This window comes from Sinohyriopsis cumingii, chromosome 2 (assembly GCF_028554795.1).
Source record: "Sinohyriopsis cumingii isolate HCF-2022 chromosome 2, ASM2855479v2, whole genome shotgun sequence".
Classification (NCBI taxonomy): Eukaryota; Metazoa; Mollusca; class Bivalvia; order Unionida; family Unionidae; genus Sinohyriopsis; species Sinohyriopsis cumingii.
In genome coordinates, this window is record NC_142962.1 from 1,360,001 (window position 1) to 1,859,575 (window position 499,575).

At 36.8% G+C, this 499,575-nt stretch overlaps 4 protein-coding genes across 10 annotated transcripts in view; 2 read left to right on the forward strand and 2 right to left on the reverse strand.

The window, feature by feature from the left end:
- LOC149804197 (uncharacterized) overlaps positions 1 to 98,857 on the reverse strand; it is a 113,762-nt gene extending 14,905 nt beyond the window's left edge. Inside the window, exons 1-7 of one of the 3 annotated variants that reach the window (XM_089937812.1) lie at positions 98,770 to 98,857; positions 55,297 to 55,540; positions 32,629 to 32,851; positions 32,077 to 32,261; positions 4,107 to 4,214; positions 1,924 to 2,017; positions 1,503 to 1,552 (exon numbers count right to left, since the gene is read on the reverse strand). In XM_089937812.1, coding sequence (XP_089793938.1) covers positions 1,503 to 1,552; positions 1,924 to 2,017; positions 4,107 to 4,214; positions 32,077 to 32,261; positions 32,629 to 32,851; positions 55,297 to 55,515 — 879 coding nt within the window. In that variant the 5' untranslated portion in view covers positions 55,516 to 55,540; positions 98,770 to 98,857. Of the gene's footprint in view, positions 1 to 1,502; positions 1,553 to 1,923; positions 2,018 to 4,106; positions 4,215 to 32,076; positions 32,262 to 32,628; positions 32,852 to 55,296; positions 55,541 to 56,568; positions 56,868 to 98,769 lie in introns of those variants that run through there. The other 2 variants (XM_089937804.1, XM_089937795.1) reach the window with 2 other exon arrangements.
- A 31,817-nt stretch (positions 98,858 to 130,674) lies between these two features.
- LOC149804198 (unconventional myosin heavy chain 6-like) lies at positions 130,675 to 425,114 on the reverse strand. Of its 5 annotated transcripts, XM_089937821.1 has the most exons (45): positions 424,938 to 425,114; positions 422,240 to 422,346; positions 389,843 to 389,905; positions 369,402 to 369,545; positions 364,858 to 364,966; positions 345,938 to 346,512; positions 343,965 to 344,114; positions 308,035 to 308,127; positions 307,382 to 307,456; positions 302,339 to 302,389; positions 299,883 to 300,122; positions 298,960 to 299,099; positions 292,713 to 292,830; positions 289,837 to 289,992; positions 285,333 to 285,444; positions 282,886 to 282,992; positions 270,431 to 270,588; positions 258,226 to 258,451; positions 254,934 to 255,758; positions 252,336 to 252,362; positions 224,877 to 224,996; positions 221,388 to 221,612; positions 214,795 to 214,926; positions 213,560 to 213,718; positions 211,359 to 211,429; positions 207,591 to 207,783; positions 205,255 to 205,349; positions 190,024 to 190,111; positions 187,092 to 187,496; positions 183,952 to 184,088; positions 180,654 to 180,853; positions 179,367 to 179,399; positions 176,588 to 176,620; positions 172,370 to 172,492; positions 171,786 to 171,952; positions 165,682 to 165,758; positions 164,832 to 164,913; positions 162,929 to 163,010; positions 161,662 to 161,762; positions 158,940 to 159,059; positions 154,566 to 154,630; positions 150,015 to 150,183; positions 149,239 to 149,322; positions 140,109 to 140,228; positions 130,675 to 138,600 (listed from the first exon to the last, which is right to left on the reverse strand). In XM_089937821.1, the coding sequence occupies exons 1-45, from the start codon at positions 424,975 to 424,977 to the stop codon at positions 138,424 to 138,426; spliced, it is 6,774 nt and encodes a 2,257-aa protein (XP_089793947.1). In that variant the 5' UTR covers positions 424,978 to 425,114; the 3' UTR covers positions 130,675 to 138,423. The 5 variants fall into 5 exon arrangements, with proteins under 5 accessions (XP_089793947.1, XP_089793956.1, XP_089793962.1 ...); XM_089937830.1 differs by lacking the exon at positions 252,336 to 252,362; XM_089937836.1 differs by lacking the exon at positions 176,588 to 176,620.
- On the forward strand, positions 273,223 to 279,273 carry LOC149804199 (uncharacterized). Its single transcript, XM_089937672.1, has 2 exons — positions 273,223 to 273,261; positions 278,338 to 279,273. Exons 1-2 carry the CDS (start codon positions 273,223 to 273,225, stop codon positions 279,058 to 279,060), a joined length of 762 nt encoding a protein of 253 aa, XP_089793798.1. The 3' UTR covers positions 279,061 to 279,273.
- A 2,343-nt stretch (positions 425,115 to 427,457) lies between the features above and the next one.
- Positions 427,458 to 461,151, forward strand: LOC149804200 (uncharacterized). The gene is made up of 7 exons (XM_089937865.1): positions 427,458 to 427,688; positions 438,313 to 442,146; positions 445,788 to 445,931; positions 448,942 to 449,038; positions 450,097 to 450,215; positions 452,146 to 454,642; positions 458,804 to 461,151. The coding sequence occupies exons 1-7, from the start codon at positions 427,533 to 427,535 to the stop codon at positions 458,878 to 458,880; spliced, it is 6,924 nt and encodes a 2,307-aa protein (XP_089793991.1). The 5' UTR covers positions 427,458 to 427,532; the 3' UTR covers positions 458,881 to 461,151.
- Positions 461,152 to 499,575: the final 38,424 nt, after the last annotated feature.

Here is a 499,575-nt window from a genome sequence, read left to right on the forward strand (position 1 = left end):
AAAATATGCTTGCTGACATTCCAGTTAAACATTTTCTATGGAAAGAGTTTGTATAATTGGCCAGACATAAAATGCATTTGCAAAAAGGTATGAAATATATGAAGATGTTTTGTTTTAACTTAATTTGGCATATATTTAGTATTTACTTTTGCATATATTTCACCTCCAGTAACTGGTATCCATCTCTTGTTGATTTTGCAATCATGCAGATTTTATCAATACCAATAAGATATTTAAGATTTGAATCTGTATTACATATAAATAAAAAATCAAATTATAATGTTGCACGGCATATATAATAACATGGATCTAGCCTATTTTATTACATTATAATTTTTCTATAACGCTGGAGCATATCAGCAAGAATTATTACGCCAGTTCCCTAATAAGAGTCATTGGAATCGGCCACACGTTTGCAGCCATATTTATCCTAAACCAATTCAAAATTAACAGATATGTTTTCTTTATTAGCGTTGAATAAAAACATTTGTCTCAAGTATTTTATTTTATCTTAATGTTGTCTCTACATTCATTAGAGGTAGATACTCTTCTCCTATAACAATGAAACAACTCATAAATGATTATATATATATATATATATATATATATATATATATATATATATATATATATATATATATATATATATATATTCTCTCTCTCTCTATCTCTCTCTCTCACACACACACACACACACACACACAAATCACCATTAATGGAGAATAACAGTTCTTTGAAGTGCACTGGATCCCACAATGTAGAATCGCTTTGTCCTGGATTGATTAAGATAATTCCATAAAAGACAAAAGACGGCAATGAACGGTTCAAAGCACTAATTTTTTAACTGGCTTATGTGCTTCTGCCTCACAATGAGTTATTGTAAAATGCAGATACAAAACAGAGATAAAGAAGACCAATGAAACAAGCTTAAACCGGCCCACAGCTTAAACCGGCGCCCATCCGAAAATGAAAATAAAATAACACCATTATCTGTTTCGAGCCCATATTTTTCAGCTATATAATTCGCTCAATTATTTCATTTTTTATTCACCTATGTATTATTAGTACTATTTGTAGCTCATGTTGGTAGTATTACAGTATTATTATTATTATTATTATCATTATTATTATTATTATTATTATTATTGGTAGTAGTAGTATTGCCTTTAGTAAAGAGAAAATTAATTATCCGGGACATAATCTATGGCTTCATTACTTGATATTTTAAAACAGATGGCACTCTTGTTCCTCCTGTTGCTAGTGAATACCATCTATGTTGCCATTTTATCATCGGAGTTCAAACCAGTGGAGTGCGATATTATAGTGTTGTAAATTCAACGTTTTCGCTGTTGTTTTTTGTTTATTTTGTTTGGTATTTCCTTTGACGGAGAGTCAACGAGAGTCGAAAGCGCTTATGGTATTTAAATTTTAAAAAAAAAAACAACTTTTTGCACTGTTCATTGTAATTTTAAAACAATACAAATATATACATAGATACTTACAGAAAGCATATCATAGAAAGCCTGTCCTGACGAGTCTTCTATTTCATTTCCTAATATTTAATAGAAAAAGGATTTGATTACAATTACTTAATTACGTTCATGGGTGTTATGTAAAATAAATACAAAATTAAAGCAAATCTCATGACGTCATTTATGTGTCATCAAGAATCGAAATGATCAATAAAGAAATGATCTATGATGCACGTACAACTTTATAGTAGTAGAGTCTAGATGATGGTATTTACATACAAATTTAAAATCTGTCCCTGTGAGAGCAATTTTGCATTAAATCGTTAATCAGATACATTAGATTGAAAGAACAGGAAAATTGTACCTACATTTGTATAGAATCGATAATTGATACGTACTCCCCACCCAAAAGAAATAATGCACGCAAGGAGCGAATTCAGAAGTATCTTACCTGCAAGATCTAGGTATACAATATGTTTGTTTTCGACTAGAAGGTCACAAATAGCTTTTGCACCTTTGTTGCCAATTTTGTTTTCCGATAATATCTGAAATGAAAATCTGACTACGTTTGAGAGTTTACAGAACCAAGCCGGTATACCCAGATAAAAAGTAAAGTATAAAAACCACACAAACGTAGAAACAATCATGAAGACATTTAGACTCTTCTTTAATTTCATTGAACGATGTTAATGTAATTAAAATATAAACTATATATTTTCCTGGACAAAATTTGTATCATGAACAATTTAACTGCATTTATGAAACCTACAGTGACAGTGATTTCCCACAAACTCAATCAAAGTCGGTGGGGCTGCTGTGCCCGAATGGCCCTAAGCTCTCGCATATACCGATCACAGCCATCTCACCTTTCTCTGCGAATCTGAGTATGTGAGAAAGCTGCCAGTAGCTTCCTGTAGATCGTGGTTCTTAACATGGTTTTCCCGGATTCTTCATCCACCAGTTATATTGGCCGCCATGTATAGCTTATCGTGCGCTGAGAAATGGCGTCGAACCAACAATAACCAAAGTCAGTTGATATGGGAAGACATTTTACAACGTATGGATGAAATAAACGCCAATATACCTTTTAGGGTGCAGACATACAGATTTGGAACAAGCGAAATTGTCGGTAAACTTGTATTTCATATATAATAGTAATTAAAATACAAAATGTTATGAATGCAGCGTAGCAGAACTTACAGGTGAAATAGAAAAGTGAAATACGAAGTAACAGAAATGTGAAAAGTGTGTAAAAATTAAACACGTTATAATGGTGTAAAAGTGGAGAGAATACAAAATTAGAGAGTGAATTCAGCAAAAGGTATATGCGAATAGGGAAGATCAATAAAGGTATGATCTAGGTATTTTGTACCAGAAACAAGCTTTAAACATTGATGTCTTGAATCTAAATGATTGACCTTAGCTATTTTTACAGACATAATACAACATGTATAGACCCTGCGGTGTTCCAGGCCATAAGTAACGGGCTCTAGTCCTTAACTAACGGATTATAAATCCGAAACAATAGATTTTAGACTTTAAAAAATAACTAACAAGTACAACACCTTGCCCTTGCCTTGCAACTGGGTATAACGTACCAGTCAACCCTGACACTGCACACAAATAAATATTTAAATAAATACAACACTCAAATTATTATTTGACATACTATCCGCTACACATTTTTGGATGCATTTTTATTCACGAGAACCACAAAGGACGAAGTAGATGGAAAAGCATCATGGTCGGACGAACTAGTTCCGACACAATTGAATTGAACTGGACAGTATTGAGGTTTGAAGCTGGCTATGGAATTGCATACTAACGTTTCACAGATCCAGATGTACTGGGCTTGTTTAAATCTTTTCACAAGTTTCACATTTTCTTTAAAATAATAACACTTGCATCTGAATTATTACATTTCTACCTGCTTACAATAGCTTCAGTCCAACCAATAAAAACAGAGATTTGCAACGATTTAATATGTTTTGCAGCAATTCTGACATTTCAGCACATATGGGCTGGAGATACCTCGAGAGAAAAGCAAAGCAAGTATAGGTGAAAGTGTGTATTCATAAGCATTTGGTGAAAAAGTGTTAATATAACAGACAATGACTTCTACTGTAAAATATGGTTATTAATCAGACAAGATAACTCTGTATAGTTGTCTCAGTTTTCAAGAATAATGCATCTAAAGCTTCATTTTCTGTAGTAAATGACATATTTCTCTTTGTTGTCCAAAGTTCATATTAGTTTTGGTTCAGCATTTTTGCGTTTTGAAGCATACTGACTTCTTATATAAAAGAGATGTATTATTTTTAAACCATTGCTAATTTCCCCCGAGTTAATGTGTATATGAAACAGCTATGCAAATTGTAATTGAATCTCCAAAACCACTTCTAGACTGCAACCAGTATCATAGTTATCTAATATTTGGAATTGATTTACTTCTAACTTTCTAAAGTGTTCGTCAGTTGATCAACAACATCATAAAAAATGCAATAAACAGTTCGTCGAATGACAGCAGGCAATTGCCATCTGCTTATAATGTTGTCACTTGCTTAAACTATACACATATAGAATAAAACATTTTCCTGGAGGTCAAAGCACGTGTATGACATTACCAATACCCACCAATTTTGAAACGTAGACGTTGTCCTTTAATACCCTGGAAAGTACCTTGGCCCCGTCACCTAGGATGAAGTTGCCTTCAAAGTCAATTCTCTCTATCGATGTATTCATCTGTCACAGTAAAAATAGATTAGTTCTCATTAGCTACATAAAAACATTTCGACAAAACTGATGAACAAGTTATGAAGCGAGATGCGTGTGAAATCCATTGTATCTGCATACAACATGGCTTGCTTAAATAGCAAGACGTTTTGTAGCAGCTGATTTTTCATTCAACAATGTAACAACATCTTTCTATTCTAAAGTATTTTCCATGTTCAAGTGATAATACGTTCTTCATCTCAACAAATGTGAATTTTGCACATTGTTTTCAATTTCGTATTAACCTTTAATTTTATTTTCTAAAGTAAACAAATAAGTACGGTCTAAAACTTGCAGATAAAGGGAGGCAACGCTTCCGAAAATTATTCCTCTTACCTTTCTACGCAGGATTTGAAATGCTAGCCTTAAAACGAGTGATGAAATATATTTATAGTCGGACTATGTATGTTTATATATGTTCCCTTGTGTGAAGGGGGTGGGGTGACTTCTTGCCATTTAAGAGTAGTGTACATTATACTGGATAACTTCGTGAATTATTTCAGACATTCTGGCCTAAAAAATTCTAATTTTGGTATAGTCTCAAACAATACCACTGGCAAATACCTTTTAAAGACCTTGCTCCGCGTGCTCAGTTTGATCCAAGAGAGAATTAGGGGTGTCAGGTGGCTTGTTTACCTGGGTGTATATATATATATATATATATATATATATATATATATATATATATATATATATATATATATACTTTGTAAGAGTACAAAACGTTTGGTTATTATTATTATTGTTGTTGTTCTTGTTGCTGTTTGCACCACTATGAATTGAATTTGAAACGAAATAGTGTCCCTAAAACCAAGATAAAAGATATAAAGGAAAAAAGAAATCCGTGACTACAATGCCATTACCCAAACAACCACAAAGTGAAGGAAGTATATCTGTATACTTTTTCTTTACAGTTACTAATTACTGTTTTCATGGAGTGTAGTAAGATGAGGCTAAATACGAAGAGACTCTTCAATGTATTTTGATCCCGTCGATTAAATCTCTGCTTGATAGGATCAATCTTGCCGACTTCTTTTGGTACCACTTTATATTTATTACGTCAAATCCCCAGATAGTGGTAAGGGCTTATAGTGCTCCCCTTTTCCATCCGCCCCTACCTTTATTCGTCCTTCCTTCATCCCTTGATTAGGTTTTGCGTTTGGGGTCAGTTTTTTTTTTTTTTGTTTCTTTTTGGCACTGCGGTTTGGCATTTGTGTTTTATGAACACATTTACAGTTTTCTGTGAAGAATCGTGCTTATACAGTTACTTTCAACGCTATTTATAAGATATTTTCCTATTGGTCATCTTCTTTTTTCTGGAAGATCTTCTCCAATCCTCCGTCAGTCTTATTGTTCATATAAAATGAAAAAATCACATGATACGTGTTGGGCATGATCATGGTTTTTCAGACAAATATTTGACAATCAAAACTCTCGGACTTCTTAGTTTAGTCATCTGAACTTTACATGAGTGTGATCGAGCATCAATTGATTCGTCCATTCTCGTCGGAAATGGACACGATTATTTTCATATTTCACCATGACGTACAAAACTTTACTCGGCATTTCGAGCAACACAGTTTACTCCAAACTTGGAAAAACTGTTCGGAATTTACAAATGCATTCATTGCTCATAATAAAAATAGAAGTAGAGTAAAGTTCTGTGACAGAGAGTGAATGTGGATTTATTTCAAGTTCCGGTAATAAAACGTAATGTGGAATGATTTCAAGTTTTGGGAATAGAACGTACAAGTTTATAAAGTATATTTGTATTTAATATTTTAAATTCATTTATACATAACTTCAAACCATTTCTGTTAATTTTTAAAAACGGTGATGGTAAATGCACTTTGTTAGTTCTGGATCTTTATCAAATATGGAAGGACACTCAAAGAACGATTTCATTTTGTTTTACTGGAAAGATTGTGACAAAACATTTCTATTCCACTTAAGACAGCAACACGTTATATTCTGTCGTAAAACATGAAACATTTTCTTCCAAGAGTTTTTAAACATGTAATATTCGACTTGATAATGATTTTTATTTGTTAAAAAAAATATCCATCACAAATGAAGCAAATGTTTTCTCATTAATAAACTAAAACGAGTATGTTTAGCTTTGCACCTGAAAACGTAATGATACACCTTCGCCAGTCAGTAACTATGACGACGTAAAGGATAACATCGTCAAGGGTCAATGGTAACGACTGGACTCAGGAAATCCACCTATCCTCTCGTCCAGACTCAGTAAAAATTGGGTCTAGTAAAATTTTAATACGTATTCGTCCTTGGACTACTTGTTGTCAGTGTTGAGAAGGAAGCGACTTCGTTTATTTCCACCACTATCCGATATAATCTCGTATTAAGACTGTAAAATATTATCAACATAATACCGTCTGTACTCGCTTATAAGTCGAGTCAAACTGCAAACAACAGAGATCATCATCTTTCGAGGTATAGTGCGCCTGCAGATCAGAATCTGTGTTGTTTCTTTTACTTCATACTGCTAACAAACCGCACAGACGCATTATGCGACAGCCGATCTCGGTCTGTACAGTTTGTAGTAGGACTCATCTTATAAGCGAGTAAAGACTGTATGTTGCAGATTCCCACTTAACCCTTAATTTCTTAATGGCATTTACATTTACAGCGATACTTTTCAGTATTTTAGGCGTCATTCTGATGTGAAAACGATTCCCTTTCAACGAGCTGTCGCAAGTCTTCATAAGTCAGAACTTCCACACGTTAAGAGACAGTGAATCTCAAAATGTTTTCATCTGGTCAGGCAATGTAACAGTTGTTTGACTAAAATTAATCATTTAGTACGATAGTTGGTGGAAATTGGAACTGTTGAAATTCTTTTAAATACAAGTTACTGACATCTTTCTTTTGAAAGATAATAACACACACACACACACGCACACACACATTTATATATGTCTGCTATCTTTACTTAGGCGTGACAACGTATTAATAAACCAGCATAATCTTAAAAATACGGGTGATCTATGGCGATCACAACACTGTCTTACTAGACAAACATCATACGATATTAACATTCATTGGCTCATAACGTCTCCCATATCTAACTCTTAAAGCTGTACGATAGGTCGTAGTAAAGGAAAACTATGACAACTATATTACTGAAACGTTTCACTGGAACCCGAATACGACTAAGAAGTCGCAGGGTTATGCATGCAACTGCAACATTTTTTAGTTTCAAACCTTGTATTTTATTACACTTATATGAAAAGCTATATATTGTTACACGCACACGGGTATTTACTTGACCGAGCGGTTGTCAAACCCTGGCGCGATTCTCGCTAGAAGTTATAAGTTTACCCCGACTTTCCAAAGACTTCCATACAACCTCAGTTGTAAATTAGAAAGCCCGACGTGTCCATTCTATACCTAAATTTTCCTCTAATTAATGCAAGACCACAGATAAACCAAACTGCCAACTATCTATCAACCGTACGTCTGCGTGTTTTGGCTTCATTATGTTTCCGTACCACCAACCATTCACGCCTTAGAACATATATGAGTACTCCCTAAGAATGGGAACTATTTTAACTCCGCCACCTTTGGCCAGTCAATGTATGCTTTCCAGGCACATTTCACCGATATAACTGCACCATATTCGCCCACATGGCGACATAAACGGTGTCTGCCAAGTCCCTTTTTATTTATGCCCTTGTGTAATTTACCGGTTTAATACCGTAAGTACTGTCCTTGCAGTCACGCTACCAATGTATACCACTAGATTTTAATATGTACTATTTTACGACAGGGACATTCATTCGGTTTTGGTGGGAATTCACTACTAGTGAATCAAGACATCATGGAAACACACTAACACTTCACTCCGTGACGTTTGCTCCTATTAATTAGCTCATTAGTTCGGGCCAGGAATATTTCCACGGCGCCGAATTCCAATAATCAAACAAGTAATCACACAAATCTAAGAATTGCTTAAAACGGGGCGCTATAACCAAGTGCACATACTCTAAATTTACTGCAATATTTTAGAGTATTGATGTTTTCATGGATTTTTATCCATTATAGTATGAAACTTGCATCAGGAACCTACGGTTTTTAAGTGAAAACTGCTTGGAGAAGTGTATCGTGTTAAGCATAATGAGGACCAGTAACTCTTATAACGCACTCGTCCCCTGGGACGAGTTGCACGAGTTATTCTTCGCTGTCTTAACACAATGACAACAGACGAATGCTTGAAACATCTGAGTTTGGTAATGTAATACAGATTGCGACAGGTAGATGGTTTTATATATTTATTGATTAGATTGGGGTTGCTGGCGGACTTCATGACAGTCTTCTAATAAGTGGTACCGTATCCACGAGTCTAGGCCGAGTTTCCTCTGACCCTTGCCACCCCAGTTTTGATATTTGGACATTTATGTTGGGGTGTAGGGTTAGAGTGCACTGCCTATCAAAAAAACTGGAATTGCGAGTATAGCATTCCTTGTCTTTAATCCGCTGACAGACTAGATGAAACTATAGCGTTTACAAAATTTGACCTGGAACGCGCCATTTGCATTCCTAGTCATATGACTACACAACTCTCTCAACCAACATGTCATTGACAACAGAGTTCAAATAGTCACATGATATCAACAATAAACCATTTCGAATGTTGCTGTAGGAAAACAGTTCGAGCATATAAATGAAAGTCACGTAATATTTATGACAAATGAAAAAACAAACTTCAAAAAAATATTTATTCTGGAAACAACGACCAGAAATCCTTAAATGTTGCAGCAACTTGGAGAGAAAAAAAAAACGATTCACCAAGCTGAGAGCACAGGTCAATGCGGTAGTCACGTGATCAAACCAAATACATCGCTGACACGTGCTAACTACTTGATGAATCTGGTTTTCTCCACCTTGCTGCGATACCGACAGGTTTCTGTTCGTTGTTCTCAGAATAAATATGTTGAGAATTACGTGTGCGCTATATTTATGTATAGCAGCGGTTGTTCTCCCCACCCTCCACTATGCTTGCGAGACATGGGCTGTGTGTAGCCACCATTAAAAAACTGAACCACTTCCATATGAGCTCCCTGAGAAAACTACTGAAAATCAGATGGCAGGACAAGGTACCGAACACAGACGTGCTCACTAAGGTCGGCATGACAGGTATCCACACCATGTTGTGCAAGGCACAACTCCAATGGGCTGGCCATGTTGTCCGCATGCCGGTAGAACGCGTACCTAAGAAGGTCTTCTATGGATAGCTACACGAAGGCAAGAGATCTCACGGTGGTCAAAAAACAGGTACAAGGACACCCTCAATGCCTCGCTGAAGAACCTAGGCATTGATTCTGACAGCTGGGAGAGTGTCGCTGCTAATCGATCTGCTTCGCGCAGTCAAGTCAATGCTAGTGCGGCAGCATTTAAGCATTAAAGACTGTTGGACGCACCTGAGAAACGTGATCTGCCCAAATCCAGGAACAGCAGTTCCGCAACACCCGGTCAGCAACCTGTACATCCATGTCCCCAATGCAACAGACTGTTTCGGGCCCGGATCGGACTGATCAGCCATCTCCGGACCCAACCCCAGTGAATCGATGACATTAAATTGTCCTCATCGTGACCGATGGACGAACATCATATTAATGTACAAACATTACGTGACTTTTAATTTACATTTTTTGAATTCTGTGTTCAACAACTTTGGAAAAGGTTTATTGCTGATAGAGGGTAGTCTTTATGGGAAAATCAGCGTTTTAAAATGGTTGCCTTTTTAGGAAGAACGGGTTTTATTTTAATCAATACATTGCCGTAATGACTGCAGCAAGTCGAAATAATAGTAGTGAAGTGGGCCACTTTACGTACAATGGAAATTAGCATTACAGAGACCCCTGGGCCACTTTACGTACAATGGAAATTTAGCATGGAGAAAAATCGTATACCACTTTACGTACAAGGGGAATTAACATGGGAATAAATTGTGGGTCATTTTACGTACAAGGGGAATTTAACATGGGATTTTTTTTTTTTTTAAATTTTTTAAAAAAGGGGTAGGCAATTGAAAGGCTATCTCTTTTCGAGAAATATGGGTGGTCCTGAAAAGGGCCTTTGGTTTCATCATTATCTTCTTCTTTTATTTCCTCCACTTCTGTAGCCATCTTCTAACTTTTGCCATTATTCCTGTCTTCCTCTTTATTTCTGATTCAGGCATCCAGTCCGGGTGACCCATAGCTCGGAATTTCTCCTGTATTCGTATCCAGTTATTGTTGAGTTTCTCGAAGCTTTCTTTTCTCTTTCTATTTTCTTCTTCTTTTCTTTCCTTTGTCCACTTTCTTTGATGTTCTTTACCTCTTCCTTCATCACTTTCCTCATTACTTCTTCCGTTTTTGTCAGCTGGTCCAACCCCCATTTTACATATCGCCACTCCGTCCAATTCAATATCTTTTCTAAGAAGCACCTGACTTCGATGACAATTTCAAGTGCTTCCTTTAAACTTCCCACTCTTACATAAGGCGGGTCAATCAATCCTCTAAGTCTCTTTTCCTCTTCTTCCATCATTCCTGTTACTATCTCCTTTGCTTCCTTCAAATTATTGAAACAGTCGAGACACTTTTCTAATTTGAATTCTTTCTCTATCTTTTCCATGACAAACATAACATCTACTATCCAATAATAAATGCCTATCAAATGATTTAGTAACGCTGTTGCTACCATCATTTTCTTTGTCTTTATTCCGTGGAATGGGTTCTAATGGCTAAACTGTTAGCTTTATAGTTAAAGTGCGGACGTGATTGAAAACATCCCCCCAAGACATGAAATTGATTTTACCTAGATCATGACCAAAGAAACAACAACGCGCGGACGTGAAGGAAAACATCCCCTACTTTCTCATTTCTTATAATAAAACCCGAACTATACTATTCACATACGCGAAGAAACAATAAACAAACCCATAATCTACTATTCACACAAACTTACGTGAGCAGTTACAAACACTAACACAAACACAAACACACATACACTCACACTATGAAAAAAGAGTTAGTGTTTATATTCACACTACTCTACCTACACACATTGGCAAATTAATAGTTATTTCTTTTCTAGAGTATTGGGTAGCCTTGAAAAGGGCTGTTGGTTTTTTTTTGAACTCCAGATGCACCTATCTAATGGTTGCACCTTCCTGGCCTGGCGCCACACACGCATCTTCTTCCCCAGTCTTCTTTCACCTTTCTTCTTGGGAGTGCAGAGGCAGGATATGTGGCTTCAGAATCCCAATTTTCGGTTTCTGGGATTCTGAAATTTCTTCTTCTCTCCTTTTCTCCTCCTCTTCTTCTTTGTTTCTTCTCTCCTCCTCTTCTTTTCTTCTTTCCTCCTCCTCTTTCATTCTTGCTTCTTCGACAATGGCCTCCGCGGCCAGTTCATTTAGTATGCGCCTGGCATATTCCAGGTGCATCTGGAGTTCTAACAGTTTCACAATTCTGGTGTTCATTCTTCTGGTGGTGTTGATCAATCAACAAGGGTAGCTAGACTGCCGAGCGAGTTTCAATTTATACTGAAAGCGCGGACGTGATGGAAAACATCCCCTTAAAAACATAAAATTGATCTTACCTAGATCATGACCAAAGAAACAACAACGCGCGGATCTAAAAGAAACTCACTCACTTTTTTATGCTACCCATCACTATTCCAAAAATTTTTTATAAATCACTTCAATAGACTATTTACATACGCAAAGCAATCCAATATAACCCCCAAATCTACACCTCTAACAGCCAAACAAAACACAAACATCATTTTAATCTACTATCCATACCAACGTACGTGAGCACTTACAAACACACAAACACACACACACATACCCTCATATTTTTTAAAAAAAGAGTTAGTGTTTATTTTCACACTACTCTACCTACACACATTGGCAAATCAATCGTTATTTCTTTTCTAGAGTATTGGGTAGCCCTGAAAAGGGCTGTTTTTTTTTGTTTGCTATGGCATTCTTTTTTAGTTTCTAAGAATGCGATGTCCTCTGAGGATAGACTTTCTGGCGATAGGTCTGCTTCTTCGGAAAGAGAAGAAGAACTCTTTGGTGTCGATACGGCAATCGACAAAGCCTCTGTCAGGTTCAGGTTGCTGCTGCTGTTGTTGTTGTTGTTGCTGCTGTCTCTGAAGTCTGTACTTCTCTGTCCATTCTTCTTTTTCCCTGTTCATTTCTTCTCTGAAGAGTTCTTCTATCAGGTCTTCAGTGATTTTTAACATTCTCACATTCTCTATTTCTTCTGGCTTCGGTATCAGACTGTGTCTGACCCTATGCAAATTCACGTAGGCTTCGTTGAGCTTAGCTAGTTTGGAGCACATCTTCTTAGGAGCATGAGTCGACAATGGATGGTTAGACTGGAAACAACCCCGGTTCTTAAAGTCAAAGCGCGGACGTGAAGGAAAACATCCCCCACACGGTTTTCGAGCCGCAACGTTCAGTGAGTGTCATGAGAGGGATAGTAAGAAATGAAAGAGCATCAATCCAACATTCTTATGGCTAAACAAAAGACAAAGGCATTTTTTTCAAAACACAACATTTTTTATTCAAAAATCACTTAACACTAAACAACAACATTTCTAACATTTTTAACAATAATCCAACATGATATCATCAAACATTTTTTTCAAATCACAAACATTTTTTCTCAATTAACAATCTACTTTAAACAGGGCTGACAACGTTGTGAATGAAATTGTGATTTCCACTGTTGGAAATCATTAGGCCATTGATGGACACTACGTTTCCTAGCTTGAGACAAAAGATAAGCATAATGGTCACAGAACCATCGATCTACTTTCACATCGTTTCTCGAAGAAGAACGAGGATCAAAATGAGTCACTAAATGTTCTAAGGAATAGCCCAGGCTGCGATGATGCAGAAAATACACACAGTACTATCCACACACCAAGGAATCTGTGCCTTGTAATTTCACATTATTGAATCGGGTGGTTTGAGCATTTCTTCTCATAAAGTCGATGATATCGTCTTCCAAAGGGGGCAATCCGTACGAATCAAAATATTCCACACATCCTTCTTGAGGAAAGTAGACGGCTACCCAATGGGTTCCTGGGAGATGACTGTCGTCCGTGTTGATCACGTAAGCTTGATGGTCTTTAGGTTTGCGATGAGGGAGTTCATCTTTAGCACAGACGACAGGATTCCAAGAAGCCGTATACGAACTGTGGTTCAAAAGGTAATAAAGTTCCCAGGTATCCATTTGTGTGGTATTTTTCTTCACAGGTAATAATAAGTCGTCAATTCGATCCTGACTTTTTGCTTGAAAATGTCTGACAAATAACCGTTTCTTCGTTTCGTCTCCTCACTTTGATTCAGGAGAGCTTCGATACGATGGATCTCTTGAGTGGTTAATGGTGGACAAGAATGTTCACGCAAGTCTTTATACCACTGGTGCAACACGTCTTTGTCCGAGATGAGACTCCAAGCATCGTCCAGATACTCGTCCAATTTTTCTTCTTGACTCAGCATCAGACATTTATCGTGTTGAATTTGACTGGGATGATCGTTTTGACATCCATAGCAATTTTTCTTGATCAACTCCGTCATTTTTTCCACCAAGTGTTTGGCAAAACAGGAGACTAAATGGGTTTCTTGTTCTGGCCATCTCGACTTCATCATGATCACTTCTTCTTCCACAGTCTCCTTACATTTCATGTCCAAAGTTTCTCCACTAGGTAAAGAGGGATAACAGTCTTCCATGACTTCTAGTAATCTAGAATGACTTCTCTCAAACTGTTAATTTCTATGGTATTATCGAATTCTGCACACAGGATGACGTTCACTGTGTTCCCTGCATCCAGTGGACTCGCAAACTGAATTTCCACACGAATTTGACCAGATTTTATAGGGTGGAAATGTCCCTCGTCGCTGCCTTGGTCTGGAGTGAAATCGAAAGCCCACAAAGCATAACCTCCTGCATAATCGTCGTATGTAATACCATGACTGGTGTTGGTTCCTAACTGTCCGGTAGCTTCGTACAGGGACAAGTACGATCTCAAATAATTCTTCGCGGCACCAAAGTTAGGCTCAAAGGGTCGGGTACACAAGGTCTTGCCATCGCGACTGACTTCAATCTTGGACACATTGTAACGATTAAAGTAGAAAGGATTTTCGTTGTAGACTCCATTGAAAGCTGAATTCTTGACGATACCAACAATCAAACGTTTGGGTAACTGTCCTTGGAACAGATGATCTTCGATCATGGATCGCTGTCCAGCAGGAATGGTGCAGGTTTTCACTTCTACGCGACGTATCGGATACTTGGCGGTCGTTCTGCTCAATGTCTGACTGATGTCGTTACCTACTTTAGGCAACACTTCCACACGTCGCACGTAGAGTCTGGCTTCTTGGATGATGGTTTTGTAAGTGGCATCATGAGCAGCCATCAAATGGAAAGCGGCACTGCTGAAATTTAGTCTCAAGCGGATATCCACCCGGTTCAACAAATACTTTTCTTGCAACCACATGTCCAAATGCAAGCGATCCGTTAGTTCTAAACTACGACTTCCAGCAATTTTCTTTTGTCGTTCTACAAATCCCGATAAATTTTGAGCATCCCCAGCAAGTGTAATGCCGTTGAACTTAGTCGCTTGGTCAGGTTTCCATACCACGCAAGCATCCAGATGAGTGTTCTTGGCTTCTTTTCCGTACGTCAAGAGATTTTTCAGGTACGCTCGATAAGGGTAAGTATCCATGCTGCTGCTGACCAGTTTTTTTTATTCAAGTACAAGTCCACTTCGCTAAACAAGGAATGCATGAAATTATTGACGGGAGCTACTGCTTCATCAGCGTCTATGGGACCGTTGTTCGCTTCGGTTACTTTGACTTTCAAGTACAGGTAACTGCTATTCAGATCGATGTAATCTTCGGGCTGTCCTTTGATTTCGAACTCGATGGGAGCGGAATCGGTCAATGAGGAGACCGGGTGAAATTCCACCCACTGGGATTCTTGCATCGTCATCATGGTGGGGGGCATGGCAAACAGGTCCAGTTCCGTCTTAGAACAAGCACAAGACTCCCGGTGCATCATTTTTGTTGCTGTGTCTCAATAATCGAAAACGTCTAAGTCTCGAACGGTTCTTCTTTTCTTGGCCTTTCTAGCTTGAAGTGTGGTGAAAGGGTGTTTTCTTCGTCGTCGTCTCTTTCTGCCTTGTCCTTGCTGAATGCCTGACTCGGTAGCGTGCAGGGTATTTATATGTGTGTCTCGTCGGCTCAAAAGGTCTTTGCCCGTTTGCAGCAAGACATTTTTGCCTGCCCTCATGAAGGCTTCTTTAGGGTTTTGTTTGTCGATGATGACATTTTGGAGAAATTCTTTGCCTTGCGTCAGTGCCGCATCTTTCAAGGCGTGCAATCCGCGTGTCACCATCGGTTTCAACACCGGGGCCACCGAACGAAAGGCCGATTTTAACATATCTCCTACACCGTGTCCTCGCTGTCGAGCAACCCCTCGGTACACTGGATATCTGACTTACGAATCGTGAGAGAACCCTTTTCGAAAATGGAGTTTCACCGTGACTTTTCCTTTAGTAAATGAAATGTTTTGTCCCAAATCTCCTTTTATAGTAATGTTGACCGTGTCCAAATACGACTTGCTGACAGGCAAATAGTGAGGATGGACAAATTCGCGGTGGACGTGGTAAGTGTTTCCACCTTCCTCGTCAGCGTTCGTGGCAGAATCCACTTTGAAAGGAATGACACGCAGTAACGGTACGGAGGTGTGTCCCACCACGTTGTACTCCACCACATCAGAGTACACAAATATCAAATTCAGTCCTTGGTTCAGTTCTACCGGGGTACGAAAATACTTGGCAAAAGTCTCGTTGTCGTAAATGCCTGATGATTCGTTTTTTCTTTTTCTACTTTCTTCCTCAGCTCCATGTCCCCGCCCAACATGTCAAACAATTCAGGACAAATACAATGGACATGATTTTACTCCGCTCAAATTTCATCAAGAAGCGACGAGCTACTTTGTGGTACTCCATGGTGACACTTTTGTTCTTGACAATCTCAAAAGCTTTCCCAAACACGCCATTAAACCTGGAGGCTATGGCGCTGACCAAATGATGACCACTAAAACAATAGCCTGGGAGAATGGACAAGTGGTAGGTCGACTTTTGAGTTTTCTCATTATAGGTTTTAATGTCAGATATGGTTGTTCTCTTATCCAACTCCTGTTGCAATTGCTCGTCATGAACTTCCACATCAAATTTATTTTGATTGGGAAGGACATTGAGGACTTGGGTCGGGTGAATCATTTCTACTAAAGCCACTTCCCAATGGGCTTCGTGATCTAAGGGGATGGCCTGAGGTAATTTGGCCGTGTAACAGCACAACGTGTTGTGGGGAAACACCTCCATGGAACTGTCACTGGGTAAGGTTAAGTAAAATTGGTTTTCGTGACTCATAATTCCAGAGTTCTGTGGCTGTCCGAGGGGATATTAATGGACGTCAGAGGCGTGTCTCCGCCCAAAATGGGGTTCTGATTGTGGTTGGAGTGGTGACTGACACTGGCACTGGACACAAGGTTCCCGTTGTTCCCGTTCGAGGAGAATTTCAGGGAGGGATTGGGAAGCAGGTAACCGATGCAACTGCTCAATAAAATGGTCCACAATTGTTTGTCTCCTTGTTGCAAACTCAAATTGGCAATGGCTGCCCCGATGACACAATACACCACGAAGATTTGGCAGAAAAAGACGATTTGCGTTTTAGGCACACGTTCTCCACACCACACCCAAAGGGTTGTTTTTGTAAATCTTGCACAGAAGAACTAGGTGAAGAAGGAGTGGTCGACGTAGCTGCGTCTGATGTGTGAAAGGGCATGATGGTCACTTCTTTTTATAGTCGATGACTTGCGAAGCGTCGATCCAAGAATCAAAACTGGGTGGATATCCTTTCCAACGTACTTTGACTTCTTTGACACGTCGTTTGCCCATTTTACGGGTTCTGCGTTCGAGAATGCTTTCGATGTCGTACACGTCGTCTTCTTTTTTGGTGACACGTTGTAACTCGGGCAAATAAAACGTTCCTTTGAGCACTTCTCCGTTCATGTCTTCCAATTTATAGACGACAGGATGACGGCCATGCACTCGTCCAGTGACGCGAAACAATTCGGTCGTCCAGTTAGGTAAGTAACCTATGTCGAAAGTGCGTTTGGTTTTGCCAATGCGCACCCAATCTCCTACGGCCAACATTCCACTTTTCTTGGGGACAGCCCTCGTCGGGGACGTACCAAACAGGCGCTCAAACACCAACACTTCGTTGTCGGGAGTCACGTCTTGCGGGGCACATCCGATGCTTCGATGGTAAGATTGGTTGTACGCTTGCACCAGGTGCGGTAAGATGTCGATGTACTTCAGAGTGTGGTGATGCGTAAAATATTTCCACATGCGTTCTTTCAAAGTGCGTTGAAAACGTTCCACGATGCTGGCTTTGGTTTCGGGATTCTCGGTGGTAAAAAAATGAATGTCACGTTTCTTTAATTCTTTTTGGAAAGCTTGGTTCAGAAATTCGGTGCCTTTGTCCGTTTGCCATCGAAGAGGGTGACGACCGCTTTGTTTCAACACCCGTTGCAGGGCTCGCACTAACTCGCTGATCGATTTGGAAGTCAAGGGCACGACCCAGGCAAATTTGGAAAAGACGTCGATGACACAAAACAAATATTTGTAGCCACGATTGTAGCTGGCCAAATGAGAGACATCGGCTAAATCGGCTTGCCATTGATGATCGATGCCTTCCACTCGGGTGCGACTTCTGGCAAACTTGCGTCGAATGGGTTTGTGTAAAGTGTAGGTAGCTTGTTCTTGTAACCATCGTTGCACTTGAGGTAAACGGAGACTTTTCAGTCGAGTTTTGGCAGCACGATACAATTTTTGAACTCCTGCGTAACCTGCAGGATGGGACGGATCGTAGTAAATGCTGGCTAAGACTTTTTCCATTTTTTTTGTGTTTGTGTGTTAATAAGACACCCACTCTTGGAGGATGCTACTCTTTTTCTCTTGGGGTACTTTCTTGGATTGCAATGCTTTGCGTGTGCGACCGGCAATAGGTGTTGAAGAGGAGGATGTCTGAGCGGGGGATATCGGTTCTTGTTTCACTTCTGTCTTCACTTCTGTCTTCACTTTCTTTTTCTCTTGTGATGAAGAAGGGGTGGCCATCATCTTTTTAATCCATCCAATTCTGGAGGTAGGTGGTGTTGTTAACTTGCTTACTTTTTCTGGTGGAGTTTGAAACCCTTCTTCTTCTTCTCCTTTTTCTGTCTTGGATACTGGTACTGGTACTGGTGATGGTGCTGGACTTTTCATCAGGGTCTTAAAATTTTTCAGAGTGGGTAGAGCTGTTTCGTCTAAAGCTTTCTGGTGAAAGAGTTGCAGTCGTTGCAAGAGTTGACCGTACTTTTGCGATTTTTCTGTTTCGGACAAATCTTGGCGATCCATCAAGGACTGCAATTCGTGTTGTAACTGGGACATCTCGCTCAAATTGGGATTGGGAGGTAAATGCGGGGTGCGTTGTTCTTGCCACCGATGGTATTCCATCCATCGTTTGTAAGGCACTAAAGCTAGTTTTCGTCCTTCCATGGGGTTGTCAGCTGTAGATTCTGAGATCTTGGGACTTCCAAGGGTCTTTTTATCTTGCTCCCACCAGTCCTCCCAACATGGTTCCCAAGACTCCTTTCAGTATGGGGCCTAACAAGAGAGGCAAAATGCCTCCACGTTGGACCAACATCTTCTTTTTTTGACGAATGGGAATTTTCTTTTGAACCATTTGGCGAAGAACGTGACGATGTTTGCTTAAGCATTGTTTCTGGTGTTTGGACAAAGGGATCGTGCCTTTCAAAACGTTCAAACAACATTCGCACACGGTATCGATGACCTCTTTGGAGGCCGATTGAATGAGTTTTTTTCATAGGGGTGGAGAAGCTTTGGACAGGACAGATAACATGTCCCCATGTTTAACTAAACGTGGTGGCAGTCCTTTCCTTTTCTTTCCTTGGGGTTTTCTGGAGGGTGACATCTTTGAGTCTTCAGGAGCACCAAAAAAACACTGATACCCTACTTGGTCACAGGCCTTTTTTATACTGGAACGCGTCGCCACTGATTGTCTTTACGTCGTATCAGTTTGAGGACAGGCATGACACGTCGTGCAGGGGTACGCAACGGACTAAATCGAGCCAGTTCTTGCTTGGACAAATCCAGTAAACTTTGTAACATGCCCGATCTTTCTTGGACTTTGATTTTGGGAGAAGGTACTTTGTGAGCAGCAGCCACTGCCACTAAATTGGAGGGTCCTGCCACTTTTGAAGTTCTTGGGGTCATCAACAGAGAAGTTCTTGGTGTGATCAACGTCTCCAAGTACTCTTCAGTTCTGGGTGTCATTAACGGAGAAGTGGATAAACGTGAGGCTGCTGGAGACGCAGTCACCGCTGTGGCAGGTCGTGGTTTGCCAGTGTAAGGTTGCGTCCTGGCCGAAGTACCTCTCTTGCGACTAGTTTTCTTCTGTGGACTTTTCTTTTTCTGGGGACTTTTTTTCTGTTTCTTTTTCTGGGGGCTTCTTTTCTTTTTCCGGGGTGGTGGTGGTGTCTGGTCAGAGGAGGGTCCTGCCACTGGAGAAGTTCTCCTTGGGGACCTGGTCTTTTTCTTTTTCTTCTTGGGGCTTCGTTGGACTTTTGTCTTGGGGATAACTTTGGGGGCATTAGGATCCCATCTTAAGAGAGAGCGAATGATAACCCCTCCTAGAGTACCGCTCCCTCCAGGTTTCAAAATGATTTGTTTTTTGGTTTGAGTGTCGATGCGGGGATCGGCCAGTTGGACCAAAGCGACTTTGTTTCGATCGAAAAAGCGTTTGGTTTGATGAGGAATCTGAATGATTCCTTGGAGTAATTGACGTGCCGTCACCGTGAACCATCGTAAGACTTCTTTGAGACTAGCTTCTAAGACACGGGCTCGTGTTTGTGGATTTTTTTCTCGACTGATGCCATACAAGGCACGAATCAATTTGACGGGAAGATGCGACTGAATGGACGTCATGTTCACACTGTGTGAGACAGACGAAAAAGGGTCTGGGGTTTTTATAGATTTTTTTATGGGGAGTGAAATGAAGTCGAGGACGGAGACGTGTACAGGACAGGCCCTCCATCTTGGCACCAGTGGTGAAACAAGTGGGTACGAAATCGCAAATCCTCGGGAGTCGTAGGTTTCAAATCGACGAGTAAATAGGCGTGTGGCGTTTGAGTGGCATCGTCGTACGCCTGAGTCAGCCAAGGCGTTCCTAACTGTTTGGCTAAGACTTGCACTTGCGATTTATCTCGAGGGCTTTTAAACAAGACCACGTAATGCGCATTGAGACTGATGGTGCGATGGGCTTTACTTTGTTGAAACAAATTTTGGGTGATGTAAACGACACTGGCATTACGGTGATGCCCTTTGCGCGTGAACCACAATTTAATTTCTTCTTCGTCTTCTCCTAACATGTCGTCGAAAATGACCAAATGGGTTTGACGGGAGTCAGAGACGATGCCATCGTCTTCTTTAGCAATGCCTTCCACAAACACGATGGAATCGCCTTGACTTTCTCGCAAGAGGCTGTACGCCGATTGCCACTCTTTGTAACACCACACGATGCGCTGAGGTGGACGATCGATCAAATGATGTTTATGTTCGATCAAACGTTTGACGAATTCGGTTTTGCCTGAACCGCTAGGTCCAGCAATGAGCATGTTAAAGGGATGGCGAAGATACAAAGCCTCCCAACTGGCATGATCTAAGTGTTCGTCGATGACTTTGACAGTAGAGGAAGAGGGAGCAGAGACAGCAGAGGTAGCCATTGTGGGGAAATGTCACTTGTGACACGAAAAACAAACAAGACAAGAGTTTATATACTTTTTCAGAACACGTTTATTGAATGTTTTTTTTCAAACATGAATACGAAAGACAAAAATACATAAAAGCCAAAGGCTTAAGTACAAGAATAAAAGGCACATGATAACCATTAACGTGGAATAAAAACAAGTGTCTGTACAACAACATGTTTTGGGTAATGTTCTAACCAGTTCTATAGTAGGGGGTAAGGTCACACAAGTGTCCTCCCGAAAGGGACTTTCAGGCCTGTCCACGACAGTCCTGTTCTGGGTGACGGGTTCTTCTGGCACCGTCACTAACACGGGTTGAAAAGTAACTTTTTTCCTTGAACAACTCTCGTGCATACTGGGCCACTTCTTGGGTCCAAGCCTCAAAATCCCATTCTTTCCAGGCACGGACATCTGTCCAATGGGGATGTAAGTCACAAGCTACACACACATCGTCATACACGTCTTGGGTAGCTAAAAGTTGACGAATCTTTTTTTCCCGTAGAGGTCGAGAAGTATCCAGATGAAAACGCAAGGCTTTGAGCAAAAGGAGTTTTTCGTGACCATTTAAGGCCATTGAGGTGGTAAGTACTGATCGTAAAGAGTCCACAAAGAATCGGCTGGTAAACGAAATCCCAGAAAACAAGTCACTAAGACACACACCACTTGTCGTCCCAAATTGAATGGATACAGTTCTTGTAATAATCGATGGTAATGATCCACGGTTTGAATATGGTCATTGAGTTCCTTCCACGGAATCTGTTCAATGATATGTGACATAATCCGTGGCATGGCAACTTGATTTTATAGTGTCTTTGTTTCGGAAGCAATAAAGGTAATTTCTAACCCAACATGTTCGTTCTTCAGTAGGGAATTTAAATGTTACATACTGTAACTGAAACGTCAGAGTTTGTCTAGATGTTTCTAGTTTTTCTAAGCAAATTCCATGTAACAAATGTTGGTAATCCTTTAACTCGTCTTCCTCAATAAGTTGCAGTAAGTGAATCTCGAAGTAACCAAAATTACGAACGTCTGGTCCATCATCATTCACAAACTGAAAGTATTCAACAAGGTCTGACCACTGAAAAAATTTCTGACGAATCAGTCCTCTTATACCATTCAGGTACCAGTGGTTAAAAATCTGGTGACCTAACGGATGCAATTGTTCCTTACGTTTCACTTGTATTTTCACCAGCTCTCGGTAAATCCTTTCTCTCAACTCCTCAGGCAAGCCTAAAATGTTCTCTTGTAAAGTATCCATAAGTATATACACTGTTTTTGGAATCGTTGGGTGGTGGCCAATAGCCTCGTTTAACTTTGTGCCTAATGTAATATCCACTCATAATCAGTCTTCTTGTACTTTGGAACAGAGCATAATTTAAAAACGGACGAATCACTTTGAGTTTGCGTTTCACTTGTATTTTGATCAGTTCTCGGTAAATGCGTTCTCTCAACTCCACAGGCAAAGCACGAATGTTCTCTAGCAAAGTATCCATGAATAGGTCATACTAAATCCTCTTTGGTCTGACACAAGAAATGTACTCTTTGCACAAACATGGTTTTACTTCAGTGTCGAATTTAAATCGTTTAGTCACTAATTTGCACATTACAATTCGTTCAGAAGTTTCCTCTTTCACTAAGTTGACATTGTGTTCAAGATGTTGGTAATTCGTTAACTCTTCCTCTGGAATTCGATGCAGTAAGTTTACAATGATGTAGGTAGAATCGTCCATAACAAACCAATCCTTTTTAAAACAAGAGGATCGTTGATCAATGTCTGTCCGATGGAACACTTTCAATTGAATCAATCCTTGTATAGCCTTCAGGTACCAGTGGTTCAAACACCGGTGACGTAACGGATGCAATTGTTCTTTACGTTTCACTTGTATTTTGACCAGCTCTCGGTAAATGCGTTCTCTCAACTCCACAGGCAAAGCACGAATGTTCTCTTGTAAAGTATCCATGAACAGATTATGGTAAGTTACTTCAATGTCTCGGTCCTACTAAGGGTAAGTAATGACAATTCGGTGACCATCGAGCATGTTCTACGTAGGCCGAATCTTGCGGTTCCAAGTGGTGAAGTGACACACCGCAACTGAAGCACTTGACTTTATCTCCTTCACCCAAGTAGAAAAATCCGGCTCTGGCTAATTCTTCGGGGGTCGGTCCTCCAAGATACTTAGGCCATTTTCCTTTGAACGATTGAAGACGATTTTCAAAGTCGCAGTATTCCGACAAACGCACAGGGAACGAATATTCGTCTTTCACAGGTTCGTTTCGATGAGGGTTGAGTAACATGGGCAGGAGTTTGCTCAGGGCTGGATGACATCCGTAGGGGGGTAGACGTGAAGGTGAACATTCCCCTTTCAACCCAGTAAAGTGTCCAAGAGGACGAGCGGCATCACTTTCGCATCCCACAGGTTTGACACGCACAGCATCCCTTTCCATGATAGGGGTAGTGACACTAAAGTTCCCATGATGCTTTACGGCATCGCTAAGGTCACAGCGTACAGCATCGTACCCATCGCAAGGCTCACAATCGCATTCCACTTCCGAAGCCTCACACTTGAATTGTGCCTTTCTAAACAACTTGTTCTGTGTTTCTCTGAAAGTATTCATCTTGTTCGCTCGTCTTGGTAGTCACAATGAACTATCGATCTTGACCATAGCCCCTTTCTATACTAGTCGCAATGCAGTCTCCAGCTTGTACATCTTTCCTTTTTTACGTTTTTTATGTCCTGTTCCGGAAGGTACCGTCTCTAAGGTACCGTCAACATTGTACCGTAGTGTGATGGGTGGAAAGGCCATAGAAAGGTAAGGGCAGTGCGGAGACCATCGAGTATGTTCCAGAATAGCTGAATCTTTATAGATACATAGATCCATTCGTAACTTCAGTCCGCAAGCGAAACACTGTACCTCGTATCCCAATCCTGACTCAGGTCGCAAGTAGACAAATCCTGTTCTAGCTAAAACATGCGAAGAAGGTAATCCTTCCCTATCCATAGGCCATTTCTGAAACGTGTCCAATCGACGGGCACAATCACAATAGTCAGGTAAGAAGACTGGAAAATGGTAGGGTTTGAACTTGGAGTTCTCATCGGGTTTCTCAATCGATTCTTGCTGTGGTGAAGTCATCTTTCTGGTGGGGTAACTATCCTCTTACAACCAATGTTTTATACCAACGTGTCCATACGGTAAGGTGAAATGATTGGGAAGTCGAACTCGCTTCTGGTACACGATTTGATAGACTTTTTCCAAGGGCCGACTGACGATGTGATGAGTGGGTAAACGTACAATCTTGTTCGGTTGATAGGTGGTCACTTTAAAGTTTCCATCCTCTCCCGATTGCAAGGCTTCTTTCAATACCCCAAAGTTCACCACTCGACTGGTACGATAATTCAGAGTCAGTCCTTTCACTTTGCACGTCGTGTGCACTTCTCCTTGTTTGTCCCGGTATTCGTAGCCGTAATTTTTGGGACCACCACTGACGAAACTTAGAATCTTGTCGTCGGGATGCTCGTCTGTCCAGGCTCCTAAACGGTCTCCTTCGATGTTAGGGTGCTGTTGACTCGGGTGATGGATGTAAATGCAACTGTCCGTGTCAAAGTACAGGACGCGTTCCCCTAACAGTTCTAAAGCTTCGTACAAGTTTAAGCGAGCATGAGCTGTCACGTAAGCCGCAATGATGACATTTCCAAAAGGGTCGTCTTGTACAAAGTCCAAATCTTCTTCGTAATTGACCAAGATCAAATTCTCTCGAACGACGTCCACGTATTTCATGTATTTGGTTTTGTCGTGAATCATCTGGAAGTAGCGGGAAGGTTCTGTCAAATATTCCGTCTTGGGTAAACACGGTCGTTGTGCCATTTTACCCCACAAGCAATTTAACATCACTTTGGCAAACGATCGCCTGCCTTCGTTTTTCTCGATGTGGTCTAAAGTGATGCCTTCTTGTTCGTAGTATTTCTCTTTGAATTGTATTTGGTCGTCGGGAGTGTGACACCAGGAAGGATAGCCGCTGGCTTCTTGTTTCAGTTTCAAAAAGGCATCCACGTAGTCGGCGAAAATGCCTTTCTGACTGGGATCACCCTTGTGGTATTGTTGTGTCTTGGGAAAGTGGCAAATTTCGTACACTTCTAACAGTCGGTATCCCATGTCCAGAGCTTTGAACAATTCTACACTGACCCAGGTTCCCGTCAAGGCACGTTCTTCCTGGCTGTGCTGACAAGGTTGGTCTTGGTTGCACGTTTCGGCACAAGTACGGCACAAGGGAAACATCAATTTGCCTTGACAATGGTGAGGTAAGACGGGATGGTATAGATTCGTGGGAGGCAAAACTTTGCACTTGATCAAGCCTTCGTATTGTCGAATGTTTTTCAGGTCGATGTGTTCCGTCAGCAATTGTGGCTGCCCTACAGGAAAGCGACAATATTTGCACACGTAGGGATACAGCGAACACACGTCCAAGTATTTGATTTCTTCTCCTTTCTCTTCGTCGGCTTGGTACAGCAAACAGGTGGCATTGGTCCTTCCCCCGTACAAACTATCCCTCGGGTTCAGCGGGTCCATGAACTGGTAACTTTCCACGAGGCGTTTAAACTCGGGATCGGTTTTCATACGGTGATCGTACTCGTGTTCCCACATTTCCACCACTTGGTATCCTTGCTGTTCTAACTTTAGGCATCGCTGACAAGTGTCCTGGTACAAGTCTTCCATGGTTCGTTGCAAAAACTGATTTCTAGTGCCACGGTCAGGGTAACAGACGGGACATCCGTGAAATAAGCAACCGTTAAACTCGTAAACGATCTTAGGGTTTTCTAAGTCCCAGCCATCGACCGAACACGTTCCGATGGTCTTTTCACCCCCTCCGTTGCGGGCATGGTGAATCCATTTGTCTTCCTTGTCGCACAAATAATGTAACCAGCGTAGGGCTTTGACCGAATATTGACGCTTGACATAGTGGGTCGTTTGAGGGCTGATGACAGCCACGGTGTTTTCAGGCATGAATCGTTGTCGATACACTAAGGAACACGCTTTGGCAATGGTGCAAGCTTCTTTCAAAGGATCGACCCCTCCGTGTTCCATGAACAGTTCTCGAAATTTTCCACAGCAACGTCGTAAAATGTCCACGTCGGAACGACAATACTTTAGCATTTCTTCTTGAAAGTCGAAAGGGTCGGAGGCGTGAGCCTGGTACCAAGCGTAGAAAGCTTTTCGTTGTTCGGTACGCATGTTGTCGGGGTCGTAATAGTGAGCCTCAGGTAAATGGGGTAGAACGGCATGTTGATTGGCTTCCGTATTGAAAAAGTGTGGAAAGTACCCTTTAGCCATTTCTGTCATTCCAAACGTTTTAGGCATTCGACTCAAAGGCATGGCCAAGTAACTCATCGAATCTTTAAACTGCACTTGTCCCATTTGCATGAAAATGATTTTGGCTCCGTTCAAAGTGACTTTAGGACGCTCGGTGCCTCGTTCCGTATAGTATCTCAAAAGAAACTGTCCATCGTATCCGGAGAAATTGTGAGCCATCACCGTGGCATGACGATGACAATCTCCGTAACGTTCGATGTCCTCTTGGCTCCACGTCTTGTCGATGGGGTCTAAGACCCATCGAGCGAAATCGGCTAGCGTGTTCGGTCCCCGAAAGATTTTTTTCACGCCCTCCAGGAATCTTGCTGCAGTGAAGGCAATGACTGAAGATAGGTTCTTGAATGCACTTCTCGCACGCTGGATGAGCCACGCAGAAATTAGGAATGTGAATACCGGTCTCTTGCATGCATTAGAAATCGAAAAAGATGAAATTGCCTTTCTTCTTGTGACCGTCCTCTTTCTCTGGTGGAGGTTGGTATTTTTGCACGTAGCATTGGTGTTCCAAGTCCACGATGTGGTGACAAATGTGACATTTTTTCTTTCCTCGACATACGTGTGCCTTGGTATTATTGGTACATATGCCATGTCTACACGTAGGGCACAATCTCAGGAGTTGACAAGCACATTTCTGCTGTGAACCTTGCGTCTTCAGATGTTGTTGGTAACAGGTAGGGCTGACAAACGTGCGCAGACAAGTTGAACAAGGCACTGGTTCTTCGCTCAGACAGGGTGAAGAGGCCAAACATCTGGGCATTTCATTCCACAATGCTTGTGTTGCTCTCGATTGTTATAACCATAATCACATTTCTCACAGTAATATATGTGTCCCAGGAATCCAGTGATACTGGTAATGGTATCGAAATGGTCATCGTGATAATAAACATGAATGTATTTTCCGTCCTTAAAATCTTGGCCTCGAAACAACAGAGGCCCGCGCATTTCTTGAGGGTGCACTTTCAAGGTGTAGCGTGGAGCTAGGACATCTTGCAATGTTTGCACCTCAGGAATGCCACAGGGTGCGTCTTTAGACAGGCCAGCTTGTTGCAACAGGAGTTCTGCTTCGTTTCGTTGCTTGGCTCGATGGGAACGTTGAATAGTGTTCCAGGTTCTTTTCCATTCTACCGTGTCGTTCTTGTTGGCATAGGTTCGTCCCACCACGATGGCACGAGCTAAACACATCTGGTCATGAGTGTTCTTAATTCGGACGAGACACTTTTTGGTGTTGCGAAGGTCGTCCACCAATAACATCTTTTTGCGTCCAGTTCCTTGAGGAGGAGAGACGTGGGTCATGTCCAGTGTGGCTTTTCCATCGGTGATGTCAAACTGATCATTAGATTGTTGTACGTGTTGAATCTTGTCCATGACTTTGGAAGCAATCAATTCTGCAGGGGTGCTAAACTCGATCCAAACAGGGGATTTCAAACCGTCGTGTTGTATGGAAAGTCTCAAGCTATCGTCTTCTTTGGGTTGACATTGTCGCTTGAGTGCAGTGAGCAAAGAATCCCACACCCCAGTGATAAACACTTCTGCTTTCTCTAACGGCACTTCAGCCTTGAAATCTTTAAACTTCACAGTGTATTTGTAAGCTGTGGTTCTAAATTTTCTAGAGGAGCGCTTTTCCGTCTCTCGAATGGAATAGTACTTTTCAGGGTTAACTAAGGGTGGTGAACTTGGTTTAGAGGTTTCAAATTCTGGTTCACTCATGTCCTCTTCAAAATCACTGGCATGAATTTGTGCCAAGATTTCAGCCCTGGTACGAGGCGATAGATCACGTTTCTGCCTCTTACTTTCTTCTTCTTCTTTCTTCTCGAATGAATAGGATCGTTTCATCTTGAGTGCAAAACGTCAAATGACTCAAGTTTAAACACTATAGACTAATTTATAGTCATGGCAGACCAGCGTATATAAAAGGGTGTGTGTCTTGTCCTTTTCACTATTCATTTCACTCTCAAACCGAGCACAACGATGGAAGAGACTAACCAAATCGAACGTTTCGTCAGAGCTTTGCGAGGGGTCATTAGAAAATTCTCTTCAGACCAGCCGACTGACTACTCTCCTTCCTTTCGAGATAAAAGTCAGGATACTTGCTATATCTGTGAGAAGAAAGGGCATTGGTCTTCAGAGTGTCCAGACCGTCAAAAAAGAAAAAAAACAGGGGCTAAAAAAGACAAAAGTAAAGATACCTGTTATTATTGTAAAGAAAAAGGACATTGGTCTCCAGATTGCCCAAAAAAGAAACAAGAGGAATCAGAAGAAAAGAGGAATTCTTCAGAAGAAGAGAGGGATTCTTCAGAGGAAGAGAGGGATTCTTCTGAGGAAGAAAGAAGACAGGTGAAGAAAAAGAAACAGGAGAAGAAAAGAAGAAGGGAAGAAAGCGAGGAGGAAGAAGAAGAGGAAAAGAGTGTGACGGTGAAGAATTTCAAAAAACAGAGAGACTAAACAAGGAGAAAGAAGAAGTCAATGAACTTTTAATTAAAGTGTTCTGTTGTGAATTGTGAATTGGATTGTAAAAAAATGGAGAAAAGAATAAATTAATTATACAAGGTAAGTGTCTTTGAGTTTTGATTTTAAAATAAGAAGCTAAACTCACGCACTCATACACAGACACGTACTATAAGGGTAAAATGAGTGGGTTTTTTGAGTTATTGGCAAATTGAAATTGTATTTCTTCTCGAGAAATGTGGGTGGCCCTGAAAAGGGCATTTTTATTTTGGTGTAGGGGTGAGTTTAACCAATCAACTTTAACTGCCTTAAGCCTTTGCCACGACCAAGGCCTACTTCTGGACTGCGTAATGTTGATGATGATTGGGTTGAAATCACTAAGGGTGGTACGGTAGGCTTAGTCACAGGGTTAACGTGTTTAGCTCGGGAAGGTCGTATTCTCTTCGGTCGTAATAAAGAAGTCTGATACATTTGTTTCAGACTTCTTAACTCCGCTAAAATGTCCAACAGTACCGTGACCGTTTGATTTTCACCCTCTTGTTTCTTTGCTGCTACTTCTTCTTGCTGTTGTTGTTGTTGTTTTTTTCTTACCTCTTCTTCTTGCTGCTGTTGCTGTAGGAGAAAAGCTTGTTCCGCTTCCTTTTGTCGTTGTATAAATTTCTCCAATTCTTCTTTCTGTCTCTGTCTAAAATTCTCCACTTGCGGTAATGAAGAAGGTAACGAAGGTTCCGGAACAAATTCTTGCGAGGAGAGAAAATCCACAAAATCCCAATTTACCTCTTCTGAAAGTAAGTCCGGGTTCCCTTGGGCAGTCTCCCCTGCTGGTGCACCCCAATGGATCGTTTTCTGAGTTTCCGTCATGTTGAATCACTGTCGCATAGATTGACTGCACATAAGCGCTAACGAATCTATATAGACCACGTGACGTCACAGACTGTTCTCTTCGGATTGGATGCGAGCTGACTGAATTTTGTAACGCGTGTTTGGATTGGTGAATGAACTCAATCCGTTTCAATCCTACCTCTACCTATAAATAAGCGCAGTTCACTGCATTGATTCACCTGTTCTCGTCGCTTCAAGATGTGGACCACAGTTGAGTCATCCACCCTTGTGTCTTCCATGATGTTTAGGACGGACATGCTCATGTATGTCCGATCCAAGTGGACCGTTGTCCACAGGACAAACACCAGTCTGTGGATACGTAGGATCTACGTTGAAAGACAATGATGCCTGAAAAGAGTGCTGATTTACGGGCCAACAGTGAGACGCAGCCTAAGAACAAGAAGAAGACCAATGCGGTGCCATTTATGTTAATGAATACATTAACATAAACCCAAAGGCCCTTTTCAGGGCCAGCCATATTTCTCGAAAAGAGATAGCCTTTCAATTGCCTACCCCTTTTTTTTAAAAAAATTTTTTTTAAAAAAAATCCCATGTTAAATTCCCCTTGTACGTAAAATGACCCACAATTTATTCCCATGTTAATTCCCCTTGTATGTAAAGTGGTATACGATTTTTCTCCATGTTAAATTTCCATTGTACGTAAAGTGGCCCATGGGTCTCTGTAATGCTAATTTCCATTGTACGTAAAGTGGCCCACTTCACTACTAATAATCGTAACGATAACGATCTGCTCTCTGCTACGCCTTAGTTTCTGTAAATCAAGGTATGACAATTTAGGTGATTTTACACCAGTCTCTCCCCTTTTCTTTACTATCCTAAAATCCCGTTGTTTAAATAGGTCTTCCGCTAGCGGAGTGTAGCAGAGTGCGGTCTTATTTTGTCTTAACACCGGTTTTATAGATCTTAACAACTGATTATGAGTGGCTTAAGATATCTAAACACCGCCACGCAGCCAAGGTCATAATAGATCTTAAAACGTGATCTTAAACGGTCTTAAACTGGGTACTGAGACTTTTTGCAACGATTTAAGCTACCAAGAAGGATTGTTTAAGACCGTACTTGAGTTAAACGTGTTCCAATCGTCGTAAAACGCTGCAGGCGACCTCTCAAGCATAGTCATAGAATGTAAGACGTATCACATTTTTTATTTTTATGTTTTAGTGCTACGTCGTACTGCCCAAATAACGGCCTTGTGTAGCGTTTTCCGATGTCAATTGACATCGGAACGAGTAGTCAAAGCTTCAGGAATATCTCACTCACTTGGCAGCCCATATCGATACTCTTCCACAAATTTGTGTAATTAATATACGTACTGTGCTGTCTTTGTCCTGGTGGAATCAAAATCAGACGCTAGCAAATGAATGCATTTTCATTTTCCGTTGACATACGGTAGTCGTGGTATGCCGAAATATGTTCAAGTAGGTTCATGTTGGGGTATTTTTCTTGCGATGTTTACTGTTCCAATAAGCACTATAGACAAAATATAGTTTTATTCGTTTCATTAAAGAATAATTCTTCAATTTAACCCGATTTCGGCATTTCCGGCTTCCATCGCTTTCTAGCTAACTGAAATGTAGGCCAACGAAACTTAAAAACAGGTCCATTTGCTTGTGTAAAAATTTAAATTTATTAGGAAAAGGACATCAAAGTAAGTAAAGTCTGACTAATGCATTATACCTTGAATGTGAAGAAAAGCGCCGATACGGTCTGCCAAGTATGTGATATGTTTATGAAAATTTGACTTTCGTTACGATGTCAAAACATGCTACACAGCGTCGTCTTTTAGGTAGTAAGATCTTGACGCCCGAAACATAAATATCAAGGCCGAGGTCTTACATTGTAAGGCTATCTCAAGCAGTGATACGTCCCCTCTCTTACAACATCGTTGGGTTATTCCTCTTTATGTTGTGAAAGATCATATGGGCTGTTTGAAATCAGACTTAGTCCCGACTCAGACTAGTTCGTCAGTTCGACTGGTGGTGTTAACTGGAAGGTTTCACAGCAGAAGTTATTACCTTAAACAAAATTTAAAGTTTGCAATCGCCAATAAAAGACGACTGATCAACTTAAGATCATCCGGTTCAGCTAGAACGATTACTTTTCCAAGACCTATGCATTCTAAGGACTAAAAGTGCTGTAAACAACAAACAATTACATATATGTACACTGAACAGAAAAAAGAAGTTAATTAAGAATATGTAGTTCAGGAAGATCACTATTCTGACCTCGAGAGGGCCTGACATGGCCCTGACTCCATTGGCTCCTATTCCATGGTATTTCATGACAAGCTCATGGTCCTGGAGATGCTTGACGAAGTACGTGATTGGTTGGACACCATAGATCTCGCACGCGCGCTCGTACGCAGCTACACCAGTAGTGTCTTTATCAAATTTCTCAGGATGGATCCATTCTGTGGAAAGGGGGAGGATATATTTACTTAGATTTTAAAAATTGAGAGAATATCTTGCAGAACAATACAAAGCGGAACGCAAAAGGATAAATATCGCTGAAAAACACTAGCACACTGATATGACAAAGAAGATATTTTCCAATGCACACAGATTGTACAGTGTAACTTTTAGAGTATTCCACTGTGTTCGTTCAGATTAGATTCTACACGTAAACGCGAAGAGTCAATTCTGGTGAAAGTATTTAGCCCATAAGCATGGTATTTATAACGCAGTTTGCGCATATAACGCGACAATCTATATGCACCTCCCGCACAGCAAGCAGACAGCATGCGGAATGCAGATTTAATAAGAAAAAATATTTATTACTTTCTTCATCTGCGACATCCATTTCCAGGTCTGTATCATAATCCTCGTCTGTATCTGGTTGATCTATATATGAAACATCGGAAGCTGCACTTCTATCGGACGTTTCATCCAAATCGTCCTGTTCAGAATACTGGTCATTTGCCTCCACAGGTAAATCCTCGTAATCCTCTTCCTCTTCATAGACTGCATCCAGTTCATCGTGCGGTCCCTCCGTTAGAAAGGTCTGAAATCAATTTAATTGAAGTTTTGATTCGTCAGAACTCCGTTTAAATCAAAAATCTGTCCAGGAAATATATAATTTTGAGAAGACATATTCATTTCTTTAGTAACAAGATTTGCACTAAATCTATTGCAAGAATTTGAAGTAGCCATGATTAAGACTAGACTTGTTCATATTAATGCCCATTCTCTCCTATAACGCACAAAAAGTACGTTCGGGAGGAAACGGTAATTTTTAGTAGAAATATTCATTTCTTCATGCAAAGTGCAATGAATCTATAACAATAAGTTCGCACTCGACGGGTTCTTCTCAGGTGATGCTCTACAGCGTCGAATTTTGCATTCGGTTCAACTTTTAAAGAAAAAGAATTCCCAGGTTTTCCTCGCTGGTTATAATGGCTAAATGGTCATGTGAACTTAGGTACTTTCAAAAGTACTTTAATTTCCTTTATTTGGGTTTTGATTGTTTGGTATATATTGGGTTATGGAATATACATATTGGCTTTGCTTCAGATGCGCATCTACTTTAAAAACTGCTAACTCCGCTTGGTCGTTTTCACTTTCTGGACTTCAAAGGTTAATTATAAAAAAGAGCCAGTACCTTTTTTGCATTTTATCTTTTTAGTAATTCATTCATTACACTTTCAGAGACTAGTTTTGTCTAGTCTGGCAAAATTCATTTTCCCTATTTTAATAACTCCTGAAGACAGTGTAGTTTGGACTCATTCAGACTGATTTTTTAGCGCATGCGAGCAGTCATTTTTGGTCAGCTGTGTGCTTAGACCATCTGTAATTCCCATAAGTACAATATCCAATGATATTTCAGCCACAGTTCATGAAAGTAACAGAGGTATACCAACATTCTCCCCAATGTACACGTTGCAAATGCGAACAACTTCACCTTACACCTGTCACTCTCTCAGAAGTTCATAAGATCTGACGAGCGCCCCCTTAATAAAATATCCATTCTATCCAATAATACAAAGTATCACAATCAGCCATAAGATTTTACTATGTTTTGGGATTATTTTTGCCCCAACCCACGGTATTTAAATCGTTCGTGTCCCAATTCTCACACTATCGTGTTCACTTGTAAGGATTGTCTCCCTTCAATAAGTGACCTACTCACATATTTTTTTTTTGAAGTTCCGAAGTGAATGCAAAGAAGAATTTTCACAAATCTTGCATATGATGTTGGGGTTTACGGTCTCTTAAGACATGCAGAGAGGAAATGTGTAAGGAATATCAATTTTATGAGTGATACCCAGATCATACATTTGATTAATATTATCAAACTTGTCAACACCATATAATGAATTATATTGCGATTGTAAATAAACCCCAAATTCATATAATACAAATAGGCTATCCACGTGTTTTAGTAGACAGAGAGAAATAATTCACGAGTGAAGTGGAAAAGTTACATTTTCACGAGTAGCCAAGCAACGAGTATCCATATTAAATGTTCCACTTCACTCGTAACTTTCTTATCCACTTAATATTTTTAAAGGAAAAACATAACAGTAGTGAATGGGGACACCCTAGGGACAAGGGGACTTTAATGTTAAATAGGGGTATATCCACTCTGGGGACAATGGAAATTTAACATGGGAAGCAATATCCACTCTGGGGACAATGGAAATTTAACATGGGAAAAAAAAGACATCCACTCTGGGGACAAGGGAATTTAACATGGGAGAAAGGAAATATCCACTCTAGGGACAAATGCATTGGAACAATGGGAAAAAAAATATCCATTCTAGGGACAAAGGCAATTGAACATGGGATTTTTTTTTTTAAATTAAAAAATAAAAAATAAAAAAGGGGTAGGCAATGGAAAGTCAATCTCTTTTCTAGAAATGTGGGTGGCCCTGAAAAGGGCCTTTGGGTTTCTTCTTCTTCTTCTTCTAACTCCTTAACTTCTTTATCCATCCTCTTATTTTTTCCATCATTCCTTTCTTCTTCTTTTCTGTTTCCGGTATCCAGTCCGGGTGACCCATGGCTCGGAACTTCTGTTGGATTTTTATCCAGTTAGCGTTTAGTTTCTCTAGTTCTTCCTTTTTCTTTCTATTTTCTTCTTTTCCTTCCTTTGACCACTTTTCTTTGATCTTCTTGACCTCTTCGGTCAGCACATTCCTCATTACTTCTTCCGCTTTCTTAAGCTTGTCTAAGCCCCACTTTACAAAAGACCAATCTGTCCATTCTACAATGTCTTCTAAAAAAACACCTTGCACTCGTCACATAAACTATGGCTTCTTTCAACTTGCCCACTTTCACATACGGTGGGTTAATGAAACCTCTGATTCTCTTCTCCTCATCCTCTATCATTTCTTTCACAATATCGATTGCTAAGTGGAGGCTGGTTACTTGTCTTGAGACGAAGTCTTTTGTCACTGCATGCCTCCATTCCTGTTCAAGCCTTTCTGCTACATTCAATCCATCCACCATCCAATACCAACTTCCCATAAGGTTGTTATACAAAGCTGAAGCTGTTGGCATCTTCTTGTTTGCTTATTCCATGGAATAGGCTCCAATGGCAAACACTGTTAGTTTTATAGTTAAAGCGCGGACGTGATGGAAAACATGCCCCTAAGACATAAAATTGATATTACCTAAATCATATCCAAACAACGCGCCGACGTGAAGGAAAACATCCCCCTACTTTCTCATTTCATATAATCTACTATCCACATAAGTGAAGCAACATTTAACAAACCCCAAATCTACTATTTACACACTCAAATCATTAAAACAAAATCCATAATTTACTATCCACACAATCGTACGTGAGCGGTTACAAAACCCAAACTATACTCTCCACATACGCTAAGAAACAATAAACAAACCCATCATCTACTATTCACACAAACGTACGTGAGCGCTTACAAACACAAACACACAAACACACAAACACATACCCTCGCACTAGGAAAAAAAGAGTCAGTGTTTATATTCACACTACTCTACCTACACACATTGGCAAATCGATTGTTATTTCTTTTCTAGAGTATTGGGGTAGCCCTGAAAAGGGCTGTCTGTTTTTTAACTCCAGATGCACCTATCTAATGCTGGCACCTTCCTGGTCTGGCGCCACACACACATCTTCTTCCCCAGTCTCCTTTTACCTTTTTTCTTGGGAGTGCAGAGGCGGGATAAGTGGCTTCAGAATCCCAATTTTCTGTCTCTGGGATTCTGAAATTTCCTCTCTCCTTTTCCTCCTCTTCTTTTTTTCTTCTTTCCTCCTCCTCCTCTTTCATCCTTGCCTCTTCGACAATGGCCTCCGCGGCCAGTTCATTTAGTATGCGCCTGGCATATTCCAGGTGCATCTGGAGTTCTAGCAGTTTCACAATTCTGGTATTCATTGTCTTGTCAACGAATGAACAGGGTAGCTAGACTGCCCAGCGAGTTCCAATTTATAGTAAAAGCGCGGACGTGATGGAAAACATCCCCCTAAAACAAAATTGATCTTACCTAGATCATAACCAAACAACGCGCGGACCTAAAAGAAACACTCACTCACTTTTTTATACTACCCATCACTATTCTAAAAAAATTTATTAAACAAATAATATACTATTCACATACGCAAAGCAATCAAACCTCAAATATACTCTCCCCACACCTCAAACAGCAAAAAACATGATCTTAATCTACTATCCACACCAAATTACGTGAACACTTACAAACACACAATCCTATACATAAACACATACACTCACATCACAAAAGAGTCAGTGTTTATATTTACACTACTCTACCTACACACATTGGCAAATCGATTGTTATTTCTTTTCTAGAGTATTGGGTAGCCCTGAAAAGGGCTGTTTTTTTTGTTTGCTATGGCAATCTTTTAGTTTCTAAGAATGCGACGTCCTCTGAGGATAGACTTTCTGACGATAGGTCTGCTTCTTCGGAAAGAGAAGAAAAACTCTTTGGTGTCGATACGACAATCGACAAAGCCTCTGTTAGGTTCAGGTTGCTGCTGCTGCTGCTGCTGCTGTTGTCGCTGTTGCTGCTTTCTCTGAAGTCTGTACTTCTCTGTCCATTCTTCTTTCTCCCTGTTCACTTCTTCTCTGAAGAGCTCTTCTATCAGGTCTTCAGTGACTTTTAACATTCTCACATTCTCTATCTCTTCTGGCTTCGGTATCAGACTGTGTCTGACCCTATGCAAATTCACGTAGGCTTCGTTTAGCTTAGCTAGTTTGGAGCACATCTTCGTAGGAGGATGAGTCGACAATGGATGGTTAGACTGGAAACTGCCCCGGTTCTTAAAGTCAAAGCGCGGACGTGAAGGAAAACATCCCATTACGGTTTTCGAGCCGGAACGTTCAATGAGTGTCATGAGAGGGATAGTAAGAAGTCAAAGAGCATGAATCAACATTCTTATAGCCAAACAAAAGACAAAGGCATTTTTTTTTCAAAACACAACATTTTTATTCAAAATCACTTAACACTAACAAACAACTCTAACATTTTTAACAATAATCCAACAATATAACATCAAACATTTTTTTCTTCAAATCACAAACATTTTTTTAACTAACACTCTACTTTAAACAGGGCTGACAACGTTGTGAATGAAATTGTGATTTCCACTGTTGGAAGTCATTAGACCATTGATGGACACTACGTTTCCTAGCTTGAGACAAAAGATAAGCATAATGGTCACAAAACCATCGATCTACTTTCACATCGTTTCTTGAAGAAGAACGAGGATCAAAATGAGTCACTAAATGTTCTAAGGAATAGCCCAGGCTGCGATGATGCAGAAAATACACTCAGTACTGTCCACACACCAAGGAATCTGTGCCTTGTAATTTCACATTATTGAATCGGGTAGTCTGAGCATTTCTTCTCATAAAGTCAATGATATCGTCTTCCAAAGGGGGCAATCCGTACGAATCGAAATATTCCACACATCCTTCTTGAGGAAAGTAAACGGCTACCCAGTGGCTTCCTGGGAGATGACTGTCGTCCGTGTTGATCACGTAAGCTAGATGGTCTTGAGGTTTGCGATGAGGGAGTTCATCTTTAGCACAGACGACAGGATTCCAAGAAGCCGTATACGAACTGTGGTTCAAAAGGTAATAAAGTTCCCAAGTATCCATTTTTTGTGTGTTTTTTTCTTCTTCACAGGTAATAATAAGTCATCAATTCGATCCTGACATTTTGCTTGAAAATGTCTGACAAATAACCGTTTCTTCGCTTCGTCTCCTCACTCTGATTCAGGAGAGCTTCGATACGATGGATCTCTTGAGTGGTTAATGGTGGACAAGAATGTTCACGCAAGTCTTTATACCACTGATGCAACACGACTTTGTCCGAGATGAGACTCCAAGCATCGTCCAGATACTCGTTCAATTTTTCTTCTTGACTCAGCATCAGGCATTTATCGTGTTGAATTTGACTGGGATGATCGTTTTGACATCCATAGCAATCTTTTTTGATCAATTCCGTCATTTTTTCCACCAAGTATTTGGCAAAACAGGAGACTAAATGCGCTTCTTGTTCTGGCCATCTTGACTTCGTCATGATAACTTCTTCGCCTTTGTCTTGATATTCTTCTTCCCGGGTCTCCTCACATTCCATCTCCAAAGTTTCTCCACTAGGTAAAGAGGGATAACACTCTTCCATGGCTTCTAATAGTCTAGAATGACTTCTCTCAAACTGTTGATTTCTATGGTATTATCAAATTCTGCATACAGGATGACGTTCACCGTTACATCAGGGGCTGGGTCTGCAAACTGAAGTTCCACACGAATCTGGCCGGATTTTATAGGGTGGAAATGTCCCTCGTCACTGCCCTGGTCAGGGGTGAAATCAAAAGCCCACAAAGCGTAGCCTCCTGCGTAATCTTCATACGTAATACCGTGACTGGTGTTGGTTCCTAACTGACCGGTGGCTTCGTACAGGGACAAGTACGATCTCAAGTAATTGTTCTGGGTAAACATAGGCTCAAAGGGCCGGGTACACAAGATCTTGCCATCGCGACTGACTTCGGTTTTCTTCACGTTGAAGTGTTGAAACCTGAAAGGATTTTCATTGAAGTCTCCGTTGAAGGCTGAATTCAGGACCATACCAAGGATTAAACGCTTGGGTAACTGTCCTTGGAACAGATGATCTTCGATTATGGATTGATGGTTACGGCGAATGGTGAACGTTTTCACTTCCACGCGTCGGAGGGGATACTTGGCAGTCGTTCTGCTCAACGTTTGACTGATGTCATTCCCCACTTTAGGTAACACTTCCACGCGTCGTACGTAGAGTTTGGCCTCCTCGATTTGGCTTTTCGGATTGCCAGTCTTAGTAGGCCCAAAAGGTCTTTACCCGTTTGTAGCAAGACATTTTTGCCTGCCCTCATGAAGGCTTCTTTGGGGTTTTGTTTGTCGATGATGACATTTTGGAGAAATTCTTTGCCTTGTGTCAGTGCCGCATCTTTCAAGGCGTGCAATCCGCGTGTCACCATCGGTTTCAACACCGGGGCCACCAAACGAAAGGCCGATTTTAACATATCTCCTAAACCGTGTCCTCGCTGTCGAGCAACCCCTCGGTACACTGGATATCTGACTTACGAATCGTGAGAGAAGCGTTTTCGAAAATGGAGTTTCACCGTGACTTTTCCTTTGGTGAATGGAATATTTTGTCCCAAATCTCCTTTTATAGCAATGTTGACCGTGTCCAAATACGACTTGCTGACGGGCAAATAGTGAGGATGTACAAATTCGCGGTGGACGTGGTAAGTGTTTCCACCTTCCTCGTCAGTGACCGCGGCAGAATTTACTTTGAAAGGAATGACACGCAGTAACCGCACAGAGGTGTGTTCCACCACGTTGTACTCCACCACATCGGAATACACAAACATCAAATTCAGTCCCTGGTTCAGTTCTACCGGGAAACGAAAATACCTTGCAAAATGCCCGTTGTTGGCAATCTCTGCTTTCTCTATCTTTTTGGTCTGCTTATCCGTGACCATATTGAGGTCTCCACCCAAAATGTCATACAATTCTGGGCAAAATTTAATACGTATACTTCTATCCTCACTTTCAAATTTGATGAGTAGACGGTGAGACTGTTTGTGGTACTCAATGGTGACACGTTTATTTAGTTTGGTCAGAACTTTGTCAAATGCTGCATAGAATCTGTCAGCGATGGCCTCCACCAGATGTTGACCACTAAAATAATGGCCTGAGTTAATCTTAAATTCATAAACGTAAAAAGGAGGAGAAGTGTCACTGCTGCTACGGGGTATTAGGGTCTTCGCAAGTGATTTATGTTGAGGAGTGGTGATCATGGTTTGCTGCACTGTTGGGTCCAGAATTTCGACCTCAAAAGTGTTTTGAGTTTCACTGAGGTTTTTGATTTGTGTTGGGTGAATCATTTCTACCAAAGCCACTTCCCAATGGGCTTCGTGCTCTAATGGCATGGCCTGAGGTAATTTGGCCGTGTAACAGCACAACGTGTTGTGGGGAAACACCTCCATGGAACTGTCACTGGGTAAGGTTAAGTAAAATTGGTTTTCGTGACTCATAATTCCAGAGTTCTGTGGCTGTCCGAGGTGTTACTGGACTTCAGAGGTGTGTCTCCGCCCAAAATGGGGTTGTTGTTGTGGTTGGAGTGGTGACTGACACTGGCACTGAACACAAGGTTCCCGTTCGAGGAGAATTTCAGGGAGGGATTAGGAAGCAGGTAACCGTTGCAACTGCTCAATAAAATGGTCCACAATTGTTTGTCTCCTTGTTGCAAACTCAAATTGGCAATGGCTGCCCCGATGACACAATACACCACAAAGATTTGGCAGAAAAAGACGATTTGCGTTTTAGGCACACGTTCTCTACACCACACCCACAAGGGTTGTTTTTGTAAATCTTGCACAGAAGAACTAGGTGAAGGAGTAGTCGACGTAGCTGCGTCTGTGTGAAAGGGCATGATGGTCACTTCTTTTTATAGTCGATGACTTGCGAAGCGTCGATCCAAGAATCAAAACTGGGTGGATATCCTTTCCAACGTACTTTAAATTCTTTGACACGTCATTTGCCCACTTTACAAGTTCAGCGTACGAGAATGCTTTCGATGTCGTACACGTCGTCTTCTTTTTTGGTGACACGTTGTAACTCGGGCAAATAAAACGTTCCTTTGAGCACTTCTCCGTTCATGTCTTCCAATTTATAGACGACAGGATGACGGCCATGCACTCGTCCAGTGACACGATACAATTCGGTCGTCCAGTTAGGTAAGTAACCTTTGTCGAAAGTGCGTTTGGTTTTGCCAATGCGCACCCAATCTCCTACGGTCAACTCTCCACTTTTCTTGGGTACAGCCCTCGTCGGGGACGTACCAAACAGGCGCTCAAACACCAGCACTTCGTTGTCGGGAGTCACTTCTTGCGGGGCACGTCCGATGCTTCGATGGTAAGATTGGTTGTACGCTTGCACCAGGTGCGGTAAGATGTCGATGTACTTCAGAGTGTGGTGATGCGTAAAATATTTCCACATGCGTTCTTTCAAAGTGCGTTGAAACGTTCCACGATGCTGGCTTTGGTTTCGGGATTCTCGGTGGTAAAAAAATGAATGTCACGTTTCTTTAATTCTTTTTGGAAAGCTTGGTTCAGAAATTCGGTGCCTTTGTCCGTTTGCCATCGAAGAGGGTGACGACCGCTTTGTTTCAACACCCGTTGCAGGGCTCGCACTAACTCGCCGATCGATTTGGAAGTCAAGGGCACGACCCAGGCAAATTTGGAAAAGACGTCGATGACACAAAACAAATATTTGTAGCCGCGATTGTAGATGGCCAAATGAGAGACATCGGCTAAATCGGCTTGCCATTGATGATCGATGCCTTCCACTCGGGTGCGACTTCTGGCAAACTTGCGTCGAATGAGTTTGTGTAAAGTGTAGGTAGCTTGTTCTTGTAACCATCGTTGCACTTGTGGTAAACGGAGACTTTTCAGTCCCATTTTGGCAGCACGATACAATTTTTGAACTCCTGCGTAACCTGCAGGATGGGAGGGATCGTAGTAAATGCTGGCTAACACTTTTTCCATTTTTTGTGTTTGTTTGTGTGTTAATAAGACACCCACTCTTGGAGGATGCTACTCTTTTTCTCTTGGGGTACTTTCTTGGATTGCAATACTTTGCGTGTGCGACCGGCAATAGGTGTCGAGGAGGAGGAGGATGTGTGAACAGGGAATATCGGTTCTTTTTTCACTTCTGTCTTCACTTCTGTCTTCACTTTCTTTTTCTCTTGTGATGAAGAAGGGGTGGCCATCATCTTTTTAATCCATCCAATTCTGGAGGTAGGTGGTGTTGTTAACTTGCGTACTTTTTCTGGTGGAGTTTGAAACCCTTCTTCTTCTTCTTATCCTTTTTCTGTCTTGGTCACTGGTACTGGTACTGGTACTGGTGATGGTGCTGGACTTTTTATCAAGGTCTTAAAATCTTTCAGAGTGGGTAGAGCTGTTTCGTCTAAAGCTTTCTGGTGAAAGAGTTGCAGTCGTTGCAAGAGTTGACCGTACTTTTGCGATTTTTCTGTTTCGGACAAATCTTGGCGATCCATCAAGGACTGCAATTCGTGTTGTAACTGGGACATCTCGCTCAAATGGGGATTGGGAGCTAAATGCGGGGTGCGTTGTTCTTGCCAACGATGGTATTCCATCCATCGTTTGTAAGGCACTAAAGCTAGTTTTCGTCCTTCCATGGGGTTGTCAGGGGTCAATTCTGAGATCTTGGGACTTCCGATGGCCTTTTTATCTTGCTCCCACCAGTCCTCCCGACATGGTTCCCAAGATTCCTTTCAGTAAGGGACCTAACAAGAGGGGTAAAATCCCTCCACGTTAGACCAACATCTTCTTCTTTTGAAGAATGGGAATTTTCTTTTGAACCATTTGACGAAGAATGTGACGATGTTTGCCTAAGCATTGTTTCTGGTGTTTGGACAAAGGGATCGTGCCTTTCAAGACGTTCAAACAGCATTCGCACACGGTATCGATGACCTCTTTGGAGGCTGATTGAATGAGTTTTTTTCGTAGGGGCGGAGAAGCTTTGGACAGGACAGATAACATGTCCCCATGTTTGACTAAACGAGGAGGCAGACCTTTCCTTTTCTTTCCTTGGGGCTGTTTAGAAGAGGGATGTTTTCTGGAGGGTGACATCTTTGAGTCTTCAGCACCAAAACACTAATACCCCAACTTGGTCACAGGCCTTTTTTATACTGGAACGCGTCGCCACTGATTGTCTTTACGTCGTATCAGCTTCAGGACAGGCATGACACGTCGTGCAGGGGTACGCAACGGACTAAATCGAGCCAGTTCTTGCTTGGACAAATCCAGTAAACTTTGTAACATGCCCGATCTTTCTTGGACTTTGATTTTGGGAGAAGGTACTTTGTGAGCAGCAGCCACTGCCACTAAATTGGAGGGTCCTGCCACTGGGGAAGTTCTTGGGGTCATCAACGGAGAAGTTCTTGGTGTGATCAACGTCTCCAAGTACTCTTCAGTTCTTGGTGTCATCAACGGAGAAGTGGATGAACGTGAGGCTGCCGGAGACGCGGTCACCGCCTTTGCAGGTCGTGGTTTGCGAGTGTAAGGTTGCGTCCTTGCCGAAGTGCCTCTTTTGCGACTAGCGTTCTTGTGTGGACTTTTCTTTTTCTGGGGACTTTTTCTCTGTTTCTTTTTCTGGGGGCTTCTTTTCTTTTTCCGGGGTGGTGTCTGGTAAGAGGAGGGTCCCGCCACTGGAGAAGTTCTCCTTGGGGACCTGGTTTTTGTCTTCTTCTTGGGGCTTCGTTTGACTTTTTTCTTGGGGAGAAGTTTGGGCGCATTAGGATCCCATCTTAAGAGAGAGCGAATGATGATCCCTCCTAGAGTACCGCTCCCTCCAGGTTTCAAAATGATTTGTTTTTTGGTTTGAGTGTCGATGCGGGGATCGGCCAGTTGGGTCAAAGCGACTTTGTTTCGATCAAAAAAGCGTTTGGTTTGATGAGGAATCTGAATGATTCCTTGGAGTAATTGACGTGTTGTCACCGTGAACCATCGTAAGACTTCTTTGAGACTAGCTTCTAAGACACGAGCTCGTATTTGTGGATTTTTTTCTCGACTGATGCCATACAAGGCACGAATCAATTTGACGGGAAGATGCGACTGAAGGGACGTCATGTTCAAAATGTGTGTGAGACAGACGAAAAGGGTCTGAGGTTTTTATAGATTTTTTTGTGTGGAGTGAAGTTAAGTCGAGGACGGAGACGTGTACAGGACAGGCCCTCCGTCTTGGCACCAGTGGTGAAACAAGTGGGTACGAAATCGCAAATCCTCGGGGGTGGTAGGTTTCAAATCGACGAGTAAATAGGCGTGTGGCGTTTGAGTGGCATCGTCGTACGCCTGAGTCAGCCAAGGTGTTCCTAACTGTTTGGCTAAACTTGCACTTGCGATTTATCTCGAGGGCTTTTAAACAAGACCACGTAATGCGCATTGAGACTGATGGTGTGATGGGCTTTACTTTGTTGAAACAAATTTTGGGTGATGTAAACGACACTGGCATTACGGTGATGCCCTTTGCGCGTGAACCACAGTTTAATTTCTTCTTCGTCTTCTCCTAACATGTCGTCAAAAATGACCAAATGGGTTTGACGGGAGTCAGAGACGATGCCGTCGTCTTCTTTAGCAATGCCTTCCACAAACACGATGGAATCGCCTTGACTTTCTCGCAAGAGGCTGTACGCCGATTGCCACTCTTCGTAACACCACACGATCCACTGAGGGGGTCGATCGATCAAATGATGTTTATGTTCGATCAAACGTTTGACGAATTCGGTTTTGCCTGAACCGCTAGGTCCAGCAATGAGCATGTTAAAGGGATGGCGAAGATACAAAGCCTCCCAACTGGCACGATCTAAGTGTTCGTCGATGACTTTGACAGTAGAGGAAGAGGGAGCAGAGACAGCAGAGGTAGCCATAGTGTGAGGAATGTCACTTGTGACACGAAAACAAACAAGACAAGAGTTTATATACCTTTTTTCAGAACACGTTTATTGAATGTTTTAAACATGAATAAGAAAGACAAAAATACATAAAAGCCAAAGGCTTAAGTACAATGATAAATCGCACATGATAACCATGAACGTGGAATAAACACAAGTGTCTGTACAACATGTTTTGGGTAAAGTTCTGACCAGTTCTATAGGGGGTAAGGTCACACAAGTGTCCTCCCGAAAGGGTCTTTCAGGCCTGTCCACGACAGTCCTGTCCTGGGTGACGGGTTCTTCTGGCACCGTCACTAACACAGGTTGAAAAGTAACTTTTTTCCTTGAACAACTCTCGTGCATACTGGGCCACTTCTTGGGTCCAAGCCTCAAAATCCCATTCTTTCCAGGCACGGACATCTGTCCAATGGGGATGTAAGTCACAAGCTACACACACATCGTCATACACGTCTTGGGTAGCTAAAAGTTGACGAATCTTTTTTTTCCCGTAGAGGTCGAGAAGTATCCAGATGAAAACGTAAGGCTTTGAGCAAAAGGAGTCTCTCGTGAACATTTAAAGACACCACTTTCATGTTGAATGGGTGGTAAATACTGTTCGTAAAGAGTCCACAAGGAATCGGCTGGTAAACGAAATCCTAGAAAACAAGTCACTAAGACACACACTATGCGTCGTCCCAAATTGAATCGATACAGTTCTTGTAATAATTGATGGTAATGATCCACGGTTTGAATATGGTCATTGAGTTCCTTCCACGGAATCTGTTGGATTACATACGACATAAGTCGTGGCATGGCAGCCTGTTTTTATAGTCTCTTTGTTTCGGAAACAATACACGTACTTTCTAGTCAGACATCTTCGTTCTCCAGTGGGGAATCTAAATGTTGCATACTGTAACCGAAACGTCAGACTTCGTTTAGAAGTTTCCTTTTCCGCTAAGTAGATTCCACGTAAAATATGTCGGTAATCCTTTACCTTGTCTTTCTCAATGTGTTGCACTAGGTGAATCTCGAAGTAACCAAAATGATCAACACGTGGATCATCGGGGGCCTGGAAGTATTGAACAAGGTCTGACCACTGAAACAATTTCTGACGAATCAGTTCACTTATACCATTCAGGTACCAGTGGTTAAAGATCTCGTGACGTAACGGATGCAATTGTTCTTTACGTTTGACTTGTATTTTAACCAGCTCTCGGTAAATGCGTTCTCTCAATTCCACAGGCAAAGCACGAATGTTCTCTTGTAAAGTATCCATGAATAGGTCAGTCCGTACAATTCACAATCTTCTCCTAGAGCAAAAGTAATCCACATAGTGAGTAATTTCTGACCACTGCCATTCAGGGTAACGTCCAAGAATGTCACTGAACTCTTTTGATGTAAACGGTCTAGAGTAATACAATAGGACGAATGCACACTTGACCCAAAGAAATCTAACACACTGGTTGACTTTTTTCACTTTCCTCTTGTGAATTTCTCGGCACAAAAGTTCTACAGTCACCCATTGAGAATTCACTCTGGCAAGTCCCTGCCAAACTTCCTTGTAAATCTTCTCTTGCAGTTCTTTAGGTAATGATTCAATATCGTTTTTGAAATGAAGTTTAAATACTGGTCTCGGTGATGTCCAACATTTGACTCCTAGCCAAACTGGTTTCTTCTTCGTCAACGACATGGTAAGTTACTTTAATGTCTCGGTCCCACTAAGGGTAAGTAATGACAATTCGGTGACCATCGAGCATGTTCTACGTAGGCCGAATCTTGCGGTTCCCAGTGGTGAAGTGACACACCGCAACTGAAGCACTTGACTTTATCTCCTTCGCCCAAGTAGAAAAATCCGGCTCTGGCTAATTCTTCGGGGGTCGGTCCTCCCAGATACTTAGGCCATTTTCCTTTGAATGATTGAAGACGATTTTCAAAGTCGCAGTATTCCAACAAACACACAGGAAACGAATATTCGTCTTTCACAGGTTCGTTTCGATGAGGGTTGGGTGACATGGACAGGAGTTTGCTCAGGGCTGGATGACATCCGTAGGGGGGTAGACGTGAAGGTGAACATTCCCCTTTAAAACGAAACCCAGTAAAATGTCCAAGAGGACGAGCGGCATCGCTTTCGCATCCCTCAGGTTTGACACGGATAGCATCACTTTCCATGATAGGGGTAGTGAGAACAAAGTTTCCACGATGCTTTACGGCATCGCTAAGGTCACAACGTACTGCATCGTACTCATCGCAAGGCTCACAATCGCATTCCACTTCCGAAGCCCCACACTTGAATTGTGCCTGTCTGAACTTGTTTTGTGTTTCTCTGAAAGTATTCATCTTGTTCGCTTGGTCTTGGTAGTCACAATGAACTATCGATCTTGCCTAGGGTTCCTTTTTATATACAGACCAATACCGATGTGACCGTACGGCAACGTAAAGTGATTGGGAAGTCTCACTCGTTTCTGATTTGATAGACTTTTTCCAATGGTCGACTGACGATGTGGTGAGTGGGTAAACGTACAATCTTGTTCGGTTGATAGGTGGTCACTTTAAACTGTTGATCTTTTCCAGACTGCAAGGCTTCTTTCAGTACCCCAAAGTTGACCACTCGACTGGTACGATAATTCAGAGTCAATCCTTTCACTTTGCACTGCGTGTGCACTTCTCCTTGTTTGTCCCGGTATTCGTAACCGTAATTTTTGGGACCGCCACTGACGAAACTTAGAATCTTGTCGTCGGGATGCTCGTCTGTCCAGGCTCCTAAACCGTCTCCTTCGATGTCAGGGTGCTGTTGACTCGGGTGATGGATGTAAATGCAGCTGTCCGTGTCAAAGTACAGGACGCGTTCCCCTAACAGTTATAAAGCTTCGTACAATTTTAAGCGAGCATGAGCTGTCACGTAAGCCGCAATGATGACATTTCCAAAAGGGTCGTCTTGTACAAAGTCCAAATCTTCTTCGTAATTGACCAAGATCAAATTCTCTCGAACGACGTCCACGTGTTTCATGTATTTGGTGTTGTCGTGAATCATCTGGAAGTAGCGGGAAGGTTCTGTCAAATATTCCGTCTTGGGTAAACACGGTCGTTGTGCCATTTTACCCCACAAGCAATTTAACATCACTTTGGCAAACGATCGCCTGCCTTCGTTTTTCTCGATGTGGTCTAAAGAGATGCCTTCTTGTTCATAGTATTTCTCTTTGAATTGTATTTGGTCTTCGGGAGTGTGACACCAGGACGGATAGCCGCTGGCTTCTTGCTTCAGTTTCAAAAAGGCATCCACGTAGTCGGCGAAAATGCCTTTCTGCGTGGGGTCACCCTTGTGGTATTGTTGTGTCTTGGGAAAGTGGCAAATTTCGTACACTTCTAACAGTTGGTATCCCATGTCCAGAGCTTTGAACAATTCTACGCTGGCCCAGGTTCCCGTCAAGGCCCGTTCTTCCTGGCTGTGATGGAAAGGTTGGTCTTGGTTGCACGTTTCGGCACAAGTACGGCACAAAGGAAACATCAGTTTGCCTTGGCAATGGTGAGGTAAGACGGGATGGTATAGGTTCGTGGGAGGCAAAACTTTACACTTGATCAAGCCTTCGTATTGTCGAATGTTTTTCAGGTCGATGTGTTCCGTGAACAATTGTGGGTGCCCTACAGGAAAGCGACAATATTTGCACACGTAGGGATACAGCGAACACACGTCCAAGTATTTGATTTCTTCTTTCTCTTCGTCGGCTTGGTACAGCAAACAGGTGGCATTGGTCCTTCCTCCGTACAAACTATCCCTCGGGTTCAGGGGGTCCATCAGCTTGTAACTTTCCATGACACGTTTAAACTCGGGATCGGTTTTCATACGGTGATCGTACTCGTGTTCCCACATTTCCACCACTTGGTATCCTTGCTGTTCTAACTTTAGGCGTCGCTGACAAGTGTCCTGGTACAGGTCTTCCATGGTTCGTTGTAAAAACTGATTTTTAGTGCCACAGTCAGGGTAACAGACGGGACATCCGTGAAATAAGCAACCGTTAAACTCGTACACGATCTTGGGGTTTTCTAAGTCCCAGCCATCGACCGAATGCGTTCCGATGGTCTTTTCGCCTCCTCCGTTGCGGGCATGGTGAATCCATTTGTCTTCCTTGTCGCACAAGTAATGTAACCAACGTAGGGCTTTGACCGAGTATTGACGTTTGACATAGTGGGTCCTTTGAGGACTGATGACAGCCACGGTGTTTTCAGGCATGAATCGTTGTAGATACACTAAGGAACACGCTTTGGCAATGGTGCAAGCTTCTTTCAAAGGATCGACCCCTCCGTGTTCCATGAACAGTTCTCGAAATTTTCCACAGCAACGCCGTAAAATGTCCACGTTGGAACGACAATACTTTAGCATTTCTTCCTGAAAGTCGAAAGGGTCGGAGGCATGAGCCTGGTACCAAGCGTAGAAAGCTTCTCGTTGTTCGGTACGCATGTTGTCAGGGTCGTAATAGTGAACCTCAGGTAAATGGGGTAGAACGGCGTGTTGACTGGCTTCCGTATTGAAAAATTGTGGAAAGTACCCTTTAGCCATTTCTGTCATTCCAAACGTTTTAGGCATTCGACTCAAAGGCATGGCTAAGTAACTCATCGAATCTTTAAACTGCACTTGTCCCACTTGCATGAAAATGATTTTGGCTCCGTTCAAAGTCACTTTAGGACGTTCGGTGCCATGTTCCGTATAGTATCTGAGACGAAACTGTCCATCGTATCCGGAGAAATTGTGAGCCATCACCGTGGCATGGCGATGACAATCTCCGTAACGTTCGATGTCCTCTTGGCTCCACGTCTTGTCGATGGGGTCTAAGACCCATTGGGCAAAATCGGCTAGCGTGTTCGGTCCTCGAAAGATTTTTTCACGTCCTCCAGGAATTTTGCTGCAGTGAGGGCAATGACCGAAGATAGGTTCTTGAATGCACTTCTCGCAAGATCGATGAGCCAAGCGAAAATTAGGAATGTGAATGCCGGTCTCTTGCATGCATTCGAAATCAAAAAAGATGAAATTGCCTTTCTTCTTGTGACCGTCCTCTTTCTCTGGTGGGGATTGGTATTTTTGCACGTAGCATTGGTGTTCCAAGTCGACGATGTGGTTACAAATGTGACATTTTTTCTTTCCTGAACATACGTGTGCCTTGGCACTATTGGTATGTATGCCTTGTCCACACGTAGGGCACAATCTCAGCAGTTGACAAGCGCACTTCTGCTGTGAACCTTGCGTCTTCAGATGTTGTTGGTAACAGGCAAGGCTGATAAACGTGCGCAGACAAGCAGGACAATGTACTCTTTCTTGCCCTTCGCTCAGACAGGGTGGAGAGGCCAAACATCCTGGGCATTTCGATCCACAATGCTTGTGTTGCTCTCGATTATTATAACCACGGTCACATTTCTCACAGTAATATTTGTATCCCAGGAATCCAGTGATACTGGTAATGGTATCGAAATGGTCATCGTGATGATAAAGGTGAATGTATTTTCCGTTCTTAAAGTCTTTCCCTCGAAACAACAGAGGCCCGCGCACTTCTTGAGGGTACACTTTCAAGGTGTATCGTGGAGCTAGGGCATCTTGTAATTTTTGCATCTCAGGAATGCCACAGGGTTTGTCTTTGGGCAAGTCAGCTTGTCGTAACAGGAGTTCTGCTTCACTTCGTTGCTTGGCTCGGTCCGATTTTCGAATAGTCTGCAAGGCTCTTTTCCATTCTACCGTGTCGTTTTTGTTGGCATAGGTTCGTCCCACCACGATGGCACGGGCTAAACACATCTGGTCTTGAGGGTTGTTAATTCGGACGAGACTTGTTTTGGTGTTGCGAAGGTCGTCCACCAATAAGACCTTTTTGCGTCCAGTCCCTTGAGGAGGAGAGACGTGGGCCATTTTCAGTGTGGCTTTTCCATCGGTGATGTCAAACTGGTCATTAGATTGTTGTACGTGTTCAATCTTGTCCATGACTTTGGAAGGGGTTAGTTCTGCGGGTCTGCTAAACTCGATCCAAACAGGGGATTTCAAGCTGTCGTGATCTATGGATAGTGTCAAGCGATCGTCTTCTTTGGGTTGACATTGTCGCTTGAGTGCGGTAAGCAAAGAATCCCACATCTCGGTGATAAACCCTTCTGCTTTCTCCAATGGTACGTCGGACTTGAAATCTTTAAACTTCACTGTGTAGGTGTAAGCCGTGGTTCTAAATTTTCTAGAGGAGCGCTTTTCCGTCTCTTGAATGGAATAGTACTTTTCAGGGTTGACTAAGGGTGGTGAACTTTGTTTAGAGGGTTCGGATCCTGGTTCACTCATGTCCTCTTCAAAATCACTGGCATGAATTTGTGCCAAGACTTCAGCTCTGGTACGAGGCGATAGATCACGTTTCTGCCTCTTACTTTCTTCATCTTCTTCTTTCTTCTCGAATGAATAGGATCGTTTCATCTTAAGTGCAAAACGTCAAATGACTCAAGTTTAAACACCATAGACTAATTTATAGTCATGGCAAACCAGCGTATATAAAAGGGTGTGTGTCTTGTCCTTTCACTATTCATTTCACTCTCAAACCGAGCACAACGATGGAAGAGACTAGCCAAATCGAACGTTTCATCAGAGCTTTGCGAGGGGTCATTAGAAAATTCTCTTCAGACCAGCCGACGGACTACTCTCCTTCCTTTCGAGATAAAAGTCAAGATACTTGCTATATCTGTCAAAAGAAAGGGCATTGGTCTTCAGAGTGTCCAGACCGTCAAAAAAGAAAAAAAGGGGCTAGAAAAGACAAAAGTCAAGATACCTGTTATTATTGTCAAGAAAAAGGACATTGGTCTCCAGATTGCCCAAAAAAGAAACAAAAGGAGTCAGAAGAAGATAGGGATTCTTCAGAGGAAGAAAGCAGCCAGGTGAAGAAAAAGAAACAGGAGAAGAAAAGAAGAAGGGAAGAAAGTGAGGAGGAAGAAGAGGAAAATCCTGTGACGGTGAAGAAATTGAAAAAACAGAGAGACTAAACAGTGAGAGAGAAGAAGTCTATGAACTTTTTAAAGTGTTTTGTTGAGAATTGTGAATTGGATTGTAACTATGGATAAAAGAATACATTAATTATATAAGGTAAGTGTCTTTGAGTTTTGATTTTAAAATAAGAAGCTACACTCACGCACTCATATACACGTACTATAGGGGTAAAATGGTTTTTTTTGTTGATTTTTGAGTTATTGGCAAATTGAAAGGCTATCTCTTTTCGAGAGACGTGGGTGGCCCTGAAAAGGGCCTTTTTTTGGTGTAGGGGTGAGTTTAAGCAATCAACTTTAACTGCCTTAAGCCTTTGCCACGGCCGAGGCCTACTTCTGGACTGCGTACTGTTGATGATGATGATGATTTGGTTGAAATCACTAAGGGTGGTACGGTAGGCTTAGTCACAGGGTTAACGTGTTTAGCTCGGGAAGGTCGTATTCTCTTTGGTCTTAATAAAGAAGTCTGATACATTTGTTTCAGACTTCTTAACTCCGCTAAAATGTCCAACAGTACCGTGACCGTTTGATTTTCACCCTCTTGTTTCTTTGCTGCTACTTCTTCTTCTTCTTGTTTTTTTCTTACCTCTTCTTCTTGCTGCTGTTGCTGTAGGAGAAAAGCTTGTTCCGCTTCCTTTTGTCGTTGTATAAATTTCTCCAATTCTTCTTTCTGTCTCTGTCTAAAATTCTCCAATTGCGGTAATGAAGGTGACGAAGGTTCCGGAACAAATTCTTGCGAGGTAAGAAAATCCACAAAATCCCAATTTACCTCTTCTGAAAGTAAGTCCGGGTTCCCTTGGGCGGTCTCCACTGCTGGTGCACCCCAATGAATCGTTTTCTGAGTTTCCGTCATGTTGAATCACTGTCGCATAGATTGACTGCACACAGGCGCTAGCGAATCTATATAGACCACGTGACGTCACAGACTGTTCTCTTCGGATTGGATGTGGACTGACTGAATTTTGTAACGCGTGTTTGGATTGGTCAATGAACTCAATCCGTTTCAATCCTTCCTCTACCTATAAATAAGCGCAGTTCACTGCATTGATTCACCTGTTCTCGTCGCCTCAAGATGTGGACCACAGTCGAATCATCCACCCTTGTGTCTTCAATGATGTTTAGGACGGACATGCTCATGTATGTCCGATCCGAGTGGACCGTTGTCCACAAGTCAGACACCAGTCTGTGGATACGAAGAGTGTACGTGGAAAGACAAGGTTGCCTCAAGAGGACACTGATTTATGGCCCTACACTAAGACGCAGCCTGAGGACAAGAAGATGCCGCAGATGCCCTTTATGTTAAGGGTATATTAACATAAATCCAAAGGCCCTTTTCAGGGCCACCCACATTTCTCGAAAAGAGATTGACTTTCCATTGCCTACCCCTTTTTTTATTTTTTATTTTTTAATTTTAAAAAAAAAAAAAAAATCCCATGTTCAATTGCCTTTGTCCCTAGAATGGATATTTTTTTTCTCCCATTGTTCCAATGCATTTGTCCCTAGAGTGGATATTTCCTTTCTCCCATGTTAAATTCCCTTGTCCCCAGAGTGGATGTCTTTTTTTCCCATCTTAAATTTCCATTGTCCCCAGAGTGGATATTGCTTCCCATGTTAAATTTCCATTGTCCCCAGAGTGGATATACCCCTATTTAACATTAAAGTCCCCTTGTCCCTAGGGTGTCCCCATTCACTACTCATAACGTCGATTTCCATGGATTTGTTCTCTATTCGATGTGAACGCGTTTAATGGCTGCATTACTACATCGATAAAAAAGGAAATTTTGAATACTTTTAGGACAGCGACTTTTTAGAAATGAAGCTCCAATATATAACACCTCAAACTGTATTTGTCAAATTGATGACCCTTTTAATATTAAAATAGAGAATTTTATTTTATGCGGATTAATATAGTGAACATTATTGGAATAGGAAAACGGTAAAAATAGTACTGAGCGGTCATCTCCAACAGAGATATCAAGACGTTTTCCATACAAAAATGCTACCGCTTGTCGTAGAGTGTAACCGGTATAAGATATCGTATGGATGACGCTAAATATCGAACAGAAACAGGTCATGGAAGTTCAGTCACTGATAGGGTCCAAGTGGAAAGACACCTGTTTGTTATTTGGCGATTTCATGCATTTTATTTTAAATGACACTTTCTCGTTGAATACAAAAATGTTTACTTGATGGTTTAACAGTCTTGATATGTTTTATGATCTGTTCTTTATGACGAGGTGGGGTGAGTAAGAGATAAAAAATTAAATAGTCCTAAATATGGAAATAAAAGTTTGAAAAACATATGTAAGCGCATGTATATATATATATATATATATATATATATATATATATATATATATATATATATATATATATATATATATATATATAACGGGAAAAGAAAGTTAGTTCCAAAGTGATATTACCACTGGGAAGATAGAAGTGGCATTGTTACCTTAGCAATATTAAATTTCTACCACGGATACATTTAATATTTCATTATTAAATATTTATTTTATGCTACGCCGTGAATTACCTGAATTTCCAAGTAGAATAAGTGTAATAACGAAACGAGTTAAGATCCAACAAGGCACGAATTATGTTTTTCTTAATGTGATATTTTACTGTTTATATTTGCTGTGCGAATAATCACAAAACGCAGCAGAACATAAAAACGATAAAGCGCTGAAATCGCGTGGGATCCGTAAAAATCTGCTACTTCAATCATTTATACAGTGCATCTTGCTAGCCAATACACGTGAGCATAAAATAAATAGAAAATTTGCTTGCAAAGAGTGATTAAAGGATATATGTCATCTCGTTGATGAAAAACTTAAAAAGTATTTTCATCAGTGGCTTCGTGGGTGAAAAACAACTATTTTCGCGAGTGTATTCGTCACTCGTGAAACTGCTGAGTTTTTCAAACACTCGATGAAATATGTCCGTTTTTCTCTCGTATCAAGCAAATATCATCTGTATAATAAATGCATTTCACAGCATTTTTAATACAAGTGCCTCAGAGTGGAGGTATCCACAGAGTACAACTAAGGTAAACGCATATGATGAAAGCGGATAGAGAAGGCATGAATTTCAAGTTCATAAATAGTAATACAGTCAGTATATAACGTAGATTCATTGTGCAGGGTCGATTTATGTTGATATAATTTCAAACAATAATTTGCAACTAAGACCGTGCCTTTTTTCTTTTAAGTTCTACGTTCTATTTCTCCTCTACATCACTTCCGAAAATGCATAAAACGTAACACTGTGAACTTTATTTGGGGTACAATTTATATCTTCGTGTATTTTGCTGTATGCTTATCTGTATGTATTTTTTCTTACCTTTTTATGTTTGCCAATCTCCGATATGTGCAATTTTCTCTTCCCTGTATATCTGTATTACATCTTAATAAGAGATTTATTAATATTTTCTTTTGATTTCTTTGTTTTCGATTTCTTCATCTTTCTCAACGTTATGTGTACAAATTACCCTGCCCCCCTCCTCACCCGTTCAGGTGCTAGCTCATATTCCTCAACGTTCGTTGGTTCCTCCTCCTCTTGTATCACATCCTCCCTAACCCTCAGCGTGATCAATCCTCTCTCATCATCCTGCATCAGGGAGGATGCTTCGTGAGGCACCTGTTGGGAAGCCCTTTTGAGCGGAGAAGTCAGGATGGTACCTTTTATTGGAGAACTCCTTGGGGATCCCTCAGTGTCGGTCGGCATCTTGCCCACTCTCTGTTTCTTTTTCCTGCATGTATAGCGCAGATAAATATTTACAATCAATATAATTTATTGCACAGTTTTATGTATTACATAAAAAATCCAAAGCAAACACTGATATAATAAACAAGGGGTGTTATAAATACTTTTGAATGCCATTTCATTACACCATTAAGGAAAGGGAGACAAATGCCATAAGCACCTGACTGGAGTACGCACTAATTTACTCTGAGTGTTTTAAAAACAAACAAAACCTGTACTGAAATAAACTCTTCGTGCAATATATAACTTTTAAACCACTTCGTTTATGAGGAAGGATAATTGTATGATCAACTTGTCTTCATATGCCAGTAATAACCGTTTTTGAAGCTTTATGACTTAACTGAACGAGGAAATAGTTTTCCAATGTAATTTATTTATTAGGGTAACTTTGACCTTTGACTCCAATCCATGGATCTAAGTGGATTAAGCAAGTTTGGACAAGATAACTATGTTTGGTGAATTTCCGCCTAGCTGAATAGTGGGAAATGAAGAGACATACGGACGGACTTACGAAGGGATCACAATATACCCTTCACTAAAGCATGGAGATAGATATACAAAAGTAGGAAAAAGGTGAGAAGAAAATAAAAACAGCAGTATTTCGTAAGTGACTTGACGGAAACAAGAAATAAGAAGTAAATTTTGTGTTTAAAATAAACGTTTCGGATACTTTAAAAAGATGGAAATTTGAACGTTGGACAAGAAAGAATGAAGAAAGATATTTCTAGAATAAAATAATCCTACATAAAGGTGGCAACTATGGCTTTATTGTCGGTAAAAATTATTACTTATACTCTTAGGTATAGTTAACCGTCAAACGATGATATTCTTCAGGAATCAGTTCATTCGGTTACTGAATATTCTAGTAATGAATGCGCGGTCTCTACTGTTCCAAGGTGCCCTTTTTAGGCTAAGGCCGAAACAAACCTCAAGCCATATGCCACTTACTTGTGAAATCGGTGGGAACCTTTTGCGCCATCTACTGGTCGCGTCGTCTCAATTGGAGTCACTTACTTGTGAAATGGGTGGGAACCTTTTGCGCCATTTACTGGTCGCATCGTCTCATCTCCTAGCAACAAGCGGGAAGACAAGTTTCGGGATACATTAACATGCCACCTCCATCGACCTTGACTCTGACACCAGATGGATAGTTGTAAATTACTGTCCTTTCATATTTAGCTGGAGAAATATACTGTCAGGAGCACAAATCTGTATCGTCCCCGCTGGAACAAAGCTTGCATACAATTTTATTATATATATATATATATATATATATATATATATATATATATATATATATATATATATATATATATATATATATATACTCCTCTAGTTTCGTAAAATCATATATGCACCACCAATTTTGAGCCAGCGTTTACCAGGAAGCATATTCTTTTATAATACAAGTTGGTTTCGTAATGTCACCAGCTGTGAGCCAGTGTCTACCAGAAAACATCCGCTTTTATACTACGTGCTGTCCCTCAGGGGCGGCCGCATAATTATTTCAGGGGTGGTGTAGCAAACATGTAGTGGTCAGTTATTAAGTTTATTAAGTTTCACGGATGGAGTCCAAAACATTTTAAGAGGTGAAATTTGGGGAGGGGTGGGGAGCAACTGCCCCCCCCCCTTCCCTATGTGAGTGCGCCCATGCTCTCTCTCTCTCTCTCTCTCTCTCTCTCTCATTATGCAGAGTGAATTTTATCAAGCATTTAAAGTGACACAAAGTTTCTAATTTTTTAACAGTGAAAAACACAATAGCAACGTATTCGATATTGAAAAAAAAACCGATATTGCAAAACCTGAGAGAAGGTGCAGCATTCGTTTTATATTGGTGTCACGAATTTCATTAAGAATCACTGCAGGTGTAATCGTAATCGAAAGCATAGAGTATTAATATATACAGCTGTACATGAATATAGAGATATTATGTATGTATTAGGATTTAACGGTACGTCAGTTCAACGGGGGCTATGTGGTGCAGATTTAAAGTAAAGCTCTAAATTGATAAATAAAAAGAATTGTACACAAAACTTTAGGAAGATAAAACCATCCAAATAAAAGTCAACATGAAATACTTACACGATGTAGATTAAAGGAATAGATGTTTACATTCTGTATAATGTATATAAAAGTAAAAGGTAAATAAAATATGCTCTAATTCTAATAATATAAGGTCAAAATTTGTTGTATAACTGCATTCCTTCAAAAAGCCAAGAATTTCTCTGCAGGTACACTGACATAAAGTTCCTTTATTCCCTTCCCTCCCATATGGTCTCACAAAGGGGGTGGGGTAGTTAAGTGCCTCACCCGTGATGATATTTATTTTAGGTTTAGGGGCTGATATCGCCTAATCATTAAAAGCTTGGAAAATCTGCAGCCAATTTTGGTGTACATTTATGCACATACCGGTGTTTCTGACGGCTGTTGAGCTACCGTCGGCTGAAGGGTTCTTTTGGTGACATGTACATTATATTTCCGGAGCACATCCTATGTTTGGTGACTTGCAAATTCACATGGAATAGCACGACAATCTTTTCTGCGGCCATTTTGAATTTGGTGTTACAAATTACCGGTATGTGTCTAACTTGTACGCAGGTTTGTTCCGGAAGGATCTGCATACAGCAAAATCGCACATTTTAACGAGCAGATGACATCCGATCGTCATATCGTCCATCAGCACCAACACAGACTTGTGGTGTTCATTTATGAGACTAGAGGTCAGTATACTAGAAACACAATCTATTCCACTCCTAGTGGAGGCTGGCAGGGTATGCACTCTGCTCGTGGTTTACTCTTTTTGAGGCATGCTTGAATCAGGTACGGTATGCGTGTCCTGTATCTGATGAGCACAAAATCATCTCTGCGTTTGTTCGATGTCTCACAATCTGTAATGACTGCTGTGCTGTTCTGATGTTTGTTTGGGAAGTTTTTTTCCCACATATTTTGTCAAATGTATAGAACTGGCCGATTTTGTATAATATTTTCTGTCATTATATGCATCTTCCAGTCGAAAACATGTGGCTACAGTGAAGCGTAAGCTGCTTTCTCTGCCCTTTCATGACCTTCATTACCAGCGTGACTAGGCACCCAACAGTAAAGAATACTTTCATCCAAGATTATACGAGCAAATCGTGTTTCTTTAAGGTTTATGATATTAACGAGTTGTGAAATTCAGAGCTTTTGGTAGCTTTAAGTGTGGACAGAGAATCAGAAAAGATGATGAAATGGGAGGGGACATTTTTCGATGTAGTTTCACGACTAGTGTATGACTGTAATTTCTGAGGTAAAACTGGAGGGTTAATTTATGAGGAAAACAGAAACAGGCATTAGGATCGTGCTGTCACTTTTTAAAAAAAATATATGTTCTCGGGTAGCATAGTAAAGAATAACAACAGAACAAAAGTTTAAGAAATGACCTTTTCATATATGATGCTTAATTTATTTATGGTATGTATATTCTGCAACATCATAGGGCAAGACAATTATCAAAAACATAACTGGAACAATAAACGATTTAAAAGCCGATTGTGCTATTTTAATTTACTGAGCAATATTGAAATTTTACAAAACGAGACCAATATATCCATTTCATTGGAAAATCACCAATGACAAATATACGAAGATTTATTGTTGTTGTTGTTGTTGCTGTTTAACAAATTTAACAAAAAACGTTTATAGAGATGTTGGGGGTCACAAATGCTTCACAGAGATACACCCTCAACTTAAATACTTGTATAAAATAAGAGAAAGGCTCAAAGAGATGATGGGATTACAAATGTTTCACCGCGATGCACTGTTAACTTAAATATTTATCATTAATTAAAAAGATTTGTTTATTCGCTCTTCCATTGTATCATATCTCTCCCTAATCAATTCACTCACTAGTTCATAAACCTTCTTTCACTCATATACACATTCATTTGCTCAGCCGTTTACTCACTTTATTCAACATTACTCTTCCAAGTTCAATTTTTCAGTCTCCCATTCTTGCTCATTCATTCAATCACCCACCACTTCCATGTATGCTCTCATTCATACTTTCTTTTTCTTCCCTTTTACCCTTTCTTTCATTCATTAATGTGTAATTTATATTCTTATTAATCTGTACCCATTTGTTTACAAAAATGTGTTAGCTCCAGAAAAGTCTGTCAGAGGTCCATAAGAGTTACTACATATGGAGTTGCCTCACATGTTGTCCGTCGTATCCTGTTTCAGTGTTAACTGCCTCACATGTTGTCCGTCGTATCCTGTATCAGTGTTAACTGCCTCACATGTTGTCCGTAGTATCCTGTATCAGTGTTAACTGCCTCACATGTTGTCCGTCGTATCCTGTATCAGTGTTAACTGCAGCCAAATCTACATCATGTAGTGTAACACCATGGATGATTTTATTCTGTGTGAGTATGAGCGTGAAAGTCATGCATATGATAAACTCAAGGTGATAATTATTTCATACATACCTGTACAAGAACACGTATATGTAAAAATTTCGGGTGTTTTCATGTATATACATAAATATTATATTTATAAATGTTAGAGGCCTGCAAGGTTCAGTCTTTAAACGAAGGGACATTTTCCACTGGGTAAAACAAAAGAATGTATCTATAGTATGCTTGCAAGAAACTCATAGTACAAAGAACAATGAAATATATTAGGCAGCTGAATGGTGATACAAATGTATATTTAGCCACTGCTCTAGTAATAGTATTTTTTTTGAAATACTTTTGAATTCATTATTCATAGAGAAAGATGTGACAGTCAAAGGAGATTTATTATTTTAGATATTACAATTAATGGCAACGTAATAACCCTCGTGAATTTGTATGGTTATAATGATGATAATCCTAGCTTTTTTAGAAAGTTAAAGGAGATCTTATTTTTGAGAACTCATCAATTATAATGTGCGGAGACTGGAACACTGTTCAAGACTTAGATTTGGATACTCATGACAAACACCAACAGTCTAGGACAGCGATTAAAGACCTGAAAAACGAATTGGAATTAATTGATCCCTTGCGAAATTCCAATCAAGACTTAAAGATATATACCTGGAGGCAAAAACCTCCCTTGAAACAAAGTAGATTAGATTACTTTCTTGTATCGGATGACATTCATATGAATACGGCTGATGCGTGTATCTTACCAGGGTATAAGACTGATCTCTCAACTATTTGTTTTGAGTATGGCCTTTTCAACGTGTCCAAGGGGAAAAGGATATTGGAAATTTAATGCCCAACTGTTGAGAAACATTGAGTGTACTTATTTGCTCAAAAAGTGTATACCTGACACTGTAAATGAATATTATATGGGGGAAATAAGGATGATTCTGTCCATGTTTCTCTATCCTGGAATGATAAAATGTTCTTTGAAATTTTGAAAATGAAAATAAGATCTGAAACTATTTCTTATTATATTAGGAAAATAAAAGAGAAACGGGAAAAAATGAAGCAAATTGAGCAAGAAATAATAGAAATTCAGAGGGAACTGTCGAATAACATAGATGGGGAAACTCTGGAAAATTTAGAGGAAAAAAGCAGAAAAAGAGGAATCTAGGAAAAAATACATAGAAGGTGTTATATTAAGATCTAAAGCTAGATGATACAAATTTGGGGAAAAAAGCAAAGTACTTTTTAAATCTTGAAAAAAAGAAACTACGTCAATAAGACAATAAAGGAAATTATTTTAGATGATCGGACAATTATATCTGACCAAATAGATATTTTAGAAGCTCAAAAACAGTTTTATATGGAATTGTACAAAATTAGAATTGCTCAGCTTGATGATGAGGCTACTCAAGAAATTCAAAATAGATTTTTTAATCACAATTTTAAACTTAGTCAAGAGGAAAGAGAATCATGCGAGGGTCTGTTTACAATTAATGAATTCGGTATGTCTCTAAAATGGATGGAAAATGGAAAAATCCTGGCTCAGATTTATTCACTCTAGACTTCTATAAATTGTTTTGGAATTCTCTTGGGGGATTTATATACAGATCAATAAATTACGGATATACTGTATGAAAACTTTCAGATTTTCAGACTCAAGGAGTCATCACACGTCTACCGAAGAAAGAAAAAGACAGAAGATATTTTAAAAACTGGAGATCTATATCACTTTTAAATGTTGACTATAAGATCGCTTCGGGAGCCATTGCAGCTAGGATTAAAATGGTTCTTCCATCAATAATCAGTGATACTCAGAAAGGATATATGAAGGGTAGATTAATTGGAGAAAATACCAGGCTATTATACGATATCATGGACCAACTTGACAATGAAAATAGATATGGTTTATTATTTTAATAGACTTTAAAAAGCATTTGACTCAATTAACTGGACCTTTGTGGAAGAAGCTTTATAATCTTTTAATTTTAGGGATTCCGTTTGTAAGTGGTTGAAAATGTTTTGTAATGACTCTAATAGTTGTGTTATAAATAATGTCCATAATGCCCCGAGTGGCCGAGTGGTCTAAAGCGTTCGCCGTTACGGATCACTGCCATCTCACCTCTGTCTGCGCCGGTTCGAGTCTCAGATTCAGCCAATGTAGATATGTGAGAAAGCATGCCAGTAGCTTCTCGTGGGTCGGTGGTTCTTTCCGGGGTTTTCCCGGGTTCTTCCTCCACCATTAATACTGGCCGCCATATATGGCCTATCGTGTGCTGAAAAATGGCGTTAAACCCCACAACAACAACAACAACATATTTCATCTTTTTTAGACTTGAAAGAGGATGTCGTCAAGGATATTCCCTTGCACCTTATTTGTTTATCATTGGGGTTGAGATTTTAGCTATAACTTTAAAGCAAAATGTGTATGTACGAGGACGGATCTTTGCCGTCAGTGAATAAAAATTGGATCAGTATGCCGATGACGCTTTTGTTCTTTTTGATGGATCTCAACTTTCTCTTAAAGAAACTATGAATATCTTGCAAGGTTTTTTTCTATTATCTGGACTTAAATGTAACATAACAAACATAAAAGCTACTTGGATTGGAAACAGGGAATTTTCTAATGAAATAATTTGTCCCGAAATGGGCCTAATGTTGTCCTCTTTTAACTTTACTCTCCTTGGCATAGATTTTTCTCCATATTTACAATAAATGGTGGAAATTAATTATATGACGAAACTAACAAAGGCAAAACGAATACTGGCAACCTGGAGTCAAACACATCTGTAAATAGTTGGTAAGGTAATTGATGTGAAAACTCTTGTTCTGTCCATGTTCATACATCTTTTTTCAACACTAACAAATCCATCAACAAAAGTTGAAGCAGAACTAAATCACACATTATTTAATTTGTATGGGGTGGAAAAGTAGAGAGAATAAAACGTGATATACTCATATCCCCAGAAAACGAGTAATGACTAAATATGATACACATATTATCATTAAGGTAAGATGGGTAAAGTTGCTGGTAAAGGAAAATGGAACGAGGCAGAATTTAGTTAATACAACTATTCTCAGAAATAAAATGGATATTTGGAATTTAGGGAGAAGGAAATTAGAAGAATTTAGTAAGCTTATTAAAAATAGTTTTTGGATGTATGTAATTTTGGCAGTATCTAATTGGAAAGAGGAATCGCAAAGTCCAAACGAGTATATATCCATGAGCAATTTAAATTTTGTCTCTCCCCCCCCCCCCAACATGTTCTATCAATACAAATCCTGGACAGAAGCCGGTTTTGGAATTCTGTATGATCTAGTAGATGACCACGGTAATTTAATACCTTTTGAAATAAAAATAAAAAACTAGAAGCGATGATTTTTTGAAATACTTCTTAATATTCAAAATTCCAAAAGCATGGAAAGAACATTTAAGAAAAACACTTAGTACATAATAATTTTAGTAAGCAGGAGGATAAAAAAATAAACTTGCAAAAACAAAATTCACTCAAGTTTGTTTACAAAGATCTTTTAAAAATGTTAAATGGCAACAAACTGCTAAGCAAGAAACTTGGATGCAAGTATTTAATAAAAATATAAGTAGTAAGGAGTGGTCTGAGATTTATAGCCTGGCGAAATGCTGTACCATGGATACCAAGTTGATCTCTTTTAACTTTAAATAAATCCATAGAATAATCCTACAAATGATTTTCTGAAAAGAATTAACATATTAGATGACAACAAATGTACTTTCTGTAAGAGTGAAAATGAAAGTATTGAGCATCTCTTTTATGACTGTAGTATTACTTCACAGTTTTGGTACCTTTTTATTGAAGTTTTTGCACCTTTTTGCCCAAATATTGTACATTTGTCCAAAAAAAAAAAAAAACATTGGAAGGAAGTGAACAGCTGCACAGTTTGTATATTTTCTTGCTTATTTTTGGCAAAATATTATATTTATACTTGCATATTCAATATGAAAAATCCTTCTATTTTTGGTTTTATGCAAATAGTTGCAATGTATACGAATAATGAAAAATAAGGTAAATAAAAATGAGGACCAATTTCTCAAAAATGGACCTCCATAATGAATATGTAACTTGTCTCTTACTTCATGGTAAACAGGAAGAAAATACTGTAATATGACAATGTCCATGTCACCTAGACTGTGTGCCATATGCGTGTGTGCATGTGTGTGTGTGTTTTCTTTTTCTGTAGATTATATTTATTATCCCTGGATTATCTGATAACCAGAAATGTTTGATTGTAAGGTGACCTTTGGATGGTTCCCCGACCCAGTGGTCAACCTATTACGGGGTTAATAAAAAAAAAATTAAAATGTGAAAAATGAGAGAAAATAACATAGAGCTTGTGGGAACATATGTGTTACAAAACGATAGTTTGATATTTGTGTAAAACGAGAGAACGGTTAATCGAGTTGATGGGATACAGAAAATGTTTACGGCGATGCACTGTCAACTCCAACACTTGTTTTGTTTAATGTGAGAGAAAGGATCATAGAGATGTTGGGAAATAGGTGTTTCGCAGCGATACGATGTTAACCTAAATACTTGTGTAAAATGTTAAATGAAGTTTACTGCAAGTAGTTAATGGGGATACTTTAGCGACAATGGGACTTTAATGTAAAAATAGGGGGGTTGTACCCTGGCGACAATGGAAAATTTAACATTAGAGAAAAAAGTTTGTACCCTGGCGACAAGGGGAATTTAACATGGGGAATAAATCGTGGGACTGTTGAGCGCCAAGGGGAATTGAACATGGGGAATAGAGTTTGGGACTGTTGAGTGACAAGGGAAAATGGAACAGGGTCGGGACCCTATTTTAATACGGTCCCGACCTGATGGGTCTATGAAAAGGGAACATACGAAAATTGAAATAGGGAGGGGTCTCTATTTGTTTTTTAAAAAAATAAAAAATAAAAAGTGGTAGGCAATGAAAGTCAAGATCTTTTCGAGACCTATGAATGGCTCTGAAAAGGGTCTTTGGTTTTATGTCAATATATCCTTAATATTATATCGTGGATAAACACCCATGTATCTATTTATAGCTATAATCAGCTGAAATTCGTATGAAATCTCACTATTTATTTATACTACAACTTGTGGGTTATTCCTTTGGAAAATCCCATTATCTTTTTATAGCCTCAGCTTGAGTGACGTTCCTGTTTATGAACTCTAGTACATATGATAGCTACAACCTGTGGAAATCCCCAAGTCCATAGTTATAGTCTCAAAATTTCCAGCGTCAGTGACGTCACTGTACTGAACACTAGGGGATAAATGTCAACAGTGTTGCAAGTGGCTGACCTGAATACACGCTACTGTAGATAGGTAGGTAGGGTGTATCTGATAGGGATAAAATGAGTTTTATAGGGACAAACAGAGACCAATACACACACACACACACACACACACACACACACACACACAACGTACGCGCGCAGACATACGCACACACACACTATAAAATGGATAAAATTAGTAACTACTTACAATATCAACTTGTGTGACGATCGTGAATAAATACCTATGTATCTATAATCAGCTGAAATTCCTATGAAATCTCACTATCTATATATACTAAAACTTGTGGGTTACCCCTTTGGAAAATCCCACTATCTTTTTGTAGCCTCAGCTTGAGTGACGTTCCTGTTTATGAACTCTAATACATATGTATAGATACAACCTGTGCAAAACCCCAAGTCCATAGTTATAGTCTCAAAATTTCCAGCGTCAGTGACGTCACTGTACTGAACACTAGGGGATAAATGTCAACAGTGTTGCAAGTGGCTGACCTGAATACACGCTACTGTAGGTAGGTAGGTAGAGTGTATCTGATAGGGATAAAATGAGTTTTATAGGGACAAACAGAGACCAATGCACACACACACACACACACACACACACACACACACACACACAACGTACGCGCGCAGACATACGCACACACACACACACACACACACAGAGGAAAGAGGAAAAAAAACAAAATCATACTATCCATACAAACGTACGCGAACGCATAGAAACCCCAAAATATACTATCCACACAACGTCGCTAACGCATAAAAACCCAAATATACTATCCACACAACGTACGCGAACGCATACAAACCCCAAATATACTATCCACACAACGTCGCTAACGCGTACAAATCCCAAATATACTATCCACACAACGTCGCTAACGCATAAAAACCTCAAATATACTATCCACACAACGTCGCTAACGCATACAAACACCAAATATACTACCCACAGCAGCAGAGGGACTGAGCCCACCAACTATTTCGTTTCAACAGAACCCCTATCAAAAACATTTCTGATAGAAGTTCTTATTTCACAAAATAAACCCTTCTATCCAGAAACTATGATGACTAAATCCTCTTTTCTGGCTAGAAGGGTTATTTCGACAGCGATAACTCACTATAAAAAATAGTTTCTTCACGGGGGGGGGGGGGCACGACGGCGACGTTGGTGGCTCAGTCCCTCTGCTGATCTCTCTCAGCGAGAACGGGAGATATTTTTTAACTAAAAAGTTTATCGATGGAATTAAAAATTCGGGTTAACAATAATGGCCAACATTGGAGAAGCACGTTCTGCTAGACTAGCTCGAGAGCGACTAGAAGCAATAAAATTTTTTCTTCCTGTGCGAGATAGTGTCAGAGAAAAATTACAGGCACGGCAGCAAGCACAATTTGAATTCATGGAAGGTGCAGAACAATTATTTAAACCCGTTACAACAACTACTAAAAAAGCTGCTAAAAGGGCTGCGATGGTTACTGAGCGAGCTTTACTGGGAGAGCCTAAGACTTTTGAAGAGGTGTTGGATGTGGAAGATCGACAGCGGAGAATGAAGGAACAACAAGAACAACGAAGAAAAGGTATTCTTCCAACGCTAACGGAATCAAGAGAGATTTTACGAACGCTTCCAGCTGATATAGCTGCAGCTCAACCTCCGCCCGTCGCTGAAGTCGCCGAAGCTGCTGCGCCCAAAGTAGAAAAGGAAACTGTTGAACTAACTGCAAAATTTAATCCGAGGTTTATTAAATTCCTTAAAAACACGCCAGAAGGAGAATTGCCTGAATTGATATTAGAGGGTTTATACAACAAAGAAAATTTTTTAGCCAAGAAATATAAGTACACGACTGATGAAAATTTTGTTAAATGGGTGTATCGTATATATTACAACAAGAAAACGGTTAAATCTGACGATTTGAAATACTCAGCACTTATAGGCGAAATTAAAGAACTTGAAAAAAGTGGACGACGAGGATCTCTCCTCCTCCCTATTCGCCGCCACCAGAGGAGGAACGTCCAGATGAGGGCGGCGATGTTTTCGAAGATCTAGGGATGATATTTTCTAAAGAACCCGAAAAAACGGAGATGGTCTAAAAACGGGAAGTGGTTTTATTGCTTGTCCTAATAATATCGTCGATGATGTAACTCGGTTGGAAGTTCTCATCGGAGGAAAACGTGCCGGAAATAACTCTCCGGAAATAATTAATGAAGCTGCTGATATCTGTCAGCGACTATTTCGTGGCGGCATCATGGATGTTCGTATCTATCGGGGACTCATTGATGAACTCGTAGACGGTTACTACAGCGACTGAAGGTCACAGTAATTTTAGTTAGAGAAACAGCAATTGAATAACATGATTATACACAACGCCCAACCCATACCAGTCAGAGTAGTAAATTCACGATTACCGGTCTATCAAGTAACATACGGAGATGGTCTCGGTGATGTTGTTACGGGTTTGTTTTCAAGGATGGCCCCTAAGGCGTTACCGATTGCGAAACAATTGGCGATGAAAGCGGTTGATGTTGTTAAGGATAAAGCCCTTGGAGCTGTTGGTAATCTTGCCGGAAAGGCATTTACGTCAGTTAAGGGTAGACTGTCACGGTTAGCACGCAGACCTAGCGCGGTTAAACCACCACCAGTAGAATTACCGAGCACTGAACTTATGCCCGCGGATGTCAGTAAAGTAATAAATGAGGCCGCAAATCAAAAACTCGTATCTCTTGTAACTCAACAACCCGAACAAATAAATACGAGTCTGATATCAGGAAGTGGTCTTCGTTTTAGACGTCGATAATTTATATAAAATGTTCAAACGAGTATCAGATCCGGCGTTTGATATGAATGCACCAATACTCAAAGATGAATCTGTGCGTGATTATCAGTATTATTCCTACGAAGCAAGATCACCCAATCAGCGCGGACGAATTGAATTACAAGTACATGATACAAGTAGATATTTCTTACCCGCTGAAGCATTCCTTGAAGTCACGGGAGAAGTTGTAACAGATGTTGTCGCTAATACACCATACGATAATAATGTCCGAGTTGGTCTTGTCAACAACGGCATCATGGCACTATTCAGAAGTGCCTCATACAGCATCGATGGAAAAGAAATTGAAACGATTCAGGATAACGTTGACGTTGCCACAACAATCGTGGGATTAGCACGATACTCAGATGATTACACTAGATCAGCTGGTCCGACTATGATGTTCACCAAGGATAATACTGATCATCCTGAACACAGACCTTATGAAATAAGACAACCAAACAACCGTGCTGCTCCTCCTGTTGCTGTTGATGCAGTAGAAAATTTATCATTTCCCCTTCCTAATTACAATCTTGGTTTTGCTACACGTAAATTAATGTTATCGGGTAATCGTAGAAGATTTTCATGTGCAATTCCGCTGTCTCACATCTTTGGATTTTGTAGAGGTGTCAGAAAGGTTACTTTTGGAGCCAAGCATACAGTTGTACTTGTTAGAAAAGGTGACGACAACGACGCTATCTGGCGAGACGGTACTGCTGGTGTTGCTGCCGGTAAAGTAGTATTATTCAAGCTTGCGTTGTGGATGCCAGTGATGTCCCCATCGATCACTGAAGAGCAACGGTTGCTCTCTTTCATGGACACAGGTGGTAAATCATTGATATCATGGTTGACAACATCTACAGATTCCATTCAGGGTGCCGGTGCTGGGCAATTCACGTGGCACATAGCATCACAGTAGGGGGTGTCAGCACCACGACATATTTTCGTAGCACTCCAGGCTAACTTAAGAGTAAATAATCAAGCACAATCGCATATGATATTTGACAAGCTTGCTGTCTCTGAAGTTTCGTTTACAAGATTTCGAAGAAACTTTCAAAAAACTGGTGAGACCGTGGATAAGTTCTTTGGGACTCCTCCAGTCGTCGATGTGAAACTCGTTGAAATCAAGACCGACATTGACACGATCAAACAAACACAGCAAGATATCGTATCGGGTATTCCTGAGATCGTTAACAAAACCAATCTGATTAAAGTCCCCGTTACAGTTACTCCCGGGCATATCACCAACATCGTATTCACGGTATCATCGGGATTCGCAACATGGTCCCGACAAAATAATACTATTAAATACACAGCAACAGCCACTGGCGTGTACAGGTTGTCTGTGTTTTCAGCCGCTAAATTTGAAATCTTCACAACATATCCTTGGAGACATTCCACCGATAAGTATTCCGGGGTTGTAACTATAATACTAAACAGCGGAACCGAAGAAATATTTATACTTGAAGCCACAGACAAGAAATTAACCGCAACATCCTACTGGTGGTGTTTGGAATTCGTCGCAGAAACGCCTCAATTGGTTACCCTGTGATTTAGTCACAGGGAATAATAATAAAAATGAAATCAGCATCAATGACCACGGCATCAATGACAACACCGATGACAACGTCATTAGGCGCCCAGCAATACCGGTATGATCACGTACGCGAATGACAATCAACGTTGAAAAACACCACTGACAGATGCGCAACAAAAATAAAAAAATACAAACGGCGTGTAACTGTGCTAGACACAATAGTGTATTCGGTATCCGCGGTAGTTGCATCCACGGGTGTGCTATTGTCTGCGTTAACTCCGGTAACGACCGCATTCGCGATCACAATCACAATTTCAGCATCAACGACGATCGCAGGAGTTGCTAATATTATCGCGAAAAAAATATCTTCGTGCGCGATAACAAAATTACACGAGTATACGCGGGTAGCCAACGCGGCCAACAGCGCCTACTCGAAATTGTCCTCGTTGATATCATCCAGCGTAGACGACAACAACATATCAGATTCTGAATTCACGCTGATGTCCAACATATACCGCGACTACGAACGCGCGGTGAATCTTGATTTGAAAACGAACAACAACAATAACGATGGAGATAATCAGCGCCAAGCGCTACTCGACATAGTCGCAAATACAACTCCGGTAAGGACAACAATGATATCAGTATCTTCGACGCAACCGGAATTTAATATTAATTTTCCAACTGCAATTCCAGTAAGTGAAATCGCGTTGGCACAATTACGAGTATATCACAGTTGGCCTAATATCAGGTCGACATCATTTCACGGACAATCGCCGAATAACTCATTTGTTTTTTGGTATCAGAATAACGCTGATGGAACCCCAGATTGGAACGTCATTGCGTTACCCACTGGGAGTTATCAGATAGAAGAAATCAACAAAGAAATACAGCGTCAAATAAAACGTGTCACCGGAAAAGAATCAAAGATCAGCATAACAGCACACGAGCCAACGCTGTCAACGGTCATCGAAATCTCAACACCGGGTTACCACGTAGACATTTATAACAGTTCAATCAGAACAGTATTAGGATGGCCTAAAAATCCACCACTGACACCACCGATACCACCTGCACCCGAAAAGTCTGATTACATGACTGACGCGCAGTCATATCACACAATTACACCGCAATACAAACAACGTCTTGATGAGATCCGCAACGATAATCTACAGGGTAAGATTTTTCCTGTCGCGCGCGGTGTCGATATCATATTTAATTTTACTCGTGACGACGACGCAACACGGGTGCGTGTTGGAGTTGTTATGAATCTGAACGACATCGTTGAACACCTGAAGGGTATTAATGACGCGCATGGAACGCACCGAGGGTATCTACGGCAACACTTCCAAGAACATATATCCGCGGTGAGCACCGCGATGACAAGTTCACGCGGAGAAATTATTAAACAAATTGAGATATTAAATCAACTTGCCGCAGATATGGAGTATATTAACAGCACGTGGTTCAGGCGGTAATCACCAGCACATCCCCCGATAAACAAAAATTTCTGTGCAAGTACTCGCTGACCGAAGCTGAACTACCGAATTTTAAATTACCAGGATATGTTTCCCCGGTCATCCTACGAAAATTCGTCACTGATATCGTCGATGAATACTTCGATGACATACTTGCACAATGGAAAAAAATACTACCAGAACCCGTTATCTTAGCACACAATAATTCCACAGCGAGCGATGGCCGGCATATTTCTCCGGGCATCGTAGCAATCACTGATGTCGTCGCGGTCAATCTTGTATGTGATGTCATCGATGGCAGTTACAACATAGACACGACAACATCGAATCAAGCCCAGCAAGGGTTTATATTGTATTCATTTACTCCTAGAGAGCCACCTGGATTTTTGATTGTGCAAGAGCCAATCAATCCAGTATTTCTGTGGTGTCATCATCCGACGCTGACAAGGATGAATTTTAAAGTCACTGACCAACAACATAGACTGTTGGACCTGCGTGGGAAGACGGTTAGTATTAATCTGCTGGTAAAGTCCTAAGGACTTTCATCGTAAAAAATCTTCGATGTTTTCAAGGACTTTCAATTAGCGATATCATATCATAATAATGTCCAAAAAATCTTCGAATTATCAGAAGTATGATGATGATGATGAAAATCTCTCTGACAGTGAAACACAAAGTGATTCCGACAGTGATTTTGTTGTCAGTGATGAAGATGTCTCTGACAGTGATTGTGAATCACAAAGTGATTCCGATGATAGCCCCGTTGGCGTTTCCAACGACATCACCATCAGCGACAGCACTGTCGTAATAAATTATATTAAATGAACGCGAAAATAATAGTATGTATCAGCACGTGAAATGTTTAATACACAACAAAAGCGCGCTTGAAGAATTCATCCGAAAAATATTTACCGGAAATCATTTCCCGGGCGTTGTTAAAATAATCATCGATAAGTACGGCAATGATGACTTTTTACTGACAGATTTTCAGCTGAAGCAACTCCGCGAAAACAATATCACGATGATTACTTGTGACACAGACCGAATCCTCAATGTTGCTCACTCGTGCATTTCACGGGATCATCTCGATAAGATCCTGCAGTGAAAATCCTCTGAAAATATTTTATTTATATATATTTTTTTTACCACTGACAATTTCGCTGATTTTCATAGGGTAATTGCCGGTGAAATTTAACAAAACAGACCAAAGTCACGGATTTTGAGGGGTAATTGCCGGTGAAATTTAACAAAACAGACCAAAGTCACGATTTTGTGGGATAATTGCCGGTGAAGTTTAACAAAACAGACCAAAGTCACGGATTTGATGGGGTAATTGCCGGTGAAATTTAACAAAATCGGACAGTTGCAGAATTTTACTATAATATTAATTTGAAAATCGAAGATTTTTCACTGACAATTTTCGCTGGTATTTTGCTATGAAAACCAACGAAATCGGACAGTTGCATAATTTACACAGTAAAAAAAATATTACTTTTTTTTTACTTCCTTGACAGCGTCAAGGATTTCACTTCCAAGTACTTGACTTCGTCAAGGAAATCAAGGTGAGGTATTTTTACTTCCCGTTGACTTCGTCAACGTGACTGACTTCGTCATCCGTGACGAAGCTATTATTGACTTCAAAATTCTCTGGATTTTCATCCTTGACGAAGTCAGCAGACATACAATGCTTTAATTTCCGGACCCGATTGTTAATTATCTTCTTTGTTTCATACTCGGCTGCCAGTGCCAGCCTGATCTTTTCGATTGCACTAGACAGTGGAACAAATTCATTTATTTGTGTCTCCGCTACGCTGGCTAGCGATTTATACAAATTATTTTGGATCATCTTTATGAATCGATATTGAGCAGGAAGAATATAACGCCCTGGGCACTTAGCTTCGTATAATGATTCAAAATCAGACAGAATAGTTTCAACATTTAGTAATATTTTAAATCCTTGTTTTTCTAATTTTTGAATAGCATCAATCACATTATTGATATTTTCTTGATTCATATTTATATATATTTTTAAACATTTAAAATAAAAAAAAAACATCACATCTCCTTGAGTCTCTAGGGTGTCCTATGACATCCTACCAAACTCAGGAGGTGCGGAAACACTACCCCCGATTGAGCTCCTAAACTGCCACATAACAGTCTAGAAAGCCCAGAGGGTGTGTTTGCGAAACGACGAGACATTCCCCATTTGTGAACCTCCTAGCTTACCATTTGATATGCTAGCAAGGCTCATATGGGGATAACACATAACTTATCCTAGTACTTAATTCTAACTTATCCTAGGGACGGCACAAACATATATAGTATTTACAGAAGAAGCTATTTACAGCAGTTACAATTGTATATATAACTTATCCTAGGACTTAATTCTAACTTATCTTAAGAGACGGCACAAACAAACAAAAATGCGGGGTTATAATTCTACATCCAACAAGTTTGCACACGTACCCCTGAAATCAACCCTGTTTTGGGGTAAAAGGTTACCCCGAAACGGGGCGATAACGGAGAAAGTTGTGCAACTTCGTTGGGTTTCGAAACCCCAATATGATATAAACTGACTGATACTTGAAAGTTCAGAAATAGCTCAGCGTGATTTGTTTAAAACGTATTTTCTTAAATATGATCATGTGGAAACCACAGATGAGCCATAAACCCGAACAAGTGTAATAAAATAGCGATATTGTCTGTGAAAAAAAAGATAAATACGCGTTTGCCTGATAAAATCCGGAAGATAAAGTCATTCTTGCGCTGTCACCTTGACTTGTCAAGGGGAAAAACAAGGGAAGTTATTTACTTCCTTGTGCAGAAAATCGTCTGCTCGTACCTGTAAGGTAACAACCTTGACAAAGTCAAGGGGGAAATAATTGTATCATTGACTTTTCACGCAGTCGCTGCAGAGTTATCTACATAATAAAATATAATCCAGCTATCAAACCTATTTGAAAAAGTTGATTTGATAACATTTTCTGCGACACATTGAACCGAACGCGGTTCAATACCAAAATACTTCGCAGCTAAGCTCATTGAGCGAAATATATTTTCTTTGTTAGTACTTTTGTTGAGAGATCTGACAGCTCTTGGAATTTTTGCAAATTTACCAGTGCCACCTCGTGCAGAATTCTCACTCTGAGTAATGGATTGCAAATTCTGAAGAGTGTTATTAAGTTTATTATTATCTTTATGATCAATTACAAGACCTTTTTTGATCTCTCCGTTAAATACCTCAAACACAAACCTGTGAATATGATAGTTTTTACCCCCAGCAACCTTAAATTGGAGATAACCAGCATTATTAACAACACCAACTGGTTTTTTTCGCCTACAGTGTCTCACTATTCCCTGTCGTGATGCTTCATAATTTTTAATGGTTGGATGTGAGACAAATTCTTGGCTCATTTATATAATAATGTATTTGTCTAATTTATAATTTGTCTGAAAACCTAGTTATATAATCACTCTCGGATTTTAGCGCGTCTCCGTTATTTGTTTTATTGTAATATCGCTTGAGTTCACGGTATCGTTTCCCCCCACACCCCGCACATAATTGTGTTTTACCCCTGACACCAATGCCACATCGCAGGCAACGAATAGGTCCTGTGCTTCCTCGTTTGATGCTCTGTATATGTTCACCGCAGAATTCCTTCCTACAGGGCTTGTCACAGACTGTTACGGATCCAACTTTTAACCATCTGCAGTTGTTCATTTGTATATAATATTTTCTTATTTAAATATTTGTCTTAAATATAATGGAAGAGTTTTCGAGGTTATCCGCAGTTGGCGGCGGGAGATTCGATCTTGACAGGCTAAACCCGGATCCACGACGACGGCACCTAACTGATCTGTTTAATATTATCAACGAGGGTAAAAAAGAATTCAGCGACGACGGCGCATCTCATGCATGGTCGTCATTTAAAATTATCCGCGACGCTAACAAGGTCAATGTCGCTGACGAACTCTTCTTCGGTGATGAGGTCATCATCGATGCTACAATGACTGATGCCCGAGCAAAAACAATTATTGATTATATTAATTTTCATCAACGCGACAAGAAATATTTTTTCAGAATAAAATTTATTGTCAACGTCGATGACAATACGTGGATTATCCGTGACAAACTTGCTAACGGAAAGACCGCTCTGTTAAGTAGCAATTGTAAACCAGGAATGTTGACCGGGATTGATAAACCATATTACGCTCGAGCGTATCTTGTAACCGCAGTCATTTATGGAATATACCCGGTAAAAAAACCAAAAATTGATAAACTCGCTCCGATGTGAATGACTGCGTCGACGACTACGTCGTCGACGTTGAATTGTGTAGCAGAGCGAGTAATAGAACATTTTAAAAACGCAAAACGAGGAAACGGGTTAACCGATCTGCGACGTGAAAAAATAACATCATGGGGTGAATCGGTTAAGAATACCGGGGCAACAATAAATGATGTTGCTGCGCTATCAAGTAAATTAAATGCTCAATAACAGTAAAAACACTAACCGGGGAAATATTATACAGTTCGAAGCATTATAAAAAGTCAGGAACACCGATTGAAATTATTGATCATAATTCGCACGCGTGGACTGATGCGGTTACAATATTTCCACGAGACCGTGTTGTCAAGTTTTATTCTGGAAACATATACGAGGTTATTTACGCGCTGAGTAAAACCGACCCTGTGTCGGTGTGGTTATTTAGGAGCTCCGAAGATTCCGAGTATGATCAATTTGTGAGACCCAACGGAGAATTATACAGAACAGAATCGTTGCACCAACAAATGAAAAAACTCGCAAAAACGTATATGAGAGATGCTAGCGATGAGCAATTATTGATTAATTGTTTTACAGTTCCAAGAGTTGCCGCTCACGCCGCCAGAGAAAGAAATTCGTGGAGACCAACCCGAAGTCAGTTTCTTTCGGATATACAATTAAGTTGTGTCGAGTATGGTCATGGCGGGTTGTGGAATACCCGATATGACTACCGGGATATGATTTCCGTAGATATGATTGCCTGCTACCCAGGAAGCTTTCTCGGAAACGGCGAGTGTCGCGAATACTTTGCGCGGTTTGGACACCCACGAACTCGATGACACGAGTCGCCGTAAACGGCGTTTTACCCGACGCTGACCTGACAGGATTTGCTCGTGTGACTTCGTTTGAATTCGCCACGGGACTTCATCCGATTTGTTATGTTTGGTTTGGCAGACACTTCGTCGAAAAGCGCTGGGTACCAATAGTGTTATTGCGATACATGCTTGACAGCGGCATACTGGTATCGTTGACTGTCAGCGAAGCAATCATGTTATCGACCGCAGACATCAGTTTGGTTACCAACACCAGAACGTGTAACTCTCGATGAAGTTATCGAAGAATGGACACAAGCACGTCCAGAAACTCCTATTGATGCTATCCGCGAAGGAGCTCCTGAAATTCTCAAGATCAAACTCAAAAACAGTGAAATCACAGCGAAAGATCTTGGACGAAGAATAATCGGTAAATTTACTCAGGGTGCAGCATTTGATCATAAAATGCATCACTCGCGGTTGATTATCGATGAAGCTGAATTGGATTTTATAATCGTCAACGCGGTTGCCAGAGACATATTTTGTAACAGGGAGGATGTGTTCTTGTCCGACGGGAAAAAGTTGGGCACAATTGTAAGTTATATCGACGGAGAATCGCCTCAATACACACATTTGAGATCTTCAATGCTGGCTTATGTTTCTATAAATTTGTTATCGATGGTAAATCGATTTCCTGACCCATACCATACTGGTATGGCAGTCAGAGTTGCCACGGATTCATTTTACATCGACAAGAAATATTCAGAATCACTGACCGGTATAATGAAATTATGCGGCGGAGATGAATGGAGTTCGTGGAGAATAAAAGCGGAGATGTTACACGAGTATTGTGAATCCGCTGATGTTGCAACAGAGGATGATTATTATAAATCAACGATGCCAGAAATATCTTCCGCACCGTCTGTGGATAATCCAATCACCAGACACAAAACTGTTTATTTGAACGGGCCTGGCGGGTCTGGTAAAACAACTCGAGCGATTGAATTATTTCGAAATTCAGATATGATTGTGCTAACACCTACACACAGACTTACCAGGGAGATGAAACAACGAGGAGTCAATTCTTGTACTTATCACAGCTTTTTCAAATACAGCGGCGGTACGTGGACGCCAGATCGAATGGGAACAAAATATATCAATGATATAATAATTTGGGATGAGATATGTACGGTACCGCTGGAAACGTTAAAAACATTTCTTGATTGGCTGTTAACGAAAAATACTGCAGTGATTATGTGCGGCGATCACGGTCAACCACCTCCGTTTGTCGGCGCATCTCCGCATGATTGGCTGAGGAATTTTGTTGATTATCACGAAGAAGTGTCTGATGATTACCGAGCACTTGATGCAACGCTGAAAGAATTTAAAACACTAATCAGGCTACAACCGAATAAAATTCAATGTGAAATTATGCGCGAGATGATTCCTGAAACTTCGATGAGCGACTTTTTACGCATATGGAAACCAGACGATTTGATAGTGGCAAGTAGAAAGATAGTCAGAGACACACTTCAACAAGAGCTATTTCGGTTACAAAAAAAAAAGTTTCCAATGCTGCCAACGCCGTTATGTTATAGACCAACTGATACGCGGTTACAAAATATAGATGTTGATATTCCAGGACGCCTGACTGCGTCAGGGACCTTGACAGAGTCAAGGAAACAGAATTTAGTATTGAATGATATTGTGTTAGTTGACATCAATGCTGTCGAGGATGCACTAGCGATGAATAAATCTCCGTGGACGCTAGGATACGCTATGACAATTCATTGTTCTCAAGGACTGACTATTTCAGATACAACTGTCTGGATCATCGAATCGAATGGTCAAACGTAGTTTACTTAGCGGTGTCCAGAGTCAGAAGAATATCTCAACTGCGAAGAATTGTCTTGAAAAATCCTTCGGATTTTCATTCAAACGCTGATAGCGATGAAAACAACAGCATCACCGATGGTGATGTAATAAGAAAAAAACTAACCGGTTACAAACAGAGTGACAAAAAAAATAATCGCGATTTTGATTTTGATGTTGACTTCGTTGTTGCGCTGAAACAACAACAGAATAATCACTGCGCGAGCTGTAACTGCATAATGCTATGGCAGTATTCGAATAAAAATTCAAGACAATTTACCGTAGACAGAAAAGATAACAATCGCGGTCATACACGTGATAATGTCATGTTGACCTGTCTTGAGTGTAATCGACGTCGGGGTGCCAGCGCTAGTTAAGTCACTTCAGTGATTTTGGCGGCAATTGTGTATCCTCGGGAATTACCTGAAGTTGCTCACGGGTGAATCCGCGTTGAGGAGCAGTTGAATCCAACTTGTAGATTGCTGGTCTGCCAGTGGATCTTGTCACGGTGGATATCTTATGTGTGGTAACACTCCAAATGGGATCAGTCGCTCTTCGTTTACCACATTCAAGTTCGCCTGGTTCGTATAAATATCTAACTGTGACATTACCCAACACTGGCTGTGTTGAAATATTATTTCGTTGTATTTGTATATATTTTTTTGTGATCGCGATGGAAGGTTTCATGTTGGTTGTTCGAGTTATTTCATTATTTAGCGCAGCTATCACGCTTGGTAATTTTGCAACACATTCGCTCGATCTCGTATCTTGAATGAATTCTTTCGCGTATTGATATCCAAATAACCGCTCAGCAAGTGTTCTATTGAATCGCTCAACAATTGCCTGATCACGGTGAATTTCAGTGTGTCCTCGTCGTATGGTGACGTTATGTTGTTTCATCAGCGATGATACTGCACCTTGAAATTCTTTGCCAGGATCAACTTGTAGCAGATGTGGCCATCGTAGACCACCTTGTGGTCCAGGTCCTCGCCGATAAATTCTTTCAAACGCAGAAGCAACCTCAGATGATGTTTTAGTCGTTAACGGTTCCGCATCTTTGTATCTACTGGCAACATCAACTATGGTTAACGCGTACTTGTATGTGCGTCTTCGGATAGTATCATGTGGCAGAAATAATATATCAGCTTGATGAACCTCATTTGGCACACTAACATCGAAATGCGCGAAGTGAATTTGTTTGGGGCGCGGTAGATAAATTTGCCATATTGCCTGTCGGGATAACCAATTTTTGGCAGTAACCGCCGTAACTTTTGCTGCTTCAGCGAGTTTACTAATTGCCGCGTTACCTCTCCAGTATCCGCTTGGGGAATAATAAATCGACTCCATTATATACCAGTACCTAACGCTAATTTACCTTTCATTGCGGATTTTATCAACCAGGATGCTAACTTTTCCTTGAAAGATTTATCAGGGATGGCATTTAACGCATGAATTAATTTCACGTCCGCGAGATGGCGCTGTTGCAAATCTTTGCTTCGGTAAGCTACATCATGAGCATGGCACGCTGCATCGATAGCGTTTATCGGATACTCACCGGGTTTTGGTTGATCCTGAACATCAAGTCTGATATCAAGTCGGGTTCCTGGACCACAGTAATTATATCCTGGAAGATGTTTTTCTCCTGGGTATTTAGCCCACGGAGTTCCTGGCAGCGCTGTTAACTTGGCTGCGATATCACCTCCGCTTTTTTTTTAATAAATCTAAATTTTTTTGTGCCACATCGTTCACACTTGCCTGTAAGCGCTTGTCGATTATTTTTTGTTGTAATTGTTGTTGTATCCGTAGTTGGGGTACGTGCTCGGCATTTCACACAATATAAATCCATATTTATTTTATGATATATCTAATGGAGATTACTGACTTTTCTGCGTCAAAGCGACGAGAGCCAATTAAACATAACTCAGTGCTACCAAATTCTGTTCGAATGATTATCATAGGTCCATCTGGGTCGGGTAAGACACAGTTGTTACTTAATTTAATAATGAAGTGGATGAAGTGGGATAAATTATATTTGATAGCACCGTCAGTGGACGATCAGCGATGCTACAGCGTGTTAAAAGATTTTGACGAAAGTGCAAAATCGATAATGGAAAATCAAAGTGATTTTCAGGAAGATGTTATTGATTTTATAACTGACATCGAAGAAGCTCCATCCGTCGACGACATTGATGGATCAATTAACAACCTAGTTGTGTACGACGATGTGATGTTGGATAAACAAAAAAATCCAGCCAGAATATTCTCCCGTGGTCGACACAAAAACACTGATGTCATTTATGTGACACAACGTTATACACAAATTCCAAAAGTGATCAGAGATAATTGTAACGTTCTTGCGGTGTTTAACGGAGTTGACGCACACACGCTGAAAAATATTCATCAGACTTGGTGCAGTGGTGACATGGACCTCAATAAATTTAAAAATTTCTTTAGTCATGCTCAACAAAAACCACACGGGTTTGTGACGATAAATTTACATGATCCTCGGACACGATACCGAGTTGGGTTAGATACATTTTTTAACTAAAAATCCTAAAATGATAGCAGCAGAGGGACTGAGCCACCAACGTCGCCGTCGTGCCCCCCCCCCCCCCCCCCGTGAAGAAACTATTTTTTATAGTGACTTATCGCTGTCGAAATAACCCTTCTAGCCAGAAAAGAGGATTTAGTCATCATAGTTTCTGGATAGAAGGGTTTATTTTGTGAAATAAGAACTTCTATCAGAAATGTTTTTGATAGCGGTTCTGTTGAAATGAAATAGTTGGTGGGCTCAGTCCCTCTGCTGCTCCCACACTCGGGAGGAAGAAGAAGAAAAAACCAAACATACGATCTACACAACCTACGCGAACACACACACACACACACACAGGGAAGAGGAAAAAACAAACCCCAAATATACTATCAACACAGAAGGGAGATAATACAAACTCAAAATAAACTATTCACACAAACGTACGCGAACGCATACAAACCCCAAATATACTATCCACACAAACGTACGCAAACGCATAAAAACCCCAAAATATACTATCCAAACAAACGTACGCGAACGCATACAAACCCCAAATATACTATCCACACAAACGTACGCGAACGCATACAAACCCCAAATATACTATCCATACAAACGTACGCGAACGCATACAAACCCCAAATATACTATCCATACAAACGTACCCGAACGCATACAATTCCCAAATATGCTATCCACACAATGTCGCTAACGCGGACAAACCCCAAATATACGATCTACACTCGGGAGGAAGAACAAAAAAACAACCAAATATACGATCTACATAACGTACGCGAATACACACACACACACACAGACAGATAGACACACACACACACACACACACAGGGAAGAGGAAACAAACAAACCCCAAATATACTATCCACACAGAAGGGAGAAAATACAAACCCCAAATATACTATCTACACATGGAAGAGGAAGAATACAAATCCCATACCTACTCTCCACACGGAGGTGAGATGTAAAAAAAAATAAACCCCATATCTACAATCTACGCAGAGGGAAGAAGAAATAAATAACCCAATATACGCTATCCTCAAAGAGGGAAGAGGAAAAAGCCATAATATACTAACCACACAGCGGGAAGAAGAAAAGCATTATACACTATCCACACGGAGTGAAGAAATAACCCTTTATATATACTATCAACATTGAATGAAGAAAATAACCCATTATATTCCATCAACACAGAGTGAAGAAGAAAACGTTTTTTGAAAGCACCTAAGCCCTCACCTGCAATGACCAACTCTGCCAAGCACCTACACCCCACCCCCAACACTACAAAACCCATTTTGCCCGTTATTTTATGGCATCAGTGTGTGATTTAGGAAACATCAAGACACAAAATGATGGATGAATAGACTTACTATTGTTTACCGACTTGCATGCCTAAAGAGCGTGCGTGAAGGAAAACATCCTTTCATTTCAATTCTAACTAAAACATGTTCCAGAGGGATAGAGATAGGTGAAAGAGCACAATTTCATAAAGTGTGGGCAAAACACGAAACACGTCATCCTTATTATAGAATGTCAAGACTAAGAGACACTTACGTTTTCTTTCTGGTCTATTCTCTTTTAGAAGGTAGTATGCAATTTCACATCAGGGCCAACGCATCGGCTCACATTGTCAATTTTTCCATTTCCATGTCTTTACTGGCACAAGTTCTTCATCATCTTCAATTTCTTCTTTTTCTGAATCCCTCTTCTCTGTTTCGTTTTGTTTCTGTTTCTTCTCTTTTCTCTTAGGGCACTCTGAATCCCAGTGTCCTTTCTCCCGACGGCGATATTAGGTATCTTGACTTTTGTCTCTCTTTCTTAGACGAAGCAGGTATTCTGGATACAAATACCCATTTACCTTTGCAGATATAGCAAACTTCATCAGCACTTACACACTTTCGTATGACTCTCATCAAATCAACGACCAAAAGAGTAAGTTTTGTTGCCACTTTCGCCTGTGAATTATGCTTTCGTATGACTTTTAGCAAATATTTGACCAGCAGGTCGATCTGTGCTGACTCTTCCATCTTCTTGATCGTTTGAGAGTGGAATGAATACTCTGACGCTAAGACACTCTCTCTATATACAGGGACCTGCTGCGTATGAAACCTAGTCAAATGTAATTTTGCAATAAGATGAAACGATTTCATTGAGAAAGTAAAAGGCAATGATGTACCGTATCGCCTCACACAAAATCTGAAGTGTTAGTTCAAATCCGTGTCAGCGATTTCGAAGACGACAAAACTGAGCTTTAATCAATGCTCTCCATTTATGCCACAAAACCACGAGTCCTGATTCACGCCAAAAGAAATTTCGTTCGGTCCATAAAAAGTAGTACCACATCTGAGAAATGCAAAAACGAACTTCCAGAAAACTGAGAACGACGGCTTACACCTACACGTAAATTTATGAGTTTAAGTAGTGCGTAAAACTTAGTCAAATTAAATTTTTATAGTCAAGACGAAACGATCTCTTTTCGAACAAGAAAGCAGACACCAAGCGACAATGGCGATCCGTGTCACACAACACTTTTCAAAATGTATATTATCAGAGGTTTGTTCTAGCGATCTGCACGGTTAAATTAAATGTTGATGTATTTTGCAATAAGACGGACACAATTTGCATGGGATCGCCCATGGTACGATTGTTCGTGCATTAGCTTAATTTTTTAAAATATTTTTTATATAAATCGCCTATAGGATAGACCCAGTAAAGCATGGCCATTCTCGTCACTATCTGAATAGCTACTCAATCAATTCGAAGTGAACTCGGTAAGAAAATAAGTATAGCCAATGAAATGGCTTACAACGGGTGATGCATTGTTTTGTTCTAGGACTGTGTGGCATAATAATCCCTATGTTCTTGCGTTGTTACCATTACAGTGCAGATAGACTGAAATGTGAACTTACAAGCCCTCTTTGTGCGTGTGTGTTGTACCATTTCTTCTTACCACATCAAAATACTGAGCGTCACAGTATTGGTTCGCGTTTTCAAGCTGACCATTTTTTTATATCTCACTTAAACATTTTAACATAAACACTCACACTCACATCGGTAGAGTCAGAACAGACGTGTTACAGTATTGAGGGGCATGTTATCTTTTTTTTTTCTTCAAACTAATAAATTTGGGGTTTGTATGAAATAAAGAACCGAAAGTACAGTGAACCTCTAGGATGATGACCCAATCTGTCTGTCTATTGATGCGTGTATTTACTTAAGAAGAATATGACCTCTAAAACACAAAGAGATACGGCAAGCATGATTAGAATGAACACAACGATGTTTTCCTTCACGCCCGTGTAATTAGGGTTTCAATCGTCTTTGAAGACAAACTTGGTCTCCTTTTGTAGGGCTTGAAATAATAAAAAAAACTGAAAAATCTTAAGCACTTTGCTATAGATAATTTCATCAACAGACTAAACAACATAAATACCGTTACAACACTAGAAAGCCTTAAATCTTCTATCAAAAAGAAATGCATCAAAAAATTAAAGATTAACGATAACTAACCAATGAAACCGAATTTAACAAAGGCAATGACATGTGAAGAAATGCCTCTCACTTTGGAAAGATAGGCGAATGTAGTCTGTCATGCACCATCAACTTGAAAAAAATTATAAACAGAGAGAAACCTGAATTCAAAATTCAGTTGTTTTTTTCTTCAAAATTGTTTCGTTTCTTTTTTCTTTTTTTGGAACAAATCTAAGCACTAATATAGAGTGGAAAAGGGAAAATGCACATACAAGCTTTGATATTTCTGAAAAAATGAGGGGATATTCCTAACGTTCATAACCACCTATATATGCTCGGACTTGTCTGTGACTTATCCACAAAACAAGATGTACATATTTCTGGTCAAGCTGCAAGTGTGTGCGTGTTTTTGAAAATGGTAAAAATTGGATATACAATTTTCTCGTGACACTTATAAAGTGAAGAGTCTGTGCAAGTGTCAAAAGCCAAAGTCATATAAGTTTTGTATTTTGTACGGCTTGTAAAGATTTCCACTTTAGAAAATGTGAAGTATCACAAGTCATTATCACAAACAGAAGTGGAACATAGGGGCTTGCAAGAAAGAAAATAACCAGACAGTTGGTGTCATCAAGAGTGCTAGAGACGGTACCCGAACTTGCTTGCTTGCTTACTTGAATTAAAGTGATTTTAGCTCTAATGGAGCATGTATCACTGGTTTAATAACGCACTCCTGGGGAAGGAAATAGAGCCTCATCCCCCAGGCTTTTATGTACTCACAGACTATTTTTAAATTTAGCCACTCAGGTGTAGGACTAACTAGTCCTTAACAACCTGACTGTAAGGCTTTAGACATGAGTGGGAATTGTCTCACCACACACTCATTTTTCTGTCCGAGCGTGGTAAAGGAGGAAAAAGGTGCTCAGCAAGACAGCCATGGATGTTAAGTACTCACCAAAACGCTAGCCCGTACTTATTTGAAATCATGTCGTGTCACCAAAAAAGACGTCGTGTACGACATCGAAAGCATTGTCAAACGCAGAAACCGTAAAGTGGGCAAACGACGTGTGAAAGAAGTCAAAGTACCTTGGAAAGTATATCCACCCAGTTTTGATTCTTGGATCGACGCTTCGCAAGTCATCGACTATAAAAAGAAGTTACCATCATGCCCTTTCACGCACGCAGCTACGTCGACCACTCCTTCACCGAGTTCTTCTCTGCAAGATTTACAGAAACAACCCTTGTGGGTGTGGTGTGGAGAACGTGTGCCTAAAACGCAAATCGTCTTTTTCTGCCAAATCTTCGTGGTGTACTGTGTCATCGGGGCAGCCATCGCCAATTTCAGTTTGCAACAAGGAGACAAACAGTTGTGGACCATTGTATTGAGCAGTTGCATCAGTTACCTGCTTCCTAATCCCTCCCTGAATTTCTCCTCGAACGGGAACAACGGGAACCTTGTGTCCAGTGTCAGTGCAGTCACCGCTCCAATAACAACCCCATTTTGGGCGGAGACACTCCTCTGACTTCCAGTAACACCTCGGAGAGTCACAAACCTCTGGAATTATGAGCAATAACAACCAATTTTACTTAACCTTACCCAGTGACAGTTCCATGGAGGTGTTTCCCAAGAACACGTTGTGCTGTTACACGGTCAAATTACCTCCGACCATCCAGTTACATCTCGAAGCCCATTGGGAAGTGACTTTAGTGGAAATCATTCACCCAACACAAATCAAAAACATCACCGAAAAACAAAACACTTTCGAGGTGGAAATCCTGAATGCCCAATTGGACGAAGAAATCAATAAAATCGGGTTTTTAGGGGACACAAGATCAGCCAGCAATCCAGTCTTCAGGTTATTATTTTAGTGGTGAACATTTGGTGGACACTATTGCGGACAGGTTCAACTTAGCCTTTGGCAAAGCACTGAACAGAGCCAAAAGAAGTGTGAAGATTGAGTACCATAAAGTGGCTCATCGTCTCATGATCAAATTTCAAGATACGGACACATTGTCCCTCAGGTTCAGTGGTAGTTTGTTTGAAATTTTGGGTGGACATGCAGAAATGGTCGCAAACAATTTGAGCCCCAAGATCAACAGTAATATGGATTTTTACAGAGCTTTTGGAAACCCGGTAGAACTGAACCAAGGATTTAATTTGATCTTTGTGTATTCCGATGTGGTGGAGTACAACGTGGTGGGACACACCTCTGTGCCGTTACTGCGTGTCATTCCTTTCAAAGTGGATAGTACCACAAACAACGACCAGGAAGGTGCAAACACCTATTACGTACACCGTGAATTTGTACATCCTCACTATTTGCCCGTCGTTAAGTCGTATTTAGACACTGTCAACATTGCTATAAAAGGAGATCTGGGACAAAATATTCCATTCTCCAAAGGGAAAGTTACAGTGAAACTCCATTTTCGAAAACGGTTCTCTAATGAATTATACGTCAAGACAGCGACGAGGGACATTTTCACCCTATAAAATCCGGCCAGGTGCGTGTGGAATTTCAGTTTGCAGAAAATCTACGCGCAGATAATACGGTGAACGTCATCTTGTATGCTGAATTTGACAATACGATATAAACCAACAGTTTGAGAGAAGTCATTCTAGACTATTAGAAGTCATGGAAGACTTTTATCAATGTTTATATAGTAGGGATTCTTTGGACATGGAATGTGAAGATCCTGAGGAAGGAGAACCCCAAGACAAAAACGAAGAAGTCATCATGATGAAGTCTAAATGGCCAGAACAAGAATCACATTTAGTTTCCTGTTATGCTATAGTCTTGACAGAAAAAAATTAAGGAATTGATCAAGAAAGATTGCTATGGATGTCATAACGATCATCCCAGTCAAATTCAACACGATAAATGCCTGACGCTGAGTCAAGAAGAAAAATTGGACGAATATCTGGACGAAGCTTGGAGTCTCATCTCGGAAGAAGACGTGTTACAACAGTGGTATAAAGGCTTGCGTGAACATTATTGTCCTCCATTAACCACTCAAGAGAGTTGGGAGACAAGGCGAAGAAACGGTCACTTGTCAGACATTTTCAAGCAAAAAGTCAGGATCGAATCGATCACTTATCATTACCTGTGAAGAAAAAACCCACACAAAACAGGGATACTTGAGAACTTTATCATCAAGCTTATGTGATCAACACGGACGACAGTCATCTTCCAGGAACCCACTGGGTAGTCTACTTTCCTCAAGAAGGATGTGTGGAATATTTCGATTCGTATGGATTGCCCCCTTTGGAAGACGATATCATTGACTTTATGAGAAGAAATGCTCAGACCACACGATTCAATAATGTGAAGTAACAAGGCACATATTCCTTGGTGTGTGGACAATATTGTGTGCATTTTCTGCATCATCGTAGTCTAGGCTATTCTTTAGAACATTTAGTGACTTATTTTGATCGTCATTCTTCTAGAAACGATGTGAAAGTAGATCAATGGTTTTGTGACCATTATGCTTATCTTTTGTCTCAAGCAAGAAAACGTAGTGTCCATCAATGGCCTAATGACTTCCAACAGTGGAAATCACAATTTCATTCACAACGTTGTCAACCCTGTCCAAAATAATGTGTTGGTTGAAAAAAATGTTTGTTATTTGAAAAAAATGTTTGTGATTAGAAAAAAATGTTTGATGTTATATTGTTGGATTATTGTTAAAAAATCTTAGAGTTGTTTGTTAGTGTTAAGTGATTTGGAATAAAAAATGTTGTGTTTTGAAGAAAAAAATGCCTTTGTGGTTTGTTTAACTATAGGTATCCTGATTCATGCTCTTTGACTTCTCTCTATCCCTCCCATAACACTATTTGAACGGTTCGACTCGAAAACCGTGTAGTAATGTTTTCCTTCACGTCCGCGCTTTGACCATAAAAACGGGGTAATCTCCAGTCTGCCCATCCATTGTTAACTTATCTTCCTACGAAGATGTGCTCAAGATTAGCCAAGTTGAACGAAGCCTATGTGAATTTGCATAGGGTCATGACAAGTCTGATACCGAGACCTGAAGAGATAGACAATATCATAATGTTGAAAGTCACTGCAGACCTGAAGGAAGAGCTCTTCAAGGAGGAATTCAAGAAGGAGAAAGAAGAATGGACGGAGAAGTACAGACTTCAGAAACAGCAGAGAGAGCAGCAACAGCAGCAGCAGCATGAACCTGACAGAGGCTTTGTCAACAGTTGTATCTACACCAAAGAGTTCTTCTTCTCTTTCCGAAGAAGCAGACCTTATCCTGTGAGAAAGCCTGTCGTCAGAGGAGGCCGCCATCTTATAACCTAAGCGATCGCCATAGCTTCAAGTTCCCAAAAAAAATAATTTCAGGGCTAACCCATACTCTCGAAAAGAAATAACATTCCATTGCCTATGATATGTTAGTCAGTTAGAAGAAAAAATACAGAAGTGAGTCTATCAGCACATGATTTCTTTATCTTGGTTAGAAAGTGTGATTCTAAGTCCTTCGTTTCCGTCTCTTATCAAAATTTTAAAGTTAGTAATGTTCTGTAAAAAGTGAATGAGTGTTTCTTTTAGGTCTGTGCGTTTTTTTTTTTTTTGTTTTTTTTTTTTTGGTGATAATATGGATAATGTAAGTTCGGGTACAACGAAATTAAAAGACTTAGGCCCAGAACTCGGTGTGGAGGGAAGAAATATACGCAACAGCAGCGGGAGCAAGAAATGCAGACCTAGCCAGTTAGCACTCCACTCACCTCGAGAACACAAATAACATCTAGTCAACAGCCGACTATACCTAACAAACAACCCGTCCCGGAAAGAGTGGTGGCAAAAAAAAGGGTCAATTAGGTTAGACAAACGGTATGGCAAACTCAAATGTAATTATCGGAGGCACTACGTTCTTTTCTCACTCCGATACTACAGGCAATCTCAGCTGAAAGAACAACCACAACAACAATAACAGCGACAGACACCATAGCAGCGGATTTGAAACTATCTACATTAACTGAAGAATTAGTATCAGAACCAGAAGAGGAAATTGAGGCGGTTGAGGAGGAGGAGGGGGACGCTGACCCTCGTTGAGAAGTACACCGAAATGGGGCTAGATCAAGCATTGTATGACGTCAAAAAAGCAGGGCAGTTTATTAGAGCCATACAATACGTTGCCTACAAATCTCTAGACACCTTTAAACCAAGACCTTCTCAATGGGGATTAGGGGTCAGAGTTCTTCCCCAATTCTACAGAGAAGCCTACACTGGATACCCCCTCAGTCAACTGGTAGAAGCCGCTGCGTACATTGCCGCCCATCATGGCTACGCATTTCCTGATATCAAGAATCATGAGACTAGGAGTGCGGGAAAGAACGTGAAAGCAAAAGAGAGACGTGTTACCTTCTAACAGAAAAACAGCCTTTTTCAGGGCTCCAAAAGATTGCTTTTTATTAAATAGGGAACCATATTTGGCTTGGTATCCCTCCTTGACTAAACTATTCTCGAAACAAACTTGACCCATTGGAACACCACAACAAGCTTAACTTTTTAAACCTAACAGTGACCAAACTGGTATATGTCGCTTAGACATAATAATTGAAATAAGATCAGTATGGCTATTGTTATGTACACTAAGTGCTAATATTAAACAGATATGTTAGGAAGTAGGAAATTTAACAGACTTGTTAGATTTGAACTAATTGCACAGGTGGTTAACACATTATTGGTACTTTTTATTATCCATTAGCAAAAACGGGACTTGATTTGAAATAAGTACGGGCTAGCGTTTTGGTGAGTACTTAACATCCATGGCTGTCTTGCTGAGCACCTTTTTCCTCCTTTATCACGCTCGGACAGAAAAATGAGTGTGTGGTGAGACAGTTCCCACTCATGTCTAAAGCCTTTCAGTCAGGTTGTTAAGGACTAGTTAGTCCTACACCTGAGTGGCTAAATTTAAAAATAGTCTGTGAGTACATAAAAGCCTGGGGGATGAGGCTCTATTTCCTTCCCCAGGAGTAATTAAAAATCACGCGGTGCGTTATTAAACCAGTGATACATGCTCCATTAGAGCTAAAATCACTTTAATTCAAGTAAGCAAGCAAGCAAGTTCGGGTACCGTCTCTAGCACTCTTGATGACACCAACTGTCTGGTTATTTTCTTTCTTGCAAGCCCCTATGTTCCACTTCTGTTTGTGATAATGACTTGTGATACTTCACATTTTCTAAAGTGGAAATCTTTACAAGCCGTACAAAATACAAAACTTATATGACTTTGGCTTTTGACACTTGCACAGACTCTTCACTTTATAAGTGTCACGAGAAAATTGTATATCCAATTTTTACCATTTTCAAAAACACGCACACACTTGCAGCTTGACCAGAAATATGTACATCTTGTTTTGTGGATAAGTCACAGACAAGTCCGAGCATATATAGGTGGTTATGAACGTTAGGAATATCCCCTCATTTTTTCAGAAATATCAAAGCTTGTATGTGCATTTTCCCTTTTCCACTCTATATTAGTGCTTAGATTTGATCAAAAAAAAAAAAAGAAAAAAGAAACGAAACAATTTTGAAGAAAAAAAAACTGAATTTTGAATTCAGGTTTCTCTCTGTTTATAATTTTTTTTCAAGTTGATGGTGCATGACAGAGTACGTTCGCCTACCTTTCCAAAGTGAGAGCCATTTCTTCACATGTCACTGCCTTTGTTAAATTCGGTTTCATTGGTTAGTTATCGTTAATCTTTAATTTTTTGATGCATTTCTTTTTGATAGAAGGTTTAAGGCTTTCTAGTGTTGTAACGGTATTTATGTTGTTTAGTCTGTTGATGAAATTATCTATAGCAAAGTGCTTAAGATTTTTTCAGGTTTTTTATTATTTCAAGCCCTACAAAAGGAGACCAAGTTTGTCTTCAAAGACGATTGAAGCTCTAAATTACACGAGCGTGAAGGAAAACATCGTTATGTTCATTCTAATCATGCTTGCCGTATCTCTTTGTGTTTTAAAGGTCATATTTCTTCTTAAGTAAATACACGCATCAATAGACAGACAGATTGGGTCATCATCCTAGAGGTTCACTGTACTTTCGGTTCTTTACTTCATACAAACCCCAAATTTATTAGTTTGAAGAAAAAAAAAGATAACATGCCCCTCAATACTGTAACACGTCTGTTCTGACTCTACCGATGTGAGTGTGAGTGTTTATGTTAAAATGTTTAAGTGAGATATAAAAAAATGGTCAGCTTGAAAACGCGAACCAATACTGTGACGCTCAGTATTTTGATGTGGTAAGAAGAAATGGTACAACACACACACACACAAAGAGGGCTTGTAAGTTCACATTTCAGTCTATCTGCACTGTAATGGTAACAACGCAAGAACATAGGGATTATTATGCCACACAGTCCTAGAACAAAACAATGCATCACCCGTTGTAAGCCATTTCATTGGCTATACTTATTTTCTTACCAAGTTCACTTCGAATTGATTGAGTAGCTATTCAGATAGTGACGAGAATGGCCATGCTTTACTGGGTCTATCCTATAGGCGATTTATATAAAAAATATTTTAAAAAATTAAGCTAATGCACGAACAATCGTACCATGGGAGATCCCATGCAAATTGTGTTCGTCTTATTGCAAAATACATCAACATTTAATTTAATCGTGCAGATCGCTAGAACAAACCTCTGATAATATACATTTTGAAAAGTGTTGTGTGACACGGATCGCCATTGTCGCTTGGTGTCTGCTTTCTTGTTCGAAAAGAGATCGTTTCGTCTTGACTATAAAAATTTAATTTGACTAAGTTTTACGCACTACTTAAACTCATAAATTTACGTGTAGGTGTAAGCCGTCGTTCTCAGTTTTCTGGAAGTTCGTTTTTACATTTCTCAGATGTGATACTATTTTTTATGGACCGAACGAAATTTCTTTTGGCGTGAATCAGGACTCGTGGTTTTGTGGCATAAATGGAGAGCATTGATTAAAGCTCAGTTTTGTCGTCTTCGAAATCGCTGACACGGATTTGAACTAACACTTCAGATTTTGTGTGAGGCGATACGGTACATCATTGCCTTTTACTTTCTCAATGAAATCGTTTCATCTTATTGCAAAATTACATTTGACTAGGTTTCATACGCAGCAGGTCCCTGTATATAGAGAGAGTGTCTTAGCGTCAGAGTATTCATTCCACTCTCAAGCGATCAAGAAGATGGAAGAGTCAGCACAGATCGACCTGCTGGTCAAATATTTGCTAAAAGTCATACGAAAGCATAATTCACAGGCGAAAGTGGCAACAAAACTTACTCTTTTGGTCGTTGATTTGATGAGAGTAATACGAAAGTGTGTAAGTGCTGATGAAGTTTGCAATATCTGCAAAGGTAAATGGGTATTTGTCTCCAAAATACCTGCTTCGTCTAAGAAAGAGAGACAAAAGTCAAGATACCTAATATCGCCGTCGGGAGAAAGGACACTGGGATTCAGAGTGCCCTAAGAGAAAAGAGAAGAAACAGAAACAAAACGAAACAGAGAAGAGGGATTCAGAAGAAGAAGAAATTGAAGATGATGAAGAACTTGTGCCAGTAAAGACATGGAAATGGAAAAATTGACAATGTGAGCCGATGCGTTGGCCCTGATGTGAAATTTCATACTACCTTCTAAAAGAGAATAGACCAGAAAGAAAACGTAAGTGTCTCTTAGTCTTGACATTCTATAATAAGGATGACGTGTTTTGTGTTTTACTCACACTTTATGAAATTGTGCTCTTTCACCTATCTCTATCCCTCTAGAACATGTTTTAGTTAGAATTGAAATGAAAGGATGTTTTCCTTCACGCACGCTCTTTAGGCATGCAAGTCGGTAAACAATAGTAAGTCTATTCATCCATCATTTTGTGTCTTGATGTTTCCTAAATCACACACTGATGCCATAAAATAACGGGCAAAATGGGTTTTGTAGTGTTGGGGGTGGGGTGTAGGTGCTTGGCAGAGTTGGTCATTGCAGGTGAGGGCTTAGGTGCTTTCAAAAAACGTTTTCTTCTTCACTCTGTGTTGATGGAATATAATGGGTTATTTTCTTCATTCTATGTTGATAGTATATATAAAGGGTTATTTCTTCACTCCGTGTGGATAGTGTATAATGCTTTTCTTCTTCCCGCTGTGTGGTTAGTATATTATGGCTTTTTCCTCTTCCCTCTTTGAGGATAGCGTATATTGGGTTATTTATTTCTTCTTCCCTCTGCGTGGATTTTAGATATGGGGTTTATTTTTTTTACATCTCACCTCCGTGTGGAGAGTAGGTATGGGATTTGTATTCTTCCTCTTCCATGTGTAGATAGTATATTTGGGGTTTGTATTATCTCCCTTCTGTGTGGATAGTATATTTGGGGTTTGTTTGTTTCCTCTTCCCTGTGTGTGTGTGTGTGTGTGTGTGTGTCTGTCTCTGTGTGTGTGTGTGTGTGTATTCGCGTACGTTATGTAGATCGTATATTTGGTTGTTTTTTTTCTTCTTCCTCCCGAGTGTAGATCGTATATTTGGGGTTTGTCCGCGTTAGCGACGTTGTGTGGATAGCATATTTGGGAATTGTATGCGTTCGGGTACGTTTGTATGGATAGTATATTTGGGGTTTGTATGCGTTCGCGTACGTTTGTATGGATAGTATATTTGGGGTTTGTATGCGTTCGCGTACGTTTGTGTGGATAGTATATTTGGGGTTTGTATGCGTTCGCGTACGTTTGTTTGGATAGTATATTTTGGGGTTTTTATGCGTTTGCGTACGTTTGTGTGGATAGTATATTTGGGGTTTGTATGCGTTCGCGTACGTTTGTGTGAATAGTTTATTTTGGGTTTGTATTATCTCCCTTCTGTGTTGATAGTATATTTGGGGTTTGTTTTTTCCTCTTCCCTCTGTGTGTGTGTGTGTGTGTGTGTGTGTGTGTGTGTGTGTTTGTGTTCGCGTAGGTTGTGTAGATCGTATATTTGGGATTTTTTTCTTCTTTATTTGGTGTTTGTATGCGTTAGCGACGTTGTGTGGATAGTATATTTGGGATTTGTACGCGTTAGCGACGTTGTGTGTATAGTATCTTTGGGGTTTGTATGCGTTCGCGTACGTTGTGTGGATAGTATATTTGGGTTTTTATGCGTTAGCGACGTTGTGTGGATAGTATATTTTGGGGTTTCTATGCGTTCGCGTACGTTTGTATGGATAGTATGGTTTTGGTTTTTTTTCCTCTTTCCTCTGTGTGTGTGTGTGTGTGTGTGCGTATGTCTGCGCGCGTACGTTGTGTGTGTGTATGTGTGTGTGTGTGTGTGTGTGTATTGGTCTCTGTTTGTCCCTATAAAACTCATTTTATCCCTATCAGATACACTCTACCTACCTACCTACAGTAGCGTGTATTCAGGTCAGCCACTTGCAACACTGTTGACATTTATCCCCTAGTGTTCAGTACAGTGACGTCACTGACGCTGGAAATTTTGAGACTATAACTATGGACTTGGGGTTTTGCACAGGTTGTATCTATACATATGTATTAGAGTTCATAAACAGGAACGTCACTCAAGCTGAGGCTACAAAAAGATAGTGGGATTTTCCAAAGGGGTAACCCACAAGTTTTAGTATATATAGATAGTGAGATTTCATAGGAATTTCAGCTGATTATAGATACATAGGTATTTATCCACGATCGTCACACAAGTTGATATTGTAAGTAGTTACTAATTTTATCCATTTTATAGTGTGTGTGTATGTGTGTGTGCACGCGCGTATGTCTGCGCGCGTACGTTGTGTGTGTGTGTGTGTGTATTGGTCTCTGTTTGTTCCTATAAAACTCACTTTATCCCTGTCAAATACACTCTACCTACCTACAGTAGGACTTGGGGATTTCCACAGGTTGTAGCTATACATATGTATTAGAGTTCATAAACAGGAACGTCACTCAAGCTGAGGTTATAAAAAGATAATGGGATTTTCCAAAGGAATAACCCACAAGTTGTAGTATAAATAGATAGTGAGATTTCATAGGAATTTCAGCTGATTATAGCTATAAATAGATACATGGATGTTTATCCACGATATAATATTAAGGATATATTGACAAAACCAAAGACCCTTTTCAGAGCCATTCATAGGTCTCGAAAAGATCTTGACTTTCATTGCCTACCCCTTTTTATTTTTTATTTTTTAAAAAGAAAAATAGAGACCCCTCCCTATTTCAATTTCGTATGTTCCCTTTTCATAGACCCATCAGGTCGGGACCGTATTAAAATAGGGTCCCGACCCTGTTCCATTTTCCCTTGTCACTCAACAGTCCCAAACTCTATTCCCCATGTTCAATTCCCCTTGGCGCTCAACAGTCCCACGATTTATTCCCCATGTTAAATTCCCCTTGTCGCCAGGGTACAAACTTTTTTCTCTATTGTTAAATTTTCCATTGTCTCCAGGGTACAACCCCCCATTTTAACATTAAAGTCCCATTGTCGCTAAAGTATCCCCATTAACTACTACTGCATATAGCCATGGCAAGTAAAATATGAACATTATAATATGAATAGAATTGGCTATGGCAAGTTCAATATGAACATTATAATAAAGACAGAAATGGCCATGGCAAGTACAGTATGAACGTTATAATACAGATAGAATTGGCCATGGCAAGTACAATATGAACATTATAATATGGATAGAATTGGCCATGGCAAGTATAATATGGATAGAATTGGCCATGGCACGTTCAGTATGAACATTATAATACAGATATAATTGGCCATGGCAAGTACAATATGAACATTCTAACATGGATAGAATTGGCCATGGCAAGTTAAATATGAACATTATAATATACTTATAATTAGTAGGTGGTACACAAATCTTTACATGCATATACATCATATTAGATTTACCTGTGCATTATTCTGCAGAGTAAAGACGTTTGTCAATCTTCATTTAAACCAGGAATCTTTCTTGTAGATGCAGTAAGTAATTATTATTTTAATTTTGAGATAAATGGACATAATTTAACAATATATATCTTTATTAAAAGTCCAATGTATTAGTGATTATACTGCCAAGCATTTATTAAATCAGATCTGAAGATAAATGATCTATATTTAAAATTATCTAGATTGCTGATAAGATCACTGTGCTGACTGTTTAATAATTCTGTGACTTTGTACATACCACCTAGTCTGAGCCAAACCTGACGATCTATGGAGGATACCATTGACGATCGATGAAAAAAGTAATATTCGTCTTCGAGTATATTACCAATAAGACACATAAGACACATATATTACCAATAAGTATATTACCAGTAAGACACAATATGTCATGTGTTGGAGTAGGATAGTGTCTGTTGTATCTACAAATTAGGTGAGGATGTTTACTAGAGGGTTTACATTCTTGGTGTATTTCAAGATTCGATCATCCTGAGAGAGAGAGAGAGAGAGAGAGAGAGAGAGAACCACACGTATTTGTGCATCAATTTGATGTAAGTATTTTGGTATGAGAATCTCAGATTGCAATCTTCTTTGATCTTAAAATAAATTTGCAATCAAGTTAAATCCATTATGTGCTTTCTTTATATTATAGAATATATAATATTGCGCTTTATGTTGAGTTTTCATTTAAATAAAGCTGAGAAAGATTTCAGTCGGTAAAAGCTATTAAATTTGTATGTATTTACATAAGCCTCCAGTGCATATTCATGAGACAACTCCATTTCACTGTCAATAATTTTCTTTAATGTATTTCCTTCTTTGGGTCAATACAGGTTCAGAAAAGATCTTTACCAAAGTTGTAAGTGTTTATTGCCACCCAAAGATCTATTGCTAGATTGGAAGATTATTTGTGTGGAAATCTTGCTATACGTGCATAAATTTTTAAATTTTGATATATACTTTATACCAACGTAAGGAAACGGCACGCAAATATAGGGAAAAAGACGAGTATATCGAGAGGGGTGAGTCTTCATATTTTCATCCGTCTGAAGTCAACATAGGTGTGTATGCGTGCGTGCGTGCGTGCGCGCGCGCGCGCGTGTGTGTGTGTGTATGTGAGAGAGAGAGAGAGAGAGAGAGAGAGAGAGAGAGACCTTGGGGCTTGGGTTATTAGTTATTTTCCCGGTGGACAACAAATTATAATTCTTAAACATGTTTGACATAGATAGTAAAGTAATTCTAAGTAGCTTGTTTCTTTTTGCTGGATCCGTTTTAAGTTTCGTATAGAATTTGTACAACAGTTTTTCATGTGTAACTAAATCTATATGTAAAGTAATCACGAAAAAGTTGGCATTTAGATTCACGCATGTGTGTTTCTATCGCCGGATAAAATTGTTCTGGGGGGTAACTTTGCTGTGGAGTTGACATGAGAGACTTGTTGTTGCTGTTATTATTGTTGTGGGTCAGTACACAATATGCTGGCTATTCATGGCGGCCAGTATAACTGGTGGAGGAAAAACCCGAAGAAAGAAAAAACCTGTAAGAACCAACGACCCACTGGAAACTACTGACAAGCTTTCTCGCACACTCACATTGGCCGAGCCCGAGACTCGGATCCACGCTGACTGATTTAAATAGAAAAGTAAAGCAAATGCAACCGTTTTTTAATGTGTCGTGGCACTCCAGTCTGGGCATGATTAAGATCATGAGTGCCCTAAAGGAGGGAATGTCGCTCGGTTGTTACTTTCGTGTGGAATGGATGACCTAAAAGAGGACCTACAAAAAAACGAGGTCCCATAAGCTGTAACCTTATTAGCCTTCAGGTTAATCCGATGTGTAAAGTTAGAGTCTCTTCTTTCAAAATTGTATCGCCTTGAGATCAAATACGATCAAAAATGATGTATTTAGTAATACAGGTAGATTTCAGAATGTGCCCAAAAGAAAGAATGCTGTGACTTTTTTTTACATGCATACAATCACATAAGCTGTGCTACTGTACTTAAGTCATTACATCACGTGTGTGTGCGTGTGTGTGTGTGTGTGTGTGTGTGATATTTGGATTTTTAACGTAGCTTCAACAATTTTTTCAGTCATATCGTTATGATGTCTGCAGTGTGAAAGTCTATAGTGACGTCTAGCACTGGGGCATCATGCCGCAGACATGTAGCATGTCCACCCAGTCACATTATCCTTGACACCAGACCAATCAGTCAATGCCTAGCGAGGCAGCTGTTAGCACCATTTTTATAAGTCTCTAGTATGACTCGGCCGGGTTCGAACCCGTGACCTCCCGCATCTGAGGCGGACGCTGTAACCACTAGGCCACAGGAGCGGTAAATGTATAATGTGTATACGTCAGACGCAAAAGTTGCATTATTTAAATATTGAGCCCTAGAATGAGGTAGTAAACATAAAGATGCGAATGGGAATTGTTTTAAAAAATAAGTCTACCAATGCTGTTTATATCAATGTACTGGACTACCAACACAAATACTCACGGTAAAAGGCAATCAAACACCAACACAAATACTCACAGTAAATGGCAACCAAACACCAACACAAATACTCACAGTAAAAAGCAATCAAACATCAACACAAATATTCACAGTAAAAGGCAACCAAACACCAACACAAATACTCATAGTAAAAAGCAATCAAACATCAACACAAATATTCACAGTAAAAGGCAATAAAACGCCAACACAGATATGCACATTAAAGGCAATCAAACACCAACACAAATATGCACATTAAAGGCAATCAAACACCAACACAAATGCAGTTAAAGGCAATGAAACACCAGCACAAGTACTCACGGTAAAAAGCAGCCCAAAAGAATCCTTCCTTGTCAGTTAGAACTGCATATGCAAAATGTCTGCCATCTTATCCATAACATAATTTGATAAAGAGTCTCCATAACAGAGGGCAGTGGGGTACATATTGTTTCTTTAATGACACGCTTCATTATGTAGTATACCGTAATCGTTCCATTAGTTCTAAATGATCAAATTTCCATTTAGTTTTCTGTGAACCTTACACAGTAGTATAAGGAACATCCTCTTGAATCGTCCAGAACACTGATGGGCATTGCACATGGGCACCCGCAAATAGGGGCACTTTCCCCCACCCCACCCCGATTTCACCTCTGAACATGTTTTGGGCTACATCTTAATAGATGACCACTACATGTTTGCATCCCCCCTCCAAAAAATAATTTTGCGGTGTAATATAACCAATTGTAATATTTTGCTTCGTCCATGACTTAATTAATGTAAAGAACCCGAAAAGGTTACTAGCAGACGACTTTTGATCATTTTGCCTGGACGGTGGACAGCCTGACAGTTTCTCCAATACAGGGCCACCAGATTTTGCCATTTCAACAAGGCATACTGAGGCAAATTCAGCACGTGCATTACCAATATAGATACTGACAGAAAGCGTGTTTTATGTTTATGTTTATTTTATTGATTTAATTTTTGTAATATTTTCTCGATATTCAAATAATTTATTTCCACTTTCGAACACTGTATAAAATTAATAGTATATATATATATATATATATATATATATATATATATATATATATATATATATATATATATATATACATACATGTAAGAGTTTAACGTTGTTTTTTCTGAGTTTATCGTGGTATAAACTGTCAGTTGCCGACTCACACAGCAAATAACGCCTGATGAACTCAGAAAAAACAAGGTTAAACTCTTATAATTTAAATTTTTATTATTATTCATTTTATATTGTTTGCATCATTAAAAAACAGAAATCTTAATTGAGCGTAGTAATACATGTTTGGGGTTTTTCTGTTACGTAGCTATTTATAGCACTTGGGATTGTCCTGCTTGATCGTAATAAGGTCATCATAATACCAGTCCTTCAACCAATGGAACCCAATTATTTTTCAATTATTTTTTTAAAATTTTTTTAGAATGTTGTTTTTCTGTAATGCTTACCTCGTGTCCGCCTTAACTGGCAGTGTTTATCTTATGCAGTACACGTGACTCTGTTTATAGAAGTGGGTATTCTTAGAAAAGTAGTTCTCTTCACAGTTCAAGCAGAAATGAACGACATTCATTTTGATCACATGGTAACATTCTGACCAATGGAAATGTTACTTTCCTTTACCATCTACTGGCATTGCAATTATAGATACATACATACATACATACATACATACATACATACATGCATGCGTTCTACTAATATATATACTTACCCTAATTTGAAAACAAGTGCAGTACAAAACAAAAGACCGGGGGGGGGGGAGGCATACAAGAAACTAACGTGTTAGTGTTTTTGGTAGTCTTACGGTGTTATTTGCAGCAGTCGCGTTTCAGCTTGAATAAACATTATTTCAATACCGTTATGTGATACCACAAAGCGTGCTGATAATAACCCTAATCCTTTTGTCTTCAATCGTAGATAATGGACTGACTGATGTATTATCACAGCATATTCGTCTTATTTATAATTTGATTAAATGTACTAAAGAACAATTCATCTATTCAATCAAACAAGCTACCACACAATAATGTATCGTATTTATTCAACTGTGCCTGGACTATGGGATGAGTGTTTATTATATCCAAAACAATTAAACTCTTAAGTACAACATACGATTTTATTGATTAAAAGTATCGGAATCAATGTTTTCCAATGTTGGTGTTTACATAAACTGACATCAAGGTTATGCGCATATTCAGTACTAACCTCTACTTTGCACTCTCAGCACACTATACAATAAAACGAGAGAGAGAGAGAGAGAGAGAGAGAGAGAGAGAGAGATGATGAATGTGAGAGAGGGAAAGGAGAGATGAGGAATGTTTGAGGGTTGAAGAGACTATAATAGTTTGATAAAATTCAGACTATTGCATGGCCATCTATTGCATGTTTCCATCATCGGTGGCATGTCAGATGGTAGATGCGAAACGGCTCTGAAACCACAGTTCAGTTAGGTCTAGAGTAGACTTATTGATGAAGTTGGATAGGTTATGCATGAATGAGGACATCTACCTCTCTATTCAAGTGATACTGAGTTTACTTTGGAGTTCATATTGCTCATTTATGATATGCTCCTTTTTTCTACGTTAACTTTACATTGTCAAAATTGTGCAGTATTTTACGATACTGAACACTTTGATATTGCACGCACGTGCACAACAGGTGTGCCTATAAATATTATAGTGTCTCAGGAACTACTTTGTAAACAAACCATGCACACTCATTGTAGTTGCTTTAGTATATTAGATTTGTTTGTGGATGAACTAAAAGTAGCTGTTTCGTCTATCTGAAAGTAGAGATGATAAAGTGAACAATGTGGAGACGTTTCCTGAGTCACAAATTAAACTTTTAAACAAGCAAATGAAGGAACGTGATATTTGCAATGTCCACAACAAACGCGAGAGACGCAGTATTGACGATATCATTCTGATAATATAAACAGTTATTGAGGAGAAATGTTCATAACCTTTCGTTAATGGAATGGTTCAGAAAATAACCAGCGCCCTCTAGGGTATATAAAAATATCATAGAAAAGCATATAGTCCAGTGATGTTGAGTTTATTTTTGAGTTCATGCTGCTCATTTATTGTCTACTAAATGAAATTTACAATATAGCTCTTATCTATATACAACACCCACCCAAGACCAAACAGCGCAGATCATGGTCTAACGATGCACAATGAGCCGACATCCCACGGTCCATGTATTTTTTTTATTTACCTGTGGTTTCAGGTGAAATGAGTATACATGGATGAATAGGTGCATTATGCAACTATCTGTGGTTTCAAGCGAACTAAGCATACCTTGATGAGTCAGCGCATTATGCGATGACATATCGGACTTTACGTTTGTGCAATCTAATGTTAATAATGCATGAGTGACGACGAAAGGAAATTTATATTTATGAGGGGAAATAATGCGCTTGGGGGACAACATATTGTTGTTTGAATTTTATGAAACCACAAAATGTCGAAGAGAAAAGAAACAGGTTCGATTAATTTGTACTTCGTCGGAGCAGCCAAAGCAGCAATTCTTTCTAAATAAGCACAAACCAGTTTGAAATCGGAATGAAGAACTGACCAACAGCAATGCAAAAGCACCCCAAGCAATTACAGAGTTGACCAATTTCCTTATCAAGGTTGCAAGCATGCCATTAGTCCCATCATAATAAGTCATACAGTATATATATACAACGTGGGCGCGTGGCAGAAGAGCCCCTATGGAGCATGGTCGTAGCTAGCAGGTATAGTATCCTGGGGTCAGGGGAAATGCGTACTGTCAAAAAATAAATCCCTTTATCAGCCAATCAAAACTCGAGACGTTACCATGTGATGTACTTAGATTTGTATAGCTTAACGATAATGTTCTTTTTTCCCCCAAAAAAATTTACGTTTATACAAATATGTAGCTTTTACTGTATACAAAAGGTATAAGCCAAATAACTAAGGGTAGAAATGTATTGAATCGTTTCACTTTAAAATCTTAACACAAAACATGTTATTTTATAGTATACCCTTTCCACTTGTTTTTCAAATGGAAATTGAAACATGGCAGATTTGAAACAGAAAACAATGCGTCAAAATAGGAAACTCATCTAGTTCATAAAGCAAATATTTATCTATAAAGGGGTACTACATATATGAATTCTAGGACCCATACTTTTTAATATCTTTATTAATGACATATTTTTCATAAATGATTCGCACACACACACACACACACACACACACATATGTGTGTGTGTGTGCACAAATATGTTTGTCTGTCCATCCTTGTATGCGGCAACTAAACTCTGAAATTCTCTCCCTAATAATTGTCGAACTACCTCAGATTTTAACAATTTTAAATCGTTTTTAAAGACTTCATCTGGGAGTATGTTGCGTAAAAGCTCCACATGTAAGCTTGTAACAAATTATTGGATATATCAAGCCGAAGAAAAGGAGCCAAGTGCCTTTCCCGAGGCCACAATGTTCCTCATTGTGTTAATGGCGTTAAATCCCCAACAACAACAAAAGTGTTAAACGCTTGCACAGGCTGGCATAGGCGGGAGTCAAAAGTGCGGCATTTGATTACGAGTTCGCCCTTCGGAATGATTTTACCACTACACAGACGACAATATCAGCTGATGGAAAGCTGTACCATCAGGCAGAGAGGATATAAATGATTGTCATTAAGCACATCTGCGGTTTAGACACGATAGAAGTAAATGGCATCGAACACATCTGCTGGTCTAGAGAGAATAAAAAGGGCCATTGAACACATCTGCTGGTCTAGAGAGAATAAAAAGGGCCATTGAACACATATGCTGGTTTAGATAGGACAGAAGTGACTGGCATATATCGACTGGTCTAGATAGGACAGAACTGACTGGCATCGAATACATCGACTGGTCTAGATAGGACAGAAGTGACTGGCATCGAATATATCGGCTGATTTGGACAGGACAGAAGAGACTAGCATTGAATTTATCGGCTGGTCTAGATAGGACAGAAGTGACTGGCATCGAATATATCGGCTGGTCTAGATAGGACAGAAGTGACTGGCATCGAATATATCGGCTGATTTGGACAGGACAGAAGAAGGAATTGAAATTAAATTCTAAATTCCACAGACTGGCTATTTTTTTCTTTTCTTTTCAGACCTATCACTTATATTTTTTATGTGTACTGCAGATTCTATTGCATCTGTTTGTCTATCCATCCTTGTATGCACAAATATGTTTGTCTATCCATCCTTGTATGCACAAATATGTTTGTCTATCCATCCTTGTATGCACAAATATGTTTGTCTATCCATCCTTATATGCACAAATATGTTTGTCTATCAATACTTGTATGCACAAATGTTTGTTTATCTATCCTTGTATGCACAAATCTGTTTGTCTATCCATCCTTGTATGCACAAATATGTTTGTCTATCCATCCTTTCTATGCACAAATATTTTGTCTATACATCCTTGTATGCACAAATATGTTTGTCTATCCATCCTTGTATGCACAAATATGCTTGTCTATCCATCCTTATATGCACACATATGTTTGTCTATCAATCTTGTATGCACAAATATGTTTGTTTATCTATCCTTGTATGCACAAATCTGTCTGTCTATCCATCCTTGTATGCACAAATATGTTTGTCTATCAATCCTTGTATGCACAAATATGTTGTCTATCCATCCTTGTATGCACAAATCTTTTGTCTATACATCCTTGTATGCACAAATATGTTTGTCTATTAATCCCTGTATGCACAAATATGTTTGTCTATCCATCCTTGTATGCACAAATATGTTTGTCTATCAATCCTTGTATGCACAAATGTCTGTCTATCCATCCTTGTATGCACAAATGTTTGTCTATCCATCCTTGTATGCACAAATATGTTTGTCTATCCATCGATGTATGCACAAATATGTTTGTCTATCCATCCCTGTATGTTTGTCTATCCATCCTTGTATGCACAAATATGTTTGTCTATCAATCCTTGTATGCACAAATATGTTGTCTATCCATCCTTGTATGCACAAATCTTTTGTCTATACATCCTTGTATGCACAAATATGTTTGTCTATTAATCCCTGTATGCACAAATATGTTTGTCTATCCATCCTTGTATGCACAAATATGTTTGTCTATCAATCCTTGTATGCACAAATGTCTGTCTATCCATCCTTGTATGCACAAATGTTTGTCTATCCATCCTTGTATGCACAAATATGTTTGTCTATCCATCGATGTATGCACAAATATGTTTGTCTATCCATCCCTGTATGTTTGTCTATCCATCCTTGTATGCACAAATATGTTTGTCTATCCATCCTTGTATGCACAAATATGTTTGTCTATCCATCCTTGTATCTACTAGTCTTCATTTAATTAAATACAACACGGAAACAAAACAAAAACTTGTGAATTTTCGGCGTCATTACAAACGATGATATTCTGTAAGGTCCGTGGTTCAACGCTTGCTGAAACATTTACAATGGAAATACCTTCAGCAGCAAAGTCTCTCTCCATCCATAAAAAGATTCCCTACTCCATTTTAATAATACTAGAGCCATTTGGAACCCTCAACAAAAGAGCTAGTTCAAAGAGACGGAACAAACTTAGAAGAATACAGACCGTTTCGTATTAAATAAAACGTCTAATGTATCACACCTTAATAGAACTTCCGCCATTATTAACACCCTGTAATGACAATCATTACAACAACCTACCGTCTATATTCGCTTTTAAGTCGAGGCAAATTGCGAACACCAAAGACCCAAACTGCTGTAGCATAATGCGTCTGCAGACCAGGCTCTATGTAATTTATTTCACTGATTGCTCCTAACAAACTGCACAGACCCAGATCTGCGGACACATTATGCGATGGCAGATCTTGGTCTGTGCAGTATGCAGTTGAAGTCGTCTTATAAGCGAGTAAAGACGGTATGCAAAAATGTGTCGCTATTAGATAAAGTCATCGTTGTCTGGTGTTGTACAATGCATCTACCACCCAAAACCACCATCAATAACATCCGCCAGGTACGACCAGTCACATATATGCTGCAGCCTAACAGTAACGGGTTACAGTTTCCTAGTATTCCCGTTTTCCTCGGACAGCTGTTTCCTGGAACCAACTGCCTAAAAGTACAGTGGCAACCCTAAGCCTGGATGCCTTCAAATCTGCCTTTATGCACACCTTTAGAGTACACAAAATAACGTATATTCGGTATTATGTTGGGGGAGGGGGTGTACATTTTTAGGGGCACCAGGTGCAGTGTTCGCCCTTGGCATTTCATGTCCTTAGTATAAGATTTATTTAACGTCGACATGATTTAAGACAATAATTCAACATAAGCTCTATTGAGCTTTTTACCGACATTACATAACACAAGTGAGGCATTACAGCAAGTGAGGTATTACAGCAAGTGAGGCATTACAGCAAGTGAGGCTTTACAGCCAGCATAATTAACATACAATACAACTTGGACAAAACACACAACGGATAACTTGAAACACGATCAAGCATTGTAAATCAATAGTTAAAAGTTAATTTAGTATCTGGATAAATTCAAAACACAGTTTAGGATAATTTGAACAACAAGAAGGAAAAAAAGGATGTGCAAAAACGTGAAATTTAAATTAAATGTACACCTAATTAGGATTAAAAAGCATGCTGCGATGCAGCTTACGACGTACTTAAAAAGAAAGGAGTTAACAGTAGGACACTTTACAGTATATAAGACAATGACAAATAAACAATAATCGCTTACACAAACATTTAGCTGTCATCATGGTGGGGGTGAGGGTTGGGGTGTAGTATTAGTTTCAGATATTACATTTACAGCCTATACCATTCGAGGATAGAATTAAAAATCTAAATGAATTAAAATCCGATTGCTCTCTAAAATGGTTTGGTAGCTTATTCCACAGAATGTCAGCAGCATATCTAAAACATTTTATTTTTTTAGGGTTGATGTTTTAATTCTTGGGACATCTAAAATATTTTAATATCGAAAATTTTATTTATTGTGCTGAAAACTTATTAAATCATCACATTATTTGGGAACACTCTTATTCAGTATTTTGAAAGTCTCTAGAGTCATAATTCTAAGTTTGTAGAACTTTAGAGTTGTCAATTTTGTCATAAGGAAAAGTTTATTATAGCTGCTTGTGAAATCATTATATACAAATCTCAGAGCACGCTCTTTTATTTTTTAAAGTTTAGTAATGTTCATGATACTGCAGTAATGCCAGGCTAAAGGATAGAAATTGAAATTGAAGAGGATAAATGTATATTTAACAACGCACGTTTAATAATTTCATCACATTTTATGACATCAACGCTTCTGTCTGTGGCCGAGTGGTCTAAAGCACTCACCGTTCCGGATCACTGCCATCTCACCTCTGTCTGCGTGGGTTCGAGTCCAAGGCTCGGCTAGGGTGGGTACGTGGGAAAGCCTGCCAGTAGCTTCTCGTGGGTCGGTGGTTCTTCCCTGGATTTGCCAGGGTTCTTCCTCCACCAGTTATACTGGCCGCCATGTATAGCCTATCTTGTGCTGAAAAATGGCGTTAAACCCTAGAACAACAACAAAAAAACTTCTGTCTGGTGCAGGCATCATACTGAATGTCATTTTACTCGCAGCTTGTGCTTGAAACATTCCTGGGTTTTAGTGAACCAGTCAATCAGAATATTTTACTCTGTTTCAAGGTTGTTAAGCTGTGTAAAAATCCAGTGAGGAAGCAGCAGAGAGGGTGAACAGACCACTTAAGGGAATGGTCACCCTTGTGTTTAGACCACAAAAAAAACAGTGACCCTTCATAGAGGTCAATACCACGTCTACGATTATTGTTTGTCCCAAACAGAATTGTAGACGAACCCTCTCTGCTGCTATCAATCTTGGGAATCATCATCTGAATCATGGGAATCTTTTGTTTTGTTCTTCAAGTAATATTCAAGTTCTGATGGTGGTTTTTCTATTTTTGGATTTATGTTCTTTCTTTTTCTGTAATAGTTCATCAAACTTCTGTATCGATCTCCACCGCAATTTTTGCAAATCTGATATAATCCTCTAACGCCGTTGTTACATCCAACACATCTTCGTGAACCAGCATGAGGATTATTCTTTAAAATATAATTATGTTTTTTACAATATTCTCCACGACACCTTTTGTTGCATTTATTTGTTGTTCCTTGAATTAACCACGCACAGTTGTTCATTATATTAATGATATCTGTTTAATTAAATTTATTAATTTATCCAAATATTTTATCAAGACCCACACGATATCTTGTTCTAGGATCATGTAAATTTATTGTTATAAATCCATGCGGAGTAGCTTGCGCTCGTGAAAAGAAATTTTTGAATTTAATTATATCTATGTCACCGCTGCACCAAGTTTGATGAATATTTCGCAGCGTGTGTGTGTCTACGCCATTAAACACAACTAAAATATTACAACTGTCCCTGATTACTTTTGGTATTTGTGTATATCGTTGAGTAACATAGATAACATCTGTATTTTTATGTCTGCCGCGAGAAAATATCCTGGCCGGATTTGATTGTTTATCTAGCATCACATCATCATACACAACTAAATTATTAATAAATCCGTCTAAAAAATCAACGGACGGTGCTTCATCAATATCTGTTATAAACTCTATAACATCATTATCTTCGTCCAGTAATCGCTCGTTTTCGTTAAAATCTTTTAATACTTCATAACATCGTTGATCATCAGCGGATGGTGCTACCAAATATAATTTATCCCATTTCAACCATCTTATTATCAGATTAAGTAATAGCTGCGTCTTACCCGATCAGATGGTCCTATGCTAATCATTCTGATGGAATTCGGTAGCGCAGGATGATGCCTAACAGGTTCTCGCTGCCGAGTTGCTGAGAAATCAATTATATCCATATATATTATAACATGAATTTATATTGTTTACGCTGTAGAGTTAAAACTCCGACTACTGATTTAGCTACAGTTATAACAAAAAATAAAAAAATAGCGTATGGTGGAAAATGTTCTGTGTGCGGTAGAAAGAAATTTTCGTTTTTACCTAATAAGCGCGGTGGTGATATTGCTAATTTGATGTCAAAGTTTCCAGGTACTCCATGGGCTAAATAGCCAGGAGAAAAACATCTACCAGGATATAGTTATTGCGGTCCTGGTACTCGACTCGATATCAGACTTGATAATCAAGATCAACCAAAACCAGGCGAGGAACCAGTAAACGATATTGATCGAGCTTGTCATATTCATGATGTGGCTTATAAAAATAAAGATCTACAACATAGGCATATTGCAGATGTGAAATTAATTCACCTTTAAATTCCATAAAAAATAAAAATATTAGAGAATCATTAGCTAGTTGTTTAGTAAGATCTGCGATGAAAAGTAAATTAGCGTTTGGGGCTGGTAATTAATAATGGAATTAATTTATTATTCACCAAGAGGATATTGGAGAGGCAATATCCACCGTGACAAGATCGCCAGGTAGACCTGCAATCTACAGATTAGATTCGGCTGCTCCTGAACGTGGATTTGTACGTGAGCAACTACAAATAATTCCCACGGATACACAATTACCACCGCGATCACTTAACTAGCACTAGCGCCAAGGGTGCCTGCACCCCGACGTCGATTACACTCAAGACAGGTCAACATGGTATTTTCTCGTGTATGACCGCGACTATTATCTTTTCTATCTACGGTAAATTGTCTTGAATCATTACTCGAATACCTCCACAGCATTATACAATTGCAACTTGCGCAATGATTATTCTGCTGCTGTTTTAACTCAATAATAAATTCAACATCAAGATGAAAGTCACGTTAATTTTTTTTATCAGATTGTTTGTATCCGATTAATTTTTTTCTTATTATATCATCATCAATGACGTTAAATTTATTAACGATTTCAGGAATTATAATTCTACGTAATTGAGATATATTTCTGACCCTCGATACCGCTAAATAAACTAAATTTGACCACTCGATGTGATCGTCTACAATCCAGACTCGTGTGTCAGAAATAGTTAATCCCTGAGACGAGTGGATCGTCATAGCGTATCCCAACACCCATGGAGATTTGTCAGCGTGTAATGCATCTTCGACCACACTGATATCAACGGGACAATATCATTTAATACGAGATTTTGATTCTCAGTCTGTCCTGGAATATCAACATTAATATTCTGTTTTCGTGTATCTGATGGTCTATAACACAACGGTACGGGTAATTCTGAATATTTTTCTTTATGCAGCTGAAATAACTGCTGTTGTACATCGTCTCTGATTATTTTTCTGCTTGCTACGATCAAATCGTTGGGTCTCCATAAATTCAAAAAATCACTCATTGAGGTCTCTGAAATTACTCCGCGTATTATTTCACACTGAATTTTGTTTGATTGTAATCTGATTAATTTTTTAAATTCCTTTAAATTTTCATCGAGAACTCTATGATCATCGTCTATTTCTTCGTAATAATCAACGAAATTTTTTAACCAATCATGTGGAGATGGTCCAACAAAAGGCGGCGGTTGACCATGATCGCCACACACCACCACAGTGGTATTTTTCGTCAACAACCAATCAAGAAACATTTTTAATGTATCCAATGACACCGTACATATCTCGTCCCAAATAATTATTTTAGGTATATACTTTTCTCCCATTCGTTCAGGAGTCCATGTATCCCCGCGCCACCGAAAGAAACTATGATACGTGCACGATTGTACTTGCCGTTGTTTCATCTCGCGTGCAAGTCTATGTGTGGGTGTCAGCACGATCATATCTGAATTTCTAAAAACATTAATCGCTCGAGTCGTCTTGCCGCATCCACCAGGTCCATTGAGATATATTGTCTTATATCTAGTTATTGGATCACTCAACGATGGTGCTTTCGACATTTCTGATATTTTATTGCACTTACGATAAAAATGTCTCATCGGAACATCTGCTGATTCTGTATAATTGTGTAATATTTCCTTTTTTATTCTCCACGAATTCCATCGTTCATCATTACTTGTAAATTTCATAACAGACTCTAAATATTTACTCGAAATATAAAACGATTCTGTTGTGACTCTGACTGCGGTCTCAGGAAATCTATTAATCATCGATAATAAATTTATAGAAACATAAGCCAATATGGAAGATCTTAAATGAGTATACTGTGGGGAGATATCATTTATATAACTAACGATTGTACCCAATTTTGTTCCGTCGGATAAATAAACACTTTCTCGATTTACAAATATATTTCTCGCTGTTGTATCAGCAATTATAAAATCGTACTCGGCATCATCTAAAATTAATCGTGTGTGATGTCTTTTATGATCATATGCACCACCCTGAGTAAATTTACCTATAATTTTTCTACCGAGATTTTTTGCGTTTTTGAGTTTAATCTCGAGAATTTTAGGAGCTTCTTTGATAATATCATCTTCGGAAACATCAGGACATTTTTCCTTAAACTCGCTAATAACTTCATCAACACTGATAGAATCTGGCATGGGCAACCAAACTTCGGTCTGCGCGTGATATGATATAATTGCCTCACTAACCACCAACGATGTCAGTACAGCACAATCTAGCATATATTGTAATAAAACTATAGGCGCCCAACGTTTTTCACAAAAATGTCTACCAAACCAAACATAACAAATCTTGTGAAGATTTTCCTTAAGCTCGAATGATTCAACACAAGCGAATCCAGTCCGATCAAAATCAGGTAATGGTCCATTAATTGCCACTCGCGTCATCTCGTTTGTAGGGTGACCGAATCTTTTAAAGTATACAGAACAATCTCCGTATCCTAGAAAACTTCCTGGATAACATGCAACCATATTGACCGAAATAACATCATTGTAATTATATTTGGTATTCCACAATCCGCCATGTCCGTATTCGACGCAACTTGCTCATACATCTTCAAGTAAATCAAATCGTGTTGGTTTCCATGAATTTCTTTCTCTAGCGAAATGAGCCACAACAGATGGAACGGTAAAGCAATTAGTTAGCAATTTGTCAGTATTTTCCGCGGAGTGCTTGCACTCTAAAAACTTCTCCGCGAGATTTTTCATCTCGTCGTGGAGAGATTATGTTCGATATATTTCACCGTTTGGTCTAACAAACTGATCAAATCCACCTTCCTCATTACTTTTAAATAACCATACCGATACAGGATCGTTTTTACTTATTTCGTTGATAAAATAAAAAATATCTGCCCCCATATCTGGGGGTTAAAATCTAATAGTTCGACCACGTGGAAATATTGTTACTGCGCTGGTCTATGCGTGCGCGTTATGATCAATAATATTTATTGAAGCTCCTTTTGATTTATATTTTGATTCGTACAGTATTTCTCCCGTTATTGTCGCCACGGTTATTGGAAATTTTAATATTTTTCCTAACTCAGCAACATCTTTTATTGTAGCACCGGTATCCTTAACTGAATCAGCCCACGAGTTTATTTTGTTACGTCTTAAATCAGTTAATCCATTTCCACGCATCGTGTTTGTAAAGTGTTCTATTACTCGTTCGGCTACACAATTTAACCTTGAAAATTTCATGGGTGTCAGTTTATCAACGTTGGGGTTTTTATTTATCTCATAGATTCCATAAATAACCGCTGTTACAGGATACGCTCGCTCATAATACGGTTTGTCAATACCCGTCAATAGACTCGGTCTGGAATTTTTACTTAATATGGCCATTTTATTATTACCAAGGACAGGATCATATTTGTCACGGATAATCCAACTACCTGTTTCTGTTAATACAATAAATTTTACTCTGAAGAAATATTTTTGATTGCCCTCATACTCAGCGATGTAGTTAATGATAGTTACCGCTCGCTTGTCATTCATTGTGGCGTCTTTGACAGTATTGCGTATAATCTTGAACGTTGACCATGTATGAGATGCACCATCCGTGTAAAATTCTTTCTTGGCGTCTTGAATTTTATTGATCAAACTTTTATTTTTCGGATCAACCAGATCTCGTACTAGCCAGTCTGGAGATAATCTGTCGAGGTTGAATTTATATTTAACAGGCCTAGTTTGGGATAATCTCTCAAACTCATTCATATAATTAAAACAAATATTTAAATAAAGAAAATTATATATATATACAATGTCTCAATGCAGATGGTTGATGATCGGCTCAGTAAATCGATGCAACAAATCCTGCAGAAAAGAATTTTGTTGGATGCACTCACAAAGTATACGACGAGGAAGTCTAGGACCAATACCGTGTCTGCGATGTGGTATTGGAGTGCGAGGAAAAACAGAATTATGTGGAAAGTGCGGTGGAAAACGGTTCAGAGAACTTAAAAGATATTATGACAAAAAAATTAATAATAGTGAAAACGCTATAACATCCGTGGAGGATTATATATCAAGATTTCAGACAAACAATGATTTAAACAAATAATATTATTGCATATATGGAGCAAAATATATTTGTCCCACATCCCACAATAACAAGCTATGAATCAGATCGTAATGGCATGATCAGACACTGCAGGTTGAAGAGACCGGTTGGTAATGTTACTAATACTGGCTATCTAAGGTTCAACGCTGTGAGAAATAAAATGTATCATTGTCATCGATTCACGTATGAGTGTTTCTTCGGAGTGATCAAAGATGGTCTTGTTATTGATCATATTGACGGGGATCCTCAGAACAACTCCTTATCCAATCTGAGGGTTGTCACGCAAAGTCAGAACTCTGCACGTGGTAATACTGGAAGATGTAAGACAGTTTCTAGAAGGGCGGTAAATTCCACAAACACAGAATCTGGCGAAGTAATTATATTTCGTTCGATATGTTCAGCTGCGAAATACTTTGATATTCACTCATATTCAGTGCAAAAAGTAGCAGAAAATATAACCAGATCTGCTTTCTCAAAAAAATATAAACAGAAAATCACCTTTCAGTACTGCTAACTATCATCACCACCTCGAATTATATTTATTTTTGGGGGGTCAGAAATTGTCATTATTATACTACTTATTTTTTGACTCACGAAAGGGAGGTAATTTATGGTCATGTGCCGTCATTCATTCATTGTATATATCCATTTCATTATATATATCCATTTCATTGTACATACCCATTTCATTGTATATCTTCACCAAACACACCCTCTTGGGCCTCTAGACCGTTGTTTGACGGGTTAGGGGCTCTCATAGCGGGGTAGTGTTTCGTGTACTTGTACCTTGAACTCGCTAAAGACTCGATAGGGGTTCAGGGATAATTTTTTTTTATTTTAAAGATTTACATATTATATAATGAACCAAGAAAATATCAAAGACATTATTTCTGCTATCAAAAAACTAGAAGAAAACGGAATTAATATATCTGATGAACTAAATCCTGAAAAAATAATATCTGATTTTGAAACTTTACAAGAACTTCAAAATGAAAATAAGTATGTTCTATCATCTCAATATAAGTTAAATAAAGCGGATTCAGGCAGCTATGTTTCAGTCACTGGCTATGGTGAACGATGATCAAGTAAATGAATGTATTCCTCTTTCTGTTGGGGCCCCGAGTGGCCGAGTGGTCTAAAGCGCTCTTCGTTACGGATCACTGCCATCTCACCTCTGTCTGCGGCGGTTCGAGTCTAGGATTCAGCCAATGTGGGTATGTGAGAAAGCTTGCCAGTAGCTTCTCGTGGGTCGGTGGTTCTTTCCGGTGTTTTCCCGGGTTCTTCCTCCACCATTAATACTGGCCGCCATGTATAGCCTATCATGTGCTGAAAAATGGCGTTAAACCCCACAACAACAACAACAACAACAAATCCTCTTTCTGTTGCAATAGAAAAGATCAGGTCGGAATTATCCAGCGAATACGAAACAAAAAAACAATCAGTACCCGCATAAGATACTTAAGAAAAATTATGTCAGCGGGTAACGACTGAGTAGTAATATAATTTTCCTCACTGTATATCACATCAGAATTAATTTACAAATATTTCAGAATAATAATAAAATATGTTTTGGAAAAATGATTAATTTGTATAATTTTCAGTACCAATTACCCCATCAGAGTTAGCAAACTGATTGATTTGTATACTTTTGAGTAGCAACCACCCCCATCAGAATTAGCACACTAATTAATTTGTATACTTTTGAGTAGCAACCACCCCATCAGACTGATTCACAAAAAAATAAAATATTTCAGAATAATAATAAAAATATTTCAGAATAATAATACAATATTTTTTTTTTGTAGTATTTTTTGGAAAACTGATTGATTTGTATAATTTATCCCATCAGATTGTACAAAATTGATTAATTTATCCCATCAGTGATTATATTTATTTATTTTTTTAAGTTGGTCGAGTTTAATACAGGAGTGTGTATAATTTTGAATCTAATCTCGATAATATGTTCTCGGCGGATCTCATCTAACTGTTCTCGCTTCCGTATTCATCAATAACTAAATTGATCTGTGTTTTGAAAACACCGTTCTGATGGCGTTTTTCAAGTGTATAAAAACAATCACGTGCTGGTACATTATATAACATTTACTGGATTAATTAAGATTTCACATGCAGATTTATCACAAGCTCTTCTTCACGCATGTCAATTAAGCGATTAAGGTGATCTGTGAGCTTAAAATTTATTCGTGTTAACATATTATTGTGACACCGCAGATACACAGGATTAGTTGGTTCTTGCACGATTAAACTTCCAGGGGGAACTTGTGGTGTAAATGTATATAGGATGTATCCTTGTTGAGCCTGATTTGATTTTGCGAGATCTATTTGATAGCTGCCATCGACTACATCACAAACCAGACTGACCACGATCGTGCTGGTTATATTAACGATTCCCGGAGAAACGTGTCTGCCGCCGCCATGTGGATCATTATTATATCTGAGAACAGTTGGAGGTGGTGTTAGTTTTTTCCACGCATCGAGTATTTTAGGAAAATATTCATCAATGACATCACTGACAGATTTTCTCCGAGCGTTCGGGTCATAATCGGGAAATTTGAACGTCGGTATATCAGATTCCTTGATTTTATATTTATCAATTAAAAACTTTTTTGCAGCGGGAGATGATTTTAAAATTAGATCTATAATTTTGTTGTGATTGCGTTCTATAGCTTCTGCGATATAATTCAGATTTTCTATTTGTTTGATAATTTCCCCTCGTGTCTCGTGGGATGTTATATCGAAAAGATACTCAGTGAGGCGTTCACGCAGTTTATTCAGTTGATCTTTATGATCAAGATTGGAACTGTCAATAGTTCTTTTAATTTCTTCTTCATTAATATGGTTACGGAATGTACTTTCTGGTAAACCTGAAAATAAGCCACCACCATAACCAATTAAATCATCCAAACTAATATCCCAAGTGTGAACTCCACGCCACCACCACCAAATACCTGTCATTGTAACTTCGTGACGAGAGCTACTTGTTGACGTAAAATCAGATCTTTTCGGTTCTGGTGGTCCTTCATACATGGGGGGGGGGGAGGAACATCCGGCCAACCTAGTACGGATCTTATCGTGGATTGATAAATATCAACGACATAATCAGGAGAATGTATCTCAACCGTCGAGGACAGCGTCGGTTCATGAACGTTAATTGATATTTTTGCTTCTTTTCCGGTTATTAATTTTTTTTTCTACGTTTAAATTCTTCATTGATTTGTTCGATCTCATAACTACCAGTGGGTATTCCAACATCTATCCAGTCAGGAGTACCATCTGGTTTGTTCTTGTTAGCAAATGCAAGCAAATTATTTGCTGGTGTACCATTAAATAATTTTGATCTGATATTTGGCCAGCTGTGTTGAACTTACCGAGATCATCGTTATCTTTGGCGGAGTTGTGTTAGTCACGATCTGCTGTAGTAATTCTGTCATTATTAGTACTTGTATCTTTAATACCGATACCTTCATGATATATTTTAGTCATCATTGAAAATTCGACATCAGATATAATTCTATCACTGAGACTCGCTGATAACAACGAAGATAAGTTCGAGTATGCGACCGTCGCTGTATGCAATCTTATCATGTAATCAGATAATTTTTCATTCATGCAGGTGCATATTTTTTTGTGATGATATTAAGCACACCTGCAATCGTTGTTGCTGCTGAAATACAAATAGTTACGGCTGCTGGTGCCATCATTGTCACCGCTGATATAACACCTGCTCCAGCAACAACAGCGGATACTGAATAAACAATCACATCAACGCTAACTAATCGTCGTCGATATTTTTGTACTTTTACTGTATATTGTTCGACTTGATCTTTTAGCGCCGCCTGCCATTCACGCGCTTGATTGTATCTGTATTGTGCACCGTCCATATATTTTTATGCAGTAACCAATTGAGGTGTTTCAGCTACAAATTCCAAACACCACCAGTAAGATGTTGCGGTTAATTTCTTATCATCTGCTTCCAGAATAAATATTTCTTCGGTTCCGCTATTTAATATAACAGATACAACTCCGGAAAACCTATCCGTTGAATGACGCCATGGATACGTTGTAAATATCTCAAATCGCGCAGCACTGAACACAGACAACCTGTACACGCCAGTGACTGTTGCGGTATATTTGATGGTTTTATTTTGCTGCGACCATGTTACGAATCCCGATGATACAGTGTATACGATGTTTGTGATATGCCCAGGAGTTATTCCGGCTGGAATTTTAATCAAATTGGTTTTATTAACGATCTCAGGAATCTCCGCTACGATGTCTTGCTGTGTTCGTTTGATCGTGTCGATGTTCGTATTGATATCAGCGAGATTTATGTCAACGGAGTGCGGAGTGCCGAAGAATTCTTCTGCGGTTCTTTGATGGTTTCTGCGAAATCTTGCAAAAGCGCCCACGTGAACGTCATACTCGGCCCGCAGCGTGGATAATTTACCATCTACGGTGTCGACGTATTTTTTTGTTGCTTCATCTTCGTCGGATGTTGGATCCGCTAAAACTACTATTTTATTTCCGTTCATGCTGAGTTCACCCGTCATTGTGTCACCGGTATTTCTCACACGATTAGCAACGCTTCTTGCAATTTCATTTCTAATTGTTGCAAATGATACACTTGAATCTCTGATTCTACCACCGTCAGTAAACACGGGAATATTATCCGTAACTGCACCAAGTACTCGTCGAACTATATCATTCCATCTGATATTGCTCGTTTTTAGTTTACCATATCGATCTTGAAAAATAACGACCTCATCTGGATCAACTCCAGCCAGGCTCATGATATCAGCAAGTTCATCTTTAGTCGCATACTTCGACAGATCAACATCGTCGGATTTTCTCTTAACGCGGGAAGATCTTCTTCCGTAAATATCAACCATTATATTTTAAGATCTATTTAAAACGCTTTACGCGCAACGAATTGGTTGCTTGTATAATCATGCACAATTTATGTGGCGGTTTGGATGATTTTGATATAGCGTCGAGTACATTAATTACTTCACGGCCGCATATTGGCGGATCTGTCATTGTTTGTGTGGGTAGCGTTGAATACCAAACTTTGGAACCTCTGATTCTTGCGTGGGGTGGTGCGACATACTTGATAAATTCAGCAGGTGGAGCTAACCCGTACGAATCAAAATAAACGATTCCACGTGGATCAACCGCGTATGATACCCAGTGAGTACCGGGTCCTGAAGTCGAGTCTAGATTAATGATACCTGTTTCGAGTTTGTTTGGTTGTTTTGGTAATTGATCTCGCATAAAAACACCTCTAAAGGCTTTTATTTTTAATCGTTTAGCAGCATCAAGCAAATCAAAATATGATGCTGGAACATCTAACGTGGGAGCCTCAGACCGCTTCCCCAGCGAGATCCCGGTAATCTTAGACCGCGTCCCGTTTTTTTGCCATATCGTCCACCAGTTGCTTTCTTTAGAGCCATTCCAGCAGCTGTTACAACAGCACCTAACGCGGCTGCTTTTGCTACGGCTGGAGCGGCAGCAGCTATTAACGCTGGAATAGCCGCAAGAAGTGGAAATATACCACCCGTTTTAACCATGTCTTTGATGGCGCTCGGAGAAAGACGTAATTGAACTCCAGTTTTTGATTCTAGGGCTTTATTGAAATGTTTAATCTGATTATTTGTCAACGATAATTTGTTTGGACCACCACCCATCTGATCTCGTTTTAGTGATATTTTAGTGCCGCATTTGCTGGTGGTTTTTGATTGAAGCTTTTTGACCTGACCGGGAGTCAGAATAATATTAACATGACTATACGACATTTTTATATAAATAATATTTTTCAGAATAATTAAAGATTTTCCACTGGTACATCAACGACTCTCATTCGACCACTACCACCTTCAAGTAACATGGCTTTATCGCTGAGTATGACCGCGATTGCTCTATAATTAGCACCACCTGTATTCAATGTTGCTTTAAGATGTACATCAACGACAGATTGTTTTGATAGATCAAGATGTTCCAGTGAAAAATAATAAATCGGATACAAAGTTCTGAAATCATATTGTGATATTTGCAATCCAGTATCAACATTTTGATCACGTCCCATGAATGACATTAAACGATGATATGCACGTCCTATACGATTCTGTTCATAATTTAGTTGTATATTTTCTGCTGGTTCTTGTCCGTTTATCCGTAAAGAAATATCTGTGATACCTAGTTTATGAAATATCATATGAGAGTGAACTTGTGAGCCTAATCGATTAGTTTCCTGAAACGCAACAAAAATATGTCGCGGTGCAGAAACACCCTGTTGTGATGCTATATGCCATGTGAACTGACCGTTAACGTTAGTTTGCATACTATCTGTGCTTGTTGTTAACCATGACAATAGGGATTTACCACCAGTGTCCATGAAAGAAATTAATTTTTTGTTCTACTGCGATCGTTGGAGTCATTACCGGCATCCATAGTGAAAGTTTAGACAATATTACTTTACCAGCATCACCAATAGGTCTCCACAGAGCATCGTTATCATCACCTTTTCGCACAAGAACAACCGTGTGTCTAGCTCCAAAAATAACCTTTCTAAAATTTCTACAAAATCCAAAAATATGCGATAGTGGAATTGCACATGAAAATCTTCTATTGTCTCCTAGTAACATACTTCTACGTGCTGCAAATCCCAAGTTGAAATTTTCGCTAGAACCATGAACCACCGGGGCCACATCAGCATCAGCGTTATTGGCAAAATTTCTTGGTCGTCTTATATTATACGGATCGCTTTCAGGGTTATTGGAGTTATCTTTCACAAACATCATTGTAGGACCTGCTGATCTTGTATAATCATCAGAATATCTTGCTAATCCTATTATTGTTGTAGCAACGTCTACATCTTTCTGAATCGATTCAATATTTGTTCCATCGATCATATAAGTGGCGCTATCAAACAACGCCATAATCCCATTGTTGACAAAACCAACTTTTACTGCACCTCCGTAATTAGTGTCATCCGTTTTTACAACTGTACCTTCTACCTTAAGAAAAGCCTCAGCGGGTAAAAAGTATCTACTTGTATCATGAACTTGTAGTTCAATTCTTCCACGTTGATCTGGTAATCGTGCCTCATAAGAATAAAACTGATAATCACGTACCGATTCATCTTTAAGGACAGGTGCCTCCATATCAAATGCTTCATCGGATTCGCGTTTAAACATTTTATTATAATATTTTCGTCTAACACGACAACCGTGTTTGGACACTCCACTTCCTGATATCATGCTTGAAATATTATTTCCTGATTCACTGAGTCTTTGATCTATCAAATTTGATGTTATATTTCTTTCTGCCTCTTCAGATAATTCCGCTAGTTTTTGATTTGCAGCCTGATTTATTATTTTACTTACGTCTGCGGCCATAATTTCAGTACTTGCCAGTTTCACTGGTGGTTGTTGTTTTCGACGCAATAATCGTGCTAGTCTTTCTTTGATTGCCGAAAACGCCTTACCAGCAACATTGACAATTGCTCCAGGAGCTTTTTCACGAACAATATCGATAGCTTTCATCGATATTTGTTTTGCAACGGGTGCTGCTTTTGGAGCTATCCTTGTGAATAATCCCCGCACAACATCACCAAGTCCATCTCCGTAAGTAGCTCTGTAGATTGGTAATCGTGAGTTCACCGCTCTGACCTGTACAGGTTTACGATGATTATTATGTATGATCATCTTTTTTAATTTACCATTTATCTAACAATTAGTCATCAACAAGTTCATCGATAAGTTCTCGGTAAACTCCAATATCCATGATACCGCCTTGAAATAATCGCCGACAAATATCAGCTGCTTCATTAATTATTTCTGGTGAATTATTTCCGGCACGTTTTCCTCCTATGAGAACTTCTAACCGTGACACGTCATTGAGGATATTATCAGGACATAAACCAGATCCTGTTTTAGGTTCATCTTGAGGTGTTTTAAATACTGGTGGTTGCATCACCGGATAAAGTATTTCAGTGGTGACCGAGGATATGTCAGGTGAGTCACTTCGAAATCCAAGTGGTGAATCTATCGGTGTAAATGTCATTGCCGGCGCAGAAATTTTTTTACGTTGTAAAGGTGGAGGAAGTTGATACTGGGAGAGCTGTTCTTGTTGTTTCAGTCTCTCTCTATAAAGTCTTTTTACTTCTTCGTTAATAATTTTATATTCTTGACCTTTAGCTTGTTTTTTGTTGTAATATACGCGATATATATATTTAATAAGATTGTCATCATTTACTTTTTCATAATGGGGTTTAAAATACTAGATTTATTAAATATACTATTTAATATTGCTTCGGGTAATTGTTCTCTTTTAGTATTTATAATTTCTTCAACAACCCCTTTCCTAAATTTTGCAATCAATTCTAAGTTTTTTTCTACTAGTTCGGGTTCAGGTGCATGTTCTTTTTGCACGTCGGCGACTTCAGTACGAAGTTTTCCAATACTTTCAAGTATTTCTTCGCCAACAGGTGGAGGTTGAGCCGCAGCTATTTCCCTGGCTATGCCAGGTGGAAGATCTCGTAAAATCTTCTTTGTCTGTTTAGTTCTTCTTGCTATTTTTTTCAGTTTGTTCTGCTTTTTGTTTTGATACCGGAAGAAGATCTTCTTTGATGACAGCTGTAACCTTTTCAGCAGCTGCAGTGACGGGTTTAAACAGTTTTTTAGTTTCTTCTTCGAACTCAACTTGTGCTTCTTGCTGCGCTTGTAGATTTTTTCTAAATGAGTCTCTGACAGGAAGAAATTTTTTAATTGCTTCTAATCGTTCTCGTGCCCTTCTTGCAGTATGAGATTCTGGATGTACCATTATTTTAAATATAACAATTTTTTTAATTGATATCAGCAGAGAGAGGGTGTAAATTTAATTAAACAGATATCATTCATATAATGAACAACTGTGCGTGGTTAATTCAAGGAATAACAAATAAATGCAACAAAAGGTGTCGTGGAGAATATTGTAAAAAACATAATTATATTTTAAAGAAAAATCCTCATGCTGGTTCACGAAGTTGTGTTGGATGTAACAACGGCGTTAGAGGATTATATCAGATTTGCAAAAATTGCGGTGGAGATCGATACAGAAGTTTGATGAACTATTACAGAGAAAGAAAGAACATAAATCCAAAAATAGAAAAACCACCATCAGAACTTGAATATTACTTGAAGAACAAAACAAAAGATTCCCATGATTCAGATAAAGATTCCCAATATTGATAGCAACAGAGAGGGTTCGTCTACAATTCTGTTTGGGACAAACAATAATCGTAGACGTGGTATTGACCTCTATGAAGGGTCACTATTTTTTTTGGTCTAAACACAAGGGTGACCATTCCCTTAAGTGGTCTGTTCACCCTCTCTGCTGCTGAGGAAAAGCACAATGTGTTAATGTCGGCATAATCATATAAAGAGCCGTATGTAATAAAATGGAAGATATCAGTGACAAAAACATTAAAATGTAATGGTTCTATGGTCGACCGGTGAGGAACCCCTTTTTCAATATCAGATGAATTACTCACGACACCCTGCAACCCGAAGCAGGTCATTCCGTTCCCAAGTCGTTTCGTACCCACATGAGTCGTTTCGTACCCAAAACAAAAGTCGTTTATTGCACACGTTTAAGTACATATATAACCATCAAGACTACATAAAAAATAGATTTTCTACACATTTCAAATTTACATATTTGATTTCAGGCATTGCCCTGGTGACAGATGCATGCCTACCTGGGGAGTATTATAGATGTTTTATTGCTGGCACCATGCATAAATTTATCAGCTGTTTATCAGTGCTTGGACTTTTATTGTCCGGATATCATTAGTCATGCAATTTTTATGGTAGGAACAGAAAAATTAGATAAAAGGTATGTTCGTAATTAGCGAGGGAGCGGTAAATTTGACAATACGATATATTTGGCCGTGTACAATAAATTATGGGTACGAATTGACCATGACCTTGGGTACGAAACTACTTTGGTAAAGACTGAGCATAAGTTCCTGCAACCTAATATGCTGCTTACGATTCGTCAGAGAGCTCATAAGAGTCACACCATACTGAGTGATGTGACATACCATAAACCCTTAACTTGCAAATAAGAATTTCATGATGGGGAGTCAAAAGCCTTGGATAAATCCATCAAGACTTCAGCTACCTATTTGGTTTGATCAAAAGCCTTACTCCTGTCTTCAAGCATGCGTAACAGAGTGGTCTGACATCAATTACCTTTACGAAAAGCACCCAAACGTTTCTTAAAATTGATCTAAAATAAATTATGCTAACTGGGTCTCGATTGATTTCTCACACAGTTTGCATATGACAGGTAAAATGCTGACAGGTCTATAATTATTTTTATCAAGAGGATTGTTCTTTTTGAAAATGGGAACCGCTTGAGCTTCCTTCAAACGATCTCGGAAAATATTTCATTGAATAGTTTTGTTAATTAGATCTGAAATATAGATTGAAGCCCACCGTAACCTTTTATTTTATCATTTTACACACTTCTTTTTTAAACCTATCATTCTACACACTTCTTTTTTAAACCTATCATTTTATAAACTTTTTTTATAAACCTATCATTGAATACACTTCTTTTTTAAACCTATAATCTTATACACTTCTTTTTTAAACCTATCATTCTATACACTTCTTTTTAAACCTATCATTCTATACACTTCTTGTTAAACCTATCATTCTATACATTCAAACCTATCATTCTATACACTTCTTTTTTAAACCTATCATTTTATAAACTTTTTTTATAAACCTATCATTGGATACACTTCTTTTTTAAACCTATAATCTTATACACTTCTTTTATAAACCTATTATTTTATACACTTCTTTTTTAAATCTATCATTCTATACACTTCTTTTCAAACCTATCATTCTACACACTTCTTTTTTAAACCTATCATTTTATAAACTTTTTTTATAAACTTATCATTGGATACACTTCCTTTCTAAACCTATAATCTTATACACTTCTTTTATAAACCTATCATTCTATACACTTCTTTTTTAAACCTATCATTTTATAAACTTTTTTTATAAACCTATCATTGGATACACTTCTTTTCTAAACCTATAATCTTATACACTTCTTTTATAAACCTATCATTCTATGCACATCTTTTTAAATCTATCATTTTATACACTTCTTTTTTAAACCTATAATCTTATACACTTCTTTTATAAACCTATCATTTTATACACTTCTTTTTAAACCTATCATTCTATACACTTCTTTTTAAACCTATCATTCTACACACTTCTTGTTAAACCTATCATTTTATACACTTCTTTTATAAACCTATCATTCTATACAATTATTTTTAAACCTATCATTCTATACACTTCTTTTTTAAGCCTATATTCTATACACTTCTTTTTTAAACCTATCATTTTATACACTTCTTTTTTAAACCTATCATTCTATACACTTCTTTCTTAAACCTATTGTTTCATACACTACTTTTTTAAACCTATCATTTTATAAACTTTTTTTATAAACCTATCATTGGATACACTTCTTTTCTAAACCTATAATCTTATACACTTCTTTAATAAACCTATCATTCTATGCACATCTTTTTAAATCTATCATTTTATACACTTCTTTTTTAAACCTATAATCTTATACACTTCTTTTATAAACCTATCATTTTATACACTTCTTTTTAAACCTATTATTCTATACACTTCTTTTTAAACCTATCATTCTACACACTTCTTGTTAAACCTATCATTTTATACACTTCTTTTATAAACCTATCATTCTATACAATTATTTTTAAACCTATCATTCTATACACTTCTTTTTTAAGCCTATATTCTATACACTTCTTTTTAAACCTATCATTTTATACACTTCTTTTTCAAACCTATCATTCTATACATTTAAACCTATCATTTTATACACTTCTTTTTTAAACCTATCATTTGATACACTTCTTTTTTACACCTATCATTCTATACACTTCTTTTCTAAACCTATCATTCTATACACTTCTTTTCTAAACCTATCATTCTATACACTTCGCTTTTAAACCTATAAATTTATATGCTTTTTTTAAACCTATCAGTCTATACACTTCCTTTTAAACCTATAATTTTATACACTTCTTTTTTAAACCTATAATTTTATACACTTCTTTTTTAAGCTTATATTCTATACACTTCTCTTTTAAACCTATCATTTTATACACGTCTTTTTTAAACCTATCATTTTATACACATCTTTTTTACGCCTATCATTTTATACACATCTTTTTTAAACCGATCATTTGATACACTTCTTTTTTAAACCTATCATTTGACACACATCTTTAATAAACCTACTATTCTATACAATTCTTTTTTAAACCTATCATTTTATACAAATCTTTTTTAAACCTATCATTTGATACACTTCTTTTTTAAACCTATCATTCTATACACATCTTTTTTAAACCTATCATTGTATGCACATCTTTTATAAACATATCATTTGATACACTTCTTTTTTAAACCTATCATTCTATACACTTCTTTTTTAAACCTATCATTCTATACACATCTTTTTTAAACCTATAATCTTATACACTTCTTATTTAATCCTACCATTTTATACACTTCTTTATTTAAACCTATCCTTTTATACACTTCTTTTTTAATCCTATAATCTTATACACTTCTTTTCTAAACCTACCATTTTATACACTTCTTTTTTAAAGCTATCCTTTTATACACTTCTTTTGTAAACCTACAATTTTATACACTTCTTTTTTAAACCTATAATCTTATGCACTACTTTTATCAATTTTAAACCAATCATTTTATAAACTTCTTTTTAAACTTATCATTTAATAAACTTCTTTTTTAAACCTATCATTTTATTACACTTCTTTTTAAACCTGTCATTTTATACACCCCTTTTTAAACCTATCATTTTATATACTTCTTTTCTAAACCTATCATTTTATACACTTCTTTTTTAAACCTGTCATTTTATACATTTCTTTTTGAACCTATCATGTTATATACTTCTTTTTTAAACCTATCATTTTATACACTTCTTTTTTAAACCTATCATTTTATATACTTTTTAAACCTATCATTTTATACACTTCTTTTTTAAACCTATCTTTTTATATACTTTTTAAACCTATCATTTTATACACTTCTTTTTTACACCTATTATTTTATACATTTCTTTTTGAACCTATCATGTTATATACTTCTTTTTTAAACCTATCATTTTATACACTTCTTTTTTAAACCTATCATTTTATATACTTTTTAAACCTATCATTTTATACACTTCTTTTTTAAACCTATCTTTTTATATACTTTTTAAACCTATCATTTTATACACTTCTTTTTTACACCTATTATTTTATACATTTCTTTTTGAACCTATCATGTTATATACTTCTTTTTTAAACCTATCATTTTATACACTTCTTTTTTACACCTATTATTTTATACATTTCACATTTCTTTTCTAAACCTATCATTTTATACACTTCTTTTTTAAACCAATCATTTTATACACTTGTTTTTTAAACCTATCATTTTATATACTTCTTTTTTAAACCTATCATTTTATATACTTTTTAAACCTATCATTTTATACACTTCTTTTTTAAACCTATCATTTTATATACTTTTTAAACCTATCATTTTATACACTTCTTTTCCAAACCTATCATTTTATATACTTTTTAAACCTATTATTTTATACACTTCTTTTTGGTCAAAGTATACATCCATGTTATTATTTGTCCTTAATAGCCTCGATACTCAGGTGGGTTAAAAGGTCAAATGGAGCATCCTTATCAATGACTATTGCCAAAATTTACATAATGTTGAAGGTTTCACATATTTCTCTGTCAGTGTTTACAATTTTTGTACCTTCAGTGAGAATTATCATATTTTGACTATTGAAATATTTATTAGAAAAATATGGAATAATAGTGGACCAGAAGCCCCTATAAAATGGGACCAGTATTATTATAATTTATAATGGTTATAACATTTACATATAACATCATTTTTGTGAATTTTCAGGGTATATCTTTCGACGGGGAATTTCTTTTTTGAATGAATTAGGAGAAAAAAGGTTAATCACTTGTTTATCTAAATATTTTATATTATTTTTATTTGGTCAGAACTATAAATAGTAACAGTGACGCATTGTAAAATAATAACGACTGATATGTGTTGTCATTCAGCAAACCTCAGATTTTTATCAACTATTAAACCGATATATGATTTAGACATATCTATTAGAACAACTACACATGATTTAGACATCTCTATTGGAATAACTATACATGATTTAGACATCTCTATTTGAATAATTACACCTGATTTAGACATATTTATTAGAATAACTACACCTAATTTAGACATCTCTATTAGAATAACTACACATGATTTAGACATCAATATTAGAATAACCATACATGATTTAGATATCTCTATTAGAATAATTACACATGATTTAGACATCTATATTAGAATAACTACACCTGATTTAGGCATATCTATCAGACTAACTACACCTGATTTAGACATCTCTATTAGAATAACTACACATGATTTAGACATCTCTATTAGAATAACTACACATGATTTAGACATATCTATCAGAATAACTACACTTGATTTAGACATGTTAGAATAAATACACATGATTTAGACATATCTATTAGAATAACTACATCTGATTTAGATATATCTATCAGAATAACTACACCTGATTTAGACATCTCTATTAGAATAACTACACCTGATTTAGATATCTCTATTAGAATAACTACACATGATTTAAACATCTTTATTAGAATAACTACACCTGATTTAGACATCTCTATTAGAATATCTACAGGTGATTTAGACATCTATATTAGAATCGCTACAACTGATTTAGACATGTTAGAATAACTACACCTGATTTAGACATCTCTATTAGAATTATTACACCTGATTTATTAGACATCTCTATTAGAATCACTATAACTGATTTAGACGTTTATATTAGAATAACTACACCTGATTTAGACGTCTATGTTAGAATAACTACACATGATTTAGACATTGATATCGGAATAACTACACCTGATTTAGACGTCTATATTAGAATGATTACACTTGATTTAGACATATCTATTAGAACAACTACACCTGATTTAGACATATGTTAGAAAAACTACACATGATTTAGACATCTCTATTAGAATTACACCTGATTTAGACATCTCTATTAGAATAACTGCACCTGATTTAGACATATGTTAGAATAACTACACATGATTTAGACATCTCTATTAGAATTACACCTGATTTAGACATCTCTATTAGAATAACTACACCTGATTTAGACATCTCTATCAGAATAACGACACTTGATTTAGTAATGTTAGAATAACTACACATGATTTAGACATCTCTATTAGAATAAATACATGATTTAGATATATCTATTAGAATAACTACGCCTGATTTAGACATCTCTGTTAGAATAACTACACCTGATTTAGTCATCTATATTAGAATAACTACACATGATTTAGACATCTCTATTAAAATTACACATGATTTAGACATCTTTATTAGAATCACCTCACCTGATTTTGACATCTGTTAGAATAACTACACCTGATTTAGACATCTCTATTAGAGTTATTACACCTGATTTATTAGACATCTCTATTAGAATCACTATAACTGATTTAGACGTTTATATTAGAATAATTACACCTGATTTAGACGTCTATGTTAGAATAACTACACTTGATTTAGACATACCTATTAGAATAACTACACCTGATTTAGACATGTTAGAATAACTACACATGATGCAGACATCTCTATTAGAATTACACCTGATTTAGACATCTCTATTAGAATAAATACACCTGATTTAGACATGTTAGAATAACTACACCTTATTTATACATCTCTTAGAATTACACCCGATTTAGACAACTCTATTAGAATAACTACACCTGATTTAGATATCTCTATTAGAATAATTACACCTGATTTAGATATCTCTATTAGAATAACTGCACATGATTTAGACATCCCTATTAGAATAACTACACCTGATTTAGATATCTCTATTAGAATAACTACCCCTGATTTAGATATCTCTATTAGAATAACTACCCCTGATTTAGACATGTTAGAATAACTACACATGATGCAGACATCTCTATTAGAATTACACCTGATTTAGACATCTCTATTAGAATAAATACACCTGATTTAGACATGTTAGAATAACTACACCTTATTTATACATCTCTTAGAATTACACCCGATTTAGACAACTCTATTAGAATAACTACACCTGATTTAGATATCTCTATTAGAATAATTACACCTGATTTAGATATCTCTATTAGAATAACTACCCCTGATTTAGATATCTCTATTAGAATAACTACACATGATTTAGATACCTCTATTAGAATAACTACACCTGATTTAGACATGTTAGAATAACTACACATGATTTAGACATCTCCATTAGAATAACTACACCTGATTTAGACATCTGTTAGAATAAGCACACCTGATATCGACATGTTAGAATAACTACACATGATTTAGACATCTCTTAGAATTACACCCGATTTAGACATCTCTATTAGAATAACTACACCTGATTTAGATATCTCTATTAGAATAACTACACCTGATTTAGAAATCTTTATTAGAATAACTACACATGATTTAGGCATATCTATTAGAATAACTACACATGATTTAGACATCTCTAATAGAATAACTACACCCGAGTGGCCGAGTGGTCTAAAGCGCTCTCCGTTACGGATCACTGCCATCTCACCTCTGTCTGCATGGGTTCGAGTCTCGGATTCGGCCAATGTGGATATGTGAGAAAGCTTGCCAGTAGCTTCTCGAGGGTCGGTGGTTCTTTCCGGGGATTTCCCGGGTTCTTCCTCCACCATTAATACTGGCCGCAATGCATAGCCTATCGTGTGCTGAAAAATGGCGTTAAACCCTACAACAACGCCTGATTTAGACATCTCTATTAGAATAAATACACCTGATTTAGATATCTCTATTAGAATAACTACACCTGATTTAGATATCTCTATTAGAGTAACTACACATGATTTAGATATCTCTATTAGAGTAACTACACATGATTTAGACATCTCTATTAGAATAACTACACCTGATTTAGACATCTCTATTAGAATAACTACACCTGATTTAGATATCTCTATTAGAGTAACTACACATGATTTAGACATCTCTATTAGAATAACTTCACATGATTTAGAAATCTCTATTAGAGTAACTACACATGATTTAGACATCTCTATTAGAATAATTTCACATGATTTAGGCATCTCTATTAGAATAGCTATACATGATTTAGACATCTTTATTAGAATCACTACACCTGATTTGGACATGTTAGAATAACTACACCTGATTTAGACAGCTCTATTAGAATAATTACACCTGATTTATTAGACATCTCTATTAGAATAACTATAACTGATTTAGACGTTTATATTTGAAGAACTACACCTGATTTAGACGTCTATATTATAATAACTACACATGATTTAGACGTCTATATTAGAATAACTACACCTTATTTTGACACGCGATCCTTGCATAAATATTATTCTTATAAAGTATTTTTCTTCTTTTTTATTGAACTTGTTGCAGCTCTCTCTCTCTCTCATTTACACACTACAAAACTGAAAAAGAAAAAGTGTATAGTATAGATTTGATTTTATTGTCATGTTTGTTCATATAATGTTGTACAGAAAAGTGGAGGACAAATATACATACATCTTCAACTGTATACAAAAAGCAGCTATTTAAAAAAAATTATATAAAGTATTTGTAATGAATCTGATATTTGTATGAGAAACATGAATACATCACATAACTCCTGAATGAGTCATTATTTTGTAACTAATACTGCTGACATTATTTTTAACTAAACTCATTAAAAACAATTCATCGTAATTTATTTTGTTCAAATAAAGTCATAGAGAAACATGGAGAATGGGAAATATACATACATTTTTGAACGTAAATAAAAAAGCCACCATTGAATTTTTGTTAAGTAATTGGCACAAATCTATTCTCTGTGAGAAACATGTATATAAAGTGCAAAGTTTATTCACAAAATATTTTTACATTTTTTTTTTGTTATAATTTCTCAAAAAAACTGCTGATATTTTACTTATTTCCCATACATTCAAAAATAAACAGATAATACTGAAAATTAATGGTAATTTCTTTCATGGTTCTGGATTGAGAAGAATGTTGGGGGTTGGGGCTGGGTGGGTCAAATACCATAAAGATATAATTAAATATTGACACTTTTCTTCGAACGTTCATTCTTATGATGAGATATAAAAATTATGTAATGCACAGAACTTGAAAAATTAGTAGATGTGGTTAGCTTGTTAAATATAAAAGAATGTAAAACTAACTTTATGCCATCTGATTTCTATGTAGTGAAAATTTATAGTAATTTACTTGATCAAGATCATAATTAATCTACATTTTAAACAAATGAGATAAATGGAACAGTATATTGAATACTAATTTCATACAAATTTAATGTACTCTGAGTCATTTTATTACAAGAATTTTGTATATGTCAGCTTCTGATACATTCTAAATTGTACGCCATGTTTGGTCTCCTAAAGTAATTACGTGTACCTGACTCAACTACAGTCTATCTCAGAACTTTTGAATCCCATCAAATCTTGCATATTTCAAAGTGCATCTTCCTCCATCCACACAAATATCTGAAATTTGGCAGAGTGTAGTCATCAATGGCAAGTTCAATGTTAAATCCATTCTAATTTTGTTGAATTGAGCAACATAATGTACATGATGAGATACAGGGGTGAGACAGATACTCTCATGCAGGTAAAAAAAGAAGAAACAAAATGGCTGCTACATATTGCATAAAACAATCATATTTTACTTACTTTACTAATACAATGGCTAGTTGGCCAACATTAAAATAAAATGAAGATGAAACCTTGGCAACCAATGTCATAAAAATGTCCTTTTTCTAATATGTGAGGTCTGCGAGTCACAGTGACCTTTACCTTGGATCCCAAAATTAGTGGGCTTCTGCCTTGCTCCAACTGCACTCAACATTGACTACATTTTTCCTAACTGCAAATGTTAGTGCAGATGTAGCAATGATGAAGAGATTAAATAATTCTAAGCTTGACTGTAGTTGTGCCCAGTAAATACCTTTTGAGATTAAAAGTGGGGTATAATTCATAATGGACTGGAAGTTGACTATAATAATAAAAATGCTGTTTTGGGTTTAACACCATTATTCAGATCACAATATGCTATACATGGCGGCCAATATATCTACTTGTTGAAGAACATGGGAAAAACCTGGCAGAAACAATTAACCCAAGGGAGCTGCTGGAAGGCTTTCTCAAATACCCACATTGGCTGAGTCCAAGACTCAAACCCATGCAGACAGAGGAGAGATGGCACTTATTAGTAAAGGCAAGCACTTGGCCACCGTAGGCCCCTTGTAACAATAAGCACTTTATACCACTTGGCCACCGTAGGCCCCTTATAACATTAAGTGTATGATCTATAGATCCGAACAGGATAAACTAAAAAGATATAATTTCTGGGCTTAACAATTATTTGATTGAGAACTGGCATTTAAACATGACAATGATATAACAAAATAACAAAAAAAAGAAATGAAAAAAGCCCTACAAAATAATCTCTTATGTATAAAAATATCAAAAGAAAAAATGAAAAGATGACAAAAAAACATCCTTGAAAAGGACCAGCTGATAATATATCCCCCCACAGGATGAACATAAGACTAGGTGAAGTACATTTTGATTTCAAGACTGAAAAATCATTACAGTTATTGAATCAACTCATCTCAGATGAGACAGAAATGGAGGGATGTAAACACACTTAAAGACAGAAATGATTATACAAAAATGCACAAGACAAAGAACAAACTTTCAGTTGTTAAAGAAAACACAAGACTAACTTAATTTTAAGGGTAATTTTTGTAAGACTTATGGCAAAATCATAAGAGTTGTCTGCCTTTAATGTATGCACCTAGTGATTTATTATGCAAGAATAAGGATTTTACAGGGTTTTGTTGTATGCAAAATTTTGCCACCATAGTCCCTTAAGGCCTCGAATTCATGGGATCAAACTCTTCACTCATACAACAATATGCACATGGTAAACCTTGTACAATTCCGATATCACTTCCTTTCGGCAAAGATCCCTTAATGTGCATGATCAAGTTAAAAAAAAACATTAAAGAAAATAACATCTTTCAAAGGAATGCATGACAAAACAGCAATTATTAAATATGCAAACAAGAGGCCCATGTTGAACTGAAATCACTCATCTGACTTCTGCATAAAGCTCATAAGCAGAAGCAGCATGGCCAAGAAATAACATGATTTGTATAGAAATTTCTTCCAATGCTGTTGATTGCATCAATTATGAAAACATCCATTTCAATATTAATCTATGTTGTTGTTTTTTACATCTTCATCCATATCTGATGCCACATTGTCATCATTTGTCCAGTACTGAAAGGACTTTATCTCAGCATGCTCTCTCTACCAAATTTGTAAAAATTAAGTTGAGTGGTTTTTCACATAAAGTTGTTTAGATGTTTTCTCATTATAGTCCAGCTTGCTATATTCAATGGTGGATCAGCTTGCTATATTCAATGGTGGATCAGCATCATTTATATTAATTTGAAAGGCACATCAACTGAGAAATTTTAAGATTTATTTGAGTAAGAGTAACAATATTTTCACTGCAGATTGGCAACATTTGCAAAATCTGTCCTGTGATTTCTGATAAGTTTAAAACAGCAAATGCTGATGGCCAATGCACAATGGCAAGTACATCAAAGACAACACAAAGACTCCAGGCCATACCATAACCTCAACTGGCTTTACAGCCAGGTGTGCTAAAGAAGCATATAAAAAACATGATGTGAACAAAAATTAAATATTGCTGATATTTTATTAGCGTGTATATACAAGTTAGGGCCTACTAAGGCAAACCAAGATACACCAAAAGCCTAACAATCTTTATTATATTTGAGAATTCTGTTATGACCAATAAAAAATTGCATATATAACACACAATGGAACCATTCCATGTGCTTTATAATAACCAATATTCTGTTACATCCAATCTCATTTTAAATGTAGTTTTTACTACATGCTAAAAAAGGTTTCAATTAGTAAAGCACATGTAAATGGGACCTGAAACATTGCATAGGCAAAATATAAAATTAAAGTCCACACTGACAATAGAGACCTTACTTTATAACAAGACAAATGCTTAATATCAATATAATTGCATGACTAGATACTGTACACAATAAATAATTATAACCTTTAGTCATATGTTACATCTTTAAAAAATTTAAAGCCACTGTCTTTTTTATGTGTCTATGATAAGAAAACAAACACTTTAAAGAAAAACAAAATTTTATTTTGTTGAATTGAAAGAGCATATAAAGTGTATAGAACAATAAATGCTAAATGTTACAATGCACCAGAAGTTGAGCAACACTTACCGATGCATGAATTACAAAATGAAAATAATGTGTTAGGTGAAAATATATTGTTTGAACTTTTGACAATTTTATGATGTACATTTTCTTTGCGTATCTCATTTTTCATATATACTAAGCATTTAATTTTCAACCAATCATTTGTTTTAGTTTTATTGACACCATTGCTAAAGTTCTTGTACATTATATAGTAATCATCTGCCTTCAGATGATCTCAAATTTTGACACATATTGTATGACTGCTACCCTCACCCACTTTTTGCATAGATTTGTGTATTTAGTATTTTGGGATATAAATTTATTTGTCTTCACCAATACATAACTTTGGAGAAATGTATTAGTACCAATTCTTCAGGATAAAGCATAAAATAAGAAACATGAATGTCTGAAGGTATGAGCCCTATTTTCTCTCACATACTTAATAAATAAATGGAAACAATAACATGATAATTTTATCTCTAAACTGACCTCTTGGTTTTGTGCAGTGGCTGTTAATTAGCAATCACAAGACAGACATTTCAATTGCTTAATGGCCAATTTAACCACCCTGTTATAAACATAATGCTTTTTTTTAATAGTCAAACATCTGGTACAGAGACCAGTGTGTCAATTATGCAAAGGATCAGATAGTAAGGAGCCCAGTGGGTCACTTATGCAGTGAAACAGCTATAAAGGAGCCCAGTGGGTCACTTATGGAGTGGCACAGCTAGTAAGGAGCCCAGTGGGTCACTTATGGAGTGGCACAGCTTGTAAGGAGCCCAGTGGGTCACTTATGGAGTGGCATGGCTAGTTAGGAGCCCAGTGGGTCACTTATGGAGTGACACAGCTAGTAAGGAGCCCAGTGGGTCACTTATGGAGTGGCACAGCTTGTAAGGAGCCCAGTGTGTCACTTATGGAGTGGCATGGCTAGTTAGGAGCCCAGTGGGTCACTTATGGAGTGACACAGCTAGTAATGAGCCCAGTGGGCCACTTATGGAGTGTCACAGCTTGTAAGAAGCCCAGTGGGTCACTTATGGAGTGACACAGCTAGTAAGGAGCCCAGTGGGTCACTTATGGAGTGGCACAGCTTGTAATGAGCCCAGTGGGTCACTTATGGAGTGGCATGGCTAGTTAGGAGCCCAGTGGGTCACTTATGGAGTGACACAGCTAGTAAGGAGCCCAGTGGGTCACTTATGGAGTGGCACAGCTTGTAAGGAGCCCAGTGGGTCACTTATGGAGTGGCATGGCTAGTTAGGAGCCCAGTGGGTTACTTATGGAGTGACACTGCTAGTAAGGAGCCCAGTGGATCACTTATGCAGCTCATACTATGTGTAAAAGTTACCTCTCTTGAACACAAATGCTTCTCATCACATACTTAAAAGTCACCCTCATATACTTGCCTAGGAAGAAAATACCAGATTTAAAGACAAAATGGCACACTGATTTGTGACTCAATGGTGATGTTCTAAATCAAGCTAGAATTTGAAAATCCATGTCCTCCAGATGCTTGAACTAATTTAAGCATTAAATGCTAAACGTATGTAATTTGACATGAAGCTGAAAAACTAATTCATTAAGTGTACAATAGAGTTCCAAAGCAAAAGGTATCTAAAATATGTCCAGAGGAAATGCATGTCATCATCAATGGATTTTAATAATGACTTTTCTTGAAATACTTGTATACCCATCTTTTGGGGTCGTCCTCTCATGCACCTTGTGCAGGAGATGCTGATTCCAATCCAATATTTAAAAATTGAAAGTATCCTGAAATTCTGAGGAAATAAGCATTCTTAAAGGGTAAAATTATAAGAAAAAAAAATGTTTTCTGAGTCTGTATAATATAATATGTAATGGATTTTTTCCATATGTAAAAATGCTAAAAAAGGCCAACCAAAAAGATGGCAGAGGTAAATGTGATTTGACATGAAATTTATCAACTGAGCTTTATCAATATTGAATATTATATTAAAATACTACACAATGTCTAACAATATGTACATCTGTGGGTCATGATCATGATACCTAACAAGTATCAGATCACAATCTATTGAAATCTCCAAGAATATTTAGAGCTACATACACAAGATTTTGTCACTGATGGACTGCATATAGCAAAAGAAGGGTGAAAAGATAGAGACAGAGGCAGACACCGATAATGCAATATGTTTCCAAGCCATACTCATGACAGAGGCAAAAATAAATGAAGATGTACAACATAGCATCAGACAATCACATTTTACGCTACAGAAAATAGAACGATTCTTATCAAACAGGCCTTGTAAAGTCAAATGTTTTATGTTTAAAAACCATTAATGCTGAACAAAACTGGTGCAACGAAATGGTTCTTTATAAATTCTTTCTCTCAATATGACCTTATGATTTATTAGACATGCTGATATCGCATATGATGCAACTGAAGGGCAAAGTTCTAAGTCAAACAGGGGCCATAAGTCTGTCAGAAAATGGTGGGAATCAAACCTGACGTGTATCTTCTTAAAAGTTTTTTTTTTCAAAACCAAAATCTGGTTTCAATTCATGCAGTCCATGTAAAGCCATTTACCAAAATCTGGTTTCAATTCATGCAGTCCTTCTACAGTTATTGAGCAGAAACATGATTGGCAACATTATATAGCTCCTCCCCAAATACAGTGTGGACATAAAAACCATTTGAAGCTATTAACATCCTAGTTGCCAATACAACTTATTCTCAATTTCTAACCTAGATGATATAACACTAATTATTTGATGACATAAGACAGATAAATGTACGTACATATCTCTCAATGGATACTGAAAGACATGGGATATGTTGGAATGATTTTAGACCTATAATTCTATCAGACAAGATACTAATATCAACAGTGACATAAACAACTTTGAACAAGACCAGATTAATTTATGACCAATGACAAGACAGGCATATAGATCAACCTCCATAATTACATTACTTTAATACCCTCCATCCTCCCTGCAATGTGCTCAGCTTAAACTAGCACCACCTGTTGGTGGCAAGGGGAGGTTATGGGCAAGAGATATTGCCTATAAATTATAAAGTGAAAATACAAATTTTTGAATCTGGGAGGACTTTTATACAGGAGAAAACTTGGAACATGACATTTATATCTGGACTGTCCACAAATAATGCATGTGTATCATACAATCCCAAAAAGTAGATCTTAGAAATTATACTGAATTTCTGTAATGTTATTAAAATAAATATATAAATATTGTTATGGGTGAGATTCAATCTCCATTCGTCAAGATTAATTTAAATTTGGAAAATTGCAAAATATATCATGATGATCGTCTTTTATGTTTTCAATTCCTAAAACTTTGAAGCTAATTCCCTTTCAAGATATAATTTTTTCCTGAAAATTAAAGACATCAAATTGAAAGAATTGAGGTATAAACATACCTGTATAAGGCAAATCTTGAACAAGCTGTAGAGATTCCTTCCATAATTAAATGGACCAAAATTTACTTTGCATTACCACAGTAATGAAATCTGTACCTGTGCCATTTTTTTTAGCAATCTGTGTGCCTACCAGTACACTATGATGTTGGTACTTACTTTTTTAGGACACTGACTGTCTTATTTCCATTCATTATTTGTGAATTTTTATAATTCTTTTTCCAAAAGATGGTTATTAACACCATAAAAAAAGATTTACTCATTTACTGGAAATAGATACCGTGATTAACCATAAGGGATCTGGCATTACCGTAATTAAGCATAAGGGATCTGGCATCATTTTCATACTACCTCTACGATTTAATTTTGGCTACTCTAAGGAGACACCATTCAAAATGGTCCCTAAGACAGATGTACATAAAGATATCCTTCAATAACTTGGATCAAATGTTCTTGCTTACTTCTCTCTGCTAACTAAATAGTGTAAGCAAAATCACACAAGATCATACATATGCCAGCATGGATATCATCATGTCATCATCTTCATCTTCAATGAAGACAGTTGAGCATCGAGAGATATGGTTAGCAAATGCTGCGCTGTCAGTACTCGGTGGTTTGAGTATAGAGCGTGCTTTAAGCTCTTCCATGTAGTCCTTAATAAGATGTGCTATCTGTGAGGCCTGAAAATTGAAAATCAAATATCTTAGAAAATGAAGAAACAATATCTTCTTGAGGTCTGAAAGTGATTCTAACTGATGAAGAAAATGTACATGAGCAAACCTATATAAGAAAATGTCTGTGTTTATTAATGTTTTCTTTAGGTATCAAAACCTGTGATCAAGTCTTTATGTTAGGCAGACAAACACCTAATCACATGTCAAAATCAGTTTAAAATTAGATTATGAACAAAATTAAAAAAGTGCCACTTTTTTGTAGTCAATCTTTTTTCAGATTATATCTAACAGCTGAATAGGCTAAACAACAGTTTTGACTCACTTCTAATTTTATGTAACTTGGTGTTTTCATGCTGACCATCACAATAAAATTATTTATTCTGATCTACAATCCTTTCTATTAGCTATACTAATGCATTTTAAAGTATCATTTATGAAATTTAAAAAAAAATATCATTTCATCTTTGTGTTCATACTGATGTAGCCATGGTAAGCTACTTAATGGCTTCAGTGGCCTTAACCTTTGACCATCTGCACACTTATGGCTAGGAATGTTTCATCTCCTTTGTTAAACTTCCATTCCAAGTCTGGTAATGATGCATTTATGAAAACACAGGATACACCTACATTATAAAACTTTCATGAATTTACTAATACCTCAAGGTTACAAATCCATTCACCTTTTCATCTTGACTTGTGATCCTCTGATCTACTATATTGAAAGATCTTTCCATCCACATAATGAATCTGTTGCAAAGATCTGATGCTAATCCAGAGACAAATAACCTTTTGTACATCCTTGACCAATATGACCTTGACCTTAAACCTTTTGACATCCACAAATTCCCTTGAGATATTCTATATTCCTGATCAAATTTGTCTGCAAATTCTGGCAAGGGTTCACCAATGGCAACAACAGAAAAAGCCTGATTCAAAAACTTTAATCAATAACCTAATATTTAAACATCTAACCCTGACTTGATCTTGCTGACCTACAATATTTAGGGATGATTTGTTATTCATGTTACGTTTCTAGGAAATGTACAATTAAAATTTCACTAATACAAATATGAGACATTGACCACTAATAACAGGATAGACAGATGCATGACCACAACCACTTTCTATAACATTTGTTCCCTATGAAAAAACCCTTGCTGATCTGATATTTATTAATCCAATAAATCTGGAGGAATGCCTTTCCTACCTCATTACTCAAAATGATTCATTTACCATGTATACTGGCTTAAAAGTCAACTCAAACTGCAAAGAACAGATCCTGATCTGCTTCAGCATTCTGCAATGGCAGATCTGGGTCTGTGCAGTCTGCATTTGATTTATCATAGAAATGAATATATATGGTATTTTTATTCTTCACTAATTAGACAAAACATCTGATCTTTAATAACAGGATAAAAGGCTCTCACTCAATTCACTTTCCTTCCATAGATCAGTTAATATCATGAATTGTAAACAACAACTCTTTAATAATGCTAACTTGTCGTATATGTTACCTGATTGGTGCTGAACATGAATTTGTTTCCTTTGGCAACATCTCCAACAATCATCATAACACTTTTGATGGCTGGACTAGTGTGGAGAACATCAGTATACTCATGTGACTGAAGTACATTCTGAAAAAGGAATTCAAGTTTTATTTAATGCATGCTGAAAAGGTTGCATTTTGTTGACCCCCTCCCCCCTGTGCCACATCTAAATAAAATATGCAAAGTCAGTTAATATCCCTGCCTGAGTAAAAGGGATAAAATAATTTGTTATCAGTGACCACACCCTAAAGTAATTGTATATGTATGTGTAGGGTTTAAAGGCTCATCAGCACAAGCAAGGCTATATATTGCTTGAGTAATTTAATGTATCTCCATAAAGGCACACAGAATAAAAAAAGAAATTCAAGAAAGAGTATATTCCTTAAAATAAAACATACATTTACTTTTAAAACGTTCAAGACTGTTTCAACTGATACATCACCATGGGGAAAAATCCCAGGTTGAAATGGCTGACTCCATTAGTTGCCTTTTATGACATATGGAAAGGACACATTAAGCCTATTCTGCAATCCCTGGCATAATAGCGGATTGACTTTGATGATAAAACCTTGACTGTCACACATGAGGTGCTATCCTAATGAGAAGCATAAATGTACCATACTTCAAACATAAGTTGAAAAACTGTATGATATAAATCATTAAAAAGGAAACATTAAAATACTGGCATGTGACCCTGACCACGCAAGATACTTCACAACAAATCTTTTGAAGGTTATATATATATATATATATATATATATATATATATATATACACACACATACATCTCTATACAGTGCAACCCCATGATAATGCACCCTGTGATAATGCGAATATGGATATAATGCGGTTGTGGCATGGCTCCCAAAATTTCATATATTCATTCGCACATGAACAAATATTTTTTGTTCAAAGTACATGAAACTAGTGTATACAAAATTTATTATCATTTTGGGGAAGAGATTGTGTATGAATTTGAATATAATATGATTGTGGCATGGTTCTTGAAATTTTAAATACATTTACGTGTATTTTTCTCTTATCTGGAAAAATACATATTTTTGTACAGTACGAGAAATAGAGTGTAAAACATTTAATATCATTTTGGAGAAGAGTTCGGGTATGAACTTGAATATCAGACAATCATGGCATGACTTCTGAAATTTAACAATTTCACCAGGTTCTTGAATTGTTATGCCAAAATAAACATTATCGGAAATGTCACTTATTACTGACCCATGTGTAAAGCCAGTAAGTCGTCTTTGTGATTGTCTTCAATTAATTCTGTATATAATCATTGCTCAAACAATAGCCAACATGTATTTCTTCTTTAAATGCATACACAACCAAGCAGCAGATAATGTGGTGGTTGATAAAAGATTCTCACAATTTAATAAACATCAAAAAATGAAAACCACCAACATGTTTGTTTGGTTTGGCTGGGTTATTAGATGCAATCAGTTAACCAGTAAATAATGTCTGCTTTATTAGCTGGAAATTGAAAGGGAATGAAACTATCCAAGAAATACCTCTGCGCATTGCATTATTCAATGCCCAGTCAGTAGGACCACCGGAAAAGCGCACAGAAATAGTTAATTTTATCAATGACCAAAATGTTGACATACTTTTTGTGACAGAAACATAGCTAAAAACATCAGGCGATGAACCCAAGTGTGCGGATCTAACACCCACTGGTTACTCTATCAAGTCGTTCCCCCGTAATTCTCGTGGAGGTGGAATTGCTGTCATCACAAAGAACTCCATGATAAAACATCTTAACTTTACCACAACATTCAATTTCGACCACACATCGTTTGAAATAGTCCAAACCACACTCACACTGGAGCAAAGGTCAGTCCATTTTTTCTGCCTATACCGCCCTCCTCCTAGTAGAAAAAACAAGTTGGCTGACTCTCTCTTTTTAGAGCAGTTTCTGAATCTCCTGGACTATGGAAATTTGATAGGTGGCAACCTGATTATTCTTGGAGATTTCAACTTTCACTTTGACTGTCCCGGAAACTCAAATACATCAAAACTCATAGATTCCATTAATGTTTACAACCTCAAACAGTCAGTTAACCAACCCACCCATAAACATGGTCACATTTTAGACTGGATTCTTCATAGACCTGATGATAACATTCTACGGTCCTCCCTGGTATCCTATGACCTTGCATCAGATCACCTCTGAATTATATGCCATCTTGACGTATCAGTCCCTAACCCTCCACCTTTATCTACTACTAAGAGAAACCTCCGTATGATAAATAGAACTAACCTAATGCACGACATCCAAGCTAATTTAACAACTTGCTTACCTCCTACCGCAGAACAACTCGATAACTGTCTGCATTCATTGCTTGACAAACATGCCCCAGCTACCAAGTGCAGAGTATCAATTCAAAAGTGTTCTCCATGATATAGCAGTGTTAGGGATCAGCTTCGCACTGCTAAAAGAGACTGCCGTAAAGCTGAGAGGCTCTGGCTTTCCAACAGACTCACTAATCATAAGCAAATCTATGAAGTTGCTAAGAAGAATGTCACAAATATAGTCCACGCAGCGAAATCAGCCCACTACACTACTAAGATCATGGAAAGTTCCAGCTGCAAAGAGCTCTTCGAGATTACTAACAAGCTAATGTCAAGGAACAAATCAACACCACTTCCAACTACCTTCTCTCCAGTCGACCTTCTGGACATGTTTGCAAATATCTTCCGTGAAAAAGTACAAACCATTAGAGATAAGCTTGACACCACAATTTCAATTGACTTGTCGTCACCATACAGTTGGGATACAGAATTTGAGCGGCAACCATTAGCAGCATTTGAACCTGTCTCTATGGATTTCGTATGTACAATCCTGATAAAGAGTGCACCAAAGTCATGTGAACTTGATCCAATTCCAACATCACTGCTGCTTGAGTACTTAGATCCAGTATTGCCTTCACTAACTGATGTTATTAATACCTCTCTCTCATCTGGGGAATTCCCATCATTTTTCAAAACTGCCAATGTAAAGCCTCTGCTGAAGAAACCAACACTAGACCATAACGATTTAAAGAACTACCGCCCAGTTTCTAATCTCCCATTCATTTCAAAAATCTTAGAAAAGGTTGTTCTATCCCAGCTTGTATCTCATCTAAATTCAAACAGTCTTATTAGCAATGTACAATCTGCATATCGCCCATGCCACAGTACTGAAACAACTCTTCTAAAAGTAGTTAATGACATTCTCTCTGCGTTGGATAGCGGAAAGATTACAGTCCTCACCCTCCTTGATTTGTCTGCAGCATTGGACACACTAGACCATGATATATTACTTCACCGTCTCCAGCATATATTTGGCATTCATGATACAGCCTTACTGTGGTTCAAGTCCTACTTGGTCAACAGGACACAAATTGTATCTGCAAATGGAATACACTCCAGCCCAGTTGATCTATGTTGTGGTGTTCCACAGGGGTCTGTTCTTGGACCTGTTCTCTTCATTCTGTACACTCAGTCGCTCTCAAGTGTCATAGATCATCATCCACTGTCTCACCAATTGTGCGCTGATGACACCCAAATATACAAATCTAGCCACCCAACTGAAGTTGATGCTACCATCCAAAGTGTAGAGAGGTGCATTTCTGATGTGAAATCATGGATGACTTGTAACAAGCTGCAGATGAATGATGATAAAACTGAGGCCATTCTAATCACAATACAAAGACTTTCTCATTCACATCCTTTAACTCAAACAATAAATATCAGCAATGCCAACATTAAATTCACACAATCAGTATGAAACCTAGGTGTTACTCTGGACAGTACTCTCACATTGCACCAACATGTCACGAACATATGCAAGGCTGCAAATCTTGAGCTGAGACGCATCAGCTCAATTCGCAAATATCTTTCAGCTCATGCCACTAAAACGCTTGTGTGTTCATTAGTACTTTCAAGACTGGACTATTAACTCAATTCTGTCTGGTTCATCTCAATATCTACTCCAGAAACTTCAAAAAGTTCAAAACACAGCTGCTCGGATCATACTTAGAGTACCACTATCAGAGCACACCTCCCCGCTGCTCTGTACCTTATACTGGCTATCCATTCGATCCAGAATCAAACACAAAATTTATTCTCTGTGCTACATTTCACTGTCGGACTCCAGTCCAACATACCTATCTGACCTCACCCATGTGTAAACACCAGCAAGATACTTACACTCCTCTTCTGACAATCGTATACTCATTATTCCCACTATGAAAACAAAGTCATATGGACAGCGTTCTTTTGCATACCAGGGCCCAGCAATGTGGAATGAAATTGCCCACTGAACTTAGACACAAAGACACAGTGATGACATTCAAGAGGGCTCTCAAAACTCACTTATTTCGACTGCAAGAACGAACTTAAAGACCTAATAATGTTTCCTACCTTAAATATTCTCAGAATGTTTTTTATTTTTTAATGTTTTTCTTATTTTGTGTTGTTGTTTTTTTAATAATATGATTATGTTTCTTATCTTATAGGTGCTGTCTAATGTTGTAAAGCGCTTAGAGCTTCTAAAGATTAGGTGCTATACAAAGTCCTCATTATTATTATTATTATTATGAAATTGTACACGCTTTAAAACTTTATAAAAGTGACTTGTAACCATTGCAGGCCCACTGCACTACGTCCTTGGGGTTTTACATGTGCATGGTGTTTGCTTATGAACTCGTTACTAATTTCCTATTTTTTATAAAAAATATTTTACCGTTATTGAAAAGCAAGTTCACAAACGCAAGTCATTCTCTGCCCGAGTGAAACTAAAGAAGGGCAAACAACAAACTCAGCTTGCCAGAGATCTAGGTATTAGTGAGTCCGCTCTGCAAGGTGTAACAACGAAGAAGAAAAGCACTGTAGTCTACCCTACATTCTAGAACAGAAAACTGGTTTACAGCGTAAAAAGGTTCAGTTTGCTAATGACGAAAGCCTAGATTAAGCCTTGCAATAATGGTCAGTCCAGGCTAGCTCAGAAGGAGTTCCCATTTCTGGCCCAATTCTGAATGTTCAAGCAGAGAAATTTGACTGCCGTATCAATGAAGATGATTCCAAATTTAAGGCGAGTAATGGCTGGCTGGACAGATTCAAGAAAAGGCAAGCTATCAGCCAAGTTCTTGTGTCTGGGGAAATTGCTCAGCTGTTAAAGAGGCTGCCAATTCCTACCCAACTGAGTAAAGAAGTTGCTGGAAGAAGGTTGCTACACAGCCGATCAAGTTTATAACTGCAACGAGACAGATTTATGCTTTCAAATGTTACCCAATTGCACACTTGCAACCAAAACTGATAGTCACAAACAAGAGGAAGGGCCAAGTCACTCTCATGTTTTGCATCAACAAGTCTGGCAGCTACAAAGTCAGACCTCTGATGACTGGAAAATCGAAGCTACCCAGATGTTTTCATCATGTTAATATGAAGGCCCTTCCCTTTCAATACACTAACAGAAAGAATCCATAGATTAATAGCTCCATATATGAAGACTGGTTCCATAAAACAGTTCGTTTCAGCCATTCAGGTTAATTTGTATAAACTCAAGGAGGAGGATAAAGCTATCCTCCTGCTGGATAATTGCCCTGCCCATGCCCCAGCAGAAAATCTTGTCATTCGTGACGGCAAGATTAAAGTCTCTTATCTCCAGAAGAACACTACGTCAGAAATCCAGCCACTGCACCAAGGCATCATATCGGTATTTAAGCAAAACTATCATCATGAAAGAATCATGCGGAAGGTAGCGGATAACAACTCCTCCTTTGACAAATCACTGGCATCACTCAACTTGAAAGAAGTCTGTCACCTCAGCAGGAAAAGCCTGGGATGCTATCTCTGCATATTGCAATGAACGATGCTGGATAAAGGGTCTTGGTCCAGCTTTTCCATCATCTACACACCATGATAATGACGAGTTATTCTTGCTGTAGTTGTTCAAACGAATAGTTGTACAAGTGTTAATTATTGGGAATTTACAATAGATAAAGGTTCATGGAAATGTATATGAGAAAATTTTTAGCAGTATGAAATTAGTACCAACACTGTTCATAGACTCTGGAAAGTAATGAACTGTACATGTGCTTTGTCTTTCTTAACCTAATTTCGCTGTTAGTTTTTCCATCGAATTCAGACACATAATCATCTGCAACTAAACTATTGAATAGTTTAAATATGTATGCAATTTTTGCAATGGAATTACATGTACGATGGATTGACTGCATGCCACAATGGTACGATATCAGATGGTAAGTAAACAGTGTTAATACTCTGTTCATGCTATATATATTAGACACTGAATTCAGACAATCATCTGTGAGAAAATTATTGAATATTTTACATCTGTGTGCAATTTTTCAATGGAATTACATGCATTATGGATGAACTGCATGACACAACGGCACGATAGTAAACGATGTTGATACCCTATTCATGAAATACATTAGACATGAATACACGTATATGTGCCAATGTGTTGTTCTCTGAAAGTAAAATACTGTAAAACCCACATTAATGCAACCATGCTATTAACACAATCCAATTTTGGGGATCCCAATTATCGCATTACAGCTGGGTTCCACTACATATATATCTCTATATGCTTACACAAATACACGTTCAAATAATAATGTATAAACATACCAAGTTTTGTTCCTGAATCACAAATGCCTTAAAGCTAAAAAGTGAAAACAAATGCATGACATGGGTAACGATCTCCTGGTTTTCTTTTAAAGGGTGGGGGACAAAAGGAATAATCCAACATTATGCATACATGTATTAAGGAAAGCTTCAGATATTTATGACCTTTATAAGAGATATACAGTGTGACCCCATTATAACACGGTAGTTGGGAGATATAGAACCTGACTGTGCTATGCACTGAACCGTGTTACAGGCAAACAGGTCAGTTAGCTGAAGAAAATGATGCATGTACCCAAAATAATTTGTTGGGGAGTGGGGACGGTGTTATAAATGTGGACAGTAAAATATGTGCATCATTGGCATAGTTGCCATCTTAAATTGATGCATATTAAATGATAAATACACTTGTAGTGAAAACAGATAAGGCATATATATTTTAGTTTATTTAGACAACCACGGATTGGATAATATACATGTATACAATATATACATGTCTAATGTATAGCATGAATAGTGTATCAACACCATATACTCACCCGCAAATTTCATCACATACCTTGAATCCACAATACAATTCCATCGAACATTTGCACACACACAGATTTAAAATATTCAGTAATTCTGTCACAGGTCATATAAGTCTAAATTCAACAGAAAAACATAGCACAATGACGTAACAAATGATGAAGCACATTTACTTTTCAGTACGTCCCAAGTCGGCAAACGTTAGTTTTTATTTTAAGCTGCTGTTAGTAGCGTTCGTGAGCATAAACTTTTTCCATGCAAAAAGGAAATTTTCACATCACAGTAAGGATGTTCCAGTCACATTAAAAAATGGAAAAACCATCAGATTCCACTGCTTTTATTAAAGTTTGGTACTGACTTCCTTTGAAGAAAAGTTCTTTGTTTTTATTGAAGATTGTAGTCAGCTTTCTTTGATGAAGGTTGCATGCATTATTGATTTAATTCTGAGTGAAATGAAGAGGAATTTTACTTACCATCCACAAACAAATGGCAGTCTATGCAAATATATTAATTGCTAGCAAGCAGATGAAAATTCAATGAAAGATAGATTACAAGATAATGCCTCATCCGTTTGATCTCCGCTAACAGAAATGTCAACAACAAAACAGGTATCTCACAACATAAGCGGATCATGATATAACAATGTTTAGATGGTTTGTCATTATGGACAAAGAATTTGTTTATGTAACAATAGATACATTTCAGTGCATTTTATATAGAGTTTGTGGCTTCCTTTCATGGGGCCTCTGAATTTCTCCACTCCAAACCAATGGTTGTATATACAAGTTTAAACAGCCAAAAATGTCACCAATAATAATAAAAATTGCCACCAATAAGGAAAAAATATCACAGTTTGTGACATTAGCGAAGCCATATGCAATCCCAGAATAGACTTTTTACACATTATTTTTCGTACTTTTAATTAAAAAAACTTTTTTTCTTGTACAAGAAAAATACATATAAAATTTCAGGAGCCATGCCCCTATCGTCTTGTATTATTCATGCATGATTTCTTCCCCAAAATTATAATACACTTTTGACTGGGGCTTTTTTTGTACTTTTAAGAACAATTTTTTTTTGGTGTATGAGAAAAATACATGTATATAAAATTTTGGGAGCCACACCATGACCATGTTATACCCAAATCTGTGTTACAATGGAGCATGCTATATCGGGGTCACACTGTACCAGCTTAAAGTAGGCTAAGTACAGCTGATTTGTTGGAATGCTTGTCTCAATGCAAAGACAAGACACTAGATTAAATTAAAAAAATGATAAATATAACTTTCTACTTGCATAATTATTGAGTTGAAATTTTCTTTTTTACAACTGAATTGTCATTTTTGAAAATATATCTAGATTACTGTCAGGAAAGAAATCTACAAAGATAGTAGACTATTTATATGGGATAGTTACCCAAAACTTTCCTTTTTCTTCTTTTATGCATGCTTTTATATTTTAAATTTTTTTAATTACCAACAGATACATTTGAATTAATTATTCACTAGTATAGTTGATCAATGTACAAGTGTTAAATGAAAGTACTTCCCTTTTAATAACTTCTTTGTAGCTAACACAATCTTCCATGATCAATATATTTTTCTCTAATTATATGACAAAGAAGTTTTCTTCGTGCAGCCATCTTGAATCCACATCCATTCTTCATGATGCTACTATGGGGATGACATTTCATGTTTTGGGAGTAAATGGAAGATTTTCTAGCAATAAAATTCATGGGATCACAATGTTTATCTTAACACTAAATGGTACTATTTCACGGTGGATTTAGTTTCATGGATATTTTCTTGCTACATAATCAAACCTGAAATTTGCCACAAAATATTTCATGACTTTCCAGTATGCTGATAAATATCGATGCTCAAGAATTACATAATACAAAAACAAAATATCTTACAAAGGTCTTTTGTTCAAGAAGATGGACTCCTCTCTCATTGACCGCCAGTAATAGTGTCTTGGGGAGAGATGAAGTATAGTTTTGCTGCAAAAGATTAATCACATGATTAAAATGTAAATAATATAGAAGATCATATTAATATTTGGAAACAATATTAAATATGTTCTATTTCCAGAAAAGAGTTTACTAGTAAATAAATATTTCTGGTGTAGAGGTCATTTAACTCTATTAATGATGGAGAGATATAGCATGGACAAATTATATAGTCACTGGATTTACAGGTTGTAAAATATCACCTTTTAAAATTACACACCCTTAACTAAAATTATATTTTCTATCTAAAACAAGTAACAAAAATTGGGAACCCTATTGTGTCCCTATATGAAAGTCATTTTTCTCATAAGTTTATTAGAGACTGAACACAATAAGCAACTGCTATTGCTCAAACATGAAAAAAAAAATGAAAAAAAATCATCAACAAGCCGAATCTAACTGTCAACTACACTGACTCTGTTCTGCTGTTGCATTATGTACTGGCGGATTCGAGTCTATGTTGTTTGTTCTACTTAGTTACTCCTAACAAACTGCACAGACCCGGATCTGAGTGCATTATACAATGGTATATTCAAGTCTGTGCAGTCTGCAGTTGGGCTTAACTTATATGTGAGTATATATGATAACATGACATCCAAATTATACTATACAGTAGCTGCAATGGAGAGAAGTTACGTGAAAAAAAATATAGAGAACTGAACTTGGTGAATCGATTTTCTTACCGAAACTTCAAAGATGGTAGCACCAAAAAGTGGCCATGTCTTGAGGACCTCTATAAACTGCAGAATTGCCTGGCTTGACATCAAGTCCACCATGGATTTGTGCATGATCAAAACATCCTCCAACTTTACAGAAGAACGCATATCTCGTGGCAAGATGCGTATCACAGAACTAAGGAAAGAGATAATTTTGTTTACAATGGGTTTGAAAACGAGTGATTCTTGATTGCTAAAGACTTGCTAAAGACTTTTCTTGACAATTATTTTACGTGAATAGTAAAACAAGTTTTAACAACGTTTCCAATATACTCTTGATGGTGTAAGTGTGTTGTGATCCTTGAAGTGAAACCTTGGATGCTCTCCTGGCCAAAAAGAATTGCCAAGAATTCAAGATAATTACTTCCTTTTAACTGTCAAGTGTTGAGACCATCTCCAATATTCTTCAGCAATATCAAGATTTTCAAATCAGATGCTGTAGCAGATATACTGGATGTCAGATTAGTACCGGTTTCATTTTGGACCAAACAGATATTGTAACAAGTCTTCTTGTGGAAAAACTATGTTGATACTACTTTCTATTTGGGAGGTCTAATGATTTTATGTCATCAATTTTCAATCTTGCATTTTAATTTTGTATTTAGTCATTTTTGAATGTTAGAATACATTTTTATCAATGTGGATTTTATGACATCAATTTTCAATCTTGCATTTTAATTTTTTATTTAGTCATTTTTCAATGGTAGAATATATTTTTATCAATGTGGATTTTATGACATCAATTTTCAATCTTGCATTTTAATTTTTTATTTAGTCAGTTTTGAACCCTGGCCGAGTCCTACCAAAGACTTATGAAATTGGTAATAACAACTGCCTCACTTGACACTCAGCATTAAGAGGTTCGTTTTAAGAATTGCCAGCCTGGTGTCAGGATAATGTGACTGGGTGGGACATGACGTTACATGTTGTCCCAGTTTTAGACATAACTATGAACTACCACAATGCAGACATCATAGCGATATAACTGAAAATTTGTTAAAACTATGATAAAAATTCAAATCACACACATATATGCTTTGTCAAAGTGGTTATGTCATGGTAGTTTAATTAGCTGAAAAGGAAACATGATGGATAATCAGCTCACGCCTTGCAATACAAGTATGATTTTGGACTCTGGAGTAATAACCAGGCTTTTGTTATAAAAAAAAAAATGAAAATAGAGAGTCTACGCTTCCTCATGCCACATATCAATGGAAGTTAGCAATAATGTTGGCACACGTGCAGGTTGTAACTGTTATCCTCATTTAACGTCATCCTGAGGAGGTTAAATGAAAACATCTACCTGCTGAAATGGTCCAAGCAAACAATACTTTTAACATATGAGATAGGCTAGGCTAAATACCCATCTACGGTAGGTGAAAACCTTTTTTGTGTGCGTGTTATTTGTATTTTTAGCGTAGCTCTCAACATTTTTCAGTCATATCACTAGATGTCTGCAGTGTGGCAGTTTATAGTGATGTCTAGCACTGGGGCATCTTACCAGACATGTCGCATGATGTCCTGTCCAGTCACATTATCCTGACACCAGGCCTACAAGTCCAAACACAAACCTCTTAAAGTTGAGCACATAGCGAGGCAGCTGTTAGTACCATTTTTGAAAACCTCTGTTTACATGTCAGTAACCTTCACCTTATTTTAAAGCTCTCAAATACCATTAAAATTTCTCCAAATGAATCTTGGAAAATCTTGGGAATAAATTTCATAATACTATTAGCAATACATTTTTAGTTCTAAAGTATCAATGGCAGCCTAGAATGATTTCATTCACTATCAAAGTCAAACGTCAAAATGGATAAAATCTGGGTCAATCACCTTATTGAAATAAGTCTTGCAGTCCATTGTGACTGGCTGAATGCCAGTAATGATGTTATCATAACAACATGGATTGTGCAATAAAAATTATTTTCTAATTAAATGTAATTTATTACATTATATATTAAACAATACATCTTCTATTTCTTATACAAAATATAACATCTAAATTAGGGTAAAGGAATATTAAAAGCATTTTTTCTTGCACTTAAATTGCATTTTTAGCATTTTCTCATTTACAGACCTGTTAAACTTCAGAAAATGTTAAGCAATATATTTAAACTTGTAAACAATAGCTACAAAATTCAGTGCTAATTAAACCATTATTATGAAACCCAAATTTTATTTATGTCATTCTCAACAAAATCCTCAACAAACTACTGAATCTGATACACCATATAAACTCAAATACAAGTCAAATCCAACTGCAAACAATGTCAACCCTGATTTGTTGTTGCAAAATGGACTGCCAGATCCGAGTCTATGATGTCTGCAGTTGGACCTAGCTTGTACACAGGTATATAAATAACTTAGCATATTAGCTAAAGATCTAATTTTAAACTAAAAGATCTAGGTTAAAACTTGATATTTCTTATAATGAAGCCATATTTCTTAAAGAAATTGACATCCATTTCATGTCCTCCCATTCTCCAACCACAGTCAGCCTTGTGTTAAATTACAAGATAATTGGTTTAATTGAATTAATAGCAATTACACTGTAACTGTAATTGAACACCACCAATAATGTGTAACTGTAGTTGTAATTGTAACTGAACACCACCAATAATGTAACTATAATTGTAATTGAATGCCACCAATAATGTGTAACTGCAGTTGTAATTGTAACTAAACACCACCAATAATGTGTAACTGTAGTTGTAACTGTAACTGAACACCACCAATGTGTAACTGTAGTTGTAATTGTAATTGAACACCACCAATAATGTGTAACTGTAGTTGTAACTGTAACTGAACTCCACCAATAATGTGTAACTGTAGTTGTAATTGTAATTGAACACCACCAATAATGTAACTATAATTGTAATTGAATACCACCAATAATGTGTAACTGTAGTTGTAATTGTAACTGAATACCACCAATAATGTGTAACTGTAGTTGTAACTGTAACTGAACACCACCAATGTGTAACTGTAGTTGTAATTGTAATTGAACACCACCAATAACGTGTAACTGTAATTGTAATTGAACACCACCAATAATGTAACTGTAATTGTAATTGAACACCACCAATAATGTGTAACTGCAATTGTAATTGAACACCACCAATAATGTATAACTGTAATTGTAACTGAACACCAACAATAATGTTTAACTCTTTGTTGTTGTTGTTGTTGTTGTTGTGGGGTTTAACGCCATTTTTCAGCACACGATAGGCTATACAAGGCAGCCACCAACCCATGAGAAGCTACTGGCAAGCTTTCTCACATACCCACATTAGCTGAATCCTAGACTCGAACTCACGCAGACAGAGGTGAGATGGCAGTAATCTGTAACGGAGAGCGCTTTAGACCACTTGGAGCCCCATGTGTAACTCTAGTTGTAATTGTAATTGAACACCACCAATAATGTGTAACTGTAACTGTAACTGAACACCACCAATAATGTATAACTGTAATTGTAATTGAACACCACCAATAATGTATAACTGTAATTGTAATTGAACACCACCAATAATGTATAACTGTAATTGTAATTGAACACCACCAATAATGTAACTGTAATTGTAACTGAACACCACCAATAATGTAACTGTAATTGTAATTGAACGCCACCAATAATGTATAACTGTAATTGTAATTGAACACCAACAATAATGTGTAACTCTAGTTGTAATTGTAATTGAACACCACCAATAATGTATAACTGTAATTGTAATTGAACACCACCAATAATGTAACTGTAATTGTAATTGAACACCACCAATAATGTAACTGTAATTGTAATTGAATGCCACCAATAATGTATAACTGTAATTGTAATTGAACACCACCAATAATGTGTAACTCTAGTTGTAATTGTAATTGAACACCACCAATAATGTATAACTGTAATTGTAATTGAACTCCACCAATAATGTAACTGTAATTGTAATTGAACTCCACCAATAATGTGTAACTGTAATTGTAATTGAACACCACCAATAATGTATAACTGTAATTGTAATGGAAGGCCTAGATTTGCATAACTGCTCAATTACAACTCAAAATACAAAAGCAAAGATAAATGTGTTTTATAATTAAAAAAAAAAATTAAACAAAATTGAGAAAAATACATATTTATCTTAACTGCCAGATGTCAGGCCAATAATAAAGGAATTAATACAGAATAAGTAATACAGCTAAGTTTTATTTATAAATAAAGTGTACATCAATGATTTTACTTAGTCTACTGTGGGATTCAGACTTGGGGTTCAATTACAATGTAATTGGTAAAATTAAGTAATTAATTACAATTATAATGTATTTGTAATTATAACTGTAATTGAACATCACCAATATGGTTAAACTGTAACTGTCATTACTCAGTCACAATACTGAGTAACTGAAATTGTGACTGGAATTGAAATCTGCAAGTACCATGTAACTGTAATTGATAAAAGTGATTTATTTCAAGTCTGAGCCAACAGTATTACTCCTGCTTAAAAGAAAAAAAACAATACTTACCTATAATCGATTTCACCCTTCATCTCTGTCATTTCAGATTGTACTTTTAAGGCACATAACCTCACCTGAATCAAATTTCAAGTTAACTTCTTTAATTCACTGAGCATTGTAGACTTATATATGAGAGAGAGAGAGAGAGAGAGAGAGAGAGAGAGAGAGAGAGAGAGTGATCAAGGGAGGTAGGAAGAGAGATAGCTGGATAGATAAATATATCAAGTGAATCTATCTCAATTACCCCATATTATTTTTAGTAAAAACACATAAGTTTTTTGTTCCCTTTGCCCTATATTGTTTGTATTATCAGATGTTGTGATTACTGCTAATCATTCTCAAATAATTTTCACTACTGTTTGCACTAACTGTTCTGATAGATGTTTTATTTGTCTTACTATTCATACGTCTGAACAATGCCTGTCCAGCCTAACATAAATCTGTTTAGGCTTCCCCAATATATTGTTATTTATAGTTGAACATAAACCATATATAATGTATCACATGAAAACATTGTTTAATATTAACATTTCTACCTGTTTTTAAGATTTTTACTGTGAATTAATTAGAAAATCACAGTTTACAACCAATAATTCACACTTGGAACTACCAGGTTTGCTAACACTTGGTAGATTGGTAGGTAGATAGGATGGTAGTTAGGAAGATAGAGATAGATTTATGAATTATAACTTAAATGAAAAGATTTCATACATTTCACTTAACAAATGAGGGCTAGATTTTTGAGTAATTATGTACAAGATTCAAGACAGATTAGTAATTATATATGAGATTGATTGATTAATAACTGCACATGAGATTAATGATTATTATAAGTAGTAGTATTATGCATGAGATTCATTATCAATTAGTAATTATGTATGATATTTGTCTGATTAGTAATTATTATGAGATTCATGATCAATTAGTAATTAAGTATGAGATTCATGATTGATCAGTAATGAAGTATGATATTCATGATTAATTAGTAATTATGTATGAGATTTATGATTCATTAGTAATTTTGCATGAGATTCATGAATGATTAGTAATTATGTACAAGATTCAGGACTGATTAGTAATTATGTATGAGATTTATGATCGATTAGTAATATTGCATGAGATTCATGATTGATTGATAAACTGTACATGACATTCACAACTGTATTAAATGTGTATGAGATTCATGATTATTTAGTAGCTGAGTTCAAGATTTGTGATTGATTAGCAATTAAGTATGAGATTCATGATTATTTAGTAGTTGAGTTCAAGATTTGTGATTGACTAGTAATTAAGTATGAGATTCATGATTATTTAGTAGCTGAGTTCAAGATTTGTGATTGATTAGCAATTAAGTATGAGATTCATGATTATTTAGTAGTTGAGTTCAAGATTTGTGATTGACTAGTAATTAAGTATGAGATTCATGATTATTTAGTAGCTGACTTCAAGATTTGCGATTGATTAGTAATTAAGTATGAGATTCATGATTATTTAGTAGTTGAGTTCAAGATTTTGTGATTGATTAGTAATTAAGTATGAGATTCATGATTATTTAGTAGTTGAGTTCAAGATTTGTGATTGATTAGCAATTAAGTATGAGATTCATGATTATTTAGTAGTTGAGTTCAAGATTTGTGATTGATTAGCAATTAAGTATGAGATTCATGATTATTTAGTAGTTGAGTTCAAGATTTGTGATTGATTAGTAATTAAGTATGAGATTCATGATTATTTAGTAGTTGAGTTCAAGATTTGTGATTGATTAGTAATTAAGTATGAGATTCATGATTATTTAGTAGTTGTGTTCAAGATTCATGATTGATTAGTAATTAAGCATGATATTCATGATTATTTAGTAGTTGTGTTCAATATTCATGATTGATTAATAATTAAGTATGAGATTCATGATTATTTAGTAGAGTTCAAGATTTACGATTGATTAGAAATTAAGTATGAGATTCATGATTATTTAGTAGTTGTGTTCAATATTCATGATTGATTAGTAAATATGAAATTTGTTATTGATTAGTAATTTTGTATAAGTTTCATGAATGATCAGTAACTGTGTATAAAATTCATGATTGTTTAATAATTGTGTTAGAGATTCATTACTGATTAGTAATTTTGTATGAGATTCATTACTGATTAGTAATTTTGTATGAGATTCATTATTGATTAGTAATTTTGTATGATTCATTATTGATTAGTAATTTTGTATAAAATTAATTATTGATTAGGAATCTTATATGAGATTCGTGACTGTTTAGCAACTAAATACAATACTGATGTTTGTTTAATAACTGTATGAAATTTATGACTGATTAGAAACAGTGAATTACTGTTTAGTCAATGCATATGATATTCAATAAAATCAAGCTTGCCACTTGTTAAAGGTCTCAGATGACCATTGAGGATTACTTGTAAAAGCTTAGAGTATTTAAGTTTTGAAATAATGATATTTTTACATTGTACAAAGTTTGAAGCAATCCAGAATCACATAAAAATGTATAGCTTGGTGGCACATTTATTTGGTATTATTCTAAGACAAATATATACCCTCTCAAGTAAGTATGGGAAAATGTAAGCTGTAACTTACTGCCCCTAAAAGAACTGCTGAATGTGCATTTAAAAATGTATCAAATTTTAACAGTTTAAATATTTTGTATTCTTCTTATGAAAACCAAAGATAAGTAAATACTGGAATGTAAATTTTTCAGTATGACATAATTATTGTGGATACTTCCATCTCCCACAACAGAGATCCGGCAAAACCAATTTATGGCAGGTCATATCTCTTTACTTATTTCTTATTTTTAATGATCTAAAACTATTTCTTTCGCAGGCTAATATCTGTTATCATTAAAATAAACATTTTTCTTTTTCATTATTTTATAAGGTACAGAAGTTGCAACTATATCATTTTACATCCATTTACAATGCTGTAATACACTTAGGCAACAAGTAACATCATACCAATGATGTCTTAATATTGTTAACAAGTGACATCATATTGAAGACAAGTGACACTGATGATGTCATAATGTAGGTAACAAGTGATGTCATATGAATGTCATAATGTAGATAACAAGTGATGTCATATCAACGATGTCATAATGTAAGTAACAAGTGATGTCATAATGTAGGTAACAAGTGATGTCATATCAATGATGTCATAATGAAGGTAACAAGTGATGTCATAATGTAAGTAACAAGTGATGTCATATGAATGTCATAATGTAGATAACAAGTGATGTCATATCAACGATGTCATAATGTAAGTAACAAGTGATGTCATAATGTAGGTAACAAGTGATGTCATATCAACGATGTCATAATGTAGATAACAAGTGATGTCATATCAATGATGTCATAATGAAGGTAACAAGTGATGTCATAATGCAGGTAACAAGTTACAGCATACTAATGATGCTATAATATAATGATCACATCATTTCAAGCTGTTGCCTTAAACAAGATGGCTGCAATGGTGGCCATACTGATGTCAGCTTGGCACCATTTTCATTTAAGACCAACTAGTGAAAATCCAGTGTTGATATGGTCATTTTATTCAGGACAATGGTCATTTTATTCAGGACAATGGTCATTTTATTCAGGACAATGGTCAAGATGGCCACTGTCATGGATGTCTCAATGTCACCATTTTCATTCTGGCCCAACTAGGCATCATAAGAAGTCTTGCAGAAGAAATTCCCTGTCTACAGGATTTTCTATTCAGGAGGACTAGGGATAAAAAGAATTTCTAAATTGCATAATGGTGCCCGTATTGAATGCTCAAGGCAGCATTTTCATATTGAATGCTCAAGGCAGCATTTTCATACTGAATGCTCAAGGCAGCATTTTCATAATGAATGCTCAAGGCAGCATTTTCATATTGAATGCTCAAGGCAGCATTTTCATACTGAATTCTCAAGGCAGCATTTTCATGCTGAATGCTCAAGGCAGCATTTTCATATTGAATGCTCAAGGTAGCATTTTCATACTGAATGCTCAAGGCAGCATTTTCATACTAAATGCTCAAGGCAGCATTTTCATCTAGGACCAACTAGATATCATAAAAGCTCTTGTAATGAAGAAAACATGTCAGAAGGAGTAGCCATAAAAACGACTTTCCAGGTGGCCACTGTGGCTGCAATACTGGATGTCTGAATGGCACCATTGTCATTTAGGATTAATTGGACTATGTATTGAATGTATGTGTAAAGTTTCATGGTAATACTTGAAATAGTTCAGGAGAGGCAATCACAAATGTGTGTTAATGAAGAGGTGGACAATGGATGATGAACAGCACACTATGCATAAACTCTTGTGACCAGTAGTGCTGAGAATCATTTAACTCCTTTTCATTTAGAAATATCAACTTACAGCATCCTCTGGATTGACAGGTATTCGTCTTTCAAACAAATCTTCCAGTAGTTGATGGAAGACCATATCACACTCCACTGGATCTATAGGGTTTAGGTATGGGTCGATGAACAGGCGTTTCTGTGGATAATATTATGAATTTTATTTTAATACATTCCAATAAAGTAAATAATGCTGTAACTATTTCCAATTTTATCATGAAAATTATAGAAAATTCAAACACATGCATTAAGATACTTTATTCATTGACCAAGATATTTTACACTGCTACCATATATTTTACACTGCTACCATATATTTATTAACCAAGATAATTTACACTGTTACCATATACTCATTAACCAAAACAGCTTACACTGCTACCATATATTTTACACCGCTATAATATATTCACTGCTACCATATATTCATTAACCATGATACTTTATACCGCTATCATATATTTATTAACCATGATAATTTACACTGCTACATATATTCATTAACCAAGATAGTTTACACTGCTACCGTATATTTTACACTGCTACCATATATATTCAATGCTACCATATATTCATTAACCATGATACTTTATACCACTATCATATATTCATTAACTGCCATACTTTATACTGCTGTCATATATTCATTAACTGTGATACTTTACACTGCCATTGTACATTCATTAACTGTGATACTTTACACTGCCACTGTATATTAACTGTGATACTTTACACTGCCATTGTACATTAACTGTGATACTTTACACTGCCACTGTACATTAACTGTGATACTTTACACTGCCACTGTATATTAACTGTGATACTTTACACTGCCATTGTATATTCATTAACTATGATACTTTACACTGCCATTGTACATTCATTAACTGTGATACTTTACACTGCCACTGTACATTAACTGTGATACTTTACACTGCCATTGTACATTAACTGTGATACTTTACACTGCCAATGTACATTAACTGTGATACTTTACACTGCCACTGTATATTCATTAACTGTGATACTTTACACTGGCATTGTATATTCATTAACTGTGATACTTTACACTGCCATTGTATATTCATTAACTGTGATACTTTACACTGCCATTGTACATTAACTGTGATACTTTACACTGCCATTATATATTCATTAACTGTGATACTTTACACTGCCATTGTATATTCATTAACTGTGATAATTTACACTGGCATTGTATATTCATTAACTGTGATACTTTACACTGCCATTGTATATTCATTAACTGTGATACTTTACACTGCCATTGTACATTAACTGTGATACTTTACACTGCCATTGTACATTAACTGTGATACTTTACACTGCCATTATATATTCATTAACTGTGATACTTTACACTGCCACTGTATATTCATTAACTGTGATACTTTACACTGGCATTGTATATTCATTAACTGTGATACTTTACACTGCCATTGTATATTCATTAACTGTGATACTTTACACTGCCATTGTACATTAACTGTGATACTTTACACTGCCATTGTACATTCATTAACTGTGATACTTTACACTGCCATTGTATATTCATTAACTGTGATAATTTACACTGCCATTGTATATTCATTAACTGTGATAATTTACACTGCCATTATACATTCATTAACTGTGATACTTTACACTGCCATTGTATATTCATTAACTGTGATACTTTACACTGCCATTATACATTCATTAACTGTGATACTTTACACTGCCATTGTATATTCATTAACTGTGATACTTTACACTGCCATTGTATATTCATTAACTGTGATACTTTACACTGCCACTGTATATTAACTGTGATACTTTACACTGCCATTGTACATTAACTGTGATACTTTACACTGCCATTATACATTCATTAACTGTGATACTTTACACTGGCACTGTACATTAACTGTGATACTTTACACTGCCATTGTATATTCATTAACTGTGATACTTTACACTGCCATTGTATATTCATTAACTGTGATACTTTACACTGCCATTGTATATTCATTAACTGTGATACTTTACACTGCCATTGTATATTCATTAACTGTGATACTTTACACTGCCATTGTATATTCATTAACTGTGATACTTTACACTGCCATTGTATATTCATTAACTGTGATACTTTACACTGGCATTATACATTCATTAACTGTGATACTTTACACTGCCATTGTACATTAACTGTGATACTTTACACTGCCACTGCACATTAACTGTGATACTTTACACTGCCATTATACATTCATTAACTGTGATACTTTACACTGGCAGTGTATATTCATTAACTGTGATACTTTACACTGCCATTATACATTCATTAACTGTGATACTTTACACTGCCATTGTATATTCATTAACTGTGACACAGACAAAGTATAGTTGGATAGATTAAAGGACTGAAGGAATGAAGGATGAATGAACAGCTGGAATCAGATCAGAAGAAAGGATGATAGAAATATGAGAGGTAAGGAGACAGTGAGAATCTTCTCTTAAGGTCCACTTTATTAAGCTATCAACTGTTATTTACAATGAAATTATAAGATATATAAAGGGGTTAACTTTTTTCTCTCTTTCAGAACTGAGATGAAGCTGTTTAATACAGCTTTGATGTTACCTGTAATTTGAAGAATAAGATCCAATTTTTGCCTGATTATTGTCTATTTTGTCTGCCCAACTTATGAAGTAGACTGGTTTTATGACCTACATCTTACCTTGAAGACCAGTCTCATATCCTTCTGTCCACACCCTTTGGCAAGCCTTTCCCATTTACTGATAGTGTCCGAGAGTCTCTCATCTGAGGTCATGCTCCTATCTGTTAACAATTAAAAGGCTGATGAGCAGAAATCTTGCCGAGTGGAAAGAAATCATAAAATCATTGTTATAGTCAGTAGATGATGATTGGGACAACGTACTATTTTTCAAACATTGTGAAATATCTTTCTTTTTAAATAATGAATGAGCAGAGCTTGTCAAACCTGGCATGGAGGTTAGTAAAACAATTTTTTTTTCTAAAACATGGAATCGATCCAAAGTGTTAAAACACAGTCTCAATCCCAAGTGTTAAATACAGACTCAATCCAAAGTGTTAAAAAAATAGACTTGGACAAAATCAAAAATTCTTATGCCATGGCTGATTGGCTATTACAAAAGAACTGACCAATCGTACATTAGAATTTTGAGTCTGAATATAGCAAAGACTGAATGAGATATGCACATTTTACGTTTTAATGATTTAACAGCCTCTGATCTTACAAACCGCTGATCTTGCAAATTACAAAGATTTAACAGCCTCTGATCTTGCAAACCACTGATCTTGCAAATTACAACGATTTAACAACCTCTGATCTTGCAAACCGCTGATCTTGCAAATTACGATTTAACAACCTCTGATCTTGCAAACCGCTGATCTTGCAAATTACGATTTAACAACCTCTTACCTTGCAAACCGCTGATCTTGCAAATTGCAACTATTTAACAACCTCTGATCTTGCAAACCGCTGATCTTGCAAATTACAACGATTTAACAACTTCTGATCTTGCAAATTTTCTTGCATTAATTTGTGATGTTAATACTGTACAATAATCCATCATCACAAACTCACCAGATTCCGTACCTTCATACTGAAAGAATCCATTGATTCTTTCCTGGTGTGCCAACTGGTATAATGATTTCCATTTCTTGTTTCCAGTGAGTTCTACATTTATTGTTTGATACACAAAACAAATCTGTAGTAACTGTCAAGATAAAGCTGATACTACTGATGAAAAAATTATAAAAATAAAAAGTTAGAACTATTGAACCAATTTTTTCCACTACTTTTTTTAAAGAAAGCACTTCTTCTCACCTTAATAAGGTTAAATAAAAGGTAAGCATATTTTCAATTTATAAGAACCATAACTCTAAGGTGGCCAAAAACAATTTACCTGAGATTCCAACAACCACGACCATGAACTCTAAGGTGGCCAAAAACAATTTACCTGAGATTCCAACAACCTCATACAATGCAAAACATTCGGCATCCGATCTCATTCCAATCTTGGCCTTTATCGTCTTGATCACCTGAAAAGTAATTTGGAAAAATGAAAATTAGAGTCAGACATCAAGTATGGATACAAGACAATTCAAAACTGATAGGTATGTATTTTTTGGAGTGAGCTATTCTGTGTGAATGTTTAAAATATACGGATATTTATATTGTCTTCAACTGTATTACAAACAAACTAGCCAATATAACCTAGAATGATCATCTTATAGTACATACAAGCTTGTCATACAATTCTTTTTATACAATTAAAAATGAAGTCATCAAAAATACAACAGTTCCTTCAAAGGATTTATGTTGTACTGGCCAAAAGGAATTTCCTGGAATTCAGGATAAGACCGTTTCTTCCTTTTAACTTGAGAGTGCAGAAACAATGTCTGATGTTCTTCAGCAATAACATAATTTTTAAATTAGCTGCTTTGTGGACAAAGTGGAAGTCAGATTGGTGACATTTTCATTTAAAAGTCATACAAAGTCTTGCAGTGAGAAAGAATCCCGTACTGATATGACCATCCATTTAGAAGAAGTAGCACTGAAAAGATCTTCAAGATGGCCACTGTGGAATACGCGATGTGTGAATGGTTCAATTTTCATTTGGGACCAACTAGACATCGCAAGAAGCATTTCAATGAAAACCTCATGTCCATTCAGGAAAAGTAGCAAAAAACAAAATTTTCAAGATAGCCAATGTTGCAGCCATATCGATTGTGTGAGCTGCGTGATTTTCATTTAGGCCCAACTAGGCATCATAACAAGTCTTTGGGTGAAAACCCCATGTCAATATGACTTTCTGTTCAAGAGGAGTAATGACAAGATTTTCAATATGGTTGCTATTGTGGCCATATTGGACATTAGGCCAGCACATTTTCATTTAGGACCAAGAATACTTCATAAAAAGTCTCTTAGTGAAAATCCCATCATGGTATGGTCATTTGTTTTGAAGGTGTAGTGATAAGATTCTTAAGAAGCCCAATTGTGGTGGCCATACTGGACATCAGTTCAGCACCATTTATTTTACCATCAACCATACATTATAAGAAGTCTTAAAGTTTAATCCCATGTTGAATAGTTATCACTACTGTTAATGAATGAAGGGTCACTTAAAGTTTATTCCCATTGACAGTAGTGATAACCAGATTTTCAAGATTGCCACAGTGGCTGCTATTCTGAAAGTCTGTGTACCATCATTTAAATTTAGGATCGATTAGGCCACAAAATAAATGTGCTTGTATAGTATCCAGGCATACCCTCCAAGTAGTTTCAAAGGAATAGTGCTAAAAAATTTGCTAAGACAGACATATGGATAACAGGATATCCCATAAGCTCCCATATGCTCTCCTGGTCAGAAGAACTAACAATACCTGCACTGATTTGTTTCCCACCCACCACCACCCCAGGCATTGAAAACCATTGTTGCCTGCCCCTGTAACATTATACCAAATATGATCACTATCACAGTTAGTGTAGAGGGAGTTCAGGTGACTAGAAAAACTCATCAATCATACTTGCTTATAAATCAAGTCCAACAGTAAACAAAATACAGAAATACAGGCAGAACCTGATCTGCTGTTTCATGTTGTTTGTTCTACTGATTACTCTCAACAAACTGCATAGAACCAAATCTGCTGGTGTGTTATTTGACAACAGATCTGGGTCTAAGCAGTTTGCAGCTAGAATCAACTTATGACCATGCATAGATTGTAACGATAGATGGATGCAAATGACTGGACATAATAAACTAATAAATGAAAACTTGGTATTATTGTAAGACATGAACACGGTTTCTCAATTTTCGAAAATTTGCTTTTATAATGCAGATAAGTTTCGGAATCTATCACCTCTCCACAGGTTGCTGCCGAGTCAAATTCGATAATTCTATATTCCCCATTAGGAAGGTAAATCTTCTGGTTGATGTGTTTTCTGCAAAATAAGAGATTCTGAATTAAGGATCCAAGTGCATTCATAATACAGTGTTTGCAGTGCAAATTCAAGGCATATTTTTTTTGTTTTATTGAGCATGCTTTGATAGAGAAAGTTTAGATGAACTTTGATATATCATGTCTTTGAATAAATTTGCTCTGTTAAGAATAAGTTCAACATACTGCATTTTCATTGGAAAATGATGTTCCTTTAAAGAGAAAATAAAAGGTGGAAAAGGGTGGATTTTTTATATAACATGGATTGGAGTGGCTCTAAACTGCACAACAATACATGTTAACGTTTTGCATCTCATGATGTTTTGAGCCAGCTTTCTAACTATAATTTCAAACATTAATGCATTGCACTGTGTGTGTGTGTGAGATTTGGATTTTTAATGTAGCTTTAACAATTATTCAGTCATATTTCTATGATGTCTGCAGTGTGGCAGTTTATATTGATGTTTAGCACTGGGGCATCATGCCACAGACATGTAGCATCATGTCCCACCCACTCACATTATCCTGACACCAGTCCTAACACTAACCTCTTGATGCTGAGTGACAAGCGAGACAGCTGTTAGTACCACTTTTATAAGTCTTTGGTATGACTCGGTTGGGAATTGAACCCATGAACTCCAGCATCCAAGGTGGATGCTCTAACCACTAGGCCACAGGAGCAGTGCACTGCACTGAAATGGTGACATAATTAAATTTTACAATGATCTAAATCTAAAAGCAGTGCAAACAAAACATAAATTTATTTCTTTACCTCATTAAGGTGAATTCAATCTCTTGGAAAGATGGAGGAAATTTTCTCTTCTTTTTCTCTTGAGTTCTTGCAAGACACTACAAAAAAGACACAGAGTTTATAATATACTACGCCAAGACACTACAAAAAAGACATAGAGTTTATCCCTTTACCTCATAGAGCATAGTTACAAAGGGCAGCATGCTATAAATAGAACACCTGTTACCTATTCGACTCCATAAGCATAGGCCTGCCTGTTAACTGTTAAGCAATGTAGTGTAATTTAACCATTTTACATTTTTGGAAAAATTTAAGAGTAAAGTCCGATTGTTATAGCTGTGTAATATTTTTCACGGAAGAATTTATTATGTGCTTTAAAATCTTGAGAGAACTTGTTCACCATCAAGTCAGTGAGGCAGCGTGACCAACCGTAGCGGCCATATCTCATACTCAAAAGTTACAAGTTTTTAGTCTGCGTCTACATAACTAAGTCATCTGAATTTGATAATTTATAAAAACTAATTGCTGCCTACATCAATATCAGAGCCTTTACCTAAGTTATTGAATCTTTCATAGTTGTGATTCAAATCGTGAAAACTTCGTAAGTACTGAATGAAATCCGCGACCTCCATTTTGGAAAGTGGAGATTACGACCCGGTTTCTTTAAATAGCAGATATCGACCAGAGCATGAACAGTGACCACGTGATCTGACGTAATTGTCATTTGCAGAAATGAATGTAGTATCTAATAGAGGGTTGTCCCGCAAGGTGGCACTACGAAAACCCGCTAAAAATGGCTGATGTTTACAGCAGGCGTCAAAAGGCGCTTCATTGTGAATGGAGTAGAGGTGTCAAAAGGCGCTTCCATGCGAATGGAGTAAAGGCATCCAAGGACGCTTGCATGAGGTAAAGGGTTATAATATACTACACCAAGACACTAAAAAAAGACACAGAGTTTATACTACGCCAAGGATAATGTAGTCTATGCTTATTGTATAAAAATACATAGATGTAGGTTTCTGTCACATTTATCTCCCCTGTCCATAAATGCCTTTCATATATGGCAACATCTAGTATAACTAATGAAATAATAGGTCAGTCAATTAATAGGTGTGCTTAAAATAATTATCAAAAAAAAAGTTTGATAATCAATATTTTAGGAAGACATTCGACCTCCATTAGAAGTTAACATTATACTGAATTTGTTACTGCTTGGCTCTTACTGGACAAATTTGAGTGAAGCAGTGGTGAAGTGGTTTTATGTGATGTGGTGAAATGGTTTTATGTGATGTGGTGAAATGGTTTTATGTGATGAGGTGAAGTAGTTTTATGTGATGTGGTGAAGTGGTTTTACGTGATGTGGTGAAGTGGTTTTATGTGATGAGGTGAAGTGGTTTTATGTGGAGGTGAAGTGGTTTTATGTGATGAGATGAAGTGGTTTATGTGATGAGGTGAAATGGTTTTATGTGATGTGGTGAAGTGGTTTTATGTGATGAGGTGAAGTAGTTTTATGTGACGAGGATGTAGTAGAAAATGGTGAGATTCATAGCAAATAGGCAGAAAAATTATTAAACATTGTGATAGCAAATCTGATGAGGACAGTCATGATGATGTACCATTAGCAAGTCTGATGAGGACAGTTATGATGATGTACTATTAGCAAGTCTGATGAGGACAGTCATGATGATGTACCATTAGCAAGTCTGATGAGGACAGTCATGATGATGTACCATTAGCAAGTCTGATGAGGACAGTCATGATGATGTACCATTAGCAAGTCTGATGAGGACAGTTATGATGATGTACCATTAGCAAATCTGATGAGGACATTGATGATGATGTACTATTAGCAAGGCAGTGATAGCAAGTCTGATGAGGACAGTTATGATGATGTACTATTAGCAAGGCAGTGATAGTAAATCTGATGAGGACAGTCATGATGATGTACTATTAGCAAGGCAGTGATAGCAAATCTAATGAGGAGAGTCATGATGATGTACCATTAGTAAGGCTAAAAAATTATAATATACTCTATATATACTTGCTTACAAGTTGAGTCCAAATGTAAACTGCACAGACAAAGATCTGCTGTCATATAATGCGTTTTCAGATCTGGATCTGTGAAGTTTGTTAGGAGTAATCAGTAGAACAAACAACACAGAAACTGATCTGCCAGCACATCATGTAATAGCAGATCAGGGTCTATGTCATTTGCAGTTGGACTCAACTTATGTATGAGTACATAAGGTACACAAGTCTCAGCATGATGAAGACAATGACAGACATAATGGCAGTGTGAATGGGTTTTACGTCTACATTGGAATACAAAAGAATGGCTGAGAAAAAGTCCCAGTGAAAGACTGGTGCCAGACTCCACAAAAGAAACATGGAATAATTATTAGAGAACTTGTTTGAAAATATGTGTGCATGTCATACAATATCTGTACATGAAAAGGAAATACCAGCACTAATTAGACATGCTGATCTGAAGGGGAAGGGAAATCAGTTATTCTGTTTAAGCAACAGGTAATGGCAGATGGATAAACAGAAGGTGTTATGTCCTGTTAACAAACTTCAACCCTTTCAAGACATCAAAAGGGATAAACAGAAGGTGTATGTCCTGTCAACAAATTTCAACCCTTTCAAGACATCAAAGGTTCAGAGAAGACTAAAGGATGGCTCTGCAAAGGATGTTCTTTGCCTTAATAATATGATGACGTACCATGATGTTCATTGCCTTACTGTAATAATATAGTGTACCATGATGTTCATTGCCTTACTTTAATAATATGATGATGTACCATTATGTTCATTGCCTTACTGTAATAATATAATGTACCATTATGTTCATTGCCTTACTGTAATAATATGATGATGTACCATGATGTTCATTGCCTTACTGTAATAATATAATGTACCATTATGTTCATTGCCTTACTGTAATAATATGATGATGTACCATGATGTTCATTGCCTTACTTTAATAATATGATGATGTACCATTATGTTCATTGCCTTACTGTAATAATAATATGATGATGTACCATGATGTTCATTGCCTTATTGTAATAATATGATGTACCATGATGTTCATTGCCTTACTGTAATAATATAATGTACCATTATGTTCATTGCCTTACTGTAATAATATGATGATGTACCATTATGTTCATTGCCTTACTGTAATAATAATATGATGATGTAGCATGATGTTCATTGCCTTACTGTAATAATATGATGATGTACCATGATGTTCATTGCCTTACTGTAATAATATAATGTACCATTATGTTCATTGCCTTACTGTAATAATATGATGATGTACCATGATGTTCATTGCCTTACTGTAATAATATGATGATGTACCATGATGTTCATTGCCTTACTGTAATAATATGATGTACCATTATGTTCATTGCCTTACTGTAATAATATGATGTACCATGATGTTCATTGCCTTACTGTAATAATATGATGTACCATGATGTTCATTGCCTTACTGTAATAATATAATGTACCATTATGTTCATTGCCTTACTGTAATAATATGATGATGTACCATGATGTTCATTGCCTTACTGTAATAATATGATGTACCATTATGTTCATTGCCTTACTGTAATAATATGATGATGTACCATTATGTTCATTGCCTTACTGTAATAATATGATGATGTACTATGATGTTCATTGCCTTACTGTAATAATATGCTTGCACACTTAAAACATGAATGACATCGACAGAGCTGATCAGTACTGAGTGATGTACTCCGTAGGACGAAAATATTCAGACTGGGGGCCAAAAAAGTTTCACTTTCCTCACAGATACTTCCATAACAAGCTCCTAAATTCTGATGATGGAGTCATCAATTAAAGTTTAGATTTTAAATACAGATAGAATCTTGACCATCAGCTGATTGGAAACATGATGGATCAGCTGGTGGATTGTACACCAAGTAGGTCAGCTGGGAAATGACTTCCTTGGTCTGTATTTGGAAAAAGGTACTTAGCTCCCAATACTTAAGTATGATACAGCCAATACTGTTATGAGAGTGCAAAGAAGCAAACAATATTTCATTGGAAACTATCTGCATCAAAGGAAGATAAAGGTACTGGAATTATCAGGATCAAAGGAGGATAAAGGTACTGGAATTATCAGTATCAAAGGAAGATAAAGGTACTGGAATTATCAGGACCAAAGGAAGATAAAGGTACTGAAATTATCAGGACCAAAGGAAGATAAAGATACTGGAATTATCAGGACCAATGGAAGATAAAGGTACTGGAATTATCAGGACCAAAGGAAGATACAGGTACTGGGATTATCAGGACCAATGGAAGATAAAGATACTGGAATTATCAGGACCAGTGGAAGATAAAGGTACTGGAATTATCACGACCAATGGATTTAATCATTAGCCTGGAAAAGAAAGAGACCTACAAAAAAATTTACTCCTAACACTAATTCATACTTATTCCACATCAACTACACTGTGTGTATCATGCTTATAACCCAATCATCAAGGTCACAGAAGTGTGTACATACACAAAGTTACAACTGTATTATATTTTAATATATTATGAGCAGTATTGCAGCATACAACTTTACTACTAATGCATATTTTAGTTCTAAATTAGTTTTACTCATTTGGTTGATTAACTTCTTGTGTCATGTACAAAGTTCTGGTGGCTGGAGCTCACTTCATGTTTTCCATTTCCGTTTGTGGTTCCTGTCACATATACAGAACTGTACTGTTGTGTATAGTCATATTGCTTGATGCCTTGTCAGTATAGTCATATTGCTTGATGCCTTGTTAGTACAGTCATATTGCTTGATGCCTTGGCAGTATAGTCATATTGCTTGATTCATTGTCAGTATAGTCATAAGGCTTGATGCCTTGTTAGTATAGTCATATTGCTTGATGCCTTGACAGTATAGTCATATTGCATGATGCATTGTCAGTATAGTCATATTGCTTGATGCCTTGGCATTATAGTCATATTGCTTGATACCTTGGAAGTATAGTCATATTGCTTGATACCTTGGCAGTATAGTCATATTGCTTGATGCCTTGACAGTATAGTCACATTGCTTGATGCCTTGGCAGTATAGTCACATAGGCCATTTGTCAGTAAGGTGTAGTGAAATACTGCTATTGTCAACTTGAAAACCATGCAAAGTTAAGAATGCAATATATTCACTTAGACCATAATGACCTCCAGTTGTTTTAGAGGTCAACAGCTTCTTATTAGACCTCTCATCTTGATGTAATCTTTACAGTAGTTTTGTTTTACTTCATGTAATGATGACAACAATCTCTCTTGCTGTAAGAAATACTCAAATGGACATATGATGTCCATTCATTTGCTGCATTTTCTGGGTTTTTTTTAATACCAAGCATGGCCAAGTATCCTTTTTTCTTCAGTGAATATAACCTTTTTATACTTCAGTGAATACATCCTTTTCATTCTTCAGTGAATACATCCTTTTTATACTTCAGTGCATACATACTTTTCATACTTCAGTGAATACATACTTTTATTACTTCAGTGAATACATACTTTTATTACTTCAGTGAATACATACTTTTTATACTTCAGTGAATACATCCTTTTCATACTTCAGTGAATACATCCTTTTCATACTTCAGTGAATACATACTTTTTATACTTCAGCAAATACATCCTTTTCATACTTCAGTGAATACATCCTTTTCATACTTCAGTGAATACATACTTTTAATACTTCAGTGAATACATACTTTTTATACTTCAGTGAATACATCCTTTTCATACTTCAGTGAATACATACTTTTATTACTTCAACGAATATATCCTATTTATGCTTCAGTGAGTATATATGGTACATAATTCACCTGTGTTTCATACAAAATGTTTGGTAACTGGTTCCAGGGGATTACTCATTTTGAAGGACTGGAAACCATATTGTGACTGATCATTTTTTGATATCTGCCTAATGAAATACATCTTGGCTGATTACCCCCACCCATGACTTGATATGACAAGCATACGAGTTGATTTTTTAAGCTCTTAACTGGACAAGCAACCAAGTGAATTTTTCAAGCCATTAAAATGGACAGCATTACACGTGTCTCACTTCTTACCTTGTTGCAGTAACGAGCAAATTTGCCCTCCTCTGTAGTGGTGTCTAGGGAACACTTTTTCAGATGGCACTGTAGGTATCTAAGCACTCGGGTGTTTGGTGGCATAATATTGCTTGTGGCAACAGCCATAAGTTGCCAGTTTCGTTTGTTCACCTGACTGTTTGGTTCTATCAAAAACAAATAACAATAATTATGTAAAGATTCTGAAATCATTTCCAGATAATTTATAAAAATATTGATAAAATTAGATGAAAAATATTATATAAAATCAAGAATCTGCTAATGAACACACATCTGTTAAACTGAAATGCATATAATTTGAGATATAATTAAAACCATCAACGAAAACTTTAACCGCATACATTGTATTCCTCAGATGCCAATGTTGCTGGATTTGTAGCATATGCTCTCCTGTGTTTCCTTTGTACAGGACAGATAAAATGAAGTACTTTATTGGCATACTGATGATGCTAGTATGAAATGCTCATAAAAATGATTGATCTCACAACATAACACTTTTAAAAAAATGATATCTTGGATTAAAAATTCAGACTGTGCATTTATATTTACCACTCGTATATTACCTGGATGGTCTGTTGTTTGTTTGATGAGCTGCAGGTAAAATTCATTAGTCAAGCAGTCATTCTCCATACATTTTTCTATTACTGTTTGAATCATTTCCTTGTGGTCAATGTTTTCATACTCCCCTGAAATTAGCAGCAAAAGATAAATGTACAAGCTTTATCAAAAGTGTATGCACTTATTTTTGCATAAATTTTAAAATACCTTAAACCATATCATACACCTCTCCCTCAATTACTACCTTTCCCTCAATTACTCACACACATTGAGGTCTTTTTTTTTTTTTTGTTGTTGTTGTAGGGTTTAACGCCATTTTCAGCACAAGATAGGCTATACATGGCGGCCAGTATAATTGGTGGAGGAAGAACCCTGGAAAACCCAGGGAAGAACCACCGACCCACGAGAAGCTACTGGCAGGCTTTCTCACGTACCACATTGAGGTCTAAGAGCATAGACCACACTATCAGCAAGAGGTACAAGTTACTGATGGATGTCAAAAAAGTTCAGAAGGGGATGCCATTCATGCTTGATATTAACCAAACTGGAAAAGCAGCTATATGATGACCGGATACTTGTTTTATAATCATGTTAGGAATAGTTATCAATAAAGAGCTTTTTCTGATTGAAATTTTGTATAAATTATCTTTATTTAAATAATACCCTACCTCGGAAAGATCGTTAACAACATTATTCTCCAAGGTTTCAACAACTCTCATTTGTATTATGTCACAACAACCAAATTGTTGCTTCACAACAAGATTCCTTTTCTCCCAAAACTAGGGTCATTTATTTTGTGCAACATAGGGTCATTTATTTTGTGCAACAACCTTGAACATCAAAAGTTTTTTCTTTCTTTTATTGTTCAATTAATGAAGTACTGATGTTGTGATTTCACTGCAAGATATAGTGAAACTTCTCATCCTTTAGGAAATCTTACAATTGAGGAATTTTATGTTCATCATAAAAGTTTGGAACTCGCCTCTCCATAATGAACCATAACTGTGAAATAAGGCTTTTTATTCACCAAGTACTAAATTCACTCGATTGCATTGCAATCTTTCATCACAGTGTCAATAAGCCAAGCAGTCTACCTGAAGCTAGTTGAATTATGCATAATAAAATTTATAATAATGTTCAACTGATCAATTGAAACAAGTTGACCTGACATATAACTAGCTCTTAAGCAGGTGGGGTTGCATGCCTTTTAACTTTTCTATTATTCCATACCCATTTATGATATTTTTCACACCTGCATAAAAGAGGGAATATTGCATTTAAGATGATTATATTTAAACTGATGAAAAGATTTAACCAAAACACAAATTACACTGGACAAAACAAGATTTAATTAGTATTTATTTACTAAGGTTTTGATATCAGGAGGTATTAATGTTTTCATTAATAGAACTTTCACTGAATATTGTTATTTGCAGTGTACTGAGATTGTTGTCAGGAAAGAAAATTTAAGAAATATGACTTCATATTCAAAGTTTTTAATTTTATGATGCTAATTCAAACATCCTGGTACTAACTACTGTTTTCGATGATAAAATGAGTAATATGTCAAGGTTTCATCCACCAATTATGATCATGCTTTCCTTCATGTTCAACAAATTGGGGCCAATAGGGTGTGTGTGGGTGTGTGTGTTTGTGTATATTTTCTATTAAATTAAAATTGGGATCTGTGCCTGACCCTGTATTATAAGTGGGTTCGCAATTTTATCTACATGCAAGTTACTAAGGGAGCGGTATCAATTTAATTGTCATGCTAACATTTTTATACCACACAGTTTTATGTTATTTTTTAAACGCTTTAAACAGTCTTTTCAGGAATGTTCAAGAATTAAAAAATTGAGCATGTTATTTATCGATGTTAAAGTTCAGTTAAAAAGAGACACATATATCATTCCATATCTTTATATACACCAAGTTTTTTTCTACAAAAGAAGTCATATTAAGTTCTTAAACACTTACTTCTACTCATTTATATATGCCCATATAATTCAGATTGTACTGTATCCTGCATATGTGTGTACATTAGGGAATCGATAAATTACTACAATTATTAAACATATTTTAAGTAAAGGAATTTCTCAGAGTGCAGTGTAAGCAAGCAAGGACAACAATTATAGCAACTTCCCTGGCTTGCAATAGCAAATTCCCACTCTTTTTATTATGTGTTCCCCACCCCACATTGACCATTACCCTAGGGCAGGGGTCGGTAACCTACAGCATACATGCCACAAGGTGGTATGTCAAGAGGTTTTGTGTGGTATGTGAAGGGCAGCAAAAAATCTCAATTTTAACAGTGTTACTCTCTTAATGGTGGAACGTGCTCATTTATTTTGTAATTAATCCGAAAACAAAAGGCATGCTATGTAAAATAGTTTTCTGACCCTGGGGTCATAACCCAAAATATGTTACAATTTGTATCCTTGGTTTTATTTGCACATCTAAAGTTTGGTAAAAAAAAATATTGAAAAATATAGCTGTTACTGCAATTTTCTTATATTTTACCACAGACCATCCCATGGGAGCAGTACACAAATTATCCACCTTTTACAGTTGGTTATCACATGATCTACTGATGTACAAACTTTGGTGAATTTACATAATGCAGTTTTGGAGGAGATAATTCAATGGTCAGATGACTAATGGATGGACAGACAAATGGAGAGACAGGGCCAATGGATGGACAGACAAATGGAGAGATAGGGCTAGTGGATGGACAGACAAATGGAGAAACAGGGCTATGGGATGGACAGACAAATGGAGAGACAGGTCCAATGGATGGACATACAAATGGAGAGACAGGGCTAATGGATGGACAGACAAACGGAGAGACAGGGCTCTCCAAGTAACCCAAGACAAAGTATAGGGTTACTCACATCTTTGTTAACTTGAACAAAATATCATGAAAAGCCCATTATCCAGTAAGACATTAGAAGTTAGTATACAGTTTTGGAAGCAGCTTTAAGAAGCAACACGGAATTAAATGAGACATTGTAAATATATGAAATTCTGACGATATGATGAAACTAGCTCATTACAATGTAGACGGATGGACACCAAATACCATGTGGAGCAAGCCTCCACTACGACAGGCTCAACAAAAACTGAACAGAAAAAAAAATTGCAATTTTGTAGCAGATTTATATGTTTCATCAATTTGTGAATAAATTATAGTGTTACTGCTGATGTTAATTTTTAGCATAAATACATTAATCCAAGAAAAGAATGCATGAACTGCATAAATGTGAATGAAAGAAAAGATGTCTATAAATGTGAATGAAAGAAAAGATGTCCATAAATGTGAATGAAAGAAAAGATGTCCATCGAATCCATTATGTCCAAGTCTACTGAATAATGGGGACAAAAGAATTCTCCCTTCATCGGCTGATTTTATATATTGTTTTTATAAGCACTGACACCTTAATGTCTGAGTAGTTATGAACAACCACCTTGGTAAATAACTTACCATTCTTACATGTTCACACTTTCATGCCAGTTCTACAAGGTTATGTTGTATGTCTAATAAAAGCTGTACTCATATATCAGACTTTCACCTGCTGTACAGGTTGAAAACTCCTTAATACAAATTTCAGGAACTTTAATTTTACCTTTAATGAATTTGAACAGCAATGAAGACATTATTTTCAAGGATTTTGTGTTATTCAAGGAGTATTTCCCTGAATAAAATACAAACATTCCAAGCTATGTCACTGGAAAATTGCTTGACATAGTTTGTCTGTAATATTTCTGTTTTTTAAGCATTACATTTTTTGCACAATTATCAATACCTGAAGGCAGAACAATCATTGATGAAGGCAGTGGTTTATCTGTGGTCATAAAATCCCTTGAGGCACCATGCTATGTCCATATTTGTCTTACACTGATTAGCATTTTAACAATGGACAGCTGTATTGTCAATGTTTATATTGAAATATTTTTTAGACTGCAAATTACACATGCAAATAAATGTTAGTTTACAGGTTATACATGTGAATGGAGAGGTTAAAATTAACTTTAAAATGCTGAATCTTCAACAATTACTTTACTGTTAGAATTATAAAGTCTGCATTCTAAGAATTAACCAGTTTTCACTCCTCCACCTCAATTGGGGAGGCCTAAAACACTTCAATGGAGATAACCTTTCACCACGCTGAAGAGTAGCAGAAAGATTACAAGCTGCAGCAGAAAAAATGTTAATCACATTCTACCTGATTTCCTGTTACGTGATGTGCCAAAACAACCTGGATCATAAAGTACATAATTCATGTGGTTACCTCTGATTAAATGTCACATTTTCATGTGTCAGGCATCTTTTGACTTTATTCTTGAAAAACACACCTGTGTTGATATTTGGAAAGGTAATTAATTATGTCAAGAAAATTTACAAGTCACAATGACCTACTTTCAGATCTGACACAAAGCATCATCAATTTTTTTCTAGATACAAACTATGACTAAGAATGTAAATGGAGATAAATTACATTAATACGGACTCAAAACACAGTATTCCTACAGGTAATTTCCTCAATGAAGATTACAATGTCTTTATCCAGGTATTGGTTAGTAAGGTCACACTACATATACTAAGTTTGCAGAGTGTCATCAAAGAACAGTACTCTATTTTTTTTAAAATGTCATATCAACTCCAATTCATTTGCAGATACTTGTGTTATCATCAAAACAGTTAAGGTCCCTTGTGCATCTTGAAGGTAAGGTTGTTGTCAAGGTGTCACTTAAATCTAATGCAAGGGTATGCAATTAAACACTGCTTACATTTCATTGCACTGCTGCAATTTTCACTTGATTCCTAATTCAGTCTTTAAATACAGAACCAATGGGTTTAAAAAAAAACTGAATACAATCTACCACATCATTATCATCACCATCATTATTGTCAATATTATAATTATCACCATCATCTTCATTTTTGAAAGCTACAAACATTATAGCATCAAATTAACACCATCATTTTCATCACAACCACCATGTTAAAATGGGATTATATGACTGAATAGAAAAATGTGGATTATTGTGGCAAATTTAAACTTTTCATCAATTTGTGAATGTATGTTACAAATACTACTGATGTTAACTTTAAGGTTGTTATTATTATTCTTACTGTTGTTGTTAATTTTCAGAAGTTGATATTAATATATTAATCCAAGAAAATAAGACATGAACTGTATGACTGCAAGTCAAAGAAAATTAAAAAAACCACCATTATGTCTACTTTGCGACACGGTTCAACACACTTTTGTTAAAATAATCTTTTGGTGACAGAAACTGAGTGAGAACTGAAATTTGCTTTCTTCCGTTTCGTTGGTAGTGACATAAATTTTGTTATCAAGCTCTTTCAGAACTGCCAACCCTAACAAGACGATCTCACTAAGGCAGTTGATTATTTTTACTTAAGTTTGACCACTTTTCAGTGAGGTATAAGAAAATATCATTGTAAAGTTTTAAAACATGTATTTAAAAGGTTCGGTATTCAAAACTGATGCAGCAACAGTAGACATTTTGTTCAAGAAATGAAGAGTCTGTAAAGTAAATGTGGACCTTATTTGCCTCTAGCACAAACTTCATTTCCACTTGATGCTATCACTCAACTTGTTGTAATTCTTGAAATTTTGTTTAAATTTGACATGAAATGGGTGTCATATCTCCTGCCATGCGACATTACTTAAATCAACAAGTGATTACCAATAAATTTAACCAAATCAAACTAATTATCTGGATTTTATTACAACAATCATATTTCTGTAGTTTCTGCTCTTAAGTCCACATTTTACGGGTGATTTTTGTAAGACTTATGGCAAAATCGTAAGGGTTGGCAGGTTTGTCTTTTCAGCTGATGTGCTTCCTTTAACTGTACTCTGCTGTTAATTATTTACATATTTATATTTCTCACATGAAATTTGCTTTTTTGCATCAAAGTCTAATCAATACATGTTTTATTTTTAATAACTACATGTTATTTGAAACGTCTGTAGCATATCCTTGTTAGCAGGCGATAATTTTAAACGCCATTTCAATTCATTTGTTATACTGATAATAAATTCAGCACAAAGATGAATTAATGCATGTTTGTAGTGTTTAATGGTAAATCAGCACAAGCATGACCATATGGTACCAAACAAAAGTAAAATTTGATAAATGTAGAGAAAAACCTGTGGGCAATAAAACACCCGGCTAATCACATAAATAGCATACAGGTATTTTACTCTACCTGTTACTGGTATTTAAAGTGATGAAACCTATTCTGATATTTTTAAAGTGGTTTTTGTGATGTGATACTTCCATGTATGAATATTTCTATCATAAACCAGAAATGTAAATCAAGAAAAGATATCAATATGGTAACGAATGCCAAATTTTTTCTCTCCACCTAAATTCTAAGCAAACACACCCTCTAATCTTCACTAATGTACACAGAAATGTCATAAAAGCGGTGTAAAGTTTCATATGTCACAGCACCCATAATGGTTATCTCCCTGTAACACCTGTAACCTCTTATAAACAGCCAGCTTCTGTATTTCCTTCTATGTCATCAAATTTAAATCTCTTTACATGCCATGTTCCACAACTACGCAAACTATCCCATACAGGTTGGGTACAAGAGGCTGAACTGTAATTATTTAACCCATAAACATGCTATAACTAGTCACTGTTTTCCAACTACCTTTCATGTTTTTGAAGATTCATTTGAGTAACTTTACACTTGCAAATACAAGTTTCATTTTTTTAAAACTATATTTGTGTACTGAAAAGTTAAACTGACCTAAATCAAACTTCCTGAAGGAAAAAAAATTCTTTAAAATTAGAATGATAAAGTCTGCATTCTAAGAAATAATAAATTTTTCCCATCCAGTGTTTGTATGATGATGACACCACCAAATCAAAGGCAACCTAAAACATGTCAAGGGAGATAACCTTTCACCAATTAGATAAGCCAAAGCAGAGATTAAATTTATACTAATTGCATTCTACCTGATTTCCTGTTACGTGACTTGTTCACAAAACCTGGATCGTAAAATACATAATTCATGTGGTTACCTCTCAGTGAATGCTAAATTTTTATGTGTCACTCTATTTATTAGCTTATGCTTGAAGAAAAAAAAACACCTGGGATATCTGGAAAGGTAATTAAGTCTTTAAAATTTACAATTTAATGTTACAATGATTACTTTCAGAGCTGACAAAAAGTATCCATCCATTTCTTCTGGATATAAACTATGACTAAGAATGTAGTTAAATGGAGATAAATTACATTAATACTGACTCAAACCAGAATTCTTACAGATAAATTACATTAATACGGACTCAAATCAGAATTCTTACAGATAAATTACATTATTACAGACTCAAACCAGAATTCTTACAGATAAATTACATTAATACAGACTCAAATCAGAATTCTTACAGATAAATTACATTAATACGGACTCAAACCAGAATTCTTAAAGATAAATTACATTAATACGGACTCAAACCAGAATTCTTACAGATAAATTACATTAATACGGACTCAAACCAGAATTCTTACAGATAAATTACATTAATACGGACTCAAACCAGAATTCTTACAGATAAATTACATTAATACGGACTCAAACCAGAATTCTTACAGATAAATTACATTAATACGGACTCAAACCAGAATTGTTACAGATAAATTACATTAATATGGACTCAAACCAGAATTCTTACAGATAATTTCCTCAATGAAGATTAAAAAGTCTTTATCCATTAGTAAGAAAGATGACTTTACATAAAATAAGTTAACTGAGTGTAATCAAAAAACAGTACTCTATTTAAAAAAATGTCTAATTCATTTATAGATGCCAGTTTAATCATTAAAATAATTAAGGTCTCTTGAGCATCTCAAAGGTAAGGCTGTGTCACAGTGTCATTGAAATCTAATGCAAAGGTATACAATTAAACACTGTTAACATTTAATTTCACTGTTTTCATTAAATTCTTAATTCAGTCTGTAAATGCAGTATTATTTGATTAAAAGACAAGACTACACTCTTCTTCCTCATCACCATCACTGTCCTTGTCATCATCATTTTTGGTCACTCTTATCATAAATGTTCTCATAATCATCATCATCATAATCATCGCTATCATCATCATTTTTGTAAGTCACTATCATTATCACATCAAATCATCATCTTCATCACCACATTAAATCAACATTCCATCACGTAACCAAGTAAAATGAAAAAGAAACAAATAGGCAGACAAAAATGAGTCCACTTTTTGTAGCCTTACCTCCTGAGTCTACAACCCCCGAGTAAATCAGAATGGAGTTGAACATTTTTATGGCCAGGTCCTCCATGGCATGATCAGACACAGAGGTCAAGGACTGTTTTATCCCACCCTTAGTGTATGACCAGTAACTGACATCAAACTGACCAATACTGTTGGACATGAATGAGTTCCTCAGTCGCTCCATCTTTGACTTTGTTAACCTGTATAAAATTAACATTTATAAATTTTCGTTATGGTATGATACATTTTCATTATGGTATTGTATTTCAATGAAGTTAATACAAAAATTATTATTATACAGAAAACAAATGTATACATATAACATGATTCTAATAGATAGCTCCCAAATGACATCATCTGCTGCTATATTTGTGGTATGCTGGCAGATATACCATTGAGTTTATATGGTGTTTGGAAGTTAAAATAAATTCATTGAATCTCAAGATACCGTTACAAAAAACACATACCTAAACATAACACAAATCAGGCTTTCTGTTAATATCTATATTTGTAATTTATAAGTTGATTTTGCTTCAGTGTGCCATGTTCAAAATGGACAATTAGTGGCTGCATATAGGAAAAACTTCCAGGTTGTCTGTCATCCAGGAAAAATGGGCAGAATATTGTCTACTAGTGACCCTATCGGGAAGCATCTATATATTAAAAAGCTTGCTTAATACTTGTACAAATTAGTCTAAGCACACACTTTAACAAATTTCAAGTTAAAACTTGACCCGCAACTATATCTTGCCCCTTTCTGTATACTAATATTCCACCATTAGGGATCTCAATCTTTGACCTCTGACTTCCCTGATCAAGGTAGATGTTTTATTTGCTCGCCTTGTGCAGGAAATCCAATGAGACTGATGCAAACAAAAAGGTTTAGCCAGAAGATAATAGATAATAGATGGACAGACAAATGGACATTATTTTGTATCATTGCTATGCCTAGCCATTGCAACTTTTGTCCTAAATAAATGGCCTGATTGGACCAGAGATTGCTTATCTTGTGTCAATTGCCTTTAAAAATATCAAATATTGACTCATGCATCAGATAAAACAAAAGAATGAAGTACATATTATCTGAATTTGCTAACCTTTGGAAAAAGTTAGCTAAAAAATTAGTCAAAATTAGACTACTGACAAGCTTTATTTTAATATAATCACACGCCGTTTTGTTTTTCAGTGACTTCAAAATAAAATTCTAAAGATTATATTCTGTATACATGTCTGCTTCAAACTTCCTTCCCCAAAATGTATGTAACTTACAAATGGCTTTAACATGAAAACTGTAAGGTATCTTAAATCAGTCTCAAAACAACTTGGATTTTGCATGTACTAAAATGATCTTGCAAAACCGGGGTTCATGCAGAAATATTTTAAATGATGAAATATGGAATGCAATAAAGAAAAGCATCTAACCAGGGTTAATACATTTATTGCTTGAAGCTGAAAGCACAGAAAATCAAACAATGCCAAGCAAATTCTCTGATACCCAATATGCAACCAAGTCACTACACAAAACCCTTGCAAATGCAGACTGCCAATGATGCATAGGTATGTATGATTTACTGTTTTACAGCACAGCATCACAAATAGGCTAATTAGTGTTGAGGCAATTAGAGCAAAATGCCTTATGTAGGGTTATGGCCTATATTTGACGTTTGTAAACAATATATTAGCATCAATGCCTAGTGCATCAGTGTAAATATTGGACTAGAAATGTGTCCATATAACATGGATGCCCATACCAATATGATGCAATTAAAGGATAAAGTTCTTAATCAAACAAGGGCCATAACTCAGTATCATTATGTTGCAAAATGGTGAAAACTGACCTTGAGCTAGGTCTTCTTAAGGTGGCACTCTACAGTTTCGTATTTTGCATAGGGTTAGAATTTTAATGAAAATGAATTTCACCGGGTTTCCTCACTGTTTCTACTGGCTATTTAAAAAAGACCTTGTATATCTTAGGTATTGTTCAGAGAACCTTTAACTCCCTTTGTTTTGGTGTATGATTGATGTGTGTACTATGGGTTATAGAGTATACAGCTTGGCCTTACTCCAGATGTGCACCTTTCAAAAACTGCTAGCTGTGGTTAGTTGTTTTCACTTCCTGGACTTCAGAGGTAAATTATATAAAAAAAAGAGGCAATAACTTTTTTTACATTTTATATATGTAGTAATTCATCCATTGCACTTTCAGAAGCTGGTATAGTCTAGTTGGGCAAAATTCATTTTCCCTATTTTAATATGTGCTGAAGAGAGTGTACTTTAGACTAATTCAGGCTGATTGTTTAGCACAAGGGAGCAGTCATTATAGTTAGCAGTGTGCTTAAATCATTTGCAAATTTCCATAAGTACAATATCCAAAGAAATGTCAGCCACATTACATCAAAATAGTATAGAGGTATGTCAACATTCTATCCACTGTGCATGTTTCAAATGCAAACAACTTGATCTTACATATGTCACTCTTAGAAGTACGTAATAACTGGTGAGCACCCCCAAAGCAAAATCTCGTATCAATCCTGGTTCCAATCCAGAAATTGTTCAGATGTTATCGAGCAGAAACTGAAATCTGTGACAGATGTGTGTAGCGCTATATACCTCCGCCTTAGATATAGCATAAGATGAATACTATGAATGGTCCTTGAATAACAGTCCTTGACAGGTACTCCAGTAGGACATGGTTGACTCCGGAGATTACTGACCAATCGGTCACACTGATCTCAACTTTACTCAAGGTATGCAGTCTTACACTAAACTCACTGTGTGGAAACCATTATTTTCTAATCAAACTTACAGTGACTGTGATATCTGACCTTTAGACACCAAAATCTAAAATCTATCTGGATTCAACAAATTAAATGGATATGTTCGATTATTCCACACTTATGGCGAGTACCATTAACAAAAACGAACAAATCATCTTTTTCAGTATGTTTATATATTAGAAATTATATTGAAAATTCCTCATAACAGGAGGGGCCTGGGTGACTGAGAGGTCAAAGGGGCTCTTCTTTACTGATCATCGACATCCTACCTCTGTCCGTATGGGTTTGAGTCTCAGCTCAGCCAATGTGGGCATGTGAAAAACCTGCTAGTAGCCTATTTGGGTTGGTGATCTTCCCAGGATTTTCCAAATATATCGGTTAGGGTTAGGGTTAGGGTCAAAATGTATAGCTAGCCCCATGTATTGCATATCATGAGCTGAGAAAAAAATGTCATTATACCCACAAAACCACAAACCTGATGACTGGAAGCATGATAATCCATTTTTGCTGTGCTTGCTTACCTCCTGAGCGTGGACCTGAAGAAGTTGGCATTCTGTTCCTGTACAGGTCGATGTAACAAACGACTCTCTGAGAGAGTCCGTCTAGCTCGGACCAGATCCTCATATAACTTCAACTTCTCTTCGTCTGTCATCTTCACCTATTTGAGTGGCAGTAAACAATGGTCTATGTAACAAGAGCAATACTATGTTTGGATAAGAATATAATAAACTGAAATAATAGCACCACAAAACAAAAGACATTAATGGCAATATCTGCCAATCAATTTATTGTACATACATGTTATGACCACCGGCAAGTTGCACAAACCCAAATCTGCCAACATATAATGTAACACGAGATCTGGGTATATGTACTTTGCTAGGATTAATCAGTAGAACAAGCAATGTGGATTGATCTGCTTGTGCAATATGTGACAGTAGATCAGGGTCTATGTTGTCTGAAGTTGGAGTTGATTTATATGGTTGTTGTTGTTGTTGTAGTTGCTGTTATAGGGTTTAACACCATTTTTCAGCACAAGATAGGCTATACATGGTGGCCAGTATAAATGGTGGAGGAAGAACTTATATGAGAATATATATGGTATTATACATAACAAGTCCTACAAACTTATATAATGCTTCTCACAGTTTCCATCACGTTTTAATTAAATATTTCCAGGTCTTTTCCAGGCTTTTTTTCTCCCTTGGATGAAATTGACTTTTTTCAAGAATCACTTATGATGCTTACCAAACAGAATCTTTGGTTTAGTAAAAAAATATTTAAAAATATTTTCAAAATCAAAAGCTGTTTCTGTTTTTGAGACTCTCCAATAACATCTGATTTTGACCTATAACCACGTATTAAAACCAAAAATGTATCACTAGAAATAAGTGCAACTACCGAAATTCATATAAATTTGCATGTAATCCATTTTAATTTTACAGATAACCGTTAATTTCACTCTGCTTAGCTGCAAATATTGGCATGAAGAAAGTCTTTAAAGAAAGAGTTGTTTTAAATTTGGACAACCCCCCCCCATAAAAATTATATTCCTTGGTACAAAAAGAACTTATTTTTGTTAAAAATCCATTTATGTCTAGCTGTTGAAACATCTACTTTCTATGTAGTCTGACAATGGACTGTATCTTTAATGCTGTCATCGTCAAGGCCACTCAGAATATGAGATTCTGTATTGAAAATTGTCCCAGCAGTGGGTAGAATGAGTCTACTGTATGACAAGCAGCCCCAATTCATATTGGCAGCCACAAAACTTTTATTTGGAAATATCCATATTAAATGTCAGTAAACCCTGGCTGCCATCGCTCATTCCATTTGTATCCTAAACATGTGTAAACTAGACTGGAACAAACATTTAATATTTTTCCCCACCAGAAGTTATATTATTCATGCAAAAGCTTGGGATTGATTTCAAGTGCATGTAAAGAGTCAAGGTCCTGTCTGGACTGCAATATTTGGGCAAAATTATGTATCTCTATCCAGAAAAAGGTGAAGTTGGTAAAAATAGGGAGAAACAGTTGTACAAAGTTCAATATAGTTACTTGACACTACTGTTTTCATTTCAGACAATTAAAATGCATAATTTCAAATCAAAATGCTATGGAAATACTATTAAAAATATTTAAGAAGCAGTTTTTTATATGGCTTCACTTCACATAAAACACTTCACAAACAGGCTGCAATAAAAAAATCAGCACCTGTTTCAAAAGTAGTAGGCTTCTGTCTATGTCATGAAATTTTGGATATAATGATTTTTTATTAGCAATTGACCTGGATACTTCTATGGAGTCATACTCTGCTTTGTATTAGGCCACACAAATTCAAATTTATTTTGTTTTAGATCGTGTGAATTTCTGCAGGACCTACACAGAAAGCAATGTAAACTTTTACCACCTTCATCTTTGAAAGAAAAATGCACAAAAAGTCAACATTTTACTTTGATTATTAATGTATTGAAACAAAAGGGTGGGGTGTGGTGAGGGAAATGTTGTGAAATCAATTCAAGGTGAAGTGAACTTTGCCTTTTGGAACAGTTCTGGTAAAATCACAGACCATACCACCTGAAGAAAAGATTTATTATTTTCTCTTCCACTCACCATGATCACATAACACAGTCATGATGTCATATTATGACGCCTGAATGATCTTCATACCTTCCATATAATAAAACAATACAAATATGATAATAAGTCTATTTGACCAATCCACATGATTCATACAGCAATTATACCTCAACTTACTGAAGAGTTCTGCAGCCATCCAAAATGTCAGTAAGAATTCAATAAATTTAACTCATGATTTGTTCAGTTACAACTCAGTTTTACATACTTTTTAAATATCTGGTGGCAGTTGAAAATTCCTGGTTTTTCTCATCAATAAAGCCTATTCTTTCTCCCAACCCTTTCCTGATTTTCTGGTAATGTTGAAATCCTGTTCTCAAAGACTCCGATAATGTCATGAAGTGATCTATAATGTCAATAGATGTAACCCTGGAGAAACCACTGACCTTGATGAAAGAACCCTGGAGAAACCACTGACCTTGATGAATGAACCCTGGAGAAACCAATGACTTTGATGAATGAACCCTGGAGAAACCACTGACCTTGATGAATGAACCCTGGAGAAACCAATGACCTTGATGAATGAACCCTGGAGAAACCAATGACTTTGATGAATGAACCCTGGAGAAACCACTGACCTTAATGAATAAACAGGGAAAAACCACTGACTTTGATGACATTATAGAATAAAACCCCTGGACTTCAGCATTTGCAGACTGAATGCACTATCAGGGTAGCAAAGATCTATTCTTCTTCACAGAAAATATTGTCATCTCCAACATGTCAGAAAAAAACAGTTCTAACTACTTGCTGCATGAGAACTGTCTCTCATATCATCACCAATAGCTATCCAAATACTGATTATCTGAATTCTTTCCATACAATGACTCCTATATCCCCCCCCCCTTTTTTAATTCTTAGTTAATTAAAATCAGTTAGCTTGATGACTGATTTACAAGCTGAAATCATGGTCTCCCAATGGCTCTAGATAATCAGGGATTTGCTGTAAGTTAAAGTGTGCTCATGTTTTCAAGCTGTCCTGCTTTGATCTTTGTGTACAAAATTATGTCTAAAATTATTACCTTTTTCAAACTGTCACTATCTGTCTTGAGCCAAGTCGCATGCGCTGGAGAGTAGCTTGAAATAAGATTCACAACATCTTCTTTCTGATGAGTTTCAAACATGAAGCACCGCTGTGGGCAGTTGGTGGCAACATCATTTTTTAGCTCCAATGTGATGTAGTTATCATTGGGATCCAAGGAAATTGACTCTATTTCACCATACTTGAAGTCATAGATCACCGATTTGTCCTTAGTTCGAACAAATTTGATTCCATCCATATTAATGGCAAGAAGAGATTCACTGGAGTGGGACCACAGACCCCTGTGTACAATGGGAAACAGGGTACACCCATACAGAGGGAACTGTCTTACACAAGTCAAGTACCAAACCTTGGCCTCCAGCTCTGTCTTTCCTTTTCCATAATGCTGAAAAGGAAAGCAAACATATATTGTGGATCTAATTATTTTTTGGATTATGACTGTCAAAAAATATCAACCGAACTGTGCCTGATGCCTAATAGTTTTTCTTTGTTGTTATGGGTTTGATGCCATTTTTCTACACATAACAGGCTACATATGGCAGCCTGGATAACTGGTGAAAGAAGAACCTGGGAAAGCCCCTGTAAGAACCATTGATCCATGAGAAGCTACAAGCTCCTGGCAAGCTTTGGCACATGCTCACTTGGCCATGCCCCAGACTTGATCACACATGGACAGAAGTGAGATGGCAGTGATTAGTAAAGGCGAGCACTTTAGGCCACTGGGCCCCCTGGGGTCTCCTTTTTCTCTCTTTGTAATCATATGATTAAAATTTCTTCTCCAGAAAAAAACATCATGTATTATTAATGTAAAAGACTAAGTTTTGTAAGAAAAATTGTTTTTTCTGAGAGATGGAGGGGGGGGGGTAAAACTTATTTTAATAATACTTACCTTCTATTATTGCACTGCTAGATCTTTTCCGGGCTATAGACTCCAGTCCAAGGATGCTATTCTTTCCTTAGTAATTGGACATCTCGAATAAAAACACCATGATCTCAATCTTAATCCATTTCTGACAATTGGAATATCAGCCATGTGCTATCTCAAAATTAATTAACCCTTTACCTCATGCAAGCGCCTTTGGACACCTCTACTCCATTCGTATGGAAGTGCCTTTTGACCTCTCTACTCCATTCACAATGAAGCATCTTTTGACGCCTCCTGTAAACATCAGCCATTTTAAGCCAGTTTTCGTAGTGCCACCTTCGGGGAAAACCCCCTACTAAATACTACATTCATTTCTGTGAATGATAATTATGTCAGATCATGTGGTCACTCTTTATGCTCTGGTCGATATCTGCTATTTAAAGTAACTGGTTCGTAATCTCCACTCTCTAAAATGGTGGTCGTGGATTTCATTCAGTACTTACGAAGTTTTCACAATTAGAATCACAACTATGAAAGCTTCAATAACTTAGGTAAAGGCTCTGATATAGATGTAGGCAGCAATTAGTTTTTCTAAATTATCAAATTCAGATGACTTAGTGATGTAGACTAGGACAAAAAAATTGTAAATTTCAAGTATGAGAAATGGCAGCTACGGTTGGTCATGCGGTCTCACTGATTTTATGGTGAATGAGTTCTCTCAAGATTTTAAAGCACATAAAAAATTCTTCCATGAAAATAATTACACAGCTATAACAATCGGACTTCACTCTTAAATTTTTACACACATAATAGATGTGTACCAAAAATGTAAAAGGGTTAAAATTGCTGTTAAACGTAACATACACTACATTGCTTAACAGTTAACAGGCAGGCCTATGCGTATGGAGTCGAATAGGTAACAGGTGTTCTATTTATAGCTTGCTGCACTTTGTAACTATGCTCTATGAGGTAAAGGGTTAAACTGAACAATGATAATACACAAACACAATGCACAGACAGTGGAGAAAAAATAACAGATAGAAGACAAAAAGGGATATGATGGACATTACAAATACCAACAGACAACCTGATTGTTGAAGTGTTGAATGCCCAAGAGACATGTATAAATGCACCGTGTCCAAGGAAAAGAATGATATCCTGGTTGTCAGAAGTTCACTAAGATATGTGATTGGGATCATTTTGTTTATTTTTTTTCTAGACATCCAATTATTAACTGGAAGAGGGAATAATGTCCCTGGACTGTGGACAAGCACTAGAAAGAGATATATCAATGCAATAATAGCAACTAATCTATTTAAGCTACTAAATAGTACACATTGTAAAATAATCTGATCCTGTGCAACAAATAGACAGAGAAAACTATAATAACTTATGTAAAATTAATATAACATATCTTAAATAAATAAAATTAAATATCAAAATTAGGATGACATGGCTGAAAAGGTTTTGTTTCTGACAGAAAATATGGTTCATACAGCCATAGATATTTATCTTTTCAAGGACTTTCAACAAGTTTCAATGAGTATTTTGTCTTAGAGAAACTGAACCTTCTCCATATGTCACTTTGTTAACAATGATCAGGCCAATTTATCCCATTTTACTTATTTATTACTTTGTTAACAACCATCAGACCAATTTATCCCATTTTATTTAATTTTTATTTTGTTAACAATGATCAGGCCAATTTATCTTATTTTATTAATGTATTACTTTGTTAACTACCATCAGGCCAATTTATCCCATTTATTTCTCAGTGTCTTTGGAAAATACATCAACAACAACAGCTAAAATGTTAATATAATTAATTGAGTTTCAAGATTTGTATTTCCTAAGATAAATTCAATGACTTCGGGGGACATATTCAAGGACTTTCAAAGAACTAACTGTTTTTAAATTAAAGGAGTTTACAAGGTTGTATGAACCATGGAGAAGTCCATAAAATGTGTGAGTGTGTGTATGTGTGTGAGTGAGAGAAAGAAAGAAGGAGATGGGGGGTAATGGGGGGGGGGGGCAAGAAGATTCTAACCCTGTGAGCAGCAGCAACCTCTTCATTCCAATCCCGACCAGGCTGAATCAGAATTCTCTTACACAGGTACTGTTCTACTTCCTTGTATCTGTGACAAAGACAAGTAAAATCATGTAAAATTTAACAGAAAAAAATTTCAAACATATGTATCAACATATATATGGAAACAGTTCTTTGTAATCGATTTCAGTCAGCAAGACCACTGTAAAGAACATGTAAAATATGGATGCTATATTTCCACCTTTTTTAAAATAAGAATTATGGATCATTACTATGTGTCAGCAGGATGTCTTTCACACAAAACTCTGGCATTGGTTCACAGCACTGACAATGACATCATCACCATAAGCCACCAGTGTCTCAGCATTAGGTAATGCAAGAAGTTTCACTTGATGGCAAAAGTAATGACACAAGGGCCAGTTATGAGGCATAAAATACAAAGTAATTCCATTTTAATCTGACTTTGATAGAGTTGATTTAATCCAATTGTTAAAAAATAATGGTCATACAGAGATTACCAATTGATTTATTTAAACCTTTCCATTAGTACAGTTTTAATGGCTGAATTAATTACATAAAAATTACATACACCTGTATGTTCCTACTGAAACTTTTGTATGAAATATTGCTTTTTTGAAACATAACTGATCCTGCATTTGTATCAGGCTTCAAAGAAAAGACAGACAGACAGATAGATGATTTTTATGGGGCTTAATGATGTTTTTCAGCACATGATAGACTATACATGGCAGCAACTATATTTGGTGGAGGAAGAACCGAGCGAAACCCCAGGAAGAACCACAAACCAATGGGAAGCTACTGGCAAGCTTTCTCACATACCCATATAGGTCAAGCCAAGACTCCAACTCATGCAGTCAGAGGTGAGATTTGTGAGTGATATGTGTGCCATAGACCACTAGGGATGATTGAGTAGTTTAGATCAGATAAGTAAGATTAGATTAGATTAGATTACATTACATTAGAGTAGGTAGGAAGGTTGTTATTGTTGTTGTTGTAGGGTTTAATGCCATTTTTCAGTACACGATAGGCTATACATGGCGGCCAGTATTAATGGTGGAGGAAGAACCTGGGAAAACCCCGGAAAGAACCACCGACCCACAAGAAGCTACTGGCAAGCTTTCTCACATACCTACATTGGCTGAATTCGAGACTTGAACCCACGCAGAGGTGAGATGGCAGTGATCCATAACGGAGAGTGCTTTAGACCACTTGGCCACTCGGGGCCTCACTTAGGAAGGTAGGTAAGTAGATAGATAGATAGACAGAAAGACATAGATAGACAGATAGAAAGGTTGATCACTAGATCAGATACACAACAGGTAGATAGATGGATGACTGTTAAGTAGGATGATGTATAGATAGACAGAAGGGTGGTTGTTAAATAGTGATCTCCCCTTGATACTGGGATCTATGTATGAATGTAAGTACAAGGAGAGCGGTAGGGTCTATGCATATTATAATTGGGCAAGTATTATTGACAAAACATATTTTACAATAAAAATTGGCCTCATCTTCAAATATATTACCTGATTATAATATCTTCAGAGACTAGGTAAGAGGTGAAAGAAGTTACATCCCCTTACTTTAGTGAGTCAATCTCCAGTTCACTAAGGTATGTGAGGCAGCTTCTAGATATAAAACCCACCTGGAGTATTGACTCCATAAGCCAGGATGCATCTTTGAACGAGGAAATATTCCCTTCCACAAGCTGCCAAATGACCTATGATGGTAACCTGCAGTGCTATGGCAATAAGCCCCACATGGTTTTAGGCTAGTTGAGTGTGGGATGCAAGATCTCTGACATAAAAACTGAAGAAAGTGGACTCTGACCTCGATCCCATGGCTTATATAATGTCAGCTGGGGAACAGTTTTGCTGGAAAGCATTGCTTGTTGTGACTTCACTAACTTCATGTGCCATAATGCACAGCAATTTCATTTGATCTTGGATTAATTTCTGATAATGGAGTGGATAACCTGCTTTATCCAGGACTAAACTATGTACTGATATGGTGTCCTCTCCCTCACTGGAAGGTAAGAAGAGGTGGGATGAGTGGATAGCCTGTCTTATCCAGGACAAAATTGTATGTACTGATATGCTGTCCTCTCCCTCACTGGAGGGTAAGAAGAGGTGGGATGAGTGGATAACCTGTCTTATCCAGGACAAAACTTTATGTACAGATATGCTGTCCTCTCCCTCACTGGAAGGTAAGAAGAAGTGGGATGAGTGGATAACCTGCTTTATCCAGGACAAAACTGTATGTACTGATATGATGTCCTCTCTATGTACTGATATGCTGTCCTCTCCCTCATTGGAAGGTACAAAGAGGTGGGATGGTGGATACCGGTCTTATCCAGGACAAAAGTGTACACACAGATATGTTGTCCTCTCTCTCTTTGGGAGGTAAGAAGAGGTAGAATCTCCTTTGATGCACAATACAGGTACCACTTCAGAACCCTCAGTGGGTTCTGTAGCTGACCCTGAAATGAAATCTCCAGAACTAACAGGGGTTTCAGCAAAAAAGCCAGATTTCCCATGAGTGGGAGCCTATTCATGGCAATGAAAGCAGGGGCCATCATGAATGACACTGACCAATCCTGTCCAACAGTTTGGGTTATCTAATAAAGCATGTATTTGACTGAATCTACCTGCTATCACTATTGTGAGTGTGAAGAAGGACTTATATGAGAGGTGTACTAATGAAGAGGTTCAAACAGTGACTTATTTAGCCAGGTCAGCACCTATGATTGATTACACATCAGGCGTGGATGTTGAAATTATAGAGAAAATTGGATGGGTCTTTGTTTTGTCCAATGTGCTCTCTTATGTGATGATGCAAGATGCTGGAGATCATGAACAATAGCTTTCTTTCATGATTGACACTAATTGGCAATCGTCAAAGTGCCAGAGTAAGAAGTTAGCAATTGGAGGTATTGGTGCCTTCAGTACCAGAATGTGTTTTTACTAACAACATTGTATGAAGATTCTGTTTTCCTTCATTCACTTTCAAAGTGGAATACTTTCTTACTTGGGTGATTCTCTCCACCAATTGTTGATCCAGGTATATCTCCAGCATGTGTTATTCTGGAGGGCCTGTTTATTATGATCCAGGTCTATCTCCACCATGTGTTATTCTGGAGGGCCTGTTTAATATGATGCAGGTCTATCTCCACCATGTGTTATTCTGGAGGGCCTGTTTATTATGATCCAGGTCTATCTCCAGCACTTGTTATTCTGGAGGGCCTGTTTATTATGATCCAGGTCTATCTACAGCACTTGCTATTCTGAAGGGCCTGTTTAATATGATCCAGGTATATCTCCACCATGTGTTATTCTGGAGGGCCTGTTTATTATGATCCAGGTCTATCTCCACCATGTGTTATTCTGGAGGGCCTGTTTATTATGATCCAGGTCTATCTCCAGCACTTGTTATTCTGGAGGGCCTGTTTATTATGATCCAGGTCTATCTACAGCACTTGCTATTCTGGAGGGCCTGTTTAATATGATCCAGGTCTATCTCCAGCACTTTTTATTCTGGAGGGCCTGTTTATTATGATCCAGGTCTATCTCCACCATGTGTTATTCTGGAGGGCCTGTTTAATATGATCCAGGTCTATCTCCAGCACTTGTTATTCTGGGAGGCCTGTTTATTATGATCCAGGTCTATCTCCAGCACTTTTTATTCTGGAGGGCCTGTTTATTATGATCCAGGTCTATCTCCAGCACTTTTTATTCTGGAGGGCCTGTTTAATATGATCCAGGTCTATCTCCACCATGTGTTATTCTGGAGGGCCTGTTTAATATGATCCAGGTCTATCTCCACCACTTGTTATTCTGGAGGGCCTGTTTATTATGATCCAGGTCTATCTCCAGCACTTGCTATTCTGGAGGGCCTGTTTAATATGATCCAGGTCTATCTCCAGCACTTTTTATTCTGGAGGGCCTGTTTATTATGATCCAGGTCTATCTCCAGCACTTGCTATTCTGGAGGGCCTGTTTATTATGATCCAGGTCTATCTCCACCATGTGTTATTCTGGAGGGCCTGTTTAATATGATCCAGGTCTATCTCCAGCACTTGTTATTCTGGGAGGCCTGTTTATTATGATCCAGGTCTATCTCCAGCACTTTTTATTCTGGAGGGCCTGTTTAATATGATCCAGGTCTATCTCCACCATGTGTTATTCTGGAGGGCCTGTTTAATATGATCCAGGTCTATCTCCAGCACTTTTTATTCTGGAGGGCCTGTTTATTATGATCCAGGTCTATCTCCAGCACTTTTTATTCTGGAGGGCCTGTTTAATATGATCCAGGTCTATCTCCACCATGTGTTATTCTGGAGGGCCTGTTTAATATGATCCAGGTCTATCTCCACCACTTGTTATTCTGGAGGGCCTGTTTATTATGATCCAGGTCTATCTCCAGCACTTGCTATTCTGGAGGGCCTGTTTAATATGATCCAGGTCTATCTCCAGCACTTTTTATTCTGGAGGGCCTGTTTATTATGATCCAGGTCTATCTCCAGCACTTGCTATTCTGGAGGGCCTGTTTATTATGATCCAGGTCTATCTCCACCATGTGTTATTCTGGAGGGCCTGTTTAATATGATCCAGGTCTATCTCCAGCACTTGTTATTCTGGGAGGCCTGTTTATTATGATCCAGGTCTATCTCCAGCACTTTTTATTCTGGAGGGCCTGTTTAATATGATCCAGGTCTATCTCCACCATGTGTTATTCTGGAGGGCCTGTTTAATATGATCCAGGTCTATCTCCAGCACTTTTTATTCTGGAGGGCCTGTTTATTATGATCCAGGTCTATCTCCAGCACTTTTTATTCTGGAGGGCCTGTTTAATATGATCCAGGTCTATCTCCACCATGTGTTATTCTGGAGGGCCTGTTTAATATGATCCAGGTCTATCTCCACCACTTGTTATTCTGGAGGGCCTGTTTATTATGATCCAGGTCTATCTCCAGCACTTGCTATTCTGGAGGGCCTGTTTAATATGATCCAGGTCTATCTCCAGCACTTTTTATTCTGGAGGGCCTGTTTATTATGATCCAGGTCTATCTCCAGCACTTGCTATTCTGGAGGGCCTGTTTATTATGATCCAGGTCTATCTCCACCATGTGTTATTCTGGAGGGCCTGTTTAATATGATCCAGGTCTATCTCCAGCACTTGTTATTCTGGGAGGCCTGTTTATTATGATCCAGGTCTATCTCCAGCACTTTTTATTCTGGAGGGCCTGTTTATTATGATCCAGGTCTATCTCCACCATGTGTTATTCTGGAGGGCCTGTTTAATATGATCCAGGTCTATCTCCACCACTTGTTATTCTGGAGGGCCTGTTTATTATGATCCAGGTCTATCTCCAGCACTTTTTATTCTGGAGGGCCTGTTTAATATGATCCAGGTCTATCTCCACCATGTGTTATTCTGGAGGGCCTGTTTATTATGATTCAGGTATATCTCCAGCACTTGTTATTCTGGACAGCCTGTTTAATATGATCCAGGTCTATCTCCAGCACATGTTATTCTGGAGGGCCTGTTTAATATGATCCAGGTCTATCTCCACCATGTATTATTCTGGAGGGCCTGTTTAATATGATCCAGGTCTATCTCCACCACATGTTATTCTGGAGGGCCTGTTTAATATGATCCAGGTCTATCTCCAGCACTTGTTATTCTGGAGGGCCTGTTTATTATGATCCAGGTATATCTCTACCACGTGTTTTTCTGGAGGGCCTGTTTATTATGATTCAGGTATATCTCCAGCACTTGTTATTCTGGACAGCCTGTTTAATATGATCCAGGTCTATCTCCAGCACATGTTATTCTGGAGGGCCTGTTTAATATGATCCAGGTCTATCTCCACCATGTATTATTCTGGAGGGCCTGTTTAATATGATCCAGGTCTATCTCCACCACATGTTATTCTGGAGGGTCTGTTTAATATGATCCAGGTCTATCTCCAGCACTTGTTATTCTGGACAGCCTGTTTCATATGATCCAGATATATCTCCAGCACTTTTTATTCTGGAGGGCCTGTTTAATATGATCCAGGTCTATCTCCAGCACTTGTTATTCTGGAGGGCCTGTTTATTATGATCCAGGTATATCTCCACCGTTTGTTATTCTGGAGGGCCTGTTTAATATGATCCAGGTATATCTCCACCACATGTTTTTCTGGAGGGCCTGTTTATTATGATCCAGGTCTATCTCCACCATGTGTTATTCTGGAGGGCCTGTTTAATATGATCCAGGTCTATCTCCAGCACCTTTTAATCTGGAGGGCCTGTTTATTATGATCTAGGTCTATCTCCACCACTTGTTATTCTGGAGGGCCTGTTTAATATGATCCAGGTATATCTCCACCACGTTTTTCTGGAGGGCCTGTTTATTATGATCCAGGTCTATCTCCACCATGTGTTATTCTGGAGGGCCTGTTAAATATGATCCAGGTCTATCTCCAGCACTTTTTATTCTGGAGGGCCTGTTTATTATGATCCAGGTCTATCTCCACCATGTGTTATTCTGGAGGGCCTGTTTAATATGATCCAGGTCTATCTCCACCACTTGTTATTCTGGAGGGCCTGTTTAATATAGTCCAGGTCTATCTCCAGCACTTGCTATTCTGGAGGGCCTGTTTATTATGATCCAGGTATATCTACAGCACTTGTTTTTCTGGATGGCCTGTTTATTATGATCCAGGTCTATCTCCAGCACTTTTTATTCTGGAGGGCCCGTTTAACATGATCCAGGTCTATCTCCACCACATGTTATTCTGGAGGGCCTGTTTAATATGATCCAGGTCTATCTCCAGCACTTGTTATTCTGGAGGGCCCGTTTAATATGATCCAGGTCTATCTCCACCACATGTTATTCTGGAGGGTCTGTTTAATATGATCCAAGTATATCTCCAGCACTTGTTATTCTGAAGGGCCTGTTTAATATGATCCAGGTATGTCTCCAGTACTTGTTATTCTGGAGGGCCTATTTAATATGATCCAGGTATGTCTCCAGCACTTGTTATTCTGGAGGGCCTGTTTAATATAGTCCAGGTCTATCTCCAGCACTTGTTATTCTGGAGGGCCTGTTTATTATGATCCAGGTCTATATTGGTAGCAAAGTCTGCTTCCTGAATGGCCTTTAAAACCCACCTTGTAGTTTCCATTTTTACCCATGGGGTGTAGAAACAATTGATGGTGTTTAGGTCTATCACTGGTTGAAGAGTGCCAATGGCCACCAGCAAGTCTCAAATAAAAACCTAGTTTTACATTGTGAATGATCTCAACCAACCTTTCTGGAGAAGGCTGTTGATTTCTTCCTGCAGAATGTCTGCTTTGAACTGGTGTTAGGGTATGTCTGCAGCATATGGGACCCTTAACAATGGATGAGGTGCTTGCTACTGAGGCCCTCAGAAACCATTTACTAGGTCCAAAGATGATCATGGCCAATACTTTCCCATTCAACAGAGAATAAATGCCTTTCTGCAACTGGGATAACTGACAAGGAAGGCATGAAAATCATGTTATTTCTTGTTATACAGAGGTCAGCATGGAAAGAAAATAGTGCAAAAATGATTGCTTTCTCTCTGTCTCTTGTCCACTTTCATTCTTGGGAACTGGCCTTCTGCTCATACAAGACTAATAGTTTTAAAGTGTCCTATGGGCATCCTTCCTGTGACATTTGTTTCTTTGGTGGCTAATTTGTGTATTTCCTTGACCTGGTCATAGAATAGGAGATTAGAAGACTATGGCAGTGATCTTAATTTGATTTGTGATGGTCTTTCAGAATGGTGGAAGTGTAGAGCACTGCATCACTTCTGCCACTCTGTGTTGTTGCTGCTGTAATGGCATTGGCCTGGGTGTTTTCTGCAGCTGTATGGCACTGACCTGGGTGTTTTCAGCAATGCTATGGCATTGACCTGGGTGTTTTCAGCAGCTCTATGGCATTGACCTGGGTGTTTTCAGCAGCGCTATGGCATTGACCTGGGTGTTTTCAGCAGCTCTACGGCATTGACCTGGGTGTTTTCAGCAGCGCTATGGCATTGACCTGGATGTTTTCAGCAGCTCTATGGCATTGACCTGGGTGTTTTCAGCAGCTCTATGGCACTGTCTAGGGTGCTTTCAGCAGCTCTATTTAGGACTTGTGCTATTCCCATGTGTGTTCTGTGGAATTCAAAGTGGGAATAATGTTTTCTGCCTGTTGGAGATTGCCACCAATACCACATCCCACACAGAACACACTGCCATGCCATTCTGCACCACCTGTAGCATGTCATTCAAAGACTTTCAGTCCTTGAGTACTGAATACGCTGCAATGTCTCAGCCAACTGTTGGAGTATCGACGTGAAAAAAGTGGAGTGTAGGTCTTATACAACTTCCTTCTAAAAATGAATGAAACATATCACAGTGAAAAGAAGAGCCTATTTACACTAGGGTTCTGTAACTGTCTGTGTAAACAATCCAAAAATCAGCAACTCAACTAGATTATGGAAGGAGTTTAATGACGTTTGTTCTTCTAAGATTGGTAAATCAACCGGTGCTGGAACTTGTATCAGGCTCTTGATGGATGAGAACAAGGACATAAATCCAGTGGCAATAAGCAAAAAACTTCCTTGATTGATGCTTGGAAGGCAGTGTTCACATGTCATAGTGAGATCTAGCAAAGAAAGTGGAGCTTGTGATTATACTTTGTCATCTCTTTGGTGAATGGAGATATGCCAGTGCCTCCTGTGCAATCTGAGATGAAACTGGAGAGGAGTGTTGAAATGGGCATGCCACAAAGCTTGCAGAGCATCCTAACTGGCATATACTTACCTCCAAATGATCACTAAGCAAGAGCTCCCTCTACGAAGCAAAGGTACAAGAACACAGTTCTCTGTGTTGGAATGGGTTAGGGGACATCTGATCCACAAAACCCAGTTCTCTGTGTTGGAATGGGTTATGGGATGTCTCATCCACAAAACCCAGTTCTCTGTGTTGGAATGGGTTAGGGGACGTCTGATCAACAAAACCCAGTTCTCTGTGTTGGAATGGGTTAGGGAACATCTGATCCACAAAACCCAGTTCTCTGTGTTGGAATGGGTTATGGGACATCTCATCCACAAAACCCAGTTCTCTGTGTTGGAATGGGTTAGGGGATGTCTGATCCACAAAACCCAGTTCTCTGTGTTGGAATGGGTTAGGGGACATCTGATCTACAAAACCCAGTTCTCTGTGTTGGAATGGGTTATGGGACATCTGATCTACAAAACCCAGTTCTCTGTGTTGGAATGGGTTGGGGGAATCTGATCCACAAAACCCAGTTCTCTGTGTTGGAATGGGTTAGGGGACGTCTGATCCACAAAACCCATTTCTCTGTGTTGGAATGGGTTAGGGGACATCTGATCCATAAAACCCAGTTCTCTGTGTTGGAATGGGTTAGGGGACGTCTGATCCACAAAACCCAGTTCTCTGTGTTGGAATGGGTTAGGAGACGTCTGATCCACAAAACCCAGTTCTCTGTTTTGGAATGGGTATGGGGACATCTGATCCACAAAACCTAGTTCTCTGTGTTGGAATGGGTTAGGGGACATCTGATCCACAAAACCGAGTTCTCTGTGTTGGAATGGGTTAAGGGACGTCTGATCCACAAAACCCAGTTCTCTGTGTTGGAATGGGTTAGGGGACATCTGATCCACAAAACTGGTCCATACTTCTGATGTGCAAGAAAGCATCTGAGTAGACTTGCTTTGATATAGTTGATAAAAAGGACTGGCAATCGAAGCCATGTGGTATCAGGATGATTGGTTCCACTGAAAAAGGTTGCCAGACTGTCACTAGTGCTGATTTGGATAACTTGGATTGCCTCATGGTTGATGAGTCCTCCAAAAATTAAATCATTCATTGCCATGATGTCAGCATGTATACTAATGGCATCCTTGTCCCATCCCTCAAGGTGATCTTCTGGACCTTCCCATTATATACCCCAGTACTTCAGCTCACTGACATTTTGTCCAGGCAGAGCCTGACCAACATGTGATCCTGAATGGCAACCAGAGATAGAATGGTTCTCTTTCCCATGTTTTGACTGTTTACAGAGCTTATATATTATCCTACCCACAGTCTAAATCTGTAAGATAACAACAGAGCAGACAATACGTGTAGATTTTGCTTTATAAACTCTGAAAGTGGACATACCATGCTACAAACTATATTAAAATTTACCAGTAAAAGGGCCCATGTGGTAGCCTCTAGACAAAAAGTACTCAAGTGCTGCTATGGATACTTGTGAAGTGAATGTTATAATATCAATTCTAATAAAAAACTTGCATGTAGGAATGGCCCAATGACTGCCTATACAGGTAAAATCAGACATGCATCACTCACAATAACTATCAAGGGAAGATTATGACTATGTGTAGAAACTTACCTGTATGTTTCTGACTGCAGTAGAAATTAAACAGCAATTTGATTTTTCTATAGCACACTAAACGCCTGCACAAACAATACAAAAAACTACACCAAAGTTAAGTGATGCATTAGTGACCCATGCAGGTACATATAAAGGGCGCCTATGTGTGTGAGTATAACAAAGTTATAATTCTATAAAAGACCTAAAACATAAAACAAAGTCACAGTAAGAAAAGTGCAAAAACAAGTTGGAAAATTAAAGATGAAGTAGTAATCCTCCCTTTGAAGAGAAAACCCCACAAACCTGTTTTAAGGTAAAATACTTCCACAAATCTTGTAGTTTTGGATTCCAGGGCATTTTGTGTGTGCTACTCATCATAAGCAAAAGTAGTAAGTGAAGAATTCACATGATTTGGCCCAATCCCTTATCATGAGGAGATCACTCTAAGTGCCACCTATATAGGCAGGTAACATAGCTTCTTACTAAAGAATTTTTTGCCTGGGAGGACTGGATTTGTGAGGTAGCAGTAGTGGATAGTATTATGATTGGATAGTTTATTCAAAGAAGAAACACACAAATAAGAGTGAGAAGGAAATTATATCAAGACTCCTTTTTACATCAACCATTACTAGCTGAATTCAACTCCCATCTGAGGTCAGATACTCTAAATTAATTTCTCAGTTTAAAAGATTACTGAATGACCAGCAATGTAATATAAGTATTTACTAAAATTGGCAAAAGATTAGATCAGATTTATTACACTAGTCTGGCAAAAGATTACATCAGATTTATTACACTAGTCTGTTTCATTTTAATGCAGCTTGCTTAAAACATTTTTATGCATGAAAAATATTGTAAACTGATGCTACAGTAGAACAGTCTGTAGAACACTATATATTAATATATTATAAATCACTTTAAAATGATAAATGAAATTTGTATATTTCCCACCTGACCTGTTGATGAAGGATGCAATATTTAATAAAAGGAAATAATGAGTCCAGCATTGATACCAACAGTAGACATACACTATAAAACAAGATTTGCCACTATGCAATAACATTTTATATTCTTTAACAAAAGCCTGATGTTTTTCAGTTATCAGCCTGGTCATGACAACATGTTTATTTCCCCTGCTGTGAATCACTTGCTAACATACTTTGCTGCACTGTGTTTTGCATGCATATGAATGTTTCTAAAATAGGCATGAAGCATGTGCCACTTGTCAATCTTGCACACCATCATTAACATAATTCATGTGGTCACATGATCGTGAGCATTACACTTTAATTGCAAATTTGACACAATTATCTAAAATTATTCACTGGATTGTACTATGTGTGACCAGAAGTAATTCGTAAAGAATTAAAGATATTAATGGCTTATGGCTGGATTAGACATTATGAAAGAGCTTGGGTGGTATAAAACAGGATGGGTTCGCATCTGTATTTAACATCTGTCGATATCTAAGTGTGACTGATCTCTAATGCTCAAATTCCAAAATCTAAACAACCAAACTATCACACTAAATTCAATAATGGATGGAAACAGGAATTTCATTGGTTGGAATCAAGTTCAAAGGCACATGAAAATGCATTCTGCTTATTAGTGGATTGCATTGACACCACAATATAAATTGACTCGTTGTCACCATACAGTTGGATACAGAATTTGAGCGGCAAACATTAGCAGCATTTGAACCTGTCTCTATGGATTTTGTACGTACAATCGTGATAAAGAGTGCACCAAAGTCATGTGAACTTGATCCAATTCCAACATCACTGCTGCTTGAGTGCTTAGATCCAGTATTGCCTTCACTAACTGATATTATTAAAACCTCTCTCTCATCTGGGGAATTCCCATCATTTTTCAAAACTGCCATTGTAAAGCCTCTGCTGAAGAAACCAACACTAGACCATAACGATTTAAAGAACTACTGCCAAGTTTCTAATCTCCCATTCATTTAAAAAATCTTAGAAAAGGTTGTTCTATCCCAGCTTGTATCTCATCTAAATTCAAACAGTCTTTTTAGCAATGTACAATCTGCATATCGTCCTTGCCACAGTACTGAAACTGCTCCTCTAAAGGTAGTTAATGACATTCTCTCTGTGTTGGATAGCGGAAAGATTACAGTCCTCACCCTCCTTGATTTGTCTGTAACATACAATAGACCATGATATATTACTTCACCATCTCCAGCATGTATTTGGCATTCATGATACAGCCTTACTGTATCCTAGTATCCAAGTCCTACTTGGTCAACAGGACACAAATTGTATCTGCAAATGGAATACACTCCAGCCCAGTTGATCTATGTTGTGGTGTTCCACAGGGGTCTGTTCTTGGACCTGTTCTCTTCATTCTGTACACTCAGTCACTCTCAAGTGTCATAGATCATCATCCAGTCTCACCAACTGTACGCTAATGACACCCAAATATACAAATCTAGCCACCCAACTGAAGCTGATGCTACCATCCAAGGTATAGAGAGGTGCATTTCTGATGTGAAATCATGGATGACATGTAACAATCTGCAGATGAATGATCATAAAACTGAGGCCATTCTGATCACAACACAAAGACTTTCTCATTCACATCCTTTACCTCAAACAATAATATAGTAACAATATTCACTGCTGGATGCATGTTATGCATTGGTCAATATGATATAGTAACAATATTCAATGCTGGATGCATGTTATGCATTTGTCAATATGGTATAGGTGGCGCTATACAGTTTCGCATTTTGCATAGGGTTAGGAATTTAAAGAAAAAGAATGTCCCCGGCTTTCCTCACTGGTTATACTGGCTATTTAAAAAAGACCTTGTATATCTTAGGTATAATGCAAAGAACCTTTAATTCCCTTTATTTTGGTGTATGATTGATGGGTGTACTATGGGTTATAGAGTATACAGCTTGGCCTTACTTCAAATGTGCACCTTTCAAAAAAGTGCTAGCTCTACTTGGTCATTTTCACTTCCTGAACTTCAGAGGTCATTTGTATAAAAAAGAGCCGATAACTTTTTTTACATTTTATATATTTGGTAATTCATTCATTGCACTTTCAGAAGCTGGTATTGTCTAGTCTGGCAAAATTCATTTTCCCTATTTTAATAGCTGCTATGTATAGTGTACTTTAGACTAATTCAGACTGATTTTTTAACACAAGGGAGCAGTCATTTTAGTTAGCAGTGTACTTAAATCATGTAAAATTTCCAAAAGTACAATATCCAAAAGAAATATCATCCACATTACATTAATGTAGCATAGAGGTATGCAAACATTCTCTCCACTGTGCATGTTTTAAATGCGAACTATTTCACCTTACATACGTCACTCTCTCAAAAGTACTTATTATCTGGTGAGCGCCACCATAAAGAAGATGTAGGTATTATTTTTTATGATTTAATTATGTTTATATGGCTGAAACATTTAAGTCGCAAGCATCAAAACAATCCTTATGAATAATTCTCCTGCTTTTTTCCCCACAGAACAGTATTTATGAGTGTCAGAGTCTCTAACAAGTCCAGCCTCCCCCCCCCCATGATAAAAGTGAGCGATTTTAAGAATGCACATTACATTTTGTAAACATAGCAACCAATATTATGCTGAATGATAGGAACATGAAACTAGCCAGAATTATTTCTGAGATATCAACAATGAATTTTACAATTAGAAAAGGGAGGTAACTCATCAGCTTCATAAAGGTCAAAGGTCAAAGTGTAAAATATTTGCCTATTGTTTAATATGGAAGAAGCGAATTCACTTTCTCATCATTTATTTTTTTATTTCATTGCAAATAAATGAAAAGAAACATTTTCACCATATATTTCTGTCACTTATTGCAACAGTTTTAAATTTAAGTTGACTCTATTCCTATATTCTAAGTCTTCTAATTTCCCCATAATTAAGGTCACTACTCACACAAACATACCTCATGGCAAATTATGTAAGCAAGAGAAAAATGATCATAATTAGCTTATTTTCATGCTTAAACGCAATATGAATGTACCATTTTATTCAGAACATCATACATAATTATATGAAAATAAAAAAAAATAATTGCAAACATTTTTTTATTTTCTTTAAGGTGGCGCTATACAGTTTCGCATTTTGCATAGGGTTAGGAATTTAAAGAAAAAGAATGTCCCCGGCTTTCCTCACTGGTTATACTGGCTATTTAAAAAAGACCTTGTATATCTTAGGTATAATGCAAAGAACCTTTAATTCCCTTTATTTTGGTGTATGATTGATGGGTGTACTATGGGTTATAGAGTATACAGCTTGGCCTTACTTCAAATGTGCACCTTTCAAAAAAGTGCTAGCTCTACTTGGTCATTTTCACTTCCTGAACTTCAGAGGTCATTTGTATAAAAAAGAGCCGATAACTTTTTTTACATTTTATATATTTGGTAATTCATTCATTGCACTTTCAGAAGCTGGTATTGTCTAGTCTGGCAAAATTCATTTTCCCTATTTTAATAGCTGCTATGTATAGTGTACTTTAGACTAATTCAGACTGATTTTTTAACACAAGGGAGCAGTCATTTTAGTTAGCAGTGTGCTTAAATCATGTAAAATTTCCAAAAGTACAATATCCAAAAGAAATATCATCCACATTACATTAATGTAGCATAGAGGTATGCAAACATTCTCTCCACTGTGCATGTTTTAAATGCGAACTACTTCACCTTACATACGTCACTCTCTCAAAAGTACTTATTATCTGGTGAGCGCCACCATAGTAACAATATTCAATGCTGGATGCATGTTATGCACTGGTCAATATCGTATAGCAACAAACTTCACCATACCTATGATCCTTCCCTTCTTCATAGTTCCCAAGGATAACTTGAGCTTGCAGACCTGCAAGTTGCAGAGCAACTTTGTCTGATACTGAGAACTCATCCTGCAAAAAAATTCAAAACATAAATGAATATACTTTACTTGAATTAATAATAAGATGTGACATATTACAGTAAAACATGTTTTGGCAGACATATCAATGCAAAAAACACCTGCCCATATTGGACAAAAGTTATGGGTCCTTTCCTTTAAACTGATGATCATTATTAACCTCTATATATAATGGACACCTATCAATAAAGGATAAGAATAGTGTATCCTTAATATTATTTTTAACCTTAATATAATGGACACATACCAATAAAAGACAAGAGTTATGGTCCTTTACCTTACAACTGATATGACAAATCTCTAAATAAAGGACCCTTGTCCAAAAAAGGCAAGAGTTATGGGTCATTTATGATCACTTAACCCATATATAATACAAGGCCATGTTGGACAACTGTCAAGAAACAATTGTTTATTAAGAATATTTTGCCACTAAAGTGTCCTTGACAGACTGGTTTTGCTGTACATTGTTCACACATATCTTCTGATAAAAAGGCATATGCCCAGTATTCAAGTCTTCACAGACTAAATAAAAATTTCTATTGAATATGTTATATCAGAGTTATTACTGATTAGGAGCTCAATAGATACAGCCATTTTGTTTTATGCATTTGTCTTTATTTGAAGTTAAGTCAAATCAACCCTAGTAAGTAGTAACCAGAGACTCATTTTCAATACACAACACAATTTCCATGAGATGGTACAACACTGCAACTTGGGTGGCAAATTAGTGACAATTTATTGGAATTTGGACTAAGACACAATTTAAAGCCATGCTGAATAAAACATTGAAAGGAGACCACAGTGACCCAGTTTAAGTATTCAACACACTTTTATCCCAATAAAGCACGGACAGACTCAACAGTGTACCAAAAAGTGTTTGAGGCACGGACAGACTCAACAGTGCACCAATAAGAGTTTGAGGCACGGACAGACTCAACAGTGTACCAATAAGAGTTTGAGGCACGGACAGACTCAACAGTGTACCAATAAGTGTTTGAGGCACGGACAGGCTCAACAGTGTACTAATAAGTGTTTGAGGCACAGACAGACTCAACAGTGTACCAATAAGTGTTTGAGGCACAGACACACTCAACAGTGTACCAATAAGAGTTTGAGGCATGGACAGACTCAACAGTGTACCAATAAGAGTTTGAGGCATGGACAGACTCAACAGTGTACCAGTAAGTGTTTGAGGCACGGACAGACTCAACAGTGTACCAATAAGTGTCTGAGGCATGGACAGACTCAACAGTGTACCAATAAGTGTTTGAGGCACGGACAGACTCAACAGTGTACCAATAAGAGTTTGAGGCACAGACAGACTCAACAGTGTACCAATAAGAGTTTGAGGCACGGACAGACTCAACAGTGTACCAATAAGAGTTTGAGGTACAGACAAACTCAACAGTGTACCAATAATAGTTTGAGGCACGGACAGACTCAACAGTGTACCAATAAGAGTTTGAGGCACAGACAGACTCAACAGTGTACCAATAAGAGTTTGAGGCAATGACAGACTCAATAGTGTACCAAGAAGTGTTTGAGGCACGGACAGACTCAACAGTGTACCATAAGAGTTTGAGGCAATGACAGACTCAATAGTGTACCAATAAGTGTTTGAGGCACAGACAGACTCAACAGTGTACCAATAAGTGTTTGAGGCATGGACAGACTCAACAGTGTACCAATAAGAGTTTGAGGCATGGACAGACTCAACAGTGTACCAATAAGAGTTTGAGGCATGGACAAACTCAACAGTGTACCAATAAGAGTTTGAGGCAATGACAGACTCAGTGGTGTACCAATAAGTGTTTGAGGCACGGACAGACTCAACAGTGTACCATAAGAGTTTGAGGCAATGACAGACTCAATAGTGTACCAATAAGTGTTTGAGGCACAGACAGACTCAACAGTGTACCAATAAGTGTTTGAGGCATGGACAGACTCAACAGTGTACCAATAAGAGTTTGAGGCATGGACAGACTCAACAGTGTACCAATAAGAGTTTGAGGCATGGAAAAACTCAACAGTGTACCAATAAGAGTTTGAGGCAATGACAGACTCAGTGGTGTACCAATAAGTATTTGAGGCACGGACAGACTCAACAGTGAACCAATAAGAGTTTGAGGTAGGAAACAAAGGATGAGTAGATGTTTGCCATCCTTCTCCTGAAAGAAGCAATGGTAGAACAAAGAACAGTTTTTATTTAATAATTCATTTCAAGATACAATACCTTAACTACTTTCTGGACAGCCTCAGCATACAGAAGATGGTATTCTACTGGATCATTTGGAATGTCATTGATGTAGCGATAGACTCGCTTCCGAAATACCAGTTTAGCATCTTGATTTCCGCCCATGGCCATTTTTGGTCCCTTCTTTGAGACTGTTTCATACTTGCTGAGGGATGCTGACAGCCTATCTTGTCTATAAATGTAGATATGGATATATGTAGATATGGATGTATGTAGATATGGATGCATGTAGATATGGATGTATGTAGATATGGATGCATGTAGATAAGGATGCATGTAGATATGGCTGCATGTAGATACAGATGTATGTAGATATGGATGTATGTAGATATGGATGTATGTAGATATGGATGCATGTAGATATGGATGTATGTAGATATGGATGTATGTAGATATGCATGTATGCAGATGTGGATGTATGTAGATAAGGATGTATGTAGTAGTGTTTTATGGCGCTTCAGCAAAAGAAAGACTATACGGTGCCATCTATTAATAGTTTTTAAAAAAATACACAAGGTCAACACACAAATTTTGGAAGATAAGCCATTCCCAAAAAATGTAAACATCAAGTACAAGATAAAGTATAAAACAATGATGTCACTAATTCCATAAAATGTATATTAAATAACAGTTACAGAGAACATATGTAAGATTCTTAAAATGTATTATATAAATCACATTCCCTTAACTCTAAGATTTTCTCAGGTAGTATGTTTTCAGTTCCACATGACCTAGAATATGTTCCACTACCAGTGGATACTGGCAAGTTATGCATTGTGTTTGAGGTTCATCCTAGAGGAGGTATACACGTCCAATACCCTAGAGGTTCACCCTAGAGGAGGTATACATGTCCAATACACTCGAGGTTAACCTTTAAGGAGATATACATGTCCAATACACTCAAGGTTCACCCAAGAGGAGGTATGCATGTCCAATACACTCAAGGTTCACCCTAGAGGAGGTATGCATGTCCAATACACCCTAGAGGAGGTATACATGTCCAATACATTCAAGGTTCACCATAGAGGAGGTATGTATGTCCAATACACTCAAGGTTCAACCTAGAGGAGGTATGCATGTCCAATATACTCAAGGTTCACCCTAGAGGAGGTATGCATGTCTAATACACTCAAGGTTCACCCTACTGATGGTATTCATGTCCAATACACCCTAGAGGAGGGATACATGTCCAATACACTCAAGGTTCACCCTAGAGGAGGTATGCATGTCCAATACACTTTAAGTTCACCCTAGAGAAGGTATACATATCCAATACACTTGAGGTTCACCCCAGATGAGGTATGCATGTCCCATACACTATCAGCACAGTACCACAGTATCTCTGCAATTCTAATACATACAAAAGCATACGGATACTAACAGTATCCTTAAAGTTAAAACCAGTCACCATTGCAGAAGATATGTAACTTTCAATAACTTTAATGAATAACTTCAATGTTGTTGACAATGAAGCAATTGCCAACAATTGCAGCCGAAAAGAGTGACTTTGATATCTCACAATATTTATTGATATCTGACAATATTTATTGATATCTCACAATATTTATGCAAGCAAGACAAAAATTCCTGTATCAATACATGTATAAGTACAAATAAAAGAGAAAGTCAACAATTATGGGAAATTCCCACAATGCATAATCCACCTAATCATAAACTGAACCTGTATGTGATTGATAACTATGCCTGGCAATATTGAAATGAATTCTGTTTAACAAAAATCCATGCATAACTTGTATGTGATTGCCAACTATGCCTGGCAATATTGAAATGAATTCTGTTTAACAAAAATCCATGCATAACCTGTATGTGATTGATAACTATGCCTGGCAATACTGAAATTAATTCTGTTTAACAAAGATCCTTGCATAACCTGTATGTGATTGATAACTATGCCTGGCAATATTGAAATGAATTCTGTTTAACAAAAATCCATGCATAACCTGTATGTGATTGATAACTATGCCTGGCAATACTGAAATTAATTCTGTTTAACAAAAATCCATGCATAACCTGTATGTGATTGATAACTATGCCTGGCAATATTGAAATGAATTCTGTTTAACAAAAATCCATGCATAACCTGTATGTGATTGATAACTATGCCTGGCAATATTGAAATGAATTCTGTTTAACAAAAATCCATGCATAACCTGTATGTGATTGCTAACTATGCCTGGCAATATTGAAATGAATTCTGTTTAACAAAAATCCATGCATAACCTGTATGTGATTGATAACTATGCCTGGCAATATTGAAATGAATTCTGTTTAACAAAAATCCATGCATAACCTGTATGTGATTGCTAATTATGCCTAGCAATATTGAAATGAATTCTGTTTAACAAAAATCCATGCATAACCTGTATGTGATTGATAACTATGCCTGGCAATATTGAAATGAATTCTGTTTAACAAAAATCCATGCATAACCTGTATGTGATTGCTAATTATGCCTAGCAATATTGAAATGAATTCTGTTTAACAAAAATCCATGCATAACCTGTATGTGATTGCCAACTATGCCTGGCAATATTGAAATGAATTCTGTTTAACAAAAATCCATGCATAACCTGTATGTGATTGATAACTATGCCTGGCAATACTGAAATTAATTCTGTTTAACAAAGATCCTTGCATAACCTGTATGTGATTGATAACTATGCCTGGCAATATTGAAATGAATTCTGTTTAACAAAAATCCATGCATAACCTGTATGTGATTGATAACTATGCCTGGCAATACTGAAATTAATTCTGTTTAACAAAAATCCATGCATAACCTGTATGTGATTGATAACTATGCCTGGCAATATTGAAATGAATTCTGTTTAACAAAAATCCATGCATAACCTGTATGTGATTGATAACTATGCCTGGCAATATTGAAATGAATTCTGTTTAACAAAAATCCATGCATAACCTGTATGTGATTGCTAACTATGCCTGGCAATATTGAAATGAATTCTGTTTAACAAAAATCCATGCATAACCTGTATGTGATTGATAACTATGCCTGGCAATATTGAAATGAATTCTGTTTAACAAAAATCCATGCATAACCTGTATGTGATTGCTAATTATGCCTAGCAATATTGAAATGAATTCTGTTTAACAAAAATCCATGCATAACCTGTATGTGATTGATAACTATGCCTGGCAATATTGAAATGAATTCTGTTTAACAAAAATCCATGCATAACCATGAAAATTTATTTTTAAAAATAACTTACCATGGTGTAAAGTTTCTAAAATAATTATTCTGAGAAAACAAAGCTTTTTAAAGGCTACAGTTTTTTTATACTTATTTATAAATATGTATGCAATGTCACTGATCCTGTAAGCTGAATTTTAATATTTCAGCACACTTATTACCATATATACTCACTTATAAGCCGAGTCAAACTGCAAACAACAAAGAGCCTGATCTGCCATAGCATAATGTGCCTGCAGATCAGATTCTGCATTGTTTGTTCTACTGGTTACTACTAACAAACTGTACAGACCCAGATCTGATTGCGCATTATGTGACCGGCCAATCTGGGTCTTGGCAGTTTGCAGTTGGATTCAACGTATAAGCAAGTCCATATGGTATGTACTATGGTGTAATATACCACAGTCATTTCTCTGTACAAATTATTTTGTCAGGGTATTATACAAACATCCACACAGTCAACATTACAATTAGCAAATGTATTAAAATGAATGAACACAGCAATGTCTGCTTACTGTTCCCAAAGTGCAAGCACATCTGCAACATACTCGTATGCTCGAACATATCTTTCATAATCTGAAGTCGCCTGAAATATGATGAAAGGTCAAGGTCAGCAAGAGATGGGTATTCAGCATCTTAATGATGTCTGTACAAAATTTTAACAAAAGTCCAAAGTGAGTCTGACATTGCTCACCTAGCTTATGTAACATGATCTTTTCACTAATATAAAGTAATGACATAACCTATTTGAACAAATCTCAAAAACCTTATATCATGTTGATATGACCTATTTTACAATGACCTGATACAAAATCTTCCAAATCTAATTGGCATAATTAATATGCAGTCTCTGGTTCATACTGAAAATCATGCTGATGATATTATCCCACATACCAAGTTTTATAGAAACTTATCTAGATAAAATCTCTAATCCAGAGAGGTAACAACAATCAGTAAGGTCGCTCAATAATGCAGTAAGGCATGCATAGATCTCAATTATTCTAGAACCTCTCTACTATAATTATGATATAAGCTTAAGGTAGAGCAAAATCTAATTGGAATTCATTCTAACGAGTTGTAAGAAAGTTAGCTAACAAGATACAATCTTACCTTGGTAATATGTATAGATCCTGTTCTAATAATTGTACTTATCCAAATCATGATCACTGAAGCCTATTTGGCAAATATGATCCAAAAATAGTCTTTAGAGTGATAAGGTAAATCCCATGCAAGAACATAATTATTAGGTGGATCCTGTGCATTATCAAATTCATATGAGCTACTGATCATATAAGCCCACATTTGAAGTTTTATCAAAATCAAGTATAAAATGTGATTCTAGAGTGGTACCAAGTTCAGCCAGTTTAATGAAAGATCACCTCCTTAATTTGTCTGGATGTTGTTCATTGTCTAAACTGTCCAAGATCTTGATGACATAATAAGCATATATTCTACATTTTATCAAAACTGGGTCAGAAATATGGCTTCCACAGTTGTATTAATCTTAGCCAATCAGATGTAAGATCACCTTATTAATCTGCACGGATCTTGCTCATTATCAGATTGTCCAAGATCTTGATGACAGGCATTTATTCCAAGTCTGATGAAATCAGATCACAGATATGGTTTCCACAGTGATACAAAGCTCTGCCAATCAAATTCAAAATCACCTATTACTATGCATGGATCTCATTTATTATTTAACTTGTCCAAGATCTTATGCAAGCATACAATACAAGTTCAATCAGAATCAGATCGGAACTATAACCTCCATACTGGCAACAAGGTTATCCAATCAGAAGAATGGCACAAGGTTATCCAATCAGAAGAATGCAACAAGGTTATCCAATCAGAAGAATGGCAACAAGGTTATCCAATCAGAAGAATGGCAACAAGGCTATCCAATCAGAAGAATGGCAACAAGACTATCCAATCAGAAGAATGGCAACAAGGCTATCCAATCAGAAGAATGGCAACAAGATTATCCAATCAGAAGAATGGCAACAAGATTATCCAATCAGAAGCAAACTTACCCTACTCAAGTGTGTGGATCTTGCTTATTATTGAACTCCCCTAAAATTTTGATGAGATAAACCTGTATTTCAAGCTTGATATACATCAGATCAGAAATATGGATTCCTGAGTGGTAACAAACAAATGTTGATGGATGGACTACTAATGACTGACAATGGATGGATGCAGGGCCATACCAAATGCTCACTTGGCTTCGTGGCCAAATGAATCAAAAAGTATATACAGCATCCTTGAAATCATTCTTATTTAATCTTAAATTCATTACAGTAAACCTCATTTTAAAGACCATCTCAATATAAAGGACACCTATCAAATGACACTTAGATTTATAAATTCATGAATTATAGTCAAAGCCAGATTTTAAAATCTATGGGTAAATGTGCAAGTACATACAATAAAAGTGCTCCCTTGATAACTTGCTTACCTGTTCCTTGTTTTTACTAGAAAATTCATAAAATAGATCCGCATCACACTACTGGACCGGTCTCATACACAATGATCTTAAATACTGTGTACCTTTACTACAAGTAGTACTGGTAAAAGCACCCAGTATTTGCCTTCAGATTCTGTTCTTGCATCAAAGCTAACATAATTTGTTACTGGTAATGGGTCATATCATTAACAAAGAAAATTAATTAATTCTGTTAATTAACACAGGCAAAGAAAGAAAACATTACTCCACCTCATACAGTGCCCATCCTTCTACTGACTGTAATCCTATCTTCTTGGCTACTTTGCCCAGGACATCTGTGGTAGTGTCACATGACAAGATGCTTACAGCCTTCATCTTGCCATCCATAAAGTGAACCTTACATACCAGGGGACTCAGGTTACGTACACTCTGCAAGTACAGCATACATCTTTATGTAGTATGTCATTTTTATGCCATTTATAATGAAGAAATAGTGTTCAATTTGTGCCACTGTGCTCATTTCCATGCCATGGCTGACTCATGACTCTTGCCATGGCTGTCTCATTTCCATGCCATGGCTGACTCATGACTCTTGCCATGGCTGTCTCATTTCCTTGCCATGGCTGACTCATGACTCTTGCCATGGCTGTCTCATTTCCATGCCATGGCTGACTCATGACTCTTGCCATGGCTGTCTCATTTCCATGCCATGGCTGACTCATGACTCTTGCCATGGCTGTCTCATTTCCATGCCATGGCTGACTCATGCATTTACACTACTTTTGGCTTGTGTAATTCTGATTTATGCCATAACCTCAGAATGTGGAGCCCTGAGCGGCCATGTGGTCTAAAGTGCTCACCATTACAGATCACTGCCATCTCACCTATGTCTGGGTGGGTTCAAGTCTCAGGTTTGGCCAATATGGGTATGTGAGAAAGCTTGCTAGTAGCTTCTAGCGGACTGGTGGTTCTTTCCAGGGTTTTCTCAGGTTCTTCCTCCACCATTAATACTGGCCGCCATGATTAGCCTATCTTGTGCTGAAAAAAGGTGTTAAACTCTACAACAACAACCTAGGAATGCATAACCTGTATTTATTTCACATTTTTATTTCAGACTGGTAAGAATGAAGATGAGAGTTGTCAGCAAATGTATGAAATTATAGTTCTATATATAACTAAATATATCAACTTAAAGTTGAATTTGATAAAAGATTCTTTTCAAAAATTGTTTTGCTAACTTTATTATCAAAATTTAATGGTACAATTCACTGGTGGAAACTGGAGACTAAAGATTTTCTGAAAAGAATTTAATCAGAAATAAGAAAAATTCTTTATTATAAAGAAATAGTTACATCCGAGACATTTTCTGATGATTCCATTGAAGACAAGCATAAAATTCCAATGGAAGTGAATATGCGCCATCTTCATTTGTAGTGACTTGGTTCATAATGACTGTTATAACAGCAATTTAAAAAAGTGAGAATTCTTCTTGGTTAACTTCTTACCAAAATCTCCATGGAAGAAGGAGGGTATTTCCTGGCCGTTGCTCGAGGCACCGTGACCTGTTTTACACACTGTTTAGCATACTTGCTAATCAGCTGATCATGAATGTTCCCTTTGATGTACGACACTAGATACTGCAGCATAGAAGAAAATATGTTATGAATGATACCTAATACCTTAATTATTGGATATCTATAAATGATGTGAGCTATTTTATATGTACATGACATAGCTAGGTAAAATATCCATTTCCTTGAGATGTAATAACCAGTTAAATTTCTTATCTACTGTACAGTTATATTGCACCATTAAATTTCAAATTAAATTAAATGAATAAATTAATAATTTAAGTATTTTCTGGATATAAACTATCAACAACATGCATGATGAAGACTGTTGCTTCAGAAACACTAATGTGATTATCATTTTAAAAATAATTCTTTCCTTGAGTTATGTCCCTTTACTAATATTGCTATTTCAATTGTATGTTTATGTTTGGAAAACTATTGACAAAGTATATAGGAAATCATAAAAAAGACTGCAAAAGAAACATTGTTTTGACTACATATAAGGATGGGGCACATAAACAAATTCTCAAACAATGCACAGTACACAGCAGAAATTATTTCAAAATGCAAAACTATCCATATTTGGAAAATATGCACTAAAGGTTTTGTGTCCCAAGTACCCGAGTTTGTGTCAGCATGTAAGGAATATTGGTAAATCAGAAAGTATAATGGTGTCTGTAGATGTTCACTTAATCATGGTCAAAACGTGCCTCAACAAATAATAATAAAGAACATTTCTAAAGCCCTCAATCTAGTTTAATTTCAACAGCTGCTTAATTAGACATGAAACAGCATAATTAGCATACAATGACTTTTCCATCAACAGAAAGAGGCTTCGCATTCTTAGAAGCATTAAAAACTCTGTGCACCAAATCCCAGAGTTTGTGTCACTTTAAAAGGACTATCGACAAATCACAAAAAAGTAGCAATTTTTTGGGAGGTTTGCACTTTAACATGGTCAAAACTTGCCCCTCCCAACAACAATAGTAAAAAGTTCTAAAGCTCTCTCATCTGGCTGAATTTTGATACCTGTCAATTAGCATAAAACAACTTATTTAGTGAATGCTGAGAAGTGACATTTCCTTCAGTTCTTGATGGATGGAAATGTTTATTTACAGTTGTCTGGTATCTGACCTAATACAGAGGATCAAAATCTCTATAAATGCAAGATTTATAACACCTAATACAGGGGATCAAAATCTTTATAAATACCAGATGTATAACACCTAATACAGGGGATCAAAATCTCTATAAATACTAGATGTATAACACCTAATACAGGGGATCAAAATCTCTATAAATACTAGATGTATAACACCTAATACAGGGGATCAAAATCTCTATAAATACCAGATGTATAACACCTAATACAGGGGATCAAAATCTCTATAAATACCAGATGTATAACACCTAATACAGGGGATCAAAATCTCTATAAATACTAGATGTATAACACCTAATACAGGGGATCAAAATCTCTATAAATACCAGATGTATAACACCTAATACAGGGGATCAAAATCTCTATAAATACCAGATGTATAACACCTAATACATGGGATCAAAATCTTTATAAATACCAGATGTATAACACCTAATACAGGGGATCAAAATCTCTATAAATACCAGATGTATAACACCTAATACAGGGGATCAAAATCTCTATAAATACCAGATGTATAACACCTAATACAGGGGATCAAAATCTCTATAAATACCAGATGTATAACACCTAATACAGGGGATCAAAATCTCTATAAATACCAGATGTATAACACCTAATACAGGGGATCAAAATCTTTATAAATACCAGATGTATAACACCTAATACAGGGGATCAAAATCTCTATAAATGCAAGATGTATAACACCTAATACAGGGGATCAAAATCTTTATAAATACCAGATGTATAACACCTAATACAGGGGATCAAAATCTCTATAAATACCAGATGTATAACACCTAATACAGGGGATCAAAATCTCTATAAATACCAGATGTATAACACCTAATACAGGGGATCAAAATCTCTATAAATACTAGATGTATAACACCTAATACAGGGGATCAAAATCTCTATAAATACTAGATGTATAACACCTAATACAGGGGATCAAAATCTCTATAAATACCAGATGTATAACACCTAATACAGGGGATCAAAATCTCTATAAATACCAGATGTATAACACCTAATACAGGGGATCAAAATCTTTATAAATACCAGATGTATAACACCTAATACAGGGGATCAAAATCTCTATAAATGCAAGATGTATAACACCTAATACAGGGGATCAAAATCTTTATAAATACCAGATGTATAACACCTAATACAGGGGATCAAAATCTCTATAAATACCAGATGTATAACACCTAATACAGGGGATCAAAATCTCTATAAATACTAGATGTATAACACCTAATACAGGGGATCAAAATCTCTATAAATACTAGATGTATAACACCTAATACAGGGGATCAAAATCTCTATAAATACCAGATGTATAACACCTAATACAGGGGATCAAAATCTCTATAAATACCAGATGTATAACACCTAATACAGGGGATCAAAATCTTTATAAATACCAGATGTATAACACCTAATACAGGGGATCAAAATCTCTATAAATGCAAGATGTATAACACCTAATACAGGGGATCAAAATCTTTATAAATACCAGATGTATAACACCTAATACAGGGGATCAAAATCTCTATAAATACCAGATGTATAACACCTAATACAGGGGATCAAAATCTCTATAAATACTAGATGTATAACACCTAATACAGGGGATCAAAATCTCTATAAATACTAGATGTATAACACCTAATACAGGGGATCAAAATCTCTATAAATACTAGATGTATAACACCTAATACAGGGGATCAAAATCTCTATAAATACTAGATGTATAACACCTAATACAGGGGATCAAAATCTCTATAAATACCAGATGTATAACACCTAATACAGGGGATCAAAATCTCTATAAATACCAGATGTATAACACCTAATACAGGGGATCAAAATCTCTATAAATACCAGATGTATAACACCTAATACAGGGGATCAAAATCTCTATAAATACCAGATGTATAACACCTAATACAGGGGATCAAAATCTCTATAAATACCAGATGTATAACACCTAATACAGGGGATCAAAATCTCTATAAATACCAGATGTATAACACCTAATACAGGGGATCAAAATCTCTATAAATACTAGATGTATAACACCTAATACAGGGGATCAAAATCTCTATAAATACCAGATGTATAACACCTAATACAGGGGATCAAAATCTCTATAAATACTAGATGTATAACACCTAATACAGGGGATCAAAATCTCTATAAATACCAGATGTATAACACCTAATACAGGGGATCAAAATCTCTATAAATACCAGATGTATAACACCTAATACAGGGGATCAAAATCTCTATAAATACCAGATGTATAACACCTAATACAGGGGATCAAAATCTCTATAAATACCAGATGTATAACACCTAATACAGGGGATCAAAATCTCTATAAATGCAAGATGTATAACACCTAATACAGGGGATCAAAATCTCTATAAATACCAGATGTATAACACCTAATACGGGGGATCAAAATCTTTATAAATACCAGATGTATAACACCTAATACAGGGGATCAAAATCTCTATAAATACCAGATGTATAACACCTAATACAGGGGATCAAAATCTCTATAAATACTAGATGTATAACACCTAATACAGGGGATCAAAATCTCTATAAATACTAGATGTATAACACCTAATACAGGGGATCAAAATCTCTATAAATACTAGATGTATAACACCTAATACAGGGGATCAAAATCTCTATAAATACCAGATGTATAACACCTAATACGGGGGATCAAAATCTTTATAAATACCAGATGTATAACACCTAATACGGGGGATCAAAATCTTTATAAATACCAGATGTATAACACCTAATACAGGGGATCAAAATCTCTATAAATACTAGATGTATAACACCTAATACAGGGGATCAAAATCTCTATAAATACCAGATGTATAACACCTAATACGGGGGATCAAAATCTTTATAAATACCAGATGTATAACACCTAATACGGGGGATCAAAATCTCTATAAATACCAGATGTATAACACCTAATACAGGGGATCAAAATCTCTATAAATACCAGATGTATAACACCTAATACAGGGGATCAAAATCTCTATAAATACTAGATGTATAACACCTAATACAGGGGATCAAAATCTCTATAAATACAAGATGTATAACACCTAATACAGGGGATCAAAATCTCTATAAATACCAGATGTATAACACCTAATACAGGGGATCAAAATCTCTATAAATACTAGATGTATAACACCTAATACAGGGGATCAAAATCTCTATAAATACTAGATGTATAACACCTAATACAGGGGATCAAAATCTCTATAAATACCAGATGTATAACACCTAATACAGGGGATCAAAATCTCTATAAATACCAGATGTATAACACCTAATACAGGGGATCAAAATCTCTATAAATACTAGATGTATAACACCTAATACAGGGGATCAAAATCTCTATAAATACAAGATGTATAACACCTAATACAGGGGATCAAAATCTCTATAAATACCAGATGTATAACACCTAATACAGGGGATCAAAATCTCTATAAATACTAGATGTATAACACCTAATACAGGGGATCAAAATCTCTATAAATACCAGATGTATAACACCTAATATATGAACTGCACACACACAAAAGCAGGAAGAAAAAAAAAATCTTTCTGCAATATTTAAACGGTTCCAAGCAACTCCCAGAGGATTATTGAGAATTCTGATGAACATATTTGCAACCAGCCAAACTGCTGCCTTCCATATCGGATGTTTTACAGCTCATGGACTAAAATAGCTTCATCTTTTTCCATGCAGGCTGAAATGCTGTCCAGGACCAAACAATGTTGTTTTAACATGACTACTAAATATATTTTAAAGAGAGTTACTTACTTCTAACCAATTCTCAAACAAAATGCAAACCGTAAAATATATGTACAATTCTGAAATAACTTCTATGTAAGAATGAGACCTCACAATAGTTGAAGAAATCTGTAAAACTCTAGGGTTATATGAGTAATCCAATAACAACCTTCACACAATTATTTCCATAAAAGAATAAAATGTACATTTGGTACAAAACATCTTATGATAAAAAGTTACCTTCAAATAATCTAGATTCCAACATAATGATATAAAATTGTCTGAAACTTGTGCATAACTGACAATATTTCACCAACAATAGCCCACAACAACAATCAATTACAATTCCTATGATAACACAACAGCCCACAACCATAATTAATTACATCTCCTATGATAACACAACAGCCCACAACCATAATCAGTTACAACTATGATAATACAACAGCACACAATGATAATTACAATTTCTGTGGTAACACAACAGCCAACAACCATAATCAATTACAATTCCTATGATAACACAGCAGCCCACAACCATAATCAATTACAACTCCTGTGATAACACATCAGCCCACAACCATAATCAATTACAACTCCTGTGATAACACAACAGCCCACAACCATAATCAATTACAACTCCTGTGATAACACAACAGCCCACAACCATAATCAATACAAGTCCTGTGATAACACAACAGCCCACAACCATAATCAATTACAACTCCTGTGATAACACAACAGCCCACAACCATAATCAATTACAATTCCTGTGATAACACAACAGCCCACAACCATAATCAATTACAACTCCTGTGATAACACAACAGCCCACAACCATAATCAATTACAACTCCTGTGATAACACAACAGCCCACAACCATAATCAATTACAACTCCTGTGATAACACAACAGCCCACAACCATAATCAATTACAACTCCTGTGATAACACAACAGCCCACAACCATAACCAATTACAACTCCTGTGATAACACAACACCCCACAACCATAACCAATTACAACTCCTGTGATAACACAACAGCCCACAACCATAATCAATTACAATTCCTATGATAACACAGCAGCCCACAACCATAATCAATTACAACTCCTGTGATAACACAACAGCCCACAACCATAATCAATTACAACTCCTGTGATAACACAACAGCCCACAACCATAATCAATTACAACTCCTGTGATAACACAACAGCCCACAACCATAATCAATTACAACTCCTGTGATAACACAACAGCCCACAACCATGATCAATTACAACTCCTGTGATAACACAACAGCCAACAACCATAATCAATTACAACTCCTGTGATAACACAACAGCCCACAACCATAATCAATTACAACTCCTGTGATAACACAACAGCCCACAACCATAACCAATTACAACTCCTGTGATAACACAACAGCCCACAACCATGATCAATTACAACTCCTGTGATAACACAACAGCCCACAACCATAATCAATTACAAAGAATTCAATTATGGCACACCTTGTGTAATGTTTTACTAGGTGAAAAGGATGCTGTGCACAAACACATTAACATCCAGGCCAGGACCAGACCATTCTGATCGGGGTTGTCATTTGTCTGTCTAATCAGCTGACACAGGATCTCATCTCGGAGCTCTATTCGTTCAATGCCTGTTTTTACAATGTTCTGGATGACAGACAACATGGATTCCTCATTTGCCTCGTCTTTCAGACACTTGGTCAGGTCCTAAGGATAGAAAGCAGAAAGATACTATTAAATTTACAATCACAATGTAGGTCTTTTAAAGGATTTAGAATAAATGCTATCTATTACAATGATGTTTAAGACTCCAGAGTCTCTGAGTAATAAATCTAAATGTTACAAGTCTACTGGCGGGCAGAATAAACTCCTTAACATAAAACATAGATTACTCAATTAATTTGGGCAAATGTTCCTAATGTGACAGAAGTTCATGCTATTCCTCACAAAAATAAATACATTTTTTGTGGAGGTATCCAGGATCTAAAAAGAAACCCAGGACAAGACAACAACTGTACAGTATCTATTCTAATTTAATTGATTAAATATAGTTTTGAGTAATACACAGTGCATCCTTCTCTGGCCCCTTGTTGGACCCCTCTTTGTTTACTAGGGTTTCTCTGCCCAGACATGATGTCACTGCAGGCAGTATATGTTAATAAGCTAGTAGCTAAATTTAGATATGTTGTCATGTTGAACCAATCAGGTGACTGAGTTGGAACATGTGATCGAGCATTATCAATTGTTTGAGGCAATCATACAGCAACTGGGATTCTTGTAGAGATGTGTGCTTTTCAGTGTTGACGCTGCATTTAACTAAAACTTATCTGCAGAAAGAACCACCCACCTCTCCTCCTTTCACCATGTCATTTATTTAGGACATTTTTTGCATCGCATACTGTTCCAGTTCTGTTCTGGGGGGGGGTCATTGCCAAGTTCGTGCATTCACAACTTTGCTTTTGAACCTCAACTTGTATCAGTACTTAAATATACTCAACTATTAGGCCACATATACTTTACACATGCTTCCTATGGTGCCTGTTTGGAGTATCAGCTGATGTTTGTTACCACGGCAATCTTTACGATCAGACTTATCGAGTTTCGGTTATCATTGTTCCCATATACCTTGTATCAGCCCCTTGCGGCTCCACATACAGATGTCCGACACTTCACAACCCTACAAACTCACCATAGTCTCTCTTCCTGAAGTATTTCCATGGAACAAGGGCCATTGCCATGTTTTATGCAGTCACAACTTTGCTTTCGAACCTCAATTTGTGCCAGTACTTAAATGTACTCAACTATAATGCCCATATATACTTTATATGCGTTTCCTACGATGCATGTATGGAGTATTGGCTTATGGCTGTTATCATAGCATCCTCAGGATCGGACTTGTTGAGTTTTGGTTATCAGTGTCCCTATATACCTCGTATCAGCCCCTTTGCAGCTCCACATACAGTTGTCGGACACTCTTCACAGCCCTACAAACTCCACCAAGTCTCTCTTAGTGAGGTATTCCTATGGAACAAATTCAGAGCTAGGCTGGTGCAGTGTGCTGTGACAGGATTTGACCCCGTTATGCCAAAGATTATTTTATATGTACAATAGAGTGTCTATTGAACCTGTGCACTGTGTGTTATTTAAAATCACTGAAAAGATGCCATGTTCAAGCTTTTATTCCATAAATGGTAGTTATTTTTAGTGACATAAACAAACTGAAGATTTTACAAAATTTTGTACATGTAAAAATGAGTGATTCCTTGAAGTATCCAGTTGTTTTTATACATGAATATGATCTGAAACTGTAAATGATTGTAAAAATTTAGGCGTGGCTATGATAAAAGGGTAAAGTAGACATACATTTTTTTTAGCTGTCTATATAATGTTAAGAAAAACCCCAACTTTTCATCCAACTGGAAACAATTTGCTTTAGTGAGGGATAATCCATGGAAATTTATTTAAAATTGTGAAATTCACCAATAATAATGCTAGACTAAGAACTATTTGATTTAGTGTTCCCTCATTATAATGATGTGCATGGGAGTCAGTATAATGCCTTATAATGAACTACCACCCCTCATTATAATGATGTGCATGGGAGTCAGTATAATGCCCGATAATGAAATATCACCCCTCATTAAAATGATGTGCATGGGAATCAGTATAATGCTTTATAATGAACTACCATCCCTCATTATAATGATGTGCATGGGAATCAGTATAATGCCTTATAATGAACTACCATCCCTCTTTATAATGATGTTTATGGGAGTCAGTATAATGCCCTATAATGAACTATCAACCCTCATTATAATGATGTGCATGGGAGTCAGTAAAATGCCTTATAATGAACTACCATCCCTCTTTATAATGATGTGTATGGGAGTCAGTATAATGTCCTATAATGAACTATCACCCCTCATTATAATGATGTGCATGGGAGTCAATATAATGCCTTATAATGAACTACCATCCCTCTTTATAATGATGTGTATGGGAGTCAGTATAATGCCTTATAATGAACTACCATCCCTCATTATAATGATGTGCATAGGAATCAGTATAATGCCTTATAATGAACTACCATCCCTCTTTATAATGATGCGTATGGGAGTCAGTATAATGCCCTATAATGAACTACCATCCCTCATTACAATGATGTGCATGGGAATCAGTATAATGCCTTATAATAAACTACCATCATACTTGCTTATAAATCAAGTCAAACTGCAAACAACAAAGATCCTGATCTGCCATAGCACATAGTGCCTGCAAGTCAGGGTCTATGTTGTATGCTCTACTGATTACTCCTAACAAACTGTAAAGACCCAGATCTGCCATTGCATTTTGTGATAGCAGATCTGGGTCTGTGCAGTTTGCTGTTGGACTTGACTTATAAGTGAGTACATGTGGTACATTATACATAATCATTCTCAAATTTTAATGCTCTCCATGGGAGTAAGAATACCTTATAATGAAGTGCATGACATGTACTGTGCTCCCTCATTATAATACTGTCCACTATGGAAGCTTTATAGTGAAGCTGCCTTCCAATAATGCACATAATATAATGGTACTATGATGAAACTGGATTCATGACCATACTTGCTTTATAACACTTATAATGTAGGGCATTATAGCAAGAAAGTGCTGTATAAAATAGTTCTTTGCTTAGAGGCCTTCTCTTGTATGCAACTAAACCAGAATATTCACAATATAAACATGCCATCATGAGTGTTAATGAATGGACAATTTCGATTGGAAGAGACCCTAAAATGCTAATCTAACTAGAGCATATTAAGTTTACCCCACTCCACCCCTACCCCAGTGTCAAACCTCATGTTCTACCTAGACTGGCAGTACACAGTAAGTATTATCAACCATGAAGATTTGCAGCCCAGTCTGGCAGCACAGAAGAATCTATGGGAAAAAAATCACAGGACCTGGCAGGTGCTATTGTACCCTTACCTTGAATATATTACAGGCCAGAACGATGTTCTCTGTGTCAAGTAGATGGATGTGAGAGGTTGGGATCAGCCCAGACTTGCAATATTTCAGCATCTCAAGCTTGGTAAAGAATTCTTTTTGCTGCAGAATAAAACAAAAATCATTAAAAATGTTGGTCATATATGTTTTCACATGGAAGACAATGTTAGTCTAACTTGCTATAGCATGCACAGGCCTCAAGAGGTTTTAAATGCAAACATTGTAATTTACTATAATATGCACAGGCCTCAAGAGACTTTACCTTTTTTAATTTGCACAGGCCTCAAGAGACTTTAACTTCAATTGTATGCACAGGCCTCAAGAGACTTTAACTTCTATAGTATGCACAGGCCCCACGAGATATTATATGCACAGGCCTCAAGAGACTTTTATTTCTATAATATACACAGGCCTCAAGAGATTTTAAATGCACACATTGTAATTTGCTATAATATGCAAAGGCCACAAGAGACTTTAACTTCTGTAATTTGCACAGGCCTCAAGAGACTTTAACTTCTATAGTATGCACAGGCCCCATGAGACATTATATGCACAGGCCTCAAAAGACTAACTTCTACAATATACACAGGCCTTAAGAGATTTTAAATGCACACATTGTAATTTGCTATAATATGCACAGGCCACAAGAGACTTTAACTTCTATAGATTGCACAGGCCTCAAGAGACTTTAACTTCTATAGATTGCACAGGCCTCAAGAGATATATTATTTACAGGCCTCAAGAGACTTTAACTTCTATATTATGCACAGGCCTCAAGAGATATGTTATGCACATGCCTCAAGAAATATAATATGCACAGGCCTCCAGAGACAAAATATGCACAGGCCTCAAGAGATTTTAACTTCTATAATATACACAGGCCTCAAGAGATATTATGTACAGGCCTCAAGGGTTTTAACTTCTATAGTATACACAGGCCTCAAGAGATTTTAAATGCACACATTTTAATTTGCTATAATATGCAAAGGCCTCAAGAGATTTTGACTTCCATAGTATGCACATGCCTCAAGAGATATAATATGCACATTCCTCACGAGACTTTAACTTCTATAGTATGCACAGGCCTCATGAGATATGTCATGCACAGGCCTCAAGAAATATAATATGCACAGGCCTCTAGAGATATAATATGCACAGGCCTCAAGAGATTTTAGCTTCTATAATATATACAGGCCTCAAGAGATACATTATGTAAAGGCCTCAAGAGATATAATATGCATAAGCATCAAGAGACTTTAACTTCTATAGCAGACACAGGTCTCAAGAGATATAAAATTCACAGGCCTCAAGAGACTAACTTCTATAGTATACACAGGCCTAAGAGATATAATATGCACAGGCCTCAAGAGATTTTAATATACACAGGCCTCAAGAGATTTTAAATGCACACATTGTAATTTGCTATAATATGCATAGGCCTCAAGAGTCTTTAACTTCTAAATATGTGCAGGCCTCAAGAGATATTATATGCACAGGCCTACTTCTATAGTATGCACCGACCTCAAGAGATATATTATGCACAGACCTCAAGAGATATGCACTGGCCTCAAGAGATTTTAACTTCTATGTTATATACACAGGCCTCAAGCAATATATTATGTACAGGCCTCAAGAGATATAATATGCAAGAACATCAAGAGACTTTAACTTCAATAGTATTCACAGGCCTCAAGAGATATAATATGCACAGGCCTCAAGAGACTTTAACTTTGATAGCAAGCACAGGCCACAAGAGATATAATATGCACAGGCCTCACAATACTTTAACTTCTATAATATATACAGGCCTCAAGAGACAATATGCACAGGCCTCAAGAGATTTTAACTTTACACAACATAATTTGTTATAATATGCACAGGCCTTAAGGAATTTTAACTTTCTACAACATGCACAGGATTCAAGAGTTTTGAGCTGCATTGTAATCTGCTATAATACACATAGTCCTCAGAAATTTAAACATGAGGATTTACAGATACAAGTATCTCCAAAAACTTAAATTAATCTTCAACATGTCCAAATTTTAATTTATATTGTACTTTGACCTTTGACCCATGTGCCAAGCATTGTTAAACAAGTATTCTTCTATGTTCTCTGTTTTATGTGATACCTGATGACAAGCTAGTGATCAAACAAAATTTAATCGAGTGCTTCATCTCACTGGAGTACTTTCCTACTGTGTTTTAATAGGTCATTTTATTATGACATACATGTACATAGAATGGTGTGAGAGGATGGGGTGAACTAAAGCATCCCTGTGGTACACTTTGCCAGCAATGTTCCCGCTAAGCTGCACGCGCGCAGCTTGTTTGATGTCATAGCGCAGCTAAATGTATTCTGCGTGCAGAGATAATTCTTTTGATTTCTCGTGAACACAATTTCTTCTAACTGATTACAGTTGTTCATTGTTTAAAATATTTTCAGTCTTGACATGGTTGAGATTAAAATTCTAGATGTTTGATTTAATGGCATTTAATCTATAATGACCGTGACCACCCACCCACTTTGACGCACCCTGCCTGAGGATACAATTTCTGTAAAAAAATCTGCTCAGTAGGTTTTGCAGTCTGCTCAGTGGCCTTTGCTTGGCACTCACTAGTGTACATGCCTTAGAGGGAACGTTGTTTGCCAGTTCCACTGCTGCATAATTTAAAAACCAAAACTTGACATTAGATCAAGAAAAATCGATCTGTGAAAACTATCTTATAAAGATGTGAATACTGGACTGCTAGATGAATAACTCAAGTGTGATAACAATACATGTATAAATCCCATCTGTTCAAAAAGCAATACCAACCAAATACACTTACTTTTAACTCTAAATGCATTAAAACACAGCTTCTGATCTGGTGCTGCATAATGTGCAAGCAGGTCAATATTTCTGTTTTTTGTTCAGCTGATTACTCCTAATAAAACTGCATAGATCCAGATCTGCCAGTGCATTATGTGACAGCAAGCCGGGGTCTATGAAGTTTGTAGTTGGACTTGACTTCAAGTATATATGGCACCATACTTCATGCGTGCTTAAAAGATTCTTATTTAGGTACATTTCATAAGATGAATCAGCACATACCAATGTTCCCATCAACATGATTTCTACTACTGGTAGTCTAGTTATCTCACAATTGGGAGCTCTCCACACTGGTGGTGCATTTTCTCTCACAATATGTCATGCCACATAAAACATATCCAACATCCATTTCTCACATTTATTAAACCCACAAAATGAAACAATAACAAGACTCCAAACAAGAATGGTGGCATGTTCCAATGAAAATCATGACTTTCAAGACAGATTTAACAGTCACTTCCCTCACACAAGGCATGCAGGAATTAAGACAAATGGAATTAGAAATGGATTTATGCATAAGTTTTGACTAAAAGAGCATTTGGCGTTTATTATCTGTGGAAGTATTTATCTGAATATGGTACCATACAAGCTGCATAGAGTAAGCCTCCATGAAGGAGAATCTGCAACAAGATTTTCAGGATGTCCATTGTGATTCAGAAGGGCACCATTTTTATTTAGGACCAATTAGATATCATGATTATGATTTCACCAAAGGTGAAAATCAGATATGGCCATAAATTCAGGAAAATTAATGAAAGCGTTTTCAGTATCTTCATTGTGGCAGCCATGGTGGATTCTGTGGGCACAATTTTCATTTTTAATGCAGCTTTAACAATTTTTTAGTCATATCACTAGAATGTCTGCAGTGGGATAGCTTATAGTGATATATAACATTGAGGCATCCCCTCCCAGTCTTATTATCCTCACACAAGACTGATCAGTCCTAACACTAACTTCTTAATGCTAAGTGTCTAGAGAGGCAGCTGTTAGTACCATTTTTTTAGTCTTTGGTATGACCACTTAGGCCAACGGTGCAGTTTTTCATTTAGTACCAACCAGATATCATAAGGTTTTCATCTAAACCGTATGTTGATATGACCATTGATCATGGAAGAGTAGAAGAAACCAGATTTTCAAGATGGCTACCATGGTGGCCATATTGGATGTCAGATTGACATCATCTGCATTTAGGACCAACTAGACTCCAAGGGAAAAGATTTCCAAGATGGCTGCTGGCTGTTAGACCAGCATCATACAAGTTTACTGTTTTCGTTTCAGTGAAAACCCCATGATGATATGAATATCCATTCAACAGGCCTGATGATGTAGCATTAAGATTTCAAGATGGTTCCTGTAGTGGCTATATTGTATGTGTGTGACTTGGATTTTTAACATAGCTTTAACAACTTTTTCAGTCATATCGCTAAGATATCTGCAGTGTAGCAGTTTATAGTGATGATTAGCACTGGGGCATCATGCCACAGACATGAAGCATGATGTTCCACCCAGTCACATTATTCTGACTCCAGACCGACCAGTCCTAACATTAACCTTTTAATGCTGAGTACCTAGTGAGGCAGCTGTTAGTATCATTTTTATAAGTCTTTGGTACGACTCAGCCATGATTCGAAACCGCGACCTCCTGCATTCAAGGTGGACACTCTAACCACTAGACCATCAGGGTGATTGACTATATTGTATGCCTGAGCATTACCATTTTCATTTAGAATCAACTAGACCTTGGGATCAATGTGTATGTTGAATTTAGAATCAACTAGACCATGGGATCAATGTGTATGTTGAATTTAGAATCAACTAGACCATGGGATCAATGTGTATGTTGAATTTAGAATCAACTAGACCATGGGATCAATGTGTATGTTGAATTTAGAATCAACTAGACCATGGGATCAATGTGTATGTTGAATTTAGAATCAACTAGACCATGGGATCAATGTGTATGTTGAATTTAGAATCAACTAGACCATGGGATCAATGTGTATGTTGAATTTAGAATCAACTAGACCATGGGATCAATGTGTATGTTGAATTTAGAATCAACTAGACCATGGGATCAATGCGTATGTTGAATTTAGAATCAACTAGACCATGGGATCAATGTGTATGTTGAATTTAGAATCAACTAGACCATGGGATCAATGTGTATGTTGAATTTAGAATCAACTAGACCATGGGATCAATGTGTATGTTGAATTTAGAATCAACTAGACCATGGGATCAATGTGTATGTTGATATATGGGTGACTTTAACCTCGAAAATATGTTACACTAATGGATGGTGAACACTTTACATTGCAACTCAGCCAACCTTGAATGTTTATATTGCCAGATACACTGCCATACAATATATAGTCATTGACATCTTACAGTTTTAATTATGTTTTGTGACTAGGTCCATAGCTAGTGTCAATAGAGACATGGATGGACATCCACTAATGAAAAGTTACAGGCATATTTTTATTTTTCTGATGAAACAGGGTCAAGATTTGGAGACAGAGAACAAAAAATTGGAAGAAGTGCTCAATGTGCATTGTTACTGATACAGGGTCATACCAAATTTCGCTTGGCCCTGTGGTCATTGGTCAACATATGGTCTTGTGGTCAGGTGTCGACATATGGCCTTGTGGTCAGGTGTCGACATACATCATTACTGAGCAATACAGAAAGTTTCTAGGAAAAAGATTAATCCAGCAGTTGTTTTTTTTAATGGAGTAAAAACTTTTAAACACTTAACAATGCCCTGATTTTGTCTTCTTCTGAATTGTCTTATAAATCTGTATGCTGTTTTTCACTTATTTTCCAAGAATTATGTGTGCAACTTTTGTGTTATTAAACAAGAAACTTTCAGTAGCTTGGCAGATCTGGATCTTTGTCTTTTTTCAGTTTGATTCATCTCATCAGTGAGTTAATTCAGTATTCATGTATATGTTGGGTCCAATTGCAAATAACATAGACCCAAATCTACCATCACATAAAGAGCCAGCAGATCTGGGTCAATGCAGTTTACAATTGGATCGGACTTGTACATGAGTACATATGATAAATCAATAAAGCATAAAAACCTTTCGAAAATTTCGAGTACAATAATGAAGACTGAAAATAAGTCAGTTAAAATACAGGCAGCCACTGATCTTACCATACTGACCTGACAAGCCCACCCCATACTGATTACCTTTATTAATATGCCCACCCTATACTTTCAATGAACTTATTACCAAATTAATTACCTATATTAATACACCCACCCCATATTTCTGAACCATACTGATTACCTATATTAATACGCCCACCCCATATTTCTGAACCATACTGATTACCTATATTAATACGCCCACCCCATATTTCTGAACCATACTGATTACCTATATTAATACGCCCACCCCATTTTTTGAACCATACTGATTACCTATATTAATACGCCCACCCCATATTTCTGAACCATACTAATTACCTATGTTAATACGCCCACTCCATTTTTTGAACCATACTGATTACCTATATTAATACACCCACCCCATATTTTTGAACCATACTGATTACCTTTATTAATACGCCCACCCATATTTTTGAACCATACTGATTACCTATATTAATACACCCACCCCATATTTCTGAACCATACTGATTACCTATATTAATACGCCCACCCCATATTTTTGAACCATACTGATTACCTATATTAATATGCCCACCCCATTTTTTGAACCATACTGATTACCTATATTAATACGCCCACCCCATATTTCTGAACCATACTGATTACCTATATTAATACGCCCACCCCATATTTCTGAACCATACTGATTACCTATATTAATACAACCACCCCATATTTTTGAACCATACTGATTACCTATATTAATACGCCCACCCCATTTTTTGAACCATACTGATTACCTATATTAATACGCCCACCCCATATTTCTGAACCATACTGATTACCTATATTAATACACCCACCCCATATTTTTGAACCATACTGATTACCTATATTAATATGCCCATCCCATATTTCTGAACCATACTGATTACCTTTATCAATACACCCACCTTATACTTTCAATGAACTTATTACCAAATTGATTACCTATATTAATACGCCCACCCTATACTTTCAATGAACTTATTACCAAATTGATTACCATTATTGATACACCCACCCTATACTTTCAATGAACTTATTACCAAATTGATTACATTTACCTATATTAATACGCCCACCCTATACTTTCAATGAACTTATTACCAAATTGATTACATTTATTAATACACCCACCCTATACTTTCAATGAACTTATTAGGATAGTCTTATCATGGGGGAAATAAATTAGAGTTGTTTGCATGAGTGATGATATGGGTGGCTGGATTCTAGGATTTCTGCATGAATTAAAGTGTTGTTGTTGTTGTGAGGTTTAACGCCATTTTTCAGCACACGATAGGCTATGAATGGCGACTAGTATTAATGGTGGAGGAAGAACCCTGGAAAACCCTGGGAAGAACCACCGACCCACAAGAAGCAACTGGTAAGCTTTCTCACATACCCACATTGGCCGAATCCTAGACTCGAACCCATGCAGTCAGAGGTGAGATGGCAGTGATCTGTAACTAAGAGCACTTTAGACCAATTGGCCACTCGGGGCCCCTGAATTAAAGTGTAATATAGAGATGTTTGTATGAATTGATTGATTATAAAAAAACAAATAATAGGTGGATAGGTAAGTAGGAAGGTAGACAGATGGAATGATGGATGGATGGATGGAATGATGGATGGATGGATGGATGGATAGATGGATGGGTGGGTGGGTGGGTGGGTGGATGGATGGATGGATGGATGGATAGATAGATAGACAGATAGATAGAAAGATAGACAGATAGAGACAGACAGACAGACAGACAGACAGATAGATAGACAGATAGATAGATAGATAGATAGATAGATAGATAGATAGATAGATAGATAGATAGATAGATAGATGTGTGTGTATGTGTGTGTTTGTGTATGCATACATGCACAGGCAGATCCTGGTTTTTAGAAATGATAAATATATTACATATAGGAAAGACATTAAATACAAATCTCATATACATATTGTAAGGACATTTCATACACATGACAGATATAGGAAACACAGCTTAGTATGTGTCTAAAATGCATTATTCAGAGCTCCATCCACAGCTTTTAATTGTATCCGTTACAATGGGTCACATGTACAAGAGCCCCTAATCTAGAAAAAAAAGGATCTGATTTATTCTCCAAAATATAAATAATATGATGATAACTTTTTGCCCAAATGTCTACTGGACAAAATAAATATGTTGGAGACTTACAGTTTTAATTTAGTCAAGTATAAAAGTAAATTTTATAGAGAAATAAAAATACCCTGCTGTTAAAATACATATTCCCAATCACCAACTGTCTGTAAAATAATAGTGGTTGACATACTTAATGGTCCTCTTGAATGAATTTGGAAAGTTGTCACACGCTGTACATTTCTACTATATTAATGAAATTACCTCACAATCTAATGTTAGATGGACCAGGCCTGCAGGCCACAATCTAATGTTAGATGGACCAGGCCTGCAGGCCACAATCTAATGTTAGATCGGCCGGACCAGGCCTGCAGGCCACAATCTAATGTTAGATGGACCAGGCCTGCAAGACACAATCTAATGTTAGATCGGCTGGACCAGGCCTGCAGGCCACAATCTAACGTTAGATGGGCAAGGCCTGCAGGCCACAATCTAATGTTAGATGGACCAGGCCTGCAGGCCACAATCTAATGTTAGATGGGCTGGACCAGGCCTGCAGGCCACAATCTACCTATTTCTGCTCAAGAACAAAAGTTATTCTTCAAAACGCATTTTTCTTTGAGCAGCAATGAATCTGACCTTTGACCTCCAAATCAATAACCGTTTCATACCTTTATCCCCTAAAAATTTGGTTATGGCACATGATGTTGTCCACAGTTTAAGTTATTATACAAAAACCATTCTTCTTTCAGTCACAGTGACTTTGGACCAGAAAATAAATAGAATTTTTATGCCAATATATAAATCATCTACAAAATTGGTGAGTGTACCTTATACAGTTTATAACTGAAATTTGTGTGCAGAAATCATTTGTAAGTCACAGTGGCCTTGATCATTTTTTTTTAAACCTTGACACTGATCTGGGTTTTTCTTTATTTCAAGTGCAAACCATTCACAAAGCTTGGTCTGTGTATGTGATGCAGAATATTAGGTGTGAAAACCATGATATTCTTACAGTAATAGACCTTGACCTTTGAACAATGAAACTAATAGGCTTATTCCACACCCAAAGTGCAAGCCAAAATTTGTTGTTGTTTCCGTCAAAGCGATCTTGACCTTTTATGAAATTTTTACCCTGAAATTGACAGCTTGATCCTTAACCCAAGTGCAAATCATTCTCAAAGTCTGGTAACTCTATATGATATAAAGAACTCAATTTATTGTGTGCAAACCAATTTTCTTCTCTAAGTAACAGTGACCTTGATTTTTGACCCTTCCATCCCAAAATCAACAGGGTTTTTCTTTATTCCAAGTGCAAACCATCCACAAAGTTTAGTACCTGTAGATGGTACATGGAAACAATATGACTAGCAGACAAAAGGGACAGAAAGATATCATAAAATAATATGCCCTTCCCTATGGCAGGCGTATAATACAGACTGACAGCCTTCTTGGCTTCACTTGCATCAATTGCAGAATGTTCTGGACCAGATAACAGACTATGAAAAATCAATCATGTGATATATTAACTAACGTTGTAAACAGTGCATTTCTAGTAAATGGGCAGAGGTATAGGTGCTGAAGACATTCTTCAAGAAAGACCAAAGAAAAGCTGTTGAAAGCATGAGAAAGACTAAATTGGATATATTTTTCATGCCTGAAGATTCTTTTGGACTACAGTGTTCAAATTTTCCATTCTTCTCAGATGATGTGAACTGAAATATTCTTCTTTCAACTGTTATGAGAATGCATTAATGATTGTATGTAATTATTTTAAATTAATATAATGTTTTTATCAGACTGATTCCATAATATGCATGTTATATTTAATGAAAATATTAAGTAATATTTCAGACTCAGTTATCAACTTTATATCGATTACAAACATCTGTGTCACACCTGTCTATAAAAAAGACACCCCTTATATAAGGCTACCTTCCTGCTGAAGATTGGGAACTGGCCTTGCAAATGGGGACCACTATGTCTGAATGAACATTTAAAATCATCAAGTGTCACAGCTTGGAGATGATAGACTCCTCTTATAAAATACACAAAGAAAAGTCTTTGTTGCAGAGTACATTTTCTGTAAGACACAAAATTATTGAGATCAGATCAGTTTTCCACAACAGAAAACATACAGGACTGATTAAGGTAGCTAAAAAATTACTAAAGAAAACACGTGGTATCGAATACTTATATGAACTTTTAACATTTTCTTTCACAGAACTTTTGTTTCAAATATATAATTTCTTTTCTAATTATTAACATATGGCAAATGTTTGCAACCATATAATTTTACATTCAAAAATTTCTCAGTGTGTTCACACTATGTAAAAATTAATATAAAATTGATGATAAAAACTAATTATCACTTCATTTTACACCAACTTTCTCAACAACTCCACTGCCGACAATAAATAAGAACACATCAATGATAGAAACTAATGATCAAATCAACTGACACCCAATCTCTCTCAGAGTTCACAGCAGGTAACAAATAACTAATGATCACATCATTCTGAACTTGACTTTGAATTTACAAAGCAGAAATCTTTATACCATTTTAAAGTATGTTATAATCCATTTCGTATTTAAGAGTTTAATTTGAATGATTCAAATAGCAAGACTACCTGATCTGCATTCCAAGCATGTAGTGAAAATCTCCAAAGCAGCAGCAGAGGGGGCGAATCGGACATTTTGTCCAATCGTTATTTTGCTTAATTAATACTTTCTGCACTCAACGATCTAGTGTCGTCAGCGCCTGGTAAAAAAAAAACGACGACGGTCCATCCTACACGATGGTGACGTCATTTGGTTTAATTAACACCTTCTGCGCGCCGATCCCCAGTGTCGTCAGCGTCCGGTAAGCACATCGACGACCGCGTCGATGTCATCGCCCCCTCTGCTGCTAAGTGGTTATTTACAATGATCTTACAAACAGAGTGATCACTAACTCCTCCTCCTGTAGATCAATTAGGTTATTTGACTGATCGGTGAGTTTAAAATTAATTCTCGTTAAAAACCGATCATGGCATCGCATATAGACCGGATTAATCGGATTCTCAACGATTAAAAATCCCGGAGGGGCTGTTGGTGAAAATGAATAAAGGATATATCCCTGTTGAGCTTGATTTGATTGATTGGTATCTACCTGGTAACTCCCTTCGATAACATCACACACTAGATTGATTGCTATCACCGATGCGATATTTACGTTGTATGGAGCAATATGCCTACCATCATCCCCGTTATCGTGTCTGAGGATATAAGTTGATGGACCGATAAAATCATTAAGAGACTTTCTTAGTTCTGGCGTGTTGTATCTTGGAAACTTAAAATCGGGTAAATCGGCTTCTGCGATATTATACTCGGTTAGGAATTTTTGTTTATTATCAATTCTGCTAGTGGATATTACCCCGATGATTCTTTCATTGATATATTCCATGTCTAATATAAGTTGATTTAACACCTCAACGTGTTTTTGTGCTTTTGTTTCCCGTAGCTGTTCTAGTTGTGATTGGTAAATACGATTAATCTCGATAAAAAACCTATCGATATCATTTAAATTAACTTCGACCTCGACGACCGATCCAGGAGTTTTCTCGTACCTAAAATACCAATACATGGTATTCCTGTCTTGAAATGTAAACCAGTCGGGGGGTGACGAGTTTTTCATAACAAACAAAACATCTCGATAATTGGGATTAATCTCATGATACGATTGTTTGCCCTCGGGGTTTTCATAAGGTGGATTCTTAGGCCATCCTAGTATGGTTCTTATTGAACTGTTATAAATATCAACCATATACCCCGGTGTGCTTATTTCAATCGTCGACGATAACGTCGGTTCATGAACCGTAATAGCGATTTTTGATTCCTTTCCTGTGATCGATTTTATCCTGCGTTGAAATTCTTTATTGATTTGTTCTATTTGGTATGACCCAGTTGGTATTGTAACCTCCTCCCAGTTTGGGGTTCCATCGGGTTTATTTTTCCGTGCAAAAACCAGCGAGTTATTAGGTTGTTGTCCGTTAAATGCGTCCGCTCGAATATTAGGCCAACTGTGATATACTCGCAATTTTGCCAGCGCTATTTCCTTCACTGGAACCGGTGATGGAAAGTTTACACTGAATTCGGGTTTCGTTGATGTTATCGATATCATATTTGTTTGTACCGGAGTGGTGTTCTCCGCGATCCGCTGAAGTAATTGAAACCCTTCGGGGTTCAGTGACATTATTATTATTTGTTGTCTTTAGTGTTTAATATTAATAACCAGAGCCCATTGAGGTGGTTCCGGCTTCCAGTTGAAAATCCTCGATTTTTGACATCGCGGAGCTATACAACTGGACCATCGTGGAGAATTCAACATCGGATACGAACAAATTATCAATCGATAACGAGATCAACCCGGATAATTTCGAGTATGCGTCGGATACTATTTGATGTTTTACTGTATACTCGTTGAGTTTTTTCTGAAAACACGATGATATCTTTTTAGTGATTGCGTTGGCGACTCCAGCAACTGTTGTCATTGCGGAGACAGCGATTGGAACAGCGATCGGGGCTATCGTGGTCACCGTGGATAAAATAACACCGGTACCGGCTATTATACCCGACACCGAGTACACGACCGCGTCGATGGCGGTTATTTTACGACGGTATTTTTTTATTTTTACACGGTATTGTTCGGAAAGCGTTTTCAAGTTCGCGGAAAATTCTTTTGCGGTATCGAATCGATATTGATGTGACGTCGGTGATACCTCTGATTCAACTTCCTTGGTGGTCATTTTTATTTTAAAAGGGTTAGTGTTTTTAATTACTTAGATTCGCTGCAAATTCCACATACCATGTAATGTTTGCCCGGGCTAGATTTCTATCAACGGCATAAATTGTAAACTGTTCAGTTGCGTTCCTGTCTATAATTGTTGATATTGTATTGTTAAACCCGGATGAACTCGACGATAATATATTAAACTGCATCATTGAAACCAGTGTCAATCGATAAATACCCTTAACAGTTGCGGTAATATTTACTGTATTCTGTGTAGGAGTCCAATCGAATGATCCATGCCGAATTGTGTATACTGTGTTGATGATGTTCTCATGAGGGATTTTTATTTTTTCGAATTGCTCTGTCATTCTAGGTAGTTTGTCCTTAATCGCTTCAACATCAGTTTTGATTGTTTTTATTTCCCCTCCATACGCGTCTACATTTTTTTTGTTCGCTTCAATATTAGTTTCGAGTTGCTCTGTTATTCTCGGTAGTCCGTCTTTAATCGCTTCAACATCAGTTTTGATTATTTCTATTCTACGCAAATTCGCGTCTATATTATTCTTGTTCGTTGCAACATTAGTTTTGATTGTTTCTATTTCCCGTGTATTCTCGGTCATACTTTTTTTGTTCGCTGCAACATCAAGTTTGATTGTTCCTATTTCATATGTATGTACGTCTATACCTTTTTTGTTCGCTGCAACATCAGTTTTGATTAATCCTATTCCCCGCCAATACGCGTCTACATTTTTTTTGTTCGCTTCGACATCAGTTTTGATTGTTCCTATTTCCTGTGTATGCGCGTCCACACCCTTTTTGTTCGCTTCAATATCAGTTTTGATTGTTCCTATTTCCTGTGTATGCGTGTCCATATTATTTATGATCGTTGTAACATCAGTTTTGATTGTTTCTATTTTCCGTCCATGCGAGTCTACATTATTTATGATCGTTGCAACATTAGCGCCGATTATTTCTATTTCCCGTTCATGCGCGTCTACACTCCTTTTGTTTGTTGCAACATCAGTTTTGATTGTTTTTATTTCCTGTCCATACGCAGTGATATCATTTATAGTTATTGTGATTTCATCCGGTTTGGCATTTTTTTTACCAAGGAATTTATCAAAGTTGTCATCGATCCTGTTAACATTTTTTCGTAACGAGGTAAATTGGCCCGACAGCGTCGTAAACTCCAAAATAGTATTTTTTATTGTTGCAAGATTCGGTTCGGTTACCGTCGGGGTTCCAAAAAAACTAGCGGTAGTGAGTTGTATATCGGTGACAGATTTTTTCACCTCGGTGGCAGATTTTTTCACCTGCGCGTCAAGTTCGGTCACCGATCTATCTAACCTTGTAAAACCGTCCTGGACTAATGTTACCCTATCCGTCACCGCTGATATATGTCCACCCGGTCTGAGTCGTCCGTCGGCGGTATACAACGCGATAGCGCCCTCGTCGGTATCACGCTGTCGTATTAAAACGTCATTCAGTGACACATTACCGGATTTCAATTTACCCTGGCGGTCTTGAAATACAACTATTTCGCCCGGGTCAACACTTGTTAGATTCAACATATCAGTGATTTCATCCTCAATTAGTTTTTTTATGTCATCGGTGGCGGCCGTTTCCGTGGGCTTTTTCAGCGCCGAAACCGGTCGTCCCCAGATATCAATCATTATTATTGTAAATGTTATTCTCTAAAATCCGTTGAGCTTCTACGACCCCACTAGTGTATTCGTTTACAACCACATGAGGTGGTTTCCGCGATGATGAAATCGCCGCGAGTACGTTCAATACCTCACGGCCACATATCGGCGGGTCACTCAATTGCTGTGTTGGCAGCGTGGAATAAAAAACCCGGGTTGAACACGCCGGGGCTGAACACGCCCGGACATACCGCATGAACTCTTTCGGCGGGGCTAACCCGTATGAATCAAAATAGACGATTGCACGCGGATCAATCGCGTACGCAACCCAATGAGTTCCCGCTCCGGAGGACCCATCGAGGTTAATTATGCCTGTTTCAGTATTCCTTGGGGCCGCCGGTAATTGATCCCTCATAAAAACACCTCTGAAGTTTTTTATCGCTAACGCGTTTGCGGCGTCTATTAAATCAAAATTAGACATTGGAGTCATAGACTCAGGAGTCATTGACTCCCGAGTTAATAAACGGTTCCCGGTAGTCTTAGACCCTTTCCCGAATACCATGAATACGGGGTTCCCGGTAGTCTTAGACCCTTTCCGGCCACGGGTCGTTTTTTTTTGTAGCCTTTCCCGGTTGCCTTCTTTAATGCCATTCCCGCCGCGGTACCAACGGCCCCCAACGCCGCCGCCTTAGCCACTGCTGGTGCGGCCGCGGCAATCAACGCTGGAATCGCAGCTAACAGCGGAAATATCCCACCGGTCTTTTCCATGTTTTTAATTGCTGCGGCCGAAAAATCTATTTGAACACCCTTTTTATTCTTCATCGCATCATTGAAATGTTTTATTTGACGCGCCGTCAACGATATCTTATGATTACCACCCGCCATCTGCGACGGCTTCAGCGTTATTGTGGTTCCGCATTGTTTAGCCGACTTTGATCGTAATTTCTTGACTTGACCATCAGTCAACTCTACACTGACGACACTATACGACATTTATTGTAAACGCGTTTTGTGCTTTCAATTACATGTTTTCCACTGGCGCATCAACGATTCTCATTCGTCCACCAACGCCTTCCAACAGCATTGATTTATCGCTGAGAATGACAGCAACCGCTCTATAATTAACACCACCCGGGGCTATACGAGCTCGGAAGTGTATATCAACGACGGATTGTCTCGTTAAATCAAGATGTTCCAGCGAAAAATAATAAATCGGATACAGGTTTTTAAAATCAAGTTGTGATATTTGCAAACCAGTGTCGACGTTTTGATCACGACCCATATATGACAGCAATCGATGATACACACGTGCGATATGGTTGTCGCCGTAATTAAGCTGTATATCCTCGGATGGTTCCTGTTGTCCGTTTATTCTCAGCGAAACATCCCTGACTCCTAATTGATCAAATATCATATGGCTGTGTTCTTGACTACCCAATCGATTCCTATTCTGCAGCGCTATGAATATATGACGCGGGGCTGAAACACCCTGTTTTGACGCCAGGTGCCATGTAAACGTATCGGCGACGTTATCCTCTTTAGCATCAGTTGTTACCGCTAGCCAACTCAACAGCGATTTCCCTCCCTGTTCCATAAATGCTAACAATCGTGCTTCCGTGGTAACTGATGGAGTCAGCACCGGCATCCACAATGCCATTTTAGTTAAAATGACTTTACCGGCAGCGACGCCAGCAGCATGCCATATTGCATTGTTATCATCGCCCCTTCGCGTCAGCGCGATTGTATGCTTAGCCCCATAGACAACTTTTCTGACATTTCTGCAGAATCCAAATATGTGATGGAGTGGAATCGCGCATGAAAACTGTCGGCGTGGTCCTTGCAACATTCCTACTCGTGCTGCGAATCCTAGATTGAAATCATTGTTGGTGTTTTTTATAATATTAAAATTAGCACCTGGTCTTGCTCTGCGGTCTGGATTGGCTGCTTCAGCCTGTGGGTCAGTTGCGGTATCTCTTTCCGCCAGCACGTTGATGTACTGAAGATGGTCAGCGTTATTGGTGGTGTCCTTCGAAAACATCATAGATGGGCCCGCCGATCTTGTATAATCATCCGAGTATCTCGCCAACCCAATTATCGTTGTTGCAACATCAACCTCGCGTTCTATTGATTCAATTTCTCGCCCGTCAATAAGATATCTGGCGCTCTCAAATAACGCCATGATACCGTTGTTGACGAAGCCAACTCGAACACGATGGTCATCTGCGTATGGTGTATTATCGGCGGCATTTGTCACGAGTTCTCCCTCAATTTCGATAAACGCTTCACACGGCAGAAAGTATTTACTGGTATCTTGGACCTGAAGTTCAATTCGCGATCGTAGGTCGGGTTGCGCTGCATAATAAGAATAATATTGATAATCACGGACAGAATCATCCCTGCGCACTGGGGCATCCATATCAAACGCGGGATCAGCGGTACGCGCAAACATTCTATTATTTATCATGTTGATGTTTTCAATTGCGATTTTTTCGTCGTAAATTCTTTGAATTTAAACCACTCCCCGCTATCGCGTTCATGAGCGCGTTGGTTGCCGCATCGGCGGATGGCGAAGTCGTCGCCAACGACTCTAATTTTTCTTCCACGGCGTTATTTATTACTTTACTGACATTTGCAGGCATCACTGTCGTTGATGGCATTACCGGTGGTTTCTGTTTTTTTCTCCTGAATTTCACCAATGACATTAGTTTGTCCCGCGCGGCTGAAAACGCCCTTCCGGCAACATCTCCAATGGCACTAATACCCTTATCACGAATAACATCAATAGCCTTCATTCCTAATTGTTTGGCTAACGGCGCTACTTTTGGAGCCATTCTTGTAAATAACCCCGCAATGGTGCTACCGAGACCATCTCCATAGTACGCGCGGTAAACAGGCAATCGCGAGTTTACCACGTAGACGAGTACTGGTTTATCATGGTTGTAGTGTATGATCATCCTTATTAAAAACACCAGTTTTCCAATTAATCATCCACGAGTTCGTCTATGAGCGTTCGATATACATTAATGTCCATAATACCGCCTGCAAATAACCGCTTGCAAATATCAGCGGCCTCATTGATTATTTCCGTAGAGTTATTTCCGGCTCGTTTTCCTCCGATTAGTACTTCCAGCCGTGATATATCACTGAGAACACTATTAGGACAGGTAACGCCGTAGGATTCTTTACCAACAGAGTATCCTTTTCCTTTTTTTGGTGTTATACTCTTAACTTCCTTGTGGAATGCGTCGTAATCGGATTTACTACGATGTGGTAATGCATCTTTATGTTTACTCGCTAAATACACTATTCTTGCCCAGTCCTTTAACGACTTTATATTTTTCTCGTAACCGCTATTGATATGCTTCTTATCTCGTATGTTCTTAGCAAAATTGTTGGCAGTAAAATTAATTAATTCTTCCCTGTTGCTGAAGCCTCTAATTTCATCTATTGTGCTCTTCTTGAGTACAATACGGGGTATATTCCCCTCTTTTTCTTCCGGTATTTCTTCTTCTGGTGTTTCTTCGGGTATTTCTTCTTCTGGTTCTTTCGCAGTAGCGCCTAGTTCTTCTTCGTCGGCCATTGTAACATAGGGTTCTTGTGGTTCGGTTATAGCGAGTGGTGGCGGTCTCCGTGTTGTAGCAGCCGCTATTTTTGCAGGAAGTGTTTCTAAAGACCTTTTTGTTTGTTCGGTCTGAGCCGCTATCTTTTCAAGCGCACCAAGAACGGGTACAGTTGCCGCCGTAACATCCTTAGTCGCTTTAGTTACCGGGGCAAATAACTGTTCGCTTCCAACAGTAAAATCGGTTTGCATTTGTTGTCGCGTTTGAAGTTTCTCTCTCACCCTGTCTCGTAACGGTATAAACTTTTTAAGCGCTGCTAGCCGCTCTCTGGCTAGCCGAGTAGTAAGTGATTCACCTACCATTATTGTAAATTGATCCGCAATTTTCTAATTTTCCGCCGAGTGTACCATCGGGAGCTCCACGGAGTTTTCGTCTATAATCCTTCTAATGTTTTTGATCTTACTAGAAATCTCCCGGCGTCGTTCATAAACACGTCCGAGTTTTTTTCGTATTATTTCAACGGCAGTAAATAGTCCAATGAATGCATTTGCGTCATTGTGGTACAGGTTCTCATTAATCGTATGTTGTAATCGTTTTATAAAAAAATACTCGCGGGCCAGGGTAAAACGCCCCCGTTTCGACTGTTCGTTAATAATCTCATAATCGGATAATATTTTTTCACTGTCGAGACCATCAGATAATTCAATTCCTTGATTTTTTAATTTTGAAATCTCAGTTAATATATTATTGATGTCTTCGATATTCATTATTCTTATAAAACATCTTATTTCTAATATCAAAAATTTTAATAAAATTATTGGGGCCATTTTTGACCCCGTTTTTTGTATGGACAGTACAATGCCGTAGATCTCCACTCGAGTGTTGTGGCAGATTGCAGGCATACATGGACAGTACAATGCCGTAGATCTCCACTCGAGTGTTGTGGCAGATTGCAGGCATATACATATACTTAATTAAGGACATTCACATCTTGGAACCCCAAAGCATACATCTCCGGGAGGGAGGCCTAGGGTGACAAACGTCATCGTAGACCGCCCAGAAGATATGCTTGGGGGACATCACTACATGTACTTAATTAAGGATGAATATATTTATAATGAAATGATTGATGGATGATGGGACGGCACAAGACAGCACAAACATAAAACGGCGGGGCGGAACTCTACGGCCAATTCAACCAATCAAAAGCAACCCAATTAAATTAACCCGGTTGCATGATTGTAAACAAAAGACAACCACACGCCCGGGTCAAGAGCGTGGGTTAGTTTTGATTAGTTGAATTGGCTTTCGAAAGCCCCAGGCTTATAACGAGTCATCTTATATATAAAGTGACTAATACAGCGGCGTCAGTCACAAGGTGTGTGTTAATTTGAATTCCCTTGAATCGTTTGAATCCTTAAATACTTATTAATGGTGTTTCACGGCATTTAAATGAAACCAAATACTCAAATAAAACATTAAAAAAAAGAATACAGCTGTTAGATAATAGCGTGTATTTCATTAGTTTTCATCGTAAAATGATTAATTAATCGCAACATTAATTGGACTTCAAGGGACGCAACATTAATTAGACTTCAAGGGACGTAACTCTTGTCATGCGACGCTATCACAAAACGAGTTATCTCCCTTTGATGTTATATATGAAAATCGAATTCTATGACCCGTCTTTTTTGAGATCGCTGTTTGATATATTCGTTCTGCAACAAATTGTATTGAGGCGATACAAATGTCAAAATATTTTCCTGCCTCATTCATCGACTGAAATATTTTTTCCTCGTGAGTTGTTGTATCAAATGACTTTACGGGTTTTGCTTTCTTTGAGTATTTACCAGTTTGGCCTTTTTTACTATTTTCACTCTGAGAGATGGCTTGCAGATTACACAGTCTATTATTCTGATAATTAGAATCAATGTGATCAATAACGAGACTATCTTTGATCAATCCGTGGAAACATTCATAGATGATTCTGTGACAGAGATATTTTTTCCCTCCAGCAGTAAACATTAAATACCCGTGATTGTTTTTCCATCCAACCGGCTTCTTCAGTCTACGATTTCTAACAATACCGTCGCGAGATGCCTCGTAATTGACGAGCAGGGGATGCGGCTGAAATTCTTGGTCCATTTGTATAATAATACTACTTGTCTAATTTATTATTTGGTTTAATTATGAATCTTTCAACGTAGTCTTGGGGGGTTTTGATGACGAAGTCGGCGGTGGGGTTGATGACGGCGTTTTTAATTCGCTTGTCATAATAGCGTTTTAGTTCCCTGTATCGCTTTCCGCCACAATTGATACACAACTGTGATTTTCCTCTTACACCGACGTGGCAAACCAAGCACGGGAGGGGGCCAAGAGAACCATTACGAACGCTTTGTAAATGATACCCGCAGAATTCACCTCTACATGATTTATTGCACGGGGTTGTCGACCCAATCATCAACCATTTGCAGTGATTCATTATACTATATTCTTTCATTTAAATACTTGTTTTAATTATATGGATGAGTTCGAGAGATTGGCAGCAATTAAACCCCGGAAAAATATTAGGTTTAATCTCGATAGAGTCCTCAAGGACACACCAAAAGCGTTAATAAACGATAAAACCCTGTTGAGTAAAATACGCGATTGTATCAATGAATTCAAGCGTGATGGCGCATCTCACAGTTGGTCAACATTTCGAATTGATGGCATTGTTGATGCTACCATGAACGACAACCGCGCAGCAATGATAATATCACAACTTGACGGTAAAAGGTATTTCTTCAGAGTAAAATTCATTGTCCGGGTGGAATCAGGCGATTGGATCATGCGTGATAAATTTGAACCAGTTCTCAGCGACAAGAAAACAGTCACTGTCAGCCGCGACTCCAAGCCGGGGTTGTTAACCGGAATTGACAAACCATACTATGAACGAGCGTATCCTGAAACAGCAGTTGTTTATGGAATATACCCGTTAAATAAGAAACCTGATATCGGAAAACTGAAACCGATGAAACAGTCAACTGGGATAAATTGTGTAGCAGAACGAATAATAGAGCATTTTACAAATGCATGTCGAGGAAACAAATTGACTGATTTACGACGTAGCAAAATCAACCAGTGGGAACTAACCGTAAAAGAGCGTGGAGCAACCATCAGCGACATAGCGAGATTAGAAACATCGCTGAGATTTCCAATAACCGTTACAACGATAACCGGTGAAGTATTATACGAATCGAAGTATAAATCGAAGGGAGCCCCAATCAAAATTATTGATCATAACGAACACGCATGGACGCCCGTGATCACAATATTTCCACGGGATAGAACAGTAAAGTATATACCCGAAGAATTCCTGGGAGAACAATTCTCCAAGGACGGTTTTCTCGCGGAGAGGAAACTATTTGATGCTATTGCCTACTTGTGTAAAAACGACCCTGTATCAATGTGGTTACTTCGCAGCGCTGAAAACGATGCGGATACCTTTGATCAGTTTGTAAGACCAAACGGTGAATTATATCGCACTGAAGCATTTCACAACAGGATGAAAAAAACCGCCATAGAATTTGAGGAGCATGATGAACAACTGCTAACAAATTGTTTTACGATTCCATCGGTTGTAGCTCATGTTGCAGCAAGGAAAAATGCGTGGAGACCAACGCGCAGGGAATTTCTACCGGATGTACAATCCAGTTGTTTGGAATACTATCACGGTGGACTATGGAACACTGAATACAACCGCGACGCTATGATCTCGGTTGATATGGTTGCCTGTTATCCAGCGAGTTTTCTCGGGTATGGATCCGCCGCTGAGTACTTTAGACGATTTGGACACCCCAGTCATGAAATGACTCGTGTTGCTATTAATGGACCACTGCCTGATTTTGATTTAACCGGATTCGCTCGCATAGTATCATTTGAATTCGCGGCAGGACTCCATCGCTGTTGCTATATTTGGATCGGTAAACACATGGCTGAAAAGAGATGGCTGCCAATAGCGCTGCTACGGTATATGATTGATTGTAGCATGCTAGTTTCGTTGATTGTCAGTGACGCGATTATATCATACCGGGCACAGACTGAAGTCTGGTTACCAGAACCGGAGCGTCTAGATAGCATAATTGACGAGTCCAGAAAAAACATTGATGCCGACGAGGAATATATCATCGAATGGTCCAGGAGGATATTTAACCAACGAAACCGCGAGGCAAAAGATCTCGGTAGAAGAATAATTGGTAAGTTCACACAAGGTGGAAAAAACCACGACTACAAACGATATTGCTCACGGCTGATTATAGATGACGCAGAATATGATTTCGTAATCAAGGACACAGTGGCAAAAAATAGATACGTGAACTGCAAAACAGCTTTCTTGTCCAATGGAACGAGGTTGGGTACAGTTGTTACCTACAGCGATGGAGACAGCCCGGCGTATCCACATTTGAGGGCGTCTATGCTGGGATATGCCGCTATCAATTTATTCTCGATGATAAATAGATTTCCCGATACCGCGGTTAGAGTAGCCGTTGATTCGTTTTATGTTGACGTAGCGTATAAGGGAAACGTAGCCGAGTTTACTAGTCCGGACGAGAGTTGGGGTACATGGAGAATTAAAAATGAAATACGACGCGATTATTCCCCGTCAGCAGATGTCACCGTTGAGAACAACTACTTACGCGGTGATAAATTGTCAGAATGGTCTAATGCACCATCGTGTTCTGATCCAATTTGTAGACACAAGACGGTTTATTTAAGCGGCTGTGGCGGGTCAGGAAAGACGACTCGGGCAATTGAATTATTTCGAACGCGGGCAAGTATAATCGTGCTTACACCGACTCATAGACTAGCGCGAGAGATAAAACAACGAAATGTTGACGCCGTTACTTATCACAGCTTCTTTCGATACAGCGGCGGTGAGTGGACTCCTGATCGAATGGGTGAAAAATTTATTCCCGACATTATCATCTGGGATGAGATATGTACTGTTTCGTTAGATACTTTACAAATGTTTCTTGAGTGGTTGCTGCGCGCGAATACAGCGGTAATCATGTGTGGAGACCATGGCCAACCACCACCATTTGTCGGCGAGGGTCCACATGATTGGTTAAGGGGTTTTGTGGACTATTATGAAGAAACCGATACTGATTACCGAGCACTTGATGAACAACTGCGCGAGGTTAAGAAATTAATCAGATTACAGCCGGATAGAATTCAATGTGAAATAATTCGCGAGGTGATTCCGGAAACGCCGTTAAATGAATTCTGGGAAACATGGAGACCAAACGATTTGATTGTAGCGAGTAGAAAGATAGTCAGAGACACACTTCAGCGGAAGTTGTTTACGTTGCATAAGGAAAAGTTTCCAACGCGTCCAGTGCCGTTATGTTATAGACCCGCGGACACACGGCGGCAGAACATTGAAGTTGAAATTCCAGGCCGGACAGAAAAACAAATTCTCGTGCTGAATGATATCGTGCTCGTTGATATCAGCGTCGTCGAGGACGCGCTACGTGCTGATAAATCCCCGTGGACGCTAGGATACGCAACAACAATACATTCCTCGCAGGGACTAACCATCACGGACACAATTGTTTGGATAGTTGATAATCGCATCGAATGGTCGAATCTAGTCTATCTTGCAGTGTCCAGAGTACGAAGGATAAATCAGCTTCGAAGAATTGTTATTGACGAAGCCACCGACGAAGCCGGCGACAAAGTCACCATCGATGCAAGCGTCATTGATAGAAAACTCTCGGGTTACCGCCAACAGGATAAAAAAAAACAGCGGCGTTTTGATATTGATGCCGAATTAATAATCTCGCTACGACAACAACAGAATAATCACTGCGCGAGTTGCAATTGTATAATGAGTTGGCGTTATTCGGATAAAGACACTCGCCAATTTACCGTGGATAGGATCGATAACAGTCTCGGTCATGTCAAAAACAATGTGAGGTTGACCTGTCTTGAGTGTAATAGACGCAACGGCGCTAGTTAAGACCACGCGGGGGTAATTGAGTATCGTTAGGTATCACTTGTAGTTGCTCGCGTGTAAATCCGCGCTGAGGAGCAATTGAATCCAGTCTATAGATCGGTGGTCTACCAGTTGATCGTGTTATCGTTGATATGTTATGTGTGGTAACACTCCAAATAGGATCGGTAGCCCTTTTTTTACCGCCTTCAAGCTCTCCTGGTTCATATAGATATCTAACAGTGACATCGCCAAGAATCGGCTTAGAAACGCTATTTATTTTTAATTTTCCGGGTATATACTCGTATTTAATCGCGTCGCTGGGCTTCATGTTGATTACTCGGGTAATCTCGTTATTTAACGCTGCAATTACACCTGGCAACCTTTTAACCCATTCACGAGATCGTTTTTCTTGGATGAATTCCTTCGCGTATTGATATCCAAATAACCGTTCAGCGAGAGTCCGATTGAATCGTTCAACAATTGCCTGATCACGATGTAGCGCAGTATGACCTCGTCGTATCGCGACGCTATGATGTTTCAGCGTTGATAAAACAGCGCCGCGAAATTCACTACCAGGATCAACTTGTAATAGATTTGGCCAGCGCAGAGGACCTCTTCGATAAATCCGCTCAAACGCATCGGCTACTTCAGTTGCTGACTTTGTTTTCAATGGTTCCGCTTGTTTGTATCGACTCGCAACATCAACTACGGTTAGCGCGTATTTGTAACCGTTGTCATGCGGCAGAAATAGTATATCAGCCTGATGAACTTCATTAGGTACGCTGACATCAAAGCGCGAGAAGTTGATTTGTTTAGGCGGTGGTAGATAGATTTGCCATATAGCCTGTTTGGATAACCAATTAGCCGCAGTGGTCTTTGTTACCTTTGCAGCGCTTGCAAGCTTACCAATTGCGGCCTTCCCCTTCCAGTATCCTCTCGGAGAATAATAGATGGAATCCATCGTTTTTCTTGGATGATTGTTATTAATTACCAGCGCCAATCATTAATTTACCTTTCATAGCCGATTTTACCAACCATGAGGCCAATTTTTCTTTGACGGATTTATCAGGAATAGCATTTAGCGCGTGAATTAATTTTACATCCGCGATATGACGCTGTTGCAGATCGCTACTTTTGTAAGCAACATCATGAGCATGACACGCCTTATCGATAGCGTTTATTGGATACTCACCGGGTTTGGGCTGATTTTGATCATCGAGTCTAATATCTAATCGTGTTCCGGGGCCACAGTAGTTATATCCTGGGAGGTGTTTTTCTCCTGGATACTTTGCCCACGGTGTTCCGGGGAGTTTTGCCAATTTGGCTGCGATGTCACCTCCTCGCTTTTTTTTAAAACATCTCCGGGTCTAATAGAAATAAATCGAAATTTCTTTGTACCGCATTGTACACACTTACCAGTAAGCGCCGATCTGTTATTTCTTGTCGTAACGGTTGTCATATCATTTGTGCCAGTACGCACTCTACACTTCACACAATATAGATCCATAATTTATGTATAGAGATATGAATATAATTGATTTTTCGGCGACTAAAACAAGAGAACCAGTTAAGCATGTTGCAGCGTTACCAAACTCGATCCGGATGATTATCATCGGACCATCTGGATCCGGCAAGACGCAATTGTTACTCAATTTAATAATGAGATGGATGAAGTGGGATAAGTTGTATTTGGTTGCTCCTAGCGTAGATGATCAACGATGCTACGAGGTGTTGAAAGATTTCAACGAGAATGCATCAGCGATCGCTAAAAAGAATGTTATTGAGTTTATTACGGATATCAATGATGCACCGGGTATTGATGATATTGATGGCGACGTTAACAATCTAGTCGTGTACGATGATGTTATGTTAGACAATCAAAAGAACCCAGCTAGGATATTTTCCAGAGGCAGGCATAAAAACACTGACGTGATATATGTCACTCAACGATACACTCAGATTCCAAAAGTAATCAGAGATAACTGCAATATTCTTGCTGTATTCAACGGCGTTGATACACACACGCTACGAAATATCTGGCAAACTTGGTGTGGCGGTGACATGGACTTTAATGGTTTTCGAAACTTTTTTAGTCATGCTCAGTCGACCCCACATGGATTCATAACGATAAATTTACATGATCCTCGGACACGATATCGTATCGGACTTGACCAAATATTCGGTTAGTTGTAAATAATTTTCATTGTAAATAACCACTTAGCAGCAGAGGGGGCGATGACATCGACGCGGTCGTCGATGTGCTTACCGGACGCTGACGACACTGGGGATCGGCGCGCAGAAGGTGTTAATTAAACCAAATGACGTCACCATCGTGTAGGATGGACCGTCGTCGTTTTTTTTTTACCAGGCGCTGACGACACTAGATCGTTGAGTGCAGAAAGTATTAATTAAGCAAAATAACGATTGGACAAAATGTCCGATTCGCCCCCTCTGCTGCTAAAGCTCTTTTTCAGAAAGTAATTGCTGATTTTTCTGATGCAATAACATTTGAAGAATTTACAGTACTTTGAATCATGTTCAGAATTAAATTTTGCTGATTTTTTTTAGTGGTTTTCGATGTTGAGTGGAAGTATGATATACTGATACATAGACAAGGCATACATATTTTGAATTAAACTATTTTCTGAGGAAAACATACATGTATATCTAAGATTTCTTGTTCATTAAAATAAAACTACTGTTTTTCTGTTTGTTTGCAATCAGTACCATTCCATTTACTATAAAATAAAGTGAATGATAATAAAAATGATATTATAATTAATAAATCATGACTGTGATATAAGAAAGTATTTTACTTAATAATGAATAGCATAATATACATATATATAGTAATTATTATATATCTAACATGTCATAACACTTAATGACATCACAAATGATGTCATAATGCCACACCAAGGAAGCTCCAATGACAGAGGCATCTGAATAGTCACCTTACTCTTCCATTCTGTGGTTCTGTCAGATAAATTCAATATTTTTCAACATGCAATAAATAGAATCTTATATTTGTGCTTACTTCAAATTGTAATTTATCAAACACGTAAAATAATTTCGCACTTTTGCTCATGAAGACTTGCAAAAGACAGAAATTATTTTGCTTGTTTCCTAAATTTCATTTAAAATTAGCACTCATGAAAAATCCTTTATACACGGAATATTGACTGTCACATGTCAAGAATAGATCAAAGCGTTGATAAACTTTATCAGAACGTTAAATAATAGGAATGCCAGCTTTCAACTGTATGATAAGTGATACATGCAAAAAAAAGGAATATATGTGAATTGCGGCAATCCAATTTTCAAATACTGCTTTTTTGCAAATACTTACATTTCTTGTTGGCACATCATCATCAGTCTGTTAATTATTGACACATAATTAAGTACCAGTAGATATGAATATGTTATTTTTACAGTCTTGTCCTTTTCATCTGATTTTTCTGTTGATTGTTCTGAATTTTAATACCATGCCACGATTAGTGCAGATTGACGGCATTTAATACTTGTGGAACAAATTGCAAAAATGCCAAGGGTGAGCTGTTCATTCAGAGCAGATTGTTGTGTCTTTCTAGATTTTTAACGTAGCTTTAAAAATTTATGTCAATATGATGTCTGCAGTGTGGCAGTTTATACTGATGTCTAGCACTAGGGCATCATGCTGCAGACATGTGGCATCATATCCCACCCAGTTACATTATCCTGACACCAGCCTGACCAGTCCTAACACTAACCTCTTAATGCTGAGTACCAAGCAAGGCAGCTGCTAGTACCATTTTCATAAGTCTTTGTTCGAACCCACAAACTCCGCATCTGAGGCGGACACTCTAGCCATGTAGACCCCAGCAGATAAGTCATATTTGATAGACAGTAAAAATGCATAAGGAAATTTCAAATATGTTCAAATTATTAAACACAACTGTATGCATTTAATGCAAAAAAAGTTGCAATATCATTGTTCCTGTTGTAAGCACAGTCTATGCCATCTGATGGTGTGTTTAATCAATATAAACTATGGTATGTAAGCACAGTCCATGCCATTTTCATGGAATGTTCAATCAATATAAACTATGGTATGTAAGCACAGTCCATACCATTTTCAATGAGTGTTCAGTGAATATAAACTATGGTATGTAAGCACAGTCCATGCCATTTGATGGAGTGTTCAATCAATATAAACTATGGTATGTAAGCACAGTCCATGCCATTTGATGTAGTGTTCAATCAATATAAACTATGGTATGTAAGCAGTCTATGCCATCTGATGGTGTGTTCCATCAATGGTTTAGGTCCAAGTTCCAAATGTTAAGTGCATGTAGAAATGGTATGACTTGATCACTGTCAGAACACTCACCCAAACAAAACCATATAATCTAATTAGTCTTGGTTACAAAGCTGCTTGATTAACATATTAATGATAAAGTTTCAATATGGTAGCTAAAGCTTGTCTTGTGCAGTGTTCAAAAATTTGTCACCATTCTGAATTTCAAAAAATGCAATTAACTCTGATCCTGGGTGTTAAATACCCAATTTATTTTATTTTTAGTGTGAGCTCTGTACAAGTAATTTCAACTGAACAACATACAAACTTTTCTGCTCGTACATTATTTAATGATAAATCTCTCTAAGCTGTTATTACTGGGTGCTGGTTACAAATTCTGTGGTTTATACACTGGTTATGGTGGTCTTATATGTAAAAGTACTAAAATTTGAAAACAATTTATTAAAAAGACAGACTGTTCACAGATTTTATGGCAACAAAGTGTGAGAGATCTATGGGACTAAACTGTAAATTTGCATGATTTCAATTTTTACATCATTTTGGCAGATGCAACACAGTGAAAATTTGTTTATCTAAACCTAAATTATTATAATCTGTAAAGGCAAGCACTTTAAACCACTCAGCCACCTGGGGGTCCCATTTTCGAGTTGGTGGTACACGTATGTGAATAATTTGTAAAGGCAAGCACTTTAAACCAATCGGCCACCTGGGGCTCCCATTTTCAAGTTGGTGGTATTATTATTACCAACACTTTATAATACAGAAGGATGGTCTTTAGGAAGATTTTTGCTCATTTCCATGAGATTTTAGAAAATATATATAAAATATCAGGAAATTTTTTAAATAAATTTTGAGTTCCTGTGAGAAAATATGTACAAATTATATGGAAATTATCTATAAACTTTGGGTACCTGTTAGAAAATATGTACAAATTATATGGAAATTCTCTATAAACTTTGGGTAACTTTTTGAAAATATACACAATATATAAGGAAATGCTTGATAAACATTAGTGAGAATTCAATTTTTGTCTCACTTTCAAGGTCTAATTTACAGTCTGAGATAAACAAATATGTGACATACTGTCTCTAGAATCCTTCTAATTAAAAGGATGAACATTTCCAATACATAATCATGTCAATACAAGACACACTCTCTGCATAACAACTACCTATATTAATGGATCACCTGTTTTGGCTACATTCAGGTAAGCATAATACACACAGTACATCCTTATCCAAACTTGATCACAAAACAAAATAAAAACATAATTACAATTAACGACCATTCCAATGAATGACCATTCCAATTAATGACCATTCCAATTAGTACTGCTGATACTGGTTGAAATGTGCTGACACTGAATACGGAAAAGGCCAAAGCACTAGGAAGCAGATGTTGTACACAGAAACATCCACTTTTCAAACTTGTAATTCTCCAATTATTACTCTACCCCACACCTTAAAAAAATCTTACAATCTTTTACGGAATAATATTCTATGGTCAGAAGCCCTATTTAAAAAAAATAATACACAAGGCCTCAATCTGATTATAATCTATGCTATTTTCATGCAGGCACAAAGCTAAACTTATCATTGCCAGCTAATCCAAACTTCATTTGAATAACTTACATCTCAGAAAAAAACTCACCTCTCCTGGATTCCTCCTCTTTTTAAGAGTTTTGATAATGGTGCCTCCAAACTCCCTGGGATGATCATTGAAATACTTCTCAGCATAGTCCAAAATATCATAACTTGCTCCAGAATCATCCATTTCAATGAAAGATTCAGTCATAGTGCTGCGAGGACCTTTCGGAGACATGGCAATTCCACCATTTGCCATGGCAATTTTCCTACTAGAGTCTGGAATTGAAGGTCCATTCATGAGAGAGCTTAGTTTCTGTTCCATCTTCGGAGACAATGACTCCAAAGCTGTTGGGGACTTGACTCCCTGAAGGTCTGGATTGACTGGTACTTCAATTGTTAGTCCCTTTCTCATAGGAACTTCACCTGTTTCTTTGACCTCCCTCTCCATCATCAATGCCTCAGGTGGAGGTGGGGGTGCAGGGATTCTTGGAGGGGGTGGTAATATTGGTGGTCTGGTAATATCAATGTCCTCTATTTCCTTAATTGCTAGATGAATCTCCTCAAGTTCATCTGAGGTCAGAGAAGAAGGTGGACGCTTATTTGGCAATTCTGAAGGACAAGGCTGAAGCACACCAGGAAGTGGTGGTGGAGGAGGAGGGGTTGGCACATATCCCCCTGGGAGGGGTGGAGGTGGAGGTGGAGGTGGTGGCGGAGGACAACCAGGGGCAGGTAACTGTTGATTATCCTCTGGAGGTGGTGGAGGAAGAGGCTCTTCAGCAAGAAGGTTGTCTTTGTTGCCAAAGACCTCTGGCGGTGGAGGAAGAAATTCAGATTTTTCACTTTCTACACTCAAATCTCTTTGATCTCTTTCCTCCTCATTTTGTTGTTGCTGAAAAATAAAATAACAAAAATATTATAAACTATACAAACACATTACATGGTTTCCAGAAATAAATACTATATTTCTGGCGATACCATTTTGAATGGATTTCATGACTGTTACATACCTTTAATTCAAAGACCCAATGAACCATGAAACTTATGTGAAAACAATAGGGCTTCTTCTCCATTCCACAAGTTTAAGATTTTGCAAAACCATGAAAAATGCATAACCATACCAAAAAAAATGACATTACAATAGTAACTGTTAAACTGTTCTTATTTCACAATGACAATCTTGATATCCAAAACAAGTACTTACCATCTATACTCATGAATAAATCGAGTCCAACTGTATACATTGACTCTGATCTGCCACTGCACCAGAAGATCAGGCACTATCTTGTTTGTTCAAATGATTACTCATAACAAACTGCATATATCTTGATCTGCCGCCACATAATGTGAAGGCAGATCTGGGTCTGTACAATTTGCAATTGGACTTGACTTAGAATCAACTATATATGGTAGTCTACATTCTAAACTTTAAAAGTTTTGACTTCAAAGTCAATATAAAAACTTGTTCTACTGATAATTCCTTACATTTCATAAAAATGTTATACTTTGCTCTTTTAACACACAAGACAGGCTACTTAATCCAAAATGGTGTCCACATGTATAACCTCTCCCTACACATAAAAACAAACAAACAAATCCATCAATGGCTTTCACAGCTAGCTACAGATGGTACTGGCTTATTCTCCAGTGGGTGGCAAATACTTGATTGGTTTTAAATTGAAGAATTTTTCAACACTGCCCTCTGGGACAATATGTGCGAATATGAATAATCAACCAGACAAAATCCCAGGAGAATAGCCCACACATTGCTTTTTTCAAATTGTTTTATTCAAAAAATGAAAAGAAAACAAAACAAAACACACATGACTAGTAATGCCTTAACAAAAGAGGCTGGAATTAATTTTTCAAAGAAGTTATTGTAAAATCAGTTTTGGTAAATTGTAATTTGTCTTGTTCTTTATTCTTTACAGAGACTATAAAGATATTCAACTGCCTGTAACTGGCTAATATTTATGTATAATGATACATATCTGTGTGGGGGGGGGAGAAATTTTAATAATTTTCAGCTAATATATGGTACAGGCATTTAACATTACAATGCAAACAATGATTAACACTGTACTCAGTCTACAATATTTTTCACAGTGCCAGTCAGTGAGATCTGACAAAATATTTTGTGCTAACCGAGTAAATTCTATGAGACCTGATTTTGTCTTAGTTTGTCCATGTACAAATACAAAACATGAGGCCAATGCATGCCTGTTATCACTCACCTGGCTGACACCTGCCTAACAGCTCAATGCAGTTGGCTAAGCAATCAAGCTGTGTAAGATGCTTTTTGAAGAAATTTATTCCAATGGTATACATTTTATATGTTATGGAAACAATCATTTCCAGGTTTATCTATTGTTTTTGTTTGTTCTTCCATATTTGATAGCATATCAGTATCATTTGTCCAATAGTGAAATGACTTTATGCCACTGTCAGGATGCTGTCAAATTGTGCCAAATTATGTTTCATACTTCTACTTAAATAGTCATTTTTAGTAATCGTGGCTACATTTGATGGTAGTTCAACATCATTTGTGCAAATTATAAAACCTTTTATACCTGTGTGCCTTCTGTTAAATGTAAATTTCTGCAGAGTGTTTTTTGACAAAAGGTTGTTCCTATGTTTTTTGATAACAATGGTCAAATTCAACAGCAGATCGGCATCATTAGCACAATCCTGGAAGCTGTTTGAGCCAAAATGTTTTTGGTCGAATTTAGTCATATTCAAATTTGATGTTCATTTAGCATCATTTGTACAGACATGAAAGCCTTTCAACAAGTTTCAATCAAATCCTTTCAAATTCTGTTGAGTTCCATCTGAAAATAAGCTGTTGAAAGATTTTTCTATTTTTAGTTAAGGCAGCCATATTTGACAGTGGATGGACATAAGTTGCATACCAGTGCATGTCATGCTAAAAGCACCATTTTTTATGCATTATGTACTGGCAGATCTGGATCTATGCAGTTTGCAGTTGGACTCATCTTATAAGCAAGTTGTAAATTATTTGTGTTCTTCTAAATATCATACTATCACAAATGTGAAAATATATAACTAATTGTAAACGGCAATGAGTGATTTGTAATTTACCATTATAAAAAGATCCTGGTTCATAACAAAAACTACTTATTACCAGTGATGCACCTTGAGCATGGGATTATGGGTTTCCTGCAAATTTCAGGACAAACTCAAAGTCCTGCTGTGTTTCCAGATGACTGGCACTTGACTGTACATGAATTAATATTCAAGAAAAAGCTACCTTTAGAATGATTACATATTTACTTACCATATCCATAGACATGAGGTCATTGAGACAAAGCTACCTTTAGACTGATTACATATTTACTTACCATATCCATAGACAGGAGTTCATTGAGAACATTAAGATCATCTGTAATTTCATCAAGAGTTTTCTTCTTTTCTGTTAACAGCCCCTTGCTCTCATTGGATCTTTCTTCCTGCAGAAAAGCAAAGATCTGGTCCAGGTTCAGGTTGTGTGGCGAGATGGCTGGCTCATAGTGTGTCCATACAGACTCTATCAGGTTGGTCAGTGAGTTCAACTCCTCCTTTGCTTCCCTAAAAGATTCAAGTGAACAACAATTACAATCCATTAAAATAACTGATCTGCAAATGCACTATGCTACAGCAAGTATATATGGTATTTGTTTGCTATAAAATAACCCATATTGTTTTTAACATTTGTGTTAGAATGAAAAAATCCTGAATATTTTGTAGACCGAACAGTGTTGAAGTGAGATTCATTTTCAAGGCAAAATGTTGAAATGCAAATCTCATTCAGGGAAGGATAAGCCATGTACTTAGTCAGCTAAACTAAATTTCAGAACTGCCGGTTAATGTAGTTTGACTTTGTGAACAGGGAACATTGTACTCTATGTACCTACTGCAAAAACCATACTGACATAAGTCAATCTCAACTCTATGACATCTGTTGACATAGAAATACAACCCAGCACTGGGACAATGCTTGAATGCTCATCTCAATCCCATAAGTAACTAACATATTTACACAATTGCCGACAGACCATGTCAAAATAGCTTAAGTGCTTTTGTGCTATTTCACAGTCTGCAGCAGAACACAAGCTTCTATAAGCAGTTGCCTTTCATTCTTCAGACCTGTATAAGGAAATGTTTCAGGCTAGATATATTTCTAAGAAATTCAGTTGCATAGGACCAAAATAGTGAGAAAAATTATACGTTTTTCGGGAAACAGTACCATCCAGTCTCCAATCAGTGCAAAGATGAACACTATGGAACCAATTATGGTCTTTAGATCTTTAGTTGATATTTGTGTGTTATGTATTACAAACATTTTTGTGTATATATGGAAACTGATATGTGTGCAGGTCGATATGAAAATATTATGTGTACATGTATGTTTATATACATCAGCTTTTAAAGGCAAGTCAACACATTAATGGCTACATGGTTCTAATTAAAAGTAAAGTTCTGAAATGTACAAATACAGAATTGCACATTAAATGTAAGGAAGATAAACCCTCCAAAAGAAATGTAAACATGAAGAACTTCAAGATAAAATTCTGTATAATGTATTAAAAATTAAAAATAAAGGAACAAAATGTAAAATCTTTAAAACATTGGGTAAAAATTTGTTTTCATAAATTGCATTTCATCAAATTCTCCAGATTTTCATTGTGGTATCGTATACACTCACTTTTACGTCGAGCTTAACTTTAAACAACAAAGATCGTTCATTACCCTTAAACCAAATGTGACTCTAACACTAGAGAATATTTCCTCCTGATATCAGCAGTCATATGATTTGTGATATTACTGGGTTGTGAAATTAAAGGATTGGAATAGTGCATTTTATTAGAATTTTTTCAAATTAACTTTACCAATAACAGTAAGACAACAATGGGCAAATCTCATGTGGAATTTCCCCCTTCGAATATTAAATTTTGTGTAGTCTGTGTTAATTTGCAAATAATGTCTTTTTACTGTAGCTATAAAATACAATCAATTATCATAACATGGAACAGGGTAAATATTAGTGTTAATAATAATTTTCATAAATCATGAGTTTGACTATTTTCACAGAAATTCATTGATGTGTGATATTTCATTCAACGGAACTTTGACTAAAGTTTACTGAAATGAGTGATATCTACTGTCTTTATCAATGTCAAATTTGCAACCAACATCAAACAGCATAGACCCAGATGTGCATAATACAGACTACATATCAGGGTCTGCTGTTGTATGATCAATTTCAAGTAAGCTATACAGACTCTGACCTGAGATCGAGTTTTCACCCTCAGCCAATCAAAGGTGATGATACAGGAGTAAAGTGTATTTGTGTTTTGTATTTTTCACATAGCTTTAACAATCTGTGTCATACCACTATTATGTCTGCGGTGTGGCAGTTTATAGTGATGCCTAGCATTGGGACATCATGCCTCTTAATACTGAGCACCAAGCAAGGCAAATACCATTTTTATACATCTCTGGTATGACTCGGTTGGGGTTCAAACCTGCAACCTCCTGCATCAAAGACAGATGTTCTAACCCAGAAGTAGCATTCTTTGTGACTGGATGACATAACCTCTCAAGTTCTGAATTTTTAAGATTTTAGACCTGATTTCCTGATACACTAGCGATAGCAGGTCTGGGTCTATTCTATTTATAGCTGGAAGCAGTTACTAAGATAAAGCAACACAGTACGTAATATCTTGAGTGGCATACAGGAGAGAATGTTAGAATTAACCACTAAGTGCCGAGAGGAGAGAATCTTAAAAATGACCCTTGACTGCCTTGAAGTGAGAGTGTTAGAACTGATCCTTGGATTCTGGGAGGATATAATGTTAGAACTGACACTTGAGTACTGAGAGCAGAGAATATTAGAACTGGCTTGGAAGTCAACTGTGAAAATTTCATGAAAATTATGGCCACAAAAAATCAGCAGAGTTTACCTAAAGAAAGTGGAACTTATGGCCACAAAAAAAAATTACCTAAAGAAAGTGGGGACTTTTGGCCACAAAAAATCAGCAGAGTTTAACTAAAGAAAGTGGGGACTTATGGCCACAAAAAAAATACCTAAAGAAAGTGGGGAATAAGGTGCACATGTTCCATGTCTGACTGAAATCCAACATGGATTCCAGAGTTGGAAACAAACTGACAAATAAATGATTCAGAAAACATGGATTCCAGAGTTGGAAACAAACTGTCAAATGAATGATTCTGAAAACATGGATTCCAGAGTTGGAAACAAACTGACAAATGAATCATTCTGAAAACATGGATTCCAGAGATGGAAACAAACTGACAAATGAATGATTCAGAAAACATGGATTCCAGAGTTGGAAACAAACTGACAAATGAATGATGCTTGATACAACACAAAAGACCATACTGTATGCTAAATATAAGCATAAAAAACATTCAACAACATAGCTTGTACACACAATATCAGGTGAACAAAATTTATATGGAAGAAAGTTGAAGCTATACAGATTTCTACAATAGTCTTCATACAATATAAAACCTAAATATATGTCATAATATTGGATGTCTTTTCCTTCCATTAATTTTGTAATTATTAAAGAGTGACAACAATTTATAATGTCAAGGTCAATATATTGCACATTGTCCTTTCATCAGTGACATAATTTTAAACCAGATACTTTAATAAGACTGTTTAAATTTTGGCAAAAGATTTCTAAAAAATGCCATTAAAAATATAAATTTTGGAAACATTTCTTGTACTGAAGACTGATAATGTACAACCTGGAGAACACCAAAATATGATCACTATAAAAGATTAAAAACAACACTTTATGTGCAGTAATTCATGGGTTTCCAATATAAAGCAGACAACAAAAAAAAATACTTTGATGTCTGATGTGAAATTAAAACTAACAACTTTGTTCCATTTGAAACCAAATATAAGAACACTCAAAACTAAATTTATTTTAAAAAATTAGAAGCTCAAAAAGGTGACAACACAATCACATACTTTAGCTGTCTAACTAGTTCTTCTCGTGATAAATTTCTGTAATGATGGAAACATTATTAATGAAGCATGTGTAAAAAGTCAATATAATGCCACACAATAATAATTAATAATAATTAAACACTTTAATAAAGACATACATTAATGTATGAATTACTTTGACTTTATGACTATATGAAACTGCAATTAATATATTTATATGATCGAGTCAGTTTGAGTTGTGATGTGTGTTGTTGAATGTCATGCCAGTCATACATGAACATTAGACTTGCATGTGCTACTTTTGTAAGTAAATTTTTGTAGTTATAAACTTCTTTTAGGTATGTGGTATACAATTTATCTATCTGGCAATTTAACTGATCATATGAAAATGATGATCATATATGGTTTGTTATGTGTAAGCATTTGCTAGAGCAATCAGGAAAGATTGTGAATGCTTTGACTCCGATCCCTTGTGAACCCTCAGACTCTGATATCTTTTCCCTAATGCAGCTGAAGTAATTAGAAATGACTGAACCCTGAGACTCTAATCCATTGTGAACCCTTAGATTCTGATCCCTTGTGAACCCTTAGAGTCTGGTCCCTTGTGAAGCCTTAGATTCTGATCTTTTGTGAAGCCTTAGATTCTGATCCCTTGTGAATCCTTAGACTTTGATCCCTTGTGAATCCTTAGATTCTGATCCCTTGTGAACCCTTTGACTCTGATCCCTTGTGAAGCCTTAGATTCTGATCCCTTGTGAATCCTTAGACTCTGATTCCTTGTGAACCCTTAGATTCTGATCTCTTGTGAACCCTCAAACTCTAATCCCTTATGAACACTTAGACTCTGATCCCTTGTGAACCCTTACTCTAATCTATTGTGAACCCTTAGACTCTGATCCTTTGTGAACCCTCAGTAATCCCTTGTGAACCCACATACTCTGATCCATTGTGAACCTTAGACTCTAATACCTTGTGAACCCTTAGACTGATTCCTTGTGAACCCTTAGACCCTAATACCTTGTGAACCATTAGACTGATCCTTTGTGAACTCTTAGACTCTGATCCATTATGAACCCTACGACTCTAATCCCTTGTGAACCCTTAGACTCTGATCCCTTGTGAACCCTTAGACTCTGATCCCTTGTGAACACTTAGACTCTGATCCCTTGTGAACCCTCACTCTAATCTATTGTGAACCCTTAGACTCTGATCCCTTGTGAACCCTCAGTAACCCCTTGTGAACCCATAGACTGTGATCCCTTGTGAACCCATAGACTGTGATCCCTTGTGAACCCTTAGACTCTGATCCATTGTGAACCTTCAATCTAATCCATTGTGAACCTTAGACTCTTATCCTTTGTGAACTCTTAGACTCATCCATTATGAACCATCAGACTCTACTCCCTTGTGGACCCTTAGAGTCTAATCCCTTGTGAACCCTTTGTCTCTGATCCTCATGAACCTTTAGCCTGTTCACTTATGAACCCCTAGACTGATTCATCTTTTTTAATTTTCTGCAGTAAACAAGACAAAACCCTTAGACTCAGTTTCCTTTTCTTTAATATTCTGAAGCAATTATAATAACTGTGAACCCTTCAACTGATCTCTATTCTATAATGCTCTGCATTAATCACGGAAGACAGTGAACCTTTAAACTCTGGTCCCTCATTCTTAATATTCTGTAGCAATCAGCAATAATTGTGAACCCTTGTAATCTAATATTCTAGAGCAATCAGGAAAGATTGTTAACCATTTGACTCGCATCCCTCTTCTCTACTGCTCTGAGCTATCAGAAAAGATCATGAATCAGTAAACTCGTATTGCTCTTCTCAACTCAATGGCAAAGGTTTCCATACAGCAACCAATGTAAAATTCCTGTTCTGTGTCAACATCAATATAAAAACATTCCTAAATCTGTCTGCACATTTAGCACAAAAAAACATAAAGAAATACTTTCACATCAGAATTCAATTTTGATTTTTTTTTTCACCTCTTGTTCTGGTTTTGATTACTGTCATGTTGACCTTCCCTAATTTGCATCACAAAGACAGGTTTACAAAGTAATCTAGCAGAAAAAAGTTTGCAATTGCCTTTTTTAAAGTAAAAGCTAAAAATTTACTGCCAACCCCAGGGATTTAATTACTTTGGGAGAAAAAAAAATGTTCAGGATATGGATCAGGGCTCACACTGAATGGTAGTCAACTAGTCCAAGGACTAGTAATAGTCTGTTGGACTAGCAATAGTCTGTTGGACTAGTAATAGTCTGTTGGACTAGCAATAGTCTGTTGGACTAGCAATAGTCTGTTGGACTAGTAATAGTCTGTTGGACTAGCAATAGTCTGTTGGACTAGCAATAGTCTGTTGGACTAGTAATAGTCTGTTGGACTAGCAATAGTCTGTTGGACTAGCAATAGTCAGTTGGACTAGTAATAGTCTGTTGGACTAGCAATAGTCTGTTGGACTAGTAATAGTCTGTTGGACTAGTAATAGTCTGTTGACTAATAAAGTTTCAGTCATCACCAGTCAGCATTTTGTGGGAAGGAATAGTAAAGATTCAGCTGTAAATCCTTCTGGCTGCAAAGAAATTTACATTAAATTCTTGTCCTTCTGGATGACTCTGACGATATAGTACGACAGAAGGGCACACCTGCGAGTGAAAAGGCTGCCATTACCAGTCAAATTTCAATCGAAAAAAGTTAAAAAGTGTACCTGACATGGGTCTTTTTTTTTAAGCTCAATACCAAATTTGGTTTTCGTAAATAAAGTCCTTCACAGTTCTTGAGCTGAAATTTACTGACTTTAAGCCAGATGATCATGCTATGATATCATGTACACATGATGATGCTATGATATCATGTACACATGATGATGCTACAATATCATGTACACATGATCATGCTACAATATCATGTACACATGATCACGCTACAATATCATGTACACATGATCATGCTATGATATCATGTACACATGATCATGCTATGATATCATGTACACATGATCATGCTATGATATCATGTACACACGATCATGCTACTATATCATGTACACATGATCATGCTATGATATCATGTACACATGATCATGCAATGATGTCATGTACACATGTTAATAAAGGATAATATTATGCAGCCTTACCAAAGAAAATGATGAAATCACTAAAATAGGACCTCAGAAAGTAACCAGTTGAAAAAATTAGGAATTTTAAGTTTCGCAAACCTCACAAGGAATAGCTGTGTATTGCAAATTATAATGTGATCAAAGCACTGCATCAACGTTGAGGAGGCAAACCAGCAAGTGTGGTACTAAATATTAAGTGCATAGGCATTCCATAAAGCAGGCAATGCTAAGAAATGACTAAATATGAAGTGCACTGGCTTTCCACAGATCCAATATTTCTGAGAAATGACTAAATATGAAGTGCACTGGCCTTCCATAGACCCGATATTTCTGAGAAATGACGAAATATGAAATGCACTGGCCTTCCATAGACCCGATATTTCTGAGAAATGACTAAATATGAAGTGCACTGGCCTTCCATAGACCCGATATTTCTGAGAAATGACTAAATATGAAGTGCACTGGCCTTCCATAGACCCGATATTTCTGAGAAATGACTAAATATGAAGTGCACTGGCCTTCCATAAACCCGATATTTCTGAGAAATGACTAAATATGAAGTGCACTGGCCTTCCTAGAACCATACATTTAAAAGGAATATTTAAATATTAAGTGCATTGATCTTAAACAGGCCAGACTTTCTGAGAAAAGGCTGAATAGGAAGCATACTGGCCTTTGAAAGACAACATTTAAAAGAAATGGCTCAAATCTACAATATTTACCTCTGTACAAGACCTGTGTATTCAAATCTACAATATTTACCCCTACACAAGACCTGTGTATTCAAATCTATAATATTTACCCCTACACAAGACCTGTGTATTCATATCTACAATATTTACCCCTACACAAGACCTGTGTATTCAAATCTATAATATTTACCCCTAAACAAGACCTGTGTATTCATATCTACAATATTTACCCCTACACAAGACCTGTGTATTCATATCTACAATATTTACCCCTACATAAGACCTGTGTATTCAAAATCTATAATATTTACCCCTACACAAGACCTGTGTATTCATATCTACAATATTTACCCCTAAACAAGACCTGTGTATTCATATCTACAATATTTACCCCTACACAAGACCTGTGTATTCATATCTACAATATTTACCCCTACACAAGACCTGTGTATTCATATCTACAATATTTACCCCTACACAAGACCTGTGTACTCAAATCTACAATATTTACCCCTACACAAGACCTGTGTATTCATATCTACAATATTTACCCCTACACAAGACCTGTGTATTCATATCTACAATATTTACCCCTACACAAGACCTGTGTATTCATATCTACAATATTTACCCCTAAACAAGACCTGTGTATTCATATCTACAATATTTACCCCTACACAAGACCTGTGTACTCAAATCAACAATATTTACCCCTACACAAGACCTGTGTATTCATATCTACAATATTTACCCCCCTACACAAGACCTGTGTACTCAAATCTACAATATTTACCCCTGAACAAGACATGTGTACTCTAAAGTCAACAACAAGTTCTGCCAGATCATCATGCAAAAGAAAATACTCTTCACAGATGCTGTTATGTTGTTGTTCTTGTTGTTGTGGGGGTTAACGCCATTTTTCAGCATCCGATAGGCTATACATGACGGCCAGTATTAATGGTGGAGGAAGAACCCAGGAAAACCCCGAAAAGAACCACCGACCCACGAAAAGCTACTGGCAAGCTTTCTCACATACCCACTTTGGCTGAATCTGAGACTCGAACCCATACAGAGGTGGGATGGTAGTGATCCATAACGGAGAGTGTTTGAGACCACTCGGCCACCCCCGGATGTTAATCTGGTGATAAAATGCTACCTGGAGAAACCTGTACTCTTCAATAACTTTATAACACATAACTTTGATTAAATTTTTACATTGATCATATGGTTTTGGTGAAGAACATGTAGATTTTGTCTAATATGTTGCAAGAAAAATTTAAAAGATTCTTTGATTTTAGCATTGGAACACAAAGTCATTGATGAAATAAAACTAATTAATTAAAATATTTAAACTGAAATTGCTGTTTTTGGACACACATGCTGGTTGGTATTTACTTTCAATCTTTCCTTACGGTAAAAATTTAATTTGATATATATGGTACAGTGTAATGATAGGTGTTTATTCTCATAACTTTCTTAACCACTAACAGAAGAATCATATCTTGAAATCTTAAGTAACAACTACGCTTAGCCTGGGCAAATGCCACCTACCATATATACATGCTTATATGTGCACAGACCCAGACCTGAAGTTGGATAATGCACTGGCAGATCTTGGTCTGTGCAGTTTGTTATGTGTAATCAGTAAAACAAAAAACATGGACCCCAATCTGCAGGTGCATTATGCTATGGCAGATCAGGATCTTTGCTGCTTGCAGTTTGACTTGATTTATAAGCATATACATACAGTAACTACAGGAAGTATACATGCAACTTACTTTAGAAAGGATAATGTTCCTCGGTGGGAATGGAGAAAACACTGCATTCTAAATAATCATTTTAGGATTTAAACTAATTGTAGTTTCTATGGATATAAATATTGTATTTATTTTCAATATAAATTGCCTACTGCATAAGCACATGGCAAAAGAGCAGCTGGAGAAGGTTCATTGACGGAGAGTCTTCTGTTATGGAGCGGAAAAGAATAACAGATGAGGACAAATAGCGACGTTTCGAGAGTGATGACAGTGGGAGGGATTTTAAAGCAACAGACTGAACTCCATCAAGAAAGTAAACCTTAAAAAGTCAGATATACTTTTAATATTGCCACATTTTGTGTTCTTTTATCTTTAAAAGATATATTGTCATGAACGGGTGCCATGTAGTGACACAAAAGACCAGAGAAACAGTCAAGTACTAGTTAACTTTCAAGCACCAGTTTAGTGTCAGGTACTAGTTAACTATCAAATACTATTTAACAGTCAAGTACAAGTTAACAGTCAAGTATTAGTTAACTGTCAAGTACAAGTTAACTGTCCAGTACTAGCTAATTACCAAGCACTAGTTTACTGTCAAGTACTAGTTAACAGTCAAGTACTAGTCAACAGTCAAGTACAAGTTAACAGTCAAGTACTAGTTAACTGCCAAGTACTAGTTCAAGTACTAGCTAACTGTCAAGCACTAGTTTACTGTCAAGTACTAGTTAACAGTCAAGTACGAGTTAACAGTCAAGTACTAGTTAACTGTCAAGTACTAGCTAACTACCAAGCACTAGTTTACTGTCAAGTACTAGTTAACAGTCAAGTACAAGTTAACAGTCAAGTACTAGAAAACAGTCAAGTACTAGTTAACAGTCAAGTAGTAGAAAACAGTCAAGTATAAGTTAACAGTCAAGTACTAGTTAATTGTCAAGGAATAGCTAACAGTCAAGTACTAGTTAACAGTCAAGTACAAGTTAAGTCAAGTACAAGTTAACAGTCAAGTACAAGTCAACAGTCAAGTACTAGTTACAGTCAAGTTCAAGTTAACAGTCAAGTACAAGTCAACAGTCAAGTACAAGTTAATTGTCAAGGAATAGTTAACAGTCAAGTACAAGTCATCAGTCAAGTACAAGTTAACTGTCAAGTACAAGTTAACAGTCAAGTACTAGTTAACTATCAAGGAATAGTTAACAGTCAAGTACAAGTTAACAGTCAAGTACTAGAAAACAGTCAAGTACTAGTTACCAGTCAAGTACAAGTCAACAGTCAAGTACAAGTTAAGAGTCAAGTAAAAGTTAACAGTCAAGTACTAGTTAACTGTCAAGTACTAGTTAACAGTCAAGTACTAGTTAACTGTACATGACTGCAATATTGCGTAACAAAAAAAATCATCAGTGCATCACCCAAGATGGCAGATAATTAGCACATGAAGAAGCAAAATTATCACAATTTTAAAATGCATTATATCACATGCATGTTATATGGCAGAACAATGTTTTTCCCTCATTCTGCATTGAAAATTGGGGTGCATGTTGTACTTTAATGTGCATTACACACACCAAAATACAGTACTTTATTTTGCCACCCCAACCCTGGTTTGGCTTTCCATTGCATAGAGATGAAATCTGAACTTGCCTGGGTTACCCTGGTTACAACTCTGTAATAATCTATGCTGCTTAAGACAGGCTATAACCCATGGACCATAATTGCCATAGTAACAGATATATCATGACTTAAGGGTACAATCAAGGCGATTTTTCATGTCTAAAAAATCAAAGCCAACTTAAAATTTATGTTCTAAATTAGTTTTCAAACAAATCTGCATAAATGAATTGCTTTGAAAAAAACATTCAAGGTCAAATTTGACAATATTTGTTTAATTAACATTATGATTATTGTCTATCAGGTGACAACAGATCTGGATGTATGCTGTTTACACTTGGATGTTTACCCTTGGATCTATGGTACACACTGGTAAATACAAAATCTGGATGTATGCTGTTTACACTTGGATCTACGGTATACACTGGTAAATACAAAATCTGGACGTATGCTGTTTACACTTGGATCTATGGTACACACTGGTAAATACAAAATCTGGATGTATGCTGTTTACACTTGGATCTATAGTACACACTGGTAAATACAAAATCTGGATGTATGCTGTTTACACTTGGATCTACGGTATACACTGGTAAATACAAAATCTGGACGTATGCTGTTTACACTTGGATCTATGGTACACACTGGTAAATACAAAATCTGGATGTATGCTGTTTACACTTGGATCTACGGTACACACTGGTAAATACAAAATCTGGATGTATGCTGTTTACACTTGGATCTATAGTACATACTGGTAAATACAAAATCTGGATGTATGCTGTTTACACTTGGATCTATGATGGTACACACTGGTAAATACAAAATCTGGATGTATGCCGTTTACACTTGGATCTATTATGGTACACACTGGTAAATACAAGACAAAAAATGGATAAGTACCATCTCTACTCACTTGTAAGTTATTCCCAACTGAAAATTGCATAGACCCAGGCCTGCAGTGGTATAATGCACTGGCTAATCTGGGTCTATGCAATTTTTTAGAACTAATCAGTAGAACAAACAACACAGACCCTGATCTGCTGGTGTGTTATGGTAGTCTTTACTAGTTCTTTCATATAAAGCATAAATGAGACCACATGACCAGTCATGTGGATACTTGCCTAGATTGAAAACCAACAGTGCAGATCAACTAAATTCTTTTTTAAATGAAAAACAAATCTAAAAAATTTGAGGAGACTTTGAAATATTTTATTTTTTAAATTATTATAATGGATTGTAAAAATCTATACCATATTTTGACAATTTTCAATTTATACACACAGTTCATTCTTGATTTGCCATCCATGATTGTTAGTTTGTGATGTCATCTCTGTGAGGACTGAAAGATGTAATTAAAAATATATACATTAAGTATATAAATACAAAAAAAGGTATATCTACATACTTTAGTGACTCCTCTATGGCAATCTCATCAGCCTCTGCCTTTTCTTTCACATGTTTCTCAAATTCCTCCTGTTCTTTACGCAGCCGTTCCAATTCAAGGCGTTTCTGTTCTCGCAAATATTTAGCAAAGGCCCTGGCTTGCATTCCACGAACATTGGACTGGAAAACAGCAAATTGCTACATTAAATTCTTTCTCCTGAAAATTAGTCCTAGAAAAGTATTTGTCCCAAGGAAAAGCAATGGGTCCTGCTTTGTGGTATGTGGCTTATCATTGAACAAGGCAGACTTATTTAAAAAATATTGGCCTAAATGTTTATAAAAGCTTTTCAAGACATATCATCAAGAAATTTTACCATTAACTTTCAGTAACAGACAAATATATAGTCAACCTACCATATGCAGTCAGTTCTGGGAATTGGCTGTGAAGAGGCTTAGAAGAGATTTTTTACAACATAAATTTTGTTTAAGTGCCATTTAAAAACTTACCAACGGAGACCTCAAAGGCATGTCCTCCAGTATTGTTATACATTTCCTTGAGTTTTCAATACTTTTTATGAAATCTATTGCATCAGTCACAAGTTTACAAAAACTATGACTAACAAACTTACTTATGTCAGGCATTAACATGGACACAACACACACACACACACACACACACACACACACACACACACACACACACACACAGATATATATATATATATATATATATATATATATATATATATATATATATATATATATATATATATATATATATATATGTGTGTGTGTATGTATGTATCACAATGTTATAACCAAAAATGTCTGTGAATGAATTTACAATAATTCCAAAATAGAGATTTTGTCCAAAAGTCAAAGAGTATTTTGTAATTCCCATGATTATTTTAAATAAATCCTCTCAAATAAAAACTGGACACAACAATAAGACTGATTCTACTTTGGATATTAAGATAGGAATTAGTAATTTTGAAGCAAATAACATTAAAATAAAAAGCTAAACACAATAACAAGGCCAGGATGAGTGTCATTTTCCCATCAAATTTGTAAACAACTCGCCTCTAGAACATTCTTAATTTCTATATAAAAAACTAGACTTTGAAGGCAACATCTGTAAACTTGTTTACCTCCAACTTTAATATATAATCTATAACCATTGAGAAATATTAGCTCTGTTATATATTGCTTGCAAAAAAAAAAGACATTTGGCCCTAAACTCAATTATTGATCATGGTCAATCACACATGTAGATATAGATAACATAAAACCATGGAGAAGATCCAACACATAAAACAAATTCAATATACATAACACATTAAAAAAGTGAAAATGATATCTTGCTAATTATTGTATAAAATTGATTAAACACTCATGATTTCTACATTACATTCTTTTTTGGGACCTTGTTCACATCTGACCAGATTCCTTCAAGAATGTCAAACTGTGATGGACTATCATTTATTTGGTCAAGCAGTGTCCCTGGTCTTTGAGTTTTAATTTCTTTTTAGGTGGCATTTTGTGCCAGTGTCAGCATCTGAATAATATCAACCACATATGGAACGACACTGGCTACTGGCTATAATTAAAGGTAAACTACCAATGGTAATCTCTGTGTTAAATTCACATCTTATATATCAGACTGGTTCCAGTTATTGTTTTACCTTAACTTTAAAGCAGGAGATGGAGGCACTGCACTTTATAATTCAAGAATGAGTCAGAAAAAACTGTTTAAACCGATTAATAGAAAAACTGGATCAGCTGCATAGATCTGGTTTCAAATTGGCAAATATGTACCAGTCAAATCAAAATTTCACTTGACTGTGCCCGATGCTTCAGGGCTCACTGAATTACTGCTCACTTTTTTTAAACATGCATCACCCAGCTGAACATCAATAAAAGTAATAAAATAACAAAATCAAAAGCAAAATATTTGTTTCAAGTGTATCTTGGTCTGATGTATTTCAATTTCTCTTCTATGATTTAGGCAAAAGTATAAAATGATTTGTGAACATAAAATAAAAATTATGGAATAAGTTTATTTACCACATACAATTTATTATATGAAAATATAACAATTTCAGTTTTTTATCATCTTATAGAAGTAACCTAAATTTACCTTGCAACAAAGTCCTGGATCAGAATATGTTCTCTGAAAGCGAAATTTCAGCATATCTTTGAGAGAAAAAAAAAGATTCTCTGATATTTTCTTTTTGTATTGCTGCTTTCTTTTTGTACATCACATATTGCCAGGCAGGGGAGTGTCAATTATACTGTGCAGTGTGACTGCTGTACAAACACACTTTAACAAATGATCAGTAAGCATATATCATTTATTTATTTCAAGCATTGCGCAAACTAGTTTGCTACAGGACACAAAAATCATGCCAATATTAAATAAAAATCATCCCGTTCAGATTCTTCAAATTAAAATGTAACATAAACCCACATGAATATTTTGATAGTGTTAAATGCTTTTTATATCTTTTTGTTTTTTAATTTTAGTGTGCCAGTGTTGTTCACGTCACTAAAATTACAGAGCTGTAATAATTAGATTCAACATGTAAACAGGTTTTACCCATTACAGATTTCGAAATAGAAAGCAAATATAATCTTCATCAAAATTAAACAATCAAAAAAACTACCACTCATTTGTTCATCAACTTGCTCTGACCTGAAGAGCTATCATTTACACAAGAATTATTCACAAAATATGTCTATAAGTTTACAAAAATGGCTGAGAGAAATCAGTATTATACTTTTTTACTTCAGATTAGTGCCAGTTCAATAAATTAAATGACACTGAAGAACTGTGTAAAGGCTGATGACTGTCATGTATGTAAATTTCTTCTTAGGTCCAGCAACAAAGCAAATGAAATTGATGACATCCCTTTCCCATGCAATCCAATGAATGATCTCAGTGAGCAAATGATTCATCTCAAAGTACCATATATACATACTTATTAGATAAGACCAATTGCAAAATCTCAGATCTGCCATCACATGTGTCAGCAAACCTGGATCTGTGCAGTTTGTTAGGAGTAATCAGTACAACAAACAATACAGACCCTGATCTGCATGTGCATTATGCTACAGCAGATCTGGATTATTGCTGTTTGCAGTCTGACTTGACTTATAAGTGAGTACATATGATATGTGACTAACATATGACTGACTCACATTATCATCCCATTCAGGGATGTTCGAAGTCTCATGCAATAAGAAATCACTTTATCTTATCTGAAAAGGACACACTAGAATAATCCCCCTCATAATATCTTAAGTGATGTCAAAGCAGACCCGAGAGCTCACCCATCTGAGTGTTTTAACTTACTGAATTGTTGTTGTTGTTCTTCTAGAGTTTAACGCCATTTTTCAGCACAAGATAGGCTATACATGGCGGCCAGTATAACTGGTGGAGGAAGAACCCTGAAAAACCCAGGGAAGAACCACCGACCCATGAGAAGCTACTGGCAGGCTTTCCCATGTACCCACACTAGCCGAGCCTTGGACTCGAACCCACGCAGACAGAGGTGAGATGGCAGTGATCCGGAACGGTAAGCGCTTTAGACCACTCGGCCACTCGGGGCCCCTACTGAATTGTAACAATTGGTAAAAGTCTCTCTTCCATTATTAGAAAGCATGGATTAATCTATGGCGGTATCATACAAGTGAAATTTGGTGATGATCCAATTAAGGTATCAGTTCTGTTTCAAGTGAACATTGGCGACTATCCTGTTAGGGTTTTAGTTTACTGAACTTAACTAACGACGCTTCGCTGAAGAACGAAGCTCTTGAGAGAATAAAATGTAAATCTTGTGTATTTGAAAGAAAATGGTGAAGTAAGCTACAATAATAATGAAATATTAATGATGCCAGGTACATAATAAAGGTATTTCATTCTGCAAATATACTTCCAGTATCAGAGTAACAAATTATACTGCAGTCAAATTTGCCCAAGTAGTCACATCCATTAATGAATACACTGAATGTAAACTGTCACGTTGTATTTATCAATCACCTGAATTATGTTTCAACTTTTAAGATGTGACTGGTTAACACAAATCTGACTGTTCATTCATCCAACTAATCTGAACATGTCTGGAAGATACTTATAATTCAAAGTACCTGGGACCTGGCAGAGGCATGATTCATTTGATTTCTGAGGGGAAGAAATTGAATGTAGGAAGAGGAAATCACCACTTTTCTCATCAAGCTTGACCATCATACAACATATACCATAGATACTTGCCTGATGTCATATACGGTATTCCTATTAATATGAGCATGGTTTCAATCTGACCTTGACCTTACCTGGTCATTGCATGCCTAACCTTTGCAATGTCATACGAGAAGATCATTAACAAAATTGTACTGTACTCATTTAGAAGTTGAATCAAACTGCAAACAACAAAGATCTTGATCTGCCATAGCATATGGCACTTTAGATCGGGGTCTATGTTGTTTGTTCGATTGATTACTAACAAACTGCACAAACCAAGATCTGCTGGTGCATTATGTAATAGCAGATTGTGGTCTTTGCAGTTTGCAGTTGGACTTGAGTTATAAATGAGTACATATTGTACTTATCAGGCTATGACAGGGGCCTATCTGTTTTTATGATATCTACTGCATTAGTCACAAGTTTACAAGAACTATGACTATGTCAGGCATTAACACACACACACACACACACAGACACACAGACACACACACACACAATCTGATCAAGGAACTTTAAGATCTTTAGTGAAAGTGATCTCCACAACACAAATTGTCAATGTAAAGTAATGAAATTTTAGAAAAATTCTTCACATTAATCCTAATGTTGATACCAATTCTGATACGAATGCTGATACCGATGCTGATACCAATGCTGATACGAATGCTGATACGAATGCTGATACCAATTCTGATTTTTTGTTGTTGTTGAGTTTAATTATAGTAGCGTTCGCACAATTGTGCATGTGCCACTTTTTTCTGACTGCACCGCAGCCTGCTAGTTGTTCCTGGGGAAGGGGATGGTGCCACCTCCCCCAGGCTTTTATGGATTCAAGGAACCCTGATAGTTTGGCCTCAGTCTGTGGGTCCATAAAGGTCCCTACAGTTGAATTGTTGGCTGTCATTAGTAGGAAGGAGAGCTTGGGAACGGTCCTGCTTGCTTTACATCGCTGGTTTCTTGTTGCATTTGCCTTTTTTTTTTTCTTTTTTTTTTTCGAGAATTTTTTTTTTTTTTGGAGAATTATTTTTTTTTTTCTTCTTCTTCAAAATGTTCTAAAAGGAGAGGGGATGTTCTATGCTGTTTATAGAGGTTCTTAGTAGATATCATGTATGAAGAGAGATTTTCAAGGTTATTATGGTATTACTAGTCGAGGTGTTTAGGGTGTGTTTCCTACGTTATGTTATTTATAAGTTTTTAGATATTACCTCTTTAAGTTATTTATTAATTGATGTTTTTAGAGATTGAATGTTATTTATACTTTATTTAGCAAGAGACCGGAGTCCTAGCCGATTACACGGTTCGTTAAGGACATCTAGGACAGGAATCCTAGCTGATTACTCGGTTCATTAAGGACATCTAGGACATCCGATTTTGCGGTTTCCTTAGTTTTTTATAGGTGCTTCGTAAGTGAATAATTTATTAATACTTTTATAAAATTGAATGATATGTTATGGTTTTTTATGTGGTGGCTTCTACATTTATTTAGCTAGTTACTGGGTCTTTTGGTTTTGTGGGGATAGTAATTATATTTTGTTCCTAAGTCCTGCTGAGTCTATGAATTGATTTATATTTTTATATGCTGATTGTTTTTTTTTATTAGAGTCCATAAGTAACTCTGGGTATGTGTGTGGTAATCCAATCTCGTTTTGGTTTTTGATAAATATTTTCCAAGCGGGTTGATATTTTGGGCATATATTAAATACGTGGTGTAGATCTTCGGTGGTGTGGCAGTTAAAGCAGTTAATGGTTGCTGGTTTGGGTCCTATAAACCTTCCAAAACTGCTTGCTAGTTTAGTTTTTCCAGTTATTATCCTGTTTATGGTTTTCTGTTCTAAATAGGTACCCTTAGGTAGCTGTATGTTCCTATCTACATTTTTTGGGGTTTCATGGTGATTTTTCCCTTTTGTGGAGGAGTTCCAAAAATCTTGCCATGTTTGGTCTATATATGTTTGTGCGAAGCTTATTGCTTCTGTAGAGCTATAGTTAAGCTTGATAGAGTTTTGATCTCCTAGTTTGGTTTTTGCAACTTTGTCTGCTGTTTCATTGCCAGAGATTCCAATGTGCGACGGTATCCACATGAGCTCGACTAATTGATGTGCTGTGGTGATATCGTTGATTAATTGGCATGCTCTGTCGAGGAATTGTTCCCTAGAGTGTGTATTGCGATTTTGGATCAATTTGATAACGCTTAGGGAATCGCTTATAATGACTGCTTTAGGTATTTGGTTGTCTTTGATCCACTGTAGTGATTCAAGTACAGCCCAGAATTCAGTGGTGTAAATGGAGCAATAGTCAGGTAATCTGGATCCCGTTTGTATATTGAATTCAGGGATGACTATTGCTGCTGCTGTTCTTGGTGGGTTGTTTGTTTTTGATCCATCGGTATATATTTTAACATAGTCCAGGTATTTTTGGTTGATTTCGTTTACCAGTACAGGTTTTAGTAAGTTTTCTTGTCCTTCTTTATTGCCTAATTTGGTAGCTTCAATGTTAATCCTTGGTGGTTTTTGTAACCATGGTGATTTGTTCTGGTCTGTATTGTTTGTTACCTGTTTTTTTAGTAGAGGTATCTTTTCTCTTAGTTCAAGGATTACTTTGCCACTTGGTGTGATAGGTATGATTTTGGGTTTGAAGACAACTTTACACTTATTTATAGCTATTTTGGTGGGATGGTTGTCTGGGTGGGTATCTAATCGAATGGAGTATCGGAGGAGCAGTTCTTGCCTACGTAATTTTAAGGGTAGTTCTCCTGTTAGTGTTTGTAGTTCTTCTAATGATGTTGAGGGGAGTGTTCCTGTGCATAATAGCAAGGCTTTTCTCTGGATAGTGTCAAGTTTTTGTAGTACAGGCTGCTTAGCCGAGTTATATACTTGGCAACCGTAATCCAGTTTTGATCTAATTAGGCTTTTATATATCGTGAGGAGGGTTTCCTGGTTGGATCCCCAGTCAGTCCCTGTGATGTTCCTGAGTAAATTGAGATCTTTGTTACAATTCTGGGTGAGTTGTTCAATGTGCTGTTTCCATGTGAGGTGGTTGTCAAAGAACATTCCTAGGAATTTTACTACTGTTACGTATTTGATTAATTGATTTTGTATATAGAAGTTTGGATAGACTAGGTTGTTATTTTGTTTGGGGGTGAATATGATTGCCACAGTTTTTTCATGAGATATTTTGAAACCCCATTTGTCCGCCCATCTCCCTATGTTGTCTAGGCTCTGCTGGATTTCTTTAACTACTGTGTTATTGGCAGGATTTCCATTCCTCCATATGCCACTATCATCTGCAAATTGTGACAAGTTTATTTTCGTGGAGGCTACATTGAGGTCAAGGTCGTTTACCATTAGGTTAAATAGTAACGGACTTATTACACTGCCTTGCGGTGTTCCATTTTCAAGTGAAAATTCTTCCGAATGGGTGTTGCCTATTCTTGTGGTAATTTTCCGGCCTATGAGGAAATCGCCAATCCAGTTGAACAAGCGTCCAGTTATTCCAAATTGGTTTAATTTGGCCATTAGTCCATTGGTCCATACTAGGTCGAACGCTTTTTCTAGGTCTAAAAAAACCACTATGAGGTTGCGATCGGTTTTCCTATGTGCGTTAAAAGCAAGTTTGATGTCTGTTTCCAATCTGAGAAGTTGGTCAGTTGTGGACCGTTTGTTCCGAAAGCCACATTGATTTATGGAGAGTAGGATACCGATGCTGATACCAATGCTGATACGAATGCTGATACGAATGCTGATACCGATGCTGATACCAATGCTGATACGAATGCTGATACAAATGCTGATACGAATGCTGATACGAATGCTGATACCAATGCTGATACGAATGCTGATACCGATGCTGATACCAATGCTGATACCAATTCTGATACCAATGCTGATACGAATGCTGATACCGATGCTGATACCAATGCTGATACCAATGCTGATACCGATGCTGATACCAATGCTGATACCAATGCTGATACCAATGCTGATACCAATGCTGATACGAATGCTGATACCGATGCTGATACCAATGCTGATACCGATGCTGATACCGATGCTGATACCAGTGCTGATACCAATGCTGATACCGATGCTGATACCAATGCTGATATCGATGCTGATACCAATGCTGATACCGATGCTGATACCAATGCTGATACCGATGCTGATATCGATGGTGATACCAATGCTGATACCAATGCTGATACGAATGCTGATACGAATGCTGATACCGATGCTGATACCAATGCTGATACCGATGCTGATATCGATGCTGATACCAATGCTGATATCGATGCTGATATCGATGCTGATACCAATGTTGATGCCAATGGTGATATCATGGGTGATACCAATGTTGATATTGATGCTGATGTTATTACCAAAAAAGTAACCCATGCCATACATGTGATAACATTTTGATTATCTGGGAGACTCCCTGATTTGGATTTTTAAATTGTGGTCTGTTATGATTCTATGATCTTGAACTAAGTACATGTAAAAGAATTTCACCAACAAGTTTTCTAAAATTCAACAAATAACTTATTTTCCTAAAATACAAAGTGAAAAATTATAAATAACTTACACATAAATAGTCCTAAAAGTTCTATCAATTCCAAAAGTACTGAGTATTCCAAATTAGTTCCAGTGGCATTCAGAATGAAGTATAATCTATTGTGCTTATGTGCCATCAGTCTGGAATAGTATGATGTGCTATCAGTCTTGATGTATCACAATGATATAATCCAAAACAACCTTAAATGAATTCACAGTAACTTCAAAACAGATACTTCATCCAAAGTTTATGAGCACCTTATAATTCCAGTGAAATATTTAAATAAATCAATTAAATCTTCTCAAATGAACACAACTAAATGCCTCCACTAAAACTGATGTTTAAGATAGGAATAACAAATTGTAAGGTAAACATCCCTTACATAAAAAATAAGACAATTTTAGAACCAGAAAGAGGGTTGAACAATCATTTCTAGATTATTCTACTTGTCAACAAGATCAGATCTTTTAGCAGCAAGCCAATCAAAAATGAGGTCACCTGGTTTTCCATAGGAAAAGCCATGACCAGAACTTAAATCCCATCAAATCCATCAACAGGATTTTTTCTGCAGCTTCCATGGTCAAAAGGCTGCAATAATATTTTTACTCAAATGAACAAACCTACAATCTTGAACCTAAGTAAAGTGCCTAAAAATTACCTTACCTTCATAAGCATAAAAATTAACACACATATCATAAAGATGTATATATCAGATCTAAATAAAAACTGAGACAATACAAAAATCCCCCTGAAGCTAATCAAGAACATCCTTCTTTATCATTTTTGTTTTTAAAACCTGCCATAGAATGAAGATGACTCTCCAAGAAAGCTCTTCCAGAAAACTTCCTATCTTGTTACAAAAGCATGACCATATACAAACACAGATAATTAATTATAAAAATGTACTTTGTTCTGCTATGGAGTTTGAAATTAGTGTTAATAAATACAACACAAATATGACACAAAAGTCTGGAAACAATAGTGTTCAAGAACACATTATCCATGAATGGTTAAATCATGTTGAAGCAACTGAGTACAGCATCATGAGTAACACAAGACCACCTTGTCTGGCTTGGGCAGGATTCGAACTCACACCCTTCTAGTCAACAGCTCTTATACAGATAAAACTGAATGTATGATACCTGTAGCCCTTATTATTCTATTGTTTATTATGTAATAAATATATAACGAACACTAATAATGACTGGCTATCACTAATGGGACTGTAAAGCCAAATGGACAGGGTAATTTGCTTCATATAGCCCTAGTGAGTTTTATTTACCAACTGCATGCAGGGCCGTAGAGAGCAATCACAGGCCCTGGGGAAAGAACCACCCGGGCCTCTCCTAGTTTGTTTTAATCAAAATTTTTTTTACAATAACATTAAGAAGTATTGTTTGGCCCGGGCCCCCTTACAGGCCCAGGCCCTGCTGATATATCCCTGGTTGCCCCCACCCCCTTGTTGGTCCTGACTGCATGGGGTAATTCAGTTCAAATAGCAATATGGAACTTTTGCCCTATCAGCATGGGGCAATGTGGTTCATATAGCCATTGGGAGCTTTTTATGAAGGACTTATCCAAGTTTTCATGGAGTACTTTCCTTATGGAGTACTTTTTCCTAACAGAAATTATGCTTTCTCCATGTGTTACTTTATCACCACATAAATAAAATTCTAAGAAAAAAAATACAGATGAACTTGAATATTCTACCAGTTTAATCTGCTGTTATACTCCATCTAGGAACTACTACTTTCCTGCATCATTTGATGCAACTAATTTTATCCCATTTTACTGGTTAATTCATTATTTGGCTGCATAATAAGTAAATGACAAAAAATTCTGACTTTATTCCCTGTCATAGAATCAAGGGGTGTTTGGCAAAGTTCAAGGAAAATTGCAACCAAATCATGCCATTTTCCAGGATAAAACCAACTTGTATTAAATTCAAGGAGTTTGCAAGGTCAATTACCATATAGCATCTGCTCAAAGGTGCTTTGCTGCATGACAAAAGTCAATTACTGTATGGCATCTGCTACATGTGCTTTGCTGTATGACAGCAGGTCAATTACTGTATGGCATCTGCTATATGTGCTTTGCTGTATGACAGCAGGTCAATTACTGTATGGCATCTGCTACATGTGCTTTGCTGTATGACAGCAGGTCAATTACTGTATGGCATCTGCTCCTGGTGCTTTGATGTATGACAGTATGTCAATTACTGTATGACATCTGCTCCTGGTGCTTTGCTAGATGACAGCAGGTCAATTAATTTCTCAGTATCAGTTAGCATTAGAGGATCAGCAAGTGTATTGTTGATTTCCACCTGCATCAGTCAATCAAGTGTTCTTTACTGATAGATGGATGTTAATTGAGGATGTCACTGAAGTATTCTGTAAATCTTTGAATTATAGGGATTTTTTTGCCAGTAAGCAGTGTGGTGCTGTCAGCACTCAGAACTGGAGATGTTCCTGATGTCTGTGGCCAGTAGATTGTCTTCAAAGCATCATAGAAGTTCTTCATGCCATTCCTTTCTGTGTAGGACTGAATCTCATCTGCTTTGCTGCTCAGTCTTGGAACTCTCAGAGTCTGCACTGGACAGTCCTGTAATGTTGTTGAATGCTGCCTTGTTAGATAGGAACTTTTTGCCTTGTGGTCATCTGCTGGGCTTAATCCAGATTCTGAGGGAAACAGTGAACATGTGGTCAGTCCAGCATTCAGCACTTTTCATGTCCTTTGGCACTCTGACCTCCTGCCCATCTCCTTTCTTGACTATGACATCATCAATATTCTAATCAAGTGTTAGAAGGTTAGCAAAATATTTATGTGAACTCAGGTTCAGTGGGTCATCAACTTAAATTAGAATCGGCAGTAAATCGGCATCATTTCTCTTATTCTTCCCACTAACCTAGAACTATAAAGCAGAGAGCTTTTTGGCAGACAATATGAAAAGGAATTTGATACATTGGTCACAACAACCTATATTGAATATCTGTGGCCATACTGCAGATGCAGCTAACAAACTCAATCATTCTCGTGCTATTGTTGTTGTTGTAGGGTTTAACGCCATTTTTCAGCACACGATAGGCTATACATGGCAGCCAGTATTAATGGTGGAGGAAGAACCTGGGAAAACCCCGGAAAGAACCACCGACCCACGAGAAGCTACTGGCAAGCTTTCTCACATACCTACATTAGCCGAATCTGAGACTCGAACCCACGCAGACAGAGGTGAGATGGCAGTGATCCGTAACGGAGAGCGCTTTAGACCACTCGGTCACTCGGGGCCCCTTTCTTGTGCTATAAAGAACCTGTAAGATTATGTTTTGCATATGTGTAAAAGAGTTTTACGGTGATAGTGCAAAGAAATTTATTTTTTCTACAAGTCAATGACTTTAATTACATGTAACATAAATGATGAATTAACTGCTGGCTAATTAACAAATCACCATGTTTATACCAACCTGGAACTTTTTTCAACAATTATACAATGGCAGAGTTGATCACCAATTCTAGAATCTTAGGGATGGAGTCTATCACTGAAGACAAATGAGTTCACAAAATCTAAGAACCTTTTACGCTTATAGACAGACCAATATCAATAAGGTTACAGTACCTATATTCATGGTCCAAAAAGAAAATCCATAATGCAGTTTGTTTTTTGCTTTATCTCAAATGTATGGACAAAATATTACCTGGATAACAATGGCAGCTCTTCTCTTCCGAATGAAAATCATACGATGCCGAAAGCTGCGAAAGTAACTCTGTATGACAAGAGTTGCCTCTCTTTTCTGGATGTAGTCTAAACAGAAAAGAAATGTTAAATAGTTAGATATGAATAACAAGAACTGAAATCCATTATGCAATGTAAGATAGAAGTTTGACAGTGATTACTGTTTGTAAATGAGAATCGCAAAAAAATTATATGGCTTGTATGTTTAAAATGCATGATCTAAACCAGACGTGGGCAACTTCTTCCAGGGTGCAGGCCAGATAAGTGATTATTTAAGTTACACTCTATGATGTAAATAAGCAGATAAAACCAAGATGTGGGCCTTATATTGCCACCCTTGGTCTAAACCCTAAAATAGTAAATGTACAATGAAAAATAGGCCATTGTGACCTATTTTCAATAGTGCCAGATATTACTCACAATGATATGCTAAGTTTAAAACTAATACCAATCTGCTATCCCACAGTTAGTGAATTTCCTGGCGGATCAGTAAAATCCAGCAGTTATTAATCCATTGGGGCAGTGAAAATTATTGATAGTCACCTATCATAACAATTAAGAAGTAGTCATGAGTTGGCATTCTCTTTAATGGTTGATTGATCTGCTTACTGTCTTAATTGAGTACCTATCAACTGACAAGGTACAATAAATGTACATGAATAGGTGTTACAACACTGATCAAGTAAATTACTGTCAAAACAGACTTTGTAAATGTGCAACTAGCCTGATGAACTCCCCCAACCATGATCTGATTATACTGATGATAACATAATGTATCAGGTCTCAGGCCACTGTTGACCAATCAGACAAGGTTGCATTTGCCAACTCAATAAATAATCTTGAATTATACCAATGTTTTCTTTTTGGCACTGAATATTTGGAGAATAGGAAAGTGTGCTGGGTGTATTAATTAATGGGTGCACAATTTTTGGAAATTGTCCCTGGAATTATACAATTCAAGATCCCTATACATGATGGCAGACACTTACATTAAATCAAATCAGAAATTTGGTTCCTCAGGTTGAGTCAGATTGGCATCATTCTCATTTTGGACCAACAATAAAATGTCTCTTGGTAAAATTCTGTGTCAATTGGACCAACAATAAAATGTCTCTTGGTAAAATTCTGTGTCAATTGGACCAACAATAAAATGTCTCTTGGTAAAATTCTGTGTCAATTGGACCAACAATAAAAAGTCTCTCGGTAAAATTCTGTGTCAATTGGACCAACAATAAAATGTCTCTCGGTAAAATTCTGTGTCAATTGGACCAACAATAAAATGTCTCTTGGTAAAATTCTGTGTCAATTGGACCAACAATAAAATGTCTCTTGGTAAAATTCTGTGTCAATTGGACCAACAATAAGATGTCTCTTGGTAAAATTCTGTGTCAATTGGACCAACAATAAAATGTCTCTTGGTAAAATTCTGTGTCATTTGGACCAACAATAAAATGTCTCATGGTAAAATTCTGTGTCAATTGGACCAACAATAAAATGTCTCTCGGTAAAATTCTGTGTCAATTGGACCAACAATAAAATGTCTCTCGGTAAAATTCTGTGTCAATTGGACCAACAATAAAATGTCTCTTGGTAAAATTCTGTGTCAATTGGACCAACAATAAAATGTCTCTCAGTAAAACCCTGTGTCAATTGGACCATATATCAAGTGATGAGTACCAATAAAAAGAATTTCAAGATGGCACCACTTCATGTAGGACCAACCAGACACCAAAATAAGTTTTTGGGAAAAAACTACTTCAATATTACTTTCCATTCAAATGATCAGTACCAATAACAAGAATTTCAAGATGGCACCACTTCATGCAGGACCAACCTGAGGAGTAGCAATAACATGATTTTCAAGATGGCTGCCAGATTGGCAACATTTTCATTTTGCACCCAACTAGAGAGAAGTCTTGTACTGAAAACCCCTGATGTCAATTTTGAGCAGGATTATCCTAGTACAAGACTGAGTACACCCTAATTTTTGTTGTGTCCAACATGGATGATAGATCATTTGATTATAATTTTATTTACCCCAAATCATACGAGGCCACACACAAAAATATGTTTCATATTGGCAGACTGTCTGTTTCTCATTACCGATCCATGCACTCCCGCCCCAAGTTTCATTTTAAAAAAAATCACAAAGTCACATTAATTACATACAATATTTTTATAAAAAGGAAAACAATCTGACCTGCCCACCCTATTTGTATAACCAGTGCAACAAAAAATACACCTATTTATTTCTTAGCCTAATATTATTTCTTTGTTATTTTTGCCTACTAATTACCAGTTAGTCCTGAGGTCAATGCCATTTACTCATTCTATGAGCTAAAATAGAAAGCCTAATTTCTCTGGTGCCATTTTTCAAACTTTTTCCTGACAGTCTAGCATTTACTGTACCTTTTTTGCACACATAACCTCTCCAGATCTTCTGTATAACAACAGCTCGCTGGCACAGGAATTTTAGACGCATCTCCTCCAGGGGTTCAAAAACGGAGTTTTTCATAAAAACCTATATATAAAAAAATTTAAAAATTTCAACACTGCATGGCAAATTTAATTATGATGTTGCCAGCTGATTCTCCTGGGCCATCATTCTAAACAGCTGCAACCATTTTTTGAGGTAATAAATCATTCATTTTCAAGTTGTTTTTTTTACCAGATTCATCAGCATTTATAGATTTTTCAAGGGAATGCACAGCATTCATTAGTAACTTTGACATCACAATACAATTTTCAATAATTTAAGGAGGCAATAATAACAAAAAAGCCCCAATACAGGCATAAAACACCTCTGAATCCTGGTCCATTCATTATTATGTCAGTTTGTTCAATAACAGGCATAAAACACCTCTGAATCCTGGTCCATTCATTATTATGTCAGTTTGTTCAATAACAGGCATAAAACATCTCTGAATACTGGGCCATTCATTATTATGTCAGTTTGTTCAATAACAGGCATAAAACATCTCTGAATACTGGGCCATTCATTATTATGTCAGTTTGTTCAATAACAGGGTGCATCTGAATTTCCAGAGAAAAATGCAAGAGTTACATGGTTATAAAGATTCCACCATCTGTTCTCTTGCAGAATTTGAAATCAATGAAGCATGAAAATAAGTCACACTGTCTTACTCTTGGTGAAGGGCATTTCTATTCATGAAGTACTAAGGACTGACTCTGGTCACAAAAGGTGAAGAAGCTGGCTTAAACAGAAAACTCTAAGAAAGTCACAGAAGCATGAAATATAAGTTGCCATGACCTATTTTTTGTAAATGTATATTGCACATTTCAAAAAGGCACAAACACACAAATCTGTATGACCATATAGCCAAAGGTGCATGACAACTGATCTTTGCTGTATAATTTTTTAAAATTTTTATTTTAGAACCAATTACAATGTGCCTTGATATTATGAAATATTCTTTCATGTACTATTAGGATACATAACCTTGTTGGAACATACCTCATTATAAGGTTCCCTCATTTATAATGTGGGTAGCTTTAATGGCTCCAGTTAGCAGCATTATAATGGGGGTGTTCAGTATTTTTATCAAAGAATTACCAACAATGCCTACAGATGAATTAGTCAAAGAATTACCAACAATGCATACAGATGAATTAGCCAGTCAAAGACTCAACAACAATGCCTACAGATTAATTAGCCAACCAAACAATTATCAACAGTGCCTACAGATTAATTAGCCAATCAAGCAATTATCAACAATGCCTACAGATTAATTAGCCAGTCAAAAAATTATGTATAATTCATAATGGTCGACTAATTCATATTTTGTATTTTATCAGTAAGTTTTCTGTTTGTTTAATAATGTATGTTACAACTGTATACTTTGCTATCCCACACCCAAACCTCATCCAGCATCCAAACCTCACAGAACAAAAGTAAAAATTACAAACTTGACATACTCCCTATGGCTAATATGTAAATGAGAAAGAGAGAGAACTCTCGATGTCCAAAATGTAAATGGAAAAGGGAGATAACTCCCTATGGCCAACAGGTCCCTGGGAAAGAGAGACAACTCCCATTGGCTAACAAATTTCCATTAACAAATCAATATTACAGCAGAAACTTCATAATATTGCTAAATGGCTCAGTAATAATGACTTGGAGCAATCAAATACATAAACTGACGCATTTTGTTTTAAAAAAAACTCGTGTGGAGAAGAGGCAGTACGTCATCTCAGTCATGAGATGCTGGAGTCAAAATGCACTGCCCACAACTTTTGGATTGATATTTTTTTTAATTTAATATTTTTGGAGAAAACTAAAATTTAAAACTAAATTATTTGTCTAAAACTAATAAATTAGGACTCATAAATAGCTCAAGTTAATGGTATTAAAGTTATTAGAATCGCACAGCTTTCAATGAAAATTAAAAGCAGTGAAATTAAACATTTTGAGTTACACAATTTCGAGCTATGCAACAAATGCACAAGTCAGGTGTTTGCTGTAGTCCTTATCATAGGTTACTTCCCTTGCTTGAATCTAATAGCAATCTGGGTCACTGTAGAATGCTGGCATTTTCTTCCAATGGTGTTGATTGCATGTGATTAAAAAAAACCCACTGTTTCAAGGTTTCTCAAGTTTACATATTTTCATCCATCCTAGAAGGCACAACAGAATCGTTTGTCAATACTAATTCAGGGCACACTGCATCAAAGTTGGTCAAACTCTGTGAAGCATTTTTTTTCTTGTGTAAATGTTTTTCTGCTTTTTCTAGCAGCAGCCATATTTATTATGACAGGATTCAGTTTGTATGACATGTCATTGTTGAATATATTTGACAATTTAGGTCAAACATTCCTATGATTGTCATGATATTGTTTTTACTGCATCATATTACTGCATATTATTAAAAAGATTTGAAAATGTAAACAAATATGAAGATGGTGTATCTGGTACACAGGAAGTATGTTAGGTTACATTATAGATCTGTCGATATGCTCATCTTTAGATTATGACCATGATATGTACCTACTTTTAATGGCAAACAATAAAAAATGCACAGACTAGTTACATCCATAAGATTTTATCAAACAGTACAAAACAAAAAAGAGGGCAACTCCAACAAACATCTACAAAACAAAGAGGGCAACTCCAACAAACAGTACAAAACAAAGAGGGCAACTCCAGTAAACAGTACAAAAAAGAGGGCAACCCCAACAAACAGCTACAAAACAAAGAGAGCAACTCCAACAAACAGCTACAAAAAAAAGAGGGCAACTCCAACAAACAGCTACAAAACAAAGAAGGCAACTCCAACAAACAGTACAAAACAAAGAGGGCAACTCCAGTAAACAGTACAAAAAAAGAGGGCAACTCCAACAAACAGCTACAAAAAAAAGAGGGCAACTCCAACAAACAGCTACAAAACAAAGACAGCAACTCCAACAAACAGTACAAAACAAAGAGGGCAACTCCAACAAACAGCTACAAAACAAGGAGGGCAACTCCAACAAACAGTACAAAAAAAGAGGGCAACTCCAACAAACAGCTACAAAACAACTGCAGAAGCAAAGTGATTTGTATTTTTACACATATTCAGATGATGTCCATAACATGTATCAATGTTTCTGGGCAATCCACTGAAAAATGTGAGACTCGTCTTCTTCACAAGATTTTGTCAAACACTGCTAGTCATAAGGGCAATAATGCCAGATATGCATAATCATAATATTTACAACGTTTCATGGTAATCAATACAAAAATAAAACAATGGACCAGCGGCATTATAAAGACTATCAGAAGGCAAGACAAAGTGCAAATTGTTAGCAAAGAAAACAGTCTTAAAAGAATTTGTATGTATGTATGTAAATATATATATATATATATATATATATATATATATATATATACACACACACATACAGTAAAACCTATCATGAGAGACCGCTGCTATGAGAGACCATCTGTTTTGAGAGACCTGGATCTCCATGCACAGACTTATTGATTAGATAGTGCTATGACCTGTTATGAGAGACCACCTATCTTTGGAGACCATTGTTTTTTTCCAGAAGGTGTGGTCTTTCAAGACAGGTTCTACTGCATAGATGCATGACTGCTAGTACTATATACAGTTAAGTGTTTTGATTCCTTCTGATGACATAAAAAGTGGAAACGATAAATGTATGCACAAACACTTGACCTAGAAAAACCAAAACACCATTTTATATAAGTGTTCCCCCTCCAGCACCATCTGAATCCTGCTAGCCTGGCAATGCCCTGTCAGTAAACAAGAGATTGTCTTATAGATTTAAGCACAGCATGTTTATATACAGTCTTTGTCTCTAGTCTGGCTGACTCTGATTTGAAAACCTCTTTCAAACAAGCAGTCAAAAGTTAGGTAAAAATAGTAACTCATGGATGGGCAGACTCAAACATGCAGTCAAATGTTTGGTAAAAATAAAGACCCCTGTGCTGGTCTTGCCAACTTGCCAGTCATGGATGGACAGAATCAAACAAGCAGTCAATTGTTAGGTAAAAATACAGACTCCTACACTGGTCTTGCCAACTTGCCAGTCATGGATGGACAGAATCAAACAAGCTGTCAAATGTTAGTAAATATACCAACTTCAGTCCTGGATGAGCAGACTCAAACAAGCAGCCAAAAGTTAGGTAAAAATAACCAACTCCTACCTTTGTCTTGCCAACTTGCCAGTCCTGGATGGGCAGACTCAAATAAGCAGCCAAAAGTTAGGTAAAAATAACCAACTCCTACCTTTGTCTTGCCAACTTGCCAGTCCTGGATTGGCAGACTCAAACAAGCAGCCAAAAGTAAGGTAAAAATAACCAACTCCTACCTTTGTCTTGCCAACTTGCCAGTCCTGGATTGGCATACTCAAACAAGCAGCCAAAAGTAAGGTAAAAGTAACCAACTCCTACCTTTGACTTGCCAACTTGCCAGTCATGGATTGGCAGATTCAGAGTGTTGAGAATGTTCCTAACTTCCTGTCTGGAGTCAACATCTGAAGGCTTGCTTGGAAGAAGGCATTTATATTTGTCATGAAATGACTCCACAGGCACATGAACTGGGTAGCCCTGGAAATTAAAAACAAAACAAGATCTTGTTAGCAAAGAAAGAGACAAATTTACAAAAATTAAATTCCGTATCTCATTCACTTAAAAAAACTTTAAAATCATGACAGAATTCCTAATTCACAGCAAATGTCTCAGTGTTTATTGACAATGAATATTAAATTGCAGGTACCTAATAATTTGCCTCAACTTTTCACCCAAAATCATCATTGGTAACCCCAATATTAGTACTGTATATACTCACTTATAAGACGTGTCCAACTGCAACTGCACAGACTGTGATCTGTTGTCACATAATGCACTGGCTAATCAAGGTTTGTGCAGTTTGCTAGGAGTAATCAGTAGAACAAACAACATAGACCCTGCTCTTCAGGCATGCTATTCCACAGCAAATCTTGATCTTTGTTTTGTGCAGTTTGACTTGACTTATAAGTGAGTATATACAGTATTAATTTCATTTAAAAGACAGGGAAATCCATATAAGGCAATTTAAGCATTTCAACAACTAGTTTACAGGCTGTCTTCTTGACAATGGTAATATTGATATAGTGTGTGGCAATATTTTAATGTTATACCATACCATATCTTACCATAACACAACATCAAGCAACATCATACAGCTCAAATTTTAATAGTGTGATTAGGAAAGAGATCATACATCTGCCAAATCTCAATGGTATTGCTGATGTCCAAACCTGAAAGGCATGAGTTTTGATACCCCCAAAAGATCTTGCAATCATTCATACCAGAAAAACATGTGTAGGATCACTATTTTTACATAAAAACAACAATAAAACTTTTATTTAATTTAAAGTTTTGCTGGTAAAGATGCCAATCTAGTATGATGGATTTCTTTAATCCTTTTCCGGATGGAACACACTCCAGATCAACAAATATAAAATTAATGAGTGTCTCAATGCATACCACCTGAAAAAGGAAGAATTATAACAACACAACAAGGCATCAATAGCATACAAAATCCAGTACTGTTACAATGATACAGCAATAATGACACACCATGTCCAACAATAATGTGCATGCATTTCATGTGCAAATATGCATTTAACAGATTTTTTCAATTCTGCTCATTAGACATAATATTTATAAAATGAACTTAATTGTGCAATATGACTAATTGAAAGCAGGATTGTTCCATTCATTTTAATAACTCTACAGTATATCAACTGTGTGCAGAATCAAGATTCTTTAATTTCAATGCAGATTTTGAGTGAAATGGTAAAAACATTCTTTAATTTAAATGCCGATTTTGAGTGAGATGGTAAAAACATTCTTTAATTTCAATGCAGATTTTGAGTGAAATGGTAAAAACATTCTTTAATTTAAATGCCGATTTTGAGTGAAATGGTAAAAACATTCTTTAATTTCAATGCAGATTTTGAGTGAAATGGTAAAAACATTCTTTAATTTCAATGCAGATTTTGAGTGAAATGGTAAAAACATTCTTTAATTTCAATGCAGATTTTGAGTGAAATGGTAAAAACATTCTTTAATTTAAATGCCGATTTTGAGTGAAATGGTAAAAACATTCTTTAATTTAAATGCCGATTTTGAGTGAGATGGTAAAAACATTCTTTAATTTCAATGCAGATTTTGAGTGAAATGGTAAAAACATTCTTTAATTTCAATGCAGATTTTGAGTGAAATGGTAAAAACATTCTTTAATTTCAATGCAGATTTTGAGTGAAATGGTAAAAACATTCTTTAATTTAAATGCCGATTTTGAGTGAAATGGTAAAAACATTCTTTAATTTAAATGCCGATTTTGAGTGAGATGGTAAAAACATTCTTTAATTTCAATGCAGATTTTGAGTGAAATGGTAAAAACATTCTTTAATTTAAATGCCGATTTTGAGTGAGATGGTAAAAACATTCTTTAATTTCAATGCAGATTTTGAGTGAAATGGTAAAAACATTCTTTAATTTCAATGCAGATTTTGAGTGAAATGGTAAAAACATTCTTTAATTTCAATGCCGATTTTGAGTGAAATGGTAAAAACATTCTTTAATTTCAATGCAGATTTTGAGTGAAATGGTAAAAACATTCTTTAATTTCAATGCAGATTTTGAGTGAAATGGTAAAAACATTCTTTAATTTCAATGCAGATTTTGAGTGAAATGGTAAAAACATTCTTTAATTTCAATGCCGATTTTGAGTGAAATGGTAAAAACATTCTTTAATTTCAATGCAGATTTTGAGTGAAATGGTAAAAACATTCTTTAATTTCAATGCCGATTTTGAGTGAAATGGTAAAAACATTCTTTAATTTCAATGCAGATTTTGAGTGAAATGGTAAAAACATTCTTTAATTTCAATGCAGATTTTGAGTGAAATGGTAAAAACATTCTTTAATTTCAATGCCGATTTTGAGTGAAATAGTAAAAACATTCTTTAATTTCAATGCAGATTTTGAGTGAAATGGTAAAAACATTCTTTAATTTCAATGCAGATTTTGAGTGAAATGGTAAAAACATTCTTTAATTTCAATGCCGATTTTGAGTGAAATGGTAAAAACATTCTTTAAAATGACGGGAGCAGAAGCAGATTATATTTTTTTTGCCAAGGATTTTTAAGATTGGTCACAAACAGAAGGAAACAATTTAATTGAAAATCTTACCAATCTACATCAAATTATTAAGATTAACAATCTCTTCCATCCCTCTTCCCCCCCCCATATATTTATGAGCAGACTGAGAGTATCTACCTCTCTTTTGATGCGTATGACATCCAGCATGCCTGAGTACTTGAGCTGAGTAAGGACCTCATCATCCTGGTAATCATTGGGCAGCTTCTTGGAGTTGGGCTTAAGGCACCGCACATACCTACAATGGAAATGCACAAGAATGCCAAACTTCAAAATAACTGTTATTGGAGCATGTGACTTCCATTCCTTATTAGACAGAACTCATACCGCCTTCATTGAACATAGATTATTTCATCACTCTGCAGGGTGGTGGTGGCTCAGTGGTTAGAGTGCCGCCTCACAACTGAAAAGGTGTAGGTTCAAATCCTGCCATAAGACCAGCTAACATGGTATATCCTTGGGCAAGGATCCACCAGGGCCCAGATCAAAACATTTTGATAGTTACTCGAACTTTGTCTGTGAAAACGATGCATTTAGAACCTGAATATGTTGAAAACATGTGATTTGTACATGCTCAAAGACGAGCCAGATATAAACATGGACCCAAACAAATCATGGCGAAATTTGCCTAATTTGAGAACTGTGAAGTAGTGTTGAGAAATGGCCAACAATCTGGGGAAAATTCATCAATTTTTAATAATGAATAAGTAATTAATCAATCAAGGTGAATTAATAATGAATAAGTGTGAATGAGGAAATATAGAATTAGCAACACAGACATGTATTTGAGCAAGACTGAGTAATTAAACAATACTTTCATTACAAACAATTTGGAATTCTCATGCCACACATGAAAAATTCTTTCTGCCTGGCAATAAGAGTGCATGCTACTGACTAAAAATTTAGAAAATTCACACCTGTCTTTTCAAAACTTAAAAAACTATGGAGAATTCTGAACATGAGAGATGTATTAAATACATACATGCATAGGACTTATATAAAAAAAATAGTAAATTAAGGTGTGATTTCCAAGCACTTTTTGTTATTTTTGGGTGTTGTTTTTTTCCTTCAAATAAGCAAGAGTCTTGGAATTGTATGTCCTAGAGAAGATTTGTGTTGTAGGTTTTTTCTTTATTTTTTCGTATAAGAAAATCTAAGATAGCAAAATGATATGTATAGTACATACACACTAAATTAGACCTATATTTTGTAGAAGGTTGTTTTTTTATACAACTTTTAAGCATGTTTTCTTTCTTTACAGATTCCTGGCATTTCCCACCCGACTAGTTTTCGTTTACAGGCAAAGGTAGTTCTGGTAATCAAAATGACAGATTAATTAAGAATTACAGTTAAACAATGGTTTATTTTTGTTTGAGTGCCTTTTAAATATAATTGGTATTTTTTCTGGATAATTTGTTTACCTTGATTTTGTCCTTGCTAAGTTCCCTTTGATATGATGTCTGGCTGCCTGTATGTAACAATCTACACTTCTTATTATTTTGTGGAACATGACCCTTTTTTGTTTTCTTTTCTTTGTACATGAAACTGATTCATATTCCCTTATCTGACTTAAAAATGTTATACTCTGTCTCAGCACTAGCTGCCTGCTTTTGATAACATTTTGGATAGTGAATCTATTCTTTCCAAATACATAGTGCAAAATGTAAAATACACAATTTGAAATCTTCTAGGTTTCATGCATTGCATATAAAACTATAGGTGTATTCTGTCGATTCTCATGGAAATAACTACATAGAATTCAGCGTTAGTATGAATAATAATCTGTCAACTGTTGCTGAACTTAATCTGCTCCTTATCTGTGTCTGAATATTGTTCTATGCTAAGAAGCCTTTTTCAAGTCTGCTGTCTGGATATTGTTCTGTGCTAAGAAGCCTTTTTCAAGTCTGCTGTCTGGATATTGTTCTGTGCTAAGAAGCCTTTTTCAAGTCTGCTGTCTGAATATTGTTCTGTGCTAAGAAGCCTTTTTCAAGTCTGCTGTCTGGATATTGTTCGGTGCTAAGAAGCCTTTTTCAAGTCTGCTGTCTGAATATTGTTCTGTGCTAAGAAGCCTTTTTCAAGTCTGCTGTCTGAATGGGAAAATGCATAGACAGCTTAGCCAGCTTGAACATGTTGGAAACTGTTCTTTATTATATACGATTTTCCACAGCTCATAGATATTGTCTTTGGGATACTTCTGCTCCAAAATAATATTTGTCACTAACATCAACTCAGCCAACGTTTCACTTTCTTGAATGAGCGCTTTGCTGAAATGAGATTTCTTATTTGTTTCATGATGCTATGTTAGGGTTTTAAGTTCATCAATGCAGCCAGTCTACTTGTTCAAGTATTTTTATCAAATATATAACCTTACTATTTAATTTCATTTTAGATTCTTAATTACTAAGTTTACCTTAACCCTTATAAGGTGATATAGTTCTGTAGCACAAAATACAGCAGGGTTAAAATGTTTGAAAAAAGAAATGAAAATTATGCTCTACTTTTAAATTGACTGTTTTTTAATGAGACTTGGTTTTCTGCCTTTTTCTACATTTGATTTTGAAATACTTCTGAAAGCTGACCACATACTGTCTATTTCTGTCCATCGAGTATGCATGTCAGATTCATATTCATCATCATTTTATGGTTCAAAATCACTCATTGGTATCTCCCTTAACACTTTCACAGCTCCAATAATATGTTATACTTCATAACTTTAAAATCATTGTCAGTGTCATCATTGCTATCATCAGCCAGTATATGCCAAACAAAATCATCAACTGAAGATGAAACAACATTGGGAATCAACCACTTGGGTTTTCTAGGTAGTCCATATTTTAAAAAGAATTTGTAAAACTTCTTTGATGCAAAGTTCAAAATACAGAAGAATGCTAGTTCAAGGGCCCACTGTGTCAGTCAAATTAGGTTTAACAACCATTCATATAAAATCAAAGAACCCAGACATTTAAATAGTTCCCCGCCTGAAAAAAGACAAATGTGCTACGAGACCTCCACCGGCAATGCGACTTTTATCGCAACAAGCACTTTAAGGGTTAACAGTTAAATAAAAATTGTAAACTGCACAGAATACATTTTTATATGTGTGACTTTAAACTAATTTCCATGAGTTCTTGCACATCACTGCACTCTAAATGTGTAAATTCATACAAATTTTGCGTATCTCTCTGAAATGTAATTTTATGTTCCATATGGAGTTATTTCCTTTAAATAACTTAAGGGCTTTGTGTATTTTTAGCTATACACACAGACCTACTACAAATTACCTCATTATTAAACTGCCTATGTGTTATCTTTATTTGTGACATTATTCAATTGGTTAATATAATTTTTATCTTTATTTCCTCATTTTAAGTGTTTTCAGTTTCATGTCTGCTTGTAGAAGCAACAATAGTATGATCATGTGTATATTTGCAGTATTTTGGTTTCTATTGATAATTATGTTTATTTGTCATTAAAATTTAATTTGTTTGTTGCTTCAGTATGATTCTGTATGTTTTTACTTTAGCTTATGCTTGCATTTTAGCACTGGCAGCTTTCCTTTAATAACAAAATCAATAGTGATTTATGGTGGAATTTTTTTTAAGCCCCAAATAATTTACACAGAAAAGTACTCAGTAATATGAATACTGACTATTTTTGTGTGAAAATCAACTGTAATCAATAAAGCTTTAATATTTTCCAGTATTATATATAGGAATATTCTAGTGCATAGGTACTATATTGAGTTATTTCCCTTACACCATGCAATTCTTTTTGTTTTCCTCTTACCATCCTGTGTTTGTAAATTTAATTTGCGTTTTGCTTAAGTAAGATTCAATATGTTTTTGTTTTGGCTTATGCTTGCATTTTAGCATTAGCAGTTTTGCTTTAATGACAACGTGAATAAGTGATTTGTTATTTTGGGTTTTTTTGTCATTGTTTTTAAGCACCATTTACTGTATTGAGAAGTACAGTAACATGTATGCCAATTCAGCATGTTTAACTTTTGTGTGAATATCAATTCTAATAGATAGAATATAATGTACTGAGAAGTACAGTAACATGTATGCCAATTCAGCATGTTTATCTTTTGTGTGAATATCAATTCTAATAGATAGAATATAATGTACTGAGAAGTACAGTAACATGTATGCCAATTCAGCATGTTTATCTTTTGTGTGAATATTATCAATTCTAATAGATAGAATATAATGTACTGAGAAGTACAGTAACATCTATGCCAATTCAGCATGTTTATCTTTTGTGTGAATATTATCAATTCTAATAGATAGAATATAATGTACTGAGAAGTACAGTAACATCTATGCCAATTCAGCATGTTTATCTTTTGCATGAATATCAATTCTAATAGATGAATTTCTATTAAACACTGTGCAACTAGTTCAAATAGCTGCTTAGATAGATAAAAGATATATAACTTATTAAAGACAGATAACTCATTAAAGACAGATAACTCATTAAAGACAGATAACTCATTAATGTTAGGGCTTTCATCCTATCATACTAGAACAGCCTGAAGTATCATTTGCCTGTGTTTGTCTGTCATGCTTGAATTTTACTTGTATGAGGTTTACAAATTAGTAAAATATATATAATTGTACTGTGTAAAGAATAAACTTTATTATAGTATCTGTTGGAAGTTTTAATATTATAAAATATTATACACAGTAACTTACCTGTACACAGTACGATAAGGAGTTATCTTTTTTACTCCATACATTTTTTTCCATTCACTAGGCTATATCAAGTTGCTATATCAAAATAATTTATAGTTTATCTCTTTTCTTCCTCCCTCTTTATTTGATCACTTAAATAATCATTTTCATATCTCTCTCTCAATCAATCAATTAATTTATTTACTTGCTTTTATAATGGTACTTTTGTGCACATTTGTACGAAAGTGAATCCAGGGCTTAAATCTCTACATATGCCTGGGATCAAATTTTCGGAAAAAGTTGATAAAATGTCAAATAATAAAAGATTAGGGCACATCTGATTATAAATCTCTACTTCAGTGAGTGTTCTCACAGTGGTCTATGAATATCATTTCAAACATAAAAGGAATAGTTCATATTCATCAAACATACCATCATATAAAATGGACTATGATAACACAGCAGCTTGCTGCTGATGCCTTGGACTAAATGTTTAAAATTAAATTATTTTGTGTAATTTGCATGCTGTAAAAAAAAGGTAGGTAGGTAGGTATTAATTTTTAAAATGAACAGTGTAAAATACACAAATACAATGGTTTTATTTCTGTAACAAGATATTGATGTTTATTTTTGTTCAAGTTTACCAACAGCTTCATAAATTTGGCAAAGTATTAAATACAGAAAAGATAGAGCCTAAATTCACCTCTACAAAATGCAGAAAGCATACTCTGTGGTGTTTGTAATACCTGTGGTATAAAATCTAAAACCTGTAAAGGACATATCCGTGTTTTCATATAAAGAATTTTGCTAAGAATATATCATAGTGTCAGAAATGTTGTTGCTGTTGTTGTTGTTGTTGTAGGGTTTAACGCCATTTTTCAGCACAAGATAGGCTATACATGGCGGCCAGTATTAATGGTGGAGGAAGAACCCAGGAAATCCCCGGAAAGAACCACCACCCCTCGAGAAGCTATTGGCAAGCTTTCTCACATACCCACATTGGCCGAATCCGAGATTCGAACCTACGCAGACAGAGGTGAGATGGCAGTGATCCATAACAGAGAGCGCTTTAGGTGTCAGAATGTAAAAAAACACCACTGAATTTTCCTATGAAGTTTAATCCTGATATTGTTATAATTTGTGCCATCAACTGTTTGTAGGTCTGTGGCCTTACATTTCTTTTACTGTATCAGTTTTCCATCCAAGAATACAGGCAAAAATAACAATAAGCACCATTTATATTTCAATATTTGAAAAATGCATGATAATATATTTTATTTTATTTACTTACAAATTAAAGCAAGCACAGCAATTGTAATGCCATTCTATGAGTGTCCATAAAAGTCAATACCTGCCTGATAAAAATGTTTTGTCCAATCAAATATCCAGACATTAAGTCAACGAATATGTGCTAACAAAATACACAAAGGTTTTTTTTTCAAACAAATAAAACATAACAGAAATAGCTTTTATACAGAATACTCTGAAATGTGAATCTGATTTGCTAAAACCTTTATTGGTCAAAATTTGAAGAAACAAAATGCAGTAGTTATGTCCCTTGTATCATATGAAGAGTGTCAAAATTAAACAGCTGTCCCATATCATGAAAATGTAAATATTTAACACAGACACACATGTAAGAAACTGATGAAATGCAAATAATACAATTATTATAAACACTGTTACTATCTTACCAAGGATTGGTAGTTGAAAGCACATCCACAAGGGCTGACAACTGATGTTTGAAGGTATCACCCACTGTTGGTTTTCCTCGAGTTGTCCTTGATATTGTGGCCCTTCCACTTAGATCCTCTAATCTTACACCTAGAAGATCCTGCATTCAGAAAATAAAATAATGTAGGAGTCAATATCCCAAACAAATATGCAACTGATTCTGAAAGGAACATTAAGACCAAAACTCCGAAACACTGAAAACAGTATACCACTCAGGCATCAATCTTTTGTGTTCTGGTTTATGAAGACAAATATCAATGTTACTTCCATTAAAAACAAATATAGTCGTTCTACTTACTGCTTTGTAAAGAAAATCTGTGAATCCACTTTAATCAAGGGTACCAATTTGGGGCAGGGGGATTTGTGATTTGCTCTAAACAATGAACTGAGAGACCTAATAAAATGTGATTACTAATGAAGTACAAAACAAAAGTAGCATTTTAATAGAACCATGAAACTAATAACCACTAGATTCACAGTATGTGCTTAACTTTTATTTATGTTCCCATGCAGCAAATTTTTCAGACTGTCCCCCTTAAAAAAATTTGAGTTACACCAATTTATAAAATTCATTATTCTGCCATGATAACCGACCTCAACTCAGTCAAAATGTATAAATATATACAGTAATTTTAAAAACAATTACAAACTGCTATCATTACACTGCAATTCTAATTCATTCATAAATAATATTGCTGTACTAAACAACAAATTGGCCTGATACAATACTGAGGGATTATTCAGTTTAAGGTCCAGACTGACTGAGACCATATCTAGCAATACTACCCCAACAGCATTCTTTTCTCTTTAATAAAATTACTCAACATGACTCAAGTACCCTGGAATGGTGATTACCACAAAATATTATGGTACTTCATTATACCTGAAATCTTGTCAAGTCCTGCACAAAGACATTGGTGGAGCTGTGCATGAGATCAAACAGTTGGTCTTGTTGGGTGTCTTTGTTTTTATCCAAAAATCCAGCCACAAAGTATGTCACCACTCCTGCATAATGTCGGACCCCAAATTCCTTTTCCCACGTACGTCTGTCTGCCCCTTTGATGTAGTATTCATGAGCCTCAAATTCAGTGTGCTGCTTCAGCAGGTATGATTTATCTGTTCCCTGAGGGAGAAAAAGAAAAGATAATAACTGTTAATTTAGCATCATGTCCATGCAATGCAGATACCCCTGCCAATATAATACAATTAAAGGCAAAGTTCCAGTCAAAGAGGGGCCATAACTCATAAACCTTTGCTTGAGAATATTCAAATATAAACCCGACCTAGATCTTTGTCATATAAAGCCTCATTTTAATTTTTTTTAAAAATTTAAATCCACGAAGTCCTTCACAAGTTACTGAACAGACATTTAAAGGCAATGTTCAGAATTCAAACAGGGGCCATAACTCTGTAAAGTTTGTTTCTGAAAAGTTATGAAAATCAAATCTGACCTAGATCTTAATGTAAACCATACACCAAATCTAATTTGAATCCAGTGAAGGGCAAAGTTCTAAATCAAATAGGGGCCATAACTAAATAACATTTTACAGAACACTAGTGACAATCAAACGAGACCTAGGTCTTCTTAACCCTTTACCTCACAGAGTGTATGTTACCTATTCCACTCCATACACACAGAGTGTATGTTACCTATTCCACTCCATACACACAGAGTGTATGTTACCTATTCCACTCCATACACACAGAGTGTATGTTACCTATTCTACTCCATACACACAGAGTGTATGTTACCTATTCCACTCCATACACACAGAGTGTATGTTACCTATTCCACTCCATACACACAGAGTGTATGTTACCTATTCCACTCCATACACACAGGCCTGCCTGTTAGCTGTTAAGCAATGTAGTGTATGTTACCTTTAACTGCAATTTTAACCATTTTACATTTTTGGTACACATATATTATGTATGGAAAGATTTAAGAGTAAAATCCGATCATTATAGCTGTATAATTATTTTTCACTGAAGAATGTTTTATGTGCTTTAAAGTCTTGAGAGAACTCATTCACCATCATGTCAGTGAAGCCGCGTGACCAACCATACCTGCCATTTCTCATACTTGAAATTTACAAGTTCTTTGTATGTGTCTACATCACTAAATCATCTGAATTTGATAACTTATAAAACCTAATTGATGCCTACATCAATATCAGAGCCTTTGCGTAAGTTATTGAAGCTTTCATAGTTGTGATTCTAATCATGAAACTCAAGTACTGAACGAAATCCGTGACCTCCATTTTGGAGAGTGAATACTACGACCCAGTTACTTTAAATAGCAGATTTCGACCAGAGCATAAACAGCGACCAAGTGATCTGACATAATGGTCACTCACACCAATGAATGTAGTATCTAATAGGGGGTTTTACCCAAAGGTGGCACTATGAAAACCTGCTCAAAATGGCTGATGTTTACAGCAGGCATCAAAAGGTGCTTTCATGCAAATGGAGTAGAGGCGTCCAAAGGTGCTTGCATGAGGTAAAGTGTTAAAGCAAAACCTCATCCAAATTTTATTTTAATTCACTAAGTCTTTCAAAGGTTACTGAGTGAAAAAATAAAAATTTTGATGGATGTGACATGACAGGATGGGATGATAGGACAAATGGACATGAGTAACACTGTATGCTCCATCCATAGACAGGACATAAATGACAGCCGTATTTTGTCTGTCCATACTGCTAAATTTCCAGTCTCTTTTCATGCCACTATTTTGTCTGGCAAAAAGTACCAATGTTAACCACTTATACATTAAATGTTTGCTTATACAGAAGTATAAATAAACTTTAAAAAAATGTATTATTGACTCTGCCCTGCAATAGCCATTATTTAAAACTGTACAAAAATGTTAGTTTTCTGGCATCTGAGATTACACGTATTGTTGTAAATTTTATCCCTGTAGTCAAAGGGGCACCATCCTTGCCCCTATGAGAATCACAGATCCTGGTCTGGGGTTCACAAATACAAAAGAATAAATGACAATAGTAAACTTATTTGTCTGGCAAATATTATAAGAGATATTTGTCAAATAGATCATAATAGACACAATTAAAACACCACATTTGTCTAATTTTCACTTTTACTTGGCCCCAAACAGCCACTATTGTGCAGAGATGCTGTTATATGCTGATACATACACACTCTTTTTCTATTGCTCAATGTTTATTATTAGCACTATAGTTAGTCTAAAGTTGTAATAGAATGACATGGAAATCCTAATTATCCATCACTAAATCTCTGATATGCAAAAGTGGTCATCTTAACTTTCAATTGTCATAAACACTGAGTTAGAATAAAATATGAAGAAAAAATAATAATACCTGAGGAAATCTGCATTCTTCATCAAGGATTTTCAATATACACCTTGGAGGCTGAAAGATAACAAAGAGCTCAGAGTCATCTACATCTAATGCCAAAATGTCACAGATGTTATAGACAGGACATTTGTATTTCCTAAGTATAAAGTGAAGTGACAGGCATCTCCTGCCCTGCCAAAATGTCCACAAGGATTTGTCACAGATTTTATAGACAGGACATTTGTATTTCCCAAGTATAAAGTGAAGTGACAGGCATCTCCTGCCCTGCCAAAATGTCCACAAGGATTTGTCACAGATTTTATAGACAGGACATTTGTATTTCCTAAGTATACAGTGAAGTGACAGGCATCTCCTGCCCTGCCAAAATGTCCACAAGGATTTGTCACAGATTTTATAGACAGGACATTTGCATTTCCTAAGTATACAGTGAAGTGACAGGTATCTCCTGTCCTGCCAAAATGTCCACAAGGATTTGTCACAGATTTTATATACAGGACATTTGTATGTCCTAAGTATACAGTGAAGTGACAGGCATCATTCCAGAAATGAAAGGAAGGAAGGAAGGAATGGATGGATGGATGGATGAATAAACAGACAAAACTGAAACTGTGAATAGTAATAGGAACATCTATATCATTTGTCTACTACATGTACAATAGTCAAATAAATGTACAATAGTCTACTATATGTTCAAATAGTCTACTATATGTACATTAGTCAAAAGTACACTATTCAAATATATATATAATAGTAATAAATGTACATTAGTCTAATATATGTACATTAGTCTAGTATACATAATGTACATTAGTAAATATATGTACATTAGTCTAGTACACATGGATGTACATTAGTCTAATATATGTACATTATTCTAGTATACATGGATGTACATTAGTATACATGGATGTACATTAGTCTAATATATGTACATTAGTATACATGGATGTACATTAGTCTAATATATGTACATTAGTATGCATGGATGTACATTAGTCTAATATATGTACATTAGTATACATGGATGTACATTAGTCTAATATATGTACATTAGTATGCATGGATGTACATTAGTCTAATATATGTACATTAGTCTAGTATACATGGATGTACATTAGTCTAATATATGTACATTAGTCTAGTATACATGGATGTACATTAGTCTAATATATGTACATTAGTCTAGTATACATGTCTAATATATGTACATTAGTCTAGTATACATGTCTAATATATGTACATTAGTCTAGTATACATGTATGTACATTAGTCTAATATATGTACATTAGTCTAGTATACATGTCTAATATATGTACATCAGTCTGAAATATGTACATCAGTCTAAAATATGAACAAAAGTAGATATCTTAAACAGTTCAGGAAATCTGCCCCTGAAATAAAACTCTGAATGACGGATGTATTAATGAACAGATAAATGGACAAAAAACACTAAAATTATTCAAACTGAAAAATTACATATAGATGTCTAAAAAGGCTTTGGAGTTTTGCCCCCCTCATCCCCACCAAGAAATGAAACTAAAGAGCAGATAATGGCTATATCAGTGGTTAAATATACTGACACTAAGAAAATCTCAACAGACACAACACATCTGAACCACTAGTCTGTTATGTATACCAATCAGCACATAGATGTTTTGCCTGGTTTATGCAGTTATACTCTGTAACTGATGAATAGATGGGATGTGAAATGCCAAAGTCACACCTACAAGACACGTCTAATACGTATAACCAATTTTCACTGAGATATCATGAAAGGTGTTTTGAGTTTTCCCATGGAATGAAACTGTGGATGACTGGAAGAAGGACAAAACATGAAGAATTTCGATTCATCTAAACCACTAATCGATGTGTTTACCAGGCTTCACAGAGATATCTTCAACAGCTTTTGGTTTTTGTACTGGAATGAAACGTGAATGGTGGATGAATAAACAGAGGAAAGCATTCAAATACTGAAAGTAGAGAGTTGTTATTAACACCAGACACACCTACACCACTAGTTTAATATGTGTATAAAGTTTTTACACCACTGTTCTAATAATGTACAAAGTTTATACACCACTAGTTCAATATGTGTACAAAGTTATTACACCACTAGTCTAATATGTGTACAAAGTTATTACACCACTAGTCTAATATGTGTACAAAGTTATTACACCACTAGTCTAATATGTGTACAATGTTATTACACCACTAGTCTAATATGTGTACAAAGTTTCAAAGAGATATCTTGGACACTTTTAGAGTCATGCTCCAGGAACCAAAATGTGAATGATGGATGGATGAATGAATAAATGGATTAAAACTAAAAATACTGAATCTATGAATTGTGAAAAGAAAAAGCACATAAGGACCACTAGTCTAAGATGTGTATCAAGCCTCAAAAAAACATTAACCACAATACTGGAGTTTTGCCCTAGAAAAAAAATGCTGACAATAGATGGCTGGATGATGGACAGTAAAATGGAGAATTTTAAAAAAAACAAAACATACTTTACATTTTTACATGAAATCTTTTGACACTACAAATCTATCTGAACTGATAAGTATTTGCAATTAAAGTAGAAAAAATTTCCATTCTAAAAGTCAAATTAAGAAATAAAGTACATAGCTGGACATGCAATACGGATTCAAGATTTACAAAATGGATATCATAATGCTATTCTGCATCAAATACCTCTCACTTATAAAACAGAAATTGTATTCAAGTTGAGGATTAACTTCTTTGAAACAAAAATTTTAATTATAAAAAAACATAAGTTTCCAGAGGCCTAGAATATAAACAAGGTGTAAATGCATGTCCTGGATTCGGTCATATACACATACAGGTATAGAATATAAACAAGGTGTAAATGCATGTCCTAGATTCGCTCATATACACATAAAGGTATAGAATATAAACAAGGTGTAAATGCATGTCCTAGACTCGCTCATATACACATACAGGTATAGAATATAAACAAGGTGTAAATGCATGTCCTAGATTCGCTCATATACACATACAGGTATAGAATATAAACAAGGTGTAAATGCATGTCCTAGATTCGCTCATATACACATAAAGGTATAGAATATAAACAAGGTGTAAATGCATGTCCTAGATTCGCTCATATACACATACAGGTATAGAATATAAACAAGGTGTAAATGCATGTCCTAGATTCGCTCATATACACATAAAGGTATAGAATATAAACAAGGTGTAAATGCATGTCCTGGATTCGGTCATATACACAGAGAGATCTAGAATATAAACAAGGTGTAAATGCATGTCCTGGATTCGGTCATATACACACAGAGATCTAGAATATAAACAAGGTGTAAATGCATGTCCTGGATTCGGTCATATACACAGAGAGATCTAGAATATAAACAAGGTGTAAATGCATGTCCTGGATTCGGTCATATACACACAGAGATCTAGAATATAAACAAGGTGTAAATGCATGTCCTGGATTCGGTCATATACACACAGAGATCTAGAATGTAAACAAGGTGTAAATGCATGTCCTGGATTCGGTCATATACACACAGAGATCTAGAATATAAACAAGGTGTAAATGCATGTCCTAGATCTGAAAAATTTCAAAGCCTGGACAACTTAGTCTAGAATCCTAATATCAGATGGATGGACTTTAATCTGACTAATTACAGTCAGCAGTTGTAGGTGTGACTTTAGTCTGACTAATTACAGTCAGTAGTTGTAGGTGTGACTTTAATCTGACTAATTACAGTCAGTAGTTGTACGTGTGACTTAAATCTGACTAATTACAGTCAGTAGTTGTAGGTGTGACTTAAATCTGACTAATTACAGTCAGTAGTTGTAGGTGTGACTTAAATCTGACTAATTACAGTCAGTAGTTGTAGGTGTGACTTAAATCTGACTAATTACAGTCAGTAGTTGGTAAAAACAGCCCAATTACAAGAACATTTTTCTGTTAGATATAGCATACTTTATGCGAGTTCATTCATTTATATGGGCATCACTTTTCGTGATTTTGCAGTGTTTTCCAAGGGTATGCATTTGTTCAAATAAATGATAAATTAAAATTATTTTCACATGCAGGCTCACTGCCATAAGCCCAATGAAGCCTGCATTAACTACATCATACTGATCAGTAAAATATTTGATATATTTCTAGATTACATTCTAAAATCAAGCACTAAGTACCATTTTTATTTTTGAACATCGAGAAGCTTTCTTTGATTATCTGGTTAGCCCAAACATTCTACCTATTATAAAATGGCAGAAATCATTTACTGTTATTCAGTGATACCGTGTGTACTTGCTTATAAGTCAAGTCCAAGTGCAAACAAGAACAACCCCTTCCCAATCTGCTACTGCATAATCCACTGGCAGATCAGGGTCTGTGTTGTTTGTTCTACTGGTTAATCCTAACAAACTAAATAGACTTAAACCTGCCAGTACATTATGTTATGGCAGATTTGGGTCTGTGTAGTTTGCAGTTGGACTCTACTTGTAAGCGAGGACATATGGTAATGTCTCAGCTATTACAAACGCCACTGTCATCATGACATTCTTACTGGTAAACACTGTCATCATGACATTCTTACTGGTAAACAATGCCATCATGACATTCTTACTGGTAAACACTGTCATCATGACATTCTTACTGGTAAACACTGTCATCATGACATTCTTACTGGTAAACAATGTCATCATGATATTCTTACTGGTAAACACTGTCATCATGACATTCTTGCTGGTAAACACTGTCATCATGACATTCTTACTGGTAAACAATGTCATCATGATATTCTTACTGGTAAACACTGTCATCATGACATTCTTACTGGTAAACACTGTCATAATGACATTCTTACTGGTAAACATCATGACATTCTTACTGGTAAAATTCTGGAAATGCCTTTCATAAGGAGTCCATTTCCTTCCTTCATAAATCTATCCTGTTTCACCACAGCCTGAGAATAAATGAGGATAGTCTAAAATCTAGAAGTATACTGTGAAATATGTTGCTGAAATTGGGGCCAGAACTTGACACAAACCTTTTCTATGAGTTCCACACACAGAGAGTTGTCTGTGAAGGTGATATGGTCAAATGAGATATCTTCCTGCCGATACTGAAAAATAATAATAATAATGATAATAATAATAATAATAATAATAATAGCAGCAATAACAATCAACATCCTCATTCTCTTCATCATCATCATTCATAATAATGTAACTGATCTGTCTTGTATCTCTCATAAAACATCAAAATGAAAGTCCCATTTATTTTCTGTTTCCAATTATATTCATGTCATTTTTCATTTACCGCAGAGAGAGGCACTTCTCTTCCAAACTATATAAATGGAACTCTGAGAGTTCAAAACTCTTTTATGGCATCTTTGACAAATTAAAAAAGTTATAAGAATGTACATCATGTGTTGGTTTTATTTAATTTTGACAAATACTAGTAGATAAAAAATTCCACAGAAAAAACTATTACTATGATTTAGTCTTTGGTAAAGAAATCTATTTTTAATGTCGGTATTTAAACAGTATCACATATTACCACCAACATTTGAAGAGTGGAACTCACTAATTATAACTAAGTCCTGAGAATTTTGTTGTTTCATGAAAATTCTGAATATTAAGTACATTGAACTGTATTATAAAATTGGGTCAATTGTAATTATATAATTAAAAAGCTTACGGTTTCCTGTTCCAAGGCAAAGACATAATGGTTGAAGAAGCGGTGAAGTTTTTCATTGGTGTAGTTTATACACAGTTGTTCAAAACTGTTTGTCTGAAAAAATATAAACACAAATTACACTTCATAAACTGTCTATTAAAACTGCTTGTCTGGATATTAGACAATGAAAAATTATATAACAACCTGAACTTTGGTCCGATGATAGTAACATGTGATAAGCAAATTTATTTAAGTTCAACCATCTCTTCATGTTGAATCTAATGATGTCACCAAATAGGCCAAAATACATTTTTTTTTTGTCTAAGTATTCCTACAGGTGAGATGCAGGACTCTAAGTATTTCCACAGGTGAGATGCAGGACTTTGAGAAGAACAAGGAAAATGTTCATGGAGCATGGATCTCAATGCCTGCAATGACCGAAACACAAAACTTAACCATGGTACAAAGGACGGACATAGGGATGGATGGACGACTGGTCAAGGGAAGCACTGTATGTCCCTACCACTGTCATAGTGGGTCTTAAAAAACTAAATCCATAATAAAGAATCTTTTCTTTCATTTTTTTCTATAATTTTTTTTGTTGTATAACAGGTAATTGTTACAGCCTTCAAAATTGCTAAAGGCTCAAGCCTTGAAAGCAATAATTAAGAACTCAGCATGTATACCTAAAATGTATATTTGTGCTTTTAAATGCACACAAACATCTCCAATAATTTTCAAATAGTTCTCAAATATTTCAGTTAATTCAACAGTGGATTATGAATATAAACAACTAAAGTACAAGTCACGCAGGTCATAGAGGCTTTCAGTACAGTGACTATTTCAGCAATGGGTATAATTGTTTTAGAATTTAATTACATATATCTTTAGATGGTGATTATTCAGTTCATTTCACTCCCTGTAGATCAATATTCCTTGGATGGACATTATTGATGCCATAATTAATGTTCAAGCACCTGGTACATGGACATTTTTGGATGATGTCAACCAATAGGTGTGACGCAATAGAAACCAGATGCAAAGTTGTGCTAGTTACTCACAATGAATGTAGTGTACGTTAGAAAATATCCTATACTACTCTGTACTGGTAATGATTCGATCTGATTGATGTCCACATTTAGTTTAATAACTGGCTGCCATTGCACAAGTCCATAATGTGATCAATAATTTTTGTCTGGAAGTTTTGTGATGATTAATAAATTATAGAGCATTCAACAATCTGGTCAATTTGGTTATTAATATTTAATTTCACAATAATAATGAACATTTTATTTAAAATCAATAAATGTGCCTAGATGACCACACTGATGTACACTTTAAATAGATGATCACGCTGATGTACACTTTAGATTAGGTGACTACATTGATGTATACTTTAGATGGGTGACAACAATGATGTACACTTTAGATAGATGATCACACTGATGTACACTTTAGATAGATGATCGCACTGATGTACACTTTAGATAGTGACTACACTGATGTACACTTTAGATAGATGATCACACTGATGTACACTTTAGATAGATGATCGCACTGATGTACACTTTAGATAGATGATCACACTGATGTACACTTTAGATAGGTGACTACACTGATGTACACTTCAGATAGGTGACCACACTGATGTACACTTTAGGCAGGTGACTACAATGATGTACACTTTAGATAGGTGACCACACTGATGTATACTTTAAACAGGTGACTACACTGACGTACACTTTAGATAGGTGAAGACACTGATGTACACTTTAGACAGGTGACCACAATGATGTACACTTTATATAGGTGATCACACTGATGTACACTTTAGATAGGTGACCACAATGATGTACACTTTAGATAGGTGACCACACTGATGTACACTTTAGATAGGTGATCACACTGATGTATACTTTAGATAGGTGACCACACTGATGTACATTTTAGATAGGTGATCACACTGATGTATACTTTAGATAGGTGACCACAATGATGTACACTTTAGATAGATGATCACACTGATGTACACTTTAGACAGGTGACCACAATGATGTACACTTTATATAGGTGATCACACTGATGTACACTTTAGATAGGTGACCACAATGATGTACACTTCAGATAGGTGATCACACTGATGTACACTTTAGATAGGTGACCACACTGATGTACACTTTAGATAGGTGACCACACTGATGTACACTTTAGATAGATGACCACACTGATGTGCACTTTAGATAGGTGACTACACTGATGTACACTTTAGATAAATGACCAGGATCTCTGTTGTTTGCAGTTTGATATGGGAGTACATATGGTAATACCCTATCACAAATTCCTTACACTAATTCTTATAGCTACAGGTTCTTTGTTCATGTGATAGGTCAATACTACATACCTAGCAGGTAATACCTCTGCCAACTTTTGAGAGAGTCATACATCTAAATGAAATTATCAGTAATAGATGCAATTGAAATTATAATAAAATGGGGGTTTTTCGGTTATGTTGCATTGATGCCAACAGGAATCTTCATTTTCCTGCTGGAAACTTCAAAAATTCACATCAGATATTTTCTAAAAAACATTAAATTTTATATCATGTAAGGAATACCCTTGTTATAAAGACCACCTCTATTACTGGGATGGACCTAGTATAATAACACCACCTCTATTACTGGGATGGACCTTGTATAATAACACCACCTCTATTACTGGGATGGACCTTGTATAATTACACCACCTCTATTACTGGGATGGACCTTGTATAATAACACCACCTCTATTACTGGGATGGACCTTGTATAATTACACCACCTCTATTACTGGGATGGACCTTGAATTGAAATGTACTGAATATGGACAAATTTGTTTTTTGGACCATTTAAGCAGGCTGTATTTAAAACTGGACTGTGGTCTAGAAGTATTCCAATTTAATTTTCTTATGAAAAACCACTGAGATATGGAAGCCACAAAAACACCAGTGTTAAATGTGGTAAACATCATATTCTGATAATTTTCATCATAGTAATTATTTTGTATCATAAGCAGCAAAGGCATTCTTTAGCTGTTATCCATGATGCTTACTTAGCGACAGCATGAAAAAGCTTAAAACTGTTTTGAACAAAAACACCATGCCATAAACACACCCTCCTAGTTCAATTACTTTAACCACATCTGCTCCTATATATACTCGCTTATCAGTCCATCTGCAAACTGCACAGACCCAGATCTGTTGTCACATAATGCGCCATCAGATCTGGATCTGTGTAGTTTGTTAGGAGTAATCACTCTAGTAAACAACCTATACCCTGGTCTGCAGGTGGATGATGTTATGGTAGATCAGGATCTTTGTTGTTTTGCAGTTTGACTTGACTTATCAGCTAATATAGATAGTAAACCTGTTGTACATCACCTTGTCAAATGCATTACACAGAGCTACTGATCTAAACATTTTTTTTTACACCAGTTCTGTAACAAGATGCCTCTGTCTGGAAATATATACCCTTTATGGCAGGATACTTTTGAAAAAAAAATGTAAACAATGGGCGTAATGTCATGCATTTTTTTGCATTGATATTTAACCTGCATTTCATGGGATCCTGAGCAGTTTAGCTACATTCCTGTAGCTTGTGGGTAGAGCTGATAGATCATTTTGGACTGGTTCATCAAAAAATCTCATAAAGAAGTATTTTACCTGACAGTCTGCATGTGGGCTGATATCCAGGGGTGGAAAGGTCAACACTCAGAGATCAAGTGGCATATAAGAGTTAGTCTGTAGGAAGTATGTTCCCACATGTATTAAGTACATTTATTATCCATAATATGAATTCCCAACTGAAGTGAAGTAAAAAAGAGAAACAAAACCAACATAAAAATGTTATCAAAGGATACAATTACTCAATACAGCACCTAAAATCTAATATAAAAGAAAAAGTTAACCATAAAAATACTAATGTACTTCCTTCATGATATGCATTTGCTAAAAAGTAAACCCACCCACCCCCACATTGAGAAGGTTTTAGCAGACAGGCCTACCAAAACACAACCCAGGCATGAACAAAAATGTCTGCAAACAATCATGATGTTTTGTAAAGGCATCACAAAAAAAATTGTTGCCTATATTTTGAGTCCTAGCAACATCAATAAATCATTCCAAAATTTAGTAACAAATATTGCTTCTTAAAGTGAATTTCAGATTTTCTGTTAAAATCAGATAATTGAACAAATTAATTTAAAAACTAATCAGCTGTTAGGATTTCTAAAATGTCACATAAATATTCACTTATCACGTTGTTTTGGTGCAGAACAGTAAAGTGTATGGATTATTATATTTTATGCTCCACCTTTTGCATGCCAAGTTTTGGGGTCATTTCCAATTTAAAAAGTACTGTAACAACCTGTTTATCAATTTTAGCAATCACATCACCAAAGCTTTATTAAAAGCATAGTTAAAAACTTCCTCTCTCCATATCTTGAATGCCATAACCAAATGGCAAGGTGTAATGGCTTTGTGTGTAATGACAAGGTGTAATGGAATTGTGTGTAATGGCTAGGTGTAATGGTTTTGTGTGTAATGGCTAGGTGTAATGACTGTGTGTAATGGCTTTGTGTGTAATGACTGTGTGTAATGGCTTTGTGTGTAATGACAAGGTGTAATGGAATTGTGTGTAATGGCTAGGTGTAATGGCATTGTGTATAATGGCTTTGTGTGTAATGGCTAGGTGTAATGGCATTGTGTGTAATGGCTAGGTGTAATGGCTAGGTGTAATGGCTTTGTGTGTAATGGCTAGGTGTAATGACTTTGTGTGTAATGGCTAGGTGTAATGGCATTGTGTGTAATGGCTAGGTGTAATGGCATTGTGTGTAATGGCTAGGTGTAATGGCTTTGTGTGTAATGGCTAGATGTAATGGCTTTGTGTGCAATGGCTAGGTGTAATGGCTTTGTGTGTAATGGCTAGGTGTAATGGCTTTGTGTGTAATAGCTTTGTGTGTAATGGCTAGGTGTAATGGCTTTGTGTGTAATGGCTAGGTGTAATGGCTTTGTGTGTAATGGCTAGGTTAATGGCTTTGTGTGTAATGACTAGGTGTAATGGTTAGGTGTAATGGCTTTGTGTGTAATGGCTAGATGTAATGGCTTTGTGTGTAATGACTAGGTGTAATGGCTTTGTTGTTGTTGTTGTTGTGGGGTTTAACGCCATTTTTCAGCACGATAGGCTATACATGGCGGCCAGTATTAATGGTGGAGGAAGAACCCGGAAAACCCCGGAAAGAACCACCGACCCACGAGAAGCTACTGGCAGGCTTTCTCACATGCCCACATTGGCTGAATCTTAGACTCGAACCGCCGCAGACAGAGGTGAGATGGCAGTGATCCGTAACGAAGAGCGCTTTAGACCACTCGGCCACTCGGGGCCCCCGTAATGGCTTTGTGTGTAATGACTAGGTGTAATGGCTAGGTGTGTAATGGCTAGGTTAATGGCTTTGTGTGTAATGGCTAGGTGTAATGGCATTGAGTGTAATGGCTAGGTGTAATGGCTTTGTGAGCAACTTGCTCTCATTGCCTGACAGGCTTTCAGCTAAGTCAAAATCTTCTGGTCAAAATGAAGTGAACTGACTGATCATGCTCTGTGCTGTCCACTACAAAAAACATGCATCAAACAGATCAGAAAAATAAAGTAGTTATTTTGTAATGTTGACTTATTATTAAAGATATTTAGAAGGGAAATCTATTCTTATATGTGATAACACTAGACTTGCAGGGAGCTTTAAAGCAATTTTCTTCAAATAAATAGATGATATTTGCTTGAAATGAATGAATAATGGACTTACTTCAACAACTGGGAGACAAATTAATCATTTTCACTCGTGGTTTCGTCACTCATGAAAATACCCAAGTTTTTCACCCATGAGATGAAATATATCAATTATTCACTCTTAGCAACCGGGTTTTCTCTTTTGCTTATGCTCAAATGTACTGGCCATCAAAATGTGCCATATAATAGATAGACCCTGTGAAATGTCAGCAGTTTTCTTACTGGATGCTGTGAAATGTCAGCAGTTTTCTTACTGGATACTGTGAAATGTCAGCAGTTTTCTTACTGGATACTGTGAAATGTCAGCAGTTTTCTTACTGGACCCTGTGAAATGTCAGCAGTTTTCTTACTAGACCCTGTGAAATGTCAGCAGTTTTCTTACTGGACCCTGTGAAATGTCAGCAGTTTACCACTGATGAACTATGTTTTGTGATTATTCACACAAAAAATATAAACTGTTACATAATTCACCTTCCCAATTCAAAGTAAAAATAGCACATTAAAAAAAAAAATAATTTGAGTCTTGTTGGATTGGAACACATTTTGTCTTTAACAAGATGCAGCCATATTTACTATTCTGCCATGTAAGCATCAAAGAATAACTTCGAATTACACGGATATCTTGTTATAGACATAGCAGTAAAATTATCTATCATTTTTCACTCCAGCGAATTATCACAATAATTTTACTTGGAAAATTCAGTATTTCACAGCCTAGCATTAAAAATAAATAACAACAAGCTCTCTGAATGTCTTTATGATCAGGATATGTCAAGGTAAATAAAATCGTTCCAAAGAATGGCTCCCAATCTGATACCACTGTCCTGAAATTTAACAGTGAAGCACAGCACACCCAATTTTCAATGATTTGATTTGAATATGATAAGGCCATATCTGAGAATCCACCACTTTCTCAAAATTATACTGGCTGGTACCCTGGTCTTGTCATCAGAGAAATATGGTATATCCTTATACCACATCTGTTGGGGTATAAAAACCAGGATATTGTCCATCAATTACCATGTTCAAGATACTGAACTAATTTATAACTTTTTGCATTAGAAATGAGCTCTCTTCTGAATTGATCAGTTGGGTTAACAGGAGCTTTCAGTTATGAAAAGAATCCCTTTCAATGGGAGTGTTAACCTCCCTTTGAAAGAACTGTCATTTTTGACATTTGCCTCTAACAAACATCAGCTTTGCTGACAAAAAAGACAAAATGCCATCTTTAAAGTGAAGTTATTGTGTGCAGGAACAAAGCCCACTGATGTGTGGGGTGCCATATGAACTTGTTTATAAGTCAAGTCAAACTTAAAAGAGCAAAGATCCTAATCTGCCAAGGTGTATGGTGCCTGCAGATCAGGGTCTATGTTGTTTGTTCTACTGATTACTCCTAAAAAACTGCACAGACCCAGATCTGCCAACATATTATATGATGGCAGACCTGGGTCTGTGCAGTTTGCAGTTGGAGTCATCTTATAAGTGAGTATATATGGTATTTAGTCGGTCATTCTAAAAGGTTTGTAGAGAATCAAATACTTTTAAGTAATTTTTAGTACTTTTTTCATGAGGCAGCTTTTGTAATAGACAGCATTTTACTGAAATAGTGTTTTATATAGAGTGATGGATTTCTCAGGCACGTATTTTCAAATATTGCTAAAACAGCTAAGAAATTCTGAATGCAGTAAAAACCTTTCAAATGCCAAGTCTGTGAATGGCAGGAGCAGACTGGGACTGGTTCTATGATAGAACTGTGAATTATTGGAGGAAACTTCCCCAATCCATTTATAAAGAATAGGAATTTTCTAAATATGGAATAAAGAAATAAAGCTACAGCCTGATGGTTTTGTTACACTGAGTTGAGTTTTGGATGCAATTTTCGAAACATAATTTTTTTTAAATTGTGCTTCCAAGAATAGACTCTACTTGAAGCTACAGACCATTAGTATGTTTCTCTTAATTAATATTTCTAGTTCGGCTATCCTGGCAACACATTTCCTTTAGAATAAGGTAAAGATCAGCAACAAGCCATTATATGAATGGGTGGATATACCTTTGCATCCCAGTGATGATATTACTTGACAGAAATTGTTTTGAAGACCGTTGCTAATCATGCCACAGCATTAGTTAATTAAGTTTTACAGGAAAATATTAACTCATTAACCCCTGGCAGCACGTTTATGCATCTGGAGGTAGTATGTGACTTCCGAGCTCTGTAGCATTAAAGTCATTTAAGATTCACCAAAATGGGTGGTATCACAGACACGTAGACAGATGTACAACAATACCAAATAATATGGACTTTCTACCCCTATTCCAAAATATGGAGGGAAAAACATACTTTTTGAGACCTGATTTTGTTACAACAAAACTTCACCCATTGTCAGAACTGAGTTTGTCTAATTTAGATTTTTGACGTAACTTTAACAATTTTCCACTCATATCGCTATGATGTCTGCAGTGTGGCAGTTTTAAGTGATGTCTAGCACTGGAGCATCATGCCGCAGACATGTACCATGATGTCCCACCCATTCACATTATCCTTTCACCAGGCCGACCAGTCCTAACACTAATCTCTTAATGCTGAGCACCTAGCAAGGCAGCTGTTAGTACCACTTTTAGAAGTCATTGGTATGATTCAGCTGAGGTTCGAACCCATGACCTCCTGCATCCAGGGCGGACACTCTAACCACTAGGCCACTGGAGTGGTCTTGTCAGAATTGGATTTTGTCTAGATTTTAGACTTTTTTGCCTGAGATCAAAGGCAGACCAGTCTGAACTACACACAGACAGGTGAACCTTTGCATAAAGTTGGATAAGTTGGGAATTTTGAGTAAAAAGTGGCCAAGACATGAAAATGATGGGTCCAATAAACACAAAAAAAGAAAACCTTAAGCTTTTACCCTCCTGCACAATAGCCAATGATAAACAATGTTTCTAACACAACAAGGCATCAGGCTAAAGAAACATCTCTTGGAAGCAGATGTATTTTGGATGCATTCAGGAGTAGCCCCCAAAATGTTTTTCCTATTCCCATTTCCAGTGAAAATGACAAAAATCTCCAGGGGTTAACAGGAGGCATAGACATGGATCAGATATAGCCTGCCATCTATCTCTTTCTCCTTCTCTGATATACTTTTGACAGGTGGATATCGATGTCCACTAACCTGGCATTTATGGGAAATCTGTAATGGTGCAATTTTTTACAGATGAAATGAATTGATCTATCAGCCTAACCTGAAAGTATGGATATCCAAGATAAGACAATATTGGGCCAACTTGAGCAGGTTGGGAGGAGTGAGGCTTGAAGGAGATACTAACTGCAGGAGTGTGGCTCTCCTATCAAGCCCTCACTTTTATCTAGCTTTATGTGCTGAGTAGTTCACCCTGTAAATATACATCTCTGCCAATAACACAGACCATTCCAACCAGAAAAAGCATGAACTTGATACCATCTACACAAATGTCAAGTTTGTTTCCACATATCTAATCTTTAGTAAAACAGAATATACCTTTGTTCGTCTTAAGGGAGACATTATTGCTGTATTATACTTTCTCCAAGTAGAACAGATATTCATACACCTTTGTTCATTCTAAGGGACACTTTATTAGTATTTGTTCAATTTAAGGAAACTTTATTATGATACGTTTCCAAGTATAACAGAGAATTCACCTTTATTAGTTTTAAGGGAGACTTTATTATTACACTTTCTCCAAGTATAACAGGGGCATGACAAATGTATTGATGGCAAATTCAATTGGTGCATGACAACTGTACTTGATGGTAAATTCAACTAGGCATGACAACTGTATTGATCGTAAATTCAATGGGACCATGACAACTGTACTTAACAGTAAATTCAACTGGGCATGACAACTGTATTGATGGTAAAGTCAATAGGACCATGACAACTGTACTTGACAGTAAATTCAACAGGACACGACAACTGTATTGATGGTAAATTCAATAGGACCATGACAACTATACCTGATGGTAAATTTAATAGGACCATGACAACTGTACCTGATGGTAAATTCAACTGGGCATGACACATGTCTTTGATAGCAAATTTAATTGAAGCATGATAACTGTACTAATTGGTCTGTTATTGAAAGCAAAGATTTGAAAAGGAAAACAACTTTCTACTGATCTGGCTTTCTTATTAGCTGCTCTGGAACTTGCTCTCTAATAAAAATGTTCCCTTATATACAATGTCTGAATTACTTTCCATAGGGACTTTATCTTTTTCATAATTATCTTTTATTTTATATACTTAACTAATTGTAACATTTCCCTTTTGTCTTGTAATACTATAGGAATACATACTGGTACATGCATACATCCACATACACAACATACATGCATTTGGAAAGGTTTTCTTATGCAAATGACTGGATGGGGCTTCAAGCAAATATTAGAAAGATCCATTCTAAGCTTAATTAAATGTTCATTGTAGATTGTAATCCTTACACACTGCACATTATAACAATGTACATGTAACAAATGTAACTAATATTAATAGAAGAGTCAAGCAAGGGAAGTAACTATGGCTATTTTTGGATATCATCGTTTGGGTCAGATGGCCTACTGGCTATCAATACATCATAGATGCACTCTTTGAAATTTGACTCCAACCTAATCAATCATAAATACTAAAACCTGTATTGATCACATTCATCTATGGAGTGTATTGCCCTGTGTATTTTCCTGGCAACTGAGAAGATTGCAAACTGAAATTAAACTGCTAGATTGGAATTGGTAACAAATAATGGCTGATACTAAACTCCATCTCCATATTAATAACACTGGTAACAACTAAAGACCATATATGGAAATAGTTTTATGTTGAAAAGGCCCTGTACCTGTGCTGCAAAGAAGAACCCAAACTGGTAATCCCTATCTGATTCCAAACTGGTAATCCCTATCTGATCCCAAACTGGTAATCCCTATCTGATCCCAAACTGGTAATCCCTATGTGATCCGAAACTGGTAATCCCTATCCGATTCCAAACTGGTAATCCCTATCTAATCCCAAACTGGTAATCCCTATCTGATCCCAAACTGGTAATCCCTATCTGATCCCAAACTGGTAATCCCTATCTGATCCCAAACTGGTAATCCCTAACTGATTCCAAACTGGTAATCCCTATCTGATTCCAAACTGGTAATCCCTATCTGATTCAATACCAGTGAATCGGAATTATGAATGGAAAATTATCAAGAACAGCTTCAAGCAAACAAACTGCAAGAAGACTTAAGAACTGTCTTTGATTTGCCGACCATTGTGTGTGTGTGTGGGGTTACATTGGCTCAGTGGTTAAAATGCTGGACTCAAGAACATGGCATGGGTTTGAAATCCACCATCATACCAGACTGGGTCAGCAACTGTGGTATTTCCTTAAGCAAAACACTTTACTCAATTGCCTTGGCACCAAATGGCCTACTTGTGTTGCTGTGCTGTAAAGCACCAAACAAAACCAATGTATGGATTACATTTTAATCCCAGTATGACTAAAACAATCCATGTCTAACTGAAAGAAATGAAGCATACCTTTTATTGAATATACTTACTTATAAGCCTGATCCAACTGCACACACATAGACCCAAATCTCATATAACAAAATGCACAGGCATATCTATGTCTATGTTGTTTGTTCTACTAATTAGTCCTTACAAACTGCACAGACCCAGATCTCCTACCACACAATGCAAAGGGCAAATCTGGGTCTATGGTGTTTGTTCAACTAATTAGTCCTTACAAAGTGCACAGACCCAGAACTCCTACCACACAATGCACAGGCATATCTGGGTCTATGGTGTTTGTTCAACTAATTAGTCCTAACAAACTGAAAAGACCCAGATCTTCTATCACACAACACACAGGCATATCTAGGTCTATGTTGTTTGTTCTACTAATTAGTACTGCACAGACCTAGATCTCTTATCACACAACACACAGGCATATCTAGGTCTATGTTGTTTGTTCTACTAATTAGTACTACACAGACCTAGATCTCTTATCACACAACACACTGGCATATCTAAGTCTATGTTGTTTGTTCTACTAATTAGTCCTGCACAGACCCAGATCTCTTATCACAGAACACACAGGCATATCTAGGTCTATGTTGTTTGTTCTACTAATTAGTCCTGCACAGACCCAGATCTCTTATCACACAACACACTGGCATATCTAGGTCTATGTTGTTTGCAGTTGAACTTAACTTTAAAGGAAGTAAATTAAAACTTCTTACTACATATTTTTATATCAGTCATAACTATCAAAGTACAGCAAGTTTCTTTTCAGTCTTTTTATCCATATTTCCACAAACAGTGAGTACATATTACCAAATCATGTACCAGTTGTTGTGAGTCGGCTGGAGTGCAAAAACAAATCTTGTACCAATTGTTGTGAGTGGGATGGAGTGCAAAAACAAATCATGTACCAGTTGTTGTGAGTGGGCTGGAGTGCAAAAACAAATCTTGTACCAGTTGTTGTGAGTGGGATGGAGTGGAAAAAAAAATCTTGCGAAAACTTTGCTACCCACAAACAGATTATAAACATAATTCATCTCTATGAAAAAGTAAATATTCTAATTAGATGATCATGAAAACCAAAGTTGCAGTATAATTTCTTTCAAGAACTATTAACACAGTGATGTCAAGATAAATTTTTGCTTAAATGCCTCAAAACCAAGCAATAACATTTTCCAATTCTCTAGTGTATTGACATATTGATAATACCTTCTGTCGTGTAATGATCATAATCAATACGGGGAAAAACTTAACAGCTCAAAAAATTCTATGTGCATGTATATTGGTAATGATTTCAGCTGATGATAGTTTGATCAAAATTTCAACTGAAACTTCTTGAATTGCACAGCCCTATTGCTTCCATGGTGCATGTAGGGCATGGTACTGGTGTGCTGTTAAAGTAAAGCTAATTTCCAAAACACATAGCAAAAGCAAACAGGGGACCCTAGTGGCCAATTGGTCTAAAGCACTCACTGTTACGGATCACTGCCATCTCACCTCTATAGGCGCGGGTTCGAGTCTCGGATTCGGCCAATGTGGGAATGTGAGAAAGTTTGCCAGTAGCTTCTCATGGGTCGGTGGTTCTTTCCAGGGTGTTCCCCCAAGTTCTTCTGCCACCATTAATACTGGTCACCATTTATAGCCTATCTTGTGCTGAAAAATGGCATTAAATTCTACAACAAGAACAACAACAAAAGCAAACAGTTGGGGATCTCTCAAGGAATGAATACATAATGCAGGCATAAACAGGGCTAGGTTGGTAAGTGCTATCTGCCTCCCACAAATGGTAATCAAAGAATAGAACACTAGACATATTAGAAAATGTGGGGTAAAGTGGAAAATTTCCTTTGTATTCTCTTGTGAGAAGAGATATTTAGGCAAAGCCCGCAGTAATAAATTATGCCTTGTTAGTGGGTAAGCGCTGCAGTAATTTGGGCAGGCATTCCAGCTGCGTACCGCCCGTTTATTTATTGACTGATTGGTACAGGGACCGTCTGGTTTAACCGAGTCAGGCATACGATAAATACGTGAGGGGCTATTTTTAAATAGGGCAGTAAAACCTAAGTTATAGGTAAAAGACTTAATTCTTGTGTCACCTTACAAGTAGATCAGGATGGCAACAGACAGACAATTATTTAGGGAATTTAAGTCAATAGGAAGAGAAGAGTTAGGTTATGATGGGGCCCAGTTAGCTGAATTTGTCAAACGAAGTGTTAGAAAACACAAGGAGCAACAAGCAGCTGAGCGTGAACAAGAGAAAGACAGACAAGCAGCTGAGTGTGAACGAGAGAAAGACAGACAAGCAGCTGAGCGTGAACGAGAGCTTGAACTAGCCAGATTGCAGGCCGAGGAGAAATCTTGAGAACGTGAACATATGTTAGTCATGGAGAGACTGAGGATCGAAGCCGAGTTCAGGAGGGGTGAAGATCTGAACGAACGTCCAGGGTCCACAAGTAGACGATCTGAAGGCAGACGACCAATACAGATCACCATGCCCATGTTCAACGACAAGGACGAAATTGTTGACAACTTTTTGACACAGTTCAAAAAGTTGGCACTGGTTCATCATCTACCCAGAGGCCAGTGGGCTATCAATATTTCAGCATTCTTACAGGGAGCCGCGAAAGACGTCTACCACAATATGACACCGGAGGAGATAGACGACTATGACGCTCTAAAGCGCTACTACGGCACTATAAGCTGTCGGCAGAAATGTTCCGGAAACTCTTTCGAGAATCGTTGAAGAGAGCTACCGAAACGCACATGCAATTCCATAGCCGAGTACGCTTAATTTTTTAAAAATGGATGAAAATGTCTGGCACCGCGCTAACGTATGAAGACATACACGAAGAAATTTTGAAAGAGCACATCTTTAGTACGTACAGGAAGGATTTAATAGTATTCTTAGCGGAGCGTGAGTTCTCGACCTTCGATGATATAAGCGTGATGGCCGAGCGCTATGAGAGCGCGCACTCGCGTCCAACCACCTGGGGTGGCAGGGACCGACCTGGAATCGGTGAGCATAGAAAGACCACTGAGGTGGCACCCCAAAGACGGAATGTACAGAATGGTGGGAGGCCAGGGGCCGGAAATCCCAGCGAAGTTCGCAATGAAACGCGGTATTTTGTATCGATACGCCAAGAAAGGGACTGATACATTCAAGCAAGTTGTTGTGCCCAGAGCGAAGCGAGCGGAAGAGCTTAGGCTGGCACATGAGGGTCTACTTGGAAGCCACATGGGCGTGGCGAAGACCAGAGATAGGTTGGTGAGGGAGTTCTACTGGCCAGGTGCAGTGTTTCCCTTTATGCACATTTGTGCGTCAGGGACACACGCTGGAGAAAATTGACGCACACATTTTGTTACCGTGCGTTTTTTTGACACAAAGGATTTTCATAATATGATCATGATTTATTTAATACCCAATGCATTGGACGATGGATGGCATCATATATACTTCGCGTATAGGCACTGACTGGTTCCCCGCTTTGTTTGCTCCCTGCCTTGCACTCCTCTATTCATATAACAAAGTGTAACGCAGGGAACATATAAAATAATGAACCAGACTAGCATAGGCAATGTTATGATGGAGTAGCTTCCCCTAATCTCGTGAGCTTCTTGCGATTTCCATCGAGCTCAGCAAGCTGTTCTAGATATTTAACATCAAGGCTCGTTGCACTAGAAAGTGATCGCTAAATTAAAACGTCAGGCACCAAAAAGCATTAGCGAAGAAAGTGAAAGAAGCAGAACACAAAAGAGTAACTGTGAATCTAACTTTAATGAAAAATGGAGAAAATTATTCCCTTGACTGGAATATTCATTACACTGGTCAACAGTGAAATCATTACTGACTTGAAAAGGCCCTAATCTGTAGTATTTTGGTGTGCCGAACACGAATATAACCGTGAAAAATTTGTATTGGCTCTCGTTTTGAAGATATTCATATACCTCATTTTCTATGTTTCACTGTGTAAATTTCTCCAGTAGGACTGCAGCAACATCCGGAATAATGATGTAACATTGCATAATACCATCATGCTCACATCATCCACAATTGATTGCATCATTTTCTGATGCAATGCAATACTAATGCCATGCGGCTGCTGAAGTAAGTTGACGTCAGCAGTGTACTATACATGTGTAGGCCTATTATACTAATGCCAGGCGGCTGCTGAAGCTGACGTAAGCAGTGTACTATATAAAGCCCAATCAGATAGGTTCAGCATTTAAAATATTTTAGACGTTGTGCGAGACAGTTCAAGCTACTGTTACATAAAACTTATTATTTTATCCATTTACGTACAATAAAGAACAGTAATGCCTCGAAAGTGTGTTAATACCGCGGACAATTTTTGCTATATTTGTGGGGAAGTGACATTTGCCAACCAGAAGAAAAGTATCAATTCTCAAGTGAAGAAGGCATATCATCTTTACTTCGGATGCAAGGTTGGTGACCAAGACAAGCCTTGGGCTCCGCATATATGCTGTGTTACATGTACAACACAGCTTTCACAGTGGTTGAATTGCAAAAGGTCATCAATGCCGTTTGCAGTCCCAATGGTGTGGAGAGAGCCAAGCAACCACCTAAATGACTGTTACTTCTGCTTGGTTCCTCCTCTTTCCGGCGGAATAACGAAGCGAAAGAAGTCGAGAATAGTCTACCCAAACATTCCGTCTGCATTGAGACCAGTTCCACATGGTGAGGGACTTCCTATTCCAGAACCTCCAGCAGAATATTCTCTTGATTCATCTGACGAAGACAAAGGTGAGTCGACCTGTTCTTCTCCTGGTCCATCAGCATGCAGTGATCCAGATTTTCACTGTGGTGCATCATCAACCCCACACAGAATAACACAGGAAGAACTAAATGACCTGATTCGTGATTTGGACTTATCAAAGAACAAGGCAGAATTGCTAGGATCAAGACTCCAACAATGGAATCTTCTAGAAGAAGATGTCACAATTACTGCATATCGAAAGCGCCACCAGCAATTGGAGCCTTTCTTCAGAAAGGAAAGTAATCTGATATTCTGTTCCGATATTGAGGGCCTCATGAATGCTTTAAAAATCACTCATGACCCACAAGAATGGAGACTATTTGTGGACTCTTCGAAACTGAGTCTCAAGGCTGTGCTTTTGCACAATGGAAACATTCTTCCATCTATTCCAGTAGCGTATGCTGTCCACATGAAAGAGACATACGATAACTTAAGGCAGCTACTGAATTCCATTGAGTATAACAAGTACAGCTGGCACCTCTGTGGTGATTTGAAGGTAGTTGCCCTTTTAATGGGACTGCAGCAAGGATATACAAAATACATGTGTTTCTTATGCGAGTGGGATAGCCGAGCAAGGGAAATGCACTACATGAGGAAGGAATGGACTCACAGGCAGAATGTAGCCATTGGAGAGAAGAATATCCAACACCCAGCTCTGGTTGAGGCTCAGAAAATCTTGCTACCACCCCTTCACATCAAACTAGGTTTGATGAAGAACTTCGTGAAAGCCATTGACCGGACTTTGCCAGCATTCCGATACCTGCATGAAAAATTCCCTCAACTCAGCGAAGCAAAGATTAAAGAGGGAGTTTTTGTGGGTCCTCAGATTCGAGAGCTTTTCAAAGATGACCGGTTCAACAACTTGCTGGAAGGTGACGCGAAACAAGCATGGAATGCTTTTCGCCTAGTTTCTACAAACTTCCTCGGAAATGTTAGGGCAGAAAACTATAAGGAACTAGTAGAAGACATGTTGATGAAGTATAAGAAACTTGGCTGCAATATGTCTCTAAAGATTCACTTCCTTCATTCCCATTTGGATTTCTTTCCTAGCAACTGTGGTATTGTTAGTGATGAACACGGCGAACGTTTTCATCAAGATATCGCAACAATGGAACAAAGATACCAGGGAAAATGGTCCACTACAATGCTGGCTGACTACTGCTGGACACTCCTCAGAGATGCTCCCGAACAGCTGTACAAGAGACAGGCGAAGAAATCTAAGATGTAGTCAATGACTTGATTTTTTATAGGTAGGCTATTACAGTTGACCTTTTACTATTGGAATGCATTTCGTTATGTAAACATTAATTTCTTGCAGATTACAAAAAAACTAGAGCCAATTTGGCAATTTGACTGTCATATTCGTGTTCAGCACATAAAAATTGATAAGAATTGACTAATTTTATTTCAGTAACATGACTTCTGTAAAAATTTGTTGTCCAGTGTTATGATTACCGGTGTGACTTCTAATCGCGTGATTGCAAAGACTGCAAAAGTGAATAATCCTTTCGTGACAGGATTTTAGAATTTTTAAAAATAGGCCCTCGTTCGCCATAAGATATCTGGAGACCACATTATAACCTAAGACATTATTTCACAACATAGAAATCAGTAAACTTGCAGAGACAAATGCGTTATTTGGATTACAAAGTCAGCGGGTCGTTGCAGATTTTGTTGGTTTTTAACTTTTACTGCAATAAAAGAAAGATCTTAAAGTTCAAGTGTAACTTATTAGAAAGAAGATGAATCAGTATCCTACTTGATATTTTGATAAATGTGTTCTAGGACGAAGTACAATGAAACCTATGATAGTACACATTTGACGAAAGGCAGTAAATTAATTCCCATTTGGTTAAAAAGATTTATTTGGCTTTTTGTATTGGCTTATATGTAATGTGTTGGGCTATAATATTGTTGAGGAGACTGTTAAAAGTATGACTTTAAAAGAAAAATGAACTAATAAAATTATTCTTTGAATGGACAATGCATTTGTTTGTTAATTGTGCATGTTGGTGCATTTGTATGATTAGAGAAAGAGAGAGAGAGTATGTTGTGCAAGTTGCAGTATCCTATTTCAAGCTGAAAAAGTACGAGTCGTACGAAAATTTGTCTACATTTTTGACCCCCACATTTTTTATTTGACCACCAGTTTTGACACCTAGGTTTTTTTTGTACCCTCAATTTTACACCCCTGAGGGATACACTGGGCCAGGTGTGTATGGGGACGTTGAGGTATTGTTTGTCGTGCAACAAGTGTCAGTGGGTGGCACCCAAGACCTCCCATCGCCTGGTGCCACTAGGAACCACCCCACTAATTGATGAACCTTTCTTGAGGATGGTGATGGACCTGGTAGGTCCGATAAAGCTGGCGGCAGAAAGTGGTAATCATTATATATTAACGATAGTAGATTACGCCACTCGGTACCCAGAGGCAGTGGCCTTGAAGAACATTGACTCAGTCACGGTGGCTGAGGCCTTGTTAGGAGTTTGGTCTAGAGTTGGTGTCCCTGAGGAGATACTGACTGACCAGGGAACGCAGTTCGTAAGCCAGGTGATGGAAGAAGTAAATAGACTACTATCTATTAGACACCTGATGACTACCCCATATCACCCGCAGTGCAATGGTTTGGTGGAGCGTTTCAATGGGACATTGAAACAGACTCTGAAGAAGCTATGTGAAGGTTAACCCAAGGATTGTGATCGATACCTTCCCGCGATACTGTTTGTGTATCGAGAAGTACCACAGGCAAGTTTGGGTTTTTCGCCTTTTGAATTAGTATATGGAAGGACAGTCAGGGGACACATGGCTGTGTTAAAACAATTATGGACAGATGAGAAAGCATCTGAGGAAGTGCGAACAACATACCAATATGTTGTTGATCTCTGCAACAAGCTGGAAGAGGTTTCGAAATTGGCTCAGGAGAATCTCTGTGACGCAAGGGGGCGTCAAGCCAAATATTACAACAAATGGATGAAGGAACGTCACTTCGAGGTGGGTGATAAGGTGTTGTTGTTGCTACCGTTAGAGCACAACAAACTTCAAGTCTCATGGAGGGGACCATTCATGGTAACGGAGAAAAAGGGTGGACAGAACTACCGTATCCGGGTAGGAGACAAGGAGAAGTTGTACCACGTAAATCTCCTGAAATGTTACCGTGAAAGAGAAACACCCACAGAGTTCATGGTTGCTATGGTTGTAACGGAAGAAGTCGACGACAACAGAGGAGAGGCAGAAGTACTCCCTACTTGTCCTTTGACGAGGGAAGAAACCTACATCGACGCTGTGCTTGACGGGACAAGGCTAGAAAGCAAAGCTAAGATCACCAGCAGTACAAGATTGCAGTCTACACTCAATCAACATGGCTGACATCCATGAACTAGAACAAGGTTAGAAAAGCAAAGCTAGGATCACCAGCAGTACAAGATTGCAGTCTACACTCAATCAACATGGTTGACATCCATGAACTCATGAACTAGAACAAGGTTAGAAAAGCAAAGCCAGGATCACCAAGCAGTACAAGATTGCAGTCTACACTCAATCAACATGGCTGACATCCATGAACTAGAACAAGGTTACAAAAGCAAAGCCAGGATCACCAGCAGTACAAGATTGCAGTCTACACTCAATCAACATGGCTGACATCCATGAACTCATGAACTAGAACAAGGTTAGAAACGCAAAGCCAGAATCACCAAGTAGTACAAGATTGCAGTCTACACTCAATCAACATGGCTGACATCCATGAACTAGAACAAGGTTAGAAAAGCAAAGCTAGGATCACCAAGCAGTACAAAACTCCAGTCTACACTCAATCAACATGGCTGACATCCATGAACTAGAACAAGGTTAGAAAAGCAAAGCTAGGATCACCAAGCAGTACAAGATTGCAGTCTACACTCAATCAACATGGCTGACATCCATGAACTAGAACAAGGTTACAAAAGCAAAGCCAGGATCACCAAGTAGTACAAGATTGCAGTCTACACTCAATCAACATGGCTGACATCCATGAACTAGAACAAGGTTAGAAAAGCAATGCCAGGATCCCCAAGCAGTACAAGATTGCAGTCTACACTCAATCAACATGGCTGACATCCATGAACTAGAACAAGGTTACAAAAGCAAAGCCAGGATCACCAAGCAGTACAAGATTGCAGTCTACACTCAATCAACATGGCTGACATCCATGAACTAGAACAAGGTTACAAAAGCAAAGCCAGGATCACCAGCAGTACAAGATTGCAGTCTACACTCAATCAACATGGCTGACATCCATGAACTTGAACAAGGTTAGAAAAGCAAAGCTAGGATCACCAAGCAGTACAAAACTCCAGTCTACACTCAATCAACATGGCTGACATCCATGAACTCATGAACTAGGACATGATTAGAAAAGCAAAGCTAGGCTCCCCAAGCAGTACAAGATTGCAGTCTACACTCAGTCAACATGGCTGACATCTGTGAACTAGAACAAGGTTAGAAAAGCAAAGCTAGGATCACCAAGCAGTACAAGATTGCAGTCTACACTCAATCAACATGGCTGACATCCATGAACTAGAACAAGGTTACAAAAGCAAAGCCAGGATCCCCAAGCAGTACAAGATTGCAGTCCACATTCAATCAACATGGCTGACATCTGTGAACTAGAACAAGGTTAGAAAAGCAAAGCCAGGATCACCAAGCAATACAAGATTGCAGTCTACACTCAATCAACATGGCTGACATCCATGAACTAGAACAAGGTTACAAAAGCAAAGCCAGGATCACCAAGCAGTACAAGATTGCAGTCTACACTCAATCAACATGGCTGACATCCATGAACTAGAACAAGGTTAGAAAAGCAAAGCCAGGATCACCAAGCAGTACAAGATTGCAGTCTACACTCAATCAACATGGCTGACATCCATGAACTAGAACAAGGTTAGAAAAGCAAAGCCAGGATCACCAAGCAGTACAAGATTGCAGTCTACACTCAATCAACATGGCTGACATCCATGAACTAGAACAAGGTTAGAAAAGCAAAGCCAGGATCACCAAGCAGTACAAGATTGCAGTCTACACTCAATCAACATGGCTGACATCCATGAACTCATGAACTAGAACAAGATTAGAAAAGCAAAGCCAGGATCACCAAGCAGTACAAGATTCCAGTCTACACTCAATCAACAAGGAAAAGATTAAAGACTGCCACATGAAATTCAAGACAAAATGGAAAGCAATGAAATCTGGGTCCTTCAACAAGGTTCAAGAGACAATGCTGAAGTTGTAAAAGCAACCTGAGACCAGAACATCCCATTTCCATCAAACAAAACCCAAAAGAGCTAAAATAAACAGTGTTATATAGGAAAAGAATGTTTTCAACTTAATGTGCACAAACACCTTCATGACCCTCGGCTATTCCAACCCCAGTATTAATTTAAGTTTTCTTCAATTCCCCCAAGCTTTTCAGTCTACTGTATAGAGGTATCATTCAAAATACATTTAGTTTAAATGAATCTGTTATACTTTTCTTGCAAAATAAATATATATATATATATATATATATATATATATATATATATATATATATATATATATATATACACACACACACACATTTATTTTTCTATGTTGTAAGTGTGATGGAAAATGAGTAATGGCATTATTCATGAATTGATACATGGTGCTCTGACTGGTATGACTCAAAAACACAAGTTCCAACTGATCAAAGTGATAACAAAAAAATCGGTATTGACAAAATTACAATGCATTTAATAAAAAGGATTTTATCTATTTTGATCTGCAGCCAAAAAAGGTTGGACACCCCTAGTCTAAAGTATTGTGAGCCAGTTTTAACAAAAATCCCCATCTTTGTTAGCTGAATTGTCTTATTGTTCAGTGATTCTTTATTGTTTTCAATGTTTTTGATCATGCTGTGTAGGTAAAAATAGGATTACTGAAGGATGCTCTAATGTATCATGACCTAATTTAATTATAACTGATTTGATCAACTTAATCACTTTATCCACATTTTTGTATCAGCCAAATACATATATAAATAAAATAAAATGAACTAAAATTGACAAAATCATAGATGCATTGCATCTTGTAGATTTGTCCATTACACTTTGCAGGTAAAAATCCTCTATGGAATATAATAATTGTTGCATGAAAATATATGTATACTGAAAATTTAACCCTAAATTACAGCATTATATTAATATCAATATATTTTTATATTTATTTCTGTCTTAACCCTTCATAACATTTTTTAATTTCTTTGCATAATTACTCTTATCATCCAGGAGTCAAAACAGCCAGGAGTCAGAACAGCCAATTCTGCGACTCAAATGATGAGAAGTAAATATGCTGCAGCAGGAACAATGCAGAATAAAACTTTGCAAAATGTGTCTTATGAACTATCAGAAATGTTTAACTTGATTTCTCAAATTAAACTTTCTGAAAATAATATGGAATTTAATATCAATTAAAAAGAGTACTTCAAATGATGCACCTGTCTCATGCCCTTTTCCCTACTAATGACCTTGACTTCTGAGATTAGATCCTTGTATGGTCATATTGTGTGGACCTGGGTAAAGCTTCATGAAATTAATAATCTGAATAAGAAAACAGAGCTTATCCCCTGTTGTTACCCTCCCATACACAGATAAAGGCTGCCAATCTCTCTTCTTCCTTACTGTGACCTTGACCTAGACAAATGGGGTTTGGCTATGGTATGTGATACACTGTCTACTTATGATATATAACAACAGGCTAAAAATGAATTCAATATGTCTCAGTGGTTCAAATAGTATATTCCAGACAAAGATACAAGTCACAGAATTACATTTTTCCTTGGTAGGAATTTGACCTTGAGGCAGGCATGGATAAGGTATGTGATACACCCTCTATGGATAATATATAATGGTGCTTGTACTTTTTACCTCTGTGAAACGTCACACGAAGTGATCTCAGTTTCTAAAAATAGCCATTCGGACAAGGCAAACCAGCGTAATGGCGTTCAGTGATCTTTTCTGTGTATTTATTCTTACTGGAAACCATGTACCATGCGCTAAATTTGTTCATCTGAATATAGATGTGCATTCCAATATTTAGTTATAGTGGTGCTTAAGCCTGCAGGCTGTATAAATCATATGATCAAATTTGATGAATATTTCTAGAACAGTATAATACACAAATTGCTTGCATTTCATCACAAATACATATGCCCTGAATAATCTGAGATGAAAATTCCAAGGGAACTGAACCCCCTTCCCCAATATCGATGAATTATACTTATATGTCATTCGTGTTTTAACATGTAAATAGAAAGGGATGTATGTAGAAAAGTGACTATTTCTTATATTTTGCTTATCGCATAAAATTACATTCTGCTAAGTTAATGTGATGTTTGGCATGTATAATCTATAAATGTTGCATATATGTTCAATATATTTTTAAAAAATGTATCAATGGTTTTTTTATTGTTTGTTTTGTTGATTTTTGTATTAAGCATTAGTGATTTTATTACCCTTTTCTGATTCTGATGGGTAAATCGGTAACAAAGGTAAGAAAAAGGAGAGAAAATTTATGTTTATTTCAATCTCAGTTTTACAAACAAATCATAATTTTGAATGACATCTAGAACATATAAGAATGCATTATGTTCATTAGAATTATGGTGTTGAAAAGAGCAGTACTGGCTGATCATATTCTACGTGGATAATACATTTCCTTTATTGAATGATGTATACAATTACATTTTGTCGGGAAGTATAGCTGTATGCATGTATTGATGGAAACAGCAATATAAAAACTGCTGTCCCTAGTGACAAAAGCCACCCTTAAAATTATAAACAATTTACACACGAAAACTAACTGAAAGGGAAATAAAATAGATATAAAGGAATACCATTGGTTTCAACATATTTAATTAGAACACACACACATATGTGTGTGTGTGTGTGTGTGTGTGTGTGTGTGTGTGTGTGTGTGTGTGTGTATCCTTTAATGTGTACATGCAAGAGCTTTACTCAACATAGATTTGAAGACAATACAAAAGGATGACAAAGAAATAAAATATAGAAAATTATTACTGTACACAAGCATATATTACAGTTGATTATCAAAACAAAATTACACGGTGAGGGAAGTACAAATAAAAAGAACTTTATTGTTGTATATATGTCGTGAATTACTACTTGTTATTAAGCATCTCTCGGTACTTTGTCCGAAAACAATATGGCAGCAGCCGGGCACAGTGACATCATGGTCTATTTTTAGCACAAAGTAGATTTCAGTACAAATGCCACTGATTAACATTTCATTAAAAGATCTTCAGAGGTTCAAAGGTTACACTGTAGACAAGAATACAAGTCACATAGTTATACATTTTCTTACCTTGACCTTGATACACAAAATCTAGTCATGATATATATATATATGTATATATATATATCTGGGCAAGCTTCAGAAAAATTTCTCTAACCATTATAAAGTTATGGGCCAGACAAGCAAATGTTAATGGTTGGATGGATGGGCAGGCAGATGTATGATGGTAACAAAATACAGACACGCATGTCCAAATCAAGATGCTCCCTCCCCATAAACAGTGTGGGCATTAATAACGAAACAAAAACCACATTCGTATTATCCTTAATGACTTACTGTCCTAATTTAGTTTCCACAGTAAAGCTATGTAAACACCATGATACTAAAAAAAAACATTAACTTGAAATTTCTGAATGATCATGATCCTTGATGAGAACTTCTGTGTAGAGAAAACCATCTCATCTTCCTGATTTACATTAAATTCCATCAATAAAACACTATATTTTTTTTCAGTTACAAACAGGTTAAGATCTCAGTTTTTTATATACTAAACCCATACACATTCTATTTTATGTTCATCCATTTCTAGACTGGTTCCCATTCTACCACATCATTAGTAACACAAGTACCTCCAGGGCTGTGTAATCAGCAAAAGCACCTGAGATTAGAGGTCATAGCAGAACTAGATACTGTATATTTTATGTATTAATGATGATAAATGTTGCAGCCATGAAATGGGGTTAAATCAGAGGAATGTCCCAAATTCTTGGTTTAACAAGACATGTTTGTGTTTACATCTGTTTTCATCAGCTTCACTCACACAGTCAGATGTCTGTACTGTTAGAAAACAGCTGTTACAGTAGCAGCACAATCTTCTTCAGTATGTAACTGATATCAGAGTTGAATTAACTGCTTTGATTACTGTATATAATTGCTTGGATTACTGTATATAATTGCTTGGATTACTGTATGTAATTGCTATCAGTTTTGCTTGGATTATTGTGAATCCACATTTTCCTGGGGTTCAATGTACCAATTTTCATGGATTTTGTAGTCATTTCAAACATGAATTTAAAAACCTAATAAATAATTGTCTTTCACACATTGAAATTAAAAACAAAGGTTACCTGTTTCCACTACATGTTGAAAATAAAGGTTTATTATATACTGATATTAAAAACAAAGGTTACCTGTTTCCACTATGTGTTGAAAATAAAGGTGCTAGCATTCATTTTCTAACCATTGTGTTGTTGGGGATAAAAGGAAGAATTCTGAAAGAGGCTTTTGTAGAGGACAGAATTTCTGGGTAATGTGACCAAATGGGACATTTTCTGGACACAGGTTACCAACAGATTTGACCAATTTTTGGTCAAGATAACATCAGTGAAGTTGGATTGGCCATATTTGGAATCAAAGTCATGTTAAGTTTACAGAAAGGCATTTTAAAAAACTTTTAGAGTTGAAATTAACCTCTTCCCCTACTTACAAAAAAATTAGTGCAAAAAATTCTCATCTGACACTCTAATGATACAAAAGACACCATCAATAATTACAAATGATTACCATATACAGGTACACTCATGTATAAGTCGAGTCCAATTACAAACAACACAGAACCTGATCTACCATTTCATAATGCACCAGTCAAGTCCAATTACAAACGACACAGAACCCGATCTACCATTTCATAATGCACCAGTCAAGTCCAATTACAAACAACACAGAACCTGATCTACCATTTCATAATGCACCAGCAGATCATGGTCTTTGTTCTACTGACTATTAACACATTCCAGAGTCAGATCTACTGGCACATTGTGTGATCACAGATCTGGGTCTGTGCAGTTTGGTGTAGGGCTCATCTTATAAGTGATTATATATGGTAAGTGATTGTCATGATCCTACAGCCTGAGTGAAAATGAAGTTGAATAAAAGATAATTGATTCCCTATTTTGTACTCTCTTCAACTTCAGGAATGGAAAAAAAATTAAAGATACACACCACTGTATTTCGTGCTGCAAACTAAATTAAACTTGACAACAGCAGGCTAAGCTACATGTAGATTTAAGTCACTCACATCTATTGTTTAATCTCTTTAATTTCTTCTGTCTCTTTTTGATATAGGTTAGGAAAAGCCATTCACACCGATAATGATGGTATCAATTAATACTTTATACATTTAATGCATTACTGCTGTTCAATTCTGTTTAATAATTCACAAGTTCCTAAGGTCAAGGAACTATCTAGCTACTCCCACCAAATAAGTTAGTTCCCTTTTAATCTAACATGCAAGTGCAACAACAGGACAAAATCAGCAATAAAAGTAATGTATACCATTCTGCAACACAGAGTTTAGACTAAACTGTGTTATCCATCAAATAATAGTTACCGACAGATTCCAGGAAAAGCACACTTACTGGCTGCTGCTTTGGAGTCCTGTTACAGATAGCATGAAAAAAATGCTGAACCTTCAGATACCAAATAAGACCTGATTAATATATCCAGAGTCCACTGAGGAAGCACCAGGTTGAATTGTGATAACCATGTCCTGATTTTTGATAATCTAATACAGTAGAACCTGTCTTGAAAGACTACCTCTTTTGCCCAAAAAGTATGGTCTCTCAAGACAGGTGGTCTCTTCTCATAACAGGTCACAATGCTATATAATCAATAAATATGAGCACTGAGAATGTGGTCTCTCAAAACAGGTGGTCTCACATAGCAGTGGTCTTTCAAGACAGGTTTTTCTGTACAACCATTGGGCTTAACTAAATATGTTGAAATGTCAGTATTAAATTTGATAGGTTGTTAAATCTGATAGTTTAATTTTATGAGGGGACAAATTTCTGTTGATTACAAAAAGCACATAAGTTTGGGTCAGAGAACAATTAATTAGATTTATGGGGACAGGAGCTTGTTAAATCGCTATACTGCAGCGATTCCTAATGTCTGGTCGGTAGAGGTAGTGATTTTTAAATTAAGCGTTTGTTTACTTAACCGCGAGATGGACTATTAGGGACATGGCTAACTTCAATTTCATAGTGGAACTGTCAAACTTGAAAAATTCCAGAAACAGTTATTTAAAGATCTAGAGCAAGATGACCCCAATTTAGGCACCTAATTATTAAAGGCAGTAAATATATTTCATCCTGATCGGTTACGCTAAATAGGGGCATGTTTCCCACACGAAATTTCTAGCTGTAAATATTCCCCCGCCAACTGAAAAATCTAATTAGTCCAAGCTTTGCTGCTAGAGTAAAGGAACAGGGAACTCCGAGAGTCAACTTGAAAAAAATTATCTCGTAAAACATTTGTCCAAGGGACCAGATGTCTAGAAGGTCAACGGACACAATTTTTGCAGTAGAAGCGAGAAACGCTTGAAAGCACAAAACGTATTTGCATCAAATTCATGAAATTCATTGATACCAATATAATGATTAGCTTTAATTATTTGATAATATTTGCATGAATTTAGTTGTTTAAATTCATAGATCAATTCTCTTGATGTGAGCATAACTGTGTTGAGTTTATATATATATATATATATGAATTCGTACAATAATCTTCTTTATATAAGGTTGTCAAATTGTTTGAATTAGTCATCTTGTTTTTATAGGAATTAGATTCTAAGAATTTCTTGTATTACTTTAATTGATATGAGTAATAAGAATCCATGTAAATTCACCAATCTCATGTAATTTTAAGTATGATAAAGACTTGAGTACATATCAAATGAAATTTAACATTGTTAAACCATGCAGTGTGTGTATGCTAAAGACTTGAATGTGTGTATTCACAGAACATAACGTAAAGCCAGGTAGTAAATTTCGTTCATTCATTTGTGTAATTGAGACGAGAGCGGAACTGTTAAGTCTCATGTGTTAATGCAAATGATGAATTAGCCATTAGGAAGTACATTAATCTTACGAAGCTAGGTTTGTTTTGGTCTGCCATGCTTGGGTTCACTAACAGCCTTTGGTATCTGTTTCAATACTGATAGTATGATCTGATAACTAGAGGGGAGTAATGTTCTATCCCCAGTAGGATTACCAACAGGAAATTTAGGTTGTTCTCTGTTTTCAAAGGGAAAAATAGCTCGTCAGACGTATTCCCAGATGTATCCTCTGATGTACCTACGCACTGACGTATCCACTTATATGTATATCTACATGCTTACATATCCACACAAAGTTTGAGGGCTGAAGGGAGGTGAAACAGTAGGAAGGTTGGAGAGAAAAAAGAAAAGGAAGGTGTAAGGACAGAGAACAGCTACAGTGAAATTGGAGTGAACCAGAGCTAAGCAGATTATGCAATTATACAAGGCAATGACTTCGCTTGTTCACTCGATCATATGATGAACTAATTCTATCAGTAAAACAGATCGGCTATTTTTATAAATATATTTGTGGTTTTTTAAATTCAGTGAAATATTTATTCCAAAAAGGAGTGTATCTTGCTAATGTATTGCATTATCACCATTGTTTATGTAACTGATTAAATTTTTATTTTAATGTATCGGGGCTCGAGTCATTTCATTCTATATATTTGCTCAGATCTCTATTTATTCTACGTATAAGTTTACTCGATCAGGGCAATAACACTAAGGGTGATCATCTCCTAGATAATGAGAACCGAATAAAGCAGACACCTTGTAAGAAGGTACAATCCGCCTATCAACCCACACCCATTACAAAGGGAGGGGGCGGGGCATTATAAATTTGATAGGTTGTTGTTGTTGTAGGGTTTAACGCCATTTTTCAGCACACAATAGGTTATACAAGGCGGCCAGTATTAATGGTGGAGGAAGAACCCAGGAAAACCCAGGAAAGAACCACCGACCCACGAGAAGCTACTGGCAAGCTTTCTCACATACCCACATTGGTCGAATCCGAGACTCGAACCGCCGCAGACAGAGGTGAGATGGCAGTGATCCGTAATGGAGAGCACTTTAGACCACTCGGGGCCCCCAATTTGATAGGTAGTTTAATTTGATAGGTACTTGTAGAGTCAAAGTGTTTCAACAGTTACAAATTCTAAAAACATGCCAAACCCTACCAAATATTACATAGGAATGAGAGTGTAAAACAAACCAAAAATCGTACCCTGAACATAACAATAGGAATATTTAAAAAATTTACCGAATGATTTATATTAAACATTTAACCATGCTGACATTTGGCTGAAATGTGCTTTCCAGTTTTCATTCCCACTTTGAGCCACAATGAAGTCCATTGAGGAATGATACCAGAAGGCATGCTTTATGTCCAGTGTTGATGTCTCGGATATCCCATTTTTAATTTCTGTAATGCTAATTTTTTACACGTGAATCAAACAATAGGCTGACCTGAATTCTGGCTGGTCAATATTCAATTACTTTTGTGATGCAAGAGCTTAGGTATTTCTTTTAAGATGTTGTTCACCTACACATACAATTTTATTTAACAGAAACTTGGAATCTGACAGGAGCAATCATAAAAACCTAAATGGAGGTGAAAAGTTAGAATGATTCAGGCAAAACCTTAGAATGGTTAGCAGCTCTGATTCTTTCTTTACATCAAAATGCAAACAATGATTGACAGTAATTTATCAGTGACAGTACAAATGAACTGACATCAAAATGCAAACAATGATTGACAGTAATTTATATGTGACAGTGAAAATGAATTTACATCAAAATGCAAACAATGATTGACAGTAATTTATATGTGACAGTGAAAATGAATTTACATCAAAATGCAAACAATGATTGACAGTAATTTATCAGTGACAGTACAAATGAACTGACATCAAACTGCAAACAATGATTAACAGTAATTTATAATGTGACAGTGAAAATGAATTTACCTTCACTGCATTTAAAAGTGCATGGCAACATAGTCTTATATGCACCTTTACTGAGCTTAAATAAAATATTAATTGTTCTTCTAAAATTTAAGATTAAAGCAGTTTTACCAATATCTCTTCATCGCTGAATGATCCGACTGCCTGTTTGCGATTACCACAAAATCTTACAGACAAAAATGTTTGATCACTATGGACTTTCACAATGGCCAACTGGCACTAAACTAGATGTCGAGTCTCATCATTATCAGTGCTGGGGACAGTTTCAGTATTTTATACCATGTGAAGCTTTCATTGTGATATCATAGCATGACATTCAAGGATCTGGTTTACACTGTATCACACCTCTAAGTTAGCCTGATCTAAAAATGTTTCCATACTTATAACACTCATTTTATAAATTTATTTCTGGTATTATTTATATAATATCCTTCCAGGGAATATTGACTGAAATGCAGTGAAATAAGGTGAATATTCACTGTTTAAAGGTTTGTGTAACCAAATTCTCAGAAATAACAATAGCTGATATCAACAATACAGAACATCTACATGACATCTACATACTTTAGAGACATACAATGGTTTCCATGATAGTTTTCTATGATGTCTGGGCATGAGTATTGTCCTTCCATTATAGTCTACAATATAAGCTAATAAATGGTTTGTTGTGATTGCATGTGGTCAAGCCTAGAGTCAAAAGTGCTACCAACAGTTATGTGTAGATATAAAAACATGAAATATATATAGATAAAAACATATGAAATAAGTATAGATAAAAACATATAAAATATGTATAGATAAAAACATATGAAATATGTATAGATAAAAACGTGTGTGTGTGTTTCGGATTTCTAACGTAGCTTTAACAGTTTTCCAGTCATATCGCTATGATGTCTGCAGTGTGACAGTTTATAGTGATGTCCGGCACTGGGGCATCATGCCGCAGACATGTAGCATGATGTCCCACCCAGTCACATTATCCTGGCACCAGGCCGACCAGTCCTAACACTAATCTCTTAATGCTGAGCGCCAAGCGAGGCAGCTGTTAGCACCATTTTTGTAAATCTTTCGTATGACTCGACCGAGGAACGATCCCATGACCTTCCACATCCGAGGCGGACGCTCTAGATAAAAACATATGGACGAGAATCATAGTGCATATTTTGGAAAGAAAAAGAAAAGGAGCTGCAAAAAGGTAAGAAAGGGGAGAGTTCTAGCTCAGTTCAGCTAAATCACTGCCTGGAAATGGCTGCCAATGAAGCACACTCCAGCTTTCATTAAACACAAAGAATGTTGGAATAAGGAGGGTAAATAAGGGTGGTAATGTACCATATTTACTTGCTTATAAGTTGCATCAAACTGCCAACAACAAGAACCTGATATGATGTAACATAATGCACCTGCAGATTAGGGTTTATTTTAGTTGTTCTACTGATTACTCCTAACAATCTGAGCAGATGTGGACCTGCCACACATTATGCAACAGCAGATCTGGGTCTATGCAGTTTGCAGTTGCACTCGACTTACAAGTGAGTATTTATGGTATAATTAGTTGTCTGCAAGAAACTAGCTAGAGCCCAATACTCCCATGGGTGAAATAGTCAAGAAAATAAGTACAAATGGATGCATGAAGAACAAATGGATGCATGAAGTACAGCCTTGAGGATAAAACCCTGTGCTGGCTACCTTAAGTGCTTCTATTCATATTAGCTTAAAAATGCCATATTGATGATCAAAGAAAATGGTGACCTAATAAGCTCATCGACTTTTTGCTACTTTTTTGTAACTGATAAGCATAACAAAGCTCCGTATGTCCATTAACATTCATTACTGAGTCTAATTTATTAGAAATGAACTTTACCACAAATATTGGGATGATGTATTAGTTAGAAGTTAAAGCAAACACCTATCCTGATCTGCAAACACATAATGCACCAGCAGATTGGGGTCTATGTTGTTTTTCAACTGATTACTCCTAACAAACTGCACAGACTTGGATCTGCATAAACATTATGCAATGGAAGGTCTGGGTCTATGCAGTTGGATCCAAAGTATAAGTGATTACAGAAGGCGGGTATCATGCAGCAATTTCAAAGCAGTAATAATCCTTACAGACCTGGATAAAAAAGTTCATTTGGGTTCATGTCTAACATATATGCATTTTCCTACTTACAAAGAAACCTTTTCTTGGAAAATACCACGAAGTTGAAGTTCATCTGAAGCTTTCAGATTGGATCACATCTTTCTTACTGATAACTCATACAACCTCTACTTCTTACTGTATAAACTGGCACTGGAGTGAATGCAGGCTTAAGCCCCACTCAACCAATGCAGGCTTAAGCCCACTCTACCAATGCAGGCTTAAGACCCCCTTTCCCATGTAGAGCCTCAGTTAAACATTCAATACAGGGTGCCATTGTCTGTTTATTCAATATAGAGGTCTGATCAAAAGTTTGGAAGTAAAATTTGCAATAAATTAAAAATACAAGTATCTTTTTCAAGTACAAGTCATACAGGTCATGTACACGTTCAGTACCATTTCAGTAATGAGTGTAATTTTTTAGAATTCGATTACCTTTAAATGGCAATTATTCACTTTAAATGGCTATTATTCACTTTAAATGGCTATTATTTACTTTATTTCGATCCACATATGTCCATAATCCTCAGAAGGTCATTATATGCCACCCCGAGAAATACAGCCAAGTCAATTTTTAAAGTATGTGGAAATTTTTTAGATGAGGTCGACCTAACGGTATGATCCTTTACAAACTGAATTAATGTTGCATAGCGTGATGTCAAAACAAAAGATGTATGACCATACAAACACTTTACACATAGCCGATTGGTCACTTGGTTTATTATTTGTAAAATAGTAGTTTCTTTACAATTTGATGTAGTGACCACCTACCCCACTAGCAAAACACAAATGAGTTTCAGTAAAGACAAGCACAGTTACCATACTTAGTGTAACATTACTGATGCCATTTTCATTCACCAGCCAGTACCTATCTCAACTAATCTATTAATGTCAACTTAATTTCAAGAAATGTTTGGTAAAGTGAAGAACACAATTCTAATGACTTTCAAATCTAGGAACTCATTTTGTCATTACCTTTTTATTCCTGGTTTTATTTCAGATCTAGGCACCCGTTATTACCATTTTTGATTATGATTTTATTTCAAATGTAGGCACTCATTTTGTCCATCCGTCTGTCTGTCCATCCATCCATCCATCCATACATACATACACACACATACACATACACAATTGTATACAGATATGGAAAGAAAGTGAGCCCAAATTACATCTAACAGATATTTTGCATTTTCAACATACTAATTCTATTTATATCCCATCCACATTCATTAAGACTATAAGAAACTGGAATGAGTGCAAATGGAAGACACCCACTGGCTGCTGTGTCGGATTAAATACAACACCAGATGCTGAACATCAAACAAATTTTATTGTCTCATGTTCTCTAATTTGGGGAGATTAATTGCTTGCAAGCAATGTTGTAAGCAATGTTGTAAGTTTATGTTGAGGAATACAGGCTAATAGATTAACTTGTTATTGCTACTGAGAACACTGAGACTTTATTAATTTCTTGTAAGGAACACCTAACAATCATATTTCACAACTTGGTGTTGAGATATTAAAAATGTCTTCATATGCAAAATAAAGTTTCGTGTTGAGAATGAAAACTCTTTTTAAATGTATATTTAATCCTAACCCTCCTATTTTCTTTTCTTATACATTCATTCATTTACTCATTTATTCATTCATTTATTTATTCATTCATTCATTCATTTATTCATTCACTCATTTATTAATTCATTTATTTACTCATTTATTCATTCATTTACTCATTTAGTCATTCATTCATACATTTATTCATTCAATCATTTATTCGTTCATTCATTCCTTCATTCATTTACTCATTTATTAATTCATTCATTCATTTACTCATTCGTTCATTCATTCACTTGTACACTCATTTATTCGATGTTTGTTTGTGTCTCTTATTCTGCAACCATCTTGGTATATTCATCTGTGTCCAGTCATTGTTTAAATTTTTTTATTAATTCAAGGATGATCAGTGAAAATTTATATTAATTAAAGGATGATCAGTGAAAATTGCAAATTAATTATTAGATCAGTTATGGCAGCCAAGTTAAAAGAAATTCTGAAAAATATCTATTGTCAGTAAAACCTTCACATTCACAGTGATGACTAAATCGGTATTTTCTTTGAGTAGAACAATTTTGATGAAAAAAATATACCATGAGAATCAGATAATCTCAGTCTTTTATAAAAGTAATTTTGTATAAATGTCTTTCCCTCTCTTTTAGAACATCACAGAATGGTATGAAAAATTCCTATTCTTTTCTTAAAAAAGATTAACACAAACATTCACTGCCATTAGAGAAGATTAATGTTATGATAACGTTACATTCAGTGTATTCAACATAAAATGTTAGCGAGATAATGAAAACAATGGTCCAAATGACGTTTGTTTACAAGAAGTCATACTGTTCATCCGATGAATAGTGGAAGATTCCTTTTTACAAACATTCTTTATATCAATGACATGACATTAAACATTACTTGCCTCCATACATTAAAACAATTCAAAGGATACAAAATATTTTCATTTATCACACTAGTATTAGGTTAAAAAGTCTGTTTGTCGACAGGACCAATTCAGTGCTTCACATCGAATTATGCTAACTTCAGCTGTAAAATTAACAGATTGCAGGAAACTTCCTCATTTAACATCAACCCTAGGCAGTCAAAACAGAATGTACCTATTCCACTGTCTAAGCAGATGCAGCTGATTTTTTTATATATCCAATCCAATTGTCGATTCTATTCACCCAGAAATAAAATTGGGATCAATGATTGCAGCCTCTGCAAACAGCACATGTACATTTCCCCAATTTGAACTGTTCACAAAATGTTTTTCTTGACAATCAAGGCATATGTACATCATGGAAGTCGTCATATTGAATACCTAATAAGCGCAACATACTCTCCCATTGGTAAACTAATTTAGCTCAGTAATTCTTTCGTCTACATGAAGGCACTTGCTCAAAACACATTTTTTTTTACTAGCTTCAAAAACCAGGGTTGATGTGAGACAAAGCAGATGATGATCCTAGCGATAATGGGACAGATGAAGCAATCACAGTTAGACACCTTGCACAAGGGGACAATAGCCACTGCCAAAAAGGACTTGAATGCATGGTATTAAAGTCCTAATTGAATGGAAGGAAATTGAATGCATGGTATTAAGTCCAAATTTAATGGAAGGGACTTGAATGCATGGCATCAAAGTCCTAAATGCATGGTATTAAAGATCTAATTGAATGGAAGGGACTTGAATGCATGGTATTAAAGTCCTAATTGAACGGAAGGGACTTGAATGCATGGTATTAAAGTCCTAAATGCATGGTATTAAAGTCCTAATTGAATGGAAGGGACTTGAATGCATGGTATTAAAGTCCTAAATGCATGGTATTAAAGTCCTAATTGAATGGAAGGGACTTGAATGCATGGTATTAAAGTCCTAATTGAATTCTGGATGATCACACATATGGCAACATTTCTTATTTCAAATATTAAAATAATTCAAGTGTATGTAGTTTGTGAATAACAACATCTTACCTTGAAGTTTTCAAAACCAAATATGTCAAGGATTCCGATGAATCTGGACTGGTGCTGGCCTGGGTTGGTACACTTATTAATAGCATCCACCAGCCATGCAAAAGTCCGGGAATAGAGAGCCTTCGCCATGGCGTGTCTATTTTCACTGGCCTGTCAAATGTATTAAAAATTATATTGTAGGATCAACAAGAAATGACTGCACACAAATGGAGGCCATCACAAAATACAGAGCAATTGAAAAAGCTTGTTTTAATATGCTACAGCTGAGTTCTAAGGAAAACATAGACCACAAATCCATCAAATATTGACAGAAAATGTTTTAAATTAAACTTAATAAACTTTAAATATAAAACTTTGTACCAAATTTGACTGTTCTGAAATAAAATTCATTATGAATGGATTTGCTGGTAAGGGATGTATGGACACTGGAGATGTGCAACTTCCTCCAGGGCATGGCTTAGGTAGCGATTTTTAAAGCCACACAGTATGATGTAAATGTAACCAGATAAAACTAAGTCCTGGGCAATAGGTTGCCTGCACTACATGTTTATGCCCCCTCCACAAAATCATGGTGAAGGATAAAATAATTTATTAAGTGGATTTGGGAATGTAATCTTGTTAATTCCATGAAGTTTTTAAATGCATTTAATTCAAACCTTAATAACAAGATGGAAATGGCCTGCATGTCAAATCCAAGATCAAAGAATTTGCTGTAAAATAAGTAACCTTGAATCCAAGGTTAAAAAAATGGTTGAGCAAGCATATCATAGAATGATTTCTGAAAACTTTATGATGATCATTCCAACATATGAATAACACCCATTAATGAGTTTCAAAATTACAAGCAATGAAAAAATGTTAACCAAAACCATAACACAAATATTCTATGCCTGTGACCTTACCTCAAGGTCAAACAGGCAAGCAAATGCATTGCAGAATAAAGTGTCTTTGCTTTATAATTACTCATCCCAAATATGAAGAAAATTCACCAATTGGTTCAGTAATTATATGAAGGTGAGGAAAAAAACTTGAACCAAAGCTTATTGCAAATTTTCCATGGATGTGACCTTGAACAGTTCAAATGTCCTGATTATCCCACTGTAATACATACCACAGGGATAAAAATATACTGATTATCCCACTGGATTACATACCAGAGGGATAAAAATGTACTGATTATCCCACTGTAATACATACCAGAGGACACCAACATACTGGATTATTATCCCACTGTATTACATACCAGAGGGATAAAAATGTACTGATTATCCCACTGTATTACATACCAGAGGGACACCAACATACTGGATTATTATACCACTGTACTACATACCAAAGGGATAAAAATATACTGATTATCCCACTGTAATACATACCAGAGGGACACCAACATACTGGATTATTATACCACTGTATTACATACCAGAGGGATAAAAATGTACTGATTATCCCACTGTAATACATACCAGAGGGATAAAAATGTACTGATTATCCCACTGTAATACATACCAGAGGGACACCAACATACTGGATTATTATCCCACTGTATTACATGCCGGAGGGATAAAAATGTACTGATTATCCCACTGTATTAAATACCAGAGGTAACAAATGTACTGGATTATTATCCCACTGTATTACATACCAGAGGAATAAGAATGTACTGGATTATTTTCCCACTGTATTACATACCAGAGGGATAAAAATGAACTGGATTATGATCCCACTGTATTACATACCAGAGGGATAAAATTTACTGATTATCCCACTATAATACATACCAGGGGGATAAAAATGTACTGATTATCCCACTGTATTACATACCAGGGGGATAAAAATGTACTGATTATCCCACTGTATTACATACCAGGGGGATAAAAATGTACTGGGTTATTATAGTTGAACTAAAATCAGATGAGAACAGAAAAAAGATAACGTTAATCATGTACAGTTTCGAATATTATAGACTTTACCTCTTGAATTTTGAATGGAATACTGGTCACTGTCCCTCTAACCTGAATCTGTCGAAACAGAAGTGCCTCTGTCATTTTTTCGAAATCAAAGCCTAAAAGATCACAGACAATTGCAAGTATATCAAAATCCTCTTCTGTCAATTCACTTTTCTCGCCTTCCACATCATTAAATCTAAAATTTCCTAACCATAATACTGCTGCTAATACAGAGAAAATTCCCTCCACCATCTGTTCAGACACATTTAGAACATTGAGTGCAAGCCGCAACCTATCAAACATTGTCAAATCATTCACCCCATCCAATGAATAGCACCCTGACTGGTTTAAGTAAAAATACGAGTCCATGGATTGGACATGAAATCTGTCTCTGATTTCAGAAACAGCCTGTGCTCCCATGACAAACTGATAGAATACATGGTAATTCCTCTCGTGTACAGACTGGAATGTAATGCGAGACTGCTCAAGCAAATAATCTTGGACAATACACCCTTTAATTTGGCTAGAATCATCAAAGCACACTTGCACAAATTTTCCGAATCTGCTGGAGTTGTCATTTCGTACTGTTTTGGCATTGCCTGAAAAAAATAATAAGACAAGATGGTTACATATCAGTATCATTTTAATGCTAGAACATATTACAAGAAAAAAGTAGTAACCATAGCAACAATTTCAAGATGATGACATTGTAAGCCACACTGTGTCATCACCTGACTCAGGTTGTTTGATGAAAATGCCATGCAGCTAGGGACATCCATACAGAAGAAATATTAATAAAAAGGTTTGACCACCATGTTGGAGGTCTGATTGATACCATTTTCATTTATTACCAAGCAGACATCATAAGTCTTTTAGTGAAAACCCATATCAAAATAGCAATCCATTCAGAGAGATTAGTGACATCAAGATTTTCAAGATGGCCACCATGTTGGCCTTACTGGGTCTCTGATCATCTTCATTTAGGATAAACTAGACATTACATGAAGAGTTTCAGTGAAAACACCATTCCAATACTGCCTTCTGTTAAAGATAACAAATGATAAAAATTTCTAGATGGCACCATGTCCTGGGGCATGTTCAAAAGGCACCATTTGCATTCAGGACCAAACAGGTATCATGAGAAGTCTAAGAGTAGCAATAAAACAATTTAAACATAGATAACACTGTGCCCATATTGGATGTCAGATTGGCACCATCTTCATTAAAAACCAACTCGACATCCTAATAAGTTTTTTTCAGTAAAAACTCCATGTAGATATGAACATCCATTCAGGAGGAGTATAAATAACAAGTGATGGCCATATTGGATGTCTGATGAGCCATCTACAGCTGTAGACATAAAGCAGGTGAAGACATTAGTAACATTGGTGTTTGAGGTGTTCCTCAAGTACAGTTGATCTGGCAGGTTTTTTAAGTGTTCACTCAACTGAGGAAGACAGTTGCTCTGGCAGGTTAAAGTAACTAGTGTTTTGAGGTGCTCAATCAAATGAGGTAGACAGCTGCTCTGGCAGGTTTAGGTAACACCAGGGCTCACAAGGGGAGTGGGGACAACCAGGAATATATCCCTGAGGCCCAGGCCTGTAAAGGGGCCCAGGCCAAACAACACTTTTTAATTTTATAAAAGAAAATTTTTGTTTGAACGAGAACTAGGAGAGGCCCAGGTGTTTCTTTCCCCAGGGCCCATGATTGCTCTCTATAGTAACACTGTATTTAAGGGTGAGTGACTATACAAAACTGGTGTAAATGAACAACACTCAAAGGCCATTGATATGCTCTATGACCAGTAACTAAACATTGCATTGATTGATGCAGAATTTTTAAATGATATATGCTATAAACTTTACTATAGGTAGAGAATCCTGATGCTCAGAGCATGTTTGATCATTGCAAGTACACTTACTCAATTTTCTACCTGCTACCGAATATTTTTAACCCTGCATGGTCTAAAGTGCTCTCCATTACGGATCACTGCCATCTCACCTTTGTCTGCGTTGTTTCTGTTGTAGGGTTTAACGCCATTTTTTAGCACACGATAGGCTATGCATGGCAGCCAGTATTAATGGTGGAGGAAGAACCCATGTACTGAATGCATGTCTTAACCATGTACTGAATGCATGTCTTATCCATGTACTGATTGCATATCCTAACCACATACTGAGTGCATATCTTAACCATGTACTGAATGCATATCCTAACCAAATACTGAGTGCATATCTTAACACATACTGAGTGCATATCTTAACATATACTGAGTACATATCTTAACCACATATTGAGTGCATATCTTAACCATGTACTGATTGCATATCCTAACCACATACCCACTGTATTAACCACACACTGATTGCATGTCTTAACCACATACTGAGTGCTTATCTTAACCATGTACTGATTGCATATCCTAACCACATACTGAGTGCATATCTTAACCACATACTGAGTGCATGTCTTAACCATGTACTGATTGCATATCCTAACCACATACCCACTGTATTAACCACACACTGATTGCATATCTTAACCTCACACTGATTGCAAATCTTAACCACATACTGAATGCATGTCTTAACCTCACACTGATTGCATATCCTAACCACATACCAGCTGTATTAATTAACCAGGCAATGATTGCACATCTTAACCATACACTGATTGCAAGTCTTAACCACACACTGATTGCATATCCTAACCACATACCCACTGTATTAACCACACACTGATTGCATATCTTAACCACATACTGAGTGCATGTCTTAACCATGTACTGATTGCATATCCTAACCACATACCCACTGTATTAACCACACACTGATTGCATGTCTTAACCACATACTGAATGCATGTCTTAACAGTGTACTGATTGCATATCCTAACCACATACCAGCTGTATTAATTAACCTGACAATGATTGCACATCTTAACCATACACTGATTGCAAGTCTTAACCTCACACTGATTGCATATCCTAATCACATACCAGCTATTTTAATCAAACACAAACTGATTGCATATCCTAACCACATACCAGCTGTATTAATTAACCATACACTGATTGCAAGTCTTAACCTCACACTGATTGCATATCCTAACCACATACCCACTGTATTAACCTCACACTGATTGCATATCCTAACCACATACCCACTGTATTAACCACACACTGATTGCATGTCTTAACCACATACTGAGTGCATGTCTTAACCATGTACTGATTGCATATCCTAACCACATACCAGCTGTATTAATTAACCAGGCAATGATTGCACATCTTAACCATACAATGATTGCAAGTCTTAACCACACACTGATTGCATATCCTAACCACATACCCACTGTATTAACCACACACTGATTGCATATCTTAACCACATACCCACTGTATTAACCACACACTGATTGCATATCTTAACCACATACTGAATGCATGTCTTAACCGTGTACTGATTGCATATCCTAACCACATACCAGCTGTATTAATTAACCAGGCAATGATTGCACATCTTAACCATACACTGATTGCAAGTCTTAACCACACACTGATTGCATATCCTAACCACATACCCACTGTATTAACCACACACTGATTGCATATCTTAACCACATACTGAGTGCATGTCTTAACCATGTACTGATTGCATATCCTAACCACATACCAGCTATTTTAATCAAACACACACTGATTGCATATCCTAACCACATACCAGCTATTTTAATCAAACACACACTGATTGCATATCCTAACCACATACCAGCTATTTTAATCAAATACAAACTGATTGCAGGTGCTGACCATTCACTGATTGCATGTCTTAACCACATACAAGCTGTAATAATTAACCACACACTGACTGCATGTTATTCACATACTGACTGCACATCCCAACCACATATCAGCTGTATGAATTAACTAGACACTGATTGCATGTCTGAACCAATTACCGGTTGCTTGAGTTAACCAATGATTGCATGTCTTAATCACATACTGACTGCACATGTTAAACACATAAAAGTTGCATGTGTTAACCACATACTGATGCAAATTAAACTAAAACAAGAGCACTGCAAATAATATGTAACAAACCCACTATATATCCTATTAAAGGCTACTGTGACCTTGACATTGACCTTTTAGTTCCTATCAAGGGCAACCTATCCATAAAACTTGGCAAAGGTATACTTAGTCCAGCTCATGTAATATGTTACTTTCCTGAATCAAAATATCGCCATTACCTTGACCAGTGACCTGCAATTGTAAAAGTAATCAATAGATGTTTTTGGCATCATCCGGGGCAATAAGTTTTGATTAAGGTAAGGTTAGTAAGGCTGATTTTATTGCCCATAAACCATTTTACTTTCTTAGGTCATGATAAACTTGACTTTTGACCTAAGCATAAAACAAGCTATTGCAAGGAAACCATTTGACCTCAGTCACAGTGACCGTGAACTCTGACTATTGATCTCCAAATCAACAGTTTTGTCTCCTATGAAGAAACCCACCTGCCAAGTTAGACATATGTATATACGCATCTATCGGATTTACTGGCAGATCAGCACAATCCTGGCTATATAGCACTGAGCAGAAAGTAGTAAAAACATTGGCTTACTGTAGCAAAACTAATGTTACTGTGGAAACCAATTTGCCACCCACCCCCATTTAATAGAATTCTTTATTTCCTCAAAGACAGAGATCTCAAACTCAAACCACCGTGAGGGCCTCAGGAGGGCATTTTGACTGGCCCAAGGGCCACAAAACCTTTGTTATCTCTCATGACACCTTGTGACGCCCATCATTTTGCAGGCCACAGGATACAACTTGGCGGGTCACATGCAGTCCATGGGCCACATGTCTGAGTCCCCTACTCAAAGGCAACCCACTTGCAGTATCTGGTGATCTGGTGGTGATATGTCAAGCAGAACTCAAGCATTTGCACAATAACCATATAATGGTTGGTTGAACATGACTATTGTTGTTGTTGTTGTTGTTGTTGTAGGGTTTAATGCCATTTTTCAGCATACAATAGGCTATACAAGGCGGCCATTATTAATGATGGAGGAAGAATCCGGGAAATCCCCGGAAAGAACCACCGACCCTCGAGAAGCTACTGGCAAGCTTTCTCAAATACCCACATTGGCCGAATCCGAGACTCGAACCTACACAGACAGAGGTGAGATGGCAGTGATCCGTAACGGAGAGTGCTTTAGACCACTTGGGGCCCCAAAGATGACTATAATATACATATATATATATACATAAAATAAGATACTTCCCTAGAGCAGGCAAATAAATATTACAAGCTAAAATCATCAGTTGGTTCAGTTTTTTATGGATGACAATAAGTCCTTGTAGGCTTAACATTGAGAACATAATGGGCAGCCATTATAACTGTGGAGGAAGAACACGGAAAACCCCCAACACCCTCCGACCCATGGGAAGCTATTGGCAAGCTTTCTTTCATACCCACATAAGCCAAGCCTGAGACCTGAACCCATGTGGCTAGAGTTGAGATGGCAGTGTTCGAGGCCCCCTATGACAATAAATAATCATACGAACTGCATTTTCTTCAACTAGTCGTTTTTATTTCTGCATACTTCATAAGGCAATGATAAATGATAAAGGACGGGTCATAGCTGTAACAATAATGTTATTTGAAAAGAAAGCTACTAGTATTCTAAAATGTTATCTGAAAAGAAAGCTACTAGTTTTCTAAAATGTTATTTGAAAAGAAAGCTACTAGTATTCCAAGCCTACATGACATTTAATCAGCAATAAGTCATTTATTTAACTTCCTGATTTTTCAGTCAATCAGTAAGAAACAATCATATATGGTCATTATTACCAAATATTCATTTGCTTGATGCCCTCTATTTTGAAATTATTCTTCATTGATGGGAATATACAGAAAATCCATACTTAAGTAAAACCCATTATAACGTGATGCTTGGAGTCCAAAGATTAACACTGCGATATAAGTGGGATTGCATTAACAAATTTTTCAAAATACTTCACAACAGAAAATGTGCATTGCAAATTCAACGTCATCAGTTTTAACTAACCTCTTGATCGTATATTGTTTGTTTTGTTCGCTGGGTTTCATTAGACATCAAATATACTTCTGTTTTGAATTGCATACATGCCAATATGGTGGAAATGGTGCATGGTGAAGATAAGGCAACATTAAACTTAGTGCTGGGATTAAAAATCTGCTAGGGATATGAATAATCGGCTTTTTCGAGAGCATGTATTTAGGATCCTAAAAAGAGAGGTCACCTTAAATTAAAACATGGGAGCCATGCTGCCATCACATTTTAAGTGGAATCGCATCGTTACAAATTGCATTATAACGGATTTTACCTGTACCAAGATTTTTCTTCTTTACCCAAGTCTGTTTTCCTATTTTGCGACATGTATATCAATGAAACATCTTAGAGAACCATGCCGTTACTTATATTCTAGTCAAGCAGCATGACAGTTGGAATAGGGTATGGAAAAATATTTCCTATAAAAATGTTTTTGAAAAAAAACAGGTGGGGAACAAATATAATAAAGTCCATTCTTATGACTACTATATGTAAAACAAATGAATGCTGTAGAACAAAAAGGGATGCTGTATGTAGAACAAAAAGGGATGCTGTATATAGAACAAAAAGGGATGGGGATGCTGTATGTAGAACAAAAAGGGATGCTGTATGTAGAACAAAAAGGGATGCTGTATATAGAACAAAAAGGGATGCTGTATGTAGAACAAAAAGGGATGCTGTATGTAGAACAAAAAGGGATGCTGTATGTAGAACAAAAAGGGATGCTGTATGTAGAACAAAAAGGGATGCTGTATATAGAACAAAAAGGGATGCTGTATATAGAACAAAAAGGGATGCTGTATGTAGAACAAAAAGGGATGCTGTATATAGAACAAAAAGGGATGCTGTATGTAGAACAAAAAGGGATGCTGTATGTAGAACAAAAAGGGATGCTGTATATAGAACAAAAAGGGATGCTGTATATAGAACAAAAAGGGATGCTGTATGTAGAACAAAAAGGGATGCTGTATATAGAACAAAAAGGGATGCTGTATGTAGAACAAAAAGGGATGCTGTATATAGAACAAAAAGGGATGCTGTATGTAGAACAAAAAGGGATGCTGTATATAGAACAAAAAGGGATGCTGTATGTAGAACAAAAAGGGATGCTGTATATAGAACAAAAAGGGATGCTGTATGTAGAACAAAAAGGGATGCTGTATATAGAACAAAAAGGGATGCTGTATGTAGAACAAAAAAGGATGGTTCTACATGGTGTCAACTCTAATAAGCCTATCATAACACAGGATCTGGACCCTGTAATTTCCACATGCAGTCTTCCTGTTTTGTGGATGGATGTATCCAACATCCTGTGTCTGTCGACCCCACTATCTCAGGCATACTCTAAATTCATATCCTCTACTTAAACTACATTCCACTTACATACAATAGCAATATCAAAACCACTCTCACTGTTTGCAGATCATTATATAAGCAATCTATGTAGTATTTTATGCAAAACATTGACTAAGAAAACATATAAATATTGTTTAATGAAAACATTTAATTTTAAAACATTTTGAGCAAAGTTGTCTTCATGCTGATCCTGCATAGATCATGTTTTTGAGGGTGTGTTTGATCAATATAAACTTTACTATCAATGCAAGTTCTGAATGTTTCTTGTATGTTTGAAATGTTGGTTCTTGTTCACTGTCAGAACACATACTGTACACTATTTAATAGTCATGCACCCTAAATCACTCTAAGTCACTAAGGTGTTAGACATTTTCATAAAGATATGATTAACATCTTGTTGATTAAGACTCCATCAGGTATCACAAGTTTTGAGTTTTGTGTTGTTCAGCAAATAAGCCATCTAATTAATAATAAAAAAACAACCCAAAACTAATTCTAAACTTTTCAATCTTATACAGAACCATGGTGTACAATTCAAAGTTGACTGGGTTGCTGCAATGCCGTATAAATCATTCATGCAATTTTCACAAAACATGACTGGGTTGCTGCAATGCCGTATAAATCATTCAAGCAATTTTCACAAAACATGACTGGGTTGCTGCAATGCCGTATAAATCATTCATGCAATTTTCACAAAACATGACTGGGTTGCTGCAATGCCGTATAAATCAATCATGCAATTTTCACAAAACATGACTGGGTTGCTGCAATGCCGTATAAATCATTCATGCAATTTTCACAAAACATGACTGGGTTGCTGAAATGCTGTATAAATCATTCATGCAATTTTCACAAAACATGACTGGGTTGCTGCAATGCCGTATAAATCATTCATGCAATTTTCACAAAACATGACTGGGTTGCTGCAATGCCGTATAAATCATTCATGCAATTTTCACAAAACATGACTGGGTTGCTGCAATGCCGTATAAATCATTCATGCAATTTTCACAAAACATGACTGGGTTGCTGCAATGCCGTATAAATCAATCATGCAATTTTCACAAAACATGACTGGGTTGCTGAAATGCTGTATAAATCATTCATGCAATTTTCACAAAACATGACTGGGTTGCTGCAATGCCGTATAAATCAATCATGCAATTTTCACAAAACATGACTGGGTTGCTGAAATGCTGTATACATCATTCATGCAATTTTCACAAAACATGACTGGGTCGCTGCAATGCCGTATAAATCATTCATGCAATTTTCACAAAACATGACTGCTGATAAAAACATGAATGTGGTCCACACTTGAAATATTTATGGGTGTATTGCATTTGTAACAATTTTCATCTTTTCTAAAAACAGGATGATCATCAAGTGCAAGCAGCACAAAACCACTGCAAAACACAAACAGCCCTGAGTCAATCATCTGCCCAAAGTATGAGAAAAATTATACCAATAGAATATAAATCTATTTAATTTTCATGATATCATTAAACATCTATATTTTCAATATAAAATTTGTGCAAACCAAGATGGACATTTTTTTATGGTTATATGACATGCTGATCATTATGTAAGAATATTGCAAGTTATGATACACCAAGGTCATTATAAGAAATATGTTATTATTAGCATATTAGGGAAATATAATTTTAACAAATTACTACTGTGAACATATCATAATAAGTGGAAGAAATTAACAACAATCCTACGCACATCCAAAAAGACAAAATAAAGTGTGCTTGCTTTATTCTTACATTAAGTATTATTATTATGAAACTGAAGACTACATGAACTGCTACTCCATATACTTGCTTAGCACACCAAATCCAACTACAAAGATCCTGATCTGCCGTAGCATAATGTGACTGCAGATCAGGGTCTATTTTGTTTGTTCTACTGGTTATTCTTAACAAACTGTACAGACCGAGATCTGCCGGCGCATTATGAGATAATAGATCTAGGTCCGTGCAGTTTGCACATGGATATGACTTCTAAGCAATTATATATAGTATGTACAGTGAGGGAGATTAAATTTTTGACAAAGTGTAAATTAACGTTAAAATCCACAAATCATCTGTTCACTTATTAGTATTACAGCTTTATGACAACATGTCACTTGTTAGCTACAAATTTCCAACTTTCGTTACAAACTTTCACAACTAAATGTCCAGGAAGACATTACTGTTTATGAAGCATAAAAGTTTAGTGATATTTAGTTTGCCCAACAAGTTTTGTAACATTTTATATTTGACAATTTTAGGTTATCATTCAAAGGTAATTACTGCGATTGAAGTTTTTCTTGTTACTAGTTTGAAAGATAGGTGAATATTTTTATGAATAACAATAATTTCTGCCTTTATCCAAAGCAAAATATTCTATTTCAGTCATCGTAAGACTTGTTAATGGAAACATCACTACATATAAATACAAGCCTTACATGTTATTTTCATCACTTTTTCCTTCTTTCTTTCATATGATGTAACATACTCTATTGTACATTACACTTTTCATATGATGTAACATACTCTATTGTACATTAAACTTTTCATATGATGTAACATACTCTATTATATATTACACTTTTCATATGATGTAACATTCTCTATTGTACATTACACTTTTCATATGATGTAACATACTCTATTATATATTACACTTTTCATATGATGTAACATACTCTATTGTACATTACACTTTTCATATGATGTAACATTCTCTATTGTACATTACACTTTTCATATGATGTAACATACTCTATTATATATTACACTTTTCATATGATGTAACATTCTCTATTGTACATTACACTTTTCATATGATGTAACATACTCTATTGTACATTACACTTTTCATATGATGTAACACACTCTATTGAATATTACACTTTTCATATGATGTAACATTCTCTATTGTACATTACACTTTTCATATGATGTAACATACTCTATTGTACATTACACTTTTCTGATGGGTTTCTTTAAATACTCCATCACAAATATGTTCTTGGGAGCTGAAAAGTGCTAATGCTGTAATAATCTATTATTTAAGTGTAATTAGTGTAATACTTTATTATGTAAGTGTAATTAGTGTGATAATCTATTATGTGTCATAATCTATTGTTTAAGTGTAATCAGTATCATAATATATTGTGTAAGTGTAATTAGTGTCATAATCTATTGTGTAGGTGTAATCAGTGTCCTAATATATTGTGTAAGTGTAATTAGTGTCATAATCTATTGTGTAGGTGTAATTAGTTTCATAATCTATTGTGTCAGTGTAATTAGTTTCATAATCTATTGTATCAGTGTAATTAGTTTCATAATCTATTGTGTCAGTGTAATTAGTTTCATAATCTTTTGTGTCAGTGTAATTAGTTTCATAATATATTGTGTCAGTGTAATTAGTTTCATAATCTATTGTGTCAGTGTAATTATGATATTAATCTATTGTGTCAGTGTAATTAGGGTATTAATCTATTGTGTCAGTGTAATTAGTTTCATAATCTACTGTGTAAGTGTACTTAGGGTATTAATCTATTGTGGAAGTGTACTTAGTTTCATAATCTATTGTGAAAGTGTAATTAGGGTATTAATCTATTTTGTCAGTGTAATTAGGGTATTAATCTATTGTGGAAGTGTAATTAGTGTAATAATATATTATGTACATGTAAATTAACGTAATAATGTATTGTGTAAAAGTAATTAATGTAATAATCTATTGTGCAAGTGTAATTAGTGTAATAATATATTGTGTAAGTGTAAATAGGGTATTAATCTATTGTGGAAGTGTAATTAGTTTCATAATATATCATGTGAGTGTAACAAGTGTCATAATGTATTGTGTATGTGTAATTATTGTAATAACCTATTGTGTAAGAGCAATTTATGTAATAATCTATTGCGCAAGTGTAATTAATGTAATAATCTATTGTACAAGTGTAATTAGTGTACTAATCTATTGTGTAAGTGTAATTAGTGTAATAATCTATGGTGTAAGTGTAATTAGTGTAGTTTAATAATCTTGCTAGATTATTTCCATTTGATCACATCCACAAAATGTAATTATCTTTAAACTTTAGCATGACCAAATATGGATTTTCGTTTTTGCCGTATCAGTCCCATATAAAAAAATTGTCAATAGACATATTTATTACCATGGAAATACATAAATACACAATTAATTCTACAGTAGTAGTATATTTGGATGATCTAGGTGTGTTGTTCTAATTTTTTTTAATATTATCTGGGTTGGGTACATATAACATATCTCTGTTTTCATTTTTAGTAAACATATGGAAATATTTTGTTACTGAAGTGAAAACATTGTATTGTCAGGAGTAATGACAAGTGACAATACAACAAAATTTTCCACTTCACAAATGAAATATTTCCTTGCATCTCAAATAACAGATTGTCTTTTCATTATGTATTTCAGAAGACAAAAACTGTCAACTTGCATGGATTTTAATTCTGTGCCAATATGGTTAACAGTAATATTACTATATTAATGAAAGAAGTTCTACACTTTTACAATAATTTAGGATAGTGACCTTTTAAACATTTACCTCCTATATATAATGCTTAAAATTGTGTATTTGTTAAATTACTGACTGTTTACACATGAAAAATTAACAAATTTTAATTTTGTTAACACATTTCCTGCAAAGATCGATAAAAAACACTTTGTGTAGGATCAAACACACATTAGAACATAGTTAAACTAACGATTTTAACGATCGTAAGTTTCCTACTAGGATTTTGTTTGTTTTGTTTCTTTCTGCATTCTCAGTCTAGTGGAGCTAAAATTAGACCTATATATGGTAATAAAACATATATAAGGACCATATTGTGAAGTGTTGAATTTTGAATTACAGAAAATTTAAAGTTGAATGCATTGAGCAATTAAAGTCTTATCGCATTTAAGCGAGAAAGTCTTTGTGAAGGGTCACTTAGACCTTTCTTCATTCATCTCCCCCCATGTCAGTGTAAACTTCAAAGGAACAGCATTCTGACCCAGTGAAACTGACCTGGGTATCTTAACATGGTCCTTAGAAAGTAAAATTTGATCTAACAACCCCGACCTCTTGGTAGGAACCTATATCCACTTATCATATTTTCAAAGGGAAATTGTCACACACAGTCGTACACAGATTCTGAGCTGTCTAAATCTGATGAAAGGAATTATTTCTTTGTGAAATATTAGGGGCCACCAACCATGATTGGGTAGAATAAATTAGGGCGTACACTTTAGAGCAATCTGACTTTAAAGTGACAACCCTAGTCAAAATTCTTTAGTCTCAAAATTTCCTGAACAAAATAAAAATCAGCAACAAGGAGCAGTTTCTGTGAGGAAGATGAAACAGTCCAAAGACAGGAGTACAAGGAAATAAAGAAGGACGAGGTCAGAGAAAAGCACCAGGAAGTCCATGAAGGGGCAGAACATACAGTTTAGGAAGAATGAACTAGGAGACATTGATGACATTAATATACGGTCAAAGTGAACGAAGATGATGCAATCAATCATGGACATTGTGCTCTTTTCACCTCTCATTATGATGATGTAATAAATCCAGATTGGACACATCAGCTAAATTCTACTTAGATAATCTAACTTGAAGTAGAATTGCCGTTTTAATTTGTTCTGAATAAATTTTCTATTTTCTTGTAAAAAGGGGGCTCATATTGTTTATTTCTTTCTAGTATTCTCGCTCAATTCTCTGTTGAAATTCCATTCTTCTTTCACTCCTGCCGGGCTATAATATCGAAGAAGGTCATCCTCTGGATAACGCCAGCCAAACCCAATTAACCACTCCTCTTACTACGAGGGTGACATTACACATATATTTCCTAAATGACAACTGAAAGTAGCTCCTGAGGTGATATTGGTACTTTGGCAATGTCTCTTTTATAGGCACTATGACTATATCAATATTTTTCATACCAATACCATATATATTCACTTAGAAGTGGATCCAACTTCAAACTTCAATGAAGTTTACATAGGGTAGAAAGTGTAAAAGCATACGCCCTAATTTATTCTACCCAACTATATATATATATATATATATATATATATATATATATATATATATATATATATATATATATATATATATATATATATATATATATATATATAATCTTCTGGAATATTGACAACAAAGAATATTTCACTATTTCATATTAAAAAATAATGCACTGCCTGTCAACTATGCACTCTGCTACAAACAATTTATGTACATGAAGTTAAAAAAACTTTGCCTTTAAATTTAAAATTGCAAAATATTCTCTGGGAAAAATTCTTAAATGTAAGTACAGAAAAGACTGACATTTTTGCAATTTCCATAGTATTTTAAGTCAGCAGCCTGACTTTTTCTTCATTTACAAAATTGGATGGCAAGTTCAAATGTTTAGCTAAACAAGGTAAATGAAATTTCACAAAATATGAAAATATTATTCCAGATTTTAATGATCCTATTGTATTTATAACTGTATATACTCACTTTTAAAATTGCACAGACCCAGATCTACCATTGCATAATGCACTGGCAGATCTAAGTCTAAGCAGTCTGTTATGATTAATCAGCAAAACAAACAACACATACTCTGATCTGCCTGCATATTATGTAATGGCAGATGAGGGTCTATGTTGTCTGCAGTTGGACTGGACTAATAATTTGTTGTACACAGTACAGCACTTAGTGGAACTCTGAATTTGATATGGGAACCAGTCCCTGCATAATAAAGATTGATGAAATAACAAGGAAAATGAAGTGGTGCATCTGTGAAGGATGCAGGTCTTATCCTCCCTACAACACCTGTAACTTATCTGAAAGCTGCCTTCTAACAAACATCCCCTAGTCTAAACAGTGCTCTCTCTACACACCTCAGATAGCATCTTAAACGAAGCATAGATTTCATAAAAAATGATCAAGGTTCATGTTTGGACTGAGAGAAATATGAGGCATTTATTTGGAGTTTATTAGAGAGCAAAAATCACATTAACAAACAGACCCAGCCATTATACTTCTTTTCCACTAATATTTTAAAAATTACTAAACCATAAAAAATATTTAAAAAGATAAATTAAATCAATGTGTTTGGTACGATTTTGTAGGGTTTAATGCCATTGTGGCCAGTATATTTCTTGAAGAAAGAACCCAGGAAAATCCATTGGCCTATGGGAAGCTACTGGTAAGCTTTCTCATGTACCCATGTTGGTCAAGCCAAGTGCTGGCTCAAACACAAACTGACTTCAGTGTCATGTGATCTGTCAAGGCAAGCAGATTAAGCCACGAGGGCCCCCATTGTCTATTATACAGTACCACAGCACACCATATAACTCTAATAAATCACCATGGAAATTACAAGAATGTCATGAAATTTTGGAGGTGATGGACCATTCACAAATGTACCCATGGTCCAGGCTGGTTTTGACACAGCAAATAATTATCATATTTCATGTTAATAAATTTGTTTGCAAAAAGGGTACTGTCTTGGGTATGGGTTTTTATCAGAAGCTGCAAGAATTTCAATGTAAGGCCACAAATATGCCAATTCTAAAAGAACTTATATTGGATGGGTAGCTATTGTATCATGGGCTATTATTAGAATTTGTACAGTGTACCAGATACCAGATTTTCTTTGTTTACATGCTAGAGAAAAAGGGAATTTCAATTTTTTTTATGATAAAGCCTACTTAACACCTGTGTACCACCTCACTTCAGTACAGTGCAGTTACCTCTTTATCACTTAACAGTTAAACGTATTATATAGGACATCAGAATTAAGCAATCAGTGGTCTTGTATACCAAACTTTTCAAGGTACACAAAACCAAATTATTTCAGAAATTGACTGCCATTATGCAACCACCAATCTTGAGTGACCATTTGTAAGGCCTACCAGACTTGGATAGATCAGAGAGAAGAGGTACATAAAATGTTGCCATGACAACTCAGCCAAGGTGTAACACCGTTGTTTGTAAACTTAAACTATAACAATAATACACACCTGCTTCATTAATTTTTAAATGTCCCTTGAATCCTATCAATTCTGAGGGTGAAATACTGACACAAGAGGAGATACCATGATTTTTTGGGGGATTCCAGCTTCATGTACTAAATTTAAAATCTGGTAGTATCTACTAGTGGTGAGAAGACTTAATTTCTGTATGGAAGTTTTATACATCTCACATCCCCCGCATCTGTCATCCCATCCCCACTCCACTCCGACTTATTAAGCTAGATTCCAGGGCACCACAGGAGAAAGTTACAAATATAAGTGAACCTTTCTCATTTCTTCCAGATGTTTAAGACTGTAAATATATACTATGATTTACCTTCTGGCTAGAGAGTACTTCCTCTTTACTGACTTAAGACTGTAAATATATACTATGAACTCTTCATGATTTACCATCTGGCTAGACAGTACTTCCTCTTTACTGACTTAAGACTGTAAATATATACTATGAACTCTTCATGATTTACCATCTGTCTAGACAGTGCTTCCTCTTTACTGACTTAAGACTGTAAATATATACTATGAACTCTTCATGATTTACCATCTGGCTAGACAGTACTTCCTCTTTACTGACTTAAGACTGTAAATATATACTATGAACTCTTCATGATTTACCATCTGGCTAGACAGTACTTCCTCTTTACTGACTTAACACTAAATATATACTATGAACTCTTCATGATTTACCATCTGGCTAGACAGTACTTCCTCTTTACTGACTTAAGACTGTAAATATATACTATGAACTCTTCATGATTTACCATCTGGCTAGACAGTACTTCCTCTTTACTGACTTAAGACTGTAAATATATACCATGAACTCTTTATGATTTCCCATCTGGCTAGACAGTACTTCCTCTTTCCTGACTTAACACTGTAAATATATACTATGAACTCTTCATGATTTACCATCTGGCTAGACAGTACTTCCTCTTTACTGACTTAAGCTTGATATGCTTTAACCTGAACCAATCAATTATCACATGATGGCCATGTTGGGAAGTTTGTGGGACTTATTTGACTATTTAACATATTAACCCCTGGAGGTTTATATCATTTTTGCCTGAAATTCGAGTAGGAAACACATTTTGAAAGCTATTTCTGAATGCATCCGAAAAAACAAATCCCAGGTGATCTTTCAATAACATACTGCCTAGTTATGTTAACAAAGTCGTTTTTCATTGGCAATTTGCAGCCAAGACATGTCTAAGCTAGAATTAACTACAAGGTCATCCTTATCTGGAATACATCCTTCACTTTACAGAGCACAGACATCACAACCAAGACCTGTTTAGACTAGAATTATATCCATGGTAATCCTTATTTGGAGCACTAGTTTTACTTTGCTAAACACTTATATCTCCACCAAGACTTAGATATGCTAGAATTATATCTATGGTAATCTTTATTTGGAACATTACCTGATCTTTATCGAACACATACATCTCAATATAGTAATCCTTGTTTGAAACACTACCTTTGCCTTGCAGAACACTACATCTCAATATGTTAATTCTCATTTGGAACACCACCTTTGCCTTGCAGAACACTACATCTCAATATGTTAATTCTCATTTGGAACACCACCTTTGCCTTGCAGAACAAAACATCTCAATAAGTTAATTCTCATTTGGAACACTACCTTTGCTTTGCTGAACAAGACATCTCAATATGTTAATTCTCATTTGGAACACTACCTTTGCCTTGAAGAACAAAACATATCAATATGTTAATTCTCATTTGGAACACCACCTTTGCCTTGCAGAACAAAACATCTCAATATGTTAATTCTCATTTGGAACACTACCTTTGCTTTGCTGAACAATACATCTCAATATGTTAATTCTCATTGTAATATAACCTTTACATGGCAGAATGCTTACAACCCAAATATCCCATAAACCATTCAGGCACAATTTGCTTAACAGATCTCCAAAGAAATGTAAGGGTGCAATTCCTACAATTATTATCCAGATATGATTTTAGATAAGACTGAGCAATCTACATGTAATGATGAATAAGTTTAGTTGGTTTCTTTGCCTGACACAAGCTTTTAGTACATGTACTAAATAACGTCAATGTCATTTCAGAACGAATTCACTGAGAAAAATATAGATGTGGCAATTCTGTCCATTTTTTGGGCCACAAATGTGAAGATCTGTAAATTCATCGAAAACAGATGCAAGGGAATCAAATTTTTTTCATTTTTATTAAGTCTGACAATTAAGTCTCATTTCTGACAAATAGAGCTAACTACCAGGCCAAGGACAGATATAATGACCGTGTCAGACACAAACAGATGAACATATGGCTGGGCAGCAAAATCCATAATATTCACAACTAATGCATCATTAGGACCATCAAATGACCAGAATTTGGAGAGGGGGGAGGACTAAATATATACATGTGTAGTAAAAGAGTTCGCTATCAGTCTGTATTTTTAAAATGACTTTCTACCTTAAGGATTTTGTTTGCTATACCTTTTTAAGGATACTAAAAATTACTTGACACTATGTTGCTATTATTGTAATGATGTGTCTTTAACCCCTATACATACATATGCATGCTAATTAAGCAACCCCTATACATACATATGCATGTTAATTAAGCAACCCCATTACATACATATGCATACTAATTAAGCAACCCCTATACATACATATGCATACTAATTAAGCAACCCCTATACATACATATGCATGCTAATTAAGCAACCCTTATACATACATATGCATACTAATTAAGCAACCCCTATACATACATATGCATACTAATTAAGCAACCCCTATACATACATATGCTTGCTAATTAAGCAACCCTTATACATACAGATGCATGCTAATTAAGCAACCCTTATACATACAGATGCATGCTAATTAAGCAACCCCTATACATACATATGCATGCTAATTAAGCAACCCCTATACATACATATGCATGCTAATTAAGCAACCCCTATACATAAATATGCATGCTAATTAAGCAACCCTTATACGTACATATGCATGCTAATTAAGCAACCCTTATACGTACATATGAATGCTAATTAAGCAACCCCTATTCCTACATATGCATGCTAATTAAGCAACCTGTATAAATACATATGCATGTTAATTAAGCAACCCTTATACATACAGATGCATGCTAATTAAGCAACCCCATTACATACATATGCATGCTAATTAAGCAACCCCATTACATACATATGCATGCTAATTAAGCATACCCTTATGCATACATATGCATGCAAATTATGCAACCCCTATACATACATATGCATGCTAATTAAGCAACTGCATACAGTAGTTGGGATCCAGGTTGGATCATGAAATCCCAGTAAGACTTCTTTTCCGTGCTGGGATTTTAATAAATTTCAGAGGATTCTACTGGAATCCTAATTTAATTATTTTTGGAAACCATTTTCAAGTTTTGGGTCTCATTGTATATAGACCTACCAAATGCCTCAAGTACAGTGTTTGCCTCCAGAATCTGCTGTTCCACCCAGAAAGATGTGTGATTGGTCACAGAACATAGGTACTGCATGATGAACTTCGTATTCTCTGTCTGCAAGAGTCATAGGTGAGAAAACCAGTATAATGATTAGAAATCTAAAATGCTTGTCCTCAAAAACTTGCTTTTATTTCGTAAACTAGCTATTAATTTACATGAAGGATTGCATTTGTAATACTATGTTGATACAACAATGCAAAATATATTTATGACTTTAAAACCCTAATTCAGAAATATTACACATCATAGATTAAATAATTTCATTTTTACAATCTACAATGTATCAGTGAGAATTAAAGGCATCTCAATACAAATAAATGTCAAATATTAATGCTCTGGGTCATAATATATTCACTCTTATTTAGTCCCTTTACATCCAAACATCCTGCAAAATTGTCCTGCCCTTAGGTGGTGTACAGGTTAACAAAGGTACTGCCCATCTTGTGACCTTTCCCTACTAATGACCTTGTCCTTTCAGCAGAGACTCTACCACAGTATGATAAGGTGTGGACCTGGGTAGAGTTCAATAAAAGATATCTATAGAGGTTAAAAAGAACACCCTGAAAAAGGACACCGGATACAGACCTTACATCAGCCCCATCGTGACCTTGACCTAGAGGATAGTGATCTGACTATAAATAGACATGTCAAGTCAAGATATGTAACAGGTTTCAATACAATATCTTCAATAGACATGTCAAGTCGAGATATATAACAGGTTTCAATACAATATCTTCAATAGACATGTCAAGTAAAGATATATAACAGGTTTTAATACAATATCTTCAACAGACATGTCAAGTCAAGATATATAACAGGTTTCAATACAATATCTTCAATAGACATGTCAAGTCAAGATATATAACAGGTTTCAATACAATATCTTCAATAGACATGTCAAGTCAAGATATATAACAGGTTTCAATACAATATCTTCAATAGACATGTCAAGTCAAGATATATAACAGGTTTCAATACAATATCTTCAGTGGTTCATAACGTGGGCTGGACATACCATGCAAATGCTGTCTTCTCATGCTATAAACTTGGACAAAATTTCAAGAAAATCATTCTCAAGATTACCAAGTTATGGGCCAGACAAGTAAATGTCCATCCAGATGGATGGACAGACAATGCTTTAAAATAAAATTCCTGACTTAAAATGGATGTATACAAATTCTCTTACCACTGTATACATGTGGCCAAAGTAGCCATGAGATTGCTCATCGGACTGACATCATCCCAGCAACCAAACGCAAGAGCAGTTACCCAAAAAAATCAGAGTTAGTAGGAAGCTTTCTGTCACATTTGGTTAAATTCTGCTGAGGTGGCAGGGACCAGTTTCACATAATGGCCCTGGCAGATTCTTAAGTTAAGGGTATGGTGTGAGTTTTTGAGCTATTATTTTGTAATAATTAAAGAGATGGATATATTTGTTAACTATGTGTTTTCAGCTTGTGTTGTTCTTGAAACTGATGTGAGGCAAGTCCATCTGCCATAGTCACTGCGCAGTATGTAGCCACTGAAATAACAATAGTTGGCTAGGAGGCAGAGCTAGCCACCCATAGCAGTGGACACGTGGGTTCAAGGCAAGCAGAATATCTCAAAAACGGCTAGGATGATAATTATTCTGAACTGCATTAAGCTATTTAGTAGACAATGTTTTTCAAAAGTATCACTCGGGGAAAGGGCTTGCATTTGCACTGTGAGCACCACATGATGTCAAAAATGGCCTTCAGATGTGAAAAAGGCATGTATACAATAGGGGCTGGGGTGCATAAACATTTTATTCTAAGAACTTCATTAGACTTATCAGATCAAGTGTGTGATTATTTTTTATGAATTTTGATATTAGGCTGGTTCATGAGACATCATATTTGTACATAAAAACTGGCCCCTGAGCATTTTCTATGAAGCCATTTTTAGTAATCACAGCCATATTTTAAGATGGTTTCGAATATCTTGGAAAAGTCTGAAAGACCTTTATGCAGTGATACTTTCTATCAAACCTGTTCATATTATACTGTACCTTTATGGCCAGTTAAAAATGACATTCCAAGGATAATCTACTGTACCTTTATGGCCAGGTAAAAATGACATTCCAAGGATAAGCTACTGTACCATTATGGCCAGGTAAAAATGACATTCCAAGGATAATCTACAGTACCTTTATGGCCAGTTAAAAATGACATTCCAAGGATAATCTACAGTACCTTTATGGCCAGTTAAAAATGACATTCCAAGGATAATCTACTGTACCTTCATGGCCAGTTAAAAATGACATTCCAAGGATAATCTACAGTACCTTTATGGCCAGGTAAAAATGACATTCCAAGGATAATCTACAGTACCTTCATGGCCAGTTAAAAATGACATTCCAAGGATAATCTACAGTACCTTTATGGCCAGTTAAAAATGACATTCCAAGGATAATCTACAGTACCTTCATGGCCAGTTAAAAATGACATTCCAAGGATAATCTACAGTACCTTTATGGCCAGGTAAAAATGACATTCCAAGGATAATCTACAGTACCTTTATGGCCAGTTAAAACTGATATTCCAAGGATAAGCTACTGTACCATTATGGCCAGTCAAAAATGGCATTCCAAGGATAATCTACAGTACCTTTATGGCCAGTTAAAAATGACATTCCAAGGATAATCTACTGTACCTTTATGGCCAGTTAAAAATGACATTCCAAGGATAATCTACAGTACCTTTATGGCCAGTTAAATATGACATTCCAAGGATAATCTACAGTACCTTTATGGCCAGTTAAAAATGACATTCCAAGGATAAGCTACTGTACCATTATGGCCAGTTAAAAATGACATTCCAAGGATAATCTACAGTACCTTCATGGCCAGTTAAAAATGACATTCCAAGGATAATCTACAGTACCTTTATGGCCAGTTAAAAATGACATTCCAAGGATAATCTACAGTACCTTTATGGCCAGTTAAAAATGACATTCCAAGGATAATCTACAGTACCTTTATGGCCAGGTAAAATGACATTCCAAGGATAATCTACTGTACCTTCATGGCCAGTTAAAAATGACATTCCAAGGATAATCTACTGTACCTTCATGGCCAGTTAAAAATGACATTCCAAGGATAATCTACAGTACCTTCATGGCCAGGTAAAAATGACATTCCAAGGATAATCTACTGTACCTTCATGGCCAGTTAAAAATGACATTCCAAGGATAATCTACAGTACCTTCATGGCCAGTTAAAAATGACATTCCAAGGATAATCTACTGTACCATTATGGCCAGGTAAAAATGACATTCCAAGGATAATCTACAGTACCTTCATGGCCAGTTAAAAATGACATTCCAAGGATAATCTACTGTACCTTCATGGCCAGTTAAAAATGACATTCCAAGGATAATCTACAGTACCTTCATGGCCAGGTAAAAATGACATTCCAAGGATAATCTACTGTACCTTCATGGCCAGTTAAAAATGACATTCCAAGGATAATCTACAGTACCTTTATGGCCAGGTAAAATGACATTCCAAGGATAATCTACTGTACCATTATGGCCAGGTAAAAATGACATTCCAAGGATAATCTACAGTACCTTCATGACCAGTTAAAAATGACATTCCAAGGATAATCTACAGTACCTTCATGGCCAGTTAAAAATGACATTCCAAGGATAATCTACTGTACCTTTATGGCCAGGTAAAAATGACATTCCAAGGATAATCTGCTGTACCTTTATGGCCAGGTAAAAATGACATTCCAATGATATAAATCAACATTCAAAAGAACAGGTAAAGCTGTCCAACACAATACACATTCACAGAACAGGTAAAGCTGCCCAACATAATCTACCTTCAAAAGAACTGGTAAAACTGTCCACAAACATAATGTAAATTTGTACATGATCATACAAACTCGTGCCCTCATCTTCAAAACTGCATGCAATAATAAGAAACAAACAATCACACCCTTCTTTGAAATAAACTGTCCTGAACCGAACCATTGAGACGACATGGCATCACCTGATAATTTACACAGTGGCTACACAAAATGGCAAATCATTGGTCTTGGATTTGATATGCATGGTCCCAGCACATGCACAGTTGTCAAACATCTCCAGTCAGCAGTTTTCTTTTCGCTGTCTGGTTCCTTCCATGTCAAAGACAACCCTAAGCAAATGTCAGCCATAACGAATACTTACCATTTATATTTACATACAAATTTAATACAATCTGATTAAAATCAAGATTTCCATCAAAATGGAGATCTAACAGACACTGATATGAGGTCATCTTTTTGATTCAGCAATCAGATTACAGCTTCCATGAATCAACCAATCAGAATATAAGGTTTATAAAAGTAACTCTCCCTAACATGAAATTTTGTTTGTAGTGTGATCCTAGTTATACATGATTATATATGGTGATCTAAAAATAGAAAACTAATTTCTTTACAAATGATATAAAATAATGTTTAAATTTCTGTACACATACCTTGCCAGCACCACTTTCTCCACTTATGATACATGACTGGTTCAAATGTGACGAGTTCAGACTCTGATAGGCTGCTTCCGAGATTGCATAGATGTGTGGCTCTACAGCACTAAGCTTTTTCCCACTGTATTCCGATATACTGTCCTACCAGGAAAAAACAAAAGCATTTTTATTTAAAACAACATCAAGTGAGGCCATTATTATCTAAAATCTCACAATTTATCTTACGAGCATCCCTAAACTATGCAAATGAAATACAGTTGTCTTGTCTAGCTCTACAAGAAGTTTTATTTGGAAAAAGAATTTCCTAAGTAGAGATTTTTTTAAAAAACATGCTTTGCAGAAACATTGGTATAAAAAACCATAAACTACCAAGTGTCTAGATAGACTGGAGGAGTGTAGGGGTTGTGGTTTTGTCAAACTTATTTGAGGGGTTTTATGGCTGCAAATGGGATCATCACATGTGGCCATGGTAAGTGACAACCAAGAGTCCACTGAAAGAACCAATTCTCCCCTGGGTCAATGAGAATTTCCAGGAATTCAAGATAAGACCAATTCTTCCTTTTAACTGCTCAGTGTTGAAACCATCTCTTTTATTCTTCAGCAATAACAACATTTTTTACATTTGTTGCTGTGGTGGACATGCTAGATGTCAAATTGACACAATTTACTTTTAATATAAAGTAGACATCATGAGAATTCTTGCTGAACCCCCATGTCATAATGATCATCCATTCAGGGTGATGTTCACACTAGTCATCATAGATGTATGGCTGGCACCATCTTCTTTTAGGACCAACTAGGTATCACAAGAAGGATATTGGTGAAACCCCATCTTGATACATGTATACATGCAGCCATCCATTTTGGAGTAGAGATAACAATGATGGTGACTATGCTGATGGTCAGTTATTTTGATTTAGGCCAAAGCAGACAACATAAGACTTTCCATTGAAAAGGAGTGGTGAAAACTAGATGTTCTAGATAGCCAGATACTGGACATAGATAGCCATGTATTGGACATAGATAGCCATGTATTGGACATAGACAGCCATGTCTTGGACATAGATAGCCATGTATTGGACATAGATAGCCATGTATTGGACATAGACAGCCATGTCTTGGACATAGACAGCCATGTCTTGGACATAGAAAGCCACGTACTGGACATAGATAGCCATGTACTGGACATAGATAGCCATGTTTTGGACATAGATAGCCATGTATTGGACAAAGACAGCCATGTATTGGACATCAGATCAGCACTTTAAGATCAAGAAAATATTAAAAGTCTAAAAAGGCAAAACCCCAATGACAATATGACCATTCATTCTGGAGAAGTAATGAAAACAAGAATTTCAAGCTGGCCGTCGTATCACACCTCCAGGTCAGCAACATGTTGATCTACTGGTATAAGAAGTCTTTTGGTGAGGTCAATACGACTTTCTATTCAGTGATAAAAATATTTTCTAGACGGTCATTCTGGTCAGTATATAAGACCAAGCAGACACTGTTGGAAGTCTTTTAGTGAAAACCCTATGTGATACAACCATCCATTCAGGTAAAGTAGAGATAATAAGATTTTCAAGACGGTCACTGTACGAGTCATACGGAATGTCAGACTGGCACGATGTTCATTTAAGACGAACTGGACAAAGTCTTCTGGTGAAAAACCCATATATATTCAACTTTATGTTCAGGAGGAGTTGGATAAAATTATTTAGCTGCTGTGGTGACCATATTGGACTTCAGATTCCATTTAGGACCTACTAGACATCATTCAGCAAAAACTCCATGACCGTCCATTCAGATGGAGTAGCAATAACAAGATTTTCAAGACAGCCACTCTCATGTCTATACTGGATGTGCAATCAGCATTATTTTGATCCAGAACCAATCTAGACGATTGGTTGAAGGTGTGTGTACATTTTCATGGCAATCCTCCATATAATTTAGGATAAGTAGCAGTAACAAACTTGTTTTAACAGATGGATGTCGGATGACAGACGATGGACAACAGACTATCCCATAAGTTCTTCTGGTCTATGAACAGTAGCTCAAAAACACAATTTATCAATAACATGATCAAAGTTTCCACAATCTAAACCAATCAAAAGTAACAGCCATTCCAATTCAAAACATTGCCAAACCAATCAAAAGTAACAGCCATTCCAATTCAAAACATTGCCAAACCAATCAAAAGTAACAGCCATTCCAATTCAAAACATTGCCAAACCAATCAAAAGTAACAGCCATTCCAATTCAAAACATTGCCAAACCAATCAAAAGTAACAGCCATTCCAATTCAAAACATTGCCAAACCAATCAAAAGTAACAGCCATTCCAATTCAAAACATTGCCAAACCAATCAAAAGTAACAGCCATTCCAATTCAAAACATTGCCAAACCAATCAAAAGTAACAGCCATTCCAATTCAAAACATTGCCAAACCAATTTCACACCAAGATTTGATTATCTGCAACAGTATGTGGTAATAATTATTACTGTATATAATTGCTAGCAAGCCGAATCCGACTGCACGGTGTAAGGGTGCTAATTTCTTTCGATCTATGATGAGCACATTAATTTGGGCAAGAGAACAATTATTTACATTTATTGGGACAGGTGCATGTTAAATTGCTATATTGAAATAATTTTTAATATCTGTGCTGTGAGAGGAAGTGATTCTTAACTAAGCCTTTGTTTATTTAACTGTCAGAGACTGGAAGGAAAAGGTTAATTTTGATCTTTGTATTGAACATGTCAGAGTTGAAATTGTCCAGAATCAGTTTTTTTATAAATCTATTAGTCAGACTGACTGCAATTTTGGCTCAAATTATAAAAGGCAGTAGATATATTTAATCCTGAACGGTTATGCTAAATAAGGGGCGTGTTTTCCGTGCAAAATTTCTTGGATTTGATATGCACAATTGCAAAATTTAGTCAGTCTATGTTTTCCTGCAAGAGAAAAAAATATATATAGAAGACTCCAAGATTGAATTTAGAAGAAATACTCTCGCAAAACATTTATCCAAGGGACTGGATGTCTGGAGAGTCGATGGACACAATTCTGCTGGTAGAAGTGAGCAAAGCTTGAAAGCACAAGGTATTTGTGTTAATCACATGTAATTTGCTGATACCAAAAAATATAATGATTTGCTTGAATTTTTTTGCTTATATTTGCATGAATTTATTTGTTTAAATCCAGAGATAAATTTTCTTGATATGAATATAATTGTATTTGAGTTCAACCATCTGAATTCATACAATGATCTTCTTTATGTAAGTTTGACAAATTGTTTGACTTCGTCATCTTGATTGTTATAAGGAATCAGGGTATTCTAAAAATTTCATGCATTACTTTAGCTGAATTATCTGATCTTAGATGATTTCACGTATGATAAAAACTTGAGTGCATATTGACTGAAATTAATGTTGTTAAGCAATGAAGTGAGATTGCATGTATGCTAAAGACCTGAATGTGTGTATTCAATGAAAATAACGTAGTTAAGCCATGAAGTGAGATTTCATGTATGCTAAAGACTTGAATGTGTGTATTCAATGAAAATAACGTAGTTAAGCCATGAAGTGAGATTTCATGTATGCTAAAGACTTGAATGTGTGTATTCGATGAAAATAACGTAGTTACGGCATGAAGTGAGATCTCATGTATGCTAAAGACTTGAATGTGTATATTCGATGAAAATAACGTAGTTAAGCCATGTTATGAATTTCATTCATTCGTTTGTGTAACTGAGTCAAGAACAGAACAGTATTGTCTCGTGTGATGTTAATGCAAGTCAGTGATGAAATAGCCATTAGGAAGTACATTAATCTTATGAAACTAGGTTCGTTTATGGTCTGGAGAAGAAAAAGGTGACAGGACCAAGAACAACAGCCACAGTGAAGTTGGAGTGAAATGGAAATAAGCAGGTTATGAAGTTGTACAAAGCAATGACTTTGATTGTTGACTCGATTCTATGATGAACCAATTCTATCTTTTAAAACAGATAGTCTATTTATATAAGTACATTTGTGTTTAAAACAGTGAATGATTTATTTTAAAAAGAAGTGTATCTTCCTAATAGTGGCTGAGTGGTCTAAAGTGCTCTCCATTACGGATTACTGCCATCTCACCTGTCTGCGTGGGCTTGAGTCTTGGATTCGGCCAATGTGGGTATGCGAGAAAGCTTGCCAGTAGCTTCTCATGGGTCGGTGGTTCTTTCTGGGGTTTTCCCAGGTTCTTCCTCCACCATTAATACTGGCTGCCAAGTACAGCCTATCGTGTGCTGAAAAATGGCGTTAAACCCAACAACAACAATCTTCCTAATGTAATGTATTATCACAGTTGTTTATGTAATTTATTAAATTGTTGTATTTCATGTACGGGGGCTCGTGTCATTCTGTTCGATATATCTGCTCAGATCAACAACACAGGGCGATCACCCTCTAGATAACGATAACCAAATAAGGCGGACACCTTGTATATTCATTTTCACCTTCATTGTAATGTGTTTCATTCAGATATGTGACCCATTTTTTTATGCCATATACATACATACATTGTTTATGTTATATATATATATATATATATATATATATATATATATATATATATATATATATATACACACACACACACACACACATACATACATACATACATACATTACACACAATACCCATTCTGGATATCAAAACAAAAAGAAAAGCTTACAGCAGGTAAATTGCATCTTATATTTCAATTGATGTAATAAATATCATAAACAAAATCTTGAGAGTCATCCAAAATTAAACTGACTGATAAAATCAAGTTTATCTACCAAACTGTAATGTAACTGTTTATATATGAGTGTCTACATTATACATGTATGATGTCCTATTGAGAATAGGATCATCAGCAAACGCAGAATGACAGACTTGGGTGATGGTTGACTGGATTTTAATAACACATTCAATATATTACTCTCTGTATCATTCCAAAGAAATGGGGGCAAGTGCCTTTCCCAAAGGCAGCCGACCTTGTCTGCCTGAGGCAGGAACTGAACCGGGCATTTAACAGATTTAAAATTACACCAATCACCTCCGTCTGTCTCCAGTGGGTTAAAACGTGTGTGATGAATTAATGACTCATTATTGCCTTGGCAATTAACACCATGACAAAATAACCAAACATTATATTTCATTCAATATTGTTGAAAGTTTGGAAACAGTAATTAACTCTCAGACAGAATAAATGAAAGATTTCATCATGGGATCAATCAATCCAAGGCCACACTCTTAAATCTGCATGATTTACCATTGCTGCAAGGAAATTCAGGAGTTTGATGTTTGGCAAGCACTGGCAGCAGTGTATGTTATTATGACTAATATTCTAAGTATTGAATATTGAACTCTTTGGTACAGCTGTTGCTGTAAACATCCACAGAAGGGCTTCTTTCCTACAACTAGAAATATGTTTATGAAAGACTGACTGATGGCCCACTGAAAAACTGACCTAAACAGACAGACACCCATGTATGGGAAAATAAGGGAAATTTTATATGCCCTACAATATTTATCATGGGGCATAAAAATAGTTTTCAATATAATAGAGCCTAGGGAGGTCAAATTTGTGGACATAATGGAACAATGGTATGAGTCAATTATTTAAGGTGTCATCAATATAAAATATACATTGTAATAAGTCAATGATTCAAAATGTCATCAATATAAATGAGCAACATGAAGCTTTATGCAATATATAACTGATTTTCAAGGATTTATACAAATGTTTTATTTGTCATGGTCCAAGCAACTGCCACCTTTGAGATAAGACATGTCTTGTAGACTGTACATCATGTGCACTTAGAATATAAATTCATTCAGGGATACAAAATTACATTATTAACACATTTTAAACAACGCCTAAAATGGCCTTTTATAATTTTACACAAGTTATCAACATGGTTCCCAAAGAAATAAAAAAATTGTAAGTGACTTTACTCCTACCAAAACAGAGAATACGGCAAAACTTGGGCCAAGTGAATGTTGAGTTGTCTGAATTTAGAAATGGTATAAAACTGTCACTTAAAACAAGTTTCATTAAATCTTTGAGCTAAAACATTTTAAAACAAATGGAATTAATGAGACGTTATGTTTTATTCAATTTTGACATCAACAACTAGCAACAAAACAACAAATTTTGGGCTCTGTGTTAATTATATCCTTGCAAAATGCACTGTAGCAATGTTCTAGTGCTGTGATGATAAGGAAAGTTTAACCTACTTTTGTCTTGACTTGAACCAAATGTAAATGTTCGTACTCTTGCATCTTTTTCAGTGTTGAATTTTCCAATGATATACAGAATTTCACTAATACAGCTATTTTAAGAAGACAAATTCAGCAAAACGCACATGTATAATTCTAAACATTCAACAGAGAATGTTTTGACAATGACTCGTTTACAGTGACATAAGCTGTTTAGCATGCAGCCTAATAAATTAGGTCACAAAATCATGTTCCCTACTGCACTTGTTTTAAAATTAGGATAGGCAGATTGCTTTTTTAAAAACATATATTTAATGTGACTTTGTTATTTTTTATTTTCGTTTATCATGGGGGGGGGAAGTACTAGGGTCAGAAATGAGAAGCAGGGTAAGTCAGCCAATGGGAAAAACACTGTATTTATTGCCTAATCTGGCCATGTCTGTACCTACTAATAATACAATGGGCTGGAGCCCAATCATCACATTTTCACAATGCAGCAGGGTTTCTCGTCTGAATGCATTTATTTTGTTCACAAATACAGAAATATTTCTCTGGTATTGTTTTCAGTAAGGTATTGTCTGACACTTGTATTGTTTTCATTTAGGTCAAGTCTGACACTTGTATTGTTTTCTTTAGGTAAAGTCTGAGGCTTGTATTGTTTTCATTTAGGTAAAGTCTGACACTGTCTCCTCTGCTACTACCTGTTTTGCTTTTTCTGCAGAGATATGTATCACATTTAATACTGATTATCCCTAAAACCGATATGGCTATCCATAATGCATTCTTGTGGCTGGCTGGTCCTTCGTGATGCATGCATTATCCAAAAATGCAAACTCAGGAGTGTATAAACTTAACTTATAAACAAGAAAAATAATTCGGCTGAAGTTTTTTAGTGCTTTATATTCAAAACGATATTAAAAAATTACAAATGAAAATGATAGCATGGTAGGTGCTTATTCCTGAACTCCTTGATTACAATAGTACTGTATGTAACATAGGCAATCAGAGTACCTGGTACAAAAATGGATCATAAAACTTTACTCAACTTTTGAATAAATGTTCCTCCAAACCTTACTCAAACTCAAAACAGCTCTTGATTATTAAAATATTTTTAGTAATATTTGGAGTCGAGCAAATTTTAATCACGGAGGGCCCAGAGAATTCGTAGTTACGAGCGATGTGAATGGACTGATGGATCAATGGAATAAAGTGACTACAATAGGCACCTCATGCAGGGCTCTAATAAAAGGCAAACTGAAAAAAAAATTTAAGTCTAATATTTCATTTGTCCAAATCTATATAATTCTTAATAATTATGAGCATCCATTATTCAGAATCATCCCAGGAAAATCAGTTCAATTTCACTTGCTACAAAATACAGTTCTATTTTGGGGTCCCGAGTGGCCAAGTGGTCTAAAGCGCTCAGTAGCTTCTCGTGGGTTGGTGGTTCTTCCCGGGGTTTTCTGTGGTTCTTCCTCCACCAGTTATACTGGCCGCCATGTATAGCCTATCTTGTGCTGAAAAATGATATTAAACCCTACTACAACAGCAAAAGTTCTATTCCTAATATAACCGTTGCACTCTTTGACTTTATTATTATGATATTATGGAAGGATGCTGTCTCATTTTCAAGCTCATTATAACTTCTGGTAATTGAACCTCTCGAGAATTTTGACCTTCCATTCATGGACTGCTTTGGATGATGTGCAGGTGCTGTTTCACTTGTATCATGTATTACATCATTACACTTCACAATGAGGTTTTTCAAATCAAAGGGTCAAGAACTTGCTAAGTGTATAACATAGGTGGATCTATTGACAAGAAAATATGTCCTTGAGCAGCACACTGAAATTTTCCAGCATATCTATTCCAGAAGATTTATTTCTCTATTGTGTACTGATGCACACGACATGGTTGGAAGTGGGATAGGTAAACTGTAGGCTTAATTATACAAAACACTTACATAATAATATATAAGTGTTTTCTTTTCAAATAATAAATACTGGTTGCAGTTCTGGTGTTTGTTTTTATTTTTGTTCATAATACATTATCATTAAACAGGATTTGTGTTCTTCCATTCAAATAATAATGAAAGACCTTTCCAGGACTTTTTAGGGCTTCTAAGGTAACTTTCCAGGACCTCAAATACAGAGAACAAAATCATATACCATATATACCCGGCGCTCTACAGTTGAATATTTTGCATTCGGTTAGAATTATAAAGAAACAAAATTTCCCCGGCTTTCCTCACTGGTTACACTGGCTATTTAAAAAAGACCTTGTATAACTTAGGCATAATTCAAAGAACCTTTAATTCCCTTTATTTGGTGTATAATATGGGTAATAGAGTATATAGCTTGGCCTTACTCCAGATGTGCACCTTTCAAAAAAGTGCTAGCTCCACATGGTCATTGTCACTTCCTGAACTTCAGAGGTAAATTGCATAAAAAAGAGCCGATAACTTTTTTTTACATTTTATATATTTGGTAATTCATTCATTGCACTTTCAGAAGCTGGTATTGTCTAGTCTGGCAAAATTCAATTTCCCAATTTTAATAGCTGCTATGGATAGTGTACTTTAGACTAATTCAGGCTGATTTTTTAGCACAAGGGAGCAGTCATTTTAGTTAGCAGTGTGCTTAGATCATGTACAATTTCCAAAAGTACAATATCCAAAGAAATATCATCCACATTACATTAATGTTGCCTAGAGGTATGCCAACATTCTCTCCACTGTGCATGTTTTAAATGCAAACATCTTCACCTTACATACATCACTCTCTCAAAAGTACATAATAACTGGTGAACGCCCCCATATTAACTTATAAATCAAGTCAAACTGCAAGCAACAAAAATCCTGATCTGCTGTAGCATAATGTGCCTGCATGTCAGGGTCTATGATGTTTCTTCTACTGATTACTCCTAAAATGATGCACAGGCAGATTTTCCTGAGAACTATGTAATGGCAGATCTGGGTCTTCGCCCTTTACAGTGAGTATATATGGTATGGAATGATGGTCAAACAACTCAGCGAGATTGTGGATAAACCAATCATGCTGATATTCCAGTGTTCTTAAAAAAAATTATCCAAAACTTTTAGAGAAATTATTTTTAAGGGTAGTACAGTAAAACCTGTCTTGAAAGACCACTGTTATGTGAGAACACCTCTCTTGAGAGACCTTATTCTCAATGCACAGATTTATTGATTATACGGTGTTATGACCTGTCATGAGAGACCACCTGTCTTGAGAGACCACACATTTATGACAGAAGGGGTGGTCTGTCAAGACAGGTTTTACTGTACTTTCATGAATGCATCTGAACTCTGTATTAGACACAAGTGCATAATGGAATTTGTTAGCCATGTGCTTCCAACCGAGTTATCTTTTTCACTAAGAGTGACCCCCCCCCTTATGTGCATGTGCCAGACAAGTCAAAATGTCAGTGGCAGTAAATAAAACCAAAGGGCCTCAATCCTGAAACCTGATGTGCATGTGCTAGACAAGTCAAAATGTCAGTGGCAGTAAATACAACCAAAGGGCCTCAATCCTGAAAATTTGATGTGCATGTGCCAGACAAGTCCAAATGTCAGTGGCAGTAAATACAACAAAAGGGCCTCAATCCTGAAATTCTGATGTCCTGTACATAAAACAGGAAGTTTAGATTGCTTCTAAACATAGCATGTATTGAAAGTAAAATTATTTTTGTACCACTGTTTGGCACCATGCGCATTTAGCCACATCTGTGCTGAGGTACTGTAAAATGCTACCAGATACACACAGACACACACACATACCTATTGATATATTAGTTCACAAGAAATTGTTTCAATAAGACAATAGAATGGTGAGTATACAGCATACAGTCTGAGAAACAACAATCTTCAGACTTGGTTACCAGCCAGTCTCTAGTCCTATCAGACAGTAAAAAGATCAAATAAAAAAGGAAAATAAGCTTGGGAAGACCCAAGGAACTCAAGCTATAATTAGGCTAATCAAAAGTAGTTTCAAGGTCTGGCAGTCATCAATTAAATCACCTGGTCTCAAGTATGGATAAAAGAGACCTTACTTTATGTTCCACTTTGATTTATTTTCCACCAGTTGAAAAAGGCGACAAGAAACTATGTGTTTCAAAATTATTAAAAATATGGTATCCATAATGTTTGAGTGTTTAGGTATTTATATTATTCACAGAATGTCATAGTAAAAATTAGCCAGTCCAACATTGGTAGGACATCATGATAGTAAAGTGGTAAGTGTGCATAATTATGGCACACATGTATCAACAGAAGGTTATGGTGACAGCAATGTATTAAGTACAAGTATATATTCTACCCAACAATATGGATATATGACTGATCAACCACCTTTACAGCCTTCAGCACTATCACAATATCCACTCCCCTTTAGCGTTATCACAATATCCGCTCCTCTTCAGCACTATCACAATATCCGCTCCCCTTTAGCGCTATCACAATATCCACTCCTCTTCAGCACTATCACAATATCTGCTCCTCTTTAGCGCTATCACAATATCCACTCCTCTTCAGCACTATCACAATATCCGCTCCCCTTTAGCACTATCACAATATCCATTCCACTTCAGCACTATCACAATATCCACTCCACTTCAGCACTATCACAATATCCACTCCCCTTTAGCACTATTACAATATCCACTCCACTTCAGCACTATCACGGGGCCCCGAGTGGTCTAAAGCGCTCACCGTTCCGGATCACTGCCATCTCACCTCTGTCTGCATGGGTTCGAGTCCAAGGCTCAGCTAGCGTGGGTACGTGGGAAAGCCTGTCAGTAGCTTCTCGTCGGTTGGTGGTTCTTCCCTGGGTTTTCCAGGGTTCTTCCTCCACCAGTTATACTGGCCACCATGTATAGCCTATCTTGTGCTGAAAAATGGCGTTAAACCCTAGAACAACAAGAACAGCATCAGCACTATCACAATATCCACTCCACTTCAGCACTATCACAATATCCACTCCCCTTTAGCACTATTACAATATCCACTCCACTTCAGCACTATCACGGGGCCCCGAGTGGTCTAAAGCGCTCACCGTTCCGGATCACTGCCATCTCACCTCTGTCTGCGTAGGTTCGAGTCCAAGGCTCAGCTAGCGTGGGTACGTGGGAAAGCCTGTCAGTAGCTTCTCGTCGGTTGGTAGTTCTTCCCTGGGTTTTCCAGGGTTCTTCCTCCACCAGTTATACTGGCCACCATGTATAGCCTATCTTGTGCTGAAAAATGGCGTTAAACCCTAGAACAACAAGAACAACATCAGCACTATCACAATATCCACTCCACTTCAGCACTATCACATATCCACTCCACTTCAGCACTATCACAATATCCACTCCCCTTTAGCACTATCACAATATCCACTCCCCTATGGTCAAATAAGCCCTTTTATGCACCACAGATTGTTTCGGAAACTGGAATTGAACTAGTTTAAGGTAGGGGTAGATGTAAGCTGCAGTCACTGAAAACCGACAAAATCATGAATGGCAAATATATCACAACCAATCGATTACAATGGATATCACTGAATATGACTGCAGACTTGTCAATCCTAAAATGACCTACTTTGTAGAGCAGTCTCATTTTACAGCAAATTGTAACAAAACGTTATGTTTAATCACTGGGTGGCGCTCTACAGTTTAGTATTTTGCATAGGGTTAGGATTTTAAAGAAAAAGAATTTCCCCAGCTTTCCTCACTGGCTATACTGGCTATTTAAAAAAGACCTTGTATATCTTAGGTATAATTAAAAGAACCTTTAATTCCCTTTATTTTGGTATATGATTGATTGATGTAATATGGATTATAGAGTATACAGCTTGGCCTTACTTCAGATGTGCACCTTTCAAAAAAGTGCTAGCTCTACTTGGTCAGTTTCACTTCCTGAACTTCAGAGGTAAATTGTATAAAAAAAAGAGCCGATAACTTTTTTTACATTTTATATATTTGGTAATTCATTCATTGCACTTTCAGAAGCTGGTATTGTCTAGTCTGGCAAAATTCATTTTCCCTATTTTAATAGCTGCTACTAATTCAGGCTGATTTTTTAACACAAGGGAGCAGTCATTTTAGTTAGCAATGTGTTTAAATCATGTAAAATTTCCAAAAGTACAATATCCAAAAGAAATATCATCCACATTACATTAATGTTGCATAGGGGTATGCCAACATGCTCTCCATTATGCATGTTTTAATTGCGAACTACTTCACCTTACATACGTCACTCTCAAAAGTAAATATTAACTGGTGAGTGCCCCCTTGACAAGTTTGAAAATATGCATTTGAAAAGTTTAGAAATGGGTCTGATGCTGATAAGAAAACATTATTTTCAACTAAAATGTTTGTTAAGTGCACTTTGGCCCAGTTTCATAAGATATTTTGGCTCAGTTTCAGAAGATACAGTTTCAAATCCAATGTGTATGTGTGTGTGTGTGTGTGCGTGTGTGAGATTTGGAATTTTAACATAGCTTTAACAATTTTTCAGTCATATTACTACAATGTCTGCAGTTTGGCAGTTTATAATGATGTCTAGCACCGGGGCATCATGCCGCAGACATGTAGCATGATGTCCCACCTAGTCACATTATCCTGACACCTGGCCGACAAGTCCTAACACAAACCTCTTAATGCAGAACACCAAGCGAGGCAGCTGTTGGTACCATGTTTATAAGTCTTTGGTATGATTTGACCAGGATTCAAACCCACGACCTCCTGCATCCAAGGTGGATACTCTAACCACTAGGCCACCGGAGTGGTCCAAATCCCATGGAGGTCATGCAAGATCTCTTAACTCAGAGATTATATTTTATTCAAAATTCACATGGCAGTGGAATTAATCTCTCCCATCCTGAGCAATACTCAAATCAAGCAAATGCTTGATTATGCACATAGGTATCATAAACAATATTTTTTAAGTGTAAATTTATGTCACATTGAAATATGTTTAATCCGCTTGCATCAAAGAGTGCAATTTGTGGCAAATGCAAGTTGCTTCAATCGGGGTATTCAGACAAGAAAAGTAAAACCGTCTTAAGCCCACAAATAAATATTTTACCTGGTAATTAATTCTATCTGAAAAGACTATTTCCTGTTTACATAAACTACCACTCAAATTATGATAGAGTGAGACCATTATACCATTATAAATGTTAAGAAAAAGACAAACTTATTGCTTTCATGTTAAAATTATTCCATAAATTACATTACTGCTGTGGGGGGGGGGGGGGCTTTTCATAAGTCTTGTCTGTTTGACGTGAATCCATCCTTCTATAGAGGGGAGAACTGTCAATAGGATAGAGTTCACTGTGTATTTTGCATGCCCATGCACAGAACTGAGATCTTTTTTTGTAAACAATGATTACACTAGGACATCAGAGCAGGGTGGGAGGATGGAATCTGGCAACAGCAATGGGTAAGTATTACACACTTAAAATTAGTTATATCCCCACCCAATAGCAGTAATATGTAGCACAATTTCATTTCTAGATTATTGATGTGGAGAGACAATTCCTCTGAGTACAGAGACTGTGGAGAACAGACCCTCTGGTTCTAAATGAGCACCCCAAACAGAATTTGACATCAGATAGGAGTGGGAATCAGGCACATGCACCAGGACTTGTACTGATTTATCCATTGATGCAAGTGGAGATGAAAATATGGTCCCAATGAAATCTAAGCTGAGAGTAAATCTCTGTGTCAGATTTCCCACTTTGAGGAGAAACTGTAGAGGGCACTATGGTGACTTTCTTAAGCAACCAGACCTGCAGGAGCATTCAAGGTTCCCAGAAGGGAGAGATATTCCCACTAGGAAGCGATATAAATGAGCAGACAAAGACATCTGGGATCAGGATTCATTTTATCCTGCCCTGTGTAACCTGGACTAAATTCTGGTTTGTTAGGAAATTCATCCCTATGAAAATAGTCATGTGACAAAATTAACTCCGACTTCCTGAGATTGGGTAAAAGGCCCAACCATGGCAACCAGCAACTGAACAGAACTTGATGGATGGACTGTACCTGAACATTAGGAATCAGCCATTTGTCAAAGTATTGGAAATTCCCAATTATTGTAAATATGCCGCTACTATTCCCATATCTCTGGTAAAAGCTCTTGGTGTGGAACTCATTCCAAATGGTGAAATCCAGAATTTAAAATCTTCTTGGTTCAAGCAAACCCAGAGGTATCTGCAAATATTAGAAACATTTGGAATGTGCAAGTAAAAATCCTAAAGATCAATGGATACTTGCCAATCTGATGAAAAACATTGCATTTCAGATTGAGAAAGTGGTCTCTATCCTGAAAGATCCCTTCAAAAGAAATCGGTTTAAAGTGGAAAAATCAATCATGAGAAGACATTTCCCACTTTTTTTGGTAACCTGGAATATCTGAAGTAGTTCAGAACCCTCTCTGTAAAATTGTGTGCACCTCATTCTATTAAATTCACCAGATTGGATTGATGAAAAAACATGGGCTTTTTACAGTGGGTGTTGTACCCAAAAATGTTGTCAGAAACCATCACTAACAATCGAAATGACTGAGCAATCTTCTGTGACACTTAATCAAACCTCTAAAAAGAGACCTAGACAAGTATCTATGGGGACATCTCAAATAGGGATCAACATCAGGAAAGGGGTTCAGAGTTTGGTTGACAATGAATTACAAAATGCAGTGATTTTACAGTGTTGTACATGAACAAGGGAGGCAGTGTGGGTGAGACAAACTTCCACACAGACTGTCCTGACATTGTTATCTTAAATAAAATCTCCTGCAAGGAAACAATGAATACCAATAGCGACAATATGCATACACCTTGTCACACTGAACTCACCTGTAGTTTATATGGTGTGTACTAATACACCCCAGTGAATAGCACAGTAAATTATGTAAAACTCACCTGCCTTTTCTTCTGTTAGTAAAGTAAGATGTTTGATTGTTAAACTTTTGAATCTCACCTTTATCAATGGAAGATGCTGAAACACACACATTAAGACTCCTAGTCACAGGAACAAATATCAAAATACAAAAACACCAAATTTGGTGTTTATAAACAATTTGGGGAAGAAATACATAATCCCTACGATGTTAGGGTTCACTGCAACTTATCCATAACCAGTTGTAATTCTGATATAAAATAAAAGGATGGGATACCTATGTGGTCCCTTAAAGAATAATAGTCTAATAAGGGGGGTGGGGGTAAGTGCATGGAAAATAAGTATAGAGAAGGAATAATGTAACACTGAGATATTAAATTTCATTGAATGAAAGACTGCAACATGGTATATGACTATCAACAGTAAATCATGCACACATCTATTAACATGGCATCCATGAAAATGATGTCTGTTCTGTACATGGGCAACATAATGTGAGGTAAATGAGTGGACTGTGTTCTAACGGCAACTCTCCACTCCATCAGTGGATGGATTCACATCAAACGGACAAGACTTTTGCCACAAAAAAAGGAAGCTAAGCAATAGTTCCAAGATATTTATTACTGCTTTTAAAATTAAGATTAAAACAATAAAACTTAAACTTCCATATACAGTTGAGCTGAGTTTCTCCTTGTACATTTCCTTAACATCAGATGCACATGTACACCAAAGTTACGAAATGTATTCAGTATTACTGAGAAAAAACAAGTTCCCATGCAAATGTAGTAAACTTTTCAACATACATTCATTTTGCTTTTCTACCTAAGGCTGAATAGTAAAAAGAACACACTACAAGAAAGAAAATAATTGAATTTATGCTGGATTCTAAAATAAATATGCAATTGTAGGTACAGCAATGCACATTAACAGTAGTAATATGCACACAGCACTGACCAGTGACCTTTAAACTTGGTTGCACACTCAGTTACTCGTTTAAAAAATAGGTCTTGTTTTGGTCTACTCATAATTGAAATTTTGAGTCATATTGTGAATGAATGCGCATTGTAAGAACTTTTCCAGGAGGTCTGGAATGGAGAGATTTTGTGTTTCTGTCAATCCAGCTAAGTTCTCCATATCTATTTGTGATGGACTGCATTTATTAGCTGGGTCAATTCCATATGATGACCATGTGACTGGAAGGAGTGGCCTTTGCAAGGAAAGATCATAATCATTTTGTTTTTGAGTGCGGTAAGAAAAATGTGATTTATGTTGGAAATCTAATTGAAATTACCCAAATATCTGTAGAGTGGATCAAGTTTTGGAACCCATGTAATTCTGATTAATAGAAATAACCAAGAATGTACATTTTGAGGAAATTCAAGACATAAAAAGGTAAGCAAATGTATTGTTATTATCAGCTAAAGACAACATATGTTTGGGCCCTGTCATGCTGTTTGTTGGAGGGACTTTAGCTGTTAACATGACATGTACGACACTACTATAAATCTAAAAACAGTCTGAAAAATGTAAAAAGCAAAACACTACAAAGCAGCTGCGATGTGACAGCCCATATCATGAGCAAAAAAATACTTCATTATCTTGGGTTACTGGCTCTGATATTCTTGGTTTTCTAAACACAAACCTTTTTCAGTTGTACTTTGAATTCAGTGTTTGACCTGCTTGTAAAATTGGTTGTCTGTGGGAGACAAGATGACAAAGGTTGTCTGTGGGACACAATATAGTCTTTGTCCTAAAACATGCCTTTCCATTATATTTTTATAGAACCTTGAGTCTGACCTATCTGATTTGCGAATCGTTATGAACATTTCTCTGAAATAGCTGTTTAAATTATCAGAATGGTATTTTCAATACTGCATGTCTCACATTTGATGGACATGGTGTGTGTGTGTGTGATTTGGATTTTTAACGTAGCTTTAAAAAAATTTCAGTCATATCGCTACGATGTCTACATCGTGGCAGTTTATAGTGATGTCAAGCACTGGGGCATCATGCCACAGACATGTAGCATGATGTCCCACCCAGTCACATTATCCTGACACCAGGCCAACCAGTCCTCTTGATGCTGAGCGCCAAGCGAGGCAGCTGTTAGTACCATTTCTGTAAGTCTTTGGTATGACTCAACCGGGGATCGAACCCGCGACCTCCCACATCAGAGATGGATGGACATGGTAGACATCACATTCATTCATTTGCTTGGTGGAAAGTTTCTTCTGTGACTCCGTGAACTCATCCGCATCGCCAGCTTTTATCATCACTTTCCCAACGAGCTTGTTTAGTTTATGTCATCTGACAAATCTAATAAACCAATAGCTCCGCCTTCTGCTACAAGACCATACATTGGTTGTTTACAACGAAAAGTACTTTGGAACACACAATACCATTTTTAGACACAAATTCTGACAATGTAAGGTTAACAGAAAAAGAAATGAGCACGTACAACATGGGTCTCAAACATGCAGTCCGTGAGCAGCATGCGGCCTGCCAAGCTGTGGCCCGCAAAATGATTGGCATCACAAGGTGTCATGAGAAATAACAAAGGTGGTGTGGCCCTTGGGCCATCAAACATGCCCTCAGGGTGGTTTGAGTTTCAGACAACTGATGTACAGTAATAACTGTATATGTTGTAGATGGTTACTCATCATACTTGTGCTATGTACCCATGTAGGTAATTTTGGTAGTGAATGGATTACATTTAGCTTCACATCTGCCACCAGCATACTTCAACAAGAAAAGATCATTTGATATGCTGACTTTAAGGCATTTTGAATAAAACCCGGAATTACCTGTACATCATTTTGTCATGTGCTTTATTCAAACAAAGAGAAGGTTTGTAAAAGTTTACAAGTGTAACACAAAACAATTTTGTTTACACCTGTAAACATGACAGCCTCCTGTAAAGTCAGTCTGGTTCCATGACCCACTTCATTGAGTATACAACCCAGATATGAATCTAATCTGGAATGGCCAACATCCAGATCTGACTGACACAACTTTAGCAATCCATTTCAATAAGCTTTATGGAAAAATCATAAAGGTTGGATCATCTGCTTCCATATTGATTTACCAAACATCATAAGTGCTTATTGCTAAGATATGCAAGAATTATCCTCAAAGGAGATTTTATATGACAGCACCGAATAAGCTGTATTGATGGCAACAAAGGATGGCATTTAAATCATAGAAGCTTGGCTCAAGCACCAATTAAACAAAGTGATACTTCAGAATTCTTCCATTCTGAATAATTACTCAAGTACAAAAATTGAATGTATTTTTACACTGCCAATTACAAGATGAAAAAGAGCAATGGGAATTTAGGAATGTTTACTTAATCTTAAATCTAATACAATGAAGTTTGCAAAAAAAAACAGCCACTAGACCATAACACATTCTACTCTTGGAACTGTCAACATAGCTTGGTCACAATAAGTCATTCTAATGTTAGTCCAACCCCCAAATCCTCAGGCACTCCCATAAAATAGCCAAGTACTTTTGTCCCAACAGTCTAGTTTTGGGAAATTTCACAGTACTCTACCTAAGGAGTATAATACATCAGGGCCATGTATATAACCAAAACCTCCACATTTTCAAAGTTTCATTGAAATTTCTAAAAGGCACAGGTCTGTAAATTGTTACAAGCATTCATAAACTGCATCTTGTCTAAAATTACGCTCCTTTCTGCCAACACAAAAAAGTAACAAACTTAAATTTTAAGTCATATTACATCCTTTGAAAATAAGCCTGCTTCAAAAATGAATAAACATAACCAATATTTTTTTAAAAATTCAATGTTATATGTCACATATTTTAGCCCATCTTGCTCTACAGGTAAGGAAATCAAAAATTATATGTACATGTGTCATCCTGTACATGTGTCATCATAGGGACATGTAATGAATAAAGTTTGGGGAGTTTGCACCCAGTGGTTTGGTAAACAAAGTTAAGGACAGATTTACGTGCTGACAAAAGGACTTGCTGTGTAAATACCTCCCCCCCACCCCATGTGAAAGCATGGAATGATTACAGTCAAGCCTCTTATAGCTGTCACTTCTAAATAGCAACCACCTGTAAATAAAGACCATGTATAACAAGTGGCATTTATAATAGTTAGCACAACATCTACTGTCTAACACTTGCTTAATTCAGGTCCATGTAAAAACCCTGATCTGTCATTGCATAGCATAAAATCCAGGCCAGGATCTATGATGTTTGTTCTACTTCTAACAAACTGCAAAGACTCAGATCTGCTGGTGCACTGTGTGATGCAGATAGATCTGGGTCTATGCAGCTTGCATCCAACTTATATATTTTGGGTCTTCCAGTATGGCATAGTTGAAAGAAGCATCTATAATATTCATTTCTTAGACTGATTTATAACCATCAGTTAATAGCTAAAGAAACAATAAAATCATGACACTCAAATTGGGTTTAGGGTCCACTTATCTCATGATACTCAAAATGGGTTTTAGGATCCACTTATCACATGATACTCACAATGGGTTTTAGGATCCACTTATCTCATGATACTCACAATGGGTTTTAGGATCCACTTATCTCATGATACTCAAAATGGGTTTTAGGATCCACTTATCTCATGATACTCAAAATGGGTTTTAGGATCCACTTATCTCATGATACTCACAATGGGTTTTAGGATCCACTTATCTCATGATACTCAAAATGGGTTTTAGGATCCACTTATCTCATGATACTCACAATGGGTTTTAGGATCCACTTATCTCATGACACTCAAAATGGGTTTTAGGATCCACTTATCTCATACAAGGCACATCAGGATCGAGAATGTGCATGTGATTTAAATTTTTATCATAGCTTAAACAATTTTTAGTCACAAAGCCACCATGTCTTTAGTGTGACAGTATATAGTGATGTCTAGCACTGGGGCATGATGCTGCAGTCATGTAACATCATGTCACACCCAGTCACATTATCCTGACACCAGGCCGACCAGTCCTAACACTAACCTCTTGATGCTGAGCGCCTAGCGAGGTAGCTGTTAGTACCATTAAATCTTGGTATGACTTGGCTGGGGTTCAAACCATCGGCTTTCCACATTCGAGGCAGACGACAGGATCGAGAAACATGCAAGGAAAGCTTTTTGCAAGTTTATGCCAAAGACAGGCTTCATAAGGCCTGTTGAAAACAATAAATACTGCAGCTATATAAATGTATTCATAATTGAATGGTCAGTATTAAACTATATACATGTACTCACCTGTTCATAAATTGAAAGTTAACTATATACATGTACTCACCTGTTCATAAATTGAAAGTTGTTTGTAGGGATTCACTGCAACAAGGATGGATCCAGTGAATGTCTGATCTACATTAAGGAAAAAATGGGTTCATGTTATAGAAAAAGTAGGTCATTATGACCAAAGTTTCATTCTCAGCAAATATTTCTATGACCACAACACGGAAATACCTGTAAACAGGATAATGGCATACAACAACAGAAAGAATTAAGACAAACAACAAAGTAAAACATATCTGAGAGTAATGCATAATTCACAATAGAGTTTCTAGTATTAATATCCACTACACGAAGCAGTATATACAGTATGTATCTATTAATTATCTATTTCAAGACAGAAATGAAGAAGACAAAAAGCTGTTGACAAAAAGGTATATATGAACCAGGGCTGCAGAATGAGACAAAAATATTCTTCTGCCAGGAACAGAGGAGCTGGAATTTGTTTTACCATATATACTTGGTTATAAGACAAGTCCAGGTACAAAATGCATAGACTCAGATCTGCCATCATATAATGAACTGTCAGATCTGGGTCTGTGCAGTTTGTTAGGAGTACTCAGTAGGACAAACAACACAGACCCTAGTCTGCAGATGCATTTGCTATGGCAGATGAGGATCTGTTGTTTGCAGTTTGACTTCACCTATATATCAACGACCCCTCTTGATCATTTCTCTAAAAATGGTTGGTACCTAATGTATTAACTTAAACTATGTTTACAGGTTAATTTCCTCAAAATTAAACAAGAAATATTCACAAGAGCCATCTCACACATGCTCTTATCCCTTCCTCTAAATATTTACAAAAGGGAGAGTATTGGGAATCAATTGCCAGACCACAGACCTCAGGAAATGTCTGTCAAAAGGTGAATATGGCCAGCCAGCTGGCTTAATATTGCTTTCTTTATGACTAATGGCGAAATCATAGGTGTCTTTACAGTACATGTCACAATAGATCTAATCATAAACTTTATAGGGTGTTCATCCGACTGGTCATCAAAAAGTAGATAATGAATCAGGCAAAGAAGCATTCCAATAATACGGCATCTTACTTGTAAACAATACTATGATACACACCCCCACCCCCAATGAAACTGGAACATCTTCCAAAATTTTACAAGTAAATAAATGAATAAATAAAATCAGCAAAAAAGAACATGATTTTATATCTGAAAAATAATCATACATGCTTTCAAAGGAATTGGTGATACATATAGAAAATGCGCAATATTTTAAATCAGTATAACCGGTAACATTTGGAAGCCATAAAGTATAGACTAGCATGCATTTTACAAAATATGCAAGCTGTGCAACACATATGAATTACTTGTAAATACATGTAGCATTTTATTTGTTTCTAGATAAATTGCATGTTTGTATTTCTGAATATCAGGTTGGCCAGACCTTTTTTAACAAATGGGTGTGACAACTTTAAACTGTAATAAAATACAACCAAGTGATTTCCCCCAATGAACTCCATGCTGACATAGACGAGTCTGGATTGAATGGGTTTCTTTATGTATTTTCCCTGTCAAAAAACATTAAATTTTGTCATTTTCAAAGAACAATATAGGTATTTACTCCAAACAGCACTATGTCAACTAGCTGTTGCATGACCAGTACAACATTGCCTGATTATAGTTAAAAAAGGTACCGAATTCCATTTGCTAGACAAAAGCGATTAAGTTTTGCAATAAAGACATGAAACAGCAGAATTTGCCTTTGAGGGGGGCACTGTTCCAGTGAATCCTTAAGAGGACAACAATTTTTAAAAAAACTTGCTGCAGTGTATAACTGTGTAAGTAGATGAAGAGAAATGTTATTTTTATCCTGCAACTATGTGATTAAAATAATAGATTCATCTGATCACATTAAAAAAGTAAAATGTGTGCTTGCATATGGTTTTTATTAATTTTGTTAAATGATTTTTCATTTTATGTCAGTCATATGAAGAATGTTTGAAAACAAATCATCAACCATTCATGTGATGAACAACTTCTAAAGAATGATGCAGAAATACTGCTTTCATTACTTTTACTATGACATCATTCAAAACTTATTTGCACAGAAAGTTTGTGTATACTGCTTTCCAAGCCACTTTATCAGACATGTGACCATAACTTAGGTTGGATTAATAATCTTCATTTAGAACAATGACTTTTATATAAAACCCTGAAAGAAAAATACAATATAACAAGAGTCCTTCAAAGGGACTGATGCTCTACTAGGCAAAAATAAATACCAAGCAGACATCAGAAGAAGTCTTGTAGTGACAACCTCATGTTGATATAACCATCCATTCAGGAAATGTTGCAATAACAAAGCTTCAAAATGGTCACTGTTTGGTGGCCATACTGGATATCAGATCTGCATGTTCCTTTAGGACCAATAGGTAAAAACTCCACATCAATATTCTGTTCCTTTAGGACCAATAGGACATATAAAAAGGCTTTTGGTAAAAATTCCACATCAATATTCTGTTCAGAAGGAGCTGCAATAAAAGATTTTCAAGATGGCTGCCATGATAGCCATATTGGACTTCAGATTGGTACCATTTTCATTCAAGACTAAGCAGACATCATAAGAAGACTTTCTGTGAAAACCCCATGTTGATATAACCATGCATTTAGGGGTAGCCATAACAAGATTTTCAAGATTGCCACTGAGGTGGCAATACGGAATGTGCGAGCAATACCATTTTCATCTAGGACCAACTAGACCATGGGATGAATGCAAGTGTGAAGTTTCATCTAGGACCAACTACTGACCAAGGGATGAAAGCATGTGTGACATTTCATCTAGGACCAACTAGACCATGGGATGAATGCATGTGTGACATTTCATCTAGGACCAACTAGACCATGGGATGAATGCATGTGTGACATTTCATCTAGGACCAACTAGACCATGGGATGAATGCATGTGTGAAGTTTCATCTAGGACCAACTAGACCATGGGATGAATGCATGTGTGACATTTCATCTAGGACCAACTAGACCATGGGATGAATGCATGTGTGACATTTCATCTAGGACCAACTAGACCATGGGATGAATGCATCTGTGAAGTTTCATCCAGGACCAACTATACTATGGGATGAATGCATGTGTGAAGTTTCATCTAGGACCAACTAGACCATGGGATGAATGCATGTGTGAAGTTTCATCTAGGACCAACTACTGACCAAGGGATGAAAGCGTGTGTGAAGTTTCATCTAGGACCAACTATACCATGGGATGAATGCATGTGTGAAGTTTCATCTAGGACCAACTACTGACCAAGGGATGAAAGCATGTGTGAAGTTTCATCTAGGACCAACTAGACCATGGGATGAATGCATGTGTGACATTTCATCTAGGACCAACTAGACCATGGGATGAATGCATGTGTGAAGTTTCATCTAGGACCAACTAGACCATGGGATGAATGCATGTGTGACATTTCATCTAGGACCAACTACTGACCAAGGGATGAAAGCATGTGTGAAGTTTCATCTAGGACCAACTAGACCATGGGATGAATGCATGTGTGACATTTCATCTAGGACCAACTAGACCATGGGATGAATGCATGTGTGAAGTTTCATCTAGGACCAACTAGACCATGGGATGAATGCATGTGTGACATTTCATCTAGGACCAACTACTGACCAAGGGATGAAAGCATGTGTGAAGTTTCATCTAGGACCAACTAGACCATGGGATGAATGCATGTGTGACATTTCATCTAGGACCAACTAGACCATGGGATGAATGCATGTGTGAAGTTTCATCTAGGACCAACTAGACCATGGGATGAATGCATGGGATGTTTCATCTAGGACCAACTAGACCATGGGATGAATGCATGGGATGTTTCATCTAGGACCAACTAGACCATGGGATGAATGCATGTGTGACATTTCATCTAGGACCAACCAGACCATGGGATGAATGCATGTGTGACGTTTCATCTATGATCAGCTAGACCATGGGATGAATGCAAGTGTGACATTTCATCTAGGACCAACTAGACCATGGGATGAATGTATGTGTGACATTTCATCTAGGACCAACTAGACCATGGGATGAATGCATGGGATGTTTCATCTAGGACCAACTAGACCATGGGATGAATGCATGTGTGACATTTCATCTAGGACCAACCAGACCATGGGATGAATGCATGTGTGACGTTTCATCTATGATCAGCTAGACCATGGGATGAATGCATGTGTGACATTTCATCTAGGACCAACTAGACCATGGGATGAATGCATGTGTGACATTTCATCTAGGACCAACTAGACCATGGGATAAATGCATGGGATGTTTCATCTAGGACCAACTAGACCATGGGATGAATGCATGGGATGTTTCATCTAGGACCAACTAGACCATGGGATGAATGCATGTGTGACATTTCATCTAGGACCAACTAGACCATGGGATGAATGCATGTGTGACGTTTCATCTATGATCAGCTAGACCATGGGATGAATGCATGTGTGACATTTCATCTAGGACCAACTAGACCATGGGATGAATGCATGTGTGACGTTTCATCTATGATCAGCTAGACCATGGGATGAATGTATGTGTGAAGTTTCATCTAGGACCAACTAGACCATGGGATGAATGCATGGGATGTTTCATCTAGGACCAAATAGACCATGTGATGAAAGCATGTGTGAAGTTTCATCTAAGACCAACTAGACCATGGGATGAATGTATGTGTGAAGTTTCATCTAAGACCAACTAGACCATGGGATGAATGTATGTGTGAAGTTTCATCTAGGACCAACTAGACCATGGGATGAATGTATGTGTGAAGTTTCATCTAGGACCAACTAGACCATGGGATGAATGCATGGGATGTTTCATCTAGGACCAAATAGACCATGGGATGAAAGCATGTGTGAAGTTTCATCTAAGACCAACTAGACCATGGGATGAATGTATGTGTGAAGTTTCATCTAAGACCAACTAGACCATGGGATGAATGTATGTGTGAAGTTTCATCTAGGACCAACTAGACCATGGGATGAATGCATGGGATGTTTCATCTAGGACCAACTAGACCATGGGATGAATGCATGGGATGTTTCATCTAGGACCAACTAGACCATGGGATGAATGTATGTGTGAAGTTTCACTGCAATAGTAGTTTAAGAGAAGTAGCAATAACAAACTTATGCTAATGGACAGACATCGGACAATAACAAACTTATGCTAATGGACAGACATCGGACAATAACAAACTTATGCTAATGGACAGACATCGGACAATAAAAAACTTATGCTAATGGACAGACATCGGACAATAACAAACTTATGCTAATGGACAGACATCGGACAATAACAAACTTATGCTAATGGACAGACATCGGACAATAACAAACTTATGCTAATGGACAGACATCGGACAAAAAACCATTCATTAATCTTACTGGTCTATGTCCAGTACAGCTAAAAACTAGAACGCTTTTGTCAAACTATGGTTTTCCGAAGATTCTTAACAGCCTCCACAAAAATGTACTCTTCTTCACAAAAATTATCTTTTGTTGTGAAAAGCAATTATCATGTAGACAAGAAGCTATTTTTACGACAAGCCTTTCACTGATGAATTATAAGAAATGTTATAGAGACAGACAAACAGTTATGTTCAAAATTACTTTATATAACAGTATGAGGTCAAGTAACTCCAGAAGGATTTTTTCCCCAGATAAATTAAAACTTAAATCTTTTGCAATTTCTCCATGATGCATATCTGAATTTAATGTTATAACTCTGCACCTTAAAGTTTTAGGATCATTATTTTTTCTGGTCTAGATAACTATTATCTGCAGTGCAATTACTCATCCACCTAATTAAATTTCATTAGTCAGTCTTTTAATTAAAAGAAATCAATGAATAAATAGATTAAAAACGATAATAAATATTTAAGTAAAAACCACATATCAATATGTCCATCTGTTCCAGAGGAACAGAATAAACATTATGCTCAAGAGGGCTTCCATTATTAAATGTAGAAATGACACCATTTTCATTTAGGATTCAAAAAATCTAAGAATAAATGTCTGTGTGCAGTTTCATGGCAATCAACAGAGTAGTTTTGGAGAAGTAAATGGAAGGATGATGGACAAATAACAGAAAAAATAGCCATCATTTATGGTCTACAACCTGTGGCAATAGAAGAAATGAATTGCCATACAATGGCCACCTGATTTATAGTCTGATTCTGGCAGTCACACAACTGCATGCACACTGTACACCTGAAAACAAGGTTTAGGCTCTATACTGAAAACATGGGATTGGCTTGATTTGATTCATGTATCAGAACACAAAAACAGGAAACAGGATGAAAGCCTGTTATGGACCCAAATTTATTAAGAAATGTAAAAATAGAATTATGACAAGTTTAAAACAATGAAAAATGTTTACAGAAGCTTACCCTTTAGTTCCTTGTTCTGAAGCATTTGTGATTTAGCTTGAAAAAACAATAACTCTTGATAACTATACATATAAAGTAAGCTACAAAGCTAAAGGACAGCAAAATTTAAATTTTCTTTTTCCTTTAATCTCAAGTGTGGTCAAATCATTCCCTCCCAAGTCTGTTGGGGGGGGGAGGGTCATAGTAGCTAAACTGGCAGAGCACTGGATTCATAATAGAAAGTCACTAGCTCAATACCCACCCAGGCCAGCCCAAGTTGGCTACTGCAAGTATGTCCTTAGCAATTAAACTTAGCTACCCTTTCCTCCAAGAAATACTGCTATCATAACCAAAATACAAAACATTGTGCCCTGGGTACAAATAATTATATTTATCAAATCTAAATTATATACATCTTAGAGAATATTCAAGTTGTGAAGTCCACTTTTTGCTCATAATATATAGTGAAATAAAGTAGAGAAAAACAGTCATACACATACAATTATATATTTATAAAGGATATACAACACATCAATTTCTTAAAATCGGATCGCGTTAAAAGCGGGGTCGCGTTAATGTGGGGTTTTACAATATTTAACTTTTTTTCCGAGAACATATACGTGTATACATGTACAATGATCAAAAGTCGGCTTATCATCAGATGAATATTAACTGGAATGCATTAATTAAGATATATTTAAAATAATCAATGGCTAATATATTTATAGGTTATTACTGTGCATTAAAAACATTTACTAATTTTTATTTGTTTGAACGATAATACAGATTGACCGATAATACCAGACTATCGCTATATCATGAAAAGTGTATCAACACCGTATGCTACCATGCCGTCGTGGCATGCAGTTCATCCATAATGGATGTAATTTCATTGAAAATCGTACAGATTTAAAATATTCAATAATTTTGTAATAGTCTGAATTCGTCGTGTAAAATATAGGATGAACAAAATATTGAAACCATTTACTTGCCGTCTGATATCGTACGGTCATTGCATGCAGCTATTCCCGGGTCTACATACGGTGTCTGTACAAATTTCATACCGCTAAAATTTTATCATATGCGACAACTGCAAGAATAATTAACAATCAACGCATGATTTCAGCGTGCAAATAACTTTTATTTCAGATTTTGTGAACATCAAAAGAAACATGTGAAAACTGCTAAATTAATCGTTGCGCAAAGTGCAAAGTCAGTGTGGTTCCAAATTTAAATTTCATCATTTCTTGAAAAATATATCCAATGACGTTTGCTTCTTTGCTGCGAACTGTTGGGTTCTAGCAAAGTCAAGAATGTTTCTTAATTGAAGGACTTTGACGCTGTCAACATCTTGTGTTTCCAGCCACCTTAAACTTGCTTCTAAATGTACTACTGCTTCAGACACTTTTGGTGGGGGAGTTGGGGTGCCATCGTCATCGTTATCATTATCGTCACTGGTTTCAGGTTCTGATTGTGCAGCTTCATTCTTCCTGCTGACATTTGTAACAATTTCGTCATCTGATATGTGTTCGTATATAGGGCAGATGTCATCTACTGAATACCAGTTAAGGATATCATGATGACTGTGCTCGTATTTTTTGAGTGCTTCTTCTGCTAAACGTACATCGTCTTCAGTGAATCCTGTAAATTCAAGCTCATGGTCACTATCATTTTGTTTCGAGGGCGTAAAAGCTGGCCCAAGACCCTTTATCCAGCATCGTTCAATGCAGCGTGCAGTGATAGCATCCCAGGTTTTACCTCCAAGGTGACATACTTCTTTTAAGTTGAGTAATGCCAATGATGTGTCGACGGATGCGTTATTATCTGCTACCATTCCCTTTATCATTTCACGGTGATAATTTTGTTTAAATACGGAAATTATGCCTTGGTCAAGTGGCTGGATTTCTGACGTAGTGTTTTTCGGGAGGTACGAAACTTTCATCTTGCCATCACTGCTGACAAGATTTTCCGCTGGGGGGTGGGCAGGGCAATTATCCAGCAGGAGGAGAGCTTTCTCCTCCAGCTTGAGTTTTCGTAAACGAGCCCGAACATCTGGAACAAATGTTTTGTGAAACCAGTCGTCAAATATGGAGCTATTCATCCAAGCATTCTTGCTGTTAGTGTACTGAAATGGAAGTGCCTTCATATTTACATGATGAAAACATCTGGGAGCTTTCGATTTTCCAATCATCAGAGGTCTGACTTTGTGGCTGCCTGACTTGTTAACACAAAATAAGAGAGTCACTCTGTCCTTCCTCTTCTTGAAACCTTCTCGTTTGTGACTGTCAGTCTTGGTTGCAAGGGTGCGATCGGGTAACATTTTATAACATAAACCAGTCTCATCGCAGTTATAAACTTGGTCGGCTGTGTAGCAACCGTCCTCCAGCAACTTTTTAAGCCCAATCGGGTAGGAATTGGTAGCCTCTTTGTCAGCGGAGCGGATTTCCCCAGACACAAGAACTTGGCTCATAGCATGCCTTTTCTTGAATCTGTCTAGCCAGCCATTACTCGCCTTAAATTTGGAATCATCTCCATTGATACGGCAATCAAATTTCTCTGCTTGGGCTTTCAGAATTGGGCCAGAAATTGGAACACCTTCTGAGCGAGCTTGTACAAACCATTGGTACAAAGCTGAATCTAGGACATTGTCATTAGCTAACTTAACCCTTTTACGCTGTAAACCAGTTTCCTCTTCAAGAATGTTGGGTAGACTACGGAGCTTTCCTTCATCTGTTTTCCACCCTCGCAAAGTGGACTCGCTGATTCCTAGATCTCTGGCAAGCTGAGTTTGTTGTTTGCCCTTCTTTAGTTGATCTAGGGCATACAATTTCTCTTTAGCAGACTTGCGTTTTTGAACTTGCTTTTCCATAACAGTAAAATATTATTTTATATAAGCAAACAACGTACACAGATAAAGCTCGTTAACTAAGTAATGAAGGCCTGCAATGGTTACGAATCACTTTTTATATAAAACAAAATTAAGCTGAACGGATGTACAATTTCATACCCTTTTAATTTACAGATAATAAAGTGGATATTATTTACTTTCAACTGTTTGTTGTTTGATCACACCGCCAAGCACAGCATACATGTTGGCGGCTTTCGTCCTTTGATGTTTATTAAATTGTGCGACTCTTGTATCAACCACAGCTTTGTCTGCTGCTTGGCTGTGATTGCAGTTAAATAAGAAGCCCATGTCGGCTATTGTTTGAGCAACGACTGTATACAGAATTCATGGAAGACAATCACAAAGACGATTTACTGGCTTTACTCATGGATCCGTAATAAGTAACACTTCCGATAATGTTTACTTCGGCTTAACAATTCAAAAACCTAATGAAACCAGTTTTCTCTTCTAGAGTAGAATACGGAGCTTCACCACAACCTGTTCAAATTGATAAATTTCAGAAGCCAAGCGTTGTACACACTATTTCTCGTACGTTATATATATCGTATTATTTTAGAATTCATACACGATCACTTCTCCAAAATCACTTAAAGAACCTGGATAAATTGTTAAGTTCCGATCGTTTATTATTAAAAGTCATACGCGAATTCTTCCACCAAATTATAATAAACATTTTACACACTATTTCTCGTACGTTAAACAAATATTTTCACGGTCCGATAAAAATACACGTAAATGAATTTCAAATTTCAGGAACCATGTCACAACTAATCTCATGCCCAAAATGAAGTTAATTTCTTGTTTTGTTTTTTTACTTTTCTCCAAAATTTTTTTCTCCATGTGTGAATGAATATACGAAATTTCGGGAGCCATGCTACGACCGCGTTATATCCGAATTCGCGTTATAGCGGGGTTCCACTGTATCTATTGATATGTTGTATATCCTTTATAAATATATTATTGTGAGAGTAATCAGTATGTATGTCTCTACATTATTTCACTCAAGCAGTTTTCATCTGAGACTTGTGCATCTTTTTGATCCTGTTATACATACGAGATTGTTGTGATAATGCAAATCATTTCTGACATTAGATTAACGATATAATTGATATTTTAAAATATAAAGACATCTGTTTCTTTCAAAACATTTTGTGCCTAAAACATCATAGAGTAAATGTGAAACTAGCTGCACAGATGTATCAGTATTTGTGTTGTTTTATTATTATTATATATATATATATATATATATATATATATATATATATATATATATATATATATATATATATATATATATAAATAAAATGAGGCTTGAAGCCTGCACATATGGCAATGATTGTTTTACTGCACTGACCCAGGCTTGATTCTCAGGAAAGGAAAAAAAATTTATTTGTGTAATCTGCTCAACAAGTCTGTTCACCTCATAGTAACAAATTATCAATCAGAATCCAAGGAAAGCACTGCCCCCCGTTTGATGCATATTTGTAATTCATGATATGAAGTTCTATATACCTTGGTGTGTTAGAGCATAGTTATTTCTGAATTGCCAAGTAGTGTGTCTGCTACACATGAATGCCTATGTTCGCAACTAAGATATTGCCATTTTGGGGAATGTACACTTAGTTGAGAGGGTATGGGGGTAAGACAATATATGCTGTAACTCTCAAAGCCAGCTTCAAATGCCAGTATGGAGGATAAATTACAATTCTCTAACCTGTACGATAATATTCTTTCCCCATGAAAATAAAAGCTGCTGAAAATAAAAGGGACTGGATAGTATAGTAGTTTTGGGCTTCTTTTGTACCTTGGAGACCCTTGCTCCCAAATGCTAGCACTACAAGTGTTAGAAGTCACCCCTCAAACCTGGCACAGGCAAAATACGATCCGGACCATGACCGGGTTTTATCCATTAATCTGCGTGCTAGGGTGTAGCTTTATAAATTATTTATCTGGCCCATGCCTGCCTCAAACCAATGCCAAGGTCAGCCCGAGTACGACGGATGGAACAATAAGAATCTGAAAAAAGAACTTAAAGTAATTTCATTTTCTTGCTCCACTTGCAGCATCATGAACGGCATGAGTGTAGCTATCATACAGCATCATGAACGGCATGAGTGTAGCTATCATACAGCATCATGAACGGCATGAGTGTAGCTATCATACAGCATCATGAACGGCATGAGTGTAGCTATCATACAGCAAGAATAGGCAAAACATAGGGGCCCACAAACCCATCCAAACAAATTATATTTTAATACTTTAGAATGAAACTATGAACAAGCAATATATCAAATATTATATACCATAATTTCGGACCTTCAAATTGCTATTGGCATTGCATTATAAACATGGGCACCTATACATAGGGGCAATGAATAGGGAGGGCCACTTGTCCCCCACCCCACCCAAGATTTCACCTCTAAACTTGTTTTAGCCCACATCCATAAAACTTATTAGCTGACCACTACACGTCTGACCCACCTCACAATAATGATGTGGGCACCCCTGATTTTAGAGGTAGGGGCCCAAATATCCTAGCTATGCCACTGATAAAAGACCCTCGAAAATATACATAGTTTTATTTTGTTATGTTTAAAAACGTTGCAAGTCTCAATGTACTGATGAAATCATTGTATAGCTGTACCGATGAAATCATGGTATAGCTGTACCGATGAAATCATGGTATAGTTGATACAGACAGCATCTGAACATAATTAATTCCAAAACAAAGTCTAAATTTCATATGAAATAATTAGTGTATTCAGAAATTATGAATATAATTCATTTCATTATATGCAATAGACACACGCACATTTTCACTATTGGAGTATTTACAGCAAAATAATTCTGAAGTATCATTAAAGGTACATGTGTACATTCTATTATGTAAAATCATAGTCGACGTGCATTAGTACCGACATATTAGTAACCCTAGAGTCATATAGTGACTGTCTGCTAGGTAAACTATTAATACTTGTACTAGAAATAGTAAGCCCAATAATTAAGTACTTATTTCCCATATACAATGTTGCAGCAAAGGAGGCATACAATTAGATCTTCTGCAGGGAGCATAAGACTGTTTACTACAGTTAAATCAGACTTATCCCCATTATAGGTCGAAAATATTACGTTTGCCCCGATAGCTCTACTCAATGACTGACAACAGCTATCCCCTGTTATTAGGTGAAAACATTAATTTCCTTAATATCAGGATAAAGTAAATTGGTGACCACCCCCCAAAAATTAGATACTGGTGGTGCATTACAAAAAGAATAGAAATGACCGCATTGCACCTGACAAAATAACCCTATGCACCTAGGTCTTGCTATACTGTATGCATGAGTGCCTCAGTCTTCATGCTTAATTTCCAGGAGGTATTTTGAGGTCAAAGCAACAGTTCACCGTAGTTCAAGTAAAATTACTTTTCCAGAAATGAGATCTAAAAATTGTAATAAAATATGAGATAATACATGAAGCAAATATGTCACATAATTTATTTACCTCCTTTATTAGTTGATTAGATATAAGGAAATAATGTGTGAGTATACTTTGTTATATTCCGAGTTTATTGTATCAACAGAACTAAGTCAACAAACAATAAAATATGCATTGTCTTTAACATCATCACAATCCAGGCTATAAAGTAACTTTATAATGCCTAATATATATATATATATATATATATATATATATATATATATATATATATATATATATATATATATATATATATATATTCTTAGCTGGTTGTGATTTTGTGGTTAAACACCATTTTTCAGCACTTTAAGGGCTATACATGACAGCCTGTATATCTGGTGTAAGATTAACCAAGGAAAACCCTTGGGAAGAAATACCATCCAATGGGAAACCAATGGCAGGGATTTCTCACAATTGTATATGTTGACAGAGTGTGAGACTCAGATCCATGTGGACAGAGATGAGATGTCAATGATCTGTAAAGGCGAGTGCCTTAGACCATTTGACCACCAGGCCCAGTCGTTAATTCAGTGATGCCTCCATAAGTTGTCCACTAAAATAAGTGAGAAGGTGCATTGTGCTTATTCAAGAGGGAACGAGCAACACTGAATTTTCTACAAAATCAAACTTTCTTTGGAAAGGATTACTTTTTTACTGGGTCTGTTATAGGACACACCATTGCAGTATTCATTTGATTTCTAAAAACCTGTACAAAAATAGAAAACCATGCATAAAAATCAACCATCATATTTTAAAGTACTATGGTGTACCTTTATTTTCTCATATCCCTCCTATATATTCAGAAAAATGTCACACATCTTTTGGGGGAATTTTCCCCCAAAATTTTCATTTCTAGATTAGACTGTTTGAGAGTATTTTTGCCTTATAAAGCACTCCTTGAGGACTAAGGATGACAGGACACCAAATGATAGATATTGAAAATATGACAATTTTACCTTGTATATGTTGTATAACATACCAAGCCTAGCATATCTGAAACAACCAACTATTCAAATTACAAATTCATCTATATATTACATGCAGTCAGACTAGCTTATCTGAGCCAGAGGATTTGAAATCAACTTTTGTCATAGATTGTTGTAATATTTTCAACTTATGACAATGACATCTGCATGTTTCCTATTCTAGAAAAAAAATATACTATTCCAAGTTCTTTTTTTTAGCAAGCAGTTTACTAGCAGATCAGAATTATAACATGCAAAATGACAGCATGCTAATATCAGTTTCAAGCACTGGTCAGAGATCATTTAGAAATTGACCAGTGGGGGCTAGAGGCAGATTTTTTCCCACTTGAACCAGGATTATTTTTCTTTACCTTAAGACATACATGTATATTTTTTTCCATCTATTCCAGACCCAAACCCCAAAAACAAATGCTTGGTCCATTAGAGAGTAATTGCAAGCAACAATTCAAAGCTCTGGATATTTATATTTAATTAAAAGTGCCATGACATAAAACACAGACAATCATCAGTATCCAAAGACAGCTAGCTCCCTTTAATTGTATGTTTCAAACATGGGTGTGATAAATAACCTTAAATGAATAAAGATGAATAACTTTTAATGACTAAAGCTACAACTTAGTTATTTATCCATATTTTCAAACTACAGTACCAACTATGTATTGTGTTGATGATTATGATACCACGCCAACAGCACAAACATTAATTACCACCATATACTTAACACTCCTTGTTTGCAACCAGACAACCATGCCAAGTGCAGTTGTAAAACCCTTGTAATAACTAGATAAATAATGAAAGTACCTCACTAATTAATTTCAAAAAGTCAATTAGTCGATTATGGCAGTTGATTTGAAAGTTAGGCACTTAAAAGATCTGACGACATTTGTTAATTAATTAATGTTCAATGTTTCATTACAAACTAAATGAAATTATTCTTCGTGTTCACTTAATTTGATGAAGGACTGGTTTAAGGCACAGCAACAAAATTATGTTATTTAGTGCCAAAAAGAGGGAATAATTAGAATGGGGATGGGGTGGAGGTTCAATGCAAATGTTTACAAATTAAATATCTGTAGGAATAAACTGATAATATCAAGAAATAATGCCAAGAAGGAAACAAAACAATATCAAGCAGTGTGTCTGTGTCATACTTCTGATAATCTGTACCAGATTAGGTCATATATCTGACAATCTGTACCAGATTAGGTCATATTTCTGATAATCTGTACCAGATTAGGTCATATTTCTGATAATCTGTACCAGATTAGGTCATATTTCTGTTAGTGTTGACCTTTTATTGTTTCCTTTCTTACAGATTGTCATTAACACTAGTAAAAAAAATCAACAGATCTACCAGCAATATGAGATCCTGGCATACAGATCTACCAACAATATGAGATCCTGGCATATAGATTACCAGCAATATGAGATCCTGGCATACAGATCTACCAGCAATATGAGATCCTGGCATACAGATCTACCAGCAATATAAGATCCTGGCATACAGATCTACCAGCAATATGAGATCCTGGCATACAGATCTACCAGCAATATGAGATCCTGGCATACAGATCTACCAGCAATATGAGATCCTGGCATACAGATCTACCAGCAATATGAGATCCTGGCATACAGGTTCCAATGCTGCGGTCAAAGGTCAAGACAAAGGTCCATTGAGCTAAAAACCAAACATATGTGCAATGATTTTAAAAATAGGATAGGCCGATGATTTTTTAAAAAACATTATATACTTAACATGATATTTTGTGATTTTGTTTCAAAAGTGGGGAAAAAGTGCTAGGGTCAGTAACGAGAAACAGGTAAGGTCGGCCAACCAGATGCACAATTATTTTGGCCTTATCCATCAATCACAAATGCACTTCATGCACATTGTAATTTTTTTTATGACCAAAAGACATTCAGAGAAAATGCATGCATCACTCCTGTACCTGAAAATTGTGAAACAGAAGTACATGCAGATAAGGACAGTGTTGTGGGACATACATAAATTGTATAACACACTGATGTAAGAACAACTCATAATGTAAGAAGAACAACTCATAATGTAAGAAGAACAACTCATAATCATATGGGCATGACAACATCTGCAGCATAAAGTGTGTGTGTGTGTGTGAAAGATTTGGATTTATATAATGTAGCTTTTAAAAAAAATTCAGTCATATGGCTACAATGTCTGCAGTGTGGCATTTTTGTCTTTAGGAATAACACATAACCCACTTTATGGGCATGATGTGGCCAACAATATGTGTGAAGTAACATCAAAACCACACCCAAAAATTATTTTAAGCACCATCTTTTTTTCTGATAAATCTCTCCTACATTTAAAAAAATTTGCTCATTTATTTTCAGATGAAGGGGAAATCAGACTTCTAAATTTTCAGCTATTGAATAAACATTACACTGTAGCATGAAGATGATAACTAGTGTTTTGTGTCATTTTTTTATTTTATTCCAGCCTATCTTAATGAATATAAACAATTCCTTTCATTTGTCATTTCTGCATTTTGTTCCATCCTATCATAATGCAGATAAACAATTCTTTTCATCCGTCCTTTCTGTATCTCATTCCAGCCTGCCCCAATGTACATAAACAATTCCTTTCATCCATCCTTTCTGTATCTCATTCCATCCTATCATAATGAGTATAAGCAATTCCTTTCATCTATCATTTTTGTATCTTATTCCAGCCTGTCATAATGTACATAAATAAATATGGCCCAGAAAATAAGCTTAATCTCATATCTAAGAAATGTCACTATCAATGTAGCTGTTTTTAAATTGACACTTCTTCACGAAAGCCATAAAGTCAAATATAATGGAAATAAACCTATCTGTATTAAAAGAATAATTAGGTACACAGCTATTGTGACCATCCATCTCCCTTCCAAGAATAATCTGGTACATGGCTATTGTATCCGTCTGTCTCCCTTCCAAGAATAATCTGGTACATGGCTATTGTGACCATCCATCTCCCTTCCAAGAATAATCTGGTACATGACTATTGTATCCGTCTTTTTTCCAAGAATAATCAGGTACATGGCTATTGTATCCATCTGTCTCCCTTCCAAGAATAATCAGGTACATGGCTACTGTGATTATCTGTCTCCCTTCCAAGAATAATCAGGTACTTGGCTACTGTATCCATCTGTCTCCCTTCCAAGAATAATCTGGTACATGGCTATTGTATCCATCTGTCTCCCTTCCAAGAATAATCAGGTAGATGGCTATTGTGATCATCTGTCTCCCTTCCAAGAATAATCAGGTACATGGCTACTGTATCCATCTGTCTCCCTTCCAAGAATAATCAGGTACATGGCTATTGTGATCATCTGCCTCCCTTCCAAGAATAATCAGGTACATGGCTACTGTGATTATCTGTCTTTTTTCCAAGAATAATCAGGTACATGGCTATTGTGATCATCTGTCTCCCTTCCAAGAATAATCAGGTACTTGGCTACTGTATCCATCTGTCTCCCTTCCAAGAATAATCAGGTACATGGCTACTGTGATTATCTGTCTCCCTTCCAAGAATAATCAGGTACATGGCTACTGTGATTATCTGTCTCCCTTCCAAGAATAATCAGGTACTTGGCTACTGTATCCATCTGTCTCCCTTCCAAGAATAATCAGGTACATGGCTACTGTGATTATCTGTCTTCCTTCCAAAAATAATCAGGTACATGGCTATTGTGATCATCTGTCTCCCTTCCAAGAATAATCAGGTACATGACTATTGTGATCATCTGTCTCCCTTCCAAAAATAATCAGGTACATGACTATTGTGATCATCTGTCTCCCTTCCAAAAATAATCAGGTACATGGCTATTGTGATTATCTGTCTCCCTTCCAAGAATAATCAGGTACATGGCTATTGTGATCATCTGTCTCCCTTCCAAGAATAATCAGCTACATGGCTACTGTATCCATCTGTCTCCCTTCCAAGAATAAACAGGTACATGACTATTGTGATCATCTGTCTCCCTTCCAAAAATAATCAGATACATGGCTATTGTGATCATCTGTCTCCCTTCCAAGAAGCAACTGTTTCAGATAGGTATGACATGATTTCTCTCCAAATGTTTTTCTTGAAAACTATTTTATTTCCAATGTGAACAAAGAAAAATTATATTTACTTAAAGTGTGTATAGCATTACTGGAATCTTGCCAGTATGTCTAATTATGTACAATGCCAGTCAGTGTTTCCCCTAAGGGTGCAAGACAGAAAGTTTAAAATCCACTTGGTGTCAGAATGAAGGGAATTAAAAATTGGGGGTTTGTTTAATGCACAAAAAAATGGTGAAGTGAAATACTGACAAGTGAACTGGTTTTGCAGTATTTAAATAAACTGTGAAAAAATAAGATTATTGTTTAGCTTGCATGTTTCATTTTTTGAAAAACAAAGGACAGATTTACGAAAGATGAGACTGCCAAGAAAATGGCTGACCTATCTACTGCATAAAAAATGACCCTAAATGGCAGATACAGAGCTTTAAGTCATGTATAAGGTGGTACATATCGGGTATGCTGGCATATTGTTTAGATGTGTTGGCATACTGGTCGGGTATGCTGGCATATTGTTTAGATGTGTTGGCATACTGGTCGGGTATGCTGGCATATTGTTTAGATAGTTGGTTGTGTTGGCATATTAGTAGTATTTTCACAATGAACACTCAATGAATACTGTTCAAACTATTTTTCATGACATTTCCAGCATACACTAAGAATTTAACACTGATTTACATGATGTGTCAACATAAATACTCTGATTTTACTATCAATACAAAAAAAGAGTAGATTGCACTTATCTCCTCTCCGAGAATAGGTCAGTTGGGTTTGACTCAAATAGTGAGATATGGATTTGAATTACATTCCTGCAAACAAGAATTAGCAAGCTATGCTAGATCACATGGCAACAGAAGCCTTTCAGTTAAACGCAGCTGCACCTGCAGACAAATAATCATTAGAAACAGCATTTATATTTAAATTTAGTTTTGTTTTAAAAATTACAGCAACTGTCTCAACCAGAAATAAATTTCTGTTTTAACAACCTACATTATGATGACCCATGACAGAGTAGCATGACCAGGATCATTAATACATACCTACCACTAAAGCCCATTAACCATGGATCAACTGATAATAATATACACACAAGAGTGGAAATAACTTCTCATGGCATCTTAAAAAATACAGGAGGAAATACCGGTATGTGACCTGAAAAATAATGTCTCCACTGCAACTCAAATTATCAGTTTGATTCCATTTATGTAAAGTTTCCTGTTGCTAGAAAGTGTGGGAAAATAGCCAATCAACATTACTGTTACTCATGTATTCTCATAGATCAGCACAGTGTTTAAACTTACAAGGTAGACATCAAGAAGCAATGCCTTTTCTCAAGATGCTCTTAGGAATAAATGAAGTAAACTTTAATTACACAAAGTACACAACCTGTGCATGGCATATAATAAAGTACTTTTGAAAAAGATTAAAGGTTTGGGGGGGAGGGCAGGAATCAGGCTTTGTTAGGACATACTTTTTTGTATGGTTACTTTAGTAACATATCAGAAACAAACTCAAATAAATGTTTGGTACAGAAAACACAGTACAGCTTCTAATAACGGACCTCTATGTAGGCACAAAAAGGGCATTGTGGACTGGAGATTACTGACCAACATGTGTCAATGACCTTGTACTTTGATCAGAGTATGCAGTATAACTGGAGATTACTGACCAACATGTGTCAATGACCTTGTACTTTGATCAGAGTATGCAGTATAACTGGAGATTACTGACCAACATGTGTTAATGACCCTGAACTCTGATCAGGGCATGCAGTATAACTGGAGATTACTGACCAACATGTGTTAATGACCCTGAACTCTGATCAGGGCATGCAGTATAACTGGAGATTACTGACCAACATGTGTTAATGACCCTGAACTCTGATCAGGGCATGCAGTATAACTGGAGATTACTGACCAACATGTGTTAATGACCCTGAACTCTGATCAGGGCATGCAGTATAACTGGAGATTACTGACCAACATGTGTTAATGACCCTGACCTCTGATCAGAGTATGCAGTATAACTGGAGATTACTGACCAACATGTGTTAATGACCCTGAACTCTGATCAGGGCATGCAGTATAACTGGAGATTACTGACCAACATGTGTTAATGACCCTGAACTCTGATCAGGGCATGCAGTATAACTGGAGATTACTGACCAACATGTGTTAATGACCCTGAACTCTGATCAGGGCATGCAGTATAACTGGAGATTACTGACCAACATGTGTTAATGACCCTGAACTCTGATCAGGGCATGTTGTATAACTGGAGATTACTGACCAACATGTGTTAATGACCCTGAACTCTGATCAGAGTATGCAGTATAACTGGAGATTACTGACCAACATGTGTTAATGACCCTGAACTCTGATCAGGGCATGCAGTATAACTGGAGATTACTGACTAACATGTGTTAATGACCCTGACCTCTGATCAGAGTATGCAGTATAACTGGAGATTACTGACCAACATGTCTTAATGACCCTGAACTCTGATCAGGGCATGCAGTATAACTGGAGATTACTGACCAACATGTGTTAATGACCCTGAACTCTGATCAGGGCATGCAGTATAACTGGAGATTACTGACCAACATGTGTTAATGACCCTGAACTCTGATCAGGGCATGCAGTATAACTGGAGATTACTGACCAACATGTGTTAATGACCCTGACCTCTGATCAGGGCATGCAGTATAACTGGAGATTACTGACCAACATGTGTTAATGACCCTGAACTCTGATCAGGGCATGCAGTATAACTGGAGATTATTGACCAACATGTGTTAATGACCCTGACCTCTGATCAGGGCATGCAGTATAACTGGAGATTACTGACCAACATGTGTTAATGACCCTGAACTCTGATCAGGGCATGCAGTATAACTGGAGATTACTGACCAACATGTGTTAATGACCCTGAACTCTGATCAGGGCATGTTGTATAACTGGAGATTACTGACCAACATGTGTTAATGACCCTGAATTCTGATCAGGGCATGCAGTATAACTGGAGATTACTGACCAACATGTGTTAATGACCCTGAACTCTGATCAGGGCATGCAGTATAACTGGAGATTACTGACCAACATGTGTTAATGACCCTGAACTCTGATCAGGGCATGCAGTATAACTGGAGATTACTGACCAACATGTGTTAATGACCCTGAACTCTGATCAGGGCATGCAGTATAACTGGAGATTACTGACCAACATGTGTTAATGACCCTGACCTCTGATCAGGGCATGCAGTATAACTGGAGATTACTGACCAACATGTGTTAATGACCCTGAACTCTGATCAGGACATGCAGTATAACTGGAGATTACTGACCAACATGTGTTAATGACCCTGAACTCTGATCAGGGCATGCAGTATAACTGGAGATTACTGACCAACATGTGTTAATGACCCTGAACTCTGATCAGGGCATGCAGTATAACTGGAGATTACTGACCAACATGTGTTAATGACCCTGAACTCTGATCAGGGCATGCAGTATAACTGGAGATTACTGACCAACATGTGTTAATGACCCTGAACTCTGATCAGGGCATGCAGTATAACTGGAGATTACTGACCAACATGTGTTAATGACCCTGAACTCTGATCAGGGCATGTTGTATAACTGGAGATTACTGACCAACATGTGTTAATGACCCTGAACTCTGATCAGAGTATGCAGTATAACTGGAGATTACTGACCAACATGTGTTAATGACCCTGAACTCTGATCAGGGCATGCAGTATAACTGGAGATTACTGACTAACATGTGTTAATGACCCTGAACTCTGATCAGAGTATGCAGTATAACTGGAGATTACTGACCAACATGTCTTAATGACCCTGAACTCTGATCAGGGCATGCAGTATAACTGGAGATTACTGACCAACATGTGTTAATGACCCTGAACTCTGATCAGGGCATGCAGTATAACTGGAGATTACTGACCAACATGTGTTAATGACCCTGAACTCTGATCAGGGCATGCAGTATAACTGGAGATTACTGACCAACATGTGTTAATGACCCTGACCTCTGATCAGGGCATGCAGTATAACTGGAGATTACTGACCAACATGTGTTAATGACCCTGAACTCTGATCAGGGCATGCAGTATAACTGGAGATTATTGACCAACATGTGTTAATGACCCTGACCTCTGATCAGGGCATGCAGTATAACTGGAGATTACTGACCAACATGTGTTAATGACCCTGAACTCTGATCAGGGCATGTTGTATAACTGGAGATTACTGACCAACATGTGTTAATGACCCTGAATTCTGATCAGGGCATGCAGTATAACTGGAGATTACTGACCAACATGTGTTAATGACCCTGAACTCTGATCAGGGCATGCAGTATAACTGGAGATTACTGACCAACATGTGTTAATGACCCTGAACTCTGATCAGGTCATGCAGTATAACTGGAGATTACTGACCAACATGTGTTAATGACCCTGAACTCTGATCAGGGCATGCAGTATAACTGGAGATTACTGACCAACATGTGTTAATGACCCTGAACTCTGATCAGGGCATGCAGTATAACTGGAGATTACTGACCAACATGTGTTAATGACCCTGACCTCTGATCAGGGCATGCAGTATAACTGGAGATTACTGACCAACATGTGTTAATGACCCTGAACTCTGATCAGGGCATGCAGTATAACTGGAGATTACTGACCAACATGTGTTAATGACCCTGAACTCTGATCAGGGCATGCAGTATAACTGGAGATTACTGACCAACATGTGTTAATGACCCTGAACTCTGATCAGGGCATGCAGTATAACTGGAGATTACTGACCAACATGTGTTAATGACCCTGAACTCTGATCAGGGCATGCAGTATAGAACCAGACTCAATGTCCAGATGTCGTTACTTTCTTATCACACTTACTATGAGTATAACCTTTAGCCTGAAAAAAAAATCTTTCTTTATTACCCTAAGTGCAGACCAATTACAAATTTTTTTAGTTATTGTGCAAAACCCATTTTTATTCAAGTCACAAGGACACTGACCTTTGACATTTTAACTCCAACGAAATAGGAAACAAACAGACAGGTGGATGGTCTTCATAACATTGATAAATTCTACCTTATGGCATATGTCTAAAACAGTTCAGGTGGTCACTGTATGCAAATTAAACAGCCCAGCTAGCACTTCTCAAAACCTAATGTTTCCATTTTAAAAATGGATCAGCTCCTACCAAAATACATTATAGTTCTTTTATTTCAAATACATATGGTAGCTGAAGATGCATGCTTATCACACTACTGATAACATACTTTTCTTCCTCCATTAAAAGGTATGCACAATTTAGAAATCTACTGACTCACCATTACATTTTTGTAGTATGAATGGGTTTAAAAGTGGAATTAAGTTCCGATTAAATCTACAGCAAGTAACATCATAGTATGAAGGCATAAGTGCCATTCTTGCTTAAAATTACACACACATACAACTACATAAAACATTAATCTTTACCCACCATTCCATAATGCAACAGCAGATCTGGGTCATGATGTGTGCTAGAATTCATTAACAACACTGCATAGACCCTAACCTGCCCAGGCATTATGTGATAGCAGATATGGGTCTATACCCATATGATCAAATACAGCACATGCAGATGTATACAGTAAATATGCGTGACCAAATTATGGTTCAAATGGCATGAATAACACAGTGAAGTGGGTCTTTCTTCAATAAATGTATACAGTAAATATGCCTGACCAAATTGTGGTTCAAATGGCATGAATAACACAGTGAAGTGGGTCTTTCTTCAAATGTACACAGTAAATATGCCTGACCAAATTATGGTTCAAATGGCATGAATAACACAGTGAAGTGGGTCTTTCTTCAAAAAATGTATACAGTAAATATGCCTGACCAAATTATGGTTCAAATGGCATGAATAACACAGTGAAGTAGGTCTTTCTTCAATAAATGTATACAGTAAATATGCCTGACCAAATTATGGTTCAAATGGCATGAATAACACAGTGAAGTGGGTCTTTCTTCAAATGTATACAGTAAATATGCCTGACCAAATTATGGTTCAAATGGCATGAATAACACAGTGAAGTGGGTCTTTCTTCAAAAAATGTATACAGTAAATATGCCTGACCAAATTATGGTTCAAATGGCATGAATAACACAGTGAAGTGGGTCTTTCTTCAATAAATGTATACAGTAAATATGCCTGACCAAATTATGGTTCAAATGGCATGAATAACACAGTGAAGTGGGTCTTTCTTCAATAAATGTATACAGTAAATATGCCTGACCAAATTATGGTTCAAATGGCATGAATAACACAGTGAAGTGGGTCTTTCTTCAATAAATGTATAAAGTAAATATGCCTGACCAAATTATGGTTCAAATGGCATGAATAACACAGTGAAGTGGGTCTTTCTTCAATAAATGTATACAGTAAATATGCCTGACCAAATTATGGTTCAAATGGCATGAATAACACAGTGAAGTGGGTCTTTCTTCAAATGTATACAGTAAATATGCCTGACCAAATTATGGTTCAAATGGCATGAATAACACAGTGAAGTGGGTCTTTCTTCAAAAAATGTATACAGTAAATATGCCTGACCAAATTTTGGTTTAAATGGCATAAATAACACAGTGAAGTGGGTCTTTCTTCAAAAAATGTATACAGTAAATATGCCTGACCAAATTATGGTTCAAATGGCATGAATAACACAGTGAAGTGGGTCTTTCTTCAATAAATGTATACAGTAAATATGCCTGACCAAATTATGGTTCAAATGGCATGAATAACACAGTGAAGTGGGTCTTTCTTCAATAAATGTATACAGTAAATATGCCTGACCAAATTATGGTTTAAACGGCATGAGTAACACAGTGAAGTGGGTCTTTTTTCAATAAAAAATATCATGAATCAAAAGAACTGTTCAAAATGAGTCCTGCCTGAGAAATCAATACAAGAATTTCTCTTTCAAGGTTTCTGTCTGCAAGTTATTAACAGCCTGATTTATCCCATGAGACTGAACAAAATATTCTAAGGAATAGCCGTCACTTTATAATACCTATGTTATCTATAACTTATGTCTCTTACAGTAAAATTTGTTTTAACACATTGTGTTTCCTTTTAAAACTTGAGTCAGATTTTTTTTAAATGTGTATTATATTACATCATTTATTTTTAATTTTAAATTGAAGAAGTACAAAGTAAACCACAATGCCAGACAATAAGGGAAGCCAGCATTGCCAGACAATAAAGGCATGAGTTTCATCATATGAGTTGGCTTGGTTGAAAGAAATTTTCCTTGGCCTTGGTTTTGTAAGGTCACTGGGGGATGAAATTCGGCCTCCATAGGCATGCCACAATATGGCTTAAATATTCAACTATTTCCTAATTAATCAACTACCTCTGCTATATACATGTGAGACATGCATATGCCAAGAATGTACACTGATACAATAATGTACAGAAAATCTATATTTTGTTTACCATAATTTCTCTGCAAAAAAGGAAACCCAATCTCTTGGGACCCTTTTCACCTATTTTTATGATTGGAATGATCGAGAGGATATGAATGAGAAAACTGGATGAAACAATCCTTGTTCCGTAAATAGCCGAAGTAATCCAAATGTCGGCTTTCAACAAACAATCAAGATTTGATCCATTGGACGGACCTTGAACTAGTGAATAACAAGGCATACTGAAGCGAAATGCCAGTACAGACACTGACAGAAAGGCCGGTTTCTGTTCTTCCTTTTGATGTGTTATGATTATCATACTGTTGAGATTCAAAAAGAATTTATGTCTACTGCCAAACACAATAAGTTATCAACAGTAAACATTTATCTGAAGACGACCAATATGAATGGCAATGATGAAAACAGGTTCAAAATAAGTTGTGTTCTAACTGTCTCCATAAATACAGATACTGTCCATGTCATATAAATGCACTGCAAAATTTGACCTTCTTTCTGCCCTAAGCAAAATCTAAAGTCTTTGAAATTGATTCTTGTAATTTAGGTATATGTCTTTAATTAATGTTAAATTGGTCTAAATTTTAATCACAAGGACTGAAGCTAATTAATGTTAAATTAGTCTCAACAGAAAATTAATAACAAGGACTGCAGCAATCAAAGTGATCAAAACAAGTACTCTTCCTGTCATTAATGACTAACTACACAATGACAAATATATCTTTTTACAACAAAATGGGTCAATCATATCAATTTCAACACAACATACAAGGTAGAAGATATTTTCAGTTCCCAAATAACAGTAAGTAATCTAAATTAATGCATTAACAAATAAATCAATATGACTACCTAGCCCAGAACTTGCAACTCTCTAAGTGGAGCATCTCATCAGCATTGATAAAACCCTTCAACAGGAAGGCCACAACGAGACAATGAACTTTATCAGTATCACTGTATAAGTTGTACCATACTAACTCCCTTGAAAGTTCCACCCATTTGTAAATAGTGGTGATATATGGAATAATAATGATGATGATGATGATGATGTTCACCCATTGGTGTCAGTGAGGACCATTTAGTGACATCGATTCACTGGGGGTGGGTCCAGAGATGGCTGATCAGTCTGATCCGGGCCCGGAAGAGTCTGTTGCAATACGGACATGGATGTACAGGCTGCTGACTGGGAGTTGCTGCTGTTCCTGGATTTGCGATGATCATGTTTCTCAGCTGCATCCACCCGTCTTTTCTGCTCAAAGGCTGCCACACCAGTATTGACTTGGCTTCAGCAGTGACACTTTCCCAGCTGTCAGGGTATATGCCTAAGTTATTCAGCGAAACCTTGAGGGTGTCCTTGTACCTCTTTTTTTGACCACCATGAGATCTCTTGCCTTGCTGTAGCTCTCTATAGAAGACCTTCTTAGGTAGGCATTCTACTGGCATGCAGACAACATGGCCAGCCTATCGGAGTTGTGCCTTGCACAGCATGATGTGGTTGCTTGTCCTGCCAGCCTGAGTGAGCACCTCTGTGTTCGGTACCGTGTCCTGCCAGCCTGAGTGAGCACCTTTGTGTTCGGTACCTTGTCCTGCCATCTGATTTTCAGTAGTTTTCTCAAGGAGCTTATACAGAAGTTGTTCAGTTTTTTCAACATGGCAGCTACACACAATCCAGGTCTCACAAGCATAGAGGAGGGTGGGGAGAAGAGCCACTGCATTGACTTTGAGTTTGGTGGCAAGCTTGATGCTTCTCCTATCCCAAACATTTGAGCGAAGTCTACCAAATGCTATTCTGGCTTTGGCAATCCTGATGTTGACCTCATCGTCTATGTGGACTGCTTGTGAGAGGGTGCTGCCGAGATATGTGAACCTGTCTACATTTTTGAGCTTTTGGTCATTGACAGTAATGGATGGTTCCAGGTAATATTCTTCAGAAGCGGGCTGATGTAGAACCTCGGTCTTGCTGGTAGAGATGGTGAGTCTGAAGTTGGAAATTTGGTGCACGCTGTGGAAAAAAGGTCCATGCCCTGTTGCATTCCTGCCTCCATGCTGGAGTTGAGGGCACAGTCATCTGCAAACAGGAGGTCGCAAATGTTCACAACTTGGACTTTGGTTTTGGTCTGAAGCCTCATCAGGTTGAACAACTTCCCATCCAGATGGTACTGGAGACATACTACGACATCACTATCCTTGAAAGCATCCATCATCATTGCAGAGAACATGAGGCTGAAGAGAGCGAGGTCTTAGACGCATCCTTGTTTAACACCATTCATAACTGCAAAGGATTTGGAATAGTTACCCTGGTCCTGGACTCTGGCAAGCATGCCATCATAAAAATGCCTCACCATTTCAGTGAAGACTTCTGGACAGCCAAATCTAGCCATCATCTTCCAAAGGCCTTCCCAGCTGATAGTATAGGTGGTGTATAGCTGGACATTTTCTTCAAGACACTTTTCTTGCATCTGCATGGCAGCAAAGATAATGTTGATGGTGCCTCTCTCCTTTCTGAAGCCACACTGACTTTCTGGCTGTAGGCCATGATCAAGGTACTCTGAGAGTCTGTTCAGCAGTAGACTGACAAGGACCTTGTCTGCAATACAAAGTACAGAGATTCCTCTATGGTTGTGACAGGACTGGTGATTGCCTCTTTGTTTGTAAATGTGGATGATGAATGCATCTTTGAATTCCTATGGTATGCATTTCTGATTCCACAATCCACAGAACATCTCTGTCAGTCTTTCCACTAGCTTAGGCCCACCAGACTTGGGATGGAGTCTGCTGCTGGAGCACCTTTCCCACTAGACTGGGGTTAGATCTCAGCTGGGATGGAGTCTGCTCCTGGAGCTCCTTTCCCACTAGACAGGAGGTAGATCTCAGCTGAGATGGAGTCTACTCCTGGAGCACCTTTCCCACTAGACAGGAGGTAGATCTCAGCTGGGATGGAGTCTGCTCCTGGAGCTCCTTTCCCACTAGACTGGAGCACTATAGCCTTATTAGTTTCCAGCACTGTTGGAGGGTCAGCAAATCTCTTGTTGATCTCCACCTGGGGTAGACGGTTGATCGTTTCATCATTGATGGAAGAGGGTTTGTTGAAGACATAATCAAAGTGTTCCACCCAGCGATCCTGTATCTTATCCTTCTCAGTTATGACATTGCTGCCATCAGAGCTAAGAGTGTGCCATAAACATCAAGAAGAGCATGACAGAAATTCTTCATGTCATGTCTATCAGATAGGACTGAATATTATCAGACTTTTGGCTCAGCCATGTGTCATGCATCTCACGCAGTTTCTTCTTCACACCTTGGCGGACTCTGCTGAAGGCATCTCTTTGCAGCAAACTTTATGTTGATGCTGTACGCATGATGGTGACGATGCTTCTCCTCTAGCAGGGACTGTATTTCTTCACAGTTCTCATCAAGCTAGTCTTGGTGCTTTCGTGCAGTGACTGCCAAGGGTTTAAGATGCAGTAGAGTACACCAGATGTTTGAAGGCCGCCCATCATTTCTCTATGTTGTTGGTATCAGTGTCTGTGGTTTCCAGCTGGCTTTCCTGAGCTTCAGACAGAGCTTGCTCAGTTTTGAAGACTTTCATCTTGGAAATCAGTAGCCTGTGGTCTGTCCAGCAGTCAGCACCACACGTGGCCTTGGTCACACGGACATCCTGCCTGTCATTCCTATGGACTAAGATGTAGTCGATCTGATGCCAATGCTTAGTCCGTGGGTGCATCCAAGTTGTTTTATTATGGTTAGGCAGATGGAAGATCGTGTCTCTGATCAGGAGATCATATGATTTGCACATCCTCAAGAGCAGATGTCCATTGCTCTTGCAGTTGCCAATGCTATGTCTACCCTTACATGACGAAAAGCAAGCCACATTCAATAGTGCTTATTCTCCAACCATGATCAACTCGAAGGAAGCCAAAGACAAGCTCTACCAAGATCTGGAAGCTCTGATTGCTTCAGTACCAAAGTCAGACAAGCTGATCATTCTTGGTGATTTTAATGCTAGAGTTAGTGCAGACCACATCTCATGGGTGGGAGTTATTGGTATTGGTAGATAATAATAATGAATTGTAGCATGTTATCTTCAATTAATTCAATTTAAGAATTTAACTGAACCAAAAGGACCTTGAACTTTCAGCAAACAAGTATGGCATAATGGAAGCAGGTTCCCCATGTTTTACCAAGGACCAGTAACTTCTCCACAAATAAATATATATATATATATATATATATATATATATATATATATATATATATATATATATATATATATATATATATACATATATATATATATATATATACATACATATATATACACATATATATACATACATACATATATGCATGCATGCATACATACACACATGGTAATTCCTAAAGAAAAAACAGATGGTTCCTTGCCCCCAATAGGTTTATTAAACCTGTCATCACATCCTATTTTTATAACTGAACTACAAAGACCTTAGCCTTCATTCAATGAGTATTAGTAACTGAATTTTTAAGTCCTCTGTGTTCTGTCAAATAACTAACTTTGAAAGGTGTACATATATCATATGGTATGTTTGACTATGTTTTCCAAAAGCTGCAACCTTTATGTGAAGCAACTGTGTAACATACGCCCAAGCAACTCCCATATCTCTACGAGATCCCAGAACTAGTGAGAACCCAACAACCCCACAAGTAACTTTTATTTTTAGGTGGAGCATCCCTTGAATTAAGTGTGGGGGGGAGGCTAAATTTCTTATTATGCACTGGAGAAGGTATTTTGCCAAAACTATATAACACAAAACCCAAACATATCATAAGGGACTGAGTCTCCATCATCTACATGTAAATCACGCTTTTCTGAATGTGCAAATGGTTTAGTGAACAAGTCTACTGTAGTTATGGGTGTGTTTGATTATATGGCTCAATTTCAATAAGTGTTCTCAAAATAATTAAGTACTACATTTCAAATGTGCAAATAACATCTGAAACTTGAACCAACATCATTTTATACATGGTGATCAAATAAATCAAACAATATGGACCGTGGTATGAAAGGAGCAATATGCTAACAACATGAGACTAAATACTGAAAAAATAAATTGCTTGTAATACTTTGTGCACATTTAAAAATGTTCTGTATTTTTCAGTCAAGCATCATACAAATAAAATACAAGAATATGCTATTATCAAAAACATTAAAGTAGAATATATTGCATTTTACATGGGAAACCTACAGGGATGTTACAGAATCCAAATTTCTTGTCAAGTTTATCCTGTATTACCAGTTTCCAAAGTGATTTTTTTTTTGGAAACACTGGAATTTGTGATTCACCTGGGATCTATGGAAACAGTAATGAACCTTGGCTAAATATACAGTAATCTCCTGAAAAACATATGGTAGTTTTACAAAATGGTGTATATGATAATATTAAAATTATAATAAAGAATCCATATTTAAAATCAACAGATGGAAACTAGCCTGAACAGGATTTCCAAAACTGTCTATATCCTATCAAGCAGTACAGATCAATGTACAATTAAAACATTTGCGTAACTGATCAATTGTTCAAGGTTATTAATTGTTCATGATTATCTAATGATTGCTGTGGTGTGCAATAATCAAGCTGCTATTAACGAGATAACAGTCAGAAAATCCATATCATATGCAATCTTGAAAATTCATGATAATAATGGAAATCAGAGACTCAGCCTGGTAAATTATTTGGGCTGAGCATTCAAGGGAAATATGTTATCATGAGTGGCCATTGCTGATATTAGCCTGATCACATATACACTTGGGCCCCGAGTGGTCTAAAGCACTCACCGTTACGCATCATTGCCATCTCACCTCTGTCTACAACAACAACAAATAACAGTATTCTGATTTTAAAGCATTAAAACAGTATATGTTTAACTTTTGACAATGTTACCAACTTGCTAATACATATGTAATCTTGTTTTTCCCTTGTTCATAAAATTCCCAATATAGTTTATTTATGCATACATTTTCCTAACTCCAAGGGTTCTAGGTCCCACTCTGAAAATGGTAGAAAACTCCACTATGGAAGTTAACAGAGTAAATATTCATTTTGCTTATTTTTTTATTTTATTTCCCAATCTGAACAGTATGCCCAATTTATTTTTTATTTCATCCAATTATATTATTACATTCCATGAGTCACAATTTATATGATATTTTACCTGTTCATTCAAATCTTGAAAATTAAACTATGCAGAAATGTACATAGTGCAATTTCAGATTTAGTTTTTTTTTCTTTCTTTAAGATACAACAAAATAAATCTTTTCTGTTGGAATACTTTCAAATATTAATAGCTTAATAATTAAGAAATATTATAAACATGCATTTGAATATAAGTGGACATAACACCTAGGCTTTAATGGGATGGACAAGTGATTAATGGGGGCAAGCTGGGGTGTAATTATACAGCCCCACCCCACCCCCCATCTCAGTAACTAATTATACAGCCCCAGCCCCCATCTCAGTAAATCAGACAAGGCCAAAATAAATGTTTCTGGGCTGCCAACCATCCCTGTTTCATACTGCCTCCCTGAGCACTTTTTTGACCCAAGTTTTATAAAAAATCACATTAAATAAATATCATCTTTAAATCAAAAAAGTAAAATAATAAAAACCTACCCAAATTTTACAACCAGTACAATAGGAAACATGCCAAAAATATAGTTATACAGTATGTAATTTCAAAGTTTGAACTAGGAATTTCTTACAAAGGGAAGGATAAGGGGGTTGCTTTTAGCAAAAAGGTCAAATTTATGATTAAATTATACTTCTGGAACACTGACATTTTACAGCAATAAATAGAGGTGCTGATACTGAAATACAGAACTAGAAACAGATGAACATCTTTTGTGTATTATATAAACAGGAAAAATAAGTGGTATAAAAATAGTTTTAAAGAAGGGAGGTTACAAGTGTGATGAAGACAGAATGGGGATAATCCTCAATTTCTGTTGAGCTGGATCACTGATTTTAACAAAACAGACTGTATGACCTTCTAGAACAAGGATACATAAATTTTGCATTGACCATAGCGGACTCTTAAGTTATGATTGACCCCATTCTCATCAATGTCACTGATGACGATCATATCCCGCACGCCATCCTGGGGCCTGCATCCTGAAATGAACAAAATACTATTTGTGCTACAAATTTTAGTATATACACTTGGAGATACACAACATGTTAGTGGCCATGAAACAGGAAATTTACTGAGATTGCACAAAGGTATTATTATAAATTGTATCACCCAAGAACTAAATTTCTTGTAATGTGCCACAATATTAAATGATGACAATCATCCCAATGAAAATAATCAAGATGGTTTGTGATGGTGGTGACAACACAAATAGCACAATTTGGATTACACGAATATGCTGACAATGCACATGTGATGTTAGTTCAGTTGAAATGGTTTTAAAAACAAAGATATCAGATGACACCTGGAATGGTAACCCAGCATCTGTTACCACCCGTAGCTTTTCCTATGCAAATGATCAGCTGAGCAGCAAGATAAAAGGTAGATGCAAATTTACCTGCAGGCTGGAAACCCAACTCTGCTTACCAAGGTGAAAGTTAACTGCAACAATAATGTATTGGTGATGTGATGTGATTTTTATTTTTAACGTAGCTTTAACAATGTTTCAGTCATATCACTATGATGTCTGCAATGTGGCAGTTTATAGTGATGTCTAGCACTGCGGCATCATGCCACAGACATGTAGCATGATGTCCCACCCAGTCATATTATCCTGACATCAGGACGACCAGTCCTAACACTAACCTCTTAATGCTGAACGCCAAGCGAGGTAGCTGTTAGTGCCATTTTTTAAGTCTATGGTATGAATCGGCCGGGGATCAAACCCACGACCTCCCGCATCTGAGACGGACACTCTAACCACTAGGCCACCAGAGCGGTTAATATTGTATTGGAAAACAATTGATATTTTCTGCCTTTCCTACAATAAATATTTTGCTAATATTCAATAATAATTTCATAACCAACTTTCCTTTCCATTCTGATATATTATCTCATTATGACATTTATCAATTTCCTACTCATAAAGGACATTTTTAAGAAAATACACTTGTGCAATGTGGAGTTTTAATAAATGGTGTAAGTCTTTGGCATGACTCTGGGGTTCAAACAAATTACCTCCTTCATCCGAGGCAGATGCTCTAACCACTAGGCCACCAGAGCAGTCTCCATAAAAGTTAGTGCTTCAAAAAATTAGACATGCTTGGCATTTTTTTTCTGCTGTGTGATTTATATGAAGTTAAATGGTTGAGGTCATTAAAATAGGCTAGATATGGGTTACAAGAAACATTAATATTTTATGGGAAGCCTAAATGACAATTAAAACTATTGTGTAAAAAATGTACAGTCTGATATATGCAATGTCTAGTTTTAACATTTCTAAAATAAATGGAATAGGAGGAATTGTTGTATACATGTGTTCAAATAGATATAAATCCAATATTTACAGAATTATTGAGATTTTCAAAAACAGTCAACTACACCTCATCTGTTGCTTGATAACATATACTCTGGTCTAAGCAAATAAGGCAACAATGTTGCTAAAGAAATTCCCTTTTGATCTGAAACGCCAACAAGCTGACAGTGCTTGGGACCCCTGGCAACAATTAGGTTAGAACTTATAAAAAAAATGAAATCATTAAGTTTTAAGCATTTTTTATATCCTTGATGCTGTCTGCTTTTAGAATCAGTAGGGGTTACAAACAAATGGGATGCTGGAGAATAATATACATTAATTTCACTAATGCACTCATAAATATAACACCAAGAACATTATCCCAATATATTGGGGGGGGGGGGAGAGGGGTGATAAAATATATAAGTATGGTTTAAAATTCTGACCTCTTCAACAAATACATGAACCTCATAAAATTTCATTAGTAGTCCATTTTTTTTCTTTGTGACCTTTCCCACCCAGATATGTGGATATTTTCAACCCAAAATAGCATTCCATATATCTAAAACTGGGTGAGCAACGGCACATAAAATTCGGATTAATTCACCAGGAACTTATTTGACTAACAATTAGGAACGGTGATAATTTTGTGGGCTAAGTAGGGAGTTTTCAATCCACTGTATGTTAATCGCAGTATATATTCATGAAAAACTCAGTACGATGTTGACAGAAATCAATAGTACTTAGAAACAGCATCCAGTATGGATCACCTGCTGTCGAAGGACCCAGTACAGGTGTGAGGCAAAGCCTTCTCACTACAGGGTTGATAACATACATGGAAGACAATGGGGCTATAATGCTGATTTCTAAAGTTACAGAAAGACAACGCATATTTTGTCAGCATTGCAATTAAATGCATATGAAATTTTAGATCTATCCGACTTGATTGAAAAGGCAAATAAAGGTAAATATAACACAACTTCGGTGTTTTCTGTCGGTTTTTAAACAGATAAGTGGTGAATAAGTTTGTGTTCGGTGGGTACAATTTCAGCAGTTCTACACAAGTCATTACGAAACAATACAGTTAACAAATATTTTTAACAACGAGTAGGCCCTATTGAACATATATACACATCGCTATCGCGTGATCAACACAGAGGCTCGACAAAGACATACAAATATATTAAAAAACATGAATGCGAACAGGACAAAGCAATCCAAATAGAACTTGTCAACTGATTCAATACATCCCGCGAAAATCTGCATAATTTCTCTTACCTTGTGAAGCCAATTCCGGCCTCTTTAAAACAGATGACATCCTATTGAGTTGTAAAATTAGCTAGAACATTTAATTTACAAGTAATCCATTGAATTAATCCCAAAAATTTATTGTCGAATAACTATTTCAGACACTAAAGCAGCACGCTTTCGAATGCTCGTTTGACTCATATTCTGACATAGTGGGCCAGTAATATCTTTGACCGCGCCCATATATTTACATATTCATATAGACTGGTTCTTTCACTCATTTAGATATTGATTCCTTAAAAGTGTATAAAATGTAAAACTAGTCTACAAAATAATCTGAATCGACGCATTGTTACGGAATGGGAGAAAAGATTAACAGGATGTGCCTGTTCCTGGATTTATTTGATATTCGTATTGTCAGATATTAGATTCACTGAAACTTAAGGACTCTTATCTCTTTCCAAGTGTGAAACTATCAGTCATACTTCCTTAACAAAATTAATAATGAGCAAACTTAAAGATGAGAAAAAAAAGAATCCAGTTTACTGAAACTAATCATTATGCACTAAAAACAAGTTTGGGTCTTTTATTATTTCTTTATGTTTTAATAGACAGTGAATCAGTAAATTCCTGCTTAAAACAAATTGCCTTTACTACTATGTGAACAGAAAGAGCAACATCAGGCAACCAATGATTTTAGAAAATAACATTATTATAAAGAATACAATGTGTTTGCACCAGAAGTAGATGACAATTGTTGCTTGGATCATTAAAATTATTTTCAACCCAACCCACTCTCATTTGCATAAACACTATTTTATGTTAAAATGCATTCATTTTTTCATGACTTAATGTGTTAATCCTAGAGAATAAATGTTAATATTTTTTTTTAAGTAAAAATTTAGAGTTATTGGAGATCAGAATTAAAGCATATTTAATAATTTATGTCTGGTTTGTGTTGCAGCTCCCACAAGTTGATATACATCATGTAATATTATATGATGTATCTATTTATTTATTATCCATTATCATTATTATTATTATTATTATTATCATTATTATTATTATTATTATTATTATTATTATTATTATTATTATTGACTATTTGTTGTAGAAAACATGTATAGCCACTTTCGTTTGCAAGCATTAAATGTCACTAATATATCTTTGTGCAAACTTATAAAACAAGTATTCTCTAATGGACTCATATTCTATTACTATATAACAGACTCTTTATATTCCAATCTTTTATTACAGGGAATCTTATTCAAATTACTGATTACTCTCATGCACAGTGTTTTCTCAGTTAGAGTGTGAGAGGATCTTTTTAAGTTATCAAGTATGTGGACTGCACAATGGATTGTCTTCCCTATTTATAGGATTTCATATCTCCGAGAGACCTAATGATTTCTGTTTTGGATTTTAAAAAATAGGTAATTATTTTATTATGCTTACCTGAATTTAGGTAAATGCAAACATTTGTATAAAATCTTCAATAAGTATGTGTATGTTTTCCTGTTCTTATATTTAAGTTTCTATCCCATTAGTTTGCATTTATATATATATATATATATATATATATATATATATATATATATATATATATATATATATATATATATATATATATATATATATATATATATATATATATATATATATATATATATATATATATGTATACACATATATATACACACACGAATTAGGTTGAGATTTATTACATTAAAGGGCTAATTAATTTGTACAAATTACAACAAAAATTGAAAACAAGCAGTTACTGAATATTTATTATTTTCCTAAAGTATCTTGTTTAATCAGCTGCTCCACATCAGGGTTATCAGTATAAATGATAATTCAAAGTAGTTAGAGTTTTGGGTTTGCAGAAATGTCTTCTCATGAAAACATTACTCGAACAAATTGACTAAAAGCCTAACCCTCTTTTATATTATAATAACATATAAAAATAACATATCATATTTCCACATGGTACAAATGAGATATGAATACTAACACTTTAAGAAAATTGAACTCCAGCAGACATTGTTTCCAAATTTTCTAAACCTTTCCATCTCTCTGACTAAATGCAAAAAAATTTGGTAACATTTATCGTATCCCCTAGTTATTTTGATAAGACACTTTTTTATAATTGGCGCCATGAGGCCCCATAGTCTTTGTAAAGGGGCATAGTAAATAGTCATGAAAATGAATGTTTAGAGTGTCTGCAATTCTAAAAATCGTAAACTATCTGCATTTAAGGCAATTTTGGGAGATTAATTTTATATCAAAATTGTTCTTAGCATCACTAATTACATATGGTTACATAAATATACGCCCTTGACTAATTCGGCATAGACCACAAAAAAATCACAAAACAAAATGATGCCGAGTCCGAGTTCGTTTGCTATCTAACCCGAGTACGTAATCATATTTATGTCCGCCTTCGATTTGTACAACTATACGTACCGAATGTCTTTTAGACTGGTTGGCTGAAAAATTTTATGAAGTCAAACTATCTAAACAAATGTAATAATAGTATGTGTAGCATGCGTAGTTCAATGATATTGAAAATGGAGTGCATTAAGCTATAGATCGTGCGTTTTGAAGCATAATTGTATAATTACGATGGTATTTACACCACGATTCAGAGGCAGACCTAGGGCAAGAGGTGGGGGTGTCGGTAGTATATCGTTTGCACCAAAAGGTCCCGGTCCGCAGCAATTTAACGAGCAAAATGTCAACAAAGGCCATGATAGGAACCTCGGCGGGTTTTCGGGAGCTGTAAGTGGATATCGGTGACAAACCAGGAACTTAATTAAATCAGTCATTACATAAGGACATAACAAATAATTGAGATTGCAATGAATGTCAGAAGGCTGATGTTTTTGTCTTTCGAATGTTCCCGCTACAAGTGAAAATGAATTTGGCGTGCAAATCGTACAGGTTATGTATAGTCCCTAAGTCCTACAATGTAATACATAGCACATGTTTTTGTTTTAGTGCTTTGTCTTACTACCCAAATAACGGCTGTCTTACTACCCAAATAATGGCCTTGTATAGTGTGTTCCAGTGTCGGTTGACATTGGAATGAGTAGTCAAACTTTAGGAATATTACACACACTTGGCAACCTACATCGACACTCCTCCACTAATTTATGTGTAATTAATATACTTACTGTGTTGTCTTTATCCAGGCGGAATGAAAATATGACAATGGCAAATGGATGCATTTTCATGTTCCATTGACTTACACGTGAGTTTGTTGCAATGCGATGGTAGTCGATGTATGCCGAAGTATGTTTAATAATATATTTTTATTCTTTTCATTAAAGAATAATATTTCAACTTAACTTGATTTTGGCATTCCCGACTTTCATCACTTTCCAGCCAACTAAATTGTAGGCCAACAAAACTTGAAAACAGGTCCATTTTTTTGGTGAGAATTTGAATTTTAAAAAAATGACAAACTCAGGTGGCACAGGTAAGAAGGCAAGATTTATAGTACTACGTAATTTTCCTGTCTCCTAACCCTAATTTTTAGAAACTACTTCTGGCAGCATCACCATATCACCGTATGTTACACGAAAACCATTTTTCAACAACACTCTACCCTCACATGGTTCCCAGGCAGTAGTTAAAGTGATTTGTGTCTCTAGTCCTTTGAGCATTGCTGTACACGTTACATTAGGTTAATTTTTTATAGGTAAAGTACATGAAGTGGAATAATACAATTTGTTGAAAGCTAGGAAAATCTGAGGTGCATGTAGCATGAGCAGTAACTATTACACTTCACCATCTTGCATGAGAAGTTTCTTTGAAACTGGAGTTTACTCTATGTAATTATTGCAGTAGTAACATAAGAAGCAATATAGAAGTGCAATTCCTTTTTTGAAACCAAAATTTCGAAAATACAGCTGTCACCTACCACATGAATGACAAGCTCTCATATGATAGCTGGTCTGGCCACTTCATGTTTGACATTCCCTCACAGTCAGAGAAATGTATAAGACAGAGATTTGCATCTGACTGAATCATGATCTTTTATTTTCAAAAGATCTTGTAAGATGTGGCCATGCATGCCTAAGTGAAGCACAATGGATGCAACCATATTGCAAGTCTTCTGCAAGAACATGTCTTCATATTGCATCTTCAAATTCAGTTTGATCTTATTATTATTTGTTTTTCTCTTCAATCTGTTACCATTTGCAAGTTATTTGACATTTTGTGACAAAATTATTTCACTGTATGAGTAACGAGTCCAAGGGGTACATTTGACAACAGTAGTCATATGGGGAGGGTAATATCTTTATTGCCTCTGTTTTATGCATTTTTCATCTCCTTTTAAATCGAGTTATATTTGGTATGATTTAAAAGCTAAATACCTTTTTTTTTTTTTTTTTTTGGTTGCACAAACTTTAGGAAAGTAAATTAAAATTTTAGGGCCATATCCAAGAGTTAAACATGTACATAAAATTCTGTCATTGAGCTGCTTTTCTGTTGCAACTTTTCAGATCTACACCAGTTGATAAATTACATGCATTTTGTGATATTCTGTTGAGTCCTGTTTGTTATCATTTAAAAGCTATATATGTTATCATTAAATGTATGTTATAATTTAAGAGCTAAATAAATTTTCTGTCAATTGCATTCACAAAGTTAATTTTAATTGTATTGGTCATATCCACAGGTTAACATGAACATACATTTTTTTCTCTGAAACAAATTTAATACAACTGTCAGATAATTATCACTTGCTCTGTTTTATGAATTTTGTTGTGTTCTGGTAAATGAAGCCATTTTTGTTATTTAAATAATGTTTTAATAAAATGCACAACATTTGAGAAAGTTAATGACAGATTTAAAGACAGTTTTAAGGGTCTAAAAATGCCAGTCTGTCTTTGAAATAACTTCAGTCTACTTTCTGAAACAACAGTTGAATATAAATCAGTTTTGTTTTATGCATTTCCTGCATTTTGATGCAATTAAGTCATAAAAAGGTGATAATGATTTTAAAAGGTAAATTAAACAAATTTTCAATTTGATGGCAGAATCCAAGATCAAACTTGGAGTACACTTAGTGAAGAAGAGATCTGGTCTTTTTGACAAAACAGTTAACAAGGTTTACCATCTTTTTCACAGTGATCTGTGTGTCCCAAACTGTCACACCTGCAACACTAAAATGACACTAACATTCTTTCATGCTTGGATAAAGTTTCTGGGACAAAGTTTAAGCCATATCTCCTGTTTCTTCTCTCAGCTACAATTAAAGAGCTTTTATACAGATTTAGTAAGGGCCAGGACTTCGCACAAGGACTTCGCTAGACAATGTAAGGGGTGGACTGTGCCCCCTTCTGTGTACACAGATGCATCAGTTTTAGGGTGAGATAGTCTGTAAAGGAAGTGGAAAATCACAATTCCACTGTTTAGCTCATTTTGGAATCCCCTTTGGTCCCCCATTGATCATGGTTCAGTGATCTTGTTGACCTACTGAAAGATCATCAACAACTTGATCCCTGTGAAGGGTTTGCAGCACATGGGTTCTCTCAGGGGCACAATAGTCTACAGATTCTCCACCTTCAAGATTGGCTTATCTCAAATAATCTGTCCACCACAAAAAGTTTCTGCGCAAAGTTGCCAAATGCATCATTTCAAGTTCACGAGATGATTGGCTTCTATGTTGCCAAATGGAGAATGTTGTGGAATGGAATGTGTCAGTCCTTGCTGTCCCTCTATGCTGACTTTTTTCCATTCCTTTTCTTTTTTAACAAGAAACAATTGCTATAGGATATTGCTATCCAAGAAACTCAAATTTTTTAGATATGCAGACTCACATAGCAGACAGGATCAAGTATTTCAAGCTGCAAAGAATGGTGTCTCAGTTACAAATTCCAAGATCCCGTATGAACCAGTGGGTTAAGCTACTTTCGATAACCTTACCCTCAAGACTGTTTTCTTGTTGTCTTTAACATCGATGTCAAAAAGGAGCGAGTTCATGCCCTATCCTGGAGAAATATTGTATAAGGTTCAATGGAAACTAAGTGTCAGTTTCTGTCCTTTGCCAACCATGTCTTTTAGGAAAAAAACCAGCTTTCACTGGTTGCTGCATTCCCCGATTCCTGATTGATGGGCCTTATCATATGTGTGGGGCTAAACAAGATAGACTTTTGTGTCCAATTAGGGCATTAACTTTTTATTTAGCAGCTTGAAAAGAAAGAAGAAATTATAAAAAGTGTCTTTGTTCCCCATAAGGACTAAACTGATATTTCAGTTTCTACCATTTCAAGGTGGATTACATAATTCAGCGGATGGAGGTAAATGAATGAGTCTGCCACCTACACCGGTGAGGACAGTCTTTACAAATGTTATCAACTATGTTTTTCTTTTGTTTATGTACTGTGTGTTTTCATTTGCAATTGAATATATAATACTTGGCTATGTTGTATTAAATAATGTTGATTTTTTTTATTTTTGCCTATGCACTAGCTGGCTACTACATCAGTTGCTATGGGAACAATTGTTTCTCTATACCCATTTTCATGATACATCATAGTTTTGATGCCAGGGCTGAGCAAATTTTTTTCAAACCACTAGTCCAGGACAAGTGGTTTCAGAAAATTCACTAGTCCCACCTTTCTCTTCACTAGTCCCACCTTACTCTTCTAGTCCCACCTTACTTTTCACGGCTCCCAAAATGGTAATCACTTGCCGAGATTTGATGAGACGTATGTACTTAATCCTTAGGAAAAAAAATGAAATAATATACAACATAAATATTTCTTAAAAGAATTTAATTTTTCAGAAACATTGATTGCTTTACATTTGGCTTCTTCAGGTTCATTTATATATGTTTTAGCTGATGGATTTGAAAATATGTCCATATATATGTCTGCCACATGCACCAGCACTAAGCCAGCAGTTGACAGCTGTGTCTGGGTTAAAGTGCTCAAGCTCTGGTCCATTTGCTGCAATGCTTATTAGCATTTGTAAACTCTCTTGGTTTAAGGAATTCCTTAAAGAAGTCTTGATTAAGTTCATTGAACTAAATCCTCGTTCACACTCAGCAGTGGATGGGCTTATTACAAACATAATTTCTAATAGTTTGCATAATTGACTAAGGCTAGGTGGAGTATTTACTAAGAGTGTGCCAGTTTTGGATATTGTTTGCAGTAAATGCAAAACATCTTTCCTTCCGAGTCAGTATATTCAAGCAAGGGATGACAATCAACCCAATGCGGCTGAAAATTTCTCTTTCTCTTAGTAGTGTCATATTTGACATTTTTTCCATCATGGATTGTTGCTTATGTCTCTTTGGAGAAATAGCTACCACACACTCAGTATCCGTCTTACGTTTTATCCCTCCATTTTCAAACAAATTTACCTTCTCCGAATTGCCGTTATTACCTTCCTTGTGAAAATAATTTAGCAAACTCATTTTATCCACAGAGTAACTATCAGCTTGCTTGACAACTACTTCTAAAGTGATCCTAACATCAATTTTCTCTTTTAAATACGAACTGAAACAGCTCATTAATTAGCGTAATTGTTTTGCTTCAAACACAATATCACACGTGAAAGTTAATCATCTGTATAATCAATTATAAATTAAAGAATCATTACTGTCATTTAATCAGTTCATAAAGGAAACCAACACTGATGTCGGTAAAGTACCTTTCATTAATTTAATTATACTGAATCGCTGGATTAAAATCATAGTGAGCCGCTTGTTATGATCTAGATTGAGTAAACTCATTGCAACAAAACCGCTTATAACACTGCTAATTGATCATACTGGCTTTCTTTTGTTGACGTGTTTTGATTTGCCGATAATTTGGTCGCTTAGCCCAATATGCAGTCAAGCTGTAACAGGATGTAAATGTATATATGAAGAGGGGTAGAATCAAGTATTCAGTACCCGGAGGGCATGATTGGCCAAAAAAAGATAGATATAGTGATTAAAGCACGAAAATGAGGACTAGCCCGACTTTTTTAAAAAGCACTTGTCCTGGACTAGCGACTTGGAAAATTTTACTTGCCCGACTTCAAAAATGACTAGTCCAGGATGTCGGGCTATGGGATTTGCTTAGCCCTGGATGCATACATCCCTAATGTTAAACAAGGTGTACCTGTACATACAGATACAAAAAGACTGCATTCTGATATGCGGAACAGTGCTGCAAATCGTTCACAAAATCTTTGTCAACAGGCTTTTTGTTATTATCACAATTTTATCACAAATTTGCTACTTATAAAATTCGTTGCTATTAAAATTGTCACTCTAAAAACAACTGGATAAAGTGTCATTACCTGCCATAACATAACATACCTGTCATTTGCTGCCATAACAGATGTTTACATCATTGCACAATTATAATGAGGGACTTACCTGGACACTCACCATGGGGGATATTGTGAATCACTGTTATTTATCTCTTTGATCGCAGCATTGCAGATGCAGCAAGATCATTTAAAGTGCATAGATTAATTTGACAAGATCTGGGATGGTTGAACAACAGTACCAGTTTGTCTCTAACGTGTGCAAAGATTAACACAAAGGAAACTTTTGTCACCTTCAGATGTTCCAGTGCAGCCTGCATCTGCAAGTTAATACTGTACTTCATTGCCCAACAGATGGTGACAGTTGGGAGTAATTTATAACTACTGGATGTTAACTGAATTCTGATTTTTTTATATATAATGGATTTTAAAAATTGAAACTTTATGAATTTTCAAATCTGATAATAACGGGGGATACTATTACCTTCTTCTGTCAATGCCCTATGTATCATGGTGATGGGTACATCAAGAATCATCATGAGCAATCTGTGTTCCATGAACTGATTTATGTTTTTTTTTTTAAGTCTGAGTAGTTGTGATTGTGTGTTTTTATGTGTGTGTGGTGTTGATATTAGGAAAATGCAAGCTATACCTACTTGTTATATTTGGAAATGTTTTAAATACATGGAATAGGATCCACCCATTTTTTTCCAGAATTAAGGTCAGTTGTATCCGAATGTGTTTGGTCGGCCCAGATAAAGGTCCATTATACCACCCCAGAGTGTTCAATTTGCCAGAAAAGTCGGCACTTAAATGACGTTTAAATTAACATATGTACATGTGCTTGCTTACAAGTCTAGTCCAGCTGTAAACTGCATAGACCCAGATCTGCCAGCACATTATGCAATGTATGTTTGGGCCTGTGCAGTTTGTTAGGAGTACATGTATTTAGTTGAACAAACAACATAGACCCTGACCTGAGAGTGCATTATCCTACAGCAGATCAGGATATTTGTCTTTTGCTGACTCAACTTAAGTGTTGCAGACGGTTTACAGCATGTTCATTACAGCATGTATGAAATAATGCAAATCATTGACTGTTCTTCACTAAGACTTTTTGGATCGTGAAAATTTTGTAAAAATCGTTGTTGTTGTTTAGTTAATTTATCTAGATGTCCAGGTTGTCAGAAGATCACATACATGCTAGTGTCGACTTACAGTGGAAGACATTCTTGTCAAGTGTGTTGACTTCCACCTTGTGAGACAAGTAATTTTACACAAAGTGCGTGACGAAACTGTGAGATATTGTACCACCCAAGAAAGTCTTGGAATTTTTGAGAAAGTACAATTGATATAAGATAAGCTGGCAATATCTTTTAAGAATTTTTCATTTTTAATCTTTATATTTTATTTTATATACAGTGTACACATTTTAAAATTTACATTTTATATTTTTCTTGTACTTCAGGTTAACATTTATTTGGAGGGATTTATCTTCTGCATTGTTTGTGATAACTGTTTTTGCATTTTTAGAACTTTGCCTTTTGTTGGCTCCGTATAGCCACTGTTTTTTTGCTGAGATGCTGCAAAATGCTATATACATCATACATACATACATACATACATACATACACACATGCATGCATACATACATACATACATACATACATACATACTTAGACTGAGGCAAAGGAAAGGTAAAATGAAAGAAATGCAAGGTTGAACAGGTAGGATCTGCACAAAAAACTCCTTACCTCTCTCCGAGAAGTGTAGTTGGTTGATTGATTGATATAGACAAACCTGTTGCTATGGAAATGATTTCATGCAGTTCTGTGGACCCAAACGTAGCTTGGAGCACTTGTTCACTGTTTTATTTTTCTTGATATTTGTTAATTAAAACATGTATGCTTAATATGTAGCTTCAGTCAAAGTAAAAGTTTACTGCAAATGTTTGACTTTCTTTTGACCGCAGACTTGGAGATGGAATAAAAGAGACAGAAAATAATCTTTTTGTCTAGAATTGAAAGTGTTGTTAAGATGATGAAATAGTATGAAATAAAATAGAGTCCTTCACATTTTAGTTAAATATTTGGGAAATTTTCATTAATTTGTCATCTCTTGGCAGTCATTTTAACTTATTACTGTAGGTAGGACATGGGTGTCCAGTCATCCATATGAGAATCAGGTTCAGCAGCACCTTTGCATGTATGCTACACGCAAACCTGAAGAAAAATATCATACTATAAAATGGCCATGAATTCTCTGAATACTGCTATGGTTTCTAGTAAACGACAAATCTTGCTTTGTTGTTTTGGAGTCTAGTATATGACTGATCTTGCTCTGTTATTTTGGAGTGTGGTATGTGACAAATCTTGCCCTTGTTTTGGAGTCTTGTATATGACAAATCTTGCTCTGTTGTTTTGGAGTCTAGTATATGACAAATCTTGCTCTGTTGTTTTGGAGTCTAGTATATGACAAATCTTGCTGTTATTTTGGAGTCTACTATATGGCAAATCTTGCTCTGTTGTTTTGGAGTCTAGTAAATAACAAATCTTGCTCTGTTGTTTTGGAGTCTAGTATATGACAAATCTTGCTCTGTTGTTTTGGAATCTAGTATATGACAAATCTTGGCTCAGTTGTTTTGGAGTCAAGTATATGACAAATCTTGCTCTTTTGTTTTGGAGTCTAGTATATGACAAATCTTGCTCTGTTGTTTTGGAATCTAGTATATGACAAATCTTGGCTCAGTTGTTTTGGAGTCAAGTATATGACAAATCTTGCTCTTTTGTTTTGGAGTCTAGTATATGACAAATCTTGCTCTTTTGTTTTGGAGTATAGTACAATGTTCTTATATATTAAGTGATAACATATAGGAATGAATCAGAGTGGAAGTAAAAAGGGGTAGTTATGCCCTAGCATAACAGTGGTACAGTATATGGTGTTGCCTCAGTTTAACTGTTCAGTAGTCTGTCCATCACTACCTGGCTAGGTGTAAGACATTTTCACATGCTGATGGGGTGGGGAGGGTCTGTGTTTTGTGAAAACAGCTGTCTGCAAACCTAGGAAAAACAACTTGTGTCCCGTAAACTTTGATGAGTCTTGAAGTTTATTGAGGTCCTGAAGTCAAAGATGACTTCTGTTCCCAATGAAAATATTTAGAAATTATTTAGAATTCACATCTTGACTGATACAGTCCTATACATTTTTGTTTCCAATTGATGATATTCTTTCTCAGATGCGATGGGCCCAGACCTTGTTTCAAATAACATGAGATTAATCCTTTAGTCCCATTGTACATGATAATTATAGGTAATATAGGTACTGTACGTACTAGCTTATAAGTCAAGGCCAACTGCAAACAACAAAGATCATGATCTGCTGTAGCATAATGCACCTGTAGATCAGGGTATCCGCTGGTTGTTTTACTGATTACTCCTTACAAACTGCACAGACCCAGATCTGTTGACACATTATATGACTGATGATCTGAGTCTGTGCAGTTTGCAGTTGGACTTATAAGCAAATATATATGGTGCACAAACAATGTCTCCCCAACAACTCAAACCCAGGTTCAGCACAGATTTTGTGTGGTAGTACAGATATCAGCTTTGCGATTTTAAAACAATAGTGCTAAAAATACAAAGGAGTGTAGCAGTGTTACCATTTCTATTTATAGGAAATCTTGTATTACAACATTTGTACTCCATTTTTTTGCTAATTTAAAAAAAATAAACAATATGCAGATAGTCTAGACATTCCATTTGCTTGAAACGAAGAAAAATGATGACCAGTATCTGATAATACACCAACAGCAAATCGAACTGTATCATTTGATGATAACACCAACATTTTTATTGAAGAATCCAGTGTCTGGTGCTTTTTATCGAGAAATTCATATTCCTTAGCAGATCTGGTAAGTAATAGCGTGTCTGAGGACATGATAATAATTTGAGCTGTATTTTCATTTTTGAACCAGTGAACGTTTTTCTTTGTTTTAGACCATGAACATTTGGGGACTCTGTAATTATCGACATCTTTAAATATATAAAAATTGCCTTTATGATATTTTTTGAATGCTTTTGATTTTGTTGACCCAACTCCTACTTAGGCACAAGCTTGACAGAGTGATCATTTTGATATCTATCTATTCAACCATAGTGATCATTTTGATATCTAACTATTCAATCAGAGTGATCATTTTGATATCTGTTTATCTATTCAACCAGAGTGATCATTTTGATATCTGTCTATTCAACCAGAGTGATCATTTTGATATCTGTCTATTCAACCAGAGTGATCATTTTGATATCTGTCTATCTATTCAACCAGAGTGATCATTTTGATATCTGTCTATCTATTCAACCAGAGTGATAATTTTAATATCTGTTTATCTACTCAACCATCCACACCATATATTTATTTCTCAGAAATTTCATCGAAAGTTTCAAGAAATGGCTATTTTTTTTTATTACTGTGCAGTTTTAGTACACATATGGTCCATGACTCATGTTTGCGAGAGACTTTTATGTAACCGGTTGCTTAGATGTATAAGAAACATTTTGATTGGATATTTTGGCCATGCTTGGGCAGGAGGGTGAAAACATTATTTTTTTCCACTTGTTTCCTTCGTATTTAGTATATTCACCCATTTTACTCCAGCTTAGAAACATATCCTACTTTTTGCAAAGGTTCATGTGCATTTCACACTGGTCTGATTAAGATCAAAAGCTAAAATGTCTCAAATCAGAAAACAAACTCTGGCTCCAAAAATGGTCATTTTTGTTTTAAAAATATTGGGTCTCAAATTTTTTTCCTTCTACTGTATTTATTAATGCAAGTAGAATGTCTTCCTTATTTGACATTGTTATACAACTTTTCATTTTATCTTACAAAGCTCAGAGTAGGGTACTGCTATATAATGCATCAGTGTGACGTGGGGTCAATGAAATAAGGTCGCTTTTTTATATTAAAGTGTTTCTAACAAAATATAAAATGAACTTGAAGAAAATCTTTTAGAAAACTATAAACATTGAATGTCAGGCTTTCATGATGAGGGCTGGAATAAAATAAAAATAATGGATATTTACCTGTTTTCTGATTGGATTGTACAAATCACAACTTGTTATTTCAGAAGAATGATGCACCAGCTACAGCTGCAGAATCTTTGCGTATCACCGTTGGAAATGAAATCTATCGAGAAAGACAGGACTATCAGCAGCCTGTAAATGAACGACTTGGCCCACCTGTTGTTCACACCCAAAACCGTGGAGACATGTCTAGAATAAATCAGTATGGCAGTGGTAGGAGAGACTATCCTAATGACCAGTATAGACCGCTAGACAGGGGACCTGACACAGACAGACACTGGGACCATGACAGAGAACAGCTTGACAGGGACTTTAAGAGTATAGACTATGCTCATGGTAGGGACAAACATGGAGATTTCAAAAACCGGCCAGAAAGCATCGGTGTTGAAAGAGCAGATGACCGAGATTTCAAACAAGGTGGGACAGCACAAGGTTATAATGTTGCACAATCTGAGGGTCAAAGATACTCTGTTAACACGACACCTGGAGGATCAGTGAATGCTGGTTCAGCTAGTTTGCAAAAGTTCTCAGCAAGTGAACCACACAGTAATGCAGCTCAACAAAAGCCACTGAAGTCAATTCTTAAGAAGGTAGGAGATTCGGGTTTGCAGCCTACAACCCAAAGCCAGCCCCCAACCCCGATACACCCTGGTCCAGGTGTTTCAGCAGTCCCAGACAATCCTCCAGTAAGCAGTTTACCAGAAGTCAACAGAAATTATCCTAGTTTGCCAGGAATATCCAATTATATGGACCCTGATGATGAGAAGTTTTTGTATGGAGATGGACCACCAGGTTCTAATTTTGCACAGAAGACGGCAGTTACAAGTGCTGTTTATGAGTCTGTTTCCAGCTTTGTGAGTCAACAGAGGAGTCTGTCAGATAAACTAACAGTCAACTCCAGTAATCTTTCACTGTCAAATATGAGTTCAACCAACACTGTTTCGGGTCTTGCTGCTGGTGTTTCGTATGGATCTAGTCAACTACTCCCAAGTGTGACAATGAATAGGGCCTTTGGACAAGGCCCACAGGAGAGAGCTGGAGGAAATTTTGTTTCAGGTAATCAGTTATCAAGACCACCATTTAATTCAGGTTTATCCAATATTGGTCAAAACCAGCAGTCTTTGTTTCCAGTCCAGAATCAGCCTAAATTGCAAACCCAGCAATCCCAGGATGCTTCATTACAAAGGGTTGGAGGAAGCAGTGGTGGTGAAGGATCAGACTTTTGGGGAATGCTAGCCAAGAGCCTTCAAACAGTCAAAGAGACACAGTGTAATCAAGGACAGGGACAAATGGTGACAATCCAAACTGGATCAACAGCACCTGCAGCTCAAACATTTATTCAAGGTGCCTTTTCTCAGCAGGCTAATCAGGAAGGAAGGAATACTGCCAACATGTTTGGAAATCAAACGAAATTGGTAAGTCACCCAAGTCTCTTTCCTTCGGGAGTTCAAGGACAAATTTCCAGTACGCAGGAACAAGCAGCCACTGTTGTTGATGCAAAATCAAAAGAAGATTATGATCCAACCATAGAAAATATTTTGAAATCCATTGGATTTGATTTTGATATGTCAAAAAGAATGCAGGAGAAAGCCAAGCAGAGCAAGAGCACTGATGTTGTCAAGCTAGAGGAAACTCAGTTTGGAATAAACCAGACAGCTTCATTCCTTGGGGGCACTGATCTTTCTCCAGCAGAGATGAAATCTCAACTCTTTGACAGGGGGAGGGGCAAAGATTATAGACAGCCATCATTGAAAGAACCAGATGACTCAAGGAGATATGCTGACGATGATGTAGAGAAAATGATACGAGAAGCACAGGAAACAGTCAGACAAGCTAAAAGGGACTTGAACAGCAGAGAGATGAGTGCACTTAAGTATATCAATGAAGCTTCACCCATTCCAGCAAAGGAGTCACTGTCACCAAGGGAAATTCAGAGGAGGAAGATTATTGAGTCTGTTTCAAAAGCTTATGATATATATGAAAAAATAAATTCACCTGATCGATTTGGAGGTGGTTTTGAGAACAATATGAGACTCAGATATGATTCAAATTCTCAAAATAGATTTTCTCCAAGACAATCACCAGGAAAATGGCCAACAAGACGGTCAAGGTCTCTTGAAAGACGAGAAACTCAGGGGCAACATAACTACAGATCACCAGATGAAAGTACAAAAAGATTAATGACTGCAGGAAGAAGATCAGTTTCCGTTGAGAGGCAGTCAGGATCATCTGGTAGAAAGTCTTGGTCAAGAAGCCCACCTAGAAAGAGGTCAAGGTCTGGTTCAAGAGGAAGGTGGCATCATTCCAGATCATTTGACAGACAGTCTCCTTCTGAGCCTCTGGGAAGGCGATCACGTTCAAGGTCGCGAGGAAGACAAACATGGACAAGGTCACCAGGACAAAGATCTCAATCAAGGTCATTTGGAAGAAGATCCAGATCAAGGTCACCTGGAAGGCTATCATGGTCACGCTCAAGATCAAGATCTCACTCTAGATCCAGAAGACTGTCTCCAGATAAACAAAAAGATACTCTTTTTGAATCACAGCCACCTCAGTCTTTCCAGTCATATCAAGGTGACAACCCTCCACAGAGTGCCTATACATATCCAAACACAAGTCAGCCATATGAATATGGTCCTCAAATGCCAGTAGGCCAGCCATATGGCCCTTTCCCTTTTGGACCAGGATATGGACCACCACCGGGTTATGGACCTCCACCTCCAGGATATGTGCCTCCCCCAGGTGTTCCAGGCTTTGGACCTCCCCCCGTAAACCAAGGATATGGCCCTCCTTATTCGGGGGGAGGCTTTCAGGGACCACCACCAGGCTTTGGACCCCCTCCTCCTCCTGGAGTAACTGGGTATGGGCCACCACCAGGATATATTCAGAACACATACTCACAGACATCTCAGAAAGCCACTGGAGAATCAGCACCTTCAAGAACCCTATTATATCCTCCCATTGAAGACAAAGATACAGGTTTAAAAAAAGAACCACGTTCATTATCATTAGACAAGCAGAGAAGAAGCCAAGACTTAGATACAAAATCGCCATCAAAAGAGAAATCTTCTAAGGACAATGATGTATCACAAACTAGAAATTCATCTAAAGACAAGTTGCCAAAGAAAGAAGAGAAATTCCCCGGCTCTAACAGAACTGTGCTTCCTCCTAAATCAGAATACCATAGAACAGTTGTAATTGGAGGTCCTAGAGTGAAAAAAGATGATGACAAAGCAAAAGATACTACATCTGAGAACAAGCAAAATACTTCCAGTAAGAAAGTATCTCGGTCTGCTTCAAAAGATCGCACAGCTGGTAGTGGCAGTAAGTCAACAGCGAAAACAAACAGTGGGTCCAGGCCCTCAAAAACAGAGGGAGCCATTGATAAGGAACAGCAGAAGGAGCTAGAGGGAAAGCATAAACTCTTAGCTGCTTTGCAAAAGGAACTGGAACGGTTGAAGAAACAACAAAATGAATTAATGAGACAAAAAAGACGACAGAAAGATGGACACAAAGACCCAGTGCTTTTACAAAACAGTCAGCTTCAGGAGGAGATTCTGAAACAAATTGAAAAGATTAAAAGTAAGATGTCATCTTCCCATGGTTTTAGCAAAGACATCAGGAAAGAGGAAGATTCCAAGAAAAAGGAGGCAGATTCGAAGAAGAATGAGGCAGATTCCAAAAAGAAGGATACCGAGTCCAAAAAGAAGGACACAGAGTCTAAAAAGAAGGACACAGAGTCCAAAAAAAAGGACACAGAGACCAAAAAGAAGGAGACAGAGACCAAAAAGAAGGACTCAGAGTCCAAAAAGGAAACAGATTTGAGCAAGAAAGATCCAGAATCCAACAAGGAGGAGCATAGTACAAAGAATGTGAAGGTAGACACCTTGTTGATTTCTTATATTTTTTCACTCTGGTCCCACTTATCTTCATGCAACTTCCATTTCTCCAGTCACAAAAGCATAAGGCCACTAATGGAACTGTGTATATATACATGTATAATGTATTAAGGTTAATAAGCATTCCCAGTGTCTCGGGATAAAAAAGTTAATTAATATCTTAGCTATAATTATAAACATTCCGAGTGTCTCGGGATAAACAAGTAATGTCTTAGCTATAATGGTAAACATTCCCAGTGTCTCTGGATAAAAACAAGTTAATGTCTTAGCTATAATGATAAACATTCCCAGTGTCTCGGGATAAACAAGTTAATATCTTAGCTATAATGATAAACATTCCCAGTGTCTCGGGATAAACAAGTTAATGACTTAGCTATAATGATAAACATTCCCAGTGTCTCTGGATAAACAAGTTAATGTCTTAGCTATAATGATAAACATTCCCAGTGTCTCGGGATAAACAAGTTAATATCTTAGCTTTAATGATAAACATTCCCAGTGTCTCTGGATAAACAAGTTAGTATCTTAGCTATAATGATAAACATTCCCAGTGTCTCGGGATAAACAAGTTAATATCTTAGCTATAATGATAAGCATTCCCAGTGTCTCACAGTAAACAAGTTAGTATCTTAGCTATAATGATAAACATTCCCAGTGTCTCGGGATAAACAAGTTAATATCTTAGCTATAATGATAAGCATTCCCAGTGTCTCACGATAAACAAGTTAATGTCTTAGCTATAATGATAAACATTCCCAGTGTCTTGGGATAAACAAGTTAATATCTTAGCTATAATGATAAGCATTCCCAGTGTCTCACGATAAACAAGTTAATGTCTTAGCTATAATGATAAACATTAACATTTTGATTGATAACTGCCAATCCTGCCATTGTCCAAAGCTGAGCTCACTATTGCCTTGTGGTATAAACAAATTATTGCGAAGTACTTCTAATTTGTTTTATATGTAACAGATTTTTTCATGGTTTGCTTTTTTATATAAAAAAACATATATATTAGTGGACATTAAACTTTATAGATTTGTCAGTTGAAAAAGTTAAAAAATGAGAACATATTTATTGACGGTGCATATATCTCAGTAATAGAGTATGTCGCCATTCACACATTTCAAAGCAAACTTGTTTATTGTTGTAATTATATTGATTATGTAAGGTGCTAGACACAACTATAATCTGTCACACTGCAGACATGGTAGCAATTGGAAAAATTGTTAAAGCTATTCACACTGCAGATATGGTAGCAATTGGAAAAATTGTTAAAGCTGTTCACACTGTAGGCATCGTAGCAGTTTGACTGAAAAATTGTTAAAGCTATTCACACTGCAGACATCATAGCAATTGGAAAAATTGTTAAAGCTGTTCACACTGTAGGCATCGTAGCAATTTGACTGAAAAATTGTTAAAGCTATTCACACTGCAGACATCGTAGCAATTGGAAAAATTGTTAAAGCTATTCACACTGCAGACATCACAGCAATTGGAAAAATTGTTAAAGCTATTCACTCTGCAGACATCGTAGCAGTTGGAAAAATTGTTAAAGCTATTCACACTGCAGACATGGTAGCAATTGGAAAAATTGTTAAAGCTATTCACACTGCAGACATCGTAGCAATTGGAAAAATTGTTAAAGCTATTCACACTGCAGACATCGTAGCAGTTGGAAAAATTGTTAAAGCTATTCACACTGCAGACATGGTAGCAATTGGAAAAATTGTTAAAGCTATTCACACTGCAGACATCACAGCAATTGGAAATATTGTTAAAGCTATTCACTCTGCAGACATCGTAGCAGTTGGAAAAATTGTTAAAGCTATTCACACTGCAGACATGGTAGCAGTTGGAAAAATTGTTAAAGCTATTCACACTGCAGACATCATAGCAATTGGAAAAATTGTTAAAGCTATTCACTCTGCAGACATCGTAGCAGTTGGAAAAATTGTTAAAGCTATTCACACTGCAGACATGGTAGCAATTAGAAAAATTGTTAAAGCTATTCACACTGCAGACATCGTAGCAATTGGAAAAATTGTTAAAGCTATTCACACTGAAGACATCACAGCAATTGGAAAAATTGTTAAAGCTATTCACACTGCAGACATCACAGCAGTTGGAAAAATTGTTAAAGCTATTCACACTGCAGACATGGTAGCAATTAGAAAAATTGTTAAAGCTATTCACACTGCAGACATCGTAGCAATTGGAAAAATTGTTAAAGCTATTCACACTGAAGACATCACAGCAATTGGAAAAATTGTTAAAGCTATGTTAAAAATTAAAAACACGCAGACAGGTAAGGTGTTAGTTGCCAGAGCTTGACATAAATGCAAAGGTCTGAATAAAAAGATGCCAATATCATTTGGCATGCATGTATAAGTAATCCATCATAATACACTGTGATCAGAGGGTATTATCACTTTTTGATATTACTTGGGATCAACTAGATTAAAATGGACTTTGAAAGAAAAAGAGGGCTGATATGTAGATTGTTTACTCAAAATTGTGTGTGTGTGTGTGTGTGTGTGTGTATATATATATATGTATGTGTGTGTGTGTGTATATATATATATATATATATATATATAATTTTTGCAATAATAAAGTACTTTTTGTTCTGTTTGCTTAATGTACTATTGTTTTGTACTTACGATCAGCAAAATAAAAATTGCTCTGAAAACTTTTTATATTCATGAAACTGATACTTGAATCATGTATGGTAATTGCTTTCACATTAATTTATCTATGCCATATGGATCAATGACTGATAATAGATAATACAGTACTTTTGTGATCAAAATACATTCCATTATGCTTGATATTTTCATAAATAGTGACTAGCATTATTCAGGCATACTTTTGATTAAATTGACATTAACTGCGATTGACATTTAATTTTCTTGAACTTAATTTCTATTATGTTTCCAGATTTCATTGGATTGTATACAGTTCTAGAGACTATTAGTTATTTTAAATTATATATATATGCTTTTGCAAGTATAGAAGGACTGAGATATTTGGCATTTATTAGTGTAGCATCAGAATTATACATTAGTTTAAAGTGGCCATGAAATTGTAAATGCAAATTAAATTTGTATCAATTTCCATTGTTCCTCATCACTCATAAATCATGTATATATTTTACAGCATTGTAAAAACTGTTGATATTAAAATAAACAAACAAGCAATGATTTACATATGAGATGGAGTGTGTGCTTCAAATATCAGCTTGGTTCAGATTTCAGTGGCTTTAATTTGTAGTATGATGGAAGATTTCATAGGAAGACCATGAAAAATTGTACAGCACAAATTTTAAGTGATTCACAGGATTAGAAAAATATAAAAGTGTGTTTAAAAATTTATGACATTTCATAAGATTCTTACTGCATCCTGTTTTTGCATTTACGGTATCCTGACTTTTCAACCATTCTATCTTATCAGTGAATGAATCTCCTTTTATATTTTGCACCCAGCATGCTGTACTGTCACTTTTTTTAAAAAACTATTCTGAAATTTAACATTTCAGAAAAATATAATATTAATCTGATCATATTCAAACCTTTTCATTACTGATGACAGAATTGATACTTTAAAAAACAATATTTCAGGACATCAAAGCAGCAGAGAAGGATGATGAGAAACCTGTACTAGAATTTTATGACGGTGGTAATCACTGGTGCAAACTGTGCAATGAAATTTCCAGCAATCTTGTAGAATATTTCCAGCATTTGAGAGCACAGAAACACGTGCAGGTGGTATCAACCTTTATATACAATCTGAATTTTGCAGTATTTTAACCTGTGTAATGGTATTTTATGTTACTCGGCATCAGATTTTAGGGTTCATACTGTCTTTGAAGGTCTTACACAGTTTGGGAAAAATGAGGTAGCATTTTCAAGGCCTTGAAAGTTTGGGAAAATCAAGTAAATTACCCTGTGGTCTTTAAAAGTCTTCAAAAATTGAAATAAATCCAAACATTTTAATTTCTTTCCATAATCAGAAATAAAATTGTCCAAGGTTGTTAGATTTGGATGTAGTCGAGTTTTTTTCTTTTCATCATCCATTCAGTTTCATCATTAAACAGTATAATAGTATTTTGCATTCATTGTTTTCTCATTTGACATAACTTGTATACAAAATGTTAGGGAAAATAGGTCTTGGAATTCTCTGTATGTGGTCTTTGAAGGTTTGGGAAAAGTCTTTGAATTTATCATTCAGAATTCTGTATGAACCCTGGATTTGGTATATTTCCATGTGTATGTGTGTGACTTTTTTGTGGTTTTCTTATGCAAGTGGTATTAAATTATTTTAATTTTCTTCAAATCATAAAGAAATGCACAAAAGAAATAAGACAATTCAGGTGCCAAGGTTCTGATTGTGCCTTTCAACTGTATGGTCCTTTTCTGCATGATAGAAGTTGGAGTTGCATCACAGAAATTATTCCCTTATTTCACATCATGAAATAGGGGCCCCGAGTGGCCGAGTGGTCTAAAGCGCTCTCCATTACAGATCACTGCCATTTCACTTCTGTCTGCGTGGGTTTGAGTCTCGGATTTGGCTAATGTGGATATGTGAGAGAAAGCTTGCCAGTAGCTTCTCCTGGGTCGGTGGTTCTTTCAGGGGTTTTCCCGGGTTCTTCCTCCACCATTAATACTGGCTGCCATGTATAGCCTATCTTGTGCTGAAAAATGGCGTTAAACCCTACAACAACAACAACACATCATGAAATAATTTGTTGGTTCTTCACAAGAGTTGTAGCTTCTCACTCCAAAAAGAAATCTTGAAAAACAAGAAATCTATCTTGTGCATACTTCAGAAAGTTGTCTTTGTTGCTCCTAAGCAAGACATTTTCAAAATGTAGATGTCACAGTTGCTGGAATTTTGTTGTCATAGTTGTGGCTTTTTTTTTGTACCTCATTTTAATTTTTACTTCTTGTACCCGATTTTATTTTTTATTTTTAAAGGTACACAATTTTGTGTAAAGATTTCATTATCTGTTTCTGTATTTTGTCATCTACAAAAAAGTTCTAGACAGTAAAGTTTTGTGAACTTGGAAAGTTCATAAATGGTGATGATTTTTCTGATTATTTGACCAACAATGGGCTTCACTTGTGTGATTCTGTGTCCCTCTGGACACAATGAATATTAACCAACAGTGGGCTTCACTTGTGTGATTCAATGTCCCTCTGGACACAATGAATATTAACCAACAATGGGCTTCACTTGTGTGATTCCGTGCCCCTCTGGACACAATCAATATAAAGTGACTAGTTACAAAATAACTTTATCTTTGATTTGCATGTATCTTTGCAACCAAAATCATTCAGATTTTGCTTATCAAATATGAAGAACTAGAATTTACAGCACTATTCATATTTTTATTTCCACAATTATACCTTGTGCAGTAGACAAGACCCAGGATTCTCTGGTCCATGTCTTCTTTGCAAAGCGTAGACTAATTGTGGCTGGTTCTGAGACAATAGTGAAAGGTCATGTAGCAGTATTTATCGTGTTTTGATTGTCTTTTTTTAGACATGATGTTTAAAGTGTAATGTACCTACGGATCCTTATACATTGTGATTTGTTAAGATAGTGGTGATTTTAACTTATAAATGCAACAAATGAACACCAACCTGATGAACTTCATATGTTTCTATAACCTCTTGTTGCATATTGGGTTCCACTAGACAATCAGAGCAAACTGGTTACTCAAATATTTTAATCCTATGAAACATATTCAGGTGCTCTTTTGAAGTCAGTGTATCATGCATTCATTCAGCAGTTGTACCTGCTGTTATATAGTGATCAGTTTATCAGAACTTTGAAAGCCATAAGCATAAAGTTTTGGATATGGATGGTGTTATGCTCTCACATTGTTTGGTCCAGTGGACTACAGACTGGAAAAACAGGTCTGTATTAGAAATTACCTGATTTTACACTCGAGTCCACCATTAATTTCTGCATGTTTGTCTTGAAAAATTTTGGGATTTAAAAATTAATTTAAATTGTGATTTGTTTTCAGATACTGTAAAACATGTTTACTCTTGATGGCTCAGCTGTTTGCATCATGTTGGGATAAGGCAGAAAAGAGAATTTAGAAACAAAAGGACATTAACCATGGATAGACAACCATATACCCTTGTATACTTCTCCCATTGTTGCCTCCCCTTACAGCTATGATAACTCCACAGCTACCTCAAGTTGTAATTTTTAAGAAACTTGCAGAAATGCTTTTCTCAGTTATCATTGGTTTTAAAAGAAAGTAGCCAGCAGTATCATAAAATAGAACATGCTTAAGCTAGCAGGTCTAGTAATGTCACAATAAATTTATAGATCTATTTATATATAAAAAAATATCAACACTACAGTGATAAAAAATTATGTTTGAAAATGAAACTGATGCCAGGAACAAGCAGATTTGGCAGGCAGTGGCATTATTGTTGAATTCATTCATCTGGGAAGGCTTTTTCATTATTGTCGTTATTGTCATTATTGTCAATGAAAAGCATAAGGATTGCATTTCATTTATTTCAGGGTATCACAATAAATTCTTGACATTTTTGATATTTGAAAAATAATGTTTCTCAAATTCTTTTTGTCACATTTCCTGTGCAGATAAAAATCCATTGTTTGTGCCTTCCAAAACTTAGATAATTTTGTTGTGTAATTTGGAGGGAAAAAAGGTTAACATTGGAACATTAGAACATGTTTTTTCTGTTTTCTCTCCAACTTTATTTTTTCTCACTTATGGAATGTTTACAGAAAGCTACCAACTTTGATCGACCATGGATCCCAGATTCTCTGAAGAATCCCAGGAAGAAGTTGATGACACTGAAGTCCTCATTGATGCCAATTGCAGGTCAGATAGTGAGCCATTGGCTAGGACATGAGATACAGAACCATCAGATGTGTTACTTGGACCTTTTTCTCTCGGGCATTATTAAATAGCAAGATTTAGTTATGTCTTTTCAGGATTCAATTTTGTCTTGTGCTAGATGCAGCAGTTTTTTGTAGAGAGTCTTTTCTTACAATTAAAATGTTGTATAACAATTATCACTGTGATTTTCATGCTGTACAGTGTGTTCTCTTAGACCTTTGTTATTTGGAGGGGGGTGTCATGCCTGCCTTGGCATAATTTTGTACATATATCTGTCATTATATCCATCCACACCCTAGATTAATCTCATTGTGAACGTTTAGTATCTATGCTGTTTCTTGCTAAATGTAAAGGACCATTTAACAGAAATTTATCTTTTGTTAACTTGAATAATAATATTTTTTTGCAGTTATAGAGCTTGATAATAAGCAACTGTAGTTATTATACAAACTGCTTCAATAGAGACAAGTAAATGCTGATGGTGGAAATATTTCTTTTAAGCAAGTACATACATCGATTTATGTGAATGCTTGCATGGATTACACATCTCTTTACCTGATTGAAGTTACAGTGTCTTTCATGTATCCACTTATCAAGCTTTAGAAATTATTATAGAATTAATAAACTTCACAAGTTTTCATAAAGTCAGAAATATTTATTTTAACTGTCAATTCCATTATACCCTCTAGATATTTCTGACAGTATTCTCTTTACAGATGCCAGCAATATCTGCAGTTCAGTAGGATAAAATATTTGCTAGGTATAATGATGGCAGTATAGAATTACCTAATTTGATAGGTATCATGATGGCAGTATAGAATTACCTAATGATATTTTCTCAGAAGAATTTGGTCATAACATTAGTAATAGGTTCCAATAAACAGCTTTTGTAGAACTACCGTGTATATTGGGAAAAAGTAAACAAAATTAATATTCCAAATAAACGATTCAGGCAGGGGAAACTTATTAGGATTAGTCACCCAATTTCTTCAATTAAAATTCAAAAAGTTCCTAAATTGAACTATTCCCATGTTTTGAAGGAGTGGAGTTCATGATGGCTGCAGATGCCTTTTACTGTTCTTTGTGCAACGAGTTTGCTGGAGATGTAAATTGTAGTGCGGCACACCTAGAAAGTGACATACATTACAAGAATTACCAGGTATTTATGTCCCATACACCTAGACCAATAAGTAGGTCTTACTTTTTTTCTTCTGACAGCGGAAACCAACGTTGTCAGGCCTTATTCTATACTGAAGTTTTACGCCATGTTAACCACATCTGTCTCTGTCTCTCAAAATTCTGCCATGACGGCTAGACCTAACTGCAGGTCTGCCCCAAGCATTAGTCAGTTCTGTGTGATATACTCCTCGCTAGACAGTTTCCAGCGGTTGTTCTTGCCTTGGGTGATGCTGTTATCTAAAGCAATTTAAAAATAAGGTCATTAATAGATGTATACATAGGTGATCTGTTCTGACAGGGATTATTACTAAAAAGAGTGCTCTGAAGGATTTAATTCCATGGGTAAAAAAGAAAGAGGGTTTTTAGTTACCATCCGTATACCAAGGTCAGTCAAAACAAATTTATTATTGGCTAGCAAGCGTCCGATAAGTCAGAACTGATGGGGAAATTAACACAGCATATGACTTCAGTATAGAATATGGCCCAACAAAATTGGTCTCCACTGTAAGAAAAGAAGAAAAAGCGGAGGTGAATTTAATAAAGGTCGCATTTTTTGTCTTGCAGAAAATACATGCCATATATACTTGCTTGTAAGTTATGTCCAACTTCAAACAGCATCAATCCTGATCTGCGTTTGCATAATGAGCTTGAAATCAGGGTCTGTACTGTTTATTCTAATGATTACTCCAAACTACATGGACTGTTATCTGCCATTGCTATGGCAGATCTGGGTCTGTATAGTTTAAAGTTGGACTCGACTTGTAGGCAAGTAAGTATATATGATAGGTCCATGACATTAGACAGTGACATTTATAGGATACTGGGAATCTTATAAGTTCTGACTTGACATATTATAGATCAATCTACTATTATTTTACCTGTATGGGAATTTGAATAGAATTGATTGATTTATCATATAGATTTTAAATGTTAAGCATTATGGATTTCCATGACAAATGTAAGTCGTCAATTTATCTGTGGCATATTCCACTTACTAATATAATTGTATTTTCCACTGTTTGTGTTATTTTTCCTATCTATTTGTTCATTCAGTTTGTTTTGTTTATTTCCCCCAAGTGCAGCTATAACTTTCTGATGATAATTCACTCCTTCCGTCAACTTGCAACTGAATATATATGGTTGTTAGACCATATATTTTTAATGAGATCTGATTGAGTTGGTTGACTAATTGTTATAAGCTAGAGCTTCTGTTTTAGTTGATAGGGTTTTGTTTCAGCTCTATTTGCAGGGATATTAAAATGATTTAATGTCAGTTCCATTTCTTTTATAGACAAACTGAATAATTTTGTATTTAATATATGTTTTGCCTTCATGTGATAAAATATGTATTATTTTTTTTCCAGTAAATCAGGTAAAACCCATTATAATGTGATGCTCGGGGTCCAAAGAATAACATTGCTATATAAGCAGGATCACGTTAACAAATTTTTCGAAAAACTTCCCCATCGAAAATGTGCATTGAAATTTCAATGTCATTAGTTTTAACTAACCTCTTGATCATATAATGTGCTAGGGATATGAATAATCAGATTTTCCGAGAGCATGTATTTAGGACGTTAAAAATATAGGTCGCCTTAAATTAAAAAATGGGAGCCATGCTGCCGTCGCATTATAATGGGTTTTACCTGTAGTGCATTCATTTATCTTCAAAGTCATTTTGCACTGCTGACTATGCTTAGCTGTTATAAGATTCAGTTATCAAGTATGATAGCATGCAATGTACTTTACATGTACACATGTAGTATGTCAAAACAGATGGACATTTGTATGATAAGTGTCAATAATGAAACGTTATCACAATCAAAGCCTTTTTATTTATCCTTTTGCTGCTGTTATTATACGTGCATGTGACTACGTTTTATAATTTTATTTTATTTTTTTCTTCTTAGAAACACTGTGAAGAGAATCCCCTTTATGAGAAAAGGATGATGCTGGACAAGGCAACTGCAGTATCTTTGAAGAAAGCTGAGGAAAGTAAAAAGAGGAAGCTAGAGTCATCATCAAAAGAGGATAATGAAAAGAAACCAAAATTGGACAGTGAATCAGACAGTACAGTAGCAAAAGTTGAAGAAACGGTCAAGTCTGATATTGAAATGAAAAGAGCTGGATTTGGGAAGTTCAAATGGGAAAAGCAAGACTCAAATAGTTCAGAGAAAAATGAGGTGGAGGTGGAAGAGGAAGAGGTACAGTTACCAGCTCCACCATCAGGAGTTGCCCAAACCCAGAAAAGTAAAGGCAAGATCTCTATAAATCTTCAGTTCAAGGGAGGAATTAAATCAAGTCCACCTGTTGCTGCAAAGGCATCTGTTCTTCCACCATGGCAACCAGTATCCAAAAAATCTGAACTGAAAGCAAGCCCTGCTTCTAAACCAGTTGAAATATTCCCATTGAGGAAGAAGGCAGATATTGAACCACCTCCTCTGGATATGTTCCTCAGTGTTGAAGGTACCGAATCCAAGGTACCTGTCATTGAGACTAAGAAAAAGATTAGTGCAAAGGAAATCCTGGAGGCTTTTACTGGCAAATACAAGGAAAAAGTGGAAAAGGCAACAGAAATTGCAACAGAATCAAAAGATCAGAGATCCGACACCCAATCAAAGGTTGCTGAACCTGAAGATCAGTCAAGAGATAGTGAAGACAAAAGCAGTACAACAGTGACTATGACACTGTCATCTCAAGAAGAGGAAGCAGACATGATACTTATGGGTATTGATCCCAAATCTAGTCAACCACTGGCTACCATAAAACCACCTCCCCCTGTTTCACAAAATATGAACCTTCCCATCAAAGACAGCAGAGCCAGTTCATCTGCAAAAGAAATGTATGGCATTTTTTTTGATGATGAGGTAAAAGAATCTGGTGATAGCAAAGTGGAAGTGTCTGTGGAATTCAAACTATTTGATATCAATGAGTCATTTATGCCCACATCATCACAGAAGCAACCACAAGGGACTTCAGAAAAAATAGCAAGTAAAGTCCAAACAGAGTCTATTGTAACAGGGTTTAGTCTTGATGATGTACCATTGCCAGTTGGTGATGGACCTTCTCAAAACAGCGAGCAAGGACCTAAAGAAGACAATTCTGATGAAAAGAGAAGAGATGGTACTACACCTCTACATGTAAATTTGGAAATGTCTGATAAACAAGCAGACATAGGAACCAGTGCACAAAAACCAGGTGAACAATACTCTGTAATTAACGAAGGAAAAGCTGCTGAACAACAAGGAATGGACGAGTCTGTTACTAGCACAGAATCAGCAGTTAGTGGGAAAGATGTATCCATGAGTGATGGAGTAGCAGAGCCCATTGCTAACATTGACAACGACAATAATAAATCCAAGGAAGTGGCAGGAGATTCTGAGAAATCCATTCAGAATGAAACTTCATTGGTAGAAGCAAAGGAAGTTCCTATCACAGCAGTTAAACCCGAGTCAGCTGCAAATGAAGCAGAAACAAAATTGGCTGAAAATTCAAAACCAGTAGAAAAATCTACACAAGTTATGTCTGTACCAGATGGTGCTCAAAATCAAGGTTCTGAGTCTAATGAAACCGAGCAGTCAGAAATGAAACAGAAGTCATCTGGACCGATTGAGAAAGAGGTAGACACCAAGGAGATGACCCCATCTCAGACTGCAGAAAAATCAGCAACTGAATCAGAGCAAGATCAGAAACCAATTATCCCATCAAAAAGAACAACTAAAGATGAGAGTAACACAACAGACATTCCTTTTAAGCAGTTAAAGGTAGCTGAGAGGACATCAACTCAAGCAAAAGAAACAGAGGAAAAGCATGCTGTTCAGACTCCATCACCCAAAAAGCCTACTCCCCAAACTAAAGGAAAACAAAAGCAAGCTTCTGGAAGTAAAGTGTCTCAAGCATCAGTGGAAGAAGTCAAGCCAACAAAACCTAAAGAAAAACCAAGTCCATCCAAGTCAGATTCCACCACCACCACCACCATGTCTCCTGGCACTAGTACTAGACTTAAGAGAGGAGCTGCCAATAAAGAAGCCACACAGACTGAGCCAAGGAGGACCACACGAGCATCAACAAGGGCTACCAGGTCCTCCACAAGACTGGCACAAGCTGAACAGAAGGGTGAAGACATCAGTATGGATGAAGGCCAGGCTAGTGTGAATAGTGGTGCTGTCGAAAAACAGGACATTGGAGCGATAAATGATGCAAAATCTGTATCTCCTTCTATTGCAGAGAATGTTGGAAATAAAGATATTATATCTGCAACTTCTGTTTCAGACAAAAAAGATACTGATGCAGGTAAAAAGTCGGTTGACAAACAAACTTTAAGTCCTGAAAAGGAAGGACAAACTGAATCAGACAATGTGACAAAGAGTGAAGACACAGAAGCTGCTATGGCTGAGACATTTGACGGTAAGCTGGAGGTATATCTTATATAATTATACTTTATCAGCAAATGAAAAATTATTTGGTGTGTTTAGAACAATGTCAGCAGTTCCTCGTTATATTCATTAGAATTTTACTGTTCAGTACAAAACATGATCTCATACCAGCTTATTGCAGCAGCTGATTCAACAACATATGTTTGGTTTTTCGGACAAGAGCTAAAGGGGCAAATGCACCACCCTCCATTTAATATATTTGCAGTGAATTGTACTTTTTTATCACAGACATGGTATTTGTATTGGGAGTAAAGATATTACACTCATAAAGTGTTGACAATTCACCTTTATGGTCATAATAAGTTTTGTATGTAAGGAGATCACAGATTTAATTTTTTTTTATACTTTTGGAATTATTTGTTTAATAATCTGTAAAGGATTAATAATCTCATAGGATTATGAGACTAAATCCAGGACCACACTTTATTTCCCCGACAAGAATCATGGTTTGTGGGCATGAAGCCTAGCTCATGAAACATGTACTTTTTCCAATCATATCATGCCTTTATCCATTATCATTGTAGGTGTTGTAGTCAGACATGGGGGGGGGATATCTCATTTTAGGTTTTGTAGTCAGATACATGTATGTGGGGGATATCTCTTGTAGTCAAATACATAGGGGATACTGTATCATAGGCTTTGTAGTCAGACATGAGGGATATCTCATTGTGGGCATTGTAGTCAGATACATGGGGGATATCTCATTGGTGGCTTTGTAGTCAGACACGGGCGATATCTCATTGTAGACTGTTGTCAGACATGGGGATATCATTTTAGGCATTGTAGTCAAATACATGGGGAAAATCTCATTGTAGGTGTTGAAGTCAGACACAGGGAATAGCTCATTGCAGGCTTTGTTGTCAGACACGGGGAGATATCTCATTTTTGGTGGTGTAGTCAGACACACAGGGGACATATCATTATAGGCATTGTAATAAGATAAATGGGGGATATCTCATTGTAGGTTTCGTAATGAGATATCTGGCAGATACCTTATCATAGGCATTGTAATAAGATAAATGGGGGATATCTCATTGTAGGCTTTGTAATGAGATATCTGGCAGATACCTTATCATAGGCATTGTATGTCAGATACATGGGGGATATTTCATTATAGGCTTTGTAATGAGACATCTGGGGGATACTGTATCATAGGCATCATAGTCAGATACATTGGGGATATCTCATTATAGGCTTTGTAGACACATACACTGCAGATATATCATTGCAGGCTTTGTAATCATGAAACAAACTAAGTACAAGAAATGAACTCAGAATGCCAAAATGAAGTAAATTTACGCACAAGTTGAAATGTTTGTGCTTGAGTCGTTTGTGATTACATGATCAGGCTCTGCCATATGAAAACTTCACTTGACTCTAAACTTTACTCAGAAATATTCAGACCAATCAAAATGTTTTTCTCTTCATATTTTGAGCAAGATTCCAGATCACTTATTACTGTAAAGTTTGGAGGGTTGTAGTGGAAGTTGTTTAGCTGAAAATCAGAAGGTTTACAGACTGGTTTTCAGTTTGAGTTTTTGTTTTACCCAACCACATATGAAGCCATATTGAGTAGAACTTACAGGTTTCAGTGAAATGACAAAAAGTATTTAGTGCCTAAAGTTTTTATTCAGAAGTACTGTTTAATCCACATGTGACTGTGGAAACTTTCCTTATCATCCTATGCATTAGACTTTTTCCTCCTGTCACAGTTTTCCCTGTTATCATCATTATAGGTCATCAGTATTTGGTCATAATGAGAACACTTCTCCTGTCAGTTTTCCCTGTTATCATCATTATAGGTCATCAGTATTCGGTCATAATGAGAACACTTCTGTCACAGTTTTCCCTGTTATAATCATTATAGGTCATCAGTATTCAGTCATAATGAGAACACTTCTCCTGTCACAGTTTTCCCTGTTATCATCATTTTTGGTCATCAGTATTAGGTCACAATGAGAACACTTCTCCTGTCAGTTTTCCCTGTTATCATCATTATAGGTCATCAGTATTCAGTCATAATGAGAACACTTATCCAGTCACAGTTTTCCCTGTTATCATCATTATAGGTCATCAGTATTTGGTCATAATGAGAACACTTCTCCTGTTAGTTTTCCCTGTTATCATCATTATAGGTCATCAGTATTCGGCCATAATGAGAACACTTCTCCTGTCACAGTTTTCCCTGTTATCATCATTATAGGTCATCAGTATTTGGTCATAATGAGAACACTTCTCCTGTCAGTTTTCCCTGTTATCATCATTATAGGTCATCAGTATTTGGTCATAATGAGAACACTTCTGTCACAATTTTCCGTTATCATCATTATAGGTCATCAGTATTCAGTCATAATGAGAACACTTCTCCTGTCACAGTTTTCCCTGTTATCATCATTATAGGTCATCAGTAATTGGTCATAATGAGAACACTTCTCCTGTCACAATTTTCCCTGTTATCATCATTATAGGTCATCAGTATTCAGTCATAATGAGAACACTTCTCCTGTCAGTTTTCCCTGTTGTCATCATTATAGGTCATCAGTATTCGGTGATAATGAGAACACTTCTCCTGTCACAGTTTTCCCTGTTATCATCATTATAGATCATCAGTAATTGGTCATAATGAGAACACTTCTCCTGTCACAACTTTCCCTGTTATCATCATTATAGGTCATCAGTATTCAGTCATAATGAGAACACTTCTCCTGTCACAGTTTTCCCTGTTATCATCATTATAGGTCATCAGTATTCAGTCATAATGAGAACACTTCTCCTGTCAGTTTTCCCTGTTATCATCATTATATGTCATCAGTATTCGGTCATAATGAGAACACTTTTCCTGTCACAGTTTTCCCTTTTATCATCATTTTTAGTCATCAGTATTCGGTCACAATGAGAACACTTCTACTGTTACAGTTTTCCCCGTTATAATCATTATAGGTCATCAGTATTTGGTCATAATGAGAACACTTTGATTTAACTGTACATTTTTGTCAAAAGATAGCATCATATTGATTTTTGAAAATTATGTTTGTTTTGAGGGTCCAAGATGTGTCTGAAACCATTGCATATTCATTATACATAAGCTTATTTTGATCATCTGAAATTCCATTTTGTTTCATTTTTGGGTCTATGATAAGTGATGCTGGGCTGAAAAAAATTCTTTCTGTCATGCTTGTGAGTTTGCTTTCTATTTTTGTAACAGAGTAAGGTTCCAATCTGCCTTGTCTTTTTTTTGGTACATTCTATTCCTTTGTTTTTCTCAAACTTGATGCAAATTGATTTCTGACAGTTTTCATATATGAAGTTTTATTTATTTTGCACAGATTTTACTTCTAATATGTTGAAATACTTTAGAGATTGTTCATTCCTGCAATAAATATTGGCTTCTCAAAATAGCTAAGGAATTAAGTTGAGGTCATCAAACTAAATAATTGGGATGTGCATATAGAAAGTGATTATAACGATAGATGGAATGCTACGGTGGCTCAGTGGTTAGAGCATCCTCCTCTGATGTGGGAGTTCATGGATTTGAACACTGGTTGAGTCATACCAACTACTTATTTAAAATGATAGTAGCAGCTGCCTTGTTAGGTAATCAGCATTAAGAAGTTATTGGTAGGACTAGTCTGCCTGGTGTCAGGATAATGTGACTGGGTGGGACATGATGATACGTGTCTGCAGCATGATGCCCCAGTGCAAGACATGACTATAAGCTGCCATACTGCAGACATCATAGCAATATGACTGAATTTTTTTTAAAGTTACATTAAAAATCCAAATCAGGGCCCCAAAAAATCAACCTTGATTGATGAGTTGATTTTTTTACGTCAAACCACAGTCTTCTAGGATGTTTGATGGTGGGATGGACACAAATTTGTTTTTAAAATCTTGCCCAAAAAATGGGGGGGGGGATTTACCTCTTACATTTTCAGATCTAGACTAAACCTGGATTCTGTACTGTTCATACCATTTAACTTTGGTCTAGACTAGACCTGGATTCTGTTCTGTTTATTCCATTTAACTTTGGTCTAGACTAGACCTGGATTCTGTACTGTTTATACCATTTAACTTTGGTTCAAATTTATTAGGATCTCCTATGATGAAAAAAATTATGTTGTCTCTATTTCAGATGCTGGCAGCGATTGCAGTGGAATAAGTATGCAGTTAGGGAGCGACTTTGAAGTTGTAGATGAATGCGAGGATTAGACAGATGTGTGGCTCTAATAATTTGCAAGTTGCCGATGATACTAGTCACTGAGAAGATTGAAATCCAAAGTTTTATCAACTCTTTGAGTTAATTTCCATTTTAGTAACTTACATGAAATAATACTTATTTATTACCTATCCTTTGTTTTGCAAAGACATTTTTTACAAGTATTGACTGTAAATAACAAGTTTTAGACTGATATATACATTTTCTGAAGACTTAAATGTATGCTTTTAAAGAATATGTATAACTGCAGAAATTATTAATGCTAATAAAAGTACATAAATTAATCTTCTCACCCAAAGCTATGTATCACATAAGGCAGCATGATTCGGACATTTGATTTAGTTTATGTCCGTAGAGGAGTTCAGTCCAAAGAAGTACAGTTTACCATGGTTTATGTATGCAACAAGGAGCAAAAGCTTTTGCATTTAGAAGGCTGTGGAAAAATGTGGACCCATTGAAACTTTTGGAGTTACCCATCACTTCGGGTGCCTAAAAAGATGGAGATCCCAGACAGGAGAAAGAATCTTGTTCTCCCTATGGTGTAGTGAGGAAGGAACAACAAACACAGAAAAACCATGTGATTCCAGTGACAAAATATGTTTATGACACTTCCTGCTGTGAAATGGAAGGACACTTGCAGAATCTTGAGAACAGTTCCATTCAGTGGACAGCATTAATTTGTATTTTCCCTTGTTGTTTTCCAGATTATCTGGCAATACATGGATTAGTATGTATATATGTATGTCAAGTTTGACAGCAATTCAATGCAATCCTGTTTATAAAGTGCAAAGTAAGTTAGGTATTCAAAGAAAGCACACAAAACAAAGATAAAGGCACAGTAAGACCCTGTCATCTGGAACTTCATGGGATGCATCCTGGAGCAAAAAGGACTGTCTCCATCAGTTTCCACATATGACATGTTGGATGGCACATAGCTCCTATGCTGTTATACTATTACATCTCGAAGCCTGTTGGATAGGTGGTGGAGAAGGAATAATAATTTGTCCATTCAGAGCAAACAGTTCAAGAAGTCATAAAAGCTGCAAGCAACATAGAAGTTTGAACATGTTATGGAAGCATGTAGAAAACATTAAAGATTTGTACAAGATATTTAGCCATAGTTTTTAATAAAAGGATAGTGATATGTGCTGCATGTTTAGGACTTTTTTTCTGATTTGCTCCTTTTCTTGCAACAATAAAAACCATTACCCAAAAAATAATTTGTTTGAATATTATATGATGATACTAACACATTACTATAATAGTTTTGATTCAGAATGAAAGGTTTTGTAAAATTAAAAGATTTTTATTTCAGTTATTCCTCATTCTCAGTTTGTTTGCATTTGTTTTAACATGTTAATTAACATATATTGTCACATCAATATCTGCTCTCCAGAATAATACACCAACACATTGCATTATTGGAATGCTTATTTTGCCCAAAGACAACCATTTCAAATTTCAAATTTTGCAAGATTGCATATAAAGTATCAGGCATCTTATTGATTTAGCTGCTCTTGTCCCTTGAATTTTTTACTTGGTCTTTTATTGTTTGGGGAAGTCGCTAGTGTGTAAGGTAAAAGACCGGTTTACTGACCATTAGAACCTTGTCCTTAATATAACTTATGGTGTGGAGACTTTTTCGTCAGTATTAGGTTTGAAAATGTGCCTGAAATGTTTGACTCTTAAATATGCTTCTTCTAAATACTCTTTATTGATAAGAGGCATATTTTGGATTCATATTTTGGATTCATATTTTGCCAGTATTAGAGAAAATCAAGAAAATGAGGGTTGGGGGTGGCCAAACAAAATGTCAGGCTGATACATATATTTTTTGGGTGTGATAGTTCCTGAAATAGTTTTGTCACCTTGTTATGTTTGATGGATTGACTTCACAGGTGTTTATTATTTGCACAACATTTATTAAACTCATTCCTAGCAACAGCTTTGAGTTTTAAAATAAGACAATAGAATTTAAACATATCTCAAAGATTTTTGGGGCTTGACAGATTTGTTTGAAAATAGACCCAATGGTTTGAAGGTCAGATAGTGCCTATGTACCACAGACAAAACAATCTTTGCATTATCCCATTTGCATTGTTTGTTGGTAAGTACTGTTAGAAGTTGTTGTTCTTTTTCTTCATTGCTGTTGTCTTCATTGATTAAGGTACACTGATAAATAATCAGATGTTAAAGAAAAATTATGTAGTAGTTAGATTGCTTAGGCTGTACATAATCGCTTGAATAAAAACGTACATAGTATAGTTATGAGTTTTTGTTTGTTTTAATATGAGTGCATTATATATTTTACTTTGGTCTTTGACATTTTGTGCATGAGGGATTAAAAGTATTATTTTAACAGCAGCAAGATTTTACTTTTCTGTGCAAAATGAAAGAGGTAGATGTATCCATGCAATATTACCCATATTTAACCATAACAACAGTAAATAGCATAGCCAGATATCATTATATGGGAATGGTTTAATATTTGGTTTGACATGAAATGTGATGTGATCCCAAGAAATATACAAGTTTACTAACTGTTGACTGCAGCTTTAATGCTTTTCTAAGAACTGATACATTTATCTGTGTGTAGCATGCACCCAGCTGACCCACATCTACTATCACATATTACACCAGGTATGCCAAGTAGAAGTAAATAGAATGTGATTTTGTGGGAAATGTACAAGTCTTCTACCTGTTGACTGCAGCCTTAATATATTTTTAAGAACTGATACTTCATTTATCTGTGTGTAGCATGCACCCAGCTGACCCAGTTTTACTATTACATAGTACACCAGGTATGCCAAGTAAAATATTAAGTTGAATGCAATTTTAGGGAAAATGTACAAGCCCTCTACCTGTTCACTGCAGCCTTAATCGTTTTTAGGAACTGATACTAATTTATCTTTATCTTTAGCATACTCCCATTTGATGCAGATTTAACATCATGTGATCAATCAGGTCTGTCCTGTGTACTCTACTTAAAATTTGCAGTGTAGACCATGATCTACTAGTGCATTATATTACAAGTCTGGGTATATACAATTCTTTGCACATTGTACAGAGGTAAATACAATACATGGGGGAAAGATACTGTATATGCTCAGCTGTAAGTCTGGTTCAACTTCAAACTGCACAGACCCAGATCTGCCATCATATAATACGCTGGCAATTCTAGGACTGTGCAGTTTGATAGGAGTAATCAGAAGAACAAACAGTGTGCACCCTGATCTTTAGGTGCATTATGCAATGGCAGGTCAGGATTATATTTGTTTGCAGTTTGATTTGTAAGCAAGTATATGTGGTACTATATGAACTATGTGGCGTCTGGTCATGTGTTCATACAAACTGGGGTGGAGGACTAGGGCACCTGCTGTACCTCCTCAGGTGACTGATAAATATATAACAGTAATGACATCCTATTCTAACAGTTGTTATCAACAATAAGCATTGGAATAGGAATTTCATTGCAGAGACATATTTGTCAGTCTACTCATCTGACAGCATGCATGACGGTCAAATTGTTGAATTAAAGCAATATATGAGGATCAGTTTTTTTTTCTTGTAATTCTTTTAATCTTGACAGTCGAAAAGATTATTTTATTGGAAACTTTGAATATGTATCTCCCTTGGAAAGTCTTACAGGTATGGACAGGTCTCTTCAATGATATGTATTGGTCTGTATTTATTTTCTGTGTCCATCTTGACATTGGTAATAAAATATAGTGTTAACTATTCCTTACATGTCTGCCATACACATGTTAAATTTGCATTTACAGGCTCTTTTGGTATTCATATTCCAAGAACATGTGTAAAGCATTTTGAAAGTGGTTGACTTTTTTCAACAGATGCAAGCCTGACATGGTCTCTTGTGACACAATTTTTGAATTAAGATGTCTTTAAGATTTTGACATACCATATTTGCTGATGCAACTGGAATTGCATAATGCACCTGTAGATCTGGGTCTGTGATGTTTACTTTCTTAACAGTTGCATTGAATGATGTAGATCCTAAACTGCTGATTTATCGTGTAATATTTGCTCTTTATGTAGACTATTTAGCTATGAATTCCAATTAGTAATTTAGGCCATGCACTTGGAAGATTGTTTTTATTATTATTATTATTATTATTTCAAAAGTTTAAATTAATTGGCATGGGATATTATTTTACCAAGAGAGAGAGTTACAAGGTATACTTGTCAGTCAGTTTTATCAGTGCAGAAAATTGGTAATATCTCAGCACATAAAGATCCATAATTCTATTTCTTCATATGTTGAACTAGTTTAGAAAATGTATCCCATTTTGGTCATTCATATATATATCTGATTTGTTCTAAATTTTAATTTACTTTTGCTTTAATTTCCAGTTACAAAAGACCAACAGCTATTTGCTAAAAAACCTACAGTTTCTAGACCGTGGCCTAATGCTTAGAGCGACCGCCTTGGAAGGGGTAGGTTGCGGGTTCAAACCCCAGCCAAGTCATACCAGAGATTTATAATAATAAAAGTGGTACAAACAGTTACCTCGCTAGGCACTCACCATTAAGAGGTTAGTGTTAGAACTGGTCGATCTTGTGTCAGGATATCTTGACTGTGGGGGGCATATGGCTACATGTCTCTCGCATGATGCCCCAGTGCTAGATATCGCTTTATAGAAACTGCCCCTGTTGCAAACATTGTAGCGATATAACTGAAAAATCGTCAAAGCTATGTTAAGAATCTAAATCACACACATACAGTTTCTACAGTTACAATCTGATTTGCTTTTTTTTCCTGGTTTTAAAAAGAAATCTGGTAAAAGATAATAGTAATCGTTAAAACTTGGCTAGAATATGCACCAAGGGAGTTAACCTAGTGCAAATGTTCTTCACTGCCACTATTTTATTCCCCTTAAATGAGTAATCGAGGTATTGAACGGCAGAGGAATATCTAAATGTTTTTTCATTACGTTAATGCAATAAAAGCTGTCTGGGAAAATAATTATGTAGCTAATGTATACCGCTTTCACATAAATATGATATACCTTGGCGGAGTATGTCAAACTCACTTCATTGTTGTTTGGTGCCTTCTGCAGGCTCCGGGACGCTGATGGGTCCAATGCTCAATCTAGCATGTCGAGTAAGGCGACAAATGAAGATTACAAGTTTTGCAATGGAAATTGACCTTTTATGATAACATTGGGAAGCTTTCAGGCATTTTTTTTTTTGTTTTTTTAGTTAAAACATTTTACTATTATTCTTGCGATTTTACCTAATTTGGCATTTATGTTTGTTTTGGGTGATTTTTTTTAACTGTCTAAACTTACTTGACAAGATTATGCACATTTGCGTTCAACCCTATAATGTGCGCAATTTTTGCATGATAGTATTGGCTAGGCATATCTTAATTTTAAAAGGTTTCTTAACGAAAAATGTCACCATTTTCCTGGAAGCTTTTCTTGGAAAATTGCAGTGTGAATGACATGAATGGCCATTGAAGGAGGAAAAACGAAAATTAAAAATTGTATTCAAGCTGAAAACTTTTGTGTTGTACTCATTTGTGGGGTGGTGTTTTTTTAATAGAATATTTACACAGCCAGACTGATTCATGAATGTCACGTTCCTAAATATGTGGCCTTATAAATCATTGGTCATCAGTAACAGGTGGAGAGCGCACAGGTAATCGACCTAAAAGTGAATGGTCAGTATCAATGTGTATTATTCATTTGATTTCTTTATCACTAATTAAAGTTGTGTGCATGCTATTTTGTTCTTTTTCATGAGATATTATTCTGGATAGCTTTGTTCAAATTTAAGCTTAGCAGCAGAGGGGGCGTTCCTGCCTCGATAGAATACCGTAGTAAAACCTCCTACTAAAAGATTAAAAATAGAAGGCCAATAACGTCAAATCGAAGCCTCTAACTAACCATGGCGCTTCAGCGATATCAGTAAAAACTTCAATAACATCTTCATTTAACAATTTTGCATCTTCATTAAACTCTTTAAGTACTTTGTAACATCGCTGATCATCAACTGATGGTGCCACTAAATTTAACTTATCCCATTTCAACCACCTCATTATCAGATTAAGTTACAGTTGTGTTTTACCAGACCCGTACGGCCCAATTATAATCATTCTGATAGAATTCGGTAGTGCTGGATGATGTTTAACTGGTTCTCATTTTTTAGTTGCCGAAAAATCAATTACATCCATATATTACAAAAGATAAATATTGATTTATATTGTGTGAAATGCAGGGCAAGTACCCCCCCCACAAGTGGACTAACAACTACAGCTACGAAAAATAAACGACAAGCACTTACAGGCAAGTGTGAATGATGTGGTACAAAAATATTTAAGTTTATTTCCGCTGACAAACCAACAGGCAAATCAACAGGAAAAGTTATTTTAAAAAAAGGAGGTGGTATTGCTGCACAGTTAACAAAGTTACCAGGAACTCCACGGGCTAAGTATCCAGGAGAAAAACATCTTCCAGGATATAACTACTGCGGTCCTGGTACCAGACTCGATATCAGACTCAATAATCAAAATCAGCCAAGGCCTAGTGAGTATCCATTAAACGCTATTGATAAAGCATGTCACACTCATGATGTAGCTTGTAAAAGTAAGGATCTTCAGTAGCGACATATTACAGATGTGAAATTAATTCATGCGTTAAATTTCATAAAAAATAAATCTTTCAAAGAATCATTAGCTAATTGGTTGGTAAGATCTGCAATGAAAGGTAAACTAGCATTAGGAGCCGGTAATTAATCAACCGATTATTATAATGAAATCAATTTATTACAGTAAAAAAGGATATTGGAAAGGTAAAGCAGCAGTTAATAAACTTGCTGAAGCAGCAAATGTTACACGTGCTGTTGCTGCAGCGTGGTTAGCATGACAAGCAATATGGGAGATTTAACTACCACTGCCTAAAGGGGTCAAATATGCACATTTTGATGTTAGTGTACCAAATGAAGTTCATCAAGCAGATATCTTATTTTTACCACATGATACTATCAAAATACGTAGACGCCAGTGCACAAATGTGCGTTAACTGTCATTGATGTTCCAAATAGATATAAAGAAGTGGAACCATTATCAACTAAAACAACAACTGAAGTTCCTTCTGCGTTTGAACGAATTTATCAGCGTGGTGGTCTACAGTGGCCACAACTATTACAGATTGATCCTGGTAAATTTTTCTTGGTGCAGTATCATCATTGATGAATCAACATAACGTTAAAATATGACGAGGACATACTGCAGTACATCATGATCAGGCAATTGTTGAACAATTTAACTGAACGCTTGCAGAGCAGTTGTTTGGATATCAATATGCAAAAGAAATAATTCAAGATACAAGATCTTGTGAATGGGTTGCAAGATTACCAAGTGTAATACATGTATCTGCATTAAATAATGAAATTACCCAAAAAATTGCAATGAAACCCATCAATGCAATCATGAAAAAATTTATACCTGTACAGTGACATGAATTTTCAGGACAACCAGTATTAGGTAATGTTATTGTAAGATATCTGTATGAACCTGGTGAACTTGAAAAAGGTAAAAATAAGAGCGACTTATACTATTCGGAGTGTCACCACAACAAAATTTCTAGTGTGGTTACATCTACGGGTAGACCTGCAATATACAGATTAGATTCAACTGCTTCTCAACATGGATTTGTACGTGAACAATTACAAGTAATTCCCGAAGATAACAGAATTACCACCACAATCACTTCTGTAAACCAACACCTCCACGGTTACATTCAAGACGGGTCAACATTACATTTTCACGTGTATGAGCAAGATTATTATCTTTTCTATCTACTGTAAATTGTCTTGGATTATTGAGAACATCATTCCAAAACATTATTGTGTTACAACTTGCACAATGATTATTCTGTTGCTGTTTTAGCATCATGATAAATTCAACATCAATATCAAAGTTATATTTATTTTTTATCATATTTTTTATAACTGATCAATTTTCTTTTTATAATATTATCGTTGACTGAATTATCATTAATGGTTATTTCCGCTTTGGGAATAATTCTTTGCAATTGAGACATTCTTCTAACTCTAGACACTGCAAGAAAAACTAAGTTTGACCATTCAGTACAATCATCAACAATCCAACTCGCATATAAGAATTAGTTAATCCCTGCAATGAATGAATCATCATTGCATATCCCAGTGTCCATGGAGATTTGTCTGCGCTCAGTGCACCTTCAACAACTGTGACTTCAACCGCAATAACATCATTTGCACAAGATTTTGTTGTTGTGATGATCCCGGTAGATCAACTTAATTGTTTTGTCGTTGTGTATCTGCAGGTCGATAACACAATATTACAGGTAATTCTGGAAACTTTTCCTTATGTAACTGAAATAGTTTTTGTTGAAGTGTATCACACACTATTTTTCTACTTGCAACTGTTAAATCAGTTGGGTGTTTCTAAAATCATTATGCACATTATTTTACACTGAAACTTGTTCGATTGTAGTCTGATTAATGTTTTTTAACTCTTAATTCCATATCGAGTTCTTTGTGATTGTCAGTTATTTCTTCATAATAATCAACAAGCCTCTTTAACCATTCATGTGAAGATGACCCAAATACAGGTGGTGTTTGACCATGATTGCCACACATTATCACAGCTGTATTTTTTAACAATAACCAATCAAGAAACATTTCTAATACTTCTAACAATACAGTACATATTTCATCCCAAACAGTAATTTTTGGAATGTTTCTCACCCATTCGTTCAGAAGTCCATACATCAGCTTTACATAAAAAAAAGCTGTGGTAAGTACATGATTTTACTCCTTCTTCATGTGTTTCTCTTGTAAGTCTGTGTGTCGGAGTTAACACGACCATATCAAGATTCTGAAATAATTCAATTACACGAGTTGTTTTACCAGATCCTCCCAGTCCATTAAAATAAACTCTTTTATGTCTAGATACAGGATCATATACTGACAGCGCCTGTGACAATTTTGATATTTGATTATTCTTGCAATAAATATCTTTAACGGGAACATTCGCAGATTCAGAATAATCAAGTATATGTTCCTGTTTTATTCTCCATCCACCCCATGGTGCATCAGCGTTAATACCCAGTTCTTTTAACAATTATAAATTTTCTTTACCGATATAAAATGAGTCCATTGCAACTCTGACAGCAGATTTAGGAAATCGATTTACTGATTATTTTTCTGCCAAGATCTTTTGCAACCTTTTCATCATTATCTTCTCTAGCCTCATATATTGTTGAAAATCTTGATAATTTCACCTTCGTCAAGATCAGGAAAATTTTCTATGACATCTTTTATATCAAACTTATTTAGCTGTGGTAACCAGACTTTGGTCTGTTTATTATATAACTGCTTCACTGACAACCAACGATAGTAATATTTTTACATCAAGCATATACTGCAACAATTCTACTGGTGTCCACATCTTTGTTGAAAAATGTTTGCCAAACCAAACATAACAAATCAGATGAAAATCTTTAGTGAATTCGAATGACTCAATACAAGCAAATCCAGAAAGATCAAAATCAGGTAATAGTCCATTTATCGATACTCTTTTTATTTCATGTGTGGTAGGTCCAAATCGCTTAAAATCCTTAGAACACTCACCCACCCCAAGAAAACTCCCGGGATAATATGCAACCATATCAACAGAAATAACGTCTCGGTGATTGTAGTTAGTATTCCATAGTCCACCATGTCCGTATTCGACACAATATCACATCAAGAAAATCAAATTGAGTTGGTTTCCACGAATTCCTGTTTTAAGCAAAATGAATTACCGAGCAGTTGTTCAACCCTGACATTGTCAGGAGTATATTTCAGTGCAAGATGTTTCATTTTTTCATGAAGAGATTCCGCGCCATTAATCTCTCCGTTGGGTCGTACAAACTGATCATAATCTCCATCATCCGAACTTTGAAATAACCATACTGATACAGTATCGTTCTTGCTCATTTCATTTATAAAATCAAACATATTTCCATGATAAAATTTAACAGTTCGATTCTGCGGAAATAATGTTACCTCATTATCCACATGTGCATTGTGATCAATAATTTCAATCGGAATCCCTCCTTTTACATATTGCTTTGAATCGTGTAAAGTTTCTCCTGTTATTGTTTTAACGATTATTGGAAATTTAGTGTTTCGTTTTTTTTAAATTAGCAACATCATTGATAGATGCTCCAGTATCTTTAACTGTTTCTCCCCACTCATTGATTATTTTATGTCTCTTATCTGTTAGACCATTTCCACAAGTTGAGGCAGTAAAATGTTCTGTTACTTGTTCAGCTACACAATATAACCTTGAGAATCTCATTGCCGCAAGATCACCAATATTAGGTTTATCATTCAACAGATAAAATGCATAAATAACTGTTGTAACAGGATACGCTCGTTCATAATATGGTCTGTCAATACAATTTATCATTCCCAGTTTGGAATTCTTGTTCAGCTTAACATTTTCATGAACACACACGGGATCACATTTGTCCCGAATGACCCAAACATCACTGATAAATATAATAAATTTTATTCTGAAAAAATATGTTTGATCATACGATGATTAATAATCTTTGCAGAAATATTATCTTTTATTGTTGCATCAATCACTTTATCCTTGCTGATGATTTTGAACATTTTCCATGTATAACTGCACCATCATCAACAAATTCTTTCTTAAAATCACGAATAACTTAGCTATATTTTCATCAGACAGAAATCTCTTGTGGTTTATAAATCACTTTATCAAGATCATGTTTGTTACAGGGATTATTTTTTGGTGTAAATGAAATATCACTCATAATATTTAAGTGAATGATTCAATTAATATTTTTCCTCATTGCTATAATGACCAAGTAAAGAGATAATTGTAAATGGTTGATAATTGGCTCTACTGATTTTTGTAATCACAGTTGTATAAGTGAATATTGTTCATTTCACAAACAATACATAAAATGTGGAAGTAAAGGTGCTGTTCGTTGTGTAAGTTGTCAACACGGAGTACAAGGAAAAACTGAACTATGTTCAGCATGTGGAGGCAAGGAATATCGTGAATTAACACGATATCTCAAAGGTAAAAATGGTGAGTTTATCAGTGTTCAGGATTACCTTCATGGGTTGTTATTTGACGAAAACAAATTTGAAGGTTTCTTTTATCGTAGTGATGGAGAAAGAGTTTACAGAACGTCCAATAATCATGGATATGAAGCATCTCGTGTTGGAATTGTAAATTTAAAAAAAAAAACAGTTGGTTATGTTATTAATTCTGGTAATTTATACTTCACGACCAGAGAAAAAAATATATTGTTTTCTTGGACTCGTTTAAGAATGTTTTAATAGATTGATTAGTACAAATCTTGTAATCGATCACATTAATTCAAATAAATTGGATAATAATTTATTCAACCTGAGAGTTGTTACTCAGAGTCAAAATTGTAAATATGGTATAATTGGTAGACCTAACAGCTCTAACAGACCAGTTGTTGCTGTTGATATAAATGAAATTAAATTTCATTCAATACATGTGGCTGCTAAATATCTTAACATCAACTCACATTCAGTATCATTTTGTGCCAGTGGTATGACTATTTCAGCATTTTCAAGAAAATATGATGCAGTATCATTTTATTACGTCTGAATATTATAGTAATTAAAGATCAGGATATATTATAATGAACCAGGAAAACATCAATGACGAGATTACAACATTAAATTCTACAAAATTGTCAGCAGAAATAAACAAGATTGACGTGCTTGATGTTGAGCATATAATAAACGAATACAAAAAGATAGAAATGGAAAGATATTTTAACTATGATACATTAAACATTGAATATCGTTTTGTTAAAATGCTTGAAAATGCTACAGCAAAATTATCTATTTGCATACCACATGACGATATTTACAAATTTATTTCCCTCATTGCTGCAATTAACTGTGCCAAAGAAATGTGGCAGTACAGTGAATCAGATTTTAAAAAAAGCTATAAAAAAAATACGGCTTTCTGCGTTTAGGCTAAAGAAAATATGTGAATCTAAGAAACAAAATGAATCTAAACAAGATAAATCTAAAGATATTTTTGACACTATATGTTCAGTCAAGAAATAATTGACTCCCAAATTATTTCAGCAATGCTCTTGAGAGATACTTCAGTAAGTGACTTATACTCGTTTGTTTTTCTTTCAGATTCACTTTGTGCAGTTTCAATATCTTTCTGTAATTTTTTATTTTTTGCATTAATGCTAGATAATTTTACCTCAAGTTTTTTGTCTGTGTTGTGGGCCTTAAATCTTCATTTCTGTGTTGCGGGCCTTACATCTTCATGTCTGTGTTGCAGGCCTTAAATTGTCATGTCTTGTGTTGGACCTGAAGATTACTCAATTCAGTATTGAGTTTTTCAATTTCGCCTTGTAATCATTACGTAAATTTAATTTTTTTGGCAAAATCATCATTGTGATCATAAAGTGTTTTATTTAGCTCTGTGTGTTTAACTTTGCTGGTGCTTATTTCTTCTTCAATCTTTTTATTTTCAGCACATAATTTATCATATAACTATTCATTGATTTTGATTTTTTTTTTCTTCTTCTTTCATTTCTGATATCATATCTTCATTGATCTTATTAATTTTCGAAGTGAGGCCCTTACCTTTAGCAGTTTCAGTAACACCGGCGGGGAATCGTTTATTTTTATTTGATCTTTCCCAGATTTTATATAACTTGTTCAGACCAATATATGTTTTAGTGATTTTTTGTGGTGATTGGTTTCCGCGCAAGTTTTTTTTTTTTTCTTTTTTTCTTTTTATCATCACTTGAAGATAAATATGTTGGGACCTGAGGCATATAATAATCGTGGAAAAACAATTAGGGAACGGTAATTATGGATGCTAATTATGGAAAATTATCTCTTGTAGATGTCTCATTTGGGTAAATTATATGCTCTATCTCTGATTCCATAATTACCATCCATAATTATTTTTCCATGATTATTCTTTCGGACATTTTTTCTGAAATATTTTATTTTTTCTGAATTTTGTTAATTTTTTTCTTTTGAAAATTAGTCAAAATACATTTTTTTCTCGCATGTTTTAGTTGATTTTGTCAAGGAAAATCTGTCAGATTTTGTCATTTTTGAGGGTGACAAACCCCGCGATTCTCTAAATGATTTTGGCATTTTTTGATAAATTCTCTCTTTTCTTAAAATTCAAAAATCAGTCAAAAAACCGACAAGAGAAAAAACTATTTTGGTGTGTTTTATAAAAATTTATCAAAAAAGGCCAAAATCATTTAGAGAATCGCGGCGGTTTTCACCTTCAAAAATCTGTAATTTGATTAACTTTCTTTGGAAAAGTCGACAAAAATAGGTGAAAAAGCGACGAATTTTGACTAAAAAAATAAAATATTTCAGAAAAAATTCAACAAATATCTTTCAGATTCTGTCAACAATTATAATTTCCCCTCTGTAATGTAAATTTATACTCAGAATCTAATTTCTCAGATCAAGTAAGTGTCCATCTTGATCAGTAAGTTTGAAATTTATTCGTGATAATAGATTATTATGACATGGTGAATACACGAGACTGATCTGTTCTTGCACAATTAAATATCCAGGAGATACTTGCGGTGTGAATGTATAAAGAATATACCCTTGTTGAGCTTGACTTGATATATTAAGATCTGCCTGAAAGCTGCCATCAATTACATAACATATAAGATTAACTGCAATCGTTGATGTGATTTTAACAACACCTGGTGAAATATGCTCGCCGGTGCCATGTGGATCATTATTATATGGGGGGGGGGGGGGCGGGGTTGGGTTAATTTTCACTGATAATATCATTGAGTGATTTTATTAGCTCGTCGGTTCTAAATTCTGGTAATGTAAAACTTGGTAATTGTTCTTCTCTGATCGCATAGTGTCCTAGAAACAACTGTTTAAGGTTTAATTTATGGCTGGATCCATAACGAGTAACTCCACTGCCGAAATAATTTATATTCTGAATGATACCTTGATTCGCATGACCAAAATCTCCTATAACCTTATTTAAATGTTGTATTGTTGTGATAATCTGTTGTTTTATATCATCGTTGTAATGTTGTGTAATGCCAGAAAATAAATTTTGTAATTGGTTAAATGATCGTCTAAACTCAACTCAACATCAGTGGAATCGGAAATCGATTTGATGAGTTGCTCATAGGTAATCGGATCTAATTTATCATCGTATATGGGTAAATTCCTTATTTTTTCAAATAACTCGCAATCCGGATGATGAAAATAACTCGACGGATATTTTTCCAAATATTGTGGTTCCGTTATGTATTTCCGTTCCTTGATGAAAAATTCACCCAACACTGGTTCTGGAGGACCTCGATAAACCGGTGCAGTTTCAGGCCATCCTAATACTGATTTGATCGATGATTGATAAATATCAACAGCGTAATCAGGGGAATTTATTTCAATTGCAGCTTATAACGTTGGTTCGTGAACTGGTATAGCTATTTTTGATTCTTTTCCGTTACTGATTTAATTCTGCGTTGAAGTTCATTATTGATTTGTTCAGTCTGATAAGTGCGTGTAGATATTCCAACAACTTGCCAATCGGGAGGTCCACCTGGTTTATTCTAATTTGCAAATACAAGCGAAATATTTGCTTGTAATCCACCGAATGATTTTGATCTAATATTTGGCCAACTGTAATATACTCGTAATTGCGCCAGTGCAATTTCGTTTGCGCGAATTGCAGTTGGAAAGTTACTGAATTCAGGATTATTTGAACTCACCAATATCATTGTTGTTTTTAACGGTGTTTTATTAGCGACGATCTGTTGCAGTAGTTCTTGCGATGACGACTTTGTTATCTAAATTCTGATTTTCAAAATTGGGATTTACAAGATTGAAATTTTCTCACTTTAAATTTTTCAGATTTGATGTGGATTTTACCACATCCATTGCTTCCTCGTAAATCTTGATATCTGCTAATTCACAATCAGATATTTTACCATCACCGAGGGGCCCCGAGTGGCCGAGTGGTTTAAAGCGCTCACCGTTACGGATCACTGCCATCTCACCTCTGTCTGCGTGTGTTCGAGTCCAAGGCTTGGCTAGCGTGGGTACGTGGGAAAGCCTGCCAGTAGCTTCTCGTGGGTCGGTGGTTTTTCCCTGGGTTTTCCAGGGTTCTTCCTCCACCAGTTATACTGGCCGCCATGTATAGCCTATCTAGTGCTAAAAAATGGCGTTAAACCCTACAACAAACAAAAAAAACCAGCACCGAAGCTCGCTGATATCAACGAAGATAGTTTAGAATATGCTAACGTCGTTATGTGCAATTTTATTATATATTCATGTAATTTTGTGTTTGTGCATGTAGATATTTTCTTTGCAATGATATTAAAAATACGAGCGATTGTTATTGCAGCTAAAATACAAATTGTTACAACTACTGGTGCCATCACCGTCGTTGGTAACAACATACTAGTTCCAGTAATAACAGCAGATACAGAATAGATAAATTATATCAACAACAACTATACGTCTATGATATTTTTTTAACTTTCTCTGTGTAATCGTCAACGATCTTTTTCAGTTGTGTTTGCCATTCACGTATTTGATTATATCTATACGATTGCACATTGATTGGAGATCCCATTTTATTTAGCAGATGGTTTCTTAACGACTAATTCATAACACCAATAATAAATCAAACCGAGTTTTTTGTTTCTTCTTCGGGTTCCACGGTAAATGTTTCCTCGTTGTCGCGCTCTAACACCATTATTACAAATCCATCTGTGTTACGGGATAACGTCGTTGTACCGCCGTGGATATTGTAAATATTGTAGCACCAATCATTGATAATCTGTATATGCCAGTAACTTCAGCACGACCTTTTATAGATGTATTAAGTGGTGACCATAATGTTTGTCCTGACGCTACCATGTATACTGAATTATCAGTTTTAAATAAATGTCAGCGAGTTTTATATCATCAGATACTGGTTTTCAAAAAAAATCTTCAACAAATCCGTTTATTCGCTTACGAAAACCCAAAAATAATTGTATGTGATTATTATATTCAGATTTAAGTGCGGTAGTGTCATTGGTAATCGAAGTTAACGAGTTTATTATTGGAAGGTCTTTTTTGTCCACGTATCTCTTTGCTGCAAGTTCATCGTCTATTAACGGTTCTCTCAGAAAACTAATGGTATTATTTAAAATATTAAGTGGACCAGTCATAGTATCACCTGATTTTTTCACTCGACTATTAATACTATCTATCATTGTTTTTACAATAATGCCAGGTTTGATTCTTCCAGTGATGTCATACACAGCTATGGTTTCCTCGGTTGCTCCATTAGCTTTAAGGAAAATATCACGCAATGAAAGGTTACTTGTTTTTATTTTTCCTTACTTATCTTGAAATACAACCAATTCGTCTGGATCTACATTTGCAAGATTTAATAATTCAGATATTTCATTGTTAATTCGTTCACGTATATTTTCAGGATTTATTGTTTCAGTTTTTCGTGATGAAGATCTTCCGTAAATATCAACCATTATACTTTAAGATCTGTTCAAGAAGACACGGTAACTTGTATACTTGTGCACGAATTCATGAGGTGGTTTGGTTGATTTTGATATAGCATCAAGTACGGCAGTTACTTCTCGACCACATATCGGTGCATCTCTCATTGTTTGTGTTGATAATGTTGAATACCAAACTTTGTGAGGTGTATTTATGTATTTGAGAAATTCAATCGGCGGTGGAAGTCCGTACGAATCAAAATAAATAATTCCGCGTGGATCAATTGCGTATGCAACCCAATGAGTTCCTGGACCAGAATTTGAATTAAAATTAATGATTCCTGTTTCAACGTTTTCGGTTGTTTTGGTAATTGGTCACGCAAAAAAACACCTCTGAAATTTTTTATATTCAGAAATTTATCAGCGTCAAGTAAATCTAAATTGGACATCGGTGTTATCGTGGTATTGTCCCGGGAAGTCTGAGTCCTTTTCCCCTTTTTTGGTGAAATTCCTTTTCCTTTGCTTTCTTTAGTGTCATTCCAGCAGCCGTTCCAACAGCACTTAACGCAGCTGTCTTTGCCACAGCTGGAGCTGCAGCAGCTATTAATGCAGGTAATGCAGCAAGAAGTGGAAATATACCGCTAGTTTTAACCATATTGCTAATAGCATTCGGAGAAAAATTTAACTGAACTCCAGTTTTTTATTCTAAAACTTTATTGAAATGTTTAACTTGAGTCTTGGTTAACGATAATTTGTTTGGACCGCCATTAAAAATCTGATCTGACTTTAATGTTACTGTTCGTTCCACACTTATTTGCAAGTTTTGATTGTAATTTTTTTATCTGACCTGAAGTCAGGGTGACATTAACATGACTATTACATTTTTTATAATTATCACGAGCGATTTAATTACAAATTGTTACATTTACATATTTTCTACTGGTACATCAATAACTCGCATTCGTCCACCAACAACCTCAAGTAATATTGCTTTGTCACTAAGAATAACAGCAACTGCTCTATAACCATCAGCAGGTACTTCGTTTACACAAGCTCGAATGTGTATATCAACGATGGTTTGTCTCGCTAAATCAAGATGTCCCATGGAAGAAGAAAAAAATCCGATATAATTTTGTAAAATCTAATTGCGATATTTGTAAACCGGTATCTATATTTTGATCACGTCCCATAAATGTCATCAAACGATGATATGCACGTGCTACTTGATTTGTAGCATAATCTAACAATATGTCCTAGACTGGTTCTTGATGGCCATTTATGCTTCGTGAAACCTCAGTAACTCTAAGTTTGTCAAATATCATATGGCTATGTTCTTGTGAATTTAATCGATTATTTTTTTGCAAAGCAACAGAAATATTACGTGATACAGAAACACCTTGTTGTGATGCTATATGTCATGTAAATATACCTCGAACTGTACTTTGAACAGCATCTGTGGTTACTGTTAGCCATGAAAATAATGATTTACCGCCTTGATCCACCAAAGAACGAAATTTTTGTTCTTCAGCAACCGTTGGAGTCCTTACCGGCATCCACAACGAAAGTTTTGTTATATTTACCTTACCATCATCGACAGCACCAACACCTAGCCAAATTGCATCAATGTCGTTACCTTTCCGTACAAGCACAAATGTATGTTTAGCTCCAAAAATAACCTGTCTATCATTTCTACAGAATCCACAAATATGTGATAGTGGAATTGCACACGAAAATCTTTTGTGCTCTCCTGACAACAATGACGCACCTGTTGCAAATCCCAGATTGTAATTTGCATTAACGTTTCCTATGATATCGAAAGCACCAGCTGGTCTAGCTGAATGTTCATGATCAGCTGGTTGTGGATCAGATGCGGTACCTTGTGCTGTTCGTATTTTAATATGTGGAATATTATTAGCGTTGTCAGTGATATCTTTAGCAAACATCATTGATGGACCTGCTGATCTAGTATAATCGTCAGAATATCTTGCTAAACATATTATTGGTGTAGCAACATCAACATCTTTCTCAATTGATTCAATATTTTTCCATCGATCATGTATGTAGCGCTATCAAACAATACCATAATTCCACTGTTAACAAAATGAACACATGCATTTTCACCATATGGTGCGTCATCTGCAGCATTTGTTACAAGTTCCCCTTCTACCTCAAAAACTTCTTCAGATGGTAAGAAATATCAGATCGTATCTTGAATTTGTAATTCAGTTCTTCCCCGCTGATTTGATTGTCTTGCATCATAAGAATAAAATTGATAATCACGTATAGACTCCTCATTAAGGATTGGTTCATCCAAAATAAATGCTGGATATACGTTTAAAAATTTTTATTATATTCATTACCGTCTAAAACGAAGACCACTTCGCGCTATCAAATTTGCTGTTATATTTCCTTTTGTGTCATTAGCCCCTTGATGATTTAGCGCTGATAGTTTTTTATTTGCGGCTTGATTTATTATTTTAATGACATTTGCAGGCATTATTTCAGTGCTAGGTCATTTCACTGTTTTCGTCGTATTAATCTTGCTAGTCTGCCCTTGATTGTCGAGAAAGCTTTACCGGTAACAGCACCAAAAAAAAATTATCACGGACAACGTCAATGGCCTTCATTGATAATTGTTTTGCTATTGGTATTGCCTTTGGGGCTATTCTTGTAAATAAACCTTGTGCAGCATCACCAAGTCCATCTCCGTAAAATGTTTTATAAATAGGTAATCGTGAATTTACTATTCTGACTTTGGTTGGTTTGCGTTGAGTATTGTGAATAATCTTATTTATTTCTTATCTATCTAATCATAGTGACAACTAGATACTGTGATAGTCATCAACCAGTTCATCAATGAGCTGTCGGTAAATATTAATGTCCATGATGCCGTTGGTAAATAATCTTTGACAAATATCAGATATTTCATTATTTCAGGTTAATTATTTCCAGCACGTTTTCCTCCAATCAGAATTTCTAATCGTGATACATCAGAAAGAATATTGTTAGGACAAGTAATAAGACACTTCCCTGAGTAACAAGACTACTTCCAGTAGCACCAAAAGAACTATCGGATTCTACATCATACAATTCTTCTTCAGTGACAGATGGACCTATTAATGATCTTAAATAATTTGAATCTAATTTATCTTTTACTTTTTCTGAAATTCTGCAAAATCTAGATCTTGTTTACTAGCAGATTCTTTATTTGCACGAGCGAGAAATACTTCAATAACCCAATTTTCAGCTCTTCGACTTTCAATAAATCCAGGTTTTACGTATTGTTTTCTTCATTAAATCCATATGCGGCAATATCTATTACTTTTTTTGAATCAGTAACTTCGGTAATACCTTTAGAGGTAATACGTTTCTGATACTTGATGATTTTGTCGTTCTATTTGTTGCTGCGGTGGAGGAAGTTTATTTAAAAGCTCTTGTTGAGGTTGTGGTGAAGGAGGTTCTTGTTTAGAAGATTTTGTTTTTCTTGGTTGTCTTTCCTTTTCCTCTGCAATTACTTTATTAACTTGTTTTATTTGTATTCATATACAGAATCGGGTTTATTTATCTGATCAATACCTTGATTTACACAAAAAATCAAATCTTGCCACTTTGCACGACTTATACACTTAACATAGTCAGGTTCTAAAAATCTGTCTTTGAGCGTGAGATTGAACAGCCAAATCTCCTAATTTTTTATGTCTATATCTTTTATTACTTGCATAGCATCTTCAGTAATTGTTTCCTTAAAACTAACTCCTTTTATTTCGTTTGTTATTTTTTCTTTGTTACCACATACAATTATTTTTCAGTGAATAGCAGAAGGGAGGGCGAACCACCCTCGATAGAATGCACACACGAAACAATTAAAAGTAAAAAATGGGGGGGGGGACGACAAGTAACAGGCAAACTCTAACTAGGATTTTTCCTGGAGAGGGAATATTGGTTAGTTAGAGGCTTTGATTTTTCGTTATTGGCCTTCTATTTTTGATTTTTTAGTATGAGGTTTTATTACGGCATTCTATCGAGATGGGTTCGCCCCCTCTGTATAAGTACCACGTTACACCACACTTATATCGGGAACCAACTGTGTAATATTCTAGAGCACGGGTCTGACACTTTGTTTTTTTTTTTTTAAATTCCCTGTGTCAATAGGTAGGAAAATATCTTCCTCTGAGTTGTAGCAATATAACACCATAGTATTTCCATTATTATCTCTGAGTTCTAGCAGTATAACACCATAGTATTTCCATTTTTATCTCTTGAGTTGTAGCAATATAACACCATAGTATTTCCATTATTATCTCTTGAGTTGTAGCAATATAACACCATAGTATTTCCATTATTATCTCTGAGTTCTAGCAAAATAACACCATTGTATTTCAATTATTATCTCTGAGTTGTAGAAATATAACACAATTTTATTTCCATTATTATCTCTGAGTTCTAGCAATATAACACCATTGTATTTCCATTATTATCTCCGAGTTCTAGCAATATAACACCGTTGTATTTCAATTATTATCTCTGAGATAAAAGAAACAAAATGGCTCAAATGAAATCCCCCCCCCCCCCATTAAATGGTTAGTCCTTACTGAATATAAATTTTCTAAGGCTACGCTAATAGCTTTTTCAATTGTAATCTAAAATCCTAGCATTATAAACTGCTGACATTTGAGAGTGTATTAAATTGCTGACAGTTGAGAGTGTATTGAACATAATAAAAAGTGTTTTATGCTGAAGTCCACAATTTACTAGCTACATATTGATATAATGGGCAGGGAAACTTGGAGTGGGATACGGAGTGCCAGCAAACAAACATTACACTTACTCAGTAAACGGGAAAATATTTAGTGGACCTAAGAAATTACCTATAATTAAAACTGAAAACAACTGCTCATCTGAAAAATCTTACGATGAGTTGAGAAAGGATTAAGGGTACTAAACGCCGTAACATACACTAGTAAATAACTGTGACGTTTGTTCTTTTAATATAGGATTAAAATGGTCATGGTTGGGTGTTCATCGATGTGTAAATTTTACATAATAGCTCACAAAGGAAAACATGCCTCCTGACTTTATTTACTTTGTGAGTGATAAGGTCAGACTTACATTCCGATAAATACCAAACATGATCAGTTATTCCTTATAATTCAAATTTTCTTCCATTCTGTCGTCAAATCGGCTTATTCTTTGAACAAAACATTTGAATATAGGCAGTGCCGTAGAGAGCGATCACGGGCCCAGGTGTTAGAAACACCGGGTCCTCTCCTAGTTCTTGTTCAAACAAACCTTTTCTTTTATAAAATTAAAAAAGTTGTTCGGCCCGGGCCCTGGGGATATATCACCGGTTGCACCACCCACCTTGTTGGCCCTGAATAGTAAGAAGTTTTCTTTCATTAGCCACTTCACATGGTCACAGAATATCAGACCCGTACAAAATCAAAGCAACAGATGGACGACTCTCACATTTACGTTTTTTAGTATCTTACACTGCGCCGGTGGCCAAAGTGGTTGAAGCGTCCGCCTCATATGCGGGAGGACGCGGATTTGAGCCCCGGCCGATACATACCAAAGACTTGTTTAAACAAATGGGACTAGCGGCTGCCTCGCTTGGCGCTCAGCATTAAGAGATTAGCGTTAGGAATGGTCGGCCTGGTGTCAGGATATCTTGACGGGGGGGGGGCATGATGATACATGTCTGCGCCGTGATGCCCCAGAGCTAGACATCGCTAGAAACTGCCACACTGCAGACATTTTAGCGATATGACTCAAAAACTGTTAAAGCTATGTTAAAAATCCAAATCACACACACACATTTTACATGTTTGGCTGTTCTTGGTTTTTACACATTTCGCTTCATATAAAAAACAAAAAGAATAAAATGCTTGTCGATTTTTTAGTCAGTTCCTTTTTTTACGTCATGCGACCATGACCTTAGATGATAGCTTTATATAACGAGTGGGCTCACTGAAGTTTCGAAGCAAACTATTAATTATGGATTGCATCAATGAACAACAGGGTAAGATGAACAAGATGACGTAATCCATTACCAAATAAGGTAATGATGAGATAAAAGGTACACAGCAATAATGTGTATATCGTATCACTTGCTTACTAAGGGTAAATGGCGCCCGGAGCGACGATGAAGGGCCATAGCGCTTTTGGCGCCCAAGAACCTCTGGTGCCCGTGGTTTGGGCGCCCAAACATCTGGCGCACGGGCAAGCGCCCCGTCAGCCTCCCCCCCCCCTTTAGTATGATACTGTTTCATATACAACAGCGCTAACACTTTCAAAGGCACTCAGATTTCTGATGTGACGTGAAGTGTGCATTTGTTTGAATGGTAGTTGCTTGCAAAACCAGTTAATATGCTTTGTTTGGTTACAGAACTAAGCGTAGAAGGACTGTGCGATTAGAGTGTTTGAACTGCGGATTGGAGATTTTATGGAGGGTTATAGAGTTTGACCCGACAAGAAATTGTGGATGGTGTTAAGGGATGATATATAGACAGAGCTTGACTACCAGTAGTCATATTTTGCAAACTGAAATGTTAAGTTGCTTTTGTTCATTGCAAGGTCTGAGACTGAAAGCTTTTAGAGACTTCTAACGTGTGTAGTATGCCATAGAGAAAATATTCATGTAAAAGACCAGCGTCGTTCATTGCTTGGATTGCTGTTGCACGGAGTGAGTAACAAGTGTAGCGTTGCACTTCTTTATTATTGCAAATGTTCGACATGAATGAGAAGAACGTTTGGTTTATAGGCCTTTGCAAGGAATCTTGCACCCTAGTCGAATCTTCCACCTCCCCCCACCCCTTCATCGGGGCATCGCTTATTATAAACTGTTCATTAGTATTAATACACGTTCAGCTTGATAATTTATTGATTTCATTATTTAGTCTACACGTTGAATGATGATAAATGAATAATCTGACTGTACTTAGTTCTTTGCTGCAGTGTGAAAATAACGTCTTTGCTGCTTTGTTAGATTTCTCCATGAAAACTTTTTACAGATTTCACTGGACATGTGCTTGTGCATTTTCACTGGCCAAGATTCCGATATGTTAGCTTATCTACACCTTGGCTGATCGATTAGATATTTCAGTGCTTTGTACTAGCGACATCTATTGGATTTCAAGAGTTTCCTTCCTTAGCATGCAATGCCAACCTTCCAATAGAACAGTGGTGCATGGTACATCGGCCGAAAATGGTGGAGGCATTTGATTTTAAAAGGATACTTTGTAAGTTTTTTGTCCAAGGCCTTACAACGCAGCAGTAAGAATCAGTTACAGGTGTTTTTGAGGGAAAGTATGTATTTGTGCAAACACGGACCGGCAGTGGAAAATCGCTTATTTATGAGTTCATTCCAGTTGTGTACATCTTTTGTCTCGATCATGGAGGAACATTGTTAAAATTTCTGCCCCCAAAACAGGAAACGAAGTCCAATTTTTGTTGTAAAAAAAATAGGTTTATTGTGCATGTTAATAACTAATGACAGATATTTATTTATTTTCCTTGACACAAAATCACCAGTCTCTCTTAGGGGACGCCCATTTAGTACGTACTCATGGGGGACGGATAGGGGTTAACCCAAATGCATACGCTTGAGTATGGAATAATGTACATACGCATAGGAAACTGGGGGGGGGGGGGGGAGGGGGAATCTTCGATAATAATTTGTCTAATACGTAACATGTTCGACTGGGTTCAGTTGGCGTTTGAATTTCAGGGGACACTAGACAAACAGTCAAGTTACGCAGCTTATTTCTTTGATGCAGCCAGACATTCAACGTCGGTGGACTGTTTTATTAAACACGTTAATATTATTAATCCTTGATAGTTTCTGCGTGGATTAAATAGAGGACGTTCTATAGAATTGGGGGGGGGGGTGAGTCAAGCGTACGTACGCAGGTGGGGAGTTGTAAAACAAAAGTACGCATATGTGGGGGGGAGGGGTCACGCTTTATCAGAGTTTTGCGTACGTACTAAATGGATGGCCCCTTACTGCAATGCTGTTACCAGCAGCGCCGGATTACCAGATAAGCAGAGTAGGCACCCGCCTATAGGCTCCACGCCTTTTAGGGGCCCCGCGACAATAATTATTTAATAATTTTTGTTTAATAACATAAAATGTTAATTTGTTTAATAACATTAATAATTGTTAACATTTGGTTTGTGTAATAAAATTGGTTTATTAAAATTGTTGGTTGGTAAAATTAAAAACGTATTAGGAGATAATTTACAAAGGGGGCCCCAAGAGTTTGACTGCCTAATGGCCTCCACAGGGTTTGAGCACCAGCACACTTCAGAAACAATCGATTGGACTGACTGCCTATCACTAGTATGTTGTTTGTACTATATTGTTTATACAAACAAGTTGTAAACTTATTGCCTGTCCTATAATTAGGCCGACCAGTCCTAACACTAACCTTTTACTGATGAACGTCAAGCGAAGCAGCTGTTAGTACCATTTTTGTAAGTCATTTGGTGTGACTCGGCCAGGGATCGAACCCATGACCTCCAGCATCCGAGGCGGACGCTCTCCAGTAATATAAATAGTAGTATACATACAGGGGCCTTAAATCCACCAGTTCAGTTTAGTTCCAGCTGCCTAAGTGGATATATATCTGCATGTTTCTGAGATGGCATCAAGAGTCTGCAAATATCCGGCAGACGCATTTTGCTATGTCTGCGGCCAATTTATCAAGACAAGAGCGAAAACGTAATCCATGGAATCATCTGCTAAGATGTGTGAGGCCTACAAGGCATATTTCGGCATTCCTGTCGGGATCAAGACAAACCCAGTGCACCTCATTTCACCTGCGAGCACTGCAAAATAGCTCTGGACGGTAAGATGGACAATTGTTGTTCGGAATTTTATGTTATAAAATTTGCTAAATTTTTAAAATTGTAAAGGTTTTTAATTTTAAAATGTTTTACAATTTTCAGTTTTATTGAAATAATATATCATATATGAAAAATGTTGCGAGAATCTATTAGATGTTAGTCATGGGTGAAATAAATGTCTTTTTGTAGGATGGTACAGAGTGGAAAGGAGAGCCATGACGTTCGCTACACCAAGAATTTGGCGGGAACCCACCGACCACTCAGTTGACTGCTACTTCTGCATGGTGAACCATTCCAAACGTCGGACTGTCAAGAATGCACCAGCTATCACGTATCCGGATCTTCCTTAATCCATCGACCCGGTGTCATACTGCCCTGAGCTAACCGTATGTGGAGAGTGCATCCGTCTGAAGAAGAGAGCAGCAAGTGAGAGAGCGAGGAAGACGTTGTAGATCCAGATGACAATTTCAGAGATGGAGCTGAGGAGAGAAACCGATGCTACTCCAACCAAAAAGACCTCACCGACTTGATCAGAGATGTTGGTCTCACCAAGTCGAATGCCGAGTTTTCGACGTATATGCCCAAACATTGGAATTTGTTGGATGAAAGTGTGAAAATCGCAGATCAGAGGAAGCGTCACCAAGCTTTTTTTTTTAGCTTCTTCGCCCGTCAAGATGGGCTCCGCTTCTTCAACAATGTGACTAGTCTGTTCGAGGCAATCGGAATCGCCTGTAACCAGAATGAGTGGCGCCTCTTCATTGACAGCTCATCCAGGAGCCTCAAAGCCGTGCTGCTCTATAATGAGAACAAGTACCCCTCTCTTCTCTTGGCTCACTCGGTGCACCTCAAAGAGGATTACAACAGCATCAAGACCTTGCTGGACGCCTTGAAGTATGATGAGTACGGCTGGGAGGTGATCGGAGGCTTCATAATGGTGGCATTCCAGTTGGGTCTGCAAGGCTGTTTTACCAAGTTTATCTGCTATCTTTGTCTTTGGGACAGCAGGGATACCAAGGCGCACTACCAGTAGTGTGTGGGGATAACATAGGGACAATGGGACTTTAATGTTAAAATAGGGAAGGTTGTACCGTAGGGACTATGGGAATTTAACATGGGGCATAGTGAGTTTGTACCGTAGGGACAATGGGAATTTAACATGGTGGGACTGTCTAGGGACAATGAGAACTGAACATGGTGGGACTGTCTAGGGACAATGAGAATTGAACATGGTGGGATTGTCTAGGGACAATGGGAATTGAACATGGGAGATTTATGTAATATAGACAAAACTTACATTATACATATACCCCATTTTTTTAAAAAAAAATTTGTTGAAAGGGTTAGGCATGAAAGTCCATTTTTTTTAGACCTATGAATGGCCCTGAAAAGGGTCTTTGGTTTCTTCTTCTGCTTCTTCTTCTTCTACTTTCTTCATTTTTGTTTCCACCAGTTCCTGCCTTTTCCTAATACTCCTTTCTTCTTCTCCTTCTTTTCAGACTCTGGCATCCAGTCAGGATGACCCATCGCTCTGAATTTCTGTTGGATCTTGATCCAGTTCTTGTTGAGTTTGTCAAAGCTTTCTTTTGCCTTTCTATTCTCTTCGTCTTTCCTTTCCTTTGACCACTTTTCTTTTATGTTCTTTACTTCTTGGGTTAGCACTCGTCTCGTCAGATCCTCGGCTTTTATAAGTTGGTCTAAACCCCACTTCTCATATGACCACTCACTCCACACCAAGATATCTTGTAGGAAACATCTCACTATCGTTACATTATCCATGGCTTCCTTTAAGCTATCTACTCTCACATAGGGAAGGTCAATGAATCCTCTTCTTTTTTTACTTCTTCTTCTAAAATACCCTCAAGCAGATCCATAGCTAATTTCATGCTTGTCACTTGTCTGGTCAAAAAATCCTTTGTAACTGGATATTTCCATTCCTTCTCTAGTCTCCCCACCACATATATTCCATCTACAATCCAGAAATAGCTATGTCTCAAGTTGTTAAACAATTCTGTCACAGCCACCATCTTCGTTGTCGTTATTCCGTAGAATGGCGCGAACGACGAACGCTATGAATTCTTATATGTAAAGCATGGACGTGAAGGAAAACATCCCCCACTTTTCTCTTCTCATATTATCTACTATCCACACACACAAAGCAGCAAAAAACATAACCATAATCTACTATCCACACACGCAAAGCAACAAAAAACAACTATAATCTACTATCCACACACACGAAGCAGCATAAGCATAACCATAATATACTATCTACACACGACAAGCAGCAAAAAACATAACTATAATCTACTATTCACACAAACTTACTTAATAGCTTACAAACCCCAATAATCTACTATCCACACAAACGTACGCTAGTGCTTACAAACACAAAGACACACACACAATCACACCAGGAAAGGAGTGAGTGTTTATTTTCACACTACTCCACATTTACACATTGGCAAATTGAATAGTTTGTCTTTTCTAGAGTTTTGGTTAGCCCTGAAAATGGCTGTTTTTTCTGGAACTCCAGAGGCACCTGTCTAATGGCGGCACCTTCCGGGTCTGGCACCACAGACACAACGTCTACTCCAGTCATTGGTCCAATTCACTTGAGTGGTTGGAAGAGCAGACGGGGGTTGGGTGGCTTCACTATCCCCTCCTCCGTTTGTGGAATAGTGAACACTTCTTGTTCCCTCTGTCTTCTTTGTCTTCTATTCCACACTCGACGATGAACAACTGGCCTCCTTGCCTCCTGTGGGTCCTGTACTGGTTCTTGTTGTTAACGTTGTGACTGTGGTGCAGCTACTGGCTGTGGTGCAGCCATTGCCTGTGGAGGTTCCATTACCAGTGACTTCACCTCACAACTTTGTCTCATGAACAGGTGAGACCAGATCCCTCTCTTTTTTTTCCTCCTCCTCTTTCATTTTTCTCTCTTCCTCCTCCTGTTCTATCCTGGCTTCTTCCACGTGGGCCTCCGCGACCAGCTCGTCCAAGAGTCGCCTGGCATACTCCAGGTGCATCTGAAGTTCCATAAATTTAGTCAGTCTGCTGCTCATTCTACTCATTCTGTACTGTTGATCAATCAACAAGGGTAACAGATTGCCGAGTGCTTCTGTATTTATATGAAAAGCATGGGCGTGAAGGAAAACACCCCCCTAAGACCCAAAACTTATATTACCTAGATCATTACCTAAAAACGCGCCGACCTAAAAGAAACACTCACTCCCTTTTTCACTACAAATCCTTATTTTAAAATGTTTTGATTAACCACTTAAAGAAAATGCTTATACCCTCACTTTCTAACCAAGATAAAGAATTCATGTGCTTATTATCGCACTTCTCTTTTTTTCCTAACCTATCATAGGTAATGGATTGTTATTTCTTTTCTAGAGTATGGGGTAGCCCTGAAAAGGGCTGTTTTTTGTGTGAACGAGGAGCTATGGCAATCTTTGAGGATCTAAGATTGCGGCCTCCTCTGGCGACAGGCTTTCTCACGGGATAAGATCTGCTTCTTCGGAAAGAGAAGAAGAACTCTTTGGTGTCGACACGACAGTCGACAAAGCCTCTGTCAGGTTCATGTTGCTGCTGATGCTGTTGTTGCTGCTCTCTCTGTTCTCTCTCCTGTTTCTGAAGTCTGTACTTCTCCGTCCATTCTTCTTTCTCCCTGTTAATTTCTTCTCTGAAGAGCTCTTCTATCAGGTCTTCAGTGACTTTTAACATTCTAACATTGTCTATCTCTTCAGGCTTCGGTATCAGACTTTGTCTGACACGATGCAAATTCACGTAGGCTTCGTTCAACTTGGCTAATCTTGAGCACATCTTCGTCGGAGGATGAGTCGACAATGGATGGTCAGACTGGAGACTTACCCCTTTTTATGGCTAAAGCGCGGACGTGAAAGAAAACATGCCTACATGGTTTTCGAGTCGGAACGCTAAATTAGTGTCATGTGAGGGATAGAGAGAAGTCAAAGAGCATGAATCATGATACCTATAGTAAAACAAACGACAAAGGCACTTTTTTCTCTCAAAACACAACATGTTTATTCAAATCACTTAACACTAACAAGTAACAAATTTGTTTTCAACATTAACCATTCAATTTAACTAACAAACATTTATTCGAATAACACTCTATTTTGGACATGTCTGACAACGTTGTGAATGAAATTGTGATTTCCACTGTTGGAAGTCATTGGGCCATTGATGGACACTACGTTACCTAGCTAAAGACAAAAGATAAGCATAATGGTCACAAAACCATCGATCTACTTTCTCATCGTTTCATGAAGAATGACGATCAAAATAAGTCACTAAATGTTCTAAAGAATATCCCAGACTGCATTGATGCAGAAAATACACACAATATTGTCCACACACCAAGGAATCTGTGCCTTGTAATTTCACATTATAGAATCGTGTGGTCTGCGCATTTCTTCTCATAAAATCAATGATATCGTCTTCCAAAGGGGGCAATCCATACGAATCGAAATATTCCACACATCCTTCTTGAGGAAAGTAGACGGCTACCCAGTGGGTTCCTGGGAGATGACTGTCGTCCGTGTTGATGACATAAGCTTGATGGTCTTTAGGTTTGCGATGAGGGAGTTCATCTTTAGCACATACGACAGGATTCCAATAAGCAGTATACGAACTGTGGTTCAAAAGATAATAACATTCCCAGGTATCCATGTTTGTGTTTTTTTTTCTTCTTCACATGTGATAATAAGTGATCAATTCGATCCTGACTTTCTCTTGGAAAATGTCTGACAAGTAAAAGGCGTTTAGCTCCGACTTCTTACCCTGGTCCAAGAGACTTTCTATGCGACGGAGCTCCAGAGGTGTTAATGGAGGAGAAGAATATTTACGCAAGCCCTAACACGAATTCTTTCGAGATGAGGTCCCAAGCTTCGTTCAGTTACTCGTCCAATTTTTCTTCTTGACTCAGCATCAGACATTTAGCGTGTTGAATTTGGCTGGGATGATCGTTGTGACATCTATAGCAATCTTTCTCGATCAGTTCCTTAATTTTATATCCCAGGACTGTAGCAAAACAGCCGACTAAATGTGCTTCTTGTTCTGGCCATCTGGACTTCATCATGATGACTTCTTCGTCTTTGTCTTTGTGGTCTGCTTCCACATTCTCCTCACATTTCATGTCCAAAGTTTCTCCACTGGGTAAAGAGGGATAACAGTCTTCCATGGCTTCTAACAATCTAGAATGACTTCTCTCAAACTGTTGATTTCTATGGTATTGTCAAATTCTGCATACAGGATGACGTTCATCTTGTGACCTGCGTCTAGCGATTTTGAAAACTGAAGTTTCACACGAATCTGGCCGGATTTTTTAGGGTGGAAATGCCCCTCATCGCTGCCTTGGTCTGGAGTGAAATCAAAAGCCCACAAAGCATAGCCTCCTGCGTAATCATTATACGACATGCCGTGACTGGTGTTGGTTCCTAACTGCACGGTAGCTTCGTACAGGGACAAGTATGATCTCGAGTAATTCTTCTCGTCACCAAACTTAGGTTCGAAGGGTCTGGTACACAAGGTTTTGCCATCGCGACTGACTTCAGTCTTGGCTACGTTGTAATGTTGAAACTCAAAAGGGTTTTCGTTGTGGGCTCCGTTGAAGGCTGAATTCTTGACGATACCAATGATTAAACGCTTAGGTAGCTGTCGTTGGAACAGATGATCTTCGATCATGGATCGTTGTCCAGCAGGAATAGTGATAGTTTTCACTTCAACGCGGTGTATCGGATACTTGGCGGTCGTTCTGCTCAACGTGTGGCTGATGTCGTTTCCCACTTTAGGTAACACTTCCACGCGTCGCATGTAGAGTCTGGCTTCTTGAATAATAGTTCTGTAATCGGAAGTTGCAGTCATCAAATGGAAAGCGGCACTGCTATGATTCAGTCTCAGGCGAACATCCACACCGTTCAGCAAATACGTCTCCTGCAACCACATGTCCAAATGCAAACGATCCATTAGTTCTAAACTACGGCTTAGTTTGATTTTCTCTTGACGTTCAATAAATCCCTTATTGTCATCGTCTGTTTCGTTGAATTTGCCTGCCATGTCAGGTTTCCATACCACGCAAGCATCCAGATGAGTGTTTTTCGCTTCTTTTCCGTACGTCAAGAGATTTTCCAGGTACGCTCGAAAAGGGTAAGTATCCATGCTGCTGCTGACGAGTTTGTTATTGAAGCACAAGTCCACTTCGCTGAACAAGGAATGCATGAAATTGTTAACGGGAGCTACTACCTCACCGTCCCTTAGATTAGGACCGTCCGTTGATGTGTCTTCCACTTTGACCTTCAGGTACAAGTAACTACTGTTCAGATCAATGTAATCTTCGGGCTGTCTTTTGATTTCAACTCGATGGGAGCTGAGGCTGTGAAAGAGGAGATGGGATGAAATTCGACCCATTGGGATTCTTGCATTGTCATCATAGTGGGTGGCATGGCAAACAAATCCAGTTCCGACTTGGAACAGGCGCAAGACTCTCGGTGCATCATTTTTTCTGTCTCTGTGATTTAATAATCGAAAACGTCTAAGTCTTGAACGGTTCTTCTTTTCTTTGTCTTTCTACCTTGAGAAGTGTGAAGTCTTGTAAAAGGGTGTTTTCTTCGTCCTATCTTTCTGCCTTGTCCTTGTTGTTTCGTCAGCGAAGTAGGAATGCCTGACTCACTAGCGCTCAGGGCATTTATAGGTGTTTCTCATCGGCCTAAAAGGTCTTTGCCCGTTTGCAACAAGACATTTTTGCCTGCTCTCAAGAAGGCTTCTTTAGGGTTTTGTTTGTCGATGATGACATTTTGGAGAAATTCTTTACCATGTGTCAATGCCGCATCTTTCAAGGCGTGCAATCCTCGTGTCACCATTGATTTCAACACGGAGGCCACCGAACGAAAAGCTGATTTTAGCATATCTCCTAAACCGTGTCCTCGCTGTCGAGCAACGCCTCGGTACACTGGATACATGACTTACAACTCGTTAGAGAACCGTTTTCGAAAATGGAGTTTCACCGTGCCTTTTTCTTTGGTGAATGGAATATTTTGTCCCAGATCTCCTTTTATAGCAATGTTGACAGTGTCCAAATAAGATTTGCTGACGGGCAAATAGTGAAGATGTACAAATTCGCGGTAAACATGATAAGTGTTTCCACGTTCCTCGTCAGCGTTCGTGACAGAATCCAATTTGAAAGGAATGCCACGCAGTAACGGTACGGAGGTGTGTCCCACCACGTTGTACTCCACCACATCGGAGTACACAAAGATCAAATTCAGTCCTTGGTTTAGTTCAAGCGGGGAACGAAATAACTTGGCAAAAGAATCGTTGTCGGAAATGACTGTTAATTTGTTTTCTTTCATCATGGCAATCCTCATCTCCATGTCCCCGCCCAAATTTGGAAAAGACGTCGATGACACAAAAAAATATTTGTAGCCACGATTGTAAGTGGCCAAATGAGAGACATCGGCTAAATCGGCTTGCCATTGATGATCGATACCCTCCACTCGGGTGCGACTTCTGGAAAACTTGCGTCGAATAGGTTTGTGTAAAGTGTAGGTAGCTTGTTCTTGTAACCATCGTTGTACTTGAGGTAAACGGAGACTTTTCAGTCGAGTTTTGGCAGCACGATACAATTTTTGAACTCCTCCGTAACCTACAGGATCGGATGGATCGTAGTAAATGCTGGCTAACAACTTTTCGATTTTGTTTGTTAATAAGTGACCCACTCTTCGCTGATGCTACTTTGAATGGGGCGAAAGGGTGGAATGGAAACGGATTCACATGTCCGATGGGCTACGGGAGTAGAAGTCGAAGCTAGTGGCGGACGTGGTAATGGAATGGCTTTGGTCTTCTTTTCTTTTTTCAGTTCTTTTTTCCCTTCTTTCTTTTTCACTTCTTCGAAGGAGGAGTGGACATCATATTTTTAACCCAAGCTTTCATTTCTCGTTGGGGCGTGGGGGAAGGGGTCAACAAGGATGCTGCAATCTAACTAGAAATTGGAGCTGCTGACGGCGTTTGAAAAACTTCTCGTATCTCTTCTGCCTCAGGCCTTCGTGGGATAACGTCTCTCGTGACCCCTGGGGATGATAGTAGTGGTGGTGGTTTTGGTGTGGGGGATGGACCTTTCAGAGTGGGTAGAACTGTTTCGTCTAAATCGTTTTGGTGAAAGCGTTGCAAGAGCTGACCGTACTTTTACGATTTTTCTGTTTCGAACAAATCGTGCCAATCCATCAATGACTGCAATTCGTGTTGTAACTGGGACATCTGGGTCAAATTGGGATTGGGAGGCAAATGCGGGGTTCGTTGTTCTTGCCAACGATGGTATTCCATCCATCGTTTGTAAGGCACTAAAGCTAGTTTTTGTCCTTCCATTCCAAGATCTCGTTTGAGATCTTGGGACTTCAGAGGTTATCTTGCTCCCACGAGGCCTCCCAGCATGGTTCCCAAGACTCCTTTCAGCAAAAGTCCTAACAAGAGTGGCAAAATTCCTCCACGTTGGACCAACATCTTCTTTTCACGAATGGGAATTTACTTTTGAACCATTTGGCGAAGAACGTGACGATGTTTGCCTAAGCATTGTTTCTGGTGTTTGGACAAACGGACCGTGCCTTTCAAAACGTTCAAACAACTTCGCACACGGTATCGATGACCTCTTAGGAGGCCGTTTGAATGAGTTTTTTTTTCGCATGGGTGGAGAAGCTTTGGACAGGACAGATAACATGTTCCTATGTTTGACTAAACGAGGAGGTAATCATTTCCTTTTCTTTCCTTTGGGTTTAGAAGAGGAATGTTTTCTGGGGGAGGGGGAGGTGACATCTTTGCTCGTTCGTTCCGGGACATTCACCAAAAATACACTAACGTCGATGTCTAAGCACACGCCCTTTTTATCTTTTCTTTTGGACTATCGCTTTGTCATAAAGGTGACAATGTGTTTTCCAAAATCCCCAAGGAATTCTCCCCTTTGGTGACTCCTCTTTTTCAATGAACGACTGTATCTTTTCTTAGGGTAACGTCGATGCTTGGTTAAGCGTTTTGTCGGATGACGAGACTGTCTTTGTCTCTTTCTTTTTTGGACAGGAGAATGACGATATTGACAGTGTGCACTTCTTTGAGGTGACATCTTTTGCGAGTTCACTGATACCCCTATTTTGTCGCATGCCTTTTTTATACTGGAATGCTTCGCCACTGATTGTCTTTACGTCGTATCAACTTGAGGACAGGCAACACACGTCGTGCAGGGGTTCGCAACGGACTAAATCGAGCCAGTTCTTGCTTGGACAAATCCAGTAAACTCTGTAACATGCCCGATCTCTCTTGGACTTTGATTTTGGGAGCAGGTACTTTGTGAGTAGCTGCCACTGCCACTAAAGAGGAGGCTCCCGCCACTGGAGGAGAAGTTCTTGGAGACACGGCTTCCATGGGGTCATCAACAGAGAAGTGGATGAACTTCAGGCTACCGGATACGCGGTCACCGTCGTTGCAGGTCGTGGTTTGCAAATATAAGGTTGCGTCCTAGCCGAAGTGCCTCTCTTGCGACTAGTTTTCTGTGGACTTTTCTTTTTCGGAGGACTTCTCTGTTTCTTTTTCTGGGGGCTTTTCTTTTTCCGGGGATGTGACCTCGTCTTGAGACCGTTGCTCTTTTTCTTCTTGGGGCTTTGTTTGACTTTTTTCTTGGGGAGAACTTTCGGAGCATTAGGATCCCATCTTAAGAGGGAACGAATGATGACACCTCCTAGAGTACCGCTCCCTCCAGGTTTCAAAATGATTTGCTTTTTGGTTTGAGTGTCGATGCGGGGATCGGCCAGTTGGGTCAAAGCTACTTTGTTTCTATCCAAAAAGCGTTTGGTTTGATGAGGAATCTGAATGATTTCTTGCAGTAATTGACGTGCTGTCACCGTGAACCATCATAAGACATCTTTGGTACTGGTTTCTAAGACACGAGCACGTATCTGTGGATTTTTTTCGCGACTGATGCCATACAAGGCACGAATCAATTTGACGGGAAGATGCGACTGAAGGAACGTCATGTTCAAACTGTGTGAGACAGACGAAACGTGTCTGATGTTTTATAGATTTTTTTGGGTTAAGTCGAGGACGGAGACGTGTACAGGACAGGTCCTCAGTCTTGACACCAGTGATGAAACAAATGGGTACGAAATCGCAAATAATCGGGGGTAGTGGGTTTCAAATCGACCAGTAAATAGGGGTGTCGAGTTTGAGTGGCATCGTCGTACGCCTGAGTCAGCCAAGGCGTTCCTGTGTTTGGCTAAGACTTGCACTTGGGATTTATCTCGAGGACTTTTAAACAAGACCACGTAATGAGCATTGAGAATGATGGTGCGATGGGCTTTACTTTGTTGAAACAAATTTTGAGTGATATAAATGACACTGGCATTACGATGATGCCCTTTGCGCGTAAACCAAAGTTTAATTTCTTCTTCGTCTTCTCCTAACATGTCGAAAATGACCAAATGACTTTGACAGGAGTCAGACACGATTCCGTCGTCTGCGTTAGGAATACCTTCCACAAACACGATGGAATCGCCTTGACTTTCTCGCAAGAGGCTGTACGCCGATTGCCACTCTTTGTAACACCACATGATGCGTTGAGGTGGACGATCGATCAAATGATATTTATGTTCGATCAAACGTTTGACAAATTCGGTTTTACCTGAACCGCTAGGTCCAGCAATAAGCATGTTAAAGGGATGGCAAAGATACAAAGCCTCCCAACTGGCACGATCTAAGCGTTCGTCGATGACTTTGAAAGTGGAGGAAGAGGGAGCAGAGACAGTAGAGGTAGCCGTAGTGTCAGGAATGTTACTTGTGACACGAAAACAGACAAGACAAGAGTTTTTTTTATACTTTTTTCAGGACACGTTTATTGATGTTTAAAAATGAACACGAAAGACAAAAAATACATAAAAGCCATAGGCTTAAGTACAACGATAAAATGCACATGAAAACGATCAAAGTGGAATAGAAACAAGTTTCTGTACAACATGTTTTGGGCAATGTTCTGACAAGTTCTACAGGGGGTAAGGTCACATAAGTGTCCTTCCGAAAGGGTCTTTCAGGAATGTCCATGACAGTCCCGTCCTGGGTGACGGGTTCTTATGGTACTGTCACCAACATTGGATGAAAAGTGACTTTTTTCTTTGGACGTTGAAAGGAAGGATTACAACTCTCGAGCATACTGGGCCACTTCTTGGGTCGAAGCCTCAAAACCCCATTTTTTCCAGTCACGGACATCTGTCCAGTGGGGATGTAAGTCACAAGCTACACACACATCGTCATACACGTCTTCGGTGGCTAAAAGTTGACGAATCTTTTTTCCCGTAGAGGTCGAGAAGTATCCAGATGAAAACGCAAGGCTTTGAGCAAAATGAGTCTCTCGTGAACATTTAAGGCCATTCGGGTGGTAAGTACTGTTCGTAAAGAGTCCACAAGGAATCGGCTGGTAAACGAAATCCCAGAAAACAAGTCACTAAGACACACACCACTTGTCGACCCAAATTGAACGGAATCAGTTCTTGTAATAATTGATGGTAATGATCCACGGTTTGAATATTGTCATTGAGTTCCTTCCACGGAATCAGTTGAATCGCTTGTGATAAAAGCCGTGGCATGGCAGCCTGTTTTTATACTCTCTTTTTTCGGAAGCAATAAATGTACTTACTAGCCAGAGATCTTCGTTCTCCAGTAGGAAATCTAAATCTTGCATGCTGTAACCTACAGTTCAGAGTTCGTTCAGAAATTTCCTCTTCCAATAAGCAGATTCCACGTATAAGATGTTGGTAATCATTTAACTCTTCTTCCTCAATTCGTTGCACTAGGTGAATCTCGAAGTAACCAAAATCATGAACATGTCGATCATTTGCGACCTGGCATTATTGAACAAGTTCTGACCACTGAAACAATTTCTTACGAATCAGTTCTCTTATACCATTCAGGTACCAGTGGTTCAAACACCGGTGACATAACCGATGCAATTGTTCTTTACGTTTGACTTGTATTTTGACCAGTTCTCGGTAAATGCGTTCTCTCAATTCCACAGGCAAACCACGAATGTTCTCTTGTAAAGTATCCATGAATAGGTCATATTAAAACCTTTTTGTCGGAGAAAAGTGTACTGCCTAGTCAGAGATGGTTTTACTCCAGTAGCAAATCTAAATCGTTTAGTCACTAACTTACACCTTTCAGTTCGTTCAGAAGTTTCCTTTTCCACTAAGGTGACATTCTGTAAAAGATGTTGATATTCCTTTAACTCTTCTTCCTCTGAAATTTGTTGCACTAAGTCTACCTGGTAGCAAATATAATCATCAATAACAAACCAATCCTTGAACCAAAAGGTAGTTGATGAAGGTCTGTCCAATGAAACACTTTCAAATGAATCAGTCCGCTTATAGCATTCAAGTACCAGTGCTTCAAACACCGGTGACGTAACGGATGCTATTGTTCTTTCCTTTTTACTTGTATTTTGACCAGTTATCAATAAATGCGTTATCTCAACTCCACAGGCAAACCACGAATGTTCTCTTGTAAAGTATCCATTCAGGGATTACTGATATCGTCCTACTGGGAGACCATCGAGCATGTTCCAGGTAGGCCGAATCTTGTGGTTCCCAGTGGTGAAGTGACACACCGCAACTGAAGTACTTGACTTTATCCCCTTCGCCCAAGTAGAAAAATCCGGCTCTAGCTAATTCTTCAGGGGTTGGTCCTCCCAGATACTTAGGCCATTTTCCTTTGAACGATTGAAAACGATTTTCAAAGTTGCAGTATTCAGACAAACGCACAGGGAACGAATATTCGTCTTTCACAGGTTCGTTTCGATGAGGGTAAGGTGACATCGACAGGAGTTTGCTCAGGGCTGTGTGACAGCCGTAGGGTGGTAGACGTGAAGGTTGACATCCACATTTATCATGAAACCCAGTAAAGTGTCCACGACAAGGAGCAGCATCGCTTTCACATCCATCAGGTTTGACACTCACAGCATCACTTTCCATGATAGGAGTAGTGACACTAAAGTTCCCATGATGCTTTACTGCATCACTGTGGTCACAGCGTACAGCATCACTCACATCGCAAGGCTCAGCATCACACTCCACTTCAGAGGCCCCAAACTTGAATTGTGCCTGTCTGAACTTGTTTTGTGTTTCTCTGAAAGTATTCATCTTGTTCGCTTGGTCTTGGTAGTCACAATGAACTATCGATCTTGCATAATGTCCCTTTTCATACTAATCGCAATGAAGTCTCAAGCTTGTACATCGTTCCTTTTTATGTCTCGTTTTGGAATTATTCCTTTTTTTTCTTCCTGGACAACGGTACTACCTTCTCTAAGGTACCGTCATAATTGTACCGTAGTGTAATGGGTGGAAAGGCCATAGCAAGGTTAGGACAGTGCGGAAACCATCGAGTATGTTCCAGAATAGCTGAATCTTTATAGATACATAGATCCATTCGTAACTTCAGGCCACAACTGAAAAACTGTACTTCGTATCCCAATCCAGTCTCAGGTCCCAAGTAGACAAATCCTGTTCTAGCTAAGACATTCGAAGTAGGTAATCCTTCCCTATCCGTAGGCCAATTTTAGTCAGGTAAGAAGACAGGAAAATGGTAGGGTTTGAACCTGGAGTTCTCATTGGGTTTCTCACTCGATTCTTGCTGTGGCGAAGTCATCCTTCTGGTGGGTGGCTATCCTCTTACAACCAATGTTTTATACCGACATGCCCATACGGCAAAGTGAAGTGATTGGGAAGTCTCACTCGCTTCTGGTACACGATTTGATAGACTTTCTCCAAGGGTCGACTGGCGATTTGGTGAGTGGGTAAACGTACAATCTTATGCGGTTCACGGGTGGTCATTTTAATGTTTTCATCCTCTCCAGACTGCAAGGTTTCTTTCAATACCCCAAAGTTCACCACTCGACTGGTACGATAATTCAGAGTCAATCATTTCACTTTACACTCTGTGTGCACTTCTCCTTGTTTGTCACGGTATTCGTAGCCGTAATTATTAGGACCGCCACTAGTGAAACTTAAAATTTTCTCGTCGGGGTGTTCGTCTGTCCAGGCTCCTAAACGGTCTCCTTCGATGTCAGAGTGATGTTGACCCGGGCACTCGATGTAAATACAACTGTCCGTGTCAAAGTACAGGACGCGTTCCCCTAACAGTTCTAAAGCTTCGTACAATTTTAAGCGAGCATGAGCTGTCACGTAAGCCGCAATGGTGACATTTCCAAATTCGTCGGCTTGTACAAAGTCCAGATCTTCTTCGTAATTGACTAAGATCAAATCCTCGCGAACGACGTCCACGTGTTTGATGTATTTGGTTTTGTCGTGAATCATCTGGAAGTAGCGGGAAGATTCTGTCAAATATTCCGTCTTGGGTAAATACGGTCGTTGTGCCATTTTGCCCCACAAGCAATTCAACATCACTTTGGCAAACGATCGCCTGCCTTCGTTTTTCTCGATGTCGTCTAAAGTGATGCCTTCTTGTGCCCATTATTTCTCTTTGAATGTCTTTTCGTCTTCGGGAGTGTGACACCAGGAAGGATAGCCACTGGCCTCTTGCTTCAGTTTCAAAAAGACATCCACGTAATCTGCGAAAATGCCTTTCTGAGTGGAGTCACCCTTGTGGTATTGTTGTGTCTTGGGAAAGTGGCAAATTTCGTACACTTCTAACAGTTGGTATCCCATGTCCAGAGCTTTGAACAATTCCACGCTGACCCACGTTCCCGTCAAGGCGCGTTCTTCTTGAGTGTGCTGACAAGGTTGATCTAGGTTACACGTTTCGGCACATGTACGGCACAAGGGAAACATCAGTTTGCCTTGGCAATGGTGAGGTAACACGGGATGGTACAAATCCGAGGGAGGCAAGACTTTACATTTGATGAAGCCTTCGTATTGTTGAATGTGGTTCAGGTCGATGTGTTCCGTTAGCAATTGCGGGTGCCCTGTAGGAAAGTGACAATATTTACACACGTAGGGATACAGTGAGCACACGTCCAAGTATTTGATTTCTTCTCCTTTCTCTTCGTCGGCTTGATACAGCAAACAGGTGGCATTGATCCGTCCTCCGTACAAACTGTTCCTCGGGTTTAGGGGCTCCACCCACTGTTAAATTTCTACGATGCGTTTAAACTCGGGATCGATTTTGAAACGGTGATCGTATTCGTGTTCCCACATTTCCACCACTTGGTATCCTTGCTGTTCTAACTTCAAACGTCGCTGACAAGTGGCCTGGTACAAGTCTTCCATGGTTCGTTGTAAAAACTGATTTTTA

What these genes read in the sequence shown, in the direction of transcription:
- LOC149804199 (XM_089937672.1), top strand. Translation starts at nt 273,223, where the DNA reads ATGACACTGAAGAACTGTGTAAAGGCTGATGACTGTCAT. An exon ending in TAAAGGCTGATGACTGTCAT is followed by an intron (nt 273,262 to 278,337) that starts GTATGTAAATTT and finishes TATGGAGAGTAG; the next exon opens with GATACCGATGCTGATACCAA.
- LOC149804200 (XM_089937865.1), top strand. Translation starts at nt 427,533, where the DNA reads ATGGTATTTACACCACGATTCAGAGGCAGACCTAGGGCAAGAGGTGGG. An exon ending in ATAGTACAAAGAATGTGAAG is followed by an intron (nt 442,147 to 445,787) that starts GTAGACACCTTG and finishes ACAATATTTCAG; the next exon opens with GACATCAAAGCAGCAGAGAA. An exon ending in CTCATTGATGCCAATTGCAG is followed by an intron (nt 449,039 to 450,096) that starts GTCAGATAGTGA and finishes CATGTTTTGAAG; the next exon opens with GAGTGGAGTTCATGATGGCT.
- LOC149804198 (XM_089937821.1), bottom strand. Translation starts at nt 424,977, where the DNA reads ATGTCATCTGTTTTAAAGAGGCCGGAATTGGCTTCACAAG. An exon ending in GCCGGAATTGGCTTCACAAG is followed by an intron (nt 422,347 to 424,937) that starts GTAAGAGAAATT and finishes TGTTCATTTCAG; the next exon opens with GATGCAGGCCCCAGGATGGC. An exon ending in ATATGAGACTGGTCTTCAAG is followed by an intron (nt 159,060 to 161,661) that starts GTAAGATGTAGG and finishes TATTATCCACAG; the next exon opens with AAACGCCTGTTCATCGACCC.